Source organism: Eubalaena glacialis, chromosome 7 (assembly GCF_028564815.1).
Source record: "Eubalaena glacialis isolate mEubGla1 chromosome 7, mEubGla1.1.hap2.+ XY, whole genome shotgun sequence".
Taxonomy (NCBI): Eukaryota; Metazoa; Chordata; class Mammalia; order Artiodactyla; family Balaenidae; genus Eubalaena; species Eubalaena glacialis.
Window position 1 is genome coordinate 35,499,926 of NC_083722.1, and position 576,716 is coordinate 36,076,641.

The 576,716-nt window shown below is 43.3% G+C and overlaps 4 protein-coding genes and 2 long non-coding RNA genes across 8 annotated transcripts; 4 read left to right on the forward strand and 2 right to left on the reverse strand.

Annotated features, from left to right (window-relative positions):
- The first annotated feature begins 54,508 nt into the window (after positions 1-54,508).
- On the forward strand, positions 54,509-449,774 carry KIF6 (kinesin family member 6). Its single transcript, XM_061197444.1, has 22 exons — positions 54,509-54,574; positions 58,459-58,568; positions 63,973-64,047; positions 138,867-139,014; positions 143,632-143,741; positions 177,393-177,522; positions 200,084-200,290; positions 209,631-209,774; positions 210,695-210,781; positions 214,934-215,037; positions 257,414-257,519; positions 258,380-258,518; positions 262,833-263,048; positions 366,592-366,700; positions 375,561-375,616; positions 409,677-409,727; positions 430,098-430,182; positions 431,331-431,466; positions 437,464-437,561; positions 447,120-447,209; positions 448,817-448,978; positions 449,630-449,774. Exons 1-22 carry the CDS (start codon positions 54,509-54,511, stop codon positions 449,772-449,774), a joined length of 2,574 nt encoding a protein of 857 aa, XP_061053427.1.
- A 13,899-nt stretch (positions 449,775-463,673) lies between these two features.
- On the forward strand, positions 463,674-470,442 carry KCNK16 (potassium two pore domain channel subfamily K member 16). Its single transcript, XM_061195089.1, has 5 exons — positions 463,674-463,886; positions 467,615-467,729; positions 468,760-468,926; positions 469,747-469,912; positions 470,225-470,442. Exons 1-5 carry the CDS (start codon positions 463,674-463,676, stop codon positions 470,440-470,442), a joined length of 879 nt encoding a protein of 292 aa, XP_061051072.1.
- A 1,805-nt stretch (positions 470,443-472,247) lies between these two features.
- On the forward strand, positions 472,248-484,289 carry KCNK17 (potassium two pore domain channel subfamily K member 17). Its single transcript, XM_061195088.1, has 5 exons — positions 472,248-472,564; positions 475,665-475,779; positions 478,472-478,632; positions 479,101-479,275; positions 483,982-484,289. Exons 1-5 carry the CDS (start codon positions 472,292-472,294, stop codon positions 484,287-484,289), a joined length of 1,032 nt encoding a protein of 343 aa, XP_061051071.1. The 5' UTR covers positions 472,248-472,291.
- Positions 484,290-485,608: 1,319 nt separating this feature from the next.
- On the reverse strand, positions 485,609-488,529 carry LOC133094496 (uncharacterized). The gene is made up of 3 exons (XR_009701472.1): positions 488,436-488,529; positions 486,292-486,674; positions 485,609-485,927 (listed from the first exon to the last, which is right to left on the reverse strand). It is a non-coding gene; the product is annotated as an uncharacterized LOC133094496 (long non-coding RNA).
- A 45,942-nt stretch (positions 488,530-534,471) lies between these two features.
- On the forward strand, positions 534,472-571,058 carry KCNK5 (potassium two pore domain channel subfamily K member 5). Of its 2 annotated transcripts, none has more exons than XM_061196274.1 (5): positions 534,472-535,008; positions 564,376-564,487; positions 565,679-565,845; positions 566,153-566,321; positions 568,487-571,058. In XM_061196274.1, the coding sequence occupies exons 1-5, from the start codon at positions 534,823-534,825 to the stop codon at positions 569,350-569,352; spliced, it is 1,500 nt and encodes a 499-aa protein (XP_061052257.1). In that variant the 5' UTR covers positions 534,472-534,822; the 3' UTR covers positions 569,353-571,058. The 2 variants fall into 2 exon arrangements, with proteins under 2 accessions (XP_061052257.1, XP_061052258.1); XM_061196275.1 differs by lacking the exon at positions 534,472-535,008 and adding an exon at positions 563,956-564,122.
- A 28-nt stretch (positions 571,059-571,086) lies between these two features.
- On the reverse strand, positions 571,087-574,675 carry LOC133094497 (uncharacterized). Of its 2 annotated transcripts, none has more exons than XR_009701473.1 (4): positions 574,566-574,675; positions 573,077-573,124; positions 572,094-572,175; positions 571,087-571,827 (listed from the first exon to the last, which is right to left on the reverse strand). It is a non-coding gene; the product is annotated as an uncharacterized LOC133094497 (long non-coding RNA). The 2 variants fall into 2 exon arrangements; XR_009701474.1 differs by having other exon boundaries at positions 571,087-571,830.
- Positions 574,676-576,716: the final 2,041 nt, after the last annotated feature.

Below are 576,716 nucleotides of genomic sequence, written 5' to 3' on the forward strand. Positions count from 1 at the left end.
AAGATCCCACATGCCGCGGAACACCTAGGCCTATGAGCCACAATTACTGAGCCTGCGCGTCTGGAGCCTGTGCTCCGCAACAAGAAAGGCCACGATAATGAGAGGCCCGCGCACCGCGATGAAGAGTGGCCCCCACTTGCTGCAACTAGAGAAAGCCCTTGCACAGAAACGAAGATCCAACACAGCCATAAATAAATAAATAAATAAATAAATAAACCCAAAGTTAAAAAGAAAACAAAAATGTATATATCTTTAAAAAAAAAATTAACTTGAATCATAAATAGACTTAAATGAAAGAACTAAGACTACAAAACTTCTTAGAATAAAAAGAGGAGAAAATGTTTGCGACCTTGGGTTTAGCAAAGAGACTTTAAATAGGACACTAAAAGCGTAATCTATAACAGAAGAACATGATAAAATGGACCTCGTCAAATTTTTAAAGTTTTGCCTTTCAAAAGACACTGTGGAAATGAAAAGACAAGGAAAAGACAAGCCATATGTGGAGAAAATATATGCAAATCATATATCTGATAAAGGTCTTATATCCAAAAATACAAAGAACTCTTACAACTCAATAAATAGAACAACCCAATTTTAAATGGGCAAAATATTTGAACATTTTATAAGAGGAGATACACAGATAGCTAATAAGTACATGAAGAGATACTCAACATCATTGGCCATTAGGGAAATGAGAATTAAAATCACAATGAGATACCTCTATACATCTACTAGAGTGGCTACAATCAATAAGACAGACAACAGTAAGTGTTGGTCAGGATGTGGAAGAACTGAAATTTTCATACCTTGCTGATGGGAATGTAAAATGGTACAGCCCCTTTAGAAAACGGTTTGGATGTTTCTTAAAAACTTAAATATAACACAGGATAAAGGAACTTCTCTAGGCAGGAAACACAAGAGAAGGAAAAGACCTACAAAAACAAACCCCGAACAATTAAGAAAATGGTAATAGGAACATACATATAGATAATTACCTTAAATGTAAATGGATTAAATGCTCCAATGAAAAGACATAGACTGGCTGAATGGATACAAAAACAACACCCACATATATGCTGTCTAAAAGAGACCCACTTCAGACCTAGGGACATATACAGACTAAAAGTCACGGGATGGAAAAAGATATTCCATGCAAGTGGAAATCAAAAGAAAGCTGGAGTAGCAATTCTCATATCAGACAAAACAGACTTTAAAATAAAGACTATTAAAAGAGACAAAGAAGGACACTACATAATGATCAAGGGATCAATCCAAGAAGAAGATATAACAATTGTAAATAGTTATGCACCCAACAGAGGAGCACCTCAATACATAAGGAAAATGCTAACAGCCGTGAAAGGGGAAATCGACAGTAACACAATAATAGGAGGGGACTTTAACACCCCACTTTCACCAGTGGACAGATCATCCAAAATGAAAATAAATAAGGAAACACAAGCTTTAAATGACATATTAGACAAGGTGAACTTAATTGACATTTATAGGACATTCCATCCAAAAACAACAGAATACACTTTCTTCTCAAGTGCTCATGGAACATTCTCCAGGATAGATCATGTCTTGGGTCACAAATAAAGCCTCGGTAAATTTAAGAAAATTTAAATTGTGTCAAGTATCCTTTCCGACCACAATGCTATGAGACTAGATATCAATTACAGGAAAAAAACTGTAAAAAATACAAACACATGGAGGCTAAACAAGATGCTACTAAACAACCAAGAGAACACTGAAGAAATCAAAGAGGAAATAAAAAAGTACCTAGAGGCAAATGACAATGAAAACACGATGACCCAAAACCTATGGGATGCAGCAAAAGCAGTTCTAAGAGGGAAGTTTATAGCAAAATAATCCTACCTCAAGAAATAAGAAAAATCTCAAATAAACAACCTAACCTTACACCTAAAACAATTAGAAAAAGAAGAACAAAAACCCCCAAAGTTAGCAGAAGGAAAGAAATCATAAAGATCAAATCAGAAATAAATGAAAAAGAAATGATGGAAACAATAACAAAGATCAATAAAACTAAAACCTGGTTCTTTGAGAAGATAAACAAAATTGATAAACCGTTAGCCAGACTCATCAAGAAAAAAAGGGAGTAGACTCTAATCAACAGAATTAGAAATGAAAAAGGAGAAGTAACAACTGACACTGCAGAAATACAAAGGACTGTGAGAGATTACTACAAGCAATTATATGCCAATAAAATGGACAACCTGGAAGAAATGGACAAATTCTTACAAAGCACAACCTTTCAAGACTGAACCAGGAAGAAATAGAAAATATGAACAGACCAATTACAAGCAATGAAATTGAGACTGTGATTAAAAATCTTCCAACAAACAGAAGCCCAGGACCAGATGGTTTCACAGGTGAATTATATCAAACATTTAAAGAAGAGCTAACACCTATTCTCAAACTCTTCCAAAATATAGCAGAGGGAGGAACACTTCCAAACTCATTCTACGAGGCCACCATCACCCTGATACCAAAACCAGACAAAGATGTCACAAAAAAAAGAAAACTACAGACCAGTTATCACTGATGAATATAGATGCAAAAATCCTCAACAATATACTAGCAAACAGAATCCAACAGCACATTAAAAGGATCATACATCATGATCAAGTGGGGTTTACCCCAGGAATGCAAGGATTCTTCAATATACGCAAATCAATCAATGTGATACACCATATTAACAACTTGAAGGAGAAAAACCATATGATCATCTCAATAGATGCAGAAAAAGCTTTTGACAAAACTCAGCACCAATTTATGATAAAAACTCTCCAGAAAGTAGGCATAGAGGGAACCTACCTCAACATAATAAAGGCCATTTGTGACAAATCCACAGCCAACATCGTTCTCAATGGTGAAAAACTGAAACCATTTCCTCTAAGATAAGGAACAAGATAAGGTTGCCCACTCTCACCACTATTATTCAACACAGTTTTGGAAGTTTTAGCCACAGCAATCAGAGAAGAAAAAGAAATAAAAGGAATACAAATTGGAAAAGAAGAAGTAAAACTGTCACTGTTTGAAGATGACATGATACTATACGTAGAGAATCCTAAAGATGCTACCAGAAAACTACTAGAGCTAATCAATGAATTTGGTAAAGTAGCAGGATACAAAATTAATGCACAGAAATCTCTTGCATTCCTATGCACTAACGATGAAAAATCTGAAAGAGAAATTAAGGAAACACTCCCATTTACCACTGCAAAAAAAAAAATAAAATACGTAGGAATAAACCTACCTAAGGAGACAAAAGACCTGTATGCAGAAAACTATAAGACACTGATGAAAGAAATTAAAAATGATACAAACAGATGGAGAGATAGACCATGTTCTTGGATTGGAAGAATTAACATTGTGAAAATGACTATACTAGCCAAAGCAATCTAAAGGTTCAGTGCAGTCCCTATCAAACTACCAATGGCATTTTTCACAGAACTAGAACAAAAAATTTCACAATTTGTATGGAAACACAAAAGACCCTGAATAGCCAAAGCAATTTTGAGAAAGAAGAATGGAGCTGGAGGAATCAGGCTCCCTGACTTCAGACTATACTACAAAGCTACAGTAATCAAGACAGTATGGTACTGGCACAAAAACAGAAATATAGATCAATGGAACAGGATAGAAAGCCCAGAGATAAACCCATGCACATATGGTCACCTTATCTTTGATAAAGAAGGCAAGAATATACAGTGGAGAAAAGACAGCCTCTTCAATAAGTGATGCTGGGAAAACTGGACAGCTACATGTAAAAGACTGACATTAGAACACTTCCTAACACCATACACAAAAATAAACTCAAAATGGATTAAAGACCTAAATGTAAGGCCAGACACCAGCAAACTCTTAGAGGAAAACATAGGCAGAACACTCTATGACATAAATCACAGCAAGATCCTTATTGACTCACCTCCTAGAGAAATGGAAATAAAAACAAAAATAAACAAATGGGACCTAATGAAACTTAAAAGCTTTTGCACAGCAAAGGAAATCATAAACAAGATGAAAAGACAACCGTCAGAATGGGAGAAAATATTTGCAGATGAAGCAACTGACAAAGGATTAATCTCCAAAATATGCAAGCAGCTCATGCAGCTCAATATCAAAAAAACGAACAACCCAATCCAAAAATGGGCAGAAGACCCTGACAGACATTTTTCCAAAGAAGATATACAGATTGCCAACAAACACATGAAAGGATGCTCAACATCACTAATCACTAGAGAAATGCAAATCAAAACCACAATGAGCTATCATCTCACACTGGTCAGAATGGACATCATCAAAAAATCTACAAACAATAAATGCTGGAGAGGGTGTGGGGAAAAGGGAACCCTCTTGCACTGTTGGTGGGAATGTAAATTGATACAGTCACTATGGAGAACAGTATGGAGGTTCCTTTAAAAACTAAAAATAGAACTACCATATGACCCAGCAATCCCACTACTGGGCATATACCCTGAGAAAACCATAATTCAAAAAGAGACATGTACCACAGTGTTCATTGCAGCACTATTTAGAATAGCCAGGACATGGAAGCAACCTAAGTGTCCATCGACAGATGAATGAATAAAGAAGATGTGGCACAAATATACCATGGAATATTACTCAGCCATAAAAAGAAATGAAATTGAGTTATTTGTAGTGAGGTGGATGGACCTAGAGTCTGTCATACAGAGTGAAGTAAGTCAGAAAGAGAAAAACAAATACCGTATGCTAACACATATATATGGAATCTAAAAAAAATGGTTCTCATGAACCTAGGGGCAGGACAGGAATAAAGACACAGACATAGAGAATGGACTTGAGGACACGGGGAGGGGGAAGGGTAAGCTGGGATGAAGTGAGAGAGTGGCATGGCCATATATACACTACCAAATGTAAAATAGATAGCTAGTGGGAAGCCGCTGCATAGCACAGGGAGATCAGCTTGGTGCTTTGTGACCACCTAGAGGGGTGGGATAGGGAGGATGTGAGGGAGGCGCAAGAGGGAGGGGATAAGGGGATATATGTATACATATAGCTGATTCACTTTGTTGTACAGCAGAAACTAACACAACATTGTAAAGCAATTATACTCCAATAAAGATGTTAAAATAATTAATTAATTAATTGTAAAAAACTTAAATATAAATTTACCATTAGACTCAGAAATTCCTTTTCTAGGAACAAACCCAAGGGAAATAAAAAGATATATCTACACAAAGACATGTACGTGAATGTTCATAACAGCATTGTTTACATCTCCAAACTGGAAATAATCCAAATGTCCATCAGCTGGTGAATGGATAAATAAAACGTGATACCTCCATACAATAGAATACTATTCAACAGTAAAAAGAAACAGATTTTTGATTCATGCCACAATATGGATGACCATCAAAACTTCATACTGGTGAAAGAATCAAGACATAATATAGTACATAGTGTATGATTCCATTTATAGGAAATATCCAGAAAAGGCAAGTTATTTATAAAGACAAAAATCAGATCAGTGGTTGCCTTGGACTGTGGGAAGGAATGGAGGTTGACTGCAAAAGGGCTTGAGAGAACTCGTTGGGGTAATGGAAATGTTCTGACAGAGTTAAAATTATGATGGTTGCACAACTCTATAAATCTACTAAAAATCACTGACTTATATACTTACACTGAGTGAATTTTATGGTATATAAAATATGATATGCAAAACTGTTTTAAAAAAAAAATCACTTTCCTGCCTCTCCTCCTTCCTCCCAACTCCAATCCTGAGGGAGGAGGGGGGGCGAGAATTAGTCCAGAAAGAGAAGAGAATGCTAACCACATCCTTTCCCCAAAGGTAGGCAATTAGACTGCAGCCAATTTTAGCTGAGGAAGAGGTGGGTGTAGGGGGTTCAGAAAAGAAAGGAGTCTTACTCTAAACAAATTGAAGTGCTAATTAATATACAGGATTAAATATTTTAAACCAAGTCTATGTTTTACCCTCTAACATATTTGTAGAACTTTCTATTGCCTACTAATGAACTGAAAAGTCACTTGGCCTGAGATTTTACCTAGTAGCAGGGGAAAGACACCCACTACACTGAAGGAGTGAAAGGTCAGCGGGAGGCAAAAGTACAGTTGATTTTATAATCATCCCCCATGAAAACTAACTTTTTAGCCTCTGGTGACACAAGGATCAGAAACAGCAACAAGGACACAGATTCAGCAATATAACAAAGTGTAGATTCAAAGTTGTTTGGGGAACAGAAGAATTTTGAACTCAGAATCTGTTAGACCTGGCTTTGAGTCCTGGCTTGGCTATTTAATAGCTGTGTGATTTGGGGAATGTCACTTAACCTCTCTGATTTCAAATTACTTATCTCCATATTGATGATAGTAATATCTACCTCAAGGGGTTATTATAAGGATTAAATGGTATGATGAATATGAAAGGATTTTGAGAGATGACTTATCAGTCTAGGTGTATCAGTCAGGGTTCTCTCAGGGAAGATGACCCACTATGAATTATATAGAATAAGGGATTTATTATAGGGATGAGACCTAGCACAGGGGTGGTAACGGAGTCTATTTAAGGCTATCACTTCTGCATCTCACGTTGGGCCCAAAGTCAACAGAGCTGGGCAGTTATGAAGGGAAGGTGCATCTGAAGTGGGGAGACTAAGGTTTAGCTAGCACCTGGAAGGACAGACTGGAACTATGTCTGTGTCTTGCCACCTCTACCCTAGATGACCCAAGTGGCCTAGCTGGATAAGATTCACATGGACCTGGTCCAGGATTCAGAGACGGAAGGAGGATATCAGGTGGGAGCTGGTAGAACTGTGTGCCCAGCCTCTACCCCTCACCCACAAGGTGAGCCAGCAGATCAATCACAAGATGCATGAGTTACAATAGTGCCTGCCCTACAGCAACCTTCGGAGCATAATAAAAGGACCACAGCTTCCCGTCTGCCTTTCAAATCTTATGCAAATTTCTCTTGTGGCCAGGCTTAACCTGGAACCATGCAGAGAAGAGAATTCTGCGAAACAAAGTTTCAGCTTAGCTAAAGTGACATAATACAGTGCCACCACACTACACCCCATGACAGCTAGGCATCCATACATATTTATTTTCATCATCATATTTAATGTCCAAATAAGACAATAACAAGATCATGCTTTGCCTTACATGATGCAACTATCTGTAAAAGAGGATACAAAGTTCTTTTATCCATCTTTGCCAGATGTTCATTCCTCTTCCAGCTGAGTCATGCTCATCTAAGATATTTGGTAACTTACATACTAAGGCATAAAGTTAACTACTGTTAACACATCTTATGTGAGATGGTAAAGAAATGGGAGAGGTAAAGAAAAATAGGTTAATATATTCATAGTAAAATAAGGAAGAAATACTCATAACCATTATAGTCATCATTTCTGCAACTGGTTATATGGTCAGAGCTGGTGTTTACCTTCTTCTACTATCCATTCAATATTACCTTTGCCCTTAATAAGCATATTCAGGTGATAAAAGTTTCTTACCTGATGGGGTAACCCCATCTTTATCTCTCAAGGGTACGGAACACCAGCACTCCAGCATGTACTAGGTTGCTGTCATTTACCATTGATCTTTATCACAGGACATTGGAGAACCAAGAGATGCCCCAGGAGATCGCCTGCATCCAGACATACTAGCGTATTCTGCCTTTCCTCCCTGGTACAGTAGCCATCAATTTCCCCTTGATAAGATCAATCACCTATGCTTGCACAGTAGTTCCCCTTCTCTTCCTGTTGATTCCCTAGCATGAAGAGCCCAAAAAGGTCAGGAGGCAGTTCCAGCGTCCAGTTTAATGGAATCATCACTAGTGGTGGCCATATTTCTTCTTTGTCTAAGTCCTCTAGACAAGAAGAGTCCAAAGATGCAGAAACAAAAAGCAAAAGTTTCACTAGAGGTAATAGAGAATCCATTCCCATTTCCATCCTTTGATTCAAGAACCCATGAATCCTGGCTATGAGAGAAAGCGCGCTATACCTTGGTCACCCATTTAGGGCATATACCTTATCCTGTAGGACATTGCCTCAGCTGGTACCATAACTATATCTGCAAAAGGGCCAGTCTACTGTTCTATCAGTCAGTTGCTTCAGAGTGATGGGGAACATGGTAAGATCAGGAAAATCCATGAGCAAGAGCCCATCACTGTATTTCACTGGCTGTAAAATGAGTTCCTTGGGCAGTAGCAATACTGTACTGAATACCATGACAGTGGATAAAGTATTCTGTAAGTCCACATATAGTGGTTTTGACAAAAGCATTGTGAGCAGGAAAGGCAAGTCTATATATATACTAAAAAAAGTATTTGCTCAGTAAGAACGAAGTGCTGTCCCTTCCACGATGGAAGCAGTCACTGTAATCAACCTGCCACCAGCTGGTTGGCTGACTCCCCCCAAGAAATGGTGTACTATCAAGGGCTCATTGTTGGTCTCTGTTCTTGGCATACTGGGGTACTCAGCAGCGGCTGTAGCCAGATCAGCCTTCATGAGTGGAAATCCATGTTGCTGAGCCCAACCATAACCTCCATTCCTACCATCATGGCCACTTTGTACATAAGCCAATAGGTTAAGGAAAGGTGGCTGGGGAAAGACGCTGTCTGACCTGCAGCATGAGTCATCTTGTCCACCAAATTATTAAGCTCTTCCTCTGCTGAGGCCATTCTTTGGTGAGCAAAGATGCAAATGTCTTTATGTGCCCATTCAGAGGATCTAACCGTATACCTCTTCCCCAGGCCTCCTTGCCATCATTTTTCCAAGTCTTTGACCACCCGGTCAAACCATTATCCACTATGCATGAATCAGTGTAGATCCCAGCCTTTGCCATCTCTTCTTCCAGGCAAGATGAACAACTCTGTACTCTGGAAGGATATTTATTCACCATTGTCCTTCAGGGACACCCAGGAGTGGGGCTATGGTTTTGTACTCATCTACCTTCACATACTGTCAGTATCTTGCAGAGAATCATATGTAAACCAAGTCCAAATTGTTTTTCTTAAGTCAACTGATCATAGAAAAAACCCCATGCAGCCATGGAGACAGGTTGAGAGGGAGGAAGCAAGGTGGCAGGAACAAAACCAGCTACATAATTTGTGGAGCCCAGAGCAAAATGAAAATGAAGGGCCTGTTCCTCCAAAATTACGGATTTCAACACAGTGACAGTAGAGCATTAAACCAAATGTGGGGCTCTTTTGTGCATGGGCCCTGTGAGAATGCCCAGGACCCTCGGCAGAAGTATGGGCCTCGGCATCTGGACCACTTGCTTATGCAACTTACTTGTACTTTAGGACCTGTTTGAGCCCAATTTCATGTATGCCACTTCCATTTGATGATGGAGTGGTCCCTGCATGCCCAACATTGTGTTTTAATGTGTCAGACACCTGACACCTAATTCATGATGTGCCGCTCAAGTCATATGGTAACTTGGTGACCCATGGTCAGGGGTTTTCAGCCTCTACTAGGACCCAGGAGCAAGACAGAGCTATTTCTCAAAGGAGAATGGTTATCCACATAGGATGGCATATCTGCTCAAAATTCTGACACTCTGTGCTGTGATTCACCTATCAAGGCTGGCCAAAGGCTTCATAGAAGCATCCCAATCTGCCTAGACACTTCAAGAATCATTGGATGTGCTGGATCACACAGTCCAAGAGTTTGTACTGCAGCCTGGTTCTGTTGAAGTGCCCTCTGTTGTCCTGGCTCTCATTCAAAACTATGCAAGCAGGAGTTGAGAATTTATACAAGCTCTATCCATTAAACATGGGCCACAAGCATGGCCACAAAGCACAGCAGACCAGAAACTATGAACAGATCTATGTGACTCCATCATCACCAAAGAACAATCACTCCGGGTATGTGGTCTGTTGATGTTTGGTGAGTAGTACTAGATTCCTTGAATAGAAAAGTTAAAACCTTTTAAGTCTGGAAAGCCGTATGGTACAGTGGTTAAGGCTGGGGACTCTGGGGTCAGACTGTAAGAATCCCTGAGCTCAAATCTAAGCCCCATCACATTCAAGTTGTGTGAGTTTGGGCAAGTCATTGATAACTTCTCTGAGCCTCAGAGGGGATAATAATAGTTATCGATTATTTGCAACTATTACGAGTTATGATAGTTACCTAATAGTTATATCAACATTGGAAGGTTGTTATAAGGATCCAATGAGCGATGTGTGAAGTACAGGGCTGAGGCACAGAGTGAGGGCTCAATGAATGATTAGATTTTCTTAGAGATGAACAGAATATAGAAGTCACTGGATTTGGGTAGGAAGAAATCACAGGTGTGGCTCATGGGAGGACTGCCCCTTAAATATGGAAGTTGGACTCTCTATGCCTCTGACTTGAGGTGTCAAAGGAGAGAGGGGAACCAAGAACGTGTTCAGGTCATCGTTCTGCTTTCCAAACTGTGAGACCGTGGCAATTCCTCCCCCATCTCTGCATCTCAGGTTATCTCAGGTGTAAAACGATAGGGCTGATCTTTATGATTTCCTGGTCTCTCTCATCTCTGACAGTCTATGACTATGATGACTCCTACCTTCCATGAGATGTGGGCTCTTCCCCACCCACCCCCTCCCCCCACAGCCATGAGATCCCACTCACGATCCCAGGAGAGAGTGCTTCGGACAGGTCCCTGCAGCTTTTTGCCCTAAAAACGGGTCTGGCAAAGACCAATAAGAGGTTTTCGGTATTTATTAAAGCTCTGGCAATAGCTCCCACATATACAACTGAACTATTTTCAGCCCCAGCTATTTTCTTTTCCTTTTGAAGAGTGGGTGGATTTTAAGAAAAACAGACTAATTAGGTATATGTTAGCATTGCCACAAAAGCAAAACAGTCAGATTTCCCAATACAACACCAACTCAGGGCTTGGGATTTGGAGGATTAGAAGGGAAGCCTGGTGGTCTTTCCATTTCTCACACCCAGGGGTCTTGTCGTTCTGACCAACTGGCCTCTCCCTGGGCCGAGTAAGGGGAGTTTCTGTGAGGGTCTCCATCCTGGGGGTAGAGAGTCAGGGGCAGCACGATTCCCTCCTTCCACTCTCCAGGCCCCCAAGTTAAGAGCAAAGACACCACAAACACTTAAGCAATTAGAGAATAATTTAAAACAAATGTGCACTGGAGTCCACACAGAGCAAAGTAGGCTCGGCTTAATGTGCCATGTGGAAGAGTCTTCCTAGGGCTTTATCTTTCACTGGGGAAAAGAGGTTCCTTCCTGCACCAAACACACCCAGAATTCCGGTGAAACGCCCACCCCTGCTGCCCCCAACGCCTCCCCACACTCAAACACACACAGGACCTTCATTACTTTGCTGTTCCAAAGCAGCCTCTAGCCCAGTGGAGCTGCCCTTGAACATAAATTCCCTGGCATATAAACCAAATAAGTTTTGGCCGCATATGGCAGAAAATCCAAAATAACAGTAGCGTAAATGAAATAGAAGGTTATTACTTGTTCATGTAAAAGAAGCCCAGAGGTAGAGAGTCCAAGGCTGTGTATGGTATGGAGGATGGGAAGAGGTACCCAGGGGTAATCAGGAATGAGGCTGCCGTGTCAGACCTTCCAAGGACATGATTCTGACCTTGAGATTGTATCAGGCCAGCAAGGAGGAGGGCATCGGCCCCAACCTGCCTATTGTCTGCCTATTGGGCATGCATGTATTATTTTTCATTCATTCATCCCACAATGTATTTACTGAGCAGTCACTATGTGCCAGGTACTATGTTAGGTGCCAGGTCATAATGTGACTAAGGCAACTATGTCCACGCTCTTGTGAAGGTCACAGTCAAGTGGGGAAGACAGATAAGAAGATGTAAACAAAAAAAATGAAATCTCTGGCTAAGTGGTACATAGGAAACAGCCAGGATACTGTCACAGAGAATAGCAAGGGAGACCAACTTAATACAGGGTAGTACAGGGCACAGCTAGAATGCTGCAGAAGTGGCGGGGGAGGGACATCCATGGAGAAGGTCGTCAGGGCAGCCAGCGTTCTCAAGAAGCAGATAGAAACGATGGCAGATCTTTTGAACATGGCTGCTGCCAATCAAGTAGTCACCAGCCACACTGCAAAGGGATCCAGATAGACCTAGGAGAACACACGGTACACTCTAACCACATGCCAGGCCCAGCCAGCCCTGCACAGTTCGGTTCAACCTATGTGGTAGAGGTGATGAGGCCAATTTAATGCCACCGAGATGCACTCAGGGCAGCTGCAGTGACCGGCCCGACTTCATTAAACAGCAAGAAAGAAACAAAGCTGCAGTTTGAACTCAGGTCCTCAGGATCCAGGCCCTTTGTACACACAGCTACTCAACTCTTAAGAGGAAACTGATGTATTTCAGCGCATGCATTTGGGTTAGGGAGAGCAGGATACTGGCCCGAAAAGCCTGGTGCTGGTGCCCATGGAGAACTAACAGGCCAGACCCACAAGGGCAAAGAGGCCAGCCAGCCTACAGCATCACGTTACACTCCCCAGACCTAATTGCTTTACAGACTAAACAGCACAATTTACAGTCAGCTCTGGGATAATGACGTCTCCCCGTCCACTTCTGCTCCCTTCCGGGGGATTCCAGCATTTTCCTCAGAGACATTAGACAGAGGCCCACAAGACTGAGGCTCTCCGGACTCAAAGGCAACCATTGTGAGAGAGGCGGAGGAGGGGCCCGTGGGAGGTAGAGGGACTAAGTGCTATCGCAGGCCCAAGTGCGGCGGAGGGGCCACCCAGATAAATCTCACCCGCGCTCATCTGGAGAGGACACGGTGACACAAAGGTCGACCAGAAAGCCAGCAAATTAACTGCCTCGTGCTCATTCAAGTTTTTAAGTAATCAAATAACTTAAACTCAGGTAGACAGTCTTAATCCCCAGAAATAGCTTGCTTTATAAATCACCCACAGAAAACTGTTTCTCCTTATTCCTCCCAAGTCTCCCTTTTTAGTAGAAAGTCGTTATTTTTAGATTAAAAATAAGCCTTTCGAACAAGTCAGATTATCTTTCCGTGTCATTGCTTTAAAATATAAAACCTGAACTTCAAAAAGGGTTCTGCCCTTTTTCCAGAGTGTCATCTTCATCCATTTCTGGGCCATGCCTTTTACTTATAACCAGAAGGCCAAATTTTATGAACGCCACGACCTTATGTACAGAGATGGCAGTGTGAGAATTCTTACCGTTCTTACGTAAGTGTGCACTCAGAGTGTGTTTGTGAGTGCAGAGCCACGGTCAGCAGGCTTCCCTGTTCTCTTTATTCCTCTCATTTGTTTTTCAAGTTCCCTTTGAAGCTAAGAAAAAAATGCTTACATATTGGACAAAATTAAGGGAGAGTAAATGAGAATAGGGGTCGAAGCTAAGCTAGTACCATATTTATCTGCTCACGGAGTTTCATCAGTTGTTCAGTAGTCTATGCTTCTGGGAAGATTGGGCATATGCAACCATCATCAGCCTTATGATGAGGCCAGATCAGAGTCACTCAGAGGGCCAAGACTCTGTTCACTTTATTCTTATTAAGTGTCCCTTGGGCGCCTTCTCACTTTCTTCCTGAACTAGCAAGTCCAGAATTCTGCTGGTTTTGTTTTATCAAACTTCTCAGCATTTCTACATCTGCAACAGCAGAGCTGTGTGGTTATGATCAAGCTACCTAATCTCTCCATGCTTTGATTGTCTCTTCTGCAAAAGGGGAATGACAGGAATAATGCCAACATAATGTATGTGAGGCACAGTGCAGGGCACACAAAACACTAGCTACTGTTGCCACAGTATTAATAATTATGATCATTATTATCATCCACATGATCAGCCCTAGAATGGATAGTACTGATGTATGTTCTTTGAACAAAATGGATTTCTTCTCTCAACAAAATCACACACACGTAAATTATTGATATATTATTTTCTACCTTTTCTCCTGATACATCTCAACAATAAAAAAATCCATGAACATAGATGAAAAACCCTTTAAACAGGATACTGGAAAGGAGCAGTGGTGTGGGCAATCCTAACTGCCAGCTAATCTGTACATGCGAGACCTGTGGTGTAGACAGAATCAGGCCATTCCTTGCTGGTCCCTACAATAGGGTGTGGATCCAAACAGCAGGGCAATCATGAATACGGGCTGCTTTCTGCCTCGGCGAGAGGGCTCCGTCTAGGACAGGCCATCAGCATCCGGGCCCCCGACTGAAGAATAGGATCTTCAGGTCAAAGGCTGAGTGGCTGGTTCCAAACCAGAGACAGGGTCTGACCAGGCCAGAGAAGCCAGGACAGAGAGAAGAATCCAGGCAGGGCGAGACAGTGGTTACCAACCTCACCAACAAGTCCCCTTTCAGCACTCTTTCTGTGATGGGTAGTTCAACCTTGGCCGTCCTTCTGCATCCATATGTAGTCTGATCTGATAATGAATGAGATAATAAACGGATTCCTTTGGCACTGGGGTTCCTGATCGGCCCCACAACTTGGCTCCTCACTCGGAACTCCTCCCAAGGAGGCTTGGCCTATATCCAGGGCCCACACCGAGGCCCCTGGAAGACAAAGTCCTCCTGAGTTCCTACCAACCCCCTTGCTGATGAGATGTTTAGAGAAGACAAGTGAGGAGACCAGGAAAGTTCTTATCCTGTGCTCTCTCTATTCTTCACTCATGTGAAGACTTTCACAGCTTGGGAAAGAACAGAATTCAGGAGCTCCGAATTCAGCAGTGAAGCAGGTGTTGTACATCTCAGAAACCTAAGCAAAAAGTGATGACTTGGGTAGGAGGCACATTGGGAGAGAAGGGGGAAAATAGCCTGTGGCTCTAACAACCAGATCTGACACCCTAAAAATGTCCCAGTGAGTCCTAAGGTGCCATCAATAGCCAATCAACACTCATGAGCAGGATGTAATAGCATCGTGACATCCTGAGTTAATGTAATGCTAGCAGTAAGTGAAAAACCGACTCTTTAACCAATACATGCAGTGCTATTGCCAAAGAGGTAAACTTTTTAAAAAGCTTCTTGAAATACTGAAAACAGTTCTAGGTATTTTCGCCATAAGCTTCTTTACTGTAAACATTTTGCTGCATTTTTGCCACAAACGTTTTTGCCACATAACTAATTGGCCATAAGGCAATTTTACCATGAAAAATAAAAGAGGAACATTAGAAAGGACACAATGGAACATGATAAATAAATTTAAAAAATTAAAAGACTTTATTGTGAAATACAAGATATCTGAATACATTTTAAATGGGTGTAGATTCATGCCAGTCTGTGCAAAGAACTGATTTTATTTTTATTTTGTGGGTTGTACCTAAGCTCTTGTCTTCCACGTCTTTCATAGTATCTTCACTTTTTTTTTTTTTTGCTTGTTGATTTGTCTCCTCATTTGGCATCACACTATTTCATTTTTTGCTAACATTTCTTCCTTCATTAAGGGAGGTATCAGCCTCCCAACACTAGGATGCATGTTTGCAACTGAGCTTTACCGGGTTGTGACAGCTTTACACCGCTGTGTATTCTTGACATATTGTCACATGTCCATGGATAGACGTTCCAAAATTCTATGGGAAATGTGGGTTCAACTCTGTGCCCTCGAGGCCTCTTTCTCCTCCAATGTAGTGTGTTTCAAAATTAAGAAATCAACTCTTGGGCTACAGTGAGGGTGATGGGAATGCCTACAGGTAGTCTTTGGGGATCAGGGCCAGACAACCTGATTGAGGTGGCTAAAACCTCTCATGGTTTCCAGTGGCTCAGAGGGGCGGAAGGGTGGACTGCGCCAGAATCCAAAATAACTCAGTCTTCCCTGTGCCTCTGGCCTCACCCAGTGGGACCAAGCCATTCCCCCACTGGCCAACTGCATGTCCGCTTTGGCATTTTTCTCTGCAAAAAATGGAGACAGATAAACATGGGCTAAACCTACCTTGTGGGCAGGTTAAGGAGCACACTTCAAAAAAAAAAAAAAAAAATCACAGGGAGGCAACAGGTAGGGGTCTTTTCCTGGTGTGTCCCAGCATCCATCAATGGCACTTCCATGGACATCAAATTTGCTGCATTCAGGCATCTGGAATCCCCAGACAGCAGACTCCGGCTGGGTAATTTGGGTCAGGGATATTCTGCTGCAGTGCAAATGGCTTCACTCCATCGTGCACTACTTGTTTCTTTTTATCCTGCCCCTAACTTTTTATGGGATCCTGCATGTCAGGCCAAAGTTACAGTGCCAGCAAGCACACAATGTATCCATGGGGAAATCATTATTCTTGTGTGTTTGAAGCGCTTGTTTGAACCGTCTTTAAATTATTTCTCTGGAAATCGGTCTGGCTTAAATGTGTTTATCCCTCTGCCTTTGTTAGTCCTTGTTTGCCTTCGCCGGGCATTGGTAACAGATGAGCAGAGTCATCGTAAGGTATTTAGCCCTTTGAGGCACTGTAGTTGCTTCCACATTTCTAGCCTAGATAAAATCAACAAGAACTGGGAAACGATGAGATGGCTAGATGCCCAGGGAGGGGAAAAGGAGAGTTTGGGGATCAAGAACTCACTACGGAGAAGCTAGAAGAGAGATCTTCAGCTATAGAATTGAGTGTGTGTGTGTGTGTGTGTCTGTGAGTGTGGGGGTGTGTGTATACACATACACACATTTCCCCCCCTTTCTTTCTGAAATGCAGTAGATATTACAGGAATCCCAAATCAGAAGCGAGATAACTAGGAGCTAATGAGCGATAAATTAAGTCCAGAGACATAACACAAAAGCAGCGTGGAAGTTCTATGTTGGGCCTTGCCCTTCTCTTGTGTGATTCTGAATAACTCACTTTCCCTCTCTGAACAGTGGAAAACCTGGACCAGAGCCGAGAGGCCTCCCAATTTTGATTTTCCATGGTTCTAAAAATACAAGGGAATTAATGGAGAAAAAGATCCCTGGGGTGCCCAGGCAGGGGGACTCTCCCTAACTCAGAAGGTGTATTGCGAGGGGGTAATGCAGCACAGGAGGTATGGCATTGTACTTAATAGTGTGGGTTCTGGAGTCCCACAGCAGAGGTTCAAGTCTAGGCTTTGCTACTTCCTACCTATGCAACGTTGAGCCGGTTCTTAACTTCTCTGTGCCTTTGTTTCCTCATCTATAAATTGGGGCTAATAATAATGGCTACCTCAGAGGGCTTGAGGGAGGAATAAATAATGCATATAAGGTATTTAGAACTGTGCCTACCCACATAGAAAGTGCTCAGTGGGTACTTTTTAATATAAGTATATATCTATATACGCACTGATGTGTGGATGTATACATCTATATATGTATCACTCCAGTGGGGTTGGAAGGTCTATCAGTGAGTGTGGCAGAGACTGCCAGATGCCTCCCAATAGCTTTTCACCCTTAGGAAAAAATAAAAACAAAATAAAACTCTTGTCTAAGATGCTAGGATTCAAATCCCAGCAAGCTGGTTCCAGAGCCTTGAGGCTCTGCAGGGTGCAGGGTGTGAGGAGGGTTGAGGTCAGGAAGTTTACTTGCAGGTCAAAGTGTGAGGGACCAGTGAGCCTTGTCTGTGTCCTGCAGACAGCGTGGAAGCAACTAGAGCTACAGAGCAGGCGTGTGGCTGGATCTAGAGGGTTTAGGACAGGGTGGAGTGTGGAGTCAATGATGGGCAAAGGCTGTGGTGGGGAAGCCAGTGGCAGGTTGGTACAGTCCTCCATTGAGATGGGCAAGACCTGAACTAAGACAGTGGCTGAGGGCGGGGTCTGGGCATCAGAAGGCTCAGAGGATTTGGAATTCTCCCACCTGGGAGAATCAGTACGAGTCACGCCAATGACCAATGCGGGGAACAAAGGAGAAGCATTTTTGAAGAGGAGAAAACGGTCATCTCGGTTTGGGATATTAAACTTGAGGAGCCTGTGGGGTCTCTGGGGAGATATGTTCAGGGGTTGTCAAAATAGAAGTGTGTTGCTTAGGAAAGTAGTCCAAGCTGAGCATGGAAATTCGGGTGGAGGGAGGGCAGTCTCAATCCAGGTGAAGACTGAAGCCCTGGGAAGGGATGTAACAGCTCAGGGACGTTTCACGGAGCAGGGGAAGACAGCATGGCAAGAACCCAACTTGCATGGGTCTGCTCTTCCCCCAGCACACCCAGGGTGTCAGATGCCAACAGTGGGAAGCCAACCAGCTCCCAGGTCTTCACAGCATCCTGGTACCCACTGTGGCTTCCTCTGAACCAAGCCCAGGGCCTGCCATCTAGTGCCTTGGCTCCCTTTCAAAGCCTTGTGAGTTCTGGACTGGAATTCTGTTACCAACCACTGACCAGGCCATCCAGCCCTCCCTCTGATCTCTGGCCATGGGAGGCAGCCTCCCTCTTCTGGGTTTCCATTCCCAGATGAGCCTGAGGCTCCTTCAGAAGAGACCAGACATGGTCTGGTTAGACTCTGCTTTGATCTTCGAACCACATGAGAGGCTCCATCAAGCTGCTCACATACTCAGCCAGGTGTGTCTAACGGCCTCGGAAGTGCTGGGCAGGAGAGGTGGCCTCCCTACTTCTCCTGGCCTTTTGTGCTTCTATCAGCTTGATCTCCATGAGGACACTTTTCAGCAAAGTTTAATACAGCAATTGATGTTTATATCCAACTCAATTCAGCCTGATGTCCAGTTTCTCTTTCCCTATATTTTAACTCAAGGATGGTGGGGAATAAGCTGAGTGTGGGGGCCACAGGGTCGGGGGGAGAGCAGAGGTGTGAAAAAGATCATTAAGAGTACTGAAGATTTATTCCAAGTTGGACTTTTAGTTGGGAGAGGCCAGGAAAGGTTAAAACCTATGCTGATAGAGGGAACTTTCCTCAACATAATAAAGGCCATATATGACAAACCCACAGCCAACATCATCCTCAGTGGTGAAAAACTGAAACCCTTTCCACTAAGATCAGGAACAAGACAAGGTTGCCCACTCTCACCACTATGACTCAACATAGTTTTGGAAGTTTTAGCCACAGCAATCAGAGAAGAAAAAGAAATAAAAGGAATCCAAATCAGAAAAGAAGAAGTAAAGCTGTCACTGTTTGCAGATGACATGATACTATATATAGAGAATCCTAAAGATGCTACCAGAAAACTACTAGAGCTAATCAATGAATCTGGTAAAGTAGCAGGATACAAAATTAATGCACAGAAATCTCTTGCATTCCTATACACTAATGATGAAAAATCTGAAAGTGAAATTAAGAAAACACTCCCATTTACCATTGCAACAAAAAGAATAAAATATCTAGGAATAAACCTACCTAAGGAGACAAAAGACCTGTATGCAGAAAATTATAAGACACTGATGAAAGAAATTAAAGATGATACAAACAGATGGAGAGATATACCATGTTCTTGGATTGGAAGAATCAACACTGTGAAAATGACTCTACTACCCAAAGCAATCTACAGATTCAATGCGATCCGTATCAAACTACCAATGGCATTTTTCACAGAACTAGAACAAAACATTTCACAATTTGCAGGGAAACACAAAAGACCCCAAATAGCCACAGCAATCTTGAGAAAGAAAAACAGAGCTGGAGGAACCAGACTCCCTGACTTCAGACTATACTACAAAGCTACAGTAATCAAGACAGTATGGTACTGGCACAAAAACAGAAATACAGATCAATGGAACAGGATAGAAAGCCCAGAGATAAACCCACACACATATGGTCACCTTATCTTTGATAAAGGAGGCAAGAGTACACAGCGGAGAAAAGACAGCCTCTTCAATAAGTGGTGCTGGGAAAACTGGACAGCTACATGTAAAAGAATGAAATTAGAACACTCCCTAACACCATACACAAAAATAAACTCAAAATGGATTAAAGACCTAAATGTAAGGCCAGACACCAGCAAACTCTTAGAGGAAAACATAGGCAGAACACTCTATGACATAAATCACAGCAAGATCCTTTTTGACCCACCTCCTGGAGAAATGGAAATAAAAACAAAAATAAAAAAATGGGACCTAATGAAACTTAAAAGCTTTTGCACAGCAAAGGAAATCATAAACAAGATGAAAAGACAACCCTCAGAATGGGAGAAAATACTTGCAGATGAAGCAACTGACAAAGGATTAATCTCCAAAATATATAAGCAACTCATGCAGCTCAATATCAAAAAAACAAACAACCCAATCCAAAAATGGGCAGAAGACCTAAATAGACATTTCTCCAAAGAAGATATACAGATTGCCAACAAACACATGAAAGAATGCTCAACATCCTTAATCATTAGAGAAATGCAAATCAAAACTACAATGAGATATCATCTCACACTGGTCAGAATGGCCATCATCAAAAAATCTAGAAACAATAAATGCTGGAGAGGGTGTGGAGAAAAGGGAACCCTCTTGCACGGTTGGTGGGAATGTAAATTGATACAGCCACTATGGAGAACAGTATGGAGGTTCCTTAAAAAACTAAAAATAGAACTACCATATGACCCAGCAATCCCACTACTGGGCATATACCCTGAGAAAACCATAATTCAAAAAGAGTCATGTACCAAAATGTTCATTGCAGCTCTATTTACAATAGCCACGACATGGAAGCAACCTAAGTGTCCATCGACAGATGAATAGATAAAGGTGTGGCACATATATACAATGGAATATTACTCAGCCATAAAAAGGAACGAAACTGAGTTATTTGTAGTGAGGTGAATGGACCCAGAGACTGTCATACAGAGTGAAGTAAGTCAGAAAGAGAAAAACAAATACCGTATGCTAACACATATGTATGGAATCTAAAAAAAAAAAAAAAAGAAAATGGTCAGAAGAGCCCAGGGCCAAAACGGGAATAAAGATGCAGACCTACTAGAGAATGGACTTGAGGATACGGGGAGGGGGAAGGGTAAGCTGGGACAAAGTGAGAGAGTGGCATGGACATATATACACTACCAAACGTAAAATAGCTAGCTAGTGGGAAGCAGCCACATAGCACAGGGAGATCAGCTTGGTGCTTTGTGACCACCTAGAGGGGTGGGATAGGGAGGGTTGGAGGGAGGGAGATGCAAGAGGGAAGAGATATGGGGACATATGTATATGTATAACTGATTCACTTTGTTATAAAGCAGAAACTGACATACCATTGTAAAGCAATTATACTCTAATAAAGATGTTAAAAACTAAAAGAAAAAAAACCCAAAAAAACCTATGCTGAGTTCCTACAGAGGAGACTGATTTTCTTTAGCTGCTCTGTGTCTGGTCTAAGAGGATGAGTTCTCCCCCTCCACAGAGGGGAGGGGCCAGTGAGCAGCTATTTCACAACCCACAGGTCTGCGAGGTGCTTTTATATTAAGCTGCTCTCCCTCTACAGTAAGAGCATAGCAAGAGAGAAGGCTTCAAAGTACAGCAAGAAATACTCGGGTCAGACATAAGAAGGAACTTGCGGGCAGTGAGAACCATTAGGAGAAAGTTCTAGAAATAGTATTTATCTGTAGTAATTTGGATGTAGTTCTTTTTTTTTTTTTGCTGTGTTGGGTCTTTGTTGTTATGCGTGGGCTTTTCTCTAGTTGCGGCAAGTGGGGACTACTCGTCGCTGCGGTGCACGGGCTTTGCATTGCGGTGGCTTCTCTTGTTGCAGAGCACAGGCTCTAGGCGTGCAAGCTTCAGTAGTTGTGGCACGTGGGCTCAGTAGTTGTGGCTCATGGGCCCTAAAGCACAGGCTCAGTAGTTGTGGCACACGGGCTTAGTTGCTCCACGGCATGTGTGATCTTCCCGGACCAGGGCTCGAACCTGTGTACCCTGCACTGGCAGGTGGATTCTTAACCACTGCGCCACCAGGGAAGCCCTGGATGTAGTTTTATTGGAAGGCAAAAGAGTGGATAAGGCAAGAGTTTCCTTCCAGCCCCAGTAATGCATCCCCGAGAAGAAGGTTAAATATCCCTAAATTTCTAGGAAAAATTAGTTGGTGTGGAAGTGTGATGAAATGGCTGATGCCTAGGGTTTGGAGCCAGATGGACATAATGTGTTTTTCCAACTTCAACACTTATTAACGGGGTGGCCCTGCCCAAGTGAAAATAACCACAGCAAGCCTTGGTTTTCTCATCTATAAACTATGGATAGCAGGGATCATAATAAACATGCAGGATTATTTTTACCTGCTAGAGAAAAATATATGTAAAGCAATCCACACATAGTGGGGTTCAATTTTTAAAAACTTGGATTTAGTTTTTCACTTACTTCTGTTTTTCTGTGCACATAATAAAGCCTCAAAGCACTTAGCTCTGGTTTCTATTACACTTGAAAATGCATTCAGATCTGACTGGGAAAGAGAGCGGATTTTCAGGGCAAAAAACAAACTCCATTGTCTGCTTGTTTATAATTAGTGACATATTTCCCATTATGTCTAGGACTGGCTGTGACTGGTGAGAGAAACAAGGCCCTGTGAAGTGTCTAGTTTGTGCTCTGGTTTAAGCTGCAGAGTTGTTATGACACCAACATCCATGGCTTATTGTCATGGAAGCATGATCCACATCCCCGTGAAAACACCCAACACCCAAACGACCCCTGGGGAATGTAAATCAGGGAAGATATCACTTCAAAGTAACGTGAAAGCCAATCCTTTGTCTTTTCATCATGACTCCAGTGTTTACCATATTGCTTCTCTAAAGCACAGCCTCAATTCCCTCTCTTGGACCAGAAGCTGATTTTTAAAAGTCTCTATATTGGGAGCCTCTCAAAAGCCAAGGCAATGATGCTGTGTTGTATTTGTGAACTCAGGGGAGCAAGGACAGCAGGACAGCATCTCGTGATGAAGTGTATTTGGCAAATGAAAAATACCCACCCTCTGCAAGCCTCTCACTGGCAGCATGGATCCACTTACACCATCTCATCTGGACCATGGGGGGAACTCTACGTGTGAGACAGCTGGCAGGACTGGGTGTCCTTCATGCTCTTGAGAGATGGGAATGAGCTGTCTACACTGGGATCAGATCCTTCAGTCTTACACTCCATGCAGTGACCTGCCCAGCCGACCTTGGTACATAGGTCTCCGAGTAGCTGAGCTCTTGAGAACATTTTGAGGCACCAAATGTCATGTCTTTCTGATTTTTGTTCTCATCCTATTCCAGAAGGACCTCAGAAATCCCAGGGATAAGAGCAGCAAAATTCTCTTAGATCACTGACCCCACACATAAAATCTCCATTTGGTGTTAAAATCCCCACTATCAGTTGATAGGTGCTGGGCTATATGAGACACATGGCTTATATACACAGATGAAACCTATTACGCATTGTATTTCAAGAGCATGTCATGACCAGGGTTAATATCCAAAATATATAAACAGCTCATACAACTCAATATCAAAAAAACAAACAACTTGATTAAAAATGGGCAGAAGACCTGAATAGACGTTTTTCCAAAGACATGCAGATGGCCAACAGGCACATGAAAAGATGCTCAACATCGTTAATCAGAAATGCAAATTAAAACCACAATGAGATATCACCTCACACCTGTCAGAATGGCTATCATCAAAAAGACCACAAATGTTGGCGAGGATTTGGAGAAAACAGAAACCTTGTATACTGCTGGTGGGAATGTAAATTGGTGCAGCCACTGTGGAAAACAGTATGGAGGTTTCTCAAAAACCTAAAAATAGAACTACCATATGACCCAGCAGTTCCACTCCTGGGTATATATCCGAAAATAATGAAAACACTAATTCAAAAAGATACATGCACCCCAATGTTCATAGCAGCATTATTTACAAGAGCCAAGATATGGAAGTGACCTAAGTGTTCATTAACAGATGAATGGACAAAGAAGATGTGGTACATATATACACAATGGAATACTACTCAGTCATTCAAAATGAATGAAATTTTGCCATTTGTAACAACATAGATGGACTTGGCGGGTCTTATGCCAAGTGAAATAAGTCAGGCAGAGAAAGACAAAATACTGTATGATATCACTTATATGTGGATCTAAAAAATAAAACAAACTAGTGAATATAACAAAAAAGAAACACTCACAGATATAGAGAACAAACTAGTGGTTACCAGCAGGGAGAAGGAAGGGGGGAGGGGCAAGAGAGGAGAGGGAATTAAGAGGTGCAAACTACTATATATAAAATAAATAAGCTACAAGGATATATTGTACAACCCAGGGAATATAGCCAATATTTTATAATAACTATAAATGGAATATAACCTTTAAAAATTCTGAATCACTATGTTGTACACCTGAAACTTATATGATATTGTACATCAACTATATACCTAAATAAAAAATGCAAACATCAAATAAAAGGAAAAAAAAAAAAAGAACATGTTATGACCACTTAGCAAATATGTAGATGAGTATCTTTAGGGCTTTTAAATAGAGCCCGGCATGTGAGTCAGGGTCCGGGCAGGAAAGAGGCAGCCATTCAAAGGCACAACTGAAAAGAGCCTTTGACATGGTGTGGGCAGAGTTAAGGGGGCAAGAGGGGACCGTGCAGCACCCAAAGACTAGCAACAACGGAAAGCCGTCATCACCTGTATTCATTTTCTACTGCTGCCATAACAAATTACTGAAAATTTAGTGGCCTAAAATGATACCTGCTTATTATCTTACAGTTATATAGCTCAGAAGTCTGGTTACATTGTTACTCAGCTGGGCCCTCTCCTTGGTCTCACAAGGCTGGAGGCAAGGTGTCCGCAGGCCCGTGTTCCTTTCTGGCAGCTCTGGGGATGAGCTTGCTTCTAAGCTCATGCAGGTTGTTGGCAGAGTCCAGTTTCTTGCAGGTGTAGGACTGAGAGCTGTTTCCTTACTGACTGACAGCTGGGGGTAGAGCCTCCTCCCCGGCCCCTCCATCTCAGAACCAACATTGAATCCTTCTCACACTTGGACTGTCTCTGGTTTATTCTACTGGGGCATCTATCCTATTCCAGCTGGAGAAAGTTCTGTTTTTCAGGGCTCGTGTGATTAGATTGGGCCCATCTGGATAATCCAGGCTACTCTCCATATCTTAAAAGGGCCATTACCTTAACCGCATCTGCAAAATCCCGTTTGCCATGTAATGTAACGTATTCACAGGTTCCAGGGATTAGGCTGTGGTCATCTTTTTTTTTTTTTTTTTGGCTGCATTGGGTCTTCATTGCAGTGCGCGGGCTTCTCATTGCAGTGGCTTCTCTTGTTGTGAAGCACGGGCTCTAGGCACACGGGCTTCAGTAGTTGCAGCACGCGGACTCAGTAGTTGCGGCATGCGGGCCCCTAGAGCGCACGGGCTTCAGTAGTTGTGGCTCGCAGGCTCAGTAGTTGTGGCGCACGGGCTTAGTTGCTCCGAGGCATGTGGGATCTTCCCTGAGCAGGGATCGAACCCGTGTCCCCTGCATTGGCAGGCAGATTCTTAACCACTGCACCACCAGGGAAGTCCCTGTGGTCATCTTTGGGGGGCAGCTATGCTCACCACACATCCCTAGGACTAAGGAGTGGGGACACTCTTGCCAGAATGCAGCAAAAGCTGTGGCCCTGGTGAGGGCAACCTGGTAGGTACTGTAACTATATGTAAACAACTACTACCAAACTGCACCCCAGCTGGGTGGGGAGGGGAGTAAACACTCTGAGATCTCTCTCTGCTCACCCTCTGATTTCCTGCCACTGCCTTCCATTGCCTGAGCCCAAATGGCACTGAGAGGGCAAGGGAGCCTGGGTAATGGAATCCATAGACTTTAGCCTTCCCGAGCACAGATTGATGCAGATAAGGGTAGAGGGTGGGTTTCTGGGGCAAAAGTAGAATAGCCAGTAGATGAAGGTATCGAGTGAATCTAAGCTGAATTCCCCTTAGGATCCAGACATTTCTAGGCAGGTCTGGGAGAATAAATAACAGGGCAGCCCAACAGGGCACTGTTTACATGAGAAACTTGACTCCTGAGAGAGAACACTTCCCAAGGGAAGGATAAATGGAGTTGGGGAAGTTGGTTTAAGGACAAGGGGCTAGTAAACCAAAGGGATGCCTGATTCTAAGATCAGTGCATTATCTCTCACTTGCGCTAAACTCTGACCCATTCCACTGGGCTTATGACCAAGTCTCTGGCCAAGGGAGTTCTGATAAAAAGCAAGCAAAGATAAAGAGTATCATTTCCATGGGACACTGAGAGTGGAGGAGCAGAGCATAGCAGTGGCAGCCAGGATTGGTGACGGCAGCTGCAGTTTGAAAGCCACAGTGTCAACTTTAGAGTCCACACCAGGGACCTTGGCCCAGACACTCTGCAGCAGCTGACCTAGGGGAGCCATCAGGGGCAAAGCTGGCACTGCTGCCTTTTCAGATGGCTGGAGTTGTCAGCATACTGAGCTGGGGCAGGAAGGGAGGAAGGCTGTGTATCCAAAAGGTCAAATCAAGGGGACTTCTTGTTAGGGCACCAAGGAATTGAAATTTCTGCAGGGAGCATGGGGGCAGGGGAACTAGAGAAATACTCTTTTGTGTCTGTTATTATTATCCCATTCCTACCTGCAACCTGGGACACATGGAGTTACATACAAAGAGGAGCGGGCTAAGTCTGTGTGTTCATCAGGGTTCCAGCAGGAGACAGGCCATCGTACTCACTGGGTTACTTAAGGCCAGCTTAACAGAGGGGCTACTTCCAAAGCTCTGGGTAGGAAAGAGGATCCACAAAAGGTATTACAGCAACCTGGGGCTAGCTGGAGCAGGAGTTATTACAATTCCTAAACCTGAAGGGAGAGAGTGGTTACCAGAACACAGAGGCAGAGTGGGCTGCCCCAAAGAAGCCACTGACTTCAGTAGAAGGAAGTAGCTACCAGCTAGGTTAGGAACCAGGAGTGGGAGGGGTAAATCTCCTGATCTCCCTTTCTTTGAGTCTGCCAATGCTGTGTCTCCCCTCTCTATTGGGCAAATCCAAGGTCAGCCTCCCTGGACACAGAGAAGGATGGAAGGGGGTAGGGAATGGATCTGGAGGGGCAAGTCAAAGACATCCAGAGCAGTCACTGGACAGAAATGCATGCTACCACCAGCGGCCTGGCACTGTGTAGCCTGTCTACCTAACGCATTAAACTCAGTAGGGTTTGGTCTGTTACACAGCTCACTTCACTGGTCTTGGGAAATGGTCAGAAAGAACCCCATCCACTGTGATATAATGAGCATTACCACGATGGAGTTTTCTTAGGTTTTGGTGAACTTCTTAGCAAGACCCAATTTATGTATCTGGTTACCAGAGTCTGAGGCAAGTGATGGTATTAAAAGGCAGTGTCAGGTTTATGCATTCAATGTAAAGGGTCATGGTAGCTCCTGAACTGCATTTGAATTTGCCACAGAAAGATCAGGTCTGATGTTCCATGTGCAGTAGGAGGTCCACAGGGCCAGAATCAGTGCAATGAAGTAAAAAGCCACTAAACGGTTCCCTAGTGACTGGAGTTAATCAGATTTCACCAAATGCTTAACCACATTGTGGAAAAGAGTTTACATATGGGAGACACTGCCTGTTGCATCTACATTTAATCCCTTTCTCCTTTGAAGCAATGTATTTCCCACAGGGTAAGTTTCTAAAACTCGAACCATTTAATTTGGGGGAAGAATTTTTTTTATAAAGGAAAACCTTAACTTTGTGTGTTTTCCTCCAGATCTCCTGACTTTCTGAGATTATGTATTGTGCTGTTGGGGAGCTTTTTCCTCCTTAGTTATACAATAAACTCTTTGTTGTTTAACATTCTATTAACCACAACCCTCTAGTAACCAGTACGTCTGTAAATCTCCAGTACAATAATTGTTGTTCATAACCATGACCCTGGGGCTCTGCATGGTCTCAAATGCCTTCCAAGTCATCAAAGAGAATGCACTAAAATGATTTTGCATTCCCAGAGCACACATCAACCAACCACCGAGGGAAGGAGTCCAGATAAGTGCTAGGTAGAAGAAGAAATAAAGTGGGGATTTCAAATTTGCCACAGGTAATTCACTGTATGGATGATAAAAATCTATACTACATGTGTTAGAGCTTGCCCCTCTCAATGACTTTCTTCCTGGTCAACGTGAACTCAATCAACATACTTGTGCACAATTTTCAAAAGTACACGGCTGTAAAAGCAGATGTCAGTGTACCCAGTTAAATCACTGCTGTCTGTGCCTAGTTTGTATTATCCATTGACAAATTAGAGGTCGTTAAAAAGCTTTTAAAATTTGAAACTTAGGAGTGGGTGAGACATATCCATCTGCTGACCACACAGCAGCAGACACCTAGGTCATTTCCAGGCCTTGGGATGGACAATACCAAGCTTCACATGGAAAGCTTTCCTCCCTCTGAGAAAAATCTCTGTATTAGTCACAGCTACACAAAAGAGTAAAAGCATAAAAAGAAACAAAGAAGGAGGAATAGAAGAAAAAGATTGATGTTGGGAGGGACAATTTTATGATCAGGACTCCCAAATTCAAGCTCACTTCTTCAATGTATCACTGCAAGAGAAACACTGCAGAGTATGTTTCTGCAACACGATGTGAGTTTCACTCTGGAGGAAAAGCAACATATGAGACCCCATGTAAGGTTCTACATAAGTCAGGTTCCACTGCCATCAAAGACTGGATTTGACAGACAATGTAAAACTGGTTGGCAGGTGGGAGAAAATCAGCTGGATTAGGGAAGAATAAAATAGGATTCTACATGTTAACAAAAACATCTCTTCACAGCAAAGCTGAACATATTTGATTCTGAACAAGAACAACAAAAACAAGATGCCATAATTTCCACAGATAGAGATAAGCCAATCCCTAGAAAGAAGTTTTCACAAGGTTATGGTACAGTCTTATTTCTATGAAAAAAATCATAACCTTTCTTGATTCTCCATCTAACATTTCAGAATGGTTGAGATAAGTGAGGAAATGCATGTTTCCAAAGGTGGCCATTTTTGGGTATGTGATCTAAAGAGTGTATTTTCTATAGGCACCATACTTCCTACAGTTTAGTATCACTTCTGACTCTGGTCTTACCATAAGACTACAGCCTATTGTGGGATCTTACAGTCCTTGCATCTTCCAAGTTCAATATTTTCCACCCAAATAGTCTATATCACCCCAATTGTCTACTTTGTATTTCTCAACTAGGGTGCTGCTGGCATTTGGGCTGGAACAATTCTCCTCAAGTGTGTGGGGTGTTTGGATGTTTAGCATCCCTGGCCCCTATCCACTAAACGCCAGTAGCACTCCCATCAGCAAAGGTCTTTAGGATGACCACATCTACAAGCACTCCCTAGGAGAGCACTTCCTCTCCTCAATGAGACTTCATGTCAAGGCTCCAAAGCAGTGATGGGGAAGCCAACTGCAACCAGGACAAGGTCAGGCAATTGACTGTGCTCTCCTGGCCCCATCTTTTCTGAGCCATTTATCTCCCTGCTCTTCACCTAAAGTCATAAGCTTAGAGCCATCAGTGATACAAAGATGATACAAAAAGACCTTGTTTTTGTATAGATATTTAACTTTAAAAAATCCATGGTATCACGGAAAGCCTGATTTGTGTTGGTATAATTTTCCCAGATTCCTTTTCTCCTTTCCCCTATGATTCTTTAGGATCAACTTCCCATTGCACTATCTCTGAACTTCTACCCGCAGTTTGGTGCCCAACTGCCTAAGCTTTAACAAGCTTCACACACCAGCTATGCCTCCAGATATGGCTGTCCCCTGCTTAGCCTGATTTCATGCTCTTCTCCAAAGCCATCAACCGCCAGCCCCACTTTTTCAGACTACGGTAGAGACTCCCCAAAGAGGGCTGCCATCAGTTCTTTTCCTCCTTGTACATGCATGCTACTCCATCAAGATGAGGGAGCCATGTCTCTTCCCTTTCAAACTATACTGGCCTTATGTCTTGCTTTGATCAACAGAATGTGACAAAAGCCCTGAGTGGTAACTTCCAAGACCTGGCAAAACCAGCTGCCACGTAGGCAGCCAGACAACCCTGAGAACGCCATGCTGTAAGGAAGCCCACGCTAACCACATGGAGAGGCAACATGATGGAGCACCAAGTAGACAGACCTGTGAGCATGCCTTCCCGGACCTGCCAGCCCAGCTACCAGCTGAGTGCTTCCAAGTTCCCCAGCTGACACCTCTTGGAGAAGAAAACTACTCAAATGAGTGCAGAATTATGAAAAATAATAAATTGTTGTTTCAAGCCACAAGTTTTGAGATCATTTGTTATGCAGGAATAAATGACTAAAACACATGCCAAGGACTAAGGTTAAAAAATATCCCTCTGCCAGGTTGCATTGGGATGTGCTTTATATCTCTTAATTTGGGCAGGACTCCTTTAAACATCGTAAACGGTCTCTCAGCTTACACCAGGAAAGGAGGTGAGAACTTGCCTGCTGCCACTCCAGCTGTGGCACTAGCCCTCATCTAGTGGCATTTCTAAAACTCTTCTGGTAGGATTCCACTTACTTGCTGCACTTTGTCAAAAAAAGGAGGTTCTTCCTGTCACCCCAGGGATAACCTCTCCTTTTTGTACAAAGTTACATAAGGATCTGCTGTGGCTCAGCTTCCTAGGAATTGGCGTTCCACCTCATGTGACTCCATCCCAGTTTTATCTAAGTAGATGCAATTATTCATCAAGGGATGTCCAGAATTTCATTCTGTTCCTCAGAAATCATTTTTCCCTGAAGTATAGACTCATGTTTGAATAAATCAATCATATAATTTGTATGATTTATTTCACTTTGAACATGAATTGCTTATCTAGCAAATTTTTAGAATATCCCAGCGTTTTCATTCTCAGTGCCAACAAGTTTTTGTTACGTCTCTATTTCTGTTTTATTAACTTGCAGGAGTTCACCATCACACTTGAAAAATAGCAAAAACGTTACGAACTGCCCATTACTATCTTTGTGTAATCCTACCCATCACTTCAGAAAGCTTTCAAGTACTTTCTAATCCATTTTTGGGGACTAACTTTCTCTTTAAGCTTGGAAATCTGTAAGAAGCAAATTTTGATTTGCAATCTCCGTTATGTAACCTTACCCCATAGCAAACCCCTTGCAAACCAGGGTGGAAAGAACAATTCTAAATTAGGCAACATTTTGGCAACTACTTCAGGAAATGTCCTAATTTTTTTAAAAAATAAAATTTATACCAACACATTTATACATTCCTCTGAAATTTGGACACATCAAAGTCCAAAGCATATTAGCCTGTTTAAAAAGATTATTTTCCCAATGACTGCTGCTTTGGTGATATTACTGTCCTGTTCCAAAGTTCACTTTGGAAACTTTGAAAACATTTTGAAGACATGTTTACAGAGGCCATATGTGCTCAGCATCGAGGCAGAGAACAAGAATTCGAAATCACGTTGATGAAACCAAAGTCAAAGTTTGGGGAAAGAATTGGGTTTGTTGACCTGACATGTATTTCTATCAGTATTTTTAAATGACCATGGAACTGCCACTCCCGAACTATAGGAGTAAAGGACAAGATAATACACGTGTAAGGAGTGACAATTCTCATGCACCACAGAGACATCCACAGTGAAAATGGATTATCTGAATTATAAGTCTGGCAGTCTGGGGAGCCTTTAGGGCCTTGAAACTCTCCTCTCACAGGGATACAGCTGGGCTCATCCAGGCTCTGTGGGTAGGTTACTCAGTGAACTAAAAACTAAAATCTATCTCAGTGAACAAAAACAGTCCTAATGAGACAACGTGGGACGTCCATTTCTTCAGCCCCCAGCATGTGCCAGGAAGTTTACATACATCATCTCAGTTAAGCCTCACAATAGCCCAGAGAGGTAGAAAACATTCTGAAATTAAGGAAACAAAAGCTCAGAGAGCTTAAGTAATTTGTTCAAGGTCATTCACTACTCTAATGAGATACCCTGGGATTTGAACTCTGAACTGATGACTCAGAGACTCTTTCCTGTACATCTCAGAGCCACTCTGAAGCCCAGATCAAAGACTGTTAAGCTTGTCTCTGCACCAACAACAGAGCCCACTCCTAATCCCGGCAGATAGCTACCTAATGAATGCCCTGGGTGATGGAGATTAGACGGGAGAGCGTGGATGGGTAAAGGAAAAACTCACCTAGCTCTGAGCAGATGGTATGTCGTGCTCACTTCTATATCTTAATCCTACCCCTCAAAAACACACTCTGTCCATACTAGACCCTAGCATAATACCTGGCAGGTGCTCATGATTTTGTTGCATTTGATCTGTCACTAATGAGACTTATAATGGTGGTGATAATAACAATACCAACAACAGTACAAAGAGTTCAGATTTCATGAGCAATTTACTACATCACAGACACTGTCCTACACATACTATAACCATTAACTCTTTGGGTGCTCACGGCAACCTATGTGGGAAGTACTATTCATTATTGCATTTCACAGATGAGAAAACTAAGGAACTTGTCCAAGATTACACAGCTAGCAAAGGTCAGAATTTAGAATTAAACTAAATCAGGCTGGCTTTAGTACTTGTATTCTTAACCACTCTACCAGTATTTCTCAAAACATCCTGAGAATTACTTGGGGCACTTGTCCAAAATAATCTTCCCAGTGCCTTTCTCTGGAAAGTCTAGTCTAGGAGGTTTGGGTTGGGACTCAGAGCCCTGCAACTTTTTAAGAGCCCCATGAGATTCCTATGATGATAAACACTGCACGTCCCCTTGCTGTCTCTTACTACTGACAAAACCCCTCCAACGGCACATTTGAGCAGGGTCAGGAGCATCGCTTTTTGCAAGGAAGAGTGAATTTATTTATGGGTACAAGGAGAATAACTCCCCATGGAAAAAGGGTTTTTTTTTTTCTTTCTTCCTCCAACACACATAGCTCAAAAGAAGGTGTTGGGGGTACATGTTCTTTGGAAGGGCTGAATTTTCTTTGGAGTCCATCCTCTTCTTATAAGGCTTCTTCATATAAGGTTTCCTCAGCACATTATCATAGCGTTTCTAGTATTGCAGATAGATTTTTCTTCTGCTGCCTCAGAAGTTTGAACAAAAGAGAGGAAGCTGGGATATGGCAGAAGAAGCTCTGGTTCCCTCCATAGTCATGATATTGAAAGGAGAAGGCACAAGCTCACTGACGACTGAGGAGTCCGTTGGGGGCTGGATCAAGAATGGCCTTGCCTGTTGTGTCAGATGGGTTCTCTGAGAAACAAATGCCTAGATAGGACTAGACAGGCAAGAGATTTATTGGGTAAAACACCTGTAAGGGTAAAGGGAGAGGAAATAGGAGAAGGCTAGGAGAGCCTTCAGATTGTGATGTAGGTTTGACACCTGTGAAAGAGGAAAGGCGGGATTGGATCAGAAAAGCTTCAGACTGCAGCAAAATCCTGAGAAAGCCTTGGCAAGGCTGATTAGGAGCTCCCGAGCAAGGGTCGTCTGTTAGGAGAGTCTTGCATGGTGCTCAGTCACTGGCTTGGTGCAGTTTGGAGCAAGAGTGGCCTTGGAGTGAGTGCTGTGGCGGATCCACAGCTGTGGTGGTTGGAGGCTGTCAGTCACTATGCTCTCTGCAACAGGTTCTTCAGGGAGAGATGTGAGAGGCATCCCTCCATAGTTGTCCCATATGTGTGGCTACAAAATTTATGTTTAGTCCTGAAAGCAAAAGACATTTTAGAAAATGCAATGGGGAGATAAAGAGACTAGTTATTAGGCTACTACAAAAATTCAGCCAAGAATGGGAAAGAGCTGAACTCAAGGAAGTGGCTGTGGGAAGAGAGGCATGAGCCAGATTCAAAAGAGCTTAAGAAGTTAAATGTTGGCTCTTCAAAAGACACTACAAAGAAAATGAAAAGGCAAGTCACAGACTCTGTGAAAATATTGGCGAAACATATACCCGGTAAAGGATTTGTATCCAGAAAATATAAAGAACTTTTACAACTCCATAATAAGAGACAAACAACTCAATAAAAAAGAGCAGAAAATATTAACACCAAAGAAGATAAACTGATGCAATTTCATGAAAAGATGCTCAATATCATTAGCCCGCAGGGAAATACAAAATAAATGGTAATGAAATGCCCTGCTACTCCTATTAGAGTGGCTACTATTAAAAGACAGACAATTCTAAGTGTTGATGAGGATGTGGGAAAATGAGGATCTGGAACCTAAATACACTGATGGTGGGAATGTACAATAGAGCTCCAGTTTGTAAAACTATGGCAGTTTCTTAAAAAGTTAAACATACACTCACCATATAAACTAGCAAGTCCAGTTCTAGTTATCTATGCAAGAGAAACAAAAACATATATCTACACTAAGACTTGTATGAGAATGTTCTTAGCAATATTAGGCACAATAGCCAAAAACTGGAAAAGCAATCAAATGTCCATAAATAAGCAAAATGTGGTATACTCAGACAAGGGAATACTATCAACTATAAAAAGGAACAAGCTATTGGTACATGCAACAACATGGATGGATCTCAAAAGCATCATGGAAAGTGAAAGAAGCCAGATACAAAAGCCATCATATTATGTGATTCCATTTATATGAAATTTCTAGAAAAGGCAAAACTGTAGAAACAGATAGGTGGTTGTTTGAGGCCAGGGTGGGCATGCGAAGAGGCATAGGGAACTTTTCGGTATAACGGGAGTGTTTTAAAACTGGATTGTGGTGATGGTTGCACAAGTATATACATTTATTGAGACACATTGAAGAACCTATTTAAATTGAGTGAATTTTATGAAATGTGATTTCATAAAATTTCAATTTCATGAAATGTAAATTAAAACTAAAAAAACTGTTAAAAATATAAAAGAGCTAAGAAGACATACAAGATGGGATATGGTAACTGATTGTATCTCCAGAGAGTGAGGTTGAAGAAAAGGTCAAGGATGATGCCCGGGTTTCTGGCTAGGGTCCAGTAGGGAGGATAATGTTATAAAATAATATGTGGAATAGGAGGAAGAGCAGCTTTAGAGTTTAGCTTTGCACATATTAATTTTGAGCTGGCTGTTGAACACTCAAGTGAAGATTTCCGAGAAAGAGTTGGAATGAGTGGTCTAGAGATCATGAAAGGGATAGGAGTTGGAAAGCATTTTGAGAATCATCCACTTTTAGGAGGTAGCTGAAGCCGTAAAAGTGGCTGAAATCCTCCAAGGAGAATGTACAAGTGAGGGATCCTAGTTCAGCTGAAATACATTTTCAACTAATTATGAACAACCTCTCAGCTTCCCTAGAGAGTATTTCACTATTTGTGTGATGATAGGAGGGAATTTCTCTATGTTTCGTACATTTTTTTGGTAGCTTGAGATCTTAGAAATTCTGCTTCTAAATGTCAGACCTATTATATAGAGGTAATTTAATCCAGCCTGTATTATCAAATATTTATCTTACGTCACATAACTGGAAGCTGAACTATGGCTAAATTAACAGTATCTGAGGACCCTACCCTACGCATGATGATGTGTTAAACACTCTTAGGATTTAAGTCTCAGAAGCTGATTTCAAGAAGTTTACAATCTGGTCCCGTAGATTCTATACCTTTAAGCGTATGAATTCTGGAGTGGGGCAGAAAATGGTGGAAAAAGACTAGAGAATCCATTTCCCTACTAGGAAAAGTCCGCAAGTACTATAATAAGACAGAACAAATCTGACTACATACTAGCTGTGCTTCTTTTACTTTAAACTTTGTATTCTATTGCTTTTGCTGCAAGTGAAGAATGTTGCCTATGGCCTGAAATATACAGGATAGCCCATTCTCAAGGCTCTGACCTTTAAGGGTGTAACACTTTTCTATTCATATAGAGATAAAAAGTTGCAGAGCAGAGAATAACATTTGTCTCCTTGGAGGTTTACAGGAACATGGTGACCTGACCCATGGGGACAGCTGCAAGAACAAAAGATTCCAACACCAAGAAGTTTGCAGCAACCACCCATGCCCTTCCCTCACCTTGCCTGTAAAAATGCTTGCTGAAACCCTTCAGGGAGTTTGGGGGTTTGGGGTACAAGCCACCTGTTCTCCTTGCATGCCCTGCAATAAACCTTTCTCTGCTGCAAAATCAGACCTTTCAGTTTGTTTGGTTTCACTGCTCATTGGGCACACAAACTTGCGTTTGGTAACAGTATCTGTTGGGTTATTTGTTTCTATGATAATCCTTGACTGGAAATAAATTTGAGGACATTGCTCAGGCCAAAAGGGCTTCTGTTTTGTTTCAGAAAGTGAGTTCTTGTCGGTTTCTTTTTTAAGCTCACCTTGGTCATTTTATTCGAAGTGAATTTTATCCTAATTTTCCAAGAGACACAGTAAGCATTATTTTCAGAAGCCATTAATATGTTGTATAATTCCGTGCAATGATGGGTATGTTCCAGACAATGGAGAAATGAAGCAAGTCCCTTGGCCTTTTATAAACAACCTCCCTATGTGGAAATACGGATGCAGGAGCTTGATCTGGGTCTGACAAGTGATTTGAGAGAGAAGGGCAGCTCTATAAAGTCTGTGGCCAGAAGGAAGGCGCTTATTGGCTGAGATTGGCAAATGGATAAGGAGGCCTTTGAAAGCCATTGAGGAGGGGGAAAAGCAGCAGCCATTAAGAAGTGGGAACACAGAGAGACAACATATTCTGATGATATCGGGCAGTGGGTGGCGTCCCCCTGCAGTGTGGTAAGGAGACTGCTGTGTGGACAACTATGACCCAATATGGCTAAGTGAGAGAGGACCAGAGCGGGCCATTGGTTCCACTGTCACACAAGGGAAGGAACTCACATAATGTGTTAGGTCCATGTCGACTATGAGTGAGATTGAAATAAAACGTCATTTTTCAAGTTTGCTCCCCAAAGAATGGCAAGCTTCTTCTGTCCTCCAGTAGAGGGTCAGCCAAGAGCTCCAGGATGACCCGGAGGAAGGAGGATGCACTGATCAGCATCTGCAGCTTGCACTGCAGCAGAATCCAGACTCCGTGCCCACTAAGCTGGATATGTCTCCAAACACACACTTTCAGAGCTGTCTGGCAATTGAATACCACTGCAAAGCAGCAAAATGCATAAGCAGCCTTTGGAAATTTCTTTTTCCTTTTGCAGGGAAAATGAGTTTTCCCAACAACCAAGTTTTTTAGCACAAGAGTATATTCTTAAATTATTTAAAAATCACTTAGTTCAAGAGGAAGAATTTTATATAGTCATCCTCTAGGTTTTTTTTAACCCACATGTAAATTTGGATTTACTTCTGATTTACACAAACTCTATTAAATTATATTCACAGTATTCCTTTACTGCTTACCAATCTTAAACAGACTCCTGCCACCATAAAAGAAAATTTTCATGACTTAAAAAAACAGGCAGGTGATCTCTGCATAAACTTGCCAATTGCCAGTGGTCAGGATAAATAATAGACACACAAAGAGATTCTTAAGTAGTTATTCTAATCATCACATCTTGCCTCAGAATTGTCTTTGTTGTTGTTCTTAAAGGAATTGCCACTAGGATGCCAGGGACCAAACAACCTGGCATGAGGTGAAGGAGCTCACACATTCCAGAGGGCTTGGGCGGGCATGAGGAGTGGTCCAGCAGAGGTTCCAGTTCTTCCTGGTCCTCCCTGCCACCGTCTTAGCTGCACATCTACTGAGCTTCCCATAAAGCGTTTGGTCCAACCCACACATCCATCTGCCCTGGATAGGATTGTGCATTCTTGTGCCTGTGTCTGGCTTTGATGCCTCTGAATTTTATAATTATGATCATTTTCTTTAAGAAATATCTTGCTAATAACTCACAGCTGTTTTTGCACAGGTTGAGAATTTGGATTTTACTTTAATACATATTGATTTGTTCCTGAATAGGATTTTATTGAGCCTGTTTGGTTTGAAATTTGCCCCACCTCATCTGATGCATACTGGGGCAGGGATGATCTAGAAGTGGGCTTCTGCGATATAGTGGAGATTCACAGCCAGCTTTTTCTAACCATTCCAGCTTTGCCTTTGACCTTAAAATCAGAGTCTTAGGTAAAACCAGTGAATGCAGAACAGTCTTTGATATTTCAGGCTTTCTGATATTCAAGAAGGCACAGTATGTCGTAATCTGATGGTTTGTTATAGGCGTCAGTTTCATTTCATAAATAGAATGTCCAGTCTGGTCTCATTGACCATGTTTGTTGAAAGATCATATTTGTTTTTCTTGAAATGACTCTTTTGTTGTCATTGTTGTTCAGTGACAATAAAGACACATTTTCTGTCCTATGAGGTGCCTGTTCGTGTCATAATTTACACTTAAGAAGGAAATTGCCACCCCATATAAGCCCTTGTTATCAAAGAGTCTGTCTGCTTGATGGGAAGCATTGTCCCACAGCTGTACTCTAAGTTTGGTCCTTGGATATAAAGATAGTCATTATATGTGAAATCAGACTTTTTCTTCCTTCAGAATGTGTCCTACTGTAAAATACTGGCGGCAGTTTATAAATCATTCAGGGAAGATTTATAAAGACCGTTAGTTTTAAATTCATTTGCATTTATGTAAATTAATATATCTGTTTATTCACCATTACTCTGGGTGAAGATGCATATTTTTCTGTTAGCTATATTTTTACTTAAAAAAGACTGCCTAAATCACTCTTCTTTCCGTTGCCTTCGGTGCAACACAGAAATGAACTTTTGTATATTCCTTTTCAGGCATATTATATTTGCCAATATATATCCCATCTCATATGGTTTTCTTACATGTGACTGTCCCTCTTTTGAGCCTGGCTGGGGTTCGTGACTACATCAACCAACAGAGTATGGCAGAAAAGATGCGGTGTAATTTCCCAGCTAAGTCATAAAATTTCAGGCTTATCCTCACTCTCCCTCCCTCTCCCTGTCTCCATCTCCATCTCTATCTCTACTTCTTTTTCTCTTTCTCTGAAAGTGCTAACTCTGGACGATGCCAACCCTGGGCTATGAGGAAGCTCAAACTAGTCTCTGAGGAAAGTCCCCCTGGAGAGTCACTGAGACTCCCAGCTAATGGTTATCATCAATAGCCAGACATGTGAGTGAAGGAGCCTTCAGATGATTGCATGATTCTATCCCCAGCTTCAAGTCTTCCATCTGAGGCTCCAGACATTGTGAAGCAGAGACAAGTCTTGCTCCCTTTACCCTTTCTGAATTTCTGACCCATGGAATCCATGGGCAAAACAAATGGTTGTTTTATGCCACTAAGTCTTAGGGTGACTTATTATACATCCATAGTCCCTAGAACACTTTCTTTTTTTTCTCTTCACATCTTTTCGTAGTCCTCTAAGGTTAGTACAGAATGGAGCTGGGGATGTCAAAGAAGATGTGATAACAAGAGGTATACTGGTGTAGGTATACTTCTTGATACTCTTTTTTCTTTTCTGTTTCCTCTTCTTTTTTTCATAAAGCTATAATTAAGACAGTGATTTCTGGAGCCAAACTGCTTGTGTTAGAATCCTGGCCATGCCCCTTACTAATTGTGTGACCATGGACAGTTATTTACCCCCTTTGTACCTCAACTTTCTCATCTGTAAAATAGGAATAATAATCATACCTCTCAAAGAGGGTTGCTGGGAGATGATTAAATGAACTAATACATGTGAAGAGCTTAGAATAGGGCCTGATACATAGTAAATGCTCATTAAAATATAAAATATTACCATTTTAGCTTTAAGGAACTTCATTTTACTTTTTATGATTTATGTTTACTGCACAAGTGTATTTCAATATAAATAATGGAAGATTTAAACACATGCAATCCAAATACCCTATCAACTTATTTCATTTTTCCATGTTTTCTTCAAGACTCCATCTACTCGTAAACATTATTTTCAAAGTCATAATCATTGCAAAGATACATAGGAGCAGAAATAATTACTTAGGGTCTACTCTGTGAGATAAATTATTGTGAGTCAGGCAGCTACCCCAAGAGGTGAGACTATCCCCATTTTATAGATGAGGAAACTATCATTCCTTTGATCAACATAATATTATTCAGATATCAAAATTATAAGAAAGGAGACCGATAACATTATGTAAACAATATAATATGAAGTGAAACGAGTAGGCTATAGGACTGCAGATATTAAAATTACTAGAGACAGACTACAAAAAAACCCTATGTTTAGTATATTCAATGAGCTAAAAAGACAAGCTGAAAACTATAGCATGGAACTGGAAACCATAAAAAGTGACATGGCTTTTTTGAAAAGAAACCGAATAAATAGTTGTAGAATTGAAAAATATAGTAACCAAAATAAGACCTCAATGGAGAGGTTTAATAGCACCTACAGAGAGACTTAGAAAGTTAGAAAATGGATCAAAAATGTTACAAATGAAGCATGGAGAAACAAACAAAATCCCTAGAAAATGCAGAGGTGAATATAAGGGGCATAGAGTATATAACAAGGAATTGTAAGATGTTTAATTGGATTCAAGAAGAAAAAGCAAAAGATAAAGGATAAGAAGCAATATTTGAAGAATGATGGGTGAGAATTTTCCAGAACTGATGAAAACCACCAATTCACGGTGCATAATGAATCAAAAGCAAGATAAATAAAGGAAATTCACACCTGGGTGCAGTAGATGGCACCTGCAGGAAACCAAAGACAAAAAGAAAATCATAAAAGCTGCCAGAGAGAAAAGAGAACGCCTTCAAAAGAGCTGCAGTTAGACTGACAACTGACTTCTCAACAACATCGATGGAGGCCGGAATCCAGGCTTTGGTGTGCTGAAAAAAAGTAAATAAATAATGACTGCTAACTTAGAATTTTGCACCAGGAAAAAGGTGCTCCAGGAATGACATTTTCTTTCAAACACTTAGTTTGTCACTAATCAATCACAGTGAAGGACTTTCTAAAGGTTATACGTAGGTAGAAGAAAATAATCCCAATCTCAAACTAAAGCATCTGGATGGTCAAGTTAAGTCTTAAATAGAGTTTTTTTAAATCTGACCTTTAGTTTTTTAAAGAAGGGAGAAGGAAGAATTTTTCACTATATACCATTTTTGTTCCTTTTGAATTGTATTCCTGATTTATTAAGTCTGCATAGAAAGTGTTTCTCTTGGTACACTCTGCATGTTAATATAACTAGATTAAAAGAAACGTAACCTCGAAGTTGTTGTGGTCAGAAAATAGAAAATGGAGTAACAAGCTTCTTTCAGGACTACCATGGGAGGTAATAAATTAACATGATCTCAGCCATAAAGATATACACATATTTATGTTTCTAGACAGTGGAGATCAGGCTGTGGGTATAACAGAAAACCAACCAGCAGACATAGAATGCTTTCTATCTTACTATGTAAGATATTTTAATTTGGACTCCGCAGAAGCCAGGACTATTCAGAAGGACATACTAGATTCAAGACTACAAATTCTGCTTGGCTTTTCCATTTAATCTCAGAATCATGAAAATGTTATGGCCCATGTTATCCTGCACTGCACAAACACTCATATTGATACACTATAGAGAATCAAATAGATCACATCATAATATTTTAGAGCTGGAAGGTACTCAGAGACGTAGGAATTACGTATCTATTACGCCTGAGAAGCTTGAACACATTCACTGACGAGGGCTCACTGCTTTTTATTCTGTGACTGGACATCACCAATTGTTTGAAAGATTTTTCATGGAGCCCGATTTCTTTTCTATGACTTGTTCTTACTGGTTTGTCTAGCTCTGTTCTTTCCATGGCAACACAGGACAAGCCTACTCCTTCTTTCTTTTTTCTTTTTTTTTTTTTTTTCATTTCTAACATATTACCTTTTTTACATGACAGACCATCAAATGTTAAAAGGTGACTATAATGTCGCCCCTTAATGTTTGCTCTTGTAGGCTAAAGATCTTTCATACGGTTAAGCCTTGCTCCATCTGCCTGTGTTTGGCTAGTCAGAAGAGAAACAATCTGATTCAAGGAAGAAAGGAATGGCCAGATGAGAAGTAGACAAAGTCAAGGCAGAGAAGGGGAGGTGAGCTTTGAGAAAATGAACTGAGCCAACGCATGTTTTATAAGGTTAAGTATGACTTTTATGGGCTTGGTGATTATTTTTAAATATTCAGGGCATTAAAACTAGGAAGACTCTTTGATCATGCTGTAAAGATACAAATCTGAGGCTCAAGGTGGCCTAGGAACTTTCTGCTGGTAAGATGATGGCATCTTATTCTGAGATATGCTTGGTAAAGGAAATTCCCAGCTCTGTCCTTAGATTTTGAAACAGCACACTGTAATGAAAGATTCCAATTAAAATTATCTAGCTAAAAATCTAAGTGTAAGGAAATATACTCGTGAGGTCTGGCCAACCCCAGTAATGTAACTGCAAAATGCACATATATTCATGGAGCTAGGAATGTAAGAAAGTGTGTTCATCTGGGGATATTGGGAAGACAAAGGACAGCCTGTCATTTCCTGCTGATACACACTGAGCATTGCAGTGGACGTTAACTGCTAACGATCAGAGTTTGTTAATATTCTTGGGTAAAGGCTGAATTTTAATGGTTCTTTCTATTGCCAAGAAATCTGGCTCCTACAGCTTGGAAGCTGTACCATTGCTTATGTATGAATCGTAACATAACAACTTGATAGAGGCTTCAGTTGTGGGGATCCAGCACTTATGAGGACAACTAGGAAATGACAGCCTTCGCATTCTGCAATTCTACACAGACTGATCCGACTAAAAGGATGCTCAGAAAATCTGCTTAGAGCAGATTCTTGAAGAATGGGCTATGCTGGAGAAAAATCCATGAGAAGATGGTAACCTATCTGATTCATGGCTACAATATTCACTTGTTTGTTTCTCCTAGCAAGTAACAATTTGTGCTGGGTTTCATATGGACTTGACTGTTTATGGAAAACATGACTGAGAGATAGGTAAGTGTATTAGTCATCTATTGCTGGAATAATGCTAAGTAACAAAACTCAGTGGCTTATAAACAGCAAGCATTTTACTTTTCTTACTCGCCGGTCTGTGGGTTGGCCAGGGCAGCTCTGCTTCAGGCTGCAGCTTGGCTAGTTTAGATCCAGGATGCAGATCAGGTTTGGATCAGCTTTTTGTGTTTCATTCTGGGCCCAAACTGAAGGGATAGAAGCCAGCAGGGCCATGCTCTTCTTATGGGAATCACAGGGGTGCAAGAAGGCAAGCCAAACCATGTAAGCATACACAAAGCTTCTGTTCATGCCATTTCCACATTCCATTGGCCAAGCCAATTGCCAACAAAGTGGAGTTTGGGGGGAAGTAAACTCCTCCCACTGTCCCATTGTCCTGTGGCGGTACAGTGCCAAGCTGCAAGGGGAAGGGTGTAGATGTACAACCCTACTGCAGGGGAGTGAAGGGTTGAAACAATCCAATCTTTTACAATAGTATTCTGTGTTTTTTGGTAAAGCCTGGCCTAGAAAACTGCTTTTTTTTTTTTTTTTTATTCAAAGATAATATTTTAGGCTAAAGCCTGACAGAGATATATTAAGTGAACCCATAAACACTGAAGAATTGATAACAGAGAAAGTCATTAATCCTCAATTCAAGAAATTTAAAAGGCTCACAGCTCTGTGTGAAGGCCTCAGGGTGTCAAGTGGTGATGGGGATGCCTCAGGCCTCAAGCTCAGTGGGCTTGGCAAAGAAGACACTCTGCCATCCTGGCTGATTCAGGGCAAGGCAAATGCACTCAAGCTTCTTGACGTTGCCAACAGTGCCCAAAGGGATGTGGTGGTTGCCAGCAAAAGGGCCATTAAAACATGAAAATGAAATAGAAAAAAAAGTAAAAGTTGGGATAAATTGTCTAAGTGTGTTTATGGAAAGGCCTATCCATTTCTAAATGATGTAATGGAAAATCCATCTTTGGTCTACCCAAGTCAAGGCCATTTTATAAACTGAAGAATGCGACAGTTTGTGACAAACTCTAAAGCCACTAACCAAAATCTCCTGCCTCTGGGAAAAGGGTAGCTGGAATTTCTGAACAAGTAAAATTATGGTTTAAAGCTCTAAGGAGAGGCAATAACCCAGAAATATTTAAGAGTCTATAGATGCGTCTGTGTGTGCGTGTGTGAGAGAGTGTATAAATGAACAGATGCATACATACAGATAAATACACACATACTGTATGTTGATTTTGCCAACCAATACTTGTCAAAGCAAGGACTAGATATTTTCATATCTGCACTATTTCTTCTTTATTAATATTCGTTGCTGTCAGCTTGTCTGATTAAAATTAAGCCTTTCTTCAGTTCAAATTTGCCCAGCCTCAAAGATTCTCACTAGAGTTATAACCATGACATAAGAAAATGGGGCATCTTAAGTCTCGCAGTGGTTGAATTGGAAGCAGGGTGTTCTAAGGTAAAGGCAAAATGTCTCCAAAGACATTCAATTCAATTCCATGTACCTCACACCTTATAAAAAACTAATTTAAAATGTATCAGAATGCATCATAAGCCTAAATGTAAGACTATTGATGTCAAGCTACAAAACTTTTACAAAAAAAATAGGAGGAAAATCTTTATGACCATGAATTAGGCAAAGAGTTCTTAGATCTAACACCAAAAAGCATGAGCCATAAAAAAAGATAAATTAGACTTCATTAACATTTTAAAAACTTTTGCTCTGTGAAAGACACTGTTCGGAGAATGAAGAGATAAACTACAGACTTGGAGAAAATATTCATAAATCATATATAATATATGTATATATGTACAGACTCAATAAAAAGCAAATAACTCAATTAAAAAGTGGCCAAAAGGTTTGCACTTCATCAAAGATACATACATGCCAAATAAGCCCGTAAAGAGAGGCTCACCATCATTTGTCACTAGGAGAATGAAAATTATAACCACGTGAGATACCAGGACTTATCAAATGTCTAGAAAGTGTTTTAAGAGTGTCCATACCAAGTGCTGATGAGTCTAGAAAGAAGTTAAAATTCTCAAATATTGCTGTTTAGAGGGCATAATGGTATAGTCACTTTGGAAAACAATTTTTAGGAGTTATTACAAATTTAATCATACACTAACCCCATGACCCAACAATGCTACTACTAGGCATGAACCCTTGAGAAATGAAGACTTATGTCCTACCCTGGATGAATGAATGAACAAACCGCGGCACATCTAACCCATGGACTGCTAGCAGCAAATCAAAAGAACAGACTATTTATGCACACACACAATGGCTGAATCTCAACCATGGTGAGTACGTAGTGTCTGTTATAAGTAATAATGACAGTGTGGTGTAAGGATACAGGATGCTAAGGGAACTCGGAGCTAGAGCGCTGTATGGAGTTTGAGAGGATCAGGAGAGGCTTCTCAGAGGAAGTGATGCTTCACCTGGCCCTGAACACTGGGCTGGGAAAAGAGGAGGGAGAAAAGGGCAAGAGGCTGTGTATTTTAGGAAACATTCCTCTAGTGTTTGGGGGAGTAAAACTCATGGGAGAGAAGAAAGAGCAGTTTACCGAAGTGCCAACGACTGCCTATGTCAAACTTCCAAACAAACCCTTTTTAATGTGAAACAAAAGAAGGTGAATAAACATTTAATTAGTCGTTCGTAAACAGTGCATTCTTTTTAAAATTAAAAACAAGTTTATTCTGAGATTCATTAAGTGCTTCCCAGACACCCTGGGTGAAACTCACTGACTTAACAATGGGACTACTTTGCTTTTATACTTTTCACTCTGTTTCTGTTCTCGTCCACTGACACGAATGTTAATGTGCTCTCTTTATCACCCTGGGAAATTGGTAACCATCTTTTTGTGCCTGAAGAAAGAGGGTTCAGAAATGGAAATGGTGATGCTGTATTTGCTTCTAACTCTTTCTCCTGTTCAGTGTCTACTCAGTCTGCAGGTTACCTTTGTTCTCTGGGGTGAGAGAGGAGGAGGAGGATTTTCACCATGGAAATATGAGCCTCAGATAAAAATTTTAAATTGGAGGGGTTTTATTTTATTGATTCCTTGCAATGAGTTATGCATGCACTCATTCATTCATGAGGCATGTAGAAATCTCTGGTATGTGCGTAAAGCCTTATTAGTCACTGGGAATACAGAGACAGAAACAGGAAACAGTTGAAGTTTTAAATAATCCCTGGCACAAAGGGGGGGCAGATACATACAGGCAATGTTGATAGAACAATAAGTGCTATTACAAAGGGACGTATAAGATGTAGCTGCACAGAAAAGGGTCACTAACTTTGCCAAGGGGAGATGGGGGCGATGGTCTTTAGAGAGCAGGTGGCATTTGAGCTGGGTCTTGAAAGGTGAGTTGAGTATTCCTAAGGAACAAGGTGGAAAGGGCACTGGAAACAGTAGGAAAAGCACAGACAAAGGCACAGAGACATGCAAAAGCATGGCAAGTTTGGGAACTGCGGGAAATCAGTGGCTGGCGTCGAGGGCCAGGGAAGTAGGGGTGGAGGACATGATAAGGGCTGTGAAGTTGATGTAAAGACAGTTTGGGACCAGGTTATGAAGGCTCTTTGGACTCGATTCTATTTGTAACAGGGAAGGATTGGTGGTTTTCAAACAAGGAGTGATGTGAACTTATTTGCATTGTATAAAGCTAATCCTGTAGCAGGTGTAAGTGATGAAATAAAGGGGGAACGAGATTAGAGGCAAGCAAAGCAGTTGGGAGATCTTTGCTAATGCTGGCAGAGGACGAAGAGCCACATTAAGGCAATAAGTAGCAAGCATGGAGTTGACTGGAAAGAGACAAAAGTTATTGATATTTAGGAGGTAGGATCACCAGGACTTGGAAACTGTCTGGATATAGCTATCTCAGAGGGAGGAAGCAGCGAGGAGAAACTCTGAGGTCAAGCCTGGGCAACTGGGTCGGTCTATCGTGATGTTATTCCAGGATGTATACACAAAAAGGTATCACTCTGGAGGTGCAAAGTTTAAACAGGTTCTGTGGAGTGTGGGAGATGAAAGTCAGACTGCAGGGATTGAGAAGCGCATAGGAGAGGAGGAGGTGGAGATGTAGGCAGATGAGATTGCTAAAGAGCTACATCCAGGATGGGTAAGGTGTTGTTAGACTTTGTGGCAATAATAATGCATTCGATAAAGGAACTCTGCTATGTGAGCCATTTTCTTTTATGTCTTAAGTTATGCTATTTGTCAGTAAGCATTTCTTGAGTTCTGAAATATGCAGGGAAACACGTTAAAGTAAACACCCGGAGGAGATAGGACAGTGTGGGTAATTTACTTAGAAGAGAGGCATCCTGGAGCTATTTTAACTCGGCCCATCCCTTGCTTCATGGGAATGTTGGTGAAACATTCAGGTTGTTTATGAGGAGCCTGTGCATAAATACACAAACAGTCATATTTTCCATTCAAAACTGGAGGCTTTACCAGCCTTTCCTCCGTGCCATGGCACTGTCATTTGGTTCATATGCTACACTCTGTAATCCGGCGAGAGCCTGGGCTGTAATTCCATATGGCTGGCCACCAGCTTCCAGCCATAAATGACTTTGATGTCGCTGTTCAGTGAGAGCCACAGGAGAGCTGCAGGAAGAGGATCAGACAAAGCAGGAGGAAAGGAGCCTCTGCCTCTCAGCCAGAGAGAGGTGAACCCGAGAGAGGTCCCAGTATAACGTCAAAAACCTGCATCCACCATCTGATAGGGAAAGGGAGGTGGTGCCAGTTTACCAAACCCAGTGATTGCCACTAGGATCCTATAAACCCAAGTGCTGGTAAAGTTTTATGAATTCCACTCTGCTCTGTGTGTGAAGATGGTTATGGTAATGCAATTATGCTTTAAATTAGCTGAACATATTCTCAAAAGAAAATTCTTTGCTGACATTATATATTACAGCTTTTGTGGTACCCTTGCTCTGCAATTTAACAGCGTGTTGTTATTATTCTGCATTTAATGAGTACCAGAAAATGCTCTATGTATTCTCCACTTGATTGAGAAACAATGGAATAAGTGGCTTTTTTATTCTGCCAGGTATGAGGGGATCCCTCTGATAATGACCATTCATATGACTGATGAGCTGGAGCTCGGCTGACAAGGGGATTTTCAAGGAAAGCATCCACCACAGAAAATATGCTTTCTTCCTCAGCTTTCAACTCCGTTCCATGGGATCCTCAGTCAGGGACCCTCAGCAAGCATGAAGGAATCATGCCTGACGTCCTATCCATCATCCCCAAACATATTCTTGAGTTCTTATTATGGATAAGAGCAGCTTTCAAGAGAGTAGAGGGGCAGTTTACATCGGTTGACTTTTATTCTATTAATAATGCTATTTACTAATAAACAGCAAAATTCTGGTTCCTTGTCTTGCCCCTTGGAGTAAAGTAATAGGAGAAGACCCCAATCAAATGTTTTCTGTCCTGTTCGTGGAGGCCCTACCACTCCTGTCTGAACATGCTTGCTCATCTGATAATAAAGGGGGATGCTATGGCAGTGAAAGATTTTTGAACAAACAATCATAAATCCCCCAAAGCCACGGAATAAAATAGAGGAAGGAGAAGTTTACTGCAATTAGGTAATTTTAGGTACATATTCTATAATATCAAAATTACCAGCGCATAAAATTTTAACTCGTCCCTCTTCAGACCTACAAAGAAGATTAACGCATTTTATAGGTGTAGTATCAACAGCTAAAGAGCTAGTTGAAAACTAGTACTGGATCACTGTTTCAATTTTTCTTAACAAACATACAAACAAACAAAACCCAACTAACTTGCTTATAGACTAATGCATTTCAGGCACAGCTTAATTTCTTTCAGATTTGAGGCTTATAAACCCTGGCTATTTTTCCTGGTGCAATTATATGTTATTTTGGCAACTGCAGAGCTCAAGAATCTTTTAAACAATTTGAAGGCATCTTAATTCCCATATTTAAGCAAGTGGATAAGGTGCAAATAATAATAGTGAATGTCAGCCTATTAATAGTTGTGGGAAAGACACTGTAACTTGGAGATTTAATCTCAAAACTTATTTAATACCCATTAGAGCCATCTGTTTGAGATTTTGGTAAACCAGTCAGAGGCACTGGGCCTGGGAGTTACTGAAGTCGGCTATACCAGCAACAGGAACAGAGGTTGTAAGCTGGGGGCTCACAGTCGTGCTTTATTTAGGAAGCCTTGTACTTTAGCTATTTTGAATGTGAATATTTTTAGTTGGGGGCACAGAGTCTCCAGTTGACAGGACCACTGCCTATTGTCATATACCTGTCTGCTTGACATACTTACTCCATCTCTCTGGCCCCAGGAGATGTGAGTTTGTAATCCCTGGTATGTCTCCTATCCATATATATGTTGCAGTTTCCACCCCTTAGGAGGTGTTTACAATCAAAGGAATCCAGTCCAGAGGTCAGAACCCTTTGGGTACTGAGCATTCTCTATTCACCTGACAGTAATCGTTTTATATGCGTATCCACACGTAATCTTCCCAACTAAGCAACATAGCTGTTGTTATTATCCATCCCCATTTATTGGATGAGACAACTGAGACTTAAAAACATAAATAATTTGCCCAATGTCACACCCTTAGGCATGACAGAAGCGGGATTTGAACCCACACTTCCTCCCCATCAATGCATTTGGTCATGTGGCCTGGCGCTCAGACAAGAAGTGTAAATTGCCCACATGCTGGACCCATCACTCTCCCTCCAAACCTCATAACACTCCTCCATGTCAAACATCACTAGCTGCTCTAAGCAACCCAGACTCCATGATTCAATACGTAAAATGATCTTTTATGAATACCCTTGGCTCCCTCGCCTCTTCCATTGCACCATCTTGGTATAATGCCAATTATTCACATTATCTTCTCTCTTCCTGTACCTTCAACCTCCCCTTCCTTATTGGTTTTACCCCCTTAGATACGAACAAAAGACCCTTCCTTACCCTGGGTTCCTCGAGCTTTCACCCTGTGTTTTACTTCTTCACAACCCTTCAGCAGCAAGCTTCTGGAACGGTAGCCTCTCCTTTACTCCTGGGCCTCCTGTAATCTTGACTTCTGACCCCATCGCTCCACTGAAGCCGCTGTCTAGGTTACCAATGACCTCCTAGTTGCTAAATTGCACGAACATTTTTCAGTGCATCCTCTTTAGTATCCGACACTGTTGGACACTTTCTTCTTCTTAAGCGTCCTCTCCCCTTGGCTTTCATGCTACAACATTCTCCTTTCTGCCTCAGACCATCACTCCAGCTGCTCCTCCAGCCTCCTTTGTAGCCCTGCTTACACCTCCAACCGTCAGTGTTAGGATTGCAGCATCCGTCCTTGTAAATGACTTGATCACCTTCTGGAAAAAAAACCCTGTGATGACTCCCCATTCCGTATTTTCAGCCGTAGCTTTCTCCTAAACTTTATCCAACTATGGATTGAAGTCCCACAGGCACTTGAAATTGAGCACGTCCCCAACTCCTTACGCTCCTCTTTCCTTCTCTGATTTATTTTACCTGCCCATGTGAGTACCTGCACCACACACCCAATTGCCCAGTCTTTTCCCTCCAGCTTTATTGAGGTATAATTGAAAAATAAAATTGTATATATTTAAAGTGTACAGTGGGATGATTTAATATAGGTATACATTGTGGAATATTTACCACAATCAAGTTAATTAACACATCCATCACCTCACATAGTTACTTAAAAAATTTTTTTTGGTGCTGAGATCAGTTAAGATCTATTCTCTTAGCAAATTCCAAGTATGCAACACAGTATTATTAACTATAGTCACCATGCTATACATTAGGTCCTCAGAACTTACAGCTGAAACTTTCACCAGCATCTCTCCATTTCCCCCACCTTCCAATCCCTGGTAACAACCATTCTACTCCATGTTTCTATAAGTTTGACTTTAAAAAAAAAATTCCACTCATAAGTGATACTATACGGTGTTTGTCCTTCTCTGTCTGACTTATTTCACTTACCTTCATCTATGTTATCGCAAATTGCAATTTCCTTCTTTTTATGGCTGAATAATACTCCATTGTATATGTATATACAACACATCTTCTTTATCCATTCGTTCGTAGATGGACACAGGTTGTCGTACTTCTGGGAATATATGTGAAGGAAATGAGACCAGCATCTTGAAGAGATACATGCATTCCCATGTTCCCTGAAGCATGATTCACAAAAGCCAACGTATGAAAACAACCCAATTGCCCAATCTTGAGTCATTTCTTCCTTTCCACACAGCACCAGGTGAAAAAGTCCTTAAAATCTATTTCATAAATACCTGGTTCTCTCCTCTTCTCCATCCCCATTACTGCCACACCTGTTCATTCCCCATCCTCTATTTTTTTTTTTTTGCTTTTCTTATAATAGTACAATTTATATACAGTATAATTTACCCCTTTAAGTGTATAGATAGTTCTATGACTTTTGACAAATGTACATAGTCATGTAACCACAACTAAAATCAAGATATGAAACCATTCCATCACCCCCCAAAAAACTCTCCCATGCTCATTTGTAATCAACCTCTTTCCCTACCCCCAGCCCTTGGCAACCACTGATCTGGTCAGTGGTTCTATCCCTATAGTTTTGCTTTTTCAGAGTGTCATAAAAGTGGAATTTTAAAGTGTGTAACTTTGCATCTGGCATCTTTCACTCAACATAATAATTCTGAAATTCACCTATGTTGTTACAGGCATCAGCAGTCCATTTCTTTTTATTGTGTGGAGGTACCAGTTTGTTTATCCATTCAGCAGTTGAAGAACATTTGCTTTGTTTCAGCTTTTGGCAATTGTGAACAAAACCACAGTAATCATTCCTGTTTGCCTTTCTGTGTGAACATCAGTTTTCAATTCATTTAGGTAAACACCTAGAAGTAGGATTGCTGGGTCACATGGTAAGTATATATACAATTTTATATATAAGAAAGTAGAAAACTGTTTTGCAAAGTGGCTGGTCCATCTTGCATTCTCTCCTGCCATGTTTGAGAGTTCCAGATACTCTGCATCCATGCCAGCTCTTGCTAATGCCAGCTTATCTTCTTCTTTTCAGCCATTCTAAAAGGTGTGTAATAGTATCTGATTGTGCTTTTAATTTTTCATTTCATTAATGATTAATTATGTTGAACATCTTTCATGTACTCACCATCCTTATAGTGGAAAATGTCTGTTTAATGCTTTGACACCCCTCTTAAAAAGACAAATCGGGTAGTTTGTTTTCCTATTTATTATTAAGTTTTAAGAGTTTTTAAGTATTCCAGATGCCAGTCCTTTATCAGGTATGTGTTTTGCAGCAATGTTCTCCCAGTTTGCGGTTTGTCTTTTCATTCTCCAAGAGTTTCTTTTTAAAACCTTTTTATTTTGAGATAATTGTAGATTCACGTGCAATTATAAGAAATTACGCAGAGAGATCTTGCATCCTCTTCCCCCAGTTTCTCCCACTGGTAACATCTTTCATAACTATAGTGCAATATCACAACCAAGGAATGAACGTTGATACAATCCATCCATCTTATTCCATCTTACTAAACTTTGAGCAATTTTATATGCATGCGTGTGTGTGTGTGCGGTTCTATCACATATGTAGATTTCTGTGACCACCACCACAGTCAAGATACAGAGCAGTGCATCACAAAGATCCTTTTAGAGCCGTAGCCACCTCATCCGCGCCCCCCCCCCCCGCCTCCCTAACCCCTGGCAACCACTAATCTGCTCTCCATCTCTAGAATTTTGTCATTTCAAGAATGTTATATAAATGGAATCATACAGTATTTAACTTTTGAGTCTGTTTTCTTTCACTCAGCATAATTCCCTGGAAATTCATCCAGATTGTTATATGTATCAGTAGTTTCTTCATTTTTATTGCCGAATAGTATTCCAGTTTGTTTGACCTTTCAGTGGTTGAAGGACATCTGAGTTGTTTCCAGTTTGGAGCTATTATGAATAAAGCTGCCATGAACACTCACGTATAGATTTTTGTGTGAACACAAGTTTGCATTTCTCTGGGATAAATACCCATGAGCGTAATTGCTGGATCTTATAGTAGCTGCATCTCTAGTTTTGTAAAAAACTACCCAACTGTTTTCTAGAGTAGCTGTACAATTATCTATGATATGTTTCACATTATATATTCCCACCAGTAATGTATGAGTGATTCAGTTTCTCTGTATCTTTGTCAGCATCTGGTTTTGCGGCTATTTTTAATTTTAGCCATTCTGATAGGTGTGTAGTGGTATCTCATTGTGGTTTTTAACGTGTATTGCCCTGGTGGATAATGATGTGGAACAACTTTCCATGTGTTAACAGTGTCTTTTGAGGAGCCCCTCTTTTCTTTTTGTTATTTACTTATTTACTTACTTATTTTCCAGCTTTACTGAGATATAATTGACATATAAGTTTAATGTATACAATGTGATAATTTGATGCATGCATATATTATGAAATGATTATCACAATAAGGCTAGTTAACAACTCTATCACCTCAGTATTACTTTCTTTCCTGATAAGAACATTTAAGATTTACTCTCTTAGCAAATATATAACATGATATTGTTAACTATAGTTACCATGCTGTATGTTAAGTCCCTTGAACTTACAACTGGAAGTTCCTACCCTTTGCCCAATATCTCCCCATTTCCCCCACACCCCCAGCCCCTGGAAACTACCATTCTACTCTCTGTTTCTATGAGTTCAACTTTTTTTGATTCCACATATAAGTGAGAGCATACAGTATTTGTCTTTTCCAACATATTTCACTAAGCATAATGCCCATCCACGTTGCTGCAAATGGCAGGATTTCCTTCTTTTTTGGCAGAATAATCTTCATATATATCCCCATTATAAACATAAAACATAATATATATATAAAATAATATCCCATTATATATATCACATTTTCTTTATCCATTCATCCATTAGTGGGCAATTAGGTTGGTACCATATCTTGGCTAATATTGCTGTGTACATGGGAGTGCAACTATCCCTCTGATTTCAATTCTTTTGGATATATACCCAGGAGTGGAATTGCTGGATCACATGGCAGTACTATTTTGAATTTTTTAAGGAACGTGCACACTGTTTTCCATAGTGACTGTACCAACTCACATTCCCACCAACAGTGCACACCGGAGCCCATCCTTTCATGACAGGACCCCTGCATGGGAAACAGTCCCCCTTCCTCCAACTTTGGCCTCTTCCAAAACAGAACTAGATGAGGTGCCCTTCCACAGAACCCCGCGCTTACCCCAACATGCCTTGTAATTTCCTATTAAAACTCTGTCTCCTTCATCAGACCCTAATCTCCAAGTGGGCACAGGAAGTTTTGCTCAGCTCAGGATCCAGGGCCAGTATATTGCTGTCACAGATCAAGTGCCATTTCTTCAATGAATGAGTAATAAAAACCAGAATGACTTCAGTGCTAAAAAGAGGTGTTGGCAGAGAGAAAGAATGGATTGAAGAACTAGCAAGGCACGACGGTTATCACCCCATTAAACCACTCTCCAGGCCAGTTCTGGCGATAAGCCAGATGCCAGATGGGACCATGCGCATGCGCAGCTCTCCCCGCTAGGCTCTGCCCCGCCCCACCCTCAATCCTTCCCTTCGGGCCTCCCCAACCCGTCAGCAACCAATTAGGGAGAGGAGGCGGTCCTGGTTGGCGCGGTGCTCCTTGGGTAGTGTCCCTAGTTACTGTTGCTAAGGCTTCGTCTCGCCTGAGGTGGCGGGAGTCAGAAGTTTTGGGAGCCACGGCCTGAGAGAGAGGTCAAGGGTCAGTGCAAGAGCCGGGGAGGAGATGGTGAAGCAGACTATCCAAATTTTCGCCAGGGTGAAGCCCACTGTCCGGAAGCAGCAACAAGGGGTACGGGTCGGAGCAGCACGGGCGCCGGCGCAGCAGGGGCGCCGGCGCGGCGCGGCCTCCCAGACCGGGGGAGGGGCGGCACGCGAGGGGCCTGGGCCGGGGTGAGTGGTTCGGCGCCAGGCGCTGGATGCGGCCCGGAGTTCAGCACACTTGGACCCGGAGCCCGGGCAGCCTCGCAGACTCCAGCGCATTGCTGTCAGGGGCGCGGACAGACAGACACCCAGTACACTCCCACCCAACCCAGCCCTGCGGGTCCAGACTAACCTTCACAGAGCCACATGCATACCCCCGGACACACTTGTTCACGCAGCGGCAGACACGTGCACGTGCAGGTACGTCTGCGTGTACGCTCACATAGACTGCGCCTCAGCTGTTCACCGTTATTGCACCTTTCTGGAAGACAGTCACGCAGCTCTGCCCACCCAGGTACACTCAAGCTTCTCTTTCGTCCTCAGGCAAAACGTGCAAGCAAGAGAAACGTGTCTATCCACGTCTGAGATGATAACATAATAGTTACAGATAAAGATACACAAAGCATACACGGTGCTCTGCACGCAATGGGCCCTCAGAATTTGTTGACTGACTATATTGTTATCAGGAACAGAAGCATGAACGTTGACATACACTCATTGCAGATATGGATACATATTTATGCATCCTGACACAGAGAATACACATATACTTTTTATTCAGAAAACATTAACTGAGCATTACTAGGTGTTTCCTCTAGGGTGCTAAACTCAAAAGGGTACAAGGAAGGTTAAGACATGACCCTTACTCTGAGCAGAGATATTGTACTTTGAATGCTTCTCAAACGTTGTTTTCTTTCCCTGGGAAGGACCATAGTCATTCTTACCACTTAGATGCTTTGTCTACATTATCCCTGAGTCTCAGGAGAACTCCGCAAGATTGATGTCATTTTCTTCATTTTATAGATGAGGAAGCTGAGCCTCAGAAAGGTTAAATAATTTGGCCAAGCCACCCACCTAGTGAGTGGCAGACCCTGATTTTAATTAAAGATTTTTTTATTCCAAAGCTCTTGGCTCTTGGGACAAAACCTTTTTGCCTCACAAAATAAGGATATAGGCAAGGGCAATCTGAGTCCTGTTCACGAGTCTCTGGAATGGGCATATTATTAATAATATTTTATCTCTACCCCATATCTACACAGTGTGTATGTATATATGTAACATCATAGCAGCTCATAATTTAGCATTTGCCTCATGTAATTTATGTATTTAAATCAAGGAGAATATAGTGTCTTGTCATCGTCATCATCTTCAGTCTTTTCATTCGTGGAATACATTTAGGAAAAGATGCATGAGAAGACTCCAAAGAAAATATTGGCTTTTTTTTTTTTTTTTTGAATTTTAAGGAATAAAGAGTATAGAAAGGAGCCATGGGTATCATCCCATTTTTCTCTCCTCCTACATTCATTTTCAAGAAGGGTTGTAAAAGTGCATCACTTATAAAAATTATATGTAACATTTCCCTGCCCCCTCAGCCCTCCTCAGATTCTTAGCTAAAAATATTGAACCTGTCTACATTGACTCAGCCGTCAGAAACAGGTGCTTGGATATGGTAACATGAGAAGATGGATAGGAGTGGGACTGGGGGTGGTGGTGGGTTGATGGAGAACGCTGGATTTAATTTGAACTTCCTCTTTCCTTAAAATGCAACGTTTGAATATTTCAGTGTGCCTCCTTTTGCATTTCTTTGGTGAGATTCTGTGGAGTGGCTTGTTTGCTACTCCAGGAAGTATTTTTAGGTATCATAGTGTATTTTAATAATGTCAGATTCTTACAACATGCAACATTACAGATGCAACATTATGCTGCATAACACAAACATAAGAGAACACAGATGAATGAATTTTGAGTTCATCTGTGCCCGGAGCAGAGAGTATCCCTGCTCTTCCTTAGAAATCCCACTTTTAGCACCCTATCCTTTTGCCCCCCAAAGATTGTGTGGTTGTTTCTCTGACTAGAAATGCCCCTTGTAACATTAAACCAAGAGTGATTCAAAGGTGTTTTTTTTTTTCCTCTTCATTTTGTGGCTCCATTACTTCATTAATCGTATTCCCTAAGGCACTATATATTAAATTATGATAATTTATAGATTAATACATTAAAAGATACATAAGAAGATGCTCTGTGATCATTTTAGCAATGGCAATGCTTTTCATTTGTATAGTGCTTTGTATATTTTGAAATATTTTCATATTCATCCTTGCATTTGATCTAACTGTCTCCTATTAAAAACAAACTACTCTATCTCACATATTTTTATGACTAACGGTAGAAAGCCAATCTATTAGAGTAAACAAGTTTTTTCGTTAGGGACTTTTCTTAATGCCTCAAAGAATGGCTTAATGAGAGGAGTTGAGGGTCACAGTACCTACTCTATTGGTCCTTTTTCTCTTCTGAGTACTGAGTGTCACAGATTTTAAAAAATGTGTGGCACCCCTCACTCCTGTATGTTTTATGTCTTATACACACCCCTTTAACTCACCTGTCTAGCCATTAACCTTTAAAAAAAAAATAATGTAGTGCCCTATAGTATATAATTTTTAAATGTCTCTTGAGAAAACCTAGCCAGAAAGCCTTGGACCTGATGCCATTACTTTCTACAAATAATTTTATTTTACAGCATGACTTTTCTTACATGAGCTTCTCACATTTTAAATGAGAGAGCTCAATAAAAATCTGCTTAGGAAAATTATTCAGACTTTCTGGAGATTTAGATAGGCTTTTACTTATCTAAAAATATGACTTTTCCCCCATAATCAAGCATCTAAATGGGTCTTAAACAGGAAGTATTGCCTGTTAGAAGGAATTTTATTTCTTGATGAAAGACAAGAAGTCTTTTTTAAAAACCTCTAAATCTAATGACTAACATTTTTTATGGTGCATTACAAAATGCTTCCATTTCCATGACATCCTTTGATCCCCACAGCAATCTTGTAATGGAGGCGATTCTGTTTTCTTCATTTTATGTATAAGGTACTGAGATTCTGAAAGCGGTGGCTGGTCACACAGCTGGTAAATTGAGATCAGTGTTAGACCCAGGTCTTTGGACATTGAATCGTAGACTTTTCTTTATTCCCCATGATCTCTTTATAGGCTTGACTCTTGCTTTTCCTGGCCAATAAATAAAGGAGTAGGTAACCAAGAAAAGAATCAGGGAATACTACAATTGCAAAGGCGGTTGGTTAAGACCCTTCATTTCCATATCAGCTTCAGGAGGTTAAGTGATTTCTCCCAGGTCATTTTCTAATTAGTGGCTGAGCTGGGAGGAGAATCTTGAAAATGACATCAAAGACATGAATTACATGTCTCCTTTGAAACCACATGTCTTTTATCAGATGCTTGAATATGTCTCGTGGAAACATTTACTTCTTTGAACATAACTTGAATTAGGGCATTCTTGTGAGCTCTCTGAGAAGGCTCAGACCCAGTCCTTTCATCTCTGTGTCTAGCATTTTGGAAATGCTCAGAGATGCTTATTGGTTGTAGTAAAATGTTAATTTCTGGTACATAATTCCAAAGCAATACTTAGATAATATGTTGTTGTTTTCAGGGCTATTAGCTTCTCAACAATGGAGACAGACACTCAAATACTCAAATTTGAATATTACATCATTCAAAGAGGATTTGAGCTTTGATTGGGCATTGATTTAGGTTTTACCTCTTGTTCAGTTCCATATATTTGTTTGAGTGTGCACAGAGTTTAAAGAGGAAAATTATCCAAATTGTGCTATGTTATGACTTTTTATCTGAAAAGTGCAGTTTTTTAAACACAATTACAATGCATGTCATAATAACATGGTCATTGTTCAAGCCATAATTTTACCATTTTATATTCACTTGTCTTCACATTTTCAGATTTATTCCGTAGATGAAGATGAAAAATTAACACCTAGCTTGGAGATCATCTTACCTCGTGATTTGGCAGATGGATTTGTGAATAATAAGCGAGAAAGCTACAGATTTAAGTAAGCCTTTTTTTTTTCATCTTCATTTCTGTTTTACTATTGAACTAACTCTTGTACTGCATTAATAGCCACTGTGAAATCATTGGCACCATTTCTTGGGGAGAATGTAGTACAGTTCTCTATTTTTAAAAAAATTTATTTAATTTATTTTATTTTTGGCTGCGTTGGGTCTTTGTTGCTGTACGTGGGCTTTTCTCTGGTTGCAGTTGGCCGGGGCTACTCTTCGTTGTGGTGCGCGGGCTTCTCATTGCAGTGGCATCTCTTGTTGTGGAGCACGGGCTCCAGGCGCGCGGGCTTCAGTAGTTGTGATATGCGGGCTCAGTAGTTGTGGCTCGCAGGCTCTAGAGTTCAGACTCAGTAGTTGTGGTGCACGGGCTTAGTTGCTCCACAGCATGTGGGATCGTGCCAGACCAGGGCCCGAACCCGTGTCCCCTGCATTGGCAGGCAGTTTCTTAACCACTGTGCCACCAGGGAAGCCCGCAGTTCTCTATTTCATCTAGTAGATAGAATTCAAGTTGTCTTTTCATTGCTGTGCCCAGAGTTAAAAAGGGGGTATATTTCTGTATCCAACAGGAGAGCCCAAGATCCCAGCCTTTCTTTACTATATCTGTTTATCAAGTGTTATCTTTTTCCTTTTTGGCCCACTATAGTTTAGCTCTTATAGGAAGTTCAGTGCATGACTAAACTTTATTAAAGATGTGTGCTGTATAGGTGAGCCTTCTTAATAACATAAATGGTATACTGACCTCATGTGTACATATGTATCTGTACTGTATCTGTACTGTCCAGTGTACCAGCCACTAGGCACATGTAACTCTTAAGCACTTGAAGTATAGCTGGTCTGAATTGAGATGCACTGTAAGTATGAGATATATCAAGGGTTTTTGAAGGCTTAGTATGAAATAAAAAGAATATAAAATAGCTCAAGATTTTTTTCATATTGATTACATGTTAAAATGATAAAATGTTGGATATATTGTGTTAAAATATATTATTAAAATTAATTTTACCTGTTTCATTTCACTTAAGAAATGTGGCTCCTAGAAAATTTTAAATTACACGTATACTCATATTTATGTGTTACGTTTTATTTCTCTAGCACAGTTCAGAACTCTATGGTTCAGGTGGAAAGTAGCAAATAGCCACCCCTGGATTGTCATCAGTGCCCTTGGTCCGAATACTATTCTAGTTGCCAGGCCTTGAATTTGGGGATTATGACTGTTTCATACTGCCTTTATTCTCCAGTTTCAGATGACATCATTTCCTTTAATCCCCACTTTTGATTTCTGGAGAAGTTTGAGCCCAAGTTAAACCCATATTTAGTCTCTGGCCTAAATTTAGGTAGTAGATTCCTGGGTCCTGGTGAAGGAATCCTAATTGCTCTCTTGCATTCCTCTCTATGCTGTTTTTCATAGGCCTTATTTTGAGACTATTCCTGCCCTTGCCCTTTGGATAAAACAATCTCAGATATTTTTGTGTGTTTCTCTCTCTCTTTCTCTCTCTCTCTACTTCTTATTTCTCCTCCCCCCTCATTATTATTGTAATTATTATTATTATTACTTTGTCTTATAAAGATTCTCTTTGGTCTTCACAGCTCCCCCCTTGTCTATCATGTATATGTCTCTCCCAGCGCCTCCACCCCTTCTTCTTCTTGTGTCTCCTTTTATAGTAAGTACAAGCAGGATGGCTAGCACAAGGTTGCATAGTGAGATGGTCCTAACCTTGTCTTTTTGGCTCCTCATTGCCTTTCATTCTATCCTTTAAGGAGTAGCCTTATAATATATGACTTACTTTTCTGAAGGGGGCATTCTCCCACTGGTGTAAGCATGTACATACCTTAGTAGCTATGACTTAATGACAGATACCCTAGGCCTGTCTCCACAAAGCCGCAGTTTGCTAAAACATTTTATTCAGCATGATTCTGTTTGAATGCTAAGAAACAATTGGCCATGTTTCTATCCATCGGCCCTGTCCAAAGTACTCTGTATGTTATGTAGATACAAACAGAGTGCAATTTAAACATATGCTTATTGAAAAAGTGCTATCTGCTTATTTTTAAATCTCTTAATCATTCTTTCTAAATCTCTGAATTAAAAACATTGGTTTTAGTATTTTAAATAAAGAAATTAGTAAAATACATATGTTCAGAGATAAATATTTAAGCATTTTAAAGGCTGTTTTCTCCCAAGAAAATTCATGCAATCAATAAATCTTTATTAACCATCCACTGCGTGCTGTTTTAATGGCTAGGAATACAGCAGGGAATGCCACCAAGCTTCTGCTCTTAGGTGCTTACATTTTAGTGGGAGGAGATGGACGGGCAAGGTGTATATATCAGAAAGTGTTGAGTGCTGTGGAGAAAAATACGGCAAGGAAAGGGAACAAGGAGTGCTGGGATGAGGGGCAGCAAAGTGGAGGGGTGGCTGCAATATTTCACAGGGTCTTCAGGAAAGGTGTACATTTTAACAAAAACTTGAAGGTGGTAAGGAAATGAGACATTCAGATACCTGAGGGATGGGAATTCCAGGCTGAAGATATAGCAGGAGTGAAGTTCCTGGGATGGGAGAGTGCCTGGCACGTTTGGAGAAGAGTGAGGGATCTGTGTGGCTGGAGGAGAGTAAGCAAGGGGGCTGGAGGGGAAGAAGAAAGTTAAAGGGGCAGCAGAGTGGACAGATCATATGGAACTTTTCCCAAAGTGCTGAGAGAAGGTAATGGAGGGTTGTGAGCAGAAGAATGGAATAATCTCACTTATGTTTGAGCAGGATCATTCTTGCCAGCATGTGGAAATAGACTGTGAGGGAGCAAGGGAGACCAGGCAAGAAATTGTGGCAGCTTGGGCCAGAGTAGTAGCAAGTGGAAACGTTGAGAAATAGTTGGGTTCTGGATGTATTTTGAAGGTCAGAGCTGACAGAGTTTGCTGATGGGTCGTATAAAGAGTGTAATGGAAAGAGAGGAGTCAAGGATATACTCTAAGGGTTTTGGACTGAACTTTTAAAAGGATGGAGGTGTCATTTACCAGGATGAGGAAGACCGGGAGGAACAGGTTTGGGGTGGGAAGAGATAAGCAATTACCACATTTGAAATGGTCTTTAGAAAAAGCCTACACAACCTCCTAATAAATGAAAGGACCTGCTAGGAATCAGGAAACCTACATTATGTCTCAAGGCACATTATAGATTAGCTCCACGGCCATGAGTAAGTTGCTTTATCTCTCTGGGCCTCAGTTTCTCCCTCTGAAAAGGATTAGATTGAACTTATTAAACTCTTTGATTCTATTTTGCCCTTCAGTGGTTTTCAGAAGATAGCTGATCATAATGACTTTCCAGATTACTATACAACTGTATTATATAAAGTAAAATGTTTGGGGGTGATGATATTTTATGTTTAATGCACAATGTGTGATTTATTGAAGCTCCTGCCATCTCTTTGGTTTACATGGTGGTAGATGTCATTCCTCTTAAGGAAGTGGGGTTGGGAATGGCTAAGTCATTCGCTCAGTCATCACCAACCTGGTAAAAGAAACAAAACAGCCTTAGTATCATCACTTAAAAGCACCGCTGGGTCTGTGCTCAGACATCACAGTGGCTAGTGCTCTGAGGAGCACCTGAGCAGCCGTGTTATCTCAACATTCCTATCTGAAGCCCTCATACACCTATAGGGTTTTGAGGAGTGTTCTGGGCACACTCAGTAAGTATTGCTGAAATATAATCTGGCCTGCTAAATGAGTACCCAGAGTGCCTTACAATCTCTCTTTGTATATAGTTTCATTATCTGCTTCTTCTAAAGGGTGGTTGATACGCTATAGGAATCTTTTGAAATTAATGTTGATTAAAGACAATGAATTTCATTCCATTTTATATCCAGCCCAGCTCCAGACATCCTTCTGAACTCCTGAGTAGTGAAAACAAACCTACATTTCATGTAGTCTCTACTTTACTTGAACATGTGCCCAACTCACTTGTGTGGGCAGACACACACACCAAAGGTTCCTAAGCACTTTTTTTTTTAAAGGAATTCCTTTATTTTTATTATTTATTTATTTATTTATTTATTTATTTTTGGCTGTGTTGGGTCTTCGTTTCTGTGCAAGGGCTTTCTCTAGTTGCAGCAAGCGAGGGCCACTCTTCATCGCGGTGCGCGGGCCTCTCACTATCGCGGCCTCTCTTGTTGTGGAGCAGAGGCTCCAGACGCACAGGTTCAGTAGTTGTGGCTCACGGGCCTAGTTGCTCCGTGGCATGTGGGATCTTCCCAGACCAGGGCTCGAACCTGTGTCCCCTGCATTGGCAGGCAGATTCTCAACCACTATGCCACCAGGGAAGCCCCCTAAGCACTTTGAAAGCTGCTTAGGACTTGGGTGTATCAAAGGTTTTGCTTTAATGTACCCCCTCTCCCAATTTTTATTCTGAAAACTTTTAAATATGCAGAAGAGGTGGAGGAATGATGCAATCAAATCTCCTTTACCCTTTGTGGGAAATTCATCAATTGTTAATGTTTTGCCCTCTGTGCTTATGCATGCGCTCTCTCTCTCTCTCTCTCTCTTTCTCCCCCTTCTCCTTGCCCTCTCTCCCTTTTTCCCTTTCCTTCCTGTTTGTATTGCTCCCTGTCTGTTTCTTCATGATGTTTGAATGGGGGCTATACTTGCTGGTTGTGAGTTAACACATTGTATAAGGATAGGTTGTGAGTCTCCCCCCAGGTTTTCGGCTGTGCTTGTGATCCTGTACTAAGCTAAGTCAGGGTGCCATTGCAAGAAGGGTGCAATGGACACCATCCCCCCTCCCCATGGCTCGAGCCTTGCCAGTTGGATCAAGATTTCCTTTATAGGACAGGTCTGTCTTAATTTACTGTTTGACTTTTGACTCATGATCAACAAAATGAAACAAACCATCCTAAGAATTAAGTAGCTGATACTAGGGTGCAGTACCTAATTAATGGAAAATAAACTTCAGTTTAAAACTTTAAAACTAAGTTCAAAAATCATACATTTCACAGCTGCATTCTCTTCTTACAGGTCAGACATCAGAAGTTCTTTGGCTGTTTACATCCTGTTCTTGGGTTTCCATTTCATGCACTTATCTAGATTTGAATTTGATGCCAATTGCAGACACTGTCCCTCTTGAGAGCTAAAAAACACACAGTTTATTATTTGGTTCAAAGCTGCTGAGGTTTTTCAGAGGGATTTATTGTGCAGATCTTGTCAAAGCAATACTGTTTACCCACCATTTGTATACAGGGGTACAAGAGTACAGTGTGTTTGGGGCTACAGGGCAAACATTGTGTTAGGTTAGGTAAGCCCAGTGATGTAAATATGAGGTAATTTCCAAACTTTCAGGAGAAAAAAAAATGTATTAATCCAATAGTGTTTGAAGGCTCAGCTTTTAAATAATTACTGTTTTCACATTTGCAGATTTCAAAGGATTTTTGATCAGGATGCAAAGCAAGAGACCATTTTTGAAAACATTGCCAAACCAGTTGCTGAGAGGTAGGATTTCCTATATTTTGTTCTGTGGGTTAGTGGTTTTTCATCTTGCCTTCAATTCTCAGATAACTGTGGTAATGTGCTTCAGTATATCAATTATATACTCAGGCTGTAGGGCATGTGATGATGGCAGTACTAATACCTTCTATTCTTACACCTTGTTTGTTTTAGATTTAGATTCTGAGCCTCAAAACAAACCAGTGAGATAGACAGAATAGCTATTATTACTCCCATTTTGAAAGATATGTAAATCTCTGAGGATTAGAGAGATTAAGTAGCACTGCTCAGCGTTAGTGGCTAGTGGTAGCAGAGTCCTAGACAGTTGTCTAACTGTTAAGTCCAGTGCTGTTTTCTGAGTACAATGTTTCAAACATATGGTTAGACAGATGAAGGACTGTGACACCTGGGAGGCCTAATTCTGGGTGACCCAACTCTACCTCTGTGTAATAACTCTATTTCAAAGCTTGACTCTTAGCTTAGGTCCCTTTTGTTTCTGTATACCCAGGTAGTGCCAGGCTGCTGACTACTGGAACCAAACTCACATGAGAATAAGTGATTCCGAATAAACTGGAGTGCCATTTTATTCATATATGTTGGCAAAGTCTCCTTGGGACTAGACTCTCAAGCCCTTAGATAAGCACACTCTCCTTCTGTAGGGAGTCTCTATGGGAAACTACTAGTAATAAGGTTGCTTTCTGATCCTGAAATCATTTGGGTGATTTTATGACCTAATTAACCCCGGATATATCTATCTTTACTATTCAAATGAAAAATATGTCTGCTAAGTAAACCCATTTTTCAAGTCCACTGATCAGTACACCCTCAACCACGACATTTGCTGAAAATATATTGACACACATTGTCTCCCAGACTCCTAGCTCATGAATCCTACTCAAAGCACGCCCTTCTCTCTTTTTTCCCAGCTTTATTGAGATATAATCGACACATGACATTGTGTAAGTTTAAGGTATATGTGTTGATTTGACACATTTATAAGTTGCAAAATGATTCTCACCATAGTATTAGCTACCACCTCCATCTCATCACGTAGTTCCCATTTCTTTTTTGTGATGAGAACATTTAAAATTTGCTCTCTTAACAGCTTTTAACATTTATAAATACTATTAGCTACAGTCACCATGCTGTCCATTAGATCCCTAAACTTGTTAAGCCCTTCTCTTTTTATACTGTCTTCCGTCACAGTGGGTAAAGTATAATTGAGTAGGCTTAAGCTATTTTAGTTGTAGTCACAGTCCAACAGCATCTCTTTAGACTAAATTCAGGTCTCCTTGACTGGATGTCACACATTTCTAAAATTCTCTTCTTTTTAGTAATGTTTTGGGTTATGTCATTTTTCAGGTAGCCCATCCCATGTGTTTTATTTTGAGCCTTTCTAAAATCATTCGGGGAGGGGACCTTAGTTTGTGTTTCATGGATGTCTGTTTTTTCCCCCCATTACTGACTGCCTCTCCCATCTTGAGCCCACTTCCCCCGTGAGCCCCTGCTGTGCCCTCTGCCAGGAATTCTCTTCCTTCAGAAATCTGCTTAGTTGCTTCCTCAGCTCTTTTTTTTTTTTTTTTTTAAATGGTGATGAAAGAAAGGTTGTGACCAAATTAAAGGTTGTTGACCAAATTCATTTTTTTTTTTTTTTTAATTTTTATTTATTTATTTATTTATTTATGGCTGTGTTGGGTCTTCGTTTCTGTGCGAGGGCTTTCTCTAGTTGCAGCAAGTGGGGGCCACTCTTTTTTTTTTTTTTTTTTAACATCTTTATTGAAGTATAATTGCTTTACAATGGTGTGTTAGTTTCTGCTTTATAACAAAGTGAATCAGTTATACATATACATATGTTCCCATATCTCTTCCCTCTTGCATCTCCCTCCCTCCCACCCTCCCTATCCCACCCCTCTAGGTGGTCACAAAGCACCGAGCGGATCTCCCTGTGCTATGCGGCTGCTTCCCACTAGCTATCTATTTTACATTTGGTAGTGTATATATGTCCATGACACTCTCTCACCCTGTCACATCTCACCCCTCCCCCTCCCCATATCCTCAAGTCCATTCTGTAGTAGGTCTGTGTCTTTATTCCCATCTTGCCACTAGGTTCTTCATGACCTTTTTTTTTTTTTTTTTCCTTAGATTCCATATATATGTGTTAGCATACTGTATTTCTTTTTCTCTTTCTGACTTACTTCACTCTGTATGACAGACTCTAACTCCATCCACCTCATTAAAAATACCTCCATTTCATTTCTTTTTATGGCTGAGTAATATTCCATTGTATATATGTGCCACATCTTCTTTATCCATTCATCCGATGATGGACACCTAGGTTGCTTCCATGTCCTGGCTATTGTAAACAGAGCTGCAATGAATATTTTGGTACATGACTCTTTCTGAATTATGGTTTTCTCAGGGTATATGCCCAGTAGTGGGATTGCTGGGTCGTATGGTAGTTCTATTTGTAGTTTTTTAAGGAACCTCCATACTGTTCTCCATAGTGGCTGTATCAATTTACATTCCCACCAACAGTGCAAGAGTGTTCCCTTTTCTCCACACCCTCTCCAGCATTTATTGTTTCTAGATTTTTTGATGATGGCCATTCTGACCGGTGTGAGATGATACCTCATTGTAGTTTTGATTTGCATTTCTCTAATGATTAATGATGTTGAGCATTCTTTCATGTGTCTGTTGGCAATCTGTATATCTTCTGTGGAGAAATGTCTATTTAGGTCTTCTGCCCATTTTTGGATTGGGTTGTTTGTTTTTTTGTTATTGAGCTGCATGAGCTGCTTGTAAATCTTGGAGATTAATCCTTTGTCGGTTGCTTCATTTGCAAATATTTTCTCCCATTCTGAGGGTTGTCTTTTGGTCTTGTTTATGGTTTCCTTTGCTGTGCAAAAGCTTTTAAGTTTCATTAGGTCCCATTTGTTTATTTGTGTTTTTCTTTCCGTTTCTCTAGAAGCTGGGTCAAAAAGGATCTTGCTGTGATTTATGTCATAGAGTGTTCTGCCTATGTTTTCCTCTAAGAGTTTGATAGTGTCTGGCCTTACACTTAGGTCTTTAATCCATTTTGAGTTTATTTTTGTGTATGGTGTCAGGCAGTGTTCTAATTTCATACTTTTACATGTACCTGTCCAATTTTCCCAGCACCACTTATTGAAGAGGCTGTCTTTTCTCCACTGTATATGCTTGCCTCCTTTATCAAAGATAAGGTGACCATATGTGCGTGGGCTTATCTCTGGGCTTTCTATCCTGTTCCATTGATCTATATTTCTGGTTTTGTGCCAGTACCAAACTGTCTTGATTACTGTAGCTTTGTAATATAGTCTGAAGTCAGGGAGCCTGATTCTTCCAGCTCCATTTTTCGTTCTCAAGATTGCTTTGGCTATTCGGGGTCTTTTGTGTTTCCATACAAATTGTGAAATTTTTTGTTCTAGTTCTGTGAAAAATGCCATTGGTAGTTTGATACGGATTGCATTGAATCTGTAGATTGCTTTGGGTAGCAGAGTCATTTTCACAATGTTGATTCTTCCAATCCAAGAACATGGTATATCTCTCCATCTATTTGTATCATCTTTAATTTCTTTCATCAGTGTCCTATAATTTTCTGCATACAGGTCTTTTGTCTCCTTAGGTAGGTTTATTCCTAGATATTTTATTCTTTTTGTTGCAGTGGTAAACGGGAGTGTTTTCTTAATTTCACTTTCAGATTTTTCATCATTAGTATATAGGAATGCAAGAGATTTCTGTGCATTAATTTTGTATCCTGCTACTTTACCAAATTCATTAATTAGCTCTAGTAGTTTTCTGGTAGCATCTTTTGGATTCTCTATGTATAGTATCATGTCATCTGCAAACAGTGACAGCTTTACTTCTTCTTTTCCGATTTGGATTCCTTTTATTTCTTTTTCTTCTCTGATTGCTGTGGCTAACACTTCCAAAACTATGTTGAATAATAGTGGTGAGAGTGGGCAACCTTGTCTTGTTCCTGATCTTAGTGGAAATGGTTTCAGTTTTTCACCATTGAGGACAATGTTGGCTGTGGTTTGTCATATATGGCCTTTATTATGTTGAGGAAAGTTCCTTCTATGCCTACTTTCTGCAGGGCTTTTATCATAAATGGGTGTTGAATTTTGTCGAAAGCTTTCTCTGCATCTATTGAGATGATCATATGGTTTTTCTCCTTCAATTTGTTAATATGATGTATCACGTTGATTGATTTGCGTATATTGAAGAATCCTTGCATTCCTGGAATAAACCCCACTTGATCATGGTGTATGATCCTTTTAATGTGCTGCTGGATTCTGTTTGCTAGTATTTTGTTGAGGATTTTTGCATCTATGTTCATCAGTGATATTGGCCTGTAGTTTTCTTTCTTTGTGACATCTTTGTCTGGTTTTGGTATCAGGGTGATGGTGGCCTCGTAGAATGAGTTGGGGAGTGTTCCTCCCTCTGCAATATTTTGGAAGAGTTTGAGAAGGATAGGTGTTAGCTCTTCTCTAAATGTTTGATAGAATTTGCCTGTGAAGCCATCTGGTCCTGGGCTTTTGTGTGTTGGAAGATTTTTAATCACAGTTTCAATTTCAGTGCTTGTGATTGGTCTGTTCATATTTTCTATTTCTTCCTGGTTCAGTCTTGGCAGGTTGTGCATTTCTAAGAATCTGTCCATTTCTTCCAGGTTGTCCATTTTATTGGCATAGAGTTGCTTGTAGTAATCTCTCATGATCGTTTGTATTTCTGCAGTGTCAGTGGTTACTTCTCCTTTTTCATTTCTAATTCTATTAATTTGAGTCTTCTCCCTTTTTCTCTTGATGAGTCTGGCTAATGGTTTATCAATTTTGTTTATCTTCTCAAAGAACCAGCTTTTAGTTTCATTGATTTTTGCTATTGTTTCCTTCATTTCTTTTTCATTTATTTCTGATCTGATCTTTATGATTTCTTTCCTTCTGCTAGCTTTGGGGTTTTTTTGTTCTTCTTTCTCTAATTGCTTTAGGTGCAAGGTTAGGTTGTTTATTCGAGATGTTTCCTGTTTCTTGATGTAGGCTTGTATTGCTATAAACTTCCCTCTTAGAACTGCTTTTGCTGCATCCCATAGGTTTTGGATCGTCGTGTCTCCATTGTCATTTGTTTCTAGGTATTTTTTGATTTCCCCTTTGATTTCTTCAGTGATCACTTCGTTACTAAGTAGTGTATTGTGTAGCCTCCATGTGTTTGTATTTTTTACAGATCTTTTCCTGTAATTGACATCTAGTCTCATAGTGTTGTGGTCGGAAAAGATACTTGATACGATTTCAATTTTTTTAAATTTACCAAGGCTTGATTTGTGACCCAAGATATGATCTATCCTGGAGAATGTTCCATGAGCACTTGAGAAAAATGTGTATTCTGTTGTTTTTGGGTGGAATGTCCTATAAATATCAATTAAGTCCATCTTGTTTAATGTATCATTTAAAGCTTGTGTTTCCTTATTTATTTTCATTTTGGATGATCTGTCCATTGGTGAAAGTGGGGTGTTAAAGTCCCCTACTATGATTGTGTTACTGTCGATTTCCCCTTTTATGGCTGTTAGTATTTGCCTTATGTATTGAGGTGCTCCTATGTTGGGTGCATAAATATTTACAATTGTTATACCTTCCTCTTGGATCGATCCCTTGATCATTATATAGTGTCCTTCTTTGTCTCTTGTAATAGTCTTTATTTTAAAGTCTGTTTTGTCTGATATGAGAATTGCTACTCCAGCTTTCTTTTGATTTCCATTTGCATGGAATATCTTTTTCCATCCCCTCACTTTCAGTCTGTATGTGTCTCTAGGTCTGAAGTGGGTCTCTTGTAGACAGCATATATACGGGTCTTGCTTTTGTATCCATTCAGCCAGTCTGTGTCTTTTGGTGGGAGCATTTAATCCATTTACATTTAAGGTAATTATCGATATGTATGTTCCTATTCCCATTTTCTTAAATGTTTTGGGTTTGTTATTGTAGGTGTTTTCCTTCTCTTGTGTTTCTTGCCTAGAGAAGTTCCTTTAGCATTTGTTGTAAAGCTGGTTTGGTGGTGCTGAACTCTCTCAGCTTTTGCTTGTCTGTAAAGGTTTTAATTTCTCCATCAAATCTGAATGAGATCCTTGCTGGGTAGAGTAATCTTGGTTGTAGGTTTTTCTCCTTCATCACTTTAAGTATATCCTGCCACTCCCTTCTGGCTTGCAGAGTTTCTGCTGAAAGATCAGCTGTTAACCTTATGGGGATGCCCTTGTGTGTTATTTGTTGTTTTTCCCTTGCTGCTTTTAATATGTTTTCTTTATATTTAATTTTTGATAGTTTGATTAATATGTGTCTTGGTGTGTTTCTCCTTGGATTTATCCTGTATGGGACTCTCTGTGCTTCCAGGACTTGATTAACTATTTCCTTTCCCATATTAGGGAAGTTTTCAACTATAATCTCTTCAAATATTTTCTCAGTCCCTTTCTTTTTCTCTTCTTCTTCTGGGACCCCTATAATTCGAATGTTGGTGCGTTTAATGATGTCCCAGAGGTCTCTGAGACTGTCCTCAGTTCTTTTCATTCTTTTTTCTTTATTCTGCTCTGCAGTAGTTATTTCCACCATTTTATCTTCCAGGTCACTTATCCGTTCTTCTGCCTCAGTTATTCTGCTATTGATCCCATCTAGAGTATTTTTAATTTCATTTATTGTGCTTTTCATCATTGCTGGGTTCCTCTTTAGTTCTTCTACGTCCTTGTTAATTGTTTCTTGCATTTTGTCTATTCTATTTCCAAGATTTTGGATCATCCTTACTATCATTATTCTGAATTCTTTTTCAGGTAGACTACCTATTTCCTCTTCATTTGTTAGGTCTGGTGTGTTTTGACCCTGCTCCTTCATCTGCTGTGTGTTTTTCTGTCTTCTCATTTTGCTTATCTTACTGTGTTTGGGGTCTCCTTTTCACAGGCTGCAGGTTCGTAGTTCCCGTTGTTTTTGGTATCTGTCCCCAGTGGCTAAGGTTGGTTCAGTGGGTTGTGTAGGTTTCCTGGTGGAGGGAACTAGTGCCTGTGTTCTGGTGGATGAGGCTAGATTTTGTCTTTCTGGTGGGCACGTCCACGTCTGGTGGTGTGTTTTGGGGTGTCTGTGGCCTTATTATGATTTTAGGCAGCCTCTCCGTTAATGGATGGGGCTGTGTTCCTGTCTTGCTAGTTGTTTGGCATAGGGTGTCCAGCACTGTAGCTTGCTGGTCGTTGAGTGATGCTGGGTCTTGATGTTGAGATGCAGATCTCTGAGAGATTTTCGCCGTTTGGTATTACGTGGAGCTGGGAGGTCTCTTGTGGACCAGTGTCCTGAAGTTGGCTCTCCCACCTCAGAGGCACAGCCCTGATGCCTGGCTGGAGCACCAAGAGCCTTTCATCCACACGGCTCAGAATAAAAGGGAGAAAAAATAGAAAGAAAGAAAGAGGATAAAATAAAATAAAATAAAGCTATTATAATAAAAAATAAGAAAAAAAATTATTAAGAATAAATTTATTAAGAAAAAAATTTTTTTTAATTTTTAAAAATAGATTTATTAATTTTTTATAATAAAAAATAAGGATAAAATTAAGAAAAAAATTAATTAAAAAAATTTTTTTTAATTTTTTAAAATAAAAAATATGAAAAAACTTATTAAAAAATTTTTTTTAATTTTTTAAAAATAGAAAATAAGGAAAAAATTATTAAGAAAACATTAGGGAAAAAAATTTTTTTTAAGTAAAAAAAAAAAAAAAAAAAAACGGACAGACCTAACCCTAGGACTAACGGTGAGAGCAAAGCTATACAGACAAAATCTCACCCAGAAGCATACACATATACACTCACAAAAAAAGGAAAAGGGGAAAAGTTAATATATCCTGCTCCCAAAGTCCACCTCCTAAATTTGGGATGATTCATTGTCTATTCAGGTATTCAACAGATGCAGGCACATCAAGTTGTTTGTGGAGCTTTAATCCGCTGCTTGTGAGGCTGCTGGGAGAGATTTCCCTTTCTCTTCTTTGTTCGTATAGCTCCCGGGGTTCAGCTTTGGATTTGGACCCGCCTCTGCATGTTGGTCGCCTGAGGGCGTCTGTTCCCCGCCCAGACAGAACGGGGTTAAAGGAGCAGCTGATTCGGGGGCTCTGGCTCAGTCAGGCCGCGGGGAGGGAGCGGTACGGAGGAGGCGGGGCGAGCCTGCGGCGGCAGAAGCCGGCGTGAAGTTGCAGCAGCCTGAGGCACGCCGTGCACTTTCCCGGGGAAGTTGTCCCCGGATTACGGGAGCCTGGCCGTGGCGGGCTGCACTGGCTCCCGGGAGGGGCGGTGTGGAGAGTGACCTGTGCTCGCCCACAGGCTTTTTGGTGGCGGCAGCAGCAGCCTTAGCGTCTCATGCCCGTCTCTGGGGTCCGCGCTGATAGCCGCGGCTCGCGCCCGTCTCTGGAGTTCGTTTAAGTGGCGCTCTGAATCCCCTCTCCTTGCGCGCCGCGAAACAAAGAGGCAAGAAAAAGTCTCTTGCCTCTTCGGCAGCTGCAGACTTTTTCTCGGGCTCCCTCCCGGCTAGCTGTGGTGCGCTAGCCCCTTCAGGCTGTGTTCACGCAGCCAACCCCAGTCCTCTCCCTGGGATCCGACCGAAGCCCGAGCCTCAGCTCCCAGCCCCCGCCCGCCCCGGCGGGTGAGCAGACAAGCCTCTCGGGCTGGTGAGTGCTGCTCGGCGCCGAGCCTCTGTGCGGGAATCTCTCCGTTTTTCCCTCTGCGCCCCTGTTGCTGTGGGATCCGCGCTGATAGCCGCGGCTCGCGCCCGTCTCTGGAGCTCGTTTAGGCGGCGCTCTGAATCCCCTCTCCTTTTGGGAGGTCTGACGTCTTCTGCCAGCGTTCAGTGGGTGTTCTGTAGGAGCAGTTCCACGTGTAGATGTATTTCTCATGTATCTGTGGGAAGGAAGGTGATCTCCGCGTCTTACTCTTCCGCCATCTTGCCCCTCCCTCCGCCTCTCCTCAGGGCCACTCTTCATCGTGGTGCGCGGGCCTCTCACCATCGTGGCCTCTCTTGTTGCGGAGCACGGGCTCCAGATGCGCAGGCTCAGCAGCTGTGGCTCACGGGCCCAGTTACTCCGCGGCATGTGGGATCTTCCCAGACCAGGGCTCGAACCCGTGTCCCCTGCACCAGCAGGCAGACTCTCAACCACTGCGCCACCAGGGAAGCCCATCCTCAGCTCTTTTGAAGTCTTTGTTCATGTATCCCCTTCTCAGGAAGGCCTTCCTTTATTAGTACCCGATTGAAACTGCATTCCCTGTCACGCTTCCCTATTTTATTTTATTTGTTTTAGCACTTATCACCATCTGATGTACTGTATAGTTTACTTACTAGTTGCTTTGTTTGTCTTCTACTAGAACAAAAGCTCCATTGAAGGCTGGAGATTTATTTGTTTTGTTCACTGACTTGACAAAGATGCCCAGCCCGATGATGACAGGATTTCAAAAATGACAGGCAAGAGCGTTTTTATCCAGGCTGCTCAAGTTGGTCCTAGTGAATCATATCTTTCATCAGTAGGAAGCATTCCTCATTGTCCTTTTTAATACTTTTATTCTTGTATCCTATTTATCCTGAAACTATTTTTGCTATTTTTTTCATGTTAGCCTTTATCTGGTTTATCTTTCTCGATCTCTTAACTGCCCTGTGTCATTTTGTCTTTAAATATAGGTCTGGTAAATAAAATATATTTGGCTTTTGCCTTTGTAGCTAAACTCAGAGTCCCTGATATTTAATGGGTAACTTTAACCTGTTAATATTTATTATGATTACTGTAATAGTGTTTGGAGCTATCCTCTCAGGTTTTTTTTTTTCTATTTATCATACTCGCTATTTTTTTTCCTTTCATGCTGTTTGTTGGTTTGACTGTGCTCTTTGTTGTTTTTGCCACTTTCCATTTTCTCTCTCAAGGTGTACACACCTCTGTGTGGTTTAAATTCAGATATTAAAACTTATTTGTATTTTTTCTCAACATCTAAACTTCCTCCATCTGCCTGCCTGTCTGTCTCTCTCCTCCCCAGGCAGGGACCTTAGCACACTTTTACTTTGCCTTTCCTACTCTCCCAGCACTTTAGGTATTGAGATCTACTGATAATTTTATTCAGGATTGTCGAAAATCATTTTCATTATCAGCATTTGCTTAAACTTATCTCTAAGTTATATTTGTTTCTTTGCTTATCACTGTTTTTTATACTTATGTCTATTCCTTGGATTCTCTTTTAGTTTTGCTGGTAATCATCTTCTAATAAGTTTTTAGAGAGAGTTCAAGACTGGGGAGCTTTCTCAAGCTTTTCATTCCCCTTCACAGTTAAATGACAGTTTGACTGGGTATAGAATTCTAGGTTAAAAATTCCTTTCTCTCATAGCTATGAAGATATTGCTTCATTATCTCTTTGTATGCAGTGTTGCTGAATAGATGTCAGTGTCAATCTGGCTCTTATTTCTTCTTAGGAAATACCCTTTTTTCCTGGATGTTTTTAGGATTTTTTTCTTTTTCTTTTTATGAAATTTTATATCAATGAGTCTATTGATTGTCTAGGTATGGCTATTTTTTCATATATTCATGTATTCTTGTCTCTCATTCAGTCACTTCAATCTGAAAACCCTTATATTCAAGCTCAGGGGTCATCACATTGCTAATTTCTTTGATGATTCAAAAATTAATTTTCTTCCCTCCAACTTATTTATTCTTTCTTTCTGGAACTTCTGGATCCAGAACTACCAGTTCTATCCTTCAAATATTACAACTGTCCATTCATAGTTCCCACCTCTTTGTCTTTTGGTTCCGAGTTCTGAAAGAAACTGTTACTTAGTCTTCCAGGGTGGTGGCTTGCTTTTCAGCCATGTGTGATCTCTATCACCTACCTCTTAAATTTTTAGTTTTTACAATTTTATTTTTCATTTGTAGGAAATGAAAAAAGTCTATTCTTGTTTATTCATGTGATCTCCTCCCTTTTGCTTCTGAAGAAAATTATCTTTCTTGGAAACACTGGCTTTTCTTTCTATGTACTTTCTCTTTATGTGAATGTTCTTCTACTGTTGAGTTTGGTGCATTGCTTTCCTGGTACAGACTTTCCTCAGATGTTTGGTGATTCTCAGTGGTGAGCTCACCTCTGTCATTTGAGAGTGCCGTTGTCTGTTTGGGAATGCTGTTTTTGTTCACTGTAGCTCCCCTAGTGTCTGTGGTGAAGGAATGGTGTGCCCTGAGCTTGTCTGCTGGGTGTGAGAACACTCTTTCCTCCTGAGTGTTGCTCACCACCAAGGGCTCTGGTCAGCGTCACTAATCCAGGCTCCTACTCTGCAGGAAAGTGTTCTTCAACAGTGGATGGACAGATGGAGGCAGACTCATGTCTCTCTCTGATTCATCTGCAGAGGAGAGGGTTATCAAGGAAATTAACACTAAACTAAGAGCCTGGGGGAATCTCTGTTTTCATTGCCTTTAAATATGTCATATATAGTATGTTCACACTTTAGGAAAACTTGAATTGTGGGACTTTGAATGGTAAAATACAAGGTATCAATAAAGTCTCATTTATACACAATATTTGAAGTAATATTTATCCCATAAATTGAAAAATATTTTTTTTAAGAATTATATAATTTGGCAGGCCTGGTGAATGGAAGCTGTGCCACTTTCTATGTTAAATGGAAGTGCCTGCTGTTCTGGTGAAGATTAGTCTCCAGGAACACATGCTCAGTGTAAATCCAGTTCATCTTACGCCGTCCCTTTAAGGCTGCTCTACTGGGTTAACCTACTGTAGCTTAATTCTGGTTACTGTGTACGATTAAAGCTAAATAAAATTAATCACATTTCTTTCCAAAATTCTGTAGTTCAGGAATCTTACTAATTTAGACGCATCTTTTCCTACTTAACTCAAATCAGTTATATGACTCCATGACTGCAGAATTGCAGGACTGGTGGTGAGAATTTATAAAGCTCTAAATTTGTATCATGGGAAATTAAGTAAAAGAATCTTTGTGGTTATTTGTTATTTAGCACATCTCCACTAGGAAGTACATTCCGCCTCTTCTGAACTTTGATTTTTCTGAAATATATCTGATGTTGTTTAGTAACAGGTAAAAAGTGCCTTCTAGCATATTAATTTTGCTCACTGGTTTTGGAATAATTTTTTGGAAAGATGAAAGTTAGTAGGTCCACAGATGTGTTTAGTGTATGGTACTGCACCATATAAAAGAGGTTGTAGCTTTACTTGATATTTTACCTGGTGTTATGCTTTTCAAGCTGGAGTGCATTGATCTTGGGAGTATGTGGTGCTCTATCAGCGGATACCTGAAGCCACAAGCTGAACGCAGCACATCATTCTGGAGTATGAATTTTACTTAAAGATTTAGGCAGAAAACTTTGAAATCTAGACTTTTCGGGGGTTTTATCACATGCACTTGTAAATCTGCAGAACCCCAGTTTTCCAGCCAATCTTATGCTTTACCTAAAAGCTTGGGGTGTAGGAAATTCATTTTAGGTACAATTTTGGAAAAATTTGGAAATTTGGTGTTAGAGAAGAACATGGTTTGACCAAAATGAATAGGGCGCACACTGCCAAGAGGACTGGTTGCGCCCAAGATACAGGTTCCCATAACTGGCGCCACTGGGCAGCTAAAGGCTCTGCACTGCAACAAGGCCAGCCAGGATGGTTTCTGAAAACCTATTGTGAACCATTGCTTTTTAACCTTTGATTTCACGAATGATGAACAATATCAAGGGCAGCCTTTCAATTTATGAGAAGAAGAGGGTGAAGGGGAAGAGAAAGCTCCCAGGGCTACCACCTCAGACTTGGAGAAGAATGTTGGGGAATACCTGTCCACCTGTGCTCTGGCTGGGTGGGAGGCCAGGGCTTGGTAGAGTGATTTCCTCATGGGAGGGGCAGTCCCACACTCCAGTGGGGCCAGGGCCAAGCCCAGCAGGGCTCTCACCTGTGCCCTGGGGACGAGGCTTTGCTAATGATGCTGTGGGTCACATAGCTTGCCCAGTCCTGCTGCACAGGCAGAGAATAGATCCTGCACCTTCAAGACAAGAGGACCAGAAAGGGAGAGAAGGAGGGCCACAGAAGAGTACTTAAAATAAATCTTATTAGCAGTTATTCACCTCTGTGTACTCATGCTTCTACCTCATCTGGCTCAAAAAATTTGGCAACAAGTAGAATAATCTAATTCTGGTCTCAGCCCTGTGACTAACTCACTATGTGACTCTGGGTCAGGCCTCTCACTTCAGAACCAGTTCTACCATCTGAGAAAGGTTGATGCTAATAATATTACATTTACCAGGTTGTTTTGAGGATGAAAAGAAACAATGAATATGAATGTACTTTGTGAACGTCAATGCCCTGTTCAGTCTAAGGGTTGAAGAGTTAGAAATCTTTATTCTTTTTGCCACTTTAAAACTATGGCCAGTCACTTCTGTCTCCAGACAAAGATGAAGTCGACATACTTCTCTCTAATCCTCTCACTAAGTACAGCTAAAAGCTCTGGGCGTTATATATAAAAGACTATAAGAAGACCCTGAAAGGTGGAGATAAGAAGGTAGACTGGCCAGGGGACTTCAGGACCTAAAGGAATGACACAGCAGTGAGTTCCCTGTGTTTTTTGTTTTGTTTTGTTTTGTTGCTTCGTGTATCCCAGACTGGATGCTGGAGAAACTGGTAACCCAGAAACACCAGTAGACTTAGACAAAAGTGCCAAAAAAATTCTGCTGTCTATAACCAAGGCACCAGGAAAGGGGGCAACCCAGTGAGACAGAAACTTTTAGATACTGGTTGCCCTGCTCCATCCAAATACCATGGAAAAACTCATGGCCCCACCCTCACCCAGACAGCAAAGGCCTGGCTGTAACAAGGCACCCCATTCTGCTGCTGCCAGGGTGGTATCTGAGGAGTGGGAGGACTTTCCTCCCCACTTGGAGGTAACAGCTTCCCTTCTCCCCTCCCTCAGGTTGTCAGTGGAAGTCTCTTGGGGATCCTGGAGTTCACCACCATCCAGCAGTATCAAGGCCTCCCCACCCTGCTGTGCGGTCACTGAGCATCACAAGGTGCCCCTCCCTTTCTTGTCCAGGGAGGTGTCGGTTGAGGCCTAGAAGGGAGCCTGAAGTCTCACCTCTGTCCACAGGAATGAGGCCCCTCCACAGGTGTCAAGAGAGGCAGAGTGGTGAACCGGGACCCTTACCCCCACCTGGCAGTAGCATGATGTTAGAAGAGACCTGCTAAAATGGAAGTTTTAAGTATGACCTAGAATCTCAGTAACTAATGCCTAAACTATCCAGGATACAATGAAAAATTATGCATTAAATAAGAAATATCAAGAACTAGGAAAATACCAACTTCCATAAGGAGAAACCATCAACAGATGCTAAAACATAGATAACACAGATCTTAGAATGATCTGACAAGGATTTTAAAGCAACCATCATAAAAATGCTTCAGCGAGCAATCATGAACATGTTTGAAACAAATGAAAAGATAAAAAGTCTTGGCAAAAAAAATAGAAGATATAAAGAAGAATCAAATTGGAATTTCAGATTGAAAGTACAATAACTGAAATTAAAAATGGCAGAATGGAGAGGTCAGATGAAAGAATTAATAAATTTTAAAATATAACAATAGAAATTACCCAGTATGGATAACAGAAAGAAAATAGACTGGAAAAAAAAAAAAAAAAACAATGAACAGACCCTCAGGGACCTGTGAGAACTACAGCAAAAAATCTAACATTCATGTTGTCAAAGTCCCGAAAGACAGGAGAAAAAGAGTATAGTTGAAAAATATTTAAGGAAATAATGACTGAAAATTCCCCAAATTTGGCAAAAGGCATAAACCTAGAACTTTATGAAGCTGAGAAAGTTCCAAACAGGATAAACTCAAAGAAATCCACTTTAAAACAAATATTAATTAAACTTCAGAAAACTAAAGACAAAGAAAAAAAATCTGATAACAATGAGAAAGAAATGATACCTTACCTACAGGGAAAAAATAATTTGAATTATAGTGTATTTTTCATCAGAAAGTGTGGAGTCTAGCAGGAAGTAGCAGAATATTCTCAAGTGCTGAAGGAAAAGAACTGTCAGCCCAGAATCCTGTCCCCAGTGTAATTATCCTTCAGGAATAAAGGGGAAATAAAGACATTTTCAGACAAAGGAAAACTAAGAGAATTAGTTGCCAGCATATCTATCCTAAAAGAAGGGATAAAGGAAGTTCTTAAAAAGAAGGAGAATGAAAAAAGAATGAATCTTGGAACATTAGAACAAAAGAAGGAACAAGAGAAAGAACAAAAATATACACTAATAAAATAAACTTTTCTTCTCTTGAGTTTGAAAAATCGTGTTTGATGAAGCAAAAAACAAAGCATTGTCTGATAACAGTTACAAACGGGGAGGGTAAAGGGATTTAAAGGGAAGTAAGGTTTCTATACTTCATTCAAACTGGTACAGTGTCAACATCAGTAGATCTCTGTGGTGATGGAATAGTTCTGTATCTTGATTGCAGTGATGGTTACTTGAATCTACACATGTGATAAAATGGCATAGAACTCTACACATGTATTGTACCAATGTCAATTTCCTGGTCTTGACAATATGCTATAGTTATGCAAGATATAACCATTGGGGGAAACTGGGTGAAGGTACACAGAACCACACTGTAATCTTTTTGCAACTCCCTGTAAATTTATAATTATTTCAAAATAAAACATTAATATTCCCAGGTATGAAAATTTTAGTGTCATTTGTTTTATGCTGTCCTTCTATTCAGTAAATTTGGTAATCTGAATGATTAGACTAGAACTTCTCCCCCATGGGTCTCAATAAAGCTAATTTCATTAGACATTCACCCAAACATGCCTGCCAGTAAACATTTTATTTTTCTCAAAGTTGGCTTTCAAGCAGAAAACACTGGTCAACCACCAAATTGTACAAAAACCCCTTGGCTCCCACAGATCTGTTCAACTTCAGGCCACAATTTCACTTACCAGATGCGTTGTTTATAAACATGTACCTGTACTTGGCTCCACTTCCTGCTACACTGAATTTCCTTATAAATCACATTTATGGCTTTTGTGATTTTACTAATATTCTTAATGTTTTAACACTTTTTAAATTATACTTACAACTGAAAATGTGGCTTTGTGTTTAAAAACAGGAACACATATCAGCTTAAAACCATGGAATTATATAAGAGCATGACCTTGAGGTACTCCAAGATCTTAATGAGGAAGGGGATAATAATGCCACTCCACCCACAGCTAATGAACTTGGAGAGAGCAGCGGCAGTCCATCAAACAAGCAGAGATTGCACTAAGGATGCACTTTTAAAATATGGATTTTATTATTGTACGTAAACAAATGAGTCTCAATCTGGATGTCTCTTCTTAAGAATGACCAATCAAGAAATTGCATGATACCATCATTTTTGCAATGATAACTACATGTTAAAGCTATTTGTAATTCATCTGATAAAATACCTCTGAAAAAATGGCCTGAGAGTTTTATGAAGCCATTTGATTGTGGGGACTATGAGTTCTCTGACAGAGCGTATACATGTGATGAAAATTGCTGGGCCAGTGGTAAAATAAAAGGCATTGCTTGAATTAGACAGTAAAAAAAAAAAAACTGACAAGTGGATCAGAGATGCCCTCACACAGCAATGTGACTCCTTAGCTAGAAGGTGCTTGTCTTAGGCTGCCAACCTACTCCTTCAAGCAGATCCTGAGGCCAGGATTTGAGTGGAAGTAGCTTACTTGCAAGGTGAGCCCAGGAAGCACCAGTCAGGTCGTGGGGAAGTGAGGTGGGGATGGAAAGGAAGCCACTGCAGGTACATTAAGGAGCAGGTTACCACTGTAGGCAACTGGGACTCAATCCCACTGGTGTTCTCTGGGGGACTGCGAGGAACAGCCCTCAGCGTTGTCCCCCCCGAGGGGTGAGGAAGCGCCTTTGTATTTCACCTCCCTGTCCGTCGTTGGTTGGAGGGCTGCCTCTGGGGTATTAACACCTTGGCACTTCCAGCCTCACCTGTACACAAGTTACACGAGTTACACGAACACCTTAGGCAGGATGAGTGTGTGGGCAGAGAGCCGCAGGCCCTTGCAGCAGGAAGCCATCAGCGTGAATGGGAACAGGGAGTCTTGAGTAGACAGGGCCGGGAGCACCGCTAATTCTGCTGCAGTACACCCACATTTCTGCTCATTGCAGCCTGAAAACTTCTGGACTTCTCAGCAGTTACCCAACAGAAAAGCAGCTTAAAACAAAATCCAAAAGAAAATCTGGAAACCGATGTTATTTGTATGTACATTTTATGTGAAATTGTGTTCTTAAGACACTGTGATACCAGAATGGAGAAGTTATCTGCATATTGAGTGTGGCGAGAGCTCCCCTTGTTTCTTCCCAATATTCTGACATTCACACACTCAGTATCATTTTTCCCATTAATCCTTGAGGACAGTAGAAAATTTCCCTCATTCATAATAATTTAAAATATTATATTGCTATTTGTCAAACACATGAAGTGTGTTCCCAGCTCAAGACCTTTGCACTTGCTATTATTCCCTCAGCTGAGAACCGTCTTCTCCCAGGTTTGCTCCTGGCTTGTCCCTTCCTGTCCTCCAGGTCTCTGCTCAGATGTCTTCTCTGTGAGACCTTCCCTGACCACTCGACGTGAAACAACAGCTCTCACCCCACACTCGCTCCTTAAATGTGCTCTATTTTTCTTTATAGCATGTATCACCAACTAACATACTATACGCAGTATTTACTCGTTAAATTTGTTTATCGCCTGCCTCCGCACACTCAAGTATAAACTTCCTGAAGGCACGGGGTCTATCTTTGTTCACTGCTGTATACGCCGCTCCTAAAACAGTGTCAAATACATACTGCCTACTCTATGAATATTTGTTGAGTGATAGAACTAGCACGTAGAGGGTTATCTATTGGGAGCTGTAGCCTTCCCTTTCTTGCTGAATGCATAGTGATGGACTTTATTTCTTGTAAAAGGAGTTTTACTTTTGGTTCCTTCCTGAGATATTATTTGGACAGAGACCTTTTCAGTGAATTGAAAATGAAACTACAGATAGCTGCCTTTTTGTCTGGTCTGATGGTTCTCAAAGTGTGATCCCTGGACCAACAGCATCAATGTCACCTAGGAACTTATTAGAAATGCAGATTCTTGGGCCTCACCCAGACCTGCTAAATCAGAGCAATCTGTGTTTTAACAAGCCCTCTAAGTGATTCTGATGCACTAAACTAGAACTAAAGTTTGGGATTCTCTGATCTTACTACAAAGCTTAATACAGGTTGAGAGGGGTCGGGGGGTAGGAACAGAGGGGGTACTCATGGTATTTGTCTTTAATGATATCTTTCCCAGAGATCTGAGGTGTACTTTACACAACTTTCCAATTCCAAAGTTGGTATTTGTTAGTTTATAATTTACATCCCACTTATTTATAAAATAAATCAAAGCACTTTACGCTAATGCTAGGGCAGGCTTCATGGGTGTAGTATGTAGTAACACAGGGCCCCATGTTCAGAAGGGGACCCACCTTGGTTTAATACTCTGTTGTTAACATTTTTAGGAAGATTAAAAAGTAGCAGAGACATCAGAAACTATTTAGACTGTTACGTAATTAAGTAATTTTAGGAACTTTATAATTCTCTCTGAAGAAGTAATTATGGGAGACTGTAGAACACATTGATTAAGACTGTGGGCTTTGGAGCCATACAAGCTTGGTTCAGCTCCCAATTTTAATACTTAATAGCTGCATGGCTTGGGCAAGTTACTTAATCTCTCTGTGTCTCAGTTTTTAATCTGTAAATGGGGAAAGTGATACCGTAATAGCTACTTCATTTGCCATGATGATCAAATGGACTATACATGAAAAACATATGCCTCAGTACATAGTATGTGCTCAATAACTATTAGCTATCATCCATTTTTGGCTCCTCACCAACATTTCCATAGAAAAAGATTTTTCATTCCAATTCAGGATTTTACTGAGTTATGAATGTTTTTCTTCATGGATTTTTTTCCCTTGACTGTTTTTAGCTTTGGTTTATCCTCAGGCACAAGTTTGCAATTTTACCATAGATCTTTATTTCAGGATTTGAGGATACATTTACAGATGATCCAAAGATACTTCTAGTTATTACTATTCACCTTCATATCCTCCCAAAGAATGATATACAAAGAAAGCAAACAGAATGCAAAGCCGTCTGGAAAATCCTTCCTACACAAATGTGTAGTGATTGATTACAACTGGCAAGATTTTTACTATAGTTATTTGCATTTATAATCGACTGTGGCAAAAAGCACAACCATAGTTAAAACATGTTGTTTAAATTGTTGGAGAAACTATAGCAGTAAATTTAGCTAGTGCTTTATCACTTGCAGATCTAAATATCTTCCTCATTTGAAAGTTGCTTTCCTTGGAGCAGAGCTCTTTTAGCAGAATTTCCATCATTCTCAGTGAATTTGGCCTTTCCTATTCTTGGCCATGTGGTTTTGGTCAGATTTTTAGTGTACTTCTTGCTAAATAACATGAACAAATTTACTTATTGTTATTTGATAACAGTGAATACATTTCATTTTATATAGAGCTTTGCCAATCTTATAGCACTTTCACATGTATTATCTCACTTAATTTTTACCATAGCCCTATGGGTAGCTAGGTATTATTCCCATTTTAGATGAGAAAACCAGGGCTCTGAACATTTAATTGACTTCTGCAGGGTCACACAGTAATTAGTCTGTGGAGCTGAGACTGGAATAGATCTTCCTTTCATAGTCCTTTGATCCTGAAATTGCTGTATCACACAGTTGCGTTTATGTATTTCCTGCCATTTCACAAAAGTTGCCCTGACTAAATTCACCAGTGATGTTCCTGTTGCTGAATCAGTGGACATCTTTCAGTCTCCATCCTGTTTAACCTTTCAGCTCGGGCACAGCAGGCAGCACCCACGCAATAGCGTTTGGCCAGCTGCACACCTGGGAACAGTCCAGGGCACTGCAGGACCCTGAGGGGGCAGGCATGTTGGGGCTTGGACCTAGATAAGTGAGAGTGACCACCATAGCATCAGCAGAAGTGACCACTCAAGATGGTAGGGGCTTCCCAAGGGAGCAGCACCAGGACAGGCATGCAAGGCTGGCTGTCCCTTGTGTACCCAGAGCTGGTCCTAGCAGCATCTGATATTTAAGTCTCCAGCCTGAGCACTGGGACAGGAACTGCTGGTGCTCAGGCTGCAAACTTTATCAGTAAGTTATTACAAAATAAAAGCGGATATATGGACGTGGCAATAAAGCATATCAGAGAGTTGATACAATTCTTCAGAGAGGTTAGAATTTTCAGTTTTGAAAACTGCTGCAACATTGTAAAGAAAATATCTGCAGGCTTAGAAATTAAATTTAAACATCATCACATTCAACAGAAAAGGACACTATTTTCATATAAAGCTTGAGATGAACCAATTAATGAAGAAGACAATTTTTAAATTAAATTTTTCCTTGTAATCATATAGATATGGTGATAGAATGTATAAACATGTGTTTTGAATTATGTACAAATTATAAAGCCACTCGGTTTCTTGTTCAACTTCCACAAGTTACAGGAGATGTCAGAGGAAACATTAAAATGCATTCTATGTATTTGCATTTAAAATTAAATTCAGGGCTTCCCTGGTGGTGAAGTGGTTGAGAATCTGCCTGCTAACGCAGGGCACACGGGTTCGAGCCCTGGTCTGGGAAGATCCCACATGCCGCGGAGCAGCTAGGCCCGTGAGCCACAGCTACTGAGCCTGTGTGTCGGGAGCCTGTGCTCTGCAACAAGAGAGGCCGCGATAGTGAGAGGCCCGCGCACCGCGATGAAGAGTGGCCCCCGCTTGCCACAACTAGAGAAAGCCCTCGCACAGAAATGAAGACCCAACACAGCCAAAAATAAATAAATAAATTTTTTTTAAAAAGTGAAAAAAAATAAATTAATTAAATTAAGTTAAATTCAGGGCTTCCCTGGTGGTGCAGTGGTTAAGAATCTGCCTGCCAATGCAGGGCATATGAGTTTGAGCCCTGGTCTGGGAAGATCCCACATGCCACGGAGCAACTAAGCCCATGCACCACAACTAGTGAGCCTGCACTCTAGAGCCTGCGAGCCACAACTACTGAGCCCGTGTGCCACAACTACTGAAGCCTGTGCGCCTAGAGCCTGTGCTCCGCAACAAGAGAAACCACCGCAATGAGAAGCCCGTGCAACACAGCAAAGAGTAGCCCCCACTCGCCGCAACTAGAAAAAGTCTGCGCACAGCAACGAAGACCCAACACAGCCAAAAACAAACAAACAAACAAATAAATAAAATAAATCTATAAAAAAAATTCAAGTCAAACTAACATGAAACTGATTTGTATGAAGAGTTAAATCTTTTTAGAGAAATTGTTTTATAAGATTCATCAGCTTAGATATACTAAATTTTATATTTTGAAATAATTTATAGGAAATTTATCTCAGTGTTGTCACAGCTTGTGAAATACTCTTAACAACTCCAGTAACAGTTACGTCAGCAGAAAGATCTTTCTCAAAATTAAAAATTATTTGTACATAATGGTCTATATGGGAAAAGAATCTAAAAAGGAGTAGATATATGTATATGTATAACTGATTCACTTTGCTGTACACCTGAAACTAACACAACATTGTCAATCAACTATACTCCAATAAAAATTTTTAAAAAATTATTTGTATATTACCTCCCCATGACTTACTTATTTTATAACTGGAAGTTTGTACCTTTTGACCACCTCTGCCTACCATGGTAACTATAGTTAATAATACTGTATTGTATATTTCAAAGTTGCTTAGAGAGTACATCCTAAAAGTTATCATCACAAGAAAGAAAACTTTTGAAAGAAAAATTATTTGTGATCTTGCATTTGCTAAGAGCTTTCAGTTATATCAACTGAAAATGAAATTGCTCAAAATATAAATTTTGATGACCTAGTAAATGCATACATAGGAAAACAAGTCAGGAAAATTGTATGATCAATCAAGATATATTAATAAAGTATTATTATTTTTGTGTTATATAAAATTATAATACCAACATATTATTTTTTTACAATTTGGAAGTTTATCATTACTCATGTAATACTATTCATCTAATTATAAGTAATCACTGTAATTACCAAAATATTTTTAAGGGAGAAGGCTTTATATTTTAATATCTTTGACAGCACTTTTTCCTTTTTGAACAAGTGGCCCTGCATTTTCATTATGTCTTTGGCCTCACAAATATTGTAACTAGCCCTACCAGAAAGGCCCTCCTGCTTCCCCCTTGTAAACAAAGGGGCCCTTACCTATAGCTTTTTATTTTCTTCTCATATTCTCCCCTTTGCTCTCTAGGCTTCAGGTTTCAACAGTCCACAAACCTTCAGCCCTAGGGCATTTGCCCTGGCTGTTTTCTCTGCCTGGAATGCTCTTCCCTCAGATACCCACATAGCTCACACTGTCACCTCTTTAAAGTCTTTGCTCAAATGTCACCTTCTTAATGAGGCATGCCCGGACCACCCTAGCTAGTGAAAACTGCAGCCCACCCGTCTCCTCGGCTACCGCTGACCACCTTACATTAGTCTACATTTTCCTTTTTTTTTTCCATAGCACTTGTCACCATTTGACATATATAATTTACCTATGTACTGTGTCTGTTGTACATTATCTGTCTCCTCTGCTAGAATGTCAACTTCATAAGGACAGGAATCTTTTTCTGTTCTGTTCACTGATGATTCCCAAGACCTATAACAATGTCGACGTATAGTAGATACCCAGTGAATATTTCTAAAATGAATGAAGTCTGAAATTATTAGATAAACATGCAATTGCTGTGCAAGCCAAATTTATTTACATAACTGCAATGTGTTTTTCTTTGTTGTGCAATAGACAAATTAGATTCTTGATTCCTCAAATTGTTTACAGCTAATGCTTTTGTATTTCCATCTATTTTAATTAATGAAAATTCCTATTATAGAGCTGTACACTGGATGCATGCTAATTAAATTGTGTTGTTCATGTAATTATAGCTGTAAAAGGCTTTCAGAACACTAAAAACTTTGTTATAAAAGCTTAAACAATTGAAATAAAAATAAAACCCCAGTGGCTGAGTTCTTTATTTGCTTGTTAAGAATATTTATCTCTTATGAGACCCTGTTTTGCCTCAATCTAAATGATAAAAGAAGTATAGTCCGTTTTCACTTAGGAGTGTCTGTATTTTCACTCTTAATTTAGGTGCATAGTCAACTGTGTTAGGAATTAGGAACTATTCTTTTTTTTTTTTTTTTAAAAGGATAAGTTTTTAATTTTATTTATTTATTTATTTATTTTGGCTGTGTTGGGTCTTCGTTTCTGTGCGAGGGCTTTCTCTAGTTGCAGCGAGCGGGGGCCACTCTTCATCGCGGTGCGCGGGCCTCTCACTGTCGCGGCCTCTCTTATTGCGGAGCACAGGCTCCAGACGCGCAGGCTCAGTAGTTGTGGCTCACGGGCCTAGTTGCTCTGCGGCATGTGGGATCTTCCCAGACCAGGGCTCGAACCCGTGTTCCCTGCATTGGCAGGCAGATTCTCAACCACTGCGCCACCAGGGAAGCCCAGGAACTATTCTTATTCATATATAAAATATTCTTCATCCATAGCTCTGTAGAAATTCAAATGTATATTTACTAACTTGTGTAAATGTATATTTACTAACTTCACTCTCAAGCACTAGGATCTTTGAAAATCAGTATTTCTTTTATTTGTGATTTAATTTTGGTTAGTTTATCATGAGAACACCAACATTTCTTCTCACTGAGACAAAATCAGGATTATTGTTACAAGTAGGAAGTATCCATTTTTTAAATAACAAACTTGTGCTGCCTGCTACTTTTAAAAAATGGAATTGCTTCTTTAATGGGAGAAATTGTTACTGAAAGTTGCTGTGCTATCTGTTTCTGGTAGAGGGAGTTTTTATATCAGGACAATAAAATTTGGATTTCCAAGGAAGCCACCAAAATAATGAAACACTTAAGTAGCACACCAAAACTATTTTCTAAATGTTGGTATGATGTAAAAGCATGATTAGCGTCTTTAAATATAATTAGAAGGATGAAAATCACGGCAATAGTTTCATATCTATATTAGATGAAAGCATAGCTCCAAAGATTTCCCAGTTTCCATGTGATATTAGTAATATTATATGACTACTATTATATGAGTAATATGAATCAGAATTTTGCAGTACTAAGAAGATACCAATGCAGATACTAAAAAGTTGTGGATTCTATAGTTTCCCAATCTATTTTATTCTTAATATGTCATTGAACCCTGGAAAAATGCCCTGTCTAATGTTAGTCTAGTGAACTGTCTCAGTGACAAGAAATAAAAACCTACCTCAAATCAAAGAAAAAGAAATTTATTGGCTTACATTACTAAGAAGTCTAGAAATTTTTTTTAAATAAATTTATTCATTTTATTTATTTATTTTTGGCTGCTTTGGGTCTTCGTTGCTGCACGCGGGCTTTCTCTAGTTGCGGTGAGAGGGGGCTACTCTTCGTTGCGGTGCGCGGGCTTCTCATTGCAGTGGCTTCTCTTGTTGCAGAGCACGGGCTCTAGGCACGCGGACTTCAGTAGTTGTGGCACGTGGGCTCTAGAGCTCAGGCTCAGTAGTTGTGGCGCACGGGCTTAGTTACTCCGCGGCATGTGGGATCTTCCCGGACCAGGGCTCAAACCCGTGTCCCCTGCATTGGCTGGCGGATTCTTAACCACTGCGCCGCCAGGGAAGCCCCTAGAAATGTTTTGACTTCAGTCTCAGTATCCTCCATGTGGCTGGCAGCTCCAAGTTTACAGGTTTGCAGAACCACAACCTTCAAAAAGGACATTTATCTTTCCTATTAACGTTAATAGAATGTCCGTGTGAGGATTCTGGCATCATGCCCATGCCCAAACAAATCACTATCACTAGAGGATGGGGTACCCTCTTTACCTAGATTCCCCTAGCCTCACTGTTGGCCCTACCTGTATCACTTGGAGATGGGGAGAAGTTCTGCTGAAGGACAGGATGTTGGTGTTCCCAAGGAAGCGAGATAAAACAAGCTGGACAGATAAACTTCTGCCTTGAATAAGTAGGCAACTTAAAGAAAGCCAAATCAATTTGAAGATACCTATGAAATACTGAAGGCCTGAGGACTTTCAAGGGTGACTACAGAAAATGAGGAACAAGAACAGAGCTTGTTTGTATTTTGGCTGTGTCCCTTTGTTGTTTTATCAGTTTAATGCAGTCACCCATCTGCCACTCCTCCTGATCTCTCTCCTATTAATGACACACGGCAATGTTTATGCTTGAAACTTTGAGGTTATTTTGAGTCCTCCTTTACCCTTGTCCTCTGCATTTAGTCAATAACAAGTCCTGTCCATTCTTCTTCACTGTCCATTTCTCCCCCCTCCCCTCCTCCTCCTTTTCCCCTCCCCTCACTGTCTCTCTCTTTTTTGTCTGCGCCTGTCTGTCCATTCCCCACAGTACCCTCAATTCAGGCCCCTGCTCACAAGTGACCCCTGCCCATCTGCTTTTCCAGCTGGCCTCCTGTTCAAGGCTCTCGCTACCCAGGTCATTTTGCATACCTGGTTCATCATTCTAAACTATTGCACCAATCTTATTCCTTCTCAGCTGAAAAACTTCAGGAACTTACTGTTGTCTACAAAATGAAGTTTAAGCCCCTTATTTGAGGCCTTACGTGCAAGACTTAACAAGAATTGGCCTCTGCCTTTTTATCTAATTACATCATTACCTTATACTAGTGTTATCGAGTCTAAGCTCGTACTGCTTGCTGCACAACAGGCCAATAATCGAGAGACAAGTTGCTGGGGCAAGGAATAACGACTTTATTCGGAAAGCCAGCAGACTGGAAAGATGGTGGGCTCATACCCCAAAGAACCATCTTGCCTGAGTTTGAATTCAGGCTCTTTTTATACTAAAAGGAGAGGGAGTAAAGTCAAACACTTCCTGGTTCCCATCAGCTTCCGGAGGGAATGTGTTAATTTCTTTCTCCCTGCAGTCATTCACAGGTGGGCCTGGTCAGGATGTTTTAGCATAATGCTCATTACCTGGGAAGCAGGGTTCCCAGACATGGGCCATTATGTATAATCTAAGCTTATAGACAACATCCCTTTAGTTATTAACTTGTAATATTATATCAATAGAATACAAAAGGTTCTTCCCTATTACACTAGTGTTTATCACCCTTTTAGATTCACTTGCTCTTTCATCATAATATAATACTGAAAATCCCTTTAGGGATGTTTTAAATTATGTAATCATTTGGCATATAGATTAAAAGGAAGAATTATCCTAGCTTATGTCACTATATTAGTAAATGTTACATTATAAAGTTTATTTCTAATAAAAATTTAATAATATTCTAATTACATAAATACAAAGAAATGTTTTTACTTTTCCCCACTTACCAAATGATGCCCAGTTTCTTATACTTTGAATTAGTTAGATAATAAAAATGTGATTATTAACAAAATTTAAAATGACACCTTGTGTTATATTTGGCTTTGTGACCAAATATATATGGACATGTGCATTATTATTAAGCATTTTATAACCTGATGTTTAATTCTTACATTTTGCATTTAAAAATTAACCTTTTCATAATCTCAAAATTTTCATACCTTTTACAGTACACTTCTAAGTGATGAGATAAGAAAGCAGGTTTCAGGTTGCTATTTCCAAGCATTTCTACAATGAGTATATCTCATAATTAGATAGTCTTTATTCACAATAAATAAAAATCCAGCTTGTAAACAGTCCTCCTCCTCCCCGTCATGACTCTCCATTTGTTCTGTTGTAGAAGCCCAAGGCTCAGGAGAATACGTCCCAGGCTGCCCCTTACCACGCTTCTCTTAATGGGTTTGGCTTGGTTGCAAAATACTGTAGCAGCTTCTTGCTGGGCAATCTGAGAAAGGCTACAGCTAGTTCCTGGGATACTTCTTTTTTCCTGGGTCATAATAAGTTGAATAAATAAGGAGTTCCTGATCCCTGGTCTATACCAATCAAAGTGAAAATATGGGTATATTAATCTTGAACTGTAGCCTAACTGAGCTAATCTTCACAGTTGGTCCTGACTGGTATGATGTAATTAATTACAGTTAATGTATATTTGTGGAAGCTAAGATGCTTATAATCACTGGATGGTTTCGGTACCTGGAAGTGCTTGAGCTGGATCTCTTCGTTTGCCCCTCCAGACCTCCCATCTTCCCTTTTCCACCTGGTCTCTGTCCTCGTTGTTGGGCCTGGTGGGTTCATCCATCTGCTTCCTGCCCCCCGGCTGCTGGGTGGTTTCGGCCAATGGAAAACCCCAGTGGGAGATCATAGGGGGAGGGACAATGAGGTCACTTTCCCCCAAGGTTTCTGCCTGTAAAGTCACCTTGGATTGGCTGTTTTCTTCAGACTGAAGATCACTTACTTCTCAAGGCAGCCTGCTGTCTATAATTCTCTCTCCTCTGGATTCGTTACCCTTCTTTCCCCTTGTACTCTTTAGCCCTAGGGGTGATATCAAATCCACTACTACTAGCACCGGGTCTCAGCACTGTTCCTTATGGCCCCCCGGAATGTCCCACATCTTTGTAAAAAGGCCTTCAATGAATAGAGTATGCCATCTATTTCCTGTTGGGATCCTCACTGATATAATGTTTTATATGGAGTAACTACTTTAATCCCTTCAACTATACTATGAAGTAAGTATAAATAGTATCCTTGTTCTAGGGGAAAGGAAAGTGAAGCACAGAAACACTAAGTCACCTGCAAAGGTTGCAGAACTATGATGTGATAGAGCCAGGATTCAACCTGGCTCCAGGCTACATAGTCTTACATGCTGTATCCAGGTATGATAATACGAGTGATACAGGATTTCCTTGTTTTTCCAGGAATATTCACAGTAATAAAATATATTAACATTAATCATGTTGATGACAGATAAGGTTGAGCAACCAAATTATCACCAGTGCTCTTTCCCCACCTAGCACTTTCATCTGAATACTTCAAAAGAGAGTGACTTTTTTTTTTTTCTGTTACCCAGGAAAGATTGAAAGAATGATATTCTTTGATGTTAAGGAATAAGAAGTTCAAATTTTACTTATTACCCTCAACCCTGCTTGAAAAAAATTCTTTGCCAACAACTAAGTAGTCTCTTTAAAATATGAACTCATCAAAGGTTCAAATTTAGCTTGTTTCTTTTCTTAAGAGCCTGACATTAGAAGTTAGTATTCATTTCTCACAATGACCTCGTTTTTACATAATTTCGGTCCCGTCCGTTCGTTCCCAGTTTGCTGTCCTCTTTGTGTTAGGGGGTGTGTCTTCTTCTGCCCTGCCCCCCACATTCGCCGCTCATTCTTCATTGTTCATTGTCCTCCGTACCCTTCTGTGGTATATAACCTGTCACATTTTCCGTCCTCTTGGCCTTGTGCTATGGTGCTGCTATTGACTGCAGCTGCAGTGTGTTCCTTCTGGACTCCAGGTACCCCTGGTTGCTACAGTATGCTGCTCCTGGATGACTTATTTGGCAGTTAAATTTTTTTCCAACACAGCAGCTTCCTAAAGTGTAGCTTCGTGTCTTCATGCTAAAATGCTGAAAATAAAGAAACGGCCCTGTAACAGTCCCTTAGGGATCCTTGGATCGTTAAAACTTCATAGAATGATAGCCTATAATTTTTTTTTTTTTTTTTGGTCTCAGGTATACACAAACTTTAAAAATGCCGTTGATTTTTAGGAACTCAAAGAAGAAAAACATACATTTATGATTCAGGTGTTCTTGTTGTTAAAAATAGTACATTTGAATGAGCAGCTGTTTATAGTTTGGGTTTTGGGTGGTTGTTCTGTAGGGAAGGTTCTGTTCTTGACAAATGTGCTTCCCAGTCATTTTTCCTAACGTGGGCGGTTGGATCATGGGAGAAGGCCAGAGTTTCTTGGCAGTTTTCTCTTCTTGTTGCCTGGAACCCCATACGATACTACTCTGGGCTTAAACTGCCCAACTTGGGAATTTGACCAGAAATGCGAATCTGTGAGCACAAGCAATCATTTATATTTTCTCAGACTACTTACCTTGGTGTTGTATTTATTAAGAATTATTCTGTAATAAACTGTAGCTTTAAGACTATAATAGAAAGCTGCTGATTAAAAGGTTTCAGTTTTACCACATGATTGGTGTAAATACTAACATCTTTTTGGTCAAATGTTTTTGCATGAAGAGAGTATATAAGTGTAAAGATTTGCTCAAATAAATGGGGAGTTTCTAGTTGCACCTACCTTTGGCAAATGCCAAAAAAGATCAATGTGGTGGCATCTTTTCTTTAAAAAAATTCCCATTTTATGTGCATTTGAGATCTAGATAGAACTATTAAGCTAAACACCTTACCAAATATGACTTACTGTATTGTCCTGGCAAAGACTTAAGAAGATGTCATGTTGAGCTATTTCGTTTATTTTCATCAAAAGGCCCTTTCATCTGCCATCCAAATAAGGGATATTTAAATTCAGTGATGTTTTAAAATCTATTCCTCATTATAAAAGAACAAAATTTTTTAAAATAGTCATTAAATTCAGTTAAAACAAAAATAAACCTATGCAGCAGATTTTTGCATTATATTCATTATAAACTTTGATATCTGTGAGTTTCAATAGCAACAAAGGAAGGGTAAGTACAGAGGTTGCCCAAACAGAGGAGAAGAGTAGAAGTTTTTCTAGGAGTTTGGAAAGTTGAAGGAGCTATAGCCATTCAACCACTGTAACTACCATCATGTGGGGTTGGATCCATGGCCAAGAAACACCATAAATTCTTCTACCTCTTTCCCTGCCACATACTCAGCAAAACCCCTTCTCTTGTTAAACCTAATCAGCCGCCTACTCCGTGCCTACGCTTAGGGCACTGAATATTGCTACAGAAAAGCATTAATTGTTTTGATGGGTCTTAACTATAAACTCATGTCCACATGCTTCATAGAGAGACACAGGATAGCCTTACAGACCTAATACACTTTCCTGGTAGGTTTGCTTTCTCACTCTCAGAGATGACTATTTCCCAGTTTAATTCTTCTCAAACTTCCCATATTCCTTTCCAACCACCTTCCTCTCAGTTGCTTCGTACTTCACTGACTAAATAGACCCAGTCAGACTACCTCATTCTCCCATCACTGAATCTTCCAGCCTGCACTGGTACCTAACTCACCTTATTATCCCACCACCGAATCTGCCAGCCTGCATCGGTACCTAACTCACCTTATTATCCCACCACCGAATCTGCCAGCCTGCATCGGTACCTAACTCTCTGGCTTCCTTCTTCTTTCAGTAGAGTGCCCCTGTCCCCGCCAAAGGCCAGCCCTCCGTTTGTTTCCTGAGGCCTTCTTCTCTCATCTCAAGTATATTGCACTTGCAATTTTCTTCTTTCTGCAACCTCACTGATTTTTCAAATCTAAGGGATTACTCTCATCAGCACATTCTCGTATCTCCTATCTGGAAATGAAACAATGCACTTCATTTGACCATATCCCTTTCAGCTATTTCCCATTTCTCTACTCCCTTTTCCCAGCAAAACTACCTGAAAAGAGTTGTCTGTCTCCTTGTCTACACTTCTTCACTTTCTCTTCATTCCTTGACCCTCTCCAGCTGGACTTCTGTCTTCTCTGCCCTCCTGACACTGCTCTTGTGGAGGTCATTAGTGAACTCCATGATGTCAAAAACAATGGCCATATGCCTGTTCTTGTGTTACTTGATCTTTAAGCAGCACTTGACAAGGCTAACTTCTTCTTCCTCTTTGGAACACTCTTTTACTATAGGTTTTCATAACATCACACTGTGGTGGCTATGGAGGTGTCCCTCTCAGGTCTTCCTTCATGAGAATATGCTGCAGGGTGACAGCCTCCAGCTCTCATACCCTTAGATCTAAGACAGTGGAAACAGAGCCCAGGCTTCCTTGGAGTGTTCCCAGCAAATAACTAAGCATGAAGGGGGTACTAGAACTGGGACAGTCTCACCACATGAGAGTCTTCTAATAATTACCTTGGATCAGGAAGTCCCCATTGGCCAGACCAGGTCTTTCTCAGAACTGAACTGTGGTCTGAAGCTCTTCCCATTCAATCCTTCCATCCTCCTCCCCGTTCATAGATGTCAGACCCGCAAAAGGTCTGAAACTCTCTTTATCTGCTCCTGATCCCTCCTCCTTTATATCTGTTTCGTATGACTAATCCCATCTTGGTGTCACTTTCTTAGAGGGTCCAGATGGACTCACACACTGTCCTGTTCCCTTACCCACCTGGCAGTTCCTTATCTTTTTGCCTCCTCTTCTCCAGGAGCCCTTAACACTGGTGGCTTCATCCTTGGACGAACTCTTCTCTTCTTGGTGTCTTTGTGATCTCATTCATTCCCATGGCTTTAAATATAATCTTTTGTCATTGACTATCAAATCTTTATCTCTAGCTCTGATCTCTCCCTGAACTCCAGACTTCTATATCTAATCATATTCTTGACATCTCCACTTGGATATTTAATTTTCATCTGAAAGGTAATATATTTTAAGGAACTCAGTCCTCGTCCGTAACTGCGCTTCTTCAGTTGCCCTCATCTCCGTAAATGACTCCAGTCATTCTTGATTGCTCGTTTTTTTCATCCCCCATCAGCAAGTCCTATGGACTGAACTCTAAAGCGTCTCCCAAATTGATCCATTTTTCTCCAGCTTGGCTATGGCCACCCCAATCAGTGTTGCAGCAACTCTCCGCTTCTTGCCCTCTCATAGTCAGTTCACCACTCAGTAGCCAAAATGAGCCTTTAAAAGTGTACATCAGATCTAATCACCCCCCTGGCTACAGTACTACAAAGGCTCTTCGTTGAACTTTGACTAAAGCCCAGATTCCCTTACATTGTTTACAAAACCCTACACAATTGGCCTCTCCTGGCCCCTCAGACTTAACCTCTTCCTTCCCCTTGCCCCAGTCACAGTGGCCTTCTTTCTGTTCCTAGAATAAGGAGAGGTTATTCCTGCCTTTGGGGCTATTATCTCATCCCTAGATGTTCTTCCTTCTTGTCACTCAGATCTCAGCTTAAATGTTACCTCCTCACAGAAGTCTTCTCTGACCTCCCAATCTGAAGTAATGTATCTCGTTACTTTCTAACACACATCACCCTGTTTTCATTCTCTTCATAGCATTTACATTTTCTTATCTTTTTCTTTTTTATTAATTGTCTGTCTCCCCTCAACTAGAATGTAAGCTCCATGAGAACAGGGTCCTTTTCTGTCTCGTTCATTGCTGCATTCCCAGCACCTCCGTGTGCACCTGGTATGTAGTAAGAGTCCCTGTATACCTGTGGAACAAGTGAATTGACAGAACTGCATTATTGCCCTTCCATGAGCATATTTTCTTTCCTCTGAAAGAAAAAAGCAGTGAATTTTCCTAACTCTACATTTGTGAACTTGTAGCTCTTATTATGTTCACCATTGCCTAGGATGTACTTTTCCTTGAATTTGTACGTAATGCCAATAGAGTTAAAAATCCCATTATAGTGAATCCATGGGACATGCTGTTGGCTTTGTTCCAGTGGAATTTGTCACAAAGCCAGCAATTGCATTTCCAGTCTACGGAAACTGGGGGGTGAAATAGCTGATTCTCCATTTCTCTCCAGGACTGGGAAGAGAAAACTCTGACTCCGAGATGGGAAGTGAGTGAGGTCTAGCGAATCTCCTGCCTCTCTCATCCAGGCTCCCTGATGTTCTTCGTCGATGTTGGCTTGGGCTTTTTGTTTGCTTGTGCTTTGCTGAATGATATGAGTATTGGAAGAAGAAGGGGTAGCTGAGGAAGAGAGAAAAATGAAAAGGCAATTACTATTTGGTGACTAGAAAAGATTCTAGAGTTAAATCTTTTTACAAGTTGGGAGTTGTTTTCTCCTACTTTTTGTAGCATGAAAAGGTACATCATCAGGTGCTGTTTTTACACATGAAAATATACATGAACAAGGGTCAGAAAATGAAACAAGATAAAACAGAACACAGTTCCTATTATCAAGTATTTGGTACTGACAGTTTGTTTTAAACAGAGCAATGAAGGGTTCTGCTTTTGTTTTTAATCGTATATTATTCTGAAATGTAGAAGCAGCTTTGATATAGAGATCTCTCTTTCATTGTAATGGTAATTGTGTTCAAATCAGATTGTCAAATTTTTATTTTAATGGCTCAAATGTTATGAGCCATATAAATGTTATTTTATATAAAAATGTCCTGAGTTACTTAAAAGTCATTTATTAAGAACTTTTCTGGTTCTCTCAGAAGTGTTTATACCCTCCCTCCTTTTACCCATGATACTTGATACATGGCCCTTATCATGCTGTCCTACCTGTCTGTATCCCGTACAGTGAACATACTAAGGACAAGGGCTGTGTTTTATTTATCTTTGCATTCCCCACCTATACTGCCCCTTGCACTCCCCATCTTTCCTGATAAAATGGTGCCTGGGGAAAATGGGTTTTAAATGCATGTTTATCGAATGTCTATTTTTATAGTTACCTGAACCTATTACTTGAATCCCCTACATCTTATCCTGCCCTTGTTAACAAAGCTGCTTGCTTAATGGCCAGTTATTTCTAGTCTTGGTCAAGCTGTCAAAGTAGGGTGGGGGATTTTAGCTCGTCCCCAGTCTGTTATATTGCATTCTCCTGTTTCTAGTTCTTAGATTAAGATCTTATCTTCATTGATAAGCCCATCTTGTCTTCCTCTACCAATAAGCACAATCTTTCCACTAAAACACACCTGACCCATTTCCTTTCTACAGTTTTATATATGCTTCAGTGGATTTTGTGTTGATGTTGTGTTATTTATCTTTTTTCCCCAGTTATTTATCTTATTAGGCTCTAAGTTGATTGAAGGCCAATCTAAGCCAGTCAGTGCATACTCACCAAAAGTGCTGGGATAGGTACAGTGGTACCTGGTACAGACAGATACTGAGGTGCCATGCCTGCTCTCAAAGAACTGATAGTTTGCTTGGGAAGTTAAAACTAACTGTATTTGCTTTATTTGAAATGCCTGACTTGTCTAATATACCATTGTTATTAATAGTTTTCATGTAAGGAAAGAAACCTTGCCATGTGATATGTATGCACTGATGCTGACTGATCTCAAATTCTGGATGGCGCTCCAGGGAGATGGAATGTCATGTACAAAAGTCGAAAGGAATTTAAGAAAAAGCCAAAGGGTCTAGAAGCTCATAGGACAGATGATTCTTCTGTTAATTTTTCTTGCATCCTTCTTGCCCTCTTCCCACGGTTGCCCTTTCCAGGCCCCCCACCCCCGGGTAAAGTAAGCATCAGTGCAGATAATACCTTCCTAATTCTTCCCTTAAAAATGATATAAGGTAAACAGATTAATTGGACTCTCTAAAAAGGGACACTCAGATATCATAAATTTGCAAATGTAAATTCATAAGTCAGTACACACAGCACTGTTTTCCACACAAGTAGTTACTCTATGGACCAATTAAATGATGGCTCCCTTTTGTCCTTATCTGTTTTTATAACAGTAGAACTGTAATTGTATATACAGACTGATGTTTGGACCCAAGTCTGTCTATAATTATGTTAGTTATAAATTTAACCCATTATATTATTTCAACATGTGCTTTGTTATTTATTTTTTCCTTCTAGAATTCTGTTGTCATTTGTTTGTTGAACATCAGTACACAAATTCTTTTTCTTTTCCCCGTGGTGAATGTCTGGGAAGAAATATTGCTGCCTGGTAGAGGGTACTGGGGCCATGTATGATTTATTTCTTCTAATTTTATTCCATTGTAAAGACTCCAAAATGTTATAGAAACTTGAATAGTTTTAAGTTAATTCTTTTGAAATCTAGGCTTTTGCTCATCTTTCAAACTGAACAGTGCCCTGACATGTCTGAGGTTTAGGAAAATTTGGCTCGAGTTGATGAGGGGCGTCTAATCTAGATCTTTGTTGCTGAGTAAAATTCAGTGGTTTTGGCTCATGGGAATTTGTGCAAAATTGTTGGTTCGTTTGATTTGGTTCCCTTTAGACTACACCCATGAAGTTTTCTTTGGGTTTAGCTTGGTGATCCCCACCCCACCCCAAACTCAAAGTGGAACACTGTGGGAATGTTGAAGTTTATACCTCAAGCTATAACTCATCCTAGAGCCTTACCCAGTTTTGAAAAAAAAAAGAAAAGAAGAAAAAAGCCTGGATTTTAAACCTTTGAGCGAAATATTTATTGAAACTAGACTAAACAACCCCATAGTTAGTTAGGATCCTAGAGGTCATTTGACCAGACTCTCCACCTGATGCATGATTCCAAGGAACAATTTCAGATTGTTTAAAGTCTTATAATAACTAATTCTATGCAGGATTCCTTATTTGTCCTTTGGTTCAAGCTTGTTGCCTTTGTGGTCGAAGTTTGCTATACCTGTAGAATTTTTTTTCTTTTCAATCTATCAAGAACCAACGAAGATGTATAAGAACTTCCATATATATGTATCTACTTGTAATTCTGTCAATTTATTTCTTGTATACTTGGAAGTTATGTTATTCATTTAGAATTGCTTCATCTTCCTGAGAATCTTTCCTTTAATCCTATGCAGTGACTGATCTTATGTCTAACAATTCTTTATATCTTAAAGTCTATCAAAAAAAAACTTATGTAGGCCCATAACCAAAGCCCACAGTACATGTACAGAATATTACATAGTAGCACCAAAGGGTCTGAGCCAGCATGCAGTAATCAAATACATTGATATACTCACAATAAATGTGTGAATATCCACACTAAGTAGGATATATAAAAATGTAATTTCCATCTTTTAATCTTTATTTTTTAATTGAAATATAGTTGATTATTTACAAATTTTCCATCTTTTTACACTTCAAAATTTTCATGTTCTTACATCTTAGTTTGTGTCTCTTTATAAATGATGTATGGATGACTTTTACTTTTTTATCCAAGTTTTAGTCAGTTTAGTGATTACTAATATTTGCAGTTGCTTCTATCATATTTACATTCTATTTATCTTTTTTCTGTGCTTTTTTTGTTTTCCTCCTCTTTTCCTACCTTCTTTTTTGCTGACCAACTTTGTCTTATTTATTTTCTTCACGTCTTGTCTGGAAATTTTATATTATCTTTCTTTTCTTTTAGTGGTTATCATTAAAAATTTATAAGCATACTTGACTTCATAAAGTCTAAAATTAATATTTCTAATCTGATCTATGTGATTAACTTTGGTCATATCTCCTATTTTATCTTATTTGTTAAATATTTTAATTTCATCTTGTTTTAATAAGACTCAAATCAATCATCATTATTCTTTTATTTTTTTAAATTTTATTTTATTTATTTATTTTTTTAATACAGCAGGTTCTTATTAGTTATCTATTTTATACATATTAGTGTATATATGTCAATCCCAATGTCCTAATTCATCCCATCACCACCACCCCCCTGGCTTTCCCCGCTTTGTGTCCATACGTTTGTTCTCTACATCTGTGTCTCTATTTCTGCCTTGCAAACTGATTCATCTGTACCATTTTTCTAGATTCCACATATATGTGTTAATATACGATATTTATTTTTCTCTTTCTGACTTACTTCACTCTGTATGACAGTCTCTAGGTTCATCCACGTCTCTACAAATGACCCAATTTCGTTCCTTTTTATGGCTGAGAAACTAGTGAATGTTAAGATTTTCCTCATATTTTCCCAGTTTCTTTGCTTAGTTTTGTCTTTTTTCTCTTCTTCTTTCTGGTTTCAATTTCCTTGTTCCTGAAGTACATCCTTTGGTAGCTCCTTCAGAGTGGGTCTATTAATGATTAATTCTGTCAGCATTTATTTCATTTGATTTATATATTAGCTGAGTTTGTAATTCTTGGTTGACAGTTATGTTTTCTCGGTACTTTGAAGATATCATTCCATCACCTTTTAACTTTTGCTTTTGAGAAGTCTGCTTTAGTCTAATCGGTTTATTTCAGGCAATGTCTTTTCTTGCATTGTTTTTAAGAGTTTTACTTTGTTTATGTGTTCTGTGGCTTCATAATGATGTGTCTCCATGTGAATTTATTTTTATATATCCTACTTAGGACTCGTGCTTCCTAAATCTGAGGATTCACGTCTGTCATCAATTCTGGAAAATTCTCAACTATTCTTTCTTTGAATACTTTCTCTCTTCTATTCTCTTTAGTGTCTACTTCTGCAACTCATATTCATTTTCCTTTGCATTCACTGCTGTTTATTAGATTTAAAAAAATATTTATTGTCTATCTTTGTATTGCTCTTTGTTTCATTTTGGGTAATTTCCTCAGATAATCTCTCCTAGTTCACCAAGTCTTTCCTCACCTATGTCTAATTGGTTTAACCCTTACATTGAATTTTTAAAATTTCAATAATCACAGTCTCATTTTTAGAAGTTCTGTCTGGTCATTTTTCTTCTGTCTGTCCTGCTTTTCATAGTATCTTGCTATTTTATTATTTTTTATTACTTATTTTAAGTATTTTGACACATTCGTTGCATAGTCTTTGTATTTTAAAACATTTAATTTTAATTTAATTTTAAACACATTTATTGCATAGTCTTTATATCTAAAGCTCTTGTAGATCTGAACCTGCTGTTTGTTACACCTACTGACTATTTTCTGTAGATTGTGTCCTTGTGGGTTTTGTTATTTTGGATTGTGAGCTCATCTTCAGTGGAGCTTGGTCAGTTGGAATCCTATTCTGTAGCATTAAGGGCAAGTTGCTATGACTAGATTTATTTTTGCTGCTTCCTGCTGCCCCAGGGCTATCATCAGCTTGAAACCACTTTTTATATTAATTTCAGTGATTGAGATTTGCAGACCAGTTGGGTAGTGTAAATTTATACCTCAGTTATGCACATGAGTAAGTCAGTGGTTATGTAGGCTGAAAGAAGACTTTTTCTTTTCCTACCCATAGTTCAGGCAGAGACAGACAAGTTTCCTTGCCATTTCCTGTGCTGATAGGTGGATATGAATTTTTTTTGTTTATTACTTTAGTAGGCTATTACTTATAGGCCCCAGGCTTATAAGGAATCTTGTTTCTAAATACCCAGTTCATATTGGGCTAAATCCTGGTTACTGATATCAGCATTCTTTTCCTACCCCCATACTCCTAGGGTTGTCCTAGCATTAGCTCATACATTTTTACTTTTTCATTTACTTCTTTGTTTTTGGTCCTTAGATATTTTCCTTACATTTCTGGGGCAAATTCAGCTATGCACTTAAAATTATATACATTATATTTTATCCAGAATTTCTAAGTAGATTTTAGAAGGAGTGATTTCAAGACTTCTGGTCAGCCATAGGGGGAGAATTGGACATCTTAGTCATTTCACATTTCCTGGTCCTGTACTAATGCAATTTGTTTGTTTGTTGTTATTATTGAGCTGCAGGACTTTCTTTTGATCTCTGTTACGTTTTTATTGTTGTTGTCATTAAATTTAGTCCCTCATTCTGGCTTTTTAAAAAAAGAATCATGGCTGTTACCTAGTACGTTAGTTTTACCTCCCAGACCTGAATCATTTGTATATTTGATGTACAAACCAGCTTGGTTTTCCAAAAGCATTTGGTAAAAGTATGAAACCAGAGCAGTTCATGTGCACAGCCCAGAGGTATGCCACCAAAGATATCTCTGTCAGTGGTCATTGGTCAGAACTCTTTGAAATTACTTACAAATGTGTCCAACTCTGTTATTCATTTCAGTTTACATTTCAATATTTGGCTCGCAAGGCTTATTCTTAATGAACTTGCTCGGCTTGGTCCAATTCATTTCCACCAATATTTCTAAGTACATACCATGTACCATTTTGTGTACTGTGTGTACCAGAGATATAAAGAAGAATAAGCCATGGCTCTTTCCTTCATGACACTCAGGCTAGTAGAAGAGACACTTAGGAAGGCACACAGGCTAGCCTTGTGATAATCTTTTCCTGTATTTTGCTCAGGATCAACTTCTATCTGACTGATCTATAGTTTATGGCATCCACCCCCTTTCCTTCTTTTGCCATGTCTCAGATGTATCAGTTGAGTTTATACAATTGATTTGTGGGAAAATTTTCACACGGCTAACTTCTGTGTCTCTTCTCTCTATAATCTTTTGTGAATAAATTCGTTTTGGTATTTTATACTCCTATATTTAAGAGTATTTTTACAACAATAAAGAATACTAAAAATATTGGACATATGTTAAGCTACTTTAAGATTTTTTTTCCTTTTTATTCCTATTCTAATTATTTTCCCCCTTGGTTAAAAATGTTCTCAAAATTCTCCCTTCTCCAAACTTCCTCTTTCCCAGAAAGGCAGTTCAATATAAATGTCTGATAGCAATTTGATCTTTTTTGGTCTGACCCCTTGTGCTGACTTTTTCACACAGGGTTTCCTACTTGGTCCAAGACTCCAGCTCATTTTTTGTTGTTGGTATTTGAAAATTTGTTAGGCAAACTAATGATGTAACCACATTCTCAGTGAAAGAAGTTAATTTATTTAAGAAATAAGTTCTTATCTGGACTAGAAATTGTGGATTTCATCTTTAGTCTTTTCTCTCTGTAACCCCAACCAACATTCATTAATCAAGAAGTCCTGTCAATGTTTCCCCTTCGAAGCATTTCATATCTGCTCTCAGTATTTTGTTCCCACATTTAGTGCCCTAGCCCACACCCTAATCCTTTCCTGCCTGATAATTGGATAACTTCCTAAATGTTTTTCATATCTTCTGACTTTAATCTTAGTCCTGTGTTTTTCATATTGCAATTCAGGATCTAGTAGGTTATAAAATCAATTGTTTGTGATCAGAAGTTTTTAATGACATAAAATGGAAGAGATAGACAATATTAGAGTCCATGGCTATGATAAGGGTGTTTTTTCATGAAACTTTTGTTTTAGTTATGTATATATTGCTGCCTATTAACTTACCATTTGTAATAGAAGACGATAATTGTATGGGTATCTGTCATTTGGAGCAGTGTCTACCTAGCATTTGAACCTTGTTCCTATGTTTAGAGAACTATGTAGGATATGAGTCTTGGTGGGAGGTAGGGCCTGCCTTTCATTATAGAACTTTAAAAAAGCCCCAGTCTTGCTTTTCCAGCATCCCTTGCAGCTAGGTTGCTGCCTTTTGACCTAGGCTTCTTAATCAGATGCCTGGGATGTTGAGTTAGGACTGACAGAAGCAGGGAAAGTGAGTACCTAGGTTGATGGTGGTGGCAGTGGCCATGACACTGGCATTTGGCTTTCTAAGCAGCAGGGGCTGACAGCCTCAGCTGTGGCATCCAATGGTAGCAATGGGGTCCTCATCAGAATGGTTATGGGCATAGTTTGGGAATGTTTTTGGCTGTCTAGCCTCCTTTTGCTTCTGCCTATTTTCTGAGTCTGGTACTCTAAATTTCCTGGAGATTTTATGGGCTACTCCGTTTCCATTCTAACAATTTCTTTTCTACTTGCTATGGATTGAATTGTGCCCCCACGCCTCGCCCCCAATTCATATGTTGAAGCTCTAAACTCCAATGTGACTGTGTCTGGAGATGGGGTCTTTAGGAGGTAATTAAGGTTAAACAAGGCATAAAAGTGGGACCCTACTCGAATAGGACTATGGCTATATAAGAAGAAGAGGGAGATGTCTTTTGCTCTCAGCCGCGTGAGGACACAGGGGAAGGCAGAGAGAGCTGCAAGCCAGGAAGAGAGCTCTTACCTGAAACCAAACCCTACTGGACCTGGATCTTGGACTTTCCAGCCTCCAGAACTGTGAGAAATAAATTTTTGTTGTTTAAGCCACCCAGTCTGTGGTATTTTGTTATGGCAGTTGAGCTGACAAATACAGATTGTGGTACAGAGAAGCAGGCAGTAGCAGCACACCTTCACGGAAAGAGGGAGGCAGAGTCCCATGGATTTCTCAGAGCGTCACGGTGCAGTGCTGACTTTCTCATCTATCTGAGCAGAGGTCTGGGGTAGCTTTTCCATTAAAGGACCCTTTCTCAGTGATTTCTAGGAGAGTGGACTTTTCACTCCATCCTCCTGCCTGGGCTACTCAGAAAGTCAGTTTTAAAGGAAGAGAAGCAAACAGCATGTAGTTTGCCATCACGGGCAATGCTTCCACAAGTCTAAGTGTGCTGGAGTCCAGGCCAGGATACCCAGGAGCCCGCCCTGCAGCACCTGCCACCTCTGTCCTGTGACTGCGGGCTCCATGCCGCATCACAAAAGGGACCAGCACACGTCTAAACATGGCTCCTCTAGTCCTGGGGACTGTACCTCTTAGCCTCTTTCTTGTTTGAGGTACAAAGCCTAAGTACCTCGCATGACAGCGATCAGTCAAGATACAGAAAAAACCCGAGAGTTTATTATTACAATTAAAGTTTTGAAAGCAGCTGGCTATGAATGAACAGTAACATTTTCAAAAGAAAATAAACTGAGAATAGACCTGTGTGAGATGTGGAAAATATTTTAAAGCAAAGGAAATGATTCAGCACCTCAAAGACGTGGCACTTAGATGAATTACTCAGGTCAGTTTTTCACTTCTGTGGAGAGCCTCTATGTCTTGGATAAATTCATATGTGTGTGCTTTGCATAATGCTCATGGAAGATTATTTAATATTAGTATTCTGAAACAAAGGAACCCCTTTGAATGATTCTAGCCATTTCCTCTACAGGTCAGAGTGGTGGTAGGGGGATAGTATGCCTGTGGAGTAGAGCTTTGTTTACATAATGGATGCTTTGTCAAGTAATTAAAAAGTGACCTTTGAAACATTTAGCTTGGTTTGTTTTGTTAGATTTTCTCATTTATTTTTTTTTCCCTTGGGTACATTTTTGCAACTTCTCATAACATCTAGGTGAATGCTTTAAGAGAATATATTTTATCTTTTATTTCATGAATCAAATGTACCGGTATGAAGTAAAAATAAATAAATAAGTTTGAAAAGTAAATATTCAAGCTACATTCTAGCCATTACCTGAAATAAGAATTTTATAGTATAGTCAAAGTGCTCAATATTTAATCTTAGGAGTAAATGTTTCAATGGTTTTTATAATTTTAGGTAACTTTCCAGATAAATTGCATTCGTAGTAGATGCCACTTTTCATTACCGAAAAGAGGCCAAAATAATGTTTTCACAGAATTGTTTTACGACATTGAAGTTAACGTTAAATATTACTTAAAATTATAATGGAGGAGGGTTTGAATTACATTTGTGTTTCTCATCTGAGAGATTTAAAGAATAATTAATTTAACTTGGAGGACCTGATGAGCAGAACAGAAACAATCAGGGAAAGTTACCATCATGAGGTGCTCTGGATACAGAAGGCCTGAGCAGCAATTAAACTTGACCAAAAGTAAAATGGCTGCTATGTGAGATAATGAGCTTCTCATCATAGGAAGTATTCAAGCAAAGGCTGAATGACCTTAACAGGGATCCTGGCATGTACTGTGTCTCTGCATTTCATGGGGAGGTGTTCAGCAGGGAGAGACTTCTCAGGGCTCTTTGGATTCTAGGACAAAAGTTCTAAGCAACTTTTAGTTTGTCGTAATTGTGTACTTTGTGTTGGATGAGTCAATGTTTGAACTCGTCCTATGATCACTCTTCTTTTGCAGACAGAACTAGTAAAAGAAGTCGTTCTTAGTTACTTAATATGCAGTCGAATACTTAGCTTTTCTAATTTTCTAAGCCTAAAATAAATCACACAGAGGACAAAGGATTTATCCAAGTTTTGAAAGGCATGCAAAAAAGTCTGTCTAACTTGTTACGCTCACAACTCTAACTCAGGCTAGAGAAGAGAAAAATAAACATGTTTTAGCTGTTTTTTTCCTCTAGATCTCCTGTGCTGGTAACTGAATGTTGCTCATGGCCAGCGCATGTTCCGTCTTTCCATATCTAATTCCATGTTTCACATACTTTTATGTAAAGTCCACTGTCATGAAAAACACTGTGTATTTTGGGGCCAGAGCACCCTGATTTATTTAGAAATACCACGAGAGGACCTGTAATGACAGCTCCTTCCCCATGCTACCATCTGTCAGTGAGATGTTAAGGCGTTAAAAAGCTTAATAGTTTTCAGTCTCAGAATCAAGGCTGCCATCATGTGGGGAAATTAGAGGTAATTGTCATGCCATTGTCTCAGGCCAGTGATACACTTCAGGAGATGGAGATTCTCAGGATACCCAAACTTCTCTCTCTCCTTTCTCAGTTTTCTATCTTCCACCCTCAAAATGCCAAGCTTGAACTCTCTTATCTGCTCCTCCTTGTCACAACAATCCTATAAAATCCTTTCATTCTCCTTCTCCTTCCCCTGCTTTATTATTTTTCTTCATGGCAGTTACCACCACATGAATTTATACTATATACAGCATTTATTTTACTTTTTAAATTGGTGTGAGTTCTGATCCTCATCATTTCACCTCGAGTGTTAAGTCCCACGTGGACAGGGAACCCATATGTCTCGGTCACCGCTGTATCCCCAGCTCGTAGAGTAGTCCCTACCTAGCACACGTTAGGTACTAAGAACAAGTCTTTCAAGATTTTTATTGGCTCATTTGTCTGCTCGGGTGACTAGTAGTGTTCATTGAATTGATTTAGATTTCTCCCTTGAAACTATACTTTCTCACCTGATGTGATTTCTTGCCTCCCCCTCATCCTCTCTTTTGCTGTCATTATAAGGTGTTCTCCTCAGTCTATACCTTTAAGAGAAGCTTAAAGAATAAATAAATAAAAGGCGATTGCTTCCTCAGACTTGGCTCTATCTTTTTACGTACTACTCCTTGTAATTACTTCCCTTCCCAGCTCAGGTCTTGGAAGTGACCATCTACTCTGGCTGCCTTGGCCTCATTCCCTCCAAAATCCTCTGCAACTTGATTTGTGCGATATTCATATTACGTAAGCTCCTCTCTTCAACATACGTTTTTCCTGGAGCTTCTCATTGTCCAATCTAAAAGTGCCCACACTGTGCTCTTTCTGACCTCTTCCACATGTCCAGCACCGCGCAGCCGGCCACGCTTCTGCTGTGGTTTCAGTAGCACATGGAACATCTTCCAGAGGGACCCCTGAGTCTGGTTAGTTTTATTTCTGACTCTGCAATGTACCACCAACTCCCTACTTCTTTCTACCTGTAATCTACCTACAATCACCAGCCAAGAAATAAATCCTTATACTCCCATATTTACAGTTTTTGTTATCTGCAGTGTCCCCTGGCAATCTTTTTCCAAAATTTGAATTTCCTTAAATCTACAAATATTCTAGAACACAGGTTTTTCCATTAGTGTTGTTGTGACTGGTCACACGAATTAGATCTTCAGAATGATATGAAGTTGAAGCTGAAGAAACTGCTCCAAATGGATTCCCAGCTCAAAGTCCTTCTGCATGTATTCATTTGACAAGTATTTTCGACTGTCTGCTATGTACAGACATTGTTTTAGGCTCTGGGGACACCGGGGTAAACATGGCAGAGAAAGTTCCTGCTTTCTTGGAGCTTACTTTCAGTTTATTTTATTGTCCAAGGGGAATTTTTAAAAGGACTTCTTACATTTAATTGGGTTTTAAATTAATATTTAACCTATTAAACCTATGCATTCAGAAATGTACTTCAACCTACAAATCTTATGATTCTATTTTTAAATCTAGTCATTTTAATATAAAAATAAGAACAGTGTCATTTATTATTTCATTGACATTTAATTTATTCAAGTTTAAGAGTTGAAAGTTCTCTATACAGTTAGTTCTGATTTCAATTTAGGTAATTCAATTCCCTTAAACATCTTAAACTTCATGTACTCATTTAATATATCTGATTTCTCAAGTACCTAAACTGCCTGGTAAGGCAGACTTACAAACCTAACAAGCAAATCATTCTAAGAACATAAGCAACTTAAAAGATAACGATAATCAAACATATATATGTAGTAAGTCAACCTTTCTTAAACATTTCCACAATATTTCCAAAATTAAATAAAATGTTCTTACACCTTCTGATTTAATATCACAAGTCTGAAATCAATTACATATTTCAAATTGAAATCATAATCTCTTTAAGTATTTCAAACTCTTTAAATAAACATACCTAGAATAGCCCAGTGATGTGAAAATTACTCTTAAACATATTCCATAAAATTATTAAGAGTTGGGTTTGATTTACTTTGTTATCTCTATTCTTATTTATTTAAACTTCCCTAGGGTGGCAAAGTCACCAGCACAATTAAGGTAAGTAGTTGTACCATCTTTGCTTGGCTGAGGTTACTGGGTTGAAAATCAAAATATCCCTATGCTGAATTATTGCTCAGAGATTGGCCCGATTTGTGTTTTTCAAAGACGGCTCCTGGTTGCTGGGTGGTAAAGGATCGAGGGATGTTGGAAGATATCAATCTGGTAGTGACTCCTTGGTCTTTTTTAACTCTTCATCAGCTTCTTCATGGGAAGGGACTTTATTTTGTTCTCTCAGGTTACTCTTTATTAGCTCCAAGACTGTTGTCTCTTGCACCATTCTCTTCTATTTTTGCCTGTACCATATGCCTTTCAAACTCCTTTTCTGGTCCTTGATTTTCATTTCCTCCCAGTTCTACTACTAGTGGTAGGGTGGGATGCTTCAGATTCTAAGAGTGGAAGAAAACCGGACCCCAGGAAGAAAATGGGATGAGGGTTGGACTTAGCAGAGAAAAAAGGAAAAGAAAGAAAGATGTTCTTGACACGTAGGCAATTGACAAAAATCTAGAGGTATAATAGCATATGTTCACCTGGGTTATTTTTGTGGGACAAGGTTATGGAGGACTTTGACTTTCTACTCTAATCTATGCTGTGTTTTTGATAAGAAGCATATACTATTTCTATAATCAGAGAAATTTAAAAAAGAAATAAAAAGAAATGCAAATCAAGGGCATTAGTGTGGCAGCAGAATCAAAAAGGCTTTATGAAGATGGTAGAAATGAATCTTGATAAAGAATTGAAGCCACCCATTAAAAAAAGATATTATTATTATTAAATCTTCTATCAATACATAACTGTGGAGTAAGAATAGCTTTTGAAGTAGCAGACTTTGATGTGTCTTTTTTCAGACTGTGAACGATAGTCGCTGTGTGCCTGTTCCTACATATATCAGCCTTTTGGGGGTGATTGATTTCATAGAGCAATAGTTGCAGTGAAAGTAAGATCAATTTGGATTTTGCAGCTCTCACTGAGAGCAGCAGTACAGTAAACAAATATGTAGGCACGAGCTTTTTGTGCGAAGCACTACAAGGTGCTATCATGGGATTTACAGGGAGTGAAAAGGAAGCTATCACTTGCCTTAAAAAGCTTGATGTAATTATGGAATCATTCATAATGGCTTTGTTGACCGGAATAATTATATTTTAACTTTCTACTTGTTTGGAAAGAAAATGGAATCTTCTGGATCATATTATTCTACTTAGACCATGTTATTATCCCATGCTAACAGTTATTATTTTGAAGTTGCTCTAAAGTTCTTTTACGAGGGTCCCAGTGCTGAGCATGTTTAGACTGATGACACTCGTATCACTGAATAGAATAAAGAGAGTATTGGGGCTCCTCGGTTCAACAAAACTTGGCTCTTTAAAGTCCATTTTAAATGGCCTAGAAAAAAAGAGTGCCAGATTTCGGCTGTTGAAGCAAAGCTTCATTGACAAAATTGTGTGAGCATTTTATATATCTGGTCTTAGCCACCTGCACCTCAGAGCCTCCAAAGAGACATTGGCAACACAACTAGGCCTCTTACACACTCACAGGTGGCTACTCACACAATATCCTGGTCCAATTTGATGATAGCCCCCAAGTGATTGAGCAAGACCCTGTGGTTAGAACTTCCCCTCCAGGTGTAGACTAGGTTGTCACACCGTATGTGCTGCTACAGCACGTGGATTTTCCTGATTTGTATTATATTTTACCTAGAATAGTGCTGTGGAAGAAGGGGAATCATAACCATTTGTTGGAATGAATGCATTTTGATTGACAATTTTGATGAAACATTTATTCTACATATATGAATTTGTGGGTAAATATGATATGGCTAGGTTGGCCAGTTTTCAGCATGGTCAAATTGAAGCCATTTCTTTGAGGCTAAGTAAATCATACAAAATACAACTTTACTGACTCATATCACTGCATAATTGAGCTAATTAACCATGACATGATCAACTATGAATATCGTGAAAAAGCCAGTTTGACTGCTGACTGACCAGGGCAGGGTAATATATAGAAATGGTCTTTTCCTGTAATCTGCTGCTTTGCCAGCCTTAGATTTGTGACCACTTTTAAGGAAAGAAACCCAGATTAATGAGATGATATTCCAAATACTGAAACAAAATAGGACATATATTTTCTGTATGTAACACCTTCTTGGCCCAGATATTCTTAAGGAACTGTTGGGAAGTTGCTATAAAATACATGGAGAATCGGTCCTATTGTATGAGCCTTAATGGTACAAGTATAACCTCCACGTTAGGGAACACATGTGAGAATCTCATTGGGGCCAGTTTTCCGGTTTAACTTTCAGCACGAAGGATTTACTGGAGGTATTCGGAAGATTTCATGACAGAGCTATTTAACACTAGAATGAGTTATTGGGAGCAACTGTGGCAGGCTCTAAATATAGTTCAGTTTCTCCTCTGTCTAGGATAGTGTGGGTGGCCCTACCTGAAAGCAGAAGGACAAAACAGACTGGTCCTTCTAACCCAAAGTTTTTGCGATTCATTATAACCCAAAAGGAAGCCCTGGTACCTAAATGACTCAGTAGTTCTTTTCCGTATATTCAAATAAGAGACACACACCATGTTGGACTTTTATGCTCTAGCTTGGCTGACCGCCCTCTGTGTGAAGACCTTCATTATTGAGTTTTGTTTTCATTCACTCTGAACTTTTGCCCTTGGTTGGAAATATGTGTGCTTAGCCTCAGCTCACAGGGAAGTTATTTAATGTATAACTCCAAATTTAATATGCTGAGTTAAGTAGTAGTAGAACAAAATAAGCTTTTTTTTTTTTTCTCATTTGTGAAACAAATTATGCACTTCAAGAGAGGTGGGTGCTTATTTCCAAGCTGACAGAATTCTTTCTAAAATTTCTACATCAAAGGAGTTTAGGGAGAAAATAAAATGGAGACTAGAACTGAAAAGACGTTGTAAGATGGTTAGGTATAATTATTTTGTTTTTTAACCATTACAAAATTTTCAAGATACCTAATAAGACTGTGTACTTCTCTTATTTTGGAAATAGATACTTTCTATATTTTTGTTTTAATTTTTTGAACTAAGAATATATTGAAAATGCATAGCAATTTTTAATGCAATATAGATGTTTTTAATGCAGTGTGAATATTCAACTTTAAACCACCTGAATATTTAAATGAAATAGGGTCTGTTCCAATTTCCCTCTGTGTGTATCCATTATGTATATGGAAAATAGATCATATTATTCTGTAGTTCTTTGAAAATAAAAATAGACATGCTAACCAGGATGAGCATTTGGACTCTTTATGTATGTGTTCTTTTTGTGTTCCAGCTCAACTTAACCTTTCGGTATCTAAACTTAGTACATATATAGAATATGTAAAGGGGGTTAGCTAAAGTTGTTATGAGAGCCATAACTTCTCAGTTTCCTCTGTGTTTAAACTTGAAACCTTAATGTTGTATTAATGGAATTTTGTGTTTTATGTATACATGCACAAGTCTGCTAGACAGATGCTTAAAAAATGCCAAAATGGGAGTAATACAACTAAGAATACAACTAAAAATGTTCTATAAATGTGATTATGGCGCTTAGGCATTTTATGGAGATTGCTTTTTTGGTCTTTGACAAAGCTGGAATACCTGATTGGTCTTTAATATGTGAGAAGAATGTTCAAAAGAGTATCCTTCAGTCTTATTTTAGTACAGGTTGCCCTAACTTTACAGACTGCTAAGTACCAGTGTGGAAAGCAAGTATTCGTATACTTAATCACTTATTACCATCAAATTTCTTTATTATTTGAAATGTTTAAAATATATTGGTTTTAAGACAAGCTTAAAAACTTTGAGAGAATTTATTTGTGTTATTGCACAACTCTTATAAGTTTGTCAGAGAAATAATTATTAATTGTGTCCACTCTACTTGTTAAAAATACACGACAAAGTTAATGCCACTCTCTCCTTGGAGATTTAGTTGTTTGGTCATGCTGACTATGCTACTATTTTAAATAATGAACAGAATTCTACATGGCTCTAAGCTCCCCAAGAATAGAGGCAATGATTGAGTTATCAAACCCTCCTCCCTTCCTTCCTTCCTCTCTCCAAACTTCTCTCCCATAGGTTTTGTTGAATGCCTGTAGACTTCTAGTTACCCTGCCCTAGGAGACACTGGATTGATTAAGATAGCATTTCTGTCCACAAGGAGAACACAGTCTTATGGGTCAAATAGACAAGAAAATCAGTCACTTATTGATTTGGTGGAAGTGTAATGAGTGGAAGAAGGACACAGAAGAAGAGCCTCAGCCCTTCCTTGCGATGGTGGGAAGGTGAGGGTGACGGTGGAGAAGGGGTCAGAAAGAATGGTGAAAAGCGGAGAGTAGTGGAATTGAATCTGAGACCTGGAGACATAGGTGTCATACAGGCAAATACATGTGAGGAAAGAAGAAATTTGAATGGGGCAGAGGGTCGGAGGGTGAGGTTTATGGGTGGCGGGGTGACTTGGCTTTCCACACAAACAACTTAAATTCTAGTATGGATGGATACATGGGAAACCTATGGAGAACTGTAGACAGGTCAAATGGCTAGAGAAGGGATAATGTGGAGGTAATGGGAAGTGACACATGAAAAATATTCCAGGTTAAGAAAAGCCTCATATGGCCTACAGAGAAAACCAGAACTTATCCTAGAAGCAATCAGAAGTTGCCAAATACTTTAAATTAGAGTGGTGGATCAGTTATAGATGTTATAGAAAAATCATTCTGATGGCAGTGTACAGAGAAGATGAATTGAAGACTAGTTAGGATGGTATTACTATAATGCAGGTTCTCAGAGGCAAAGGCAGTCTAGGGTCCAGGCAAATAGCACAAATAAGCGAAATGGGCCAAGTTCAGAAACTGGAAAACTTGGACTTAGTGACTAAGTAAATACAAGGAGCAGTCACCACTCAGCTCCAGCCAGTTGTTGCCCTTTGGGAAAGCAAAGACACCCCACCACACACATACACACACTCTGCTGCACATTCATTATTTGCTTTTGGCTCTCAGATGGATGTCAAACGTTTTTAAAAACATAAGCGGGTCAACACTCTACTGACCAAACCAAATAAATCTTTGGGCCAGATAAAATCTAAGCCAGTATATCACTGAAGTATGTTCTTTTGAACAATGATCTTTGAAAAAAGAGTTCTGTGGTCAAATAAATTAGAAGCAATTGGAACTTGACAAAACTGATTTTAAAATTCACAAGGAAAAGAAAATGTGCAAGAATTAGCCAAGACACTTTTGTAGAAGAACAAAGATGAGGAAACTTGCCCTACTAGATATCAAACCGTATTATAAATCTATGGTAATTAAAATAGTGTGGTGCTAGCACAGGAATGAACAAATAATAGCATAGAATGGATATTTCAGAAACAGTATCATGTATAAATGAAAATGTATGATAAAGGTAGCATTTTAAATGTGTTGAGGAATGATGGATCATTTAATAAATGGTGCTGGAGGAATTAGCTATCAACTGAGCAAAAACAATATTAGATTCTAACTCATGCCATTAGCAAAAAAAAAAAAAAAAGATGAATTAAATAACTAATTGTAAAAAATAAAGTGATAAATAGAAGGAAATGGAGAAAACATGTTTATGATGTTGGAGAACAGAAGGCCCTCTTAATGACTTAAAATGCAAGAAACAAATTTGACTTGATCAAAATTTTTTAAAAATTTGGACAGCAAAAGCCATCATAAACAGTATTAAAAGATAAGCTACTATCTAGGAGAAAACATGCAACATATAACAGGACAAATATCTATAACATGGAAATAATTCCTCCCAATGAATGAGAAAGAGACAAACAATCCATTATAAATTAGTCAAAAGATATGAACAGGCAGTGCCCTGAAGAAGAATTATAATTAGTCAATAAACATATGAAAGTATGCTTAATATGAATATGAAATATGAAAATATGCTTAATCACATTACAATCAGATAAATGAAAATTAGAAATATGAGAAAGTTCTTCCCCTCACTAAATTGGCAAAATTACGATTTGGTAATGTAAGAATAAGTGACAGAAGGAGCAAACAGTAACTCTTCAATTACAGGTGTGAACATACATTGCTATGGCTGCTTTTGAGGACATCACTATCAGTATCTACCAAAACTGAGAGTATACCTGCTCCAAGTTCCAGAAATTTCACTTCAGAGCGTCCACTTGTAGAGAAATAGTAAAGGCTGTTGTCCCTTCTAGCATTATTTGCAATGGCAAGAAACTGGAAAGAATGCAACTGTTCATCAGAAGAGGACTGGTTAAATAAGGTGTACATTTCTACTGTGAAATGCTATACAGACTTAGAGCATAAAAGAATGTGATGGGTCTACTGATGTGATAAGACATATTACTGAGTAAACAAAATAGGTCACCCAACAATACAGAGAGTATTAAACCAGTTATTTAAAAAGGGAAAAGGACATAAAACAGTTCTATATGTAATAAAGCCTGGAAGTTCTGCAAAAGTAATAACGGGGATTCACTCTGGTGAAAGTTTGAGGTTGGTTGAGGGCAATTATGTCCAAGGGAGACTTAATTTTATATGTAATTTAAATTTTTAATAAGCTTGTATTCATGCATTTATGAATTACTTGTATAATCAAAAATAAATAAAATATTCTCAATGATGGGAGAAACTTGAGCTTCTTATTTTCTAAGAAGGAAGCAATCAGTAGAAAGGAAGGAGTCAAAAATACGGGAGAGGAGTTATTTGATGGAGAGAGGTCCCCAGGGAGGTAAGAGAGAATACAGTCTAGAATTTAGCTGGAAGCGATTAGCTTTGGATGGGAGGAGGAGGAACACGACTAATAGAGATAAATTTATATATGTCGGGGTGGAGATTGGGAGGGGAGAGAGGAGCTGAAAAATTTCCTGTATGACGACCTCTATGTTCATTTCTAAGTAGCAGCATGTCCCCCACTACCCTCGGGTCCTGTCATCCTCACTGTGGCTATCAGTGAATTTCTCCACCTGTTCACCTCAAGCACATTTAATGTTATTAATATCTCATTACTATTAGGCTCTTTCCTCTCGTCACCTTTGTAAAGAATAGCTTGTTACAGCCATTGCGTATGCTCCCACAAGTCCTGCAATCCTATGCTGAGAGCAACAAGGTCATAATAATGGGCCACATCAACGAACCAATTCCTCTTGTTTGAAAGAACCTGGAGAATTGCTTTCAAATGGCTTGTTTAATTCTAGTGTATCCCATTTTGTACTCAAGAGTATTTCTTTTTGTGGTGCATCCAGAGGTCCCGGTACCAGCTTTCTCCCTGGGGAGGTCTATAAAACCAACCCCCTCCCACCAGCATTCTCTGGAATTTCTTTTGCAGTCTCACAAAGCCCTCTGTTGTTCCTCTTTAACAGTCAGCTAACTGTGAAGTTGGGGAGAAGTGGTTCTGCCCTTCCCTCTCCTTTAGATTTTAAGAGCCTTCTAGCCACCCGGGCTTACCTTTTATGTAAAATATATTTAGCTACTCATTACAAGTTACAATCCCTTTGTGATCCTTGGGTTCCAGATAGGGAATTGAAAAGAGTTTTTAGATATCAGGCATCAAAGGAAATTGAGGAAAACATCTGAGTCCTTTCTTCTGCTCTTAAACTTCTGCCTTTCCTAGAGGCTGTCCCCGAAGTCCCTGGTACTTTCTCCCTTTGATAGCTGCCCTCAGGAGGAAAACCCTAACAAGATTAGACATTCTCTTCTATTTCCTGTGCTATTAATGCCATTACTAACATGCTGATGTTAAAGGCACATCTTTTGCTTCTCTCTCAATGGGTGACACAGATATTAATGTTGTTATTATTTTTCTGTCCTAACTTTAGCCATCCTAGTTAGTGGTAAGTGTTCTAAAACAGTGCTTTTCAGGATTTTACTATATAATTAATGAAAATCAAGATACTCAAGATGAAAAGATTATAGATCTGCACTACATTCATACCTATAAGATGCTTACTACATGTGGTGTGAGCCACAAAGGTGTGGTTTTAAGATGAGCAATGAAAATGAAAAGTATTAGAATATACTATTAAAATACTATAATTATTATACTATTACCTATTAGAATAGGTAGTTTAATTGTATACAACTTAATGTCACCTTAATCTTCATCTTTTTGTTATGATTAGCCCTCACTTTAAAAAAAAATGAAGCCAGTAAACGTAATCTCTAAGACTTTCATGTTATTTTTTTCCTATGAACTTCTGAGTGAAGTAACTTTGAGATGAATATTTAACTGGATAAGATTCTAATGAACACACTGGATTATTAAGTTTTAAAAAAAGATGGTCAGATTCATTTTATAACTTAATTAGGTAGTAGAAAGAATATTATATTTGGAATTAGGTAGACCTTAATTTTGGTCTTAAAACTTACTAAGTGTGACCTTGATCTAGTTAACTTCTTAAAGCTCAGTTTTTTTCATCTTAAAGTGGGGATAATAGAGAAGTCTCAGGAGAAATTCTGTAGAGAATGAAAGAGGAGAAATATGTTTGAGAGGAAAAATAATGAGTTAAGTTTTTATCAAACTAAATTTGAAGTGCTGCAGAAAAATTTAGATATGTAAATTTTTATCGATTGCTTTAAGACTAGAGATTTTTTAGTTTATTAAGACCATGTTGTTAATAGCACTTGGTAAGATAGTATCTCAACTATACTATCCATAAACTAATAGCAGGATATGTTTCTCACAAAGTGTTGCGAACACTGTTTCCTCCTGTTCTCTTCATGTCTCTTCCCACAGTGGCTCCTAAAAGGCCCCTCATAGGATGACCTCTCAGCCAGCACTGGCCTGCCCACCTCTGCTCTCATGCCCCTCTAATGACCACTACTCACCCGTTGGCCACTACCCACCTGTATCAACCCTTCAGTGACTCTCCATGGCCTGCAGGACGAGCTTGACATTACTCAGCTGAACTGTCAGCTCAGTACTGGTCTGGCCCATACCTTCTGCCTTGTTTTCTGTTCCTTTCCCCAAATTCCTTTATGAGTGATCCCAATCAGTTCATATCTTTCTGCTTCAGACTCTCAGCTTGTCTATCTCATTAGATTCTTGTGTATGCATGATATAACCAAAACTATGGTGAACAGTGATTAGCAACTTCATGAGATGCATTTTTATTTACCTTTCTGTTCCCAAGGGCAAATTACCCCCCTTGATTATTATTTTTTTCTACAATTTGTTTATCCTTTCTCCATTTTTTGGTATTTATTTATTTTTATTTTTAACATCCTTTTTTTTTTTTAACAGCTTTATTGGCGTATAATTGTTTTACAATGGTGTGTTGGTTTCTGCTTTGTAACAAAGTGAGTCAGCTATACATATACATATATCCCCATATCTCCTCCCTCTTGCGTCTCCCTCCCATCCTCCCTATCCCACCCCTCTAGGTGGTCACAAAGCACCAAGCTGATCTCCCTGTGCTATGTGGCTGCTTCCCACTAGCTATCTGTTTTACATTTGGTAGTGTATATATGTCAATGCCACTCTCTCACTTCGTCCCAGCTTACCCTTCTCCCTCCCCATGTCCTCAAGTCCATTCTCTATGTCTGCGCCTTTATTCCTGTCGTGCCACTAGGTTCTTCAGAACCATTTTTTTTTTTTTAGATTCCATATATATGTGTTAGCATACGGTATTTGTTTTTCTCTTTCTGACTTACTTTACTCTGTATAACAGACTCTAGGTCCATCCACCTCTCTACAAATAACTCAATTTCATTTCTTTTATGGCTGAGTAATATTCCATTGTATATATGTGCCACATCTTCTTTATCCATTCATCTGTTGATGGACACTTAAGTTGCTTCCATGTCCTGGCTATTGTAAATAGAGCTGCAATGAACATTGTGGTACATGACTCTTTTTGAATTATGGTTTTCTTAGGGTATATGCCCAGTAGTGGGATTGTTGGGTCATATGGTAGTCCTATTTTTAGTTTTTTAAGGAACTTCCATACTGTTCTCCATAGTGGCTGTATCAGTTTACATTCCCATCAACAGTGTTAAGAGGGTTCCCTTTTCTCCATACCTTCTCCAGCATTTATTGTTTGAAGATTTTTTGATGATGGCCATTATGACCGATGTGAGGTGATAGCTCATTGTAGTTTTGATTTGCATTTCTCTAATGATTAGTGATGTTGAGCATCCTTTCATGTGTTTGTTGGCCATCTCTGTATATCTTCTTTGGAAAAATGTCTATTTAGGCCTTCTGCCCATTTTTGGATTGGGTTGTTTGTTTTTTTCATATTGAGCTGCATGAGCTGCTTGTATATTTTGGAGGTTAATCCTTTGTCAGTTGCTATGTTTGCAAGTATTTTCTCCCATTCTGAGGGTTGTCTTTTCGTCTTGTTTATGGTTTCCTTTGCTGTGCAAAAGCTTTTAAGTTTCATTAGGTCCCATTTGTTTATTTTCGTTTTTATTTCCATTTCTCTAGGAGGTGGGTCAAAAAAGGATCTTGCTGTGATTTATGTTATAGAGTGTTCTGCCTGTGTTTTCCTCTAAGAGTTTTATAGTGTCTGCCCTTACGTTTAGGTCTTTAATCCATTTTGAGTTTATTTTTGTGTATGGTGTTAGGGAGTGTTCTAATGTCATTCTTCTACATGTAGCTGTCCAGTTTTCCCAGCACCACTTATTGAAGAGGCTGTCTTTACTCTATTGCATATTCTTGCCTCCTTTATCAAAGAGAAGGTGACCATATGTGTGTGCGTTTATCTCTGGGCTTTCTGTCCTGTTCCATTGATCTGTATTTCTGTTTTTGTGCCAGTACCCTACTGTCTTGATTACTGTAGCTTTGTAGTATAGCCTGAAATCAGGGAGCCGGATTCCTCCAGCTCCGTTTTTCTTTCTCAAGATTGCTTTGGCTATTCGGGGTCTTTTGTGTTTCCATACAAATTGTGAAATGTTTTGTTCTAGTTCTGTGAAATACGCCATTGGTAGTTTGATAGGGATTGCATTGAATCTGTAGATTGCTTTGGGTAGTATAGTCATTTTCACAATGTTGATTCTTCCAATCCAAGAACATGGTATATCTCTCCATCTGTTTGTTCCTTCATTAATTTCATTCATCAGTGTCTTATAGTTTTCTGCATACATGTCTTTTGTCTCCTTAGGTAGGTTTATTCCTAGGTATTTTATTCTTTTTGTTGCAATGGTAAATGGGAGTGTTTCCTTAATTTCTCTTTCAGATTTTTCATCATTAGTGTATAGGAATGCAAGAGATTTCTGTGTATTAATTTTGTATCCCACAACTTTACCACATTCATTGATTAGCTCTAGTAGTTTTCTGGTGGCATCTTTAGGATTCTCTGTGTATAGTATCATGTCATCTGCAAACAGTGACAGTTTTACTTGTTTTCTGATTTGGATTCCTTTTATTTCTTTTTCTTCTCTGATTGCTGTGGCTAAAACTTCCAAAACTATGTTGAATAATAGTGGTGAGAGTGGGCACCCTTGTCTTGTTCCTGATCTTAGTGGAAATGCTTTCAGTGTTTCACCATTGAGAATGATCTTGGCTGTGGGTTTGTCATATATGGCCTTTATTATGTTGAGGTAAGTTCTGTCTACGCCTACTTTCTGGAGAGTTTTTATCATAAATGGGTGTTGAATTTTGTTGAAAGCTTTTTCTACATCTATTGAGATTATCATATCGTTTTTATTCTTCAATTTGAAAATATGGTGTATCACATTTATTGTTTTGCATATATTGAAGGATCCTTGCATTCCTGGGGTAAACCCTGCTTGATCATGGTGTATGATCCTTTTAATGTGTTGTTGGATTCTGTTTGCTAGTATTTTGTTGAGGATTTTTGCATCTATGTTCATCAGTGATATTGGTCTGTAGTTTTCTTTTTTTGTGACATCTTTGTCTGGTTTTGGTATCAAGGTGATGGTGGCCTCGTAGAATGAGTTTGGGAGTGTCCCTCCCTCTGCTATATTTTGAAAGAGTTAGAGAAGAGTCGGTGTTAGCACTTCTCTAAATGTTTGATAGAATTCGCCTGTGAAGCCATCTGGTCCTGGGCTTTTGTTTGTTGGAAGATTTTTAATCACAGTCTCAATTTCAGTGCTTGTGATTGGTCTGTTTATATTTTCTATTTCTTCCTGGTTCAGTCTTAGAAGGTTGTACTTTTCTAAGAATTTGTCTGTTTCTTCCAGGTTGTCCATTTTATTGGCATATAGTTGCTTGTGGTAATCTCTCATGATCCTTTGTATTTCTGCAGTGTCAGTTGTTACTTCTCCTTTTTCATTTCTAATTCTATTGATTTGAGTCTTCTCCCTTTTTTGCTTGATGAGTCTGGCGAATGGTTTATCTATTTTGTTTATCTTCTCAAAGAACCAGCTTTTAGTTTTATTGATCTTTGCTATCGTTCCCTTCATTTCTTTTTCATTTATTTCTTATCTGGTCTTTGTCATTTCTTTCCTTCTGCCAGCTTTGGGTTTTTTTTGTTCTTTCTCTAATTGCTTTAGTTGTAATGTTAGGTTGTTTATTTGAGATGTTTCTTGTTTCTTGAGGATGGATTGTATTGGTATAAACTTCCCTCTTAGAACTGCTTTTGCTGCATCCCATAGGTTTTGGGCCATCGTGTTTTCATTGTCATTTGTTTCTAGGTATTTTTTTTATTTTCTCTTTGATTTCTTTAGTGATCTCTTGGTTATATAGTAGCATATTAATTAGCCTCCATGGGTTTGTATTTTTTACAGTTTTTTCCCTGTAATTGATATCTAGTCTCATAGCGTTGAGGTTGGAAAAGATACTTGATACGATTTCAATTTTCTTAAATTTACCAATGCTTTATATGTGACCCAAGATATGATCTATCCTGGAGAATGTTCCATGAGCACTTGAGAAGAAAGTGTATTCTGTTGTTTTTGGATGGACTGTCCTATAAATATCAATTAAGTCCATCTTGTTTACTGTGTCATTTAAAGCTTGTGTTTCCTTATTTATTTTCATTTTGGTTGATCTGTCCATTGGTGAAAGTGGGGTGTTTAAGTCCCCTACTATTATCGTGTTACTGTCGATTTCCCCTTTTATGGCTGTTAGCATTATGTTTTGATAGTTTGATTAATATGTGTCTTGGCATGTTTCTCCTTGGATTTATCCTGTCTGGGAGTCTGTGTGCTTCCTGGACTTGATTGACTATTTCCTTTTCCATGTTAGAGAAGTTTTCAACCATAATCTCTTCAAATATTTTCTCGATCCCTTTCCTTTTCTCTTCTTCTTCTGGGACCCCTATAATTCAAATGTTGCTGCATTTAATGTTGTCCCAGAGGTCTCTGAGACTGTCCTCAATTCCTTTGATTCTTTTTTCTTTATTCTGCTCTTCAGTAGTTATTTCCACTATTTTGTATTCCAGGTCACTCATCCGTTCTTCTGCCTCAGTTATTCTGCTGTTGATTCCTTCTAGCGAATTTTTAATTTCATTTATTGTGTTGTTCATCATTGTTTGTTTGCTCTTTAGTTCTTCTACGTCCTTGTTAAACATTTCTTGTATTTTCTCCATTCTATTTCCCAGATTTTGGATCATCTTTACTATCATTACTCTGAATCCTTTTTCGGGTAGACTGCCTATTTCCTCTTCATTTGTTTGGTCTGGTGGGTTTTTACCTTGCTCCTTCATCTGCTGTGTGTTTCTCTGTTTTCTCATTTTGCTTAACTTACTGTGTTTGGGGTCTCCTTTTCGCAGGCTGCAGGTCTGCAATTCCCATTGTTTTTGGTGTCTGCCCCCAGTGGGTAAGGTTGGTTCAGTGGGTTGTGTAGGCTTCCTGGTGGAGGGGACTGGTGCCTGTGTTCTGGTGGATGAGGCTGGATCTTGTCTTTCTGGTGGGCAGGACCGCATTCGGTGGTGTGTTTTGGGGTCTCTGTGAACTTATTATGATTTTAGGCAGCCTCTCTGCTAATGGGTGGGGTTGTGTTCCTGTCTTGCTAGTTGTTTGGCATGGGGTGTCCAGCACTGGAGCTTGCTAGTTGTTCAGTGGAGGTGGGTCTTAGCATTGAGACAGAGATCCCTGGGAGAGCTCTCACCAATTGATATTACATGGGGCCAGGAGATCTCTGGTTGTCCAATGTCCTGAACTTGGCTTTCCCACCTCAGAGGCTCAGACCTGACACCCGACCAGAGCACCAAGACCCTGTCAGCCACGGCCAGGTACATGGGGAGTTTCTTGCCTTTTGGGTAGTCTGAGGTCTTCTGCCAGCATTCAGTAGGTGTTCTGTAGGAGTTGTTCCACATGTAGATGTATTTTTGATGTATTTGTGGGGAGGAAGGTGATATCCACGTCTTACTCCTCTGCCATCTTGAAGGTTCTCCCCACCCTTGATTATTGTCCATTGAAATAAAGTGTGTTTAAATTTTCCCAAGAATATTAAAAATGTCTTCCATTTCACACAAAATTGACATCAAGTTAGAAGATCTTATTTAGTTCTTATTTAATCTTGAGATTGAAAGTTTAGAGAAGAAGGCTTGTAACTCAAATGTAAACTAGAGCTCCATGTGGTGCAGTCTGTGTAGAGCATCATTTTGAAGATACACAAAAGTCAGATTGTTTTCAGGCTCTCAAGCAAATGCCAGGGGTAGGAGAGTACATTTTTAATGTGCTGCAAACATCTTTCACATCCTTTCTCCATTGATGCTTCTCTCAGCATCCTCCACACTGATAGCAACCACCTGCTGTCCTCTGCCGCCACCCTCGGTTCTCATCTTCCCACTCTCCACTCTCTTTCAGAACTCTTCAGATAACTCATCCCCACAATGTGGGCCCCTTTTTCCCTTCTTTTCTGTGCCTATATTCCCCACCTCTTAACCTACATTCATGGATTTCTGTTTCTCCCTACTCAGACGGCTGGAGAGCCCAAACGCTTCATTCAGTCTTGAGAGGAAAAGAATGGAGTCTCCAGGAAAATACAGTTTTCTCCCTTTGCCTTTCCAATGACAAACCCTTATAGAGGACTTTTTGTAAATCCTTCATCTCTCTACAAACATATTTATAAATAAGTCACTTGGGGTTTTTTAAATTATAGATTAATGTGTAAATTAGAAGATTATGTAGGCATAATATATGCACATCCTCATATATTTAAAGATACTTATCTTGCTAATTATTTTGCACTGTAAGGTTTTTCTTTCCCCTATAAATTCACATAGCACATAGTGCCAGGCTTTAATATTACATAATGGGTACTTTAAAAATGTGGTTGATCAATCTACTGACAGAAAATTCAGTGTTACAATTTTAGGGAAAATTGTTTTCTATTCTATTTTGTATCCCTTCAAAGTATACACAAAGAAACGAGTTCAGACTTTATGCAAGATTCTGCTCAAATAAATTTCTATAGACAATGGATTTTTCCACATTACTGTATAAAACTTTTGTGGTTTCATTTTAGTTGCCTCTTTAGATGGTCATCTGAAAATGATTATGCATTTAATGACTCTAAGTGTTTATTCTCAAGGGTCACAGAAAAAATATCTGTCAGAAATGCTACAGTAAATGCATTTTTCATAATGTAAATAAGATAAAAATTTAGCCTTCACTTTTTAATACAGTATACTGGACTTGAAACTAAAACATAGTTCAGAACTGGATTGTGTTCAGAAGGGGTCATTTTCTTCTATTGAAGTTTCATGCATTTCTGTTATGTTTCCAGATTTAAGCTGCTTATTATTAATACTGAGACAAAATGGTTTCTTCAGAAACTTGGGAAATAATAAACAGCCTCAATTAGAGAGCACTTTGGCCTGGATTTGGTCCATGAACTTATGGACATGAAGCCGTTTAGTGTGCTTAGATCTTGAGAATCCTTTCAAGGGAGTGTGTTTGGATTATGTACCCCGTGATGTGTTTGCCTCTTGCAAAGTTTGGTTTGAAGTAGTTGGGACAAGACTGTGAACAAATCCCTGAGAATCATAGAGCTGGAAAGAACCTAAAAAGGTCCTTTTTCTTAGCCCCTGTATCCAAGGAGAAGAATTTGCAAATCATTCAAGGCAGACGGTTGCTGATCCTGTTTTTGTGACACATCCAAGAGTGGGAGTTCTGATTGTGCCAAAGGGACTGTTTGAGAAGAAAGCACCCAACATCCCTGTTCTCCCATCTCATTTTAAAACTTATTCAATGTGAGCAATGATGGGAGAGATATCCAGTCTGTTTCTTGGGTGGTTGATGGTGTGAGGGGGTTTGCCTATGACGTTTCAAAATCTGGAAGATTTGTTCATGCTCATACCATTCTTATATTTAGTTCAATTTAGTTTACTTTAAAAAAAATCATAGTGTTAATCTCTTAACATTTATCTGAGTTATTTTATACTAGGGATTGCAAAACTCAAAATTCCATAGAGGGAAGGCAGCTAATCTGAAATAAGCCAGTGAGGGGAATAGGGAGTGGTACTATCTGTGCCCAAATCGGGGAGCACCGGTCCTGGGGGATAAGAGCATTCGGATTAAATTTTTTTAAAAAAAGATAGTGCTGGACAAACAAAATGCTCTTTTGACTAAATCTGGCCTATGAGTTTCTTTTTTGTGACCCTAGTCCAATAACCAGTGTGCTGACAGACACTTACAAAAAGCTTTAAATAATTATCCCAAGTGTATCAATTACCACTTAATCTACATTTGCAGTTTTATTTTTCTGACAAAAACGCATTTTGGATGTGTAGGTTGTTTTTAATCTAGATATCCTTGCCTTGGATATTCCTTTCCAAAAAATAACTAGTGGTTGATTTAGGTCAACTAAGGTTAGCCATGTAACCCACTTTATTTTTCTTACCAGGATTTACAGCTAGATCTATACATCATAAAAGTGGATCTCTCAAGACCTTAGAATGATCTTGCCAGAGCGTGCTTTTAGAAGGACGATGTCTAAACCAAGGGAAACTAAATTTATATGCCTTTAACCAGTACTTCCATGTTACATACCTCAAAGGGGCATGATTCACTGTAGTCTTCATGAATGACAGCACTGTGCCCCTCTGGGGGAGTGATGGCATTCACGGGGACCACACTGTGGCTGGCACTCCGTTATTGTACAGAGATGCAGCCCTGCCTTCAGGTCTAGGCTGGTATCATACATTTGGGAAGCAACGGAGTCTAAGACAACAGGGAGTTTAGGGGACTGTGGCAAACTGGAGAACGCATGTCCCACATAAGCATTCTTGTAGGCAAGATTCATTGCCAGCTTGAGACCTCTGGTCTAAACCAAGGTACAAAAGATGTTTTGCAGGTCGCTCCAGAAACTTCGTATTAGTTAGGACTCTTTTGTTTACATAAAATAGAATCCCATCTCAAAGAAAAGAGAGGATTTCTTGGCTCACATAACTGGGTTAGCCCAGAGAATTGAAGGTGGTGCTGCAAAAATCAGGGTCATTGCTACTTGAACTAGGTACTTGACAAGGCTAAGATTCCTTCCCCACCCATCTGACCCATGCTTGGTCCTGCTTCCCTGTGCAGAAAGGCAGGGGAGATGGCCCCTGGCAGCCATGGTTCAAGGACCCCAGCAAAAAGGAAGCTTTTTTCCTCTCAAAATTCATATGGGAGGGACTCTTATTTGCTCTGCTTGAGGCATGTCGTCAGCCTCTTAGAAGAGTAACTGTTACAGACAGGGCAGGAGTTGGGGGGACCATGGTGGAATGAGGTGGTGTGATTGGCCGGGCCTGAGTTATAAGCCCTGCACACTTGCCTGTTCCTCATGAGCTTGAAGAATGGAATGGAGTGGGAGAAGAAGAAGAAGAAGAAGAAGAGGGGGAGGGGGAGGGGGAGGGGGAGGGGGAGGGGGAGGGGAGGGGAGGGGGAGGGGAGGGGGAGGGGAGGGGGAGGGGAGGGGGAGGGGGAGGGGGAGGGGGAGGAGAAGAAGGACAAGAAAGCTTGCTGGGCAGAACACTTTAGCTCTCCAGTCTACTGCCTTCTCAAGTTTCCCTGAAGCGTAGGTTGCATTCACTATTTTTTTCTACCTCCTTCCCCTTTATAGCAAAGGGAATGCCCATGACCAAAATTTGCTGGAAATTTTACAAATTACGTGTTCGTTTGGCTTAACAGATGGGAAGATTATTTTTATTTATAGCAAAATTGAGTCATGTTAATTGTGTTAATTATGAGTTGCTACCGTTTTGGGTTCAAATTCCTCTTAAAAATTCAAGCTGCTGAATTATGCACTCAGAAATATTCTGAAAGTGAAACAAGTAAGAGTCACTTATCATATTCTCTGTAAAAGACAATCGGCTGCACCAAAGAGCTGCTTGAGGCTACTTCTGAGGGACTTTATTCTAGAAGAAGAGCTGCAGTGGACAGAAATGAATTGTTCTGAAAATTAAAACCAAATAAAAATTAGTGAATTTCAGCTACTCGGGCTCTTAGAACTGGGTGAAAGGCAAGATGAAGTAATAAGGTAGCTATGTATTTACAATAGGGGTCTTAATTTTGATAATTCTGGTCCAGATTAGTCTTATTGATGTAAAGATTTTTAGTCAAATTAAACATACTGTATAGTATAGTATCTATTTGCTTAAAAAATTCTGCTCTTAGTACTAACTAGTTTATTTGTGTTTTCTGGTGAACTAATTTGATTCGTTCTGATAAAAAGTTTTTAAAATTATAAATAATGTATTTCTCTGTATTTTATTAATTTTTCTAAGTCTCAACTGCATGATCTTTTAAGGTACCACCTCACTTGCCTCTCTTCCCTCAAAAATAAAGGCAGCCCCACCCAGATATGATTCCATCCTGCTCCTGCATCAAACAGCTGTTTAAGTATAGTTCAGATATCTGTTTTTCAGAAATACCTTAGAAGGGATTCTTCTATTGAACAGAAAGTAGTTAGAAAACTGCTAATGACACCAATTATAAAATCCATGATCCTATTACTTTGTTGTTGTTTTCAACTCTGCTTAGCTCTTCAAATTTGAGGGACTATAATATCATTTGTTTGGTTCAGTGAACTAAATTAGCATCACAGTAATAATTTGTTGTTGATTGCTTTGATTTAGATGTTGTATAAGGAGCTTTCTAAAGCCTTCTCATCTAGTTAAACAAAATAAAGTCTCACTTTATGCAGATACTTCTAGACAGCTTTCTTCTACTTGCGGTTAAACAAATAAAGAGTAATAAAAGTGAAAAACTAAAATGGTTTGTATTTTTTCTAGTATGTAAATGTGATGTGTGTGGAATAATACTCCAGTTTATAATCTGCAATAGGGCTGAAGCTTTATTTTTGTTTTATTCATGCAAATATTGAAAGATAAGAAATGACAAAATATCTTCGCTTTGTAATTTAAATTTCTAGGGAAAAATGCGTTTTTCAAAAGGAAAGAGAGGGTTTCTACAATGGAGCTTTCATCTGATATCAAACTTTAGTTTATAAAGCATTGATTTATTTACATAAATCAGAACTGCCTCTAGCTAGGATGATTTAGGCAGTAACTACATTGTTGGTTTTAGGAAGTTCTGAAATATTTCTTAACAAAAATGTGTATCCCATTGTTCATTGCTGAAATTCATCATTTGCTTTTCATTACTTTTATTAGTTACTATTTTCTCTTTCTGTCTTTTAAAAATACTACTACTGGTGGGAATGTAAATTGGTGCCGTCACTGTGGAAAACATGGAGGTTCCTTAAAAAACTAAAAATAGAGTTACCATATGATCCAGCAATCCCACACCTGGGCATATATCTGGAGAAAACTCTAATTTGAAAAGATACATGCACCCCAGTGTTCATTGCAGCACTATTTACAATAGCCTAGACATGGAAGCAACCTAAATGTCCTTCGACAGATGAATGAATAAAGAAGATGTGGTATATATATATACAATGGAATACTACTCAGCCATAAAAAAGAATGAAATAATGCTATTTGCAGCAACCTGAATGGACCTGTGGATTATCATACTAACTGAAATAAGTCAGACAGAGAAAGACAAATATCATATGATATCACTTATTTGTGGAATCTAAAATAGAACAGTAATGGACTTATTTACAAAACAGAAACAAACTCACAGACATAGAAAACAAACTTATGGTTATCAAAGGGGAAAGGGGGTGAGGAATAAATTAGGAGTTTAGGATTAGCAGATACAAACTACTACATATAAGACAGATAAACAACAAGGTCCTACTGTATAGCACAGGGAACTATATTCACAATCTTGTAATAACCTATAATGGAAAAGAATAACTGAATCACTTTGCTGTACACCTGAAACTAACATGGAATTGTAAATTAACTATACTTCAATTAAAAAAGAAGAGTAAGAGACACCAAGAAAAATAAAATAAAATAAGACAAAAAATCACATATGCAAATAGAGAATTCTCTAGCTTCAAACTCATTCTTCAAAAATTAAGAAGAAATTAAGGCATTCCCAGATAAACATAAACCAAGAGAATTTGTCACTCTCAAACTAGCCAGTGCATTTAAGCAAGAAATGAAATAAAAGATATCTAGATTGGAAACGAAGAAGTAAAAGTATCTCTATTTGCAGATGACATAATTGTGTATATAGAAAATCCGGAGGAATCCACTATAAAATGATTATAAGTAATAAACAGATTCACCAAGTTTGCAGATTATAACATCTATGTACAAAAATCACTTGTATTTCTACACAGTAGCAATGACCAATCTGAAAACAAAATTAAAATATAAATATTAGGAGAAGCTTGTTAATTTCTGCAAAGAAAGATGTCCAAACTAGTCTTTTGGCATTTTGAATATGTTGTTCCATTGCCTTCTGGCCTCCATCGTTCCTGTTGAAAAATCCATTGTTAATCTTACTGAAGATTCCTTGTAGGTAATCAGTCACTTCTCTTTTGCTACTTTTAAGGTTTGCTTTGTCTTTAGACAGTTTGATTATGACATGTCTAGATTTGGATAACTTTGAGTTTGTCCTACTTGGAGTATACTGAGATTCTTTGAAATATATTATAGATTAATGTTTCCCATCAAATTTGGGAAGTTTAGGGCCATTATTTCTTTAAATATTTCTCTCCTCTCCATCTGGGACTCCCATTATGTGTATGTTGATCTCTTAAGTTTCTATTTGTTTTTCTTCGTTCTTTTTAATTTCTGTTCCTCAGACTGGATAATCTCAATTGACCTACCCTGAAGTTTACTGATTCTTTCTTCTATTAAGTCAAATGTACTGTTCTAGTGAATTAAAAAAAAAATTTTTGGTTATCTTAATTTTCAACTCCAGAATTTCTACTGGTTCTTTTTTAAAAATTTATTTTTATCAATATTCTTTTTTATGTGAGATATTATTCTCATACTTTCTTTAATTCTCTAAACATGCTTTACTTTTGTTCTCTGAACATATTTATAATAAATAAATTATTTAACTAGATAGTGAGCCGTAGTCTGGGCTTCCCCCAGGACTGTTTCTATTAAACATTTTATTTCTTGTGTATGGGAAATACTTTCCTATTTATTTGTGTGTCTCAAAATTTTTTTGTTGGAAAACTGGGCATTTTAAGTAATATAATATGACAGTTCTGAAAATCACATGCCTACCCTCCCCAGGGTTTGTTATTATTGTTTGTTATTGTTGTTGCTGCTGCTGGTTTGTTTGTTTAGTGAATTTTCTAGACTAATTCTGTAAAGTCTGTATTCTTTGTTGTATGCAGCCTCTGAAATCCCTGCTCAGTTGCTTAGTCATCAGCTAATGATTGGACAGAGATTTCCATAAATGCCTTGAACCAGTCAGTCTCCAAGCTTTTGATGAAGGACTCTGTGTATGTGTTGGAGCACCCCTTCAATGCTCTAGAAATTTATAACTCTGCCTTAGCCTTCACTTTATGCTTGTGCAGAGCCTCAAGGTCAGCCAGAAGTGAGATATAATGACCTTCTCAGGTCTTCCCTGGGCATGCACATAGCCCTGCATGTGTATGTGTCTCTCTAGTGCCCCAGGAATATATCATAACTTTTCAAACCCCCTTATAGACATATCATTCCACAGATGTTTATTGTAAGCTTTTGTTCACCCTCTTGTTTGCCTCCTAGCATTGCAGGTTAGGGCAACTGTAATATTAGACACTTAACACTGATTTTTTTTTGTTTTTCAATAAACACCATGCAGAGAGGGCTCTTTGCACTGAGTAAACTCTGAATCACCTCAGACAATGACAGGTGCTGAGAGTGGGGCTTTTCCAGGGAGCTTCCAGACAGATCAGAGAAGTACATTTCTTTGGGCTTTTTGGGGAGCTCCAAACCTGCACTGCCCCCCAGTTGTTGCTAGTCTCCTGGTTGCTAGTTTGCACAGTCACACTTACTGTGGTTGCAAGGCTATTGTCTTTCAAGGCTACCGTGGAGTTGGGGATGATTAGGTTAAAATACCATAAAGCTCACTGTTTTTACTGATACTCAGCCATTTTTCTTGAGTAAGCACTCCTTGGACGGTTGTGAGCCTTTGGATAACTTCTAGGGTTCTAAAAAATTTGATTTTTACTATATTTGCCACTGTTCCCGTTGTTCTTGTGGAGAAATAAATTTTAAAGGTCCTTATCCCACCATCTTTATTTTTAATTAGTATTTTCCCTTAGGACAGATGAGACTGGAAGCATATGAAATTTCCCAGTGCCCAATGGAGAGGGAGCAGATTGAGTTTGGATGAGGAGGCTGTACAGAAAGGAACTGGAGACAAATTTTGCCCATTTACATTTCTTTGTTTAGTTTTTTATTGTAGCAACGTAATACAGAAATAGCCATAGAATATATATAGGTGGAACTTACATTTAAAAAATCTTTATATAGCATTCTATGAAGCTTTGCCATTTGGTTTTCTATTTCACTGAAGATGGGAGGAGAGTGAGCACATATTAGAGGACAGTATATTAGGACAACTGGTAGAAAGAGAGAATATTTAAGTTAAAAAAGTAGACATAACAATCATCAGGTGCCAGTGTAGCACACTACAGTACTCACTTTTCATAGGTTGTAGCTAAATCAAAATGAAAATGCTAATTTGTTCTCTGTATCCTTTGCTTTTCAAGACAGGGATGCCTAATATATTTTAGAAGGTTTTCTATAAAAAAATCAATAAAATGTTTAATGTTTGATACTTAAAGTCATAGACTTCATTTACCTAGAGCATTTATGGCTAAGAAATATATATTCAAATGACATTGCTAATGGGATAGTGCTATATAACTGGTGACAAATTCTGTTGAGCAGAAATATTCTATAATAATCCAGCTCCCGTAGCCCAAGGCTCCAGACTGGCCATAGCACCAGGCTGGCTCCTGTGAACCAGCCTCCAAGCCAGCTCCTGTGAACTCAGGCTCCCAGTCCACCCCTGCTCTTGACTGGACCCAGATGCCAGACCAACTGCAGTGATTCCCAGTGCCTGGTCAGCCCCTGTGGACACAGGATCCAAGTTCACCCATGCAGGCATGACATCAGCAAAGGAAATTAATAAAGCTCCAATGACCGGCCCTAAAGAAATAGAGATCTATGTACTTTCTGACAAAGCATTCAGAGTAATCCGCTTAAAGAAATTTGGTGAACTACAAGAAAACAAAGATAGATAACTAAATGAAATTAGGAAAACAATGCATGAACAAAATAAGAAGTTCAACAAAGAAATAGAAACCATTAAAAAAACAAACAAACAAAAATCCTAGGGTCGATGAGTACAATAACTGAATTGAAGGTTCATTAGAAAGCTTCCATAGCATGCTCAACCAAGCAGAAGCAAGAATTGATTAACTAGAAAAAAAGTCATTTGAAATCATCCAATTAGAGGAGCAAAAAGAAAAAAGAATAAAAAAGAGTGAAGAAAACCTACATGAAGTACGGGATGCCATTAAAAGAATCTACTCATTATTAAAGTCCCAGAAGGAGAAGAGAGGGATAAAGGTGCAGAAAGCTTATTTAAAGAAATAATAGCTAAGCATTCTCAAATCTGGGGAAAGATTTGGACATCCATGTTCCTGGAGCTAATAGGTCACCCCAAAATTTCAGACCAAAATGGTCTTATCCAAGACACATTAAAATAAAACTGTCTAAAATCAAAGGCAAAGGGAAAAATTTAAAAACACCAAGAAAAAAAATCCTCACAATAAGGGAAACCCCATAAGGCTATCAGCAGATTTCTCAGCATAAACTTTGCAGCCCAGGAGAGAGTGGAATGATATATAAAAGTGCTGAAAGAAGAAAAAAAAAACCCTGCCAACCAAGAATACTTCACTGGCAAAGTTGTCTTTCAGAAATGAGGGACAGATACTTTCCCAAACAAACAAAAGCTGATGGAGTTTATCACCACTAGACCTGCCTTACAAGAAATGCTGAAAGGAGTTCTTCAGGCTGAAATGAAAAGACACTAATTAACAACATGAAAACATATGAAAAGATAAGACGTACTGGTAAAGGTAAGTATATAGTCAAATTCAGAACACTTTAATAGTGTAATATGGTGATGTGTTAATTGTTTAACTCTAGTATAGAGTTTAAAATACAAAAGTACTAAAAATAACTATAGCTACAATATTTTGTTAATGAATACACAATATAAGAAGAGGTATTGTGATATCAAAAACATAAAATATGGGGCAAGGAGTAAATGGGTAGAATTTTTGTATGTGATCAAAGTTAAGTTGTTACTAACTTAAAATAAACTGTTATATGGTTAAGATATTTTATGTAAGCCTCATAGTAACCACAAAGCAAAAACTCACAGGATATACACAAAAGATAGAAAGGAGGGAATCAGAGCATACCACATGGAAAATCATCAATTCACAAGGAAAGACAGGAAAAGTGGAAGAAAGGGACAAAGGAACTACAAAGCAGCCAGAAAGCAATGAATAAGATGACATTATTAAATCCTTACCTATCAATAATTACTTTAAATGTTAATGGATTAAATTCTCCAGTCAAAAGGCACAGAGTAGTTGAATGGATTAAAAAACAAGACCCAACTATATACTGCTGATAAGAGTTTTCACTCTTCAGTTTTAAGGACACATGTAGACCTCAGGTGAAGGGACGGAAAAATATATTTCACACACATGGAAACCAAAAGAAAGCAAGAGTGTTCTTATATCAGACAAAGTAGACTTTAAACCAATAAATGTAACAAGAAACAAAGTTAATCATAATGATAAAGGAGTCAATTCATCATGAGGATATAATAATTATAAATATATATGCATCCAACATCAGAGCACCTAAGCAAATGCTAACAGATCTGAAGGTGTAAGTAGACAATACAATAATAGTAGTGGAATTCAATACCTCTCTCTCAACAATGGATAGATAATCCAGATGGAAGATCAATAAGAAAACATTAGATGTGAACTATACATTAGACCAAATGGACCTACCAGACCTATACAGAACATTCCTACCAACAGCAGCAGAATGCATTCTTCTCAAGCACACACGGAACATTCTCCATGTGTGATAGATCATATATTAGGTCACCAAAAAACCTTAGAATATCTAAGAACATTAATTATACCAAATATCTTTTCCAACCACAATGGTATGAAACTAGAAATCAATAACAGGAGGAAAACTGGAAAATTCCCAAATGTGTGGAAATTAAACAACACACTCCTGAATAAACAAAGGGTTAAAGGCGAAATCAAAAGAAGAATCTAAAAATATCTTGAAAGAAACACAAATGGAAACACAACACACTAAAACTTATGGGATACAACAAAAGCAGTTCTAAGAGGGAAGTTTATAACTATAAATGCTTACATTAAGAAAAAGAAAGATTACAAATAACCTAACTTTAAAGCTCAAGGAACTAGAAGAAGAAGAACAAACTAAGCCCAAAGTTAGAAGATGGAAGGAAATAGAGATCAGAGCAGAAATGAGCAAAATAGAAACCAGAAAGACAATAGAAAAAAATCAATGAAATGAAAAGCTGTTTTTTAAAAAAAGATAAACAAATTGACAAACCTTTAGCTAGCCTAAGAGTAAAAGGTAGAATTCTCAAATAAAGTCAGAGATGAAAACAGAGACATAACAACTGACATCACAGAAATACAAAGGATCATAAGAGACTACTGTGAACCTTAATATGCCAACAAATTGGATAACCTAGAAAAACTTTTTTAGAAATATGCAGTGTAGCAAGACGGAATCATGAAGAAATAGAAACTTTGAACAGACCAATAACAGTAAAGAAATTGAATCAGTAATCAGAAACCTTTCAACAAAGAAAATCCTGGGACCAGATGGTTTCACTGGTGAATTCTACCAGATATTTAAAAATTAACACCAATCCTTCTCAAACTCTTCTAAAAAAATTAGAGAGGAGGAAACATTCCCAAATTCATTTTACAAGGCCAGCATTACACTGATAACAAGCCAGACTAAGGACACCACAAAACTATAGACTAATATCCCTGCTGAATATAAATGCAAAACTTCTCAACAGAATACTAGCAAACTGAATTCAACAGCATATTAAAAGGATCGTACACGATGTTCAAATAGGATTATCCCTGGAATGCAAGGATGATTCAACATATGCAAATCAATAAATGTGATACACCACAGTAATGGAATAGAAGATAAAAATCATATGATCATCTCAATAGGTGCAGAAAAAGCATTTGACAAAATTCAACATTCTTTCAAGATAAAAACTCTCAACTAAATTGAGTATAAAAAGAATGTACCTCAACATAATAAATGCCATATATAATAAAACCACAGCTAGCATCATACTCAATGGTGAAAGCTTTAAAGCTTTCCCACTAAAATCAGGAATAAGACAAGAGTGCCCACTTTTACCACTTCCATTCAACATAATACTGGAAGTCCAAGCCAGAGCAATTAGGCAAGGAAAAGAAATAAAAGCCATCCAAATTTGAAAGGAAGAAGTAAAATTGTCTCTGTTTGTAGATGATATGATCTTACATATAGAAAATCCTAAAGAATCCACCAAAAAAACTGTTGGAACTAATCAAGAAATTCCCTAAAGTTGCAGGATACGAAATGAAAATACAGAGATCAGTTGTGTTTCTATACACTAGCAACAGAATATCTGAAAAAGAAATAAAAAATACAATTTAATTTACAATAACATGGAAACCAATAAAATACTTAGAAATAAATTCCAAGGAGGTGAAAGATCTGTACACTGGAAATTACAAGACATTGAAGAGGAAATTGAAGAAGACACAAATAAGTGGAAAGATATACCATGTTCATGGATCAGAAGAATTAATATTGTTAAAATGAACATACTACCTAAAGCCATCTATAGATCCAATGCAATCCCTACTAAAATTTCAATGGCATTTTTCACAAAAATAGAAAAAAAAATCCTAAAATTTGCAAGGAACTACAAAAGAACTTGAGCAGCTGAAGCAATCCTGAGAAAGAAGAACAAAGCTGGAGGCATCATACTACCTGATTTCAAGAGAAGAAAAGGGAACCCTTGTACACTGTCAGTGGAAATGTAAGTTGGTGCAGCCACCATGGAAAACAGTATAAAGTTTCCTTAAAAAATTAAAAACAGAACTACCATATGATTTGGCAGTCCCACTTCTGGGTATACCTTCAGTATCTGTGGGGGATTGATTCCAGGACCCCTTGCATTTACCAAAATCCATGAATACTCAAGTCCCATATTTGGTTCTCTGTATCCTATGGGTTTCAAATCTGTGGATTCAACTAACCCTGGACGGAAATTTCAATACATAGTTGGTTGAATTTGCAGGTGTGAAACCCTTGAATACAGAGGGCTGGTTGTATTTATTGAAAAAGAAAATCTGTGTCAAGGTGGATCCACACATTTCTAACCCAAGTTGTTCAAAGGTCAACTATATATCCAAAGGAAATGCAATCACTGTCTCAAAGAGATATCTGCACTTCCAAGGCAATTGCCAAGGCATGGAAAAACTTGTGGCCATCTATGGATGAATGGATAAAGATGTGGTATATGTTCACGATGGAATATTATTCAGCTTTAAAGAAGAAGGAAATCCTGCCTTTTGTGACAACATAGATAGACCTTGAGAGCACTGTGCTAAGTGAAATAAGTCAGAGAAAGACAAATACTATATGTTCTCACTTATATATGGAATCTATAAAAACAAGCTCATAGAAATAGAGAGTACATGGGACTTCCCTGGTGGCGCAGTGGTTAAGAATCCACCTGCCAATGCAGGGGACACGGGTTCAATCCCTGGTTTGGGAAGACCCCACATTCCGCAGAGCAACTAAGCCCATGTGCCACAACTACTGAGCCCATGCACCACAACTACTGAAGCCCACGCACCGCAACTACTGAACCCACGTGCTGCAACTACTGAAGCCCTCATGCTCTAGGGCCCATGTGCCGCAACTACTGAGCCCGCATGCTGCAACTACTGAAGCCTGTGCACCTAGAGCCCATGCTCTGCAACAAGAGAAGCCACTGCAATGAGAAGCCTGTGCACTGCAACGAAGAGTAGCCCCCGCTTGCCACAACTAGAGAAAGCCTGCTCGCAGCAACGAAGACCTAATGCAGCCAAAAATAAATGAAAAACAAATAAATAAATAAATAAAATTTTAAAAAAGAGAAAGAAGTAGAGAGTAGAATGGTGGTTACCTGGGACTGTGGGGTAGAGAAAATGGGGAGATGTTGGCCAAAGGGTATAAACTTCCAGTTATAAGATGGGTAAGTTCTGAGCATCTAATATACAGCACAGTGACTATAGGTAACGATACTGTATTATGTATTTACAAGTTGCTAAGAGAGTAAATCTTAAATGTTATCACCACAAAAAAGATAATTATTTGAGGTGATGGATAAGTTGATGGATGTGTTAACTAAACTTATTGTGGTAATCATTTCACAGTATATACATGTGTCAAATCATCACATTGCACACCTTAATCTTATATATGTTATATGTCAATTATATCTCAGTAAAGCTGGGAAAAAAGAGACATTAGATCAAAAAGTAAGGAGATTTGTATAGAGTTTGTAATAATATTTCAATTGGTTCATTAATTGTGACAAATGTACAATACTAGTGTAAGATATTAATAATAGAGGAAACTAGCTGTGGGATATATGTGAACTCCCTGTACTATCTTTGCAACTTTTTTGTAACTATAAAAGGGTAGACTACCTTTGACCCTTGAACAATGCAGGGGTTGGGGCACCAACCCTCCCCGCAGTTGAAAATCCAAGTATAGCTTTACAGCCATCCCCCTGTATCCATGGTTTTGCATCTGTGGATTCAACCAACTGAGGATCATGTAGTACTGTAGTATGTTTTTAGTGAAGAAAATCTGCTTATGAGTGGACCCACACAGTTCAAACCCTTGTTGTTCAAGGGTCAATTGTATTCTAAAATAAATATTTTATTGAAATAAAGAAAGAAAATATTTAAGATGACTGGATCCCATTTGAGTTATGGGTCGTCTCTCAGAAAAAAGGATTGATGTGCTGAGACTCCTAGATAAAAAATAATTTCTAGCTAGATAGTCACATACATAAATATTTCTACAGATATTTCTATAAATGTCTTTTCAGTAGTGTTGAATCAAGTTGCTCTTAGAATACTAGCCATTTAATACAAATGCAATTAGCCATTTTGATATTAAAAGTTTGCTATTTCTTTATGTAGTGTCCTGGCAGGTTACAATGGTACCATCTTTGCATATGGACAAACAGGCAGCGGTAAGACATTCACCATCACAGGTGGGGCAGAGCGCTACAGTGACAGAGGCATTATCCCAAGGACACTGTCATACATTTTTGAGCAATTACAAAAGGTATGAAGCTTTAAGTTCACTTTATATTTGATATATTCAGCAGAAATTTACTGTGGGTGGAAAATTTATCGTGACATTTTGTTATATTATACCTAAATGAGGAAACATTGTGTAGTAACTCTGGCCTTTACATTTAAGGAAAGTTTGGGATTTTGCTGAAGAGGTGAAAATCCAGAAGGTGCTTCTCATTAAAGGGGATGCTGCTTCAGCAAAGGCTCAAAGGGAGTTTGTTCTGATACACCCATGGAGGTTAAAACACATTTTACCAACTTATATCTTATATTTGTCATTAAGAAGTTGAAGAATATCCTTTTGCCAAAATGGACCTTTGTTTTAGCTACTAAAGCACTGAATAGGATAATGTGGTTGTACTTTTTCACATTTTTAATGGAAGCCCAGAGGAATTTACCACAGTAAAAGTCGTATTGCAGTTAATATTATTATAAAGAGGAGTTTCCTATCTATATTATATGCATCATTTATTGTGTGGTTCCAAATGCCTGTTGCTTTATCAAGATTTAATAGAACTAACAATGTAGGTATCTCTATCCCCATTTTATAGTTGGGAAGACTGAGTCTTGGGTTATATTTATTTTTCTCTGCATCCTCATAAGTAGCTGATCTGGAGCTTCCATCCCAGGTCTGTGTGATGCCAAACTCTGTGCTTTTTAACCACTACATACCCTGCCTCTGGGTATCAGACTGGCTTTATTTTGCTGGTTGTATTTAAACAAATTCTACGTAGTGAGTCACTTAACTTCTCTGGGTTTCAGTTCTGCCCTCTGTGAAGGTAGGGACTAAATTGTACTAGAGGATCTCCAGCGTCCCTACTAGTTCCAACAATTCTTTGGTTGTAGCAATTCTGTATAACAAATGTCCTAACTAGGTCAGTGTAACAGTCTTTCCAAAATTTCTCAACTGTATGCTGCTTGCATTCTGAGTTGCAAAGATGAGAAGAAGTTGCTGAGATCTGCATAATTCTAATTTCCACCCATAAAGTAGCAATTACCCATTAGTTCAGCTCATCACTCACTAGCGCAAACATGCCAGCTCTGCATGCCAGAAAATTTGGAAAAGCAAGGATAGCGCATAGTGTATATGTTGGATCCAAATCATTTCTTTTCATTTACTCATTTATTTCTGACATTAGCTGTTCTGTTTTGTTCCCAGATTTCGCCAACTGGTAATATAATTTCTAATAGTTTTTGTTGCTGTGGCCTAATGTGGGAGCATCCTGTCTTGGGAAAATCATTGAAGTTGGTGCAGGCCAACCTGGTTCTAAGTGCACTACTTACAGGATGTGGCCTTGGGCAGTTCCTTAATGTCTCAGGCTTGTGGAGTAGCTGTAAGAGTTGAATATACTGTATTTAAAGATGTTGTCCAGTTCCTGGCACATAGGAGATGCTCAAAAAATGATAGTTATTACTATAGCCATTAATATCCATATATATATATATGCGTGTGGCCAAATGATTGCTGAACAATTTCAAAGAACCCTTTGAAACTCAGAACAAATGAAGCTAATTCCCCTGATTAACTTAAACAGAATAAACAAATTCTTTCCTAATAGAAAATCTATTTGTCTCTTTTTAAATGTTGTCTGTGGTTACCAAAATACAGTTTTAAGAGTCTAAATATCTGCCAAGTACCTACCATCTGTTGGGTTCATTATTTTATATCTGTTTGTCATTGACACTACTCTAAACCCCATTTCATTCCGAATGATTCTAAATAACTTCTTGGTTTGGAGAGAGCCCATCAGATCAGCTTATAGCCAGGACAACTCCTTGTAGACGAACAGATTAACACAATGGGGCACAACACATTAGTTATAACCCGACTGAGCTATGGCGAAACCAGTCAGAGGCAACTTTGAAGTTCTTCATAAAGTATGTCCTCATTGTTTAGCTGAAAAATGCTGACAGGTACTCAGATGCCCCCAGTTGATTGCTTTAGAGGACACATGGTGCTCTCCAGAATCCTTAAACGAAACATTTGACTTATGCAACGTATTTATTTCAAGATAAACTAAGAACTAGTGTGTACTGGGTTCTAAAATGCCCGTGAGTATGATAGGAGCACATTTGCAAATATTTTAAAAGAGGAAAATTGATTCCATTTATTTTAGAAATCACTGCTCATTATTTTTGAGTATTGTGAGGTTCATACTTGTTTGGGGGTAGGAGAAAAGGCTGTCTGCAGGAAACATGTGTGTTACATTAAAGTCTGGCAGTCCTAAAGAGTAAAAAAGTAGTAATAAGGAAAGGTAGCTGCCACATAGCTCAGTGAATTTTAAGTGTGTATTCCAATAAAAGCCCAGAAAATGCAGAAGCCAGAGGAGCCAAAGGCATTATCCCTATCATCTCTGGGCAATGGACTTGCCATTTTCCTGACTTTTTATTATTTCTTCTAGTTTCTGAAAGAAGAGAGTTTCTCCACTGCTGATGAACGTAGAAGTTGGCTGTTCTTTTTGCCTTTCTTTTCCTTTCCTTTTGTATTCACCTACTGAATTCTCTATTTGGAGGCTTTCAGAAATAATAATAAAAATAATAACAACAGCAATAATAATAACATCAGCAACAGCAGTGATTTATTGGTGCCTATTAACAGTCCACACATTTTTGGTAGGATTTAAAATACAGAACCTTATTCCTCTGTCACAACAGTTCTGCCATATTCTAAAGGTTATTATCCCCAATTTCATGATTAAACAACTGAGATTAAGGGTGCAGGATCACTCAGTTATAAAGGCAGATCCAGTGTTCTAACCCAGTTTTGTCTGATGCTAAGATGAACTCATAAACGTATGCTAAAATCTCAAAGCATAATCTATGGGATATTTCACATATGTTCAGATAAGTTTTAGAAATACGTTGTTTTAAACAGGATCTCAGGATGTTGCTGAGTGATTCCCCATGGGCTTTAACTTGCTCCGAGAATCTTTCAGAGATGGACAGTATGTATGCTGATCATGGAACACTTTTTTCCACAAGTATTTTAAGTAATATTTTAGGAAACACTGGATTAGGCTAAAGGCCACTCAGAGTCTGTCTAGTATTTGTAGTCTCTGATTCCTGCACTAATTCAAGCTATAATCCCCCAAATTATGTTGATATGATGCCATTACTAAATGAGGATACTAATATAATTGATAGACCGTTTGTCAGCATAAGCAGCCAGAGTCACCCACATCAACAGGCTTTCTGGCATTTGGTTGGGAAAAACTTGATTAGTAAAGATTCAGTCCATGCTGTCACCTTCACAGAACACCAAACATGGAATTTCAGCTGTAGCTTGAGTGTTTTACTACAGTCATGTGCTGGCTGAGAGCTGCCTTAGTTTTTCATGTATTATTTCATTTTTATGAAATGGTAGTATCTTTATTTGGACAGTTTGAGACATTCTAGGACCAGAGAATCATATTCGTTTTAATCTGAAGAATGCCGAGGGAGTCGTTATCCAGTTTCTTCACCTTAATGAGTGTGGAAACAGAGGTCTGACTTGGTAGGAGCTCAGAGCTAGTATGACTAGCATTCCAGCTTTGGATTTGCAGGCCACTGTTCTCTCCTCCATCTCTGTGACTTGGTCTTCTCCTTCTTTGAATAACACCTGTCAAATGGATTGTCTTGGATATAGATGAGAATCCTTTCTGTGAATATCCACTCTGACAATCTGCCGACCTTCTTGCCAGAAGACACAAATATATTCTCCTCTTATGAGTAGCAAGACTCTAATATTTGCAGAAATGGAAGCATTTGTGTTTTGGGGGAAACAAGAAGTGCTATTATTGATATTTGGTATTGAAAAAGTGAGCTTGGAATTTTCTCGAGACCTGAAAAAATTCCCTGTTTTATTCCATCTCAGAGGGAGTGGGTCCTTTTTGTCCGTTGGCAGAACTGAGAGTAGGACCAGTCACCTTGACTTTTATCCTATTTACATTGATGCCTATATTATTGCATTTCAGCAATGACCCACAGAAAATACCTCTCCCTAACCAATAGTTGAATATCCCTAATTTGCCACTTGGGCAAGGAAAATTAACCCAACAGGTAAGGTATAGGTAGTGAACTGTTAATGTCCACTCTTACTGTTACCTGATTGATCTAAACTATTTATGTTCCCTGGAATTCACTTTCCATATCTATTTATTGTCTGTTATCTATTTGTCATTGGAAATTTGAATATTAGAAAAGTTAAAAAGGAATTGTGATTGAAGATGGTAACTCTTTGGCTACTGAAATTTTAAACTGAAGTAAGAATTCTGTATTCTGTTCTTTTTTCTGTCTGGAAAGTAAAAAATGGTGTGTTATACAGTTCTGCAACCAAGTTGGCTCATTTTAAGTGTATATTGACTTTTTATGTATAATGTGGAACTAATAAAAAATAACAGACTGAAGTTGCTTGTAATCACGGGTGTTGGCCATTGGGGGGAAAAAAAGCCTCATGCATATGGTAACTGGCAACTTGAAAGTGTCACGAACTGAAAATGTAAACCATACAAAGTGAGAGAGTGAAGGAGGGAAACTGTGAGGAAACTAGTGATAAATGTGTTCATCTTTCTCTAAGCCGAATCATGATTTATAGCCATTTAATAATGTCTTTCTCTTTCCCAATCAGGACAGCAGCAAAATGTATACAACGCACATTTCCTATTTGGAAATCTACAATGAATGTGGTTATGATCTACTGGATCCAAGACATGAAGCCTCCAGTTTGGAAGATTTGCCGTGAGTAGCAGAACAAAGAATGGGGGAAAATTACTTTCAGATGTTCCCTTCATTTGTTTTCTTTGAAACTTTGTATGTTTCTGGTCTCAATCATAATTAACAAATACTGGATAACAGAATCTTTTTGCAATATAGTGGATATTTTTTTCAGTTACGACAAATAGACAGTAGTGATGGGACCCAAAACTGCTTGAAATTCATTTCTTGAGACAATCTTTTTTGGAGTAGGCACGAACAAACGCAGTGAACGTTCTCGGAGAGTGGGCGCTGAGAGGATTGATGGGATGTGACAGTACTACTTTGCTCTTGCCACGTGAAACCCTTTTACTCCTCTAGTTGTGGGCTTTCTCTGAAGAAGGTATTCAAATTAGCAATAAAAGAATCTGAAAGAGAGAAAATAAAACTTTAAGTTTTCCCCAAACGCTTCTCTGCTGTTATTGACTAACATTGACACGCATTTGGTCCGATTGGCACTGATTGTTTCCTAACTGAAATGTAAATAGAGTCTTCAGAGCTTATTTCTTAATGGAATAAGTTACTCTGCAAGCATTTATATAACATTACTCACTGCTTGTTTGAATATTTGCCTAAATTATACATATATTAATTAGTAACAATTCATATACTTTTGTCCAGACATCTTCAGAGTGTTGGTAGAGCCAAGAAAATGCATTGTAATATTTTTCTTATTAAATATTCTAAAGCAGTTTAAAGTATATATTAATCCTCTACCAAAAAGGTCAACCATTTGCTTATTTTAATTTGCAAAGGAAACAAGAAAAGATAATAAAGAAAATAGGTTATATAACCTTTATATACATTCTTCTGTTAGTGTTTAGAGTTTTTACATCTCATCTTTTTTTATGCTAACAATATTTACTAGAGGGAGTTAGAAAAGTGGATTATTGTTGGCACTCTTAATATGTGTATAAAAGTTAAGAGAAAGGAAAGATTACTGACTCCATGGAAGAAATTGATTTTAAAGAAGCTATTGGAAATAACTTTACGAAAAGGAAGCACTTTCCTCATAGGAAGGATAGAAACAGCAGCATTAAAGACATAAAGGCCATGTGTTGAGGAGTCATGTGAAGTAAAAGCAGAAAGGCCAACTGAAGCCAGCTTTTGAGAGATTTGAATGACAGGCTTTTGGTGTGAGATTGGTCTTTATTCTAATAGGCTTCTTAATTAGTTTTCTAGCCTCCAGTCTAACCTGTATACCTCTAGGCTAACTCTTGTTTAAAATCGTTTTTAACAAGTCATATCTACAGGGAAGAGCTTGATAGCTTGTTTAGTAATAATCCAGAAATGAAGGGCTTGGCTATGATGAACACAGAGGACAGATAAATCTGAGAGATATGCAATAAATAAGTAGAAAGAAAGAAGGGAAGGAAGGAAGGAAGAGAGAGAGGGAGAAAGATAGGAAAGGAAAAAAAGAAAGACTGAAAGAAAGATTATGCCTAGCACCTTGGACTTGATTGGTTTTGCAAGGAAGGTGAATCACAGCAAGTTGGTGCTCTAGTCATTTTACTGACTGAGGAGACCGAAGCTCAGAGAGGTAGGACTTGCCCAGGGTTTCAAAACTAATCGGTTAATGGTAGAACAAGGATTAAAAACCAGATACTCTCACTCTCATGCCAGAATAGCAAAAATAGCTTCAAGATTTTACCACGGGACCTAGAGAATTAAGGAGTCATTGACCTAAAAGGGAGATTTCCATTAGAAAACTTGAGTGGGTGGTGGTGATGTGTTTCACATATATAACTTGGGTGTCTGAGAATACTGCACCAGATGTTTACATTTACATACATTGCTCAGAGGAAAGAAGTATGCCTTAATTGCATTGGTAGTCTCTCTTCCACCTACGCCAAAGTAAGTCCTTAAAATTTTTAGAAATTATCTGTTAAACTATGAAGGAGACTTTTTGAAGATGAGAGTGTAAAGGGAGAGCAGCATGAGCCCTGTGAGTCTGAGTCTAATTGATATAATTAGGTGCAGCCTAACTATGGGAAGAGAAAAGTCCTTTGACCTCTAAGAGAGGTAGTGTGATATAGAGAAAACAGCGCTTGATTAGAAGTCAGGAAATTTGGGTTCTAGCCCCAAACCTGCAATCTTAGATAATTTTTTATCACTTTTCTGGGTTTCTTTTTGTGTGTAAAATGTGGACATTGAATTATATAATATTTAACAACCATCCAACCTCCAAAGTCTAGAGTTCAAAGATTAGTGACCTCATAGGATAGGATTTATTTGGTGGCTCTTCTCCTCTTCACAAAAGAATAAGAAGTGACCTAGATATTTTCTATTGTCCTACTAGAAATAGCCTTAAGCCACTTTTTTTTTTTAACATCTTTATTGGAGTATAATTGCTTTACAGTTGTGTGTTAGTATCTGCTGTATAACAAAGTGAATCAGCTATACATATATCCCTATATCTCCTCCCTCTTGCATCTCCCTCCCACCCTCTCTATCCCACCCCTCTAGCTGATCACAAAGCACCAAGCTGATCTCCCTGTGCTATGCAGTTGCTTCCCACTAGCTATCTATTTTACATTTGGTAGTGTGTATAAGTCCATGCCACTCTCTCACTTCATCCCAGCTTACCCTTCCCCCTCCCTGTTTCCTCAAGTCCATTCTCTACATCTGCATCTTTATTCCTGTCCTGCCCCTAGATTCATCATAACTTTTTTTTTTTTTAGATTCCATATATATGTGTTAGCATATGGTATTTGTTTTTCTCTTTCTGACTTACTTCACTCTGTATGACAGACTCTAGGTCCATCCTCCTCACTACAAATAACTCAATTTCGTTTCTTTTTATGGCTGAGTAATATTCCATTGTATATATGTGCCACCTCTTCTTTATCCATTCATCTGTCGATGGACACTTAGGTTGCTTCCATGTCCTGGCTGTTGTAAATAGAGCTGCAATGAACATTGTGGTACATGACTCTTCTTGAATTATGGTTTTCTCAGGGTATATGCCCAGTAATGGGATTGCTGGGTCATATGGTAGTTCTATTTTTAGTTTTTTAAGGAAATTCCATACTGTTTTCCATAGTAGCTGTATCAATTTACATTCTCACCAACAGTGCAAGAGGATTCCCTTTTCTCCACACCCTCTCCAGCATTTATTGTTTGTAGACTTTTTGATGATGGCCATTCTGACTGGCGTGAGGTGATACCTCATTGTAGTTTTGATTTGCATTACTCTAATGATTAGTGATGTTGAGCATCCTTTCATGGGTTTGTTGGCAATCTCTGTATATCTTCTTTGGAGAAATATCTATTTAGGTCTTCTGCCCATTTTTGGGTAGGGTTGTTTTAATATTGAACTGCATGAGCTGCTTGTAAATTTTGGAAATTAATCCTTTGTCAGTGGCTTCATTTGCAAATATTTTCTCCCATTCTGAGAGCTGTCTTTTCGTCTTGTTTATGGTCGCATTTGTTTATTTTTGTTTTTATTTCCATTTCTCTAGGAGGTGGGTCAAAAAGGATCTTGTTGTGATTTATGTCATAGAGTGTTCTGCCTATGTTTTCCTCTAAGGGTTTTATAGTGTCTGCCCTTACATTTAGGTCTTTAATTCATTTTGAGTTTATTTTTGTGTATGGTGTTAGGAAGTGTTCTAATTTCATTCTTTTACATGTAGCTGTCCAGTTTTCCCAACACTACTTATTGAAGAGGCTGTCTTTTCTCCATTGTATATTCTTGCCTCCTTTATCAAAGATAAGGTGACCATATGTGTGTGGGTTTATCTCTGGGCTTTCTATCCTGTTCCATTGATCTATATTTCTGTTTTTGTACCAGTACCCTACTGTCTTGATTACTGTAGCTTTGTAGTATAGTCTGAGGTCTGGGAGCCAGATTCCTCAAGCTCTGTTTTTCTTTCTCAAGATTGCTTTGAGTATTCAGTGTCTTTTGTGTTTCCATACAAACTGTGAAATGTTTTGTTCTAGTTCTGTGAAAAATGCCATTGGTAGTTTGATAGGGATTGCATTGAATCTGTAGATTGCTTTGGGTAGTAGAGTCATTTTCACAGTGTTGATTCTTCCAGTCCAAGAACATGGTATATCTCTCCATCTATTTGTATCATCTTTAATTTCTTTCATCAGTGTCTTATAGTTTTCTGCATACAGCTCTTTTGTCTCCTTAGGTAGGTTTATTCCTAGGTATTTTATTCTTTTTGTTGCCATGGTAAATGGGAGTGTTTCCTTAATTTCTCTTTCAGATTTTTCATCATCAGTGTATAGGAATGCAAGAGATTTCTGTGCATTAATTTTGTATCCTGCTACTTTACCAAATTCATTAATTAGCTCTAGTAGTTTTCTGGTAACATCTTTAGGATTCTCTACGTATAGTATCATGTCATCTGCAAACAGTGACAGCTTTACATCTTCTTTTCCAATTTGGATTCCTTTTATTTCTTTTTCTTCTCTGATCGCTGTGGCTAAAACTTCCAAAACTATGTTGAATAATAGTGGTGAGAGTGGGCACCCTTGTCCTGTTCCTGATCTTAGTGGAAATGGTTTCCCTTTTCACCATTGAGAACGGTGTTGGCTGTGGGTTTGTCACACATGGCCTTTATTAAGTTGAGGTAAGTTCTCTCTATGCCTACTTTCTGGAGGGTTTTTATCATAAATGGGTGTTGAATTTTGTCGAAAGCTTTTTCTGCATCTATTGAGATGATCATATGGTTTTTATCCTTCAAGTTGTTAATATGGTGTATCACATTGATTGATTTGCGTATATTGAAGAATCCTTGCATCCCTGGGATAAATCCCACTTGATCAGGGTGTATGATCCTTTTAATGTGCTGTTGGATTCTATTTGCTAGTATTTTGTTGAGGATTTTTGCATCTGTGTTCATCAGTGATATTGGCCTGTAGTCTTTGTGACATCTTTGTCTGGTTTTGGTATCAGGGTGATGGTGGCCTCGTAGAATGAGTTTGGGAGTGTTCTTCCCTCTGCTATATTTTGGAAGAGTTTGAGAAGGCTAGGTGTTAGCTCTTTTTTAGATGTTTGATAGAATTTGCCTGCAAAGCCATCTGGTCCTGAGCTTTTGTTTGTTGGAAGATTTTTAATCACACTCTGAATTTCAGTGCTTGTGATTGGTCTGTGTATATTTTCTATTTCTTCCTGATTTAGTCTTGGAAGGTTGTACTTTTCTAAGAATTTGTCCATTTCTTACAGGTTGTCCATTTTATTGGCATATAGTTGCTTGTAGTAATCTCTCATGATCCTTTGTATTTCTGCAGTGTCAGTTGTTACGTCTCCTTTTTCATTTTTAATTCTGTTGATTTGAGTCTTCTCCCTTTTTTACTTGATGAGTCTGGCGAATGGTTTATCAATTTTGTTTATATTCTCAAAGAAGCATCTTTTAGTTTTATTGATCTTTGCTGTTGTTCCCTTCATTTCTTTTTCATTTATTTCTGATCTGATCTTTATGATTTCTTTGCTTCTGCTAACTCTGGGTTTTTTTTTGTTCTTCTTTCTCTAATTGCTTTAGGTGTAAGGTTAGGTTGTTTATTTGAGATGTTTCTTGTTTCTTGAGGTAGGATTGTATTGCTATAAACTTCCCTCTTAGAACTGCTTTTGCTGCATCCCATAGGTTTTGGGTCATCGTGTTTTCATTGTCATTTGTTTCTAGGTATTTTTTTATTTCCTCTTTGATCTCTTCAGTGATCTCTTGGTTATTAAGTAGTGTATCGTTCAGCCTCCATGTGTTTGTATTTTTTACAGATTTTTTCCTGTAACTGATACCTAGTCTCATAGCGTTGTGGTTAGAAAAGATTCTTGATACGATTTCAATTTTCTTAAATTTACCAAGGCTTGATTTGTGACCCAAGATATGATCTATCCTGGAGAATGTTCCATGAGCACTTGAGAAGCAAGTGTATTCTGTTGTTTTTGGATGTAATGTCCTGTGAATATCAATTAAGTCCATCTTGTTTAATGTATCATTTAAAGCTTGTGTTTCCTTATTTATTTTCTGTTTGGATGATCTGTCCATTGGTGCAATTAGGGTATTAAAGTCCCCTACTATGATTGTGTTACTGTAGATTTTTCCTTTTATGACTGTTAGCATATGTATTGAGGTGCTGTTTGCCTTATGTATTGAGGTGCTCCTATGTTGGGTGCATAAATATTTACAATTGTTATATCTTCTTCTTGGATTGATCCTTTGATCATTATGTAGTGTCCTTCTTTGTCTCTTGTAATAGTCTTTATTTTAAAGTCTATTTTGTCTGATATGAGAATTGCTACTCCAGCTTTCTTTTGATTTCCATTTGCATGGAATATCATTTTCCATCCCCTCACTTCCAGTCTGTATGTGTCCCTAGGTCTGAATGGGTCTCTTGTAGACAGCGTATATGCAGGTCTTGTTTTTGTATCCATTCAGCCAGTCTATGTCTTTTGCTTGGAGCATTTAATCCATTTACATTTAAGGTAATTATCGATATGTATGTTCCTATTACCATTTTCTTAATTGTTTTGGGTTTGTTATTGTAGTTCTTTTCCTTCTCTTTTCCTTCTCTTGTGTTTCCTGCCTAGAGAAGTTCCTTTAGCGTACCTTGTAAAGCTGGTTTGGTGGTGCTGAATTCTCTTAGCTTTTGCTTATCTGTTTTAATTTCTCTGTCAAATCTGAATAAGATCCTTGCTGGGTAGAGTAATCTTGGTTGTAGGTTTTTCCCTTTCATCACTTTAAATATGTCCTGCCACTCCCTTCTGGCTTGCAGAGTTTCTGCTGAAAGATCAGCTGTTAACCTTATGGGGATTCCCTTGTATGTTATTTGTTGTTTTTCCCCGTTGCTTTTAATATTTTTTCTTTGTATTTAATTTTTGATAGTTTGATTAATATGTGTCTTGGCGTGTTTCTCCTTGGATTTATCTTGTATGGGACTCTCTGTGCTTCTTCGACTTGATTAACTATTTCCTTTCCTATATTAGGGAAGTTGTCAACTATAATCTCTTCAAATATTTTCTCAGTCCCTTTCTATTTCTCTTCTTCTTCTGGGACCCCTATAATTCAAATGTTGGTGCGTTTAATGTTTGTCCCAGAGGTCTCTGAGACTGTCCTCAATTCTTTTCATTCTTTTTTCTTTATTCTGCTCTGCAGTAGTTATTTCCACTATTTCATCTTCCAGGTCACTCATCTGTTCTCGGCCTCAGTTACTCTGCTATTGATTCCTTCTAGAGAATTTTTTATTTCATTTATTGTGTTGTTCATCATTGTTTGTTTGCTCTTTAGTTCTTCTATGTCCTTGTTAAACGTTTCTTGTATTTTCTCCATTCTATTTCCCAGATTTTGGATCATGTTTACTATCATTACTCTGAATTCTTTTTCAGGTAGACTGCCTATTTCCTCTTCATTTGTTTGGTCTGGTCGGTTCTTACCTTGCTTCTTCATCTGCTCTGTGTTTCTCTGTCTTCTCATTTTGCTTAGCTTACTGTGTTTGGGGTCTCCTTTTCACAGACTGCAGGTCCGTAATTCCCATTGTTTTTGGCGTCTGCCCCTAGTGGGTAAGGTTGGTTCAGTGGGTTGTGTAGGCTTCCTTGTGGAGGGGACTAGTGCCTGTGTTCTGGAGGATGAGGCTGGATCTTGTCTTTCTGGTGGGCAGGACCACGTCCGGTGCTGTGTTTTGGGGTGTCTGTGACCTTATTATGACTTTAGGCAACCTCTCTGCTAATGGGTGGTGTTGTGTTCCTGTCTTGCTAGTTGTTTGGCATGGGTTGTCCTGCACTGTAGCTTGCTGGTCATTGAGTGGAGCTGGGTCTTAGCGTTTAGATGGAGCTCTCTGGGAGAGCTTTCACCGTTTGATATTATGTGGAGCCAGGAGGTCTCTGGTGGACCAATGTCCTGAACTTGGCTCTCCCACCTCAGAGGCACAGGCCTGACACCCGGCCGGAGCACCAAGACCCTGTCAGCCACACGGCTCAAAAGAAAAGGGAGAAAAAAAGAAAGAAAGTAAAATAACATAAAGTTATTAAAATAAAAAATAATTATTAAAAATAAAAAGTAATAAAGAGAGAAAGAGAGCAACCAAACCAAAAAACAAATCCACCAATGATAACAAGTGCTAAAAACTATACTAAAAAAATAAATAAATAAAACAGACAGACAGAACCCTAGGACAAATGGTAAAAGCAAAGCTATACAGACAAAATCACACAAAGAAGCATACACATACACACTCACAAAAAGAGAAAAAGGAAAAAAATATATATATATTGTTGCTCCCAAAGTCCACCGCCTCAATTTTGGGATAATTCATTGTCTATTCAGGTATTCCACAGATGCAGGGCACATCAAGTTGATTGTGGAGATTTAATCCGCTGCTCCTGAGGCTGTTGGGAGAAATTTCCCTTTCTCTTCTTTGTTCGCATAGCTCCTGGGGTTCAGCTTTGGATTTGGCCCCACCTCTGCATGTAGGTTGCCTGAGGGCATTTGTTCTTTGCTCAGACAGGACGGGGTTAAAGGAGCAGCTGATTAGGGGGCTCTGGCTTACTCAGGCTGGGGGGAGGGAGGGGTACGGAATGGGGGAGGAGCCTGCGGTGGCAGAGGCCAGCATGACATTGCACCAGCCTGAGGCACACCGTGTGTTCTCCCAGGGAAGTTGTCCCTGGATCACGGGAGCCTGGCAGTGGCAGGCTGCACAGGCTCCCGGGAGGGGAGGTGTGGATAGTGATCTGTGCTTGCACACAGGCTTCTTGGTGGCTGCAGCAGCAGCCTTAGCATTTCATGCCCGTCTCTGGGGTCCACGCTGATAGCCATGGCTCATGCCTGTCTCTGGAGCTCGTTTAGGCGGTGCTCTGAATCCCCTCTCCTCACACATCCCGGAACAATGGTCTCTTGCCTCTTAGGCAGTTCCAGACTTTTTCCCGGACTCCCTCCCGGCTAGCTGTGATGCACTAGCCCCCTTCAGGCTGTGTTCATGCAGCCAACCCCAGTCCTCTCCCTGGGGTCTGACCTCCGGAGCCAGAACCTCAGCTCCCAGCCCCCGCCCGCCCCGGCGGGTGAGCAGGAAAGCCTCTCGGGCTGGTGAGTGCTGGTCGGCACTGATCCTCTGTGCGGGAATCTCTCCACTTTGCCCTCTTCACCCCTGTTGCTGCGCTCTCCTCCGTGGCTCCGAAGCTTCCCTCCCCCCCAACCCCTGTCTCCGCCAGTGAAGGGGCTTCCTAGTGTGTGGAAACTTTTCCTCCTTCACAGCTCCCTCCCAGTGGTGCAGGTCCCGTCCCTATTCTTTTGTCTCTGTTTTTTCTTTTTTCTTTTGCCCTACCCAGGTACGTGGGGAGTTTCTTGCCTTTTGGGAAGTCTGAGGTCTTCTGCCAGCATTCAGTAGGTGTTCTGTAGGAGTTGTTCCACATGTAGATGTATTTCTGATGTATTTGTGGGGAGGAAGGTGATCTCCATGTCTCACTCCTCCACCATCTTGAATCGGGCACCTTAAGCCTCTTGAGAGCAAGGACAAAGCCTTAATTCACTCTGTGTCTCTGCATTTCCCAGCGTGCCTGGCATTTAGTAGTGGTTCTCAATGTTGGTCAGATTGTCTCTATAGCTGGTGCCAGCTTTCTGTCTTAAACTACTACTCCTTCTTTAGTAGCTTTGTCCTCTTATTGGAGAATGAGTTCACCGGCTCAAGTCAGAAGTGCCCTCAGTTACAAAACAGATGTTTTCAATGAACTACCACACACACACAAACACACACATACCAAAGTGGTTTGAAAGATTTTTTTATCTTACATTTCAGACTATAATTACACGACAACAAATCTCATTAAAATAAAAATGAGAAGATTCTCATTAAGAAAGAAGATTCCCATATGCCAGGACTATGGCCTGTTTACTTCATATATATTCAATAGTATAAAATTCCAAAACAACTCACGAGCTGCATAGTCTTTTGGAGTGGGGATAATGGGATTTGACTGGTATTGAGTCTGCTAGTTTTCTGGGGATTTTAGAGGATTTGCCTTTCATTAAGGTATAAAGCAATTCTTTATAATGGGATGTGACTTTTGCTATACCTGGATTGGATTAAGAGTATGCACTGTTAATCTGGTTTCACACACTTTTGAACTGGGACAAGCTCCAACTCTGAAATCCTATCAGTTAGGTTGACTGGCTTTATTTGTTGTGAGCTGGAATGTCCCAAGCACTCTGAATACCATCCAAAAGCAGTAGGCAAAATGTCTGTTGACCTTGGTTCTCTCCTGCAGTCATCGATTTGAGGGACAATGACAATATACACATTTGATTCCTTCCACATTCTTAAACTTGGCTTAACCATGTAAAATGGAATTCAAGGTCATTTTGATATTGTACAATAATAGCCTCAGTAACAGGTTCCTTACCACTGAGCACCACAGCTTCCCCCAAATCACATGATGGATGCTCTTGTTCTTCTCACATGTACTCTGCCTTTTCTGTTTCTTCTTCTCTTATATTCTAATGAGTTCTACCTCTCTGCCCTTGCAGAAGCGTATGCCTATTGACTACCTGTAGACTTTGTATACATGCTGTCAGGGCACCAAGCTAAAGTCAGTCACTTCTTGCAATTATTGCTCTAGTCATTTGGCAGTGAGTTTTTAGATACAAGACCAAAGCATGATCTGTGAAAGAAAAAATACATAAGTTGAATTCATTAAAATTCAAAACATCTGCTCTCTGAAAGACACTGTCAATAGAATAAAAAGACAAACCAGAGACTTAGAGAAAATATTTCCAAACACGTATCTGATAAAGGACTTGTATCCAAAACATTCAAAGAACTCTTAAAACTCAACAATAAGAAAACAACTCAATTAAGAAATGAGAAAAAGATCTGAAGAGACACCTTACTGAAGAAAATATGTAGATGGTAAATAATTATATGAAAAGATGCTCAACATCTTCTGTCATTAAAGAATTGTAGTTAAAACAGAAGATACCACTACACACCTTTAAAAATTTTTAAACTGACAATACCAAATGCTAACAAGAATGCAGAACAACTGGAACTCTTATTCATTGCTGGTGGGAATGCAAAATGGTACAGCCACTTTGGAAGACAGTTTCCAATTTCTTACAAAACTAAGTATAGTCTTACCATATGATCCAGCAGTCATACTCCTAGGTATTTAACTGAGCTGAAAATTTATAACAGCACAAAAACCTACCCACAAATGGATATACCAGCCTTATTCATAATTGTCAAAAAACCAAAAGCAACCAATATATCCCTCAATAGGCAAATAGAAAACAAACCGTGGTACATCCATGCAGTGGAATATTATTTGACAATAAAAAGAAATGAGCTATTAAACCACAGAAAGACATGGAGGAACCTTAAATGCATATTGCTAAGTGCAAAAGCCAGTGTGAAAAATCTATACACTATACGATTCCAACTGTATGACATTCTGGAAAAGGCAGAACTATTGATACAGTAAAAGATAAGTGGTCGCCAGTGGTTGAGGAGGGTTGCCAGGGATAGAGGGATGAATAGGTGAAGCACAGAGGATTTGGGGGCAGTGAAACTATTATATATGATACTGTAATGGTGGGTACATAACTTCATGCATTTGTCAAAACCCATAGAATTTACAACACAGAGTGAACCCCGATGTAAACTATGGATCTTTAAGTTTAATAAAACAGCAATAACAAAAAGGAATGAACTATTGATACACTTGACAACTTGGATGAATCTCCAGGGAACTATGCTGAGGGAAAAAAGCCAATCCCAAAAGGTAATATGCTTTGTGATTTCAATTTTTTAATATTCATTAAATGGCAGAATTAGAGAAGTAGATAACAGATTAGTGGTTGACAGGAGTTAGGGAGGGAAGTAGGAATGGTTATATGAGTCCAGTGATGGATCCTTGTAGTGAAGGACTCTTCTGTATCTCGACTGTGGCTGCAGATACACGCAACTATCAAAATGCATAGAACTAAAGCACATACATACACGTGAGCATAAGCAAAACTGGGACATCTGAACTAAATCAGTGGATTGTATCAATGCCAATGTCCTTGTTGTGATATTTTAATATCGTTTTACAAGATGTTACCATTGGGAAAAACCGGGTAATGGGTACATGGGATCTCTCTGCATTATTTCTTACAGCTGCATGTGAATCTACAATTATCACAAAAAATAATTTTAATTTAAAACAGTAAGTGGCTATATTTTTATCTATAGACATATATATATCCATATACACACATGTGTGTGTTAAAGCTATTCTGCATTTAGTAATTTAAATGAAAATAGAACTTCTACTTTTGAAAGCTCATTATGTCATATGCTATAAAGGGAATATAGTTAGAATCTAAGTATATCTCATGAAGTAAAAGAGTATAACTATTGGTCTTAACCATAGGGAAAATAGTCACCTTACTTTAGTATAATTTTAGTATTCCTAAATAGGGATGCATATTCCATTTAAGGTTACAAAGACGGTCATGGCTATTACTGTTAAAAAAAAAGTCAGTAAAGTCTAGTGTTCAGTATTGAAATCTTGTCTGTGTTGTGATTTTTAAATAATTTGTCATCAAAGGAGAAAAAGTTGACAGATATTAAATTTAATTCACCATATTTCTAATACCTACTGGATATAAAACACTGCTAAGTGCCACAGGAGTTACAGAAGTGTCTGCCTTCCTGGCTTACAGCCTAGTCATGTGGACTCACTCATGTATTTAGCAAACATTTATTGAGGTCCAACTTGGTTCCACACACTATGCTAGGCACTGAGCTTACTGACATAGTCTTTGCCTTCCTGGAACTCATAGCACAGTGGATAAAAATAGTACAGAATAGCATAAAGTGGAATATGAAAATCATAAGAGAGGTGCAAAGAATGACAAGGGCTTAAAGGAGGAAGAAATCACATCAGGTCAAGCAAACAGAAAAGGACTCATAGAGAAGATGGCGTGTGAAATAGCCCTTGAGGGAAGGGCTAGGACTTGGAGCAGTGAAGTGTGGCATTCACGTGGAAACAAAGGTAGGGAAGTTGCAAAGCATAGAGCTTGTTCTGTGACAGTTAATAAACCTGTTCAGCAGGAACCCAGTAAGGGAGTAGGTGAGAACATTAAGATTGGAAAGATATGAAAGCAAGGATTTGGCAGACAAGATCTAGCCCTTGGAGATTTTTATTCCAGGGCACAGCATGACTGGAACTACCTTTCAGGAAGAAAAATCAGTCAGTAGTGTACAGGACAGGAATGAGATGGATGGAGGTCAGAGTGAGCCCAGAGCATTGTGGGAAGTTATTAGGACCATTCACGTGGCAGTGGGAGTAAGGAGGGGCAAAATTGGAAGATGTTATAATCCGGTGGCTCTGAATTTAACTACGTGTAAGAAGCACCTGGAATGACTGTTAAAAATGCAGATTCCTGGCCTCCACCTCCAGAAGGTTCAATTATGTTTGAATAAGCATCCCAGGTGCTTCTAACGCAGGTGGTCTGCCTTAATCCCTTCACTCATCCGCCTGGGGAAAGTTTTTTTAGAGATACCAGGGAAAACCTCTCATTTAAGGAAGTGAGTATCATTGTTACAGAGTCTAAGCTTGTACTGCTCGCCAATAATTGCGAGACGAGTTATCGGGGCAAGGAATAATGACTTTATTCGGAAAGCCGGCAAACCGAGAAGATAGTGGGCTCATGCCCCAAAGAACCATACTGTCTGAGTTAGAGTTCAGGCTCCTTTTATACTAAAAAGGGAGGGAGTAAAGTCTAACACTTCCTGGTTCCCATCAGCCTCCGGAGGAGATGTGTTAATTTCTTCCTCCCTGCAGTCATTCATGGGTGGGCCTGGTCAGGATGTTTCCTGTGAGCTAAACAAAGGTATTTTAGCATAATGCTCATTACCTGGGAAGCAGGGTTCCCGGAGATGGGCCATTATGTATACTTTAAGCTTATAGGCAACATCCCTTTAGTGATTAACTTGTAGTAGAATACAAAAGCTTCTTCCCTATTACTTCATAATCCATGTTTTATGGATGACTAAACTAAGGTTCACATAGATTGTGTGATATTTCCCCAAAATTCCATGTCTGCCAAGAGATAGGATATCAACCTTGGTCAGTCAAACATTAGAGCTGGGGGTGATGGTGCTCTTGCCTGGAAGATCCATTTTTATCCTGGTTTTCCATCTGAGCTCTGAGCCGACTGTGGTTTCTGGGCTTCTTCAGGCCCTGGGAGCCTCTTGTGTGAGCCAAAGCTTTGAGTCCAGTGCAGCTCTGTCTGTTATGTGTCAAACACTCTGCAAGGCTGAGAGTATCTGTTCCGGACCTCAAAGGGCTCTCATCTAGTAGAACAGACTCATAAACTGATCATTTTCATCTTACATAGTAAGTGACAAGATGCCCTGGGTTCTCTGAGGACACTGATTTCAACCTGGGGTTCAGAGAAGACTAGAGGAAAACTCTGCCACATTACAGTCTCCAACCTCAGCTGCGCCCTCAGCCTGCTAAGCAATATCTTCATGTTCCCAGAACTTTTCCTCTCACGCCTCATAATAATTATGTCAAACGTATGTCTCCGTAGTCGAGAACTACCTGTCCCAGTTCTCTCCGACGCCAATTGTATCCTTACCTCAGAGAATATGGAAGTTGTCAGACATGAATTCCCTCAACTTCCTGCCTTCCTCCCTTTTTCCCTATCACCTATGTTCCTCTCTTCTCAGGAAACTCTGTCCTTTTGAAAGCCAGTCCTTCCACTTATGCTCTGGACACTCCTGGCATCAGTACCAAATATGTTTTGTTTGGTCTACACATTTTATGTTTAAAATTTTTGAAGTTACTGCCTCTAGATGAAACATGCATCCTTCAATTCTTATACCTACCTACTGCATTACACTTTTCATTTGTGTCATTTTTCTGGCCCCAGTTAGCATTTGAGATTTCTGGGCCTGTAAGCATAGATCTCAAAGTTAAAACTAACTCCAGCCTTTTCTTCAACTGAGTCAATTACTGACACAGCTGGGAGGCAACCTCTCGAGAAGCTGGGGGTGCTGTCCTGCAGGATTATCTGAACAAGTGACCAGTGACCAGTGATGGTCAGTCATACCCTGTGTGATGAATTGGCCAGGGACTATGTTCCTGGAAAAAATGGAACATTGCAAATGACCATGGTAGAGGAAAAGAGAACCTTTCCAGCCTGAAAGTGACATACTTCTACCCAAAGCCTGTCCCACTAGAGTAATAACAAGGGGAAAGCTGTTTCCTCTACTCTGAATGGCCAATTGAAAAGAGATCATTCTCAATATCAGAAATGTCTTAGATAGAAGGTTGTCTTAGTCAGTGTGGCTACCATAACAAAATACCATAGCCTGGGTGGCTTAAACAGCAGATGCTTATTTACCACAGTTTTGGAGTCTGGGAAGCCCAAGATTAAGGTGCTGGCAGATTTGATTCCTGATGAAAGCTTTCTTCCTAGCTTGCAGGATGGCTGCCTTCTCTCTGTGTTCTCTCATGGTAGAAAGAGAGAGAGAGAGAGAACCTTTGCTTCTCAAAGATTCATCTCCGAATACCATCACATTGGGGATTAGGCTTCGACATACGAATTTTCCGTGGGGCGGGTGGTGGTGTAGGAGGCACAAACATTCAGTTCATACAGAGGTGTTAGCTTTCACCATCCATTGCCTAATATGTGATGAGTAAAAGGATGGGAGAAACAGCTGCAGTATTTTCCTTCATATATCTGGAATGTAAAAATATATCTGTGATTTCAGGGGTTTTAGCCACATGAGATTAATGACATGAAAAACATTGTCACCTCAGTCTATTCCATTTTCCTCGTGCTTTGTATATAAACAACTGCATACAATTTCTTTTCCTGAGATTAAGAGGCGAAATGCACTTTTAAAATTATATATTGATATGGATTTGGGGATTTTTTTAAACTTATTGTCCAGTCCTTGTAATTGCTGTATGAATTGTTTGATTTATGCTGATACTACACCATGTTTTCTTGAAATCTGTTCCGAATTTTGAGCATCTAAAGTAAAACCATAAGATTACCTAAAAGAGTTTTGCATAACTTAGGCTTGCCAGGTCACTTTATTCTGTCCTTTACAAGAATACTCAGGGTTTGGAAACACCTGTAACTCTTACAGCTCAAGCAATAGAGAAAAAAAGCATTACAACCTTATGAGAGTGTCAACATCATATGTATGAAGTATTCACTATGCTGCAAGAATTTCGGTGCGCTCTTTTGGGGCATTATAAAGAATTTAAACTGTATTCTTCATTTTACTAACCATTTAGTTGGAAAATGTAACGTGCATGTGAAACACCTCAGGAGACTTCCATAAAACACAACTTCTAAAGTATCCAGCTAATAATGTCTGAAAATGCAAAAAAGGCAGGCAAATCATTTAGAGCTGCAGTAGTCTCATGAATGGAGCCCATATCAGCCAATAATTTTCTGTCACAGCTCACTTCCGTCCCTTCACACCAGTGTCTTTGCTCCCATGACCCTCAGTGATTTTCTGATTTTACTGGCATATGCCAAGACCAGAGTTCTGACTGAGCCACAAGCTGGCACTGCTGCCAAGGCAGGAGGAGTGCTGAGTCATGGTAGAGAGGGTGTATGTGGGGAAGAGCCTTGAGAATGAAATCTCAGTGAGTGAGGGGAAGAGGTTCTGTCAGGTGGCTAGAGTGATCATCTGGACCAGGTGATAAGGGTCACAGGTAGCATATTAATCTCCCTGCTCTGAAACTTCCATAGCAGTTAGCCCACGTATCCATAGCAGTTTAGCCAATTACACTGGACCTTGTGTTTTCAGATTGAGCTCTAAGATAGTTGGAGACATTTTACAAAATGAAAGCTAGTGATTATGAACCAGATGTCAGACTGATGCCCTTCAGGCTGGCTGACCACCTATTATCTTCCAGTACATATCTAACTCAATTGAAGAAACAAGCCCTAGGAATAACCCAGGTGGAAGAAATAATTGCAAAATAGATCTCTTTTTTGATAGCGAAAAGAGGTGAAGTACTCAGGAAATGTTCAGAGACTTTGTGAAGACAATAGTACAGTTTGGGGTGACAAATAAAAGAAGGCTTGAAGGTAAATGGAGAGCTATTATGAATGAGAAATGTGAACACTTTCAAGAGGTCAGTTCTTCCCATATTGATGTAGAAGTTCAATGAAATTCCAAGCAAAACCTGAAAGACTTTAGAAAATAGATAGAATTCCAGAGTTTATCTGAAAGGATAAACAACCAAGAAGAGCAAAGAAGTGTTTGAAAAATAGAGAAATGAGGGAGTACTGGTGACATCATATACTGAAATTAGGTAAAAACTCTAATAATGAAATCACGTTATACTGCTTCAAAATTAAACAGATGAAGAACAGATAAACCAGAATCAGATCCTATAAACATGTTATTATTTAATGTAGATAGAGGGAAGAGTTATTCAGTCAATGATACTGAACATTTTTGTTAGTGAATTAACTGCCAACTGCGGGTAACAGCAGTTCAGTTTACAGCGGCTTAACCAAATGGTCCGTTCCTTCCTCCCCAACCACCGGACATGGTAAGAATTCTGGAGATTGCAGCCAGGGCTGCTATGGTAGTTCCAGGAGGCCATCTGGACTTCCTTTTGTCATTCTACTGAGCCATTCTCAGCACGTGGCTTCAGTCCTCTGCAAAATGCCTGCATTACGTTCCACATCACATCCACATTCCTGGAAGGAAAAAGGCAAAAGTCATGTGCTGCCTGAGGCTGCCCCTTTAATAGTCTCCCCTGAAGCTCTACGCATTGATTTTCACTAACTTATGACTGATCAGAATTATGTCACATGGCCACTGTAGTTGCAAGGGAGTCAGGGAAAGTCTAGTATTTTAAAATAACTCCCTGAACAAAATCAGAGCCTAATAGGGAGAAAGGGACATCAGATCCCATATAGGCAACCTGCACTGTGAGCCACAATTAGTTATTTGGGGGAAAAATCCATGTATATCCCCCATTTCCTTCCCTGCACCTGTATCCGAAAATAGTAAAAGGAAGATAGCATCATTAATATTAAAGGATATAATAACATGTATACATTTATAATTCTACCACAAATCTGCAAAATATACATAAGAAAATTAAGGAATTATATCATTATCATTGTCTTTGTGATGGGACTCTGTTTTTAAAAACTTTTTTACTTTTAAAATTTTTGAACTTTGTCACAAGAAGATGTATTACTTTTATACTTGGAAAAATAATAAAATTTATGTTAAAATGAAAATAAACAAAAGTAAATAAACTTGTAAAATGCAATAGTGGAAACTTAGAGGTGTATAAAGCTATTTACTTGGCAGAGGAAATGCTGTGTCTTTCCAAAATTACAAATCCATTGCCTCGAGATCTATTTATTCCTATAATTTCCCCAAATGTGGAAAACTTGAGCACATAATTTGTCATACTGAAACTATAAAATCTGAACTAGAAAGCAAGTATTAGTGAAAATGGGAGGAAAATGATTTTCTTTGAAAAAAAAAGTTGGTAGCACTGAAGAAGATAAATTTTAGTGTATGGGCTCTGTAATTCCGTATGAAATCAAGCCAAACAAGACATTTCATTAAACGATGAGCCTGGAGCCTGGAGCACCAAAAGGAATGTGATGGCTGAAGCAAAGGGTATTAGTGTTAGAGGGAGAATAACAAGCATAGTTTTTTATGTTAAATGTTTACTTCTGGAAAATCATGCTAATGGTGGTTGCCTGTAGGCAATAGATAAGTCTATGATAAGCCATGGTTACATACATTAGATTTGGAAGCCATCTGTCTGTTGGCGGTTGCAAAGTGATATTGTTTTGGGGTGGGAAAAGTTTGGTTAATTTAATATAATACAGAAAGATGATCCTATCAATTTATTAGCAAACTAAAATTCTATCATATATGGAAATAATTTTGAGAAAAAAGAAGATATAAATGAAAGTATGTTTCATATAGATGCTAAATCTTAGTGAAATAATTAAATGACAATAACCAATAAATTAATAAATATAACCACCTGTGAGAAAAGTGTTGGTTCTCCTACACATTAATTGTGCCTAGTCTGGTTCTGTCTTTACCTGTCATGGATAATTCTCATTTTGGTTTCGCATTTCTGTAGCAGCTTCCACTTCTCTTTCTTGAGTTCTTTTGGTGATACCTGTTTTCATAGCATATGAAAGCCTAAGCACAGTAAGAAGCAGAAACCTCTTGAAAGTGGGACGATGTTGCCACAGTGACATCGGGCATCCTTGAATCATGTAGGATACATTACATTAAATGACTCATTTCAATTTTGCTCCTTATCAGACAGGCAATAAATCATATACAGGTTGCCAGCACCTCTGAAATGGCAGACTTGTGGTGGTAGAATTACCTTAGGGTGTTGATTAAGTTCTTTGGGAAATCAAAAGACCAGAGTTCAAGTCTAATAATATTATTATTAGAAATAATAATGGGGAGATTGGTTCAAGATCGTGGAGTAGAAGGACATGCTCTGACTCCCTCTTTCGAGAACACCGGAATCACAACTAACTGCTGAACAATCATCGACAGGAAGACACTGGAACTCACCAAAAAAGATACCCCACATCCAAAGACAAAGGAGAAGCCAAAATGAGATGGTAGGAGGGGCGCTATCACAATAAAATCAAATCCCATAACTGCTGGGTGGGTGACTCACAAACTGGAGAACACTTATACCACAGAAGTCCACCCACTGGAGTGAAGGTTCTGGGCTACACGTCAGCCTTCCCAACCTGGGGGTCTGGCAACGGAAGGAGGAATTCCTAGAGAATCAGACTTTGAAGGCTAGTGGGATTTGATTGCAGGACTTTGACAGGACTGGGGACAACAGAGACTCCACTCTTGGATGGCACACACAAAGTAGTGTGCACATCGGGACCCAAGGGAAGGAGCAGTGACCCCATAGGAGACTGAACCAGACCTACCTGCTAGTGTTGGAGGGTCTCCTGCAGAGGCGGGGGGAAGCTGTGGCTCACCAAGGGACAAGGACACTGGCAGCAGAAGTTCTGGGAAGTACTCCTTGGTGTGAGCCCGCCCAGAGTCCGCCATTAGCCCCACCAAAGAGCCCGGGTAGGCTCCAATGTTGGGTTGCCTCAGGCCAAACAACCAACAGGGAAGGAACCCAGCCCCACCCATCAGCAGACAAGCAGATTAAAGTTTTACTGAGCTCTGCCCACCAGAGCAATAGCCAGCTCTACCCACCACCAGTCCCTGCCTTTAGGAAACTTGCACAAGCCTCTTAGATAGCCTCATCCACCAGGGGACAGACAGCAGAAGCAAGAAGAACTACAATCCTGCAGCCTGTGGAACAAATACCACATTCACAGAAAGATAGACAAGATGTAAAGGCAGAGGGCTATGTACCAGATGAAGGAACAAGATAAAACCCCAGAAAAACAACTAAATGAAATGGAGATAGGCAATCTTCCAGAAAAACAATTCACAATAATGATAGTGAAGTTGATCCAGGACCTCGGAAAAAGAATGGAGGCAAAGATCGAGAAGATGCAAGAAATGTTTAACAAAGACCTAGGAGAATTAAAGAACAAACAAACAGAGATGAACAATACAATAACTGAAATGAAAACTACACTAGAAGGAATCATTAGCAGAATAACTGAGGCAGAAGAACGGATAAGTGACCTGGAAGACAGAATGGTGGAATTCACTGCTTCAGAACAAAATAAAGAAAAAAGAATGAAAACAAATGAAGCCAGCCTAAGAGACCTCTGGGACAACATTAAACGCACCAACATTCGCATTATAGGGGTCCCAGAAGGAGAAGAGAGAGAGAAAGGACCAGAGAAAATATTTGAAGAGATTATAGTCGAAAACTTCCCTAACATGGGAAGGGAAATAGCCACCCAAGTCCAGGAAGTGCAGAAAGTCCCATATAGGATAAACTCAAGGAGAAACACGCCGAGACACATAGTAATCAAGTTGGCAAAAATTAAAGACAAAGAAAAATTATTGAAAGCAGCAAGGGAAAAATGACAAATAACATACAAGGGAACTCCCATAAGGTTAACAGCTGATTTCCCAACAGAAACTCAACAAGCCAGAAGGGAGTGGCATGACATACTTAGAGTGATGAAAGGGAAGAACCTACAACCAAGATTACTCTACCCAGCAAGGATTTCATTCAGATTCAATGGAGAAATCAAAAGCTTTACAGACAAGCAAAAGCTAAGAGAATTCAGCACCACCAAACCAGCTCTACAACAAATGCTAAAGGAACTTCTCTAAGTGGGAAACACAAGAGAAGAAAAGGACCTACAAAAACAAACCCAAAACAATTAAGAAAATGGTCATAGGAACATACATATCGATAATTACCATAAACGTGAATGGATTAAATGCTCCAACCAAAAGACACAGGCTTGCTGAATGGATACAAAAACAAGACCCATATATATGCTGTCTACAAGAGACCCACTTCAGACCTAGGAACATATACAGGCTGAAAGTGAGGGGATGGAAAAAGATATTCCATGCCAATGGAAATCAAAAGAAACCTGGAGTAGCAATACTCATATCAGATAAAATAAACTTTAAAATAAAGAATGTTACAAGAGACAAAGAAGGACACTATGTAATGATCAAGGGATCAATCCAAGAAGAAGATATAACAATTATAAATATATATGCACCCAACATAGGAACACCTCAATACATAAGGCAACTGCTAACAGCTATAAAAGAGGAGATCGACAGGAACACAATAATAGTGGGGGACTTTAACACCTCACTTACACCAATGGACAGATCATCCAAACACAAACTTAATAAGGAAACACAAGCTTTAAATGACACAATAGACCAGCTAGATTTAATTGATATTGATAGGACATTCCATCCAAAAACAGCAGATTACACTTTCTTCTCAAGTGCGCACAGAACATTTTCCAGCATAGATCATATCTTGGGTCACAAATAAAGCCTTAGTAAGTTTAAGAAAATTGAAATCATATCAAGCATCTTTTCTGACCACAACGCTATGAGATTAGAAATCAATTACAGGGGAAAAAACGTAAAAAACACAAGCACATGGAGGCTAAACAATACGTTACTAAATAACCAAGAGATCACTGAAGAAATCAGAGGAAATCAAAAAATACCTAGAGACAAATGACAATGAAAACACGACGATCCAAAACCTATGGGATGCAGCAAAAGCAGTTCTAAGAGGGAAGTTTATGGCTATACAAACCTACCTCAAGAAACAAGAAAAATCTCAAAGAAACAATCTAACGTTACACCTAAAGGAACTAGGGAAAGAAGAACAAACAAAACCCAAAGTTAGCAGAAGGAAGGAAATCATAAAGATCAGAGCAGAAATAAATGAAATGGAAACAAAGAAAAGAACAGCAAAGATCAATAAAACTAAAAGCTGGTTTCTTGAGAAGATAAACAAAATTGATAAACCATTAGCCAGACTCATCAAGAAAAAGAGGGAGAGGACTCAAATCAATAAAATTACAAATGAAAAAGGAGAACTTACAACAGACACGGCAGAAATACAAAACATCCTAAGAGACTTCTACAAGCAACTCTATGCCAATAAAATGGACAACCTGGAAGATATGGACAAATTCTTAGAAAAGTATAACCTTCCAAGACTGAACCAGGAAGAAATAGAAAATATGAACAGACCAATCACAAGCACTGAAATTGAAACTGTGATTAAAAATCCTCCAACAAACAATATTCCAGGACCAGATGGCTTCACAGGTGAATTCTGTCAAACATTTAGAGAAGAGCTAACACCCATCCTTCTCAAACTCTTCCAAAATATTGCAGAGGAAGGAACATTCCCAAACTCATTCTATGAGGCCACCATCACCCTGATACCAAAACCAGACAAAGATACTACAAAAAAAGAAAATTACAGACCAATATCACTGATGAATATAGATGCAAAAACCCTCAACAAAATACTAGCAAACAGAATCCAACAACACATTACAAGGATCATACACCATGATCAAGTGGGATTTATCCCAGAGATGCAAGGATTCTTCAATATATGCAAATCAATCAATGTGATACACCATATTAACAAATTGAAGAATAAAAATCATATGATCATCTCAATAGATGCAGAAAAAGCTTTTGACAAAATTCAACACCCATTTATGATAAAAACTCTCCAGAAAGTGGGCATAGAGGGAACCTACTTCAACATAATAAAGGCCATATACAACAAACCCAGAGCAAACATCATTCTCAATGGTGAAAAACTGAAAGCATTTCCTCTAAGATCAGGTACAAGACAAGGATGTCCGCTCTCACCACTATTATTCAACATAGTTTTGGAAGTCCTAGCCATGGCAATCAGAGAAGAAAAAGAAATAAAAGGAATCCAAATTGGAAAAGAAGAAGTAAAACTGTCAGTGTTTGCAGATGACATGATACTATACATAGAGAATCCTAAAGATGCCACCAGAAAACTAGAGCTAATCAATGAATTTGGTAAAGTTGGAGGATACAAAATTAATGCACAGAAATCTCTTGCATTCCTATACACTAATGATGAAAAATCTGAAAGAGAAATTAAAGAAACACTTCCGGGCTTCCCTGGTGGCGCAGTGGTTGAGAGTCTGCCTGCCAATGCAGGGGACGCGGGTTCGAGCCCTGGTCTGGGAGGATTCCACGTGCCGCGGAGCAGCTGGGCCCGTGGGCCACGACTGCTGAGCCTGCGTGACTGGAGCCTGTGCTCCGCAACAGGGGAGGCCGCAGAGGTGGGAGGCCCGCGCACCGCGATGAAGAGTGGCCCCCGCTCGCCGCAACTGGGGAGGGCCCTTGCACGGAAACGAAGACCCAACACAGCCAAAAATAAATAAATAAATAAAATGCAGGAATATTAAAAAAAAAAAAAGTCAGGCTTATTGAGGTTTAATTTACATCCAGTAAAATACAAAAAAAAAAAAAAAAAGAAACACTTCCATTTACCATTGCAACAAAAAGAATAAAATACCTAGGAATAAACCTACCTAAGGAGACAAAAGACCTGTATGCAGAATAGTATAAGACACTGATGAATGAAATTAAAGACGATACAAACAGATGGAGAGATATACCACGTTCTTGGATTGGAAGAATCAATATTGTAAAAAGGACTATACTACCCAAAGCAATCTACAGATTCAATGCAATCCCTATCAAACTACCAATGGCATTGTTTATAGAACTAGAACAAAAAATCTTAAAATTTGTATGGAGACACAGAAGACACCGAATAGCCAAAGCAGTCTTGAGTGAAAAAAACAGAGCGGGAGGAATCAGACTCCCTCACTTCAGACTATACTACAAAGCTACAGTAATCAAGACAATATGGTACTGGCACAAAAACAGAAATATAGATCAATGGAACAGGATAGAAAGCCCAGAGATAAACCCACGCACCTATGGTCAACTAATCTATGACAAAGGAGGCAGTGGTATACAATGGAGAAAAGACAGTCTCTTCAATAAGTGGTGCTGGGAAAACTGGACAGCTACATGTAAAAGACTGAAATTAGAACACTTCCTAACACCATACACAAAAATAAACTCAAAATGGATTAAAGACCTAAATGTAAGGCCAGACACCAGCAAACTCTTAGAGGAAAACATAGGCAGAACACTCTATGACATAAATCACAGCAAGATCCTTTTTGACCCACCTCCTAGAGTAATGGAAATAAAAACAAAAATAAACAAATGGGACCTAATGAAACTTAAAAGCTTTTGCACAGCAAAGGAAACCATAAACAAGACGAAAAGAGAACCCTCAGAATGGGAGAAAATATTTGCAAATGAATCATCGGACAAAGCATTAATCTCCAAAATATGCAAGCAGCTCATGCAGCTCAATATCAAAAAAACAAACAACCCAATCCAAAAATGGGCAGAAGACCTAAATAGACATTTCTCCAAAGAAGACATACAGATTGCCAACAAACACATGAAAGGATGCTCAACATCACTAATCATTACAGAAATGCAAATCAAAACTACAGTGAGGTATCACCTCACACCAGTCAGAATTGCCATCATCAGAAAATCTACAAACAATAAATGCTGGAGAAGGTGTGGAGAAAGGGGAACCCTCTTACACTGTTGGTGGGAATGTAAATTGATACAGCCACTATGGAGAACAGTATGGAGGTTCCTTAAAGAACTAAAAATAGTATTACCATATGATGCAGCAATCCCACTACTGGGCATATACCCAGAGAAAATCATAATTCAAAAAGACACATGTACCCCAATGTTCATTGCAGCACTATTTACAATAGCCAGGTCATGGAAGCAACCTAAATTCCCATTGACAGACGGATAAAGAAGATGTGGTACATATATACAATGGAATATTACTCAGCCATAAAAAGGAACGAAATTGGGTCATTTGTAGAGATGTGGATGCATCTAGAGACTGTCATACAGAGTGAAGTAAGTCAGAAAGAGAAAAAGAAATATCGTATATTAACGCATATATGTAGATCCTAGAAAATGGTACAGATGAACCGGTTTGCACAGCAGAAATTGAGACACAGATGTAGAGAACAAACGTGTGCACACCAAGGGGGGAAAGCGGCGGGAGGTGAGGGTTGTGGTGTGATGAATTGGGAGACTGGGATTGACATATATACACTGATGTGTATAAAATTGATGACTAATAAGAAAAAAAAAATTAAAAACATAAAAAAAAGAAATTATAATGGTAATATTTAGTAGAGGATATTTACCAATTGAAAAGAAAGAAGTTAATGTGGAAAAGAAGACAAGAATTCATCACAACAAGCACTCAGAATATTTTGCACCTTTGAGGATTAAGAGGTACAAACTACTACATACAAAATAAATAAGGTACAAGCATATATTGTACAGCACGGGGAATATAGCCAATATTTTATAATAACTTTAAATGGAGTATAACTATAAAGATAATGAATTACTATTTTGTACACCTGAAACTATATACTCTTGTAAATCAACTATACTTCAATTTAAAAAGAAGAATATTTTACAGCTTTCAGTTTGGACCTGTTTTTTTTTTTTTCATGAAGTATTTAGTTTTAGGTTCACAACAAAATTGAGAGGAAGGTACAGAGATTTCCCATATACTCCCTACCCCCACACATGCATAACCTTTCCCATTATCAACATCACTCACCAAAATGACACGTTTGTTACGAAGAATGAATGTACATTGACACATCAAAATCACCCAAAGTCCATAGTTTACCATAGGTTTCACTCTTGGTGTTGTACATTCCATAGGTTTGGACAAATGTATAACGACTTATATTCATCATGATAGTATACAGAGTATTTTCACTGACTTAAAAATCCTCTGTATTCTGCCTAGTCATCACTACCCCTACCTCCACCCCTGGTGACCACTGATCTTTTTATTATCTCCATAGTTTTGCCTTTTCCAGAATGTCATATAGTTGGAATCATACAGTATGTAGCTCCTTCAGACTGGCTTCTTTCACTTAGTAATATGCATTTAAGCCTCCTTCATGTTTTTTCATGGCTTGATAGTTTATTTCTTTTTAGCACTAAATAATATTCCACTGTCTGTATGTACCAAAGTTTATCTATCCATTCACGTACTGAAGGGCATCTTGGTTGCTTCCAAGTTTTTGGCAGTTATGAATAAAGCCTCTATAAATATCTGTGTGTAGGTTTTTGTGTGAACATAAGTTTTCAGCCTCTTTGGGTAAATACCAAGGACCATGAATGCTAGATGATATGGGAGGAATATATTTAGTTTTGTGAGAAACTACCAAACTGTAGTGACTGTACCATTTTTGCATTCCCACCAGCAATGAATGAGAGTTCTTGTTCCTCCACATCCCAGCATTTGATGTTGTCAATGTTCCAAATTTTGGCCATTCTAATAAGTGTGTAGGGGTATCTCATTATTGTTTTAATTTCCATTTTCCTGATGACATATGACATGGATCATCTTTTTGTATGCTTATTTACCATCTGTATATCTTCTTTGAGATCCTGTTAAGGTTTTTGGCCCAGTTTTTAATTGGGTTGTTTGTTTTCTTATTGTTGAGCTTTAAGAGTTCTTTGTATATTTTAGATAACAGTCCTTTACCAGATGTGTCTTTTGCAAATGTTTTCTCCCAGTCTGTGGCTTAACTTCTAATTCTTTAGACATTGTCTATTAATTTTAATGAAGTCCAGCTTATCAATTATTTCCTTCATGGATCATGTCTTTGATGTCATATCCAAAAAGGCATCACCACACCCAGGGCCATCTAGGTTTTCTCCTATGTTATATTCTAGGAGTTTTATAGTTTTGCATTTTACATTTAGGTCTGTGATCCGTTTTGAGTTAATTTTTATGAGTGGTGCAAGGTCTGTGTCTAGATTCTTTTTTTTTTTTTGCATGTGGATGTCCAGTTGTTCTAGAACCATTTGTTGAAGAGACTGTCTTTGCTCCATTGTATTGCTTTGGTTTCTTTGTGAAAGATCAGCTGACTATAGTTATGTGAGTCTATTTCTGGACTCTGTGTTCCATTCCACTGATCAATTTATCTATGCTTTCATCAGTACCACACTGTCTTGATTGCTGTGGGTTTATAGTAAGTCTTGAAGTTGGGTAGTGTTGGTCCTCCTACTTTGTTCTTTTCCTTCAATTTTGTTTTTGCTCTTCTGGGTCTTTTGCCTCTCCATATAAACATTAGAATCATTTTGTCAATATCCACAAAATAATGTTCTGGGATTTTGATTGGGATTACGTTGTATTTATAGATCAAGTTGGGAAGAACTGACATCTGGACAATATTGAGTCTTCCTCTCCATGAACATGGAATATCTCACCATTTATTTAGTTCTTTGATTTGTTTCGTCAAAGTTTTGTAGTTTCTCATATAGATATTGTGCATATTTTGTTAGACTTATATCTAAATATTTCATTTTTAGGTGCTAAGGTAAATGGTTTTGTGTTTTTAATTTCAAATTCCACTTGTTCATTGCTAGTATACAAAAAAGCAGTTGACTTCTGTATATTAACTTTGTATCCTGCAGTGTTACTCTAATCACCTATTAGTTCCAGGAGTTTTTTGTCAGTTCTTTCAGGTTTTCTGCATAGATCGTCATGTCATCTGTGAACAAAGACATCTTTATGTCTTTTTTCCCAATCTGTATACCTTTTATTTCTTTTCTTGCATTACTGCATTAACAAGGACTTCCAGTATAATGTTGAAAAGGAGCGGTGAGAGGGGATGTCCTTACCTTGTATCTGATCTTACTAAGAAAGCTTTGAGTTTCTCACCATTAGCTATCATGTTAGCTGTAGGGTTTTTGTAGATAGTCTTTATCAAGTTGAGAAAGATCCCCTGTATTCCTAGTTTACTGAGAGTTTTTATCATGAATTGGTATTGGTTTTTGTCAAATGCTTGTTCAGCATCTATTAATATGATCATGTGATTTTTCTTTTTCAGTCTGTTGATGTGATGGATTATATTGACTGATGTTTGAATGTTGAACCAGCCTTGTATACCTGAGATAATCCCACTTGGTCATGGTATATAATTCTTTTTCTACATTGTTGGATTTGATCTGCTAATACTTTACTGAGGATTTTTGCATCTATGTTCATGAGAGATATAGTCTAGAGTTTTCTTTTCTCGTTATGTCTTTGGTTTTGGTATAAGGGTAATGCTGACCTCACAGAATGAGTTAGGAAGTATTTCCTCTGCTTCTCTCTCCTGAATGAGATTGTAGATAAGTGGTATAATCTCTTCTTTAAATATTTAGTAGAGAACCTGGTGTTTTTAGTAGGTTAAATGAAATAACTCAATCTAAAGTGTCATGTGATTGGCTATATTTTTCATTATCAGTAAGAAGATATAATATTAGATAAAACAAGAAAGAAAAGATATCTTTTTCAAGTTACTAGAAAGAGTTTTCAAAATATCTCAGTAGTGATCTTGAGAAAAAGTATCCATTACTTTTAGCCCATTCTGTCTAGGTTAAGACCAACACAAAAATTTATTGCAGGTTCATAAAACTTTCTTAAGTGATATGTTTCAACTATTTATATTTTATAACAGAAGAAATCTTTTAGATTTTTAATCAATCTAAAGAAGGAGGGCTCCCCTTACATACTTCTAAAAATTTACATCTTCCCCGAAATCTTCCCTGTAGAGAGTTTCTGAAAATGTGTTGGGGTGGGGGAAAAAAGGAAGTTGGAAAACGATGAACTAGGTAATATTCTCTTTATTGAAATGAATGGTGCAGCTGTGTTTACAATATGTGAGATTATTCAGTTATTTAGAAGAGCCTGATGGACACCCTCCCATTTTCGTGAGGGCTGCCTGCTACTGATATTGTTCTAAGTCAAGGTAACTAGACTGAGCTACCTCTCATCTGTATGGTACCTTCATGTGATTATTAAAAGGCAACCCTGCCACCTGTTGAAATATTGTTGTAATATGCTGGTTTTGTTGGAAGACACTTTACTGCCCCCTGACAGACATAAGTCATAATAAATCTACTCATGTGAATTGCACCATCTTGTACATGGTGCCGTTGTTCAGTGCCTGGCCTGCACCATCACATGGGGCACTTGCAAGTAGAAGAAGATAATAGAAATCACCATAGCAATATTTGTCTATAACATGAAAATGAGAAACCAAATTCACTGTAGTAACTCCTGGAAAGTCCCTGTTCAGCAAGTTGGTGGTATTGGAATGTTGTGGAGATGGGATGTAGGGTGGGGAGGGTTCTTTCATTGATGGCTTCCATTATTGGGAACAAGAGCTTGGCCATTGCTCTTTATATGTCTTCCAGGCAATTAGAAAGCCTAAAAATTCCAACTACTTAGCCAAATGGAAAAGAGTCTCTGTTTACAGAGAAAACACAAAGCTTGCTTCTTCTCCATCATTGAGCAGGCTGAGTATACTTAGCAGAACTTTTCCACTTAGGGGTCCAAGTTAAGGCTATCAGTGGCTTTTTGCTTGAAATCTAAACATTTTAGAAACATTTTGTAGAGAAAACTATTCACAGGCCCTTTCAAAAAGGAATCAAATAAATAGTTTGGGGGGTTTCCATCTTGGAATTAAGATGTTTATTTAAGAAACTCCAATAAAGCCCTCTTTCAAACTATGAAAATTATAGTCAGAATCGAGTGGTGGACTGAGGATTCAGGAAATAGCTATTGATTTGTTAGAGAGCTGAGGGCGTGGGGAGTGGCGGGGGGAGGGGAAGGGCCAAGAAAGGAAGCAACTCGAAGAGAAACTTTTGCTAATGATTCTTATTTCCTCCAACTTTGAAAAGCTTTCCACCAACAGCAGAGTTTAAAGCATTCTCACTCCCAGATTAGTCGACCTAGTCAAGAGGTAGTACCCAGCTCAGGCTGTACTTCTCTGAGCAAAGGCATGAGAGTGGGTGGGAGTGACAAATTGGTTGGGAGGCTTAAGTGCAAAAGGGATTTTCAATGAGGGCAGGCAGGGCAATAAGGGAAGGTCCAAAGCCTCATGCCCAAGGGATTGGGCAGAAACCAGGAAAGAATCTGAGGAGAAGAACTGGCAAGAGAGACCCTGATTGGAGAAAGTTGCACTGAAGAAGATTCCAGAAAGATGCCAGAGGTGGAGTCTTTTTATTAAAGCGTGCCCAACAGATGAGCCCAAAGCAGGGAGAGAACCGTGAAAGAAGTCAAACTAAACTGGACACCAACCTGTCTTTTTATTTACTTTTCAAAACCTCCATGGGCAAGAAATCAGAAAGTAGTGAGGAAAACAGTATCAGAAAAGTGCCAGAGAAATGCCTGGTGATGAGTTACAGGGTTACAAAAGATGGCTGAGAGTTCTATACAGAAAAACTGAAAGCATGTGCAAATTGCATTATGATCAAAGTGACAAAGCTGGACGAGCACCTGGAAGTAAATATAGAGGTGTAATAGTTCTGAGGTAGGTTCATTGCAGATCAAAGGCTCTGAATGATTTAGAAGGAAAAAAGTAGCTTAGCCAAATGCTGCCGATGACATTTCACGCTTTCTACCTTATGCTTCTAACTATTCTTTGTAAATATAATCCTAAATCAGTGACCCATTTAGGTTGTCTAATAAATGAACACTTTCAGAGTTCCATACTTGCTTGTTTTCTGCATTCATTTCAGTGAAGTAATGGTGAGATTATGTATGATATATCATTTAGATTTTGTTTTGATTTAGCAATGATATAAACCCTATGGATGTTTAGGAATATCCATAATCCCCAGTTGAGCTTTAGTTATTGTTGTGGTTAATGGGTGGCTTAGTTTACCCATCAGCTGCATGGTCAGGGAAGTAGAAAAGAAACTTCCCATGGAAGGACAAGCTTTTTAAAATTCACAGGGACCTTGCCTATTAGTAGATATGGCCCAAAGTGACTTCAGCTCCAACCAGTAAAATGAGTAACTCTCCCCTTTGGGCTTGGGGTGGAGCTGGGTGGAGAGTAAAGATAAAGAAACCAGAAACCTCCTCCCCCTATGTCCGCCTTGTGTGGTTGTTAAAGATAAAGTCAATGGCTCTCAACCTTGGCTGCACACTAGAATCAGCTGGAACCTTTACAGATTCTGATACCCAGTCCACGCCCCAGAACAGTCAAATCCGAACCTCTTAGGAGGACACCTGGCACCGGTGTGTTGTTTTAAGTTCCGCAGGCTATTCCTGTGTGCCGCCAGGATTACAACTGGATTACAGAAGACAGTGCAGGTCCCTGGCATACTTTTGGTGCCCAGTGAGTGTGAGCATCCTCGTCTTTGAATTGTTTCCTGCTCCCCCACCTCTCCCTTTTCTGAACTTGCACAGGTTGGTTTTGTATCAGACTTGGTCTTACAACATGTACCACAGGTGACTTTGCCTCAGAGTTGGAGAATTTGTTTTCTTCCTCCTGTTGAAAAAGACAGAACTCTCTTCTTTTCTCACTTCTAATATACTGTCTCATCACTTATTCCATGCTTTCATCTTCCTTCCAATATTACTTAACTTCTTTTTACCTTTAAGACCTAGAATCTGTGGATTTAGGAAGAATTCTAACTTCTGTGTCCCTAGGGATTGAATTTAGGCAAACCTTCTCGAGCATATCAGAAGGATCAGGGTGGAAGTAAAGCTTCAGGAATAAAGGGGGTTCCTAAAACTAGAGCACAATTCATCTATTTCAGTTAAAAATGCCTTCATGTTTTCTAAGCATTTTTTAACTCAAGCATTTTTAATAAGCTCACTTATGAGTCTTGTTGAAAAATAAATAAAATATACTTGTTTTCATTAAGGGAAGAGATCTTTTTCCATCTTAGGTGGTATTGTTGAAGGAGACAAAAAGGAGTCCAAAACTTGGCAACAGGCTAGATTATTAGTGACATAATGGTCACAGAGGTGCTGGTAGAGCTACATTTTCTTCCTGCAATTAGTATTTTAAGTGCCCACAAATTACATATGAAAGTCCAGATAACCTCCTTACAAAAGGGAAGACTGAAAAATTATGGTCTTTGCAAAATCTTCATTTTTAAGGATTTATAAATGTGTTTTTGTCAATAGGCAAGTGACACGTCCACTTGCTAGTTGTACTTTGAAGGGAGAAATAGTGCTAAACGATGCCAACTTTTATCTATTATCATCAGTTCCAAATGCTGTAAGCAAGTGCAGATATCTGGAGATACACTTGCAACACTTGTGAATTACAGATTTCCTTTCTTCAACAATTTTTAAGAAAATCAAGAAGGCAAAACTCAAGAGGCAGAAGGAAACTCTCTTTAGTAACTTTATTGCTTGAATCTGTAGGCATTTGAAGCAAGACTGTGAGGAGTTTAGCCAAATTGTGTTCATTTGCAGAAAATCCTAAGAGGACTCTAAGGAGAGTACTGACAAGCCAACTCTCAAAACAGGGTTAGAATTCACCTGGGAGGAAGTGGTGTTGGCACCAGGATGCCCACTGAGGCAGTTGTAATAGATGAATGTAATTCCAAACCTAAAGCTCTTACTGTAAGAATTCAGTGGAAGGAAAAGTGATGTTGTAAAAGAAAAAAAGTCAAGAAACACATCTGATGGACATAAAAATAATAATTACAAACTAAAATTTTATTACAAGACTTCTTGAGAATTTTTAACTCACCTTGATAAGAAAACTAGACAAGGGAACAACTCCTAGAGGGATAACAGACGCCTCAATTTTCATCATGTTTAAATTGATGAGCTAACCAGTTTGAAATGTCATGTAAATTGAAAATGATATGAAATTGAACAAAAGGGAAAAATTAGAAGGAGAAAAATTTGTGCATTACCTATGTAAGAAACTGAATTATGACCAAGAAACTGAATTATAGCCAAGTTTCCTGATATAGGTAGAAGGTTAACTATTTGCATTTTTAATTCAATAAGAATATGTATTTTAAGATGCTTTGGGGTTCTGATGATTACCAAGACAGATGGCTTTAAATCAGGAGCTTGTAATATACTTTTCAGCCCCAAAGCTATTTGGTAGTACTGTCAAGGGAATGTCAGTGTTTGATGCTAATCCAGTACTGTCTGGTGTCTTGTGTACTATTGGATTTTATAAATTCAGGACATCGTACATACAGCTTTTAAAAAAGAAACCTGTAAGAAAGACTTGAAGTTCTTTTCATTCTCAAAGTGCCTTGTGTTGTTGCGTCCCATTTCCCTAGGAAAGTGACAGTATTGGAGGACCCTGATCAGAATATCCACCTGAAGAACTTGTCTCTTCATCAGGCAACCACAGAGGAAGAAGCTCTGAATCTGCTTTTCTTAGGAGACACCAACAGAATGATTGCAGAGGTAATAAGCATTTCTCTGCAAGCTGTTTTTTGCACATTATAAGATATAATAGAATTTTAGGGGCAGCAATGACTTTAAAAATAATCTCATCCCAATTTCATGTTAGGAGAAGGAAACCTAGATCCAGAGAATTGAGGAGATTTTCCCAAGGTCTTCCAGCTAGTTAATGAGCAGGGACAAAAATCTAGTCTTTTTTAGTTTTATATTTTTAAATTTTCTACAAATTGATTTGCAGCTAGTCAGTGACAACTCATCAAAAGTCTTAATTATAGGAATTTTTGCATAATTTTTGAAACTTAAAATACATAGTTCATTCTTCCTAACCTCCAGTCATCCATGTATTAGCATATGTTTACCTATCCGTGTATTTTCATGTATTTAGTGAATTAATATTTGTAAAGAATTTAGAATAATACATGGAACATAGAAAGTGCTCTATGGGGCTTCCCTGGTGGCGCAGTGGTTGAGAGTCTGCCTGCTAATGCAGGGGATACGGGTTCGTGCCCTGGTCTGGGAAGATCCCACATGCCACGGAGCAACTGGGCCCGTGAGCCACAGCTACTGAGCCTGCGCGTCTGGAGCCTGTGCTCCGCAACAAGAGAGCGATAGTGAGAGGCCCGCGCACCGCGATGAAGAGTGGCCCCGGCTTGCCACAACTAGAGAAAGCCCTCGCACAGAAACGAAGACCCAACACAGCCAAAAATAAATAAATAAATTAATTAATTAAATCCATGAAAAAAAAAACTTTAAAAAAAAAAAAAAAAAGAAAGTGCTCTATGCATTTGCAGCTATTGTTGGCAGATCCAGGAACACTGCCATGGTATGTAGTATAAGTATGTCTCAGCACGATATTGGGGATATACTTATACTAAAAACTATTTGTTGTTAATCTGACATTCAGACCTAACTGAGCACCTATATTTTACCTGGGAACCATAGTCTGGAGCCAGGATTGACTCAGTCTTGGGCCCAACTCAGTCTTGGGCCCTAACCTCAACCAGTTACTGATTGGAGATGGAGGGTCACAAAGGTCTCATCCAGCGACACTGCAGTGAAAGGAATTAAGTGGTCGCGGTAGTGGTGGTGGTGATGTGGGAACAGTTCCCCAAGTGAACAGCTTACTGTGATCACGGGCACTTTCCTTTTTAAACCACACTCCCCGGGTTCTGTGTTCTACCTTGTCTCTGATGACAAACAATAGGTGAGGACAGTAAGCTGGGAGGAGAAGTAGTCTGAGAAAGTCTCCCTCAAGTGACTTCTTTTCTGCCCCATTTTCACCCTCTGGAATGCACCACCTTAAATACAAGATAGATAAATGGAAAGAAAAATTAGGTAGTGAAAGCATGGTGTTGACATCTGTTATTGTGTTGGGACCTTAGTTTTGTTGTTGTTGTTTTACTAGTTCTGCATCAGTACTTTTCAATAGACTAACTTAAATAAGTTGAGCTTAGGTGCCACATATAATATAGATTTAAGGACCCTTAAATTATTATTTTTATTTAAAGAGAGCGGTACATAGTTTTTAATTTCAGAATATCTTCTTTTGTTTACAATGTTTTGCATTTGTGTATTGCTTCAACATTTTGCCCATGCGATCATCCGTGATGCTCTTCTCACAATAATTGAAGAGAAAGGAATAAAGGCAGATTAAGAATTAGGGAGTGTAATAATGAAAGATTTAACATGCTCCACTAAAAAATCCTCCTCCTCCATACACAGTTTAATAAACAGCAAATGGAGCAGTACAGACTAGAGCTGGGTCCTGCCCACCAATGGAATATGAAAAAGGAAAAAGGTAGATCCATAAATGCTGTTGGAAAACACGGGGAAACTTGTCCCTGCCTCACTGCTAACCTTCTTCCTGAGGTGACGCATCCCTAGAGGACTCCAGGCCTCATCCTCACAATTACGTCCCCTCATCTTTAATGGGTCAGGGAGGGCTCCTGGCCCTGGTTCACTATGACCTCTATTAGCTAAAAACCTTGGTCATTTGCTATTTTAAAGTTATGCCTTAACTTTAGCCAACTGCATCTTTTCAGACTATTGTAAAGTCTTGAGGACCTTAAGCTTCCTTTGTACAAGCTTATCTGTCATGTCCTATCACCTTACAAAGTTCCAAAAGTCTTTTCCTATTATTTACTGTTGAGTGTTTAACAATAGTATAAATAGCTGAAACATGAAGAAGTCCAATTCTAACAATGTTGGTTATGCATTACTTTAAAAATTTATTCACTTTTTTCATGTGTGAAGCCTGATTTCTTTTAAACCAAATCTAATAGGTTTTGGATGTTTCTGTGCTTGGCTTTTATTTTTTTCTTTGGTAATAGCTACCATGTTATATCAAGAACCTACTCAATAGACTTGGCATTGTTGTAGATGCTTTATATATGTATATATTATTTCTGATTCTTATTTTATAGATGGAAACTAAGGCTCAAAGAGTTAGGCTACTTGCCCAAGGTCACACAACTAGTAGGTGGCAGAGCCAGGGTTCAGCTCCAAGTCCGACCATTTCAGAAGCTTATGTTCTTTCCTTACACCACAGTTCACAAGTTCAATAATCAAATTGACATATGTCAGATTTTTCAAGTGAGGATACATTTCTGAATTATTTAAAAAATATAGCAAGTATGTAGCACTTCAGTTTATCTCTTGAATTCATTGAAAGCAAATACATAAAAATATAAATGAAGAGTAACTGTCAATCCCTGGAAATACTCTATTATTCAGTCTCCAGAGAGGCATGTTTTAGATTACAACCGAGCTGTCAGAATGTAATTTGTTAGCACAGAACGAGCTTACCAGGATAAAAAGAACACACTAATCATTTTTTTTAAAAGGCGAGGTTCCCAATTTCCCATTTACATAGAGAAATCCAGAAGTTGCCATGGTAACCAGAAAACATTTGCAAAACAAAGTCTAAATATGGGGACCCAAAATGGAGAGCTCTTCCCTTTTAGGTTCTCTGCTTATAGCCAGCATTTTAAGGAAAAGTTATTAAAAGTAGCTTTATCCTCTTCTTATTTTTAGAACTCACTCTTAAATAATTTCTGTAATCCTACCAATGTTTTGAATAAAACCTGATTATGTCCTTAGGGTAAATTTTTTCAAAAGTTGATTTGCTGTACCAAAGAGAATAAATATTGTGAAAGCTGAACTGTGTGTGACCCAGTGTCAAAGCCCACCAGTAGCAAGTATAACTTGGTACCTTTTTGTCTTATCATTGAAATGTTGCTCTCAATTAGTCACATCTAATTGAATAAGACATTCTGCATTTGATTGTTAGGCCCTGCACAGTCCCATTGCTGGAACTGTTTTTCAGCCCTGCCCACGGTCTAGAGCACTCTGTCCCCAAGTATGGCCCAAGGATAACTTGTATTAGGATACCCCATGGTAGTCAAAAGACACAGTTTCCTGGATCCCATAGCTGATGGATAGATTCAGAATCTCTGCAGTGGAGCCCAGGAATATGCATTTTAGCATTTTAAATGTGCTCAGTCTAAATTTGGGGGCAGTTTGGGTTTTACCATTAAGAAGCTGGTTGAAACCCACTCCCAGAGAAGTATGTGATCAGGTCCATATTCTGTACCCTCACCAACATCACAGGATTTGAAAGTTCTGCCAATTTGGTAGGCAAAAAAAAATTTGTTTTAACTTGCATTTTTGATTACCAAATTATTTTATATCTTTATTTGCCATTTGCATTTCTGTTTTTGTTTATGTGCTCTACTTGTTCTTTTCTTGGAGTGTCAGGGTAGGTCTGGTTGATTTGTTGACTCCATGAGGGCTGGCACTTGGTCTTGTTCACATCTGCCGCACCTAGAAACAAAGCCTGATATATAGTAGGAGCTCAGTAAATAATTGTTGAGTGAACGTTAAAGATAACTTTTGCCTTTGTCATATATTTAGCAAACATTTTCCACCATTTTATAAATTTTCTTTTAGTTTTCATTTCTTTTTTTTTAACATAGTCAATCTTTTTATTTTACGGTTTCTCCTTTGGATGCCATGCTTAGAAATGCAATAGCTCACCGATGAATAATTCTACTTATTAGGAAGTGTTTTGTTTTGAATTGAAATCTGATGCCCAGTTGCATCTACCCCATTGTTCCCATTTTGGCCTGGGACATGGAAGGGGATGGTCATCATCAGGTTGGAGTGGATTTTATCAGACATTTCTGGAGCATGGGGATTTCACCTGGATCTTGACAGAAGCTGTACTGAATTAACAAAATCAGATGCTCCCTCTAGGAGCAATCTCCACTGATAAAAGTGCCATTTAACTATTCATTTTAGGGAGTCATAATGTTGCTCAAAGTGAATAATTAGACTAATATGGCCTTCTTTTACAAGCCAATTTGGAGAAGAGAATAGTGCTCAGGGTCCTTTCTACCAAAACTTCACAGTAGTGTCTGTTGTAGGTTAAATTGTCTCACCCTGTCAAATTCCTGTGTTGAAGCCCTAACCTCTAGTACCTCAGAGTGATCTTATTGAGAGATGGGGTCTTTACAGAGGTGATCAAGTTAAAATGTGGTCATTAGGTTGGGCCCTAATCCAATATGACTGGTAACCTTATAAAACGGGGAAATTTGGAGACAGACTCATATAGAGAGAGTGTGCCATGTGAACATGAAAACAGTCATCTACAAGCCAAGGAGAGAGGCCTGGAACAGATCCTTCCCTTATAACCCTCAGAAGGAATAACCAACCCTGCCAACACCTCCATGTGAGACTTCTAGCCTTCAGAACTGTAAGATAATAAATTTATATTGTTTAAGCCACCTAGTTTGGTTGTACTAGAAAACTAATATGGTGTCCAAATAACCTTGGATGTAATTTCTTATATGACTGGTATCTGGTGTTGCTCTTGACCTTGATGAATTTAGGAGCGATAATATGCTATATATAGTATAACATCTGGAAAAACCCTACAATTCTCAGCTAGCAACTATTGAAAGACAAGACTGTAGTCCTGTTCAACTCTATTCTCTCAGCATCTGGCAACTACATAGTTGGTCAGTCATTAATTTAAAAAAATTTTTTGTCGAATTAATGTGGAGCAGAAGACCTGGTGATTTCAGGAGAAAAGACCTGCAATCTCAGGCCCAGAATCAGGGGTGATTTTATGATACACTGTGCCTCTTGGTGAGTACAGAGTACATCACAGATGACTTTGACATTTTAAAATTTAATTTGTGGTACTTCAGACCTTTTGGAAGACATTACTTTCTAAATAACCAGCCTCCCAACAACATTTACAGGATTTGTAAATTATTTTCCCAGGAGCTATTAGAGGTCTTTCTGCCTAATTCTTTGCTTGAAATAAAAAACATACTAAATGTATCTGAGTTGTGCTGATGTGTTTTGTAAGCTCTCAGACTTTGCACTCTGTCAAACTTTTGGAGTGAGTTGTGTGACCTCGTAGAAGTGCAAAGACAATTGGGAGACAGGCTGTGAGTGGAGTGAGTAGGTTTGTACAGTTACTGAAACAGCTGTCGCTGGACACGTTGTCTAATAACACGAGGACAGCACAGGAAGGAAAGAGCAGCTTTACTGTGTGATTGTGTTTGTTAACAGCTCTCTAAGCCTCGATCTCCTTGTGTAGTGTGTGTGGGAAACAAGAGGATTTGGGTTGCAATTAGTGTTCCAGAATCATATTCCAGCAGACCATTAGAGAGACACTAAATAACACATCCTCACAGATTTTCATTGGAAAGATATATTAGTTGTATATAATTAGCAAGTATAGACCAAGATTTGTGAGCCTGAGAAGAGCAAAATATTTAACAGGGAAAATCCATTTCACACTGCTCTTATTATAGCGAGAATAGCATCTTTTATCATTAGGTCCCAATAGGCAGCTAGAAGCCTTAGCAAAAGATGTGTTGACAATTCTAACTTCTCTTATCTACTGTATATATGTTAGTAGGTATAGAAAGAAGGGAACTTAAATTTTGAGCACTTAATATATCCCAAGCATTTTTCTCCCTCTTTTTTATATTTTATATATGAGAAATACACAGTCTTTCTTAACTAGTGATTCTGTCTTATAACATAGTTTGCATTCTGCTCTCATCTAACCTGATTAGTGGCATTGCATGAACCATAAGTTTCAAGTCTAAAACGTTTATTAAAATAAATGAAGTGGTACGGTGCAGCCATTAATAGAATATTAAAACATACTCACTCCATAGACATAATTAGAGAAACACAATCTTCCTGGCTGTAAAAATTTAGCTCCTGAGTTTCTTCTGATCTTTAAAATTCTGATTTCTGATTAAATAGCAGAAGAAAGTAATTTTTACTCTACTCCCTGTTACGGAAGTTCACCAAAAACAGCAACAAAAAATGAAAAATAGAAGAGGAAAAGCCATCTTCAGTGAAATAAGGAAATAGCCATAACCTCAAACCTTGAGGAAATCTGCCAAATACTATGAAATTTGAATTACAGTGAGGGAGGTTGCTGAGAGCCAACACATATATCCTCCAACCTCAGGCAGGATACGGTTTCTCCTTAAAAAAGCGTCACAATTCTTAAATGCAAATCCAATGATCTTCTGGTTAGGGTGGTGAGATCTAAGAACATAGACAAGTACGATAGGGCAATATTATTTAGATATTCATTCTACACTATAGAAGGTAAGTGCAAAGAAGAAACCTTAAAGACAGGCCATTTTTATGGTCAGTGGTCTAGGCTTATGGCCAAGAAAGATGGCCTTTGGTGAGTGGGATTCAGGGAGTTTGTGACTTAAGGGGTTTTGCCATCCCAGACCTTTTAGTGCAAAAATTTGAGGAAAGTATGTGCTCTTAAGGCTAAGAATGAAATATGTGCAGAGTAGAGGTACTCAGGACATAAACTGAATTTGAATATTCCCTTACCCATCTCCCAGACTACTCTCTCAGAAAAAGATGCACATGCTCAAAGATAAAATTATCAAAAGGAAAATAGCTAAAGATCTTTCCATGTATATGGAGTGTGGAGGGAAAAGCAACATACATTTGAAGACTCCTTACATTAGGAAGCAAGGCAGTATACTTCATAATCTTAAATATGTTACCTAAAAGCAATCTTTGTTTTTAAAAATAGCTAAAAAATATAGAAAGTTTCAAAGAAAAGATTACAAGACAAGAAAATAAAAGCAAGCTTGAAGAACTCAGAAATGAAAGAGAAGAAGAAAGCCGTTATAGTGATGAAAGTGCCGTTAAGAAACAAAAGAGAAGGAAGGAGAAGAGGAGGAGAAGGAAGACAAGGAAGAAGAAGAGGAGGAAATGTGGCTGAAAAATAACTAAGGATATTAAAAATAATGAGAGAAAATGATACCTAGAAAGAGAGCCAAAGGAGAAACCAATTGTGAGTAATTAGAAATCCTGAAGAAGAGTGAGGGCAACAGAAAAAACATGGATAGAGAGTGAGAGAGAGAGAGAAAGAGAGAGAGAAGTTTCCTGAAATCTGGAATTACTTGAATCTGCAGATGAAAAGGCCATGCTGTGTCTAAGAAAAAATTGAAAGAGCTCAACTCCAAGATAAAATCTATTGAAGTTACTAATTTCCAAAGCTAAATAAAGAAGCTTATGGACATCCAGTCTGAAAAATGCAAGCCAACTATGAGTGAAGATTAAAAAAAGTTTGCTCTTGGACTTTTCCTTAGCAATATTCAGTGCCAGAATATAGTGGAACAAGTTCTGAAGCAAGGATATTGTGTCCCAATAATTTTATACCCAGCCAGGTTTTCAAGTTTTCCTTTAAAAACAAAAACATCAGACAAGTATTTTTAAGCATGTGTGAACCCTGGAAGAAAATGAACCGAGGGATCGTTTTTAAAAATTGTTTGACAATCAAGTCTAACCAACTAAGAGATAAATCAAATTAACGAATGTGAGAACCCAGAAGCATTACAAAAGGACTGGTGAGAAACATTGAATTTATTTAAATGTAGACATAAAACTAAACAACTGTGTAAAGTAAATATTATAAACCTTGAAAATATAAATAATAATAGATATAACACAAATTTGGAGTTAGAAAGTAGAGGAGGGGTGGTGTTATAAGTGAGCTAATTTCCTTATATTTCAAAGCAAGAAAGGAGTAGATACTGTCTAAATGTCAACCATGTAGTTAAAATCATGATGACCCAAGTCCTTTAATTCCATGAGTTTTCCTTAATTCTAAAGAGATACTTTTAGAGAAAAGATATACATCTCTTACCATGAAAAAACATTTACCTGAAGCTCACCAATTCCTTCAGTTTTATTTATTTTTCTATTAAATTCAAATGAAACTTAATTTAGTAATTTTCAATTAAGAATAGTATGTGTAGTATGCTTTTGTTTTGGTAAAGTACTTCTATATGTTCTTCTATTTGTATATATGTATTAAAAATATCTAAATACAATTTTTATCAAACATTAACATTGTTATTTTGGGGAGATTTTCACTTTCATCTTTGCTCCTTTTTGTGTTGTTTGGATTTTTAAAATAATGAGTATGGTAGGGATTACCAGCACTTACCAAAACTTCTGTTTATTCCTTCTGGCACATGCTTCCTTGAAGTTAAGGGAGTTCACTTGCTGTAGCCAGTGCAATCTGAGTGAAAGTAGCATGTTACTTTTGTTTTGAAACCTTTGAGAACTAGAATAAAGTTCTCCTTAATCTCCTTCTCTTTTGTGGCAAACCCTGAAGCTTTATGTTGCGGAGGTGGTCTTAGAAGATGGCAGCACCCCCATCAGCTTTGCTGGTGTCAAGTATGTGGAGCAGAGCCACCATTTAACAACACTGGAGAAATAATGTGAGCAAGAAAGAAACCTTTGTGATTTTTAAGCCTCTGAGATTATGGTGCTATTTGTTCATTTGCTACCATAATATAACTTGATCTATCTTGATAAATGTGCGTCATTTTTACAAAATAATAGCTCATTATTCTTCATAAAATTCAAATGTAGCATGGCTTTTTTAGTAAGAAAACAATGTTTATGTTAGTACTATATATCTCATCTATTTTCCAAATGAGTTTGAAGCAACTTACAATATTAAAACACATATAAACCTGGACCAAAAAAATGTCAAACAGGAAAAAAAAATTTTGAAGGTAAACTTGATTTAAAAGAAGATAGATGGATATGATAGACAACTGGAATGAGTTAATTATTGCCATTGAGGACAAAATTTAGCTATGATTCTTCAGGCAGACAAGTAAAAACAAGGGCATCGTTTTGGCATTTTTGGTTATATAGTTTTCATTGTTCAGAGAGCAAATTTACGGGTATTGAATTGCAGGCAGATTGTATCTATACTTGTTTAAAGGGTCTTGTGTGGCAAAATGGGCAGTGTCTTGCCTGTAACTTTGAAAGAAATACAAAGACTTTATACTTCTATCAGTCTTGTATAACATCTGAGAGCTTTATGTTAAATTGCTGTGTATTTAATTGAGTGTATCAGTCAGGATCTAACAAGGAAAACAAACTACTCTGTATTTAAAACAGGGGAAATCAATGCAGATAGTTTTGTTTCATGGATGATGGAAGAATTTGAGAAGCCAAACAGGGGATGGTGATACAACTCGTAGAGATGACAAACAACAGAAAGCTATGACAATCTATAGGCAGGTCTCAGCTGGTAGGAGGCATTGGCAGGAGAGTGGGAGGCATGAGGAAGGGAAAAGCCAGAGTATCTCTCCCCTTCCCTGTCTTTCCAGCTGGATGCCAGCTAAAAGGGGTCTTGGGAAAATGCTGCCTTTAGGACTCTGCATCTCTGTGATGTAGAGCAAAGTAGAGGAAAGGGAAGGAATTGATCAGAGGTCAAAGAGGCATAGATTAGCCCCTGAGTAAAACCATTTCTATAAGAAATAGGGATAATAATTCAGATAGATTGCTTTTGGCTTATCTTCAATCAGGAATACACATGAGGGAAACTGGCAGGAAGTCAGTTTGGGCTATAAGAAGTCAATGTTAAGAAGAAGCTATTCTTCTAGCATTTCTTGTTGATAGATACTTTCAGTTTTTTGGCAGGGTGACTTTTGCATTAGTCCTTGTATTGGTTTCAAACTAGGAGGGAGGAGACAGGGGTCTTATCAACTGCCCAAACCCTTCAACAAGTAATTTGATCATGTTTTGGGCTTGCCATTTGGAGTCTTGCCAATTCTAACAGCAAGAGATCTTCACAGCCATAGAGAGAACTGTGGAATCTTCAAAATGTGGAGAAAATGTCATTGGACTATAAAATGGAGTGAAATAATGTATGTAATCACTAGACATCTATGCTTCTAGAGTTCTTCCTTCAGCATCTGTACTGTGAGTGACATTGTCCTCAAATCTGTGTCCGATACAGATCTCGATGTCTGAACTCGAACATTGCATTGAGAGCTACCACAATCAATTTGACAGGATAAACTTCTTTCATAAGAATAAAATTACTCAAATGTATATCTGAGTTCTGCTTGGTGTGTTATCGCTACCTGTTTCTAGTTGTCTATACACAGGATAGTAACAGGTATTTTCAGTTTACTTATAATCTCGAGGTATACAATATGTATAGAAAAGGTTTTCCCTAAAGACAGTTTAAATGAACTGCTATAAATTCTTGAGACGATCATTAGACTTTTTAGCCCCATAATATCATTTTTTCCAATTATGTGTATGGTCAGACTTGGAAATTGTTAAGCCCGACTGAATTTTAAGAGGAAGAGAAGAGAGAAAAAATGTTAACCTTAATTTGAAAGATGAAAAATGGATATGCTAGACAACAAGGATGCCATTGAGGACCAAATTTAGCTATGATTCCTCTTGCAGTCAAGTAGATAAAAGGTGGGGGAACATTTGGGATGATATATTTTCCATTGTTCAGAGAACAAACCTTTGTCCTGGTGTTGATATGATGATACCCAGTTCAAGGATATTAAACAAGGATGATAATTGAACATAGTTCCAATTAAACATGTAGGTAAAATTCTTCCTCAATTTGCCATGTGCGCTGACTTTAGCATACTTATATTTTTATATAAATGTATTTGATTTGCCAAATTTTGGAGAAATGACCCATAGGGAAGCAATCTTCTAAATATTGACATCCAACAGAAGAAGAACCATCACTAATTCTGACATTCAATTTTCCTAAAATTTTGAAGTCAGCTAATAGATCTTTGAAGACATGAAAACCAAAAATCCATCAAATTGATTCCAGACTTGTTAGAAGGGATATATAATAAAACAAAATAGGCTATTCTTATCACAAAGGTGAATCACAATTACTAAAACATTCTTATCATATGTTTCAGATTGCTCCAAAGCTTACTTTTAAATTAAAAAAAATTGGTGTGCCTGGTCTGTTTTTCTCTTTTACACAGCTGCTTTGATAATACACTGGACCTAGAAATCTTGCAACTAGGGAAAATTAGTTTGATTACTTTTCTAAAAGCCAGGTATCTTATAAAAAGAAAAATCAGAAAGGAAAATGAGCAGTTTAGGGTCATTAATTCCAATAGAGGGCTATCAAATTGGGGATATTTTGCTGCTAAGCAGTATGTTCTGAAACAACTTCAGAAAAGATCAAGACAGGTGTTTATAGGGTCACATGCTAAACCACTAGGTTTGGTCAGGCCTCACTTTTCCAGGCTGAGTTAGAGTACAACAAGTGTGTGGTGGGCCTCCTAACCAACCCATTTGCCATGGGAGGAATTAGATAAGAAATCATTTAACCAGTTGGGGGAGGGTTAGATAATCCTCAGTTAAGGGTGAATTTTAACCTAAAAGGCTCAGATATCAGTCTGGGAAACACATGGAGGCTAGTATTTTCAGTCTTCAATTCAGTTAGAGCAAATGAGCAAAGGAACAGATCAATTAGGATATCTGGTTAGAAAGTGTTATCAAACAAGGAGAATTGGAGTGAAAGCTGAATTCTGGATTCTGTGTCTGCTGCTGTTGTTTTTAGATGGTTTGCTTTAAAAAGTCTCAAGCATGTACATTATATACTCTTGTTCAACCTAAGAGAGAATTTTCTTCACCTGACCTATTCTAAATTAGGGGAAATTCTTGTTGAGCTATTTCACTCCAAAATAGAGACGTGATTGAAGAAAGAAAGATTTTGGTGCATAAGAGTGGAATATAAGCTATAAGATATGACAAGAAAAAGCAAGTATTCAAAGAATCCTAGGAAATCTTAATATGTAATATAAAGAAATTACTCGACTCATTGAAGACTGTATTTATTAACTATTTGTAATCATTTTTGAAGATTGAAAACATGAGATTAACTAAAAGTAGAAAAATTGTTGCAAAAAACATAATAGTATATTATATAAACACAAAGATCATAATTCACATATCAATTTTTGCCCTTAAATTAAAATTTTCAATCTTGAAAATGGCCAGACACCCACAAATCATGATGAAATAATGAAAAAAGTGAAAATTTTTGTTGATCTACCAGTAGGAATATGCATAACAAAATCATAGAGCATCAGGATTAGTAGTTGTACATCTGCAGATTACAACAGGAAAGATGAATAAACAGGCTTTTGAAAATGCTTATAACTGTTACCCAATTCTTGTTGCTATACCATTTCTTTTCAAATTTCTCTTTCAGCCTAGGAGTATCTCCTTCTCTGTAGAAAATGATTCTTGTTCAATGAAAGAGCTTCTTAGGGCGGTAGCCCAGCCAGTGCCACTAAGTGGCTTGAAGGGCTGGTGGAGAAGGAGCTTTAGTCTTCAATAGGGACATGTGGTGTTTCCTCGATTTAATGCTATGTTATGTAAAGCTGCAAAAGCAGCTTCAAGTACCACTCCACAAGTACATTGCTACTCCAAGCCCCTTTTAGATAGACAGTTTGAAGCCACCATTGACTGACAAGGTCATTTTTGAATCACCTTTTATAATCTGCACCACTCTTTACACTGCAAGAAATGAGCTGACCACCAAACACTCAGTTGTAGCCTGGTGGATTCCACCGTCATCCCTCATTACCCTCTGCTGCAAACTGTCCATTACAATGTCACAATTTTTTAAATGATAAGACATTTAAAAATCCATTTGGAACAATGGATTTTTCCAGAGTTTGGATATTAATTATCTTCTACTTTATGCACAAATGTTTAAATGGCCTTTCTGAACACAGTAGTTAATGCCAATTGGGAATAGTCCAAGGGAATTCATGAAGATAAATGAATTTTGAGTAGGCTTATTTTGGGAGGAGGAGAAGGGCATACTTTTCCAATAAGACATACTGGCCAATACTTGACCATCAAGAGGACATTCCAGGCAAGAGAAAAGGCAGTTGAAGATGTACAGTGTGGTGGATAATAAGAGCCCTGGAGTCAGGCACAAAGGGTAATTGAAGCCCAAGATAAGTGTAGAGATTGGAGTCAATCTTGCTGTACAAATAATTCTAATTTTTAGACTCAAATTATATTGCATGGATTTAAAGAGTTTGCAGTTATAGTCTCTGAATTATTTGGCAATTTTTAGAAATTATGAAGCATGCCATAGAGATTCCAGAAAACTAGAAATGAGCAAGAGCCAACGATTTAACAAACATTTTTGAACACTATTGTGTAATGTTATGCTAGGGTTACAATGATGTATAAGACACCATCCCTGCCCCCAAGGATCTCAGAGTCTAGATGGGAGCAGGTGGGAAGTGGAGAGCCTTTGTAGAGGAGGTAACCTTTCAGATAGGCCTTCAGTGAGAAGTAAGCTTTTGCTGGGCTGGAGATGAGAAAGAGGAAAACTAACTTTCCTTGACCACAGACTACCAATATGATGAATCTGTAAGGGACCCAGTGAGCCTGGGTTTTAGACTTTTACTCTATAAAAAAAAGTCATTTATTCTCAACTCTGCAAAAAAAGAAAACATTTGGAAAATGACAGGTTAATATTTTTGATACCAAATCCTAAAAAAGAATCTGAAAAATGATTGTTAAATGATTCACTTTAAACTAATTTCATTCACTTTTCTGACAGGGTTATAAAAATTCATAGGTCAAGTGAATTCAAGTTATTTAATAAAGTCTCTCAAAATATCCTTGGGGGATATAAAGAGAAATTGAAAGTATATGAAAGTACTTGGATTGAAGCCAATTAGAAAATACCCATAATTATTACCTAGTGGAGTAGAAAGTATGGGTGTCTTCATGGAATGCTATTGTTCTGCCCTACTCCATGTCTTACAAAATTGTTTGGGTGAGGAGATACAGGATAGTTTCATTCGTTGATAGCACAAAATTGCAAAACAGTCAAAATTCAGAATTATCTCAACAGATAGTAATGTTGGGATGAAAACTAATCAAATGCAGTCATCAAATAAACAAGTGTGTGTGTTTCCCAAAGAAATTCCATAGCATGGGTAAAAGGCTGGAGCAAATATGGTTTATCACTTTGTGTGCTATTTATTGGCAACGCTAGATTTAGATTGCTCAGATTCCAGTTTCCTCTGCTGTGGTTAGGCTACATTTGAAAGAATAAATTCAGTTCAGAGTGTCAGATTGCCATACTTTAAAAATAGTTTGATAAACAGTTGTATAAGATACAGTTGTAGGAACTGGAGATATTAGTCTTAGGGAGCATGCTGGTTTAATTCAGGGATTTAGGTGGGATTGATGTAATCAAATATGTGTTTTTGAGGTATTACTCTGTCTGCAAGGTGGAGAACAGTTGGAGGAGACAAGAATAAATATGGGAAGACTAGTAAGGAAAGAATGTAGTAACCCAGGTGAGAGGTAAAAGATATTTGGAGATGGAGCAAAGCTGACAGAGGTAAATGCAACAGGACGGATTGGATATCCATATGTGGGACACAGAATGAGGGAAAGTGATGAGGTTGTTTGGGGTAACATTAAGTTCAGATGCTGGCAGGGCATTTTAGTGACAATTATCAGTCCAGCTCTTGGACATTCTAATCTGGGGTACAGAGAAATTGTGGTTGGAAATAAGGACATGGGAGGCATCTGAACAGAGTGAACATCAACAGTGAGACATTTTTATGACCTTTTACAGTTCATGGACCACTTCAACACTTCAATCGGTAATTAGTACAACTCTTTGCAGCAAAGCAAGTCTTATTATGGCATTTCAAAGGCATGAAAAACCAAAATTACTTTACGTAAATTTGCTTAAGATTTCAACACTAGTAACTGATGGAACCAGGGCTTGAAGACACCAGGTCATCCGACACCCAATTCTAAGATTTTGGGTGTGTGATTTTTAACTACACTGCAGTACCAGTCCAATGAGAATCAGAGCTATGGAAGAGTTCCCCAAGAGGAAGAAATATGATGACCATAGCTTGGGACATGCTTATTTTAGGGACTGGAGAGAAAAGGGTCCAATAAAGGAAAAGGAGACAGAGCAAGCAGTTAGAGTGTTTGACTCTAGAAACCTAGGAATAGAAGGAGCGTGGAGAGCTTCCATAATGAGGGAATGGATAACATTCATAGGTTTTACCTGAAAGATCAGGATGCTCAGTGCTGAAAACAGATCACTTTCTTTCCTGCACATTTACCTTTTTCTCATTGTTCACTCTCATTTCACACATTTTGTCATTAGCTCCTGAACTAGATTATAAATGCCTTGAGGGCAAGGTCCAGGCCTTCTTTTCCTTCTTGTCTCTGTACTGCCTAATATGGGGCTATATACACAGAATGATATGAAATGTGAAAGCTCTCTGCATGCAGATGATTAATCATCACTAGAATTTTTCCAAAGGCACTGTCTCTAGTGCCAAGAGCACATTTGTTTAAAATGTGCGCTTAAATTTGAATGAAATCTGCCTAAATGGTGCCATCTGTTCTTAGGCAGTTTCAAAAATGTTTAAATACAATTTTACCATTAAAAGGACAAGCGTAGGGGCATGCCTATGAGACATAAAGATGTCCTTAAATAAACACAGAGCAGACACTGGCATATTCAATCACACTTAAACAGCTACACATAAAGAATGTTTTCTGAGGTTTAAGAAAATTTTCGCTAAGAGTACACCAACTACTACTTCATGCAGAAAATATTTATGAGAAGTTACAAAATTGTAGGCATGGACTCCTACACATATTACTGCATTTTAATTACAGACTACAGAAATACAATTTAATTTCATGTACCCTTTGAAATGGGTTCACTCTTCCACTATCTGTAATGGTCCACATTTTACTGTGATTTCAGTGCATCAATTTGGAAGCTGAAGACAGCTGAAGACAGCTGTTGGGGATAGTCTCTATGTTAGTCATTTATATCGATTGTCATTTGACTTTTGTTACAGTGCTGTAGGATTCATTGTTGTGCGAATATAACAGTGAAATGAAACCCACGTTTAAGTTCTGCAAATAACTTACAGTCACTTCCAAAACACCTCAACTTAGTTTCTAAATTTGAGTTTGCGGTTTTAGATGCACGGTTATTTGCTGATCCACTTTAGCATGCAAAATCACACACTGGCTAGGTTTGGGTATAGTTATTGTGACAACGAGTAATGGGTCAAATTTGCAGCCTATGTAACTCACTAGCTACATCATCATCACCAAAACTATGCCAGTATTTTGACATCTCTGTATTTTGCTAGTTGGTGTAAATCAGTGATCGTGTATATCAAGAATTTATATTTACAGAAAGAATTTCTGGTTGAAATAGCATCTAAATATATTACCCTATCTGAATACATGTATATCTGTATGGAAAGTCTTTCGTTAAATCCTGTTTTGCAAAGGTGGAGATCTGAACGTGTTTACTCACATGAGCATTCTTTTGGAATATTTTTAGATAATTTTTATTTTAGATATTTTTAGATATCTGATATCTATTTACTTCTGAGAATTTTTAAATAAAAGAAATAGGATATTTCAGGTAAAGATGAAGTCTCCTTGTTGGCCTTTCACTTCCATCCCTCACAAAGGCAACAACTATCATTAATTTACTATATCCTCCAGTCCGTTTTTTACACTTTTAATGACCTAAGTTATAGCACCATGAACTAATATTTTTAGATAATATTGTCTTCTTAATTATCTAAGTTCTATCATAGTATTTGTATTATTCTTTAACTTGCCATTTTTCCTCAGCATTCTATTTTAGAAATCTATGTCAATCTATACAGAAGTTTAATTTTCTGTAATTTGAATTATCCCAGTTTATTCATCTTTCCCACCACAGATGTCCATTTAGGCTGTACATCTTGCACCAACTTCTTGCTACCCCAAGCAGTATTGCAGTGAATGTCCATCCATCTCTCTGCCTCTGTCTCTCTCTCTCCCCTGTAATGTACCTGGCCCAGGTTTCTCTCTAGGAAATATACCTAGTAGTCAGGCTATTGCTGGCTTGTGGGCCATAGGGAATTCTCTCAAAAAAGATTCTTGATTTACATTCCTACCAGCAGTGTATAAAAGTTCCTGCTTCCTTATATCCTTACAAACACTTGTTTTGTTAGAGTTTATTTTTGTAAATTTGCCCGTCTAATAGAGGTGAATGAAGTAGTTTATTGTTGGGTTTTAATTACTTGTCTTGACTATTTGTAAGCTTGAGCAATTTTTTCAAAGACTTGTTGACCATTTTCAGGTTTCCTCTTTATGGGATGCCTGTTCATATCCTTTGCTCATTTTTTTCTGTGTTGTTTTTCTTATTGATTTGTGGGGGTTCTTTATTTCAAATATTAATCTTTTGTCAGCCATATATATTACCAATATCATCGCCCAGTCTTTTAACTTTACGGTAGATCTCATCACACAGAAGTTCTTTAATTTTGGATTATTTGGTCAAATATTTCAAATCCATTCAGTTTGTGTTTTGTGTTTTATCATAGCTTATCTATTACTACCTTGGGTTGATTACAATATGCTTCTATATTTTATTAATGTTAAGGTTGTGTTATTTTACACATAAGTCTGTAATACATTCTGGAATTTATTTGTGTGTATAGTGTGAGAGAGCAATCTAAATTTACTTTTTCAAGGTGGTTAGACCATTACTCCAACATCATTTGTTAATAAGTCCATCCTTTCTCTACTGTGGTGTGATGTCACCCATACCTTATACAGAGTTCCTTAAATGAGCACAGCATGTTTCACTGATCTAATTATCTATCTGTTCCTGCACAAGTCCCACACTGTTTTAATTACTATGGTGTTATGATTATTCCTTGATATATAGCAAGACAAGACCCCTTTCCTTATTATTCTTTCACCGAATTGTTTTTGATTATTTTGCAATATTTGCTCTTTCATCTGGTTTTTAGAATTAATTTGTTTTGTTCTGCAAACAAAACCAGTGGCATTTGTATTTCAATTGCATTGAATATATAGGTTAATATAGAGAGATTAATATAGAGATTAATTTTGAATTTTCCCACCTATGAAATGGTATATTAATATCTGGTACACCATTTATTCAGGTTTTCATTTTCCCTGCAAATTACACATCTTTTATAAGATTAATCTCTTAGTATCTCATCATCTTTGTTGCTATTACAAATAAAATATTTCCTGATTAATTGTTGCTGGATTATTAGAACTTTATTGATTTTTCATATTGGTTTTGCATCCAGCAACCCTGCTAATCTTGTTAGCCCTTAACAGTTTATTTGTAGACATTCTTGCATTTTCTTTGTAAACCACAATATTTTCGGTATATAATGACACTTTAATTTCTTCTTTTCCTATCACTATGCCTCATATATTTTTCTTGTTTATTACCTTGACTGGAAGCCCCAGTTCAGTGTTGGGTAGTAGCAGTGATGTTGGGTATCCTTGTCTGTGGATTGTGTTTACAATTGTGTAATGAATTCTCTTTATGAACCCATTCTCAGCTATTTTACCATGAAATTCACATTGAAAATTTTCAATATGGCTAGCCAAAGTTAAGGTATGGATTGTGGTCATGTGATGAAATAACATTATAGTACTGGTTAAGAGGTCCCAAACTTTACCTCATTCACACTCTTTTCTCACTTTCTGAATGAACCCGGCCACATCTGTTATCAGTCATTCCGGAGGTAATACATTGAAAATAATTCACGTTAAGGATCTCAGCTACAAGTGTTTTTGCTCCATTTGAAAGTGTTCACTTCATGGGAAATGAAGTCTTTTCACTGGAAATATAAATTTAACTCTGTTGATATTCTACAGAAATTCTCATTGTTCGCATTACTTTTTTTCTTTTTAACGTTTTTATTGGAGTATAATTGCTTTACAATGGTGTGTTAGCTTCTGCTTTATAACAAAGTGAATCAGTTATACATATACATATATCCCCATATCTCTTCCCTCTTGTGTCTCCCTCCCTCCCACCCTCCCTATCCCACCCTTCTAGCTGATCACAAAGCACCGAGCTGATCTCCCTGTGCTATGCGACTGCTGCGCACTAGCTATCTATTTTACATTTGGTAGTGTATATATGTCCATATATACACTACCACTCTCTCACTTTGTCCCAGCTTACCCTTCCTTCCCCTTCCCCGTATCCTCAAGTCCATTCTCTAGTAGGTCTGCATCTTTATTCCCGTCTTGCCCCTAGGTTCTTCATGACCGTTTTTTTTTTTTTTAGACTCCATATGCATGTGTTAGCATACGGTATTTGTTTTTCTCTTTCTGACTTACTTCACTCTGTATGACAGACTCTAGGTCCATCCACCTCACTACAAATAACTCAAATTCGTTGCTTTTTATGGCTGAATAATATTCCATTGTATATATGTGCCACCTCTTCTTTATCCATTCATCTGTCGATGGACACTTAGGTTGCTTCCATGTCCTGGCTATTGTAAATAGAGCTGCAATGAACATTGTGGTACATGACTCTTTTTGAATTATGGTTTTCTCTGGGTATATGCGCAGTAGTGGGACTGCTGTGTCATATGGTAGTTCTATTTTTAGTTTTTAAGGAACCTCCATACTGTTCTCTATAGTGGCTGTATCAATTTACATTCCCACCAACAGTGCAAGAGGGTTCCCTTTTCTCCACACCCTCTCCAGCATTTATTGTTTGTAGATTTTTTGATGATGGCCATTCTGACTGGTGTGAGGTAATACCTCATTGTAGTTTTGATTTGCATTTCTCTAATGATTAATGATGTTGAGCATTCTTTCATGTGTTTGTTGGCAATCTGTATATCTTCTTTGGAGAAATGTCTATTTAGGTCTTCTGCCCATTTTTGGATTGGGTTGTTTGGTTTTTTTATATTGAGCTGCATGAGTTGCTTATAAATTTTGGAGATTAATCCTTTGTCAGTTGCTTCATTTGCAAATATTTTCTCCCATTCTGAGGGTTGTCTTTTGGTCTTGTTTATGGTTTCCTTTGCTGTGCAAAAGCTTTTAAGTTTCATTAGGTCCCATTTGTTTATTTGTGTTTTTATTTCCATTTCTCTAGGAGGTGGGTCAAAAAGGATCTTGCTGTGATTTCTGTCATAGAGTGTTCTGCCTATGTTTTCCTCTAAGAATTGTATAGTGTCTGGCCTTACATTTAGGTCTTTAATCTATTTTGAGTTTATTTTTGTGTATGGTGTTAGAGAGTGCTCTAATTTCATTCTTTTACATGTAGCTGTCCAGTTTTCCCAGCACCACTTATTGAAGAAGATGTCTTTTCTCCATTGTATATTCTTGCCTCCTTTATCAAAGATAAGGTGACCATATGTGCGTGGGTTTATCTCTGGGCTTTCTATCCTGTTTCATTGATCTGTATTTCTATTTTTGTGCCAGTACCCTACTGTCTTGATTACTGTAGCTTTGTGGTATAGTCTGAAGTCCGGGAGCCTGATTCCTCCAGCTCTGCTTTTCTTTCTCAAGATTGCTTTGGCTATTCGGGGTCTTTTGTGTTTCCATACAAATTGTGAAATTTTTTGTTCTAGTTCTGTGAAAAATGCCAGTAGTAGTTTGATAGGGATTGCATTGAATCTGTAGATTGCTTTGAGTAGTAGAGTCATTTTCACAATGTTGATTCTTCCACTCCAAGAACATGGTATATCTCTCCATCTATTTGTATCATCTTTAATTTCTTTCATCAGTGTCTTATAATTTTCTGCATACAGGTCTTTTGTCTCCCTAGGTAGGTTTATTCCTAGGTATTTTATTCTTTTTGTTGCAATGGTAAATGGGAGTGTTTTCTTAATTTCACTTTCAGATTTTTCATCATTAGTGTATACGAATGCAAGAGATTTCTGTGCATTAATTTTGTATCCTGCTGCTTTACCAAATTCATTGATTAACTCTAGTAGTTTTCTGATAGCATCTTTAGGATTCTCTATGTATAGTATCATGTCATCTGCAAACAGTGACAGCTTTACTTCTTCTTTTCCGATTTGGATTCCTTTTATTTCTTTTTCTTCTCTGATTGCTGTGGCTAACACTTCCAAAACTATGTTGAATAATAGTGGTGAGAGTGGGCAACCTTGTCTTGTTCCTGATCTTAGTGGAAATGCTTTCAGTTTTTCACCATTGAGGACGATGTTGGCTGTGGGTTTGTCATATATGGCCTTTTATATGTTGAGGTAACTTCCCTCTATGCCTACTTTCTGGAGGGTTTCTATAATAAATGGGTGTTGAATTTTGTTGAAAGCTTTCTCTGCATCTATTGAGATGATCATATGGTTTTTCTCCTTAAATTTGTTAATATGGTGTATCACATTGATTGCTTTGCGTATATTGAAGGATCCTTGCATTCCTGAGATAAACCCCACTTGATCATGGTGTATGATCCTTTTAATGTGCTGTTGGATTCTGTTTGCTAGTATTTTGTTGAGGATTTTTGCATCTATGTTCATCAGTGATATTGGTCTGTAGTTTTCTTTTTTTGTGACATCTTTGGTTTTGGTATCAGGGTGATGGTGGCCTCGTAGAATGAGTTTGGGAGTGTTCCTCCCTCTGCTCTATTTTGGAAGAGTTTGAAAAGGATAGGTGTTAGCTCTTCTCTAAATGTTTGATAGAATTCACCTGTGAAGCCATCTGTTCCTGGGTTTTGTTTGTTGGAAGATTTTTTTTTTTTTTTTTTAATTTTAAATTTATTTATTTATTTATTTATTTTTGGCTGTGTTGGGTCTTCGTTTCTGTGCGAGGGCTTTCTCTAGTTGTGGCAAGTGGGGGGCCACTCTTCATCACGGTGCGCAGGCCTCTCACTATCGCGGCCTCTCTTGTTGCGGAACACAGGCTCCAGACGCGCAGGCTCAGCAGTTGTGGCTCACGGGCCCAGTTGCTCCGCGGCATGTGGGATCCTCCCAGACCAGGGCTCGAACCCGCGTCCCCTGCATTGGCAGGCGGATTCTCAACCACTGCACCACCAGGGAAGCCCTGTTGGAAGATTTTTAATCACAGTCTCAATTTCAGTGCTTGTGATTGGTCTGTTCATATTTTCTATTTCTTCCTGGTTCAGTCTTGGAAGGTTGTGCATTTCTAAGAATTTGTCCATTTCTTCCAGGTTGTCCATTTTATTGGCATATAGTTGCTTGTAGTAATCTCTCATGATCCTTTGTATTTCTACAGTGTCAGTTGTTACTTCTCCTTTTCCATTTCTAATTTTATTGATTTGAGTCTTCTCCCTTTTTTTTCTTGATGAGTCTGGCTAATGGTTTATCAATTTTGTTTTACAACATTTTTATTATAGACTCCTATGAACCAAGCTTCAACCCGTTCCCACTGCATTTTCACCATTCACTTATCAAGCAAGGAACCAGGATCTGCAACCGTGCGACATGCCAAGCTGCATTTGGTTGACCTGGCTGGTTCAGAGCGAGTTGCGAAGACTGGAGTCGGGGGCCAGCTTCTGACAGAGGCCAAGTATATCAACTTGTCACTACATTACTTAGAACAGGTAAACGGGTAGGGTGGGATGTACCTATACCTACCATTTTTTGACCATGTACTTCACATCATGCATTCTACTAGCATTTTTGTCTTGTTTTGTTTTGTTTCTCTTCTTTTACTGTGGCAAAATATATATAATGTAAAATTACCATTTAACTAATTTTTACAATTCAGTGACATTAAGTACATTCAAAATGTTGTGCAAGCATCACCATCTTCCATTTCCAGAACTTCTCATGATCCCAAACAGAAACTCTGTACCCATTAAACAGTATCTCCCAATCTCTTTATACTCCCAGGCCCCCATCACCTCTAGTCTACTTTCTGCCACTATGAATTTGCCTGTTCTAGATTTTCGTATAAGTGGAATTATACAATATTTGTCCTTTTGTGTCTGATTTCTTCCACTTAGCATAATTTCAAGGTCCATCGTGTGTTAACATGTATCACAATTTTCTTCCTTTTTAAGGCTGAATAATATCTCATTGTGTGTGTGTAGATATAAATATAGATATATAGTATTTTGTATATGCATTCATCTGTTGATGAACATGACTTGTTTCCACCTTTTGGCTATTGTGAATAATGCTGCTATAAACATTGGTATAGCTACTAGAATTCTGTATAAACCATTTCATTTAAACCTCACAACAGCTCTGCACTGTAGGTATTAGTTATTACCCACATCTTACAGTTTTTATAACTCAGGTCTTCCCCAGGCCTTCCTGAGATTACACAGCTAGTGGTGAGATAAGGATTTGAACCTCGAATTGCTTGGCTCCAAAGCCTATGCTTTTTTTCACTATACCTTGTGTTTATTTGTAAAATTAGTAGTGGGTGTGAATATAAGTTAGAAACGGGCTCCATGGACTATTTGTTTCGGGCTGGTAGATTAGCTATGAGACCGTAATGTGGAGATGACCAGTATCTTTTCCATTTGTAGTGACTTCATCTAGTTGGTGATTCTGACCCTGCAATGGTTCTCTTTGCCTTAGCTTCCCTCCCTGTCCCCACTCCAAGTTTACTACTGTCCATCCCAGTGCATGCTTAATTTTTAATTTCTGAATTTTATTCCAAAGGCAGAGAAAGCTCATCTGAATTTTGCTAAATAAATCTTCCAGACAAAATTTCTGCCATCTAAAAGGAGTGCATTGAATTAAATTATTTCTCAAGTTCCTTTCAGCTCTGTGAGTATAAATATTGTGAGTTGAATGTTAAAGATGGCAACTAATTCTAAAAAAAAAAAAGAAAGAGAAACATGATCAAAAACTGGAGTGGAGAAGTACAGAGGATATTGACGAGGCAAAAGGGTCTGTTAATGAATGTTGGAGACTGAAAGATTTGAGGAAAAAACTACTTTTTTAAAGCTGCATAATGAACTCTTTTGAGAATGATGTTGTCCTGACGTTAAATGCTTTCTAATGGTCAAGCTGGCTGAAAAAGCAGATTGAGAGAAACCTAAGGGAACTCTCTGTGAACAAGGCACACACAATTAGGCTCTGACCAAATGAATCCCAGTAATGCAACACCCAGAGATTAAGGCCTGCATGGTGTTCAGATCACTTTAGTGTTTCTGACGATAGTCAGCATTCCTGAACTCTTTCTTGTTCACATATTACATACTACTTTTACTTAACAGATCTTTTACTTTATAGGACATTTATGTAACATTGATATGAAAGTATAATGGACTATATTCAGAGTGCTTTATTTCAAATATACCTACTTGTTTCAGAGTCTTCACTATCTTTTAATTCACATTATATCCATCCATCATACAAAATTATATTTGTTAGTTGAATCAAAATTTCCACCAATTGTAATCACTCAAGAAAAACATTCTGCTCCTTATGTTTTCTTTTTCTTCATTCTACACAACCTTTGCAAGCTGTTACTTGTCATTAAAACTATTCCTCTCCGTACATTTCTTCTCTTCAAAATTCTGGTTACGTCAGCCTCATGTGAGCAGTCTTGGTGGCTATGTGGCATTTGATTTTCTATATAGCCAGTTTATTTATTTAACAGATACTTATAAGGAGCAGTAATGTGCGGAGGACTGTGCTGGGCCCTGGAGCACATCGCTGAATGAAATAGAAACAGCCCTTGCCCCGAAGGTCTCATGGTCCAGTGGAGGGAGACATGCACTGAATAAGTATTCGTTAAGTACGTGGCTGTAATCCCCATGGGAGCCTGCAGAGCAAGTCCAAGGGGCGAGGAGAGTGTGGGGGATTGGACTCAGACTGAGGAAGGGAGAGTTAATGAAAGTTCTCTCAGGACTGATGTTAAGCAGAGATCTGAGGAATGAGTAGGAGTGAGCCCGGCCAGGATGGGGTCAGGGCATGTCAGGCAGTGAGAACTGGGAGTCTGTCAGCCCTTAGCTCCATCTGTGGGATGGAATCACCCAGGGTCTCAGTGACATTCACGTGTCATTGACCTTTGGCTCTCCGAATGTAACTTATCTGTTTCATAGACACCCGCTGCATCACTGCAGCCGTTAGCTCTTTACACTGCTGTACAAGGGTCTTCATGGAGGTTATGGCATAAAATAATGGAGAGAGGAGGAGAAGGAGAAGATCAGTATGAGAGGAAAGAAGAACATAAATATGGAAAACTGCAGTGTGTGGACATGAGTACGTGAGATTGAGTAAAGCTAGGAGCAGCTGCTAGAGAGAAAGTTGTGGATAGTAGAGAAATATTGGAATTTTACACAGAAAGACATAAGTGAGAGGGGACCAAAGAGTACCTAGGAAGGAGAATAATAAAAAGAGTGAGCAGATACTGTTGATAAAATAACAGAATTCAAGGACTTTTATAAACAAATTTTCTTTATGAAGTACTTTATTATGGGCCTTTGAGACTGGAAGTATAACACAGTTTAGTTTAATTAGCTTCATTCATTCATTCATTCACTCATTCAATCAACAAATTGTGATTGAGTGTCCACTGGGTGCTACAAGTTACGTTAGGCAATGGGGATCGATGTATAATTGAGAAATAGTCTGTGCTACCGTGTCATCCAGTGAAAGAGCAAAGCATACAAACAAATACTTAGAATGCAGTAAGATAAATGCTGTAATAGAAATTCATGTAGATGTCCAAAATATAATCAAACTGAGACATCTTCTCTGTCTCAGTTTGAATATATAAGATGGAGATGGACTAGGAAAAGACAGTTTGGTAGCCTTTCTTACATGAATTAGCCCACATTAGGGTTATAGAAATTCCATGCGAATTGTAACTGCCCTCTGGCCATAATTGTGAGACCTTACACATGCTCACAGGGCACAGACGTTCTGAGTTGAATGCACCTTATTGTGCTCAGAAGTAAATAAATTTCTATTTGCCAGAGTACTGTTGGTTTTGGAGTTTTCCTTGTGTATGTAGTACTTTTTCCAAAAAGTCTCCTCAAAAACATTTCAAGCCACAATAACAGGGTGCATCTTGACCCTAGAATTCGAGTCCGTGGAGGAAAAGGAAGGGACTATGCATACTTGTTCCAGCCGTAAGCCTCACGGAGTGCTCCTTGGGTGACCCTGGGTCTCTGTCAGCCCAAATGTCAAGTGAGAAACCACTGAGAACAGAGAGTGTTTGCTCTCTCCTTCTCCAGAAATCAGAATCAGGGTCACCCCGGCCAGTTATCCAACATGAGTGGGACTTTTTCAGAGTGTTACTTTCCACTTGGCTTCCACTGAATGTGTTGCGTTCAGGAGAAAAAATTGGTGGTGCGGTGCTAGTTGTAACTCTGCAAATTTTTGTCAGTTCTCAGGGGATAATCTTCCATGGACATCTGAGTTCTTTAAAAGAAATTCTCTTTAATGAATGAAGCAGTAAACTGAATTATTGATTTCAGGCATAATATCTCCGTACGTGGAGATACTATTAAGTGTCATGTGGGGTTCCACTCTTTGTTGCTTAAAGAATGTCTTCAGGAACATGTTATTGTATTTGTACATGAAATCCAAAATGGAAGTAAACACTAAAGAAATCCAGGTTGTATGAACACCTCCTCACCCTGTGCCATTCAGATCATTTGGTTCCTGCCCAGTTTAGAGAACCCAAAGCAGCCCCACAAAGAATAATTTACTTCTGCCTCTCTCTCAAATACTGGCCATTTCTAAGTCACTCTGAAGATCCGTTTCTGTCCAAGGGGTCTAGGCTTATTATGGTATTCCTAAAGTCCTCTAGAGCTGGGAGGGTACCTGCTTAGGACCCGCTTATAAAGAAATGGCCTAGGACTTCCCTGGTGGCGCAGTGGTTGGGAATCGCCTGCCAATGCAGGGGACATGGGTTCGAGCCCTGGTCCGGGAAGATCCCACATGCCACGGAGCAACTAAGCCTGTGCACCACAGCTACTGAGCCTGCGCTCTAGAGCCTGCAAGCCACAACTACTGAAGCCTGCGTGCCTAGAGCCCATGCTCCGCAACAAGAGAAGCCACCGCAATGAGAAGCACGCGCACCACAACAAAGAGTAGCCCCCGCTCACCGCAACTAGAGAAAAACCCATGCACAGCAACGAAGACCCAACACAGCCAAAAAAAAAAAAAAAAAAGGAAAAAGAAATGGCCTAGAACTGCGTTTATTGTGCTACAACAAGTCTTCAAAGTGATCATAAAGAACATGGCCTAAAGCCCCCTCCAAACACGGAGTGCTTTTTTTTTACTAAGAACTATCCCAGAAACTCTATTGATCTTTAAATCACTTCTGTGAGATAGGCAGGCATTCTAATTCCAGTTTTACAGGTGGGGAGACTGAGGCTAATCAATATAAGAGATTGGCCTAAGATCGTATAAGTGGGGCAGCTGGATTCTGACTCTAAGTCCTGGGTTCTTTGTTTTATCATGCACTTCCTTCATTTCCCCCATTCTTAAAGACCATATTTTCTAATCCATAATCTCATTTTGAATTTTAATTCTTCTCTTTAACAATTTTAGAACCCTTTCTGGAAAGGACACTGGGATTGCCTCTACAGCATTCATTCCAGGGGTAGCAGGCAGAAGCTCATTCCCAGCTCCAGGGGTAGGCCTGACTGGCCTAAGCCGATTCGAGCCAGTCTTTCTCCCGGCTATAGTGATTGGTTCAGAGATGGCCCATGACCCAAATTGGTCCCTAGTGAATCTCAGGACTCATGTTTAATTATTAGAGAACTTTCTCATGTCAGTCATGAGTAAGGAAGTATATAACATCAGGGCATTTGGTAGCTATCCTATGGCCACGAGGAGGGGCAGACTTCTACCACATGGGAGACAGAGCAGAGATATGGGCAGAAACTAAGTCCTTTCTAAAAGGCCCCTGACCTTTTAGGTCATTCTAACCTAAAGCATTTCCTATTACAGTTACAGGAGCCAATAAATTTCCCTATGATTAAAGCCAGTTTGGGTTACATTCTTTTGTTACTACAGCCAAAAGCAAGTTGACTAACAGACCATTTAATTTAATATCAGAAGGAAGTTTAATAAGCATATTCTCCTTTATGTCATCTAAGTTGTCAATAAAACTGTTGAATAGAAAAGACATCAGTTTTGTTTCCTACACCAGGAAGAAAATAGTGACATTTGTTTTATGAAAGAACTTAAAAGTACTTAGAAAATTGTTAGATATTTAATTGATGATTAATAAACAATAATGCCACCCTCTCTGCATATCTGTCAGACCTACCCCTGTTTGGTTTGGTATTTGGGCCTTCCTTGCCTGTTGCAGATATTTGTCCTCTTGGCTCTTAGGGTCTGGAGCTCTGCTCAGCACCCCATGCTCCCACCTTGCCACTCAGACTCGGGTCCACCATATTTCTCACTTTCTTCCCAGTTACATTGAAGCTTAGTTCTCCCAAATCTTGTTCACTACTAATGACCCTCCCACTGCCTTCCTAGGTAAAACTAATTAATCCAATCATCCATTTATTCATATTCGTTTAACAAAAAAGTGTTGAGCATATGTTGTATTAATCAGATTTTTTAGCTGCAAACTGGGAAATTCACTCTAGCTAATTTAAGCAGCATAGAGTTTATTAAACATAAAGAATCTCAAGAAAAATTAGAAAACTGGGCTTGAGTACTACCCAGCTAGGAGCAGAGCAACCAAGATACACTTCTTTTTTTTTCTCAAGATCTTTTTGATGTGGACCATCTTTTAAAGTCTTTATCGAATTTGTTCCAGTATTGCTTCTGTTTTATGTTTTTGGTTTTTTTGGCCGCGAGGCATGTGGGATCTTAGCTCCCCAACCAGGGATCGAACCCACACTCCCTGCATTGGAAGGCGAAGTCTTAACCACCAGACCACTGGTAAAGTCCCAGCCAAGAGACACTTCTAATCACACCACTGAACTGCTCTGTAAAACACCACTGTTATCCCCACTGGGCACTTAGGACATTAAGTCCTAGATTCCAGAAACTTCCCTGTAGCTGCCTCAAAAAAACCAGTTGCCTTTGCCACCCACCTACAAATGCGGTCTTCCTCCTTATGACCACCACCTCTCATCACTCACCTCCAATCCCACACAGGGTGTTTGCTTGATGGAGCTAGGTCTCATGCAAACCGTGAGCTGTAAGAGAGACTAGGAAATGTAATTTTGTAGGAAGCAGAACTAGGATGGGGGCTATCATGAGAGCTGAGGGAGACAACTCAGTTTCTGCCACATGTACCGGGTGCTGGGTGCTGTTCTTGGCAGTGGCGATGGAGCCGCGAGCAAGAGAAACAAAGTCCTTTGTTTCTGCCTTGTGGAGCAGAAACTCTCGTGGGGAAGCAGGTAACAAGTAAATAAATAAAATTTCCAATAGTGGTAAGTACCAGAAGAAAAATAAAATAGAGTTAAAGCCTGGATATCGGGGTGTTACTTTTGATAGGGGGTTCAGGGAAAGCCCTTGTGAGGAAATAAAACTTGAGCAAAGATTTGATTGATGAGAAGCAGGATGCTGTAAGAAAATCTGGGGCAAGAGCATCCTAGGTAAAAGAAACAAGGTCAAAGGCTGCGATGTGGGGCTAAGCTTGGCATGGGGAAGCAACAGCAAGGCCAGTGTGGGCCACAAAAGCACCGTAGGAGATGAGGTTGGATAGGTAGACAGGAACCAGATCACACAGGGGTTGGGTCATTATACCAAGTGCATCAGGAGGTTGTAAGCAGGGCAGTGACTTGATGTAACTCACATTTTTGTAAAGGTTTCTCTGCCTGCCATGCATAGAGGAGACCATGGGAGGGCAAAAGGAGAAACAAGGAGACTGATTCAGAGCCTTGAGAGCAGTTATCCGAGGAAGGGAAAATGGTGCCTCGAACTGGAGCGGTGGCAAACGAGGTGGGAAAAAGTGACCCAATTCTGGGTATGTTTTGTAGATAAACCTAATAGAAATTGGATGTTGGAGGTGAGAGGAATTCAAGAATGTTGCCTAGGGTTTTGGACTGAGCCACTTGGTGGATGGTGGCGCCATCAATAATGATGGGTTAAGCCTGAGAAAGAATCAGGCTTGGGGGCAGAGGGGAGAGACAGTCAGGAACAGACATCCAGGTGGAGATGCAGAGTTGCCGCAGGGATAGTAGCTCAGGGAAGAGGTTGAGGCTGATGCTGTAAATTGGGGAGACATTAGGATAGGATATGGATGTATTTAAAGCCAGGGGATTGGATGAGATTACACAGAGAGACAGTGTAGATAAGAAAGAGAAGAGGATCCGGGACTGAGCCTTGGAGCACTTCAATAGATATAATATGGAAAGAAGAAAAGCAAGTATTCATTATCTAGTTTTTAAGGAAAGATAAAAACCAGAAAAGTGTGATGTCCTGATTACCAAGTGAATAAAGCATTTCCTGAAGGAGGCAATGAATACCTATGTTGATGCCTTACTCAAATCAGAGGTCTAGTAAGAGAGCAGTCAGTGCTTTTGGTTCAGGGGGGTTGCTGATGACCTTGACAAGAGCCAACTTAGTTTAGTACTGTTGTGGGCTTGCAGAATGGGAGTGATTCCGGTGAGAGAGAGAAATTAATGCAAAGAGAGGGGTTAATTATAGGAGGAAAGTAGGTAAGAGGAGAAGAGGGAGGGGACAGAGGGCTGGACTTGGACAGGAGCAGGACAGTAACCGCAGGAAGAGTGGAATGTGTGGGGGATTGAGGGACGGGGCAGGTAGACCGCTTACACCTGGAAGAAGAGTGTGTGGCCATCGGCTCAGACTGAAGGCGGATTGAGGAGGCTGGGTAGATGTTTGAAACAAGAGGATAAGGTGCGAAGACCCATTTCTGAGAGTGGAAAAGTGGTTTTTGAGAGAATCTCACAGGATTTCTGGTTTATAGTAAAACCTGTGGTCATTAGCTTAAAGCAAGACCAGTGGTATCGTTACGTAATTTTGCTAAAAACGGCCTTCAAAAACAATGCTCCCATCTTATTTTGTAAACTAAAGGAGTAGAAAAAGTTCTGATGATGGGAATTACACACCTGGGAAGAGGGAAGACTAGAACAATGGCAGGTGTTGAAAGTATTTTCAGGAGCCAGGGCCTTGTGATGCCCCTGAAGTCACATGTCACATCTGTGGGTGACTTATCCCTGATGCTTTGCAGTGGGCGTCCTGGCACTGCGTTCATCTTCCCCAGAAAACCCTGAACCCCTGGTGGCTCACCTTGGGGACAGCCCACAGCAGCCCTTCATCCATCTCCCATCCATCCATCTACCACCTTCCGACTAAGTACGTAAGACACTCCTAAGGAGCAAGGTGAGCAGGCTCTAGTTGAACCAAGGTGTACTTCCCCCATCACTTACAGTGAAAGCAAACACATATACCACACTTATTATGGGCTAGTTCTACTCAAAGTAATTTGCACATTTTAACTCTTCTAATCATCCCAACTACTCATAGGTAGATACTGTCTTTTCCATGTTTTACAGATGAGGAGACTGAGGCAGAGATGGTGAGTGGCATGCCCTGGTATGGCTAGAATCTGGACCTGGACAATCTGGCACCAGAATCTGGGGTCTGTTGCCTCTTGTGGTTCTTATTTATTGTTCTGCCTCTTTTACCTTGAAGATGAGGCATACAGACCAATTTTGGTAGGATTTTTAAAAATCTGGCATGATTTACTCTTGAGTTTTTATATAAATTTCTCAGTGACTGAAAACAGAATAAAAATGTATCCAATTCTGCACAAGTTATATCATCTGTCCAAAAACGACAGGGTTCATCATGGTATGTTTTTACTATATTTGCTTCATTCCATCTTCACTGTTACTGTACTGAATACTTTAAGATATTTATTCTGAGCCCAAGTTTTGGGGGTCACTGCATTTTGTATCCTTATTGCCATCGCAGCTCAGTTTGTCAGATGTGCATTTTCTGCTAAGTTAACGCTATTCTTTTCCCCCTCCACCACAGGTCATCATTGCCCTCTCAGAAAAGCACCGCTCACACATTCCGTATCGGAACTCCATGATGACCAGTGTCCTGAGAGACAGCCTGGGAGGGAACTGCATGACGACCATGATTGCCACGCTCTCTTTAGAGAAAAGGAATATCGACGTATGTTGCTTCTTCTTTCTGGAGATCTCAGTCTGAGTTTTTATGCTAGTTTTTGAGACGGAGTTGAGGGTCCTGGGTGGGTTTCCGTCTTTTCACCTGGGTTAGGGTATGCCTTCAGAGGTGAAGACCCACCAGAGTTCATGGCTTTGGGTTATTTGCCAGAATTGTAATTCCCCCAATTTGAGAACTGACTTCACATAGCACGGGATGGTTTGCAGAAAACCTCATACACAAATTTTGGAAGACCTGCCAGAGACGTGAGGGAGGAGACCCATCAGCTTCTCCTGATCCGTTTTGCTCCTGATTGCTTAGGTGCCTTGGAGACATCTCCAAGGTGTGTCCCTAGACGTGTCCCTGGGCACAGCACCCAGGACACCTTGGCAGGGTCTGGCTGCCAAATGGCTCTCCTGGGTTGCTTTAGAGCCAGCTGATGTTTCACGCATTTCAGTTTAATGTTTGGGACTCAGACTTTCTCTAAGAGAGGAAAACAGGAAGCTGCAGGGTGCCTCCCCAAACAAGGCCAAGCCCCAAGTGCATTGTAAGATGCCTTGAAAAGCCTCTCTTTTGCACCTGTTACAAATATTTATTTTGTACCCTTTGATGCTTATGGATTGTGGTACCTGCTATGATTCTGGTTTGTATATGTGGTTCTGGTTTGACAAATCAGTAGTTGAAAAGCACATACCAGTTGTCACTTAGGACCTCAGGATCTTCCACACTTTGGGCATCAGTCATTATATTAAGCCCAAACAAAATTTTAATGAAAAATAATGTTCCAGGGCAAGGCTTCCTAATTTGGAAGCATGTTTCCTCGTTGTGTTTTATGCACATCACTCTAGGTGTACACGTTTTTCCTGTGAACAGAAATTGTTTTATCGCTCTATGCCATAACACTTTAAGGACTTATCTTGCTTTCTTAGGAATCTATATCTACCTGCAGATTTGCGCAACGAGTGGCACTCATAAAGAATGAAGCTATTCTTAATGAAGAAATCGATCCCAGATTGGTAAGCAACTTTTAACTGACTATGTTAAAAAAAATCAAAGTGTATCAAAGATTAGTTAAATTTGGGGGGACACTCACTCTCCGTAACCAGGCAACGTTCTAAATACTGGAAACGTGTTAAATCATTTAATTCTCACAACAACCTCATGAGTAGATGCCGTCTCTTCCTCTACTTTACAGATGACAAAGCTGAAACGCAGAAATATTTAGTGATTTGATCTGAGTCACAGTGCTAATAGGTAGCAGAGCAGGATTCAGACACAGTCTGACTCCAGGGCCTGTGCTTTTACCTACAGCCCCACTTTACTCCATCAGTTAGGGGCACAGTGAGTCCTGGGGACATACATAGAATCATACACAGTTATATTTGTAGGCAGGTCATAGCCTTTCAAAAAAAAAAAGTCAGCTTAACTTTCTAAAGACAATAATAATAGACCATCTTTTATAAAAGCTTATCGAGAAAAAGAAGTCCTAATGGTTATTAAATAGAATAGTATTTTGCATGACTGTTCTGTTACTTATTCTAGAGATTTAAAAAAGTTAGTAGTTGGTTTGATCCATGGAAAAATGGCCAAGCCTCTAGTTTTATAAAAATGAATTCTTCTTTATCAAAGTTCTTTTTTTAAAGGAAAGATATTTGCAAGTTACATGATTCAGCTACTCATTATAAATGCAGATATTTTTTCTTTTCTCTATTTTGTTAGTTTTCAAATAAAATACAACAAGGAATTAACTCGTGTCAACATTGAAAATGCTGAAATAAAATATTTCAATTTTGTAAAACTCCAAAATTAAGATTATATTACTTTGCAAATCACTCACCTTTAAAAAAATTTTTTTTTTCTCTAGATAATAAGCTGGTGTAAGCTTAGTGGTACGCGTTATAAAAAAGATGTGAAATCGTACCAACAGTGCTTCATTTACAAATTTCTCAAATTCCAAACAAGAAAATCTCAAGCTCACTGTTACCCATATTAATTACTTCCTCTTGAGTGTTTGCCCTTCCTTCCCTGAAATCGTTCCATTGAAGGGTAGAGGAAAAGAAGGACAAAAGAATAATGGGGCTGACTGTTTTGTCCTACTTGCCTCAGGGAGCCTGAGCTCCCCTGACAGCATTCTCTTCTGGAGAAACCAGTGGGTGAGGCAGGATCCCTTTCCAGTCCAGTCCCTGGTCAGCATAACAGGGTACCTCCACTGGAAAAAGGAGACACAATTCAAAGGCCTAAGTCAAATGGAACTGAACTCCTAGGATGAATTCTTCTGCTGTTCCTACCCTGCCAGCAGCCCTGTAATATTACTGTGCAGAATGAGAAAGATAGGAATGTACTATTAGCCTGAAGACAAAAATTACTTCATAATTGAAGGAAAATAAGCATATTAGACATTGAGGTATTTTTTCCCCTTCAAATCTGGCTAGAGAAACTTTTCTTTGAAGGAACTTGAGGAATTTGAACAAAGATGAACATTATCGTGTGTTAGATGTAGGTCTGTGAGAGACTTAAAGAAACGAGAAATCAGGAGTCAAAAGCTAATAGCTGATAATTGAACAAATGTTGAGGTCTTTCTGGTGCAGAATTATCTGGTAATTGACAAGTGTTGTTTCCTAATCTCCTTTATAATTGCTTCTAAAAACTGATATTACTGTTCATTATTTTATGTACAGAGCTTTTCTGAAGCACAAGTGACAGTTGAAAAGTTGTCCTTAAAACCACCCAAAACACAACTGAATGGGAAAAATAAACAACAAATTTAGGGAAGACTCTATGGGGTGGGGGCTTCACAAGAGTCTGTAATGTTTTATTTCTTAAGCTAAGTAGTAGGTACATGGTATTATTTATACCTTTTTGTATATCTGAAGTAGTTCATACTAAAAAGTAAAATCACATGAATTAAGGTGATTCGTCACATTCACAATTAAAAGAAAAAATTAAATGATCACATCACTAGATGCAGAAAAAGTGTTTGATAACATTAAACATTCATCCATAGTTTGAAAAGACTCATCAAACTATGAATATAAGTGAACATCCTTCTAGTGATTAAGGGGTATCAACCAAAAACTACAGCAAACATTTTAAAGTTGAAACGTTAGAAGGAATAAGACAAGAATGTCTTAAGCACTATACTTGGAGGTTCTTAGGAAAGATACTTTTTTTTTTAATTTATGAGGATTTGATAAGAAGAATATCTGTCATTACTTGTGGACAATTTGATTGCTCATATAGAATATCCAAGAGTGTTTAATAACAGGTAAACAGATAACCAAAATAATATTCAGAAAATTAATCCATTCATAAAAATGAATTGCCTTCCTATACATCAAAAGCCAATAATTAGAAAATGCAATTTTATAAAAATTCTATTTATAATAGCAACAAAAACTTTAAAATTCTAGGAATAAAATCTAATTAAAGACATATACAGATTTGTATTGAAAGGAATCAGAAAGCTATACCATGTTCATGGATGTAATGATTCATAGCATTACTTTAATGTCTTATCAAATTAACCTTTTACTCAAATTTATTTCCAGTTAAAATTTGAGGAGGGCCTTTGGTAGAATTTTACAAGCCAAATCTAAAATTTATATGAAAGAGCAAATGATCAAGAATAGTGAAGTCTATTTTGGAAGAGAGCAAGATGGAAGGCGCTTATTCTATCTAGATGCCAAAAATTTTTTAAGATATAGTAATTAAAACAGTGTAGTATTACCATACATATAGTCAAGTAGACAAATGTTTTTAACCAATAGCCCAGAAAAAGACACATGTTACATGTGGAAATATATAACAGAATTATAATAGCAAATCTTGCATGGTTAGCCATAAAAAAATTAAAATTAGATCCATATCTCACACTTCCTACAAAATAAAATCAATCAACCTACATGTAAAAAGCAAAACTTTAAAACTTTTATAAGAACATATAGGAAAATATTGCTATGGCTTTAGGTAAAATAGATTTTCTTAAAGAAGACACAAATATAAAGCTCAAAACAAAAGAAGTTGATAATGATATTATATTGAAATTTAAAACTTTCATTTAACAAAAAGAACACCACAGAGTGAAAAATATTACGTAGATTGGGAGAAAACATGTGCATTGCATAAAACTGACAAAGGGTTCACATCCCGAATATATAAAGAAATCTGCAAATTAATAAGGAAAAGAAAAACAACTCAACTGAAACATGGGCAAGATGGTGAATAAATAATTCACAGAAGAGGAAACCCAAACAGCCAGTATGCATACACAAAGATGATCGACCTCACTAATAATCATGAAAATACTAGTTCTAGATTAGAACTAGATAAGAGACCATTTTACACCTACCAGATAGGCAAGATTAAAGTGTCTGGCAATACTACATACAAAATGACAAAAATGTGGGGAAACAGGAACTTACATATATAGCTGCTGAGAATATGAATTTATGCATCCATTCTGAAGAGCAGTTTGGCAATATATAATAAGGGGGTGCACTAACTCTACCTCCACACATTTGTAGGTGCACACTATAGGGAAACTCTCCCACACATGCCCAGAGACTTATAATGTTCACAGCAACACTCTTTGTAATCACAAAAGTAAAAATCCTGAATGTCCGTCAACAGGAGACATAGATGAGTAAATTGTGATACATTCCTTTACTGAAATACTATATGTCCATGAAAATTCATGAACTAGAACCACATGAAGCAATATAAATAATCTCAAAAACATAGTGTGAGGGGAAAAAAAAAGCAAGCTGCAGTTACATGCAGTATGGCAACATTTACATAAAGTGTAAGGCATGCAAGATGATATCATACATCATTTACAGTCCCCTCTGTACATATGGAGTAAATGTATAAAACATGCAGGGAAATGCTACCCACTAAATGCAGGACAGCAATCGCTCCAGGAAGGACAGAAGGGGAACAGGAATAAGGGACACCAGTTCCATCTGTAATGTTTTATTTGTTAAGAAAAATCCTAGAACTGTTTTGACAAAATGTTAAGATTTAACAAAGCTGGGTGGTAAGTACAAGAGTGCCTTTTATATCATTCTCTGTACATTTTTGTTCATAATTATAAAAGATGTATGGTTCTCTGTCACATAGTTCCCCTAAGTGAGGAGTTGACATTTACGCTCCTGCCTTGCCGTTTGCAGATGATTATACGCCTACAAAAGGAAATCCAGGAACTGAAGGATGAACTGGCCATTGTCACTGGGGAGCAGAGGACAGAGGCACTCACAGAAGCAGAGCTCCTTCAGTAAGACTGCAGACTTTTCCTTTTTCTTTAACCGTGCAAGTTTGTGTTAACTTCTTTGTTGGCCCTAATATTATGAATTCACCTCAAAGAACGAAGTTCTCCTGGGACGGTCTGAAATTGCATTTAGGCGCCAGTTAAGAGTGGCGGCTTTCCATGAAAAGCTGGATAAGGCTGGCAGGGTTTTTGCCTCCTCAGCTTTGAGGAAGTAAAGAACAGAGCATAGAGAGGATGGGAATATCCTTCTCATGCCAGCTGAAGAAAAGAGGTTGCATAATAGTCATGCAGTTTTTAAATGTATACACCAAACACTCTTAAGCTGTGGATCTCAGATCTGAAAGGAATTCAAGGAACGTCCCTTGTATTAAACAGCATCTTGCTGCAAGCACCAATTTATCCCATGCCAAAGTAAGCGCTCTCCTTTAGTAAATAGATGGTCCATATATTACAGTTCAAACACTCAAGATGGAAATGAAAGCAGGTATTCAGGACTTCATACAAGTGCGGCATCTTTCAGAGCCTTTAGATTTGCAGCCATATGGCATACCAGGGGCACAGCATGGCTCTCGTTCTCTCTCTGATCACGGGCCACAGTGGCGGGCTCTCTAGTTGTTTCTGTGCTGCTTATTAAGCACTGTGGAGTGATCATAACGGACTAGGCTTAGAAGGCAGTGGTATTCTCTATTTCAGAATAACAAAGCTACACAAGATTTTTTTAAAGGTTTTCTGTCATTTCACATAACCCTCTCTCAACAGAGAAAATGGTAACAGATGATGAAAGTATTTTCTTTAAATAAGTTCATGGCTGCCCCTGAAGGTAGGTGTAAAGCTTGAGAAGCCTTAGGCAAGGTTTCTGTTATACTCAAAGCCTTCCTCCTCTACGATAGCATTTCCTGATTCTAGAACACTGTGTTTAATAATATGATAGGCCCCTAAGGCTTTCCTTACAAAACCGCTTTGTGGCATATATGCAATTAAGGTGAAATATACTGCCAAAATTCACATTTTAAAGAATTTCATGTCACTCCTTGAAATAACTTGGGATATCTGAGATATTGAGAAACCCACGTTTAAAATTCCTTTACTGTGGTGCTCCCTTCCCCTCAAAGAAAGGACTTACCCGATATTATTTTTGAAGAAGTCTCTTCAGAACTTTGATCTTCAAATCAGGATCCAGCCAGGAAAACAAAACCATTCTAGGCCTCTCAACAGCAGGAATTTAATATAGGAAATTTGTTGCACAGGAGATGGTACTATGCAGTGCTGCAGCATCCCAGAGATCAGAGCAGCAGAAGGAGGTCCTACACCCCTAGGACTGGAGGGACATCGGTAGAAGGTTGTGTTACCAAGGCCAGAGACTAGTGCCAGCCAGCAGGAGCTGGACAAGATGAATGCTGCCCGACAGAATGGAAGCTGGGGCCTCTGAAGAGCCATGGGTGCTGTAGAGGCATCATCCCAGCAGGGAGCCCTGGCTTCTCCCTCACCTCCCCTTCCAGTCTCCACCAGTGCCTCCCATTGGCTGAACAACTTACCCAGAAGCCAGTTGTTAAAAGAGTCAGGGAGTGTAGTTTGCTGTGATTCAGAGTCAAACAAGGGAAAAGTGGAAATTGGATCTAAAAGCAAACAGGGAAATGACCAACATATCAAATAAGTACCAGTGTTTTCTCCAATTCCTGTGTACTCTATGTTGCTCAGAAGGCTCAGTTTAAGGGTAAGATTCTGAATGTTGTGGTTCAAAATGTCAGAATGTGCAAGAATATGCTGCAGGTTCCCTCCAAATTGGGGGGCTTATAGAACTGATATAAAGAAACATCTGAATCTCTAGCCACACCCAAGAATAAGAAGTAAACTTCATAAGGGATTAGAAGCTTTCAAGGAATTCCTGGGAGACTGAACAGTGGGATTGAGATGGGCAAGAGAAAAGGATAGACCAAGTCATGGTGCAGCACCACCAAGGTCCCATGTTTAGAAGTGGTGGCACCCTGGAGCAGGAGAGGGCTGGGAACAGCCACTGAGGGTTGGTAGAGCTCTTGTAGTGGGAGGAGTTTGTTCCTATCAACCCCTGTGCACTCCCTTCTTCCCTTCTCCCCACAGTGTTTAGGTCAGTGTTTAGGATGGGGAAATAGGGAAGGACCCCAGGTAGCTGATGATGCCCAGGACAAAGAGGGACTGCATAAGCTCTAGAGACCAGCTGCTGTCTCCAGCTCTGCCCATCTCCTGTTCTCACTGAAAACAATAAGGAGCACAGGCACCCACAGCTGCTTCAGTCCCTCACTTAAGACTGGCTGCCCACGCTGAGAGAGCTTAGAGTCTAGGAAATGTGAGCTCACAGTCGGGAGTGACTAGAAATATGAGGACAGCCAACATGGAAGAAGACAAGAACAAGCATTTACAGCTTGGAGGGCTTCAGAACTAAGCAAGAAAAATGGTTACTATCTTTAGAGATATAAAACATGGCATTCCATCCATGAAACAATAACAGGATCAAGAGGAGATCTTGAAAATGAAAAAAATGTACTTGTTGCCATTAAGAACTTAATGATGGCCAAATAGCAGAATGAACACACAGAGGGACAAATTAGTGAACCAGGAAGGTGGGGGCTAAGGGATTCTTCCAGAATATAAGATAAAAGGGTAAAAAAAGAAAGTTTAAAGAAAAGAATCGTAGAGAATAGCTCTAGATTTGTCAACATCTAAGAAAACAGAATTTATGGAGAAGAAATAAGAGATAATGCAGGGGAGCCAATAGTTAAAGAAAGAAAACCTATTTCTTGGAACTAAAAAAAAAAAAAAAAAAAAGACATAGGACTTCAGAACAAAAGGGTTACCATATGCTGAGTAGTATAATAATGTTGTAGAAAATTTTTAGAACCTCACCAGATAGAAAATAATCCTAAAAGTTATCCGAGAAGAAAATTATTAACAACCAAGAGTCTGATTTAGAGAAGACTTCTCATCAACAACTCTGGAAACAAGAACTTCTGGTGCTGAAACACAAAACAAAACAAAAGAGGACTATGAATGGAGATTTTTGTATCTAGCCAAATTAATATTCAAAGGTGAAGGTGAAATAAAGCCACTTTTCAGACATACAAGCTTTCAGACAGAAAATTTACCATGCTACATCCTCTCTTAAAAAGGCTGCCACAGACTATACTTTCACAAAAAGAAAAATTCTATAAAGCATAAGAAACAATAATAAGCACATTTTGTTATAACTTCTTTATGATATTTAATATTGTATTATATTTACATTACCTCTTTTACTAACTTGCCATTTATTACGTAAGCAGATGTTTCTATCTAAAAGTAACTGACAACAAGCAAATTTGCCAGTCACAGGAGTTTCAGGGTAGAATCATGAGAAATAAAATTGTGACAACAGATTTAAAATACTGACGGATTGTTAGATTTTGGATTGGTTTCCTTTGATCCACAGATAACAAATATACAAATGTCAATTGGAACAGATTCTATACAGACAGTATGTAGGGTTGCCATTAGTTTTTCTGGACAATTGGTTCACTCATTCACTCATTAAATGTTTATTATTCATCTACTATACAGACAACTCTATCCTGGGCCCTGAAAGGAACACAAAGATGAACAAAACCTAGATCCAGCTCTCAATGGGTTCACAAGTTAGTGGCAGTGACAGACATGAGCACAAGTAATTATGATGCAACATATAAGTATTATGAGGAGAGATGAATAAAACATGAGACTGCAGAGATGGTGATGATTAATTTTGAGCTCAGGAATCATGTAAAATTAGTTCATGTGCTAATAAGTGAACTTCAGCAATTTGCAATGAAATCGCTTCTCTGCTGTCAATATAAGAGCACTATATTGCATTACATCTCATTAATGGTTTCTGACCAGCAGCTGGGGAGAACTCACGCTGCAAACTGCATTCACCCTGCCAAAGCCAAGCGTAGAGTTTCACAACAATCCAGTAACCTTGGTGCTTGTTCATGCTGATGGTGAGGATTATTCAGATAATGTGGCTTTTTGTTATTGTTTTTGTTATATTACAGTTGCATTTATGTTTTGGCATAATTAGCTAGATCAATATTGGTACAACTTAAAATTCATCAGATTTAAGAGTCCTTTATCATGTTAAAGTAAAAGAGATAAGTTAAAATTTGCCCCTAATGTGGCTCTGCCATTTAATATCGTCTGTGCTTCTTTGTCTTCTGGGGCCCCTGGACATTTACTCAAGAATGTGAATCAGCTTCAGCCCTCCCATTGCGCCCAGACTCCCGGGTGGCAAGGGTGGGAGGGAGATAGTAGTGTAGCAGAGAGGAAGAGTCCCACAGCTTGGCAGGACAGAGTGGCAGGAATGTTCTAGCCTTGTCTACTTCTCTGTGCTGCTGATTGCTGGGCTTATGCTGACTGGCATGGCATGAAGACATTCCTCTCAGGGATTCTGTGAAGGACATCAGAAAGCAGATATTTAATAGATAATATATTCTATGTAGTATGCATTGGACAGTTTGGAGATGTCTGTTAATACCTAGCCCTATCAAATTTTTTGAACTATTTCCCAGAATTTCAGTTCTTAATGTAAATATTTGTTGCGTTGACTTGGATGCTTCAACTGAAGAGGATTTCAGATGTCAGCCTCCAGTTATTGGGATATTTTTAGTTTACATCTTTTTTTTTTTTTTTTTTTTGGCTGTGTAAAATTTGAAAAGAGACAGCTGGGTGGAGGCTGTATAGCCAAGTTAATGTTTATACAAAACTTCTTGGGTGAAGATTTAATTCTGATTGATTCTCTAAACACATACCTCGTTCTTCCTTAAAAAAAAGCCCTTAGGCCTCTGTCTAGGATGGAAGCTTTATTTCCTGGCCCAAATGTAAATGAGTAGAATATTTTCTGCACAGCAACATTTTCTTTCTGAGATGGAACTGAATTGGATCTCATGGTCTCAAGTTTGCCCAAAGTAAATTTACAAACATCTTGATCCTTTGCTTTTCTTTTCTCTTTTATCTCCCGGCTTTATTGAGATATAATTGACATATAACATTGTGTAAGAGTACAGTGTGATGATTTAATATAGGTATATATTGTGAAACAATTACCACGATAAGGTTAGTTAACGCCTCCATCACCTCACATAGTTACCTATGTAACTGTGTATTTCTGTGTGTGATGAGAACATTTAACATCTACCCTGTATGCAGTTTTCAAGAATACAATACAGTATTGTTAACTATAGTCACCATGCTGTACATTAGGTCCTCAGAATGTATTCATCTTAAAACTGGAAGTTTGTAGCCTTTGACTTCCATCTCCCGATTTCCCCTGCCCTCCAGCCCCTAGCAACCACTGATATACTCTCTGAGTTCAACATTTAATTTTGTACACATAAGTGAGTTCATACAGTATTGGTCTGTCTCTAACTTATTTCCTTTAGTTAATTTTTACAAATCAGTTAATCCTTCAAACTGAATTTATTGAGTACCTACTGGATGCTAATCATTTTAATAGGTGTTTTGGGGGGTTTAGTAATATACGATACAGCAAATAATTCCAAGGATTTACAGTTTTATTGGGAAAATAAGATATATGCACACACGCACATTTATACACACATATATGTATATATAAAACAGAGAATAAAAGAGTGTATTAGTGGAAAGAACAAATGGACACTGAGAATTGTAAAACATTAATTATACTTTTAATTCTAATCATATTAGTTTTTAACGGCTCTTTTATGTGTAAATGCTGTCTTATGACTAAATGCTATCTATGCTCACTTTCAGCTGCATGTTTTTAAATCTAATATCAGTTTATTACACATGGTTTAATACAGTATTTGCTCATAATCTATGATAATGAAAAGCTAAATCGTTATGTAGGAATGGGGGAAGTCATGCAGATATCACTCACTGAGCAAGCCAAGTAAGCCTGAAAGGATGTCACGAAGAAAAAGGTACCATTCTAAGATGAAGGAGACCACATAAACAAAGCTACCTAGAGGGATTGAGCACAGTGTGTGTGTGTGGCAGGGGGAGGGGGGTTGGTATTTGCCGAGGTTTCCGGTAGGGGAAGAAACTGTGAAAAAGAAACAAGAGGGAGGTATTAAGAGTGATTGAAATATTCTATATCATGATTTTAGTGGTGGTTACATAAGTATACACATTTGTCAAAAGTCATAGTACTACACACCTAGAAAGGGTAAATTTAAAATTTTACCATCTGTAAATTTAACCTCAACTAACCTGACTTTTAAAAAACTGGAGAAATCTGTATGTTGAAACATAGAATTAAAAGACCAGTCATTGAACAAGCCAAAGCAAAATAAAACAAAACTGTACAGTGAGGGATTTTCCTTTAAGTAAAATTTTGCTATAACTAGTTTAACAATAGCAACTTATCTTTGATGACAAGCCCCTCAGCACACAAATATATATTTTTACAATTAATGACTACATATACAAGTTGAGGAGAACTTCCTCAGTTTCCTGCTCTGCTACCAAACCTGCACACCATCCTGCACCTGTACCCACCCTCTACTCCTTCTTCTTACAGTAGAGAAGGTGTCTCTTCCAGAGCCGACCTCACCAATTGTACTCTCAACCCCAGTGCCTTCTGCCATGTCAGGGACCTCAACTCCCCTTCTATTTTTTTCTTTGTCTACAACTTCTCTCTTTTTACTGGGCTCTTCTTATTAGTATTTGGGCTCAAGTTTCCGTATTTGAAACAAAATGCTCCCCCTTGAGCCAACATCCCCCTCTACCTACTGTCACTTTCCTCTCCTTTAAGCTAAACGACTCCAAGAAGTTGCCTTCACTCACGGTCTCCCTTCCCTTCCGCCCCACTCACCACACTACACGCTCCAATCTGGCTTTTGCCCCATTGATGGACCCCAGTGTAGATCAATTTGACGGGCCTATGTCAGTCTTCATCTTCGATGACCTCTCAGCAGCATTCAACGTTATTCACCACGCTCTCGTTTAAACTTTCTCTTCTCTGTCTTCTTCCCATCTCCTGACTGCTCTTTGGCTTCTTGGGCCGGATTATCCTCCTTTCATGTGGGTACTCCTCAAGGCATTGTCGTAAGACCTCCTCTTCTCTTTTTCTTTATACTTTTTCCTAGATGATCTCAGCAACACCCACACGTCAGTTGCCATCCAGATGCTGATGACTCTTATTTATTTTACTCGTCCAGATTTATTCTTCTCTGAATGCCCTGCTCATTGATCACATTGCCTACCTGACAGCTGGCCCTGAACTCAACATGCCCCGAACTGAATTCTTTTCCATCTTTCTCCAGACCTGATCTCAGCCACTGGATCCCCATCAGTCAATGTCTCTACAAGCCCTACAGTTGCCCAGGCCAGAAACTTAGAATTTACCTGTGACTGTAATCATTTTCTCATCCCCCAAATCCAACCCATCTGGAAGTCCTGTTGACTCTGTCCTCAAAGCATGTCTTGACTTGGACCACTTCACACCACCTCTGTTGTTGCTATCTTCGCCCAAACCTCTGTCACCTTTTTTCTACTACTAAATAGGTATCATAATAGGTTTTTCGCTCCCCTCTAAATCTTTTTCTGTGCAGCCAGAATATTCCTTTTTAAAAGTACAGTCCTTACCATTTCACTCTTCTTGAAACTCCACAGTGACTTCTGACTTCCTCTTGTTCCTGGGAAAACACCAAAATCCTGCATGTGGCCTACAACTGTCTGCCTGGTCTGACCCCTTACTGTGTTTTCAGCCACATTTCATATTCCTCTCCCCTTTGCTCCCTTTACTTCGACAGCACCGACCTTTCAGTGTTTAATTTCATCCTGTCTTCTACCCTGGGGCCATTGCATATGCAGTTGCTTCTGACTTCTGCCTGCGATGACATGCATGGGGACATGTACACACACACACACACACACATACACACACACATTGTTTTGTTTGTTCTACTCATCCTTCAAACCTCAGTTTAAATTGTTCTTCCTCAAAGACATCTTCTCTGACCTGCAGCCCCAACTAACTCATGACTGTGCTGCACATTTTTGTATTTTCTGTGCTTTTCCTTCGGAGTACTTATCTCTGTTTACAGTCATGTACTTGTGGCATTGTTTGGTTGTTATCTGTGTCCCCACCATATGGAAAGGCCTTTGAAGGCAGGAGCCATGTCTGCTTTAAATGAATGTACACAGCACCTTTCTTTGTATCATTTTGTGACACATAATCAAAGAATATGCAGTGAATATTAATACAGCAAAGATTAGGCATACGCTACATTAAATCCACAACGGGAAAAACTTGAGAGGTATTTGACTGGCTCATGAGCACATAATCACACAATTTAAGGTATTGAACGATGGAAATCCACCTGTGCAGGCAAGTGTTACCTGAAGGAAATGATGCCCTAGTTTGATGTACATTTTACCAAACAGGAAATGACCTGGGGCACTGGCCAGGGCAGCCTTCATTCCTGCTCTTTAGGAGTCCCCAAACTCCTCTTTGCTCCACTTACTCTTCTATTGGGGAATAAGCCCATCCTTCCAGACTGAAATACAGTCAGTAAAGCTGGGAGCTGTGCTGGAGTTGACCCTCAGGCTCTTAAACCATGTGCAACTGTTGGTGGGGATGTAAATTGATACAGCCACTATGGAGAACAGTATGGAGGTTCCTTAAAAAACTAAATAGAACCACCATACGACCCAGCAATCCCACTACTGGGCATATACCCTGAGAAAACCATAATTCAAAAAGAGTGATGTACCAAAATGTTCATTGCAGCTCTATTTAAAATAGCCAGGACATGGAAGCAACCTAAGTGTCCATCATCGGATGAATGGATAAAGAAGATGTGACACATATATACAATGGAATATTATTCAGCCATAAAAAGAAATGAAATGGAGGTATTTGTAGTGAGGTGGATGGAGTTAGAGTCTGTCATACAGAGTGAAGTAAGTCAGAAAGAGAAAAACAAATACAGTATGCTAACACATATATATGGAATCTAAGGAAAAAAAAAAAAAAGGCCATGAAGAACCTAGTGGCAAGACGGGAATAAAGACACAGACCTACTAGAGAATGGACTTGAGGATATGGGGAGGGGGAAGGGTAAGATGTGACAAAGAGAGAGAGTGGCATGGGCATATATACACTACCAAATGTAAAATAGATAGCTAGTGGGAAGCAGCCGCATAGCACAGGGAGATCAGCTCTGTGCTTTGTGACCACCTAGAGGGGTGGGATAGGGAGGGCGGGAGGGAGGGAGATGCAAGAGGGAAGAGATATGGGAACATATGTATATGTATAACTGATTGACTTTGTTATAAAGCAGAAACTAACACACCATTGTAAAGCAATTATACTCCAATAAAGATGTTAAAAAAAAAAAAACCATGTGCAAAACAGAGGGTAGGCCTTCACCTTTCATCCTTGGGGCTTGGCATGATAGTTGGAAATAGTTATCTGATGGGATTTCTTTTAATACAATTAAATAATTTAAGACCAATTACAGTTTAAATATAGTTTAAAACCAAACACATTGTGCACATTGTGTTATCAAACCCACAAACACCAAATTTGTTTCAAAAGGGCATATCTGTACTAATAAAATCTTCATTGATATCCAAACTTTTATTTCAATGCAAATAAATATACCTAAAGGAAGAGTCTTAAATCCCCATTTTTGCACCAAATAAATCTCACTTTGAAATGAAACTAATTTATACCTTTATTCATTCTTTCTAGTGAATAAACACTGATTGAGTATTGTTGATACCATGTCAGGCACTGTGTTAGGAATGGGAAACTCAGAGACAAACCAAAGGGTCCTGCAGGAGGCTGGCCATTGGAGAGAGAGGGGCAGATGACCAGACATACATGCTTAGTGATGGTGCTGAGATGCTGTCATAGACACCCGGATCCAAGATGGGGAGGGCAAGTGTTTTGCAAAGGGCAGAGGACCAGGGAGGAAAGACTTTATAGAGGAAGTGACATACAGAATACCCATCAGCACTTTCATCCTTTTAAAGTAAGCATTTAAAGGTGACTTCAGGAAAAGTCATTTCCACCATGTTTAACTTGCAGTTCAATTTTTTTTTATTAGACTAGTCTAATAAAAGTTTAATTGGGTTCAGTTTCTCAATATGTTTGAACTGGATTAGAACCAAAAAACAGATTTCAACTACAGGTATAGTGGCTCTCTTGAACCTAAAATTTGATAACTTGTTCCCAAAGATACGGGACAAAATAACTAAAATCAAGACCATCCCATATAATTTGAGATATACCATCATCATGATGATAAGTCTTGTCCTGTGACCCTCAGATTATTTTTGAAATGAGAAGAAGCAAGCAAAAAATAAATGATACCCTTCAATATTTGAGTTAATAGAGTCCTAATGAGAATTACTGATAGATACCAAACCAGTCTTTTAGGGAGAATCTCTTGTCAGTACTTAACTCTGGATCAATAATACTTTATCCTTTTTATATTTGGCTTATTGTCACTGGCCTCCAAAGTGATTTTATTTGTCAAACCACTGTTAAGAATTTTTTTTTCTTTTTTTAAAAAATAAGTTTCAGGTGTAGAGCATTATAATCAATATCTGTATACACTACAAAGTGATCACCACAACTAGTCTAGTGACCATCCATCACCATGCAGTTGACCCCCTTCACCTCTGGTAACCATTAATCTGATCTCTGTATCTATGAGGTTTTCTTTGTTTTATTTTGTGTGTTTGTTTTGTTTTTTTAGATTCCATATGTGAGTGAAAGCATATGGTATTTGTCTTTCTCTGTCTGACTTATTTTACTTAGCATAACACCTTCAAGGTCCATTCATGTCGTTGAAAATGTCAGGATTCCATTCCTTTCCATGGCTGAGTAGTATTCCACTGTGTATATATGTCACATCTTCTTTATCCATTCATCCACCAATGGACATTTAGGTTGTTTTCATGTCTTGGCTCTTGTAAATAATGCTGCAATGAACATAGGGATACATATATCTTTTCCAATGAGTGTTTTCATGTTCTTCAGATAAATACCCAGAAGTGGTATGGCTGGGGCATATGATAGTTCTATTCTTAATTTTTTGAGGAATCTCCATACTGTTTGTCATTAGTGGCTGCACCAATTTACAGTCCCACCAACAGCGTACAAGGGTTCCCTTTTCTCCACATCCTTTCCAACATTTGTAATTCTTTGTCTTTTTGATAATAGCCATTCTAACAGGTGTGAGATGGTGTGTCATTGTGGTTTTGATTGTATTTCCCTAATAATTAGTGATGTGGGACATCTTTTCATGTGCCTGTTGGCCATCTGTATGTCTTTGTTGGAAAAATATCTATTCAGATCCTCTACCCATTTTTTAATCAGGTTGGTTTTTGTTGTTGGTGAGTCGTATGGGTTCTTTATATATTTTTAATATTAATCCCTTATTGGATATATGATTTGCAAATATCTTCTCCCATTCAGTAGGTTGCCTTTTCATTTTGATGATGGTTTCCTTCATCGTGCAGAAGCTTTTTATTTTGATGTAGTCCTATTTGTTTATTTTTGCTTTTGTTTCCCTTGCCTTTGGAGTCAGATCCACAAAAACGTGGTGAAGACTGTCATCATTGAGGTTACCACCTGTATTTTCTTGTAGGAATTTTATGGTTTCAGGTCTTACACTCAAGTCTTTAATCCATTTTCAGTTAAATTTTGTGTACGGTGTAAGACAGTGGTCTAGATTCATTCTTTTGCATATGGCTGTCCAATTTTCGCAGCATCATTTATTGAAAAGACTTTCTCCATTGTATGTTCTTTGCTCCTTTGTCATAAATTAATTGTCCATATATGTGTGACTTTTGATGCTGTTTCATTGATCTGTGTGTCTATTTTTGTGCCAGTACCATACTGTTTTGATTACTATAACTTTGTAGTATAGTTTGAAATCCAAGTGGTTTTATTTGTCAAACCACTATTAAAAATACATTTCAAAATAATGACTTATGCTGTACAAGTTATGCTGTATGCTGTACAACTTATGCTGTACAAGTTATGCTGTATGACATGATGAGCTCTCCTGATTGTTCTTCCACTGTGGAGACAGAGAGGAGTAGATTTCAGGAAACCATGTTCCCTAAGGATAAGAGATCAAGATGGAGATAGGGATTGAGATGGGGAGAGGGAGAGGGACAGAAGTAGAGATAGAGAGGCGGTTGGAGAGACAGAGAGAGAAAGAGAGAGAGAAGCTTATACAGGAGTCTAAACAATCTCTTGAAAATTATTAGAAATATGACTGAACGCTGTCCTATACCAGATTGTTCATTAAAAAATGAAAAATCTCAAGAAAGTTTGTGCCTAATTTCTCGTTATTATGAATGAAATTGTCCCAATGACAGTGATATTGACTACTGTGACTATCCAGAACCTCTTTCCAGGACCCAGTGGCCCCACGTGGCCTGGCCCCTGGCAACCTCTGCAGCCTCATTCCCTCCCAAGCCTCTCCTCCTCACCATCCCTCCCCTGAAACACTCCTCCCTCATCTCATTACTCAAATGTCACATTATCAGAAAGACCTTCCCAGGCCACGTTATCTAAAATACACCTTCCCCTGTCACTCTTTATCTCCTTTATGCTGAGTTATTTTTCTTCATAGCAGCAACATCATGTTTAATGTTTCATTATCCGTTGTTTGTCTCTCCCTGCTTCATGAGGACTGGGACTTCATCTGTGTTGTTTTCCATGTACCTGGCCCATGGTAGACCCTCCATAAATATTTGTTGAATGAATTGGTGAGCACTCCATCAGGGCTTCAGTTCCCTCTCTGGCTCCTTTCATGAGCCATTCATTTTCCATCTCTAGGACCTCTACTCAGAGCTGCCCAGGTGTTTGGTATGCACAAGGGTCCTTAGAACCAGTCTCTGTGGACAGTAAGCACTTCCTGACATTTAGATTCAACATGCACTGGTTTGGTATCCACGGTGTGGACTTCATCTTATCAGTGTGAATGATGGAGGAAGTATCTGAAATATTCAGAATTTTGCCCACAGCTATTTTCTGAGCTTTGTCTGACCGAGATAAGGCAGAGAAAATTTATTTGAATGGACTGAGAGTCAAGAGACTTGAATTCTAATCTTGACTCTCCTTCTAATCAAAGGAGATCTTAACTGATCCCTCTACCTCAGTCTTCTAATCTTTGCAGTGTGACCTTGGGAAAATTATATCATCTACGTGTGTCTCAGTTTACTCATCCATTGTGTGGGAATAATAACAGTACCCACTCACTGTGCTATTATGAAGGTTGATGAAATAATTCATGCTATGCATTAAATACAATTGTTATGATTATTATTAATATTATTATTATTACTTATCTATGCTTCTTTGATACAACTTTTATTGCTGCTGAGGAATCTATTCACTTCAATTAGATATTTTGTCAGGCTCTTCTATTAGAAACAAAGGAGCAGGGACTTCCCTGGTGGTCCAATGGGTAAGACTCCGCACTTCCAATGCAGGGGGCCCAGGTTTGATCCCTGGTCGGGGAACTAGATCCCACATGCATGCCACAACAAAGCCCGCACGCCGCAACTAAAGATTCCGCACGCCGCAATGAAGATCCCACAAGCCGCAACTAAGACCTGGCACAGCCAAAATAAATAAAATAAATAAATATTTTTTTAAAAAACTATTAGAAAAAAAAAGAAAGAAAGGAGCAAACCATGTTTTAATGTCTCTCTTTAGCATATACACACACTCACACATTCACGTACAAAGAAAGAGGTAGTACCAGAAGGAAAAACCAGGAAAATGTTTTTAGAATTACTAGTGGTGGGTTTTGTTTTGTTTTGGTTTGTTTTTAGTTCTTTTTACCTGGCTCTATTTCCTAAAATTTCTACAGAAAATTAAAGGTTATTTTTAAAAGAATTCATGTCACTTACTGATTTTACACCTCCAAGTGGCAAAATAAAATTGTTTTTAGGTAATTAACGAACAGCAGAAAAAAATGCCCTTCTTAGTTAACTCCATTCTTACACTAAATTTCACAGTGGGATTAAAAACAAATGTTCTCTCTTGGCATATAGCAAATTATTGCATAACACACATAGTTGTTTCTGAGATCTAAATTACATCTGCTTCTGGAATTTTAACTTTAAATTATTTTATAATATTTGTATTCATTTTTTGTATATTTGGGCTATAATATTGTGTATTATTAATCAGTCACTTCAGAGTGGTGCTTTTCTAATACAGTTGATATAAGACTGTATCCCTAAAGGGCTAAAGAAAACAAAAACCATAAATTGCCAGAATGGAGTGTTCACAAAATGCTTTCAAATTGGAGTTGTTTGCTTTACATCTTACTGTCCACTTCCTTAACCATAACAGAGCTTCACATACCCCCCAAGTGTGAAAAATGTGCTAAGACCTTTAAGATATTTAGAAATTTAAAGATAAAGTAGCAGCCTGAATCATAGTCAGAACTGAGACATAAAGTTTATATTTGTATTTAAAACAAAATTTAAACAAAATCTTTGTGAATATGTATATGTATATTTACATGATAAAATATATGTAAGTATATAAGTAATATGTACTCATAGAAATTCTGAAAAATACAGGCAGACATAAAAAGGAAAACAACATGTATATATAATGCCCGTATCTAAGCACATGGGAGACATGCCAGAAGTAAAAGGCAGATACTTTTTGCTTGAGTGATGTTGGTGTAGACTTTTTCCCCTAGATGACTTTGCAAGGGACTTATAAATGTTATATCCAACATCAAGATATGGACTCCAAGCCCCTGTTCTCTCTTCCACCCTGTTCTTCAGGATTCCTGCCAGTTGGAATTCTCTACATCTCTTTAAGTTTGACATAAATACTTTATTTTTATACCTTAATACTTCTTTTAGGTACTTCCCAGGGTTTTTATTTTGAACTCTCCATTCTTTCTTTCAAATGCTGGACATGTCAGCAAAACCTTCTGTTTTCCATTTTCTGAATTTAGCATTTCAACATCTGTATAATAGTTGTACTAAAAATACACAAAGATAAAACTGTTAGGGAACATCTTAAAATCTTATAAATTGGCAAAATGAATTGAGTTGAAGTGTTTTTTTTTTTTTTTTTGCAGTTACTGAGAAGGATTTTGTTTTGATTACTTGTTTTGGGGGAGAAGTGGGGCTCACTTTTTATATGATTTTAGGAACCAAACCTTTGGGTATATCTTCTAATTTATCTCATTTGCTTACAAATCTGTGGGCTAAACAGAGTTCAGAGAGAACAGTTTGTCTTAGCTTCATCCCCTGAGGCTTGGGAGAGGAGGTGTTAAGATTTCTCCTTCTATTTCATTCCTTGGCCTTGCTGCTGCTGAAATCTGGAGATTCAGATCCATCCTGAGGCCTTACTTACCAGACCCTGAGGATTGTTAGGCGCATCGGAGCCCTGTGCTAGAAGCTGTCAAAGCAGCCTAAGCAGAAGCATAAAGCATGGTGCCCGGTCAGCAGGAACCATGTGAGGATGCGTGACATCTGCTTTTCAAAAAAAATATGTAAAGACAAGTAAATGATCATATTCAAAGTGGGCAGTAAAGACCAGGAGTGTAAAGGACTTAATGAAAGAAAGATTAATCACCCAAATAACTGTCTGTATAGATCAAGCTTTTAAAATAAAATGCCAGAAAGTGACCTGCTTCAAGAACTATCCATATGCAATATCAAAGCAAACTTGAGGACTCTCAGAACTGCTACCAAGTTGCTAGGATCTAGATATAGACACTTTGCTTTTATTTTTCAGCTGTCTTCTCTGTGAAATATGGCTACCCATCCCCCTGATATTCAAGTAAAGATCTGAGAACTTGTGAGAAAATTCAAATTTTTTTTTTTTATATATTAAAGAACTCCAACGCAGGACATCATAGTGCCAATAGAGTTAACAATACCCCAAAGCAGAGCAAGGATAATCTGTGTCATTCACTGGGCTATGAGATGACAATTATTTTGTGTTCAGCGGAACATTGGGATAAATCCTACTTCTTGTTACCTTTACATCTATCAAAAAATGCTAGTTTGACAGACCGTTCTAGTTTGGCATAACACAATGGAGAATTATCTCCAAAATAATATGTAAATCTGAGTTCACAGTAGACATCCAACTCCCTACGAAGGCATCCAAATAAAACGTAAGGTGCCTCTTGCAGATAGCCCCTGTTTCCTCCTCCAGCTGACCTTCTCCCGAGCATCCAGAACCCATCTTGTCTGGCGTTCACAGGCTCTCTTATCGAGGCTCGGCTTTACTGTGAACCTTTACATCCTTAGAGGCAAAAGATGAACATCCCTCCAGACAACACAAGGACAGGCTCTCCTAGCCTGCCCTGATTGGCCTGGCAAACAACCTGTCCTAGTTCTAGCAACCTGACTCTACGGGGCTAAACTCAGTGATGACTCAAGACTGGTTTTGTTTGTTTGTTTGTTGCTCTATTCCTCAGAGTATTCTTCATTCTCATTCCCATCCTCCCAGCCCAGTTCCCCTAGTGGTCCCCCTGTGTTTATCATTAACCGAGCATACTCATGACTTTTGCCACAGCCTCAAAAATATGTCACCGTTAATGTCAAGGTAACTAGTGCCTGGTGTGTGATTTCTTCAGTTTACTGGAGAAATCAGATTCTCCCTTCTTGTTCATAAGCCCACCTCCTACTATTATGCTTTTCAATTGCTTCCCTCATCAATTTGCTTTCCGATCAGTCAAATAGCATGTGCCGGGCAGAGTACAGTACTGTATGTTTACTTTTCTATTTAATCTGCAACCCCTGGTTGAAATTTGCAGCCACATGTTTCCTCTTCTTTCTGCACCTCACTTTTTCTTATGTTCCCTGATAGCCGTAAATTATCCTCTAAGTTTGGAGGAAGAGAGTAACCATCAAGAAACAAAGAAGTTGCTAATCATCAAAGAAATGCAAATTAAAATGAGATGCAATTTTTTGCCAGTCGTATTGGTAAGAATGAAAAGATGGTGATACCGTCAGCGAGGGCATGGATGAGCTCTTCTTACCCTGCAGGCAGAGTAGACAGGGCCAGTGGAGGTGGCAGACAGGGAGGCCTGGTCCTGAGGCCTGGGGCAAATTTTTAGCTTGTTCCCCTTGTTGGACAGCCCTGTAGAGCATTCGTATAAGCTTTTAAACAGGTATGCTTTTCGGCTCAGCTCAGCAATTTAACTTCTAGAAATCTGTCCTTAAGGACAAATGTACAAAGATGTATAGATAAAAATATTTATCACAACACCATTTATAATAGGGAATTGGGTTATGATACATTTATTTAATGAAACATAATGCAGCAATCTCTTTTTAAGTTGGGATATGGTTGCTTTACCATGGTGTGTTAGTTTCTGCTGTACAATGAAGTGAATCAGCTATATGTATACATATATCCCCTCCCTCTTGTACCTCCCTCCCACCCCGCCCCCCATCCTACCCATCTAGGTCACCACAGAGCACCGAACTGAGCTCCCTGTGCTATACAGCAGGTTCCCACTAGCTCTCTGTTTTACACATGGTAGTTCCTATATGTCAATCTCAATCTCCCCATTCATTCCCCCCTCCCCCACCTTTTCCACATGTCTGTTCTCTACGTCTGCGTCTCTGTTCCTGCCTAATGCAGCGATTTTTGATATCAATGAAGACCTATACATATATTGACCTGGGAACACTTCCAAACTCTATATGTTGTTACTTTTGTAACCAAAACATGCATGTGCATGTATACATTTGTATGCATATATGTATATTTGCTTACAAACAAGTCTGGAAGGATAAACACCAAAATTTCACAGTGTTATCTCTGGGTTCCAGGATTAGAGTAATCTTTTTTATTTTATATTTTCTAAACTTTTTGCATTAGACATGCATCACTCTATGATCAGACAAAATAAAAGTATTTAAAAATATGTTAAAGATACAAAAGTGAAATGTTCTTTAACTCATAACATTTTCCATAAGTTATCATCAAATCACTCAGCAAACGTAGTAATAATTATGATAAAAATAAATGCTGTTTATAGAGCATTTGCCAATAGGCATTGCATTACACTTTTTATGTACATTAGTCTAATAAAATTCCACAATAACTTCATGAGACAAATAACAGTCAGTCAATAAGATGAGAAGCAGAGTTAGAATTTGAACCCTGTTTTGTCTGTCTCCAGAGCTGCTCTTTTGTGACCCTTGAGCCACAAAGGTGTAAGATTTACAGTGATGACTTAAACCTGAATCCTGCTTCTAGGAGTTAACAGGGAAAAAAATGCAAGCAGTATTCTAGAATTAGCTAGATTTTTCTGTATTGTTCATCGTCAGAAACTAAGGTCTATCTGGAATTCTGGGTTTTCTTCACTGTTGTTCATTCACTCTAGCTCTGCTGTCTAGAAATGGTCTTATCTGGAAGGTCTGCTAAGAGACAAGGAAAGGACTTATATGTTTCCCCTGGTAGGAGATGTGTCCCCCTTTCCATCCTAAGGAATTGGCTTCTGAAGTAAGACAGAGAACAGGGCCGTAATGTAAATATCCACCCACTGCTGTTGGCTCATTTTTGGTGTGTTAGAAGTATATTAACCAGTGCTTGTTTTAATATGAGACGGTTTATGTAGAAGTGACCACAGCTGATAAAACTCAAGAGTTCATGCCAATAATTAAATTCCTCACAGTTCAAGCAATCATGGGGCCACTAACCTATGAGGTAATTACTAAGAAACACAGGGACAGACCCTAATTATCCTTATTAGCCACCATTTGGATCAAATGACTAACTTTTCCAAAGGTCATTTCTTATTCTTTGTTGTTATCAGCCAAAGAGGAAGAGTGGAAATGTATGGGATTTTGTGTTTGATTCAGTCAGTATCACTGATTTCACAGAAACATGTTCTCACATGGCTTCTGTTGAATGTATCACAAAACTAGAAGCTCAGATGGCTGGGGAGAAAGCCTGGGATTGCCTCGTGCCAGACCTCGTTAACACAGGATGTGCCTTACTCTAGGGTCTCCCTGGGTGACCCCGTCGTGCCCATGGCTTCCCCAGGCACCTGCCATTTGCTGAGCAGATCCTTCCGTGGCTGAGCTGGGCTTTGAACCTCCAGAGAATCGTGTTTCCTCACTGAGTTAGGAAAGCAAAGGTTGCACAATATTTGTTTCTAAAAGGTTTGACTTCGATATTTACGTTTTCACTTTCTTATTCTTTTCCTGAAAAGCGCTTTATGACTTAAACTCACTTTCATACATATCCTGTGCAGGTAATATATAGGTTAGTAATAACTTATTATGTAGGTCTGGTTTTAGCTGTCCATCCTCTTCTAGGGTAGGGTTCCTTCCAATTCTGGCTTAGGTACTCTTCTTTCACGGTTCTGGTTCTGCGTTGTCTTCTGACTCAGGTGAGCTGCCCCTCCACACCCACACTGGCCATGCTTTCTGGTTCGAATGCTGATGCTGGTCCATATTTTTGTTGTAAAGGCAACTTATCTGCTCAGTCCATAAGTGTCCCCAGTCAGCCTTTTAAAATGCAGAGACTTCTGACCGCAATTACACAACCTCAGGAGTGCATGCAATAGGATTTTCATTGCTTTAGCTATTTCTATTCCTGTTTGCTATTTCTCAGATCTGTACAAAGGCATTTTTGAGGGTCTGACTTGAATCAGAAAATGCTCAGGCAATGACATCTGCAAAATGACCCTAAAAAGTCTGCCTTCCTTAGGGGTACATAGAAAAGGCTGAATCCACAGCCCACAACAGGGGCATTAAACAAAATGAGGCACTTGGTGCCGGGATGGCAGGGTGGGGATTACAAAGATGAATGAGTGACAGGTTCTGGCTTTAGAGGGCTTCAGTCATGGAAGGGAGATGAGTACATGAATGTCTATAAGGTAAAAAGTGATACCTGACACAGGAGAAGTGCTGGGGTAATTGGAGGAGCAGAAATTACTTTTGAGGGGGAAGCTCTGGGACAACTTTTAGCAGACCCGTGAATTAAGACAAGATTTAGAAAAGTGAAGTTGGACAGGGAGAATATTTCAAATGCAGGAGGGATCGATATGAGCAAAGCCACAGTCTGGTTTTCTTCTTTTATAGATTTGTAAACAGACCCAGAGAAGTGATGTGACTTACAAAAGATTTCTACCAAGTTGGATTTTTTTTTCGTGGAGAGAACCAGCCTTCACAAATTCTGGCTCCCTAAGGGCTCTAAACAGTTTTATAGCTCTCTGAATTTGTAGCTTTAAAATCAATTGAAAATGTAGTATATTATTAGTAGTACTGGGGAAACATTTAGATGCTGTGGGCAATGCTTACAGTACTTTTTACCCTCTCAGAAAAGAACAGTGGCATTGGGCCTCTCCTGTCTTTGTTACCAGGGAGCAGATTATTAACCAACAGCAGTTGTCAGCACCCTCCAGCATGCCTAGGACCACACGTCCCAGCAGCTGCACCCACAGGCCAGCTCCAAGCTGGAGTGCCTGCTGGCTCTCTGGCTTTCAGCTCAGGGTGCCCAGGTTTAGCAAATAAAAAAATGCAGGATATCCAGTTAAATTGAATTTCATATAAACAACAAATAAGCTTTTAGTATGTGTCTGATGCAATATTCGTAACCCTATTTCAGTTTTGTTTTGTATGATCAGGGTTCTTATTTTCACTTGCATAATTTCCATGAATAGTTTTGCCTTAAAAACAACTAATTGATGGTAGTGTTTATATCTGTTTTTAAATTGCCATTGAACACCACCTCAAAGATTTTTAAAGCTTGAGATCCAGGAGGACTTAAAGTGAATAGACTTGGGTGTGTCTTACTGATCTTTAATTATCCAACACCTGAGTCACGGTAGGTCAATAGTAAATGCTCTGCTCTCTGAATCAATGTAAGAATGAAGGAGTTAGCACATTCTTGATTTTTATTCCTTGTCTTCTTAGAATCTGTCTTTATGCAGTGACAAATTTAAGTCTCAAATATAGTTCCTTTCTAATATGTCTCAGTGGGTAAAGAATTGAGAAACATCTTCTATATGGTAAGTATTTTCCAAACGGTTAATTCACACCACCTGAAGAGAAGAGGCCCAAGTAATCATGCAATGTTTAAAAAAAAAAAAAAAAAAATTATCATGATCCTGAATTCACATCTCTTGAATCCTAGGCATCCTTACCCCAGCTTCTCATAATGGCTGGCCGAGAAGCAATAACCTAAGCTTTGTGGATTAAATATCCCAGAGGGTCATTAATGGCTAATGCTCTCTCACTTATTTTATAAGAAATCAGATCTCTGAAATCATTCATGAGATATAATTCACTACAGATGAGGTTTCTCCACTTTGGTACAAAGTGTTTTTGGTCCTGACACCACATTTTGAAGATATTAAAACCAAAACTAAAAGCATGGTCTACAGCTTGTGTTAATTATCCTTGGGTAGTTTATGGAAGCATTTCAGTTCTTCAGACATAGTTATCTAATATGATTAAAAAGGCCTGTCTCCATCTCAGGCCTGTTTCTGTACTTTAATGATTATTTTATTCTTCTAAATTTTAAGTGCTTTGGGTTCTAATAGGCCAAATGAATGAATACCAAAACCAGATAACAGAAAAAGGACGAGGCATGAATGGCAATGCCATTTATTGGACTACAGTTGACACATTGGATTCTTCTGGCCTAGACAGCTGTTTCATCAGAAGTCCAAGTACTTGATTCTAAATTAGAAAGTCTTGAGTGTGAAAGTATGAACATACTGTTTCATTCTTCCCGTTATTTAATGCTTTCTCAATGTTAATGCTTTTTACGCATTAGGTTTTGTGAGCTCCAGGGAATTCTTTTAAAAGAAGGAATGAGACCCTTCATCACATCACACAGGAATATTTGTATTTCTCTCTTGCCTTCCCCCATAACCTTTTCACAGGAAAGGTTTGCATATACATGGAGCTGGGTATTTTTAAAGACTTCCTGAAACAAATGTTTGTTCTAATTACAGTTTTATATGGTTTATGCCACTTAAAGAAAACCCACAGTGTGAAAATGTGCACTTATGGAAATAATAAATTACAGCAATGTCTAACACCTGGTTCCTGATAGCTTGCTCAAAGGATGGATAAACAAATGCAGGAATAGCCACCAACCACTATAATCAGCACCATAAAATAAGTAATTAGATCATATCAACAAACCAAACCCATCTGGAAGGAACAGAGGAAAAGCTTTGGAATATAACTGTGGATTTCATTTCAAGGACCTAATAGCAAATAATGTGTGTCTCTTTCCCATAACATTATCCTCAAGGAAAGTACCTTGAAATGTTATAAATTAAGTTTTAGAATTTTATCTATTTTTTTAAATTCTACTTTGAGAATTGTAGGGGTTTTATAATTTTTCATTTTCAGACAATTCATGTTAATTGTGGAAAAGTGATAATGGACAGATAAAGAAAAAGAAAAAAAGGTAGAAATCAATTGTAATTCCACTACTCAGAGATAGCAAATGTTTATTATTTGGTCATAATCCTCCAAATTTTTCAATGAATACATATAAATATGTATTTTAATAAAAATGAGCTCATGCTCTTTGAACTGTTTTTTTAAAAAATTATTTATTTATTTATTTATTTATTTTTATTTATGGCTGTGTTGGGTCTTCGTTTCTGTGCGAGGGCTTTCTCTAGTTGCGGCAAGTGGGGGCCACTCTTCATTGCGGTGCGCGGGCCTCTCACTATTGCATCCTCTCTTGTTGCGGAGCACAGGCTCCAGACGCGCAGGCTCAGTAATTGTGGCTCACGGGCCTAGTTGCTCCGCGGCATGTGGGATCTTCCAATACCAGGGCTCGAACCCGTGTCCCCTGCATTAGCAGGCAGATTCTCAACCACTGCGCCACCAGGGAAGCCCCCTGAACTGTTTTTTAACCTATATTTTTCACTTGATTGTAATATCCTCTCACATCAATATATATGTACATCTCCAAAAGAGATGCTATTGGGCCCAAGCATAAATTTGGGGGGATTTATAGAACCTTCACCCCCAAAAATGTGTATAAAAATTTGTGGGTTTTGTGTATATGTTTTTTTCTGGAAAAAATGCATTGGGACTTTTATTGGATTTACTTTAACTTTTATTGATAATTTAGAGACATTACAGTTCTGCATCTTCTCACTCAGGATCATAAGACTCCCAGTGTGCTCTTTTCCTCTTTGATCCCTCCCTAAATTTGTATTTTTCTTTATATAGGTCTGGCATCATTGTTTTAACAATTTAATGGTCATCTCCTTTTAAATATTTAGTTTATTAAGGTTTCAATATTCCTTATTGTGACTTTTTTGCATCTTAGGGTCTCCGTCTTTCCCTTGTAAACCCATCTTCAATTTAATATAAAAATTGATAATAATGTATGATTCAATTTACATAAATTTGCTTTAGATTTAATACTACATGAACACATTTCAAACAGTTATAAACTATTTTCCATATGAGAGAATAAATCAAATTATTGGTTATCAATGAATTTGGTAAAGTTGCAGGATACAAAATTAATGCACAGAAATCTCTTTCATTCCTATACAATATTGATGAAAAATCTGAAAGAGAAATTAAGGAAACACTCCCATTTACCATCGCAACAAAAAGAATAAAATACCTAGGAATAAACCTACCTAAGGAGACAAAAGACCTGTATGCAGAAAACTATAAGACACTGATGAAACAAATTAAAGATGATACCAACAGATGGAGAGATATACCATGTTCTTGGATTGGAAGAATCAACATTGTTGATTCTTCACTGTTTCAACAATGTTGAAATCAACATTGTGAAAATGACTATACTACCCAAAGCAGTTGACAGATTCAATGCAATCCCTATCAAACTACCAATGGCATTCTCATACAAATCTTAAAATTTGTGTGGAGACACAGAAGACTCCGAATAGCCAAAGCAGTCTTGAGGCAAAAAAATGGGGCTGGAGGAATCAGACTCCCTGACTTCAGACTATACTACAAAGCTACAGTAATCAAGACAATATGGTACTGGCACAAAAACAGAAATATAGATCAATGGAACAGGATAGAAAGCCCAGAGATAAACCCACGCACCTATGGTCAACTAATCTATGACAAAGGAGTCAGGGGTATACAATGGAGAAAAGACAGTCTCTTCAATAAGTGGTGCTGGGAAAACTGGACAGCTACATGTAAAAGAATGAAATTAGAACACTCCCTAACATCATACACAAAAATAAACTCAAAATGGATTCAAGACCTAAATGTAAGACCGGACACTATAAAACTCTTAGAGGAAAACATAGGTAGAACACTCTATGACATACATCACAGCAAGATCCTTTTTGACCCACCTCCTAGAATAATGGAAATAAAAACAAAAATAAACAAATGGGACCCAATTAAACTTAAAAGCTTTTGCACAGCAAAGGAAACCATAAACCAGATGAAAAGACAACCCTCAGAATGGGAGAAAATATTTGCAAATGAAGCAACTGACAAAGGATTAATCTCCAAAATATACAAGCAGCTCATGCAGCTCAATATAATAAAAACAAACAACCCAATCCAAAAATGGGCAGAAGACCTAAATAGACATTTCTCCACAGAAGATATACAGATTGCCAACAAACCCATGAAAGGATGCTCAACATCACTAATCATTAGAGAAATGCAAATCAAAACTACAATGAGGTATCACCTCACACCAGTCAGAATGGCCATCATCAAAAAGTCTACAAACAATAAATGCTGGAGAGGGTGTGGAGAAAAGGGAACCCTCTTGCACTGTTGGTGGGAATATAAATTGATACAGCCACTATAGAGAACAATATGGAGGTTCCTTAAAAACTAAAAATAGAACTACCATATGACTCAGCAGTCCCACTACTGCGCATATACCCAGAGAAAACCATAATTCAAAAAGAGTCATGTACCACAATGTTCACTGCAGCACTATTTACAATAGCCAGGACATGGAAGCAACCTATGTGTCCATCAACAGATGAATGGATAAAGAAGATGTGGCACATATATACAATGGAATATTACTCAGCCATAAAAAGAAACGAAATTGAGTTAGTTATTTGTAGTGAGGTGGATGGACCTAGAGTCTGTCATACAGAGTGAAGTAAGTCAGAAAGAGAAAAACAAATACCGTATGCTAACACATATGTATGGAATCTAAAAAAAAAATGGTTCTGAAGAACCTAGGGGCAGGACAGGAATAAAGATGCAGATGTACAGGATGGACTTGAGGACACAAGGAGGGGGAAGGGTAAGCTGGGACAAAGTGAGAGAGTGGCATGGACTTATATGTACTACCAAATATAAAATAGATAGCTAGAGGGAAGCAGCCGCATAGCACAGGGAGATCAGATCAGTGCTTTGTGACCACCTAGAGGGGTGGGATAGGGAGGGTGGGAGGGAGACGCAAGAGGGAGGAGATATGGGGATATATGTATACGTATAGCTGATTCACTTTGTTAATAAAGCAGAAACTAACACACCATTGTAAAGCAATTATACTCCAATAAAGACGTTAAAAAAATAATTATTTGTTATCAAATGGGAACATACCCACAAGGATTGACTTTGTATTTTTACATAACAAAATCTTTTTAAATCTGTCTTTTAAAACTTTCACAAGTTTTCTGATTAAAAAAATATTTATGTTCTGCATATTTGTATGTAAACCGAGGCTCTTATTTAAATTTTTGCTGAAAGAACCAGCTGAGAAATGTTTATCTCTAAACTTTAATGTTTTCTACAAATATAACTTCATATAAGACAGAATTACAGAAAAAGAGTTCAGAGAATTGGAGCACAGGATGGATAAAGCTTTCACTACTCCTTCAAGTTAATGAACTGTCAGGGAAGACTATAGCTGGGAAACTTTAACCATGGAGATGAGATATATAGCTATGGTAGAGCCCAGTCCACTTCCACGTGGCTCTCTTCCTCCAAATTTCCTCATTAACCTTGTTCCATAGGTTCACTCTGGTTTTATCCATCTGAAGTCTGCCTTTCTCTCCTCTCCCTTTCTCTCCACCCCATCCTCTCCCCTCTCCCCTCCTTCCTGTCCTTGTTCCCCCACCTCCCCCGGTCCCCTCCCATCCCCGTCTTTCCCCTCTTCTCTCCCTCCCTCTTGCTCCTCACTGCCCCCAGTGATCTCCTCCAAGGGCGTCTCCTGGTACCTCCTCCACATTCTAATCCAATTCATCCTTTTCCCCAGTCCTTGCCCTAAATGTCTGTCTCTCCACTACACTCTTCTCTAAGCTTTAGCCCAGTTTAACTTCTCTCTCCTAGCTCTTTCCATCTCTGCATAATGAAACCTTTTCTACCTCATTTCTCCTGTCATTACCCCCTTCCTGAATGTGACCTTCTTTTACATTTTCCTGCCGCCAGCTATCCTGCTCCCTAACTAGCTTCTCTGCCCCATCCTACCACCCCACCCTTCTCTTTCCTATAAGTCAGTTTCTTATTTATGATGAATTTATGGAGATAGGTATTCATGTTTACATTAAAAACAAATAATAGAGTGTTTGCCTACAGCAAAAAAGGGATTCAAAAGATACATGTAGAGAGAGGGCAGACAACAGAAGCAAGAAGAACTACAATCCTGCAGCCTGTGGAACAAAAACCACATTCACAGAAAGACAGACAAGATGAAAAGGCAGAGGGCTAGGTACCAGATGAAAGAACAAGATAAAACCCCAGAAAAACAACTAAATGAAGTGGAGATAGGCAACCTTCCAGAAAAAGAATTCAGAAAAATGATAGTGAAGATGATCCAGGACCTCGGAAAAAGAATGGAGGCAAAGATCGAGAAGATGCAAAAAATGTTTAACAAAGACCTAGAAGAATTAAAGAACAAACAAACAGAGATAAACAATACAATAACTGAAATGAAAACTACACTAGAACGAATCAATAGCAGAATAACTGAGGCAGAAGAACGGATAAGTGACCTGGAAGACAGAATGGTGGAATTCACTGCTGCGGAACAGAATAAAGAAAAAAGAATGAAAAGAAATGAAGACAGCCTAAGAGACCTCTGGGACAACATTAAACTCAACAACATTCGCATTATAGGGGTCCCAGAGGGAGAAGAGAGAGAGAAAGGACCAGAGAAAATATTTGAGGAGATTATAATCGAAAACTTCCCTAACATGGGAAAGGAAATAGCCACCCAAGTCCAGGAAGCACAGCGAGGCCCATACAGGATAAACCCAAGGAGAAACACGCCGAGACACATAGTAATCAAGTTGGCAAAAATTAAAGACAAAGAAAAATTATTGAAAGCAGCAAGGGAAAAATGACAAATAACATACAAGGGAACTCTCATAAGGTTAACAGCTGATTTCTCAGCAGAAACTCTACAAGCCAGAAGGGAGTGGCATGATATACTTAAAGTGATGAAAGGGAAGAACCTACAACCAAGATTACTCTACCCAGCAAGGATCTCATTCAGATTCAATGGAGAAATCAAAAGCTTTACAGACAAGCAAAAGCTAAGAGAATTCAGCACCACCAAACCAGCTCTACAACAAATGCTAAAGGAACTTCTCTAAGTGGGAAACACAAGAGAAGAAAAGGACCTACAAAAACAAACCCAAAACAATTTAAAAAAGGGTCATAGGAACATATATATCGATAATTACCTTAAACATGAATGGATTAAATGCTCCAACCAAAAGACACAGGCTCAATGAATGGATACAAAAACAAGACCCCTATATATGCTGTCTACAAGAGACCCACTTCAGACCTAGGGGCACATACAGACTGAAAGTGAGTGGATGGAAAAAGATATTCCATGCCAATGGAAATCAAAAGAAACCTGGAGTAGCAATACTCATATCAGATAAAATAGACTTTAAAATAAAGAACGTTACAAGAGACAAGGAAGGACACTACATAATGATCAAGGGATCAATCCAAGAAGAAGATATAACAATTATAAATATATATGCACCTAACATAGGAACACCTCAATACATAAGGCAACTGCTAACAGCTATAAAAGAGGAAGTCGACAGTAACACAAAAATAGTGGGGAACTTTTAACACCTCACTTACACCAATGGACAGATCATCCAAAATGAAAATAAATAAGGAAACAGAAGCTTTAAATGGCACAATAGACCAGATAGATTTAATTGATATTTATAGGACATTCCATCCAAAAACAACAGATTACACGTTCTTCTCAAGTGCACACGGAACATTCTCCAGGGTAGATCACATCTTGGGTCACGAATCAAGCCTCCGTAAATTTAAGGAAATTGAAATCATATCAAGCATCTTTTCTGACCACAATGCTATGAGATTAGAAATCAATTACAGGGAAAAAACGTAAAAAACACAAAGACATGGAGGCTAAACAATACGTTACTAAATAACCAAGAGATCACTGAAGAAATCAAAGAGGAAATCAAAAAATACCTAGAGACAAATGACAATAAAAACACGATGATCCAAAACCTATGGGATGCAGCAAAAGCAGTTCTAAGAGGGAAGTTTATAGCTATACAAGCCTACCTCAAGAAACAAGAAAAATCTCAAATAAACGATCTAACCTTACACCTAAAGGAACTAGAGAAAGAAGAACAAACAAAACCCAAAGTTAGCAGAAGGAAAGAAATCAGAAAGATCAGAGCAGAAATAAATTAAATAGAAACAAAGAAAACAATAGCAAAGATCAATAAAAGTAAAAGCTGGTTCTTTGAGAAGATAAACAAAATTGATAAACCATTAGCCAGACTCATCAAGAAAAAGAGGGAGAGGACTCAAATCAATAAAATTAGAAATGAAAGAGGAGAAGTTACAAGAGACACCGCAGAAACACAAAGCATCCTAAGAGACTACTACAAGCAACTCTATGCCAATAAAATGGACAACCTGGAAGAAATGGACAAATTTGTAGAAAGGTATAACCTTCTAAGACTGAACCAAGAAGAAACAGAAAATATGAACAGACTAATCACAAGTAATGAAATTGAAACTGTGATTAAAAATCTTCCAACAAACAGAAGTCCAGGACCCGATGGCTTCACAGGTGAATTCTATCAAACATTTAGAGAAGAGCTAACATCCATCCTTCTCAAACTCTTCCAAAAAATTGCAGAGGAACGAACATTCCCAAACTCATTCTATGAGGCCACCATCACCCTGATACCAAAACCAAACAAAGATACTACAAAAAAAGAAAATTACAGACCAATATCACTGATGAATATAGATGCAAAAGTCCTCAACAAAATACTAGCAAACAGAATCCAACAGCACATTAAAAGGATCATACACCATGATCAAGTGGGATTTATCCCAGGGATGCAAGGATTCTTCAATATAGGCAAATCAATCAATGTGATAAACCATATTAACAAATTGAAGAATAAAAACCATATGATCATCTCAATAGATGCAGAAAAAGCTTCTGACAAAATTCAACACCCATTTATGATAAAAACTCTCCATAAAGTGGGTGTAGAGGGAACCTACTTCAACATAATAAAGGCCATATACAGCAAACCCACAGCAAACATCATTCTCAATGGTGAAAAACTGGAAGTATTTCCTCTAAGATAAAGAACAAGACAAGGATGTCCACTCTCACCACTATTATTCAACATAGTTTTGGAAGTCCTAGCCATAGCAGTCAGAGAAGAAAAAGAAATAAATTAATACAAATGGGAAAAGAGGAAGTAAATCTGTCACTGTTTGCAGATGACATGGTACTATACATAGAGAATCCTAAAAATGCCACCAGAAAACTACTAGAGCTAATCAATGAATTTGGTAAAGTTTCAGGATACAAAATTAATGCACAGAAATCTCTTGCATTCCTATACACTAATGATGAAAAATCTGAAAGAGAAATTAAGGAAACACTCCCATTTACCATCACAACAAAAAGAATAAAATACCTAGGATAAACCTACCTAGGGAGACAAAAGAGCTGTATGCAGAAAACTATAAGACACTGATGAAAGAAATTAAAGATGATACCAACAGATGGAGAGATATACCATGTTCTTGGATTGGAAGAATCAATATTGTGAAAATGACTATACTACCCAAAGCAATCTACAGATTCAATGCAATCCCTATCAAATTACCAATGGCATTTTTTACAGAACTAGAACAAAACATCTTAAAATTTGTATGGAGACACAAAAGACCCCGAATAGCCAAAGCAGTCTTGAGGGAAACAAACAGAGCTGGAGGAATCAGACTCCCTGACTTCAGACTATACTACAAAGCTACAGTAATCAAGACAATATGGTACTGGCACATAAACAGAAACATCGATCAATGGAACAAGATAGAAAGCCCAGAGGTAAACCCACGCACCTATGGTCAACTAATCTATGACAAAGGAGGCAAGGATATACAATGGAGAAAAGACAGTCTCTTCAATTAGTGGTGCTGGGAAAACTGGACAGCTACATGTAAAAGAATGAAATTAGAACACTCCCTAACACCATACACAAAAATAAACTCAAAATGGATTCCAGACCTAAATGTAAGACCGGACACTGTAAAACTCTTAGAGGAAAACATGGGAAGAGCTCTCTTTGACATAAATCACAGCAAGATCTTTTTCGATCCACCTCCTAGAGTAATGGAAATAAAAACAAAAATAAACAAATGGGACCTAATGAAACTTAAAAGCTTTTGCACAGCAAAGGAAACCATAAACAAGATGAAAAGACAACCCTCAGAATGGGAGAAAATATTTGCAAATGAAGCAACTGACAAAGGATTAATCTCCAAAATATATAGACAGCTCATGCTGCTCAATATTAAAGAAACAAACAACCCAATCCAAAAATGTGCAGAAGACCTAAATAGACATTTCTCCAAAGAAGACATACAGATGGCCAAGAAGCACATGAAAAGCTGCTCAACATCCTTAATTATTAGAGAAATGCAAATCGAAACTACAATGAGGTATCACCTCACACAAGTCAGAATGGCCATCATCAGAAAATCTACAACAACAAATGCTGGAGAGGGTGTGGAGAAAAGGGAACCCTCTTGCACTGTTTGTGGGAATGTAAATTGATACAGCCACTATGGAGAACAGTATGGAGTTTCCTTAAAAAACTAAACATAGCATTACCATATGATCCAGCAGTCCCACTACTGGGCATATACCCAGGAAAACCATAATTCAAAAAGACACATGCACCCCAATGTTTATTGCAGCACTATTTACAATAACCAGGTCATGGAAGCAACCTAAATGCCCATCGACAGACGAATGGATAAAGAAGATGTGGTACATATATACAATGGAATATTACTCAGCCATAAAAAGGAATGAAATTGGGTCATTTGTTGAGACGTGGATGGATCTTAAGACTGCCATACAGAGTGAAGTCAGAAAGAGAAAAATATCGTATATTAATGCATGTATGTGGAACCTAGAAAAATGGTACAGATGAACCAGTTTGCAGGGCAGAATTTGAGACACAGATGTAGAGAACAAACGTATGGACACCAAGGGGGGAAAGCCACGGGGTGGTGGGGATGGTGGTGTGATGAATCGGGCGATTGGGATTGACATGTATACACTGATGTGTATAAAATTGGTGACTAATAAGAACCTGCTGTATAAAAAAATAAATAAAATTAAATTAAAAATTAAAAAAAAAGATACATGTAGAATTTAAAGAGGCAGTTATTAATAGCTAGGGATTGATTACTTTATATTATTTTAATCTCTTATTTACCTTTGTTCTAAACCACTGAACCTTTCTATGTCTACTGAAGTTAAAACATTTGGTCATATCAAGATATATATATATATGCCTTTAATAAATTGAATACGTGAAAATATGAATTGACAAAATCAATTTTTATAACTTTTCGAGAGCCTTCATCATTGCATTTTATAAAGTTTTTTTTAGTGTCTTTAAAGTTTTTTTATTTTAATTAAAAATTATTTTAAAATAGTGTTTTTAAATTCCATAAACTGAAGTACATGTCCAGGAATGTATTTTCCTATAAATAGGCTATATCTTCACTGTTAAAGAGGCAAACCAATCTGGATTTTGATTTGGTTGTTTCGTGTTTGCTTTTTCAAAACACTGAAAGTATCAAGCAGTTGTGCAGCTCTGCCTTTGAGGTGCCATATAACTGCTTGGTGGAGGTAAAGGGAATATGTGTTACTAAGAGAAATCTTGACAGTAAACTCTGCATAGGAATTTCCTCTGTATCACCCAAACCAGGAACTTTCTGGCCCCTACTGCTATTAAAAAGAGCTCATTCCAACAAAGTGGCTGACAGTGAACTCAGTTCCTTGCACATGAGGGTCCATGTCTTTCACTTACTGGTTAGGGCTTGGGGATCATATAAATGTATATAATACTTGTCATAGACCAGAGAATTCTAAAAGAAAAAAAAAATCTTGAAGTAACCACCTTTAAGCCAATTGGGAATAGTTCTTTCAGCAGAATCTAACAAAAAACAAACGTGAAACTAATGACCCTGAAAAATATTTGTATAGTTTCCTTTGGTTGTAGTCCTGTTGGCATAATCTCAGCCTTCAGTTTTTCATGTCCTGTGGATTGTAGTTAACCATAAATTGTGAATTTATTGCTCTTATCTGAACTTTCCTTTTATAAATTATGTGCTTTTCCAACACTGTATGTTTTAAAGGGCCATACCCCATAAAAGAAGCTTGTCATGTTAGCAAAGTCAAAATAAGGCTTTCCTTCACCCCCCACCATTGGGTCTCAAGAGCCCCCATTGTTGCATCTTGTTAAACATTATTTTCTTTGAAATGCAAGACACAACGTTTATTTGATGATCTCATTGCCCTTGTTGTTTGCATCTTTACTTATTTTTTAAAAGTCTGTAGGAAAGTTCTGAATTGAAAACACAAATTTAGTGTATTAGGGATTATGGCAAATGGAGGACATTTTTCTGACTTGATTGAGAGGCTTTGTGATATGTGTGGAAAGAGTGAGGGTTCCTGATTCAAAAGACCAGTTTTTAAATCCCAGTGTTTCAGTTTCCTAACTTGTAACAGTATGCAAGTTACTTAATTTCTATGAGTGTTCCTGTCCTCATCTGTGAAAGAGGGAAAATAATTTTTAGGTTTATGGTACAGATAAATAACAGAATACATGTGAGAGTGCCTGACATGTAATGGATGTTCAATAAAAGTAATAATAAAATAACTAGGGGAAGGCAGTTATAAAGAGAACCAGACTATAATATTCTGTTTAATTCTTTTCCCACTTAAATAAGAAAACACGTAAGGTCGCTAGCACAGTAGCCAGGACATAGTCGACCATCAAGGGATGTTGTTACTCGTTCATTTAACGTTTCAAGTTACTTCTTTGTTTGGTTTCCAGGGCCAAAAAATGTGTATATATTCGTGACTCAAAGTTCAACAACAAGTTGCCTTGTTGTAACGCTTCTTAAGCATTAGTGCACACATGAATCACTCGGGAATGTTGTTTAAGTGCAGATTCAGCAGGTCTAGGATGGGGTCTGCGATTCTACATTTCTGCAAGGCTCCCAGGTGATGCATCTGAGGTTGGCCTATTATTTTTCACACTAAGAATAGCAAGGCATTAATGGGCCAGACAATAAATACCCTCTCTTTGTTCCTTGTATTACCTTATTTCATAGCGCTTAAAGAGTTTAGAGATGATATTATTTGGCACATTTTACAGATGAGAAATTTGTGACCCACAGAGGCTGATGAATTAGTTGACAGTTGAGATCATTCAACCTAATTGTTCAGCCACCTTCTTTACTTACAGTGATCAATATTTTTAATTGTGTAACTATTCTCTCATTCTTCCTATTTAGTTATATTCCTAGAAGTTAAGAGTTATCAGGTTTCCTTCTATCTTTATCATTGTTTTCCAGCTTTTTAAAAAAGATCTTGGCTTATGTTGATATGTAAGTCTAGTTTGTCAGCAACCCCATTGCTTAACCCTGTCGGAGACAGCCTATCCTTGCTGGTGCCATGCTTAGTGGCAAAATGACTGGTAGAGGTCGGGCAGATTTTGATACTTGTTGGTATAATTAGTACCAGTTAAGTTTTTCAATCAGCACTCCTTTCTAGCCCTTTAGAATGAACTGCCTATTCCTCTCTCAGAACCAGTGAGAAGCCAGATGAACCATCAGTGCAGGGATACCAGGCATTTCTATGATTCTACCACCAAACAGCCCTGACCCACCAAGTGGGGTATCTTTTATCCACCTCACTCTTTCCAGCTCAATATCAGAGGACAAGGTCCTGGTGTTTTGCACTCCCTAACACTGTTTTTCGTAAATTCCCTGGAATACTGTGTTGTAGGACACTTCTGCTACCCTTGTCCCCCAGTTACTCCCTGGGGCTCACCTCTTATAGCTGTCCCGGGGGTTTAGAACCAGCCAGGGTTTCCATACCCCAGTTTAGGTATGCTCCTCTTACTAATGCCCGTTCCTCTTTTCTCCCAGCTTTGCCACAACCAGTGACATAGAGAGATGGTTTCTAGCCCATTTTGAGATGCTAATGCTGACAGGAACATGTTAATAATTTTTTTTTTTTACAAACAAAGATTATTTTAGAATAGTGAGAACGTCATAATCATGCTCAGTGTATAAACAATGAAATTCATTCAATAAACAGTTGAACGTAACATAGTCATAAAAATATTGCAGAAGAGCAAGTTTAGCTTGGATCACTAGTCTCTGTTCTCACAAGGAGATAATAAATGTTCTTGAGCCGAAGGCAACTGGGCAAAAATCTCAGGATTTTGCTTCCTTCCTTCTTTCCTTCCTTCCTTCCTTCCTTTCTTGTCTCTTGTCTTCTGTCTTTTTGGGTGTGTTGCAGGGTACTTGGAGAATACTTGTAAAGGGATTCATTATTAACCTATCATAATATATCATGAATATTTTAATGGCAGTAAGTATACCTCTTCACCACCATTTTAAACAGTTGCTTAACTATGTACATAACTAGGCCATAATTTATTTAATTTCCTAATGTGGGACATTCTGATTCTTTTCCTACTTCTTTTGCTGTTATAAATCATGCTGGTCAGTGACCTTATTAAGATCCAAGCAACTGCTACTCAGTTATTTCCCTCTTGTCTATTCAACTATTTACCTCCTCAAAGAATTCTAGAAGGTATGGCATTCCCTTTTAGAAATGCATTGCCCAGCATGATGTTCAAATAAATTTAGTAACGTTGCTACAGTATGGTAAGCATAGTGCTTAAACCTTGGACTCTGAAGTCAGCCTCCCCAAGTTTGAATCCCAGCTCTGCTGTTTGCTAGCTGTATGACCTTGGGCAAGACATATAACCTCTCTGTACTTCAGTTCCTTCGCCTATGATATAAGGACAATAATAGTACTTAGCTCATCTAGTTGTTGTGCAAATTAAGGAAATGATGTATTCAAGGGGTACAGACTAGTAGCTAGCATTTAGTGCTTGCCCAAGTTATATTAGCTATTGTTAACAACAATTAACTTGCTTTCCCTTTTTATTCACACTACTAAACCGAAATTTCCACAAAAATATGGCTACAGACAAAATTTCATTTCTTTGGCAAGAAATATCGGGAGCAAAAAGGGAGGAGTACGGTGGTCTTGAAGGGGGGAGGCACATGTTAGGAATTATGGTCAATTCTTATGGTGTGGTCAGGTATCAAAATTTATAGTTCAGTGGAATTGCTGAACTAGGCTACAGGCTGTCAGAGCTAGCTCATCAGCAGTCAATTTGGTGGAAATAGGTATAGTCACCAAACACCTACCAGCCAAGTTATATGTTCAGACACATGTAGATTATCTACCATCTTTCTTGTCCATATGAACTAGAACTGAATGGCATACATTTATTTTTATTTCTTCAGTAGGATTCTTTTGCTTCTTTTCTCCTGGCGAAACTAGAGAATAAGTAAAGTTTCTTGTTTACTTGGGCTTCTCATAAAGAACAGACTTTATCGTACTCACTTGACCTCCTTGGAGACCCTTTTCTGCAAACAGTTCTTCACTGGCCAGCAGGGTTCTGGCAGCTTGGAGACCCCTCAGTGGGAGCAGTGACTAGATATGAACTTGGGAACTATCTTGGGAGATAGGAAAATGCAGGGAATTTGGGGTCAATTGTTCGCTCTTAACTATGAGAGGAGTACATCAGAAACATCTGAATTAGGCATTTTTCCGTACTTTAATTGTTAGACCAACTCCTTGGTTGATAAGAAAATTAATTCAACAATAAATCATTTAATGTATGAAAGAAAGACCAGGCATTTTCCTCTTATCTAAAGAGGCTCTGTTGTCTCAAGCACTGAGAAAAAAATTGCACATCAAAAGACCTGATTTTCATTCTTAGTTTTATATCAGACTAGTCAAGTCTCAGAATCGGTAAAGCGATCCAGTTCTTTCATTTAGGCAGAACTTCTTCACCATTTCTTTGGATTACGTCCCTGGTCCTCCTTGTATCCAATACTATTATTGTGCAGTACAAGAGTCCTGATGGAACAGCCAAAGTCCAGGGAGATTGAGTGATCTGTGAGTGGTCACTCAGCTAATCAGCAGGCCTGTGTCTTACAATGCTTTCTTGTGAACTAGGAGTCCACTTCAGCCCTGCTTCATGGGACCTTTCCTAAAATATTTACTTTATGATCAAACTATACAGGAGAAATTATTTTCTAAAGAAAAAGCAAGACGGAAGGATTAATTAACCATTGCTTCTAACCTAGTATTGGCTGTTTGAAATGTTAGGGACACTGGAAACCAAAAAATGCTTTTACTCCAGAGAATGGGTATATCCTAGAACTAATGGTAATTTTCAAAGTTCCAGAATTTTTGCTAAGTATTCAGGGAAAATACAAATAGATACACATTACTATTTTTTGAAGCTTCATTAATTGGCAACTGTACATCCAGGCTTCCTCATGGTTGACAGAGGAAAGTAGCAACTATGAATATGTTGCCTCAATGTCCATCATGAGAGGCTCAGGACACCCATACTGTGGAATATTATATAGCCATTAAAAATAAAATAGTTCTGGGACTTCCCTGGTGGTCCAGTGGTAGAGAACCCACCTCCTTCCAATGCAGGGGATGCCGGTTCGATCCCTGATTGGGGAACTAAGATCCCACATGCCGCAGGGCAACTAAGTCCGTGTGCCACAGCTATTGAGCTCGTGCGCCTCAACGAGAGAGCCCGCATGCCACAAACTGCAGAGCCCATGCACTCTGGAGCCCTAGCTCCACAACCAGAGAGAGAACACCTGCACACCACAACTAGAGAGAAGCCCAAGCGCCGCAACAAAGAGACCGCGCACTGTAACAAAAAGATCCCGCTTGATGCAACGAAGATCCCATGTGCCACAACTAAGACCCGATGCAGCCAAGAAATAAGGAAAATAAATAAATTAAATAAATAAATATATATATATATTTAAAATTGAAATAGTTCTATTATATATGTACTGACCTGGAATATTATTTGTGGTAAATTGTTTAGAAAAATAATGATACAGAACTCTATTCAAAGTGTGATCTCATTTTTGTATAAACAAACAAAATCTACAAATGTACATAAGAATAAAAGTATCTGCTTCGTTAAGAGTTAGAGGAACATATTTCAAATGTTAACAGTGGATTATCCAAGGTATTGAGAATAAAGAAGATGAGAATGGAGGCGGGGAGGGGAGTGTTTACTTTTTAATTTATTCACATCTTTGTTGTTTGGAATTCTTTTCATAAACATCTATTTTTATAATACTTCACATTTTTAAAAAAATGTTTTAAAAAAACATTAAAAATTTTTGTATCAGAAACTAATCTCTCTGTGTGTCTGATGGTTTGAAGCCCTATTTTAGAAGGAAACATTGCAAATAATGCAAATAAGTATCCCTCCACCTGAAGAAGCTCCTTAAAAATTACAATACAAATTGTCTCATACTTGGAAGCATCAGTTGTCACGTGTCACAGATTGTAGGAAGAGATAAGAATTAAATCTAAAGCTGCTATCTGAAGGAAATCATTACATCTTATTTGAGTGGGCTGATAGTAATAGTGAAAAGAAAATGTGTACCATTTAAACTGATGCTGAAGGTGTGCAGATATTTTCAAAACAATGTGAGGAAGATAGATTTCTGCTGTATGATGATAGTTAGCATAATAGATACTGATTGCCATTCTTACACCTTCCTTATCAAGAGTCTTATCCCAACATAGAGGGAATCGTTTCCATTGATTCTATATTGATGCTCTAGATACAGGGTAGGGGAGAGGGAACACATGGAAGAATAAGAGTTAAGAATTGCCCCATGATATTGACCTGCGTGAGATGCTTGTATATTTTGGAGATTAATTCTTTGTCAGTTGCTTCATTTGCAAATACTTTCTCCCATTCTGAGGGTTGTCTTTTCATCTTGCTTATGGTTTCCTTTGCTGTGCAAAAGCTTTGAAGTTTCATTAGGTCCCATTTGTTTATTTTTGTTTTTATTTCCATTACTCTAGGAGGTGGATCAAAAAGGATCTTGCTGTGATGTATGTCATAGAGTGTTCTGCCTATGTTTTCCTCTAAGAGTTTTATGGTGTCTGGCCTTACATTTAGGTCTTTAATCCATTTTGAGTTTATTTTTGTGTATGGTATTAGGGAGTGTTCTAATTTCATTCTTTTACATGTAGCTGTCCAGTTTTCCCAGCACCACTTATTGAAGAGGCTGTCTTTTCTCCATTGTATATTCTTGCCTCCTTTGTCAAAGATAAGGTGACCTTATGTGCATGGGTTTATCTCTGGGCTTTCTATCCTGTTCCATTGAGCTATATTTCTATTTTTGTGCCAATACCATACTGTCTTGGTTACTGTAGCTTTGTAGTATAGTCTGAAGTCCAGAAGCCTGATTCCTCCAGCTCCGTTTTTCTTTCTCAAGATTGCTTTGGCTATTCAGGGTCTTTTGTGTTTCCATACCAATCCAAAAATGGGCGGAAGACCTAAATAGACATTTCTCCAAAGAAGATATACAGATTGCCAACAAACACATGAAAGGAAGCTCAACATCACTAATCATTAGTGAAATGCAAATCAAAACCACAATGAGGTATCACCTCACACCAGTCAGAATGGCCATCATCAAAAATCTACAAACAATAAATGCTGGGGAGGGTGTGGAGAAAAGGGAACCCTCTTGCACTGTTGGTGGGAATGTAAATTGATACAGCCACTATAGAGAACAGTATGGAGGTTCCTTAAAAACTAAAAATAGAACTACTGTACGATTCAGCAATACCACTACTGGGCATATACCCTGAGAAAAGCATAATTCAAAAAGAGTCATGTACCACAATGTTCATTGCAGCACTATTTACAATAGCCAGGTCATGGAAGCAACCTAAATGCCCATCGACAAATGAATGGATAAAGAAGATGTGGGACATATATATATAATGGAATATTACTCAGCCATAAAAAGGAATGAAATTGGGTCATTTGTAGAGACATGAATGGACCTAGAGACTGTCATACAGAGTGAAGTAAGTTAGAAAGAGAAAAACAAATATTGTATATTAACGCATATATGTGGAATCTAGAAAAATGGTATAGATGAACTGGTTTGCAAGGCAGAAATAGAGACACAGATGTAGAGAACAAACGTATGGACACCAAGTGGGGGAAGCGGGGGTGGGGGTGGGTTGAATTGGGAGATTGGGATTGACATATATGCACTAATATGTACAAAATAGATAACTAATAAGAACCTGCTGTATGTAAAAAAAAAAAAAGGGTGAGAGAGACATGTACCACAATGTTCATTGCCACACTATTTACAATAGCCAGGACATGGAAGCAACCTAAGTGTCCATCGACAGATGAATGGATAAAGAAGATGTGGCACATATATACAATGGAATATTAGCCATAAAAAGAAACGAAATTGAGTTATTTGTAGTGAGGTGGATGGACCTAGAGTCTGTCATACAGAGTGAAGTAAGTCAGAAAGAGAAAAATACCGTATGCTAACACATATATATGGAATCTAAAAAGAAGTGGTTCTGATGAACCTAGGGGCAGGACAGGAATAAAGACGTAGATGTAGAGAATGGACTTGAGGACACCGGGAGGGGGAAGGGTAAGCTGGGATGAAGTGAGAGAGTAGCATTGACATATATACACTACCAAATGTAAAATAGATAACTAGTGGAAAGCAGCTGCATAGCACAGGGAGATTAGCTCTGTGCTTTGTGACCACCTAGAGGGGTGGGATAAGGAGGGTGGGAAGGAGACACAAGAGGGAGGGATATGGGGATATATGTATGCATATAGCTGATTCACTTTGTTATACAGCAGAAACTAACACAACATTGTAAAGCAATTATACTCCAATAAAGATGTTAAAAAATTAAAAAAAAACAACAACAACTGAATATCCCAGCCATCAAAATGCCTCACCTCCTTCGAAACAAGCACACAAGTGATAACAAAGTTTTGGGGAATCAGATTTTTTTACCTTTTCTCCATTCTTTAGGGTTATTGGAAAATAAATATATATTATTTAATCTAAATTAGTTTAAAAATCTATCCTCCTAGATAACTTGATAAAAATAGCCTGAATAAACATACTAGCACATATATATGTACTCACAAAAAGACAAATACTGTATGATACCACTTATATGTGAAATCTAAAAAATACAACCAACCAGTGAATATAACAAAAAGGAAGCAGATTCACAGATACAGAGAACAAACTAGTGGTTACCAGTGGGGAAAGGGAAGAGGGGATGGGAAACATAGGGCTAGGGGATTAAGAGGTACAAACTATTCTGTATAAAATAAGCTACAAGGATATGTTGTACAACACAGGGAATATAGCCAATATTTTATAATAACTATAAATGGAGCATAACCTTTAAAAATTGTGAATTGCTGTATTGTACACCTGTAACATACAATATTGTACATCAACTATACTTTAATAAAAAATCAAAAAAAAAAAAAAAAAAAGAATTACCCCATTGTGCTCATAAACTAATAGAGGAGCCAAGGTGCTGTGCAGACCCTGGAATGCCATGTAGACAGTATAAGCACACGTGATGCCACAAACTAAACCAGGACTTCCTGAAGGGGTGGATGTTCCCTCCAAAGGCAGGTGTTTGTTTTCTATTTTTCTTTGTTTTAGAATAGGCAAAACGTGAAAATCATTGTAAGTAGAGGGGAAAGAGTCAGCATGGAGAGGTGATAAGGAGGGAATTAATCAGGTAACCCTGATAGGAGCCTGAAGAGAGCCTAGGGGAGAGGTTGGCCATGAGAAGGAGGAAGGATAGTATCCAAAATATTTAAAAGAAAGAAGAGGACCTGAGTAGTAAGACAGAGACTCTGGGAGGTGAAGGAAAAGGAAGCCGGAAGAGCCCCCTTGAACAGCTTTGACTTTCTCGGTCTAGTGAGAAGCTGCATTATTGATGGAGAGTGAAAGAGTAGTGGCGGGCCTGAGGCTGTGGAAGGATTTGGAAGAGCCACTGTGAATACTGTATGTCAACCAGGAATGATTAAAAGGGTTTGGAGCATCACTGAGGTCCCAGCTCAGGCTGAGTAGCATGAATTTTTTTTTTGAATTTTATTTTATTTATTTTTTATACAGCAAGTTCTTATTAGTTATCTATTTTATACATATTAGTGTATATATGTCAATCCCAATCTCCCAATTCATCACACCACCACCCCCCCGCCTCTTTCCCCCCTTGGTGTCCATACGTTTGTTCTCTACATCTGTGTCTCTATTTCTGCCCTGCAGACCAGTTCATCTGTACCATTTTTCTAGGTTTCACATATATGCATTAATATACGATATTTGTTTTACTCTTTCTGACTTACTTCACTCTGTATGACAGTCTCTAGGTCCATCCACGTCTCTACAAATGACCCAATTTCGTTCCTTTTTATGGCTGAGTAATATTCCATTGTATGTATGTACCACATCTTCTTTATCCATTCGTCTGTCAATGGGCATTTAGGTTGCTTCCATGACCTGGCTATTGTAAATAGTGTGAGTAGCATGAATTTTTAATGAAACTAATTTTTTAAAAAAAACAAAAACTTTTTCATTACTCTCTGTAGCAATGTTGCAGCTAGGCACAGGGGCATAGAAAGTCAGCTTGGCTAGAATGCATATTTTGTAGAAATCAAATGATTATTGTATTGAAAGCTGCATGTGAAAAGTCATTGGAAATTAGTCAAATAATTTCATCATTTCCAGATTTCACTTTGTCAATTTGTTTCTTCCCCCTTAATGTTTATAGTCAAATCAGATAACCATATTTTCATAAGGAAGTGAGAACAATATCCCGTACTTCAAATGTTAACCAACAAAGTAATGCCATTAGAATTTCTAAAGTTTCTAGGTCATAGTTGATTCTCATACATTATGTATTTTTTAGGCTGGAAAAACGAATAACATCCTTTTTGGAAGACCAGGATCCAGAGAGTAAACTAGAGGTTGGCGCTGATATGCGTAAAATTCATCACTGTTTCCATTATTTAAAGGTAAATTTAAACATTTCCACTAGTAGAAGCCATTGTCTGCTCGTGTTCAAACTGTAATAAAGCTTTCCTTGTTGACCAACTCTTGAAATGTTTAGGACCTAGCTTCCCATGTCTAGAACAGTATGATCTTCGAATCAATGCTGAGAGGATCATTGAATTTCTTCAGAGGTTGTATCTTACTTCCCAATGAGTAAGCTCAGACCATGGGCTTCTAAAGCTTTTGCCAGGAATCTCTACCTTCTACACAGAATAGTTCCGTGTTCAAAACCTACTTATTTTGAAGCTATATCAAAAGAATTGTGTCCTTCATTTTTCTGCAGCAGCTTCAGCCTTAGGTTTTCCTTTCATGATGACACAATGGCAATATCGTTAACCTCTACTTCTGCCTGACTTGTAATTTGGCATACTTCATTAAGATATTAGGCATTTGTTGTGAGTCTGCTCTGGACCAGGCGTAGGGAAGGCAAAGTTGAATAAGTAAGTCATGGAGAAAGACAAATATGTAAAGAATAATTAGAATACATGATAAGTGGTTTTTTAAAAAGTGTGAATTAGTGGTATGGGGTTATGGAGAAAGGGAAAGAGTTCAAGAGGAGATAATGTTTGAGCAGGAATTCCCTGGGTTAGGGAAGCAGAGATAAGATAAGGGGGAGGGGACTGAGGAAGGAGGACAGAAAGAAGACAGGCAGGAGGAGGAGAAAGACACATTCAAGCAAAGGCAACTGCATTGCAAGTCAAGGAGTCAGAGGAGGACACACACGCCTGATTTGTGCAAGGCATTGGTAAAGGCAAAAAGAATCAAAGAAACAAAGACATTTGGAGTTGAGGTATGGACGCTAAGCTCTTGTTTCATCTTTCAGAAACTATTGAATGACAAGAAGATCCATGGAACAAGCATAGCCTCCTCTGAAATCAAAGATCAAAACAGTCAAGAACCATTAAAAGAGGAAGAATATAAAAAGCTACGAGATATTCTACAGCAGAGGGACAATGAAATCAGTATCCTTTCTGAAGTGATTAGAAAGTCTTCTTCTACTGGCTCGAAGCGGGGAACACTTAGCTGTCTTCCCCTAACCACACCACCCAGCTCCCCACCCAGATTCCAGCTCACATTGCTTCTTTCCATTTAGAAGTAAAATATCCCTTCGGCAAACACGTGGTAGCAACTAGTAAAAACCAGAGTTGCTATAAAAGAAAAAACATTACTTTGTTTTTAGCCAGATATAGTTACTATTATGGGAGATATTTCAGTTTATTGAAAAACATGGGCTTTCTTACACCATGTCTCAACATTAAATTTCTTTTAGTATATTTTTTGACTACTCTGCAGTGCTCTTTCTGTTTTAGTCCTGAGCCAGTAAAGTTAGCTGGTTATCTTTAGCTAGCTGACCAGACACTGGGCTGACCACAGCCTCACCATGGCCCAGAATTTGTGGCTGGTGTGTGGGTGAAACTCAAATGATGGCTGAGAAATGACAAATGGTATTTAGCTTATGAAGAGCAGAGATTGATTTAAATGTAACTTTTTATTTAAAAGCCAGATCTATTGCTTTGAGTTCCACTTACAAATGTGTAGATGAGTGTTGGGGATAGAAGTCTTACGGCTCTAGGAGACAGCACATATTGGGTGCTGAAAATGGTTAGCAGCCCACGGGAGCTGCCTCTCTTACAGACCAGGTGATTACTGCTAAAAAGCCCCTATTGGGTGGTTAGACCTCAGGTCTTCCCAGCATTTTTTCACTATTGTTTCTTATTTTATCTTTCAAGCTTCTTGCAAAAGATTTGACATTTTCATTACATTTGCAGGCTTTACACATGCACAAGCAATGATTTCAGTCAGTTCTTTATGAGCAAATATTTTTGTTCCTTTCTTAAAAATTACTAAAAGACATTTTAGCTTTAGCTATTGTGCAAAATTCCTAAAAATAGCCTACATGAAGGAAATCCAGTAATAAAGAGGTAAAACCAAACCAAATATGAGGTAGGCACTCTGCCTGATTAACTTCAGTCTCTAATTTTAGTTGAGTATTAGCAGACCCTGTATGTCTGATTCAAGTGAGCTTGAGCTGCTTTATTATCTGGCCAGTAACAGTAGATTCGACTGTGCATTACACTCCCACACAAGCCCTTGTCTCTGAGCACTGCCCACAATGTTGTCACCCTTGCATTCCTTTTCCTCTCTCCTAACCTATCCATCTCCAGAGATGGTCCCAGCCTAGACCTCAGTCCTGGCCCCAGCCCCAGTCTGGGCTCTGCTTCTTTTCCTGGCCTTGATCCTAGTTTAGGATCATCTCCCCTAAATACTCCTACCAACTCCTTAATCCCCTTCTGGGCTTATGAATGTCTGTGTGTATGGGAGGAATGAAATGAGATATGACAGAGAGGGAACAGTCTAGGCTGGTTCATATATGTTTATTTTGAAAAGGGAGTGAGAGAGAGACATACATCATTCTTCACTGGTAAACCCAGGTACCGCTGTCCATGTGGGGCTGCACTGGATTCTTTACTGACTGTGAACAACTCCAGCAGGGTCCCCGCCTTCTGAGACTCATATTTGCAGTGAGGGTGTGTGGGAGGCATGGTGAAAAGAGCACTGAACTTAAAGTTCACACCCAGGTTGACGTCCTAGCTCCTCATCCCTTATCTCTGTAGCTACCCGGTGAAACTGGTTCTCGCCAGCATCACAGTGCCGAGTAAAGTCGGTAAGCTGCCTTATGGCAAGTGCTCTGAGCGCTGTAGAGTGTTAGGTCGTGGAAGATAGGACCCCATAGACAATGGGCAGACTCAGAAGAAGGAAAAAGAGCATCTAAGATGTACTCGTCACAAAGCTTACATTTATCCAGGGCTAATGACCAAGAAAGGCTCCTGAAATTTCATAGTATCTCACAGTCAGGTTGGAGAATATTTTCATATCTTTTTTGGTAGAACCAAGAAAGCCAGGACACTGATAGGAGGAGTGAGAAAGATACGGCTTAGAATAGGAGAAAAAGTGATAATACTTGAACTCAAGAAAAGATGGTACTGCAAACAAAATGACAGTGAGCCGCATGGAATGTTCTTGGAAAGGGAGGGAAAATGGTGTCATTTCAGTGACATTATCAGTCTGAATAAAGTTCAGACATCCCTTCACAAAACACATAACAGGGTGACACTTAGTCCCCAGCACTGCACTTGGCATTAGCGAAGGCCCAAGTGAAACGGGAGTGGGAAGGGGGGCAAGACAAAGGAAAGGTGAGAGGAAGGGAGGCAGCAGAGAAGCTGCATCTCTACTGTGGCCTTTATGAATGTAAATCAGATGAAGACCGTAGAGGGACTGCCCATTACACTTAGAGCAACATTCACTCTCCCTCCTCCGGATTAGGCGGCCACACGTGGTCTTGCCCCTGCCCAGCCCCTGGCTTCGTGTCTTCCTCCCCCACCCTGTACGTGTTAGGCTGCGGTCAACAGCGGCCCTTCTGTCATCCTTCTAACACCCGGTTTCTCGGCCTCAACACTGCTGCCACTGGGGCTGTCCTGGGCAGTGGAGTATGTTGAGCGGCATCTCTGGCTTCTACCCACTGGACACGAGTAGCAGCACCGACCCCCCACTCCAGAAGGACAACCCAAAATATCTCTAGACGTGGCCAAGTGTCCCGTGGGTGGTGAAATAGCCCCTGCTTGGGAACCACCGCCCAGCTCATTTCTCCTTAGGGTTTCGGCACTCGCCACTTCCTCTGCTTAGATGCCCTCCCTCTGTCTGGTTCTTGTTGTCATTCAGATCTCAGCTTAAATGCCACTTTTAAAAAAGCCTTTCTTGAGGCTTGAACCTTTCTTGAGCACCCAGTGGAGAGCGGCCACTCAGTCACTCTTGACTTTTTAAAAATAAGCATTCTGGCACTTTTACCGTGTGTGTGTGGTGTGTGTGTGTGTGAGAGAGAGAGAGAGAGAGAGAAAGAGAGAGAGAGAGAGAGAGATCTGTCTTTCTCCAGTAGGACATCTGCTTCATGAGAGCAAGAAACCAGTCTGCCTTTTCATCTTTCTATCTCTGTGCCTAGAATACTGTACTGCCTGGCACACGGTATAAGCTCCAATGAGTATTGTTGACTGAGTGAAGGAAAGGACGTTGCCATGGCCGTGCACGAAACAGTGAAAATGTTTGATGGTCTTGCTAATCATCCCCACACAGCGGAGTAGGGGAGCTGGGCAGAGCCAATGCCTAGACACCACAGAAGTTGTGAACACCTTTGGTAAATACAAGCTTTTTTGAGGCTAAGAATGGAGGCCATGTCAGGGCATGTGAGAGAAAAACTGATTGTGCTTCCAGACATCACCAAAAAGTTGAGGTCAAAGCTGGGGCGGAGGATGGAAGTCAAGTGCATTCCATGTTACCTGTGCAAGAACGAGTGTACCTGTATGCCCCCCCTCCACTCCTTTCTACTTAGCAGTCTTCCCTCCCACGCCACCTTCGTGTTTCCTCCGACTCCTGTTTTAATGAAGCCATCTCTAGGGCTGGTGAAAGCCTTGAATTCATCTCACTGCACATGCAGGTAGAGTTCTGAGATTCTCAAGAGGGAGTATCGTCTTTTCTCTTCGTGATGGCAGAACCCCTTACAGTTCTCGACATCTTGAACCTGAAAGAACAGTGAAGTAGGGTAGAAAGGAGTGATTTTATCACTCAGCATCAGTGCTCCTAATAGATCTAAATGGCCCACAAAATTGGCATTTTAAAATGATATATCTTTACCAATAATTCACCTCTTTTCGGTGAAATTAGAGGGACCAAACATTAGAGACTTTTTAAGAAAGTGACTTGAAGCCCCATTCGAATGTAAACTAAAGAAGCATGTGCTGGACATGGGGGCGCTCTGGCCACCAGAACTGACTCGGCTGACCTGCCAGCTGGGGGGGGCTCTGGCGTCCTCCCTCCCTCCCCATCCTGCTGCCTCCAGAGCAGCTTCCTGCATTAAAGTCCTATTTACTCACAGGTGGAGACGTAGCTCCACTGTCTACTACTACCTGGTGTTCATTTTCCTTTTTATAAACCCTTTCATAAAAGTTTTAAGTCCGAATTAGTTTAAACTCAGAAGATTTTAAAGACCTTTGGGTTTGCTAATTTTTCATATAATGGTAATGGTGCGGTATTGAAAGCCCGGCACCCTCCTAAAATGATCCATCACTGTCTCAAGGACCTCAGGAAGGTGAAGTCTTTCTTTAGTCCATCTTTACTGCATGACAAATAGCAAATATTATTGGGAATATTAATCTCATTTGAAAATGAGTGTTTTGATCATTATAATCTAGCATGAGTCACTAAATCCTTAAGTCAAGTTGTAGATATTTTGGTAAATATGTTAAAGAAGGAAAAGAAGAAAGCTCAGGATGCCCTCCACTTCTCCAGCATGGACAGAAGTGAACTGAGACGCTCCCAGAGCTTCCCCTTCCCACCTGGGAACCCAGAAGGTCCGAGGATGTTGCCACCCTCAGCTCCCACTCAGGCCCCAGACTCCAGCACTTCTCAGTACAGATCCAGTTTGCTCCACGGAAAAACAGGTCAGTTATATTTATTTATATACATAAACTATATAACTGTAAATAGAAAACATAGGCTGTCAAATTATATATCCATATAAAAAGTAAACAAACATGTAAATGATTATAATTTTATTATTATATTCATCATCGTAAATCTCATCATTTTAATATTACTAACATTTCTTGAAGTTTTGAAGTTGTAGTAGAAGCAGCTGCAGCAACAATAACACAAAACCCCAAGTAAAGTATATCCATCCTAAAAAAAATATTCATTCTCCATAATGGAATGCAATGTAGCATCCTTTAGTTTTAAATGTGCAAGGACAAAGGCTTTCACAATTTATTTGTTAGAATTAATTTTTTATAACTATCAAATCTCTTAAATGCCAGTTTCTAAAGTTGATGACTGAACTGAAAACACAAAATGTGGATTGTCACAGAGGCTGAAATAGAGGGTCCAGGACAACAGCAGAAAAGTTAACTCTAGAGAAAGGAACAGAAACGTTCCTCCAATAGAGGAGGGAAAGAATGATCATCCCTAACGTGATGAAACACTGTTTATTTCTAAATCTAAATGAGCTATCTGCAGCAAAATAATTTTAAAATAAGATCACAGTCTGCCTTAAAGGACAATAAATACACACAATTTTGTCAGATAATAGGATTGACAGGGTCGGACTAACACTGAGCCACCTTCCCCACGTGTAGCCTTTGATAAGTGTGTCGGTACTGCCACAAGAGCAACCACAGAACCATGCTAGAAGCCCAGGTTGGTTTTTGTATGTTACTCTTTCTATTAGACCAGCAGAGCATGATGTATAGTTATGTGACAAATGCCTTTCTCCTGAAGACACTGAGGAATCTGAAGTATGGAATGTACTAGAACAAAGGGGTGAAGAGCGTCCCTTTTGGCAACATAGGTTGAAATTTTCCGTGTAAACATTTGTTGGGATGGACAACCTGACATGTGTGGTTTTCTAAAGGCTCTAGCTTGGGAATAATTAAAGAGTATGGTGTGCATTAAGAAGGACACTGTTTAGTTAATAAAGACAAGGCTGAGAAGCCTGGAAGTGTATTTTGTGATGTTATATCCCTTTATCTCTTAATTCCAAATCTCCTTGCTGTGAATATTTCTTTAGCAACACAGTAGGATAAATTCAAAATCCCAGGAAACAAAAATGCTATTTTTACCATTGATCGTGTTGGCTGTAGACAGGGAAAAGCAATCATTCTTCTCTGTGATCGTTTTACATACCGTATTTCTATACTCTCTTATGGGTAACAGCTGGTTGGAAGAAAAGAGGTCCTCTGGTTTGGTGAATTCATTAGTTCAATCATCATATTTTTCATTCCTTTATTCATTCAATATATATTTACTGAGTGCACACTTTGTTCTAGGTACTGTGCCGATTATTATCATATGGCTAGAGCTTTACATAGTCGTTATATGTACCAGGTACTATTCAAAGTTTGCTACCTGAATGAACTCATCTAATCCTTATTCTATAAGTTCTTGTCTTACCCCCATATTATAGATGAGGACGTGCACGGACCAGCACAGTCCCTGACCTCTGAGCACTTACAGACTAACAGGGAAGAGAGCCTTGAACAATTAATTGCAAAAGTACACCTCTGTATGACTGGGGAGCACACACCAGGGAGGCTCTACCTCAGGTTAAGACCAGGGAGATCCAAAAGGGCCATGAGAGTAGGGGTGTGGCTGGAAGGAACATTGCAAGCAGAGGAATCACTTCAATAGCTTCCAAGGCCTTTGTGGTGGAAAGGAGCATTTTATGAAGTGGAAAAGGCAGGTGTGGTGGGATTGGGGAGTGGGAGGCCGGGAAGACAGGTTGAGTGACATGCGTAGAACAGATGGCAGAGGACGCAGGACAGGACGACCCTTTAGGAGGCTGTTGCAGTCCAGTAGTCCCAGCCAGAGGATGGAGATGATGAGAGAGAGGTGGGAGATCAGAAACACCCCAGGAGGTAGTGTGAGCAAGGCTTGGTGACTAATTGGCTATGGCGGGTAAGGGTGAGGATTGGTCCCCAGGTCTCTGGGTGGCTGGTGAGGCTCTTCACAGAGGTGAGAAACGGTGCCTCCCCTGGCCCAGCGACAATTGGCATCATTGGCTGTAGAGAATACAGCACTGGCGTCTCTGCCGAAATGAAACGTCACAGTCAGTTCCTGTGTTAGAACCGCATGCTCATGATGGAAGGAACTCTCTTTACTGGCCTTTTCCAAAGACACACACCATTGTGCCTGTGCAGAAATGGCCTCTGATATCACTGCCCAGCCCCTTGCTGTATGCCAGACCTTTTCTATTTCTATTTTTTCGTGCCCACACCATCTCCCTTCTCATAATTATCCTTCCCCATAGTATCTCATAAGCTCTCTCCTAACTCATGATTATAGTTAACTTTTTCAGTAACTCTTTTTGTCCCTTGATATTGCTATTGAGACAGACTGTAGTTTTGTTTGGAGGATGAACTAAGTTCACTTGAATAAAAAATCACTGAAAAAATAATGGAAATTGTTTGCAAAGTCCAAGTACAAATGAGGTAAAAGAGTTTTGGAGAAAAGCCTTATAGCTGAAAGGGTTTTTGAGTTGTTTTCACTGTCATTGGATATAGTTCTAGCAATGACTTTAAGTAGGAATAGGCTCACAAATGGACTGATAATAATCTAACCATTTGGAGGAGGGATTGATGGGGGATTGATTTTATTTTGGCAAAACTACAGTTAGAATGAAAATTGCTGCGGGTGAATCAGTGCTGCAAAGCAACACGTAATGGGATAGTTTATTGCAGTGTTTAACATCTTAGTAGGTGATTAGGCTTATATTCATGCACTGTTTTATATACAAGAGGCTTGTGTAAACTATACCAAATGCAAAAAGTTAATAAGCATGTTGTTTGGATGGAAAGTACTACTGCCTTATGTAGGTGTTGTCAGATTCTATTAACCATCCCTGTCTTAATGCAGAAAGCAAGTAAATTTGACCATCTTCCACTCTGAGACTGTTGTGGAAAACTGTTTCCTCTTCAGTAACCCTCCCCCTTTTTCTATTCACCCCCACTTTAGGCTGAAAATGACTTCTTTCAAATTTCTTGTGTGAAAAGAAAATGAAACCCAACTCGTGGTACCCCAGAGAACCCCACCCCCAGTCGTTGCATGAGGTGCCCGCCAAGACAGAGGGAGGTTAGGGGCTTCAGGGCCTTTTGTTGTTTTGGAGGTTAAATGTCTGTTTCAGTTTTACTGGAATAATGACAGGGATTGTTCAATCCCACAGTTTGCAAAGGGTCATTCATATTGTTCTCTTTAAAATAGAAGGAGTATTATAGTTTGGGGTTTTTGTTGTTGCTGTCTTGTTGTGGGGTTCTTTTTGTTTTTTGTTTTTTTTTCTGTTTTAGTTCTCTGGCTGCACGTTCCAAATAGTTACCGGAACCAGTCAATATTCCAGAAGTCCCTCACGACTCACCACTTCCTTTAATGGTTTGAGATGCTAATGGAACCCACTCCTCACAGGTGATGTCATTGGCATTTAAAAAGTGACCTGAAAGCCAAAGCCTCGGCCTGGAGGCTCCAGACTCTTTTCTGTTACTCACTGAGGGAGAATTTGTTGAATCCTCCATATACGCATGGAGGGGCCCAGGGTACGTGTTGACGGAGAACTGAGGTGAACTGAGAAATGCTCTCTGGCTCTGGGAGCTTAATTTAAATATTGGGGCCTGGTTTAGTACCCAAAGAGCAGAGAATAAAATAACAAGCGCTATAAGCAGGAACTACAAGACATGCTACTACAGGAATTCAAAAGAGAAGGGAAGAGTTTTAATTAGTACATCAGGAAAGACATTACAGAGCAAGCAACATGGAAGTTAGGCCTCAAAGGATTGATAGAGTTTGGACATTCAAAGATGGAGGGAAGAACATTGTATAACATTCCAGGTTTAAAGATTAATATGAGCAAAGACTTGAAAACAGGAAAGCAAGGAAAAAATATGTAGAGTTGGCAGGAATATTTGTTTAGCTGGGGTTTTGGAGATTGTTTAAAAAAAAAAAATTCAACTGAGTACACTTTAAAGATCTTACTGTCTTTATTCAACCATTCGTGAATCAAGCAGCATCCAATCTAGCAGAGAGCAAGGAGCTCTGAGGGGCATTTCAAAAATGAAAGACTTTTGCAGGCAGAAGGGAGTGGGAACAAGGAAGTTATACTGACAAAAGGCAGCTTGGTTATGGCAAGGTCGCTTTCCTTTGGGGCACGTCAAGGGTCTGTCAGGCAGATTGTCTGTCTAGTGCCCACCAGGCGATTCTTGATTGACTGGTTTAAGACTCCATTTCTGGAGGAGCCAAAACTGTAATTAAGTTTCCATTTGGTGATGTGGGGTTTAGCATAAGTGACTCCATTTGGAGCCTGTTGTCTTGTTTTTAACAAGATGTACAGGGAGTCAGAATAAATAGGGTAGAAAAATGATTGAAAAGCTGAAAAATAAAGGAATTATATAATCTAATCACTATTTTTAGCACTGTTTTTATGAAAAAATGTATCCTGCTTGGGACGCCAAGAACACAGCCCTATCACTCTGCCAGCAGGGGAATAGAGGTCTTCTCTCTCTCTTTGTCTGTCTTTCTACCTCTCCCTCTCTCACACACACAAGCACACGTGCACACACATGCAGGTCTTGCCCAGACTTTGGCAATAAAACATTATTCTTTAATCAATTATATATTTATTTACTCTCTAGAACGTGTGTAGTGCTGTGCTATTTGAGATGATGTGTAGAGTATGAGACATTCTATTACAGAGCTTGTGGAAAGCATGAAGGACTATCCTTAGCTGCAGGAGCAGTGGCTCCTAATTAGTTCATTAAATACATGTTCTTTGAATTTAAGGAATGAACCAGGCAGTGCTAGGTGCTGGAGATTAGAAGGTGAATGAGACGCAGTGCCTGTTAGAGGGTTTACAGTCTAGAAGAGGGCTTACGGTGAATATGCGTATATGGTGCCATGGGACATGGAAGAGGAAGGTCAACTCTTCCTGGGCAGGTTTAGGAAACAGGTACGGAAGAGGTGGGCCTTGAACAAAATCTTCACAGAGTAATCACATTTACGTCTGGCAGAATGAATAGAGGAGGGAAGAAAGGTCAGAGCACTGAGGACTAGGAAACTTCTCAAGCAAATGCATAGAGATGTGGAACACATGGTGTGTTTGTGACATTGCAAGCATTTAATCTGGGTGGATTTTAGGATTTGTGTGGATGGAATGGTATTTAGCAAGAAATAAAGCTGAAGAGGGACCAGCTCATGAGAAGCTTAAAAGACTTGCTTCCGAATTTAGAATTTTATTTTGTTGGCAGTGGGGAGCCATTACAGCTTTTTAATATGAGAGTAATGTGGCCAGATTTCTGTTAAAGAAAGATCATTGATAGCGATATGCTGAGTAAACTGGAAACTGGAGGGAAAGTGGATAGGATGTTCTAGCAGCCATCGAGGTAGGAAATTAAAAGGGCCAGAATCAAACCAGACACAGTAGGGACTGAAAGGATGAGAAAAGTGTTTGCAGTACGTAAGGAGAACTGACTTGTGACTGATCAGAATGAGGTTGAGATGAAAAGTCTAGGATTTCTCCCAGGTTTCTGAGCAGATATGGTGCCATTTACCAAGGCAGTGAATACATGAAGAGAAGCAGGTTTGGAGGGTGAGTTTTATTTGTCAAATTATGGATATGTTGAGAATGAGTATGAGGTGGAAGTGTCTAAGCCAGCACATACACAGCTTTAGTGCTCAAGGGGAGGGGTTAATTAGAGATACGGATCTGTCATGGACTGGTAGCCATGAAAGTGGACAGGGTCGTCCAATGAGACAGGTAGCAAAGGACCAAAAGCAGGACACTTAGGAGCCCCAGTATGGATGGTGTAGGCTGAGGCAGAAGAACCAGCAAGGGAGAACTTGAAAGGCAAGACAGTCAAGAGAGAGGGAGACCTCAGAAGCCAGGCTAGAGACTGAGTTCCGAGGAGGTGGATGTGGTTGACTGTATTGGATGTTACAGAGTGGTCCAGTAAGATGAGAACTACAGAGAGTCCACTGGGTTGGATGGGAAGTGATCAGTGACCTTTGCCAAAGCAATTTCAAAGATTGCGAGAGCAGAAAGCTCACTGTACCAGATTGAAGAGTAGGAGGTGAGGAAGTGAGATGGAAGTGGTCACACAGGTCACTGGAGGTTAAGGAATTTTGAGGCTGGGATTGTTAAGTGGAGTTTCTTTGTGGGCTTTGAAGTCATTCCGGGTATTGGCAGGAAATGGGGCGGAAAGGAATACTGTGAGCCAGGAGCCCAAGTCAGCTTGGGTTAGCTGCCTGGTTTGTTCACTGTTGGATCTATCTATCTATCTATCTGTCTGTCTATCTATCTATACGTACATATATACATACCAAGTAACCTTAAGTTACAGCATCACAGAGAGTGGGTAACAGAACCAAATGGCACAGATCTCAAAGGAGGAAAAGGTTTGGCTTTGGTGTTTAAAATTTAAAAAAAACACAGTGATTTTGAAATGGTATCGAGGAGCCAGAAGAAGGCCAGCACTCAGCACTGTCTCTGGCCCTTCTGGTACTTACATTGCAGGAGAATGAACGTCCTCCACTTGAGAGGGCTCCAGAGCAGGCAGTCTCCTTGAGCGAAGAGTCAGATTTCAGTGATTAGAAAGAGCTGAAGGGGGTGTTTCATGAAGATGTCGAGCATGTGAGAGAGTTTAATCAACAGTGGAGTGTGGGGTCCGGAGAGCAGCCTAGGACAGGTTCTCTGGGAGGCCAGTAGTGGCAGGAGGGATGGGTGGGATGAGCAGAGGTAGAGCAAGGAAGTCAGGAGTCACATGTGAGGTAACAGCTGCTCAGAGGGGCTTGCCTCTTATGGGTGGCCGAAGATGACAGGGATAAGAGTCATGGTAAGATTGATTATCCTTGAGGCTACAGGCCCGATAAGTGTAGCAGATTCAGTCTCTTATTGGTTTTTAAATGATATGCTTCTGAGAATTCCCTTTGAAATGAACTCTCCCTGGATGATGTGTTGGAATGGGGGTGGGGAGAAAGATCAGCTGGCTTCTAGAATGTTCCACTCCCAGTGAAACCCCAGCCCCTGTGGAGGTTAGGACAAGGATACAGCATGGAAAAGCTTGGGAAGGAGCTGAAAATTGTCTCTCAGGTACAGTTTTCCCCACCTTGTGGCGAAGCAGTAGGTATGGCCACATACGCTCATCTCTTGATGGAGTCCTGCTTGGTTCCAACAGCACCTGCTCTCCTAGGGCTGGGGACACTGGCCTGGGGGTTGTTCTTGCATCAGTGGTAGTGGTTGTATGGTTTTGTAGATATGGGTCATTCCTAAGTCAGATATTTATAAATTTGGTGTTGTATTTCCTAAATTGTAAGCTCCTAAATATGTCTTCACTGTTGAGAGGCCTTCTCAGAGCCCCCTCTGGAGGTAACACAGAGACACTAAAGCAAGAGAAATAGAATTGAATCAAGGAGCTTCTTTTTCTCCTATGTTTGACTTGGGTCAGTCAGAGCTGAGAATCCTTATGTGACAGTTTTAACTCTGTTACTTCCCTGTGGCCATAGTATAATCAGACTTCATCTTGCGATGAGAGACAATAATTGCACTGAGCTATAGTATTTGCCTTCACCCTGGAGCTCGAGAATTCCATCAGCACTTCCTTTCTCAAAACTGATTTTCTGGGATTTATACCAACAAAGATAAAAATGGTTTCTGTCAGTGTGTTTGGTGGGGAATGTATTTTGGAAACATGATAGGTGAACCCTGACTTTATTTGGAGAATAAGACATGATCTTTATAAAACATCTATCAGTTGCTCCTACGGCCCAAGCCAGAATTTACCACTCTGCTCCTACTACAGTTAGGTTTAGCTGGTTTTCATGTTTATGATTATGTTATTAATATTTACCACAATCAGTATATACATTCAGTGGGGAGTAGGTGTGACTGAAAAGGCCACCATGGAAACAATAAGACTTTCTGCACTGTACACATGTGAAGTTTGTCTTTTGACTAGAACCCCAGTCATGGTTTGAGAAGCCCTTTGTCACCTGTTTCTCTGCCTCTTAACCTCCCTCAGCCAGAAAGCTTTGCTCAGAAATACTGCTTCACCCTGTCTTGCTGCAATTCAGGCTGATCTGTCTCTTCATCCTCTAATTATGCTACATTGGTTAATGCTGTGCTTCCATGAATCTGTTAAGTTCTTTGCATTTGGTTTTCTACTTCATTTTGGTGAACAGAGATTTCCTGGGAATCCTATAACCATCTCTTTCCTGAACTTCTTGAGCGGCATAAAGTTGTGTTGTGTTGAGCCCCTTCTATAAACAATAGAAGAGGGATGTATACCCTCTGGCAGGGACAATAAAAGTAAAATAGAGGACAATCAGTTAAATTTGAATTTTAGATAAACAACAGATTTTGCTTTCTGTATGAGTAGGTCCCATTCAGTATTTGGGACATACTTATACTAAAAGTTATTCATTATTGATCTGAATTCAGATTTAACTGGGAAATCCTATATTTTATCTGACAGCACTTCCCCTGGCCCTTTTCTTTGTTGTGATGTTTCCGTGGTATAGGGAATCATAGGTAGCCTTTAAGGAACTGCTCCAGGAGAGGAATAGGGAGGTCTCTGTGGGCTCGTTAGCACACAGGACAGCTGCAGGGCTGTTTTTATTTTAGGGGGTGGGGGGAGGACGTGGAGCCGATCCTCACGTCATACTAGCACCGTACACTGCAGCTTTCTGTACTTTGTCCCTCATCTCTTTCCTCCAAGGCTGGTGGAATTCCAGGTTTCTGGACCTAGGAGGAGGACAGAGGTGCTATAGTACATAGTATTCCTCAAACTTTTGCCTCGAATTCCTGTCAACATCTCACCGGATACTTGTGCTCGTAGAACACTGTTTGCAGTATTACCCATGAACATCTTTTGCTACTTGTCGAGTTCACCTGGTACTAGTATATCCAGCTACTTATTCTTCAGATCTGTTGGCAGTGCCCAGGACTGGCTTACACCATGCCAAGATATCATGGCACCGTGGCCATATCTTGTTGTGAGTGTGTTCCTAGAGCCCAGCCATTTCTATGTGGTTATTTTCAGAAATATGTTTTATAACCAACACTTTCATTAATAATGTGGCCTATTCCATTGGAAGTTTTTCAGATGCCCAGAAATACCCTGAGCCTGGCTTCCTCAAGCTGACAAACCAAAACAGAGCTATTCTATATGCAACTTTCTTCCACTGAAATACCCTCCACTCTAACTTCACCAACCTTACAATCAGGAGAGCCTAGGGATGTTTATGAACTTCTCAAGGCCTCCAGACTTAGAAGCTTCCAGAACTCAGTTCTGTGCATAATGTCATATGCCTTTGCCAAGTTGACAGATATAACAAAGAGATAATAACATTTGACACTGTAGTTTTCCCATCTTCACTGCATGATGAAAATCAACTCAAGGATACCCTGAGTTTTTAGGTGATAGGGTTTCCCTCTCCAGCTGTGCCACTGAGATGTGTTTACAGATCTCTGTTTAGTAGTTTAATTTCTCTAGAAGCTCAACACTTACCATTTGGATGGTTTGAGTGACATTTTGCAGCATGTGAGTGACTTCACCCACAAGGGTTTAATAGGTTCAGACAGTGGTTCTTCCAAGAAGTGCCATGTAGTCACTGGCTGACCCTTCAGGCCTCATTACCAAACAATGGTCTAATTGAGGTGTGAGCACCACCTGGGCTTTGAATGTATTCATGCTATCTTTTTCTTTCAGTAGAAATTTATATTAGTGATCACAAGGTAATGCCTGGCATATTCTTTTTACAGGACTATAGTATAGAACTTCATAGTTCAAGCCCTATGTTGCTTAATCATCCTCCTATATTACAGTAAAACTCTCAGTGAGATATGTAACCTCAGTATTTTACAATCCACTGATAATGACATGAGAAAGAGAAAATGAGTTTTTTTTAACCATTAGTCTGCAATGCTCATCACTTAACTCAGATAATGTGCAGTGACTCTAAATCACTTCCATCAATCCCAGCTGTACAAATATACATGTGTACACATACTTTCATACACTCACACAACAGACATTCACACATAACACACAGCACATGTACACACTACACACATGCACGCACACTGACTCTCATCTTTTGGGCTTTTCTAGTATATCCTGTTCTAGTCCTCTTAGTCTGTACTAAATTAAAGAAATGTCCTGCCATACTTGCTGGTCCAGAACTATCTAAATGGTTGATTTACTGACTCATAGGTTAAATTTCCATTTTTTTCCATTCCATTAAGTCTAGCAACTACTGGGTTTCTATCCTCTAGCATTTCTCTTGCCTTTTATGATCTCAATGAATTCCTTTGACCCACTTTATTCTGTAAACACAAGCAGGATCAGAACGGCATTTTGTATGTATGAGATAATGGAAAAGTGATGTTCTGCCTAATGTGGGGTTTTTTTTGTTGATTTTTCTCACCAAGGCCCAAGATGGCTTTTTGATAGTATCCTCCAGGGAGATAGACTATTGTGCTGTCCGAACTCATCAAGGTCTGTTAAATGGATTATGTTAGCTCGGATATACAATAGATAGGCTCTTTTTTTAAAAAATTTAAGCAGAAGTAAAAACTTAGTTGGTTATCATATTCATTTCATAACGTCATTGCTCATTACCCCTTCCATTTTAATTCCATATGTTGTGTGAAAGAATCGATCTTGCCATTAGCAAACAGAACCCATAGAACTTCATCAACCGCGGACTCATTGCTTTGGTATTCAAAGTACCATTTTTGTGAAATAGTTTTGTTTGACAGAAGATTGACCCTGGGGTTTAAAACCCCATTTTTCACCAAGTGCAGGCAAATGATGGTGCAATAGATGGTGTCTAATGCATCCAGGGGGAGGAACTCTCTTCAGTCCACGTCCTTCACTGTCCCTCACCGATCTGCCAAAGGTTAAGATGGAAGATGCCCTGCCGCATCTGGATTCTCAACATGACTCTCTCCTTTGCGTCCTTTCCTGATCCCTAACAGCAAAGGCCTCTGGTGGGGGTTAGGGATGCTCTGCCCAACATAGCCTTCTCCCCTAAGCTTGAAATTGCCTCAGTTTCAGTTTCATTTGGCCAAATGAAGTAACAACCTTAAAAAGGTTAAGCTAGAGACACCCATTATTCTACTTCAGTGCATTTCATTTGGTCAACTCTGTACTTAGCTAAGATAAACACAGGTACTCTGAGGAAATGACACATGTGAGTGGGGTACCACAGTGATGGAGGCCTGTTTTCTAGAAGCCTGGAAAGCAGGCCAAAGGGAGAAGGACAGGGTACAGGGAGGGAGCATGGAGAATGAAGTGTGCTGCTTGGAAATGTTGCTGCTCTGACCCTCCTGTCCTCTCAGGGCGCACTCCACATGAGGTACAGCTGTCATTTCACTGAAGTTAATTCCTGGGGTTACAGAGGTCAGGGAAGAGCAGGAAAGGGGTCGGCAAACCAGCCACAGTCAGCTGGTCTCCTGGTAACTGATGCTAAAATCTGGAGAGTTTATTATCAAGACAGACCCGACATTTGTTGCGTGCAGACTGTAGAAGGATTTTGTAAGATTATTCTATGTCGTGTGTGGCCACACATCCACATGGCTTAGCAAGAAAGATGCCATAAAACTTTTAATTTTACAAGTAATACTCATACATATTTTCCTTTTAAAAAATTAAAACCTTACAAATAACACTGTTTCCTTTGACAACTCACACCAATCTCCCAATCCCCACCTCCCCAGTTAAAACTATATGTATGTTTACTTTACTTTTTCTTTAAATACATACATATATACTCACACATATGTATATGTATGTATATTTATATATAAATAACAGAATTCAAAATATATAAATAATATATATAATATAGATGATATTATTTGTATATTTATTTAATATATAAATCCATATTTTTATATAATAAATCCATAGAAAATGTATAGCATTATTTAATTTGAATATATTTGTATATTTCTCCTTAAATTCATTCATTCAATATTCAACAGATGTTAAGTGCGTACTCTGTACTGGAACTGTTCTAGGTGCCGGCAATTGAACTCTGAATAAAACGAAGATCTTTGCCCTCATGAAAGTTACATTGTAGTAAATGCTATCATTCTGAAACACCTTTTTTCACTCAATAATATGTCTTGGAGGTTTATCCACTTTCATATATAGATCCACTTCTGTATTTTACATGATGCATAAATGTGGTTATGTCACAGGTGATTTAGACATTCCCATACTGATGGAATTTAGTGTCATGAAATTTTGACCTAGCAATCTGGTGTGCTGGATATTTCTTTACAGTTGGCTGACAGTGGAGAGGGCCCTCTTGCAGCTTTTGCTTCCATTGCTGTGGTGGGAGAGATGAAGTATCTGCATCTCCTACATCACTTTGTGATGATTTTGTCAGGTGTGTTCTGGTCTGTCAGACCAGAGTACAATACAAGAGAAGTATTTGAGAGAGTTGGTAAGGAAAAATTTCTTTTCTTACTTAGGATAATGCATCAAAGGTTTAATGGTAAGAATCAAAATCAGAATGGTGACCAGGAGAGTAGAAATGGAAGAGAATCATGGGCAGGGAACTTATGAAGGGATGGCAAGTGGGAGAGAGCTGGGAGGAATACAGCCCGCACCACAACAGCAAGTGACACAATTGCACCAAAGGAGAGGAGAGGGGGCCAGTTTTATCTGCGTCCAGATCAAACATTGGAAGAAGGTCTATTTTGGTGTTAATCTCCTATTTTTCATCTTCCAGTATGGTTCCTATTCATGACATCACCTAGTTTTCTTTTTAAATCCTCCTGAACTATGAAAGCATGCATTCCTGTTTCTAGACATTTGGGTTTGATAAAGATGTGGGAAAGCCCTTTTGTCTGAACAAACAGAATGAGGCTTACAAGAAGAGCCTCAAATATAGAAAGAAATCCCATCCTCGTAATTGAAATATTTCCTTTACCTCATTCCAATCCACGTGAATTTAATGTGCATTACATGTAGAAGTTTTTTTCATATAGTTTAATCAGGTTTTGATGTTCAAGTTAGTATTATGTTATTTTCCATTTGTCCGTCCATCCATTTAACCTGAAAATGATTAAACCAAGTAGTAGAGGACATCATCTCCAGAAAAAAAAATCTTGAGTTTGAATGATTATTTTTGGAAACTTCATCCAAGTAGTTTCATTAAATGAGGTAATTTCATGTGTTTCATTACATCTTTTTTTTCTATGTGACTATTTCTATGTGAATATATATGGCCTCTCTGTGTGTTGATTAGCAAGGAAAATATTGGGGGACTTCATTGAAATTTGAATAATTTCATTTCTTTGTATTTCAGGGTTAGTCTAAGGGATGCAAAAATTAAATCTTATATGTTTTATGTTTATGTATATATGTAATTAATAGATATTTAGAGAACACACTTGCCTTCTTTTTCAACTGTGTGCCCTATGTGAAAGAGGTTTTTCTGTCTCTTTCAATCTCTTGCGTCGTTCTCTCTACTTAAATGCTAATGCCTAAATGAAGATGCCAGTGTACAGGTGGAACCAGGAAGGTGAAGGACAGGGATTTGCTCCTCATTTGAGCATTTTAACTTCCCAAAGGAAAGTGAAAAACAACAACAACAAAACTTTTTTTAATATTTATTTATTTATTTGGCTGTGCCGGGTCTTTCGTTGCGGCACCCGGGATCCTCGTTGCCGCGTGCGGGATCTTTTAGTGGCGGCACACAGGCTCTTAGTTGTGGCATGTGAGATCTAGTTCCCTGACCAGGAATCCAACCCAGGCCCCCTGCATTGGGAGAGTGGCGTCTTAACCACTGGACCACCAGGGAAGTCCCAAAAAAATTTTTTAAAAAGAAAAAAAACCTACCAACATTTTACAAGTTTCACCACTAGATCTAGACAGCACTTTCATAAATGTCACTGTTAGGGGAAAATCCGGGTTTTGTGAGGCCTGAATCTTATGCAATTTGAGGGGGTCCTCTTTAAGGAAAAGAATAAAAAACTATTAATTCAGAAGTAAATATGAAATTGAATATTTATGAAATAATGAGAAAAGAACTTAATCACAGCACATTACAAATTTTAAAAAGCTAACAAATAACAAAATCCAGAAAAATCCAGTATTTCAATTAGTTAACTGCTTGACACACCTCTATGATACTTTTTCTCTACGTTTTCACTGCATAATCTTTCATCACTACTTCATATGACCATTTGGTAATATTATTTTCCATAGAGAGAATAGAAAGATTACTCAATTTTTCTTCTAAGCATGGTTAGCTGAAACTTGTTTATCTTATTGGTAGTTTAGAAAAGATTCTTTCAGCTTTTCAACTGGTCACTGTTAATGTCGTGTAAATTATTAGAACTGTTGTCAAATTTGTGAAAACTCCATCATGTTTCCTTTTATGTAAGCTATCAGAATTGGAGGAATTTTTCCACCTCCACAGACTCATCTCTGTGTTCATACATTCAAACCTTGTTTCTATTCCAATACCAAAATCTGGCCCTGGGTGCCACAGGGCATGTTTATATCATGGCATAACCTCAGACCTGTACCTTCCTGCCACAATGCCGGGTGAGATGTTAGTGAGTGGAAAATGCATCGCAGGAGGTTATTCTGACACCAGGACCACTAGCAATAATTTAAGCATAAACAGCAGCAACTAAAAGCCATGCAACTAAGTTATGCTAAAACCAGATTAAATGTTCTCCTTAGTCAGATCCTAAAGCACCAGTGGTCACTCCAGCACTCCACACTTCCAGACTAGATGAGAGGTGGAATGGAGGGGAAATCCAAGTGGAAGATCCAGGGGTCTTGACCGATTGTGATTAAAATATCTTACTTTTGAAAATTTTACAATACCTCATGACCACGTCCCTGTACTACTAAGACCCACTCAGGGGCTCATGCAAGAGGGGCTCTAAAAATGGAGCCTCATTAGTTTCATGGTAATGATGCCTCAACGTACTGTGGATGATGGTGAGTAGATATCGGGAGTGAAGAAGTCAGCAGCCTGCCAGTGCCTGCTACTTGCGTGACGTGAGCAGGTGTAGGCACATGGGAGTCTGCAAGGAGGAAGAGGAGGAAGCCTGATGCATATGCCACTGACACTGGGGGAAACAAACCTCTCATCAGGTTGACTGACCCCAAAAAAGGCAGCCAGATCACTTGCTGTAGGATTTCAAATGTCATGTTAAACTCCGATGGGAACACCATCAGGAAGCCAGCCATTACATCATGGAAGAAAGAACATGAGTTCTGGAATCATGAAGATCTGAACTAGAATCTTCATCCATATGCCTTCAGTAGCTGTGTGACTTTGGGCAAGTTGCTTAACCTCTCTGAGCCTCATTTCTTTTATCTATATAAAACGGAGGATGATACCTACTTCTTTGGGCTGTTGAAGAACTAATTGGGAAACAAAACCAAAAACATATAGGTGTGCCTGGCTCACAGGACCGAATTTTAGTGGACGTCCTTCCAGGAGGCAAAGCTACAGGAATGTTTCAGGACAGAAACATTCCTGTAGCTCTTCATAATCAGTCGATTTGTGTTAAGAACCTAGCCTGTGGTTAGAGGTACAAGAAATAGAAGCTAGTTGCTGGCTGCAAGGATCTGCAGGGGCCCAGATGGATGTCAGTGTCCCAGCCAATGTGAATGAAGCCCAGGATGGGCCTGCAGTTCAGCAGGGAACTGAAGTAGTCGACAGAGAAGCTGGGGCAAAACGCTTTCTCACAACCTGTGCCTGCATGGAGGGGAGGAAGGGAAAGACGGTGACAGGCAGACACACCGGAGCCTAGGCTCTCTGCCAGGCACACTAGAACACTGGCAAGTGGTGGCGACACTCGCCCTAGAGCTCAGTGGCTGAGGCTGCTCGTGTGCAACCTGCCACGGCCAAGACTGGGCACAGGCTGCAGGTGGGAGGCCGCAGACACCCCGGGTCCTGCAGGGCTGAGAAAGAGCGAGGCAGCACCTTCCAGAAAACCTGGAAATGCTCCCTTCTTTATGGTCCACCAGCATCACAAGCAAATGAACAAAGGATGGCAATTGGAACATACACAAAATCCTACATTAGACAACAACACAGAATCATAGGACAAAAGAAAAGAATAGAGTTTAAAAATAATGTTGTTTCTAACCATCACCACCCCTTTCGTCTCTCTGTAGAGAGAGATTCTTTATGCTGGCTTCTTCGTTATTGGTCGTAGCCTCTGGAACCCATCCCTCTAGTTCAGGGATTATCAAACTTTAATGGATATAGGAATCCCTTGTTAGGATCCTCGTGGGTGGACCCTGGGAACCTGCATTGCTAGCACAGAGCCCACACGTTGCAAAACTCTGCTTGCAATTATACTAGAACTCTCCCAACCCCAATCCTCACCTTTCTTCCAGGGTTTTGTTTCTCATCATCTGCAAGTCCAGGCTGCTAGGCACGAAGGTATTAGACAAATGGTGTGTCACACCTGGAGAAGGGGACTAAAATATTTTTATCAAAAACATGAGGCTTTTCATGGCACCTGGCTGCACAGAAAGAAAGAAAATATTCTATAAAGAAATGGAATAGTCAAGTGGTAGCATGTGGCCTCATGGGGAAAAATATATATTAGTAGTATAAATATATTTTTTTTTCACACACACACACTGTATTTTATTTTTACAAGAGATAAATAGACTGACACCAAGCACTGTACATGGATGACCACAACAAAAGCAACAATGATTGCAATTACCAAACATGAAACACACTCATACTATGTCATAATATTGACATTCAGTCCAGTAATCCTCCACTGTAACAGCTCCTTTACTTTGCAGTGAAAATTGATTTGTATATTCTTTGCCTCTGAGTCCTTGTGGGATTTTTTTTTTTTTAATTCAAACAGAAAGTCACAAAACAGAAAGTAGTATAAATATATTTTTATTATTAAAAATATATCTCACCGGCCCCCTGGTTGCCCACCAAAGGCTCCCGGAAAAATAACCAGATGAGGGTCAGGACCCTCAGGATCTGCTTATAACAAATCCACAAATCCTTGGCTCCCAGATCTTTGGTCTGCATCTCCTTCTACCCCATTTCCCTAAAGGATTTCAGCCCTTCTCAAAGCTCAGCTACCTCCCCTATGCGGACATCTCCACACCTCTGTCTCTAGCTCTGGCTCTGCCTGTCTCTTCAACCCCCGACTCCCATCTCTACCGAGATGACACTTTGACAACAATGAGAGCATTTGTCAAGCACTTTTATGTGCCAGGCTCTGTGCTAACTCTTCGCTTGCACTATCATTTAATCCTCAAAGAACCCCCTGAGGCAAAAGTAACGTTGTTGTCCCCATTTCATAGATGAGAGAACTGAGGAGGTGAAAGTTTCAGTAAGTTGCCTCAAACCATAAAGCTAGTAAGTACCAGAGCCCAAGCTCCTGGTGTGCCTCAGTTAGCACCCTTAGGGAAGTGTGCTCCCAATTTCACTTCCTTTCAATTCCCTAGCTCCTCCTCCTGTATTTTCCTACCTCAGTTGATGATCTCAGCAGCTGTCCTGGTAGGAAAACTTCCTGTGATTTCAGATGCCTTCACCCCCTAGTTCCCCACAACCAAACTGGTTATTCATTCTGGCCAGTTCTCCCCCTGAACTCGGGAAGCTGCCCTTTCTTTTCCATTTAATCGTCTCTCACCTGTATTACTAAAGCTGGTTTCTTTTTCTCCATTCTTACTCTCCAAGCACTTCCATGCCGCCGCCAGGTGAGTCGCCCGCAAGACTGCCTGGATCTCTCTCACCTGCTCAGCTACCTTCACGGTCTTCCCACCCCGACACATTAGAGTCCATACGTGGAGCGCAGCCCAGCCCCGAGCCCGCTTTCTAACCTCATCTTCCCTGTGCATTCCCCTCTGCCTTTCCCTAACTGAAGCCACCACAGATGGCATGCCCCATCCCAAACACGCACCCACACATCACCCCATCTCTCCCTAGGTTTTTAAAGTGAGGTCTATGGCCCAGCTGCATTAGAATCATCTGAGAAGCTTTTGAAAATGTAGACCGTACAGGGCCCAGGAATTGGGAAGAAGGGAATTGGTCTGTGTCTAGAACAGCGTTTCTCAAAATGCCAAATCCTGAGCTCCTGCGGGCAGTTGGTGAATATGGGCCCTGCTACAGGCAAACTACATTTTTCCAAGTTCCTTATATGATTCTGATGTACCCTAAAGTTTGAGAATCGCAGAATTCTCCTCTCTGTAAGACATCCTGGATTCCTAGTTAATAGGATAGAATTTTCCTTTAAAGATGAGCAGCCAAGAATAAGTTTCCAAAACAACTAAGCTGACTCTCTAGTTCCCGATCATTTATAATCTGTTTGTTAGATGTTCACGTACAGAAATGTGGAGAGGAACAGCACAGGGGGATGGGCTGTGTGGTAAAGAGGACAGGGAGAGATAATGTGCAAGAACATTAGGAAAAGTTAGGAACATGAGTTTGGGGCAGGGGGATGTGGGGGTGACCAGAGAGTAAAGGGTTGTCAAAAGTGACTTCAGTATGGCTTTATCTGGAGGTCTAGCCCCATAGGACCACATGGCAGCTGTCACTGTGGTTGAAATTTCTCACTGTTTAATATATAGAACAGGTTTGGTTCTGAGCCTGCCTTAGACTGGTGGTCAGGAACCCTGAACACTGTGCTTTGTGCTAGAATTGACTGCTTAAACAGATCAAATAATCCCTTTCTCTCCACACAGATCTATCTGCCTAGGATATTGGGAGGTTACAGATAAGGTCTGGTGAGCCCAAGTAAGGGGTCTGTCAGAAGCCTGCAATTCTTAAGGTCTTCCTCAGACTTGGCTAATGACAATGGACTTGAACAGCATTGACTTCTCCACTTGACAACTATACCAATTTTCATGCTGACTGATCTGTTTTTCTTGGATCCAGCAAGTCATCTTTGAGTTAGGAGTGGCGGGTAGCAGCATAACTCCAATTCAGCACATTAGCCACACAATGCTGGTGTTTACATTGGACCAGATCCTGATGCTGACATTTTGGCAGGCTGGCTCCTGTCACTGAGGAACTTAGCGAGATTGCAAAAGGGAGTCGATGTAGAATGAGCAGTTTTCCATTTTTAGTATAACCCAGCTGCTGCCCTGTGGAGGAGCAGGACACGGCCACGTAGCCTCTGCAGTCAAGCCTGCCTCTATTAAGCAGGCAAGGGACTGGAAACTCCAGTTTGCAATCTTTATTTTGTGACCCTAGCAGTTATTTTAGCATGGTCATGGTTTTGTAAATTTGGTACAAAAGTTACACTTTTTAAATAATTTGATTAAGCACTCTAAATCAAAATAGAATTCCTCAATTTGCTAATTTTCAGAAAGATCTCGAAAAAGTAGAGCTCCTAAAGCATAAAGCAGTATTAACCAAGGCTTCGACTCATTTTAGTCATGTAATAATTTAACTAAATTTATACTCATCATTCTGGGCTCCGTGTGAAAATGTTAATAATTTACCATTGTTAAGTGGCTTCTGTTGACTCTAGACGTTGGACGTAATGGGTCGTTTCTCCATAAACAAGATTTCCGTATAAAAATAGATTAACTTACCCTATAACCATCTCAGGCTTGATAAAGGGGGCTCACTTTTTTCTAAACTTCATTCCCTCAAGTGACTGTGAGCAGGAAGAAGAATGGTGTAGGGCCTGGATTCCGCCATTTACAAGGAAAGGGGAAGTTTCCGAACTCTCAGAGGGTTACTGTGAGTCTTAAATATGTTTATATATACATATATATATATATTCACATGCATAAAATCGTGGCTGAGCAGACTAAGTACTCAAGAAATGTTAGCACTGTATCAGGATCACTATTATTGCAGGAGGCACTTAAGCCATTTGAGCACAGCGTCTAGATGCAGAAGGCTCTGCCTCGCCTTTGACTCCCATCCAGCCTGCGGTCATGTGGCAAATGAAGTGTGATGTGACAGCGCAATCTGAGGGACTTTCGGTAGATCTCCTTCAATAGGTGGTGGATATCGAAGCCACAATGTAATGGGTTGCGGGTTGTGTGGGATTTGAAGAAGTAGAGCAGGCAGCTTAGGGGTTTAAAATTAAGGGAAAGAAGAAAAACGGACTGGCATCTTGAGGGGAAGATAGAATTGAAGAAATACTTTGCAACGGAGAGTCTTTTGCTCGTCTGGCTCAAGTTTTTCCAGCCCACTGCAGCCTGAGGTGAAACGGCTCTCACATTTGGCTCTCACTCCTACCTCTTCTTCTGGCGTCCCCAGTTCCCTGAGGGTACACCCCCTCCATTAACTGTAAGAGCCCACAGAGAGAATTTCACAATTGCACATGACCCAGGTCTCCCCCCCCACCCCTTATTATGGCGGCTGTTCTCCTCCTTTCTTGCTCGGCCTCTTCAGTGCCATCTGCTGCCCAAAGTGAGGATGCCTCACCTTCCTTCTCTGTTGTCAGTGTTCACAAGACCAGTGCCAGTGTCTGTGCCAGTGGTGTCTCCATTGCTTTTGTTTTTTCATTTTATTTTTATTTTTTCCCAAGCTTTATTGAGGTATAATTGACAAATAAAAATTGTATATATGTAAGGTATACAACGTGATGTTTGACATATGTATACCTTGTGAAATGATTACCACAACCTAACTAATTAACACATCCATCACCTTACATAGTTACTTTGTGTGTGTGTGCGCGTGTGTGTGTGGTGGGAACATTTAAGATCTACTGTCTTAGCAAATTTCAAGAATACAATACAGTACTATTACCTATAGTCGCCATGCTGTACATTAGGTCTCCAGAACTTGTTCATTCTGCATAAAAGAAATTTTGGCCCCTTTGACAAACATCTCCCTCACTCCCTAGCCCCTGGCAACCACTATTCTACTCTCTGCTTCTGTGAGTTTGACTTTTTTAGATTCCTTGTATGAGTGATCATGATGTATTTGTCTTTCTGTACCTGCATTATTTCATTTAGCATAATGTCCACCAGGGTCATCAATGTTGTGGCAAATGACAAGATTTCCCTCTTTTTAAAGGCTGAATAATATTCCATTGTTATATATACCACATTTACTTTATCCATTCATCCATTGATGGACACTTGGATTGTAGCTATATCTTAGCTATTGTGAATAATGTTGTAATGAACATGAGGGTGTAGCTATCTCTTCAAACTACTGACTTCATTTCCTTTGACTATATCCCCAAGAGTGGGATTGCTGGATTACATAAGGTTCTATTTTTAATTTTTTGAAGAACCTCCATATTCTTTTTCATAATGATTGTACATCCGTTGCTTCTTGAGGCTGCCATTTCTTGCCTCTGGTGTGGCCTCTTGCTACTGTGAAAGGGCAGATTCTAGACACGACTACCACCACTGTTGAAATCTTGGGACTCTAGAAATTTTATTGGCACCCATGTTGTTTAACTATAGTGTTAATTAAATACACAGAACATAACTAGCTTACAAAGGTTGCAGATTCATACCACAGTCTTAATTTTGCAAACATTTATTGAATGCAAAACACCAGACACTGTGCCAAATGCTGGAGATAAAAAGATGAATTACAAACAAAATACACTGGAAGACTATACAAACAAAAGCAACTTAACTGTGGGTTAAAACAAACAAAATTAAGTGGGATAGAAATAAATGTAAAGTTCTGCTCTTAGTATTAAAAAATCAACATCATAAAAAGTATCCAGATTGAAAAGGAAGAATTAAAACTGTCTCTCTTCTTAGATAACATGATCTTGTATATAGATAATTCTAAGTAATCTACTGAGGGAAAAAAAAACTATTAGGACAAATCAAAGAGTTCAGCAAGGTTACAAGGTACAATATTAATATGTAAAAATCTATTGTATTTCTGTACATTTTGCAATGAACAGTTTGAAAATAAAATTAAGAAAACAATTCCATTTACAACAGTATCAAAAAGAATAAAATATTTAGGAATAAATTTAATAAATGAAAGTCTAAGTTATCCTTTGAAGACTACAAAACATTGTTGAAAGAAATTAAAGATTTAAATAAATGGAAAGGAAGCCCATGTTCATGCATCAGAAAACTTAATATTGTTAAGATGGTAATGCTCCCAAATTGATCTACAGAGGCAATGCAATCTCTATCAGAATCCCAGCTTGCTTCTTTGTGGAAATGATAAGCTCATCCTAAAATTCATATGGAAATGCAAGGGACCCAGAATAACAAAAATGTTCTTGAAAAAGAAAAACAAAGTTAAAGGACTCACCACTTCCCAATTTCAAAACTTCCTACAAAACAACAGTAATCAAGACAGTATCCTATTGGAATGAAGACAGAAATATAGACCAATGGAATAGAATTGAGAGACCAGAAATAAACCCGTATATCTATGGTCAACTTATTCTCAACAAGGATGCCAAGACCATTCAATGGGGAAAGAATGATCTTTTCAACAAAAGACACTGGGACAACTGGATACCCACATTCAAAAAAATGAAGATGAACCCCTATCTCACACCATATGCAAAAATTGCTCAAAATGGATCAAAGAGCTAAAATTATAAAATGCTTAGAAGAAAACATAAATTTCCCTGACCTTGGTTTTGGCAATGGTTTTCTGGATTCACACTAGAAACGTAAGCAGCAAAAGAGAAAATAGATAAATAGGACTTCACCAGAATTCAAAACCTTTGTGCTTTAAGAGATACCATCAAGAAAATGAAAAGAGAACCTATGAGATGAGAGAGAATATTTGCAATTGATATATCTGATAAGGGTCTGGTATCCAGAATATATAAAGAGTACTAATAACTCAACAGTAAGAAGTCAAATAACCCAATTAAAAAATGGGCAATAGATTTGAATAGACATTTCTCCAAAGAAGATATACAAATGACCAATAGGCAGGTAAAAAGATATGCAACAACATCAGTCATTGGGGGAAAAGTAAATCAAAACCACAGTAAGATTACCACTTCACCAACTGTAGTAGCTAGATCAAAAAGTTAAGTGTTGGAGAGGAGGCAGAAGAATTGGAACTCTCATACATTGCTGGTGGAAATGTAAAATGGGACAGTCACTTGGAAAACAGTCTGGCAATTCCTCAAAAAGTTAAACATAGAGTTACCCTATGACCCATCAATTCCATTCCCAGGTACATACCCAAAGAAATTGAAAACATGTTCACACAGAAACATCTACAGGAATATTCACAGTAGTATTCTTCACAACAGCTAAATGGTGGAAACAACCCAAATGTCCAGCAATTGATGAATGTGTAAATAAGATGTGGTATATTCATGCAATTCAGCCTCAAAAAGGAAGTACTGATGATACGTGCTACAACATGGATGAACCTTGAAAACATGCTCAGTGAAAGATGCCTGTCACAAAAAACCACATATGGGGGGACCTTCAAGATGGCGGAGGAGTACAACGTGGAGATCACCTTCCTCCCCACAAATACATCAAAAATACATCTACATGTGGAACAACTCCTACAGAGCACCTACTGAACACTGGCAGAAGACCTCAGACTTCCCAAAAGGCAAGAAAATCCCCACATACCTGGGTAGGGCAAAAGAAAAAAGAAAAAACAGAGACAAAAGAATAGGGACAGGACCAGCACCTCTGGGAGGGAGCTGTGAAGGAGGAAAAGTTTCTACACACTAGGAAGCCCCTTCACTGGCAGAGACAAGGGGTTGGTGGGGGGTGGGGTGGGGGGGAAGCTTCAGAGCCACAGAGGAGAGCGCAGCAACAAGGGTGCAGAGGGCAAAGCGGAGAGATTCCTGCACAGAAGATTGTTGTCGACCAGCACTAACCAGCCTGAGACACTTGTCTGCTCACCCACCGGGGCAAGTCGGGGCTGGGAGCTGAGGCTCAGGCTTTGGAGTTCAGACCCCAGGGAGAGGACTAGGGTTGGTTGTGTGAACACAGCCTGAAGGGGGCTAGTGCGCCACAGCTAGCCAGGAGGGAGTCCGGGAAAATATCTGGAACTGCCTAAGAGGCAAGAGACCATTGTTTCGGGGTGCATGAGGAGAGGGGATTCATTCCCTGTGTGCCCACAGAAGGCAGAGCACCACCTAAGTGAGCTCCAGAGACAGGCACAAGCTGTGACTATCAGCTCAGACCACAGAGATGGGCATGAAATGCTAAGGCTGCTGCTGCTGCCACCAAGAATCCTGTGTGCAAGCACAGGTCACTACCCACACTCCGCTCCGGGACCCTGTGCAGCACACCACTGCCAGGGTCCCGAGATCCAGGTACAACTTCCCTGGAGAACACACAGTGCACCTCAGGCTGTTGCAATGTCACACCGGCCTCTGCCACCACAGGCTCGCCCCGCGTTCCAATTATGACTACAGTACCCCTCCCTCTCCCCGGCCTGAGAGAGCAAGAGAGCCCTAATCAGCCGCTGCTTTACCCCCCTCCTGTCTGGGTGGGGAACAGATGCCTGAGGGCGACCTACACGCAGAGGTGGAGCCAAAACCAAAGCTGAACCCTGGAGCTGTGCAAACAAAGTAGAGAAAGGGAAATTTCTCCGTGCAGCCTCAGGAGCAGCGGATTAAATCCCCACAATCAACTTGATGTACCCTGCATCGCTGAAACAGCTGAATAGACAATGAATCATCCCCAAATTGAGGTGGTGGACTTTGGGAGCAACTGTAGACTTGGGGTTTGCTGTCTGCGACTGATTTGTTTCTGATTTTTATATTTCTCTTAGTTTAGTTTTTAGTGCTTGTTATCATTGGTGGATTTGTCTATTGGTATGGTTACTCTCTTTTTACTTTATTATTTTTCTCTTCTTTTGTTTAATTTTTTCTTCCTTTTCTTCTGAGCCATGTGGCTGACCAGGGTCTTGGTGATCTGGCTGGGTGTCAGGCCTGAGCCTCCAAGGTGGGCAAGCTGAGTCCAGGACACTGGACTACCAGAGACCTCCCAGCCCCACGTAATATCAATTGGCGAGAGCTCTCCCAGAGATCTCCATCTCAACACTAATACCCAGCTAGACCCAACGGCCAACAAGCTCCAGTGCTGGACACCCCATGCCAAACAACTAGCAAGACAGGAACACAACCCCACCCATTAGCAGAGAGGCTGCCTAAAATCATACTACGTGCCCAGAAACCCCAAAACACACAACCAGATGTGGCCCTGCCCACCAGAAAGACAAGATCCAGTCCCACCCACCAGAACACAGGCACCAGTCCCCTCCACCAGGAAGCCTACACAAGCCACTGAACCAACCTCACCCACTGGGGGCAGACACCAAAAACAACGGGAACTGTGAACCTGCAGCCTGTGAAAAAGACACCCCAAACACAGTAAGTTAAACAAAATGAGAAGACAGAGAAATATGCAGCAGATGAAGGAGCAAGGTAAAAACCCACCAGACCAAACAAATGAAGAGGAAATAGGCAGTCTACCCGAAAAAGAATTCAGAGTAATGATAGTAAAGATGATCCAAAATCTTGGAAATAGAATGGAGAAAATACAAGAAACTTTTAACAAGGAACTAAAACTAAAGAGCAAACAAACAATGATGAACAACACAATAAATGAAATTAAAAATTCTCTAGAAGGAATCAATAGCAGAATAACTGAGGCAGAAGAACGGATAAGTGACCTGGAAGATAAAATAGTGGAAATAACTGCCACAGAGCAGAATAAAGAAAAAAGAATGAAAAGAATTGAGGACAGTCTCAGAGACCTCTGGGACAACATTAAACTCACCAACATTCGAATTATAGGGGTCCCAGAAGAAGAAGAGAAAAAGAAAGGGTCTGAGAAAATATTTGAAGAGATTATAGTTGAAAACTTCCCTAACGTGGGAAAGGAAATAGTCAATCAAGTCCAGGAAGTACAGAGAATCACATACAGGATGAATCCAAGGAGAAGCATGCCAAGACACATATGAATCAAACTATCAAAAATTAAATACAAGGAAAAAATATTAAAAGCAGCAAGGGAAAAACAACAAATAACATACAAGGGAATCCCCATAAGGTTAACAGCTGATCTTTCAGCAGAAACTCTGCAAGCCAAAAGGGAGTTGCAGGACGTATTTAAAGTGATGAAAGGGAAAAACCTACAACCAAGATTACTCTACCCAGCAAGGATCTCATTCAGATTTGATGGAGAAATTAAAACCTTTACAGACAAGCAAAATTTAAGAGAATTCAGCACCACGAAACCAGCTTTACAACAAATGCTGAAGAAACTTCTCTAGGCAGGAAACACAAGAGAAGGAAAAGACTTACAAAAAACAAACCCAAAACAATTAACAAAATGGTAATAGGAACATATATGTAGATAATTACCTTAAACATGAATGGATTAAATGCTCCAACCAAAAGACATAGACTGGCTGAATGGATACAAAAACAAGACCCATATATATGCTGTCTACAAGAGACCCACTTCAGAACTAGGGACACATACAGACTGAAAGTGAGGGGATGGAAAAAGATATTCCATGCAAATGGAAATCAAAAGAAAGCTGGAGTAGCAGTACTCATATCAGATAAAATAGACTTTAAAATGAAGAATGTTACAAGAGACAAGGAAGGACACTACATAATGATCAAGGGATCAATCCAAGAAGAAGATATAACAATTATAAATATATATGCACCCAACATAGGAGCACCTCAATATATAAGGCAACTGCTAACAGCTATAAAAGAGGAAATCAACAGTAACACAATAATAGTGGGGGACTTTAACACCTCACTTACACCAATGGACAGATCAGCCAAAATGAAAATAAATAAGGAAACAGAAGCTTTAAATGACACAATAGACCAGGTAGATTTAATTGATATTTATAGGACATTCCATCCAAAAACCACAGATTACACTTTCTTCTCAAGTGTGCACGGAATGTTCTACAGCATAGATCACGTCTTGGGTCACAAATCAAGCCTCAGTAAATTTAAGAAAATTGAAATCATATCAAACATCTTTTCTGACCACAACGCTATGAGATTAGAAATGAATTACAGGGGAAAACCCGTAAAAAACACAAATGCATGGAGGCTAAACAATACATTACTAAATAACCAAGAGATCACTGGAGAAATCAAAGAGGAAATAAAAAACTACCTAGAGACAAATGACAATGAAAACACGATGATCCAAAACCTATGGGATGCAGCAAAAGCAGTTCTAAGAGGGAAGTTTATAGCTATACAAGCCTACCTCAAGAAACAAGAAAAATCTCAAATAAACAATCTAACCTTACACCTAAAGGAACTAGAGAAAGAAGAACAAACAGAACCCAAAGTTAGCAGAAGGAAAGAATTCATAAAGATCAGAGCAGAAAAAATTAAATAGAAACAAAGAAAACAATAGCAAAGATCAATAAAACTAAAGGCTGGTTCTTTGAGAAGATAAACAAAATTGATAAACCATTAGCCAGACTCATCAAGAAATACAGGGAGAGGACTCAAATCAATAAAATTAGAAATGAAAAAGAAGTTACAACAGACACTGCAGAAATACAAAGCATCCTACGAGACTACTACAAGCAATTCTATGCCAATAAAATGGACAACTTGGAAGAAATGGACAAACTCTTAGAAAGGTATAACCTTCCAGGACTGAACCAGGAAGAAATAGAAAATATGAACAGACCAATCACAAGTAATGAAATTGAAACTGTGATTAAAAATCTTCCAACAAACAAAAAACCAGGACCAACAAACAAAAAACCAGGCTTCACAGGTGAATTCTATCAAACATTTAGAGAAGAGCTAACACCCATCCTTCTCAAACTCTTCCAAAAAATTGTGGAGGAAGGAAGATTCCAGAACTCATTCTATGAGGCCACCATCACCCTGATACCAAAACCAGACAAAGATGCTACAAAAAAAGAAAATTACAGACCAATATCACTGATGAATATAGATGAAAAATCCTCAACAAAATAATAACAAACAGAATCCAACAACACATTAAAAGGATCATACACCATGATCAAGTGGGATTTATCCCAGGGATGCAAGTATTCTTCAATATATGCAAATCAATCAATGTGATACACCGTATTAACAAATTGAAGAATATAAAACATACGATCATCTCAATAGATGCAGAAAAAGCTTCTGACAAAATTCAACACCCATTTATGATAAAAACTCTCCAGAAAGTGGGCACAGAGGGAACCTACCTCAACATAATAAAGCCCATATACGACAAACCCACAGCAAACTTAATTCTCAATGGTGAAAAACTGAAAGCATTTCCTCTAAGATCAGGAAGAAGACAAGGATGTCCACTCTCACCACTATTATTCAACATCGTTTTGGAAGTCCTAGCCATGGTAATCAGAGAAGAAAAAGAAATAAAAGGAATACAAATTGGAAAAGAAGAAGTAAAACGGTCACTGTTTACAGATGACATGATACTATACATAGATAATCCTAAAGATGCTACCAGAAAACTACTAGAGCTAATCAATGAATTTGGTAAAGTTGCAGGATACAAAATTAATGCACAGGAATCTCTTGCATTCCTATACAATACTGATGAAAAATCTGAAAGAGAAATTAAGGAAACACTCCCATTTACCACTGCAACAAAAAGAATAAAGTACCCAGGAATAAACCTACCTAGGGAGACAAAAGACCTGTATGCAGAAAACTATAAGACACTGATGAAAGAAATTAAAGATGATACCAACAGATGGAGAGATATACCATGTTCTTGGATTGGAAGAATCAATATTGTGAAAATGACTATACTACCCAAAGCAATCTACAGATTCAATGCAATCCCTATCAAATTACCAATGGCATTTTTTACAGAACTAGGACAAAAAATTTTAAAATTTGTATGGAGACACAAAAGACCCCAAATAGCCAAAGCAGTCTTGAGGGGAAAAAACGGAGCTGGAGGAATCAGACTCCCTGACTTCAGACTATACTACAAAGCTACAGTAATCAAGACAATATGGTACTGGCACAAAAACAGAAATATAGATCAATGGAACAAGACAGAAAGCCCAGAGATAAACCCATGCACCTATGGTCAACTAATCTATGACAAAAGAGGCAAGGATATACAATGGAGAAAAGACAGTCATATGTGGTGCTGGGAAAACTGGACAGCTACATGTAAAAGAATGAAATTAGAACACTCCCTAACACCATACACAAAAATAAACTCAAAATGGATTTGAGACCTAAATGTAAGACCGGACACTATAAAACTCTTAGAGGAAAACACAGGAAGAATGCTCTTTGACATAAATCACAGCAAGATCTTTTTGGATCCCCCTCCTAGAGTAATGGAAATAAAAACAAAAATAAACAAATGGGACCTAATGAAACTTCAAAGCTTTTGCACAGCAAAGGAAACCATAAACAAGACGAAAAGACAACCCTCAGAATGGGAGAAAATATTTGCAAACTAATCAATGGACAAAGGACTAATCTCCAAAATAAATAAACAGCTCAAGCAGCTCAATATTAAAAAAACAAACAACCCAATCCAAAAATGGGCAGAAGTCCTAAATAGACATTTGTGCAAAGAAGACATACAGATGGCCAAGAAGCACATGAAAAGCTGCTCAACATCACTAATTATTAGAGAAATGCAAAACAAAACTACAATGAGGTATCACCTCACAGCAGTTAGAATGGGCATCATCAGAAAATCTACAAACAACAAACACTGGAGAGGGTGTGGAGAAAAGGGAACCCTCTTGCACTGTTGGTGAGAATGTAAATTGATACAGCCACTATGGAGAACAGTATGGAGGTTCCTTAAAAAACTAAAAATAGAGTTACCACATGATCCAGCAATCCCACTACTGGGCATATACCCAGAGAAAACCATAATTTTAAAAGACACATGCACCCCAATGTTCATTGCAGCACTATTTACAATAGCCAGGTCATGGAAGCAACCTAAATGCCCACTGACAGACGAATGGATAAAGAAGATGTGGTACATATACACAATGGAATATTACTCAGCCATAAAAAGGAACGAAATTGGGTCATTTGTTGAGACGTGGATGGATCTAGAGACTGTCATACAGAGTGAAGTAAGTCAGAAAGAGAAAAACAAATATCGTATATTAATGCATATATATGGAACCTAAAAAATGGTACAGGTGAACTGGTTTGCTGGGCAGAAACTGAGACACAGTTGTAGAGAACAAACGTATGGACACCAAGGGGGGAAAACCACGGGGGGGTGGGGATGGTGGTGTACTGAATTGGGCGATTGGGATTGACATGTATACACTAATATGTATAAAATTGATGCCTAATAAGAACCTGCTGTATAAAATTTTAAAAAAAGAACATTATTGGAAAAGTAAGATATAATAACCAAGGACAATGTTTATTAAAATAAGGCTGTAATTAGTATTTTAAAAAACAGTAGCACAATAATAGTAGGGGACTTTAACACCCCACTTTCACCAATGGACAGATCATCCAAAATAAAATTAAATAAGGAAACACAAGCTTTAAATGACAAATCAGACAAGATGGACTTAATTGTTATTTCTAGGACATTCCATTCAAAAACAACAGAATATACTTGCTTCTCAAGTGCTAGGAAACATTCTCCAGGATAGATCATATCTTGGGTCACAAATCAAGCCTTGATAAATTTAAGAAAATTGAAATTGTGTCAAGTATCTTTTCCAAACACAATGCTATGAGAGTAGACATCAATTACTGGGAAAAAACTGTAAAAATTACAAACACATCGAGGCTAAACAGTACGCTACTAAATAACCAAGAGAGCGCTGAAGAAATCAAAGAGGAAATCAAAAAATACCTAGAGGCAAATGACAATGAAAACACAATGACCCAAAACCTATAGGATGCAGCAAAAGCAGTTCTAAGAGGGAAGTTTATAGCTATACAAGCCTATCTCAAGAAACAAGAAACATCTCAAATAAACAACCTAACATTACACCTAAAACAATTAGAGAAAGAAGAACAGAAAACCCCCAAAGTTAGCAGAAAGAAAGAAATCATAAAGATCAGAGCAGAAATAAATGAAAAAGAAATGAAGGGAACAATAACAACAATCAGTAAAACTAAAAGTGGTTCTTTGAGAAGATAAACAAAATGGATAAACCATTAGCCAGACTCATCAAGAAAACAAGGGAGAAGACTCAAATCAACAGAATTAGAAATGAAAAAGAAGTAACAACGGACACTGCAGAAATACAAAGGATCATGGGAGTTTACTACAAGCAACTATATACCAATAAAATGGACAACCTGGAAGAAATGGAAAAATTCATAGAAAAGCACACCTTCCAAGACTGAACCAGGAAGAAATAGAAAATATAAACAGACCAATCACAAGCACTGAAATTGAAACTGTGATTAAATATTTTCCAACAAACAAAAGCCCAGGACCAGATGGCTTCACAGGTGGATTCTATCAAACATTTAGAGAAGAGCTAACACCTATTCTTCTCAAACTCTTCCAAAATATAGCAGAGGGAGGAACACTCCCAAACTCATTCTACGAGACCCCCATCACCCTGATACCAAAACCAGACAAAGATGTCACAAAAAAAGAAAACTATAGGTGAATATCACTGATGAACATAGATGCAAAAATCCTCAACAAAATACTAGCAAACAGAATCCAACAGTACATTAAAAGGATCATACACCATGATCAAGTGGGGTTTATCCCAGGAATGCAAGGTTCTTCAATATATGCAAATCAATCAATGTGAGACACCATATTAACAAACTGAAGGATAAAAATCATATGATAATCTCAATAGATGCAGAAAAAGCTTTTGACAGAATTCAACACCAATTTATGATAAAAACTCTCCAGAAAGTAGGCATAGAGGGAAACTACCTCAACATAATAAAGGTCACATATGACAAACCCACAGCCAGCGTCATTCTCAGTGGTGAAAAACTGAAACCATTTCCACTAAGATCAGGAAGAAGACAAGGTTGCCCATTCTCACCACTATTATTCAACATAGTCTTGGAAGTTTTAACCACGGCAATCAGAGAAGAAAAAGAAATAAAAGGAATCCAAATTGGAAAAGAAGAAGTAAAACTGTCACTGTTTGCAGATGACATGATACTATACGTAGAGAATCCTAAAGATGCTACCAGAAAACTACTAGAGCTAATCAATGAATTTGGTAACGTAGCAGCATACAAAATTAATGCACAGAAATCTCTTGCATTCCTATACACTAATGATGAAAAATCTGAAAGAGAAATTAAGGACACACTCCCATTTACCATTGCAACAAAATGAATAAATACCTAGGAATAAACCTACCTAAGGAGACAAAAGACCTGTATGCAGAAAACTATGACACTGATGAAAGATATTAAAGATGATACCAACAGATGGAGAGATATACCATGTTCTTGGATTGGAAGAATCAACATTGTGAAAATGACTATACTACCCAAAGCAATCTACAGATTCAATGCAATCCGTATCAAACTACCAATGGCATTTTTCACAGAACTAGAACAAAACATTTCACAATTTGTATGGAAACACAAAAGACCCCGAATAGCCAAAACAATCTTTAGAAAGAAGAATGGAGCTGGAGAAATCAGGCTCCCTAACTTCAGACTAAACTACAAAGCTACAGTAATCAAGACAGTATGGTACTGGCCCAAAAATAGAAATATAGATCAATGGAACAGGATAGAAAGCCCAGAGATAAGCCCACGCACATATGGTCACCTTATCTTTGATAAAGGAGGCAAGAGTATACAGTGGAGAAAAGACAGCCTCTTCAATAAGTGGTGCTGGGAAAACTGGACAGCTACATGTAAAAGACTGACATTAGAACACTTCCTAACACCATTCACAAAAATAAACTCAAAATGGATTAAAAACCTAAATGTAAGACCAGACACTGTACAACTCTTAGAGGAAAACATAAGCAGAACACTCTATGACATAAATCACAGCAAGATCCTTTTTGACCCACCTCCTAGAGAAATGGAAATAAAAACAAAAATAAATGGGAACTATTGAAACTTAAAAGCTTTTGCACAGCAAAGGAAACCATAAACGAGATGAAAAGACAACCCTCAGAAAGGGAGAAAATATTTGCAAATGAAGCAACTGACAAAGGATTAATCTCCAAAATATCCAAGCAGCTTATGCAGCCCAGTACTAAAAAAATAAACAACCCAATGCAAAAATGGGCAGAAGACCTAAATAGACATTTCTCCAAAGAAGATATACAAATTGCCAACAAACACATGAAAGGATGCTCAGCATCACTAATCATTAGAGAAATGCAAATCAAAACCACAATGAGGTATCACTTCATACCGGTCAGAATGGCCATCATCAAAAAATATACAAACAGTAAATGCTGGAGAGGGTGTGGAGAAAAGGGAACCCTCTTGCACTGTTGGTGGGAATGTAAATTGATACAGCCACTATGGAGAACAGTATGGAGGTTCCTTAAAAAACTAAAAATAGAACTACCATATGACCCAGCAATCCCACTACTGGGCATATACCCAGAGAAAACCACAATTCAAAAAGAGACATGTACCACAATGTTCATTGCAGCACTATTTACAATAGGCAGGACATGAAAGCAACCTAAGTGTCCACTGACAGATGAATGGATAAAGCTGATGTGGCACATATATACAATGGAATATTACTCAGCCATAAAAAGAAATGAAATTGAGTTATTTGTAGTGAGGTGGATGGACCCAGAGTCTGTCATACAGAGTGAAGTCAGAAAGAGAAAAACAAATACCGTATGCTAACACATATATGTGGAATGTAAGAAAAAAATGCTTCTGATGAACCTAGGGGCTAGACAGGAATAAAGATGCAGACGTAGAGAATGGACTTGAGGACACAGGGAGGGGGGAGCGTAAGCTGGGATGAAGTGAGAGAGTGGCATGGACATACATACACTACCAAATGTAAAACAGATAGCTAGTGGGCAGCAGCCGCATAGCACAGGGAGATCAGCTCGGTGCTTTGTGTCCACCTAGAGGGGTGGGATAGGGAGGGTGGGAGGGAGATGCAAGAGGGAGGGGATGTGGGGATATATGTATATGTATAGCTGATTCACTTTGTTATACAGCAGCAACTAACGCAACATTGTAAAGCAATTATACTCCAATAAAGATGTTAAAAAAAATAGAAAATAAATTTTTTAAAAACCCACATATGATTCTGTTTAAATGACATGTCCAAAATAGGCAAGCCTGTAGCGACAGAAAGTAGGTTAGTGGTTGCCTAGGGCCAGAGGACATGGGGGCACTGGTAGGTAATAATAAAGGGTACAGCGTTTCTTTTTAGCATAATGGAAATGTTCCAAAATTGACTGTGGCAATAGTGTTGCACAACTCTGTGAATGTATGAAAAAATATTGGATTGTACACTTCCAGTGGTTGAATTTTATGCTCTGTGAATTATATCTCAATAAAGCCATTTCAAACCAACCACCACACAAACAAAAAGAAAATGGCAAAAGGAGGGTCTCAGGAGAAGCAGCTCCCTGTATAGAAGAAGCAGGGATCTCAATTGGCTGCTAACTTTGTGTGATGCCTGCTAACAAAGCCGATGTGATCCTGGGCAGCTAGAGAGAGGCAGTGCCCAAAACACAGCAGTAGTAACAGTCTTATCAGTAGATTACCTTAGTTGATGGGATCACCTGTGAAATGGTGGATTCCTTCTGGACACCCTATTCTTGAAGGCTGTTAATGATCATACCCAGAAGAGGGAGCCTGTGGGCATGTGTGGTGAACCTGCCTTCCCAGCTTTTATGGTGTGCAAGGCAGACAGACTTTCAAAAGTTATGAATAATAAGAAAGTATGGTGATCATTCCAGGGGAAGAAAGTCTAAAAGAGTGTTTAACACTGTAAAGAAAAACCAAGGAGAAATATGCTCTTCTCAAGGATGTGGAGGGGTAACCAGTGAAAGGGTAGGACTTATTATTTGGTGTCAATTCAGCTCAAAAGATGTGGAGCATCTACCACCTGGAAGGCAGTCTTCCCCAGATCATAGTCCTGGGGAAAGTCCATGAATGAGGGGTTCTCATTCATGCTAAACAGCCCGCCCTCCCCTTTAGAAAATGACACTCTGCATTAATTTACTAAAGATCTAGTACCCGCCCCCCATACAACTGTTTGTTTTGTTTAACCCATCATTTTTCAGGCGTGTTTGATCACTGCCCTCCCCACCCCTTTGTATGCATAAAACCTTTAATAGAGGGGACACTCAGTGCTCCTCATAGCAGGCAGTGCCCGTGGAAGGAACCACAGTGGCCCCTGAGGAAGAGATACAAGTCCAAAGGCGGTGGTTACTCTGTCTGCCCTCAGGAAGCCTACATCTCCGTCTAGGGCAGAACTGGCAGAACAGGGTGCCGCTGGGGAAGGACTTAGCAGCCAGGGGGCCCAGGCCTGCTTCCCTGTTTGTACCCGTTGCTCTCTTGCTGCTGCAAACGGCTAAATTGCGTGTACCGTCCCATCCCAGCTTCCCTTTAGTACAGAGACACACAGAGCAGAGGCCAGACCAAGTCCTCTCAGTTCTCCCTTCACTAGTGCCTCAAAAGAACCAGGACTCTGCGGAAACTGTTGTAATTACAGTAATTTGTCCGTGTTGAGGCTGTTTGGGAATGCAGTTATCTCATCGGCCGAAAATGTTGTTGGTGACTCATTCGTTTTGGAGTGACCACCGATGTCGGGTATGGGAGCTGCAGATGCAGATTTTTTTCCACCTTTATTTCCTTTCTCTGAATAAATTTGGCAGCTCTGAGGCCTCTGATGTCCACATATCCACATCCTCTGAGAAACTCTCCTGATGCAAAAAGGATGTTTGGAAGCTGGTGAAAGATGATCCGTGCAATTACCCCACCTATTTAGAAAGTTTCTGTGGATTCACCATGCTCATATAGACATCCATATGTTTTTTTGTCTATAAAGTCATAAGAGGAATTTCTTGTAGATTTTAACTATTTGCCAATAGGTATGTACCTCACCATTCATTCATCTGATTTTCTTTTCTACAAAAAGGACCAGTGCAAAAAAAAAAAAAAAAAAAAAAGGACCAGAGATAGAGAATAAGCAAATATCACAATATTTTTTCTCACCATTAATAAAATACCCCATTATTTTACATCTGAATATTAGTCTTTCCTTCCAAACTTCAGAATTCTAAAAGCATTGATTTGTTTGTTATATCAGATGTAACATATGCTTTAGTTTGAATGATGTAGTTTTTCATATTTCTTTTACAAAAATACTATTTCAAGTCTGCCCTTCTCTAAGTGCTACAAAAATGCCTATGATTATTTAACCTTCAAAAAAACCCAATATTTTCTTGTTTGGTATTGAGTACTAATTTCTGTTAATTTATCACTTATTTCACTGTAAACCTTTTATTTTAGAAACTTCTTAAGGAAGAGGCTGTATCTACTTCTTAATATATAAACATTCAAGTGACTAAAACCGAGCAATATTCCTAGGACTTAGTCAGTTGAGTGAGTGTGCAATCTCAAACACAAAAGGTAATATTAAATTTTCTTGAGTGCATTCAGATTACCAGGGACTACCCAGAGTCACTTACCAGATATCACCCTTACCCTCTAAGCTATGTATCAAGTCAGTAATAAACACTAGACAAGAAAGAAACACTGGAAAGGATGGGAGAATCCACATTCCACACTTACAGTCCCTAAAGGATGAAAGAGGAAGTGGGTTCTTTAGTGAGATTTTCCCAAGAATATCATGAAAGTTCTTAATGTTCTTGGGAACAGACAATATTCTTTATGTAGGGAGTTATGCAACAGGAGGTTTGGTGCCAGGAGTGGGGAAGATTTTGATGAAAGATGCCAGGACCTCACCAACCTGTATGTAGAAAGAGACCAAAAGAAGGTTCTTCAGGCCAGGAGGAGCTCCACGTTGAGCTCTGTCTTACTGAGAGGCAGTGATGGGTTTTGGAAAAGGCCAGAGAATAGGCCAGAGCAACTAGTAAGAAGGATTGCTGTAAATTTTTGAATTAGATTTTGTATAATTTGAAGGTGGACACATGAGCAAGAAATATATTCTACTTGGAAAATAGCCAGTGTATTCAGTTCCTGATTATCTGTAGTAAAGTGGTACACAAAATATCTGGCATAAATAATCCAAAATCACAGACAATACCATGCCAAAGGCAATAGTTTTGACATCTCCACCCATCAAACCTTTTCTAGAACTACTACAAAGGGAGTCAACAGACTGGCTTGAATGCCTCTCTACTTCCTGATTCTGGTTAACATCGTCTAATGAGTATCAAAGGGAAACAGAAAAGAAAAGAATCTAACCCATGTCTTACAAATAGCAAGCTCTCAGAAGATTTTGTTGAATGCAGGAATGGAATGACAGGAGAAATTTCTAGTCTTGGCTCTATCATTAATCACATGACCTTGGGCAGGTCATTTAACCACTGTGTGGTGAATCATCCCGCTGACCAATAAAACCTCAATGTCCTTATCTATAAAATGAAGGGGTTGAACTTTTGGACTTTTAAGATCCCTTCCAGCTCTAAAACTCCAGAATTTACAAGATTTATCCTGCAGAAATAGTTTCTGAGTCATTCAGGATTGACAGTGTTAGAACTAAGAATTCTGCAGCAAGAAGTACATCCCCTAGGTTCTGTGGAAGGAGAAGGAAGAGCACAAGGTTTTCATGACCATTTTCATTATCATCAAGCATTTAATGTAGGCCTAATAAGTGCAAGACCCTGAGCTGCATACTAGGCAAATTTAAGCCCCATTCCTGCTCTAAGGGAGCTTATTTTCAGTCATGAAGCTGTGAGCTTCATAGAGGAAGTAAGACCTAAGTTAATGGTTTAGATGTCAAGGAGAAAAGGATATCAAGACATTAAATATGACAGTTCCTGTGCATTGAGCTATAATTTTTCCTATAAAAATCAAGAGCTTGAATAAAGCATTAAGTTCAAGGTCTAGGCTCTAAATCAGATCCTGGTGTTCTTCCTAGGACACTGCTTTGTAAGTACCAGCTGAAGATCTGTAGAAACAGGTTACCTGCCCCCAACATATAACATACATGCTGAACTTGGCTCTGAGGTTAGATAACTGCAGTAGATGCTCCTGTTCCAAAAAAGGGAGACTGGGTGGCACACAGCAGGCACTGTGTCAGAGCAGTTATAAAATTATCCAGGCACATAGTTCCAGGTCCATCATTAGAACCCAGTCCAACTTCCTGGGGAGTCTAATGTTTTTCTAATGTTTTCCATGGCTTTTGGCTCTGCTCTTGGTTCCAGTCTCTGGGTCATCCTTTTTTTTCCATAAGAAGTGGCTTGAGTTTGCAAATGAGCAACTTCTGTGCTTACTTTCTATCCTCAAAAGGTTGGGGGTCCAAAGCCTTCTTTATATTTTGCACCATCTCTTCGCTTTCAACCCAAGCTGATACAATTTCCTTTAAAACTTTATGGGCTGCCTGCATGTCAATTCATAATCCACTCTGTTAGACTAAACCCACACCCATGAATCTCTTTAAAATAGGTTCTCTTCTACCTTGGGCTCCCTGTGAGGCTGCTGTGGGACAATGAAGCCCTATTATTTGACTATAAGGATCTGTGAGATGTGCCCTTAATATCCTTAGGAGAACATTTATCTGCCAGAAAGGGACAAGATCTCGAGATCTTTATGAGGTCTTAACAAAGGATCTTACTGTCCCACCCTGGATGTCATCTTTTCTAGGAAGCTATTCCTTAATTCAAGAACCCTTTGCTAACTGAAAAGACTCTTCTGGACCCTTTAAAGTTCTTCCAACTTCTTCTCAAAAACTGACTAGCTTGTTCCTTAATTCATTTCTCTCCTCTCTCATTGTAATATAGGCAGCTAGCAGAAACCTTAATACTCTTCCTGAAAATCTCTCTAGCTAAATCCTTGAGTTCATTAGGTACTCAGGAAGAAACCACACTGAATAATAAGGGTAATAATAATGACATGAGTAATAATTACAATGATTTATTTCACAGCTACTACACAAATATCAGGCAATATACATTCACTACCCCTAACCCTCAGCAGAGTCTGCACACTAGGTGCAGTAGATGGTATTTTCCAAAGATGGCTGCATGATATCTCCCATCCCACACGCTCTTGTAGAATTTTGTCCCTTCACCATCAAGGGGTGGACTCTAATTATAACAATCTCTATTTTCCATATTATTGCTGGTGACAATTTTGCTAAACTTCCCACCACTACACCACCCTAACAAGAGTGTCTTTTCTGGGAATTCCCTGACGGTCCAGTGGTTAGGACTTGGTGCTTTCACTGCCAGGGCCCAGGTTCAGTCCCTGGTGGGGAACTAAGATCTCACAAGCCACATGGAGCAGCCAAAAAAATAAATAAAAATTAGAATTAAAATTTTAAAATGATGGAAAAGTATAAATTAAAAAAAAAAAAAAAAAAAGAGTGTCCTTTTCTCCAGCTCAAATAATATTTCCATCACTTTCCGTGAAGCCTCCTTAAGGTTTCTGCTACATTCTTTAGGTTTTCACTAACAGATTCTTCGAGTCTCTTCCTACCACTGCCTGGTCCCAATGCCAATGTCACATGTTATAGGTTTTGTTTACAGCAATACCCCAATTCTAGGTACCAAAGGTACCCAAACCTGCTTGTTAGCTATTGCTAGGTAACAAGTCACTCCAAATTTAGTGACTTAAAACAACAACAGTCATTTCACTATCTCTCACAGTTTCTCTACATCAGGGATTTGGGAAGGCTGGGTAGTTCTGATTTAGGGCTTCTCATGTAGTTGCAGTCAGATGGTAGCTGGAGCTTGAACGGTAGGGGGAGGGGATGCTGGAAAAGTTGGGAGCTATCCAGGCATCTCTTTTCACATTGTCTCGGGACCTCTCCATGTGATCTCTGTGAGGGCTTTCTCACAAGATGGCAGCTCCCAACATATAAGCAGCCAGGTTGCTTTTTTAACAGTGAAAGTCTTCAAGAGCTAGTGTTCCAGCTCACAAGCCAGTAGCTGCACTGCCTTTTATGATGTAGTCCTAGGACCAATCAGAATGACTTCTGCCACATTCAGTTGGTTTCAAATAAGTCACAAGTTCACCCAGATTCAAGGAGAAGGAAATTAGACTCCACTTCTTGATGGTGAAGGGACAAAATTCTACAAGAGTGTGTGGGATGGGAGATATCATTGCCATCTTTGGAAAATACCATCTGCCGCACCTAGTGTGCAGACTCTGCTGAGGGTTAGGGGTGGTGAATGTACAGTGCCTGGCCCACAGCCTGACATTTGCATAGTAGCTGCTAAATAAATCATTGTTATTATTACTCATGTCACATTATTACCCTTATTATTTAGTGTGGTTTTTCCTAAGCATTGCCATAATCTTCTCAAAGGAAGAGTTGTTTTAACTTCCTTTCTTGCCCCTTTATAACTTTCATCATTGCCTTTAATTGCTAGTAGAGTACTTTTATAGATAATTTTATATCTCATAAAATCACAGAGTATTAGAGCTAAGGACACGTTATTTATCCTGTCAACCAGACGTTTTGTTTATAGATGACAAACCCAAAGCTCAGCACGGCGAAGTCATTTGTTGCACTCACAGTCAGGCAGCCTATTGGTAACAGATATCAAACTCAAAAACCGCTTGTCTGGATTCCCAAACCAGTACTTCCTTCTTCCCCCATAGCATTCCCAAATCTCTTATCAAGAAAGGTGTGATGACTGACTGTTTCTCCTTTGGAATAAAAGTTTATATTTTCCCTTATTTGATGTCTTCACAATCCCTTCTGCTTTCACATTGTCTAGGCGCCTTCTGCTGCAGGGGTTGAGATGTTTCCTTGGAATAGACCATGCTTTTTTGGACACAGTTAAGCGTTAGTGAGAATGCCCTGATGTCAGGGAGTCCAAAGATGGAGCCTCTCCAAAGGAGAAGTAATGCAATGCTTCCCGTCTGTCCTGGCATTTCTCATCTGAAACAAGAACTCTGATGGCCTAACAATCTTTTTCACTTCTGTTGCTTTATTAATATCTTTGGAAAGATACTACAGGCCAAATCTGTCCTTTGAGCATGCACATTTAACTTCCACTTAATTTAGTAAGAACCTTTACGTATATCCAAGGGTGAAATTTGGCCAGAGGATAAGAAGAACAAAAATGTCACAGGTCAAAGGCACCACCAGTAGTTCATTTCTGAATGTATTTTCTGCTTTCTGCTCTTTGGATCATTCCCTAGACTCTGTGCCCTGCTCTAAAACAGAGCTTAATTTTTCTTTTTGAAATGACTGTTAACAATATAAAGTCATAGTGCCTCTAGGTTTGTATTAAGTAGTTTTGTAAGGTTCAGTTTGCTCATTTATAAGACCTTTATCCTCCCACCCTCTTCCCACGTGGGTCTCCCTCACAGCTATTTTCTTGGTTCTATTAAGCCAGCCACTGGGGGAAATACTCCCTCCCAGATCAGTGTTGCTATTTGAAGGCACTGAAATACTGCTGCTTTTGTTACAGTTACCATCCCTTTCTGGTCTTCCGATGTCCTGTTTGAGATTTTTGCTCAAGTACTAATATTCTTCATTTTCTACCCTGACAACAAGTAAGAAATAAATAATCCAAGGTTATTTTAATAACAACAGTAATTGCTTAGGTCCCTGCAGACCTCAGTTCCAGCTGAGATATCTCTCAAGTCCATTACCATGACCATCCCTGACTTTTTAAACTAAGAGATACACGCAACGAGTACAAACTTACGTGATTTGGGACAAAAGCAGTTTGGAAAATTGTTAATAGCTTTCCTTAAAAAAAAAAAACTGAGCCTCAAAAAGGAAAGATAAAAAAATCCCACAAAAGAAATTCAAAGACAATTTAGAAAACAAAGATTTTATATGCAATTTTAAAAAGTGGAAAAATACCTTAAACCTATTTCTAAGACTGTCATCACTTCAATTCAGATGAAGATATAGAAAATAGCTGTATTTTTAAAAGCCTCAGATTTCAGATATTGGCCCTGCACTTATAATTGATGTCAGGGAGCAAGGTAGGGCTATCAGAGTCAGACACATGACGGCTGCCATCAAGACTTTAGAAGGTCACATTAATTCAGTAAAATCATAAAGGTCTGGTAGTCAGCACTGCCATTCTAGAAACAATCTTGTGATTCCTCCCAGAGTTAATGAAATTAGTGGGGACTGACTCATGCAAACTAAACCCACAGAAGAGAGGGCTATAAATCACGAAATGTCAATTGACAAGAATTTACAATATTGTTTATGTTTGCCAAGCAAGTTGGAATTCTAATGTTTGGTTGGGGAATGGCTGGTCAGGACAGTCTTTCTCTAGTAGGTATATGTACATGGTTAGACAGATATTTGCTTCTTCAACAGATATTTACCAAGTGCCTACTCAGTGCCAGGTACTGTGTCAGGTTCTAGGGAGTCATAGCTAAATAAGATACAGTTCCTAAGCTCTCAGAGCGGACCACCTAGTAAACAGGCAAGGGTAATACAGTCAGCTTAGAATACATAGAGGGGAGACCTAACCCAGCCGCGGAGAGTCAAGGAAGGCTTCTGGGGGAAGAGGGCATCTCTGATGGTCCTGATGGGTGAATAGTAGGAGTTGTTCATCGGGCAATGGTGGGGTTGGCAGAGGGAACAGCATGTGCAGAAACTACAGGCCAAACTATATAAGCTGATTATTGAGTCTGGAATCAGAACAAGGCAGTCAGATGGGAGATCTTAACATCGGCATCGTGAAGCCAGGACGGAGGGAGGGGGTGGGGGCAGTGTCTCCATCCTCACTCTGTCTGCCGAGTAAACTGAACATCGGGATTGGCTGACTTTGAGCATTGCCTCTCCTGGATGATGCCCATTCTCTGACAAGCTTCTCCTCAGTGCCCATCCTTCCTCACACTGCTGGCGTTGACTCATTGGTGGGTCAGGAAGGTAACTTAGTGGGTCACAGTGAGTATTTTAAAAATTAAATAGAACAGAGACTGTCAGAGTGTATCACACGTAATAAGGGCAAGTGTTGTTTTGTGAGATTTTATTTCGGATGGATGGATGGATGGATGTTAAGAGTCTATGCGAACGAACATGCCTTGTTTTATTACTGACATTGCTGGGTTCGTGCAGCCTGTGCGACCATGTTGTCACTGATCACTCATAAGTTCAGAGATTCCAGAAATGATGTCTTAGGCTCTAGGCCACCGGCACTTTCAAAGTCTGGAGTCAAAGCTAAACTTCAGGGTTTCTCTAGTATGTATGTGTGTTTTCTCAAAAATGTACTTCTTTCTGTGTGTCTCAGAAAGTGTGAATACACTGTTCTAGTTAATGTAACATAATTGCACAACAAACTATCCCAAAACTCAGTGGTGTAAAGCAACGACCATTTTATTACAGCTCATGGTTTTGTGACTCGGGAATTTAGATGGGGGTCAGCTGGGTGACGATTAGCTCCACGTGACATCGAATGGAGTTACCCAATGGAGTCAGCCGGCTGGGGTTGGGGCTCCAAGATGGCTCCTCCGCAGGCCCGGAGCCCCAGAAGGGAGGGCTGGGCCCTGCCAAGCTCCACTCTCTCCATGAAGCCTCCGGGCCTCTCCACTTGGCCTTTCCCGCAGGGTAGTCAGACCACTTATGTGGAAGTTCAAGGCTCCAGAGGAAAGAAATGGAAATTCTTAAAAGCTAGGTCCAGAACTGGTGTAGTGTTACTTCTGTCATTCCTTATTGGTCAAGTCAGCTGCAGGCCGACCTGGGTTCGAGAGGAGGGTACACAGAGTCCCTCGAGGGGAGGAATGTTAGAGTGCTTGTGGCCATCTTTAATCTGCCACAAGCGTTGCTCTGGATTGCCTGGTGTGCACTCTGGAGCTTGACCATCTGGATTTGAATCCTACTGCCTAGCTGTGCAACGTCGGGCAAGTGACTTAATTTTTCTGTGCCTCAGTTTTCTTATCTACAAAATGGGGTTAATATATACCATCTCCCTCATAGGGTTGTTGTGAAGATTCAATGCTTGCAAAATATAAAGCACCTAGCCCTTTGCTGGGCCTGGAGTAAGTGCTATGTACGAATCAGCTCTTTCTTTTACCATTCCTTCTTGTGTCGGCACATTCTTTCTAAAAATGTGTTAATACCCTTGTTCAGGCTTGCTCCTTTGTTCTGCTTCAAATACGTGAAGGGCCAGCAACTCCTTTTGTGACAGTGGTTCTCTGCACACTGCTTATCAATGAGAGAGGTGAGGGATAAGAATCTCTGGAGGGTGGGAAACATGGGTAGTTCTTTTTCAAGCTCTTCACTTGAAAATCACTCAGCTACAGGCTGCATTAATCCATTGTTTACTATGTGCCAAGCCCTATTCTAAGTGCTGGGATCAGAGTTTGGTGAAGACACAAAACCCCAGCCTTCATGGGCCTCATATTCAAGTGAAAGGGACAGTTACCAATCAGGTATCCAAAGACGTCGTAAGCAGCGCTCCGGAGAGAATCAAACATAGTAAGAGTTGCGGTTTTGGGGTGGGGGGGAGGTTTTTAGATAAAATATCGGGGGTGAACTCTTTGAGCTTTCTAAATTTCTAGAGCTTTCCTTTCTTCCTTCACTTTGTGAGACATCCTGTGTGTGAAATGGCTCTGCAGGTGGTTAATCTCATCCACTCTGTGTAGACTGTGTTAACATCACTGCCAGAAAGTAACCCAGTGTCCCAGCGCTGGGGGCACCACTGCTGATCCCTTTCTGCTAAGTGCACTTTCTAGAGAGTGACAGGGGCAAGTCTGTTAACCTCACTAAGGTTTTATTTCCTCATCTATAAGATGGAGAAATCCTCGGGCCAAGGGTAGAGCCCGGGGTTGGGGCTGGGGACGTGGCAGTGAAATGCTGGGGAGACGGAACCTGATAGAGGAATAGCCAGAGTGGAGAGAGGAGAGCAGAGAAAGGGGCCCAGAGGGCTCGCTGTGTAGACTGGGTAAGAGAGGCTTCCCAGGGGCAGCAAACACCAGGTTGAGGAGGGGCAGGGATGATGCATCACAAGTGCAGGCTGACCGCCGGAGTGTCTCAAGACAGCGCCCTGTGGCCTGGCCTGTGTGAGAGGGAAGAACGATACCTTCACATATAAAGGCCCAGTACTTAGCACGGGGAAGGTAGGTTAATGCAGAGGAAAATGGCACCAGGGTTCACAGTCCAGGTGGCTCTCAGTAATTGCTGAACTCCAGTAATATTGCCGGGTTCCCACACACCTGGGGCTCCTGAAACTAACCACTTCCGTCAGCCAATCAGCAATAGGCATTTTGTTGCCTAGAAAATAAAGTTCAGGGTTCCCAGCATGGCCCTGGCCTGTCTTTATTTCCTGCCTCTTCTGCCGTTCCCACCCGCACTCTTGCCTGTGGTTGCCACCCACCCTGCTCCATGCTGTGTCCGCTGCTTCACGCCTCCCTGTTGACCCACACAGAACCGATCACTCCTGGCCCTGCATTCCAGCACTACTGTCTGTGTTGCTTTTATGACCCTTTATCATATTATGCCTTTCATTTTCACTGAACTATAATCTTGAATGGGGGAATGAATGTATTCATCACAGTAAGCCTCCTCTGCTTTCTGTGTTACACCAGGTACCAGCTGCTCGATCAATATCTGTGGATCTAATTATTTAATAAACATCTGCTATAGGAAAGACCCTGTAAACAAAAAAAAATATGTTGAAATGTGGTCCCTACAACATAATAGCAGAGATGAGGAAAAAATGCACAGGTGCACGTGTAGGGCAGAGTATAAAAGCACAAAATAAATGTTAGCAGCAGTAAGTCCCCTTAAGTCACTTTTGAAAGTGTCCCCATAGCTCGGTTCCCTCATCTTCATTATCGTTTGTCACACTGCACCAAAATCAGCTGTTCACATGCATGTAGCCCTCCCCACACGGTGAATTGAAGAGCATGGGATATGACTGGTTCATTTTTTTATCCCTGGTTCCTAGCCCTCGGTCAGAATTCAGTAAATGCTTTTGGAATGAATATAGCAGCTAGTCACCGAGAAATGTCACCCTTAGATACCTTGTCTTCCGTCAGAGGCTGTCTCATTTCATTTATTGCTCCTGAAAGGCTTTTTTCCATTTCCCTTTTCTCCTAGGGTTAATATCCTGAGTATTACAGTAACAGTCCTTGAGTTTTCCCTTTGAATCCTGGATAAAGGCCTGGAAGAACAGCAAAACATTTAAGTGCCCACACCCTTCATGTTAGGGTCAAACCTTAGATCTCTTTCAGATGCTTGAAATGCACTAGTTTAAAACCTGCTCTATATCAATGGATTTCAAATAGTTATCGTGAGTGAAAGACTGCCTTTTAAGACGCTAGCAGAGAAAGTTGGCACATCAGACAAAGGTACACCCCAGTGTGATGACTCATAATGTGATGTGGCAGGTGGGAAATCTTAAAAGATCAATATTTCCTCATAAACCCAGCTGCAGAAATCAGATGTGGAGCTGGGTAGGGGTTGTATGTGGCAGGGATGGAGGAAGGAGCTTCAGGAAAACAGCAGTTGTGAAGGGAAAAGATCTGAATGCCTACAAGAAAGGTTTGCAGGTACCATCGATTCTGGATTATTCGCTGTTTGTGCATGAACTAAATATTTTCCTGCTTGCTTCTCCTTCAGACTGCCTATATTCTGTCTGTTTGGTTCCCTATAATTCCCCACCCCACCTCCCAAAGGGTAGGCAGAGAGCCAGAGAGAAAGGAGAAAATCTCAAATCTGTTGACTATTTTATGAGGAACTCATAGTTTTTTGTGGAGGGACAGAGGGAAGGGACGGAAGAATAAAACTATTAACTGAAGTCAAAGTTTTGGATCATTTGTTATTTTGATTGTCTTTACTTTTTCCTTTATCTAAAACAAAACAAAACAAAACAAAAACAGACCTTACAGGGTAATGGAGAAACTATAGGTTCTAGTTCTACCTTGGTAAGGAGACCTTGGACAAGCCACTTTCCTTCTCTAGGGCTTAGTTTCCCTGTGTGTAATATGGGATCAAGGATAACAAATCCACAGAAAGTGTACCTCCCATTCTGAGCCCAGGGCAGGCATGTGTAGTGGATTATGGTGCTCTCTCCCAGTGAGCCGGACTGGCCTTCAAAATCCTTCCCAATGGAACTCCAAGGAGCCACTCCCAGTTGATGAGAAGGAGTCAGCACTCAGGATGCAACCTACTGGCCATTCCTAACTCTTACTCTAAAATTCTGTCACTCAAACCATGTGTTCACTACCAGTGAGATTATGGGCCCCACACTGTGGGAGGAGCTCGCTGATGAACGTCAAGTGTAAGCTGAATTTCTTGAGGCATCATCTACTTGTGGGTGTGGATGAGGTCACGCCAGCAGAAATCAGCTAAATGTCTTGATTCTTGCCACCATCCACTCCCATCCTCAGCGTCCTGCAGAATCCCCTCACCACCCTGGGATTTCTGACAGCCCCCACGGGGATCTTACATTGCTTAAGAACTGGTATTTCTTGTAATTCCATAGCAGTCCCCTCCCTGACATCCCTGCCTTGAGTAGTCACTTGCCCCGCGCTCACCAGGCCACCTGCCTCAGACTCTGGCTTCTGGTTCTCCTCCCAGCAGCAAAACTCAAAAAATGTGGAAGCTGCCTTACATTCTCTCCATTTCTCACTGTCCTAGAGCCACGCTGGCAGAGCAGATGGCTCCCTCACAAACTCGGAGTCTTACTGTGTGGTTCCTGGCGTCCTCGTGGAAACGGGCCCTTTAGTTTGACCTGCTGTGTCTTGCTCCGTAGCGCTCAGATGCGGGCTAAAGGGATTGAGAACGGGTGCTGAACCCTCTTCTCTCTTCCCTCAAATGTCCTCTCACCTCTTCCCTCATCTGGTGGTGATGGTGGGGCGGGGGGAGGGGGTGCTCCACGTGGGACCACCCTCCAGTTCCCTAGATACAGCCAGGAATGTTTGGATTTCAGTTTGGTCTAAAGGTAGGGTGCCTATTATGCAAGTAACAGTTAACAGGAATCTGGAGAATTTCTTCAGGGTCCCTAAAACCCCACTTAAAGCAGAAAGTGGGGGATGGGTTGGGGTCTAGCCAGTCCTTACAGTTGTGACTGGACAACCTCTTCTTAGTAGGACCCAGAAAGCTGTAGATGTGTATGGTTGATGTTGCTGCCTCCCAAGGGTCCCAGTGGTGTGTGTGTGTGTGTGTGTGTGTGTGTGTGTGTGTGTGTGTGTTTAGGTCCCATAGGCTTTATCTCTAAGGATCTAACAATCTTACACGGAGTCAAAGTTAAGCCTGGACTACTGATGATAAGTATCGCGGAGGTCACATAAGGGATAGATCAGTATGGGCTCAAGGCACAGTCTTTAGGGAAGGGAGGGGCCTTGGAAGACAGTGAGGCTCAGGATAAACAGAGGGCAAAGTGGAAGGCATCCCCAGAGACAGGGGAAATAGCCCAAGTGAAAGCACAGGGATGGAAACGTTCAAGAACAATGTTGAACCCAGCCTGATGGGAGCACAAGATGCTTGTTGGGGATCTCAGTAGTAGACATTAGATTGCGTCGGCTGGGTGAGGTGAGTTTGGGGAGAGACCTAAAAGTCAAACAGAGATGTTTGAATTTGATGCAGAGACCCTAAGGAAACATTTCTGGCAATCTGTCTAAAGGGGTATTTGGGAAGATTAATCTGGCAAGGGTTTATAAGAGAAATTGGAGAGGGAGAAACCATGTGAGAGATTAGTTTAAAAGGCTCTTATGTGATTCATCTCTCAGGAGTTTTAAATTTAATAAGAAAATAAGGCAGCAACGTGTATTGTACACATTATTGGAACATGTGATGTCTTCCCTAAAAAAAATTTTAAAACATACCTATTTTATTTTTTGAAGAGGTAATACAGCCATGTGACTCTTAAATCCAAACAATATAGAGGCATACAGTAAACGGTTTTGCTCCCACCTCTCTCCCCATCTGCTCCATCCCCACCAGGCACGATGTCTCCCTGCCACCACAACACCACCACTCTAAGCCACTTTCATGACTTCCTTGTGTATTCCAGAGTTTCTTTGCGCAAACTCAAGCAAATATTAATGTATATTCTTATCTTCCTCCTTTTTACAAATAAATAAATAAATAAATAGCATGCTATACATGCTTCTCTGGGTTTTGCTTTTCTCACTTAATAATAGATCTTGAAGATTTTTCCACATCATTCTTCTTGTCAGCTGCACGGTATTCCATTATATGTAGAACCAGACCCTTATTGATGGATGTGTGTTTTTTTAATAATCTCTTGCTGTTATAGATGACGCTGCAAAAAATAATTTGCCCTTATATCATTTCGTATGTGTGCATGTATAACCGTAGAATAAATTTCTGCAAATGGGCTCACTGCATCAAAGTCTACATATATTTATAATTTTAATGGAGATTTGAGAATTGCCCTCTTTGGGGAGTTGTACTACTTTGCATTCTTGCCAGCAATATCTGGGATTGCCTGCTTCCCTACGGCCTTGCCAACACAGTGGGTTATCACTTTGGAGGATTTTCTAGTCTACTGGGTGAAATCTTCGTACAGCCCTAATTTGCTGTTCTCTTATTATGAGTGAGGTGGAGCATCTTTTCATAAGTTCATGGGCCCGATGGATTTTAAGCTCCTTCTTAAGGGACTGACTTCATCATTCCTCTATGCGTCCCAGAGCTTTCCCAAGTGCCTTGCTACAGAGTAGGTTTTCAGTCAAAATTTGTAAATCCAATAAATGTTTGTATGAATGAGTAGATAAATGGTTGCATAAATGCTTGTGCTGTTGGAGTTAGAAATCTTCAATTAAATATGATTCTTCAAGATGTGATAAGCTCACGGAGCAGATTTAAAGCAACATGTGTATGTTCAGAGATTACGTGCAGCATTCTAAGAGTGAATAATTATTTGCCTTGGGCTGAAAAATGGAGAATGGTACATGAAATACGTTGTTCATCCCTAGAAAGGTGAGGGACGGTTCGGGGCGTTGTAGGGGGGTGGGGTGGGAAGGAATCCTACAGCTCTTTTCCATGGGTTCTGGTTCATTTAAAGAGTGGTTTGGAGCTGGTATGATTAACTGGTTTCCATAGAACTAACTAGTAAATCAGGAGAGATAAAATAAGCCTCCTTCCAGCTTCATTTTTCCTCAGAATCCACCCAGAACTCAGCTCCTGTGGACATGAAGACTGTCATTAGCTGGAGTTTCAAGCTTGCTTTCTTTGTTTCTCTGTTGTTTCTATGCGTTCCCACATCAAAATACCATGAGCCACAAGCAAAGCATGTTTGACTGTTTGTCTGTTAGTTTTATGACTTTTATGGAATTCCATTCTCCAGCAGCACATTTGCCAACTGTTTATTTTATGCTATCTTCAGTCAAAGAAAAGCCACTGCTAGACGGGCAGAGGGTGAGAGCAATTGTCAGCAAGACAAGACCACGGCAGAACTTTCCATGGTGCACTGTTACCTGAAGTGACTTATCTAACAGCTGTGCGAAAAGGAAATCCCACCCCCAAAAGAAGCATGAATCCCTCCACCTGCTTATGAAGCTCCCCTTCTTCCTCAGAGAACGAGAGTTTCCTCCACAGTTACAGGGAGGTCTCTTAAAGCTGAGCCCAGCCCAGAATATAAGATCACATCAAGCCAGGGACTGGGTCAGAGGTGACAGCCACACTAAGGAGCAGCGAGGCAGAAAGGGGACAGGAAAAGAATGAGAAGGCAGACCTGAAATTCAGGTTAGAGCCCCAATTCCAGACCCTCTGTGACTGAAAATAATCCTAAAAAATATTGCCAGGGACCTAGGAAAATAATGTGAATGGGGACTCTACTTGATGTTTTAAGTACTTCTGTTGATAGAGATTAACTGTTTAAAATTAGGACTCTTGGAAAATAAGGATACCTGCAAACTTACCACCACTGGTTCTTTTCCTTTCTGTTGTCACTTTTGGGGGGTGTGTGTATGTGTTTAAATGACTGGTCAAGAAGAAACAATTTTAACAGATATTAGCATTTAAGAGTCTATTCCGTGCATCTGTATTCATTGTGTAACTTCCTCCCCTGAACACCTTTATATGTTATTTCCATCTCCACCACCCACCCATTTTGTAGACAAGGAGGAGCCAGGAGAGGTTAAGTGACTTGCCCAAGGTCACACACCTCATAAAGAGGAGTCAGGACTTTGACTTGAGTCTTCTGAACCCAAAACTGGGGCCCTTTCCAGGATTCAGTTCTTAGCTCATTGCAAAATTAGTTTAAGGGAAGGAATTGTGGCACTGAGAAGTGCAGGAGAAGAAGCATTATCTTCACTTTCAGCAATAGAACCATTATAAAATTGTTCTGTGATCATCTGAGGTCATAGCAATTGTCCTGTATCCAAACACAGAGATAAATGAGTAATAAATACCTCTGAATGGTTACCCTGGTAACCATCAGGGCAATGGGTCTACTGCAAGGCAGTACAACTGCAAGTTAGAGTTGGAATCACTCTTTAGGTTGACCTCTTATCCAGAGATAAGCTTGTTCTGTCACAATTTACAAACCACAACATGACAACACACAGTTCTCACCAAGTATTTAGCCCTACTATGGGCCCACAGTTCCTCTGTGGAAAAAGAAATAGAAAAGAAGCTTCAGACCACAGCCCCTTCACAGGAGGAACTGACAGTCCAGCTCACTTATTATTGTGGGTTTTTGATCAGTTATTAACCCTATGGAATTAATCAAGAGTCTGGGTATCTGACATGAAATATAAGGTTTGTTAGGATATATTGAATACTTCATTCATGCAAGCAAAGTAAAGAAGGAAATTTATCGAACACTTACTGTATGCCAGTTGCCTTAGATACTGGATACCTGCAATTAAAGGGAACTCAAGTAAAAAAGATATTTTCTTTAAGGATGAATGTGTTAGGAGAGGATTCAAGATGGTGGTATACGAAGATCCTGAACACACCTCCTCCCACAGACACAATAAATTTATAACTACATATGGAATAATTCCCTCTGAAAGGGACCTAAAAACTGGCTGAACAGAGTCTCCACAACAAAGGGTAAAAGAGCAACATCAAGACAGGTAGAGAAACAGACATACAGCCACACCAAGCAAAAAACCACACCCCAGTTGTGGCAATCCACAATCAGGAAGGATCACAAAGTTATGGTTACTTTCCCTGAGGAACAAGAGATTTGAGTCCACATCAGGCACCCCCAACCCTTAGATCCTGTACAGGAGAAGTGAGCCCCCAAAACACCTGGCTTTGGAAACCAACAGGAATACGTCCAAGAAAACTACAGAACTTCAGGGAACAGAAAACCTGCTCTTAAAGGGCACAGACTCACTTGACCTGAAAACCAGGGCAAAAATACCAGATCAAAAAGTGTATGGACCATAGGTGAGGGAGACCCACTTACTAATCTTGAAGCTTGTGCCAGAGAGGCAGGAACAATTTGGGATGCTCCCTGGGGACTGAGACACTGGTGGGAGCCATTTTTTGTGATCTCAGGCTACCTTGCTAATACTGGCGTTGGTGGGCACCATTTTGGAAATCTCCATCTAACCTGTTGGCACCAGTGGGCATGACTTACAGAGAGCCCCATCCACTCCTGTGCCTCAGTCAGGCCTCAAAGTTGGCCAGGTGACAACCCTGCCCACCAGTGCCTGGCAGCCACCACAACTGAGCCCTACAGCTATTCTGGGGGCCAGCCCTGGTCACCAGTACCAAGCAGCCACTGTGGATGAATACCATAGTTGTTCTGGGGGCCAGCTCCATCCATCAACACCTGGTAGTTGCCATGGCCGGGTCCTGCAGCCATTCCAGAGGCAACCCTCACCCACTAGTGTGCCACAGCAGCAGCCAGGGCTCCACCACAGCAGGAGGGCTCATGTAGCCTTCTAACACCCCTTAGGGGTGTTACCTTGGAAACACACCTTGAGCACCTGACTCTGGTGGCCAGGTGGGATTGCTCTTCTGAGCACCACAAGAGATTTCCTACCTAAAGCCACTCCTTCAAGACTGGGAAAGGGAGCTGATATACTTAATACATGGAAACAAACACAGAGAATTAGGCAAAATGAGGAGACAGAGGAATGTGTTCCAATCTAAAGAACAAGACAAAACCTCAGAAAAAGAACTAAACAAGACAGAGATAAGCAATCCACCTGATAAAGAGTTAAAAGTAATGGTCATAAAGACACTCACCAAATTCAGGAGAAGGATGGACAAACACAGTGAGACCTTCAACAAAGAGAGAAAATATAAGAAAGCATCATACATAAGTTAAAGCCGAACTGAAAAATACACTAGAGGGATTCAACAGCAGATTGAATGAGGTAGAAGAACAAATTGGCAAGCTGGAAGACAAAGCAATGGAGTTCACCCAGGCAGAGCAGCAAAGTAGAAAAAGAATTTTAAAAAGTGAATATACCTTAAGGAACCTTTGAGACAACATCAAGCAGAATAACATTTGCATTATAGGGGTCCCAGAAAGAGGAGACAGAGAAAGGGCCAGAAAAATTAATTAAAGAAATAGTGGCTGAAAACTTCCCTAATCTGTGGAAAGAAACAGACATACAAGTCCAGAAAGCCCAGAGAGTTCCAAATAAGATGAATACAAAGAGACACACACCAAGGCATGTTATAATTAAAATGATAAAATTTAAGGATAAAAAGAGAATCCTAAAAATGGCAAGAGAAAAAAAAAAAAAGCGTTACATACAAGGGAAACCCTGTAAGGCTATCAGCAGATTTTTCAATAGAAACCTTACAGTACAGAAGGGAATGGCATGTTATATTCAAAGTGCTGAAAGGAATAAACTTCCAGCCAAGAATTCTCTACCCAGAAAGATTATCCCTCAGAATTGAAGGAGAAATTAAGAGTTTCCCAGATAAGCAAAGTTAAAGGAGTTCACCACCACTAAGCCAGCCCTACAAGAAATGTTAAAGGGATTCCTTTAAGCAGGAAAGAAATGGCACTAATTAATAATAAGAAATATCTGAAAGTAAATATCTCACTGGAAAAGGTAAATACTTAATAAAGGTAGTGTAAAGCAAGAATGAATGTTAAAAGGCAAAAGTAGTAAAATTAACTAAAATTACAATAATTAGTTATGGGATACATAAAATAAAAAGACAATGAGAAAGGAGTCTAAACATAACACTAAAGAAAACCACCAAAACACAAGGGAAGAGAGAAAGAGAAGAAGACAGGAACAGAGAAGAACCACAAAAACAGCCAAAAAACAATTAATAAAATGGCAGTAAGTACATACCTACCAATAATTACTTTAAATGTAAACAGAGTAAATTCACCAATCAAAAGACATAGAATGGTTGAATGGATAAATAAAAACAAGACCCATCTGTGTGCCACCTACAAGAGACTCACTTCAGAAGTAAGGATATACATATACTGAAGGTAAAGGGATGGAAAAACATATTCCATGCAAATGGATCTGCTCTTCTTAGCAAGATCTTCCCTCAGGAGAAACTCTTTAACCTTCTGGGTTTTATCAGAGCCTAACCAACCTAGGGGAAGGAAAATAAACAACTCTAGCTGACTCTAGCCTTCCGTGTGGGAAAAGGGAAATATTCAACTCCAGCCGATTAGAGCTATTCTGTCCTATCTAAGGGGGTGTAGGGGAGAGATGGGGACTGAGAAATGTGTAAAGTTCACAGTCCAGAGGCATAAGCTTACTACACTAATCACAGGACTACAGAATGCTTCCCTCTCCCCCGCACACCATACCACCACATTACTAAAGGCCTATTTATAGCAGTTCCTTTTACCCAGTACATCATGTCTGGCTATCAAGAAAAAAAATCACAAGATGTACTAAAAGGCAAAACAAACAAACAACAACAAAGAAAAAACAGGTTGAAGAGGCAGAGCAAGCATTAAAACTAGACTCAGATATAGGCAGGAATGTTGGAATTATCAAACCAGGTATTTTAAAAGCCTTGATTAATATTCTAAGGGATCCTAAGCCCTCTAATGGATAAAATAGAAAATATGAAAGAACAGAGGGGAGATGTAAGCAGATAGAGGGAAATTCTAAGAAAGAACTAAAAGGAGATGCTGGAGATTTAAAAAGACTGCAGCAGAAATGAAGAATGTCTGTTGGACTCACTAGTAAACTGGTTATGGCTGAAGAATCTCTGAGCTTGTGGATATCTCAGTAGAAACCTCTAAAACTGAAAAGGAAAAAAGATGGAAAAAAATAGAACAGAATATCCAAGAACTCTGGGACAACTACAGAAAGTGTAACATATGTGTAATGAGAACACCAGAAGGAGAAGAGAGAAAGGAATGGAAGAAGCATTTGAAACAGTAATGACTTAGAATCCCCCAAATTAATGTCAAACACCAAACCACAGATCTAGGAAGCTCAGAAAACACCAAGTAGGATAAATTCCAGGAAAACTACACCTAGGTATATTATTTTCAAATGACAGAAAGTCAGAGATTAAAAAAAAAATCCGGGAAGGATCCAGAGAAAAAAAACACTTTACCTATAGAAGAACAAAGATAAGAATTACATCCAATTTCTCTTCAGAAACCTTGCAAACAGGAAGAGAGTAGAGTTAACTTTTTAAAGTGTTGTGAGAACGAAACACCAACCTAGACTTATATGCCCTGTGAAATTATCCTTCAAAAGTGAAGGAGAAATAAAGACTTTCTCAGACAAAGAAAAATTGAGGGAATTTATTGTCAGTAGATGTGCCTTGCAAGAAATGTTAAAAGAAGTTCTTTAGAGAGAAGGAAAATTACATAGGTCAGAAACTCAGATGTACATAAAGAAAGGAAGAGCATTGGAGAAGGAATTGGTGACAGTAAATAAAAACTTATTGGTGATCTATGATCAGTGATATTTGATGTTACTATTGTAATTATTTGGGGGCACCATGAACCATGCCCACATAAGATAATGAACTTAATTGATAAATGTTGTGTGTTTTGATTACTTTACCAGTCATTCTCCTATCTCTTTAACTCTCCTTTCCCTATTCCATGAGACACAACAATGAAATTAGGCCAATTAATAAACCTACAATGGCCTCTATGTGTTCAAATGAAGAGTCCCATTTCTCTCACTTTAAATAAAAAACTAGAAATGATTAAGCTCATTGAGGGAGGCATGTCGAAAGCCGAAATAGGCCTAAAGGTAGGCCTCTTGCACCAAACAATTAGCCAAGTTGTAAATGCAAAGGAAAAGTTCATGAAGGAAATGAAAAGTGCTACTCCAGTGAACACAAGAATGATAAGAAAGCAAAACTGACTTATTGTGGATATGGAGAAAGTTCTACTGATCTGAATAGAAGATCAAACCAGCCACAATATTCCCTCAAGCCAAAGCCTAATCCAAAGCAAGGCCATAATTCTCTTCAATTCTAGAAGGCTGAGAGAAGTGAGGAAGCTACTGAAGCAAAGTTTGAAGATAGCAGGTGTTCATTCATGATGTGTAAGGGATGAAGCCGTCTCCATAGCAAAGCGAAGCTGCAAGTGTTGATATAGAAGCAACAGCAAGTTATCCAGAAGATCTAGCTAAGATAGTTAATGAAGGTGGCTACACTAAACAACAGATTTTCAATGTAGATGAAACAGCCTTATAATGGGAAAAGATACCATCTAGGACTTTCATCACTAGAGAGAAGTCAATGCTTGGCTTCAAAGCTTCAGAAGACAGGCTGATTCTCTTCTTAGGGGTTAATGTGGCTGGTGACTTGCAGTTGAAGCCAATACTCATTTCCCATTCTGAAAATCTTAGGACCTTAAGAATCATGTTAAATCTACTCTGCCTCTGCTCTATAAATGGAACAACAAAGCCTGGATGACAGCACATCTGTTTATAACATGGTTTACTGAATATTTTAAGCCCACGGTTGAGACCTACTGCTCAAAAACAATTTTTTTTAAAGATTCCTTTCAGGGACTTACCTAGTGGTGCAGTGGTTAAGAATCCACCTGCCAGTGCAGGGGACACGGGTTCCAGCCCTGGTCCAGGAAGATCCCACATGCCGCAGAGCAACTAAGCCCGTGCGCCACAACTACTGAGCCTGTGTGCCACAACTATTGAAGCCCACACACCTAGGGCCCGTGCTCAGCAACAAAGAGAAGCCACCACAATGAGAAGCCCACACACCGCAACAAAGAGTAGCCCCAGCTCGCCACAGCTAGAGAAAGCCCTCACACAGCAACAAAGGCCCAACACAGCTCTAAATAAATAAATAAATAAATAAATAAATAAATAAAATTTATTATAAAAATAAAGATTCCTTTCAAAATATTACTGCATTAACAATGCACCTGGTAACCAAAGAGCTCTGACGGAGATATCTAATGAGATTCATGTTATTTTCATGCCCACTAACACAACATCCATGCTGCAGCCCATGGATCAAGGAGTAATTTTAACTTTCAAGTCTTATTCTTTAAGAAATACATTTCGTAAGTCTATAGCTGCCATAGATAGTTATTCCTCTGATAGATCTGGGCAAAGTACATTGAAAGCCTTCTGGAAAGGATTCACCATTCTAGATGTCATTAAGAACATTAGTGATTCATAGGAAGAGGTCAAAATATCAACATTAACAGAAGTTTGGAAGAAGTTGATTCCAACCCTCATCCTCATGGATGACTTTAAGGGCTTCAAGACTTCAGTGGGGGAAGTAACTGCAGATGCGGTGGATGTAGTGAGAGAAATAGAATTAGAAGTGGAGCCTGAAGATGTGACTGAATTACTGCAATCTCATGATAAAACTTTGTCGAATGAGGAGTTACTACTTATGGATGGGCAAAGTAAGTGGTTTCTTGTGATGGAATCTACTCCTGGTGAAGATGCTGTGACAATTGTTTAAATGACAACAAAGGATTTCGAATATTACATAAACTTAGTTGATAAAGCAGTGGCAGGGTTTAAGAGGATTGACTCTAATTTTGAAAGAAGCTCTACTGTGGGTAAAATGCTATCAAACAGCGTTGCCTGCTACAGAGAAGTCATCTGTGAGAGGAAGAGTCAATCTATGCAGCAAACTTCATTGTTGTCTATTTTAATAAATTGCTACAGTCACCCCAGCCTTCAGCAACTACCACCATAATCAGTCAGCAGACATCAAATTGTAGGCAAGACCCTCCACCAGCAAAAAGATAACTATTTGCTGAAGGCTTATCATGATTAGCATTTTTTAGTAATAAAGTATTTTTAATTAAGGTATGTAATATATATATATATATTACAGTATATATGTGTGTTTGTGTGCACGTGTATGTGTCTGTATACAGTTGTTCCTCAGTATCCATAGGGGAATGGTTCCAGAACCCCCCATGGACACCAAAATACACAGATGCTCAAGTCTTTTAAAATGGTGTAGTACAATCAGCCATCTGTATCTGCAGATGCAGAACCCATAGATATAGAGGGCCAACTGTATATATGCTTATGCATAAGGGAAAAGAATGACAGCAATGATACAAGGGATGGGAAGGAGGAATTAGGATTATTTTGTTATAAATTATTCACACTACCAATGAAATAAGATAGTGTTATTTGAAAGTGGGTTTGGATTAGTTTTATATTACAAACTCTAGGGCAACCACTAAAAAGAGTGGAAAGAGAAGTACCATTGATATATTAAGAAAGGTGAGAAATGGACTCTTATAAAGTGATCAATTAAAACTACAAAAGGCTGAAAAGAGTGGAAGACAAACATAGGAAAAAACAACAAGGGCAAGAAATAGAAAAAAGTAACAAACATGGTAGATATTAATCTAACTGTATCAGTAACCACTTTAAATGTCAATAGTCTAAATGTACAAATTAAAAGACAGAGATTGTCAGAGGGCATCAAAAAAAAGACCCAACTATACGTTGTGTACAAAACCCACTCTAAGTATAAAGACACATAAATTAAAAGTAAAATGATGACAAAAGATACACCATGCTAACACTAATCAAAGAAAAGTAGGAATGGCTGTATTAATTTCAGACAGAGCAAATTTTGCAGTAAGGAAAGTTCTCATGAATAAAGAAGGGCATCAAATGATAAAGGGGTCATTTCTCCAAGGAGACATAACAGTCTTTAATGTGTATGCACATAACAATAGAACATCAAACTACATGAGGCAAAAATTGATAGAACTACAAGAAGAAATAGATGAATCCACTATTATAGCTGGAGACTTCGATACCCCTCTGTCAGAAATGGACAGATCCAGCAGGCAGAAAATGAGTAAGGACATAGTTGAATTTAATAACACCATCATTCAACTGGATATACTAGACATCTATAAACTACTTCATCCAAAAACATCAGAATACACATTCTTCTGTAGCTCACATGGAACTTTCACCAAGATAGATACATTCTAGGCCATAAAGCACACCTTAACAAATTTAAAAGAATAGAAATCACAGAATATCTGTTCTCAGACCACAGTGGAATTAAACTAGAAATCAATAACAGAAAGACAGCTGGAAAATCCCAAGATACTTGGAGATTAAACAGCATACTTCTAAGTAACACATGGGCCAAAGAAGAAATCTCAAGAGAAATTGGAATGTTGATAGGCATTGGAATGAATTTGTAGATAACTTTGGGTAACATGGCACTTTAACAATATTAAGTCTTCTACTCCATGAACACGAGGTTTCTTTCATTTATTTGTCTTCTTCGTTTTCTTTCATAAATGTATTGTAGTTTTCAGTGTAAAAATATTTCATCTCCTTGTTTGTTAACTTTATTCCAAAGTATTTTATTCTTTTCGATGCTATTGAAAATGATATTTTTTTAATTTCCTTTTTTGATCATTTGTTGTTAGCATGTAAGGATGCAATTGATTTTTGTAGGTTGATTTTGTATCCTGCAACTTTACAGAATTCATGTATTATTTCTAACAGATTTTTTGTGGCGTCTTTAGGATTTTCTACATCATGTCATCTGCAAGCAAAGAAAATTTTACTTCTTCCTTTCTGACTTGGATTTCTTTTATTTCTCTTTATTGGCTAATTGCTCTGGCTAGGACTTCCAGTACTAAGTTGAATAGAAGTGGCAAGAATGGGCATCTTTGTTTTCTTCTTGATCTTCGAGGAAAAGATTCAGTTTTTTACCACTGAGTTTAATATTAGCTGTGGGCTTGTCATATATGGCATTTATTATGCTGAGGTACATTCCTTCTATACGTAACTTGTTGATCGTTTTTATCATAAAATTGTGTTGAATTTTCTTAAATACTTTTTCTTTATCTATAGAAATGATCATATGATTTCTATCCTTCATTCTGTTAATGTGGTGTATCACGTTTATTTATTTGCATAGGTTGAACCATCCTTGCATCCCAGAAATATATCCTATTTAATCATGAAGTGTGATCCTTTTAATGTGCTGTTGAATTTGGTTTGCTAGAATTTTGTTGAGGATTTTTGCATCTGTGTTCACCAGGTATATTGACCTACAATTTTCTTTCCTTGTCTGTCTTTGGTATCAGGGTAATACTGGCCTCATAAAATGAGTTCAGAAGTGTTTCCTTTTGTCAAACTTTTATCAAACTTCTGCCCAGAAAACAAAACAATCAACAGAGTGAAAAAGCAACTTACAGAATGGGAGGGAATATTTGCAAGCCATGTATACGACAGAGAATTAATTTCCAAAATATACAAAGAACTCCTACAACTCAATAGCAGGAACATTTTTTAATTAAAAAATAACCTGAGTAAAAAATGGCAGAGAACTTGTATAGATGTTTCTCCAAAGAAGATGTACAGACGGCCAACAGGTATGGGAAAAGGTACTCAACATCACTAATCATAATAGAAATGCAAATCAGAACCACAATGTAATATCATCTCACATCTGTTAGGATGGCTATTATCAAAAAAACAAAAAATGGCAAGTGTTGGCAAGGGTGTGAGAAATTGGAACTCTTGTACACTGTTGGTGGGAATGCAAAATGGCACAGCCACTATGGAAAACAGTATGGAGATGTCTCAAAAAATTAAAAATAGAACTACCACATAATCCAGTAATCTCACTCCTGGATATATATCCAAAATAACTGAATCAGAATTTTGAAGAGATATATGCACTCACATGTTTATTGCAGCATTGATCACTATAGATAATATGGAAACAACCCAAATATCTATTGACAGACAAATGGATAAAGAAACTGTTGCATATATGTATACAATGGAATATTATTCAGCCTTTAAAAAGGAGGAATTCCTACTGTTTTCAACAGTATGGATAGACTTGAAAGACATTATCCTAAGTGAAATAAGTCAGTCACAGAAGGACAAACACCAGACAATTCCATTTGTATGAGGTATCTAAAATAGTCAAACTTGTAGAAGCAGAGACTGGAATAATGGTTTCCAGGGAATGGGTGGAGGGAGAAATTGAGAAGTGCTCACTGGGTATAAAGTTACACTGACATAAGATGAGTAAGTTCTAGAGACCTACTGTTACAACATAATGTCTGTGGTTAACAACAGTTTTGTGCACTTAAAAACTTCTTAGGAGGGTAGATTTTATTCCAACTGTTCTTACCACAGAAAAAAACAAGGGGATACAATAAATCTTTTGAAAGTGATGTATATGTCTATTACCTTGATTGTTGTGATGATATAACAGGTGTGCGCATATGTCCAAACTCATCAAAATATGTACATTAAAATGTGCAATATTTTCTGTAATAAGTATACCTCAATAAAGCTGAAAAGTTTTTCCAAAAAATGTTCTCAGCAAAATATTAGCAAATTGAGTCCAACAATGTAAAAGAAGAGCAATATACCACAACCAAGTTGTATTTATCCCAGGTATGCAAGGCTGGTTCAGCATTCAAAAATCAACTAATAGGAGATTGGTTCAAGATAGTGGAGTAGAAGGACATGCGCTCACTCCCTCTGGCGAGAGTACCAGAATCACAACTAACTGCTGAACAATCATTGACAGGAAGACACTGGAACTCACCAAAAGAGATATCCCACATCCAAAGACAAAGGAGAAGCCAAAATGAGATGGTAGGAGGGGTGCAATCACAATAAAATCAAATCCCATAACCTCTGGGTGGGTGACTCACAAACTGGAGAACAATTATACCACAGAAGTCCACCCACTGGAGTGAAGGTTCTGAACCCCACATCAGGCTTTCCAACCTGGGGGTCTGGCAACAGGAGGAGGAATTCTCAGAGAATAAGACTTTGAAGGCTAATGGGATTTGACTGCAGGACTTCAACAGGACTGGGGGAAACAGAGACTCCACTTTTGGAGGGCACACAGAAAGTAGTATGCATATCAGGACCCAGGGGGAAGGAGCAGTGACCCCATAGGAGACTGAACCAGACCTACCTGCTAGTGTTAGAGGGTCTCCTGCAGAGGTGAAGGGTGGCCGTGGCTCACCACAGGGACAAGGACACTGGCAGCAGAAGTTATGGGAAGTAATCCTTGGTGTGAGCCCTCCCAGAGTCTGTCATTAGCCCCACCAAAGAGCCCATAGGCTCCAGTGCTGGGTTGCCTCAGGCCAAACAACCAACAGGGAGGGAACTCAGCCCCACCCATCAGCAGACAAGTGGATTAAAGTTTTACTAAACTCTGCCCACCAGAACAACACCCAGCTCTACCCACCACCAGTCTCCCCATCAGGAAGCTTGCACAAGCCTCTTACATAGTCTCAGCCACCAGAGGGCACACAGCAGAAGCAAGAACAACTACAGTCTTGCAGCCTATGGAATGAAAACCACTTTCACAGAAAGATAGACAAAATGAAAAGGCAGAGGACTATGTACCAGATGAAGGAACAAGATAAAAACCCAGAGAAACAACTAAATGAAGTGGAGATAGGCAACCTTCCAGAAAAAATACAGAATAATGATAGTGAAGATGATCCAGGACCTCAGAAAAAGAATGGAGACAAAGATCGAGAAGATGCAAGAAATGTTTAACAAAGACCTAGAAGAATTAAAGAACAAACAGAGATGAACGATACAATAACCGAAATGAAAAATACACTAGAAGGAATCAATAGCAGAATAACTGAGGCAGAAGAACGGATAAGTGACCTGGAAGACAGAATGGTGGAATTCACTGCCATGGAACAGAATAAAGACTAAAGAATGAAAAGAAATGAAGACAGCCTAAGAGACCTCTGGGACAACAATAAACACACTAACATTCACATTATACAGGTCCCAGAAGGAGAAGAGAGAGAGAAAGGATCCAAGAAAATATTTGAAGAGGTTATAGTGGAAAACTTCCCTAACATGGGAAAGGAAATAGCCACCCACGTCCAGGAAGTGCAGAAAGTCCCAGGCAGGATAAACCCAAGGAGAAAAATGCCAAGACACATAGTAATCAAATTGACAAAAATTAAAGACAAAGAAAAATTATTAAAAGCAGCAAGGGAAAAATGACAACATTCAAGGTAACTCCCATAAGGTTAACATCTGATTTCTCAGCAGAAACTCTACAAGCCAGAAGGGATATAGTTCAAGTGAGGAAAGGGAAGAACCTACAACCAAGATTACTCTACCCGGCAAAGATCTCATTCAGATTAGATGGAGAAATCAAAAACTTTACAGACAAGCAAAAGCTTAGAGAATTCAGGACCACCAAACCAGCTCTGCAACAAATGCTAAAGGAACTTCTCTGAGTGGGAAACACAAGAGAAGAAAAGGACCTACAAAAACAAACCCAAAACAATTAAGAAAATGGTAAGAGGAACATACATATCAATGATTACCTTAAATGTGAATGGATTAAATGCTCCAACCAAAAGACACAGGCTTGCTGAATGGATACAAAAGCAAGACCCAAATATATGCTGTCTACAAGAGACCCACTTCAGACCTAGAAACACATACAGACTGAAAGTGAAGGGATGGAAAAAGATATTCCATGCAAATGGAAATCAAAAGAAAGCTGGAGTAGCAATACTCATCAGATAAAATAGACTTTGAAATAAAGAATGTTACAAGAGACAAGGAAGGACGCTACATAATGATCAAGGGATCAATCCAAGAAGAAGATATAACAATTATAAATATATATGCACCCAACATAGGAACACCTCAATACATAAGGCAACTGCTAACAGCTATAAAAGAGGAGATCGACAGGAACACAATAATAGTGGGGGACTTTAACACCTCACTTACACCAGTGGACAGAACATCCAGACAGAAAGTTTATAAGGACACACAAGCTTTAAATGACACAATAGACCAGATACATTTAATTGATGTTTATAGGACATTCCATCTGAAAACAGCAGATTACACTATCTTCTCAAGTGCACACAGAACATTCTCCAGGATAGATCACATCTTGGGTCACAAATCAAGCCTCGGTAAATTTAAGAAAATTGAAATCTTATCAAGCATCATTCTCGACCACAGCGCTATGAGATTAGAAATAAATTACAGGGGAAAAAGAATGTAAAAAACACAAACATATGGAGGTTAAGCAATACATTACTAAATAACCAAGAGACCACTGAAGAAATCAAAGAGGAAATCAAAAAATACCTAGAGACAAATGACAATGAAAACACGATGATCCAAAACCTATGGGATGCAGCAAAAGCAGTTCTAAGAGGGAAGTTCATAGCTATACAAGCCTACCTCAAGAAACAAGAAAAATCTCAAATAAACAATCTAACCTTACACCTAAAGGAACTACAGAAAAAAGAACAAACAAAACCCAAAGTTAGTAGAAGGAAAGAATTCATAAAGATCAGAGCAGAAATAAATGAAATAGAAACAAAGAAAACAATAGCAAAGATCAATAAAACTAAAAGGTGGTTCTTTGAGAAGATAAGCAAAATTGATACACCTTTAGCCATATTCATCAAGAAAAAGAGGGAGAAGACCCAAATCAATAAAGTTAGAAATGAAAAAGGAGAAGTTGCAATGGACACCGCAGAAATACAAAGCATCATAAGAGACTATTACAAACAACTCTATGCCAATAAAATGGACAACTTGGAAGAAATGGGCAAATTCTTAGTGGGTATAACCTTCCAAGACTGAACCAGGAAGAAATAGAAAATATGAACAGACCAGTCACAAACACTGAAATTGAAACTGTGATTAAAAATCTTCCAACAAACAAAAGTCCAGGACCCAATGGCTTCACAGGTGAATTCTATCAAACATCTAGAGCTAACACCCATCCTTCTCAAACTGTTCCAAAAAATTACAGAGAAAAGAACACTCCCAAACGCATTGTACAAGGCCACCATCACCCTGATACCAAAACCAGACAAAGATACTACCCAAAGAGAAAATTACAGACCAATATCACTGATGAATATAGATGCAAAACTCAACAAAATACTAGCAAACAGAATCCAACAGCACATTAAAAGGATCATACACCATGATCAAGTGAGATTTATCTAAGGAATGAAAGGATTCTTCAGTATATGCAAATCAATCAATGTGATACACCATATTAACAAATTCAAGAATAAAAACCATATGATCATCTCAATAGATGCAGAAAAAGCTTTTGACACAATTCAACACCCATTTATGATAAAAACTTTTCAGAAAGTGGGCAGAGAGGGAACCTACCTCAACATAATAAAGGCCATATACAACAAACCCACAGCAAACATCATTCTCAATGGTGAAAAACTGAAAGCATTTCCTCTAAGATCAGGAAGAAGACAAGGATGTCCACTCTCACCACTATTATTCAACATCGTTTTGGAAGTCCTAGCCATGGTAATCAGAGAAGAAAAAGAAATAACAGGAATACAAATTGGAAAAGAAGTAAAATTGTCACTGTTTGCAGATGACATGATACCATACATAGATATTCCTAAAGATGCTACCAGAAAACTACTAGAGCTAATCAATGAATTTGGTAAAGTTGCAGGATACAAAATTAATGCACAGAAATCTCTTGCATTCCTATACACTAACAACAAAAGACCAGAAAGAGAAATTAAGGAAACAATCCCATTCACCACTGCAACAACAACAAAAAAATAAAATACCTAGGGATAAACCTACCTAAGGAGGTAAAACACCTGTACTCAGAAAACTATAAGACACTGATTAAAGTAATCAAAAATGACACAAACAGATGTAGAGCTATACCATGAATGTGGATTGGAAGAATCAATATTGTGAAAATGACTATACTACCCAAAGCAATCTACAGATTCAAGGCAATCTGTATCAAATTACCAACGGCATTTTTTACAGAACTAGAACAAAAACTCTTAAAATTTGTATGGAGACACAAAAGACCCCGAATAGCCAAAGCAGTCTTGAGGGGAAAAAACGGAGCTGGAGGAATCAGACTCCCTGACTTCAGACTATACTACAAAGCTACAGTAATCAAGACAATATGGTACTGGCACAAAAACAGAAATATAGATCAATGGAACAGGAGAGAAAGCCCAGAGATAAACCCACGCACCTATGGTCAACTAATCTATGACAAAGGAGGCAAGGATATACAATGGAGAAAAGACAGTCTCTTCAATAAGTGGTGCTGGGAAAACTGGACAGCTACATGTAAAAGAATGAAATTAGAACACTTCCTAACACCATACACAAAAATAAACTCAAAATGGATTAAAGACCTAAATGTAAGACTGGACACTACAAAATTCTTAGAGGAAAACGTAGCAGGAACACTCTTTGACATAAATCACAGCAAGATCTTTTTTGGCTCACCTCCTAGAATAATGGAAATAAAAACAAAAATAAACAAATGGGACCTAATGAAACTTAAAAGCTTCAGCAAAGCAAAGGAAACTATAAACAAGATGAAAAGACAACCCTCAGAATGGGAGAAAATATTTGAAAATGAATCAATGGACAAAGGATTAATCTCCAAAATATATAAACAGCTCATGCAGCTCAATATTACAAAAACAAACAACCCAATCAATAAATGGGCGGAAGACCTAAATAGACATTTCTCCAAAGAAGACATACAGATGGCCAAGAGGCACATGTAAAGCTGCTCAACATCAGTAATTATTAGAGAAATGCAAATCAAAACTTCAATGAGGTATCACCTCACACCAGTTAGAATGGGCATCATCAGAAAATCTACAAACAACAAATGCTGGAGAGGGTGTGGAGAAAAGGGAAGCTCTTGCACTGTTGGTGGGAATGTAAATTGATACAGCCACTATGGAGAAAAGTATGGAGGTTCCTTAAAAAAGTAAAAGTAGAACTACCATATGACCCAGCAATCCCATTACTGGGCATATACCCAGAGAAAACCACAATTCAGAAAGACACAGACACCCCAATGTTCATTGCAGGACTATTTACAATAGCCAGGTTATGGAAGCAACCTAAATGCCTATCGACAGATGAATGGATAAAGAAGATGTGGTACATATATACAATGGAATATTACTCAGCCGTAAAAGGAACAAAATTGGGTCATTTGTAGAGTCGTGATGGACCTAGAGACTGTCATACGGAGTGAAGTAAGTCAGAAAGAGAAAAACAAATATCGTATATTAATGCATATATGTGGAACCTAGCAAAATGGTACAGATGAACTGGTTTGCAAGGCAGAAATAGAGACACAGATGTAGAGATTGAACATATGGACACAAAGGTGGGAAAGCAGGGGTGGGGGGGTGGTGTGATGAATTGCGGGATTGGGATTGACATATATGCCCTAACATATATAAGATAGATAAGTAATAAGACCCTGCAGTATAAAAAATAAATAAATAAATAAATAAATAAATAAATAAACTAATATAATCCATCACATCAACAGGTTAAGAAAGTAAAATTGTATGATCATATCAGTAGATGCAGAAAAAACATTTGACAAAATCCAGTACTCATTCATGATAAAAACTCTCAGTAAACTGGGAACAGAGGGGAAATTCCTCAACTTGATAAAGAGTATCTTCAAAAAACCTCCAGCTAACATCATGTTTAATGGTGAGAAACTTAAAAGTTTCCCACTAAGATCAGGTACAAGGCAAAGATATCCTGTTCTCACCACTGCTTTTCACATTGTGCTGAAAGTCCTAGCTAATGCAATAAGACAAAAATGGAAATAAAAGATATACAGATTGGGGACTTCCCTGGTGTTCCAGTGGTTAAGACTCCACTTCCACTGCAGGGGGCATGGGTTCTATCCCAGGTCAGGGAAGATCCCGCATGCCACGAGGCATGGCCAAAAAAATAAATAAATAAAATGGTTAGTTCTTAAAAAAAAAAAAAAAAATATATATATATATATATATATATATATATATATATATATATATATATATATATATATACACAGATTGGGAAAGAAGAAATAATACTGTCTTTGTTCACAGATGACTTGATTGTCTATGTAGAAAATAAAAAATAATAAATGTTTTAAAAACTCTTGGAACTAATAAGTGATTATAATAATGTTGCAGGATACAAAGTTTACATACAAAAATCAATCACTTTCCTATATACCAGCAATAAATAAGTGAAATTTGAAATTAAAAACACAATACCATTTCCATTAGTATCCAGAAAAGTGAAATACTTAGTTATTAATCTAACAAAATTCATACATGGTCTATATGAGGAAAATTATAAAACTCAGCTGCAAGAAACCAAAGAACTAAATAAACAAAAAGACATTGTATGTTTATGGACAGGAAGACTCAATAATGTTCAGAGGTCAGTTCTTCCCAATGTAATCTATAGATTTAATGCAATCCCAATCAAAATCCCCAAAATTTATTTGTGCATATGGATAAACTAATTCTAAAGTTTGCGTGGAGAACAAAAGATCCAGGATAACCAGCATGATATTAAAGAAGAACAAAGTTGGAGGACTGACACTCCCAACTTCAAGACTTACTATAATGCTACAATAAACAAGACAATGTGGTATCGGTGAAAGAATAGAGAAATAGATCAGTGGAAAATAATAGAGAACTCAGAAATAAACCCACATAAATATAGTCAGCTGATGTTTGACAAAGGAGCAAAAGCAATACAATAGAAAAAAAGATAGTCTTTTCTACAAATGCTGTTGTAACAACTGGACATGCACACACATCTTATATTCTCCACAAAAATATAACTCAAAATCGATCACAGACCTAAAGGTAAAGCCCAAAACTATAACTCCTAGAAGTTAACATAGGGTAAAATCTATATTACCTAGGGTTTAGCAATGACTTTTTATATATAACACCAAAGGCATAATCTCTGAAAGAAAGAGTTGATAAACTGGACTTCTAAAATTAAAGACTTCTGCTCTCTGGAAGACACTGTCAAGAAAATAAAAAGAGAAGCCACAGACTAGGAGAAACTATTTGTAAAAGACATATTTGATAAAGGACTGTTATCCAAAATATACAAAAAAACTCTTAAAACCCAACAATAAGAAACAACCCAATTAAAAAAATAGACCAAAGACCTTAATAGACACCTCACCAAAGAAGATACAGGCAGCAAATACACATATGAAAAGATGTTCCACATCATAAGCCATCAGGGAAATGCAAATTAAAACAACAATGATATACCACTGCACACCTATCAGAATGGCCAAAATCCAAAACACTGACAACACCAAATGCTGGGGAGGATGTAGAGCAACAGGAACTCTCATTCATTGCTGATAGGAATGCAAAATGATATAGCCCCTTTAGAAGACAATTGACAGTTTCTTACAAAACTAAACATATTCTTACCATAAGATCCAGCAATCGTACTCCTTGGCATTTACCCAAAGGAGTTGAAAATGTATGTCACACAAAAACCTGCACATGGATGTTTATAGCAACTTTATTCATAATTGCCAAAACTTGGAAGCAGCCAAGATATCCTTCAGTAGTGAATGTTTAAATAAACTGTGGTACATTCAGACAATGGAATATTATTCGGCGCTAAAAAGAAATGAACTATCAAGCCATGAAAGAACTATCAAGCCATGAGGGAGAACCTCAAAGGCATATTACTAAGTGAAAGGAGCCAATATGAAAAGGTTACATACTGTATGATTATAACTATATGGCATTCTAGAAAAGGTAAAACTGTGGAGATGGTAGAAAGCTCATTTGTTAATAGGTGTTAAGGGGAGGGGAGGATAAATAGACCACAGAGGATTTTTAGGGCAGTGAAACTATTCTGTATGATACTGTAATGGTGGAACATGTCATTATACATTTGTCCAAACTTATAGAATGTACAACACCAAGAGTGAACCCTACTGTAAACTATGGACTTTGGGTGATAATAATGGGTCAATGTAGTTTCATCAGTTGTAACTCTGGCGGGGGATGTTGATCATGGGGAGGCTATGCATGTGTGGGAACATGGGATAAATGGGAAATCTCTTTACCTTCCCCTCAATTTTGCTGCGAACCTAAAACTGCTCTAAAAAGTAAGATCTATTAAAAAAAAAAAAGATTATTGGATGTGGCAATAAGGAGGTGGAAGCTGACCTCAGAAGAGCAGTTTCAGTAGAGTGCTGAGTATAGGAACCACAGTGAAATGAGGTGTGAAGAGTAGTTGAGGAAATGGAGCCAGGGAATACCGACAGCGTTTCTAGGCATTTGCTTGTGAAGGGGAAGAAGATGCAGATTAGTAGAGGATTGGAAGGTAGAGTACAGGGAGGGGTTTCCTGCTACTTATATTAGGATCCAGTGCTCTAAGACATAGATTTTAAGGGCCACTTGTGCTAGGACTCCTGGACTTTGGGCTATTTTGGGTGTCAACAGTATCAATGGCTTCATTTAAAAATGGAAGAAGTAGAAGGCCATGTATTTACTGTTTACTCCACTCTCTATGATGTCTTTAATGTTTATTCGGAAAGACCATACATGTATCTCAACAACTGAGATGCTCAGCGAGTATGTAGGGAGAACCTCTCTTTCCTAGAGCTAAAGTAGTTCCACGGGGAGGAATACAAAGACTTGAATTACTTAGACCTTTTCTACTTTGAGCTGTTCCCCCAGATGTGCTGGGAAAGGGTATTTACTAGTCTCTCACCCTCTCCTGGTGGCATTCAGGGTCAGGACACCTGAGGGTCTCTGAATAGCCTGCAGCCATCAGGGGTACACAATTGCTGAACACATGTGGCTTTATGAATGGAGGACCTATAAAATGACCACAGAAAAGTAAAGCTCAAGATATGGAGTGCCCAGACCTGGCTATGTGACTAGTGTCCTTGCCCAGAGAGAGTATGATAGATCCATGTGCACAGCTGGCAGAGAGCAAAGGGAGTGCTCAGTCTCATGGCCAGAGAAGAAGGCAGTAAAAATTCTGGGTGTGGTCCACAGAGGCATAATGGAAAGAAAGGTCAGGGAGTCAGAGAGGAGGAAGCAAAACTAGCAGCAAATGCAGCCACTCTGCACACAGCAGAGCCTTCCCTGGGAAGAGGTGGGTCCACGTGCTGGAGAGGCCGCCTCAAGGGGGAAAAGTGGAGACTATAAAAGATACCAGGGGAAAAGAAGACCAGGATAAAAGGAAATGAAAACAGAAGAGAGGGGTATCACATTTCTTTTGGCATTTAAAACACTTCCAGACTGCATCCTGAAAACCTGCTGGACCAAGATTTGCAAACTTCTGACCAACTCAAGGCCTTAGCTTTGGCATCTCTGGCATTGTAATGTCAAATCACAGCTCAATGTTAAGTTTTATTATTCAACATGAATTAAAAGGTCAAGGGGAAAAAGAGCTTAGTGGTGTTCCATTAAAGGAAAAATCTAATCATCTTAAAGCAATATGATCTTAAAGGAGCCCACATTAAAAAGGGCAGCATATAAAGGAGTGTGGGCAGTTAGTGCCTGCGACTCCCTTGGAAGCTCATGTGCCTGCTGGGAGGGGTATTCACGGATGGAGTTAACGCTTTTCTCCAAATGGTTCACTCACAGAGAGTAGTAGGAACATCTGTCAGTAGACAGTTACTCATGTAGGTGAAAAAGTGACATATTATTCATCCCAAAATATGTTATCTAAGCTTGACCCTGTGAATGTGTGACATCTTCCACATCACCTGGGAGCATGAAAAGAAACCCCTCCTAATCATACTCCTGGGTGTCCCAGGCATCATCCTTAGATAATCTCCAGGACAGTCATCTGGTAGATTCCAGTCTGAAGTGATTAGAGACAAGTTCACTAGGGTACACTGTTGCATGTTCTGCTGTGACCAATCCAGATGCTCCTACAGAGAAATCTGTGACCCCCTGTGTAATGGGCAAGAGCTACCAGGTGGGTGTTTGAGCTGTACTTAGCCACATTGTTCAACTCAGCCACCTGCCACACCATGAGCTGCTGTTACTGCATTGATCTTTAATCCATATAAAACTCCTCTGAGACCTGAACTTTGAACCTCAAACCATGAAGTCCCCTCCTCTGCCTTAACTGTTCTTCCTTGTCCCTGATATCTCAGCTCCTGGCCCTTCCTCTGCAATATGATCCCCTTTGGCCTTCCCTGCCACCAGTCTGTGGTCAGAGAACATACTTTGTATGATTTCAATCCTTTTAAATTTATTGAGGCTTGTTTTATGGTCTGGAATATAGTCTATCCTGGAGAATGTTGCACCTGAAAAGAATGTATATTTTGCTGTTGTTGGAAAGAGTGTTCTATAGATGTTTGTTAGGTCTAGTTGGTTTATAGCATAGTTCAAGTCTTTTATTTCCTTGTTGATCTTCTCCTTAATGTTCTATTCATTAATGAACGTGGGGTGTTGAAATCTTCAAATACTATTTTTGAATTGCCTATTTGTCTCTTCAATTCTGTCAGAGTTTGCTTTATCTTTCTTGCAGCTCTGTCATTAGTTGTATACATGTAACTGTCATATCTTCCTGATGGATTAACCCTTTTACCATTATAAAATATCCCTCTTTATTGCTAGTAACAATGTTTGTTTTAAAGTCTATTTTGTCTTATATTAGGTGAGTCCCTTTAGCTTTGCTGTTTAGTTGACTGTTTGCATGATACACCTTTTTTGTCCTCTTACTTTCAACCTATTTGTACCTTTGAATGTAAAACATGTCTCCTACAGCACATAGTTGGATCTTGTTTTTTTAATCTCATCTGAAAATCTCTGCTTTTTTGATTGGATTGTTTAATCCACTCACATTTAATGTTATTATTGCTGTAGTGGGATTTATAGCTGCCATTTTACTTTTTCTTTTGTGTTTCTCATTAACTGCTTTATTTTGCATTAAGCAAATATTTTGTAGTGTAGCATTTTAATTTCTTTAATAATTTTTTTACTATATTTTTGAGTTTTTTTCTTAGTGGTTGCTTGGGCTTAAATATACATCTTAATTTTATTAGAATCTACTTCATATTTATACTAATTAATTCCAGTGAGATAAAAAATATTAATTGTATATAGCACTGTTCCATTTTCCCTTTTTTGTGCTATTATTGATATACATTTTACATCTTTATATATTACAAACCCAGCATTACTATACATTTTATTATATTGTATGATTATATTGTCATACATTATAATTATTCCTTTATATAATTTTATATCTTTTAAAGAAGCTGAGAGAAGAAAGGAGAGCAATTATATACTTATAGAATTTGTTATATTTCTGACTTACCATTTCTGATTGTCTTCATTTATTCCTGTGGATTCAAGTTACCATCTGGTGTAACTTGGTAATTTCCTTACTCCTATGCAGCTTTGCTCCCACCCACCTCTTTTGTGTTGTTTGTTTTATTAAATTTCTATATGGTATAAGCCACACAATACGATTACATGCATATTGTTTTATATAATTGCTGTTAAAGTCAGTTAAAAGAAGAAATATGCAATATACTGTCTTTTATAATTACTTACATAATTACCTTTACTGGTGCTCTTTGTTTTCTCATGTGGCTTTTTTTTTCTTCCAGTCTTTTGAGATATAATTGACATATAGCTCTGTATAAGTTTAAGGCATATGGCGTAACTGTTTGACTCACGTACATCATGTAATGATGACCACAATAAGTTTAGTGAACACCCATCATCTCCTATAGATAAAAAATAAAAGAAATAGAAAAAATTTTCCCTTGTTATGAGAACTCTTAGGATTTACTCTCTTAACTTCCGTATATAATAGACAGCAGTGCTCATTATACTTATCATGTGGTACATTGCATCCCTAGTACTTATTTATCTTATAACTGGGAGTTTGTACATTTTGACTGCCTGCATCCAATTCCCCCACCCACTACCCCCCAACTCTGGTAACCACAAATTTGATCTCCTTTTCTATGAGCTTATTTGTTTGTTTGTTTTTGAAGTATAATTGACCTACAACACTATGTTAGTTCCTGGTGCACAGTACAGTGATTTGATATTTCTATACATTTCAAAATGATCACCATGATAAGTTTAGTCATCATCTGTCACCATAGAAAGATATTATATAGTTACATAGTTATTGGCTACATAACTACATAGTTACATAGTTGTTGACTATTCCTACACTGTACATTTCATACCCATGAGTCATTTATTTTGTAAATGGAAGATTATACTTCTTAATCTCCCTCACCTTTTTCTCTCATCCCCCCCTGCCCTTCCCCTCCCATCTGGCTACCTCCTGTTTGTTCTCTGTATCTATGACTCTGTTTCTGTTTGGTTATGTTTGTTCATTTGTTTTGTTTCTTAGATTCCACATATAAGTGAAATCATACAGTATTTGTTGTTCTCTGCCTGACTTGTTTCACTTAGTATAATACCCTCCAGGTCCATTCTATTATTGCAAATGGCAAAATTTCATTCTTTTTTATGGCTGAATAATACTCCATTGTGTATATATACCACATCTGCTACATCCAAATGGACAAAAGTTGCTTCCATATCTTGGCTATCGTAAATAATGCTGCAGTGAATTTAGGGGTACATTTATCTTTTCAAATTAGTGTTTTCATTTTCTCTGTGTACATACCAAAGAGTGGAATTGCTGGATCGTATGGTAGTTCTATTTTTAAATTTTTGAGTAACCTCCATGCTGTTTTCCATTGTGGCTGCACCAATTTACATTCCCACTAACAGTGCACGAGGGTTTCCTTTTCTCCACATCCTTGCCAACACTTGTTATTTGTTGTCATTTTGATAATAGCCATTCTGACAGGTGTGAGGTGATAACTCATGTGGTTTTGATTTGCATTTCCCTGGTGATTAGTGATATTGAGCATCTTTTCATGTGTCTGTATGTTTTCTTTGGAAAAATGTCTCTTCAGAACCTCTACCCATTTTAAATAGAGTTCTTTTTTTTTTTTTGATGTTGAGTTGTATGAGTTCTTTGTATATTTTGGATGTTAACCCCTTATTGGATATGTCATTTGCAAATGTCTTCTCCCATTCAGTAGGTGGCCTTTTTGTTTTGTTGATAATTTCCGTCACTGTGCAAAAGCTCAGTGGCTTGATGTAGTCCCATTTGTTTGTTTTTGCTTTGTTTCCCTTGCCTGAAGAGACATATTACAAAAAAATATTACTAAGACTGATGTCAAAGAGCTTACTGACTTTGTTTTGGTCTAGAAGTTTCATGGTTCAAGGTCTTATATTTAAATTCTAATCCAGTTTGAGTTTATTTTTGTATATAGTGTGAGAAAGTAGTCCAGTTTGATTCTTTTACATTAATCACCATTTATTGAAGAGGTTGTCCTTTCCCCATTGTATACTCTTGCCTCCTTTGTCATAGATTAATTGCCCATGTAAGTGTGGGTCTGTTTCTGGGCTCTCTATTCTATTCCATTGATCTGTGTGCTTATTTTTTGTGCCAGTACCATACTGTTTTGATTACTGTAGCTTTATAGTATAGTTTGAAATCAGGGAATGTTATACCTTATACCTCCAGCTTTGTTCTTTTTTCTCAAGATTGTTTAGGCTATTCAGGGTCTTTTTTGTTTCCATACAAATTTTAGAATTATTTGTTCTAGTTCTGTATATTCTTTATTCCAGTTATTGTATTGTTCAGCTCTGTTTGGTTCTTCTTTGTGTTTTCTAACTTTTTGTTGAAATTCTCTCTGTGTTCATCCATTCTTCTCCTGAGTTCTTTGAGCATTTTTATGATTATTACCTGAGCTCTTTATTGGGTGGATTGCCTACCTTTACTTCACTCAATTCTTCTCCTGGAATTTTATCTCCCAAAAATGGCTGCCATCAACATCTGTTGGGTTGCCCAAAAAGTTCGTTCAGGTTTTCCCATAGCATCATATGGAAAAACCCAAACGAACTTTTTGGCCAACCCAATATGTCCCCAGAGTGAGTTCCAGTTGCCTCTTGGCTCTCTAGGAGGCTCTCCAAGATCAGAAATTATGTCTGACAAGGCTCTTTTCAAATTACTCCTTCTAGTCTGGACCTTAGAGTGCATGAGATTTTGTGTGCACCCTTTAATAATGGAGTCTCTGTTTCCTCTAGCCCTCTGGCTCTCCCAAGAGCAAGCCTTGCTGGCCTTCAAAGCCAGACGTTCTGGGGGCTCATCTTCCCAGTGCAGGATCCACAGGCTGGGGAGCCTGATGTGGAGTATGAACCCCTTATTCCTCGGGGAGAACCTCTGCAATTGTTATTATCCTCTTGTTTGTGGGTTACCTAGCTGGGGGTGCAGGTCTTGACTATTCCTCCTACCCATTTTGTTGTGGTTCCTTCTTTATATCCTTAGTTGTAGAAGATGTTTTGTGCTAGTTTTCAGGTCATTCTCATAAATAGTTGCTCTGTGAATAGTTGTAATTTTGGTATACCCATGGGAGGAGGTGAGCTCAGGGTCTTCCTACTCCACCATCTTGGCCTCTTCCCTCTTATGGATCTGAATTAATGTCTGAAGTCACTTGCATTTGGCCTGAAGAAATTCCTTTAGTATATTTTGTCAGGCAGATCTGCTAGCAATGAATTCTCTCTATTTTTGTTTATCTAAGAATGTCTTTATTTCATCTTAATTTTTGAAAAATAGTTTTGCTGGATATAATTTCTTGGTTGACAATTTTTTTTTCAGGACTTTGAATATATTATCCCATTGCCTCCTAGCCCCATCATTTCTGAAGAGAAGTCAGCTTTTAATCTTCCTGGGGTTCCCTTATACATGACAAGTCTGCTTCTCTTGAAGTGACACTCCTGCTTTACAACTAGAGTGCTGGCCAGTTGCAGTAACCTTTTGTTACTCACCTTATCTCTTTTGTCTTCTCACCTTATCTCTTCCAGCATGGAACCATCACTTTATGAGCAAACTGGGGCAAGGCAGTAAAGACCCAGTATTCTTGATCTTCTACTCCTGGGGTGGAGATTCTGCTTTTAAAGTGGGGGATGGATGAAAGAAGGAAGCCCCAGGCTTGTCATCTCCTCCTGCCTAGAATAAAACTTCTGCAACACAGAGCTGGGGATCATGAGAACTGTTGGCGCCCACCCCTCCTAGAGAGATACCATAATTCTAGTCTGGGATCTAAGGGGAGAGGGAGCCTTGTGTTCTAATCTGCATTCACCCAGAGTAAAGCTTCCATCACACAGAAGTAGGAAACGGGAAGGGAGTGGGTCCTGCCTCAAATGCCACAAACTCCACTGTTCTTACCAAGATTTAGTAGATTTTCTTGAATACATATTTCTCCATTTGCTATGTCCCATTAGGATAATTTCCAGAATTTAAAAAAAAATTTTCACTAGCTATGGTTGTTTTCTGGTGAGAAGGCCCTCTGAGCTCCTCATACCACCATTTTGGAAATGCTAACTCCCTTATCTTTGATTTTTTAACTGTGGAACCATTGCTCTATGTTCTTCCAAAAAGTATGAAAGAGTTCTGGTACCCCGTGTTTGTTGGAAAGAAGGAAGGAAGGGAGGGAGGGAAAGAGGAAGGGAAGCTGGTCTTGTTGTCACACAAAACTCTTTATCAAAATAACTTCCTCTATCACCATGTTTATGTATTCAGCAAACATGAATGAGCAGGATTCATATGTGAGGCTTTGTGCTAGTTCCTGGAGTACAAAGTGCTCAGGTCAGGGAACTCACAGAGAAGTCAAAGAGATGGATAAAAGTAAAGGAGCCCTTGGGGCAGGGGGTGAGGGGTCGGCATGTGTAGAGTGATGTGCCATGGGGAGGAGGGAATGATGTTCTATTCTGGAGGAATTAGGGTGGGCTTCAGGAGCAGCAACATTTCAGCTGCCTCTTGAAATAAATTCAGAGGTGCTGGAGAAGAACATTTGAGAAATAGGGAACAGCATAGTCAAAAAGAACAGAGATGTGCCAAAGCCTGGTCAGTATGAAATGTCTGGAGGACTTCAAGTGGTTGAGTGTAGTCAGAACACAAGACGCCCTCTCTGGTGGGGGGCAGCAGAAGTAAAGGCTTAAGTTGAGGCCCACTTGTTGAATCCATAAGGTTTGGAAATGGTACAGTAAACGTAAACACTAGGGAACCTCTGCAAATATGTAAGCTTCAGAGAGAAACTATCAGATTGACGTTAGAAGGATACTCCTGACAAGCATAAGGAGAGGGTTAGAATGGAGTCAGAGAGACAATTAGGAAGATAAGAGATGAAATTGTTTAGGCATGAGATGATGAGGTTTTGAACCAAAACCTCAGCATTGAAGATGAAGGAGAGATGAGTAGGAGAGATTTATATGAGAGGAAATCAAAAGGTCTTTGTGACCAATTAAATGGGGAAGGAGGAGAAGGAGGAGTCAAGGATGACTCAGAGGGTTCACATTTGGCAGCTGTTTCTCAGTTGCCTACAACTGTCTCTTGATGACAATGTCATTGCTTTGATTTTTGAAGAGACAAGAGTTACTCGTCCAAAATTCTTCATTTGCCAAAGATGTGTCTATCACACTATATGGTAACATCTGACCTTCCTCCCTGCCCTCCCTTGATAACTTCATGGCCAGTGATGCTAGTAACCAAATAATAGGGCTGCTTACTTCACAGCTTATGCATATTGAGGGTATGGCATCCCTGTTCACCTAGGGAAGCAGCGGAGTTAGTCCATGGCCTATTCTGGAAATAAGAAATATACTGCTATCTGGTGATACCAGAAATATTTGGGAAAGTGGACTACAGAATGAAGTCCTGACCAATTAAAATTTACAGGTACATCTTAAAGCTGCTAGCTCCCATCCAACTTTTTGCTCAGGTGGCTAACAAGCACAAAACCTGGTTTGCACGTAACTTTCTTTTGCCATAAACTGGGACAGTCATGCTTTCAGTAACCCAAAGTTTGTTGTAAGTTAACAAGGGTAAAAATGATCAATTAAAAAAGGCAGTTCTTGAAAGATCTTTAATCCATCGTAAATAGATCACTACACTGAATTCAACAAGCTGTAACCATCTCCCACAGTCAGGGGATCAGTGGGTCCTTCGGGGTCTTGTTAGCACAAGTCCTACTCCGCTGAGTGGTGCTTGCAAACATTCCACCTGGCCTGGCCACCTCGGCCTGCTGGCATCTAGGCTGTGTCAAGACAAGTGATAGCCTGATTAGGCTGAGAAGGAGGAGGCTAGTGGCTGTTTTGTATTCCAGATTCAACTTTTAACCAGATGTTCACAATTTTCAATTATAAAAGAATAGCTGTGTGGGATAAAGAAACGTTAGATGCAAAAGTAGGGACACTTCACCAGGACCCTTAAGTTAGTGCACAAGTTTATACTTAACACACTGGCTAATCTAAAGCAGATATTGGATTTAATTGAGATCATTTTTTCCAAAAGAAGGCTAAGACTCTCATATGCACAGAGGTTCCCTCATCCTCCAGGTACTCAGCAGCCAAAATAAACATGTTTTCATTTAGCCTGGAAATGCAGATGGTCTCCAAATGCCTGATAGTCTATCTTGTTAATCAAAGCCGGGCCAACATGAACCACTCCCCGCCGCTCAGTCCTGAGCACGAGAATATGAGGCCTGGTCTCCCTTCCAAAGCCAACCAGACCTCACAAAGTGCAACGGGGGGTCAAGAAGAAGTGGCCCCCAACCTGCTAGCTCTGTTCCTCCTGCTCTTGGCCCATCTTGCTGGCCCCTGCCACCCTATCAGACCATAACTCACATGGTAGAAACATATATACAACCAGCTACAAACTGTTCAAGTCATAAAACCATATGTTAGAGAAACTGGGATATGGGAAATATAAAGAAAGGGATAGTGGGAGATTACTGGAATGACACCTGGGGTAAATTTTAAGGAGAACAATGATTTGACAGAGATGTAAGAGGAAGAAAATGAAGGATGGCTCAGAGGGAGAGAGGCAAGTTGTGTGGGAAGGAGTGAGCCAATTTATTTGGCTGGAACATGAAACACCAGCTGGAGGGTAGAAGCAGATGTAGAATGACAGCACCTGACAGGGTCCAAGAGTTGGAATTTTTATTTAATACAAAAGACAATTGGCAGTCACTGTGGGGAATCAGAAAAGAGAAGTGATGATATAAAGATATAGTTAAGTTAAAGAATGGCTATCTGATGGGGTATCGTGCAGTTATTTTTTTAATGCTTTTGAAGAATTTCTAATTACAGAGGAAACGTTTCATGATGTGATGAGAAATGAAAAGGATGAATGCAAGTGTTGTTTGTAATACAATTTTAATTATGTTACATAGATCTCAACATGTATAGAGAAATGTCTGACGGAAAATACCCTGAAATATAGTTATTATCTCTTGGTAGTCAGATTAGAGATTTCTTTTTTAAGTTTATTCCAAATATTCTACAAGGAATGTATTATTTTAAAATCTGAAAAAGAAAATTACATGTTCTTCAAAATATAGTATCAGAGGAATTTGACTGGCTTGTAGCTTGGGGTTGATGGGGCTGGAGGCAGATTGGCCAGTAGAGGTTTGCACAGGTTTCAAGCTGGGAGTTGGAGGCCTGCTCTCACACTGGGGGTGGGATGTGGAAATGAGATAAAGGAGGACTGAAGACAGAAAGGGCACCATGAGGTTAGGTATGACATGTTCAAAGAGGTGAAAATAGAAGCCAAGTGTCAGAGGAAGGATAAAGGTGCTACTTAGTAATTAAATTGAAAGTGGAGAGGGTTAGGCAAAATTCAATTCAATGTTGTCCTTTTTGTTTTAGGTGTTTATGGGACAGAAAAGTTAGGCCAAGGACTTTCTATTTGACATATTAATACAGGAACCCTTAATAGGGTTTCTCACTGAGGGCTTTAGTTTGCTGCATTTTTTTTAATATTAAACATCTGATCTTTGCTGAAGAGACAGTCTTCATCCCTCCAGCTCTATAGCTAATCATTCAGCTAATGAGTATTTACTGAATACTTTCTCTGTAAAAGTTCCCAGCCTTTAGAATCTAGTAACCAAAAAATAACATATATATAAACTACTATACAAAAGACAGAACATGACAAGCTCGTAAGACAGGGACAGTTACACTACTCTGGGCTTCTCAGTTGAGCTATCTAGTGGACGCTCCATTTTCTGGCTCTACCCCATCTCTTTAAAGTATTACTATTCCTTAACATGTACCTCTACCCTATTCAGGCTGCCTATTGTCCCTTTTCCCAGCATGCCATGCTCATTGTATCAATTAGGAATGCTTTCAGCTGCAAGTATTATCTGTCTATTAATGATTTAAGTTATAGGGATGGACACTATTTTCTTATCAAGAAGTTCAAAGGTAGGCGATCTCAGAGCTGGTCCAGCAGCTCAGTGATTTTCCTCAGGGTTTCAAGTTGTTTATTTTTTCATCGTTCTAGTGTTTTTATTTTTCATCCTCATATGAGTTGCCTCATGGCAACAAGATGTCTACTATAGCTCCAGGCATCACATAATGTTCACATGCAAAGCAAGAAGAAGGAGAAGGGAATGGTGCTAGCAAATTCTCTTCTTAAGTTTGTCCCTTTATCAGGAAAGCAAAAGACTTCCTAGAAGACCACTCCAAACTTTGTCATACATTTTCTTTGATCAAAAATGTATTATACAGCCACCCTAAGGGTGCCAGGAAGGCTGGGAACATGGATATATGGCTTTTCCAGCCTCTAGAGCTGCACTGTTCAATGTGGTAGCCACTAGCTACCTGTGACTATTGAATACTTAAAATGAGGTTAGTGCAACTGAGGCTCTGAATTTCTAATTTTATTTAATTTTAATCTCTATCGTATTAATTTATAATTATTTTATTTTATATTTAATTTAAATATAAAAATGGAAGCAGTAAAAAACATATCTCCATTAGCTACAAATTTATTGTTTCAGTCGGACTACATTTCACTATAATCATGCATTTTAATCATTGCGTGGCACAAGATTTTAATATTGTAGTACATGTGTCAACAGGCACATGCATTGTTTCTAGTATTACACGTAAACATTTCATTGACCAGCTTTGTCAATATGGATGCAACTATTAAAAGACAGTACTTTTTTAGCACTCATTTTTGTTATTGGAAAACCTTTAAGGATGTTTGGGAAAATTGTAAATTCTATGAAACATAAATATAGATCATGTTTCTATGTCAATTCAGTGTCTGAAATGAGATGTACTGTTAAGTATAAAATATGCAAAGGAGTTCAAATATTTATTATAAAAAGCATATGCAAATATCTTGTTTATAAATATTGATTACATATTGAAATTATAACATTTGGATATATTGGGTTAAATAAAATATATTATTGAAATTAACTTTACCTGTTTATTTTTACATTATTAATGTGTCTACTAGAAAACTTAAAATTATATATATGACTTGCATTATATTTTTATTGAACAGTGCTTGTCTAGAGTGAGAAGAAGGCAAAGGTGAAGAGGATTAGGGATGATTTTTAGGTTAGCCAACCAATACGGTTGGCCTCACTTATATTGCCTGTGTCATCTGCCCATGAAGAATACTTCTTCTCTCCTCAACTATTAACTGCTACAGAGCAGCGTTCAATAAATCTTAACTATGATTTATTGCTGAGGTTACTCCTGTTGCTATTAAGTTTGGCCTTAAACAAGATCTAGCTGAGCTTTAAGCAAATTCTAGCTTAAGGCTGATGTCTTCCTAAAACTCATTTTTGACTACCTACTTTAGCACTTTTATTCATGCATGCATGCTCACTTCCATATTAAAAATCATTTTATATTGAAATAAATATGAAAGAATGCAATAAGGAAGTTAATAATTCTGTCAGGAGGGGTCATGAAAGGTTTCCCAGAAGAGGTAGCACTTGAACTGAAATTAGAGGAATGAATTGGAGCCTGCCATGTGGGAAAGGCCAAGGAGGCAGTACTGCAAAAGCATAAAAATACATAGTGTATTTAGATACTGGTGAAAATTTAGCCAGAGTAAAGGTTGCTTGGAATTCAAGGTAGAATTTGGGGTTTCTATAAGGGCAGAATGAGGAGTAAGCAGAATATTTCTCTAAGCAGGGGAATGATATGAACAGGTGTGTTCCTCTTATATCCTTCTTCTTTGTAAGGGATTTATCCTGATGTTTCTCTACCTGCTCAAGGTGTATGCTTATTTCATTAACTTACAGTCTTCCGTATATTCTAATAGAACCCTGAAGCTATAAATTTGCCATTAATTACTGTTTTAGCTGCATTCCACAAGATTTGATATAAAAACATTAACATTGTTATAAATAGTGTCTACTTTCCTTTTTGTGTTTTTTTTGACCCATAAGTAATTTTAAGATGTTCTATAAATGATCAAACATATGGACTTTTTAAAGGTGTATTTTTGTTTTTAATTTCTAATTTTATTGCACTATCATCAATGAACATGGTTTCTATGATTAAATCTTTGTACTTGTTGAGACCTGACTTGGGAACTAGTATATGTTTGGTTTTTGTCAATGTTCTATGTATGCTTAAAAAGAAAGTATGTTTTCCCATTTTGGGCTATAGGATTTTTGTGTGTTCTTTGGATTGAGCTCATTAACCATATTATTCCAAATCCTCAACAGTTTTACTCATTTTGTCTATTTGATCTTTCCATTATTGAGAAGGTATATTTAAATGTTCCATTATAGTAATGGATTTGGCCACTTTTTTGTAATTTGTTTACTTTGGTTCTATCCATTTTGATGCTACACTATCAGAGCTTTCAATTTACGAATCATTGTATCTGCTTTGTGATTTCTTTTTATCAATACATAGTGAGCCTATTAGCCCCTAACAATGCACTTTGCTTAAAATTTATTTTACCTGATATTAACTTTGCTGCACTAGCTTTCTTTTGGTTAGCATTTGCTTTTAATATTTTTTTTCAATCCTATAACTTTCAACCTTTCTAGGTCCTTATATTTTTAGATGTGTCTCTCATAGAAAAATATAGTTGGATTTTTAAAATCCAGTCTGACAATCTTTATTGTTATAATAGTGAATTTGATCAATTTCCATTTATTGTGATTACTAATATCTTGGATTTCATGGTTTTATTTAATTTATCCTTTCCATTCACTATCATTTGTCTTTGCTTCTTTTGTTTCTTTCCTACTTTCAGTAGATTTATTGAGGGCTTTTTCCTCTATTTTATCTATACTGGCTTGGACATTTTACATGCTATTTCTATTATTCTCAAATTTAACAAGCAATTTTTACTTTGTGAAATCAAAAGTTAGTTAATAGTTCTGCCCCTTCCTAAACAAAAGAACTTTAGAACATTTTAATTCAAAGCACTCTCTATCTTAAACATTTTTGTTGTCCAATATATTACTAGATTTATTTTTATTCTTCTTTTATTCCAAATTAATAAATAGTATTAATATTGTCATATACAGGCACTACTTATTTAGATTTATCCTCCTAATTTACTTATTTATTTAACTTTACTTGCCTTTACTATTTCTTCTTACATCTTCCTTCTTTCTTATGCATTCAACATTTTTCTTCATGAAGTAAAATAGAAGAATAAGTTGGAGGCTGCCATGTGGAAAAGGGCATTCCAAGCCAAAGAGGAAGTATTGCAAAAGCCCAAAGTCCTGAGAAGATACAGTGTGTTTGGATACTGGTGAAAAATTTTGTGTAGCTGGGGTAAAGATTGCTTGGAATTGATACTAAAGTTTGGGCTTTGCATAAGGGTGGAGAGGAGAGTAAGCATTCTGTCCCCCACATTTGAATGGCAATTTAGCTGAATATAGAATTCTAGGTTGGTACATATTTTCTCTGAAAACTTTAAAGCTACTATCTTATTGTCTTTTTGTTTCCATTGTTATCATTGGGAAGTTTGCTGTAAATCTAATTGCCATTCTTTAGTAAGTAATACGCCTTTTAAAACCCCTGGCTACTTTTAAGATTCTTGTCTTTGGTGCTCTTGGTATCAATATTATGTTTAGGGAATGAGTTTTGTTTTTATTTTTCCTGCCCAGGATTTATTGTGCTTCCTGAATACCAGGATCCACATATTTATTATTTCCGGAAAATGCAAAGCCATTATCTCTTTTAATATTGACTGTCCCCAGTTCTGTTTTCATCTTTGGAAACTCCTATTAGACATGGGTTAGGTCTTATTACCCTGTCTTTCACATCGGTGTCTCTCTTTCATATTTTCCATCTCTTTAGATGTCTGTGTTACGTTTTGAGTGACTTCCTCAGATCAACCTTTCCTTTCTTTTGCTTTTTGAGTCTTTGTGTCAAAGAGTGCCCGAAACCAGCATTGCCTTTGCATTTTTCAGTTACCTGAACTAATACTATCCATTTTTTAAAGCCATCTTCAATCTTAAGTTTCCATTATTTGCAACTCAAGCATTCTAACATAGACTCACGTATTATATGTCATCGTGTTCCATCAGAAATGTCCACAGAATTCAACATTTCCTTTCCATCCCCACTGACTTCCTCCTTAGCTGAGCAGGCAGTGTAGCAGCCAGTAAAGGAGGCTCACGACGAACAGGCAGAGACATGGCAGGAGAATAAGGAGGGAACTACGCCAAAATGGCAGAGAAGAAAATTTTAATAATTAAGGGATATTTAAATACTGCAGAGAGGTCAAGAGGTATGAGAATTGAAAATAGGTACTGGAATTGCCAATTAGGAGATGACTGCTGACTGTTATCTTCCACCTTTACTTTTTATGGCTCTTGCTGATTCTTTATCAATTGCTATGATTAGCAGAATGCATAGAAGGTGATATTCCAAAAACATTGAGTGACTGATTAATGGATTTTCTTTTGGGGGTTTGAGAACATACAAAAATAGTCTTTATTGGTATATGGTTTCTATGCAAGGGGTGAGAAATAAAGTTTTAAAAAAACAAGAGAGGCAGTTTTTTTTAAGATTTTTTTTTAAAGATTTATTTGTTATTTATTTATTTTATTTATTTTTGGCTGTGTCGGGTCTTAGTTGCGGCAGGTGGGATCTTAGTTGTGGCACACGGGATCTTTTGTCATGGCGCGTGGGCTCTTCATTGCAGCATGCGGGCTTCTCTCTAGTTGTGGCGTGCGAATTTTCTCACTCTAGTTGTGGCGCACGGGCTCCAGAGCACGTGGGCTCTGTAGTTTGCAGCGCACAGGCTCTCTAGTTGAGGCGGGCGAGCTCAGTAGTTGTGGCATGCGGGCTTAGTTGCCCCGCAGCATGTGAGATCTTAGTTCCCCGACCAGAGATCGAACCCGTGTCCCCTGCATTGTAAGGCAGATTCTTTACCACTGGACCACCAGGGAAGTCCCAAGAGAGGCTGTTTTAAATTGAAAATAATTTGGAAAGGTTGTAATATTTGTAAGTCAGACAATTTAGCTCAGAGCCAAGTTCCCCATGTAGCTTATGGAATCTTCCTACAGTGGTGTAGGTGAATGAGAAACTATGTAAAGGTGTTCATTAGAAATTTCAAACCATTTTTTCAAAAAAAACGCACACACCAATTCACTCTGGGCCCATTTCCTCTTACTGCGGTCCTGGGAAGTGTTCATCATACCCAAGGTATCAGAGAAGAAAAATTGTCTTTTCAGATCAGTTACTACTCTTGCAACTGACTAAGGGGCAATGATCATTTCAAATGTTTCCTGAGCCAAAGACCGTTAACATAGCAGGTGTCCTCAGGAGAGGGCTCTAGAACAGAAGGCCCTGGAATTCTCCTTCCACCACAGACTCATCACTAGATCACATTTATTTACTATGATTGCTGTGTCTGTAAGTCCATCTGTTTAAGTAACTAGCTTTGGGCAACTCAGAGGCATCTATCATCAATGACTCTTTAACAACATTGTGGTTAAATTGACCCAAAGATAGGTATTTCTTCCTTGACTTCGATTCCAGTAGGTCCAAGTGAGTTGGAAAGAGGGCAGGGGAGAATGTCCAGGAATCATAGCATTATAGGAATCGTATGCCGCTGGCTTAAAGAGTTGGTTTTGCATCTGTTCTGAAATGAGTTTCCCTGTTCATTTGCTTTCTGTGCCATTTTTACTATTTATTTTGCTGCTTGGCTCACACTGGGCCTGAGCTTGACTTGGGTCCATACGTCTGGAAAGCATAGTGCAGCTCGTTCTCCTTCCACACATCCTGCTCTTTTAATAAAATGGTTCCTTTTTTTATATATACAGAATGGCTGATCACAGCATTTGGTAATAGGGAAAACACTGATAATTTGCTTAAAATGAGTCACTTTTGCACCAGACTGGGAGCCCCATGAGTCATAATTACAAGTTCAAAGACTCGCTGTTTGTAACATGAGGAAGCCCAGCCAGAGGGGCTTTCAGCCTGCTCACCCTTAGCACTCTTTGTCTCCAGAGAGCAAATTACTGACCAAGGCAACCCAAAGCTCATTAGCGGACCCAGTGGAGTGGAAGGCAGCTTCTTGGGCCCCGGCAGCAGGGACAGTCTGTCTACCCAGCCACGTGAACTACAAACAGTTAACCAGGTCCCAGAGCATCTGCCAGTGAACATTTTCCACCACAGATGAATGCCAATGCGAGAAGCTTTGAAGCAAATCAAATTGAGATTCTTCTTCATCCTGCTACTTAACTTTTAGCACCCTTTCCTTCCCCCGCCTCTTCCTGCCATAGCAGATGGCAGAAATCAGGGCCCCAAGCCCTTGGCATTGTTTTCCACAATCCAGTTCTGCTTCTGGCTTAAAGAAAAGGCAGGATTAAAAAAAGAAAACTAAACAGTGAGGGAAGAAGTCAGACAAAGGGTATTACTGCAAGTACTGAGAAAAGCTGCTTACATGCTGCTACCACGTGAAGAGATTGCAGCAAAGACAGGGGAAGAGAAAAGCAAGTAGGAGCCACGAGGCCAGCAGCAGGTGGAGCCAATCTGTGACCTCCCCTGGATGCCTCAAGAGTGAGGAACCCCCTGGACATCCCTGGAGTTTGGGAAAGGGGAGGATGATAGTAGCGGGCATGTCACATGTGTGTCCCACCCCGTACAAATATGCACGACCCAAGCAGGGTCCGCCAGGTCCCCAGGCTGGCAACACCTTACAAAGAGCCTCGCCTGGATGAGAAGGGTGTGATGGAGGAGGGCGAGACACAGCAGAGAGTTTACAGCAGGACCTGTGGAGGTGGAGGGACTGGAGCCCAAGGGAAAACTGCTGGAAAGACCCAAAGGAAATATGTGATTTGAGCTGTTTTCCAAATTAGGGTAATCATTTTAGATGAGGAAAGCATTTATGTCTGAGTCTACAATGCATGCCTTTGATAACTTTGTTTACCATCAGCCATCAACCAAGGCCTTGAAACTCCTTCCTGGGAGTTTTTGTCAACATTAGCACATATTAATTGTCTTATGCAACAAAATGATTTTATTACTGCAGATCTGAGAACTCAAAAGGATACAACCCAAACGCTGGTGCATAAGCAAATAAACTGTCCAGTTCTCGGGGCTGGGGTTTACTTAGAGCCCTCTGGGTGCTTTACACCACTGTCCCACCTCTCACTATCCCAGATCCTTTCCCACCTAATTATACAAAGTTGAAGGAGAGAAACAAGCATGCATAACTACTGTGAACGAGTCACAGCGTTGTGTTCTTTCCATATTTCAAGCCCACTTAATCCCCCAAACAAGCCTATGAAGTAGACATTACTAGCTCCATTTTATGATTGAGAAAACTGAGGATACCACCTATTTGCAGACTCATGAATGAAAAGAGGCTGTCTTTGTAGTGTCTTCTTGACAAATCATGAGCCAGAGGGCACTGCTACATGACCAGTCATTTAAGAGCTTTCCTTCTGTCAGTCAGCTCTTCTTGAGAGGTTGGGTTCCTTTCCTTCAAAATACATTACTGACCACCTGATACGTGCTAGACACAGTGAGCATTCATGCCACACCTTCCAGAACCCTCTTTCGGTTACGATTTCATCAACTGGAATGCCCTGCATACATTCAACAACCTGATCTCTCCCCTTTCACAGACACGCATTTGCTCCCTGCCCTCGTTCTCCTGGGACGCAAGAACCTTAACATCCCTTCCCTGCAGCCACCCGCAGCCCTGCCGCCCCCGTGACACACACATACACACACACACACACACACACACAGTGTACATAAACAGATGTGATTATTTCCATTTCACACAGGAAAACTAAGGAATAGAGGAATTAAGTAACTTGCTCATCAAGATCATGCCCTAGTAGGGTGCATTTCTACAACTGTGATTTCTTCCAGGCACTGCTGAGAACTGTCAGGGAGTAAACCGGCTTCCTAGAAAGCAAGAACTTTAATTCAGAAACTCCCTCTAGGAATCTAGCCTACAGAAATAATCCAAAATGTCTTTGTGCAAATACCACTTCCTCAGAGAGACATTCCTCTAACCCTCCTGAGGAAAATCACCTCCCCCGTCATTCATCTCCCTCTGTCCCCTTACTTTGCATCACCTCTCCTCATAGAGCTAATCAGTATATGGATTTATTTGCTCCTCTTGTCTGTACACCCTCAGGAGTATGTACGCTCTCCAAGGAAGTAGGCCTTTGTTCATCTGCTCTAAGTACAGTAACTGGGATATAGTGGGCACTCAGTAAATACTAGTTGTATTAATTAACTAAGAAAATAAGTAATTAAATGTGGAGTAAAATTTATACACCAAGATCTTCACTGCAGCATTATTTACAGAGCATATATATAAAATAATGTATAAGTCCAATATTAGGGAATGGACTATAATGATGAAATGATATAACCGTAAAAGGTAATATTCATGAAGAATTTAATGACTTAGAAAAAAGGGTAATGAGATAATTTTAAGTGAAATAAATAAACAGGTTACATAATTGTATATACATTATCATCTTAACTATGTAGTAAAGCAAAGCATAGAAAAAACAGAGGTGGAGGGATTGTGAGTGATTTTTTTTTTCCTGCTTCTTTATACCATTCTTTATTTCCCAAATTTTTGGCAATGGGCAAGCTATATCGTGATAATTAGGAGTAGTAAAGTAATACCTTTTACATATTCTTACCTCATTAGGCAAAGACATGGGGATTTAAATCTTCAGGACTTGCCTTCTGCATCAACTATATTCCTTTCTGAATCCTTATAGGATAATGCACTTGTGAAAGAAAAATTCTTCAGAAACTTTCCTGAATGGCTTAATACAAATGGTTCACAATGGCAAATTACTTCTCCCTGTTGAGGATGTACGAATGCCAGACACAGATATTAACTTGGATGACTCTATCACATTCTGAAATGATGCTAAATTGCCCCATAGATTCTCATTTCTCTGTCTTAGAAATGGAAGGTCTTGCCAGGGAAGGGAATGAGAGCTGTTCTCACAGGCCCCTCGCCACTTACATGTGAAGTACAGTTTGGCTCCCTTTAGAAATAATTAGTTCTAGGTTTAATATTCAGAAAATAAAAACAAAAACAAAACAAACAACCACAAAAAGTGAAAACTCAGTGAGAGAGAGATAGCAGGAGAGTGAGGTGATGCGGTTACTCAGGGGATGGGTTAGCAAGGGCCTGTGGAAGTTCACCCAGGCAGGTCCCTGGGAAAGAAGTGTCATTTTAAATATTCTGATTGTGGATACAAAGAGGAGGGAGCTCAAACCTGGGAGTCTTCATAGGAGTCAGTTTGGCCTTGAAGTGGAAGGCAGGATAAGGGTGCAAATCTCGTGCCTGTTAAGGGGACCTATTTCCGATAAGACTGTGACCCCTCTCTTCCTCCCTCCCTCCCTCCTCTCTCCCTCACTTCCTTCTTACCTTCCTTCCCTCCTTCTTCCCTTCTTTTCTTCTTCCTTCCTTCCTTTTTTCCTTTCTTCCCAGCACCAGAGAAGGAGCAGTGAACAAGATAGATATGCCTACATGGAGTTTTCAGCCCACACAATACATACATATCTGTAGTTTCAGATGGCGACAAATGTTAGAAAGGATAGAAAACCGAATAACAGGGTAGGAAACAATTGGGCTGGGTTGGGGACCCAAAGGAGCTGACATATGAGCTAAGAACTGAATAGGGAGTTGATAGTCATACAGAATGTTCAGGAAAGAATATTCCAGACAAAAGGAACAAACAGCAAGTGTAAAGGCCCAGAGATAAGAATAGTATTGACATATATGAGGATCTGAAAGAAGACCAGTGAGCCAAGAAGGCACGAGCAAAGGAGGTGTGAGTGGGGCGTGGGGAGGGAGACATGTAGGCAGAGACCAGATGATGTGAGGCCTGCCAGGCTGAGGAGTTTGGGGCGTGTTCAGGGGCCACAGGAAGCCACTAGAAAATTTAAAGCAGAGGAGTGACATGATTGTGTTCTTAGAAAATCATTCAGGCTGTTATGTGGGGAAAATGTCATAGGAGAGTAAGATGGAAGCTTAGCAAAGCAGTTAGGAGACAGTCCAGGTGAGCAAAGGTGGTGCCTTAGGTTGGGATTATAAAGAGACCAGGAGAAACAAAGAGATGTAAAGCATATTTGTAAAGGATTGCTGGCAATCTCTATCAAACTACCAATGGCATTTTTCACAGAACTAGAACAAAAAATTTCACAATTTGTATGGGAACACAAAAGGCCCCGAATAGCCAAAGCAATCCTAGGAAAGAAAAACAGAGCTGGAGGAATCAGGCTCCCTGACTTCAGACTATACTACAAAGCTACAGTAATCAAGACAGTATGGTACTGGCACAAAAACAGAAATATAGATCATGGAACAGGATAGAAAGCCCAGAGATAAACCCATCTTATCTTTGATAAAGGAGGCAAGAGTATACAGTGGAGAAAAGACAGCCTCTTCAATAAATGGTGCTGGGAAAACTGGACAGCTACATGTAAAAGAATGACATTAGAACACTCCCTAACACCATACACAAAAATAAACTCAAAATGGATTAAAGACCTAAATGTAAGGCCAGACACTATAAAACTCTTAGAGGAAAACATAGGCAGAACACTGTATGACAGAAATCACAGCAAGATCCTTTTTGACTCACCTCCTAGAGAAATGGAAATAAAAACAAAAATTAACAAATGGGACCTAATGAAACTTAAAAGCTTTTGCACAGCAAAGGAAACTATAAACAAGACGAAAAGACAACCCTCAGAATGGGAGAAAATATTTGCAAACATAGCAACTGACAAAGGATTAATCTCCAAATATACAAGCAGCTCATGCAGCTCAATATCAAAAAACAAACAACCCAATCCAAAAATGGGCAGAAGACCTAAATAGACATTTCTCCACAGAAGATATACAGATTGCCAACAAACACATGAAAGGATGCTCAACATCACTAATCATTAGAGAAATGCAAATCAAAACTACAATGAGGTATCACCTCACACCAGTCAGAATGGCCATCATCAAAAAATCTACAAACAATAAATGCTGGAGAGGGTGTGGAGAAAAGGGAACCCTCTTGCACTGTTGGTGGGAATGTAAATTGATACAGCCACTATGGAGAATAGTATGGAGGTTCCTTTAAAAACTAAAAATAGGACTACCATACGACCCAGCAATCCCACTACTGGGCATATACCCTGAGAAAACCATAATTCAAAAAGAGACATGTACCACAATGTTCATTGCAGCTCTATTTACAATAGCCGGGACATGGAAGCAACCTAAGTGTCCATCGACAAATGAATGGATAAAGAAGATGTGGTACATATATACAATGGAATATTTCTCAGCCATAAAAAGAAACGAAATTGAGTTATTTGTAGTGAGGTGGATGGACCTAGAGTCTTTCATACAGAGTGAAGTAAGTCAGAAAGAGAAAAATAAATACCGTATGCTAACATATATATGGAATCTAAAAAAAAAAAAAAATTGGTTCTGAAGAACCTAGGGGCAGGACAGGAATAAAGACGCAGACGTAGAGAATGGACTTGAGGACACGGGGAGGGGGAAGGGTAAGCTGCGACGAAGTGAGAGAGTGGCATGGACATACATACACTACCAAATGAAAAATAGATAGCTAGTGGGAAGCAGCTGCACAGCACAGGGAGATCAGCTCCGTGCTTTGTGACCACCTAGAGGGGTGGGATAGGGAGGGTGGGAGGGAGATGCAAGAGGGAGGGGATATGGGGATATATGTACATGTATAGCTGATTCACTTTGTTACACAGCAGAAACTAACACACCATTGTAAAGCAATTATACTCCAATAAAGATGTTAGAAAAAAAAGAAAAAAAGGTATTCAGTAGCTTTAAAAGGGAGCTATGCACTACATGGCATCTCCTCTCATTACCCCTTCACAGTTACATTAAGAAACAGGAGTTCTGTTAGCTTCACTTTATAGATGAGGAGGCTGAGACTTGGAGCAATTTAAATGGCAGACCCCACCCAGGTCATACAGCTAGAGTGAGGCCAGCACTCAATCCCACGGCTTCTCACTCCAAATCCTGTTTCCTTTTTGCAGCCACTGGACAGGAGGAACACTGAGGTTACACGCTAAAGCCAGTATTCTTCCTCAGTCATGTGAGGGAAGGAGAGTTGCCTGAGGAGGTGTGGAAAACTCCAGCGGCCTCTGCCTGGGGATTCCTGGGCAAGCAGGGCAGTAGTGCGGAGTGTGGTGTCTGCACCCAGTGGTCCCTCGAGCCCCAATTCCCCCACAGCCCAAGGAAACCCCCAGGTCCTCCCAGTCAGGCTCTGCACCAGGCCGAGCTCCTTTCCTCCAACTCCTGCTCCTCGGTTCCTCTAAAACCTGCCCCAGAAGGAACGCTCCTCCAAGAGCCCCTCTGCAGTCTGACCGGCCCCTCTGCGCCTGCGCAACCACCTGCACCATCTGTACCGCGTTACCATCAGTGCTCTGTCTCGGGGTGCTCTCCTGCTTTGTAACGTAAGCTTTGACCTTCCCACGTCCCCACTGCTTTCTATCCTAAGGCCAAGGGCAGTGGCTCTTCTATTTATCTGTAACGAGCCATGGGAGAGGGCTGTCGATAGGGTAGATGCTCGGTACTTGTTAACAGATGGTCTGCTTCACCAACTGACTCACTGCCTGAGGGAACAAACAGATGTTTCATTTAAACAATGAGATGTTTTCCAGAAAAGAAGCAGTTAGGATACAGAGAGGTCAAAGGGAAAATGATGGCCTCCTAGATCCTTTTCACCTCTTTTTCACGACTGTTGCTCTTTTGGGGTGGGAGATGATTCTCTGCAGAGTCCACATTCTGAGAACCTGGACCCTGCCCCTTCTCTTCTCTTCCCTGTAGTATCCCCCCTGCTCAGTCCAACAAAACCATCTTAAGTGCGTAAATTCTTTTTATCGTGGAGACCCTTCTGAGCACAAGCTCCGTATAGATGAGGGAAAGACAACTATTTAACTGGTCCAGCCATAGTTGGCTAACTAACAAAGTCCTCATAGAGAGTCAAGGCTTCACCACAAGTCAGCCAACTCCCCCTTTACCTCTGATCCTTACCCCATCCCACAGGTCCCCAGGTGAAGTAGCTCCTCCCAGCCACCTGGTGCCTTCCCTGTTTCCCCTTCACAGAGATCTCCCCAACTCTTCTGAACTGCCATATGCATTCATGGTTTTCAGTCCACATGCCAGCTCACAACCCTCCAAAAACTGCCTTTTTTCTCTTTACCACCTCTGAGTCCTGACTCCATCAGTCTGACCTCAGTGGTTTGCTGGCACTTATGAGATCATTTCTACTTGGCAAATGATTTCCATCTAGCAACACTATATGCAAAGAGAAGGTTTTGGAGTCAGACAAACCTGGGATCAAGTTATGGCTTTGCCATTTTACTAACTGTTGTGTTGGGGTCACTTTTAACCTCCTTCAACCTCAGTTACCTTACCTGTAAAGTGGGCCCAATACTGCCTAGTTGACAGAGTCACTGTGAGAATTAAATGAGACAACATGTATAATCCCTGTAGCACAGAGTTCTCAGCATTAGCTCCCCACCACCACCAGTAGAGTTATTGTAAAGATTAACTGAGTTAATATTTATGAACTATGGAACAGTGCCTGTCACATAGAAGACACACACAAAAAATAATTTTCCCCTTCCTTTGTTTTCCCCAAGGAATGAACACTAGCATATCTAAACTCCATTTTGACTTATACTTATTTCCAAGCCAGGGAAACAGAATTTTATGTAAATCCACGTGCATTTCAGGGAAGGAGAATTTTGCTACTCGGCTAGAATGTAATGCTTTAATTCTCTTTTTTAAATGTATCAAAATAAATTTGAAACGAGTGGAATTCATTCCTAATTTAGGCATACATAGAAAACTTGCCTCATTTCAGACAATAGGACATGTGAACTCTGCTTTAGGCGCTGTCCCCAAAGCACAGGCTGACGCAAGAACCGAACTCATCAGGGTGGGGACCAGGCCACAGAACCCTATTAACCGTGGCCTTTGGAAGTGGTCAAGACATGTCAAACTCAGGGAATCTGGTATTTTTCAGATTCCGCAGAACTTGGAGACTCTTTCTAAGCTGAAGAGGAATGCTACCTTTCTGTTCAGTGGGCCTCTCAGTCAACTGCCCTTTAACCCACAAAGGGCTAGAACACACATGTCCTTCCACCCAGATTCCCAAGGTTGGTCCAAATATTGGGCATGGAATGAGACCCCAAGGCCCTTTTGGGCTGCCACATCCGTGGGTTGAAATCGATGAAAAAGACCCCATAGGTCCAGGTTAGCCTGGCAGCAGGAGCCACAGGATGCTGTCTTATTTTGTGGAAACATTGCTGGCCTCCAGATTCCTGACTGAACTCCAAAATGCAGAAAGGCCAACATGACCCAGGCTGCTCTCCAAGCTCCGTGCCTGTGTCTATCCACAGGTCTCTCTAAGCAACCCACATGGGCACTATGTCCTGAATGAGAACACTCACAAAATAAAAACCCCAGAGATGCTGGGTTAGGAAAATGACAGTTTTCGGCAGATGATCTTGGGACCATTGTCTGAAGGTTTTATGTTACTGCTGGAAATGGGCAACTATGTTCGAGCAGCTGCCCTTCTTTCAGGGGCTCCAAGCCCGTCCACTGGGCTGGCACATGGGGCCTTTCTTCACCTGCTCAGGCCCACATCCAGGACACAGCTGCATCAGGAGGGTGAATCAACCCCGGTACCAAGACAAAAAGGAAACGCAGCCTGCCTCGTGCGCTGCCCCTTCATTCCATCCAGCCCACATGGTCTGTGCTGCTGGGCCTGGTAGGTTGCCAGTGGGATGTGTGATTTCTGGCACCAGGAGTCAGGAACCCATCTGATTTATTTAGATGTGGTGCCACCATTGGGTGGGTCTCCTAAGGTTTCAGTGGCTTTCCAATTTGGATCTTCCCTTCACTCCACTCCCTAGAGCCCCTGCCAAGCCTGCCATGCTTCAGCCTGCTCCAAGCCAGCCCTAAGAATCTACTAATTAAAGGTTCTCCTTTGACATCTTTCATGCGGCAATTTAGGAAACTCCAAGGCAAGTCCTAATCTGAGGACTTCAGCCCAGGTGGTATCACCTGGTTTGAACATAGGCTTTTGACCCCAAAGCCTTTGGGGCACCAACCCATTCCAGAAGTTGTCAATCAAAAGGGAGAAGCAGGTTGGGCAAGTGTCCTTGGTCACCCCCAAAAGATCTACTCTTTGGTCTTCACATCTGCAGTCACTTTGGCCGTGGCTAAGTGGTTTTGTCTTCCCTTCATCCTCTGATTCCATACCCTGCTGTACCCACCCGGCAACCCCACAAATTGTAGACGAGCTGCTCCTGGCCCTTAAAGTAAACAGAGCCATGGCACATGGCACTTCTTCCCGTGGTGACCTCCACCACCCTGGCAGTGGAGAGACATGAATAGAGCGCGCCTCAGCATCTCCTCCCCGACGGCCACTCTCAGTGATTCGGGGCATTGATGCCGCTCCCTGGGGAAAATTACCTTCATGTCAGCCCCTAAGGTGATGGAAGAAGGTAGCTATTTTTCCCTTAAAGCACAGGAATGATGAAAGTAACAGCAGTTGTCATTTAATTGGGTAGTAATGTGGGAGCCATCTATTACAGGAAGAGCGTCTATGCCAGGGATGATTGACTGGAAGAGGCTGCCTGAAGAGCTATGCTGACAACTCTAGTGCTGTAATTAGTTTCCCCAGCAAAGGATGCTGTGATTGGTTATCAATGTCTTCCATGGGTGTGAGGAAGGAAAGTGGGAACATGGGAGCTACATATGTGCCATCTCTGTCTTTCATGTAACTTCCAAAAACCTCCTCCTTCCTAGATGACAGCACCTACCCCACAGTGGGGGGGTGGGGAGGACAATGAAGACAGTATCTCAGATGTCCTTTCTAATCTTTCTGGGAGATGGTCCATCCTTTAGCACCTCCCAATCTCATGAGTTCATTCAGTCCAGCATCAAAGGACCCTTTGCTCTCCATGCTAGAAGCTGCTGACTTGTCCTTCACCCAAGTTTCAGCCTGAAGCCATCACTTCCTCTCTATGGCCCCACAGACCTCCTCGTTCCAAGCACCATTCCCAGGAATGCTGGACCACTGACCCTTGCCTTGGTCCTCCTATCCCTCCTGACCTTTATGTTTCATGCCACCTTGATAAGTTATCCCTTCCTGTCATCCAAAGTCTTCATTCCTTTCCCTCCCATTGGTCCATTCATTCTAACTTCTCCACACACTAGAGGATGGAATTCTCTTCTGGCTATTTGTGTGAGCATATTTTTGTATATTTCACCCAAGTCAACACTTACTGAGAAATTTCAGTGCATATAGAACTTATATCAGATACCAAAAAAACACACTCTATCCCTTCCTGTTGCTTCTCATTCCTGTATGCACTTCCATGGTCTACATATTGTAGGTATTCATCGTATTACTATATCAAAGCCATTCCCTTATCTTTGGTTTTGAAAGCTTCTGCTACCAAGCCACAGAGAGTGTAATCATCCCCTTCCTCCAGCCTTCTCCCTGCCTGAGCCCTGAATGTGCCTTCCCAGCTCTGAGTCTTCTCATGTTTTTAGTCCCAAACGGTGGGTTCACACCCCCTATCCCCTTGGAATCCACCCCATCTCTCACTTTTCCTCATTCCCTGTTGGTCTTCTTTTCTCCCTTTCTTTCTTCAGTCAGAAGGAAGTGAGGCACCACATGAATAAATGTCTTTCCCAAGGAAAATATATTTTTGGCTCTGATTAGCAAATCATTTTTCAGCTTGAATAACACCACTCTCCATCATTTTATTCCTGTCAATTTTTAAGCAATAGCTTAAGCAGTAGTAGGTTGTTTGGGGGCAGCCAGGAAAATGAGCTCTGGCCCAGGAGCCCCAGACTAAAGGAAATCAGACAGCAGGCCCAACGGCAGCAGCATAAACTCTCCATTTCCGTTGTTTTTTCTTTCCATCTGGTTTCCATGGGGCCCTGTGTTGGGGGCAGGGAGGACTTCCAAAAGTACTGATTTGTATTCTTTAGAAAAATAAGGAACCAAATTTCAGGATGGCAAAAAAAAAAAAAAAAAGAGCATTAAGAAATGTTTAAGGGACCAGTATCTAAGAACTTTGGGTGCCTATCATTTCCAGAAACCCAACTCCAAGGCTAATTTTGAGGGTACCTCATTGACTGCTGTTTCTATCTAAGTGCTCTTTAATAGGTATCAAAATCCAGAAGAGGTTGTACCTTCAGGACTTGGAAATATTTTCCATCCAACTCACAACCCAGAATTGTAATGTCCTATTTTGGTGCTGAGATTGAGAAACTCCTCTCCTTTAGGGTTTTTTGGGGTTTTGTTTTTTGCTTTGTTTTGTTTGAAATTTTATACTACCCTGTGATATTTTATTTACTCTCCTTTAGGTTTTAAACAGTCCTGTGATTCAGCAAGCCAGCAGGCTTCTGTGAGTCATCCATATTTTCTGGGATTTAACACTGGGACCTATGACTGAAATTCACTAAAAGGAAACAACTGAGAAGTAGAAATGGGCATGGCAAATCAGAACTCCTGAGGGCCAAAGCTGATGAGCCTCTGAGTTTGACAGACTAAACAGAGTTGGGAAGAAGGCACAGTATATCCATCTTCCCTTGCAAGCTCAGATCCCCCTGATTCTGGCACCAGCCTGAGACACCATCTTATGTCTCATCTTTGCAGGACCTCTTAGCTAATTGTCAAGAAATCATGGAGTTTTTCTTTGCTAGCCCGAAAATAGACACCTTCAAGAGTATTTGCCTTTTTATAAAAGCTTCTTGGAGTTGAAATTCACCTCTAATGGTAACATGTAGTGGGGAGAATATGGTGTTGGGTTTCTAAAATCACACCATACAGGGATGGACCCACCCCATAGCGTGATGGCTGAGAGAGGGAGAGCAGTGGGTGCGTGCCTCCCCTCCGCCATCGCGTCACAGTGCACTGTCCTAAAAGGAACAACGCTAAGTATCTAAAACATTCAATCATTCATTCATTCATTCATTCATTCAAAAGATATTTGATTGAGTTCCCCCTATGTGCCAGGTACTATCCAGGTGCTAGCAAGACTGCAGCAAACCAAACTGACAAAAATCCCTGCCCTCATGGAGCTTACAAATTCTAGAAACACTAACAGAACATATTAACATATGAAGTGAACTATGCAAACAGTGAACAAAACTCATGGTTCTGATTTTTCTGTAATACTGTAAAAAAGACTTCAAAGTTTTAGACAAGATAGGCACTAATAAGAGTACAATCTCGTGGGTAAATCTATTTCTACCAGGTCATTTGGAGGCCCACCACCTGCTTCCTCTATCAGGCATACTTTTCCCTGGAAAAACTGGTCTAAGAGCTGGTCTACCTGCCTCTGAAAGCTGGGCAGTTTTTTACCCCTTTATAACCATTTCTTTAAGTGAGCCCCAGTTTCCTCCTCTGTAAAATGAAATTATGACCAGGGATCACGGACAAGTTTAACTGGAATAATATGTAAGAAAGCACTTGGCACCATGCTTAGTGTCAGGTATGCAAAAAATTCATTTCTGAGTCACCCAAAGGTCATTCCTATCAGGTGGCAGAACCGCGCATACTAATCCAGTTGCCCTGTTAATCCACACTCCTCTGGCCCCTCCGCCTGGGATCTCTGCCACTTCTCCACCTCGCAAGTGCCGCTTCATCTTCAGGACCCTTCACACTCTCCCTGACAGAGCTGGCCCTCCCTCCCTCCCCGCCGCCCAGCGCTGGACAACACGCCTCCCTTACAGCGAGCAGCAGCTTCTTTGTAATTATTTGTTCACTTTTCTTTCTCCCTTACTAGATTTTGAACCCTTTAAGGGCAAGGATCATGCTGTAATCTTCTCGTTCAAGTTTATATCTCTGTCACATGCCTAGCACGTGAATAAATAAGATGAATAAATACTTATCGAGAGAATAAATAAATCGATGATAATCTCATAGCGAAGTGAGCCCTCAGTCACTGCGTGCTCCACGGCTCCTGTTCTTTTTAGTGCACGATGTGTGCTTAGGGGCAAGAGCTCTCCAGACGAGAAAGAGCTGTTTTGCAAACCCTGAGAGGGAAAGGGAGGTGGAGGTATCTCTTCAGTAAATAAAAAGCTTTTCATTAGCTTGGTGGCTGGCCCCAAACTGGAGTGAGAACTGGTCTATTAGCACAGTCCAAAAGGGGCTGGATATGGGCTCTGAGCCAGCAGAACGGGGATGGACAAGAGTGGGACGGAGGTGGAGCCGGGGTCACGCACCGCAGCTGCCTGTGGGGTCCCTTCCACGTGCCCCTCCCTGTGGACCCAGCCTCACCCTCCACGTGGCAGCTGTGAAGCCCCAGTAGGCTTCCAGGCCTGGCTTTGCCTCTTGGCCTTCAGTCTATGGGCATCCTCACCACCTCACCTTGACCTCCCTGAGCAGACACTTAGGATGCGAGCTGCTGGGATTACAGCCATCACACTCATGTCCATTCACCTGAGGTCGTCACCATCAAAGAACACCAATGCCAGAATCTTCCTCCACTGTAGCAGGAGGAAAGCCAGTCCTGTGTTCCTGACGATAAGCCCATGGCACTGCAGGACCCCAAGTGCCTTTTAAATCACCAAAAATATCAAATACTTCCAGTGTAACTATCCCATAATGTGTACTTTACTAAATTTTAAGTCTTTGAAAGTTGGTGATTTGTGTATAATATGTCATGGCGCTGGCCCCAAATTTCTTAGCACGACCTTCAAAATTCTCTGCAAAATGCTCCCGAACTACCCTCCTGGGCTTATCTCCTCTGTGCGCCCCCTGTCCCTTCTGCTCCCACCGCCCGGACCCCTCCACACCTTAGGGGAGGCCCCCTGGGGTTTTCAGCTGATTGTAAGTTCTTCCGGGACCTACTGCCGTATCGGCATCATGGGTGCTGGGAAACCTCGCCCTGGCCTCTCCACCCAGCTGTCACCTTGGGCTGTCAGCTCTAAAAGAAAGCAGGGCCTGGGAGAGTAAAGGCCATGAATGCTTCTTCTTCGCTGCAGCTTTCTGGACAACCCTCCACCCCACCTCCACCCTTGCCGCCTCTGGTTGGTGGAAGCCCTCTCATCACCTCCTGTGTGGGAAGCAATCTGGGGGTCCCACAGGCAGGCGGATTCCAGTGTAGTCTTGGTGGAGCTTTCCCTCTCCCCCAGCCCTAGTCCAGAGAGACTCATTCCTCTACCCTCTGTGGTTAAAACAAATCATAAACATGATAAATCATAAAAATGACGCAATAAAAGGCAAACGTTGTCAGAGCTGGGCGTGGACTAGGGTGGGGACAAGGTGTGGAATGAGCCCTTTGGCTCCTGGTGGGCTCTGCTGGGCCAAAGCACTTTCTGGCTAATGTCTCTCGCGTATCAGGGCTCATCTTTCTGAGCATCGCCCAAACCCCTTCTCAGGCCCACCCGACTCTGGAGTGTGCGGGGCAGATGTGGAGACAGAACTGAGATGTGCCCATTTGCTTCTGATTGGAAAAGGGTGGGGTGTCTTTGTGTGCCTCACCATTCAGACATTCTTCATGGTGCTATTTTTATCAACAGTAATCATTAAATTGGTGTCAGATGGGCTGGTCCACTTCCTTACACCGGGGCTGGGTGATGGGACTCCGCAGGTTTTTACAGGCAAAAGATGTGGTATGTGGCCCACATGAACGCACCTCTGGAACCCTAGGTCTCAGAGCGAGTCCCTCTGGCCCTCGACTGTGTTCCTATGGCAACGAGAGCAAGGCTCCTCATCACTCCTGGTTCATTCCTGACCCGATTCATTTAACAGACATATGTTGAGCACCTTCTAAATGCCAGACATTGAGCAAGACACTGGGGACTGACAAAAAATATTATCTCTACCTCCTAAGAGACATGCATTTCGTGAGAAAGGGTTGTCGCATGAAGTGGCAGTGTCTACTGGGCTGTGCATGTCCCAGAAACACAGTGGAGGGAGGATTTGTTTAGTCTGGGCCTCACAGAAAACTCCATGGAGGTGGTAGCACTCAGCCAGGGCTTCAAAGATAGAGTTAAGTGGATGAAAATACAGGAAAGGGAACCAAGGGCAGAGGCATAAAAAAATGACTCCATAGATTTATCCAAAATCCAGCTGTGAATGCAGCTGTCACCATGGGAGTCCCAGACCCACACCTGCCTGGAGCCTCACCCTGGGAGGCTGCGAGGAAGAAGGCTTCGGGGCAGGAATGCCATCTCCTCACTCCCAGGGCCCTGGCCGTTCTGACTCTGGTTTCAGAGTTTGGCCCCTGAGCAGGGCCCAGCAGCCAGGCTTGGCCTGTAGTGGCTAAAGGGACTCAGGAGGTTGAAGTTAGACGTGAACCAGGAACCTCCACCTCAGTCTGCTTGCGGATCTTGTGATTGAGAACTTAACTCTCAAGTTAGAACTGGGGCCTCTCACTAGACACAGGTAACAAGGATGAGTCATTCTATGGAGACTAAGGGCAGAATTTTCTAGACTCTAAATCTTTGAGTTGGGATTATACTTCTTTTAACTACATGCCTGGAAATTCAGGGTGAAATTTCACAGAAAACCAAAATGGGGCATAACAGGAAAATGGGCAGAAATGTGGCCCTGAGTGATGGCAGAAAGTGCTTTTGCAGATGTCCCCGGACATCCAGGGCTTGGCGCTCTGGTTTTCATTTCCTCTGACCAGACATTCCAAACTCCACCCCCCACGAGTCACGTGGATGCCCAGGCTCAGGCCCACAGGGCGCGGCGGGTGTCACTGAAAGGGCCTCCTCGGCGGCTGGCGTTGGCCAGCTGGAAGAGCCTGGGGTCACCTGTCTGGTCAGGAGCCTCTCTGCTGTGGGCCTCTTTGGCTTTGCAGTCTGACTAAAGTGACAGTGAAATTAATGGGATCCTGATGCTCTGACTGAGGCCATTTCCCTGTGTCTCCAAACAGGGATGAGAGAGGAAATGTCATTAGGACGCCAGGAGGCTTTTGAAATTTTCAAGAGGGACCATGCTGACAGCGTCACCATCGAAGACAACAAACAGATTCTGAAGCAGAGGTAAGGCTGGCGCGGAGAGCAGCTGGTCCTCCAAAGCGTAGCTGGGCCAGCCTAGAGAAAACTTGATTTCTGAAAGAAAGGCACAAGGTGTGTGCAGTTTCACGTTGAATGACATCCAGCCTGGTACATTTCCCTCCCATACGTTAAGCCTCATCATCCCAGTACCGCTGGGTAAGCAACGTTAGAGCAGGGCTGTGACTGACAGCCACAATTGTATACAATTCTCACATCCCACATTAATTCTCATCAGCCTGGGACTCTATTGCTATTTCACTGCTCCAAAGGCAAATGAAAAAAGTGTCTACAGACCAAATGATACATCTTAGAACTCCAGGCCCTCCGGCTGCTCAGGAAAGCCGTCCTGTACTTCTTGGTCAAAGGAAGTATTCACATGCCCATCCTGTGACCCGGACACCTCTGGTGTGTTCCCCAGGCCGGAAGCAGAGCAGGCGACACCATCTGCTGACAGGTTGTCCAGCAAGCCTGTGTTCTGGACCCTTTAGAAAAAACTTAGAGGTACATCATTTGTTTCAACTAATCCATGAATTCGACACATGTCCTCAAACTGGATGTGTGGCTCTAGAGTTCAAAAACTAGAGTTCTAGACTGCGAACTCTCAAATGTCACATATGACTCTGCATCTCAGCACACAGTACATTTTCAAAAACTATTTGTTGAATTAAAATGAGATCCAGGTTTGAGAGTCATATGTTTATAAATGTTTCAAGGAAGCATGAGAAGGGGATGAGCTCTCTCAGGAAAACATGTGGAAGTACAAGGGCCTGGAGGGTAGAACCACAGGGAAAGCTTTCAAGGAAAGGGGTGGGGGGTAGGGAGGAGGCCATGAGGGAGACTGAGAAGAGGGGAAGAGCCAGCAGGAAAGACCTGCCTGAGAGCCAAGAGGGGAGACGGCTCCCAGAAGCGTGTTGTCGGGGGTGTCAGATGCTCCAAAGAAACAAGCAGGAGGCAGCAGGCAAGTGCATGGGGAGTTGGCAGCTGGAAGAGCACGGGTTGGGCGCTGGGAGGGAAGGGGCAAGTGAGAAGGAATTGAGCAAAGGAGAGAGGGTGAGCAATGTGTTCAGAAAGCCCGTGAGGGGTGGGAGACATTTGTAAAAGAAAAAGGGAAGTGGCCTGAGGAGAAGGGAAGTTGGTTTCAGAAGGGGAGAGAGTTGGGCAAGATTGTAGGCCTCAGGCAGAAGCAAGCCAGTCGGGGGGAGAGAGAGAGCAAGAGAGAGAAAAACAAGGGAAACACTGACCCAGCAAGGCTCCAGGGAGCCGGGCGGTAGGGAATGTCAGAGGGAGGGGAACCTGGAAGGAAGCCTGAATAGAAAAACACAGCAAGATGGGCTGACGCTGATACATTCAGAAGTGGAAGGAGAAGTGGGGAAAAAGAAAAAGGAAAGGCAAGCTGCACTGAGGGCCCAGCCCGGCCCGTTGACCAGTGACGTTTGCACTTGGTGGGGCGTGGATCCCAGATCACTTTAGGAATTCAGTGAAGGCTGGAGCAGCCCTCTGGGGCGCAGTGCACCCCTCCTAACCAAACAGGTGTCTGCACCCCCTGTGACCCAGCAGTTCCCCTCCTGGGTTTACAGCCATCATGCCTCAGTATCTATGGGGATTGGTTTCAGGACCCCCATAGATACCAAAATTGGCTCGGGCTCAAGTCCCTTATATAAAATGGGTAGTACAGTCGGGCCTCCAAATCCACAGGTTCTGCCCACGGATCCAGAGGGCCGACTGTATCTCCCAAGAGGTTCTCACGGATTCAGGAGGGGACATACACAAGGATGTTTACAGCAGCTCTGTTTGTGTCCGAGGAGCATTGGAGACCTTGTGGGCGTCATCCCTGGGGAAGTCAAGAGGTAGAATGCTGGGGAGCTCTCTGTGCAGGCTGCATGTTAAGGAGTCGGATGTGGCAGGTGGGAGATGGATTAATGCACACATACAAACAAGGACAGCACTAAGTAAGAACACACAATTTATGTAAATTATAAACAGATGCACACAAAGCAAACACAAACAGCTGAACAAAAAAGTATACTTTAACCTACTTTGACCATAAGAATGGCTGCCTCTGAGGGGAGCAGAATGGGAGCCCAACATGGGATATGAGTGATAGATGAATAAAACAAGGGGCAGGGAGAAGATAAAGTGAATCTAGGGAAAGCTGAAGACTCTGTCCCCAGAGAAATGGAATATGCACATCCACACAAACTTTAGCCTGTGAATCCAGGGGTTTCACAAACTTTCCAATGCTTCTCCCTGGTGCAGGCCATGTATTTTCAGCAGAGTCAGTTGGACGTGTTGAAGCAGGACACCTGTTCGTCTGGAGACAAGCATATGAAGCTGGATGACAGCTGCCTCGTCCAGTGACTTCTGAGGAGCTCTCAGCTGTGTCCACACCTCAGGCTTCATAGCTTATACGGGCGCCTCGTAACCCTTGCTTCACAGTAAAATGACCCGTGGAGCTTGTAAAAGCTACCAGAGCCTGGGCCTGACTCCCCAGATATTCTCACTGAATTAGGTAGAGCCTTAGCATCCATTCGTTTCAGGATTCCAACATGCCACCAGGTTTGAAAACCACTGGCCAGACAGAGACCTTGTCCAGAGACCTCGAGACCCAGAACCTCTGCAGGAAAGCCTCAAAACTCCACAGGTTAAACCAGTTACCAGGCGACTCCTCTGCACGTTCAGGTTGAAGAACCACTGGCTTAGGAAGAACATAATACTTTGTGTTCCTTGTTCTAGATTGGCATGGCTCCAGGATCGGGCTTGTACCCTTGAGTTTAGGTCTTTCTCCAGCGGGGGATGGGTTGAGGGGATGGCAGGGATGAGGGTGTTGTGGGTTTCCAACACAGAGCTCACTTAACTCTAGTAGAATAGTAGAGTTCTGACAGCCCACGGGACAGATGTGCTTTGGGGTTCAAATACATCTAAATCACACAGGATGGGCTGGTAATAATGGTGGTCCCATCTTCCTTGTGGCCATAAAGCAAAGGAATTAATGAAATTCACACAAAGCTCTCCTCTGAGAAGAGGTTTTCCCAGCAGTAAATCAGTCTTTTAAAATCAAATGAAAAGTCAGGAGGCCAGCCCACATTTTTAAAATGTCTACATCTGTTCAATGTTACCAATTATTAAAGGAATATTTGGTACTGGGGAGAGTAAGCCATGACCTACTCTTTTCTCAGGATTGGAACCTCTTTTCCATTCATGGAGAGTATTCAATTATCAGATATTACATGCTCATAACTGCGATGGCAGAGGACAAAGAGAAATGTTTTTATATGAAAACAAATAACTACAACCAGTGCTCCAATAGCAGACATCAAAATAAAGCCTGACTTCCATGCCTCCCTTTGGGAAACGGTCTGCAGTAACCCTGATCCCTTCCACAGATTTGCTCCCATTCCCTCTAGTGACCAGGAGCACCACGTGGACCATCTATGGGAGGACTGGCCGGTCCTGGGAATACAGACATGTGCCAGAGGGGTGTTCCTCAGGGCGGCATTAAATTGCTGTTCCCTAACCCTACTTCTAGCAGACTTCCTCTTAGAAAGTCTTACCTTTCTGATAATCCTCATCCACCAAGACCCACGGGCCTGGCCTTCCGCTTTATTCCCTGCTTCTTGCATCAAATAACTCTGCCATCCGATGGCTCAGGCGTTGAGCCGTCCTGTTGGAAAAGTCCATGAAAGAGGGGCTTAGGACCCCACACATGAACCTTGGTGCAGCTCAGCCTTGTTAGCCAATGGCAAGTAGCTTCTAAGCTCAAATATAGGGACTATTGGTGGCCCAGATCCCTTTGAATTCCCTCAGCTCCCTCAGAGCGCAAGGCTGATGCAGAGATGCAGGAGGGGACCATCAATGGCTCAGACATCAGTGTTACTTAGTAGGAGCGATTTCTTCCCCTTCTTGCCGGCACCCTTTGCTACCCCACAGGGAACTTCTAGCGCATCTCAGCTCTGCCCACAGTCTGGGGAACGTTGTGCTGCCTGCCTGTGACGACAGAAACAAGATGTTGGCACATTAATGGGATATTTACCCTTCGGTGAACTAGAGCACGTGAGCCAATTCTTAAGCCGGATTTTTCAATAGAAGACAATTCAAGTAGAAGTGCAGTTGAAAATCACTACATTTTTCAGGCATGACTCATCCTCATAGTATATAATAATATGAAGAGAGGCTGGAAACCCCATGCTTGGCAAATTCCAGTGCCCAGGCACCACACAGCTAACTTTCTTTTGTGGCAGATCTTTCATGCAAACTGAATCCCCTGTCACTGAGTCCCATTAAGTAACAAAAGAATAAATAAGTGGGGAGATTAGCTGCAATTGGAAACAAAGGCGTTGATAATGTGAACTAAACCAAGAAAAGCACCCCTTCACTCAGTTGGATCCTTCAGATAGAGAATAGAACAGCAATCTAATGCCAATGGGAAAACTGGACCAAGAGTGGCGAGAAATCTCGTGGAACCATCTGGAAATAACGGCCATGACAAATAGGAGTTCCCTGGTTCCTATTAGACTCCAGTTTTAACCTTTATTATTTTGCCATTTGTTTTTTGTATTTACACTTTGTCTCGAACAAGAATTGTGAACTCTGAGAGCAGAGGTTAGATTAGAATCTTCTAAGCCTCCCACAGTTTTTTAAAGCAGTGCTGGCCACAGAAATGGTACTCAAAAACACTGCTTTTTGGCTTGAGAATGACAATTTGAAATTGACTTTGAGAAATCTTAGCAGCCAAGAAAAGTGTGTGAGAACTGCTTCCTAGAAGTAGGTGAATGCAGCAGCGGCTTCCGGAGAGTCAGGGAAGGAACCGCTCAGTGGGAGGCAAGAGGGCAGCCATCTTGATGGGGAAATGGGATGAAATTTTCTATTTCGGTATTTTTAAAAAGTGTAAAGGAAATGAAAGGTGGATCTTCATCACAATATAACAGAGGCAGCCAAAGTACCATGTCAGGGACAAGTCAACAGAGGAAAGAAAGGGCATAGATACAGACTATACAGACATACGGTCTTTCTCTCTGATGGGGAAGAAAATTGGATGTTTTTTCACTCTATGAATAATCAACATATTAAGTTAATCACCCTAGACCAGAAGACAGGAAAGACTGAAAGGTAGGAAATAGCCCAAAGGCAGGCAGCATGAATGCAGGGAGCTGAGCAAGCAGTCGTTGAAGTGGTCTGGGGGAGAGCGACAGCTCCTTCCCAAGGCAGGTGGAGTAGGGTGAAGCTCAGTGGGACGTCAGGATAGGTACTGAGGACATAGAATGGGCGAGACTCCAGGGCTGAGTGAAGGATCTAATGGAGAGCAGGGCAGAGGATGGTGTGCAGGTTACTGGCATGAGCACCTGGGTGAGTGGGTGCTGTGCAGCGAGAGGAGAAAGGATGGGAGGAAGGCAGGGGGGTCTTCAGGGAAGGGCAACAGTTCTGCTCTAGATCCCATGGGTTTTAATTATCTGCAGGGCATCAAATGGGCAATTGGATAGTGGGCCAGGAAATGAAGCAGGGCCGAGAGGGAGATCTGGGAGGTGTCCGTAGAGGTGACCGATGAAGGCACTGCCTAGAGTGGAACGAACAGAATGCCCAGAGAGAAGAGGTAGCTTGAGGAGAGGGTCTAAGACTAAACCCTGACCATTACCAACATCTAAGGAACAGGCTGCAGAAGAAAAGCCTGAACAGGAGACTGAGAAGCAGCAGCCAGGGAGAGAGGGCAAAAAACGGAGGTGGGTGATGTAACATGGAAGCCAACGGGAGAGAATTGTTTCTACTCTGTGGACAGAGCCTGGCGCACAGTGGGTGCTGTTGGGTGGGTGAGGGCTGGATGTCACGGGGAGCCAGGCTTGGGAAGGAACAGCGAGAGCACTGCGTTCCTTCTCCCTTCCAAACCCAGGCCTCGACCCCAGGTAGGGCTTTCTCTGCGTGGGCAGGGGGGAGCAGAGCAGTCTGCCGGGCCCCACTCCTGCCCCCAGCACCATACGCTCCTCAGGTGGGGCCACGCAGAGATTCCCCGATAGGAATGTTTTGGCACTGGGAGTAGGAGACCCTCAGGGGCTCACAGGTGGTACTGGTTGGCACTGGGAGTAGGAGACCCTCAGGGGCTCACAGGTGGTACTGGTTGGCACTGGGAGTAGGAGACCCTCAGGGGCTCACAGGTGGTACTGGTTGGCACTGGGAGTAGGAGACCCTCAGGGGCTCACAGGTGGTACTGGTTGGCACTGGGAGTAGGAGACCCTCAGGGGCTCACAGGTGGTACTGGTTGAGTCTCAGCGGCTCCCCAGCACCAGCCTCCTCCCAGCAGCCTCAGATATTGTCCAGGAGGGCGGCACCCCTGGGGAAAGTCAGCACAGGTTCAACCACCTGGACCACATCCCTAATGGCAATGTGCCCCTTTTAGAGGCTCAGGAGTCAGGAGGCTCCCCCTTGGGAAGATCAGAACGCGGGCTGGGGCGGGAGGAAGGGGAGGGGGCGGGGCTGAGGGAGACTTGGGCTGGGAGGTGTGGAGGTGCAGGGGGCCTGGGAGGAACAGGGCAGAGGTGCGGGAGCCACCTTCTTTCTCATCTCTCCCGCCATCCCTTACTCCCCTCCTTCCCCCTCAGGGCTGGGCTTCCTTAGGCAAGAGTTTGTCTTGACAACCGGAGATCAGGAAAACATGTGGGTGGGGTGGTCTGGAGCAGTGACAACTGCAGCCTGAAGGGAAAATGGTCTGGCGGAGACAGGACGGCCCTCAGCCCGCACCTCTTCAGTGGGAAAGCCCTTTTTAGCTCGCGCTGGGCTGCAGAGGAGAGCATGGAACAGCTCGTGGTTCCCGGTGGTGTCCACCAGCCCTGGTGTGGGGCGGCTCTTTGGAGACGGTCGACCGCAGCACTAAGTAGCTCCTCGCCGTGCCCCCACAAGGCACACGTGGGCACCGCCCAGGCTGGGGAGCTCCCTTCCAGGCCTGTGGGAGCTTCTCTGAGCCGGGCTGCTGCGGTGATGGCCCATTCTGCCGGCAGGATCTTCCCTCCTCCAGCTCTACTCTGGTTTCCTCCAGCATTGACATGAATTTCAGCAGCTTTGCAGCCCTGCTCTTGTGTTTTCCTCATTCCCAAGAATCTAAAGCTTCCAGAACTCTCTGGAACAGGCAATAAGAGGGGCCATTCATTGAGCAATGGAGGACTATCAAACCCCATGAAATCCTAGGTATTGGGGATGGACGCAGCAACCACCAAACAATTAGAGCCCCGCACTTGGCAGAACTTCAAGTATGAAGATAGTCCTCATCTGAGTGGCCCGGACCAGACCTCAGAGTCTGTCTGCCCAGGAGACAGAGGCCAGAATGAGCCCACAGAGCCCAGCACAGTGATCTACACATGATATGAATGTTTGCTGAGCTGAATTCAGTCTTCATGGCATCAAATGGGATTGCACTTCTCTCTGAAAGGTGACAGGCACCAGCTGAGGAAAGGACATATGTCATCTGTGATGAGCCTGAACACCCTTAATAAGGAGGCAGAGGTGGAGTCCCAAGAAACCGAACACTAAGAGAAAATTTAGTCCCCTTCCCTGGAAACATCTGTCTGCAATCTCAGGCCTAGCAGACACATTCGGAAAATAGCAGTGACATCATTCACGCCTCTTTTCCACCGAGCCTGGAGGCTTCGGGGCACTCTGACCTTTGCTTATGTTGTTCCCCTGCCTGGAATGCCCTCTTCTCCCCACTTCCTCTAACAAACTCCTGCTCAACAAAAGCGTTTATGGATGAAACAATGTGACATCTGAGAGTTACTGGGATCCAGAAAGATTTGGGGATGGGGCATTGACATTTCATAAGGGCCCGCTGTGTGTAGGGGCCTGGATGGCATGGTTTTTACAGAGGCCATTTCCTACACTTCTCCAGCACGAGGTTGGGCTCTCAGGGGGCATCTCAGGAATACCTGTTAGAAAATAGGAGTCATTAAGTAAACTCAACACAGCATCTGGTGCACTAGTGGGCAGCAATCTAAGATAGTGGAGAAGTTTCTGATAACATAGGGAAGGACTAATAATGCTAAGTAAAACCAAACAACCCAAAGCGCAAAAATCATATATATGGTATGATCTTAGCTCTGTAAGAACTGGCCAGAAAGAAGACTGGATGGATCTCAAAATGAGCTTATTTCTGGGTAGGGGATAATTAGGGATTTTTTTCTTCTTGTTTTTATATTTCCAAAATGTGATTGAACATCGTATATAACAGGAGTAAGCAAACTCTTTCTGGAAAAAGCCAGATAGTAAATATTTTCAGCTCTGCAGGCCCTATAGTCTCTGTCCCAGCCACTCGACCCTGCCTTTGCAGTGTGAGAGCAGCCTTAGACAATAAACAAATGAATCGGTATGGTTGTGTCCCATACTACTTGATTTACAGAAACTGGTGATGGGATGGGTCCGCATCATGACCAGCCATAGTTTGCTGGTTAGAAAAAAAAAAGGGATAAGAAAAAAAAAATGTTCTTTAAGTATTCTTTGACTCTAAGATCTTGGCCCTGTGATTAATAGAGCACAGTACAGAAGGCTTACAGCCGTGCTTTACTCTGGTTCCCTTGTATCATAAAATACTAGAAATCAAAAGTAGAGTTGATAAATCTACATAAATTAGAGACTATGAGAATGAAGTTCTATGCTGGAGAGAGGAGTAAAAATTCACGATACCAGTAATTAATACAAATTTTATCTCTACTTTTAAGCCTAATATATTTCATTCATTTAAATTTTCTTTTATGTCTTTCGATAAAGTTTTATAATATTTTAGAGACCTCTCGGAAAGCTCTTATTTTTAAAACATAATTTAGGATGAACAGAAAAGGTTAAGCTCTCATTTCTTTTTTCTTTCCTCCAGATTTTCCGAAGCAAAGGCCCTGGGAGAAAGTATAAATGAAGCAAGAAGTAAAATTGGTAAGCAGATGATATTCTGTGAGCCTCTTTCACGGGCCATTTTCCTGGTGAAAATCAGGTCATGATGTGCTTCCAAATAGCTGTGAGGATGAGTTTCAGGAGGTCCCTGCCAAGGAAGCCACTTTGAGAGCACCTCTCCTTGGAAGTTCGTCATCTCTCCTACCATCCATCAGGAAAAGCACTTTCTTTTGTCTAGAACTTGAACTTTTCGTCCTCATACAGCCTTGAGCTCTAGCATCCTAATGAGAAAGTTTTGCTTTTCCTGTTGTTTTCCAGCAATAGCCCAACTGGTCATAACTGTACAATTATAGTGACATTTCTCATTTTCAAGTGCCATGGAACACTTTTACACCTCCCAGAGCTTATACTTATTGTTTTTGGCCCAGGTGCGCAATTTTCAGCACCATTTCAGTAAGTCGCCTGGAGGATGAGAGGAAAGAATGAGTCACTGTGCCTTCCCAGGGCACAGGCTGCCCAGCAGGGCTCCCCCACTTAAGTGAGCATCCCTGGACCCGTGAGGTTAAGGCAACAGGCAAACTCGAAAATAGTATGCCTCAGATCTTTGTCAAAGTGAGAGGAAAATGCTTCTTTCACACCAGGCTAGAAGATACACGGTGACCCATCTCCCAGGCCGAGACAGCTTCATGAAGCTGCAACTTCCCTGTGGCTTCGTCTCTGTGCTAGGGAAAGCAGGAGTTACCTGGTCACAGCTGACTCCCTGTGTCCCCCTTGTCCTCACCTTTCTCCTCTCATAAGTGAGGACAGGACGGAAGCCACTATGAATGTCCCTTTTGGCTTTTCCTACAGAATATGGAAGCTCACAATAGCCTCAGGTCACTTCAGTTAGGAAAACAGGGAGCCCCACGTTCTCTTCTGTGGCCTGAGTGGAAAGAGTTGAGGCCGCCAAGCCCTGAGCCATGCCCAGGACCAGGCCAAGAATCTCCAGAGTCTCAGAGATTCTTGACTTAAGGTCCAGGATCTTGGATGGAGGAAAAATGCATCTTTATTTTCACTAACCTCTAACTGCAGTTTAGCACTCCCTCCAATGATGAACGTCGGCAGCAGGCCACAGTAGAAGTAGCAGCACCTGTCACAGCGGAAATCACAGACATTTTCATTTCACAGCACAGTTAGCAGACATCATAAAATATCTTTTCTACTCATCAGTACTTCAAAATTACAGGAGTTATTAGACTCACAAGTAGATCTTGTTATTTAATGCATTTATATAAAAGCACATAGATATTTCTATATCACAAAATTTTTTTTAATTTTGATAACTACTTCAGTGTAATTGGTCTCTCTTAAAATCCTATGTAAACCTCCTTTCTTGGTGTGAATTCTCAAAACTCCTAATACTGCATGAAAAAAAAATTGGGGGTCAGGAGCACTTTTCTAGAGATAATATCCATAGTTTATCTGATTCTCAAAGGGGTCAGTGACCCAAACCAATAGTGAGGGAAGGGGAAGCAGGCTTAAGTGGATCCAGAGCCGGCTTGTCAGAATTGTCTGACTGGAAGTTCCTAACGGTCTGTTTGCATCCCTGGGGAGACAAGAGGGAAGGACCTTTTATAAACCGTTTCTGCCCAGAAAGTGATAATAAAGTTTTGCTCTTGAAAAATATCTAACTCTCTAAACCAAAATGAAACTGTTCCAACACTAATGAACTATGCTGATTATGGAAGGCACCAGTGGCCTATACTAATACACTTAGTGTTTCTCTCTGAATACAATGAGTTGTTGTCACAAATAATTCTAAGCTCACCATAATTTTGGTGCGAAAACATACATTGATGAATCCAGTTTACCACATTCTTGAGATTAGGCAAAGTGGAGGCTGCCCTACAAGCTGCCCAAGAGGCAGGGGCCCCGGGGTCTGAGGGATGTAATTGATCTTCCAGAGAGGTTATCTGTAATTTACACACAAAGAGTCCAGATATACTAGAAGAAGCCCTGGGCAAGTAGACCTTTCTGTTTTCTAGATAATAATAAGTAGGGCTCATACCAGTGTTAAGATTCAAACATTTATTGCTAACAAGAAAGTGGCTGCTAGTTCAGTGGTGCTAATAAAACCAGTGTTACTCTTACTTCATTCTATGCAAATAGTAGACTAAGACCCATCTCCTGGCCAAGCATCTTTCAAATGTGCTCTTGATCCAAGGAGGGCCCAGGTCAGTGGATCGCTGAGACTCAGCCCCATTACTCAACAAGCCCCTCACAGTGCTTGACCACAGGGAGTAGCCCCTCCACCACTGCATCTCAGATACAAGGTTAAGATTATGGAAGTACAAGGCGGAACTTGTACACATATTTAAAATTTCCAAGGCAACCTTGAAGGAAACTGGTTTCAAGAGATTTATGACATTACTGAGTGCATTTTTCCTAGGGGGAAATTAAATCAAGTGGAATTTTCATTCCCCTACAAGTCCTTTAATTAATCTAAGAGTCAGGAGGTGGGAGCGTGGCACAGATGTACCATGACTTGCGTGGGATGGTGACTCAGCTCCCCTCCCAAACTGAGCCACATCCTGCCTCTGGACCCCGGGGCAGGAGTGAGATGCTGGGGGGTGCACATGTAATTGGCCTGCCGAGCGGAAATGGAAGCTGTGCTTGTGATCTACACTTCAGCCAGCCCACATGCTTAGAGTTCAGGTTGCCACTGTCTCTTCTCAGGCAATTTGCTTTTTCTCTGACATCGTGATCTAGAGCTGCCACTTGAATTTCATTCTTAAAAATCCCTAAAGGCTATTAATTCAGGAGTGACCACATAATATCTAATTTTTACATGGCATAATCAGTCAACCGAAACTTCCATATTTTTTCCTTTTCTTATAACAAGCCAACCCAAACTAGGTAGATTAAACTCTTGCCACAAACTCCTTTTTTGTCCTTCTCTGTACACCATTTACATCAGTCCTGATGTTGAAACAAGTTGAAATCAGAAATGGAAGAAATAACCAACTTAGGATCTCCCCAAAAAATAACGGTGTCTTTGTTTCAGAAAGGAGAGCCATTTTCATTGCATTTGCCTGTCCCATACACAATAGCATTTAGGCTGCTTTCCATCACATGGGGCTGTGTTTTGAACACATTCATGTATACCCACCTCCATTCATCATATCTCTAAAAATGCCATTAAAGCCCAAACTGTAGGGAAAGAAATAGACGGCTTCCAAAGCAGCGGCATAAACCAGGCCATTTTTCACTTATTAAAATCCTGGCGTTGGTTTTTCTATATCAGTGAGCTACCACTGGCAGAATTGTCTTTGGCAACAAAGGACAATGAATGGCTGTTCTTTGGCTTGAGGCCCACCCTCGACCAGTCCAGGAACCAGCTGCTGTGGAGGCAGGTGAAAGAGTCTGACTGACACGTCTTGGCACCTCTTCGCCCTCCACAGACCCCTCCAGGCCTAAAGGAAAATGCCCATCACAGGTCGCTGCACAGAAGGGTTTTCACTAGGGAGCCAATCAGTGATCACTTCAGAAATCTCAGGCAATGTAATAGAAGTAGCTGTCAGAGAGCAGGAAATGCTAGAAAAGCTAACAGAACATTCTGGAAGTTTTCTTTCTCCTACTCCACATTCAAAGAAGGACCCCCAACCCACCATTTGAACAGTACCCTTTTTAAAAATGTTTCTCCTGAACATTTGGGATTTGGGAAAATCATTACTCAGATCTGGGTCTCCATCAGCAGAATACATAGGACTATTTTCCGTTGTGCACTTTCTGTACTTTCATCTTCCACTGAGGTTTACATCTAGACCTACCTCGTGCATATTGGCTTCTAGTATCTCACCCTGGCCTAAAGGAAAGACTATATCCAGATTGTCTTGCTAGGCTGTGAAGACCTCTATCAAGTCTATCCTTTTGTTACCATTTGTCACCAACTCCGAATAACCATCACACCCCCAGCAGCTTCATTGAGCACTGACTCTGGGCCGTGTCAAGAAATTGACAAACGCATTATCTAATTTAATCCTCACAGAGAAGAGTCATTACCTATAAAGTGGATATTACCATATGTCATAGAGTCTAAAATACACAATTTTTACAGTCTTAACACCTCTGAAGTCAGGAAACACTTGACCATCCACTTGGCCATTTTTTAATTTTAAAAACCTCTGTAATGAGACAGGGTCTTACAATTGATGTAGTCTAGATTCTATGAAATATAATATTATCATTATTTTGCAGATTTTTTAAAAACAGAGTTTCAGGGAGGTGGCCTACTAAATGGCCAAGCTGGAGTCAAAGTCCATTTCTGTCCAACTCCAAAACTTTTAAATACAGTATACTATCCCCATAAATTCAGATTTATCTGACTCTGAAGTTTTTTTCTGAATTTAACATTTCACTAAGCTGTTACTCGGTTTTCCTGAATCTCTGCCCTTTATCTGATGTGCCCAACAAAAGGCTCACACTAGACCCTAGCTCATGCACACATAGCCCAAGAAGATGAAAAGGGTCTTTGTAACATGATTAATGATAGGTCACCTTTTGCCCAATGGGGCTCAGTTGCAGGCATGAGTGGGGTCTGACACCCAGCCTACCCTTGCTCTCCATCCCATGTGCACTGGCCCACAGTTGTATCTGCCCTAGGAAGAGGCGCCTTTTTCCAATTTGCAGAAAGGTGCGCTGCGGGCTTGCAGCATCCCTGGTAGGATTCAGTGTCCCACATTTCAACTATCATTTTCAGTGGTTTGGAGAATAGAATAGAGGGGTTGTATTTTCAGGCTCTATACAATTCCAGCTCAGTGGGTTTACTGATGCTTCAGAAAACATGAGAGAATTCAAAGCATAAACTTAGATGAGGTTTAGTAGGAATGGGTGTAATGAAGTACTTATGCTTAAGTACCAAAACCAGCACCAATAAATTGGACTAGAGAAAGCCTGATTAAGGGCAGGCATAGAAATCATCAGGGACCACAAAATAAAAATATGTCACCATAAAGTGAAAAAATACTATGTTCTCAAAAGTAAGAAATACAAAAGTCGAGACGTCCCCCTTTCGCTCTGCCCAGCATTTCCAGGTGCGCTGTGTTTCCTCGGGGGCTCTGCCTCTCTACAGGAAGAGAGATGGTTCAGAGAAAAGCAGCTAAAGTCATGATGAAAAAGTTATGAGGTAGATTTTTTGGCTTTATTAAGTAATCCACCAAGTTTATTTTAAATAATAAGCTCTGCTTGCCTGTTAGAGTATTTAGTTCGATTTTTCTAATTACTCTTATCAAACAAATTTAATTAATCTGTGTTCAGCTTGTATTGGCCAGGATGTTTGGCTGTAAGCATGAAAGGAAATTTATTGTCTCATGTAACCAGGAAATCCAAGGAATACAGTTGGCTTCACATGCAACCTCTCCCCTCCTCATCCTCCCCCTCCCTCTCCTCTCTCTCTCCCCTCCTCCCATCTCTCAGTGCTACTCGACTAGGTTCTCCGATAGCCTCTCCCCATTTAGTGGGAAGGTGCCTCTGAAAGCTCTAGGCTTACGTGGTCTATAGAATTCATAATCCCAGTAAACAGGGTCTTTTCCAACAGTGTTGGCAAAAGTCCCTGGAGGGAGGAATGACTGGCCTGGCTGAGGTCGTACACCCATCTCTGAAGCAGTCCCTGCATCCAGGGGAACGAAACACTCTGACTGACTGGTCCTAGATCCTGTGCCCACTCCTCGGGGCTTAGCCCATCTGCTCCACACAAGCTGAACACGATTTTTAGGGAATTAAAGAGGTATCTTTCTCCAAAGGAAGAAATGTTGGGCCGACAACAATCATATTCACTACAAACCTTTCAGATATTGATCTGTGGCTTGAAACAAGATGCATCTGTAAAGGAATGAATAGTAGTTCCTGTGAGAGACTACAACGTTTAGAGTAATTTATCCTGGAAAAAAGAAAGCTGTGAGTGAGGAATTTAAGAACTGGCTTAAGTACTGGTGCCTCTGCTATAACGGAATAAATGCAAAATTGCATGATAAAAAACTAGCAGGGATTGTAGAAAAATTAAGACTGGGAAGACCTCTCAAAACCCATGCAATTTTATAACTAGTACCCTAACAAAACCAATTGCAATGCTAATAAAAAATAATGATATAAATTAAAAAGACATGTTAAATTCCTAATGCATAAGGAAACACTCTGTAAAACATCCATTTTTTTCCCAAAATGAGGCTATCGTGGTAGAAGAGCATATAGGAAGGGCTGAGGGCTGAGTTATGGAGGCGTGAACAACACATACAAAGATGGGAAGGGCCCCTCAACAAGGAAGAAGCGCTTCCTTCTAAGAAGGATCACTGACCACAATGGACTAGGAGGAGGAGTGTGGGGAGAGGGCTGTGTTCCGTCCTGAGCTTCCCCCCTTCCTGCTGGGCTCAGCTCTGCTAGTTTTGTGTTTAATGACCTTTTCTTGGTGATGCAAAACTTGAATTTACTAGGAAAAAAATCCTATGTCAACACATGAGTCTGCTGTATGACACTGACCTCAGCTCCCTCTAACCAACTGCATAAGAGTGATTCCTGTTAAAGAAACCTAGTTGCATGAGGACAGACCGTGTATTACTTGAAGTTATACAGAGGGACCAGTAAATTGTAGTTCATCTTTAAGGAGACTCAGAAAGGAAGAAATAATTTTCAGTTTTATTGAAACTATAGCTGATCATGTGAAAAAGACATTTTGTCAGAAAAGGTAATTAAATGGATATAGATTCTAGGAATCATTAAAAGCAGGACAGATTGGCACCTTTCTGAGATGAGTCAGTGTATATAGAGATGAAAAGAGCAAAGCAGATTTCTGAAAGTCCTTTCTGTAACAATTCAGAATGTTGAAATTCCAAGACGTGCAGTTATTGGAGTGACAGCCCATAACCAGTACGACTGATGTCTTCATAGAATTGATTGAATGTTTGCTGTCATACTTTGGAGATCAAACAACAACAACAAAAAAATGATTTGAGCAAGCTGGAGGGCTGTGGAGTATATTAACTGGCAAGAGGTAACACTAATAATTGTCATATATAAAGAAGGAAGCAGTGATTTGGTCAGAATGCCAGGAAAAAAAAAAAAAAAGATGGATGGCTGCCTCCCAAGAGTCCTGACAGGGTGGTCTTACCTTAGTGAATGAAACAACGTCCACGATCTGGCCTTGCTGGGTGGACTCAGGAAGGCTGTCCAATGCCAATCAAACTCACTATAAACCAGAGAGGCAATCTATTAATTTTCCATGGAGGATGTTCTTTTATAGACAGGAACTCTTAAACTGCCTCCATCCAGGGCCCCTTCTCCCAGGGAAAAAAGTAGATTCATTATTGGAAGGTTAGTAAATAAGCATCCCCAAGCACAAAGGGAGTCAAAACAAGGAGAAGAGTTTTGACAGATAGATTCCCACAGTCAAGGTTCCCACAGTCACGGTGAAGCCACGCCAGGCATCCACCGCCCACGGGAGCGAATATCCCCACAGCAATTCAGGCAGCCTCCAGCCCGACCACCCCTCTTCTGTGCACAATACCCTTTTCTCCAGAAAAGATAGAAACCATTTGTTAGGTTTCTACTTACTAAACTATAATTACATCCCCCCCTCCTGCCTCTCGAGGGTGAACCCCAAGTCACTTTGCTTCAGGTCATAGGAATAATCAGTTTTACTTTGGCCCCCTTGATTTTCAGACATAGAAACCCAGTTGAGCTAGCTCAGGCCTAGGATGCATGCATGGTGATGAATCTCCCTGAGATACAGCCATGAGGTCTGAGAGCCCTCCAAGCTGGAACGGGAGCCAGAGCCAGAACCAGGACCCGGGGTGGGGGTAGGGGGGTCATCGGGAGCCAGCGTGGCTCCAGAGCCCAGCACACTCCCCGTGCCTCCCTCGGGGCCTCTTGCTACCTCTGTGCACGTCTGCTCTTGCAACCTGCTGGCCCTGCTGACCCTGGGTCCTGCTCGCTCATGGCTTTGGTCTGCTCTTGCCCCAGCTGTACCTGACAGTATCCTTTAACTCTGTTCCCAAGGTAACAAGCTAATTATTTGCTTGTTTCTTAGCTTAAAGTTATGAGAAAGAGAACTTGACTGGCCCGATTTATCTTTTCTAGGCCTTCAGGACAGCTGCTGATGGCGAGCTTAAGAATGTGCTGTCTTTGAGTCAGAAATGCACCTCTGGTCCAGGCAGATGTGGCCAGGGAGGAAGAGAGGTCTTGTGTTTCAGAAAGTGTCCACCTAGGCAAAAGAGGGTGTGACAGGGGAGGTTTCTGTTTTATAAACAGGATGGGTAGAGCAGGCACAATGATTGACATCTTGTATTCTCTCGGTTCTATCTCACGGGTGTGAAGATTTTTGCCAGTTCAACTCTTATAAGGCGACATCAATTCCTTTATTTCTAGGTTCTCCAGGAAGCATCTTGCCCTTGTCCCTTTGTTTTACCAACAATAATAGTGACTAGTCTTTGTAAAGTGCATTATAATATATAGGGATTTTATTTATTTTTATCTTGTCAAATTCGTTGATCTTTTCTTTTACAACTTCCTCCAGTGCTTTTGTACTTAGAAAGGGTCATTGTAACAGCAATAATGATGGATTGTTCATTGCCTGGTATTTGTTTAATGCTTTCCTAAATTTTCTTATAGTTTTTTTTATTGTTCTATTTTTCACACTCAACTCATTTGGGATTTATTGTGGAATGCGGTATAAGCTGAGGCTCTAAGTTGAATATTTTTCAAACAACCAATTTTCCCAACACCTATTTCATTTAATGAAATGCCTTAAAATAAAATTTCTTCTCATAGGAGAGTCATTTCAGATTTTCAGAAGGCAGCTGATGCATCCTAATCTCATCACAGCAGTAATATACATCCTTGACATGATAATTTTCATACAAGTATTTCAAAAATAAGTTTCCCAGCAGATACTATTATCTAGAGATCAGAATAACCCTGCAGAAAAGTGCCAACTTTTATGTAAACCAGGAATCTCACAGATGGGGAACAGTAGGCGCGTATCTGTACATGGGTGGTCCCTGCAGGCTCTGTCGGCACCCTCTGAAAGGAAGGAGATGGTCTTTAAATAACAGCAGCACAAGCTGGGCTCACCTTACTCATTTGCCAGGGGAAGATAGTTGGTACCGTATTTTCTCACTTCCAAGGAGAAAAAGTGTATTTCGTTTTCTTACATTGATTAAAAAGGGGGAATAATGGTAGCTAAGGCAGAAATGAGAGTAGGGGCTTTGTCAGTGATGCTGTACAGGGAAGAGCTGAAAACAGCAGGTTTGCTGTGTCCACTGTCTACCACCCTGAAATCACTGATGAGCCCGCCTGCTGAAAAGTACCGTGTTTCAAAAACACAGCACACACAAGAGTGGGACTATCCCCTCCCCGCAGTGGCCGTTCTGCTCCGGGTGGAGATGGCCACGGTTTGGTGTTGGCCTCATGTAGTCACAGGACTCCGTGGACCAGCCCCGCTCTCTAATGGATGGTCTGCACCACAACTTACTTAAGCCTAAAACATACACGTGCAGCTCCACAGCAAGGCGTGCTAGTTACAGCACAGGCCTTCAGAGGAGGCAATGAAACACCACGCAGAGACATTCGTGCAGCCGCCGGCACTCTGTGCTCCCCTTCTGGCAGGTATACGGCTGCCATTCAGGCAGCATTTATAAAGCAGGGAAGCTCCCTCCCGAGCACATCTAGGCTACATCACTAATCAGGCATATCATGAACAAAAGCCCAACCCCGGGCAGCTGCCTGAGCAAATCTGAAAGGGGGCCCAGTGGCAGGGCAACCAGAGTGAGTGCCACAGGGACTCCCCAAAGTCTGGTATCAATATTTGGTCAGGGCTGGGGTTGCCCAAAAGGACTGGGAGTAAACAGAGACGTATGCAGCCAACCATCGTGTGTCTAAGCACAGATTTTGGGCCACTAAGAGTCAAAGAGATCGAGTCCACTCCAAATATGAGTGCTCCTTTGAGGTAGATGCCTAGAAGTAGAACTGGGGAGAACAACAGCAGATATGCATTTTTAATTTTCATGAGTACTCCCCAGTTGCCTTTGCAAAAGTGTTTCATAAGTTTATATTCGCATCAGTGTGTGACAGTACCCATTCCTCTGCATCCTTGCTTTTACATCATAATATCAGTCATTTTAGGCTTTGCCAGTTGGAGAGCAAAAAATGGTATTTCTTTATTGTCTTAATTTGCATTTCACTGACAGCCGGTGGAAGTGAGTGCTTTTTCATGTGTCTCATATCCTTTGCCCATTGGTTGGTTGAATTTCTCTTTTTGATTTGTAGGAGCACTTAGTATCCTCTGGATATTGGGCCTTTCTCCATGGAATATTTGGCAGATGTTTTCTTCCAGTCTGTCACTTGTTTTAATTTTCTCTTAAGATTTTTGGAAGAACCCTAGAACAGTTGCTTCTCTCTAATTTTTAAAAATTTCCTTGGATAAGACTAATCTGTCTGCTCTTCTTTTTTTGAAGTTGTCCACAAGTCCCACAAGTTGGGAATTATCAACCCTGACTCACCATAACTCTGCCCCAAAGATGTCCAAGATAACTTTGGTCATACTGCACAGATCTCACTGAAACATATATGGGTTAAAATTGAACATGATGATGATTGCAGATCATTGTCTTTTGGCCACTAGCCACTACATGAATGCATGACTCCTGCATACAGATGTTTAAACCTTTTAGCAGACCACAAATCTGGCAATCTTACTGCTGAAAACATAAGCTTTGTAATGAGGTAAAAACTGATTTTATTAACTTAATCTTTATTGAAGACATCTTTAATGATGCCTGAATATTTTAAAAACTTAATCGTGTTTTCCAGAACAACCTATTAACACATGTTTAGGCAATACTGAAATCTAGAAAACCTGCTAATAAATAATTGGAATGTCACACTACCTGGTAACTCATTAGCAAATACTAGGGTCCTCGGGTACTCCCTTTGTTGGAAGACAAAAGCAAATAATTAAGGAATGAGTACAGAAATGGGTAAAGTGCCAAGTAAACTTAATAGACAAGGGACTTCAAAGACTTAAAGTTTATTAATTGCCTGCACCTGTAATCCAAAGCGAGGCCAGGTCTATGTTTGAAGGTAGTGAAACAACGTATTCAGTGTATTCCTGCAGAGGTGTCTTGTAAAATGGAAAAGCTATGTCATGGAGAGGAGTCATGAAGGGTCTAGCTTCACCTCACCCCTGGTGAGATAACTGGGACACAACCTTCATTAACTCCCATTACAGAGGTGACGTCACATGCAAAATGGGGTCCAACACCTGGAAGGCCGGATGGTGTGATGGTGACTCCGTAGTCAGCAATCAATGGGACAATAATGGCAGTACCTCTCTTCTGCTGCTACTGGGGGCAGAGGATGAACTGCAGAGGAAGGAGGTCAGAGTCAGGGTTGACTCAAACTGCTGCCAAAGGCAAAAAGCTGTTCAGCTGCTAAAGTAGAATCCAAGGACACTGATTCCAAAAGAGAGAACTCCATCGAACAGAAGGGTCTGGTGGAGAGGGAGGAAGTTGGCCACCTTTAAATTAGAATTCTGGGTGATTAGTAGTAAAGATTGCATTCTAAAGGTGAATATCCCCAAGCCACAGCTCCAGTCAATTCCTCCTCACTCAGAAACCTCTGAGGCCTACCCATTGCCAACCACAAATGTTCATGCCCCTTTAGCCTTTCTAAATTCTTATCCATGTCGATATAATTATATTAAATTCATATACTTATATGAAGGATTGGGTTGCTTGTCTTACCAAAAAAAAAAAAAAAAGAGAGAGAGAGAGATAAAAAGCATATTATGGGGTCTTCCCTGGTGGCACAGTGGTTGGCAATCTGCCTGCCAATGCAGGGGACACGGGTTCGAGCCCTGGTCTGGGAAGATCTCACATGCTGCAGAGCATCTAAGCCCATGTGCTACAGCTACCTAGAGCCTGTGCTCTACAGCCCACGAGCCACAATACTGAGCCCGCACGCCACAACTACTGAAGCCCACGCGCCTAGAGCCTGTGCTCCGCAGCAAGAGAAGCCACCACAATGAGAAGCCCGCACACTCCAACGAAGAGTAGCCCCCGCTCACCACAACTAGAGAATGCCCACGCACAGCAACGAAGGCCCAACACAGCCAAAAATAAAATAAATAAATAAATTAATTAATTTTTTTAAAAAGCATATTATGTACATTTCTCTGCATCCTGCTTTTCACTGTATCCTGAATTTCATATACTTATGAATATACACATAAAATCCCTCCACATCAGCTGGGGTAGTTATATTTCATTCCATTTAATAGCTGCATAATATTCTATAGAATGATTGTGTCACAACATTTTTCTATCATTTTCCAGTTAATGGGTATTTGCCTTATTCCATTTTTCTGCCATACAATGTGCTGCAATAAACACCCATGCACATATATCCTTTTATACTGGTCTGTTTACTTCAATGGAAACTTTTCCTGTAAAGGACCAGATAGTAAATATTTTAGGCTTTGTGGGCTTCCTATGGTCTCTGTTGCATATTCTTCTTCTTTTTTTTTTTTTTTACAACTCTATAAAAATGTAAAAACCATTCTTAGGTCACAGTCCAAAGCCATACAAAAACAGACCACAGGACAGATTGGCTTGCCAGTCCTAGTTTGCCAATCCTTGGAATAGAGTCCTAGGAGTAGGATTTCTTCCTGAGAGTATTATAATTTTTGCTGCTTTCTTGAATGGAATATTGTTCCATTTCCTGGGATAGAAAAAAATCTGTTTAAAAAAATAGATTTTTCTTGTACCCAGTCATCCTACCAAATTCTCTTTTCAATTTTAGTGGCCTTTTTCTTGCATTTTCTAGAAATGAAATCATATTCATCACAAAAGAAAAATCTTTTTCCAGTATTTGCACTTAGTATTTTATTTTCTTGTCTTATTGCATTCATTAGAGCTTCTGAATCACTATTAGCTAATAACAGTAACAGCCTTTCCTTTCTTGTTCCCAAGTTTAATGAAAATGGCTTAAGATTACATAATTTAGAATGACAAAAGACATCATATGAATGTGATAAATATTGCCATACATCACCCAAGTCCAGACTGTTAGAATTTCTGTAGTATGAATTTGATATGAGGCAGAGCCACAGTGCTCTAGACACAGGACCAGAAAGGCAGGTAATGGAGAGATTCAGTGTTTGAGAATTGGCCTGGTTGGTAGGTCAGAGGATCAGGAAGGCACAAATGTCTGAGGTTTGATAAGGAATTAAATACAGCATAAATAGATCAGCTAATGAGCTGGGTGAAGGAGAGAGATGTCTGCTCTTATGATGAAAAAAGAAAATGAAGCAAATATTATGGATGAGATTTTTCAGCCCTAACTGTACAACTGGCTAGTGAGAAGAATGTATTCTTAAAATTAAAAAAACAAAACAGAAAGAAGCAAACAAACAAAAAAACAGTGTGAGTTTCCAGTTCTGGACAAGGTAACCACACTCCATCCTGTCTGTCCTACTGAAGGCAACTATAAACCATGGACAGAACACATGGAGCAGCTATCCGAGAATTCCAAAAAGTAAGTGGTAGCAGGCAACTCAGGGAAGGAGACCAGAATTCAAAGTGCCATCAAATTGGCACTCCCAGAGAATCTTCTGGTAGCGGAGAAGCAGCAGCAGCAGCCAAACAGAAGCCTAAAACTCTGATGGAGGAGACGCCTCCATTCTGAACAGAGGAACTGTGGTACCAAAAACGTGGGAAGACTTCCCACTGCTCTTTCCTCTCTGTCCTCCCACTACTTGGTCTGAGATGCAGACACAGTCATGGGAGTTGCATGGCAGCATTGAGGGGTCCAGGAGCCAGGCCTCAGAAAGTCATAATGTGTCAGGTAGATCACAGAGAGAAGGAGATCAAGACAGTAATTCCATAAAGTTGTTTATATTAACTACAGGGCTCACCTTCAAGCTGAGCATGCACGGATCTAAAGAGCATGCCAAAGGCTTTGACAATCCTGCTATAAGATAGACCAGCGCCCAAGTCCCATACTGGCCACTGGGTAGCACACACATGGAACAAATCTGAAAAGCACTGCAGAGCCTTTGAAAACGGAGCCAACATTGGAACCACAGTCCAAAGAAGGCTTACTGGAATTTGTGACCTGAACCTAACCAGATTGATTGTCTGCTGAAACAGGCAAACAAACAAAAATCAGTAGTCTCCTTAGGATTTAAACAAGACCTTGAAAATGTTCAGGATGTGATCCAAAATTACTTAGCATAAGAAGAACTAAGAAAATCTCAACTCACAAGGGAAAAGACAATAAATAAATACCAGCCCTAACATAACACAGTGTTAAAACTATCAGACAGGGACTTCCCTGGTGGTCCAGTGGGTAAGACTCCGAGCTCCCAATGCGAGGGGCCTGGGTTCGATCTCTGGTCGTGGAACTAGATCCCGCATGCATGTTGCAACTAAAGATCCCGCGTGCCGCAACTAAGACCCAGTGCAGCCAAAATAAATAAATAAATAAATATTATTTTTTTAAAAAAACTATCAGACAAAGACTTAAAGCAGCTCCTAAAACCATGCTTCGAGAATTAAGGAAAAAACTCTTGAAACAAACCAAAGATATATGATGGCAAATGAACACATGCAAAGATATTCAACATCATTAGTAGTTAGAGAAAGGTAAATTAAAACAATGATGAGATATCACTATACCTTTACTGAAATAGATTTAAAAAAATTTTTTAAACTGACAATACCAAGTGCTGGCAAGGATGTGGAACAACTGGAACTCATACCTTGAGAATGCAAAATGGTAAAGACACTTTGGAAAAAACTTTGGCAGTTTCTTATAAAGTTACACATAGATATATGATACAACTCAGCTATTTACCCTAGAGAAATTAAAACTTATGTTCACACAGAAACTTGTAGACAGATGTGTATAGCAGTCGTCTTCATAATTGGCAAAAACTGGAAATAACCCAAATGTCTTCTGTTGAGTGAATGGCTCAACTACATAAAATAGAATACTACGCAGCAATAAAAAGAACAAACTACTGATACATATGACAACATACAAAACCTCAGACACATTGTGCTCATAAACTTGTACACAACCTAATTCCACTTATATGACATTCTGAAAAAGACAACTATAGTGATAACAAGCAGGAGTGGAGGAGAGTGTGAATCCAACAGGGCAGGATGAGGGAGTTTTGTGAAGTAATAGAACTTTTGGGAATCCTGATTGCGATGGTGGTTACACAAGTCTATGTATGTGTTAAATCTCATAGAATTGTCCATGCCTGCATACACGCACTCACAGCCAAGTCAATTTTACTGTATGCTAATTTAATAAATAAAATTTAAAATAAAACAGGATGAGTCCACAAGAAAAGAAGATGGAAGGGAATATCAAACAACATATCTCAGCTATAATTTTGAAATGAATCTTATGCAGAGGACAGAAATTTTTTAAAATTTCTCTGGGAAGGCAATTGTGTGTAAGTTAAGGGTACAAGATTTGGTAAATTATTTCAGGCTGAACACAGTAGGAACCTTTACTACAGTTTTTCCACAGTTCGGGCAGGGCTGTCAAGAGTGAAAGAGTAGGAAATCGAAGGCTTCTATGATCAGGAATATTGGCAGAAACTCTAGGTCTTGTGATTTATTCATTTGGCGATTATTATGCATCTATTAACTCCAGGGTTCTGTGGGGGACACACAAATCCCTAGGAGAGAGTCCCAGCCTCGGGATACTTATACGCTGGTTGAGAAGATAGGACAAAGATGATTCGTGGGGTTTGGGCCCTGCGGTTACTCTGTAGAGCCCCTGATAAAACAGTCAGGGCTTCTCAGCCAGGCCTTGGTGGTGGAGTAACAGGTCACCACAAATAAGTGTCCAGTAAAAGATCTGGGGACATCTGACCAGAGATAATCATCTGTAATGCAATTTCCCCCTTCTGTGGTCATCCCAGCAAAATCTATGGGTTTCTTAAATGCGCCTCTGGAGACTTTCTGTTCTCTGTCCCACTTAAAGACAGTTTGCTTAACTTTTCATCTCTCTCCACATAACAGTATCTCACCAAGCTGCCCCCAGCCAGGGATGTCTTTCCCTGACTTCCTAGTTTGCTGCAAGGTTCTGCCAGGCACGGCACAGAGTGAGTAAAGGAGAATGCATTGTTCCCCTTGTTCTAGCTTGAGTCCTTGAAGCGGCTTGAATCCCTCGTGCTTCCACATGGTGTCCACCTCTGCCGGGGTTGGTCAAAGTGGCATTTACCATCATAGCAACACATTGCCACCTCTCCAGTGCTCCAAGTGAAAGCTGATCTCCATGAAAAAGTGTTAAGGAACTTCTGATATCAGAGCTTCATTTCCAAGGTGTCACCTCAAAGAGGGAAACTGAGGCCACAAGAGAGAGTAGCTCGCCCCAACATGCAGAATGTGAGCCAAGGTCTGGGAAATCTGCTGTCTATTAAAATGTGGTCAGTAGAAAACTAGGGGCTAGTAGGCCGTAAAATAAACCTGGCCCCCCAGTACCAGCCAGGCCTATAAGAAATCAGGCAGCGGACTGGCTAGAATATTTAATTTCCTCTGCCTCTCTCTTTGCTGGCTTGGTAGCCAGAGAATTAGCTGTTTGTAAGAGACTACATTAACCGCAGGCAGTACTAATCTTTTTCAGACAAGGAGGATGAAGAACAAGAAATAAAGGATAGAGCAGATGCTGTCAGAGCCCCACCCGTATCCCCGATGCATATCGTGTGTGCACCTAGCACAGTCTCATCTGCCAGCACCTTCCAGTCTCTCCGAGAGCCTTCTCTGACCATCCAAGAGATGCGCGTGGGGCAGGCTAGTGCCAGGGAATTAACATCCCCCAGGAGGCCTCACCCAGTGACTGTTAAAACCTGGTATATACACACCCCACCTCCCTCACCCCCATCAGGGACAACTTGGAGGCATGTGTCCTTCACTCGCCCTCAGAGGTCCCCAGTGGGCCTCAGCTGCACTTGCCCACGGTGGAACTGGCTGGCTAGTGCCCGCTTTACTGGCTACTTTCTCTCTCTGTCTCACTTCCCCACTTTCTTATCAGTTTGTCCAGGGATCACTTCCCAAATAAGCTACTTGTACTAGGGTCTGCTTTTGGAAGACACCTCACTAACATAGGGGTCACCATAACTCAAATGGTGAAGGGAAGACAGAGAAAACTGGGAGCAGGATTATGCAGGCTGGATCTGAGAGAATTAAAGTGAGTGGAGAAGCCACAGGCAGGTCTCGGAGCCCTTCCACAGCTTCCTAGATGTCACGATGTCAATACTGGTAATGTCACACTCTTAGGAATCAGGGGTGCTCTGTTTGCCATCCAGATACTTAGTTGTTCTTTTCCTGCTGTGCACGCAATATCTTATGTCATTTGTGACATCATGCGAGAAGGTGTCATCCATCCATTGGATGAGCACAGTTGGTGATTTCCTAAGATTCAGGTAAAAACCACCAATTCCACTGAATGCCCCCTCATGGCTAAAATAACAACCCACAAAGGATCACTGACTTTAGTCTGCTGCCACGTAATCCACAAAAAACAGATATCTGCGATTCTGTGGTACGGAAGGTCATTACCTCCAGCCTGTTGTCTCCAGCAGACAACATCCTAAGGCTCAGAGCAAAGTCCCCACAGAATCCATGTGTCACACATCGTCACTCTTCACTGATACCCTTGACTGTGAAGAGAAAAGATTACAAATATTCATCACCGTGAAGAAGGAGTCAGATCTGTTTCCAGTGACAGGTCAGCATCAAAATCCTTTTACCTGAACCCGGATGGATTCATACGCTTCTCCCCACATCCCCACTTCCCCTCCTCTCCACACGCTCACTCAGCTCCTCCAAAGCAAGAGCTATTTCAAGTGGAGGCCTTTCGGGATGAGAAACAGTCCTCAGATTCCTCTCCTAATTGCTTGGCCGCTTCTTGGGCCTCCTGATGCCGGCCAAATCTAGATCAGGTGTGTTTGTTTTGGACCCCATGAGGCCGGGCCAACATGGCCAGCCTAGAGCTGTCTGCAAAATATTAGCTTTTGATATTTTTAAGAAGGGTGAAAAAGAACAGATTTAAGCAGATTCTGTTTCTTCAGCAGTTTGTGAGTTCGGATCAGCATCCAGGCCGCGTTTGAGAGAAGGCCATCCTTTTCCAGTTTGCATGGCTCCTTGCCTCTCGCCCGCCCTTAGAAGCCACCATTCCTGTCCCTGGACAGGCACAGCATTAGAGGAAGCTGCTCCCCGGGAGTCTCCCACATCCCTGGCCTCACCAGCCTCCTTTTTATTTCCAAATGATTATGGCCAGAGTCCCTGCTGGCTTTACTGCTGTATATTCATCCACTTGTCTCGAAAAGAGTCCCCAGACTGTTCCCGGGAGGGTCTCCAGGGGCTGCCTCCTGACGGCTCTGGAGCGCGTGCCTGGGGTTCCTCCCCTGGCTTCGTCTTCCTCTGCACTGCAGCAGCTGCCATTTGCTGGGCCCCCCGCCCTCTGACGGTGGCACTGCTGGTGGCCACTGCTCCAGCCTCAGGGACCCTGCTCCCCTGGCTACCGCCCCACACTGGGCTGGGCAGAATTTTACAAGACTTTGCCAAAGGCTTGAGGCTAATGGAAAGCCCCATTTTTTTTTTTTTTTTAAAGAAATACCACAGTTTTTTGAAGACTACAAATATTTTGTTACAAGTTGAAGCTACATGCCTTCCAGAAATCAAAAGCAACAGCAGGTGTGTGCATTGATGCTTCAGAGAGTAGCTTATCTAAAAGCTACATCTGGCAGTAGGGCTCTTGGAGGGCCCTGACCCAGCGGCTCCAGAGACTTCTTCGTGGAGGCCTCCACATCCCCTTATCCAGGCGCTCCAAGGAGCAATCTGCTTTCAACTCCAGGCCCAACTGCCTCTTTAAATATTCACTCTCTCCAGGCCATTGTCTGCATCATAGCATGACAAATAGTTCATAGCAGTTTGTTTTCCCAAACTGACCTATTGTCTTTATTTTTTGATTTTATTGAAGTGTAGTTGATTTACAACGTTGTGTTAATTTCTGCTGTACAGCAAAGTGATTCAGTTATACATATATATATATATTCTTTTCCATATTCTTTTCTATTATGGTTTATCATAGGATATTGAATATAGTTCCCTGTGCTATACAGTAGGACCTTGTTGTTTATCCATCCTATGTATAATAGTTTACATCTGCTAATCCCAAACTCCCAATACTTCCCTCCCCACCCCCTCCCCCTTGGCAATCACAAGTCTGTTCTCTGTGTCTTTGAGTCTGTTTCTGTTTCATAGTTATGTTCACTTGTGTCGTATTTTAGATTCCACATATAAGTGATATCATATGGTATTTGTCTTTCTGACTTATTTCACTTAGTATGATAATCTCTAGGTCCATCCACGTTGCTGCAAATGGTATTATTTCATTCTTTTTAATGGTTGAGTAATATTCCATTGTATTTATATACCACATCTTCTTTATCCAGTCATCTGTCGATGGACATTTAGGTTGTTTCCATGTCTTGGCTATTGTAAGTAGTGGTGCTATGAACATAGGGGTGCATGTATCTTTTCAAATTATAGTTTTGTCTGCATATATGCCCAGGAGTGGAATTGCTGGATCATATGGCAACTCTATTTTTAGTTTTTTGAGGAATCTCCATATTGTTTTCCATAGTGGGTGCACCAATTTATACTCCCACCAACAGTGTAAGAGGGTTCCCTTTTCTCCACACCCTCTCCAGCATTTATTATTTGTAGGCTTTTTAATGACAGCCATTCCAACAGGTGTGAGGTGGTACCTCATTGTAATTTTGATCTGCATTTCTCTAATAATTGTGATGATGAGCATCTTTCAATGTGCCTAATGGCCATCTGTATTTCTTCTTTGGAGAAATGTCTATTTTGGTATTCTGCCCATTTTTTGATTGGGTTGTTTGTTTTTTTGTTATTGAATTGTACGAGCTGTTTGTATATTTTGGAAATTAAGCCCTTATCAGTCACATCATTTGCAAATATTTTCTCCCAGTCTGTAGGTTGTCTTTTCATTTTGTTTATGGTTTCCTTTGCTGTACAAAATGAACTATTGTCTTAAATGACACAAGTATGTCACTAGTACAGGTGGGCTGCACCCAGCAACCAGCTCCTTGTCATATCTTTCCTCAAAAGCAGTGTTTCTCAATGGGGATGCCACCGGCCTGTTGAGACGGGCAGTTCTTTATTGTGCAGGACCAGGCCCAGCTCACTAAATACCAATAGTGTCTTTCTCGTTATTATAATCACTAGTCAGTACCTGGAGGAGAGCCTCCATTCTCATACAAGATGAGGACAAGATTAAAGCCTGCATGTCCATCCCACCGCTGTCTTTCCTCTGCTCCCAAAGTACCAGAGCAAGTGCTTGGACAAGTACACATACCCACACCATCTGTATTAGTCAAGGTTCTCCAGAGAAACAGAACCAGTAGAATATTTGTGGGTAGATAGATAGATAGATGGGGAAAGATTGGTTTATTTTAAGGAATTTACTCATGTGACTGTGGAGGCTGGCAAATTTCGAATTCCGCAGGACAGTCTACAGGCTGGAGACCCAGGGAAGAGTTGAGGTTGCAGCTCAAGCCCCCGGGCAGTCTGGAACTCCTTCTTCCTCAGGAAACCTCAGTCTTTTTTCTCTTAAAGCCTTCAACTGATTGGGTGAGGCCCATCTACATCCTGGAGAATAGTCTGCTTTATTCAAAGTCTGCTGATGTAAATCTTAATCACATCTAAAAGCAACATCTAGTTGTTTGGCCGAACATCTGAGCACCAGACCCTAGCCAAGTCAACCCATAAAAGTAACCATCACATTGTCCAAACACAAACACTACTTTTTAGGCGTAAGACAATCTCCATGGAGATTTAGAAAAAAAAAAAAATTCGCTAGCTGTACAGGCACATAGTTCTGCTAAAGAAACACCCAATCTGTGTTTCTGAACACAGAACACCAAATGGAACACCCGACTCTTATCGTGAAGCACCTATATTTGGGTTATTTCATGTGTAGAGCCTCCCCGAGAATGGTGGAGCTGAACCTTACATGTAGAGACTCAAATGGTCCATTAAAGTTGTTAGATTATCTCAAACAGAGCTGTGTTTGCCTCAAAGATAATATTCAGACTCTCCCATAGAAGGCAGAAGCTGCTCCTAATTCTGAGAATTTTAATCTTCCCCAGTTCAAAGAATGTGAAGGTCTGCTCTCCTCCTGGCACCCATTGGGCTGTTGAAGCAGCTGACCACCAATATACTCCATGAGCTGAGAGGAAAGTAGCTTCTGCTGAAATGAGGCTTCTCATCAGTTGCTGTGCCCTAAGATGTGTGCTGTCGTGTCTTCTAATTTATAGAGTACAGTTATTCATCTATCCCCAGCCACGAGGGATTTGAATATCCTGTGATAGGAAAAGTCATAATTAAGGATTAAGGCTTTTTGTGAAAAATAAGACTGAGTTTGTGAGTAAACCCATGAAAGGCCCTGCAAACATTTTTATATTCACCAAAACAAAACACTAAAGCGAGTACACTAAAGAACGCACAACACCTATACATCTTCAGTCTGTCGCGATGGGTTCTGTATATTTGACTTCCACTCACTATTCCTTATACACTGAAAAAACTTCAGGATCTCTCTCCCCTAAAGTTTCAGCATGAAGCTGGTAAATTACTTCTGCTTTTGTGTATGATGGCAGTTCCTTCTCTGTGCTTGTTTCCTTCCCTCTGAGTGTTCACCCTCTTTCCGATGTTCTCACCCGGAGTTACTGATTCTGCTGAGACGCAGCACCAAACCCGGGGCCGTCAGCCCTACTTACACGTGTTCTGACCCCCGTCCCCTTCCTCGCCCTCCTGATGAATGAAGAAGTGTAGTTCTCAGGCTGGGGGGACTCCCCCTTCCGCTTCCTTCATCTCTCCCAAAGCTTTGCCGCAAAAGCCTCCCTCCTGGTTTTGTGATCTGCTTTGCCTCCTTTTTCTAGTCCTAACGCCCTGGGTTCCGCTTATCCCCCAAATGACCAGCTTTTAACTACTGGGACTGAAATCTGTACAGAAATAGAGACGTGTACGCTAGAACTTCATGAAGGCCGAGTTCAAGTTCAGGGAGGGGACCCACGTTCTTGCTAAAGAGCATCCTCTGCAAAATGGCCGGCAAGTCCCTCTCCGCCGCTCGCCCCCGCCCCCTCCTTGCTGGGAATATTTAGCCACCACAGAAACCTCAGGGGAAAGAGCTCTAGTGCTATTTTCTGGAAAATAAAACAAAATAAAAGGATGAGGGTAGGAATGATTTCAGGCTCTGAAAATAGAGCCATTACCACCACCATTTCAAGCAAGCTTATTAAAAAGTCATTTAGTTACACTTGCAGAAATCAATCATATTTACCAGCATAAAGGAATATGAAAGACCCCGTTACTAATGAAAGTGATGGTGAACTTGAGGCTGAGTAACCGATCCAAAGGCAGGGGTGTAGTCCGTGCGGTCCTACATTTGTAAAAAGTTGGAGTTGGACTCAGTGGCTGCCGAAGCCCTGAGTTGGGACTGTTGCAGGGACATTGCGCCCACTGGAGGATAGAGCACCTCCATTCAGTCCACTGGGCCCAAGGAAACGAGTTAATTTAGACCTTAGATGGCTTTCAGGAAAGGGAACGGGGGAAAATGCAGATGTCATATCATACGTGAACATAACCAAGGCCTTAGAAACAATTGCGGTGGGTTTGTTTTCTCCTGTCCTCCATGCAGTATTATTTGTAATTCAACCCCCCCATAATAATTACTCTTACTATTACCACCACCAATGCTACCCCACTTTGCGCCCCTACAATATGCCAGGCACTGTGCTGGGTGGTTGATGTATATCTTGTCTAATTCTTGTAGCAACCTTACCAGAGTGGTGTTATCACCCAATTTTAGTGAAGAAATTGAAACTCAAAGGGATGAAGTGGCCCAAGGTCACTCACAGGTAGTCACTGGCAATCCCAACTCGCCTCCTCCCAAAGCCCGAGTTCTTTCCACTCTTCCAGGCCCAGGGTTCCCGCTGCCATTTCTCCTGCCAGTTTCCACGGCCCTCCTACTAAGTGAGTCTTCACCGCTGTTCGGTGCTCTCGGAAGGCCAACCACCCTTCTCTGGCTTCCCACTTCCACCACCATTTCCTAGTCTTCCCACTGGCTCCTTCCCTTAAGCTTAGCCCCCATTGGCTCCCCTGGGTGATTCTCCCGAGCTGCACTAATAGATCCCAGCCCCCTGCCCCCAGCCCCGTGACTGCAGAGACAGAGCACAGGAGCCCTCGTGGATTAGACGAGGGCTTGGCCCATTGCACGAGAAAGAAGCAACAGGTGTAGCAGCACATAAACAATGACTTTTGAACCTGGAAGCTGAAACCATTTCCGTATGATTTTGTCTTTTATTTACAAACTCACTGACACGTTTCCCCTAATCTCCAGCCTCTTCAGATGGAGAACAATTCCCACATCAAGAAGCACTCCGTGTAAGGCAGCTATTTCACACGCCAGCTGGCAGTCTGACCAGCAGAGAACCTTGACTGGGGCATGTTTCTTTCCATTGACTTTTTTTTAAGCACTAGCTAATTTTTAAAACTAAGTGAATAGAACCAAGCTTTATCTTGGAGTGAGAGAGTTTATTATTTATATCAAAGAGCAGTGTAAAACTCACTAGTTTCATGTTAATCCATCTAAAAACTACGTACATTGCCAAATCAAACATCTTAGTGCTTGGGGGGTAGTTTATATTCCTTAGGTGAACCCTGCCCTCTACCTCCACAGTCAATGAGGGGCCCATACAAACTAGCCTCCAGTGTGAGCAGGGGACATTGAGAATAGGTGGAATATACCTGCGCCCCCATCCTGGAGCAGGGGAGCCTTGAATGTGCCCAGGCACCTCTGAGAGTGTCCTGTGCTACCCCTGGGGCTGCAGGGATGGAGGTCAGAGGCCATGCTGCATGGGCCCTCCCCTCACCCCAAATAGCATCCCTGGCAACCAGAGCCATGTCTTCAGATGGAAAGAAGGATTGTAATGTACACCTACTCCTCCAGGGCAGGTCTTGGAAGCTAGTTATTCCTCCCTTGCTGAGATAAGAACTTCCAAACATCTAAAGTAACATCTTTTGAATGGATGCCAACACAATCATGAATCCTCAGCTCCCTGAGATATTTAGTATTTAACAATTCATGCTGGTTGCTGAGCTGAAAATTTTCCTTATGCTTACCTACTTGCACATTTGTTTGAGCTTTTAACAAATGCACTTATTTGCTTAATTCTCTGAGTATGTTTATGGAATATTATCACATACTGGAATAGTGATATCAATAAGCTCCTTAGCTTAATTAAGTGTATGCAATAGCCAAATGCCTAAGCTTCAGACAGAATGTGCTAATCTTGTATGATTATTATGATTACTTGGGTAACCAGAATGAATATCCCATGGGAAAAGAATTGGGTCTCCCAGACATGGTATAATTTGGTCATATTTTATAAATGAGAGCGTCCTCCAAAATACGATCATCATATACCATCCTAGTGATAAGAAAGTAACCCAGACTGCTGTCTGGTGTTTTCATCCCGAGCTGAAATGCTCATCAGTTACAGGGCACATCCTCTTCTACAAGGGAGGACCAAGGTGATGGGGTGTCCTGGTGAAAAGCCCCATGAGGGGGAATCAAAGCAAGTTACAATACGTTTTTCTTAGAATTATTGATATTTTCAGAATGAGCTGCGTTTTCCTCTCTGTGTGACTTAATAATGTTACCAAATATGATATTAAATGGAAGAAGAAGCTTGAATTCTGGAGAACTGAAATAACATTTTCGAATGAGAAGGCTTAAAAACATTTGCCCAGCATTTAGACCATTTCTGGTCTCCCACTCTGTGCTCTGTCACTGGACTTTTGTCTCTAGGGAATCCAGGAAAGACGTCTTCTTCTGCGCCTAGGGAGGGCTGGAGACGTCCCACATGCCTCCCCCAGCCCAGGCCAGTGGAAAGCTCTTGGGTTGCTGCTGCTGTTCTGGGCTCCCTGTGACTCTCCATCCTCCATCCTCCCCCCTTCTCAGTCGTGTTCCTGAGCAAAAACAGAGGTCTGACAAATAAACTGAAACACTCCCCATCGCCCCCAGCCTATCATTGAGGCTCAGGTTGTGAGCATTTTCAGTCGTCGCATATGTGGCAGGTGCCCGAGCACAATTTTCTGCATGCTACAGTAGCATCACATTTCCCTCTCCGGGAAGCATATGGCAGTGGGTCTTTACATTTTCATTTCTTTTTATAAATATACACAAATATACTTTTACATAAACCATAAATCATACACACTTATTGATGTGTGATTTTGTTTTCATCTTGCTTGGCTCTCACCTCCTTACCCATTTCATCCACCACACCACTTCCATCCGCAGCTAACCCATTGTAACAGCTTTGTAGATTCCCATTCACATCACCTCCACACTCATATAAGCGTGTATATGGGTGCGCGTGTGCTTACACACACACACACATACACACACACACAATTATACACATACACATATATGGAAGGCTCTTGCCATTGTTTGACCAAACAGGATTATTTATGCCCTTTTCTTTTCCCACTGTCTTCTTTGCTTCCTTTTTTCTCCTTTCCTGCTGTGTTGAATTGTTAAAATGTTGGCATTCCCTCTCTGCAATCCTCTCCCCTGCATTTTTTTTTTTTGATTCTCTATTGATTTGGCTGCTATAGTACATATTTCTATTCTTCTAGAGTTAAAAAGTAAGTAAGTGTAACAATGTCTGTAGTTATTCCAAATCCATCCTCCTCCATGCACATCCAGGGCTGTAGCTTGTTTTAACTCCCCCTTGGACAGTCTCTCACCTTAGCTCCAGTGTTATTACTGCTTAAAGTTTTAGTTTTCACACATACATGCACACACACACACAGGGGTTTATGGTAGCTACTTAAATATTTTTACTTAAGCACTCTACTTTTTTATGTTCATCATTGTTTCTTTATCCTCCATATTTCTCTGTTTTTCTTCTTGCTGATCATCATAATAATGATTTACACTTGTATAGTTCTTATTATACGCCATGCACTCTTCCAAGCACTTTATGTGACCTAATTCGGTCCTCTCAACAGATACTGTCATTATCCCCGTTTTGCAGATGAGGAAACTGAGGCACACTGACATTCATAACTTACCCAAATTTGCCCAGCAAGTGGCCCGGCTGGTCTGCTGACCAGGGAGCCTGGCTCCAGAGTCCATGCTCTCTTGCTTGGCTGCCTCTCAGTGAGTCCTTTCGGAGATGGGGGCGGGGGAGTGGTGGTGAAAGTTTAGTCCTCTTATGATGGGAAATGACGTTTTTTAAAAATACATTTATTTATTTTATTTATTTATTTTTGGCTGTGTTGGGCCTTCATTGCTGTGTGTGGGCTTTCTCTAGTTGCGGCGAGCAGGGGCTACTCTTCATTGTGGTGCGCGGGCTTCTCATTGCGGTGGCTTCTCTTGTTGCGGAGCAGGGGCTCTAGGTGCGCGGGCTTCAGTAGTTGTGGCACGCAGGCTCAGTAGTTGTGGCTCGCGGGCTCTAGAGCACAGGCTCAATAGTTGTGGCACACGGGCTTAGTTGCTCTGCGGCATGTGGGATCTTCCCAGACCAGGGCACAAACCTGTGTCCCCTGCATTGGCAGGCGGATTCTTAACCACTGCGCCACCAGGGAAGCCTGGGAAATGACTTTATTGTGTCCTCACCTATGAATGATAGTTGGACTGTGTATAAAATTCAGGTTGACAGTTATTTCCCTCCATTGTCTCCAGGACCTATTGCTGTCGCTGGGGCCGGGGCTGTTGTCTAAGTTGGTCTTTGCAGGTCCCCTGGAAGCTGATAATAGTGGCTCTTTTTCCCTGAAGTTATACAGTTTCACTATGATATGTCCAGGGGTAGATTTATTTTTATTTATCCTGCTCAATGCTCAGAGTGCACTGTCAATCCAAGGGCTTATGTTTTTTTCAATTCTGGAAAATCTCAACTGCTATCTCTTCAAATATTGCTTCTTCACCGTTGCCTCATTCCCTTCTTCTAGGACTCTTATCAGGCAAATGATGAAACCTCTCAGTCTCTTCTCCGTGACTCTTAACTGCTCTTTCCACTTTTACCTCTTGCTTTCTGTGCTGTGTTTGGGATGAGTTTTTCTATATTAGCTTCCAGTTCACTAATTCACCCTTAAAATATGTCCAGTCTGGGGTTTAGTCCCTTATTCCTTCTATCTTTTTTGTTTGTTTGTTTCAGTGATTCTATTTTTCATTTCAAAATTTCTTTCCTATCCACCTATTCTTATTTCATTTGTACCTATTTGCTGCATGGCTTCGTATTCCTTTCAAAGAAAACTTATGCCTGCATTCATCTCTTTGAGTATTCTCAACATGCTTATTTTGAAGTCTGTCTTGGGAGTGTAGACTGGCACAGTCTTGATGGAGAACAGCACCTCAAATTCAATATATCGATCTGCTGAGACCCAACAAAGGAGTTTTCTCACAGACTTAACCAGACTACGTGTTCAAGGATGGTCATCACAGCGCTATTTCTGTTAGTGGGAATGGGGGGGCAATCTAGTTGTTCCAGCCTCAGGAAAGGGAAGTAAAATTTGGGGGTACACAGTATGGAATGTATGTAGCAGTTATAAACTGAGAACTAGACGCACATATAGCAAAACTGGTAGATGTCAGAAACACAGTGCTGATAAATAAGTAGGAAACAGAATGAGCTCTGTAGCACAATATTACTTCCATAGCTTACAGATTGCACAGAAAACTTATAACGCAGATGTAAGAGTACATACAATAAAAGGGTATGCATCAAACCAGTTAGAATGTGTGCCTGTTAGAAGAAGCGGGGCACAGGAATAGGGGTGGGGCATGAGGAACGGGGATAAAAATGCACACACACTGGCACTCACACACACGCGCGTGTGCGCACGGCTTTGCCCAGACTGACAAGGATGGTGTGCAGTAAACTGAAGAGTATGGCTAATTCAGCCGTCTGTGCTTCTGCATCAATAAATGTCTTTTTCTGCCTGTCCAGAAAACTACTTTTTCATCTATAACAAATTCAGGTCCCAACTACTGGTTTTGCTATCTTTTTTTAGCATTAGATTTTTTTTTAAAATTAATTAATTAATTTATTTATTTTTGGCTGTGTTGGGTCTTCGTTTCTGTGCGAGGGCTTTCTCTAGTTGCGGCGAGCGGGGGCCACTCTTCATCGCAGTGCGTGGGCCTCTCACTGTCGCGGCCTCTCTTGTTGCAGAGCACAGGCTCCAGATGCGCAGGCTCAGTAGTTGTGGCTCACGGGCCCAGTTGCTCTGCGGCATGTGGGATCTTCCCAGACCAGGGCTCGAACCCGTGTCCCCTGCATTGGCAGGCAGATTCTCAACCACTGCGCCACCAGGGAAGCCCTAGCATTAGATTTATTCATATATTTTGGCATTTTGGTGGGCAGGTTCGTTTTTAATGAAAACCATTTTATTTCTTTCTCTTTCTCCCTGTGCCTTTGTGCTCATCCCTCTCTGTCTGACAGACCCTCCAGGCCCCCAGTACAGAAGCAGCTCTAAGAAGGACAATTTGGAGCGACTGCTCCCGGCAGTATTGGGACAGGGCTGTGGCCGACCTGGTCAGAGTCAGTGGGCAGCTCGGCTTAGCAAGCGGAGAGGCTGAGTTTGCCCTTTCTTCCACCTTGGGCTTGCAGTGGGCGTGACCCAAGCCCCAGGCGACATCAGGCAGCACTTGTTTTCCTCCGTCCCCTTTCACTCACAGGCTGGGTGGTGGGGAGGCTCTCCTCACCCTGCAGCTTTCAACCATGTCTTGCACTTTCAACCTCCTTCCTGCCTCTGGACCGGAGCCTCGAGGCTGAAGTCTTAAGCTCCACTTTCCATTTTGCATCTCTGTCCTGCTCCTGGTCTTCAGAAATACGTCTTGTAATCTAACCCAGCAAAGTCTTCTCGATATTCTCTTTTTTAATTTTACCCACCATTGCTATGGTGGGAAGAGGTGGTTCTTGCCTCAATAGATTCTCAAATTACACAAACAAGTTTAGATAAAGCCTGATGAAATATTTATTAGCAAGGAGGAGATGAATGTGCCTGATTTTAAGGCTTCAAATGATTTATGTACTCGTTTCTTGGAAATTCATCTAAGGATTGCACGCTTAATTTATGCTAGGCCCATTCTTTTTACAGATAGCCTTACAAACAGCTTAGGGAATCCAGCCTTTGGGAATCACAATCCTCTATTTAGAGCACAGGGAAACTGGCTTCTATGTCATAGCCACAATTGATGCTCCAAATTCAGAACCACTAACTAGACCTTCCCTTTCAAAGAGGCCCCTCAGGCAGGAAACATTCTGTGTGTTCTCTCCACACCCCAATCCTGCTACTGAAGTTTATTTTCATTTGATTTTCCCTGGATACAATAGTAGTATAGTCAAATAGAAGAAGAGATTTTTACCTGGGTCCAAAGCCCTTGGTAATTATTACCTAGGATCCTGGACTCTAGTATGATTAGAACTCGGTCTCCCCCCAGCCTTACTCCCCGATTCAAGCCCTCCTTCCAACCCCTGCCCCAAACCAATGTATACCTGGCCTCCTCCACCATCTTGCTCCAACAGCTCTCTGTGACTGGAAATATTTATTAGCAAGGAGGAGATGAATGTGTCTGATTTTAAGGGCCCAGCTCTCTGGGCCTTTCCCAACGGCCCCCTTAACCCCCTGCTCTCTTTGAAACCCACTCAAGTCTCACCTTTAGTAATGTTGCCTTTCCTAATGCCACTAACCCACGTTTTCCTCCTCTGAACTTCCCTCTACCACTGATCGACATTTAGCCCTTTGCCCTTCAGGGCCTGTCATCTTATGAACATAATATCCTTCCAATATGTCCGAAAGTACCTTGATGCCTAAAGCTAGTGTCATGCGTCACAGATGCTGGTACGTTATCTCTTGATCCACCCACGAGTCTTGAGATACAGTAAAGCAGGTATTATCACAGTTATATTATTATTCCTATTTTTCAAATGCTAAAATTGAGGCTTAGAGATGTTCAGTAACCTGCCCTACTAGGAAGTAGCAGAGCTGGGATTTGAACTTAACTCTCTCTACCTACACACCTGTAATTACTTTCTGGTATAATCAAAACGGCAAAGAGGTCTGCTTCATCTCAACCCCAACTCCAAGTGACTGGTTATCGCTGCCCAAAGTACTGGGTTGAAGAGCCAAACTCAGGCTCAGCAGGAAAGCAAACCATCCACGATGGAAGGGCAAGGTCAACCGTGGGTTCAGCTTTTTAAAGGAAGAGCATGCAGGCCACCTGTTTGCCATCCCCCATATCATGCTAACTTTCTTGAACTAGGATGGCGTCTTCTATTAGTTTGTAGGTTCCGTAGCACTTAGAACATAGTGCTTAACATAGGGTGGAGGAGCAATAAATAGGTATTGCTTGACAGTAACATCAACATCCTCAATAAGGCATCGCATCGTGGAAGCTGCACAGACAGCTTGCAACAGCTGTACCAAGGGAGAATAAGTGAAGGGCTCTGCTCTGGACCAGCTAAACAGCTTTCACTTGGTGAACGATTTCAAACTCACATGCGTGCAAAATAAAGTGTGAAGCTTGAGGAAAACTGTTTTATCCAGAAAACTGAGTATCACTGTAAAGAAATGAGTTTTGCTTCCGCATGATGATAATGCCTCTCATATGCACTACCACTTGATGCATACCCTGCACGCAGGTGTTTTTAAACAGAAGGTCATGCCTCTCTTCTGGAGCTCAGCGTACCCCTGCACCCCTTGCTGCCGCCTCCACTCTTGTCAAGTAATGAATCCAAAAGCGAGAGAAGGTGTTTCCAGCATGTACTGTTGTAAGTTACGGGAGGCAAAATTACTAATTACCACCATTCTCCTACAAGCAGAGCGCTCCTCCCCTCCCCGGCTTCCCTCCCAGACCATCTCCTGCCTCGGGCTGGGAGTTCTCTGTTTCCGTTTCATCTCTTTTCCATACCTCGGGACAGGGATGTGTCCAGGAACCCAGGCCAAAAGTAGCAAATTTATCACCGTGCTAATGACAGCAAGCCGCATGCTGAGTGAATTCTGCAATCCCCCTCAACTCCTTCTTTCGCCAAGACCTATGGAGCTGCAAGATCCAGCCGATTACAGAGACTGTTACCTTCACATGAAGAATGGCTCTGTTGGAAAATGCAATTAGGTATCGGCCATAAGGCTATTTTTAGAAGCTTGTTTGGGAAGATCTCAAAAACAAAAAATGCCATGTGGTGGGAGATGTTAGCCAATTGGCCAAAATTGAGCATCACTGAACAGATTTTCCACCTACCTTCATCAATATGCGGCTTTCTAACGTCCCACCTCACGATCCCTAGGGATGGCTCACTGTTCTGGGAATAGGTATCTATGTTTGTGGAGTTTATAGAACTCTCAGTCCTGGTGGCAAAACCCCCCTCTTTATTTTCATGAGCAGTATTTCCCAGGCTGGATCTGTGGAGAATGCTTCACCCTGTTCTTCCAAAATAGCCTCCCCAGGGCTTGGGAAGGGGAGCCTGGTCACTCCGGTAGGGACAGGGGAAACCACAACACACTAGGCTGAGCACCTATGGGAGGCACAGAGCTGGGGAGGCGCATGGTCAGGGAGGCCAGCCATCGAGGACACTCTTTGGCGGGGAGGCTTGTTGTCAGGAAGGTAGTTTCCAGGGGGGGCAGGCAGCCCGTGTGGGCTCTAAAGGAGCAGGTGACTGTCCAGTCTCATTAGGAGGGTGGTACCCAGGCACGTTAGAGGCTCGTGGCACCTGCGCCAGATACCCAGGAAACCACCCAGGCGCCACAGCAGCATCGGTGCTCCATACTGTGGGCGTGAGAAAGCCCTCGATGACCTCCCCAAAACCGAGAGAGGTGTCTAAATGGGCCGCTGCATTCGCCACAGCACTATCTCCTTTTATTTGAAGACTGTGTGTGCCGTGCTACTTTAAAAATCAAGTCAGCAATGTTTGAGGCAGACTGGAGGCTCAGCCCAGCACCACCCCTGTGCCCCCAACTTGTTGACTCTGCTGGTGCAGACAGTAGGGTCACGTGGGGAAGAGTGGGGAAGAGAGCCCACCTCTGGCCGTGGCTGGGCTGGGTTTCAGATCCTGGTGGCTCCAGGCTCATCCAATACTCATCCTTGAGCTAGGTTTCCGCCTCCTCACCCGCTTCCAACACATTCCCTAAGTTCTCACTTGCCCCCGCTTGGAATTAGGGTGCAATGATTGCTTCCGCCCAGTCCTTGGCTCCCTCTCTGTGCTTAATCCTCTCCAGGGGGGACACGTGGAAGGCAGGGCAGACTTGCACAGTGACACACCAGGAGACAGTGGCCTCCGAGGTGGAGCTGAAAGAACTGGGGATGTTTAACCCAGAGAGGACACATCTAAGTGGAGAAACCATAGCACCCCCAGATGTGTAAAAGGGTCTCACTGCCCATGAGAGAGGATCCTTTTTCTATGCTATTCCAGAGAACACACCAGGTCCAAATAGGAAAATTCCAAGGAATCAGGTGTCAATAGCACATCAGTAATTCCTTATATACAATTTAACCAGTGGAACAGCCTGGGTACATATAAGTCAGAGGTGAAATGACCATTTCATTCTGTAGAAGGGACTCCTAAATTGTGTGGGAAATTAAACTGAATGACCTCTGCCATCCCTCCCAATCATAATATTCTAGGAGTGCCCTAGAACCTTTGGGGAGTGACAAGGTCTCCTGTGACTGCTTCATTGGAAACTCAGTTCAGGTGTAGCCTTTGAGGCATAGAATGTACTGTATATGAGGAAAGGAAGCAATGAAGTTCCCAGGCTTTCTCAGAATCCCCCAGTGTCCTGATCACATCTCCCAAATGGGACGTGCAATACAGACAGCGCTGATGTTTTAACAAGTGTGCTGAACGCTTGGACATAAACAAACCCCAGGGCTGCTGTTGCAGCCATGCCTCAAGCACGGCATCACGGAGTTTCAGAGATGGAGGAAGCCTGGAGGTCATTTGGTCCCAGCTCCTACCCAGGGCAGGAATTCTCCATCTAACAACCCAACAGATGGCTGCCCAGCTTCTGCTTGAGCATTTTCAGGAAGGGGCTCACTGCTCTGCCAGGAGATTTAGTCCATTTTGAGACAACTTAATCCACATGGAGACAATCCTCATTGTGAGCTGTTTCTTCCTCGTATTGAGCCCCAAGTCTGCCTTCATTCGACTTGACTTTTACCCTCAGCAGTAGGACAAAAATAAATCTGTTCTCTCATCCATATAACAATGTTTAGATTTTTAAAGACAGCCATTGTCCCCATAACTCCAAATATTTTTTTTCCTGTCTAAACATCTCCAGTCACCTTAACCATTTCTCACATGGCGTGGTTTCCAAGCCCTCACTATCCGAGTTATCATCTTCTAAGTATTTTCTATTTTACTAATGTTCCTTACAAAAAGTAGCTCCTAGAACAGATAACCAACTGTGGTCTGACCACTGCAGAGTACAGCAGTGCTCTCACCTCCCTTGATCTACACACTAGACCTTTATTGATGCAACGTGGAATTAGATGTGTTTCCTACCAAATGATCAACTGTTGTGTTCAAATTAAGGTTATCGTCAACTAAAACCACCATATTTTTTGACACAGTTTCTTATAGCTTAAAAGAAAGAAGTGGATTTAAAAGGGATCCTATAAATTATTAAAAGATCAAATCCTTCCTCCCCCTTCATTAATAATACACACATAGAACTGTTTAAGAGACCGTAGCCCTAGCAAAGATTATGAGGGACATACTAAGATAACTGAACCCACAGATAGTGAGTCCAAAGGTGAAATGTGTGCTTATATTGACATGCCAGGGCCCCAGCCTTTGCAGCCTCTTGTTCCACACATCCAGGGCCCGCAGGGCTATGCTTGCTTGGTCTTTCATACTCTACCTAATTTTTTTAGCTCGCCACCTGCTTCCGAGGCCACGTCTTCCTCCAGCCCACTGGAGACTCACCAGTGGTTTGCTTTGTGTCTTTGACAGGTCGCCTGAAGGAAGAAATCACCCAGCGGCACGTGCAGCAAGTAGCTCTAGGTGGGTACAAAGTGGAGCCTGCAAGCAGACGGGGAAGGTAATACAGGCTGACCTGGTCTGGGAAGCCCACGCCCAGCTGAACAACAACCCAACCAGGACCCTTGGGAAGGTTAAAGGAGGGGAAGTTTGCGGTCAGTGCAGCTTTCTTGGGACGCCCCTCCTCTCTGGGACCAGTCTCCCCCTCCTGTGTGCTTGCTTCCGGCTGTCAGCACCTGGCACCCCACCCTCCCGGCTGCTGCCTCATCCTCTGACCTTTTCCACCCCAACCCCAACCTAAATTCACCCCCTATGTCCCAGCTCCTCAGGGTCCTACTCGGAGCTTTCTAGAACCACGCCTAACTCATCCCAGCAGTAATGGTTGGTGATGAAAACAGCTACCAGTGGCTGAACTATCTCTGTGCACTGCTTTATGTGCACGTCTCCTCATCCTCACAAGTCCTGAGTGCAGTGCCTTTTCCAGATGAAGGTGATTCAGTGACTTGCCCAAGGTCACAGGCTAGTAAGTGTTGAAACTAGAACTTGAACCAGGTCTCTGAGTCCACACTGGGCGCTCTTGGTCCCCATGCAATTTACTGCCCACAACAATGATGGGCCCACTTCATACATTAATAATGCAAACACTAAACCAACAGAGTGATATTGTGAGAGGGCCTGGGCACCTTTTAGGCAGCGGGCATCTGCAGAAAATGCCCCCTTGTGACATGTGACCCAAGGAAGTCACCCAGGAGGAGAGTGCAGCTCCCTGGAAGGCTGGTGGAACAGGGCTTCTGGGCAGGGCCCCCCGTGTCCTCTCCCACTAGCCTGGGATCAAGCCTTCTAGAGCTTTGATTAAATAAGCAATTCATGTGTTCCGAACAACGGGGTTCCCCTTGGGAGGGGCTGGCCCCTGGAATGACCTGCAGTTGGAGAAATCCTGTGTGCAGGATCTCTGGGGGTAAATGGAGTAGAGCCCCAGCGTCATGAGGGTAATCCATCTGAGCCTAGTAACTTGGATTATTGGGAAGGTTGGTTGTTTAGTTTTGGTCAGAACAATGATCATATCAAATAACTACTGATTACATCAGAAACACAGAACAAGGAAGCCTAAGACACACTGACGGAGCCTGAGCTTTTCCCTGTCGGCCCCGGGACTGAGGGGTCAGGCAGATGTGCTGGGACCTCGCATTGCCAGAGGCCTGGGCAGGGTCTTGGAGCCAGGATTCTGCGGAGAGCCTTCCCCAGCACACAGCCAGGGCTGCCTGGGGCCCTAACTCATAGCGCTGTGCTTGGGAAGGGCACAGGGACCTCTGTGGGGACCTATGCCGAGGTGCAGGTCACCGGAGAGGGAGTCATCCTTAGCGCTGGCTGCCACCTCGTCTCTTCTTCAGTCTTCATGATGCTTGTTGAACAGAAACAATGATGTGGAAAATACCACTCAAGTAATTCCAAGGGCAGTTTTGCTCTAGGGCTTGGGGAGTCATTTCCATGGCTTTCGGGGCAAGAGGTGCTCCATCCTCTCTGCCCCCCCCCCCCCATCCCAACCCTGCTGCATCTCTTCAACCTCAGGCTCCTTCTTAATTCCTGTGTTCACCTCTCTGGGAGCCTTCTTCTGAAGTATAGCAGGTGTCAGGTGCAGCAGGGCCCAACTTTGCCTGAAGTAATCAGCAAACTTCAAACAGAAAGCACTTTGGCTGAAAGTCTAATTAAGAGCATTTGAAATACCTATTTATTTTAAAAGCATACTATCCCAATTAGAGAAGAAGTGTTACCATCTCCCAGCTGCCATTTTGAGATCAAATGCCACATTGCTATCCAGACGCCTTAGGAGCTTGTCTGATGGGGCTGTGGACCCGCGGGTGCACAATGCGTCCCAAGGGACACATTTCAGAAGGGACTGCTTCTCATTGAGAGAAAGCTCTCAATGCAGCAGATTATTTACAGCGCCGTTTCCTGCCTTAACCCTTGCCCTTCAGACTAACCTTGGGGCTGAAGGCCAGGACCCACGGCTCCTGTAAGACCAAAAACAGCTCGCTCGATGTATTTGGCTTCCTGACGTTCTGTAGTTTGGGCTTCAGTACAGGGATGAGGCAGTGACTACACCTGGTCTCACCCTTCCATTTCTGTGGGTTTGTTTGTGTTGCGGTTCCTTCCCCCTTTCTGTTCTGTTTCTTTGTCTGCTTCTTCTCCTCCCTACTTTCCCTCACCCTCCATTTCAAGTATTCCCTTTGATATTATTTCTTTCTTTTACCTACATGTTCCTAAGTTTCCATGAAAGTGCAGGTGGGGTCGCTTGGTTGAGTCTGGGGTTTTGGGGGGTTAGGGAGGTCAGGAGTAATGAGTAAGTCTGAGCAGGAGAGGTTTTCTCGTGTATTTTGCATAAGAATATGTCTCTGTTTGTATGAGTAGACGTCTGGCCAAGAAAATTTGCAGAAGTGTAATCTCGTAAAGCAAAGACTTAATGGTGAGGTGAGAGGCCCCGTGTGGAAGAGACAATAGATTGATGAAAGAAGGCCAGATCCAGTGACGTGCTGGAGCCACTCACCCACATCAGGAGAGCATGTCACCATGTCAGGAATTTGGGGAATACTCAAAATGTATCACTTCCTGATTAATTTACTACATTTTACTGCTATCTCTGCTCATGAGGTTATTTACAGTGACTGCATCTGTGTCCTGGAAACACTGTCTCACGGTGTGCTTCTGTGCCTCTCTTCCCAATTCCACCCTCAGTGACATCACACTGGCAGCTTGAAATCAGCCACAATGGGAGTATTTACACCAAGGGCAAATACTATTATAAACTGGGGCTTTCTTTCCCAGAGAGCTAGTTGTTAAACGTTTCCCACCACACCACTGGCACACAGATAAGCACCCATGGAAAGGCCCGTTCTGTGCATGAGCATCTTTGCTCTTAAGAAGACTTCTACCCCTTCCCGGCTGAAAATCCACATCATGGTTCTGCCTGCATTCACTGCCCACCCAAGGGACCCTGGTCCTTTTGAAAGGCAGTGACCAGGGAAACCAACGGAGACAGAGTGGGGCAAGAGAAGCATTGGGCCCAGTGGGCCCCCTTGATGTGACAGCCAGAGCTGGAGGGGGTGGGTTCCTTAAGAAAATCATCAATGACCAGTTCTAAGAATATCATCAACAAACAAGTTACTGGTGGACTTAGAGCAGGGCTGACTCCCGCACACTATTTCAGGAAACAATAAAACTATTATTTTTTCAATTGAGCATCATTTGGAAGTGATACTAACTGAACTAGATCGAGCTGGCTGAGTTGAGAGTGCTTTGCTGAATTCAGCTGTGTGTGTTTTTCCCTCTCTGTTGTGCTAGCTCCCCGGCGTGGTAAAGTGTTGTCAGTGATGCAGCTGGGACTAATCAGCAAACGTTTCTTGAGTACTTCCCCATGTGCCGTGGCTCTAAGCTCTTTACTTGTATTTCCCTCTTTAAAGCTCCTAAAATCCCCGTGCGGGAGGTACTACTATTATCCTCACTTTACTTAAGGCCCAAAGGGGTTAAGGTGAACCTACCCAGCTTTGCTCAGCTAAGGATGCAAATGCAGACGCGGCTCGAGAGCTTGTGCTGTAACCACCACACTGCACGGCCCTCAGCCCCAGGCTGAGCATTATGGAGTCCACAGAGGGACAGCAATTCAGTGCCTGCCCTCGAAGGGTGCATAGCCAGCACAAGGGGATATATACATTAAAAAGATAACTCTTTATCTAATTCCAGATTTAGACACATGTATTATTCTATCCACTGTCCTCTTCCCACTGTAGCCCCAAACCAAGTCGGCCTTGACCTCCTCCATGCAGCCTTGCCCACCAGCTTCTCCCCAGTCTGCTTTGTCCTTTAGCCTCATGCACCTCTGCTGAAGCACCAACCTTGTTTTGTAATTATTTATTTCCATAGCTATTCTCCACGCTAAAATGTGAGCTCCTGGAAAGCTGGGTGCAGTCAAATTAATCTCTGTACCCCCGGCAGCCAGCACAGGCAATAAACAGGCCAAGTCAATGCTTCCCCAGATGACTCCCAGACTCACACATCTTGCAAAAGTGTAATGAGACATTTGAACATAAAATAAGTCCATTTAAAAGAAGTAGAAGGAGTAAGTGCTTTCGGAGCCCACAGCTGAGCGGATTACAACACACAGGCAATAAATCCGACTCTGTCTTATCTAGCCACCAAGCAGAAAGAGGAGTACCCAGAGTTACACAGTTTTCATTTTCTGACCACAGGAAGCATACTAACTAATTTATCTGCAGAAATAGAATTTCTCCTGGAACTAAACACAAACCAGAATTTATCGTGGGGACCTTTGTGTAAAGGACACTGAGTGACATAGTGAATGATGTCGTCAACTGCAGTTTTACAAAAGATACCGAAATGTTGTTCAACAAGATGATTCTCGCATTGACCCTCTGTGAAAGCGAGAGGCCTGACATTAGCGCATAACTCACTGAGAGGTGACGTACTCCAGGAACCCTGCTTTCTGACGGCCTCACAGCACAGGAAGAGAACCCGGGAAGCCATCCCAGGAACAGGGGCTGTGCCCTCCCTCTCAGGTGTCTCTTCCGAGCAATATTTGATCAGGGCCTGGATCTCCTGCAGCTCACAATCAAAATTCTACCAAGTGCCTGTGATTAAAATTTAAAAGGCCCATCGCACTACCAAGCAGCATGTGAAATGTGGCAGGTGAGAGGGACAGACCATCAGAGCTTCAGGATCTTAACAGAGAGTGGCCCCTGGGGGGTGTCACCAAGGCCATGGGCCTGAGCTGAGCCTTGAAGAATAAGTAGGAGTCAGAACCACAGAGAGGAGGGTGGGAGCAGGGGATAGTTGTCGTGTGTGTGCTGGGGTGGGGAGGGGGGGAAGGCTGATTCGGTGTGTGTGTGTGTGTGATACGTATGTATGAGGGGGACGTATGTGTATATAGTGTGTGTGTGATGTGTATGTATGAGGGGATGTATGTGTATATAGTGTGTGTGTGATGTGTATGTATGAGGGGGATGTATGTGTACATAGCGGGTGCATGATGCGTATGTATGAGGGGGATGTATGTGTACATAGCGTGTGCGTGATGTGTATGGATGTATGTGTACATAGCGGGTGCATGATGTGTATGTATGAGGGGGATGTATGTGTACATAGCGTGTGCGTGATGTGTATGTATGAGGGGGATGTATGTGGATATAGCGTGTGCGTGATGTGTATGTATGAGGGGGATGTATGTGTACATAGCGGGTGCGTGATGTGTATGTATGAGGGGGATGTATGTGTACATAGCGGGTGCGTGATGTGTATGTATGAGGGGGATGTATGTGTACATAGCGGGTGCGTGATGCGTATGTATGAGGGGGATGTATGTGGATATAGCGTGTGCGTGATGCGTATGTATGAGGGGGGGATGTATGTGGATATAGCGTGTGCGTGATGCGTATGTATGAGGGGGATGTATGTGTACATAGCGGGTGCGTGATGCGTATGTATGAGGGGGATGTATGTGGATATAGCGTGTGCGTGATGTGTATGTATGAGGGGGATGTATGTGTACATAGCGGGTGCGTGATGTGTATGTATGAGGGGGATGTATGTGTACATAGCGGGTGCGTGATGTGTATGTATGAGGGGGATGTATGTGGATATAGCGTGTGCGTGATGCGTATGTATGAGGGGGGGATGTATGTGGATATAGCGTGTGCGTGATGCGTATGTATGAGGGGGATGTATGTGTATATAGCGTGTGTGTGATGCGTATGTATGAGGGGGATGTATGTGTACATAGCCGGTGCGTGATGTGTATGTATGAGGGGGATGTATGTGTACATAGCGGGTGCGTGATGTGTATGTATGAGGGGGATGTATGTGTACATAGCGTGTGCGTGATGTGTATGTATGAGGGGGATGTATGTGTACATAGCGTGTGTGTGATGTGTATGTATGAGGGGGATGTATGTGGATATAGCGTGTGCGTGATGCGTATGTATGAGGGGGGATGTATGTGGATATAACGTGTGCGTGATGCATATGTATGAGGGGGATGTATGTGTATATAGTGTGTGTGTGATGTGTATGTATATGTATGTGGGGGGTGTATGCAGTGTGTGTGTGTGTGTGTGTGTGTGTATGTGTGTGTGGTATGTGTTTGTTTTGTGCTTTGTGGGGAGGATGACTTTGTGGGGAGGTGATTTGAGGTAATCCAGGAAAAGGCTAACACGGTGAGGTGGGCCAGTTCACTGAGAGCCTTGAATCCGAACGTTTCTCTCACAGGCAGTTGAGCCACTGAACATTTTTGAGCAAGGAAGTCTTGGTCAAAGAGCCCTTTTAGGAAAAGAAAGCCCCAGGCGGTAGCTCGAGTTCCTCAGCATTTGCTAACTGACTGATGAGTAAATAATCTGTACCACCCTGGAGACCCCCCCCTCACCCAAGCCTTCACCCGGCCCCTGCACTGGGCGATTCCTCCGGGTACACACGCCTGCAGCCCAGGCCCAGGGAGGGGTTGAGGACTCCTGGCCGTCTCTGGGTAAACCTGCTGCAGACGCTGCCCAGCGAGATCTGGGGCTGCCCGGGGAGTCCCACGCTGACCACATGCCATGCAGAAGCAACCCCTGAGAACAGGCCATTGTAGCTGCAATGCCTCGTGGGGCCCTTGGATTACCACTGGCTAGTGCACGCTACCTGACCTGAAGAGCCGGCAGTGACAGCGCTGAATCCCAGCAGGGCCTTAAGGAGGGTCGACAGAGGCACTGACCCTGAAGGCTCCCTGTTTTACCTCGTTGTTCCAGCTTAGAGCGCTCTGAGGAGTTCTCTTCTCCTGAACAGTGTTCCTGCAGTGACCTCTTGTGGCGTCCCTGCCATTCTCCAAAGACAGGCCACCACCATTGCCACCTTCTCCCGTTTGGTGGAAAATTAAGACTGAGTCTTGAAATGCTTTTTGGAATTCTGAGCCCGGGAGCCACACATTTGAGAGAAAGCAAAAGGCCAGACTGTCATCAATTTAGTCAGCAGACTAGACTGAGCACCCAGTGTGAGACCAGGAATTCCAGGATGAGGGGAGGAACCACTGATGGAGACAACTGGAGCAACCCTCCCGGCATCAGCCAGCCCAGTGGTTTTCAAAATGGGCTCTAGGGGACCCATTTGGGCCACACTGTGGCCCCTTTGGGACCACAGGGTGAGGGTGAGGGGACCCAGCGTGCAAATGGCAGGACCCTGGGATTTTCACCTGGTTCAACCAAAGCAACTTCTGTTTCTCTTTTTGTCATTAAGCCTTTGCTTAAAGAGAAGGTTCTGAGCTTTGAACACATCTTCCTCCCTTTGGAACTTGCAGCTCTTTTTAAGACATTTCCAAAGGCAGACAGTCCAAGCTTCCCTTCCCCAGAGCTATCTCAGTTTCCCCTGGGCTCACACAGAACTCTGCAGATGCTTCTATAAGGGAACTTATCACCTTGTTTAGTAATTACGCAGTCTTTTATCCTTCTCCCCCAGCCCCGAGCACAGTGATTGGCACACAGAAGGTCCTCGCTAAGTGTTAGCTGAATAAATCAGTGATATCTAAGGGATCAGATTTTTGCCTTAAAGATTCACCAGCTAAGGGACTCTGTGCCTAGGTTCCAACATCTGTAAAATGGGGGTGGTTGGATTAAATGATATCCTGTGCCCAGCAGCCCATCACAGTCCCTGGGACTTAGCGGGCATCTACAGATCCCTGGTTGAATGAACAAATGAATCTAACACTCCTCAGCCGTCAAGTACCACAATTGTATCTCTTTGTGAATGCAGAGTTCCTTAAGACATGCAGAAAACACTCACAACCTTGGTGAGGAGACATGCGAGGGCTTGAATGGGTTAGAGATGTTTTCATCCTACCTGAAATGAATGATCCAAATGCTGACCCTTTGGAGTAAGGGAGAAAGTAAAGGAAGCAGCTGCTCCAGAGGCTGAGATGGCATCTCAGCTGGTTCCAAAAGGACTCAGGTGGCTCTGTAAGACCAGTGATAAAGTCTCACCACCTGAGCCGATTCTAATCCACAGGTGCTTGTGAATATAGGGTCAACTTCGGTGACACAAGGTCCTTGGCCAAATTTCCAGGCTCAAGATGGAGGCTGGGAGTAATAAGGAGTCCCCACCCCATTTCCCTGCCCAGTTCCCAGTTGCCAAGGCTCCAGACCCTTTGAGTAGTTCCAGACTCCCTCAGCAGCCATTCTGGAGAATGGAAGGCTGTGGGCATCAGCCCCGGGGCGAGTCTTGAACTGCGACCATGGTTTAGTAAAAAAGACACTCGCTCTAGAGTCAGGAGAACCCTGCTTGATGGTGCCTCTGCCATTCACTAGTCATGTGACCTTGGCCCATTAACCTTCCTGCATTTCCATTTCCTTGTCCATAAGAGAAGAACATCTACTCCCCAGGACTGATCTCAGTGCTGAGCGAGGTGTATATGTGATGGAGCTGAGGACAAAGTAGATGCTCAGTGAATTGTCATGAACTCTGACTCTGGGTGCCAGGAACCAAATGCCCAGGCAGTGGGCAGAGCCCCTGGACACAGAGCTACCACAGTCCTGGGCTACCAACATGAGTTGGCATAACTGGTGGAGGTCACCATGGTCCCAGTCACCACGTCTCTCTACCCACATTTGCTCACAGGCTCTATAAATCACTCTTCTTTGCAAAAATACATCAAGCCCCAGGAAGGGGCTGTCTATTCCTTTGAGCACTTGAACACTGATGATCCTGTTACCAGTTGCCAGAGCCATTTTTTTCATTGTGCAGATGTGCAGAAACCGTGTGTGCTGCTTTGAGTGAATTAGGCATTTGACCAATGTCTCCATCAGTTGGGACTGCTGTAACAAATTACCACAGACTAGGTGGCTGATAAACAATGGAAATTTATTTCTCACAGTTCTGGAGGCTGGAAGCCTGAGATCAGAGTCAGGTTCTGGTGAGGTCCCTCTCCTGGGCGCAGACTGCCGGCTTCTCGATGTGTCCACTTGTGCTGGAAAGATTGAGCCAGCTCTCTGGTCTCTTCTTAGAAAGGCACTAATCTCATTCATGGGGGCTCCACCCTCATGACCCAATTACCTCCCAAAGGCCCCACCTGCAGATACCATCACATTCGGGATTCGATTTCAGCATGTGAATTTTGGAGGGGACACAGTCCATAACAATCAAACACAATAGACAAGATTCTAACCTCTCGACTTCATCTGCAAAAATGTATCTGATAAAATATACTACGGCCGGCTCCTCCATCTGTCCTCTCTTGTGCTTGGCCAGTCTCAGCCCAGAAAAGGTCTTACTGTTTCGCAGGACCTATTCTGTTGCAAGTGTAGTGGAGCTGGGTAATACCTTCCTAAAACCCCAAGGAAACTGATGATGAGTTTGGGCAAGACCTACCAACAGGAAACCAGGGTCGTCTGTGCTCAGATACAAATGATGGGTGCTTTGTGTTCCAAATAACCAACAAAAAGCTCTAAGTGGTGCTTTGAAAATACTGATGTCTATTCAGAAAACCATGAGGGCACTGTTGTACGGAGAGCTGTGGGCAGGGGACACCCAGAGAGCAGAGCAGAGCAATTTCCATATAAAAAAAGAAAAGGAAAAGAGAAGCAGGGAGAAGTGAATTGTATAGATAAAGTCTATGACCAACCATTGGGGATGAATCTGGCAATATCTGATATCTGCAATATCTAGAAGATATGCGACCTCCACCACCTGGCAATTCCACGCCTAGGAACATACACCTGAGATGGTGTCACATGTGTGCCCGAGGGGGCACTCCTGGCAGCATTGTTCTTATCATAGCAAACAGTCAAACAAACAAGAACCAAGACAGGAGACCACCCAAAGGTCCCCTGTAGGGGGTGGATAAGGGAGCGAGAGCTGTGATACAATCATACAGTGGAACACCTTAGAGAATTCAACATGGATAAACTAGATTTACGTGTAGCAGTGTGAATACATCTCAAAAACACAATGGTGATTGAAAGAAAGAAAATTGCTGAAGGATATATATGGACCCATACCATTCGTGTAAATTCCAAAATTTTCAATACTTTTTATCGGGGGGGAGGGAATGGGAGCTTTGGACATGAAAGATTCATAAAACACACACGTACAGGTGCACAGTCTGACAAACAGTTATAAAGAGAACACTCTGCCACCCCTTAAGTCAAGAAATGGCTAAGTAATGTTTACAGGGCACTAAAGACACAGAGCGCGAATATAAAAGCACGAAGGGAAGGCTATGGAGCTCCAGCAGGATAGTGATGTTACCTTCAGGGAGGGAGGGTGGGGCTAGGGGAGGGCACGAAGGAGGCCTCCACCAATTCTGAACCGTTCTAGCTTCAAACAAAGCCCAAGTCTAAGGCAGCTGCGGCAAACTGCTGATTTTTAGATTTTCCAAAATACTAGTGTTATTTATATCATTCTTTGAACATTTTTTTGTGTTTGTAATGGTTTATAATAATTTCCATACCTCTACAAAGGACTAGATTCCAACGGTTCAGAAATCAAACACAAATTACTGTTCTCGTGGAATCATTGTGTTGGTAGAAGTGGTAGTAAAAAGTGAATCCCAATTCAATTCCAATTCATCTTCATTTTCCTCACTACCGTTCATGTCAGGATCATTTTACTTAAAGATGAAAACGGAAAGTTTACCACCATTCATTTTCTCCTCCAGGTGCCTTGTATTCTCTGGGAGGGACTAACAGCTACAGATGGTCTGCCTGCATGTTGTACAATACAGGGGAAGCGCCTATGTAGGCTGCTTTTTATTGTTCTCCCCCTGTTTCTATAAATCCTCACAATAGAGAGAGTTCTTCTCCTGCCCCTGGAAGAAACTGGGCAGCCCAGTAACTCAATTGTTCATTGTTAATTACCAGCAAAACAAACAACAACAAAAACAACAGAAACCCACATTGGTCCTTCTATATTGTAACTAGAGTCTCAATAGTTCAAATTTCACTCAAAGATAAGACTTCTCTCCCTTTCCCCAGCTAAGGCCAACCGCCAGGAAGAGAGGGACATGGTCAGCTCCTTCTCTCTCTAACTCACTTCTTCCCTCAGCCTGCTAAGCTGTTTCCCCAGAAGGAGTTGGAGAGAAAAAGGAAGGGAGGAAAGGCAGTTGGTAAAGATCAGACTTAACTGGTACCATTGTAACACAGCTTTGTGCTCTCTGGGCCCAGCAAATGTTCAAAGCTGACTCTTGCTCATTCGGGGTACTTTCATGGGTCCCTGGAGGCCCCTCACCTGCACGTTCCTTATCTCGAGGGAATGCACCTCATTCGGACAGTTGTTTACCTGTACAGGTCAGGGTCCAAACGGGAAGCAAGTGGCAGTACTCAAATTAGCTATTGTGAAGAGGGTTGAATAAAGGCCTGTTGACAAAGGCGTGAGCAGAGGGTAGGGAAACCACAAAGGAGATCACAGTACCCCAGAGGTAATAACAGCAGCAAGGCAGAAAGCATCAGGCCTAAGAGGGCAAGGGAGTGAGCAGTTATGAAACTTGAAGACAGAAATGGTTGTGCAGCTATGGAGAACAGTATGGAGGTTCCTTAAAAAACTAAAAATAGAACTACCATACAAACCAGCAATCCCACTACTGGGCATATACCCTGAGAAAACCATAATTCAAAAAGAGTCATGTACCACAATGTACATTGCAACACTGTTTACAATAGCCAGGACACGGAAGCAACCTAAGTGTCCGGAAGCAACCTAAGTGTCCATCGACAGATGAATGGATAAAGAAGATGTGGCACATATATACAATGCAATATTACTCAACCATGAAAAGAAACAAAATTGAGTTATTTGTAGTGAGGTGGATGGACCTAGAATCTGTCATACAGAGTGAAGTAAGTCAGAAAGAGAAAAACAAATACCGTATGCTAACACATATATATGGAATCTAAAAAAAAAGAATGGTTCTGAAGAACCTAGGGGCAGGACAGGAATAAAGACTCAGACGTAGAGAATGGACTTGAGGACACGGGGAGGGGGAAGGGTAAGCTGGGACAAAGTGAGAGAGTGGCATGGACATATATACACTACCAAACGTAAAATAGATAGCTAGTGGGAAGAAGCCGCATAGCACAGGGAGATCAGCTCGGTGCTTTGTGACCACCTAGAGGGGTGGGATAGGGAAGGTGGGAGGGAGACACAAGAGGGAGGAGATATGGGGATGTATGTGTATGTATAGCTGATTCACTTTGTTATACAGCAGAAACTAACACACCATTGTAAAGCAATTATACTCCAATAAAGATGTTAAAAAAAAAAAAAAGAAATGGCTGTGCAGAAAGGTTCTGGCCATCTGATAGGAGCTGTGACCTTCAGTAAAGCAGTGCATCCAGCTCGTGGCCTCTACAGAGATGTCTGGGGAAAGAAATACCTCAGCCTGTCTCCTCTCATGCTCTAGTCCCTGCCCATATTCCCCATTGGCTGAGTCCAGCCAGAGGGCGGAGGGTAAGGAAGCCCACTGTTCTACCAGCCAGGCTCCTGGGGTGAGGAGCAGAAGAGGAGAGGGCGGAGAGTGGATTTGGAGAAGCAAAAGGAATAGGCCCAGCTCTCCCAGGCTTCCTGTGGTCCACCGCCAGGTTTGTTTCTCCTAAGGTCCCTCTAGGTGGCTTTATGAAAAGGCATCTAAGTTTTAAGTGGTGTGCCAGAGGGTCTGAGTGCTGTGCTGGAACCCGCTCATGCTGGCTCACGAGCACTGACCATGGGCATCTCCTCCCAGCCCCAGATTCAGGAGCATCATGCTGGTGGCTTGAAATCAGTCACACCACAAACATTGGCAAACACTACAAATCAGGGCTTTTTCTCTTCAGAGAGCTGGTTGTTCCACATCTGCCAGCATGCCTCTGATCTCAGGTGACCCTAACTGACTCTCCTCCATGCTGGAGCCCATGCTTTTTCCACAGAAATGGCAGCCACTCTGCCGCGGCTCCTCACACAGCATCAGCCCATGCCCCACCCTCTAGAGTTCTTGAGGGGAGTCACACTTCTGTCCACACCACACACACACAACACACACCATGCACACACACAGCACACACCATGCACGCACACACAACACACACCATGCACACACACAGCACACACCATGTGCACACACACAACACACACCATGCACACACAAAAAACACACTATGCAAACACACACAACACACACCACGCACACACAACACACACCATGCACACAACACACACCATGCACACAACACACACACAACACACCATGCACACACACAGCACACACCATGTGCACACACAACACACACCATGCACACACAAAAAACACACTATGCAAACACACACAACGCACACCACGCGCACACAACACACACCACGCACACACACACAACACACCATGCACACACACAACACACCATGCACACACAAAAAACACACTATGCAAACACACACAACGCACACCACGCACACACAACACACACCATGCACACACACAACACACCATGCACACACACAACACACACCATGCACACACACAGCACACACCATGCACACACAACACACACCATGCACACACAACACACACCACACACACAGCACACACCATGCACACACAACACACGCCATGCACACACACACCATGCACACACACAACACACCATGCACACACAACGCACACCATGCACACACAGCACCCACCATGCACACACACAGTACACACCATGCGCACACACACAACACACACCATGCACACACAAAAAACACTCTATGCAAACACACAACACACACCACGCACACAACACACACCACGCACACACACAACACACACCACGCACACACACACACCATGCACACACACAAACACACATCATGCACACACACACACCACACCACGAACACACAGATTCCCAAGGGTTCTCATCAAGCTTTCTGAGCTGTCTCCTTCAAGCCCCCTCCCTACCTTGGGAAGGAGCTCTACACACATTACCCCCAGTGACGCGGATAAGGTGGGCTGAAGGCAAACTACTAGGGTCTTTAAAAAAATTCTCCAGAAATTTCTTTTGGCCCTTTTCTAACATCAATGTGCGCATTTTGGTTGTCTGCCCACTCTTGCCACCTCACTTTGAAAATATGCCAGTTCTACTGTGTAGTCTGTTTCTGAACTCACTTATGACTCTGAAATACAACAAAATTTTGCCAAATGAACAGATTGGCTTACAAATTGGCTAGTAGCAGATAAGTTTTCCAAAAGTGGAGGGAGATGGTTTTATTAAGGATTCTCAGTTCAATTCCTAGAAGTCCTAAAATTTCTTTTACAAGCTAATCAAGAGAATTGACCAAACCCCACTAATCATTATCATTAGCGGTTTTCACAGGAGGAAGGCCTGTGCTCACCCTCACAGGTGTGGGGAAAACTGCCCTCCCCAACAGGTCATAGGTATCCTGAGAACACTCCAGACTTGCTGGGTCCAGTGTGACAAGGATATAGCTGGGTTTTAGGGATGCCAAGCTTCCTGCTAATGTCTCTCTGAAAAGCCACTGAGATTAACACATGTGGTCACCACTGGTCAGTGAGGCGAAAGTGACAGAGGGTAGAATTGCCGAGGGACTCGGGCTCATAGAGAAACCCTGAGTTCAGTAATGTCGGCACACTTCTGAGGAGTGAGGAGGCCTCAGTGGGCTGGACTCAGGCAGGAGCAGCGTTTGCAAAGGCCTGCCTCTGAAGCGGGTGGGGAGAGGGTACCAGGAGCCTCAGAACGAGGTGCCAGGGTCTGAGTGGCTGCAACCAGAGAATGCTGACCAGAAAGCAGAGATGGAACTGGGGTCCCAGCAGAAAGGACTGTGGAGAGTTGGGAGAAGGAGAGAGTTCCCGTTTGAGCAGAGGTGATCTTGGTCGGGAAGTGAGTAAGGAGACTAGAAGCATCTTTCCTGTGAATGCGGGATGCTCCTGGGGTCTCCCTTGTATCACTTGCAAGTCCACACTGACCCTCTGTGTGGGCCGCGTCCTCCTCCGGGAATGCAGTGGAGGGGAGCAATGCCGAAGGGGAGAGGCCACCATCCCAGGGGCCTGGTCGTGGGCAGAGAGGCCCAGAGTGGACGCAGAGGAGGTTACTCAGGAGGGAAGGGACGCAGCTGGCCTTCCATGAGCAGAGTCCAGGCTCCAAACGGGCATGGGGAAGGATTTTGATTGTGCTAAAGCTGGGCCATCTGTGCTCTCGGAGAGTGCCCCATTCTCCCTGCGGGGAGGACAGCGGTGGTGAGTGGGGACCCGAGCAATGATCAGCCACAGCCCTGGGTCCACAGGATATTCACCACGCCCTTCAGTCCTGCCGTGATCAGTGATGGTGTTACACAAAATCAACACCAAGACGCATGGTGGCACTGAGCGCCTGTCAGCATGTGATCACTCCAGCTGGCAATAAATTTGAGCCATTAAACAGGAAATGGTCTGATTGGGAAGCCAGAATCTTTGCCTCTGAGCTGCTGACCATTGTGGTAATTGAGCTACTAACATCATCCATCTTGGGTAGAATAGACACTTTGACTTCGGAAACAAGGTGAGGCTGAGTGATCTGGGCTCTGTGAGACAGTGTAGCCCAAGGAGGCCCAGAGTGGGTGTTCAGGGAGCGAATCCTTAGTTGGATAGCTAAGGCCACCTGCTGGAATGCCTCCGTGGCTCTGCTGTCTTGTCTGCCACGGTAGAGCCACATAATTCACGGCCTTCTCCCGCGCAGGGCACCGGCCTTTGCTCCATGGAAGCCCACAGGGCCCCTTTCGGCTGGTGCCTGGTTGGAAATGTCAATACCGCCTTCCTTAGGATTCCTAACACACAGTTAAGGAGACAAGCAGGCTGGCTCTGGGTGTTCTGGGAGCTGCCTTGGGGGGCCAGGCTCCCGTGGGTAACGTGGGTAGCGAAAGCTCCTCACACCCATCAGGCGAGCTGCAGATGCCCCGTGGGAGCAGTGTGCAGGCCGTGGTTTCGGTTAGGAAAGGGCAGTCCGCACAGGCCGGCGCTCGGGGGAGAAACTGAGGCTTTTTCTCAGCCCCCAGCCCCGCACCTGAAAGGCATTCGTGGAAAAGAGCATCGCCTTCAGATACCAAGGACAAGTCAATACCGACCTCAGTGATCTGCCCCATGGCTGCCTTCATTATGCCAGTCGCTTGCAAAGGAAAAAGCACCAGCTTTGAAGTCAGACAGAGCTGGGTCCTGACTCCAGCTCTTTTTACCAGTGGTGTGATCCCGGGGAAGATTACTTCCCCTGTCAGAACTCAGTTTCCCCATCTGTGATGGGCTTGTTATATAAGAGCCACAGAGCAGCCATGTGGTGGATATCATTATTATTCAGATATCCACCATCTGCAAGGGCCAAGTGCAGGCAGCCCAACCCTACAGAGAGTGTGACTTCCTTGCTGCAAACCCCTGAGCTCCTTTGCCCCACAGTGGCTTCCAAAGGTCTGGAAGGTGGGCGGGGGGCAAAGGGCCATGCTGGCCCCCGTATAGCATCCTATATGAACCCCTGCAGGTCCTGCATCCTCAGTGACTCCTGCATGGAGTACTTGCATTGAAACTGGACACAGAGCCTTGAACGGTGTTTCTTAACAAGGGGTGAGCATCGGAATCACAGAGGAACCTACCATCAAATCCTAACTCAGAACGTCTGGGGTAGGGCCCAGCAGTCTCTGTGCTTTTACAAGCTCCTTAGGTGATTCTCAGGTGCACCCCCAGTAGAAAGCCAGTGAACGAAACAAACGAAATTCTGCACATTTCAGACATTTACTGACTGTAGGAGAGTTTTGGGGTATGTGTGTGTGTGTGTGTGAGTGTGTGTGTGTGTGTAGGGTATGAGGAGGTGGGAAGAGAAGTTATAGTGATCTTTCCAGTGCCCCTGAAATCATGCCAGGTATAAGGGGACCCACAGGAGGCTGGCCTTCCCAGCAAGCACCCCTTTGCTCTTGTGCTGCTGGTTCCAAACACCTGACACATCAGAGGTAGGGTCAGCCTGGGACTGCGTGCCCTGCTGGAAGTTTCAGTTACTATTTGACTGCTCAGGGCTTCCTCCATGTGTGACATTCAGATCTACAGCCGCTGGAGTGAAGCCCTTCTTTTTCGCTTCTGTATTGTGTGGGAGCCGGCTGCCCACACAGACTCACAGTGTGACCTCATGGGCCACTCAGGGCTATGACCTTCTGTGCTCCCGTCCCAGCCAGAGTCCTGTGCTTGAAAGGAGGACTCCTTGTGCCTCCTGTCAGGTGACTGGAGGTTCTGTCCCTGGCCACAGTCCCAGTGGGCATGGAGACCTGCAAAGCGCAACTGCCCTTTACTTACTCCCTTTTCCTCTGTTCCTGCTCAGCCGCTTTGTCTGGTTCCCTTTGAGTTCCCAGCCCCTCTTTCTCTTGAGAGATGGCTGATAAGCCAAGCCTCAGGAAGCAGCAGAAGCAGCCAGGGCCGTCTCCTGGTGAGGTTACAATGCATTTCACTCAGCAAACATCACTTTGGCAAGAGGCCCCTTTGGTTGTCATGGCAACGTGGGTAGCTTGTGTCTTGGGGGTATGCTGTGCCCTCATTCTGGCTGCCCAAGTTCCCTTGCCCCAGCTTTCTTTCCCAGATCTTTTCACCACCCTGGCGCCACCTCACATTAACTATCCTTCAGTTTGGAGCAGCTTTGTCTTGACCAACAAAACAACTACTTGGCTTTGCTATCAAAGGAATAGATCACACCATTCCTCTCCTCAACGCCCTCCAGCCTCTCAGCTCTCTCAAAGCCAACGTCCTTTCCAGGCCCTCAAGGTCCTACCTGATCTGGCCTCAGTTTCCTCACTGGCCCAGCCTTCACCCCAGAGCAGGGTCTTCACCGCATCTCTCAGGGGGTTCCTTGGTATGGGGTCAAAAAGTGTTAAAAGGACAAAGGAGAGCCACAGCTTTTCTTTTTTAACAGACTCGGAGATACATGTGTCCATTTCTGAAACCATTAGGAAAGGAAATATTCTATTTCAAGTCCTACCGTTATCAGTTTGGTGTTGAGATACTTCCTTCAGTTTATCAGGTCTGACATTTCCCAGAGAGGACAAGGGCCAGTGGGCACGGGCAGCATTGAGGGCACCAAGACGTGGAATCTGAACAAACAAAGCACTGGGGAGATACAAAGAACAGAGGGACCAGCCCCTGCCCTCGAGGGGCTTCCGGTGCCTAGGCCTGGGGGACCGTGGGTGACGAGGACAGGCAGTTTGGCTCATTAGGGCCACTAAGATGCACCAGCATGGGGGACAGCATAGTCTTCGGCTGGGAAGTCTACGGTATCTATGAGTGAGACACTTGCTCAGCCAGTTTACAAGTGACAGGTGATACTTGACACAAGGGACAGAGAGTAACAGGTGCCTGGCAGATAAAGAACAGAATCCTGATCCGATTAGCATATTTATCAATGAGTTAGATAATGACATAAAAGCAGCCAAAAGGGAAAGAATAAGGCATGCCAGCATAAGGACCTCTCAGCAGGCTAAACCCCCAATAAATGGGAAATATTGCATTTGTGATTAAAAGGATAATCACACTGAAATAGAATGCGTTTTGACAACCACTCATAAATATAGGAACGTGTGTAAACTGACCGCAAGCTTAATAGAAGACAGTGACAAACTGACATGGCCATGACAATGACGAAGCTGCTGAAAAACAAAAACAGTGCTAGGGGGCTGCCTGGTATAAATATCTAGCTCTTTGGAACCAGAAAATTTGGGTTCAAATCCCAGCCCTACCACTTATTAGCTCTGTGACCTTGAGTTATTCACCAACCTCTCCGAGCCTCAGAATCTAACTGAAATGAGATGGTAATGCCTTCCCTGCTGAGTTATTTTGAGAATTAGCAATAAGATGAGTAGACCACCTAGCCCAGCGTCTAGTAGAAGTTGGCAGAACCTGGAATATAGAAGGCGCTCAGTAAATGGTCATTGTTAGTAATTCACCTCCTATAGAAATATAGATCGTAAATTTTTCAAGGCTAGGAGATCTCTTCTCTACCCTGCCCCTCTCGGGCCTATCTGGAGTATGATGTCCAGATTCAGGCTCTGTACTTCAGATGGATTAGAAAGTCACCTTGCTACTGAGCCCTTAGGTGAGAGAATTAGGCAGAGTCAGCCCGGGAATAAAGCTCCAGGCACATGTGGTATTTTCTTGTTGTTGCTGTTGCTGTTAAAGTATTTAAAGAAACCATCAGATTAAGAAGGAGAACATACTGTGCTGCTCCAGAGCTCCAAAGGAGAGGTGAAAAGAAGTTAGTGGGGCAGGTCTCAGCTCCAATTAAGAGGAAACAGAGCTGCCCGCAACGAGGTAGCTGAGCAGTGTAAAGCACTGAGCCCCACCCCCGGCAGTATGCGGGGAGAAAGCATATGACCATCCTCAGAAATGTTATCGAAGGAATTTCTGAATCGAGAGCCTTGCAACCAAACAAACCTGGATTTGGATCCAGGCTCCTCAAGTTAGCCACGTGGCCTTGGGCAGGTTAACCTCTTTGAACCTCCATGCCCTTATCTGTAAAAGGGGAGCAATAATACCTCCAATGAGTACCTGAAGGATTAAGTCTGATCATGTCCAGAAAGCACCTAGCGTGTGATAGAGTCTCCCCTCCAAAGAGTAAAAAGTGGGGCTGCATAACTCCTAAGATGCCTTCTGAGGCTGAGAAATGTAGTACAACCACCGAGAGCCTCCTGGGAAGATAGACAGACCCCACCCACCAGGCTAGGAAAGGATGGGCTCCAGACAAGCACACAAGCAACCAGAGCAGGCAACCCGGCAACCAGCAGTGGCAGCTGGCGTGTCTGGGGACACAGTCCTCACCTAGGACTTCCCAGGGCCCTGTGGGCAGGGCGTCTGAGCATGGTTCTCAGCCCTGGGTGCACATTGGGTTAATCGGGCTTCGAACCACTGCTTCAGAGGGAAGTCAAAAACGGGAGACATGATTTGAGGCTGGAGAATTCGGCACCTCAGCTGATGCAACGTAAGATGTGAGCCGTTTTAGTGATGCCTTCTTGGTTTATGAAGGGCTCAGTATCAGAGGAGGGGGAAATGCTGTTTTGCATCTTCCCTGGGGACTCGAGAGGAAACGAGTGAACTCCATGGTAAAAGGATTGGTAGGATATAAGGAAGAATTCCCTTCCAGTGACAGATGTTGGACAGTGGGAGGGACAGGGGATGGAGCTTAATCATGGAACCCTCCTCTGGGGCTCTCAGCCGAGCGGAGGTTGCCACTCAGAGGAGGCGGGTAAAGCAAGCGCCCATCCAAAGGCCCCAGAAGGACTCACAGGGTCCCCCTTCACCTGGGACGCACGATGACTGTGTCGTCCGCTCTAAACGTCACACTCTCCCTTGACCTTTCTTCCTCGCTGGAGGGAACCATCAGCCTCTCCCTTCTCCAGGTATCTCAGAAAACACAGCCGTGCCCTCGACGCCAGACCTGCTGGAAGAGAAGCTGCGATCCCAACTGGAGGAAGAAAAGAGAAGGTGCCCTTTCTTTTCGCCACACACACCCTGACCCCAGCCCCTCGGGGCCACCTGGAGCTGTGGGGCAGGGCAGGGTGGCCACGCCCGTCCCAGGCTGCAGCTACTCTGGAAGCGGGTCCTAAAATAGCTGGAGGAGATGCCATCTTAAAGCAGGCAGTCGTGAGATGCAGGAAGCCGAGGCAGGGTGAGGCTAGAGTGGGGAGCAGAAGACCCAGCCAGGCTCCAGTGCTGGGATCCCCGAATCGGGCAGGGAGAGCAGCCTCCGCAGCCCCAGCCCAGGCTGCAGCCCAGGAAGCGGCGAGTCTTGTCTGCTGCTGCCCTCTAGGGGAGCCCAGAAGTATGACCATGGAGGACCTCCTTCCCCCCACTTCTCTCCTGAGGCTCCTTATCTGCAAGGTGTCCAGAGAATAATCAGACCCTCCTGCGGCCATTTAGGGCCCCAGAATGATTTAACCTGCAAAGCGAGGAACCTCAAGCATAAACAGACATCTGATCATTACTGATACAAGCTTCTCAGTTCATTCATTCATTTAGGCATTCAACAGCTATCTCCTCTGCCATGCAGACGTTTGGGGGAAACCAAACAAGAAACCTTCCTTGCTCTCGAGGGGGCGATGGTGCCACTGTAACACACACCACCCACCCCTGGGCTGGCTAGGCATGTACCCTGAGCACACCTTGTCACACTGCCCCCACCCCCAGATGGCCTGGGTTCAAACCCTGGCTCCTCTGTTCATTAGCTCGGTGCTATAGAGCAAGTTCCTTAACCTCTCCATGCCTCAGGTTCCAAATCTGTAAAGGGGAGATGATGAAAATAGAGCCTTCCTCATAGGGTTGTGAAGAGGATTAAGTGAGTTTATAGACGGCAAGGGCCTAGAGCAATGCCTGCCCTTCAGTGCCCAGTAATGGTACTTATCCTTCTTGGAGGGGGGTTAGTCATCTCACACACACAGCCCCACGGCCCGCTGGACAGAAATACCTGGCTCTGGGCTCACATGCTGGCGCCATACTCTGGCCTGGGTGGGCAACTGTAAGGTCTCAGCCCCAGGCACCAAGGCTGCATGGCTCAGGCCCTGCCGCCGCCGTACTCTTTAGAGCCCTCCCTCCCTGCCAGTGACTTTCAAGACTCCTCTCTGATTCCACTGCAGGTATAAAGCAATGTTCACTCACCTGAAGGCGCTGAAGGTGGAGATTGAGCACTTGCAGCTACTCATGGACAAAGCCAAGGTGAAGCTGCAGAAAGAGTTTGAAGCCTGGTGGGCAGAGGAGGCCACCAGCCTGCAGGTACTGGCAGCCATGCCCCTCACTGCCCCAGAGCCAGCCCTCCTGCTGGGGCCTGAGGAACGTCAGGGCAGCCAGGGAGGGGCCAGACCCCCAGCCCCATGGTGGGGGGGAGCAGAGGAAAAAGAATGGGGGCTTAGACCCACAGTGCACGTGCTCTCAGCCCCCTACCTCCTGAAGCGAGGGCTCGTTTTAGTAACAAGGAACGTGAGTGGTCAGGGGCTCACTATTTCCTTGCCTGACGCATAGAAATGTAGGGGGTGGGAGGTGTAGCTCCCCAAGCCTATGGATTGCCACCATTGCTTCCTGAGATGTAGTGATAACACTGATTGTTCTTTATTGCAGTCATATATATGTATGTATGTGTGTGTATATATATATACGGTATAAATTTTAGAAAATACAGAAAAACACAAGGTAAAATCACCATAATCCCACCACTTAAGGATAACCGATATTAATATGTTGGATTATATTATTTTATATTTTTATGCATATACATCCATATGCTTCTATAAAAATAGAATCATATTAGTCTTCAAGTATCACAAACGGCTTTTGTTTTTACTTAGTTGTCCAGCATGCCACCTCTTCCATGGCGTGATTCCATGACGTCATTCCAGTGCTGTCACTGTTCAAGCATATGGATTTATTCTAATATATATATATTTTTTTAACATCTTTATTGAAGTATAATTGCTTTACAATGGTGTGCTAGCTTCTGCTTTACAACAAAGTGAATCAGTTACACATATACATATGTTGCCATATCTCTTCCCTCTTGCATCTCCCTCCCTCCCACCCTCCCTATCCCACCCCTCTAGGTGGCCACAAAGCACCGAGCTGATCTCCCTGTGCTATGCGGCTGCTTCCCACTAGTTATCTATTTTACATTTGGTAGTGTATATATGTCCATGACACTCTCTCACCCTGTCACATCTCACCCCTCCCCCTCCCCATATCCTCAAGTCCATTCTCTAGTAGGTCTGTGTCTTTATTCCCATCTTGCCACTAGGTTCTTCATGACCTCTTTTTTTTTTTTTTTCCCCTTAGATTCCATATATATGTGTTAGCATACTGTACTTGTTTTTCTCTTTCTGACTTACTTCACTCTGTATGACAGATTCTAACTCCATCCACCTCATTACAAACACCTCCATTTCATTTCTTTTTATGGCTGAGTAATATTCCATTGTATATATGTGCCACATCTTCTTTATCCATTCATCCGATGATGGACACCTAGGTTGCTTCCATGTCCTGGCTATTGTAAACAGAGCTGCAATGAATATTTTGGTACATGACTCTTTCTGAATTATGGTTTTCTCAGGGTATATGCCCAGTAGTGGGATTGCTGGGTCATATGGTAGTTCTATTTTTAGTTTTTTAAGGAACCTCCATACTGTTCTCCATAGTGGCTGTATCAATTTACATTCCCACCAACAGTGCAAGAGTGTTCCCTTTTCTCCACATCCTCTCCAGCATTTATTGTTTCTAGATTTTTTGATGATGGCCATTCTGACCGGTGTGAGATGATACCTCATTGTAGTTTTGATTTGCATTTCTCTAATGATTAATGATGTTGAGCATTCTTTCATGTGTCTGTTGGCAATCTGTATCTCTTCTTTGGAGAAATGTCTATTTAGGTCTTCTGCCCATTTTTGGATTGGGTTGTTTGTTTTTTTGTTATTGAGCTGCATGAGCTGCTTGTAAATCTTGGAGATTAATCCTTTGTCTGTTGCTTCATTTGCAAATATTTTCTCCCATTCTGAGGGTTGTCTTTTGGTCTTGTTTATGGTTTCCTTTGCTGTGCAAAAGCTTTTAAGTTTCATTAGGTCCCATTTGTTTATTTGTGTTTTTATTTCCATTTCTCTAGGACCTGGGTCAAAAAGGATCTTGCTGTGACTTATGTCATACAGTGTTCTGCCTATGTTTTCCTCTAAGAGTTTGATAGTGTCTGGCCTTACACTTAGGTCTTTAATCCATTTTGAGTTTATTTTTGTGTATGGTGTTAGGGAGTGTTCTAATTTCATACTTTTACATGTACCTGTCCAATTTTCCCAGCACCACTTATTGAAGAGGCTGTCTTTTCTCCACTGTATATGCTTGCCTCCTTTATCAAAGATAAGGTGACCATATGTGCGTGGGCTTATCTCTGGGCTTTCTATCCTGTTCCATTGATCTATATTTCTGTTTTTGTGCCAGTACCAAACTGTCTTGATTACTGTAGCTTTGTAATATAGTCTGAAGTCAGGGAGCCTGATTCCTCCAGCTCCATTTTTCGTTCTCAAGATTGCTTTGGCTATTCGGGGTCTTTTGTGTTTCCATACAAATTGTGAAATTTTTTGTTCTAGTTCTGTGAAAAATGCCAGTGGTAGTTTGATAGGGATTGCATTGAATCTGTAGATTGCTTTGGGTAGCAGAGTCATTTTCACGATGTTGATTCTTCCAATCCAAGAACATGGTATATCTCTCCATCTATTTGTATCATCTTTAATTTCTTTCATCAGTGTCCTATAATTTTCTGCATACAGGTCTTTTGTCTCCTTAGGTAGGTTTATTCCTAGGTATTTTATTCTTTTTGTTGCAATGGTAAACGGGAGTGTTTTCTTAATTTCACTTTCAGATTTTTCATCATTAGTATACAGGAATGCAAGAGATTTCTGTGCATTAATTTTGTATCCTGCTACTTTACCAAATTCATTGATTAGCTCTAGTAGTTTTCTGGTAGCATCTTTTGGATTCTCTATGTATAGTATCATGTCATCTGCAAACAGTGACAGCTTTACTTCTTCTTTTCCGATTTGGATTCCTTTTATTTCTTTTTCTTCTCTGATTGCTGTGGCTAACACTTCCAAAACTATGTTGAATAATAGTGGTGAGAGTGGGCAACCTTGTCTTGTTCCTGATCTTAGTGGAAATGGTTTCAGTTTTTCACCATTGAGGACAATGTTGGCTGTGGGTTTGTCATATACGGCCTTTATTATGTTGAGGAAAGTTCCCTCTATGCCTACTTTCTGCAGGACTTTTATCATAAATGGGTGTTGAATTTTGTCGAAAGCTTTCTCTGCATCTATTGAGATGATCATATGGTTTTTCTCCTTCAATTTGTTAATATGATGTATCACGTTGATTGATTTGCGTATATTGAAGAATCCTTGCATTCCTGGAATAAACCCCACTTGATCATGGTGTATGATCCTTTTAATGTGCTGTTGGATTCTGTTTGCTAGTATTTTGTTGAGGATTTTTGCATCTATGTTCATCAGTGATATTGGCCTGTAGTTTTCTTTCTTTGTGACATCTTTGCCTGGTTTTGGTATCAGGGTGATGGTGGCCTCGTAGAATGAGTTGGGGAGTGTTCCTCCCTCTGCAATATTTTGGAAGAGTTTGAGAAGGATAGGTGTTAGCTCTTCTCTAAATGTTTGATAGAATTCGCCTGTGAAGCCATCTGGTCCTGGGCTTTTGTGTGTTGGAAGATTTTTAATCACAGTTTCAATTTCAGTGCTTGTGATTGGTCTGTTCATATTTTCTATTTCTTCCTGGTTCAGTCTCGGCAGGTTGTGCATTTCTAAGAATCTGTCCATTTCTTCCAGGTTGTCCATTTTATTAGCATAGAGTTGCTTGTAGTAATCTCTTATGATCGTTTGTATTTCTGCAGTGTCAGTGGTTACTTCTCCTTTTTCATTTCTAATTCTATTAATTTAAGTCTTCTCCTTTTTTCTCTTGATGAGTCTGGCTAATGGTTTATCAATTTTGTTTATCTTCTCAAAGAACCAGCTTTTAGTTTCATTGATTTTTGCTATTGTTTCCTTCATTTCTTTTTCATTTATTTCTGATCTGATCTTTATGATTTCTTTCCTTCTGCTAGCTTTGGGGTTTTTTTGTTTATTCTAATATATTTAATCTCCTATTTTTTAATGTTTAGGTTGTTTGGGGGTCGTTTCACTAGAAAAGTATTTGAAGATACATTTTTGCATATTTCCTAGACAAATTCCTAGAAGTTCTCTATAATATTATGAAGGCTAAAATAACCTGTTAAGAAATGTTAGTACACACCCCCAGTTCCAACTGTCCTCATGTGACCCCTCAGCTATGTATAATAAAAGAGATGACATACACATAATCCTACCACTTGTGTGGCTGGCAGAACCCTTAGAGATTCTCTAACAGGCTGATGTGTCATTTTAAGGACAAGAAACTGAGAGCCAGAGAAGGTAGTGTCCCAAGGACACAACCAAGCAGTAACCCATACGTTACCGCGTGGCCTCATGACCAGACAATGGAGAAACATATTTGGATAAAATTAAATACACAAGATGACAAATAAAACCAATAAGATGGAAATACAGTGATCACAATATTTTAGCAGCAAAGTTATGGTATAGTAATATGTATACCATTTTACAGATGCATTAATTAATAAGATCTGGGGGGCTCAATATTTACCACAATTTCAAAGTAGTGATGAACACAATATTTCAAGATTTCTGCAACAACTGTAATGTGATCTGAAAATATCTGTAATTTCTGCTGGTGACAGAGTCACTGGTACCACCCATTCTACTGTGGTTTGTTGTCTACATTTAATCATCGAAAGAAATGTTAAATTTCAGGTAGAAGTTAGGAAGAATAAAGATGTCATTGGTTCCCAGTCACGTTCACAGTGCCCCTGCTCTCCAGTTAAGAAGCCTCCCTCGTGAGGTCATCAGTGGGTGAGACCGTCAGCCACTGCCGGTGCCCATGGGCATCCAGCCACTGGACAGTCATGAGGGTTATCCCATCATCCCGTGTGACCCAGGAAGAGTCCAGTCAAGGCTGATGGATTCAGACCGCTTATTACTCGCGTAGACAGTGAAAGCCAGGGTAGCCAAGGTGTCAGTTCCCTGTGCCCTCCACCCCACAGGATGTCATTGAAACAGAAGGGACCAGGTGACCACAGCAGGGATGATGGGGCACCCTGCAGCTGAGGAGCCAATTCCATGCAGCCACTAAGCCATTTTATAGCCGGCGGATGTACCCTGAGTGGGGCAGGCAAAAAGCCTTAACCCTCGTTAGAACATAGGAGGTGATGAGAAACTGCCCCATGACGGCTTCTGAGGGAGATGGGGAGGCAAGTGGGAAATGGCCTGGCAGCAGCTGCTCACAAGCCTCCCGTGCTCTCATGTTCTGGGAGAAGCGCGGGGCATTCTGCTAAGACTCAGATCAGCTGGGGTTTAATCGCTGCTCAGGAGACCTGTGTGGAGACACACAAGGTTTCCAGGACCCTGCTGGAGCTGCCCCCACATGCATGATGCATGATGAATGCATCGCTCCTGACTCTGCCCGCATCTCTTTGGGACGAGGGAAAGCAAAGCCAGAAAGGACTTCTGGAGAACTGTCAGATCACATTTTAAACACTTTTTCTTAACTTTAAAAAGTAATACAGGGCTTCCCTGGTGGCGCAGTGGTTGAGAATCTGCCTGCTAATGCAGGGGACACGGGTTCGCGCCCTGGTCTGGGAAGATCCCACATGCCGCGGAGCAACTAGGCCCGTGAGCCACAACTACTGAGCCTGCGCGTCTGGAGCCTGTGCTCCGCAACAAGAGAGGCCACGATAGTGAGAGGCCCGCGCATCGCGATGAAGAGTGGCCCCCGCTTGCCACAACTAGAGAAAGCTCTGGCACAGAAACGAAGACCCAACATAGCAATCAATCAATCAATCAATAAATCTTTAAAAAAAAAAAAAAAAAAGTAATACAGGCTCAATTTGGAGAGCTTTAGAAAACACAGAAAAGGACAAAGAATAAATCAAACATTACCCATTATCCTGCCATCCAAAGAGAATGTTTTGATGCCCATCATTAAGGTCATGACTACATCTAGATTTATTTTTTTCCCACACATGTACATACCAACTTTTCTAGCTGGCTTTTTCCCTTTAAGAAATAACATCAAAGACATTTTCCCCATGTCATTAGATTCATGCTTACACTGTGAAACTTTCTCTTGGACCAACAGGTAAACTCCCCAGCAGTGAATTCATTGAATCACATGAAACCCTTTCCCCAGACGCCAGAATCCCAGCACGAAAGGTCCCAGCTTCTCTCTAACAAAAGGTAAGGGGAGAACCCTGCGACAGGGTTGGGATGCCCAGAAAAGATGCCCTACCTCTCCTCAACCCAGTCTTGATGCTCTAAGTGTAGGCTGCATGATCCGGGAAGATGAGTGACTTTCACTGTTAAATTAGTTGAAAATACTCAGGCCAGTGGCTCTCAGGCTTTATTGGAGTACTGCGACCCCTCCCCCCCGCCCCGGCCCTTTCCCTCCGGCTCTGACAGCCAGTGGACCTACTGCCCCAGTGACAAGAGAAGCAGTTTAACCACACTGTGCAAGCCCTGGTCCTGCCGCTGGGTAGGAAGAAGCGGTTGGCAGTAGTGGGAGAGGAGAGGGAGGGGGGAACTGTGGAGGGGATGTTGGGTAAGGCAGAGGGGAGTCAGCCTGCCAGGACCCAGGGACCTCTGGTTAGTGACTCTGTCCTAGCACAGACTCAGGAGAGACGTGGGCAGCCTCCCGTGAGGACGCCCAGAGCCAGTGTCCCTGAGTGATGGCATGAGCCAGCACAGACTCTACTTCCCACACACACACCTTCTGAAGGCAGGTTCCTTCTCATGCCACCCACGTTATTGTCTCTTTCCAGCCGCACAGCGCGGGCGGTAGAGCCAATGACACCTGCCTCATCCATCCTCCATCCCTGAGACAGGCCCGCTGTCCGCACGGCAGAGAACAGGCCAGCAGGAGTGGGGCCTCGGCCTCGACTGCCAAGGAACGCTCCTTGCCTGGGTCTCAGCAGGAGCTGAGTTCTCATGTTGGAAATGTGAAATAGAGCTTTTTAAAAGGGGTTGGGGAGGGGGTTGCCAGATGGTGTCCCTGATCCGATGATGTGATGAGAATGGCAATGACCTCTGTGGTCTTCTTTTCAAAAACCCATAACCCTGGTTGAGTCATGAGGAAAATGTCAGACAAGTCCCAGTCAAGGGGCATTCTACAAAATACCTGACCAGTACTCCTCAAAACTGTCAAGGGCAAGAAAATTCTGAGAAACTGTCACAGACAAGAGGAGCCTAAGGAGATATGATGGCCAAATGTAATGTGCTATCCTGGATGGGAACTAGATCAGAAAAACTAAGAAAATCCAAATAATGAACAGACGGTAGTTAATAATAATGTATCAGTATTGGTTCCTTAGTTGTGACAAATGTACCACACTCATATAAGATTATATAATGAGGGAAACTGGGTATGGGGTATACGGGAACTCTCTGTACTATCTTTGCAACTTTTCTCTAAATCTGAAACTATTCTTAAAACAAAACAAAACAGCCAGCCAGAGAGCTGTCCACCACCTGGCTGACATTTTCCCTGGACCTCTTCACATCCCCCGACCTGGCCCTCAGGGCCAGCACTTCGGCTTGTATTCTGGCTTTAGGAGACATCTCCTATGTGAGCCCCTAAGCCCCAGGTTAACAGCCGGCAAGGTGTGTTCTGTTTGGCTATGCTGGTGTTTTAAAAGGCAGTGTAGATCCACAAAAGAAAAAATTGATAAGTTTGACTATATTAATATGGAAAATGCTGCTCTGTGAAAGACACTGTTAAGAGAATGAAAAGATAAACCACAGACTGGGAGAAAATATTTGAAAAACAGATATAAATGGGCAAAAGATCTGAACAGCCACCTGACCAAAGAAGATATACAGGTGGCAAATAAGTGTATGACAGGATGCTCCATATCATATGTCATTGCGGAAATACAAATTAAAGCAATAATGAGACACCATTCCACACCTATGAGAATGGCTAAAATAAAATAAAACTGATACCACCAAATGCTGGTGAGGATGTGGAGCAATAGGAACTCTCATTCACTGCTGGTGGGAATGCAAAATGGCACAGCCTCTTGGGAAAACAGTTTGGTGGTTTCTTACTCAACTAAACATACCCTTACCATACGATTCATCAATCATGCTCCTTTGTGTTTACCGAAATGAGTTGAAAACTTACATCCACAATTACATATGGTTGTTTATAGCTTTATTCATAATTGCTCAAAACTGGAAGCAACCAAGATGTCCTTCAAAAGGTGAATGGAAAAACGAAACAAACGGTACATCCATATTTAATGATAAAAAGAAATGAGCTATTGAGCCATGAAAATACGTGGAGGAAACTTAAATGCATATCACTAAGTGATGAAGCCAGTCTGAAAAGGCTACATACTGTATGATTCCAGCTACGACATTCTGGAAAGGGCAAAACTATGCACACAGGTAGAAAGATCAGTGGTTGCCGGGAGAGAGGGCAGGGGTGGAAAGGATGAATAGGGAGAACACAGGGGATTTTTAAGGCAGTGAAACTATGCTGTAGGATACTGTAATGATGCATATACAATAGTAAGCATTTGTCAAAATCCATAGAATCGTACAACAGAAAGAGTGAACCCCGATGTAAGCTGGGGACATCAGTTAATAATAATGGTTCATCAGTTATAACAAACGTACAACACTAATGCAAGATGTTAGTAATAGGGGAAAATACAAGCCGGGAGAGAGAGGATACATGCGAATTCTCTGTACTATTTGCTTAATATTCTGTAAACCTAAAACTTTTGTAAAAAAATAGTCCATTCATTTTTTTAAAAAAATTAAGGGCAGTGTAAGTAGGCAGCTGCACTTCTCCATGGCAATACAGAGCTTGGCATTAGTGTCCCACACGGGCCCTCTCTGTGCCTTCCCTTGGGTATCTGCTAATCTCTGGGATACTTGAGTTTCCAACCCCTAATACCTTCCTGCTGCCCCACACTGGGCCCCCTCCCTGAAACCCCAGGACTTCACAGAGCATGTTTGAAAAACACTAGTCCAGCCAGCCCAGAGCTTCCCACAGTCATTGCTCTGGCTCCAATCCGAGCCTCTCGAGTGTCCGCCACACGAGAATAAGCCCTCCTCCCCAGTGTGAGGCTTCTCAGAACCCCTGACTATTTCTCCAGCTTCTTTTCTGACCTCTTCCAAGCTCCTACTGGTAGGAGTATCCTGCCCAGCAAATAGGAAGTTCCAGCTCTAATTTTTCTTTTGCTTCAAGACAATGAAGTGTGTGTGTGTGTTGGGAAAGGCCCGGTGAAACTACTCCAGTGCTATAAGGTAGACATAGACCATGCCTGCCAAGTGAAGCTCAGAACCTTGAATTTCAAAGGCGTGAAATACGTTACCTATAGGAGCTTCTCCCAAAATCATGCTCCCTGAGCTCTACCCCCAGCGTTTTGATGATGCTGGAAGGAGGGTCTTTGGGGAGTGGACTCTCAGGCAGGCTCGGGGTGCTGTTCAGGCTCTGTCATCTGTGGTGGCAGCCGGTGCTCTGGTGGGAGCTCTAACCTTTGGCAGAGATAACCAAGGGTCCTGAAAAGTGTCTGTTAAGACATCTTGGCTATGAGCGGTCAGCACCCCTAAATTCCTTCCCACAGAGTAGTTCAGATACCATTCATTGTGGGCGGAAAGGTTACAGTGGACAGGTGAGAGGAAAAGGGTCCTGCTAGAGACTGGCAAGGGCAAGGTCTTGGGCTCCTCCTCTGATGAAGAAGTCACCTGCCACTGCTTTAAAAAGCTGGCAGAGAAGAGCTCACACAGCTCTACCAGGGGTGAGGCAGGGAGGAGACCCTGTCCCCGGTCATCGTGGCTTCGCAGACATTCTCTGTGAACAGCCAACTGTGGAGGATTAGTTGTTGGCATCCTTAAATTCTCCAAGGAGACTTCTCCAAGGCTCTCCTCTCTTACGGTAATCACATCTCCTGTCATTTACTGAGGGCTCTAAGGGCCAGGCACTGAACACGTGTGTGATGTATGTTCTATCATTGCGCCCATTTTACAGATGCAAACACTCTGGCTCCGAGAGATCAATTAACTTGCTAGGGTCATCCAGCTAATAAGAGGTGAGACCAGGGTTGGAACCCAGGCCTTTCAGCATCTGGCCACCCCTCTCCCCTCACTCCTCACATCAGTTTCCTTTAACCTTAATGACCATGACTGTCCTTTAGGGACACGTGCGTATCCTGTTGTTTAGTAGAAGGTGACATTTTCCCACTCATATTCTTCACTATTTCGTACAAATGTGTTTTTCTCATATTCCTCCAAGTGCCAGGTCCTCCTGCTTGGGGTCCCCACTCTTTCCATGGGTCCACGATCTGATTTTCCCAAGAGACCAAGATTTTCAAAGAGCAAAATTATGGCTCCTTAGAAGGCCAACCTCTGACTGGAAAACCAGAACTCCCTTGGATTGGGAACTCCAATCCAAGGATGGGATGATTGGCCCCATCATTTCAGTTGAGAAACCCTGAAATCAATCCCATTTCACTAATGAGAAAACTGAGGCCCAGGAAGGGAACGTGATGCTCTGAACTCTGTGGTTAACAATGGGACGAGCTGCAGCTTCAGCCTGAACTCCAGGCTCCATGTTGAGCCACGGTTTTTCCTTCCTTCCTCCCCCCCCAGCCCCCCATGCTCCGCTGCCTCCCCCTCTCTCCCCCTCTCTCCTCCTCACTCCTTCACTCCCATCTTCCCCTCCCTTTCCCCCACTTTCTTGCTCTGCCTAACCCTTCCCACCCTACATTCTTTTTCCCCCTTTTCTCATCCTCCTCCCGATGCTTCTCCCCCCTCCTCCCATGCTCCCTCTCAGCCAAGGCCACTCTCTATTATTTGTCCATTTGTCCATCCCTCTGCCAGCTTCTCTGAGAGAGTGTCCACCCTGGCATGGGTATAAGAACTGGCCACCGGGCAGGCCTCCTAGGATCTCCTCAGGAAACACCTTTAGAATCCTCCCCCAGCATCTACCTTGTCTGAGAGGCAGGGCCTATCCTGGCCTGGCCTTCCTGGATATTCCTTAGGTATCCCAAGTTAAGGTGATCCCTGGATATGCTTGCCAAGAGATCCTTAACCTTGAAGTTCAGAACCTTGGATCTCAAAGGTGCCCATCAGCTCACCATGGGTTACCTGCAAGGAGTCCCCTCAGTTTAGACTTTCACAAAGGCTGCTCTTCTGGGTGCTGGCCCTCGGGCCAGCCAGCTCCCCCTTTGGGATCCCCTCGTCTCATCTGTAAGATGCATCGAGGTCCCTCTGACACTATTCTTCCACGAGCAGGCGAGTGTCCCGGGGCCACTGAAGAGCTGCTGGAACAGGAGGGTAAGAGTCCAGCTGCCTGTCTCCCCTGAGCTCCAGAGAGGCTGCTCCCGATGGACCCACTGCAGCCCGGGGGCTGGTCCTTTGCTCCTCGGGTTCTGACGGAAACCTGATTGCATCACTTCCCCAGGGATGCTCTGGGCCTGTGGGCTGATCACACTAAATTCACAACACTCTGATGGGCAACCATCATTAGGAGGCCTAATTACTATTAATATTACTTACTAATCCTTGCGAAGGAAGAGATGATTAATTCTGATGGCGGGTGTGCGCTCTCTCCAGAAGGAATGTCAGCGTGAGAAGTGAATTCACCATCAAAGGCTCGTGGGTCAGGAGAGAGGACAAAAGTCATTTGTGGTATGACCCTGAGGGTTCAGAGGCCGAGCTATGGCATCCAGGGATGCTCCTGCAGCCTCGCGGCTAGAGGAGCCCCAAGCCTTCACACTGCGCCATCCTCCTGCGGGAGCTGCTCAAGGCAACGGGATGGGCAGCTGGGCCTCTGCAGAGGGTGCTGGATGCCCCCATCTGTCCTGTCACCTCCATCTCTGCCCTCTTCCACCCACTCCCAACCCTCAACAGTTAGCACCTGTGAGCACTCCCTGGAATCTTAGTAAAGGCTCGGCCGGGAAACCATTGAGTTCATGAGCCATTGGTGTGCCAGTGGCTTGATCTTGCAAGACTTGCTGCAGCTTCCAAACTGACCGTGACCTGGTGTCATTGCAGCACCTGCGGGATGGAAAGCCCTTTCTCCTTCCCTACTTGAAGCCTGCACCAGGAACCATTCGGAACGAGCCCTAGGAACTTGCCTCTGTTCTCCAAAGAAAGGCATGCAGAGCCTGCCACCTTGTGGCTGCCTCTGGTCCTACAGTGGCCCTCATCTGACAGCACAGATGCTCAGCTCACCCGAAGACTCAGTGCAGAGTCTCTGGGATGCTGGAAAATAGACATCTGAGGGCGGAAAAAAAAAAAATCCCAGGCTCTGATTTCCTTTCCCATTTGTAGGACCCACAGTCCTGAGCCGGTGGAGGCAGGCCCAGGGTAAGAGGCCCTGCCCTGGCTGAGACAGGAGAGGGCAGAAGACAGGAGCTGGAGAGGAAGCAGTGCCCACGGCTGGGACAGTAGGTTATTGGGCCTGTGGAGAGCCTGGGGCTGCTGACGCGTGCTGAGCAAAGCCAGAGCACCTGTCTCTAACCCTGCCTGCCAGTCACCCCCAGAGTCCCCATCTGTGAAATGAGGGTTCTGGCCAGGTGACTTCGGAGGCCTCTTTCTGCTCCGATATTGTGTCTAGGCAGGACATTGCAAAGCAAGGGAGGGGATCCCGTCATGTCACTGACATCCCAGAATAGCTTGCCTCTCCACCTCCCAAGCGGTGCTGTTGGGTTCCATTGTTTCCCAACTGAGAATCCAAGGCAAGGAGCGCGCATCAGTTAAATGGGCAAAACTACATCTGCATGAGCTGTTGGGTCTAACTCCTCACTCAGGGAGCACAGAGCCGGTCAGCCAGGGCCACCCAGGGTCAGTCCATGTGGCCAGGGATAAGCCATGTGTCTCCAGCATGTGTTTCCTCAGAATGCCAGAGCTGAGTCCGGTTAATAAAGCACAAGTTCTGAAGCCTCACAGAGCTGTGATTAGATCCAGATACTGCCACTTACCACTGGGCAACTTTTAGAATTTCTTTAACCTCTCTAAGCCTCAGCTTTCTCATCTATATAACGGGGATGGTATGGTAAGGCTATTGAGAGGATTAAATGGTGTGATGTTTGCAGAGCACCCTCCCAGGACCTGGTGTGCAGATAGTGTCTATAAATGACAGTTGTGATCATTGTTGTTTTTGTTCCACGACCACAGCTGGTACATGCAATGCTCTAGCAATGAAAATTATTGTATAAACCATCTGTTATAGACTGAATGTGTCCCCCAAATTCATATGTTGAACTCTAATCCCCAATGTGAGGGTATTAAGAGATGGGGCCTTTGGGACATAATTTGGTCATGAGGGTAGGGCCCTCGAGAATGGAAATAGTGACCTTATAAAAAGAGGCCAGAGTCCTAGCTCACTCTACCATGTGAGAACACAGCAAGAAGTCGGCAGTCTGCAACCCAGAAGAAGGCTCTCACTAGAGCACAACCATGCTAGCGCCCTGATCTCAGACTTGCAGCCTCCAGAACTGTAAGAAATGAATTTCCATTGTTTATAAGCCATTCAGCCTACAGTATTTTGTTATAGCAGCCCAAAGAGACTCAGTCAGAAATTAGTACCAGAAGTGGGGTGTTACTATAACAGATACTTAAAAATGTAGAAGCAGTTTTGGAACCAGGTAATGGGTAGAGGCTGTCAGAGTTTTGAAGCATGTGCTAGAAGATGCTGAGGTTGTCATGAATGGACTTTTAAAGGCAGTTCTGGTGAGGGCTCAGAAAGGAAAGAGGAGAGCTGTAGAGAAAGCTGCTATCTTCTTAGAGAATATGGAAATAATCACGTAGAGAATGTTGGTAGAAATATGGATGGTAAAGGCCATTCTGGTGAGGTCTCAGACAGAAATGAGGAACATGTTATTGGACAGTGAAGAAAAGGTGATCTTGTTATAAAGTGGCAAAGAACTTGGCTGAATTGTGTTCATGTTCTAGCATTTTGTGGAAAGAAGGACTTGCAAGAGATAAAATTGGACATTTAGCTGAGGAGATTTCTAAGCGAAGTGTTGAGGGAGAGGCTTGGCTCCTCCTGACTGCTTATAGCAGAATACAAGAAGAGAGGAAAGATTTGAAAATGGAATTATTAAGCAAAAAGGAACTAGAACTTAAAGATTTGGAAAATTGTCAGCCTATCCATACAGCAAAAAATGAGAAAACATCTTCAGAAGAGAACGCTAGGAGATTAGTGTGGGTATGAATCCCAGACTTCATCAGCCTCCCCAGCAGGAAAACTGCCAGACTGAACTGAAGCAGAAGGAGATGGGAGGAAGAAAGGAACGCTGGTGGACTTCTTGGACCTCACAGGACAGGACCATAGAGCTATTCTGTTGTGAATGGGCACTATCCTTCAAGACAAGGGAAGAATGACCCCAAAGGCAATTCAGAGATCATCACAGCTGCCTCCTCCATTTCAAAAGGGGGGACCATAGCCTTGCTTTCAACAATCCAGACAGCCTCTGCCCAAAGCTGTGGGGGTGGGGCTGATCAGCAGAACTATGAGGGCACGACCCCTGCCCAGCAGAGCCCAGCAGCAACTCCACCCATGGCTCCAGAAGACAGGACCTTCACCCCAGTGGGTCCAGAGGGTAGAGCGTCAAGCCAAAGAGGATTGTTCTCAAGCCCTAGGATCTCATGGAGTTTGCATTGCTAGGTTTTGGACTTGCTTGGGACCTGTCACTCCCTCCTTCTTTCCTGTTTCTCCCTTTTGGAATGGAAATGTCTATCCTATGCTTGTCCCATCATTGCATTTTGGAAGCACATAACTTGTCTGGTTTTACAGGTCCACAGCTGGCAAGGCATTTTTGCCTTAGTATGAAGCATACCTTGAGTGTCACCCATATCTGATTTAGATGATATTTCAATGGATGAGATTTTGGACTTTAGAGTTGATGCTGGCATAAGTCGGGGGCTGGTGGAATGGAATGAATGTATTTTACATGAGAAGGACTTGAATGGGGGGAGGGGCAGGGGCAGAATGTTATAAACTGAATGTGTCCTCCAAAAATTCATATGTTGAAGTCTAACCTCCAAAGTGATAGTCTTTGGAGGTGGGCCTTTAGGTCATGAGGGTGGGGCCCTCATGAATGGGATTAGTGCCCTGATGAGAAGAGGCCAGAGACCTAGCTCACTCTCTTTCTACCATGTGAGAACACAACGAGAAGTCAGCAGTCTTGACCATGCTGACACCCTGATCTCAGACTTCCAGCCTCCAGAGAGAAATAAATTCCTGTTGTTTAAGCCAGCCAGTCTATGGTATTCTGGTATAGCAGCTTGAACTGACTAATCATCATCCACAACAGAGGATTCTTGGCTTCTGCCATAGTCAGCTTGGGCTGCCATAGCAGAATGCCATAGACTAAGCAGCTTAAACAACAGGTACTTATTTATTTATCACAGTTCTGGAGGCTGGGAAGTCCCAGATCAAGGTCCACAGGATCCGCTTCTGGTAAGAACCCTCTCCCTGGTTTGCAGACTGCTGCCTCCTCTCTGTGCCCTCACCTAGTAGAGAGACGGCTCTGATCTCTCCTCCTCTTCTTATAAGGGCATCGATCCTATAATGGGGGCTCCACCCTCATGACCTCATCCAAACTAATTACCTTCCCAAGGCCCCACCTCCAGATACCATCACACTGGGGATTCGATTTCAACATATGAATTTTGGGGAGACAAACTTTCAGTCCATACAGCTCCTAGATATAAACTCTAAATTTCTCTTCTGTAAACCTCCTCCCATACCTTTTTCTTTCGTCGACTTGTCTCTTGCAGTGATGTGTATGCCAGGAAAATCCTGCCCTCGCCTGGCCCCCTCCTGCACAGCCAGGAGCAGAGCAGCCCCAGCACCCCACTGGAGGACAGGTCTGTGGTCTTCCCTCTCTGACACCTGTGACAGCCGCTGCCGTGGGTGCAGCAGGCTGAAATCGCCAATCTGCTTCCCTCACAACCCAAGCAGCCCCTTGTGGGGTGGCCTTACAGACAGAGCCCAGGGCAGGCCTCCGCCCTGGTACCCCAGGAATTCCCTGGGATCTCTCACAGATGCCAACTCCCAGAGCCAAGGAATTTTCCCCAGGGTCGCTGGGGCCCCATGCCGGCAGAGTTGCTTCATGTATCCTTGTAAATGACGTACCTGGGGGCATTCAAGGAACAGGAGCCAGCCCAGGGGCAGTTCCACGTGGCCCACCAGCCCTGTGCAGAGTCCCCAGGCAGGGAAGGGCATGGAGTTGAGAAGCCTGGCCTCAGGCCTGTGAGCCATTCACTCCAGGATGAACAAAGCCGACGAGGCCTCTCCCCAGCACGTGTCTCCATGCCCTCTGACTAGAATACCTGCATGCCCTTCTTCCCGTGGCAGGCAGGCCGTCCAAGGGTGAATTCCACCCACCGTCCCTCCCAACCCTGGACAGAACACACAGTTCCAGAGCTGTCCCAGGCTCCCTGCCACAACTCTACTTTAGCACTTCTCGCTGGCTTGCAGTTGGAACGCCAAAAATTACATGTGATAACGAACAACCCTTTGTTATTTATAATCCTCGCTGCCTTCTAAGAGAGTGGATACTGTCACCTGCTGTGTGGAGTGACAGGTGTGAGGATGGACGCCTGGCAGAGCCAGGAGAGTACCTTGCTTTGAATTTTCTCAAGGGGGATTTTATGTATAGTAGGTGGATGGAAAAAGAGGAGGGAGAAGGTGACATGCATCCCTCTCTTTTTAAGGGGATTTCACTTCTTACAAATCTCATTGGCCAGAACCTGGTCACCTGACCACACATAGCTGCAAAGAAGGCTGGGAAATGCAGTTTTTTAATGTGGCAACTTCCTGGGCTAAATATTATGGTTCTGTTTTTAAGGAGAGAAGGGAGAAGACTTATCTCTGTCTCAGGAACAACTAGCTAAGCCATGGTAGGGGACGGGGATGCAGTGGGGACACGTCCTAGAGGATACGACATCTAAGTTGGGTGCTGAAGGAATCTGGCCCCAGGTAGAATGGGCTTGGTTTGGGTAAGTTAGGGGTGGGGGGGTGTGGGTGCAGGGAGAGGAAGGTGGGGTGAGGGGATGGAGAAGGTGCTGAGAGAAAGCGTGTGCAGCTGTGTAAGGGTCTGAGGGGAGAGCAGCCCAGGAAGAGGAGACAGCAAGACAAAGGGCCTGAGGCCAGAAGGAACTTGGTGTAACAGAGTAGCAGGATGGCCAGAGCACAGTGAACGGGCCCACATCACACAGAGACGGAGTTTGAATTTCATTCCAAGAGTGATGAGAAGCCACTAAGGGTTTGAGCCAAAGGACTGGGGGACACGTGCCTCGTCTGGGTGCAGAAGGATTGCTGTGGGGGCTGCAGAGAAGGAGGGGGGTGAGGAGGCAGGAGCCCACAGCCCCTGGGTGAGATCCAGTCAGTGAACGCGGGCAAGCACTATGGAAAGGTGAGCGCTGGGGCCAAACATAAGGCGTAGTAAAGTGTGACCTGTGCTTGTCCCCAGGACCCCGGAGAGGCCAGTGTCGTCGGTCCCGCTCACGGGGGACAGCCGGACAGACTCTGACATCCTGGCATTCATCAAGGCCAGACAGAGCATCCTGCAGAGGACAGGTCAGTGCACCTTCCCCGGCGGCTCCTCCAGGGCCATGGTCAAGGGGCAGCGAAGGTGGGGAGGCTAGAGCAACAATGAGCCGAGGAAGCTGGAAGCTTCCCGAATGTTCCCAAAGCCTCGGGCCTGGCCTTGCAGTCATTTCACGTGTGCTGCCTTGGCCTCCTCCTGGAGAAAGCCCCAGAAGGCAGCATCGGACACACCGAGACAGGCCAAGGGGGTGGCTGGCCCAGGTGCCCCTGCCCTGCTTGGCAAAGCTGCTCTCCCTCCTCCAGAACTTCAGCTCCTCTTGTTGCCTGTGCCCAGAGCCCACTCCCCTCTGCCCAGCCCTCTCCAAACAGGAAGGGCTGAGTGATGGTTTGGTAACTTGTTTAACCCCTGGCTCAAAATTTCACTCTCCTTTTGGAGCGTGGTCCTTGCCAGCGAGTTGGAGATGTAAACACCACTTGAAAGCCCAGGCCTGAGGACATGGTAACAGTTACAGAAGAAATATGTGGTGTGTCAGAAACAGGAAGAGAAAGAGAAGGCCCTTCCTGGCCTCCATCACTGACCTCTCCCCTTCGTCTTGGTACCTACCCAGCCACCGTGGACAGGCCTTCTCTTCTCCTTCCTTCTCCCTGGAGACCCACAGGGACTAGACTCCATCCGGGGCCCCCTGCCCCAGCCCTGCTTTTAGTCTTAGCCTCAGCCCAGCACTGTAATCCAAAGGCTACTAGTCAGGCTTGGCATTGCTTTCACCTGGCAGCAAGGCACCCTGATGGGTGAAACAGCCGACCTGGATCCTATGATGTCCGCCACCTGCCCCGAGAGGCCTACACGCAGCTTCACCGCCAACTCCCTGCAGTTTAGATAGTAGGAGGTTTGCACATGGACAGAGCACCCCAAGGAAAGGGTGGCCTTTGTCATATCGTCCTCACCCTCACTGGGATGCCAGCCTGCTGACTGTTCTTTCTTCACCACTAGCATCAGCAGCATCAGCACCATTGTCAAGTCTTTTCTGAGACCTGGGACCCGCCAGCTCTGACACCAACCTGCCGTGACGCCTTGACCGCATACCTTGCCTTCTCTCATCCTCACGTTCCTTGTCTAAAAAAGAAAAAAAAATGAATTCAGATTCAGTGCTCTCCAAGGCCCCATCTCTCCCCCAAATACTCTAATGATATGTATCAGACACAGAACAATACTGAACAGCCAATCAGTGAATGAACACTGCATTTATTAGGCACCGTCTGTATGTCAGGCCCTGTACCAGTGCTGGGGCCATATCAGTGAACAAGACAGACTCAAGCCCTTGACATTCTGGAAGGAAGGAGACAGACAATGACCACATCAACAAAGACATAAGGTCATCCGAGGTGCCAATAAGTGCTTTAAAGTAGCTGAAATATGTAATGTGTAGAGATCCCTGGGGAGACTGGGTTGGGGGTGAACTTGAAACTGATGGCTGAATAGTGAGGATGGCGTAGCCATGCGGTTCTGGAAGTGAACCTTCCATTCAGTCTGGGAAGAGCAGAACGTGACCAGCCCTGGAGGGGAAGGAGCTTGGCTTGGTTACAGGCTGGGGGAGCCGAGCCAGGGAGCAAGGCCAGATCATATGGACCTTGTAGGTGAGGGTAAGGGCCTTGGCTTGCATTCCAGGAGTGGTGGGAGCTCTGTGAAGAATGTAAACCATAGCGTGATGTGATCTGATCAGGGCTTTCGAAAGCTCGCTCTGGCTGCCGTGTGTAGTGTAGACTGTAGAGGACCAGGAGCCCGCACTTCTCAGGGAAGTACCTTCCCAGGAAGGTCCAGGGGGAGGGTGGCCTGGACTCACCCGCCGCCTGAACGGGACATGTGAGGGTCATGAAGACTCGTTTATATACTGAAAGGAATGTCCCAGTGCTGGGTGTGGGGGGAAGGGAATTTATGATTTGGGAAAGAGGACCAAAACTGCAGGAGAGAAAGTTCTTTGAGGAACTGGAGGGGATGATGTCCAGGACATAAGTGGAGGGAGTGTTGGCTTTTGGGGCTGGGAGACACACCCCACAGTGAACAAATTCATAAAAATCAACCATTATTTGTCCCATCAAGAAGTCTACAAATAAGCAATACTTTAACGTTATGTTTACTTAGCTTTTGTACACGTAATAGAGATGTGATCATCCAACCTTCTCAGAAGAGAAGAGGCAGACACCCAAGGTCTATGTCAGGATGGCGTCTTCCTGCTGACACCAGGCCCATTGGGTACAGAAAGCTGGGCCGAAGACTGGGGCGCTTCTATTACGATGTGTATGGCAGGTTACCAGTTATACGTTTTTTTCGCATATATTATTCCCTCAACACTCCTGTAAGGTACCCAGAGCCAAGAGTGTGATCCCCCTTTTGACAGGAGAGGAAACTGCTCACAAATGGCAGAGCCAGGAGGACCCTGGCCTCCCGTGCTCTCTCCACTGGGCCGTGCTGTCTGGAAAGCCACCCTGCTGGCCGGTGTTTTCTCTTGGCCTCCACCCTCCCTGCAGCTGGGGAGCTTTGTTCTCCAAACAAACAGCAGCCTGGAAGTAATTCATCAAAACAAACAGAAGTTCGAGGGTTCAGTTTTTATTCTCAAGGGAAGGAAAAAAATCCCAGGTTCTTAGTGACCATGGGGCCACAGGGAAGCTGAAAACAGGGTGACAAAGGGTCCCTCTCCGGCCAGGTCGGGGCTGAGAGGCAGCAGGTGCAGCCTCTCCCGATGCACAGATGGCCCAGGTCCCACCGCGCAGCGCTTTCTACGCAGCCCACTTATCAGGCCTCCCTGGCAGGCAAACACACAGGCCGGGGCCCAGGCACTTCCCCAGCCAAAGCAAACACTCCCTCTCCCCTGGCCTGGGCCCCTCTGCTCTTAATTTAGCGGCGCTGTCTGCCTGGGCTCCTTCAGAAGTGCTCATTATGGGGAATTTGTGACCGTCAGCCTGGGAGCAGGAGCCCAGAAAGAGTGATTTAACACAAGCCTCATCCAGCTTGTCCAGCTCTTAGACTTCACCAAGGGCCAGGATGAATCTACTTGATTTAGGATTCGTGGAAAAGCTGTGGAGCGTTTAAATCCCTGCCAGGGGCGCACGTGGACAGGTGTATCTCCCCCGTAAGGGACGTTAGTCATCCATGGTGTCAAATTTGCTGTTTCTAACTGCCAAGGATGGCTTTAAGAGATTAACCCCTTTCTAGAGTGCCTTTTGTTTTTTTTTTAATCTTCCTTAATCCCTGAGTTTGGAAGTATTTCTGTCTGGACGGGAACCTTGGTGTGACCAACGTGACCACGACGCCCTCTTCTCCAGCTGGTGCCAGGAAGAGGCTCCAAAGCCCCCCTGAGCTCCCAACCCCACCACCTCTGTTCTGAAAAGCCCCTGGCTCTCTCCTTCAGTCAGGAGCCCTCCCAGCGAAGTGGAAAGAACACAGATCTGGGAGGGAAGAGACCCAAACACAAGGGCTGTCTCCGCCATGGGAGACCTTGGGCAGGTCACCTCCTCCAGCATCCCTGTCACATCTGTCAAGTTCAGATTCCACCTTTTGCCTGGGTGGTCAGCCTCTCCTGAGGCAACGTCCATAAAAGTCCCCTGTAAACTGCTGAGCGCCAGGGAGCCATCATCGGGGAAGTTGGCCTCTGTGGTGAGAACTGGTCCAACACAGACCAGTGATTGTTTGGTAAATGGTGCAGCAGTACCCTCCATTCTGGGAATCTACAGTCACAAAATCCCAATATAGACTGAGAGCTCCATCACTTAAATAAGGTTCATAAAGTAAAGAGTGAACTGGAAATGGCACATCTGTCATGGGTTGAGGTCTGTCTATGTGAGGAGCTATGTCTTGGCATCTTGCGCTCTCTGAGCCCAGCCCTGCGCCGTTTCTTCTTGGCCCCAGCCCTACCCCCAGTCATCACCACAGGCAAGTGTCTGGGGGGCAAGTGACAGCCCTGGGGTGGGAGCTGGCTCAGACTCCTTCCCACTCCTTCCCACTAATCCTGGCCCTGGGTGCTTGTCAGTGGGGCAGAGGAAGCATCAGACCCGTGACTTGCTCAGCAGCCACATGCCTGGTGGTCCCCGGTACCTGCCCTCGCCAGTCCTTGGAATAGAGAGATGAAAGCAATGGGTTTCGGCCTGGCTGTCCCTCAGAATCGCCCGGACTCACCCCAGAGATTCTGATTTAACCCGTCCTGGGAGTGGCCTGGGTAGGAGGATTCCAAAGGGCTCCCCAGGGGTTTCCAATCTGTAGCAGAGCTGGGAACCATGCATCCAGGGTGACTAGAGCACATTACCTTCCCATGCTCTGGTGTGTCTGACATTCTCCCTTCCTGTCCTGGGATTCAATCAGGACAGCTAGGAACGTCTTAAAAATAAGGACCATCTCCATTTAATTAAACAGTGAGGCCTGCCTGGGGTCTTGCACACAGAACTAGGTCTGAAGGACCAAGGGCTCACAGCCTTGAATTGTTTTCAATCTCTTCCTCCCCGTTATCTCCCACATTCGATGTGTCGCAGAGAATTACCGATTCTCCCCCAGCAACAGCAAGCGGACCACGCCCACACTCTCCCACTGCCAGGTCCCCGCAGCCACACCCAGCTGCCCGTGCTGCCTCACCCCTCAATCTCTCTGCCTGCTGCAATTTTTTTTAAACACTCTGTTCTTTACCTGAGAATCTTCAGAAATTCCCTTTTGCTCTTATTATGATAGCCAAACTTTAAGCAAATTAACTGCATGTCACTCACACTAGTTCTCACACTTTTCTGGTCCGGTGAGTCTGGGGGGGCCCAAGATTCTGCATTTCTTAACAAGCTCCTGGAGATGCCAATGCTGCTGGTCCGTGGACCACTCTTTGCAAAGCAAGGAGCTATGCTAGCTACCTTGCTTTTTCCAGGTATCTTGTCTGCTCCAGCGATTTTGGAAATGAGGAAGTGAGGCCCAGAGAACAAACATGTTTTGCCCAAAGTCACACCACGGGTTGGGGACCATCCTGGCTAGAACTCAGGGGTCCTGCTTCTTAGTCCAGAGAACCCTTCTCCATATCCAGCTATGGGAGGCTACAGGATGGAGCCACGTGGTCAGGAGGAACCATCATGGAATATAATGAACATCTGGGGCAAAAAGCAAGGAGAGAATCTCTGCAAGAATTAAGTAGGAGGGTCAGTGAAAATCATGAGATAGGAGAACGAGGGTGGGTCCTGACTCAGAGAGATGAAACCTTTGCAAAGGGGGGTAAGTGCACTCCCCGGGAAGTTAGGCCCTGAGAGGTGCCTTGCCCGACACCCAGAGTGGTGACCTGCAGCCTCCTCCCCTTGCCCTTCCATCCAGGAGGGGTCCGTGCTCCACGCATAGCCTAACCAAGAACACTTGTCTCCTTTCAGGTTTCCAATAAGCGTCCACCGTGCATTGTGGCAGCAAGAACGGAGTACAGATGAAGGCCCTGTCTTCAGCAGTGATCTGTGGGCTGCTGGGGGCAACTGGTGACTTTGATTCTGGTGGAGGGGCTGCTTCTTTAAGGATGATATCTTGGAGGCTGCCAGTGAGGCTGGGACCAGGCTTACGGTGCCATCCTTGGCTGTGGGTGCCGGAGCTGCTGGCAGCCAGGCAATGCCAGGGTGCTGGGGCGGGATGAGGGCTTTAGCTTACTCTTGTGGTGGTGTTTCACGCAGATGATCAGAAACTTTGAGATTGTGAAATAGTACCATCCTAGTGTAGTGGCAGGGGAAGCTCACACTGGTAGAATGAGGGGGAAATAATAATGGGTTATTTTTAGCTACTTACCCACCCGCTTCCCTGCCCCAGCCCCTGGTTGAGGAGCCCAGGAATGGCTGGGGCAGGCCACACAGCAGGTCAGAGCCAAAGCCAAAGCAGTGGAATCCAGGGCATCTTGATGGCCAGTCCTGATCTCCCAGGCCGGACCCTCCGCCATGGCCTGGACAACCCGTAGGCGGTGCCTGAATCAGCTGTATCTCCAGGGAGCCACCCCTGCTGCCCCACTGCCAGGTCTAAAGACATGGCAGCACCCAGAGAGCAGCGGACGGCTCCGGGAGCTCTGCAGAGAGCTGAGAGGGGCAGTGTGGGTGCCCTGGGCCTTGCCCTCACCCCGCCTCTTAGGGCTCTGCAGGATTTGGGCCGATTCTCCCCGCTCCCACGGGGGGAACGTCTGGGGGTCTCGTCTCAGGAGCCCTCTCAGCATTCCAGACACAGAGCCAGCGGCCCGGTGGGTGGGCCACCCCATGCCCACCCCGGAGCCCCTAGGGGAACTGCCGCCTACCTCAGGGTCCTGGCAGCAAGGGTCCAAGCCAGCTGCAGCGGGGGAGGGGAGTGGAGGGGGGAGGGGGATGGCACCTGGAGATGAAGCCAACTGAATAAAAGCGCTTGTCCACTGCTCCCATTATCTCTGTCCCCTAAGTGCAGGCCCTCGCCACCCCGGAGAGAGAGCAGAGAGAGAACACGGCATAATCGGCTTCCCCCACCCCTTTTCAGGTCTGGGTAAAAGGATCATGCAGGAGAAGCTAGGTCATGACATTTCAAAGCTAGGCAGGCCCAAAGAGCTCCTCCCGCACCCTCATTTATATCATTAGAAAACTAAAGCAAACGGGAGGACCTGTTTGTTGATATATAGCCAGTTAGTGGCAAATGGCCCCTCCTCGGGGGGCTTTCCCTGATCACCCCAACTAGAGTGACCATCACTCTGTTATATTTTCATCATCACTACCTGACATCTTTCTTTATTTGCTTTTTTTTTTTTTTCCTTTTGTGGCCATGCCGCGTGGCTTGTGGGATCTTTGTTCCCCAACCAGGGATTGAACCTGGGCCCATGGCAGCAAAAATGAGGAGTCCTAACCACTGGACCGCCAGGGAATTCCCTACTTGCTTATTTTTTAATGGCCCGCAAACCCCACCACCACCGCCAAGACTAAAATCTCCATGACAACAGGGACCTGTCTGTCCTGCTCATCACTGTGTCCCCTGCACGAGCTGGTACTCAATTCATGAGTATCAGAGTCAGAACCAGCTCTCCTGCTTCTCAGGCCCCCACGACCTCCCTCGGGCTCTGTGACTGAGGCCCACTGGGCACTGTGGCCCTCGCAGTTCTATGGCACGTGGTAAGTCCTCAGGAAAGTCCATAGAACCGGGGGAGGCCAAACAGCCCTTACAGGCTGATTCTAAAAACCTCCCCAGGAGTCCACAGGGCACACACATAAATACGCGCACACTCTCTGTCTCTCAAGAGCCCTGAGGATGGCGTGAAGTGGGCCAGAGTCCATCAGAAACAGCCACAGTGTACCTGGCACACCTTAGTGCCCCGGCCCTCTGGAGCTACTTATAGTGTGTAGACTGTAGCTCCCCTGCCAAGAAGTTATCTCCTGGATCCAAAGGCCTTATTGACAGGGACATGTGGTGTGGCCCCATGCAGGGTGCAGATCCACCTCCCAGAACAATCGCTAAGGCAGGAGAGGAAATGAAGAAGAGAGGAACACAGCTCCCAAAGTCCCTCCCAAGGGAAGCTGGCCTCTGACGTGGACACCTGCTCCACCACGGTGCATCTTCCCCAAAGCTCTTTGGCCCCTGCAAATGGGAGAAATGGATGAAATGTTCTGAAAAGACTCTCCAGCAATGCACCCAGGCTCAGTGGAGCCATGAAGAGGTCCAGAGTATCTGAGTTCACTCCAGGCCGAAATGTGGAGCTTTCCAAAATGTCTTCCAGAAAGCGGCCTGGCCAGTGACCCAGCCCAGTTCCTACTAGAACTGAACTGGCTCCGCCATTCCCTTGGCAGGAAGCGTTAGGAAGAGGGAGGTGTGGAATGTGACTTTCTCGGACCTTGAAAAGGGGGAGTTTTAGAAAGCAGATAGAGAAACTGTGGTAGGCTGAATAACTAGCCTTAATTCTTCACCCCCTGTAATAGAATTATACATCCAAAGCTTTGCCATGGCCTCATGGGAGCAGAGTACACTTCCCTACCCCTTAAATTTGGGCTTGGCCCTGTGACTTGCTTTGGTCAGTGGGATATTGGCAGATATGATACAAGCAGAGGCGTGAAATGTGCTTGCATGGTTGGGCCTGCCTCTTGCACGCCAGTGATCTGCTTGGGAAGATCATGCCCTGGGCAGGTGCTGCCCCCTGAGCCTACATCTCAGAACATGCAGTGAGCAGACCTGAGCCCAGCCTGCAGCCTGGAGCCAAGCCCCGCAGCGCTGGAGCCTGGAGCAGAGTTTCCCCGTCAAGCCCAGCCCAGGTCAGCTGCGCCCTGGCTGACCCAAAGACCCATCCTCCTGAAAATAAATGGCTGGTTGTCATTAGCCACTGAGACTTGGGGTGGTTAGTTATGAAGCATTAATTGTAGTGACAGCTACAGAAATTGAAACCCAGAGACAGTCCCTGACTAGACCCGGAATTTCTCAGAGTTCATTCCGTCCCTCCGTGCTGCCTATCGAAAGGCACTTGAGAGCACGCTGTACGTGAAAAAGTGGGACTGCCACTTATGGCCATGATAGAGCAACAGGGACCTGAGTTAGCCTCCTTCTTTAAGCAACTGAAGACTAGACAAAACTGTAAAACAATGGTTTTCAGACATGGGAGCAAAGGCAGTACAGGACATTGATCCCCAAGAGAAGAGAAACTGGTGAGGTGAGCCTTCTGATGGCCTGTGTGCAGGGCAAGCCGGCAGTGCAGGAGGTAACCTGCCCTGGAGCAATCCTCAACTGACAGGGAAAGGAGCTGGTGGATAAACACCCCAGCCTCCTTCCGCCCTGGGGACAACTCTGAAGTGAGCCCTGCACGGTGTCCCCAAGAGCCCAGCAAGGTGGAGCCCCCGGTGCCCACAGGAGTCACCTGCTCCGTCACACACACTGTGTTGGCCGCCTTCCTCCCTGTCTCTCTTGCCCTCTTTCTTGGGATCATTTCCTGGGATCACTTCCCAGATGAACTAGTCACACCCACATTCGGCCTCAGAGTCTGCTCCGAGGACAGTCCAGCTTAGGCAAGGACATCTATTTCAGAATCACGGGTGGGGGGCTCTTGCATCCAGCTCTCTGGGCTGGTGAAAACGGGAGCCGCCCCCAACTTCAACCAGAGCCCCGCTCTCCACTGCGCTACACACTGGGGCTCAGGGAAAGATTTCCCGTGAGAAAGGAATCCTGGTGTTCCAATAAACAATGGAAATTTCTGAACAAGATCAATAACTGGTATGTTTGTTTGATTGTTTGTTTGTCTTGAGCCTTTCCCTCGAATCTCCCCTCCGCTTTCCCCTCTCTCTGTTGGTCACCCCGTCGGGCTGGACCTCCCCTGACATCTTACTCTCTGCCCAGGAGGGCCAACAAAGCCCCACACACATCTGCACCCCCTGCCTCCATGCAGGAGGCTCTCCCACACCCTTCACTGGGGGGACACCGCCAGGAGCCCAGACAACCACACACAGAGCTTGTCACTCTGGCCCCGTGTGCCACCAGCAGGGTCTGAAACCAGAGCTCCTTCTCTCCGCCTACCCTTTCCCCTGCAGGGGATGTCCCTGGGCCAGGTGGGCCTTAGCCCCTCCCCTTAGTTCCGGTCCAGAACGTGCCTTTTTCACTTGTGCGGATACGTGCCTATTAAGTGGCTCCTCGAGAGAATACCGATGTTGGACGGCGGGTGGGCAGGCTGGCCTTCCCCTCATCTCCAGGCTCATTCAGATGGAAAGAGGCCCGTGTCGAGCTGCTCTGTTTGCTCTGCATCCTCTGCCCACTGTACGTGAAATTGATCTTGGTGGGGGGGTGTTTTTCCTTTTTCCTCCAATCTCCCTTATCACTGCCGGATGTCAGGCCACACTCTGCCGTCAGGCCTGGCCATGTTAGACTCTCCATTAATTGATTTTGCCCTCCCCGCTTGGGAAGCACAAATTGGCTCAGCCCATTAGCAGCAATAATTCCCCGAAAGGGATTATAAATCATGCCCTGCGGCCGTCCATTGCTCACGGACGGAGTGGTGCCCACGTGGGGAGGTGTCAATGTCTGACGGGCAGCAGAGGTCCCTGCAGGCCTGCGGGTTCCCTCCTAAACCTGCCCAAGCCAGGCCACAGCCAGGCAGGGGAGTAGCCAAAGCAGGTGCCAGCACACAGAGGGCAGCGACTAGTGTGTATTGAACGAGTAAAGGGAGGGAGGGGCGGGGGCTCCCTCTGGGGCGCGGAGGGCTCTGAGGACCTCTCGAGCTGACCTCCCACCAAGTCCACCATTAACGGCTCCGTTCTTTAGCTCTGTGGCCCCCTTAAGCCAGAAGAGCTCCTGGGAAAGACTGCCTTAAACTCCAGTCAGGTAATGCCCTGCCGGAAGGGAAGCAGCAGCAGCAGGGGACAGGTGGGAGGACGCCCTTGACAGGGGGTCCACAAAGGAGTGGAGGGCTTGGCCCACAGTGACCCTGGCACCCCTTCCTGCCCAGGCCCTGAGGGAGGGAGGGCTCCAGGCCGGCTGTGCCAGCCCCCCTCCCCTACCTGTCGCAGACGGCCCCTCTCCCGCTGTGCTCGCCCCTCTCTCCCTTCCTTTCCTTCCACCTGAGAACAACCACCACTACCTGCGGACCATGTCCAGACCCAGTGAGGATACTCGGGCTAAAAAGGTTGCTAAGACGTAGAGAATGGACGTGAGGACACGGGGAGGGGGAAGGGTAAGCTGGGATGAAGTGAGAGAGTGGCATGGACATACATACACTACCAAATGTAAAATAGATAGCTAGTGGGAAGCAGCCGCGTAGCACAGGGAGATCAGCTCGGTGCTTTGTGACCACCTGGAGGGGTGGGATAGGGAGGGTGGGAGGGAGATGCAAGAGGGAGGGGATATGGGGACATATGTATACGTATAGCCGATTCACTTTGTTATACAGCAGAAACTAACACAACATTGTAAAGCAATTATACTCCAATAAAGATGTTTAAAAATAAATAAATAAAAAATAAATAAATAAATGAAGAGGTTGCTAAGACCTGCCCAAGTCCCCCAGACAGCAGCCGATAGCTTTCCAAACGGTAAAGAGAGAACTCTTCACATGTGGAGCTTCTCCAGGGCAATAAAATGGGACCTGATTGTCACACGGCCTGGCAGGTGTAAGTACAGCCCTAGCTTAGAGCCAGGACGTAGCGAGTCTGCAGTGACAAGATGACGGCCAGCGCTCTCTTCCAGTCTCTCCAAAACACGAGGAAGAAACAGCCAAGGGGGAGATTTGTGACTCCAGACGCTTTCCTCTGCCCCAAGACAAGCCCGCTTCCCAGTGTGGTGCTGTCTGGGAAAGCTCTGGGTGCAACGAGGGCCTTCCAGAAGAAGGTTCTAGACCCCCCAGGTGGCCTCAGGGACCCAGAACCAGCAGGACTGCAGAGAAGGTGCCCGCAACCCCCAGACAGGGCCCCACCTAAACCGCAGGAGGATGAGGTGCTGCAGGGACACCTGGGCCTGCCTTCCACACACTTATGGCGTCAGGATGTTCCTAACATGCAGCCTCCACGTTGCCGCTTGCACCTCCACCCACTGTGTGTGTGTTGTGCTTTGGCCTTAGAGCAGATGAGGACCCCCGTGTCCTCACTACCACTCCCTTGATCATTCATACACTTGAAAATAGTAACATCCTCCACCTTGCTTTCGTTTCCTATGAGACTTCTCTCCCTCCCCGCCCGCCCCCCATCTCTCATTACACAAACCATGGTTGCTTGCCCTGGACATAACGCCTGTGGTGTCTGCCTCTGCACCGTCCCTTCCAAGTGACACCTGTACATGTGATGCCGCCACCCCTGGCTGGGGCCCATCAGCTGAGGGTCGTGCATGACCCAAGGACGGCCAGACACCTGTGAAGTGGCTCACATGAAAAGGTGCTATTGGACCCCCAGCCTCTGAGAGGATTTGAGCCAAGCAATACCAAAAGAAAGAAGCAGGGGGCAACGGGAGCTGGTGCTGACCGGATGCCGGGGTCAGCCTGGAGCGGAACTCAGCAGAGGGAGTCATCACCGCTGGGACAGGATGAGGGGAGGGGGCACCCCGAGGGGGTGGGCAGGGCACGTTAATGGGGGAGAGTTAGGAGTGAGGTCATGGCCCGGTTCTTCCAGAACCCTGGCTGCTCCCGGCTTCCTACCACGAATTATTTCAATTACTTGAGATAACCAGAGTGTGTTCCTATTCCTTCCAACTCAAATAAGCCTGGAACAATTAAAAGGAAAGAAAACTTATGTAACCATTGGGAAGTAACACTGGCTTAAACAAATAGGACTTATGTGTCAAACTTTCTTAAATCTCAAGGGACTTCCCTGGTGGTGCAGTGGTTAAGACGCTGCACTCCCAACGCAGGGGGGCCTGGGTTTGATCCCTGGTCAGGACACTAGAACCCACACACTGCAGCTAAGAGTTTGCATGCCGCAACTAAGGAGCCTGCCTGCCACAACTAAGATCCAGCACAAATAAGTAAATAAAACATTTTTTTAAAAAAAGACTTTTTTACATCTTGAGGTAGGCGTGTGCAGGAAATCAGCTGAGCGTCTTTGCAATGCTCTTGACCTTCCCTCAAGGACACGAGGTGGCTGAGCAGGTGCCGTCATCTGTGCATTCAGGGCAGATGGGCGGAAGGCGGGGCCGGCTGCAGCCAAACCCTTGGTCTGGATGGAACACCTTTGCCCCGCACCTCCGCAGCTGCCTCTGCCCACATCTAATTGGCCAGAACTGGGTCACAGGTGGCCCCAGCTGCAAGGGAGCTTGGAAAGTGGCTGCGAGGGGCGGTCAATCCCCTGGCCCCCTCCCCATTTCTGGGCCCCTCTCCTCTGCTTTAACGTGAGTTCGCTTCCAATGGCCTGGCAGCACCTGGGGCTCCTCAGTGGACGATCCACCGGCTCCTGGAGCTGTTTTGCCTGTAGGTGCAGAGCCAGGGACGCCTGAATGACTGCCTGGGCTGGGAATATGAAAGCGCAGCCTCCCTGCCTCCAGGGAACCAACTGGGTGTGCTTCACCAGCCAGGGCTCCCCAGGAACGAGGAGGAGGCCAGGACTATGGTGCCTTGTTTGGCTTCACTTGCCCCACACCCCTATGCATCTTCACTTACTCCACTGCCCGTACACAAAGCCCCCTCTCAGGGCTGTTCCTGAGACAGCGAGGAGTAGAATTATCATGATGGGTGACATCAGTCATGCTCCATTGCCTGGGGCTGACATGTACAAACGTGGGATTCTGTTAGCCGGGAAGGAGGGAAAGGCTATCCGGCTGGCAACTCACGGTGTCTGCTGGCGCAGCAGTTTCCTGTAATGACAGGAAACACCGGAAAACACAAGCAGAGAATTGACAACCCTCACACACTGCTGGTGGGGATATGAAATGGTATAGCCAGTTTGGAAAACAGTCTGGTGGTTCCTCAAAAAGTTAAACGTAGAGTGACCATGTCACCCAGCAATTCCACTCCTAAATACATACAGGGGAAAAATGAAAACATACAGTCCCACAAAAGAAAAAAAAGAAAAAAAAAAAACTTGTACACGAATATTCATAGCAGTATTATTCATAGGAGCCAAATATCTATCAACTTATAAATGGATATGTGAAATGTTGGTACATCCGTGCAATGAAATATTATTCAGCCATAAAGAATGAAGTACTGATACTTGCTACACTATGGATGAACTTTAAAAACATTATGCTAATTGAAGAAGCCAGACACAAAAGGCCACATATTGTATGATTGAATTTATATGAAATGTCCAGACTAGGGAAATCCAGAGACAGCAAATTAAAGGTTGCCTGAGGTCAACGGGGCAGGATGGGCAAATAGAGGTGACAGGTAAAGGGTACAAGGTTTCTCTTTGAGGTGATAAAAATGTTCCAAAATTGATTGTGGAGATGGTTGCAGGACTCTGAATATACTTGAACAAAAAAACTATTCAATTGTATACTTTAACTGTGTGAATGGTAGTATGTGAATTACATCTCAGAAAAGCTGTTGCAAATACACACACACAAGCGAAGAACAGAAAGAGGAAAACACCCTCGATTCCACCCCCCCGCCCCCAGATCAAACCACCATTAACACCCCAGGGCCAGGAGGTACTTTTAGCTTCTTTTTATTCCCATGTATATCTCACCAACATAGCCTCCCAAGCTAACCTGCTAAAGATTTCAAGCAAGGAAAATTTTCAGCAAAAGCTCTAAAGCAAGTGCATCCAATTGATTAGGAGCATCAACCCTCAGACAGTTCCTGATCCAGACTGTCACTTGTATGTTTGCTTTGCCCCAATTTGTTACCCAGTTCCCTCATCCCCAGGTTCCCCCAGTAGGCGGGTCCATCCTTCTAGCTCCATTTCGTAGCCAAGGCAACTGAGTACAAGGTTTATTCACACTCATTCTGATTTCTTCCCAGCACCTAAGCTTGGGGGCTTGAAGCGATCATGGGTAAGAAGCTGGGGGCTGCCAAGGGGCCCTGGGCAGAGTGAAGGGGAGCATCTGATTTGGCCCCAAAAGGCCCATCCAACTTGGAGGCAGAAGGTGAGACACGATGGCCTCAGGAGGACCATTAGGTCTCTGAGGGGGTCCCTGCCCCTGACTTGCTGCTCTCCATGGAAAAAAAAAAAAAAAAGGCTGGGCGGGGGGTGGCAGGACTGTTTGCACTCCCGGTACTTAGTGCAGCCAAGCTGAGCTGCACTGTTCAAACAGACTCCCCAGCCTCTGGACACCTGTGCCGAGGAGGGCGAGGCAGGCAGGAGGCTGGGCACAGGTCCCCGGGCGCATCCCGCCTCTGAACCCACAGCCAGCCCCACGGTCCTGGCAGCGTTCTGGGCACGCCATGCCCCGCACCAGGCTCTGCAGCTGCTGGGGCGGCCAGGTGCTGCCCCTGCTGCTGGCCTATGTCTGCTACCTGCTGCTCGGCGCCACCATCTTCCAGCTGCTGGAGAAACAGGCGGAGGCTCAGTCCAGGGACCAGTTTCAGTTTGAGAAGCTGCGCTTCTTGGAGAACTACACCTGCCTGGACCAGCAGGCCGTGGAGCAGTTTGTGCAGGTGAAGGGAAGATGCTGGTGTGGGCCGGTGGGCAGAAGAGGGGTCTCGTTGCAGGTCCAGAGCCATCACTTATGGCTGAGGCCCTGTTTGGAAGTAGGGTGTGGTGGGAACAGAGAGCCAGATGAGACCTAGTGCCGGATTCTGGCCCTAGGTTTACAACCGGATTGCTGTGTGACATTGGGCAAGTCACTTAACCTCTCTGGTCCTCTTCTAGGAGAGAAGAATAATCTTATATGCTGCAGACATTTGACAGCTGATTAAAAGCGCTTTCTAAGCTGCCACTTGCTGCATAAATGTGAACTGTGTGTCAGTGCTATCAACACTGCACACATTTCTGCCCCGCACGCTCCTACAGCTTCCCTTTCCCCGACTCCGGGGCTGCTGCACCCTCTGCCCTCTCCCCAGCTCACACCCCTGTGCTGACCACACTTGAGTTGGAGACACAGATAAAGGTCAGGAGCAGCCACCACGCCTGCCGTGGAGCCGGGCTTGATGAGCAGCAACTGGGGTGACTGAGCTACGGTGTCCCCCGGGCCTCTCTCTGGTGGCAGAGCAGGTCACCCCTGCTCGGGCCCCTCTGTACAAACTCTGGGGCCCCAGCACCCTCTCTCCCAGAAACCAGGCAAAACCAGGGTGTTGTGAGGGCAAGGTGAATGCACTGGAGACCAGGGGGTTGACTGCTCCCACCCACCGCAAAGGAACTAGCCAGCTGCGGAATCATCACAATAGCTGGCATTTATTGAGTATTTACGACATGCCCAAAACAGCAGGGAGCAGGGTCATCACGATGGGATCAGACGAGTCCTGATCCATCGCCTGGGGCCCAGTGTTTTACATGTGTTTCCTCATAATTATAGTACCTATCTCTACCACTGTCTCCAGTTTGTAGGTGGGAACTGGGGCACAGAGAGGTCGGGTACATTGGCCAAAGCTACATAGTTAGTGGTAGAGGCAGAATTCGCACCCAAGCTTGGCTGCTCTTCAACACAAAAATTAGCATAAGTGCAGGGGGCAGGATACCGCCTAGAGCAGCAGTTCTCAAAGTGTGGCCCCCGGACCAGCACCATCAGGACCACCTGGGAACTGGTTACAAATGCCACCGATCACTCCCCACCGCAGACCTACTGAATCAGGAACTCAGGGGCGGGGGCAACAGGCTGTGTGTTAACAAGCCCTTCAGGCCACACTGATGCCCCCTCAAGATGGAGAACAGCTGGCCTAGGAGACGAGAGGTGGGCTGGCCTAGATGAGAGAACGCTCCGGAGCTGTGAGAGGCCTGTGTCCAGGCCCTATTCTCCCAGGAAATGAGGCTTCCGGCCTCTGGCTTCACTTCCTTGCTCCCCAGCAGCACAGGGCTGGGACCACAGCACCCCTATCGGGGCTGGGAAGGATTCAGGAGCCTCCCAAGACCCAGGGGGTAAGGCAGAGGCCCTGGAGGCCCTGGAACCACCTCCACACTCAGCCCCAGGTTAGAGGCGAAACCCAGGAGCCAGAGAGCGGGGGAAGGATTCATAGCTGGGGCCTAATTAGAGACACAGGCTGGACTGCAGCCCCGAGGGAGGTGCCACTGATTAACAACCCCCAGGCCTCCCCAGAGGTCCTCAGCCCCCTTGGGAGGGACCCTCACTTGCCAGGGTATGTCTAGCTGAGAGGTAGAAGAATGCTAGGATAAGATTCCCAGAGGGGAATTCCCTGTTGGTCCAGTGGTTAGGACATGCGCTTCCACTTCAGGGAGCATGGGTTCCATCCTGGACCAGGGAACCGGGGAACTAAGATCTCGCAAGCCACGCGGTGCGGCCTAAAAAAGGAAAAAAAAGAAAGATTCCCAAAGAACACAGATTACAGTTGCCCCTCGGTATCTGTGCGGGGTTGCTTCCCGGAGCCCCGTGGATACTCAAGTACCTGACAGCCAGCCCGCTGTATCCACGGATGTGAACCTCGCAGGTGTGGACCCCATGGATATGGAGGGCCAGCTGTACTGTTCAGATGACAAGAAGGAAGAAAGCTATAAACAGTAGTAAAAACAGTATTGAAGGGCTTCCCTGGTGGCGCAGTGGTTGAGAATCTGCCTGCTAATGCAGGAGACACGGGTTCGAGCCCTGGTCTGGGAAGATCCCACATGCCGCGGAGCAACTAGGCCCGTGAGCCACAACTACTGAGCCTGCGCGTCTGGAGCCTGTGCTCCGCAACAAGAGAGGCCATGACAGTGACAGGCCCGTGCACCGCGATGAAGAGTGGCCCCCACTTGCCACAACTAGAGAAAGCCCTCGCACAGAAAGGAAGACCCAACACAGCCATAAATAAATAAATTTAAAAGTAAAAAATAAAAAAATAAAGGCAGAAAAAAAAAAATTAAAAAAAAAAAACAGTATTGAAGACCGACACCATGAGGAAACAAGGCCTTGCCCAAGGTCCCGGGACTCGCGTCTGCCTTTCTCACCACGCGCGGATTCTTAGAGAAGAATGGACGGTCTGCATTGGGCGCCCCACGCCCAGTGCCCTCGCCGACATCACAGCCCCTCCTGGGCAGAATGGAGACCCTCAGGCTGGAGTACGGGACAGCTGGGTCTAGGGCAAGTGCTGCTCCCACGTGCGAGGGTCTCTGGGGAGCGGGTGTGTTCTGGAATGTTCAGTCCTGGCCTCTCTGGGTGTGTGGGAAAGAGAGGGAGGCCAAAGTTCACATGGGAAGAGGCCAGTTCTGCCAAAGTGAAGAGAAGCAGACAGCCTGTGTCAGGACACCCAGACTGGCCTGGCCCTCAGGGGTCATCCCACCCCGGCAGAGCTCACTCACCCAGCCAGTGGGGAAACGGTTCCCACAGGAACTGGAGGCTGGAGCTTTCCCTCCCCCACTGCCTCCTTCCTGCCTTTAGGGCTCTACCAGGTGGCGAGGCTGCACTGCTGCCCTGGGACAATTCACAGCTACAGGGGAGGGGGATGGGGAGCAGATGGGCAAGGGAGTCCTGCCCACCTCCAAGAGGGCTGGGCCCGGGGACAGAGGGGCTTAGGCTTAAGCCTGTGGGGTTCTGGTTCTGTAAACAGCAGCATGCACACACGTGCAACATACAGCACCCATGCACACGCCACATGTATACAACACACCATACATATACACCACCAACACACACACACACACACACACACACCCCCAGAGGACCTTTGCCCTGGCCTCTGATGGAATTTCTCCGGCAGGCCTGGGCTGGGGCTCACTAGGGGGCAGCAAAGAGCAAGGCTGCCAGCTCACCTGGAAGCTCAGAGAGCGCCAGGTTCTCTGTCCGGAATCATCAGCCCCATGGGAGGGCAGCCCCATGGCTTTCCCGTGGTCCCGAACCTCAAGTTCCCAAGTAAGCCCTTCCAGGAACATCCAACCTGAAATTTTCCCATTGTTCTGACCACCCATGGGGTCTCACCCTCTTGGCTGTAGGTGGCATCTCCCACCTGCACCCCACTCCGTCAGCACCCTGTGCCTCCTTGGGCCCCTTCCCCTCCACCAGCCACACTGACAGCCCATCTCACTCAGCCCTGGCCAGTGGAGCAGGCAGTGAATTTGGACTTCAATGACCTTGGGCAAGTCAGCCACCCTGAGCCTTAGTTTCCTTTTCCACGAAATGGGAATGTGACTAAGAACATCACCAGGTGAGACAACACGGGGGCACCCTGCAGAGAGCTTGGCCACCAGCCGGTGCCGTCAGCTCCCCTCATCCTCCCACCCCATGCCACCCCCCCAACAGGTCATCATGGAAGCCTGGGTGAAGGGCGTGAACCCCAAAGGCAACTCCACCAACCCCAGCAACTGGGACTTCGGCAGCAGTTTCTTCTTTGCAGGCACGGTCGTCACCACCATAGGTAAAGGGTCAGGGTGGAGAAGGGCACCCCCAATGCCCTTGCTGAAGTTTGGGTTCCCCAAAAGCAGGTGCTGAGACTAGGATGTGGTTTATCTAGGAGACGATTCCGGGAAGCAGGACAAGTGGGAAAGTGAGACAGGAAAAGGCAACGAAGTTTGCAATAATGAGCAGGGGACTGGTTAGGGCGACTGGGTTCACCAGTGCTGGAGACCCTCTGAGAAGCTAAGGAGAGCCCTGCCAGGGGTGAGGAAGCAGGCATATTTATCTACCAACTCCTGCCCCTGCTGGTTGAGGGCTGAACCCGGATGTATTAATTTTCCTGTATTTTGGACCTGCCCAAAGGTCTCTCAGGTAGAGAGAAGCAGGGACTTGGGGTAGGGAGTCCTCTGTGTGTACAGCAGCTGTCCACCCAGCTGCAGGTGCTATCCTGGTGTTCCAAGGGGACAGGGCATGGTCAAGCATCTGCTCTACCCCCTCAGCCAGAAAACCCACACCACCTCCCACAAGGAAACCCCAGACCCCACTAACCCCAGTCTCCATATCCATTCAATTAAGTCCAGTTCCACACACCTTCCTTGAACTCAGGTGACGTTCAAAGCAGATAGAGTGGAGGTAGGAGGTAGTGAACTTGGATCAGACCCAAGCTTGGCTCTCAAGGAGCTTCTGATCCAATAAAGAAGGATAAGATAAGCACACCAAAAACAAGAGCACAGGGCAAAGTAGAATATTAGATAGGAATGACACAAAGCACTGTGGGAGATCACACCTAGTAGGGAGGAAGAGAGTGGCAGTCAGGAGGGCTTCCTAGAGGCAGTGTTTTTGGAGATGGGCCTTCAAAGACAAGCAGGATTCTTACAAATAGAGATCATTCTAGAAGAGGTTGAGAAGGGTGTTCACAGGAACAGAGGGGTTTCCCCTCACCACGCCCCGACCCCCAGTGGTGGTGGGAAACCAACCTCTGCCAGAGTCTGTCAGGGAGGCAGTTCTGAACTCTTCCTTCCCCATATTTGCACACCCTCCTCCCCCTGCAGGATACGGGAACCTGGCGCCCAGCACGGAGGCAGGCCAGGTCTTCTGTGTCTTCTATGCTTTGGTGGGCATCCCGCTTAACGTGGTCTTCCTCAACCACCTGGGCACAGGGCTGCATGCCCACCTGACCACACTGGAGAGGTGGGAGGACCAGCCCAGGCGCTCCCAGGTAGGGCCCCTCCCTCCCCACAGCCCCGCTGGGACAGAGTCTGTTGCAGGTGGAGTCCTCCAGAAGCTGACACTGAGACAAGAGTTTGGCTAGCATGGTATTAGGGGTCAACACCTATGGAAGAAAAGGACTGGGCAGAAGGAGAAGTTAAATTGTGTTGCAGGCTGGACAAAGCCCTGGTCCACCCCTCGAGGAGCTCGGCATGTGCCGGCTGCCCCAGCTGTCCCGCAGTGGGCGCTGACATGGCCAGGACTCTGCCTTGGCCTCAGTCAGGCACTGGGAAAGTGTGCCCTTGGGCCAGGCTGAAATACACCCTGAGGGAGCTGCTGGCTGGAGGCCACCTGCCAGTGGCTTGGCAAGGTCTTCTTTGAAGGGGGATCTATCTGGGTGGCACAGAACTCCAAAAGCAAACTCCACGCCACCCTGAGCACCACCAGTGCCCACCTGACATCTGGCCCCTTGCAAAGCTAGGCACGCTAAGAAAGCAGGGGTGCAGAGGAATCTGGGACAGTTCAATGACCGTCCTCTGTCCCAGATCTGAGTTCCCTGGGGGCCTGTACATGTGGACCCCACACCTGAAGGAGTCTCCAACTTGACCCACCAACACAATCCCTCTGACCGAATCTTTCCCTGGCCTGGGCAAGATAACACACACAGAGATACAACCCCCATCCCAGAGGTCTGCAGGGCAGGACAGGGCTGGGAGCTGGCTATGGCCCAGCCCACTTCCTGATTTGCCCCAGAACCCCGCCCCCTCCCCCCCCACTTTACAATCCTGGGCCTTCCAAGTGGACTCAGAGACAGACTCCTGCCCTTCCAGCTACTGCAGACCCTGGGCCTGGCCTTGTTCCTGGCCCTGGGGACGCTGCTCATTCTCATCTTCCCGCCCATGGTCTTCAGCCACGTGGAGGGCTGGAGCTTCTGCGAGGGCTTCTACTTCGCCTTCATCACCCTCAGCACCATCGGCTTCGGGGACTATGTCGTCGGTGAGAAAGAGGCAGTCACAGATCTCAGGGTGGGGGCCACTGGGATTCGGGGGATGGGGAGATGTCCGCAGGGGGTTATTACTGAGGACCAGAGAGCCCCTGGTTATTCAGGGGAGACAAATACTTTGTGAGGCTGCTGTGAATTCTCACAACATCCTCAGAAATCGCTGGTCTAGGACCCAGCACCCTTTCCCCCAGGGACCTCCACTGCTGATCCTTGTTATGGGGAGGCTGGTGGGAGCCCCTATGGAACCTGGGGGGTGGCTGTGCCCTCAGACCTCTGGCATTTATCATGTCCCTCTTCCCTGCCAGGCACGGACCCCAGCAAGCATTACATCTCTGTGTACCGGAGCCTGGCAGCCATCTGGATCCTCCTGGGCCTGGCATGGCTGGCACTGGTCCTCCCACTGGGCCCCCTGCTTCTGCACAGGTGCTCCCAGCTCTGGCTGCTCAGCAGAGGCCTCAAGGAAAGGGGAGACCCTGAGACTAACGGGCTCCCTAGACCTCAGAAGATTCCCATCTCTGCATGAGGCCCCCCAGTGGCCACAGAAGCCCCTCCCAGCATCCCCAGTCACCCCATATGCCCCCTGGATTTCCTGCCACACCTCTTCCTCTGCCAACCCACTCACCTCCCAGCCAGACCTGGTCTCGGGGGCTCTCCGGACAGAGAAAGGAGACAGGAGCATCCAAGAAAGTAACAGAAAGGAGAGGTAGAGACAGGATGGGAGACAGATGTGTGTGGTGCAAGATGTGCGCAGTTGTCCCAGAGCCCCTCCCTCAAAAGTGACCCGAAAAAGTTGAATCTAGACGTGGATCACTGTGGCCAAATCTCCATTGCCTTCCCTGCATCCTCCTCCCAGGAGACCTCATTCACAACAGCAAACACAGGGCGACTTTATTTGTGCCTCATTTGATACATGCGCAGTGTGCTGTCAGGCCCCCACTGTGTGTCAGGCACTGGGCCAGGCTCTGGGGCAACAACAGTGAATGTTCCTGCCCTCCAAATGGAAGGACTAGACAAGCAGAGAGGCAACCCTGACCCAGTGGCCAAAACCCCATGATGAGGGACAGACCTGGGTATGACGAGTGCCCATGGGACCAGCTGGCAGGGAGGGTCAAGGATGGGAGAGGGCCAGGCAGGGACTTTGGAGCCATCTTCATGCAAATAGGACGTCTGCCCTCAGGAAGCTGCCAGCCGGAGGGGTAGGCAAGCTGCTCTAAGCCTGCCAGTTCCCCTTGCTTACAGGTCTAGAGTTGTCCGTGAACAAGGCTTGGGCACGCTTGGGTGTCCCGCCCACTTTTCTGGGCATGGCCTCCCTTGAACCCCTCAGGGCACCCCTTGACCTCATCACCCCTTCTGGGCTCTTAAGAGCCTTTCCAAACACTCCCTGGGAAAACACCAGCCAGCTGATCCCAGGAGATTTCCAGGAAATGACCTGCGTGGAGGCCCAGCATCCCCTGGGAATACCCTGTGCATCCCGGCCTCTCTCCTGCCAGATTGTGACATCTCTGGCCAGAAGGAAAGGAGAGATTTACACCAGTCCATCTCAAGGCCCAACTTCACCAAGGACTGCAAACCTCTCTCAGCAAGACAGGCCCATAAGTGGCTGGGGACCTCTGGACAGGACTGAGACAAGGCTGTGAAGCAGAGGAGGCTCCGGTGGGACACCCAGGGAAGGATCTACAGCAGCAAGAGACCCAGGTTACATCCAGGACTTCCTAAGACAGAGGAGAGGCCTGAGAAACTGAGGACCAGGACTCTTTACATACCCTGGACCCTTCCTCCATCCTGGGTGGAGGAGGGAGTGAGGGGGCCTCTTCAGAAGCAGGGAATGGACAAGCCCACTGGTCAAGGCCCCTCTTGCCTCCCAAGTTCATGGGCAAGTGGTGATCGGCTGGAGCCCCTCATCTTCGGGTACATAAAGGAAAGGATGGTGATGGGAGAGACCCAGAGAGGACCTGACAGGCAGCAAGTCCGTGGCAATAGTCCCAGGGCCCCAGGACAATAAACTTCGCTTCCACTTTCTCTTCACCCTGCTTGCGGTCTGCAGCAGTCCCTCCCACTGTTTGCTACAGGACGCTGGGAGGCTCTGGGCCCCTTCTCTCCCAGCGCCTGCGGTCACCCAGCAGCCCTCCCCTTCTCCCTGAGCTAGGCCTGCCTGGGGGTGGGCACTCTACACACATTCGAGGCGGGGCCAGATGCCCACAGCTGGGCCTCTTTTTGTCCCTGGGATTGGATCCCGGTGGGGGTGGGGCAGGGCTGTCCCATTCCCCAGCACACCTCCTCTGCTGAGAAAACTGGGCACAGGCAGGCGTTGGCTAGAGAAGGGACCAGCCCAGCTCCTTCCTAGCCCTTCCTTTCCGCCTCAGTCCTGGTCCATGGCTCCCGGCTTCGGCCTCCCTGCCTCTCTCGCTGAGTGCAGGCGGAGAGCCCGGGAGGCGCCCGAGGGCAGGGTCTGGGGCTGCGCGATGCCGGGCACATTGCTCCTGCTGCTTGCCTACCTGACTTACCTGGCACTGGGCGCCGGCGTGTTCTGGCTGCTGGAGAGCCCCGCGGCGCACGATTCCAGCGAGAGATTCCAGCACGACAAGTGGGCGCTGCTGCGGAACTTCACCTGTCTGGATGGCCCGGCGCTGGACTCGCTGATCCGGGTCAGGGGCGAGCGGGGCGGCCCGGGCGCGCGGTGGGGAGTAGGGGGGTGGCTGGCGCAGCGGAGCGCGGGGTGCACAGGCATGCGGCGAGAGGGCACGCACCGGCTCCGGTCAGGGCAAAGCCGGGAGCACTTCTCCAAAAGAAAGTGGAGGGCACAGACGCGGGGACGACCGGAGTAGGGACCCCAGAATTGGGCTGGACCCGATGGAAAGAGCCCAGCTCCGGCGAGAGCAATGCGCAGCGCGGCGCTGTGAGTCCCCGGTTCGGGGCAAGAGGGCGTGACCCTCCCTGTCCAGAGAGTTGCGTGGCGCACACACCCGAATCTGGGGACGAGGACGACAAGGGGCGCACTAACGGGGTCCAGAGCTGGCGGGGCCGACCGGGTACGGGCGGCGTAAGGTCAGAGCGCGGACCGCGCGGCGCTGTGTCGAGGTCGGACAGCGGGCGAAGGGCGAAAGGGCACCCTTGGCCCCTTCCACCGGAGACCCAGGTGCAAATTTGAGAATTGGAGGCGAGGACGGCGGAGAGCGCTGAGCGTTGTCTAAGGATGAGCAAGCCCGACAGCACCACCGTTGAAGTCTGGGAGGAAAGGGGCGCAGGGCACCCTTCTTTCCCCCCCGCACCGTGGCTAAGTGGAATGGGGCCAAGGTGCACGTGCCAGGGTCCGGGGACTCGAAATGCGCAGACCCGGGTCCGAGAGAAAGAGCGCAGCAGACACAGGGGCGTTCCGCGGCTGAACCCGGTTTTCTCCGAGTCTTAGGGCTGGGGGGTGGGGGGCGGTGGACGCGCCGCCCCAACCGCGGAGGCCCGGAGGGGCTGAAGGGGGCGGCGGGTGGGAGGATGCAGAGGTCACGGAGGACAGAGACTGCTGAGGGGGTGGGGGAGACCCAGCGGGGCCTGGGGAGGAGGACAGGCAGGCGAGGGTTCTTCCGGGCAGGGCCTCACAGATGGACGGAGGTCTCCTTCAACTCTGGGCAGGCGACGAGGGACGGGGCGCTGCTCAGATTTGGCGGAAGCATCAACGTCCCGGACCGTGGCTTGGTCAGCGGGTGTAGACAGCTGCGCCCCGAGCCCGACATCCCCACCCTGCAGTCCCGGTGCCTCCTCTGGCGAGGAGGGCAAGGCCTGTGTTCCAGAGTCGCCCACCCAAAGCTAGTCCCCAGAAGGTAGCAGGGAAGTGTGTCGGGTGGGAAGGGACGGGGGCACTGGATAAGAGGTAGAGTCCTGAGCCCTGGGACTGGGCCGCTGTGGCCGGGCCTGGAGCTGGACAGGGAAAGGACTATCTCTGTTAAGAATCTGATGTGACACCTCCACCCCCTACATCTCAACTTCTACAAATACAGCCCGACTGCCTAGTCCTGGGGGCTGTGTGACACGCCCCTTGAAAAGGTGGTGAACTTCAATTACCAGCAGCCTGGGCCCAAGGAACGTGACAATGATGGCAACGGGAATGATAGTAAATGCTTCTGTGTGGCACTTACTGTGTGTCAGGCACTGTTCCTACTGTATTAACTCGGTTCATCCCCACCTACCTCACAGGTAGGTGCCATTATTATCATCCCCATTTTAGAGATGGAGAAACTGAGCTCAGAGAGGTTAAATACAAATGCACAGGTTCATAGCCAGGGCACTGGGGCTGTCAGCCATGAGTACTGCCTCAGTGCAGATCTGTGTATGTGGGTGTTTCCCAAGGATCCCTGGGGGGCTCTCATCTCTTCCTCTCCACGCCCTCCTGCTCCACCCCCACTTCACCTCCTTCCTCAACCCCCTGTGGATTCAACTATCCCCAGGAGTAGGGATGTGGTGTCTCCAACCCAGATCTACCCCCTGAGTGCAGACATGTGCGTGCAACTTCCTAGCAGCCCTCAAATTCCCGCAGGGTCAAGAGCAAGCAGTTCTCCTCCTCCCAGCCTTGTTCCTCCACCTGTTCTAAATCTCTGTCCTTGGCCTCACCTCCACACACCTTCACAGAGTTCTTAGATGCTTCTCTCACTACCCACACCAAATAAGGCCAGAGCCCTGGGCTTCTGAATATCTTCTCTCTGTGCCTTCTGGACCACTCTGTGCCAGGATACAGCCCAGGCCCTCTCCATCACTCACCCCTGCAGGACGCTCTCCCCTTCCCAGCTGCCAGCATCTTCTATGCTGCCAGTTGCCACTGAGCACACATACCTGAGCTTGCCTCCCCTTTGCTCAGTGACCTTGGGGGAGGCCTGCCACTCCATCCCTGGCATGGCAGAGCCAAGCATGGCCTGGCTGCCAACTACCTTTCAGTCTCCCTATTCTACATCCCAGACCCAGTCCTCCCTCCCAGCCTTTGCTCCTGCGGCCCCATTTACCTAAACGTCCTTCCACCAGGAACAGTCCTATCCGACCCTCAAAGAAGGCCCAACTAAAGCATCACCCCCTCCATGAAGCCTTCTGCCCCTACCGCCATCAGAATGCACACTTTCCCTATCTGTATTCCAACAGCATTATATTTGTGGTAATGACGATGATAGCAACTGCTAACCTTTCCCATGTTCCATGTTCCAGACTGTTCTAAGTCTTTACACCTAATACCTCATTTAACCCTCAACGACTCGATGAAGTGGGTGCGATTAGTACTCCCATTTTACAGAGAAGGGGACTGAGGAACAGAGAAGTTGGATATCTTACCCGGGATCATGCAGCTGCACTGCCTGTGTGCCTAAAGCTGCGTGGACTGCACTGTATCAAAGTTAGTTAAGTTTTTGGCTCTGTCCTGCTGAAGACTGAGGTCATGTCTCCTTCATCTGCAGGTCCCCTAATACACCACATGCTGGGACCGACCAGGGCTTGTTGCAAGAACAGGAGTGAGCCGGGGAGAGAACAAATGGGGTTCTTCCGGCCAGTGAGATATCCTGGGCTGACCTGGGTTCTGGGGTGAAGAGAGGGGAAGGAGCTGTCCCCATGGTCCCTGCCCCTGGGGAGCCCCTGGTTGGAGGGAAAGAGGCTCCTAGCCCCGGACAGGCTGGGATCATTGTCTGAGTATGTGTGTGTGTGTGTGTGTGTGTGTGTTTGGGTGCAGGGACCCCATCGCCCCACAGAGCCTGGTGGTCACTACAGCCTCTCCCCCAGGGCGTCATCCAAGCCTACCAAAATGGGGACATCGTCCTCGACAACACCACCAGCATGGGGCGCTGGGAGTTTGTGGGCTCCTTCTTTTTCTCCGTGTCCACCATCACCACCATCGGTAAGAGCAGGATGGGGCCAGGGAGGGGGTGCTGGGGAGGGTGGCCTCCCCTGAGGGACAGGGCACCAGTTACTTTCGGAGAGGTTACTAGGGCCTCCTGACTCTGAGCGTAAACAGACGCAGCAGCGTGGTCACCGCCTGGGAGCAGAACCCTGGGCTCACTGAAGATGTGCTGAATCGGCTTCTGCATTGCACCCAGGTCCCCAGGGGGTTTGTGAAATGCTGCTCTGGGGACTTCTGCCTCACACAGCCTTTCAGGCAGCTGAGGGTCCCCCGGGTAGCAGTAAAGACGCTGCTGGGCACTGTAAGTGTCCTGATCTGCTCAGCCAAGCCCACCCAGCACTCAGCCTGGGATAGGGAGTGGTGAAGGCGGAGGGGAGGTAAGGGAAAGTTGGGGAGGAAGGAGGGGCAGAAAGAGCCTTTTGACCCGCTGTTCGCAGCCTTGGGGAAGGTGGCCCACTGCTCACTAAGGCACCCCCTCACCCCCATCACCATCCTCTCCAATGCCTTTCCTCCCTCACACACCTGGACCCCTGGGCTAGATCTCCCTCCCCCATCTCTAGGCCTGTCCTCAGGAGAGCAGAGGTGGAACTTGTCCTGGGTGGGTGCCTAGGGGCTGTTGTCTGGGGAAGAAGAGTGGCCTAGATCCTTCAGCTCTGACACCCAGGAAATAACTCCAGAGGGACTGCCCCATCACCCCGCCTGGGTGCCCGGCCCGAGCGCCTGCATGACACCAGACTCACCACCAGGTGGCGGGCAGACACCACTGGTGGCTACCACCTCCGGCCGGCATCCACGTCCCAGGAAACTCCCAGTCGCTTCCTCCCCAGAGTGGACCCAGGCAGATGCACCCAGAGGACTCTCCCTGTGGCTTTAAATAATACTTCTTGGAAGCAGATCTCAGGCTGCCGGGGGCTTGGGCAGTCCTCCACCTTGAAGCAAGCATGCTTGGGAGGCCCCTCGACTCCATGGGCCCTGCGCCCCGGAAGGTTGGGGCAGGATGGTGTTCATACACCCTTACACCCCCGGGTCTAGTACAAGGCCCGGCATACAGTGGGTGCTCAACAAATGCTGACATAACGAATTCCAAAAATACCCATTCTACCACCATTCATTGAGCTCCAGAGCAGGAGGGGATGTTGCTGCACAGTCACTGTGGGCCATGTCTCCCAGATGTGCGGGGGTCTCTCATCTCTGAACCCCACACCTCCTACACCCTCTGCCCTGGCCCCGTGACTTCGGCCCACCTAATTCCGAGTTTCGCAGCCTCTCTTCCCAGCTCTACCATTCCTAATGTGGACTTTGTCCCTGTCTCTTCTCTCCACTCAGTGCTGCCCTAAAGCTGTCTGGGCCGGCTCTGAGGGGGAGGAGGGCTGGGGAAGGGGTCTCCACCCTACCCCACACGCCTGGTCTACGTACCAGGCACCGTAAGGAGCACTTTTATACTTGAGATCTCATTTTGTCCATATGGTCCAACCTCCAAGGATAAGGCTTCTTCTTCTCCTCACGGATGAGGAAGCTGAGACAAAGAAGTTGCACAACTTCCTCAAGATCATGTAGCTAGTAAGCCACAGGGTTGGAGTTCAAAACCCACCTGGGGGCCATCCTTGCCCTTTCCAACAGCACCTACCCTTAGGGTGGGAATTCTAAATGGCAGGAGAAAAGAGACAGCCATTCAGAGATGGACAATAGGGAAGTTCATGATTCTGATTCCGACCACACACACACTCACATGGACACACACACACACACACGGAGAAAATGCAGACAAAGGAGGGGGAGAGGGGAGATGGGAGAGCGGGTACATGTGGGACAGTCCACGAGGGAAGGAAGGGGTCCTGAGAGGCGCAGCAGCGGGCTGCCTCCTTGGCACCCCTGTTACCCTAAGACCAGCACCCTGGGAGGGCTGTACTTTCCAAGCCCTAGAATGAAACAGGGTCTGACAGGCACACAGATACTTCTGGGCCAGCAGGATGGGCCTGAGCCCTGAAATCATTTATCATCTATAAAACCCATCACCAACTTGCTCATTTATTCACTCAGCTACCCATCCATTCATTCAACAAAAAGACTGAGTCCCTAGCATGGTCCAGATAGTTCTAGGTGCTGGAGATACAGTGATGAGCAAAGCCGGCAAGTCCCTGCTGCCAATGGGGGGCTGATATCCCATTGTGAGGGAACGCATGAGACTCTAACAGATCTATCCTGAAGGAAGTGGCTGGAGGCTCTGCAGGCTCCCGCACCCCTCTCCCGCACCCCTCTCCCGCATCCCTCTCCCGCACCCCTCTCCCGCATCCCTCTCCCGCACCCCTCTCCCGCATCCCTCTCCCGCACCCCTCTCCCGCACCCCTCTCCCGCATCCCTCTCCCGCACCCCTCTCCCGCACCCCTCTCCCGCATGCCTCTGCCCACCCAGGGAGGGAGGAAACGAAGCGAGGACAGACGGGATTCTCACACTTTGTGGTGTGAGCTCATGCACACAGCCCCTCCTAGAGCTTTGGTTTTCCAATCTGTCAATCTGGGCATAATCTGCATTGGGAAGGGTGGCTGAGGCTGGACCGAGGGAGCAAGTATAGTGCCCTGCATGGGAAGGGAAGGCCATGATACATACCAGCTGCCATGTCCGTAGCGGGTTAGGAACGGGGGCCCCTGAAGGCGGAAAGGCCTCCTGAAGTGTCCCCCTCTGGCCTCAGGCTATGGCAACCTGAGCCCCCGCACGATGGGCGCCCGCCTCTTCTGCGTCCTCTTTGCTCTCGTGGGGATCCCGCTCAACCTCGTGGTGCTCAGCCGACTGGGGCATCTCATGCAGCACGGGGTGCACAGCTGCGCCCGCATGCTGGGGGGCACCTGGAAGGTGAGGGGGCTGCAGGAACAGGGGCGAAGGACGGGTCACTTCTAGAATGGGGGGCTGTGGAGGGAATCGGGGCCATGGATGGCCAGGTTGTCACTACCCGGAGGGAGAGTCTCTGGTAGAAAATGATGACCGTGGTGGGTGAAAGGGTTCATTGGTGGGAGCAAGGGGTCCTTCCGGGAATCGGGGTTACTGGTGGGAGTGTGGTGGGGTTGGGGTCACTGCCCAGAACAGGGGTCTTCAGTAATAAAGGGGCATCAGTGGGGAGACACAGTGGGACCTGGACCTAGCCAAGGCCTTGTCCAGGAGCCTGGAGAACTCACGCCAGGTGGAGAGGCCCCAGAGGCAGCCCCCTTCTTACGAGGGTGGCGCTCACCCTGCCGTCGGCTCGGTACCCCCCAGGCTGTCTGCCCCCGGCCCCATGCGCTGAGCAGAGGCCTCATGGGGGCTGGGCGCTGCGTGCACCCTCAGGACCCGGCCAAGGCCCGGTGGCTGGTGGGCTCCAGCGCTCTCCTGTCCGGCCTCCTGCTTTTCCTGCTGCTGCCCCCGCTGCTCTTCTCCCACGTGGAGGGCTGGAGCTACGTGGAGGGCTTCTACTTCTCCTTCATCACCCTCAGCACCGTGGGCTTCGGCGACTACGTGATTGGTGAGAACCCCCAGCGGGAGGCGGGAGGAGCGCCCTCCACCCGTCTGCCCGTAGTCCGCGTCCCTGGGCACCTGCTGCATGCCAGGCCCTGTAGGGGTTTGCGGGCCCAAAGTCCAGAGGACACGGGCTTTGGCAGGTTCAACTTGCCTTTGTGGTGTGATAGGGCTAAGGTCACCCAGCTAAAACTGGAGTTTGAACCCTGTGCCTCAGGCTGTAAGCCACACTTATGGCCATCCTGAAAAGCCTGAGAATTCCACAGGCTCACCTATTAGTCTTAAAGCTCATCAGATAAAGGGGGGCCCTGAGTTCTCTCCCCCGTCCATCATTGTCCCAGGGTCTCTCCCCCCCCACTTCACCCCGCCCCACGAAATGCCCCTGGGTTCAGGGCCACGAAGCCCACATCACAGCCCAGGGGGTCTGGCAGGAGAGTCTGGGAGAATCAGAAAATCCCAGCCTCCCCTAACCCCCAAACAATTGGACTCCAAACTCTGTCAGTAAGAAAGGGCTGTGTGGTCCAGAGGGTCCAAGGTGGGGTTTAATCAGTGGTCATCACCCATCGTCGGCAAGTCAAGGGCCCCCGGAAGCGACTGTCCTTGCATAAAAAAGCTAAGGCAGTTGCCCAGCAGGTGGCAGCAGAGGGACATTCTGCGGGGCGCAGGGGTGGCTGGACCCCCAGCTCAGCCCCATCCCCCTTCACTCCCCGCCCCTAAAAGGGTCACCAAATGAGCAGTGGCCACTGGCACCACCACACTGGCCTCAAGGGGCTCTGTGCCCTCCTTCAGATCTCTGGCCCTAAAGTGAGGAGGAGGTCCTGCCCTTCTGCTCTCCTTCAGAAACAATCAGAACCCAGCCTGGAATATTGAAATGAGGTCCTACCAAAGTAACAAACAGCTAGCCCATTAAGCAACCGAGAGTGATGATTGTTACCGCATTTTACTGAGGAGGAAGATGAAGCTCAGAGAGGCCAAGATGTTTGCCTGAGATTGCACAGCTAGTAGGATATGACTTCTGATCTGACTCCAGAACTCTTAACCCTTTCCAGACAGCCTCACATATCCCCTCTCTGGGCCTCAGTGTTCCTGTCTATAAAATGAGGGGCTGGGCTAGGTGATGTCTAAGACTCCTCAGTGTTTTCTGGCCTGTGTGCAAAGTCCCCTTCCCTAAACCTCTCCTTCCCCAGGAAGCAAGGTCCGGTGTCAGGGGCATCATGCTGCCCCTTCCTGATATCCTCTATCTTGGAAGGGAGGCTGTTGCTCTGGAAGAGAATCTTTGAGACAGTTTCCTCCAAGTGGGTCAAGTGGGTCATGCTATCACTCCTACCCTCAGAGAGGAGAGATGTATCTGAGGAGAGCTGAGCCCACCGTCCCCAAGGGCCGCATCTGCCCCCCTCAGAGCTCAGAGAATGAGTTTTGGATATGTCCTCTCCTCTCTGTTCCCACTGCCATTTCCCTAGTCTAGGCAGGGCTGTTGCATATGGCTGGTTGTGCAGGTTGGGCACTGCACAACCCTAACGGGTTGCTATTCACACAGAACACGATGAGGATGGCACCCATGGACTGGTACAGCCTCTGTCCTTGTCCTCCCTTGGCTCTTATTACCTTTAAAAATGACAAGTGCTATCATGTCACCTGCCCAGATCCTCTGAAAACCTTCAGTGCTTTCCTGCAACAGCTGCCCCCCTCCACTGACTGCCCTCCACCTTACCCCAGGGCTCAAAGGATGAAACTCAGGATGTGCCCCCAGTGATTGTCCTAAACCCACAAGTCCTTGTTCGCTGAGGGTGCCCAGTGCAAGGAGGCGGGAGGAGAAGAGGGAATGGGACCCCCAACTGCAGTCTCTTTGTGCCCACGGATCACTAGGGCTCCCAAAGTTTGGTCCTAGATGGGAATAGCTGACAGCAGGCTCCCCTAGAAGCTTGCCTGGAGGAACCTTTATGGGGTTACTGAGGACACTCTGTGAGGATGTCCAGAGGCCCCACAGCCCCCTGAGGGAAGGCAGGGCAGGGGGAGGAGGGGGCAGGCCTCTCTAGACATGGGCAACCTGGAAATGTGAGGCAAGGCCTCTGCCACCACCGGGGGGGCGGGGGGCAGGGGCGGCAGAGACATCCACACAGCTGCAGGAGTGAGGAGGGCTGATCAGGGTCCCTCTACCCTGTGAGCCACCCTGTGGGGATTGGCAGGGCAGGGAGGCTGGTGTATGAGGCGCAGGGCCCCCAGAGTCCCCTTCCACCAAAACTCTGACTGAGAAGGCCTGGTATGAACCCACGAGGGCCCTTTAAGTCCAGAGGGACTGCTGGGCAGCCCACTCCCACCGAGTAGCAACAGGCAGAACTGTCCCCTTCACCACATCTCCAGAGATGTGCTACTCACACTTTTCCCTCTGCAGCCATCTCAGTGTCTCATGACAAGTGACCACACGTACCCTCACTTGCCCTCTGTAAATCACACAGCCCTGGGTTGAGGCTGTTATGGCTGGGCTGGTCGGAAGAGTATTTCATGGTCGCCCATGTCCAGTGTAGAAGGGGAGAGCTCAGAGTGGAGAGGGAGGCAGGGCCCGGTCACATAGAGGGCCTCACAGGCCGAGTCACGGATTTTGGACTCTGTCCTAAGACTAAAGGAAAGCACTTATGGTTTTCAGAGGAGCTGGGCAGGTGACATGATAATACTTGTCATTTTTAAAGATCATAAGAGTTAAGGGGGGACAAGGACAGAGGTTGGAACAGTCCCTGGGTGCCATCCTCATGATGCTCTGTGTGAATGGCAACCATTTAGGGTTGTGCAGTGCCCAACCTGTACAACCAGGCCCCGACTGCTTCATCTACAGACCCAGAGAGGGGAAAGAAGTTGATTAAGGTCATAGAGCAGGCAAGCCAAGGACAGATCTAGGATAGACTCCCAAGCCAGGGATCCTCATACACATATGTTCTAGAATCTTCCGTAGCTCAGAGGGGACAACCCACCCTCACTTCTTCCCCATGTCTCTCAGCCTTCCTTGTCCTCCAGGGATAGGGCAAAACCCCTTTCTTGGATGGGAATGCCGAGGTCCACCACCTGGACTCTGGGCGTCCACTGTCCTGTGTCAGCAGCCACAGGGCGTGTTGTCTTCACAGTCGCTCCTCTTGGCCCCAACGCCGTGACCAGGACAGCTCCCAGGTCCCAGCCGCATGCTCCTCCCTAGCCCCACAGCCTCCGCTTCCCCCAATTGCATTTGCAATTCCGTTGAGCGCCTTGCCAGCTGCCAGGTCTCCTGCCACTTATGATTTCGGCTAAAAAAAATGAAATAAGAGGGGAGAAGAACACCTCCTCCCCTCCGTTGCCAGGAGCAAGTCGAGCTGACAGGCAGCCAGGGCAGAGAGCTGGCTCACGGCTGATCTCATTTGGGACCGCCAGCGGAATGGTGGCCGTGTAACCCAATCAGCCTAATCCAATCCCAGCTCCTGCCAGGCGGTGATGTCGGGCCCAGGGCTGTGGGCTCATCCCCGAGCTGGGGCCCAGGAGAGGGGCTCAGGCCGGGGAAGACAGGGAAAAGAGGTTGTGTTGGGGCCAGCAGGGCAGGATAGGGGGTGGACAGAGGTGTGGGTGGTACAGGGAGTTGAGACAGAAGACGATGTCAAGGAAATAAGAGGCCAGATCTCTGCCCTTTGAACAATCCTGATCTGATAAGATAGACCCTCCAGCACAGAGGGAAGAACTAAGTGATGCAGTAGGCTCTTGACACAGCTTCTCTAAGCCTCCATCCGTCCCCTCCCTCACTCATTCCTTATCCAGTCCTGCCTGTGTTGGGGCACAGTGTGGGGATCCAAAGGCGAGGAAAGCAATCACCTGACTATAAGTCTTACATGCCAGGCACCATCCTGCGTACTTTATGATATGAACCCATATGATAGTCGCAACAGTCCTAGAAGGTGGACGCTCTTCTTGTCTCCATTTTATAGATGAGGAAGCTGAGGCCCAGAGAGGGTAAGTAACATACAGACTGTGGGAGACAGGGGCCCAGTCTAGTCTCTGAGGAGTAAAGTCTGAGCTGAGATCTGAAGGGTGAGGAAATGAAGAGCGTTCTGAGCTGAGAGGACAGCAAGTACAAAGGCTCAGGGGCAGGAAAGATGATAGATGGAGAAATGAGGGAAAGACCAGGGTGACTAGAGCACAGCACTCAAGGGGGAGAGGCATGCAAAGCGAGGCTGGAGAAGCAGATGGAGGGCATTGGGATGAGAATGTAGGATGAGAATCTTCTTCCTAAAGCTCCTGGAAAGCTCCCTTCCTTCAGACATGAGAAAACCAAACACAAAAACAGGCCAACCACAGAGCAGGCATTAGATCTCTTGGAGGGTTTGTCAAAACACAGATTGCTGGGCCCACCCCCAGAGTTTCTGATTCAGTAGGTCTGGAGTGGAATCCAGTCATTCACATTTTTCACAAACTCTCAGGGGATGCTGATACTGCTGGACCCCACTTTGAGGACCACTGGGATAGAGCACAGAGTCCTTCAGAAAGACAAAGAGGAATTTTAGCTTCTAAACCCTAGGAGTTAATCCAGGGAGGCTTCCTAGAATCCAAGGGAGGTGACCACAAGACCAGCAATCTCAACCCGGTCTGGACTTCCCACATTCTGCTCAGACACATCAAGTCATGTATGTCTGTTTCTGTTTTGGGAACATGGCCCTGACTTTCCCAGGTCTCTGTCCTCTGACCTTGCTTCTCCCCCAGGGATGAACCCCTCCCGGAATTACCCTCTGTGGTACAAGAACACAGTGTCTCTGTGGATCCTCTTTGGGATGGCATGGCTGGCCTTGATCATCAAACTGATCCTCTCCCTGCTGGAGGCTCCACGAGGATCGTATCCCTGCTACTGCCACAGCTCTAAGGGGAACTTCAAGCCCCGAAGCTGGAGGCAGGGCCTGGATGGGGAGGCAGAGCCCCACTCCTCACAGCCAGGCTGCTATCTGAAGGGACCTGTAATCATGAATCTCCCAGAACCCTCTGTTCAAGTCTCATGCTCTGGAAAGGACAGCTAGCTATATTCTATTTGTTCCACCTTCTTCTTCAGCAGCAAGATCCCTGATTTTAAGCTTGGCATAAGACCACCCAGACTAAAATCTACATTTTTTGGTCTTCCTTTAAAGCTAGGTGCAGCTATATGATTAAATTTTGCCCAACAGGATACACAGAGAAGTATTCTGTGTGACTTATTACGGATGTGACTTTCAGTGTGTGTGGGATGCTCCTCTTTACCACGTCCTTCTTCTAGCTGGCTGCAATGCTGATACGGTGGCTGGAGCTCTGGCAGCCATGTTGCACCATAAGGTAGAGGCCATGTTTGAGATTGGTGACACAATAAGGTAGAAAGAGCCTGGATTCCTGATGTTTGCAGAGCCACCATAACAAACCTGGACTGAATACCACCAGACTTCATTTATGTAAGAGAGAAATAAATGTTGATCTTATTTAAAACACTATTAATTGGGTTTTTCTGTCACTCATAACCAAATCTAATTCCAATTCCGGATGACACACGCACCAGAGACAAAGGCAGCTTCTGAGACTGGAGTATACATAAAGAGATATCACTCCCTCCCCAGGTGAGTTTGCCCAGGACTGGTGGAGGGAACGGATTGAGGGTCGCACTGCAGGCCCCCACAACCCCAGAGACCTTCCAGGTAAACTCACTAAAGATTTGCTGATAACTCTCAAGGTTGATACAGCCAGCAGGCAGCTGGTCCCAGTTTGGCTGCTAAATTCTTGCTCTATCACTCACTCACACCACAGAAAAGCCCAGGACAGGCCAGTGGGCTCCTCCTGCCTCAACATGCTCCACTGCATTTGAATGCTCCAACCACAGTTTGCAAAGCCAGGTAGGGTTTGCAGGGGTCACTTCTGTTTGCAGAGCATCTCACCCTAAGCATTTCTGTCTCTCACTCAGGGTTGCCACTAAAGCAGCACATAGCTGTGTGGTCCCCACCTCACCCAGGAACCCAAGCCCAGCCAGGAGGCCCTGGCAGTACCAGACAGCACCTACAGATCACCTGGGGCAGCTGGGTTCTTGGCCTCAGTGGGCATCTGCAACTCTGCTCCCCTCTACCATCCTATAGGTAGCATCACAGGGACCTGGGAGGGGCTCCATGTGGCCCCTCCCTGTGACGAACCCCTCAGCCTCAGGGCCCTCCTGGAACTGCGTCTGGGGCAGCCTCTTGGCCAGGGAAGAAGGAAGGGCTGTTACACCATCCAGCTTGTGCCAACTGGCCTGGGCCAAAGTGGACCAAGGCCAGACCCAGGAGCAAACACCAGCGAGTAAACAGCAGGGTCCATGCCCACTTCTTTTTTTTTTTTTTTTTTTTTTAATATTTTACATTTTTAGGACCTATCAAGTAGCCACCATTTACTCAATTATTATTATTATCTTTTCAATTAATTAATTAATTATTTATTTTTTTTTTTTGGCTGTGTTGGGTCTTCGTTTTTCTGTGCGAGGGCTTTCTCTAGTTGCGGCGAGCGGGGGCCACTCTTCATCGCGGTGCGCGGGCCTCTCACTATCGCGGCCTCTCCCGTTGCGGAGCACAGGCTCCAGACGCGCAGGCTCAGTAGCTGTGGCTCACGGGCCCAGTTGCTCCGCGGCATGTGGGATCCTCCCAGACCAGGGCTCGAACCCGTGTCCCCTGCATTGGCAGGCAGATTCTCAACCAGTGCGCCACCAGGGAAGCCCCCCATGCCCACTTCTTAAGGCCCACAGGCTGGGCAGAGGAAAGTGGAGGTGAGGAAGAGATTGCTGGAGGTCTGGAAGTGGCATCCCTTGTATTGATACTTAGCACACTCCAGAAGGAGGACCTAGCAATTCAAAACTGGGAGAGAGGGAGAGACTGGAGTGCTGGGTTGGCCTCTGTGGTCCCAACTCTGTCTTGCCTTGAACCCCTTTCTCCTCACGCCTAGCCTCTCTAGACAGAGTCCCCCTCTCCCCACCAAGCCCTTCACCGGTGCACACTCCTGCCCCTGCTCGGAATGCCTGCCCCAGAGGGAACTTACAACCTGTGGTGCTGGGGGCGGAGCAGAAGAAGGCTTCTTGATTGGCCAGTTCCTTACAGACGTCTGCTCCACAGCCAATGAGAAGAGTCGCTGGAACTCTAAGTACAGATCCGGAAGTGGGGAGGGGTAGTGGGGAGGGGACACAGGTGAACAGTGAGGGGTTGTAGAGTGGCGGGAGAAATAGAGTAACGAAGTCGGGATCTGGGAAAGGCACGAGAACAGAAAAGGCGACCTTAGGACAGAAATCATAGAGCAGAACGGGCAGCGAGGTCTTTCCCACGTGGAGCGATGATGCCACAATAGGGTCAGCCAGAGAGCTGTGCTCAGTGTGCCGGTAAGGAACCAAGTCATTCATTTCCTCACACAGCCTGGGCCTCCAAGTCCTGGAGGAGGAAGGAAAGGGGCCCCTCAGAGCAGTATACTGTGGTTGTAAAGGGCGCGAGTTTAGAGCCAGCCTGCCTGGCTCACCCACCAGCCCTGTGATCCTGGACAAACCACTTAAAGTTTCTTTGCATCAGTTTTCTCCTCTGAAAAATGGAGATAAGAGCAGAGCTGATCTCCCGGGATTAAACGAGTGACTGTGCAAAGTACCAGAAGAATGTGCGTCAGCCCAGAGGAAGCATGATGTGCATGTCAGCTGCTGGCGGTCCATGGCAGGCCCAGTGGCCGGGGCAGGAGGCGGACACTGTGCAGGCCGCCAGCCAGGTGACAGGCAGCGCCTCTGATGACCCCTCTCGGGGCTGGGGGCTGGCCAGGCGGGCTGGGCTGAGCAAGTGGTGATGCAGGATGGAGCCCTGCCCTTGGGGGCTCCCAGGCTGATGCTATAGTGCTGCTGGCCGGGATGAGGGGCCTGGACCCGCATGAGTCACAGGGGAACCTCCTAGCAGAGGCCAGGAAGTGTGTGCTGAGCGTGCAAGTGCAGGGCCAGGGGACCACAATGCGGAGGGGCAGGCAGACCCCTCACACCAGCCAGCTGCTGCCTCTGCCTTCCCTCCTGGATGGGCTCTGTGGCTCCAGCACAGCCGGGACAAGATCAGACCCAATGTCAAACAGTGGTTCCCTTTAAAACAGTGGCATCTTTTATGATCATTATCATTTCCTAACATTTATTCTGTGCTTAGTAAGCATCAGATGCTATTCTAAGCTCTTGGTCATTTTCTTCTCCCATCAACTCTGTGAGAAAGGAGCTATTTATTTAATGCTGTTTTAAAATGGGGAAAATGAGATCTTCGATGGATGTTAAGACCAGAGGTAGCCACAGGTCCCCGTGCGTGGGTAATCTTAACTTTTGCTGCCAGTCTTCTGGGAGGTAATGAGGGCCTGGCCTGGGGGTCATCTGTAGAAGAAGAGGTTGGCTTCAGGGAGTCTGAGCCTTACTACTTCTACACCCTCAGCTTTCGTCTGGATTGTTCTAATTAACCACATTTCAGGGAGGGCAGTTCCTCCTGGCCCGACCCGTCTCCTGGGGCTGTCTTAAGAGTTTGGATCCAAGAGATCTCTCTCCTCTCTCTCTTTCAGACACACACACACACACACACACACACACAAGTTCACCAGGCCCCTGCCCCTACCCTCACGGCCCATCTGATGCTGAAGGCCCGGCTGGGGGAAGGATGTCCATTCATTTTAGGAGCCAGGACAGAGAAGGGCTCGACTCAGTGGGAGCTGGAGGATGCCTCAGTCTGGGCCAAGAGCTATGCTGAGACTCCCTCATTCCCAATTCCCCTCGGACCTTACCACACCAGGTTCCACCCCGGGCTCCAGGCCTGGAGAGCACTGAGCTGAAGTCGGCCCCACTGACCGCCCCTCCCACCCTCCCCAAAGCCCCCACACTGCTGGCCCCAAGACCTCCCAGCCCACAGATCCACCCACCCACCCACAGGGCTGGTCCTGGGCCTCCCGCCCCAGGCCATCCCACCCACCATGTATATACGGTGCTGGTCCCTGGGCCTCTGACCTCACCGACCCTCCTTCTCCCTCCCGCAATACACATTGCAGAACTCCCTTATCTCCTGTCTCTCCTTTGCCTTTTGCTGGGAGAAACTCATCTCACTTAAAATTGTTCTTTGGAGCCAAGAAGACAGCCACCCTTCCTTCCCCCGAGGCCTTCTCAGCTCATCCCTAGGGTCTTTGCCCAAGATTACCAGCACCGACTTCCACTCCAATCAAAAAATCTCTCCCAAGCCTTCTGGGACCCATTGGAGCTCACAGCCTGCAGGCAGGAACAGCAGCTGGAGCTGGCTGTGGCTCTTGTAGGGCACCAGGGATGCTCCCCTCACCCCGCCCACCCCCCAGCACATTCTCCAGAAGTACGAAAACAACACTGTGCGAACTGGCTCCCCTCCAGCCACTGACCCAGCCTCCTGCCCTCTGTCTGGCCCTGGGGGTAGGATCCTGTTCAGCCTTTGCCCACATTCCAACCTTTTCACATCTTTTCAGACCAACTTTTATTATACCTCATGTAATCCTTCCCTGGACTCGGGCAGATGTGAGTCTCTACCCTGACTCTATCGCTTGCTGTACGATGTTTGAGAAGTCACATAACCTCGAGCCTGAGCCTCAGTCTTCCCATCCTTAAAATGGAAATCCTGATACCAACCTCAGGAATGTTTTGAAGAATGTGAGGAAATGAGTAATGGATGAGAAAGCGCCCATGTTGTATCTAGCACAGTATAGGGCTCAGAAATATTTGTTTCCCCTGCTTTCTCTTCTTCTTGGACTGAAGCCTCTGCCCCTCCACCCTCTTTCATCTGGCAGTTGATGAAGCCCTTCCGCGCCCCTTCTTCCCAGAGGACCTCCTGGACCTGCCTGCCCTTTGGCCCCTCCAGTGGACTTGGGAGGGGCAGGAAATAAGGAGGGGATGGAGGGAATAAATTTGCCAAAGTTCTGGGAAGCAAGGACACAGATTGTAAAATGAGAGTGTTAGTGTGAGTCTTGGAGGGGCAACTCCCCGATCCGCCCACCAGCCAGGGCCTCTTGGGTTGGGTAACTGCCCCAGGGGTGAGGTGGGGTGGGCAGCAGAGATGGGTGGGCGGGAGCCGCCAGCAGCACTCTGGCTGTTAATCTCTCTGGGCTTCTCTCCCCATCTACCCTCTGACTGTCTCTGAGCCCCTGAACCTTCCAGGGTGCGGGACAGGGGCTGACCCCCAAGGACTGTGTCACCCAGGCCCATTTGATCTTTGGCTTCAGACTTGATTAAGCCTGAGAAGGAAAGTGATGGGGGGAGGTGGCGGGGAAAAGTCAGGGTATTTGCTCCCCTCTCCCTCTGGGTCCTGGGTTCGGCAGTGGCTGTGTTCCTCACCTAAGGGCACAGTGTCCGGTGGCCCCTTTCCCAGCGTAGCAGCATTGGCTGGGTTCTCGTAAGATCGCCCTTCCTTGCCCCGTCAGGCCTAGAGGGGGTAACAACTACCCCCTATTGCTAGTCCCTGGGAGCCGCACCATCGCTTAGACCTGCCCGCACTGTACACACTTCCTTCGTGACATTCTTTGCCATGAACGCTTGGAAAGTGCCGTCTGCTCCCTGCAAGGGCTGGATTGATCCGAGCACCCAGTTCATCAATTTCTCACCTTCTCCTTGAGCCAAACTGGAGCCAGGTGGTGGGGACAGAGGCTCAAAGCACTGAATTAATGCTCGGAGGAATCAGTCCAGCTGCCCTGGTCCAGGATCCAGCTCATGCTCTGGGTAGTGAGAGTGGAGGTGCCAGGCCAACCCCGTCACACTTGCCTGCCTCAGCCTGGGTGGGGACAGCAGCACGAGGGAAGGGGAAAAAGCCTCCCGGAAACCCTGTTCTGGGCCCTGCAGAGAAGTCAGGGTGGAAGGGACAGACCCTGCCCCCAATTGGAAACCCCTTCATCAGACTGGGGGCTCCATGACGTGAGAAACCTATCTGACTAGATGCTCCCTTAGTGCAGGGGCTGCATCTCACTCATTTGTTTTTGTTTTTGTTTTTAAATTATCTCCAACATCTAGCTCAATCACCAACAAACATCTCCTCGGTGCGAAGCTTAGAGACAGAAATGTACAAAACGCGACCCCACCATCTGGCGGGGAAGCAGGCCCGTCTAAAAGGCAGTGCAGCTCGTGCTGTGTGGGAGGTCCAGAGCGAGACTCAATCCCATCTTCCCACTCACTCTTGTGTGACCTTGGGCAAGTGACTTCACCTTGGAGTGACCAAATAGTCCCGATTTTCCCGAGACTGTCCTGGGATAGTCTCACATCTAAGGACACCCCTTAGTCCCCAGAAAAGTGGGACCGTCTCCACTCTACTCTCCCTCCCTGGGCCTCAGTGTCCTCATATGTGAAATGGAAATGATAATAGCAAGATCTGCCTCACGAGGAAGGCTGTTGTATAGATGAAGTGAGTTCATGCGAATCCAGCACTTTGAAAATTTCTTATGATTTGAACAGAGTAAGTTCTATATGATTTGCCTTCTTTGAGTTTCCTAGAAGCAGATCATGGGACAAGATTTGGCTGCAAGTAGTTCATTTGGTAAGTGGCTCCAAGAAGCAGCAGTAAGGAAGTAAAGCAAGGGAAGAAAAGGAAACCAAGGCAGAGAGTATTCACGAGCAGGTGACTGCTGTGGGCAACTGGGGCTCCACCCAAAGCAGAACCCTGGAAGCCTGGGTGGAGCGGGCCTCAGAGTTGCCCCCCTGAGGGGCAAGGAAGCTGGGGTATGTAATCCCCAAATCCCATTCTCACTGCTTGAGGGCTGCTCCCTGAGTCCGGGGGTGCTAGCTCCCCAGCACATGTGGTGCGGAAGCCTGCAGAGAACACAGGGGTATGAGTGCAGGGCGGATAGGGCACTGCCAGCATCTGTGCCGTGTACCTTACCCACACTTATGATGTGCAGGAGAGAGGACCCTTCCCAGCTGTGGGAAAGGGGGTCCAGACAGAAGGAGACAATGTCTGGGAGAGCTTTGAAGTGTGAGTAGGAGTTTTCCAGGCAAAGGACGAGGCAGGCTTTGTACATGGTGGGTGCACAATAAATGTTTAAATGATGCCGAATAAGTCGAGAGTGATTCAAATGCTTGAACTCGTAGGACTGACTAGATGTTGGAGAGCTGTGGGCAGACAGAGGAGGAGGTGATGCAGTCAGGCCTGTGGGCATCAGGAAAGGCTGGATCAAGGCATGAGGCTCTGAGCTAGCCCCTGGTTGACAGGTGAAGAGGAGGGAGAGTAGTCCAGGTAGAAGAACTTTGAGATAGCTAAAGCAGAAAAGCAGGAACGGTCAAGTGTAGAAAAGAGTGTTTTAAAAAGGGAGGGCAGTAGAGAGGAGGGGAGGGAAAGAAAAGAGAAGGGAAGGAGAGGGAAGGCAAGGAAAGGAAAATAGCAGAAAGAGAAGGGACGAGTCAAACTTGGGAGGGGAGGAAAACAGACGTAGAAAGTCCGAACACAGGAGTAGAGGGAGAACCACAGAGGCTTGCATCACAGAGGTCAATGGAAGAGAGAGATAACATGGGAGCATCCAGTTCTGAACAGCTGAGTCCAACCCAGAGTGAAAGCATGAGTCATCCCGGAAGACTTCCCGGAGGAGGTGAGTCCTGAACCAACCAGAAGCTGCTGTCAGCCCAAGAACAGGAGCTTTGTGGAAAGAAAGCTGCAGGGGCCCTGAGAGTGAGAGTGAGCTGAGAGCAAGGCATTGCCAGCAAGCCAGGAGGGAGGGTGGTTCCAGCGGTTATTACCAGAGCTGCACAAATATTGTTGTTTTGACTGGTAGTGGGGATTGGTTTATTTTTCCTCAGGAACCACAGTGTGATGTGCAGGTTCATTTTAGAACATGACACCATGGGAAGAGCAACAATCTCTGGCCTCGCCTTTCCCACTTTTCCTGGTGAGACACACGCATGCACACACACATACACACACACACACACACACACACAAAGTCTTGAAAAATAACCCAAACCACAAATGTCTAATCCACCAACACCAAGGGTCTGCTGGAAATATCTCACTTGACGCAATGGTAAGAACATCGCACTTTTAAAATATGTAAATCACTTACAACAGTGCCTGGACTATAAAAAAATCCATAAATGTCTTTACTATTATTTGGAGGCTGAATAGCTCAGCAGCTAAGAGCATGGGCACTGCAGCCGCATCATCTGTGTTCAGAGGTCAGCTACACTGCTTACTGGCTGTGTGACAGTGGGCAACGTGCTTAACCTCTCTGTGCTTCAGTTTCTCCTTCTAACAGAGGTACTAATAATAGTACCTCCCTCACAGGGTTGTGAGGATTAAATGAGTTCATGCATATGAAGAGCTTAGAAAACAGCCTGGCTCAAAGTAAATGCTACAGATGTGATAGTCATCATCATCATCATCACCTCCTGCCCTGGAAAGAACCAGAAATGACCAAATCCCTGAAGCTTGTGCCATAGACTCCCATCCCCCTCCTTCCCACTGAAAACCAAGCATACCTTGGACAATAGTGCCCTGGGACTCTGAGGGAGAAAGAGAGAGAAAGAGAACGTGTGATCTTGAGCATTTAACAGGAGACATCAGATGCCCAGAGGCTTGATTCCAAGATGGGTGTGAAACTCCCCTTTTCACCTCAAAACTACATCCAGAGGCCTAGCCACAGCTACCTCCCTCTCTACCACCCCTTTTAGGAGTCTCCTGAGGAGAAGACAAAGCCATCTCCCCACCCCGAGCTGACTCTGCCTGCACCAATTAAGCCAAGTTCCAGGGCCGGGGCTGGTAGGCGAACTGAAGCTTAGATCTGGTCAGGGTTAAATCTCTCTTAGTGGTTGGGTCTGTCTGGGGAGAGAGGAGGTGAGAGCCCCTGTGCGCCATTTTCAGGTTTGCCTTGGAGCAATCCGAAACCTGACACCTGGAAACCTCTCAATCTTGAGTGTACATCCTTATCCCCTAGAGGGCTTGTTCAAACACAGGTTGTTGTCCCCACCCCCCAAGTGTGTGACCTCTAAGACAATTTGCTTTTCCAACCAGTTCTTATGCTGAGGCTGCTGGTCCAGGAAGCACCCTTTAAGGACCAAGTATAGGTTTAGGAGCTTGAGCCTAGACAGACCTTTGTCTGAATCCCAGTTCCACTCGGAGGAGCTGTGTGACCTTGGCCAGGTCACAACCTCTTGGGCCACAGCCTCCCCACTTCTAAAACTGGGACTCTAATACCTGCTCTCAGGATGGCCCTGAGGGTTCCATGAGGACGTGGAGGCAAAGCCACCAGCACAACGTCTGTCTGGCCCCACGAAGTATACCCTGTGCTTATTGCTATTGATATTACTCCCACAGTGGCTGGGATGGGTGAGTTGCCTCCAGGATCTTCTCTTCCTCAGTGATGCACCCCCAATCATTAGATGGGCACAAGGCTGCCCAGAATAAAGACCACATTTCCCAGGCTCCTTTGAGACAGTGTAGCCTTATGATAAGTACTGACTAATGGGTTGTGCATTAAAAAGGATATTGGTTTGCGACTGAAACAAGAGATGCAAAATAGTAGTAACCCAAGTAATGGAGAAATGTATTTATTTCTCGTGTAAACGCCTGATAGGTGGTCTATGGCCCTTCTATCTTGTTGCTCTCTCATTCTCAATAGAAGACCTTTATCTCATCATATAGGATGGCTGCTCCAGCTCCTGCCATCACATCCACATCCCAGACAGTGGGAAGGGGAGAAAAGGGAAAGGAAGCTCAAACTTCTTCCCTTTAAGGTCACAATTAGTGGCTGTAAGTATCATTTCTACTCACAGTCTATTAGCCAGATGTTAGTCACATGACCACATCTACCTGCATGGGAGGCTGAGAAATGTAGTCTTTAGAGGAGCAGCTACAGGACCAGTCAAACATGCTATTACTATGTAAGAAGGGGAGAATGGCTACAATGCTTTCAACAGGATAGAGTCAGAAGTTGTGTGTACAACCTCTGGGAATTGTCCTTGAAGAAAGGGAGTATTCCCTTTTTCAGCCTTCCTTCTTCCTGTTTTGGAAGGTAGGTGTGATGGTTGAAGCTTAAACAGCCCCCTTGGACTGTGAGATAAAAGCTGTGTTAAGGTAGGAAATCGATTACGTAGGAGGGCCTGTGTCCCCATCAATTGTGGCGCTGCCGTACCAGCCCTGAGCTGCTTCCGCTGGATTTTGTTTACATGAGAGAGAAGTATTTACCTCATTTAGCACACTGTTACTTGGGATTTTCTGTCAATGGCAGCTAAACCTAATCTGAACCGATAGCCTTCTTCCCAGCTAACTGAATTACTCCTCCCTAGCTCAGAGTCCTCAAATTATCAGTTGTCACATGTTCTGGGAAATGGGAGGGAAGGCGGGAACTCATGGGAAGTTCTAATATTTTACTGAGCTTTTAACTGTGTACCCCGGCCCTGTGTTGCTTGTTGTGTAGCCTGAAGAAAATAGTCCCAATTCTTCATGCCTCCCTGGATCCCTGCTCTTTGTCATATGACTTTGCAATGACTTCTATGGACCATGAACAACAAAATGGAGTCACTTATGTCACAGGGTCTTTTTTTTTTTTTTTTGGTATTTTCTTTTTCTTTTCTTTTCTTTCTTTTTTTTTTCTTCTTTTTTTTGCCACACTGCTCGGCTTACGGGATCTTAGTTCTCCGACCAGGGATTGAACCCAGGGCCACGGCAGTGAAAGCCCCGAGTCCTAACCACTGGACCACCAGGGAATTCCCTCACAGGGTCTAAAATGGAGCTGGGAGGCCATTAAGGAGGTGGACCTTACACACACCCTTCCACACATGCATATTAATGTGCATTAATAACAATGCACATTATTTTACATTTTGAATGCAAAATAAACTTTTGACCCAGTTACCCTAAAACCACCTGGAACTTGTCTTCTTTACTCCCTAGAGACAGCGGCTTAGCAATGAATCTGCTGCCCACAGGTGACTGAATGCCTGCGGGCACCACCCATAGTTCTGTAAAGATAACGTATATAACTTCTCCGGAATGTCTTTGTCTACTGCCTTTATAAACCCCTGCCATTTTCTATTTCCCTCGGGGCACATTTGAGTTGCTACTTGAATCAATGCCTCCCAAACTGCAATTCTTAAGACCCCAAATCAACTATTTTTCTTATTTGCTGTCTTCAGCATTTCTTGGTCCACACTTGTCACGCTGACTATACAGGCTTTGTCATGTGGCTTGCTTTGGCCAATGGGATGTTAGCAAATGAGATGCCAACCAAGGCTCAAAAGGTGCTTATCAGTCTGCTTGCTTTCTATTTCTCTACCATAGCCATGACAACATTTCTGGCCTAACCTGCTGGAGGAAGAGAGGCACACATGGAGCCAGGCATTTCATTTCAGAAACAATAACCAAGGCTCAGAGACCATGAACTGCCCATGGGCACCCTTAGTAGAAAATGGGAAAAGAAATGAAACTACAACTTCCTCAACACTTCCTACGTGCCTGACGTATTCATTCGTTTTAATGAGGTGGTAATGCTGGGGCCAGGGTTCAAACCAGCCTCCAGCCTGACTTCAAAGCCCTGGTGTTCACACCACCCCACAGTGCCTCCAAAGACAAACCCTGACCCAGCTTCCTCACCTGGCCACACCCCTCCCCCAACTCCAGGAAGGAATCACACCAAAGTGTCTCTCTGTGAGGACAGACCTCCATGTTGCTAAGTCCAGTTGTCTTAGCTCTGGCAGCTACAAAAAATGCCATAGACTGGGTGACATATAAACAACAGAAATTCATTTCTCACACTTCTGGAGGCTGGGAAGTCTGAGATCAAGGGGCCTGTGTCTGGTGGGTGCCCACTTCCTGGTTCTTACAGAGCCATCTTCTCACTGTGTCCTCACATGGTGGAAGGGGAGAGGGAGCTTTCCCCTTGATAAGGGCACTAATCCCATTCATGTGGGCTCCACCCTCATGACTAAGTACCTCCCAAAGCCCTCACCACCAAATCCCATCACCTTGGGGGTTAGGATTTCAACAAATGAATTTTGAGGGGACACAGACATTCAGACCACAGCACCAGCTACACTTTCCAGCCTCATCTTACTTGCTCCTCTCAGCGGTTCAGCATCTGTTTGCCTGCACTCTCCTGGATTTCCTCCTGCCCACCTAGCCGCACCTGTCAGGTGTAGCAGGATAGTCTGTATTTTTTTCCTTCTTTTATTCTTTCCTTCCTTCTTTCCTTTCTTCCTTCTTTTCTGAAATGGAGGACAACTGACCTTCTTTGTGAGACAAAGGGTCACTTCTGGAGAACATTTAGTTACCCAAAAGTATGGGCTTCCCTGGGGGCGCAGTGGTTAAGAATCCTCCTGCCAATGCAGGGGACACGGGTTTGAGCCCTGGTCCGTGAAGATCCCACATGCCACGGAGCAACTAAGCCCGTGTGCCACAAATACTGAGCCTGTGCTCTAGAGCCCGCACACCACAACTACTGACCCTGTGCTCTAGAGCCCGTGAGCCACAACTACTGAGCCCGTGTGCAGCAACTACCATGCACCAAGAGCCCGTGCTCCCCAACAAGAGGAGCCACTGCAATGAGAAGGCCGTGCACCGCAAAGAAGAGTAGCCTCCGCTCGCCGCAACTAGAGAAAGCCGGCGTGCAGCAGCAAAAGACCCAATGCAGCCAAAAATAAATAAATAAAATTTAAGAGAAAAAAAAAGTAGAGCAACTGGGCATCCACTGTGCTGAGTTTAGGAGAGAAGGTGGATAAATTTGTGTAAATTCTTAGAGATATTCAGGGAGAGGAATGTATTGCACCAGTTTACAATAGTGATCTGTGGCCATGAGATTTGTAGGCAGATTGGACAAAAAGGCAACAGTTCTCTCCCCTGCAATGCTTTAACTTCAGGACTTAGCCCTTTGGGACCCCTGAGAGTATTGTCGGCTGTAGATAAGCGTGTTCCAGATGGAGATAATGGAGCTCCTGTAGTAGGGCCAGTGGAGACTGAAGGCTTTAATTGGAGTCTGATCTGCCACCCCACGACTATCTGTAAATCTGAAACTTTATATCCATTAAACAATAACTCTCTATTTTCTCCCCCCCCCGAAGCCCCTGGAAACCACCATTCTCCTTTCTGTCTCTATGATTTGACTACTCTAACTGCTTCATGTAAGTGGAGTTATACAGTATTTGTCTTTTTATGACTGGCTTATTTCACTTAGCGTAATGTCCTCAAGTTCCGCCCATGTTGTAGCATATTGCAGAATTCCCTTCCTTTTGAAAGCTGAATGATATTCCATGGCATGTATATACTACATTTTGCTTATCCATTCATCCGTCAATGGATGCTTGGGTTGCTTCCACATTTTGGATATTGTGAATAATGCTGTTATGAACACGGATGTACACATATATCTTTGAGACCCTGCTTTCAATTATCTTGGGTATGTATCCAGAATTGGAATTGCTAGATCCCATGGTAATTCGATGTTTAGTTTTTAAAGAGACCATTATACTGTTTTTCACAGTGACTGTATCATTTTATATTCCCACCAACAGGGCACAAGTGTTCCAATTTCTCCACATCCTCATCAACACGGTTGTTTTCTGGGTTTTCAATAGTAGCCATCCTAATGGGCATGAGGTAGTATCTCATTGTTGTTTTGATTTGCATTTCCCTAATGACTAGTGATGTTGAACATCTTTCACGTACCTGTCGGCCTACCTGGAAAATTGTCTATTCGGGTCCTTTGCCCATTTTTATTCGGTTATTTGTTTCTTTGTTATTGAGTTGTATGAGTAGATCCTAAGAGTTCTCATCACAAGGAAAAAAACTCCTTTTCTTTTTTTTTGTGGGGGGAGTATCTATATAAGATGCTGGATGTTAACTAAACATATCGTGATAATCATTTCACAGTATACGTAAGTCAAGTCATTATGCTGTAAACCTCAAACTTACCCCGTGCTGTATGTCCATTATACCTCAAAACTGGGGGAAAAACAAAGTGAAATGGGTTTTGAGAAGCATCTGGGAGACAGGAATAGTGGGTCCTGGGGCTGCTTGGGCATAGGGGAGCGGGAAGCAGCGGCTCCCTGGCTCTCACAGCACCTCCTCCTTGGGGTTTCGCCAGATTCTGGCAGGCAGCACCCCACAGCCTCTCCCAGGAGCTGCCGTGTCCCATGTGCATGCCTGTCAAGTGGCTGGGCCCATGGGCAGGAAACGGCCTCCTGGAACCAGATGTGGCGGACATCCCCGACAGACCATGGATGCATCAACGGCCTTAATCCACATGTGCAATCCCTCTTCGGTCTCTCCAGGAGGGAGAGCCAAATAGCTCTCCGGGAGGGAGAACTGCAGTGCCCTGCACACAGGGCAGGAGATCCCCAACACTTCACCCACCTGCCTGCACCCTCGGTGGCCGAGAGACCACTGACCTCCAACTGGAACACCTGGGTAAGAGAGGACGGGAGGGACGGAGAGTCTTCTTGCACATTTGGGGCTGGGTGGTGAGTCTGCAGTAGGACTAAGTCTGAGGCCACCTGTGCCGCTTGCTCTGGGCTCCCACCGCTGGCACCATTGGGTGCAGGACTGCAAAGCCAAAGGATAAATATGCCCCATCTTCTTGCAACATCCATTAGACTTCAAAGAATGTGAAGAAGATAAGAACATTGTTGTATTAAACACAGATATGATGGAATAGAATGAAACATTTATATGTGGGTTTTAGATAGAAGACTTGAGATCCTACTAGGGCATCGAGTAGGCTATTTTGAGCCAAGGCCCTGGGGGGAAGGTGATCTGGCCCCTTTGGGTGCCATTTTGGTGGGAAATTTTGAGAAAGATCAACGTTATCTAACACCCACGGTCCTGAAGACAGTCTCCGCCAACAGTAGCTGCCAGGTGTCACCTGGATGAGCCACCTTCAGGGCCGACAATGTCAGGGACGGTGGAAATGTTGGCTGACGTTCGCCTCCCCAGCGCCAGTCGGTGACCAGCAAACCATCCCCGTTATGTCTCCCTCTGGAGGAAGCGCCGGCCAGTTCTCTCTGGCCCCAGCCTCCCACTGAGGACGGAGCCAGAGGCGCCCGGGGGGGCCTTCTCTCAGCTGTCAGCAGGAGGGGCGGGAGGCGGTCGGCCAGACCTCGCCCCATCGGTTTGGACTCTGGTTTCACCGAGGTGCCCGATTCTGCCACCTTTGCTCCCTGGTCAATGAGTAGCAGAGTGGCTCTCGGATGGAACCGGGGACCAAAGGGCAGGGCAGGAATGGAAATGTTGTGGGATGACTGGAGGAGACAGACGAGGAAAGGGTTGCAGGCGTTGGTGGTCTGACTGGGAGAGGGGAAAGGAGAGAGGAAGAAAGAATACAGGAGAGAGATGAGAGACTTCATGTCTGAGCATCTTCCTCCGATGTGAGAGGAACCCCAAGAGGGGACACCAGGCACCTAGTCTGTTCCTGACATTGGGTCCAACTGTACCTCTGAAGAAGCACCTGGTGACCTGCGGCTACAGGGGACAGAAAATGAGAGCTGGTCACTCCTCCCAGGAGGCCCCTGATAGGAGGGGGAGACACAGCCCTGCCCTCAGAGAGCCCACAGTCTGAGAGGGGTACCTCATTCAGGCCCTGCAGAGGCCCTTGCCCATCTCACCACAGGTATTTCTGTGGCATTCCTCTGAACTCCTGTAAACAGAATTGGGAAATCCCAGAAACTGCAACACGTTTAATCACCCTCGTTTACTGCCCTTCCCTGGGTGACTCAGCGGTAGGAAAATCACTGCTGAGTGAACCCGGAATGAAATCCGAAAGGGAGAGTGATGAGAGAGGCTGCTATTGGCACAGCTCCTGCAGCTGCCTGCCGCCTCCATGCCAGGGACTGCTCTCAGCCCGTCACCGGCAGCCACTGAAGCCGCTAACGGGGCCAACTGGGGGAGGGGGGGCAGGAGGACGTCCAGCCCCTGGGGACTAGGGCTAGGCCCCAAATCCAGGCAGGGGCCAGTGCACAGCAGTGGAAGTCTGGGGGGTTCTGAGGGGGATCACTCACTGCCTAGGGCTTCTGACTTCTGCCCTTTCAGACAGACACCAAGTCCCCTCAGCTGGAATAGCCTCCCTTTCCCTCCAGGGGGCCACATCCTGCTCTCCTTCAGCCTCATCTGGCCCCTCAGAGCTGCCACCACGCCCTCTGTCTGGGCCCCCTTGCTATCACCTGACTGATTTGGGGTAGGTGGGAGTTTGTGTCTTTTCTTCTTATCTTAGACCCTCAAGCCTCGAGAATAGGTGTTTTAACTGCAGCAGGATGGGCTCAGTCCTTAGGAAAACATGAATGAACGAAGGAATGAATGAATGAATGAATGAACGAATGAAACTAGAACCCAGACTGTTTTCTTGGCAGAAGCAAGAGGTCAGGGAGCGCCCAGCCCCACTGCTTTTCCCTGGGAAGGGAGAAGGAGACCTCCCTGAGCTGAAGGGGCCTTAGAAATTTCCTGAAACTAAGGTCCTGCAAGGGGAAGGGCCCTGCACCAGGGTCCACTGTCTCCGTCCCTCTGCCTGACTCTCCAGCCCTGTCCCTGGACCCTGGGCTCTGGACCAGGCTGACACCCAGAGAGAGACACGCTGTTCTGTTCTCACTCCAGCGGGTAGGGAGGTGTGGTCACGGCAGTGGCTGACCGGCTCCACCCAGTGTAGGCACATTTCATCACCTAGAAAGCCTGGCCAAAGCTTGCAGCTTCTGAGGCCCAGTGAAAGCTGTACTTTGCACATACCAAGCCACCCGGTCCCCATTCCAAATTTTCTGCAAGCCCCCAGGACATTCCAGCCCGAACCGGCAGCGAGGGCAGGGCTGCCTGGGTACACTTCACCTGCCAAGGCAGCTCCTGGAGTCACTGCAGCCTGGGGGTTCTGGCAGAGACTGCTCTGGAGGAGTCCTGCCCAGTTTTCTTCTGCCCTCCAATGGTAACAGTGTTTGGAGATGATCATAAAAATTACTGTTCTAATACCGAATCACTGTGTTGTGTAACAGGAATTAACATAGTGTTGTAGGTTTAATTACCCTTCAAAAACAAACTCATAGAGGGACTTCCCTGGCGGTCCAGTGGTTAGGACCCTGTGCTTCCACTGCAAGGGGCACAGGTTTTTTTAAAAATAAATTTATTTATTTATTTTTGGCTGCATTGCGTCTTCGTTGCTGCGCGCAGGTTTTTCTCTAGTTGCGTCGAGCGGGGGATACTCTTCGTTGCTGCACATGGGCTTCTCATTGCAGTGGCTTCTCTTGTTGCGGAGCACGGGCTCTAGACACGCGGGCTTCAGTAGCTGTGGCACGCGGGCTCAGTAGTTGTGGCGCACGGGCTTAGTTGCTCCGCGGCATGCGGGATCTTCCCGGACCAGGGCTCGAACCCGTGTCCCCGGCATTGGCAGGCGGATTCTTAACCACTGCGCCACCAGAGAAGTCCGGGGCCACGGGTTTGATCCGTGGTTGGAGAACGAAGATCCCACAAGCCTCACAGTGTGGCCAAAAAAAAAAAAAAAAAAACTTGTAGAAAAAGAGATCAAATTTGTGGTTACCAGAGGTGGGGGGTTGGGGGAGGGGGAATTGGATGAGTCAAAAGGTACAAACTTCCAGTTATAAGATAAGTACTAGGGATGTGATGTACACCATGAGGAATATAATGGACACTGCTGTCTGTTATATATGGAAGTTAAGAGAGTAAATCCTAAGAGTTCTCATCACAAGGAAAAAAAATTTTTTTTCTATTTCTTTTATTTTGTATCTATGTGACATGATGGATGTTCACTAAACTTACTGTGATAAGTATGTACGTCAAGTCAGTATGCTGCACACAAACTTACACAACGCTGTATGTCAGTTATAACTCAATAAAACTGGAGGAAGAAAAAAATTGCTTTTCTAATTTACTCTGCCCGTCACTACACATATATTTCCTCACCTAAGTCTCTTAACAGTTCAGTGAGGTAGTAGTGTTACTATGTTATTACCCCCATTTTACAGGATGAGGACACTGGGGCGCTGAGAGGCACAGTGACTTATCCAGGTGGCATAGCTGGTAAGTGGTGGAGCTGGGACTGCCCCGCTCCCAATCCTAGCTTTATATCACCGCACTGCCAGTGACCCAGCTTCTGCAGCACCCCTCCCAACCTCTCAAGCTCCTTCCTAGGAGAAGGGCACCCAGAACCCTGAGAGCAGGAAACAGTGGCTGCAGGTGCAGGGGGAGTGGGTGGTGGTGGGGCCCCTCTGCTTCACAGAAGTGTATACTGGAAACCCATTTGGACCGTCCCCTTTGCCCACCTTCACCTTCTGGGAAGGGGAGGGGGCAGGAACTAGCATTTGACATCAGGGAAGCACCTACTGCCAGCCCTGGGTTGGGCACTTGTAAGATAATATTTGGCCCGGGGCAGGGCAGGTAATTTCAAAGTTCTTTGGTGTTTGAAGCAGCTGTATTTGTAGGACTGGTGCCCTGAGCGTGACAGCCTCTATAGAGGAGGTCCAGGGCTCTGCCCTTAAATCTTTCCTGCTTGGTACTGTCATTAGAGCCCACCCACTGCCCACCTACTGAGTTTCTAGAGAGGATCATGAAGGAGGTGGCTAATGAACACTGTGGAAGATGGAATCCAGAGGGCAGTCTCCCCCATGAATGATGAGTCAGTGTCATTCAATGTTCCTAGAACAGCCACTGAGGCCCTACTGTGTGCCAGGCCCTAGGGAACAAAAGGGACAATGAGGGGTCACTGCCCTTGACGCAGGTGGGGGGTCGAGTGGAGCTGCAGGAACCATTGCCAGATTCAGAGGCTGCCCAGCCCCCAGGATGGAATGATTAGCCTGGGGGTGGGGTTGGGGAAAAGGGTTTCCTGGAGAAAGGCTTATCTGAACTGAGCTTTGAAAGGCAAATCAGAATAATAGGCCTTCCTGCCCAGATAACCACAGGATTAGTGTGAAAATCAAATGAGACAATGGAGAGAGAAAGTATCTTGTGACCTGATTTTTAAAAAGACAAGACAGTTTCAAGGTCCCTGTTATGCTTCCAAAAGTGAGGAAACTGAGGCTTCTGATTCTAGCACTAGGTTTTGGATCCTCTACACTGACTTCTCCAGAGAGTGAATTCCATTGTAAAACTGTTTTTCTCAGTATCCTGTTTTATGAATGGTAATACAGAGTGGGAGTCTTTTACACTATAGTATAAATTAGCGGCCAGCCTGCTTTGCAAAGAGACAGCAAAGAACAGGGCAGTGAGGGAAATGTAAAAGTGGAGAGGGAGGTTGGGTATGAAAAGGGACAATTTGGGAATATGTAAGGCTTGGGTCCAGGAGGGCTATTAAAAAACCCGGATGATGAGGGGCAAGAAGTGAAGAGATAGCTCAGGAAAGAGAGTGAGAGTGCCAAACACAAACTTTACCAGATTATCAAAGGGCTCGGTGTCCAGACTCTTCTTCTTCAGGATGAGAAGCTGAGCCTGGTATTAAATTGTATACCCTCTCTGAGCCTCCAACTCATCTGAGCACTGCCCTGGGAGCAAACCGGTCCTCTATCTCCGTTTTCCTTCCTTGTGTAGAAGGGAAGAATAAGTGAGAATCTGAGATGATCATTCAGGCTTCCTGGGCCACCCTTACTCCCATCCTGAATGGGGTTTAAAGAGCCTTGCTGGATTTCTTTCACCTGTTGTCTAGAAACCATATGCTCCAGTGGATTCTCATTCATTATGTGAAAATGCTGAGTCTAGAACCTCACCTTCAAGTTAAATGGATAATACATTTTTAAAAATATATGATGACTTCCTTCACTCCACCCTCCATCCACCTACATCATCAAGCCATGGAGAACAAACTCAGAGAAAACAAAAAAAGTATAAAGAAGAAAATTAAAATTACCCATTATCCCACTCCCTAAGTGAAAAAAAGCTGGTTAACACTTTGATGTATTTCCTTCCAGTCTTTATTCCATATGTACACGTGTGTATTCCACAGAGCACCAGACCATGTAAAGGCTTTCTTTACGTGCAACCCCCTGCCTCCTAGGAGGAGAAGGGAACAGTCTCCTTTCTAAAAAACCCCAGGTCGCCCACAGAAAGGCAGGTCTGTGGATCTTTCTGGTGGATCCAGGTACCAAATCATTTGCAAATATTGATCCTTCAGGCTGATTTACATGAACATCCCTGGGACTTGACCAAATCCTAATCCTGTAAATACAGAGGCCGTTCCACCTCCCACACTCCCCACCAAGCTCTGCCTGGGGCTGGAAACTTGAGGATTCTTGTTGTACTTCACTCTTCCAGCTTGTCCCTGGCTCCCAGGGAGCTTGTCCCTGGCTCCCAGGGAGCTTGGCCCAGCTCATGCCTGTGTTTTCTGTGGCCTTGGAGTTAGGGTCCTCTCTTATTCTCAAAATGAATGGTCTCTGTCCCGACTTGGTCCATGCAAAGCAGTTAGGCCAGTCACCTCCAAGCATGCCTTATGGCACTCGTGCCCATCAATTCCATCTTTTAAAAGGTTGTGATGGGCAAACTATGGGCGTTAGTTGATGATACTAGTAGCTGCCACTCTACTCAGGACTAAACACTATAGTGAGCTCTTTACATTGTGGTCTCATCTAAACCTCACAGCCCCTATAACAGGACATTCCTAGATCCCACTTTACAGATGGGGGAACTGAGGCTCAGTGATTTGCCTGAGGATACCTGGTACAACAGTCCAAAGCCATTGAGCTCCCCACTGCTCTCCTCTGCCCCAATTACACCCAGTGAAAAACATGTTTATGCACAGGTACAGATGGGAATTATTGCTTATCCAAGATAAGACTGGGTTGCCACACCGCTCTGATATCATTCCCACCAAAAGCAAAAGATCGGGCCTTTTCATTAACCCGAGTGACCTTATCTCATCTAAAAGCATAAATTCCATGAGACCATTTAAACCATGGAAACAGCTCTGTTGCCTCCATTACTGCCTACAAGAGTGCCTTGGGAACCTCAGTTTGGAGACATCTAGCAAGGTCAGCATATCTAGTCACTGGATTCCCACCAGGTGTTCAGACCCTTGGGGACCTCTTCGCCATTCTGTCAGTCCTTGGCGATTTATTGAGCATTTATGTATGCCAGGCATTAGGTCCAGGACTGGGCATGAGGTACTCCCAGGGGCATGTGTGCTTTACTTTGTAATCTGGATGCTACTGTTCACCAGGCAGGTTCACCAGGAAGCAGCTGCCGAGATGAAGATAGGCATGGGAAAGGATCCCTGGGGAGTCACTTCAGTGAAAGGAAACAGGATTGGGCAGATCTGACAGTTCTCTACCAGAGCAAAGTTTCTCTTGAGCAAAGATTGCCCATGGGAGGAGCCCGGCCTGAGCTGGGCAGAAATGACCAGGCCCTAGAACCACTGCTGTGCTCAGACCCGGCCGGCCCTCAAAGGCCAAGACTAGAGAGAGGTGAGTGAGGTGTCTCAGGCAAAAAATAAAAGGTGTTTGCATGATCCTGAGAGCCAGTACCTCCTTACATTTTGTGTCCTAGGTGCCTTGCTCTCCTCACCCTAGTCCCAGCACTGGGGACCAGGAAGAAGCTAAGAACTGGACTTGTCAGCTCACTACACTCCTTGCAACAGGCAGCAAGTCCTTTCTTGAAGGGAGGTCTGCAGGCACGTCTCTGTGTCTGCCGCTTTCTTCCTCTCAACAAATATTTACTGAGCACCTCCTGGGTCCCAGGCTTTGGGGATGTGCAATGAGCAAATCAGACCAGGATCTGCCCTGGGGACCTTCCAGTCTAGCACGTCTCCCTGCACGAACCTGGTTATGTGCCCAGATACCTTATTCTGGGGTCAGGGTGGCCACCTGCCAGGATCAGAGCCGACCTATAGCTCAGCACACGAGAGGTACGTGCACACACGCAGAATCAAGGGGCTCTAGAAGGGTTGAGAAGATTTTAAAAGAAGCTGCAGCTTCAGGAGAAAGATGAGAGAAGCAAAGAGGAAGGAAAGGGCTGCAGGGCAAGTGGCCCAACAGGTAAGCAGAAAACCCTGGGTGGGAGAAAGGGAAATTGAGTTGAAGGCCGAGCCTGTGTCTGGTGGGGGATGTCCCTGCAGGAATGAGTAAGGAGCAGGTGACAGGGAGGGGACTCATGCAATCCTTGGCTGACAGCTGGGGTCAGGGCCAGGAAGGAAAAATTTTTGCTTCCTTAAGAGCTAGGGGTTGGAGGGAGGAGAAAGGAGCCTGAAGGAAATCCACAGACCAAGAACCCTGGCTGGGAGAGCCCTTCAGAAGGAAGGAGCAGGCTAGCAAGGGGAGGGCAGGGGCCTGAGAGCCAGCTGAACACGGGGACAGGGCAACTGTCACTTCTATCAGTCATCACTGACTGGGAGCCACATGCACATTCAAATGCAAACAGTGCATTTGAATAATAAGAAGAAGTAGCAGTAACATTTGTGTAGCTTCATAATATCCCCAGGGCCCCCCACCCATACTGAGTCTGTTTTCCAGGCCAGAAACCTGGGAGGCATGCTAGGCTCTTCTCTCTCCTTCACCCACTCAGTCCTCGGCCCCCAAGACCAGTCTACCTTTAGAAGACTCTGTGATTCCTGTCCTTTCCTATCCCCTTGGTCTCTGCCCTTGCCCGGACCACCCTCCCCTCCATCCCCTGGTGTTAACAGTCTCACCTGCCTGGCGCCCATCTCCCTGCCCCCTCACATCTGTTCTGTTTGCTATGAAATTTATCACAGCACTCTCTTGCCTAAACCCCATTGTCCTCAAGGCAAAGCCCCATATTCTTCCTTTGGCCTTCAAGTACGACCCCTACTCTGCTTTGCAGCCACCTCTGCACCCCTTCTGCAACTCTACCCTGCAGCTCTGTCATCCTCAAACTCACCCCCATGCCCCAGCCACACACATATACCCCCCAGTGCTCTCTTGCCTCTGGGTCTCCCCAGTGTTATTCCCTCTGCCTGGAACACACTTGCTCCGACTAGTTCCTACCATGACCTTCAGGTCTCAGCTTCTGCACTGTTCACTCCAGGAAGCCTTCCCTAGATTCCCACCCCCCCAGGTTAGGTGTTTGGGCCCCAATTCCCTGCCGTGGCCTTTACCAAGATTACTGATTAATTATAAGGACTCCAAGACAGCCAATCTCCTCTCTTGGCCATGCTGTGTTGCAGGTGCAGCACAGTACCCATGTCATCAACACATATTTTTTGAGCATATTTTTTGAGTACCTAATGTCAGGTACCACCATGAGCCCTTGGAAAATGATGGAGAATTAGCAAAGTTCTTGTCTTCACTGAGCTCACACTCGGTTTTTGTATATTCCAAAGTTATTGTAGGGAGGGTGTATTGGTTTGTTTTTTTTTTTTAATTTTATTTATTTATTTTTATTTTTGGCTGCCTTGGGTCTTTGTTGCTGTGTGCAGGCTTTTCTCTAGTTGTGGCGAGCAGGGGCTACTCTTCGTTGCGGTTCCCGGGCTTCTCATTGGGTGGCTTCTCTTGTTGCAGAGCACGAGCTCTAGGCGCGCGGGCTTCAGTAGTTGTGGCACTCAGGCTCAGTAGTTGTGGCTCACGGGCTCTAGAGCGTAGGCTCAGTAGTTGTGGAGCATGGGCTTAGTTCCTCCACGGCATGTGGGATCTGCCCGGACCAGGGCCCGAACCCCTGTCCCCTGCACTGGCAGGCAGATTCTTAACCACTGCGCCACCAGGGAAGTCCCAGGTGTATTGGTTTTATAAAGGGAAAAGAAAAAGTAAAAAAACAAAAGAAGGAAGGGACAGAGGGAGAGACAGAGACAGGGAGAAGGAAAGAAAGAAAGAAAGAGAAAGAGAGAAAGAGAGAGAGAGAGAAAGAAAGAAAGAAAGAGAGAGAAAGAAAGAAAGGAAGGAAGGAAGAAAGAAAGAAATGAGGGAGGGAGGGAGGGAGGGAAGGAAAGGTTGACTCCTGTCCAAACTGTAAATCAAGCTCTTCACAATTTGAGGCCCTGCCCTGCCCAAGTTTCTTGCCTCACTTCTCTTCACTTCCCTGCACAAACTTTCTGCTCCAGAGAAAATGCAGTTCCCCAAAGGGCATGCTCTTTCCCACCCTTGAGCCTCTGACCCTGCTGGCCCTGCCTGGACCACCTCTGCTGGCCCTGGGGGTCCTGTTCCCTTCAGGACTCAGCTCCCCTGTGTCGGCTCCCCAGCCCTGAGAGATGCTTCCTCCTCAGGGCTCCCGTGACACGGGCACACACCTCTCTGGTGGCATTCACCATGTTGCATGCTAGCTGTTCACACAGATGCCACATCTTCCTCCCACCAGACTGCGAGCCCCGTGAGAGCTGAGACCAGGTCTTACTCCTCTTGGATCCTAGAGAACCGAGGCTGTGCCTGGCACGGAGCAAGTACTTGGGTGTCTGTTGAACTGAACAGAAAGGCTTTTGACTCAAATTCTGGGCTTTATTCACCAGCACACTACTCTTCCCAGCCCTGCTGCAGCCAATGTGCTGCTCAGGTGAAGTTGGGGGCTGATCGTCCAGCCCACATGGCCCCCGTGGGGCTCCCCACGCTTCTCAGACATAATGACTTCCCTCTGCCATGATGTCCCCCATCCCATTTTCTTGTGGGTCCTCAACCCTAGTGCACTGTACACCCTGGACAGGCACAGGAGATTCAGGGTCCGAGCCGAGAAGGGCACAGACAACACTTCAGAAACCCCTCTCCTGGCTGCCCCCATTTCCACCCTCTCTCCCCGCAGATGTCACCACAACCTGACACCTAAGACAGTAGATTCATCGTTGCTGCGCTAAATCTTTGCGTAAAGAGTTACATACGCCCCTTGTGAATCTGGCTTTGTCAGCACGTTTGTGGGACACACCCAGTTGTGCGATCATTTTTATCATTGTTTGCTATCCCATTAGAAGGATATTTTGTAACTTATTTATCCTTTCTGCCTTCCATGGATTGTTGGTTGGTTGTTTCCAATGACTGACTCTTAGGAATGATGCTGTCATGAACATTTTGGAACAGTCTTGTGGTGAGCAGACATGTGCATCTCTGTTGGAAAGAAACCTAGAAAAGAAATTGTGTGGTCATAAGATATGCAGGTGGTCAGCTTTAAAGATATCGCCAAAGAGGTCTCTGAAGTGGTTGCACACCATTGGCTTTTTTAAATACAAGGGAAAGTCTAAGCTTATATAACCCTCTGCATTCTCCCCCGCCCATTTCATATACACTGTGTGTGGTTGAACAGGGGCAATAGTGTTTGAGGGGAAGGAGGGGAACTGGGTGTTTAGAGGACAGGGCTGGAGGGGACAGATGTCCCTCAGCACTCTTCATGCCTTTGGAATTTTGAAGCATGTTAAAGTGTAACCTAGTAACAACCTCTTTAATTAACAAAGAAGAAAGGGGGAAGCCCATGTGCAATTCAGACACCTTCTTGGGGTCTCTGTAACAGCCCCTTGTTTCCACTCAACCCCAGATCCCCGTCTGAGAGTGACACTCCCCACACGACACTCCGCCCTTAACTTTTACCTAAATGCCAACGGTTATCAGGGAACAGAGAGCCCCTAGTCTGAGGGGGGAGGCACCGCCCCCATCAGGAAGGAGCCCCCAGCACGACATGGGGAGCAGGGATTACAGAGCCTTGGAGGGAACAGAGGAGACAGAACAACGGGTGTGAAGAAACACACAGATTTAATCACATTCCAGATTTGTTGGAGATAATCGGGAAAGACTTGTTAGTTAGGAAGGGTTGGAAGGGAGGATGACGGAAGGTAAGGGAAGAAGGGAAATACCACCCAAAAGCCGGTGGAGGGAGGCGGTGGTGAGTACACGTGGACAGTGGGGTGCTGCACCCCATCTCCTTCCCTCTCAGAAACTTCCACCACGCCACACGACCCCCCTGGACACTTCTCATTCAAGGACATCTCCCACGACCTACTCACTCAGGCCTGGGGGAATAAAAAGAGGGTCCCACCCCACCCACTCCAGCCCCCGGGCTGCGCCTCTACCTGCAGCCAAGAGGAAGTGGCTGCTGAGCTGGGCCTGGAGGAAGGAACCAGCACCTTCTGGCTGCATCTCCTCCTCTCCACCCTGCATCCTCTGAGAGGGGCTGAGAGAGGAGGAGCAGCGAGCGGAGTGTTGCTGTGACACCTGGCGGAGTTGGGGGCTGTCACTCACTCACTCACTCACTCACTCATCCATTCGCCCCGTCAGTAAAGTCCTGCTGTGGGCCAGGCTCGGTGTAAGGAGCTGGTGGCAACAGGCTGACAATGCTCTGCTGAGCTTGTGACTAAGACGGTTCCCTGGCTTGACGTGATGTTAGAGATGGCAGGAAGATCCCCTCCCACCCGGGGCTTTCCCTCTAGCTGGCCTGAAATCCCACCATTATCTCTGCTTAGCTATAGATCGGCAGTGGACTGAGGGGCCGGAAGCCCCAATTGGGGAGGGAGCACTCTCAGAAAGATAATTCAAAGCGGCACTTTTTACAAAAATATATGACCCTGGGAGCACATTGCTGGGGTCCATCGCAGCCTGGGAAGGACCCCCATAAGCAAGGCAGATGCTGAAGCTGGAGCTTCTTGAGCTTTGCGGTAAACGCAGTTCACTGCTTCTTAGAAATGCAGAGATGAATGAAAGGAACCCATCCTCAGGATAAGGCTCTTGGAAAGGTGCTGAGCAATAAGGAATGGCATTCGGACAGGTCAGGAGGGCCTCCAGGAGGGGCGAGACCCAGAGAAGACGGTGGAAGGGGAGGTGCCGAGGCTCCTCCCACACCTGGCTGACCTCCTCCCACCTCCACAGGCTTTGAGTACAGTCTCAGCTCCCCACGGAGAATCTGCCTCCCTGCTTGCAGACAGTGGGAGCCTCTCTTCCCCTTCCCAGAAGAGTCGGGGAGAGTGTGCTGTATGCAGAAATGCGGCCCAGTTTGAGTTCCCCTCACCTGGGGGTGCCTTGAGAAGAGAAAGCAATGCCCCCTGCGGGAAGATGGGTGGGCTGGCTCTACACCAACCCTGGGTGGACTTTCCGTCTCTGGGTATCAGTCTTCACTCTGGTTCAGTGCAGAGGTTGGGATAAATCAGCTTATATCAACCAAAGGCTTGTGAAAGTGCAAGGTCTCCCAAAATCTTCCTAGCCGGGGACTTTTAAAGGAAATGATGGTGTCTATTCCATCTCCATTTCTTACTATTTTAATACATTAAATAATCATTTTTCTCACCCTGAAGGCCTTTCTAATTATGACACAAAACCTAGAAGTCATAAAATAGAAGCCTGATAAATTCCACTCCAAAAAATTATATATATATATATATATATTTTAAAGTTCTGCATGATAGAAACTATCCTAAACAAACCCAGAGGACAAACAACAAACTTGGAATAGTATTTGTGGTTAATGTCATAAACATACAGCTAATTTCCTTCATATACAAGAAGCTCCTACAAATCAATTTAAAAAAAAAACAAAACTTACAATTCTCAATAGAAAAAAGTGAGCAAAGGACATCAACAATCTACAGGGGAAAAAAATTTCAAATGACTCTTAAACATTTGAAAAGATGCCAACCTCATCTGCAATAAGAGAATTGCATATTTAAACTAGCACTAACATACCACTTCCACCTATCAGATTGGCCAAGATCAAACATTCATCAGTAACCTGAATTGGCAAAGATGTGTAGAAACAGCACTGAGATCTTTCTGCTGAGCAAGTAAATTGGAACAAACCCTTTGGAGAACAGTCTGGCAACAGCTATTGAAATTATAAACGCATGTTGAATTCAACCCAGCAATTCCACTTTGCTGTGGTAGTTTTTGCATTTAAAACCACCTAACCGTATTAGCTACTTAAAAATAAATTAAAACAAATTAAAAACTTCCCCCTAGAGCGAAGGGAGTGCTTACTGAGTGAGCAAGCAGTTCTTGTGACTTGTCTCTCTGGGGCATATCTTCTTACTCAAAGGCACATGATAGTCAACGTGTACTTTTTGACCATTAAACAACTTTAAATAGTTTTTCAATACTGTCATTTATCGTTTTATTTCTATCCACAATGGCTGGTTGGTTAGTAAGGGGAAAGAGAAAAAAATACTAATGCTGAAGCATAGCAACTTCACAAGGAGTCTTGCAATTTGCCTCAACTTATTATTGCCAGGCTTACAATTTGCATTCATCTGATTGAAATTATTTTAAAATACAACAAGACATCTTGGGTTCTTCCAAAATAATATTAAAACAAAACCAAAAAAAAAATGCTGATTCCTTCCAATTCGGCTTTGCTTTGATTGGAAATAGAGACTATGTATAGTGTTAAGTGTGGAGACGTGCTTAGAAAACCTAGCCTGAAACCTTCTCTCCCACCTAGTAGAAACCAGGCTTGAAAGGTATGGCAGGGAACCAGTTGCTTGTTCATGATGGAAAATGCAAGAATTCCACACACCACATCCTGAAATTGTTGATGTTCTAACATATAAAATAGTATCAACCCACTTTTAAATACATTCAATCCCTAATCTAAACATGATATAACTTGTCATTTTGAAGTTGTCCAACAAATCATGCTTTTCCTTAGATAGTAAGTGGCAGTTCCATTGGAAAAACTCAAAGTTAGTCTTTATACATTACGTTTAATTAAAATGAACTCTATAATATAATCTTTAATAATACATTTCTAAGATATATATATATTTTTACTGAAAAACACTTAAATTAAAAAAGTGCTGAAATGCCCTTTTAAAAAAATTTTGGCAGTTCTCAATACTACATATCAGTGTTGAAAGTGTCAGAAACTTTTGAATAATTGAGAAATGCTATCAAAGCTATGGTATTCTTGGCTTCTAAGACTTCACAGCCGGACATGTGTTCCCTCAGCATCTGGCACCACAGCTACACAAATGCTGATAAAAGAAGCCAGGTGAGAGTTAAACATTTTCTTGTAGATAGTCCCTATTTTCAGCAATTTAAAAGTACTCATGATCTTACTTGAGGCTTGCAAAACTTCTAGTATCTATCTATCTATCTATCCATCCATCTACCTATCTGGTTATTCCCATTTTATAGATGAGGACGTGGAGGCCCACAGAGGTTTACATCACTTGTCTAAGGTCACATGGATGTGAAAGCCAGGTCTCCAGCTCCCTGACCTGTCACTCAGAATGGCTGTGGCTATAACAACCACCAGTCTCCCCCATCTACCCCTCCCCATTCCCCTGTATTCTGGGGACAAACCTGGTGCTTTTGTGATAAAGTAACTCAGAACAATGGTTCCTGGGGGTCTGGGAGGTAGGCCAAGGCTGAAGGGTTGTCTAGTGGTGGGGGCCTTTGTAGGGGGCCGAGGGCAGAGGGCATGGAAGTCAGCGTCAGCAATTCTGCTCCGTGGACCGCTGAGTGACGCTCAGCGCTCATCAGTGCCTGACGGGGCCAAAGCTCCTGGAAAACCGCCTGACTAGGCTCTGGTAAATGTTTAAGCACTGGGGGTGGCGGTAAGGGGTAAGTCTTGGGGTTGGGGGGCTGGGAGGGTTCAAGGGCAAGAAGCACGGAAACAGAGACTTGTGGGTAGTTGCTCCCACCTCCTCTGTGCTCCTTGGAGGCCAAGAAGGGGCTGCCGGTCAGGCTGGCAAGGCCCCATCTCAGGAGTCCTGCTCTAAGCCATTCCAAGCAAGGAACCCCTTTCCCCACCGGCAGTCCTAATCAGTCAGTTAAATTGGGACTGGCCACTGAATTGGGGTTTGGCTGCTTCCCTTTTGGGGTCAGACTCTCCGGGGTACGCAGCTGTCTGGGCTCTCTACCCCCATCCCTTTGCCATCTCCTGACAGGGCCAGTCCACGGGCCTCTGCTTTCCCGCTCCACCTCAGATTCCTCCCGGGGATGAAGCCACTGATCCCTGAAAGCCTGAAAGTCCCCTGGCCCAGGCAAGTGGAAAATAGTAAGAGTTCGTGTGGCTGAGTCATGGAAGAGAGAATGCAAGCCGGACCCATGAACGAGGCCTGCTCTCACCTTGGCAGAGGCCATTCATTGGGCTTCCGCAGTGGCCTTGCCGCCGGCTTGGAGCCCTCACCTTAAACAGCCAGCACCCCTTCCTCACCATCAGTTTCATCACCACCACCATCTGATGGCTGGGCAGGGTATTGTTGCACGGCTGGAGCTTCATTCCACATATTCTGTCTGCCCTGGATTTGAACCAGTTACTTTGGGGCCAGGAGATCTCTTAGCCCTATGTTAAGGCTATTGGTTGCCACTTTCCCTAAGTGGCCCAATGTTCGCTAATCGGGTGTTTGCAGCAACTTTATAAAACATAACCACTGCAAATAATGAAAAGTGTATACAAACATGTCCTAGCTCTGTCTTTTCAGGGGGCCGAGAAGTAACGATACCCCAGTAACAACAGCCCAGTAAGCACCCAGATCTCAGTATCTAAATGCTATCCTTCACTAAAAGAAACCAGGGCTCCTTGAGGCAATGGCTGATTCCAGGGCTGGAGCAGGGAAAGTACAAATGAGCCTGGAATATTTTCTTGTGCCAGAAAGTAAGGAAATGCTCAAAGAATGATGAGGACATGTCAAAGGACACAGGAGCCAGCTTGAAAAGGGTCTGTCTGGCCCAATCTGGGACAATTTGATAACCAGAATAAACATAATATTAATGCATGTCCACCAAATAAGTAAAATAAGAATAAATGAGTCCATGCAGATATAAACAAACAAATGGAGAAAGGAAGGTTTTCCTCGTAGTAGAATGCTAACTAAAAATTGGTAGAAGGAATGCTGGAAATAGAAAAATTCCCATTTGGTAACCACCAAAGTGGTGTCTAATTCAGACAGGAGTTGTCAACAGATGCTAAAGCTGCTGGGGAGAGAGTCAGTAAGGATCAGGATATTGGCATAATTCCATAATATCTCCCTACAAAGTATGAATTAATTACAAAGGGGAGATGTTGACTTTGTGATGTAGGAGCCTGGCGGCCAGCAACTTGACCAAATGATGAAGACACAGAACCATTTCTGTGGTAGTCCTGTCAAGAATGTTTGCATGGTCTGGGCTGGTCGGAAGAAAACATCAGATGATCCCAAGTTGAAGGTCATCCTGCAGAATACAAAGTCTGATTTCTTTTTTTTTTCTTTTTAATTTTTTTTAATTTTATTTTTGGGCTGTGTTGGGTTTTTGTTACTACGCGCGGGCTTTCTCTGGTTGCAGCAAACAGGGGCTACTACTGTTCATTGCGGTGCACAGGCTTCTCATCGCGGTGGCTTCTCTTGCTGCGGAGCATGGGCTCTAGGCGCCTGGGCTTCAGTGGTTGTGGTTCACGGGCTCTAGAGCACAGGCTCAGTAGTTGTGGTGCACGGGCTTAGTTGCTCTGCGTCATGTGGGACCTACCCGGACCAGGAATCGAACCCATGTCCCCTGCATTGGCAGGCGGATTCTTAACCACTGCGCCACCAGGGAAGTCCTGAATTCTTTTTTTTTTAATTGATATAATGTATCTTATTTTATTTTCAAGTTTTATTGAGATATAGTTGAAATATAATATTATATTAGTTTAAGGTGTACAGCATAATGACTTGATATATGTATATATTATGAAATGATCACCACAGTAAGTTTAGTTAACATCTATCCCCTCACATAGTTACAATTTTTTTCTTGTAATGAAAGCTTAAGATCTACTTTCTTAGCAACTTTCAAAAATACAAAGCAGTATTGGTAACTATAGTCACCATGCTGTACATTATGTCCCTAGAACTTATTTCTCTTATAACTGGAAGTTTGTACCTGAACTCTTTAGGACTGCTAAGGATGCAAAAGTCAGAGAAAGATGAAGAAACTTAGATTAAAAAAGATGGATGAGGGGAACTCCTTGGCGGTCCAGTGGTTAGGACTCTGTACTTTCACTGCTGAGGGCCAGGGTTTGAACCCTGGTCAGTGAACTAAGATCCCGCAAGCTGCAGCACGGCCAAAAAAAAAAAAAAAAAGATGGATGAGCCATGACAACATTTAGCATTGCATGGTCCTGGATTCCATCCTGAACCAGAAGAGGAAAAAGACATCATTGGGACAGTGGACATCTGAACAGGGTCTATGGGTTGAATGGTAGGGTCTTACCAATGTCAATTCCCTACACTGGAGAGCCCTAGAGTGATTCATACAGGAGATTATTCTTGTATTTTCGGGCAATCGTGTCTGCAACTCGTTCTGAAATTCAGAAAAAGATTAATGGGTGTATATTAAAAGAGAGAAGGTGACAAAGCAAACGTGGAGAAATGTTAAAGAGTCTGGGTGAAAGAGACAGGGGGGTTCTTAGTACTGTTCTTGCAACGTTTCTGTGAAGTTGAAATGATCTCAAAATGAATTATTTAAAATTTTTAAAAAAGAAGTGTTCCCGAGTGCTTTGCAAACGGCACAGAAGGTAAGGGGGGGACTGCTGTTATATGACGTGTTAGAATGTGGGATTATTCCCGGAGGGTATGCAGTGTGTGTGTTTGGGGGGGACGGGGTGGCAGTGTTGCCATGGAGTGTGTGCTTATTTATTTTCCATCCCCCCAGATTAACCCCTTCTTCCCCGGGGCAACAGGTGATGCAATCCGTGCTGTGGCCAGGGAAGGGTCACATCTGAGCAAACACCAAGCCCGGGCTCAGCTGGGATGAAGACTGTGCCAAAGTGTTTGTGACTCTTCATGCCTTATCATCCCTTCCTGTCACAACTGAGTGTTTCCCTGCCATCTGTTTATACAGACACTTATAAAACAACACAGCCTCATGCCTTGCTTGCTCAAACCTTGGGAATATCAATATAGTGATGCTGGCTGAAACAACTTGCATCCTGTTTCCCTGGCTGAGTTTTCCCACCCCGTGTGGTCCTCTGTCTTGGATTGGAGAGGGGACTCAGAACAGAGAGTAGGGAACATCCAACTTAAAGTCACCCAGCAAGGTCATGGCAGGGTGGGGTTGACTGCAATTCAATGCTGTAGGTATTTACTGTGGGCCTAAAACGGGCAAGGTCTGACACCAGGCAATGAACAGGAATTTCTTTATACTGTTCAATCAGGCATAGAGAGGCAAGAGAAAGGAAGGACACCATCACCATCATCATCACCGTCATCATCATTATCACTGTTATGGGTTGTGTCCTCTCCAAAAATGTTGAAGTCCTAACTCCTAGTACTCAGAATGTGACCTTATTTGGAAATAGGGTCTTTACAGATGATCAAAGAAGATGAGGTCATTAAGATGGGCCCTAATCCAATATGACTGGTGTCCTTATAAAAAGGGGGAATTTGGACACAGACACACAGACTGGGAGAATGCCATGTGAAAGTAGAGATCGGGATAATGGATCTACAAGCCAAAGAATGCCAAAGCTTGCCATCCAACCTAAGAGAGAGGCAGATTCTCCCTCACACGCTCAGAAGGAGCCAACCTTGCCAACACCTTGACCTCAGACTTACATGTACTATGAGACAATAAAGAACAGTGAGACAGGGAATTCCCTGGTGGTTCAGTGGTTAGGACTCCATGCTTCCACTGCAGGGGGCACAGGTTCAATCCCTGGTCGGGGAACTAAGATCCCACAAGCCATGCAGCACAGCCAAGAAAAAAAAAAAGAACAGTGAGACAATAAGTTTCTGTTGTTTAAGTCACCCAGTTGTGGTACTTTGTTAAAGCAGCTCTTGGAAACTATTACGATCTCCATCACCATCAGCAGTGGCATCACCACCACCACTACCATCATCTGCACCATCACCATCATTATCTTTGTCACCTAACTGTCCTAGATGGAGCTCAGCATACGCCATCGCTGTTCTGAGCACTTTATTTATCTGAGCTCATCTAATCCTTATCATAACACTATGAGGTAGGTCCTATTACTATCCCCACTTTCCATAGAATATGAAACTGAAGCTCAGAAAGGTTAAATCATCTTCCCAAGGCCATACAGCCAGAAAGTGTCTGTGCATTCGCCCCCAGGACTGCTCCTTTCCTCTTACCTCAACTGCCATCTTTCTCCCAAGCCATCAGCTGGTGTGTCTATGTCCCAGGCCCATCATCTCTTGCCAGAAGCCTGCTTTAATCAAGCAAATGCTTCGGCCTCATTCCCATGCTTCTCTGACCCTTAGGGTCACATAGGAGCACGTGGGGATCATGTATTGGGGTGGTGCCATGCATGGAGTCCTGCCCCCAGTCCTGGTCTACTCTTTGCCCTTAGAGTACCTTGCCCCACAGACAAGACTGTCCCAGCCCTGATGCCATCAACCATCAGCAGGGGTGTCAACCTCCTTTGGATGCAGTATTCAAGTGGATTGTAATATGCTTTTATTGCTCCAGGTGATAACCAGGGGCATTAGCCAGGTACACAGTAATCATGACTCAGAAGGAAATCAATCTGTGCTGTGCGCAGGTATTCCCAAGGGCTCTCAGAAAGGGCCCAGGGGGAGTTTGAATTTCCATGATCAGCGAGAACACATAGTTCCCCACACTTCTCATTGCCCCTCGCACCATTCTCAGCGCATCAGAACGCTCCCATCAATGTTTGTTGAATTATTTTTGACACATTTTCAACCCACCCAGAGCCCCTAACCTTTATTTATCAAATTTACTTGCCCTTCTCCCATCCCTTCCCATCTTTATCTTAATATGTATTTCTTGTGGAAAGGGTAAGTGGCGACCAGTTTCAAAAGCTCTAATAGCGTTCTCAGGCTTGGGTCTGTAGTTGATACTTTTAGCCTATTGTCCAACTGTTTGCAGAACCTGTAGCTGTTTGCAGAGCCTGCAGGCACTTGCAGACTGCAGGTGTTCACAGAGCTTGCCTCCTTTTGCAAAGCCTATAGCTGTTCACACATCCCATAGCTGTTTGCAGAGCCTCTGGTCTGTAAATGTATTTAAATTTTTAAATCACAATTTAAAATTTTAATTGTTTTAAAATATACAGCTGTTTGCAGAGCCTAGATCTGTTTGTAGAGACTGTAGCTGTTTGTGGAGCTCTCTGTTATTTGCAGATGCTGTTGTGTGCAAAACTTGTTTAAGTTATCACTATGCTTGCTGGATGCTTGGTTTCTGGCTGGTCTTTTCTCCTCGAGCTGACAATGGGCATGTCTTATAAAGCAGAGACTGTGTGTCCAGTGTGATGCCAAGAGATTCAAAGTTTACTGAAGTAGGGACTCCCCTGGTGGTGCAGTGGTTAAGAATCTGCCTGCCAATGCAGGGGACACTGGTTTGATTCCTGGTCCGGGAAGATCCCACATGCTGTGGAGCAACTAAGCCCGTGCGCCACAACTACTGAGCCTGCACTCTAGAGCCCACGACCCACAACTACTGAGCCCATGAGCCACAACTACTGAAGCCTGTGCACCTAGAGCCCGTGCTCCGCAACAAGAGAAGCCACCGCAATGAGAAGCCCGAGCACCGCAACGAAGACTAGCCCACGCTCGCCGCAACTAGAGAAAGTCCGCACGCGGCAATGAAAACCCAACCCAGCCAGAAATAAATACAATAAAATAAATAAATGTATTTAAAAAAAAAAAAAGGTCACTGAAATATAAGGAAAGGCCCCTGGAAGAAGAGGTTTTCTATACAGTTGGGAAAAAATCATGTAACATACGTGGACCACTCAGAACAATTCACAAAGCACATGGAGGATGTGAACTATTTGTAGGATCAGCTCAACTGGTCCCCACATACATCTGGAACAGCTACACTTCATGCAGACCCCTCCCATGCTGTACCCCACTCCCACCTCATGCCCAAAACTTTCAAGCTGCACCTCCCAGCCCCCTCCCTCCCCCTGCATCAGACCAAATTACACAACTACCTCTGTCCTTTCCTTCCATCGTTAAAACTCCTTTCCACTCTCAGGGTGCTGATCCTAGCAAACCCTCAAGGAGAAAAGAGAACTGAAAAGAGAATTTGCAACAGGTTCTTAGCTACTGGGACGTGCTACCCTGATGGGACATTTACATTTTGAAATAAGATCCTTGGAGGCTGCCATGCCTTCCCCCAATGGCACACCCCCTGATGGTGAGATCTGGGGCACAGCGACAGGCAGCTGGCATGAACAGGGTGCATGGCAACCTGGCTGCCCAAGGGGAAGGCTTGCTCTGCAGGCACACCCCACTTTTTTGGCCACAGCTGTAGTCAGATTGAATCTTTGTTAATCGAATCCTCTTTTCCCAGTGACTCATATGCCCATTTCAGAGCAAGGACACACTAGGCATGAGAAGTGGTTCCAGTCTAGGCATGAGCTGAAGGATGATTCAGTTGGTCCAAGGCAGTGATTGTTACTGAATAGAAATATCTGCCTCTCTATGTTCCTATGTGCTTGTTTTCTTAAACTTCAACTTGGACTCTGACTCAGTACATGTAATTGATGGCTGTTTTGGTTCTAATCCTCAGTTCAGAGGCTAGACCAGTTCTCCCCAGTTTCTGCCTCACCCCATGGGATCGGTTTGCATCCTTGTCTCAGCAAAGCTTCCTCTTCCTCTCCAAGAGCTCTGAAGCAAGCCACAGCTGGCAACATTTTGGTTTCCCAGCCTGGGAACAGGAGCAGGGCAACTTGATCCGCTTGGGAGAAGACAGCTGCCAACAAACGCCATCTGGGTGCTATGGCCCCCGAATCTGGCTCTTCAGTTTCCTGAACTCCTCACTGCCCTCCGGGCTTTTTCATCCAGGTGTGCCAAGAGCATCTTACAAGTAAAAAGCCCAAGGTGAGCTCATTATCTCTCTCCCTCCACTGTACTCTCTCTGCCTTAGTCCCTACTTTGCAATCCACCCAGTTGTCTACGCAAAATGAATTCTTTCTCTCTGTATCCTGCTAATCGTCCCTCTGAAAGGTCCCATACTCTCCACCTTTTGCTGATCGTGCAGCATCCCCATCTCATCCTTATCGGAGCAAAACAGCAGCCTCCTGCCTGCTGTCACCAGCTCCCGTCTCTAATCCAGACCCCAAGGATCAGCATTTGGTCAGTCAACAGTAATGACTGAGCACGTACAATGTGCCCATCACGAGGGACACCACAGAGAACAAGATAGACACGGCCATGCTTCAAGGAGTTTGTAGGCAGTAGAGTTTTTCTTTCAGTACTTGTCTGGAAAGAATGCTTCTCTGTCGTTTGGTTTTAATATTTTTAAGACACAAGCAACAGGTGGTCATTGAGAAAGAACTTGAAAATGCACTTAAGTATAACCAAGAAGATAAAAATCACTCTCTTTTTTTATTGAGACATAATTGTCATATAACACTGAGCAAGTATAAGGTATACAACCTGTTGATTTGATACATTTATATATTGCAATATGATTACCGCCATAGCATTAGCTAACACCTCCATCACATCACATAATTATCATTACTTTTTTGTGGTGAGAACATTTAAGATCTAGTCTCTTAGCAACTTTGTAAAACTCACTCTTAAACCCACCACTCTTTCTAACTCCTACTACCTCCCCCCAACCCTCTCCCCCACCAAAAAAAACATTGTTAACCTTTTGGTGTATTTCTTTCCGGACATTTTTCTTTTTCCTATTTGAATGTTTTAGAATACCACTGATGTCCCTTCCCACCTCATATGTATTTATTTCTTCAGCAACTACTTATTATTAAGCACCAGGCGCTGGGCTGGGTGCTGGGATCACAGAGATGGACAACCTAGCGGGGGAGACAGCAAAGAATCACACACATTAATACATGATTCTCAACTGTGATGCTTCTCATGAAGCCAGGGTGTAGGGAAGCATGAGTGCACATGAGGGGGCCACGAGCTCATCGTGGGGACTTGGGAAAGTCAGAGAAGGCTTCTCCAAGGAAGAGCAGGGTTCACCAGGATGCAGGTGGAGGAGAGAGTGTTTGGGGAGGTGGAGACTGAATTCGTGACCAGGCTGACTTCTCCGTTAGCTGTCGCCAGTACAGTGTCAGGGGCCCACAACACTAAAAGGAGCCCATGCAAATATTTTAATTTCTTTTAAAACCAGAAGAAAAAAATGGACTTTGTGTTGACGAAAATATTTTAAATATAATATTCATGCATTGGTCTTTATATTAATACATTTGTAAAATATAATTTATGAAAGAAGGAACCTCACAAAGGCAAAAGTGCCCTTGAAAGTCACCATGTGGTCCTGGCATGAAGACCATGTGGCTGAAGCAGAGAGAGTGGCCTGAGAAGGTGGTGGGAGATGTGACCAGAGGGGCAGGTAGGGGCTGGATCCAGAGGCCACATTAGGAATGTAGGACATTATCCTCGAGTGATAGGAAAACAGAGAGGTGACAAGATTCTTTGAACATTTTATTTAATCTCTAAAAAGGAAATGTCCTTTAGACATAATGCCATATTATACCTTAAAATTATGCCACAATGCCATATTATACCTTAAAAATATGAATATCTGGGAATGAATACAGTGATAGTGGCATGACATTGTGTATGTAATACCACTGAATTGTATGCTTAAAAATGGTTAAAGTGGTAAACTTTATGTTATGTATATTTTACCATAATAAAAAAAATAGAGGCAGCAGATAGCCAATGGTCAGGCAAAAAATTAACAAAAACTCCTTGATGTCATCAAATGTCCATTTGGTGTTCACATTTTCAATTGTCTCTTTTTTTTTTTTTTTTCAGTTTTAGAATTCATGTTGTAAAAGCACATTAGTAAAACTTGAAATAAAGTATAGTTAAGCCAATACTAAGTAGAAATGAAATTACATTTATCTAGAAATAAAGCCATGACTGGCTAACAAAAAAGAATATTGCCCCACAAACTATTGGAACCTTGGTTGAAACATCAAAAACTCCATAATTTACCTTTTTTTTTTTAACACAACTATTTTCTTTTCTTTAATCCGTCATCAATTTTATACACATCAGTGTATACATGTCAATCCCAATCGCCCAATTCAGCACACCATCATCCCCACCCCACCGCGGTTTTCCCCCCTTGGTGTCCATACGTTTGTTCTCTATATCTGTGTCTCAACTTGTGCCCTGCAAACCGGTTCATTTGGTGTTCACATTTTCAATTGTCTCTTTTTAAAAAAAATTTTTTTAATTGTAGTCAATTTACAATATTATATAAGTTACAGGTGTACAGTATAGTGATTCACAATTTTGAAGGTTATACTCCATTTACAGTTATTACAAAATTTTGGCTATATTCCCTGTGTTGCACAAAATACCCTTGCAGCTTATTTTATACAGAATAGTTTGTACTACAATTGTCTCTTAAATGTTACAAATAGTTAAGCTGTTTTGTTTTTGTTTATTACTGTTTCAGTCAAGAACCAAATGAAGTCTATACACGTAATTGATTGCTCTCTTCAAAGTCCCTTGCAATCCATAGGTCTCTGCTCAATCTTCCTCCCTCCCATCTTTTTTTCTTTCTTTCTTTCTTTTTTTTTTTTTTCTTGTGACTTATTTGTTAAAGAAACCAAGTCATTTGACCTGGATTATGTCAATTATACCCCTGTGGTGTAGTTTAACATGTTCCTCTGTCCCCTGTATTTCCTAGGAATGGTAGTCATATCTAGAGATTTGATCAGATTCAAGCTCAGTTTGGCACAAGTCTATTTCATGGTGTTGGCTACTTCCCACGGGGGCACTGCTTTGTCTCTCTTCCAGGGAGGTTGACGGCCACTGACAGTCATTGCCTAGGACATGAGTCCATCAGGGGGTCACGGCCCTGTGGCACCAGGTGAAGAGGGAAGAACAGGATGGAGGCTGGGGTGGTCCCAGTGTCTCCCTGTCCATCAGGGAAGGACTTCCTGGTGAAGGAAGGGGCAGCTATGGTCCCTGGGCTTTTTTCTCTCCACTACCTCTGAGCATCAATAGTTCTAACTCTTGGTAGGGAAGCTTTCCTGTATAGGAATCTGCTCCTGACAAATGAAGACAACTTCAGATGGGCTTTCCTTGTGCCTAAGGTTTTCAGGTTTTTTTTTTTCCCCCAGGGTGCTTGAATTTTTTATTATGGAAATATTCAAAATATTCAAAAATAGAGAAAATAGTGTAATGAACCACCAGGTACCCCTCATCCAACTTCAACAATTATCAACATTTTGTTAATCTTTTTCGCTTATCTGCTCCTCTCCTTTTCCTGCACTAGAGCTGGGATTGGCCAAAACCATGGGCCCAATCCAACTTGCCTCCTCTTTTCGTAAAAAAAGTTTTATTGGAACACAGCCATGCCCATTCGTTTCCGTACTGTGTATACCTGCTTTTGCATCACACCAGCAAGGGTGAGTAGTTGTGACAGAAATCATGTGGGCCACATGCTTAAAATATTTGCTATCTGGCCTTTCACAGAAAACATTTGCTGACCCTACGGTAAAGTATTTTAAAGCAAATACTAGTCAGCATATCATTTCATCTGTAAATGCTTCAGTATGAACCTCTAACAGATAAGAGCTTTATTAAAGCCATATCTGTAGGTTTTCAGTTTTAAAATAGGCAGCAGAGCCAGCACTGCTGTGGCCCAGCAGGTAAAAAGCCTGGCTTTGGAGGAACATGGGGCTGGATGCTGGAGGAGCTAAGCTCACTTGGGTCCCACCCTGTTTAAGTACTCAGAGGCCTTTGCCATCAGACCCCCCTGGGTCTCAATCCTGGCTTCCCCACTTACTGGACTGGGCAAGTTACTTCCCCTCCCTGAGCAGCAGTTTCCTCGCAGGTAAAATGGGAATAATTGCCAGGCTTACCTTAGAGGGTCCTTGTAAGGTTAAATGCAGTGATGTGTTTAAGTGCTGAGTTCAGAGCCTGGCACATGAAAGCACACAGTGCCCGTGACTCATATCATGGCATCACTTAGACTAGTCCCCTCCTTGCCCTGACAGTAAGGTGGTAAGAAGAAAGGGGCTAGATTGTTCACCCCAATATGTTCACCTTCAGTAAGGTCCCAATCAATGGCTTTTCCAGACGAAGCCAGCTTGGGTCGCTGACACAAGAATAGGAACATTTCGGTGGCTGCTGTGAGGACCGAGGTGTTTTACGACCAGGACAGGGATTCCGGTCTCTGAACGATATTAAATGAATAGTTGCTTACGTGTTACAAGTCCCATAATAAGGTTTGAGTTCCAGTGCCTGGTGAGCCATCGCCCGGAAACACATCTCAGGACTCCAAGGCTGAAGTCCGGTGTGCGCCCGAGTTCTGTTTATTGCCCGGCTCGCTCTTGGCACTGGCTCAGAAGGCAGAAATTCCAGGAATCCTGGTTCCTCCTTCCCCTTGGCATCCTCCTCATCCTCCTCCGTGCCCCGCCCCCTTCTCCACCAATCCTCAGGCCCCTCTCCCATCTGGTGGACAAGTGGCCAGTTGTCTCTGGGATCTTTATGTCTCTCTCGGGGGCAGCCACGTTGGGGCCGGATGGGGCTGTCGTGGGCATGAAACAGTGAGTTTGAGCGAAGCCTTCTGGGGTTGCTTAGAGTGGCCAGGGGGTGAGGGACGTTGGGGAGGCAGCCTAGGGGAGAGGCTCCCATGCAAGCCAAGGACTCAGGCAGTGGGGGATGAGAGGCATAGTATCCTGGGTGCCAAACTCCGGGGTGCTGCAGGTCTCGCCTACAGCAGCGTAAAGTAGGGGAGCTCCGAAAACAGTGATGAGACCCCAGAGCTTCTTAGCATCTCTTGAAGCATCCCTGCCTCCCACTGCCCCTGTTCCTACCTTCCTTCTGGGCCCCATGGTCTCACGCCTGCACTGTTGCCGTCGCCTCCTAAAGGACACAGCTGCCTGGGTGAGCTCTTGAAAATGCTGCAGTGATCAGGACACTTGCCTGCTTGAAGCCCTTCCAGGCAGAGTGCTTCGACTGATTTTTGTTTCACACACTCCTCTAGCTGTCTGGTGAGGCCTGTGGACTTCATCCTAGTAAAATGTTTTTAAATGCCTAAAATAAAATGTGCTGTGTCCCAAAGGCAACCAATTATATCAAAACACAATTGTCAAAATAGTTCTTAAAAATGACATCTTAAAAATGACATATATGTATAGTAATATATGTGGTTTTTAATTAACGTGTTGTATTACAAGTTATAGCAGTGGGTCTAATAACTGACATACTTTTGTTTTTGTAGCAATATTTTGAGATATCTGCCACCATTTTCTTGTGATAGCCAAAGAACCATGATATCTGTGGGTGACCAAGTCTCAGAGGCGTTAATGCTACTGCGATTTGTTATTAAAGAGGATGCTAAGTTTCAGATAGAGGTGAGTGCAAGTGAAGATGGAAAATATTTCTGCGTTCAAGCTCATGGAGTCCAGCTCACGTCCTTGCCTTCTGCCTTCATGATTTATTTCACACTGCTGCCCTCACCCAGTGCATCTGGTGAACGCTTACCTAGCTTCCAAAATGAATGTCAAGGTCAGCCTCTCTTTGAAGTCACTTGACTCTACCAGATAGAGTCCACCACCTTTGTGCTCCCTGCCCCCAACCCTGGATAGACTTTTACTGCTGCTTTGTCTCCTGGTCATTCAAAGGACCTTTGGGACAAGGACAGTGCCATACTATGTTATATCCCCAGTGCTGGGCACAGAGTCTGGCATATAGCAGTTGCTTAAAAAAAAAAAAAAAAATTGAAGGAATGAATGAGTCAATACACAAATGTATGAATATGAGGCATTGTAAACAGCCACCCAAAGACACCGGCAGGGTCAGTATGGTACCGTCATCCTACATACAAAGAGCAATTCTTCCACTGACCATCCATACTTCTTATCTCTAAAACCACTATCTGTGTTAAGGGTGACCAGCAAAAGGAGCAGGCTGGAAGAGAACAGCAGGGACAGGCCACCATCTCCAAAAGAGGCACAACAGGCTACAGAGGAAGTTGCTCACTGATGGATAGAGGGACAACAGAGATATCCCCACAGGGCTGCCAGGCACACCCAGTCGCCCCAACAATGCGTAGGGGAAGACCTGAGCCAGCAGGGCAAGGATTCTCAGCACAGAAGGAAACCAGGAGGCTGCAGGGGAGTTGCAGGAGGCCATGGGAAAGGGGGTGGTGACGACACATGCCCAGGTCAACGAGGAGAGCCACACGCTCTGGGCTCAGGTCACCCTGAGCAAGTTACCTTGAGCAAGTTACTTCACCTCCCTGAACCTCAGCTTCTGCATGTGTAAAATGGGCTAATAATCCCTCATGGTGTCATTGCAACCATGAAATGAGAAAAGAATAATGACTAAATGCTTTATTTATCTGCATTATCTCATTTAGTGTTTATTAAATTTCTAGCACGTAGTGAACACTTAAAAGCTACCTAATTGTTATTGCTACAGGCAAATTTGAAAATACAAATTAGTTCCCTGGGCCCCCCACCCTCTCCACTCACCTTTTCCTCTTCTATCCTCCGTCTCAGCTAGCTCCACTCAATCACCCGGAACCTCCCTGCCCAAGGTGCTTACAGAGTCACCCAGCCAGGAACAACTTTGGTGGGCAGTGAGGTTCTCCTTCTCAACTAGCTCCACTCAATCACCCCAAACCTCCCTGCCCAAGGTGCTTACAGAGTCACCCAGCCAGGAACAACTTTGGTGGGCGCTGAGGGTGCTGTGTTCCTGTGAACCATCAGAACTTGTAAAAATTTTTTTCGGTTTGTGCATGAGTGCATTTTTCTGAGAAAATGTCGCATAAATACTCAAAGTTGTGACTAAAACAAACAAAAAAAAGGTTAAGATCCACAGAAGTAAAGTGATAGGGTCTTAATACCCTACTCCTTCCCTGAGTTTGAAAAGAGATCTTAGCGGGGAGGACAATGTTTAACACAAAGGAATGACTCTCAAATGGTAGAATTTCAAGGGTCAATGATAGTTGGAGAGAAAATTTTGGGGGTAGGTCCCATAACTGACGCCCTGCTGTGTTCCTCTAAAAATGACCCCGTCTAAGGAATAGCTTCGGGTGACCTCTGAACTGGTCAGAGTGGGAGCCTCTCTTGTTACTGAGTTGTTTCGGGGACAGTAGAAATGACATCAACAATGACATCAACATTTTAGATGTTGCCACATTGCAATGAAATTCTAATATTATCATGTTCCACTTTTAAAGGAAAAGACATTGAAATGGCAATAGAGACCTATCTGAAATCTTCAAAAACAAATAATTCAGAATCAGTGCTCAAGCTTTACCCTTAACTCATAAGGACACATTTCTCCACAGCTTAATTGGCTCTCAGAGCGAAGGACATGTAGCTTCGGTGTTAAGAGTAACAGAAATCCTGCCAAGGAAACCCTTAGCTGACTTCATTATTGTCACTTAGCCATGTCTCTCTCCTCAATACCTGGCTAATTCTTGTCCCTTCAAATATCTAACATTGGATTTACAAGTTCAACTTTCACTATTTGTTTTTATTGTGTTTTCCCCTTAAACCTTATACATAACATTTACCATCTTAACCACGTTGAGGTGGACAGCGCAGTAGAGTTAACTATGTGTATCTTGTTGGGCACCAGATTCCTAGGGCTTTTTTTTTCTTTTTTGGCTGCGGTGGGACTTCGTTGCTGCGCACGGGCTTTCTCTAGTTGTGGCGAGCGGGGGCTACTCTTCGTTGCAGTGCGCAGTCTTCTCATTGCGGTGGGTTCTCTTGTTGTGGAGCACCACGGGCTCTAGGCACATGGGCTTAAGTAGTTATAGCTTGCGGGTTCAGTAGTTGTGGCTCTTGGGCTCTAGAGCGCAGGCTCAGTAGTTGTGGTGCATGGGCTTAGTTGCTCCATGGCATGTGGGATCTTCCCGGACCAAGGATTGAACTCATGTTCCCTGCATTGGCAGGTGGATTCTCAACCACTGCGCCACCAGGGAAGTCCCCTAGAACTTTTTTATCTCACAAAATTGAAGCCCTATACCCAGTGAATAATTCTTTTTTCCCCTCACCCCAGCCCCGGCAATTACTATTCCACTTTCTTTTTCCAAGAGTTTGACCACTTTAGATACCTCATATAAGTGGAAGCATGCGGTATTTGTCTTTTTTGTAACTAGATTATTTCATTTAGTGTTATGTCCTCAAGGTTCATCTATGTTGTAGCATATGACAGGCTTTCCTTCTCTTTTAAGGCTGAATAATATTCCATTATATGTGTGTAACATTTTCATTACTTTTTTTTTTTTTTACTGCAACTATATGGCTCTGAGATTTCATTTTGCACAGTGATTTTATTTTATTTTATTTTTCCTGGTATAAAACATGAAGGTAGCCTTATCACGTACCTTGAATTTACCACTCAGAAACCTTTCTAATTGAATAAGCAGAGGATTTGTAGACATGAAAATTTAACAAATACTTTCCCCAGGTTTCCAAATGATCCATTAGAAACAAAGCAAGTTTATAAATTAACTGATAATCTTTCGTAATGCAAGCTATTTTATAAGGCATTTAAAACTATCTTCCAAGCAATATGAAAAGAACAGAAATGAAAATATAATCTTTTGACCTTTTGAGTTGAGAGCTATAAAGGTTTTTTTTTTCTTTTTTTTTTTTAAGGAAACAAGGTTTTCAGGTGATGTTGAACCACTTTATTCTTTTAATGGCTTTTTATATGCCTCCTTAGATCAGCCATGAATTTCAGAGGGGGATTATTCCCTTTGAAATTCCTAAACAGAATACAACAGAAATAATCCTAAGCAGAAATAAAACAGTAAATGTCTTAACATTATGAAAGGATCATCAAGCCATTCATTCACCAAGAGGATAAACCCTTCACCTAATTGAACTGAGGAAGAAATGACGAAAGTGGGTAAGGATCCTTTTGTGGCCAGAGCTTGGGAGGAGCATGGCCTTGGAGAAAATAACTCATCTGCTCTGCCAGTTTCTCACCTGGGACCCAGCTGAGTCTAGTGATGTGTTGCTACCAAGGTGAAACTCAATCATTCTTAAAGCTGATTGCCTTTCAAAAGATGGCACTCCGAAGTGATTACCATCCATAAGCATAATAATAAAGCCATTGAAATGTATTTATTAGCCGTTTAAGAGAATACACCCCCTCCCCCAATACACCTTTTTCCTTTTCTGTCCCTGAGGCTCAAATTGTCCAGACGTTCATTTGTTTCGGTATTGTTTATATTTCCCAAAGCCCCCACTGGCTGCTGTGCAGAGGATGGGCACATCTCCTGATCTCCATCGGAAATTGTTGATCCAAAAGTGTGGATAGGGCCAGGGAGTGAGGGAAAGGGAGGACGAGGGGAGGAGAACATTCAGCTCAGAAGAAGCCAAAGGAAAGCAGGAGAGGCAGGAGCAGGGAGAACGGAGAGCTGGGTTAAGGGGGTTGGGAAAATGTGGGAAGGGAAGGGAATGAATGGGGCCACAGAAGGAGAGGGTGGGGAGAATGAGCGTGACATTGAGGGAGCAAAAAGAGGAAGGGGTCAGGGAATGGAGAAGTAGGCAATGTGGAAAGATAAAGTTGAAATTATAAAAACTTCAAATAAAAACCAATTCATCCCAAAGTCTCCTGCAGTGTTTCTGTGAGACAGTGAGACTGAAATAGGAAGAGGCCCTTTATTTTCTTAGGAAGAGAACACAGACTGGAGGTAGGAGAGGAATGGGAGAGAACTTTGCAAACAAAGAGAGCCTGTGGCCTCTCAAACTGCCCCCACCCCATGCTGGATGAACTGTTCACACCACAGCCCCTGACTTTATCCAGAGAGGGGGGTCTGGGAGAGAAGCCTGGTCTCCCTACAGGCTGAGGGCTGGAGAGTCACAGTGCAGAGTTGTAGGAGGTGGGCAGGGGTTAAGGAAGAGGGCCCTGAAGTCTTCAGGGATGCAGAATTAGGAAACCTGTGGCTTCCCAGCTTCCTGCCCCAGGCTCCAGGGGACACACGTGGTGCCATAAAGGAGAGACAGAAACATCTACAAACCCAGATCATTCCTTCAAACCTGCATCCCTAGTCCCTGGGCTCCAGCCTGATTTGGAGATACCAAGGATACCATCCCCCAGCCCCCAAGGAAGACTCCCCCTCCCCGCAATGGGAAAAAAAAAGAAAAGGCCTTGGCCAGGGGTCAGTGCACAGCCCGCTGCTCTACCTGCCCACACAGAGGCACCAGGGTCAGGGCCAGCCTTTGATACGAGTGCTGGAGGGAGTGTGCCCCCTCCCCAACTTCTGGCTGTTGCTGGTTGAGAGACTTTGAACAAACTAACCCACCCAAGCTTCAGTTTCCTCACTGCAAAGTGGATGTAATGACAGGCCCTGCTTAAGATGCATGGAAAGGATGTATTGTGGCCTCAGGTTTATGAACCCTTGGTAGCAAGGTGAGTGAGAAATATCCCAGGTGAGTGTTTTTTGTTTTGTTTTATTGTTTGTGTTTTTAAAAGATAAATTTGGTTAATTTTTTAAATTCAGGTATAATTGACATATAACATATTCATTTCAGGTATACAACATAATGATTTGATATTTGTATGTGTTGCAAAATGATCACCACAAGAAGTCCAGTTGACATGTGTCATACACAGTTACAAAAAATTTCTTCTTGTGATGAAGACTTTTAAGATTTCCTCTCTTAGCAACTTTCAAATATGCAGTACAGTATTATTTAATTATAGTCACCACGCTGTCTGTACATTACATCCCCAGAACTTATTTATAGTTGAAAGTTTGTACTTTCTAACCCCCTACACCCAACCCTCAACCCCCATCCCTGGCAACCACCAATCTGTTCTCTGTATTTATGAGTTTATTAGGTTTTTTTTTTAATTCTACATATAAGTGAGATCATATGGTATTTGTCTTCTCTGTCTGACTTATTTCACTTAGCATAATGCCCTTAAAGTCCACCCATATTGTCGCAAATGGCAAGATTTCTTTTTTTGGTATTTCTTCCTCTTTTATGTATTCAATTTTAGTATTCCATTGTATATATATACCACAATTTTTTTATCCATTCATTCATCAGTGGACACTTCGGTTGTTTCCATGTCTTGGCTACTGTAAATAATGCTGCAATGAACATGGGGATGCAAGTATGTTTTCGAGTTATTGTTTTCATTTTCTTTGCATAAATACTCAGAAATTGAATTGCTAGATCATATGGTAGTTCTATTTTTAACTTTTTGAGGAACAGCCATACTGTCTTCCACAGTGGCTGCATCAATTTACATTCCTATCAACAGTGCACAGGGTTCCCTTTTATCCACATACTGGCCAACACTTGTTATTTGTTGTCTTTTTGATGATAGCCACTCTGACAGGTGTGAGGTGATATCTCACTGTGGTTTTGATTTGCATTTCTCTAATGATTAGTGATGTTAAGCATCTTTTCACGTACCTGTTGGCCATCTGTATGTCTTCTTTGGAACAATGTCTATTCAGATCCTCTGTCCACTTTTTAACTGAATTGTTTGTTTTTGTTGATATTGAATTGTATGAGTTCTTTATATATTTTGGATATTAACTCCAAATCAGATACATGATTTGCAAACATTTTCTTGATTCAAAAAGTTGCCTTTTCATTGTTGATGATCTCCTTTGCTGTGCAGAAACATTTTAGTTTGATGTAGTCCCACTTGTTTATTCTTGCTTTTGCTGCCTCGGCTTTTGGAGTCAGATCCAAAAAATTATGACCTGATGTCAAGGAGCTTACCACTTATGTCTTCTTCTAGGAGTTTTATGGTTTCAGGTCTTATATTCAAATCTTTAATCCATTTTGAGTTAATCTTTGTGTATGGTATAAGATAGTAGTCTAGTTTCATTCTTTTGCATGTGGCTGTCCAGTTTCCCCAACACTATTTATTGAAGAGACTATCCTTTCCCCATTGTATATTCTTGACTCCTTTGTTGTAAATTAATTGACCATGTTAATTTTGTGGGTTTATTTCTGGGCTCTCTTTTCTGTTCCATTGATTCATAAGTTGTTTTTAATGCCAATAATTTACTGTTTTGATTACTATAGCTTTGTAATATAGTTTGAAATCAGGAAGTGTGTTGCCTCCAGCTTTGTTCTTCTTTCTTAAGATTGCTTTGCCTATTCTGGGTCTTTTGTGGTTACATACAAATTTTAGGATTGTTCTATTTCTGTGGAAAATGCCATTGGAATTTCAGTAGGGATTGCATTGAATCTGGAGATTGCTTTCAGTACTACGGAAATTTTAACAATATTAATTGTTCCAATCCATGAGCACAGGATATCTTTCCATTTAACTGTGTCTTCTTCAGTTTCTTTCATCAATGTCTTACAGTTTTCAGTGTACATGTCTTTCACCCTATTGGTTAAGTTTACTCCTAGGTATTTTATTCTTTTTGATGCAATAAATAGAATTGTTTTCTTTATTTCCCTTTCTGATAGTTCATTATTAGTGTATGGAAACACAACATATTTTGTATATTGATTTTGTATCCTGCAACCTTACTAAATTTGTTAATTAGTTCTAGCAGTTTTTTGGTGGGATCTTTAGGGTTTTCTATATATAATATCATGTCATCTGCAAATAGGGACAATTTTACTTCTTTTTTTTCCAGTTTGGATGTCTTTTATTTCTTTTTCTTGCCTAAGTGCTCTGGTTAGGACTTCCATTGGGTGTGTGCTTTTGACAAATATGTTTTTGACAAATTCATAAATTTATTCACTCCATTGCACAAATGTTTGAGTGTTTGCTATATAACAAGCACTGGGGATATGTCATCAAACAATCCAGACTCCATCCCCCAGCTGTCATCATTTTAGTGTTTTATATTAGAGGAATTTATTGCCAGGAGGAAAATAAGACCAACAAGGGGGATAAGGAGTGTGTGTGTATGTGAGTGTGTGTGTTTATGTGTCTGGGGCAGGGTGTTTGCAATTTTAAATATGCTTGGGAGTATGAAAGACATCAAGTGTTTCCTGTAGAATTGCAGTGTGTTTGTGGGGAGGGATATGAACAGTGCTGTCTCTGACTGCTCTTTCTCAGATGTTCACCAGGGCAGGTGAGACTGGGGTGAGAGGAAGGAGTCACACTTTTGTGACTGGTTTAGTTCCTGATATCCTCTGACTTTTTCCAGTCCCTTTCTAATGTCCTTTCCCCAGTCTTACAGGAAGGTGTGTGAGACAGAAAGACTGAGAATCAAGCTTTCTTGGCAGAAACATCAATAAATGAAAATTGGCTTACAATGAAAATAACAATACCAATAACTTCCGGACCCCAGTCATTAGGTACACACTCATTTTAGTTAATACACCAGCACTAGTAAGAAACGTGAGTCCAAGAGACCACAACCCCTCCGGGCATGCGGGGCGCGTAGCCTACCCTGGCGGCGGCCCTGGGGAGCGAACATGGTCCGCAACTGGTTCCAGCGCGCACCTAGCGGTAACTCTGGGACCAGCCGCGGGGCCTGAACGGGGCGGGGCCTGCACGGGGGCGGGCCCTCAGCGGGCCCCTCCTCCACGGGCAGAGCGCAACAGGCCCGGGTTAAAGAGGCGCGCGGAGGCGGGCGCGGCGCACACTGTGTGGCGCGCAGAGAAGCGGCACACGTGTCTCCGGGAGTTCGGCCTTGGGTTCACCCAGCTGCTTCAGCCCCCGCGGTCCAGGGTGCGCCCTCGGCCCCCTTGGTGTCCGCCCACCTCTGGCCCGCGTGAGGAGGTCCCGCACGGTTCCCTGCGCTCGGTGGGCCAACTTGCAGGAGCAACTGTGTCGGTGGAGCGGCGCCGGGTTGAACGGGGCACTGCGCATGCGGAGCTCCAAATTCAAACAGCTGTTTCCAGAGGCTGAAGGGCGGGTGGGACCGGGAGCCGCTGGGGTTAGCGGAGGCATTCTCATTCTCCAGGAGGTGGCTTCTCGGGAGCCATGGTGGACCGGGGCCCTCTGCTCACCTCGGCCATCATCTTCTACCTGGCCATCGGGGCGGCGATCTTCGAGGTGCTGGAGGAGCCGCATTGGAAAGAGGCCAAGAAAAACTACTATACGCAGAAACTGCATCTGCTCAAGGAGTTCCCGTGCCTGGGCCAGGAGGGCCTGGACAAGATTCTGCAGGTGAGCTGGCGGTTTAGGAGTGCTGAAGGGGAGCGCCTCGCAGCTTTGGATGACCCTCACTCCCTGTGGGTGGTCCCGGGGTGACCGGAGAGGATGTCTCCCCATGAGTCTGACTGCTGGAATCTGCCGTTCACCCGTGGGCGCAGGAGTCTCCCACGCGCGCGGAGACTTTGGAACCCAGTTTGTCCGGAGGGAAGAACTTAGGCTTGACCCCCGGGTGAACCAGGGCCCGCAGTGGCTCGGTGTGGGTGTGCGGGTACCTCCCTGGTTGGAGGAGGCTATGGGGCGGATAAAGGCGTTTGTCTTCCCTTGGAGACGCTCCCAGAGTTCGGGAGACACGCCGGGTGCCACCTCCTCGCGTCTCTACCTCCCAGCTCCGGGGCCAAGTGCGGCACCCGGCCGGCTTTTTTCGGCTTTTCTTCACCAGCCCGGCGGAGTGGCGCGAGGCTCCCCTGCCCCCGCAGGGCTCGGGAGGGGGAGTCCGGGGCTCTGTCGGGCCTGAGCCCCCGGGATGCGGGCTGGTGGCTGGAATGCTGGGGACGCGCGCAGGCTTCCGGTAAAGCTTATCTCGCGGAGACATCCCCGAAGGGCTTGGAGTTCAACTTTGTGAAAGTAACAGGTTGAACAAAAGAACAACACCCGGAGAGTCCCTTTTCGGGGAACGGGGCGGGATGGGGGTGGGGCGGCGGGCAGAGAGGTTGTATAGAATGGGAGGTGGTGGGAGAGTTTCTCCTCCATGTTGGCATTGGTTCATATGCCCTATAGATGGCATTGATCTCACGTGGATAAACTGTGGGGCTTGTTTGGGGATCGAAGACCTCTACCCCAGTTTCTCGAAGGTTTTGGCCTCACCCATTCACGCTTCTTGGCCTGCAGTGATGGCCTCCCTCCAGTGGAACGACCAGACCTGGGTAAGAGCCCGTGAGGGCTCTAGGTTGTGAGGTGGAGTAGAGATACTGTCCAAGGTGTTACATTTCTCTTGGGGTAAAAGATGCCAGAAAGGAAGTTTGATGAGAAACAATATTTAAACTACTGCGGCTCTCCAATCCGTTATGGCTGTGTAGTTGTCTCTCATTTTTCTGGCCTCAACAGCCCGTATGTAAAATGGGAACAAATGTGAAGATATCTTGTCTGTGGTACCCCCTTTTTGTCCCCAAATCGACAGACATTCCCACAGGTGAGCATATAGGTGCCTGCTAGCAGCCGGGCAAATAAAGACTTGTCCTCTTAGGAGCCAGGGGAAGGGGAGGTTTAGGCCAGAAGGTTGGGTGTTGGATTTTAGTGGGGTCTCTCCTGTCCGGGAGCAGTTCCCAGGGCGGGGGGCCGTTGGTAGGTGAGGTTGGTGGGAGTATGAGCTTCAGAAGGGAGTGGGGTGGTTTCACTCCTGAGAGCATGAGTTCTGGGCAGCTCCGCCTTCCTTGGGATGGGTGTCTGCCCTGTGTGTGTGTGTGTTGGGGAGGGAGGGTCACTTTATAATTTCCCTTGAGGAAACAATTCCTCTGGAGAACGCGTTGTTGTTTACTTGGCTCCAGGGCTTTGTTTAGAGGGGGAAGAAGGCAGGCGGGGATGATAAAGAATCGAGCTGCCCTCGAAGTGTTTGCCTCTTTGCTGCTTCTCCGCTACTGCAGGGGAAGGAAGGAAAGAATTCAAGGCTGAATGTGGGAAAATAAACTTCAAAACATGAGGAGAAGGGAAAAGGAGGGGGGGTCGGGGTGAGGCAGCCGGGTGCAGCTGGTGGTTATAGCTTTGGAGGTTAGGCAGTTTTCTTAAGGTGTCTTAAGCTTTCTTAAGGAGAAAGCAAGATGCCTGCTATTTTGAGGTCCTTTTAAACCCGCCAGCGATTACCCCCCTAAAGCCGGCAGGTAGCTTTAGGAAAAGGATTTGGGCATCAGGCCAGTCTGATTTGGAGGTGATTATGGACAGGCCTGTCCCCATCCCCAGCCAACCTCTCAAGCCATCTGCAACTTGGCGAATCCCCTCCCTTCATAGGAAAAACCCCAGAAATGAGAATGGACCAGTGGAAGCATTTCGCTAGCATCACTTCCAGTCTGCAGAAACCTGCCTGGCTTTGCTTGCTGATCTGGGACTTGGGGCACTGCTTCAGGCCACAGGAAATTGGTTTAAGGAAAAATGAAAACTCAAAAATCTTCTTTCCCATCTGGCTGCTCCTGCATTTTCCACCGAGTTCTGTGTTTTATCAGGTTCTGAATAATCACCTTTGTAATCCTAAAAAAAGTTCCTCAGTTGGGAATTCCTGGGGTAGGGGCCCACCCCCGGGAAAAGCTGTTGGAAGGGGGTGGGGTGCAGCCTGGGTTGGGGTTTTTCTTAGAGTGGAAGTTGTGTGTGTACTTTCAAAGGCGTGAGAAAGAAGGTTAAGGCACCTTTCTTTAGATCTTTGGAAATAGTCCCTGAGTTGTCAGGTGCTTCCTCCCTGTTCATGCTGTGGTTGAACTGGGGCGGAGGCTGACTTTCAAAGGCTCAGCACCCCATTGGCCTCGGACCACGTGGTCGCCCCTCCTTCCTGCCTTCAGAACCATCCTGAACCCTTGCTCTCAAGACTGCTCATCCAGGTGTTGGTGACCCGCTCCCCCAGCCTCTTCCTAAATTGCAGAGGCTCCCACAAGGGGATTTGGCATTGACCAAGCGCCTAGCGTGTTGGGCGCTGTAGGCGGTAATCGGCATTTTATGAGAGAGGGCACAGGCTGGTTTTGCCATCCGACTTGGCCATTTACCCATCAGACCATTTACCTTTGCCTCTCTTTCCCCATCTGCAAAATGGGGGTGTGGTGAGGGTCAAGTAAAGTGGAAGCATTAGGCATTGGGTGTGTATAGGTGAAACTGAGGAGTGTGAGCCTCCCGCTGCTGCACACACTGAGGACACGTTGACTAGGGCAACTTGCTAGGTGCTTTACCTGCATTAGTCGGGTACTCTTTACAGCACCCTTACGTGTTCAGGTAAGGAAACCGAAGCTCAGGGGAGTTACCAGGAGGGCACAGGCTGGGGTAGGACCCAGGCAGTCTGCCTCCAGAGCCTGCTTCTCGTACACCCTTGCCCTCCCCCTTAGGCATATGAAGCTGTTGAACGGTTGGTCTGTCAGTGAGCTTAGTAAATTGGTTCAGCTGGACTCTGGTCTGCTGGGAAATTCTCTTTTCTCTTTCCCCTAGAACAGGCCTGGGCACGCAGGCGTCTCCTGTGTTGTGCCTGGCTGAGCCAGCACCTCCTCCCTTACTGAAATAAGCAGCAGGCCACCCCACCCCACTTCTCCTTTCGGGGTGTGGTAGGGGTCGCCCCAAGCCCTGCCTTTCGCTGGCACACCCCATCCCTAATTGGGTTTTCTTAGACTGCTCATGTAGCTGACCCGTTCCCGGAAGCCTTTTGGATCCTGCTGGCCTCTAACCTGCATTGTCCTATTCTGAGGTTTTCCATGTGTGCCAGACCTCTCTCCTTTTATTTTCTGGGCCCTTCGTACTCCCCTACACATGTTCCAGTGCATAGTAATAAGGCTAATTCCAATTTTGAGGTTCTGACATCCTGTTATTAACACCAATCCTCCTCCTAAAATTAAAAAAAATATAACTATGGATCATGTAGTAAAATTACATCTGACCAATATGCTCATACTGGGCACATGACTTGAATTTTGGGGGGAACCGAGGGTTAACATGAAAACCTCTTTTGTTTCAAACCTTGCTGGAAATTGGAAAGCGCACTGGTCCACTTAACTGCCTTTGTGTGTAAAGGGAACACAATAGATCTTTTGATTATCCAGAATCACGGAGGCCTCTGGGTCATTCATTTGAAATTGAACTCTCACTGTCTAGGACTGCAGAAATGGAAAGTGGAGAAGTTGGATTTTTGAAAGGAAATAGAAGAAAGACGTTCCTTCCTAAAGGCTCATTTTCTTATTTATGTTCCGCTCAAAGTTGAGGGCAGCCAAAACAAAAAAATTCTCAAATCGATAAATCTGCTTTAGTTAACTACGCTGGTTAGTTTTAACAGTTAAGGTGAATTTTTATTGAATCGTTTTGAGTTTTACTAGAGTCCTTAGGATGATTACAGATGGCACGGTAATAGAGGCTTATTGAGGGTAGAGATTAGCAAGTGTTGAAATGTTCTAGTGGGGGTCGGGGGAGTCCTATAGGAGGGGGTGTAAGGGAGGTGATGACTGCTGCTTCTAAGTATTTTCCTCAGGTTTTGCTCTATTTATAGTCTGGCGTTTAAAAGAAACACAATCCTCTGGTTTTGGATGCTGTGCTTGGCTGGCTCTGACCTCAGGCCAAGAGCTTTCATCTTGAACTTGGTTGTTTGCTGTTAGATTGGCCTCAGCCTCTGAACTCTTTATGTCTGTGGGGTGGGGGGAGTGGGGGGCAGGGAAGTACCAGGCTTTGGGGAACAGGGAAGCCGGGCTCCTGAGACAGAACCCCCAAGAGAGTCTTTGTACAAATTGAGATGCTAGATCTGAGTGGTACCTCAGGAACCACTTGATTGCCCTGAACTGGGGTGATATAGAGAGGTCAGGTGAGGTAGGCATGTGAAACAGGTTCACCTCCTGATGTTCCTTTTGGGGAGTGGAGAAGGTAGAGGTGAATCCCCTTGGAGATTTTGCTGAGAGTCCCTCTGGACCCCTGGAATAAGTGGAGGAGCCCCGACCTGTCGGTCCTCCCCACAAGGGTGGGCTGACATGGATAAAAGGACGTGCTGCCCTCCGCAGGGGTCTTTGTCCACGTGCCACTTGCCTCGCTACTGCAGGCCCCTTCCTGTTGCTGAAAGAGTCACCATCCAAGCACTGGGTCATGCCGCCATATCACCCTCACAGGTTGCTTAGATCAGTGCTTGGCACGTGGCAAGGCTCACCACGCGTTAGCTGCTGCTACCACTCACCTCCTAGATGCCCCTACTATGTGATGGGGCCATCCACACACAAGTGTAGTGAGCATACAGTCAGGCAGACCTTCTTAGAGCAAGAGAAAGGTCAACTGACTTTTTTTTTTTTATTATAGTAAAAAATACGTAACAAAGTTTACCCTCTTCACCTTTTTTGAGTGCTGTTCAGTAGTGTTACGTATATTCACATTATTGTGAAACAGATCTCCAAAATTTTTTCAACTTGCAAAACTGAAACTCTAGACCTGTTAAACAACTCCCCTTTCCCCCTCTCCCCAGGCCCTGATAACTACCATTCTACTTTCTGTTTCCGTGAAGTTGACTACTTTAGGTATCTTATAAGTGGAATCATACAGTATTTGTCTTTTTGTGTAAAATGGTGCAACCACTACGGAAGACCGTAGAGAGGTTCCTTAAAAAATTAAAAATAGAACTACCATATGATCCAGCAATTCCACTTCTAGGTATATATCAGCCACCTTTTTAAAAAGCTAGAGAGAGAAGGGAAGATAAGATGGTGGATCTTTCTTCACCGCAGCCCTCAGGGAGGTGTAAAACTGCATGATGGTCCTGTACTGCAGCCAGGGGGCAGAGGGGTGAGGGCCAGATGACGAAGCTCTCTGGGTTTAGCCAAAGAATTTGAACTCACCAAATTTTTGCAATTTTCAAGTCGGGGAGTGAACAGCATTTCAGAAAGTTTCCTCTTCCTTCACAGCTGTTTGCAACTTAAAAGAAGTAGAGTAGTCTACTCTAAATTAACGGCTGTTTCTGTGGGCTGATCCTTTTACCCTATGGGTGTTCTGATAAGGATGCCTCCTTCCTTTCTCCTTCCAATGTGTTGGAGTGTGGGTCTTTCCCCCAAAGCCCACAGAGCTCACAGCACCTCCCCCAAAAGAGCCCACCCACACTCCCTCACACCCAGCTTGCAGTTAGGGTACCTCCATCTTCCTTCCATGAGCCCCTTGGGAGGTCCAGGTCTGGGTCCCCTCCATTTGATGACCTTCCCAGATTATACCTTTGTTGCTCCTTTAGGTAACAGTGGGGGTAGTGTGCTCCAGCTCTGTATAGCTGCCTGAGGCATCTCGGCTTTTTGTGAGCAGTTAATCTGGCCCCCAAACCTCAGAGACCTGGGCAAAGTTAGGGGATCACAGAGGGGTCCCTCCCTGCCAGCTGTCACTTCTGTGTGCACTGAAGCCTCAGAAATCAGGTGGGGCTTTAGCCCTCGGGAGCTCAGTCTAGCTGGGGAGAGAAACAGGGCCACAGTGGTGAAATGAGGAAAAATGTAGTCCTGGTGCCCAGTGATGGGTTGCATATGGTGAGGCTGGAGAGATGGACGAGGGTCAGAGGGCCTCAGAGGATTCGGTTCCTGTTTCCTGAGGCCTGTAGAACCCTGTGGCCTGTGGGGCATCTGGCTCTGAACAAAACATAGCCCCTGCCCTCAGAGAGCCCCTACTCTAGAGAAAGACAGGTGAGGAGCTTCTACCTGACGTTGGTAGGTACACCTGGAGGTTCCAAGCATGTACTGTTGAGAGATTAATTTCTGCTCTCGAACTTAAAGAAGGGGGAATTTGAGGCAGCCAGGAGGGATGAGTGGTGTGAGCTGCAGCCCCTGGGAGCTCTCTGCTGAGTACCTCCCACGCGCCAGGCTGGTTCTTTACCTGTTGAACCTGTCCTGTGGGTTAGGTGTTACTTCTCTGCCCATTGTCTAGGAAACCGAGGCCAGGGGGTTTGCCCAGGGCTACATGGCTAGCCAGAGGCTAAAATTCACCCTTCCTTGCAGAGCCTTGGGGCCTGACCAGGAGTGGAGGTAGAGCCAGGAGGTAGAAGTGATGGGAGTGGGCAGGGATTGGGGGCCGGAGGTGGGGGTGATTCCAGCTAACGGTTACTGAGCACTTGCTTCACCACAGGCAGTGGGAACTGTTTATGTGCATCGTTTCATAATCCTCACAGCAACCCTTTGCTGGAGGTACTCTTACCAGCACCACCTCAGGGCAGGAGCAACAGAATGGATGGTTCAAGTTCACTCATTTGCCCGAGGCTGTACAGCTAGGAAGTGGAAGAATGTGGATTTGAACCCAGAGCCCACACTCTGAACCATTCTGCTCGATGTGAGCCCGGAAAGGTGGCAAAAACAAGGAGCAAAGACCTAGAGGTGGGAAAGTGGTGTCTTCAGAGCCTTAGGTTGCATTGGGTGGTTCTCTGTGTGATTGGCTGATTACTTAGCCTTGGGGCCTTGAGCAAGTCAGTCTCCTAGTCTGTGAAATGGGACAATAGTTCAGTATTGCCCTCATGCCTGCAGAATCCACATAAACACATTTGACTGAGTGCCTGACACATGCAACTGGTGATTTGCTATGTGTTAGCTGTTCTCTGACACCCCATCTCTCTGGGGTCGGGGGTGGGGTGGTGCTGTTCCTGATGCCCAGTTCAAGCCCCACAGTATATTGAGCTCCCAATCTGGAGATGGAGACACAGATGATAAAACCCACCAAAACTCCTGGTGGAGTCCCCACCATTTTCCATTTCCTGCACATTCACCCACCCCCTCCCTCAGTGGAAGGTGTATTTCCTCTTCCCTTCCAGCAGAGCCCTGCTCCCTCCTCTGCAGAAAGGGGACAAGGCTTTCTCTGCTCAGTCCCGGCTTATCCCAGGCGTTTGTTAAACCTCTTCCCTTCCGGAGGATTCCTGGGTCCAGATGGCCTCATGGGTGTCGTCCCTGGAGGGTGGTCACACAGGATGTGGGGTCAGAGTTGTGCCCTCCCTGGGTCTAGACACCACCCATCTTCCCTCTCAATAGGCCCTTGCTGGCCAGGTCCCTTGGATTGGCTTTGAAGTGTCCATTCTGTTTTTCCCCTCCTAGCTAAATATTTGGGTTTCCTGCCGAACTATTTAGGCAGTATTGTGTACTTCTGGCTGTTGTCACCTCCCATGGCCACTGTAATCTGGCTAAGGTTCCCTAGCTGACACCTCCCATTAGGGAGAGGCTTGCCCCCAGGCTAGGCTAGAAGCTGTGCGGGGAGGGGCTTACCTGGGGGACAGGGCCAGCTTGGCTGTTCCTGTAGCCTGGTGGCTGGCCCTGTGGGTTGCCAGGGGTCTTGTAGGCCACAGCAGCTGGGGAGGACACAGCGGAGCCCCTCCCTTTGTCTGTGTGACCAGTGCTTGGGGCTGGAGCTGGGGCTGGGAAACCCTTATCTGAACCACTGTGCAGGGAAAAGCTGATTCTAACATGGATTCTGATTCTCCCCACAGTACTGGTTTGTGCTGTGTGACCCTGGTCAGATTTCACCTCTCTGGACTCTGCTTCTTGGGCGTAAGTTCAGCCTTTCATTCAAGAAGGCTTGGAGAGCCTGTTAAATTAGGCCCAGCTAGACTGCAGGAGCCCTGTGTGGGCAGGGCCATGTCTCCCTACCCAGTTCCTAGCTCAGTAAGTGACTTGCTCAGAACGTGTCTGTTGGGCCCCCGGGTGCCCAGCGGTGTGCCTGGCTCGGACGGGGAGGCCAAGAATCATGTGGACCTTTGGGTTGGAGTCTAGTCATGAGGGGCCCAGCCTCCTGCAAGGTCAAGGTGGTTACCTGGCTGAATTGAGCCAGGCCGGGCTCTGGCCCCAGAGAACAGAAGGGGAGTGGCTTTATCAAAATTTACGCCCATTTCCTCCTTCCAGCCGCATGAGGCGGGGCCAAGTTGCCTGGTGGTCAGCCACAGGCTTTAAAGTCACACCGCCTTTGCAAGCTGCACCCTGAGCCCCTGGCTTCATCAGAAAGTAGGAGTGATGGTATCTGTCTCTCTGGGCGCGAAGACCACAGCAGAACACAAGAGGAAGGCGCTCTCCGAGTTCACCTTTAAGACCAGCTCAAGGTTATCTTCTCCCTTTTGAGGGACTTTACAGAACAAACAGCTCTGCCTCTCTGGGTCTGTTCATCTCCAGGCGTCCCCTTACGCCTTTCCCCTGGGATGAACAAGGCCCGTCTGCGTGAGCACGCCTAGCAGGCCTGTCCTCCCCAGGGTAGGTGGTTTCTGCTTTCAAGGAACTTGAGAAAGAGCAGAGACCCAGTCCTTTGTGCAGATATTTACCAAGCACATGCCATGTGCCCAGGCCTGTTTTGAGACCTGCTGTAAGGAGGACGAGCCGCCCCTGCCTGTCAGGGAATGTCCTCAGACCACGTACCGCAGAAACCACGAGGGCACGCGGGGGTGGGGGAGGGGGAGGAGCAGGAGGAAGGCCAGGTTGTTTGTAGGGGAGAAGGGCATGTTCCTGGCCCTTGGGCATGACTGCAGCCTGCATGCATTAGGCCTTTTCTACCCCATGGCCCACCCCTTGGGGCAGAGCTGACTAGGGACGTTGGCACCAGGGGATGGAGCAGGAATGTTGCCTGCAGCACCTGGGTGACCTCTAACGGGCATGCAGATACCCAGGCTTTGCACCCTCCCCAGATCCCCACCCTTGGCCTTACCATGGGTCTCTGCAGACCCACTCACCTAAAGTGCCTTCTTGTGCCCTCTGTGAGGTCTGGCAGTGAAATGTCATCCCTTTTGCTCTATGGGAAAACAGGCCTGGTGAGAAGCTGGGACAGACTGTCTCTAGAACCAAGCTTAGGTTAAACTAGCTCTGCTTGCCCAGGTCCAGAGCCTTTCTTCGCCAAGCCGTTTGTTACCCTACCTCTAATCCCCTTTTGAACAGCCTTTAAATCAGAATCTTGATGTGTGTTAGGGTGCAGAGCACTTATTTCACTTACGCTAAACTGGCCTGATTTCCTAAATTGCCCCAGCACATCCTTTCCTTGAGTGCCAGCTTTCCCACCCACTAGTGAGTTTTTCTGAAATAAGAGGCAAAGGTTGAAATTGTGGTCAACCATAGGCTCAGAAAAAAGGATTTTTTCTGGGCCCTTCAGAGCCTGGGGCAGAAATAGTCTGATGCCTCCCCAGGGAGTTTCCCCATCACAGGACGCTGCTCCCCAAGTGTCTGAGCCCAAGGAGCTGTTGTTGGCTGGTTTCTTGGAGGCTGGCAGGGATGGGGGAGGAGAGTCAGGCTCTGGGTGCCGCTCCTGGCAGCAAATCATAAAATGTGAGGCTGAAGGGAGCTTAGTGGTTATCTAACTAGCCTCCCTTTACAGCCCTGGAGCCAAGGCCTAGACCTCGGGAGGTTATGTAACTTTTCCAAGGTTACTGTGCTCACCAGGGCCGGGGAAAGTACAGTAAAGGAGTAGGTAGAGCTAAGTGGGGCAGTTAGGGAAGGCTTCCTGGAAGCAGAGGCCACAGGAGGTGAAAGGTAGTCAGTTACTGCCACGGCAGTCAGGGATCCTGATAGAGTGAGATTGGGACCCTCGACTCAGAAAACCCTCCATGGCTTCTCCCCCAGACTCAGAGCCAAAGTCCTTGCAGCAGCCCAAGTGATTTGGACTCTGTTCCCTGTGTGGACTTGCCTCTGTCTGGAGCCCTACCCTTGATCCCAGCTACAGACAGGAGGCCATGCCCTGAGGGTGGGGAGGCGTTCTAAAACCCTGCACACTCACAGCAGGTTTCAACTTTTACCAAGAACTCAGGTCTATGTCCACTGATAACATAAGTCACCCTGCAGGTGGAGCAGAGGGAGGTGTCCCAGCAGTCAGACCACAGCAGTGACTGCAGCTGGCACCTGGTGAAGGAAAGGCAGGTGGGGTCCATCCCACACCCCGGGGACTCCCAGCAGTGGGACCATAGACAACATGGAAACTCATTTTGCAGATAAGGCAACTGAGGCGAATAAGTTAATTCAAGGTCACACAGCTAGTTAGTGGTCTGGACCCAGGCCTTCTGGGTCCAGAGCCAGAGCCCTGCCCCACTTAGACCCCGTGGCGTCCTAAATCAGCACTTGCTTTCCCCTGTGCTGGGCCACCAGCCCCTCCCAGAGACTGGGTTTTCTCCTTGGGCCCTGTTGGCTCCAGCTCCCCGGAAGTGGGCTGTGCATGCTTACTGACCCTTTGCTGAGAACTGCTCTCTTCAGCTTTTGTGGCTTCTGACACTGCTGTTTCCTGACCACAGTGGCCATATATAGGTTTGTTTGCTATTCTCAGTGTGAAAAGTTTTAAAGCAGGACAAACCTGCATTAGGTAAGTAGGTGCCGCAGCTCAGGGTGGAGGCCATCAGCTCCATCCCTGCCCTCCAGCCTGTTCCCCTGGCATCCTTACGGACCTGTCAGGCTCTGACCCTTCACTGCAGGATTTGTGGGTCAGGGGACCCAGAGACCGAGCTCTCGAGAAAGAATCAAAGACCTGGAGTAGTAAGGTGCAGTTTAATTTGCCTCTCGGCTATAGGGTTCCTGTCTGAGTCTGCACATTACCTGCTACCGCCCCAGCAGCTAAACCCACACTTGTGACACGTCCCTGACTTGGCTTCCCCAGGGCTAACCCCTAGCAGCGCTGTGGTCTGCACCTTGGGAGGGAACAGCTTTCGTCTTGCCTTTCTCCTGGGGTGTAAGCGCTGCTCAGATCTGCCTGCATGACTGGGGACAGACTGGCTATTTTGTAGCATGCTGAGGACCCCGGGGCAGGCCCTTCACGGACTTGAATGTTGATTTTTGGCTTGGGTGCTCCTTGAGTCTAATGCAAGGTTCTCGTTCCTCCCATGCCCCCGGGTACAGGATGGCACCTGTTCAGACCCACTGGAGGAGAAAGAGCGGCAGCCCCCTCCCCTCCCCATAGCTCCTGTTCAAATAAAACTCTTGTCTCCCGGGTCGAGGAATGCATCCTGGCCGTGTTGGCTTTGGAAGGGTGCCCTCCCCTCCTCAGCATCCCGCCCGCTTTGGAGCCGCGGGTGGAAGGGCTGCCTGTGGAAGGGCTGCCTCTGGCTGAGGGATAGTGCTGAGTGGGCTGAGCAGAGCACGCTGATGCAGTAATGTCTTGTCAGCACCCCCCGGGGAGCAGGAAAAGGGAGGGTGTCCTGATTATCAGCTTTTCAACACCCCATCCCCCAAACTCCAGCCGCAGCCCTGAGAGCTACTGATGAGTGGCCCAGGGACTGGGGATTGGAAGACAGAGCCAGGTCCTGGGCCTGGCTCAGCTGACTTGCTGTGTGACTAGGCCAGGTCACTGCCCCTCTCTGAGCCAGGGACTTGTTCACTAAGGCCAATTAGACTCTTAGCGCTAGCTGTATGCCCAGTGCTGGTTCAAGGTTGTGGGAATTATGAGACGTATCAGACATTATCCTTATCTTTGAGGTTGGGGCCGGGCCCTGCGGTGTATATGAGGGATTATTAAACAGGGGTGCAGCATGTTGTAGGGGACTCGTGTGCTCCAAGGTAGAAACGTTGCCATAGGCTGGGGCCGCCAGGGAAGGCTCCCCTGACCCTGGAGGTGGCCTTCTTTTGAGCCCCATCATTCTCTGGGCACCTCCTTCTCCCCCACGTCAGAGCACATTGCACTGGGGTTTGTGCCTTGTCTGCAGTCCTTCCCCCTCCCATGAGGCCCTCGACTGTGCCCCATTGGATCCCAAACCTCACACTGTGTAGGAGGGTAATGATTAATGAACATCCGAACCGTGAAGCTGTGTCTCTCTCTCCTTTGGCCTCTGTCCCACCAGCCCCCAAAATCCAAAGATAGGACTACCAGCGCCCACCTCCAATCTGGAAAACTCCTGCCCCGGGCCCTTCCATGGGGGCCATGCCTGGCCAGATTCTACCCCAACCCAGCAAGCACTCCGGGACGGCCCCCCACCCTGCTGTCCGTCACGTGCACGGGGCACATGAGTGGGGACACTCCGTCCTCTGTTGGGACAGGTCGATAGGTTGCCTGGGGAGGTGCGTCAGCGTCCCCCCTACCCTCCCACACCCCTGCCCCGGGCGTGCACCTGTCTGGACCCAGGGCTGGCTCCCCAGGGCTGGGGCAAGGCAACTTCCGAGTCATGAGGGGGCACTTTTGGGTCCTGCTCTAGGAAGTTTCTGTCTCCACGATGCCAGGGCTTCAGAGTTCATAGGTCTCAGTCTTGGCACGCCCTCTCTTTTTGGAATGCCCCAGGGCTGAGTGCTGCCTGTGGCCAGAGCCCCCATCTCTTCCACCAGCTCTGTGTTGGGGTCACTGTGTACGTGTCTTAAAATTTTCGCTTGCCAAAGCTGGTTTCCATCTGTGTACACACTCTCCGCTCCCGGCCACCGCTGCACTGCACACGCGTTGATCCCTGCTTATTGGGTGACCTGGTAGGCTCTGGCCTGTGGAGTGGGAGACCCTCAGACAGACCAGCAGGGGCACCTGCTGGGGCCCTGGGGCAGGGGTGGGTTCCCAGGGCTTCGATTTGGTGTTCTCAGTGGGGCTGAGCTATGAGCCAGACTTCAAGTGAGACAAAGACAAGACGGGGGTGAGGGCAGCGGGAGACTCTAGTTTCATGCGTGGTGCTGTGTTAGCGTTGAATAATTGAAACTCGACGTGAAAACAGAAGGCGGGCAGCGCTGAGCTGGAGGCAAGGTTATCGATGCCTTTTCTTTCTCTGCTTCCCTAGTTTTCCGAAATGCTGTTGTATTGCTTTTAAAGCAAAGAAATCGAATTTTCTGAAAGGGTAAGATGCATGCATATAGCGTCAGCCACTTCTACACTGGCTATTTTTAATGTGCGAGGTACACAAAGCACAAATAACATGGTTCTAACGGCGCATACTCCAAAAACTAGTGTCGCTTCTGAAATTGCTGAACAACGTGTTATTTTTCAGTTTAGCTGCCAGAGGGGTGGCTTCCTGGGCAGCAGTGCTGTTGAACACTTTTGAGGGGAAGGGTCTCAAAGACTGGGGAAACCAGGTGGGCTTTCGGTCTGCAGACCAAGAAGTTTGAGATTGGACACGATCTGATGGTCACCAAGAAGAGAGTGTGGTTCCCCGGGAGAGGCCTGGCAGAGCTGGGGGAGTCCCAGGGGCTGTCCCCAGTGTTGGGGTCAGTGTCCCCTACAAGGGAGGGGATCCTCCAGAGGCCCACGGACAAGTATTGTCTTAGCCTCTGTGTATATCCAGCTCTTCCGATTGCTGCGGGGGCCCAAGAAGACTTTGCCCTCCTTGCCTTTTGGACTGACAAAAGACACAAGCACAGGAAAGATTTGGGACAGCCCAGGACCATGCGTGTAATTCAGAGCCCAGAGCATGCTGCAGACCACAGCCAAGGCTTGGGTGAATCCAGGGGTCCAGGGTAAGGCAGACCCTGCCTAGGTAGGATGTGTTGTGTTTGACTGCATCAGTATGGTAATTACCACCCACAGGTCCCTAATTAATTTTATTTTAACATGATATTACTAACTATTGTGGCTGTTTAATTTTTAATTGAAATTAATAAAGTTTGAATTTAGTTCCTCCGTCACACTGGCCACAGTCCAAGGGCTCAGTAGCCACATGGGACTGCTCAGATAGTGTCCCATCAGCACAGAGAGTTCTCTTGGGCAGTGCTAGAATGCTGATGGAATCTGTTGAGGTTCCTAAGGGCACACTGGCTTCTCTTGGTGCCTAGTTAAATTCCATCCTGCTCTGGGGTGGGCGAGGTCAGAGCTGGCCGGCAGCCTTGGAGTGGGGAGGGTGATGTGCCGAGAACCCGAAGGGGGGGTTGCCCCGTCCCACCCCCCGGGAAACTTGCAAGCTCCTCTGAGGTGAACATCCCCACCGGTCTGGTTCACAGAAAGCGCGGGTTGGCCAGGGTCTGCTGACCGCCCTGCCCGCTCTGTCCCATCAGACTCAGATGAGTGTGTATTTAGCAAGGACTGTCCTGGCCTTGCCTTGGCTTGTCTGCCGCTTTCTTGTGCTGTCTTCCTCTGTCATTGTAACTCCTCCCATCTGCCTGTCTGTCTCTTGTTAGACCCAAGGCCCTCCTGGGCAGGGCCTGTGTCTTGCTCTTCCCTTATTTCGCCCACATCAGGGCACAGGGCCGGTGCTTGGCAAATTCGTAAGGAATCAGTCGACCTGACTTCGAGCTGCGTAACGCGAGGAAAGCTTGCCCAGGACCCTGGTCCCATCTTTCCTTGGGTTAACTTAGGTGGGTAGATCTGTACAGGGGTGTTGGGGGCTGGTGTCTGGCCAGATGTGGCATGTGTATCAGGCAGGAATGGCTCCAAAGAGGGGAATGCCCAGAGCCTCGAGGTGGGAGGGAAGGTGAAGGGAACCCTCTTCCCATCTTGTCCTCTTGTCGCCCTGCTCTTCCTGGGAGGTGACCCATGGGGCAGAGGGCAGGCCATATCCTGGAAGCCCACTGCTAGATCTTTGGTTTAGCCCACAGTAGCCCAGGCCAGGTGGCCATCTTCAGCAGATGCGAGGGCAAATGGACCTCCCTGGACAAGCCTGAGAAGTGGCCACCCCAGCTGCCACTCAAAGTGTTTCGTGGGAAACTGGGTTCTGCCGGGGGACAGGATGCAGCCACTTGAGGAGCGGGTCTCGCTCCCCTGCTGACCCTTGCATGACTTAGAAATCTGGTGGCATTTGCTTTCCTGTCTCTGAGCCTCCGCTGGCCACACACAATGCACCGGGAGGCTGGGGGAAAGCCTACCCCCAACAGCAGTGGGTGTTTAGAAACTAGAAGTTCAAAGTCAGGGGCATCTCTAGCTTTGCTGGTGCACCTACTTCACGCTCTTCACGTTCACATCTGCTGAGCCTTTGGACCCATGGCCCTGTGACTTGGTGGGGAGACAGCATTACTCACGTTTGATCAGTTAAGAAACTGAGGTCATGACTTGTAGGGCTGGGGAATAGCTGACGCTGTGCAGGCCTGGGTGTCAAATGTTCCTGCACGCTCCCAAGAAGGTTGAGGGCTGCCAGAGCCTGGGTGGGTATTAGGGGGCTGAGCAGCCTTGGAAAATGCTCTTGCGTAACATCACATCCCGGCTGAAGGGGAGTGAGAGAATGTGTGTGTTGAAGGCCTGGTCCTGGTCCTTTCTGCCTCCCGTGTTTCACAATGGGGCTGCCTCAGAGTCAGGACTCTCCCGATGCGCCATCGGGAGAGTTTCCATTTCCTGAGGCCCAGCCTGTCCCTGGTCCTGGGCCCCAGGTTGGAGGATGGGAGGTTTTCCTAACCACCCCCCCAGCACCCTTCACCTCAGCCCAGCCTCTCTGTGCGAGGAGGGCTCGCTGTACTTTTCCATACCTTCAGCACAAAACAGCTCTGTGTTGCTTCACCCTGGTTATGCCCCAGTCAGCCAGGGATGGGAGGTGGGTGGGGGACTGTCCCCGCAGGGTGGAAAAGCTGAGGCGGCTGTGCCTTTGTGCTTTTGTGACAGCGAAGGCAGGGGAGGTGGGTGGGGGCCACCGGTTGCACGTATCAGGCTCTGTTCCTTTCCCACTGTATTTGGGGATCCCCTTTGTATCTCATCCCTGTGATCTCCAGATAGGGGCCTTGGGTCCTCCAGATAGGTGGCCAGAGCCCCTGGTGCAACTGGTGTGGTGAGAGATCTGTGTCCGGCCATCTGGGGCTTGGGGATTCTGCACTTTAGGGCACAACCCGCCTTGCATCTGGCCCAGTGATGTTCACAGTTGTCAGCATCGTGGTCTGTCTTGGCTCTTGTCTCTAGTTGTGACTCAGTCTTCCAGTGGTGAGATTTGATCTGGGATTGAGGGCCATTGAGGCAGAAGGCTCCCCACCCTGCAAAGAGTACCATCCACCCCAAAATGCCTGTGCCAGTTCGCTGGTCGTTTCTTGTACAATTTATTCCAGAGACGATGGAGACCAGCTGTTGTCCGTCTCCAGCCGGAGACTGAACCAAAGGAAATGGGCTTGGACTGCAGCCGGGGGGATTTAGGTTAGAGTCAGACAATAAGGAAGGGTTTTGTGACAGGTGGTTGGCCCTCAGGAGGATCCTGCAGGGGGCTTCGTGGAGAGGGATGGGGGTCGGGTCATGCTTGGAGGCAGCAGGGCCAGGTTCGGGGGTGAAGGGGTGGTTTGTAATAAACAGGCAGGGAGGGTTAACGGCATAGGCAGGGAGGGTTACTGCATAGGCACGGCGAGACTCTGCTGCCACCTGTCATGCAGGATTAATACCACCACCTAGTATCCCTCTGGCCTGTTTTCTTTTCTTTTCTTTTTTTTTTTCCCATTAGTGAAGAGGTTTACAGTTTAACCATCTGGTCGTCTTAAACAAATTATAATAAATGGGTAGACTTAATAATCCCTTATCATCAGAACCCTAGCCTTCAAGGATGGGTAGTTACTTATTCCCCAGAGCCGCCAGCCACAGGTGGAGGGAGAGGGGAAGGAGCAGGTGGAGGGGTCCCTTTCTTGGGCCCCTGGGTGGAGACAGTTTGACGGTGGTCTGGGGTGCGGTCCTCTGCTGGGTGAGGGTGTTGGCCACGTCCTTCTCCCAAGGGCGTGGGTGTACCCGGTTGGGATGAGTGTGGTGAGGCTGTGGGCAGCTTTCATCCCGTGGAGGGGAAATCTGGGGGTGTCAGTTGCTGGAGAGCCTTGTCCTCAGGAACCCAGCAAGGGGGCCCAGGGGAGGTGTCTGTTTCCAGAGGAACAGGGCTGGCAGCCCCCAGGGCTCAGGAGAGCTTTATGGAACAGAGCGTCGTTTTTCCCCTCTGCTGGAGGAGCCACGAAGCAGCGGCATGCATGGGGCCCGGGGCGGGGGGCGGACTTGTGGCCCTCAACACTGACACCCATGCTGGTCCCCCTCCCCCACCTGCCGGCCTCCTTCCTCAGGAACCCTGATGGTTCCAAAGTCTGCCGTGCAGCTGACTCACCAGGGCTAGGACCTCTGGGGGCTCTGGCCTGGCAGACAGGTAGGGTGGGGTGAGGTGAGGAAAAGGCACTGGGCAGAGAAACACAAAGCCATCACCCCGGGTGGCCACACCTGCCAGGACTGCCCACCTCATCCAGCCAGAACCCATGTTAAATACAGCACCAGCACCCATCTTCCCCCATCTTCGTGCCCTGGAAGGCGTGGTTGTGGAAGGCATACATCTCAGAGACTGAGTTGTCATTTGGCAAATATCGAGTACCTACTGGTGCCAGGTTCTGTTCTGGGAAGGAGGGATGAGTGAAATCTCTGCCTTCAGAGCCCGTAGTCTTATTCGGGGGCGATAAATAGTAGGCCAGATAGCAGATACCTAATAGAATGTCATGGGGCGATAAGTACCGTCCCAAGCCCTGATCTTCCAGGTGGTGGTCGCCAGGAAGGAGGGCATTGCAGGTGACAACTGGCCAGCTCTGTGTTCACAGCTCTGGAGGCCCTGTGCCCGGGCACGAACCCTCGGAATGGAGGTGGCCTCCCCACCGCCCTGTTCTTCCCAGTTTCCTTTTCTACCCAGTGCGCATCCTGTATGCCCAGCACCAAGCTGTGCATTGTTTCACGTAATCTGCACCCCAACCCAAGGAAGTCTCGGTACCCCCGCTTTCCAGAGACGGAAGGAGAAGCTCAGGTGGTGAGAGGACATGCCCCAGGTGACCCGGTGGTGGGCGATGCAGCCAGGAGTTGAACCCATGTGTGTCTGCTCCAAAGCCCAGGCCTTTCCCCCCTCTGCCCCCGTGCTGCCTGCAGAGGGTCCCAAACTTGACGTGCATGATTTTGCAGTGGACCAGCAGCTTGTGTTGTCCAGGCTAATGTGTGGACGGGGGCTCTGGAGAAGGGGAAGCAGGCTGGCACACACAGGGTGGGGCTGCCGAGCTGCTGCTGAACCCCCTTCAGGTCATTAGCCCAGGATGGGGAGATGACAGGTCAGCAGTTCCTGCGACCTCCTTTGCGGCCTGCTTGAGGGCTGTCTTTAGAAACCTTGCGGGGCTGGTGCCTTCCCATGTTTGCTCCTTCCACCCCACTATAAGGTTGGGGTAAACCTAAGGCATCTCTGGGTGAGGGGGGAGCACAAGCATACGTTCATCCAAAATCATCTCAGGATTAGATCCACGGGTGTGACTGCACACCCTTTTACAGCTCTCCAGCACCCGTCACCCGTGTCTGCCTCTCTCCCGGCACTCACCTTCCCTGCTCCACTTTGGTTGGCATTTCTGAGCCCTGTCCCAGGATGGGGGATGGGTGGCTTACTTGTTTGGTGCAAAGGGCCCTTGACTGAGAGTCAGGGGGCTTCTGGCTGGTTCTTCTCTGTGCTTTGTCATCAGCTTGCTGTGTGAGCTCTTCTGTGTCACTAGCCCTCTCTGATCAGTTTCCTCAGTTACAAAATGGGAATAACAATATCCATGTTGCTTGCCTTGCCCATAGGGTCTTGAGTCTCAAATGAAATTAGGGCCAGAGGAGTGGTAGGTATGAAAGGTGCCTGATGGATGGGGTTTGGGCCAGGAGGAGGGAGATGCTGGCTTTGCCCTCCTCAGCCTTGTTACAGAGGAGTTGAACGGGACCCAGAGAGGTTTGCCGGCTTGCCTAGAAAGGACAAGCCAGGAGCCGAATCCCCTGCATGGACCTCTCACTCCCTAGTGACCCATACCCCTACGGGGAAGGAGGGGGTAATCTGCACACCTGGCATGTTTGAGGTGTCCTGGCTGAGTAATTTCCTGCCCTTGAGTTGTTGACCCACTAGTAGGAAGATGTCTGTTGGCATCAGTCAAAGTAGAAAGATGTCAGACACCCCCAGGATCTGGATTCTGGGGGCAGAGAAGGGGCCAGGTCATGAATCCAGGCCAGGCGTCCCAGATAGGGAAGAGATACTAGCACAAGGCCATGAGTCGGGCCACAGCCACCCAGAGCAGGGCAGTGGTTGTGAATTGGGGGTAGGGAAGCTGCAGGTGGATGAAAGGTGCCCCTCTTGTCATTTAAGCCTCACTGCACATTCCCCCTGCCCCAAGTGCTTCAGAAGATGAGGCAGTGGATTTTCAGAACATGGCTCCAGGGGGTTATCTGGTGTGTGTGTTTGGGTGGGAGGGGGCTCTTTCCTACTCCCCAGGGCCGGCTCTCAGGCAGCAGGACTGTGGAACCGGGACTGGGTCCTTGAGGTCCCCTGGGTCGGCACACACAGGGATTTCCAGTCTCACTCATCAGCTCAGCCCTCCAGGTGCCTGAGAACACTTGCTGACATCCCATCCTGAGCTCAGGCCCCACCAGCCCTTGTCTGTTTGTTTTAGCCAAACCCCCGCAGCCCACCCGCCCGGGGCAGCCAGTCCCTGCACTGCACTGCTCTGCCCTGGCCTCAGCTCTCATGGGAGGGGCGCCCAGCTGCCCCGGGGGAGGGGGGGTGTTACCGTCCCAGCCTGAGAACAATGAGGGCAGGGTCACCTGCCTTGTTTTCATTGTCCCTCCTGAGTGCAGGCAGGGCTCCCGGGCCTGAGAAAGTCGGAAACCCAGAGGTTTCTGCTGAAAACGCGCTCACCTCTGGCACGGGCTTTCCCCGTGAGCGTGAGACCTTGCAGCAGCTCTGAGCTCTGCAAAGGCTGCTGAGAGATGGCCCAGGAGGGGAAGCCCAAGGGTGGACGGGAGGACAGTCATCCATCCATGGCTGCTGTGCTGACCCCTGGGGCGGGGCTGGACTAGGCCTTCCCCCTAAAAAGGAGTGAGGGTAGTTCGGGTCTGGGGCAGTGGTTTTGAAATCAGCTGTACATAATATTAGAGTCACCTGGGGCAGCTTTTAAGCATCCTAGTTCCCAGTCCACACCCCAGGCCATTTCTGTCTGAATCGCTGCGGGTAGGACCCAGGCATCAGTATTTCCCCAGGCTCCCCCTGGGTGATCTCCACGTGCAACCAATTAAGAAGCAGTACTGTAGCGACCCCTCAAGCGTGCGTTGAGGGTGAGGGTGGGATACCACTTTCCACCTTGCCTGATGAGGGTGTGTGGGTTTCTGGGGTTGGGAGGATTGTATTTTGTACACCAGGTGCGTCCTCTGGCTGGCTGCTTCCTCCCTGGGCTGAGGGAGGGCAGCCTGGCCAGCACCAGGCAAGTTACTTTAGGGACCAAGGCGAAGTGAGGTGCCTTCCTCATCCTGCAGTGGGATCTGGGAGGGAATGAGGAATAGGGCTCGCTTCTGACTCGGGCAGCCCGGCTTGCTGGGGGCTCAGGAAGAGCTGGAGCTGGTGGCCAGTGAGCTGAGTCCTGAGAATGAGAATGTATTTTCTCGAATGTGCTGTGGATTTTCCTGGAGCTTGGGAGGTGCTGAAATGGGCCCTGAAGTCGTGGTTCTAGGCAGAGGAAAATGTGAATTGTCCCCAGACAGGGGAACCCCTGTAGTCATAGACCAACCTCCTCATTTTACAGAGAAGTCATGTTGGCAGAAGTCAAGGGTTCCTGGAGAGTCTCGGTAAGCAACCTGAGCCGAACCGGGGTCTTCCTAGTTGTACATTGACTTCCTAGTGTACCAACCAAGCCTCCAACAATTTGTCTTTCCTTCGTTCAGCTAAAAACATTATAAATATCCGGGTAGGCATTGGAACAAAACTGAAAATGCAGATAAGCAAAACAGAAGTCTGCAAAGTCCACATTTCAAGAGCCCAGGTCTGGTCATAACTGAGATGAGGTGCAGCCCTGCCCCCAGGTCCCTGCACCTGACCCGCAGACACCTGCTCCCTGCCTGGGAGAGATAGGGCCCGGGTGAGCCGGGCCTGCAGCTGGTGTAGGTGTCAGGGTGGCACCATTGGGCCCTCGCCAGTGCCCTGCTCATAAACTGGGCCTGCCCTCCGAGCCACACCTGGTCACCTGGGCTGCAGGGAGAGGGCGGGGGGAATACCGAGGATGCCTTCTCCCTGCCCGTGCATCCTCCCTCCTGGATGGGGAGCTGGAAGGCTGAGCCCGGCACCCACACCCATCACCCCCACTTAGGCAGCGGTGAGGGGATGAATCACCTGTGGAGCTTGTTAGCCACTCGGCGCCCAGGTCCACTGCACAGAGTAGCTGCGAGTGAGGCCCAGGCATTGTATGTATTTAAACTCCCAGGTGGTTCCATTGGGCAGCTGGGAATGAGAGCCGCTGCCTCAGGACTGGGTGGTACCCAAGGTCTCTGAGCCTCAGTTTAGCATCTGGAAACAATTCCCATGCCCCTCCCCCGCCCCCACTTTAGGAAGGTTTGAGAAGCTGAGGCAGTGTGAGAGAAGTGAAGATAATTGAGGGCTTAGATGATAGTCTTCAGTCCTCTAATTCGTCTTGGGAATAAGAGAGGTAACAGGTGCTCACCATCTTGCCAAGGTACTTTGGGTCTGCCAAGAGTCCCCGAAAGACGGTCAGGGGGAGGGCTGGCCAAACAGCTGGACAAGTGAGCTCTGCCCACTCCCCCTCCTTACACTGCGGCAGGGAGCCCCAGTACCTGGTATCTGGGGTCCTCCCCTGCCCCCTTTATCTGTTCATCAGCTCGTGGTGTTAAAGAATGTCAAAAACATTGTTCTGAACAAGCCCAAACTCTAAATATATTTGCCTGAAAGGTGCCTGCGTTAGGTTTACTAATCTCCACTTCTGTCTGTTCTGTTCAGAAGCGCCCCCAACTCCCTTGGCCCCCTACCCTGAGGAGGTTCTTTGTTAGATAACAGATGGACGTACAGACAGACGTGGACACACAGGAAGGAAGAGCCCAGCCCGGAGAGCAGGGGGCGGATGGGCATTTGGCTGCCTTGTGAAGCTGGGGGCAGCTTGGTGGGGGCTTCAGGACTGGGGTTCAGAGAAGCCACCATGCCTGGCCTCGGCCTCACCTGGAGAGCACAGCGTGAGGACCCACGTGTGGCCCTGCTCCCTCCGCAGCCGGCCTGCCTTGCTTGGCTGTGCGGGAAACCGGCCAGGGTGGCTGGGAGCCTCTGGCGGGCAGAGGTCCGGAGAGATGGGCCTTCTGATGGATGGGGTGGCACATCCTGGATGTGCCTCTGCCACCTCAGGGGGAGCCTTAACACACACCCCGACCCTCGGGTCCCCCGACTAGCTGTCCGGGGGCCCAGGAGCACCTACATGCTGAGCCTCGGTGTCCCTGTTCTCACCCAGGCCTGTCCTGCAGGTGCAGAGAAGTAAACCCCTCGACCTTTGATTTACCTTTGGGGACAAGCAGTCTTCCCCCCGGGGTGTCAAGTCACCACTGGGTCTGGTTTCCTCATGACACTGACTGCAGGTGCGTTCATTCGGTGCTTCCAGTGTCCTAAGTGCTTTTCATATGTTTGGGGTAGGTGCTCTTTTTGGCAGATGGAGAAATTAAGGCTGATAGGCTGTTATTTACCCAGAGACTTGGTGCCAGCAATTGAGAGAGGACCGCCCCCCCGCCCAAGTCACACCCAGGTCAGCCCCACACTTCCATGAGCTTCTCCCAGGAGAGGGCCAGGTCTGGTTCGAGAGAGAGGCCTGTCGCTCCCCTTTATATTCCTTTCCCTGCTCTCCACACGTCCACAGCCCCCTAGGAGAGTTTCCGGAGGGGGCAGACCTCCCCTTCCTGCAGGAAGGACGGTCCCTCCAGTCACCCCAGGGACTCTCCCAGCCCCACTGCCACCCGCTCTGCCCTCTTGGACGAGGGGGCTTTTGTTTGCCTCCCTCACCTCGCCCCTTCCCAGCCCCCGACCCCCAGGACCTTCAGCCCCCTGCCCTCTGTTCCTGCAGCCTGCTGACCACACCCTTCCCTCCACCCCTGACACCAGTTGGATGCTGTTGGTTCCAGCAGCCCTGCATTCACCCCCTGACCCCGCCAGCCACACTCTTACTGGGGTCTGACCGTGCTTCCCGCCCTCTTGCTGGATAAAGCCCTGCCCCTTGTTGCTGATGAATTTATTAAATCCACCTGCAGAATAACGCTAGGAAGGTGTTGAAGGAAGGACGTGAGAGGGTGAGTCAGTCGAGGTCAGAGAAGATATCCTCATTCATTCAAGTTCGTTTACTCACTTCTTTAACAAATGTTTGTTGAGCACCTACTATGTGCCAGGCAATGTCCTCGGCTCTGGCGATACCGCAGATAAAAGTCCTGCCCTCATGGAGCTTACCTTCCGGGGGGTGGTCTCTGCATTCCCATGGATGTTTCCCTTGCGCTTGCCTGGTTGTGTTCTAGAGACCCAGCTTCACTTCTGTAGCTGAGAAGCCCACCCTGCACACCCTGTCCCCTCTCCCCAGCTGTGGACAGCACAGGGGTTAAGAGCCAGACTGCCTGGGTTCACACTCCGGCTCCACCACTGCCTAGCAAGTTACTTAGTTAGCCTCTGTGCCTCATTTTCCTCAGCTGTAAATGGAGGTGAGCGTACCTACATTACAAGGTTGTAAAGACTCAACAAGCTGAGTGATTTAAAGTGCTGTGATTGGTGCCTGTCATAAAATAGGTGCTCAAATATCAGCTACTATTCAAATAGGAACTATCATCTATGAAATGAGGAGTAATCAACCGTGCCCTGCCCACATCCCAAGGTGGCTGGGAGGGCCAGGTGAGAGGGACATTAAAGGTTCTTCCTACTCCGCCAAGCACCGTGCACACACGACAGTGGTCTCATTCCCCTTCCAGGCCGGAGGGACCAAGTGAGCCGAGGCGGAATGAATTAGGGATGGATGCAGCCAAGGATGCTGAGGGACGTCCGCTTGTGTACCTTGACGCGGTGCGGATCCAGTGGAGGCTGGCATCCAGGGCATCCTTGAGGCCGATCCTACATGGCAGGAAGGGGCCCTGTGACCTGAGCGTGAGGTCTGCCGCAGGAGCTGGAGGCAGGGAGGGCGGTGGCCCTGTGGGTGCCCCTAGCTGCTGTCCAAAGGCAGGCTGCCACCTAGACTTGTTTCCCCCACTGGCCTGATGAAGGCAAAGGCCCGACCTCAGCCCCGCTGCCCGTGTCTGCAGGTGGGCACCAGGTACGGGATGTGCCCTCCCTGCAACTCTGCAGAATGAATCTCCAGGATGGGGAGGCCTGGCACTGCCTCTGCACAGGAAACCCCGGATCCCTGGGGGATGAGGCGCTGTGGGGAACCCAGACTGCATGGACAGCGAGATTCTGGGAGGGTGGTGTCTGGGGCAGCATGTTGCCTGAAGCCACAGGCAGGGGCGGGAATGTCTCCTCCCGGAGGGCTCAGGTCCGAGTGGATGGGCTGGTTTTAGGGCACTGTTTTTCCAGGTGGTGCGAAGGGGTGGAGGTATGCACTGGCCTCCTTCCTGTGGCCTGTGTGGGACAAGGGTGGGGTACCAGCGGCCAGGACCCAGATGGGGCAGGCTCTACTCCTGGCTTCCTTGCTTTTAGCATCCCGACCTTAGGCTACTTTCTTAACTTCTCGGCCTTAAATCCTCGTTTGCGAAATGGAAAAGATTATGGTGTCTTCCCAGCAGGATTCTTTCCTCCTTAAAGATGAGCTGAAGGCACATAAAGTGCTCAGCACGTTTGGTGCATAGTAACCTCTCAGTAAATCACAGCCGCTTTATTATGAGGGTGACAGGCGGGGAGGAGAGCTCTATTCCAGCCTCAAGCCAGAGCCGGGCCTGGGCTGTGTGCGGGATCCCCCTCTCCCATCACCCTCTAGGGGTATGTGGAAAATGAAGATATTGTCTTGTGTGAATTTGGAAGCCAAGTTAAAGAATCCTGTGAGTGAACAGGGGCTGTCTCCTCCTGAGAAAGCTGTTTCCCTAACCCCGGGGGACGGGATGCTTTGTCCAATGGCTCCCCCTCACCCGGGGACGGCCTCAGTCCTGGGTCAAGCCCCTCTGTTCTGGGGGACCTCTCCATCGGCCGGCGGGACCCTGACCCTGACCGTAACCAGTGAGGTGTTCCGACTGAAGCCACAGCAACACGGGGTGGGAGCAGGCAGCCCAAGTTCACATCCGGACCTCTGCTCCCCGAGCCTAGCTTTCCTCATCTGTCAAGTGATGCCTGGCAGAATCACAGGAAGAGCCCGTTAGGGAATATATAGAAAAGCCCCAGCAAGAGGCGTCTGACGCACAGCAGCATTAAAATCCTGCCTGTCTCCCCAGCATTGGGATGGAGCCAAGCTGATTCCCAGGCCAGCTGCTTGGGACCCGTGGGCAGAGAGAAGGCAGCAACAGAGGTGCTGGGGGTGTCCAGGGACAGGGAGAGCAGCGAAGGGAGAGGGGTGGGGAGCCGGGCTGACTTGCAAGAGACAGTCTAGAACCTGGCCCAGTTCTGCCAGTTAACCTCTCAGCCACAGTCTCCTGACCTGACCAGTGGACATAACTACCGCCACTGGCCTGTTGTAAGGGTGAATGGTGCTTCTGGCCCTGGGGGGCTTAGGGCCCTTCAGAATGTCCCCTTTGCCTGCCCCCACTCTGGGTGACCATGGAGAGATGATGGAGGTCAGGGGGACAGCGCATGGGGCTGTGGCTCCCTGATAACCCAGGGCTAGAGGCTGGGTCTGAGGGCTGTGCCCTAAAGGACACACCATTGGTGGGGTGAAGAGCAGGAAGCCAGCTTTTCTACTGCAAAGCTCCCAACCGTAATGCCCTCTTCGGTTACCCTGTTTTGCCAGCTCTTACGTTTGATGTTTCCTTAGCACTTACTAAGCGATTCCCAAGTCGCAGATCACCTTTGGCAATCCATCCCGTGTTATCTCAGTGGGGGCAGCGAGGACGTGGCATGTGGGGCTGTCCTGTGGGTGGCAGGACATCTCACCTCTCTGGTCCCTGCTCACCTCATGTCAGGAGCACCCCCAGCATCCACTAGAGTAGATGTGTGGGAGGACAGGGATTTTGTCCCTTCACTGCTCTCTCCCCGGTGCCCGGAACAGTGCCTGGCACATACAAGGCACATACTCAGGCAGCATTTCCAAACACTTCCAGAGGGTGCTACCACCCCAGTTGAGAACCCCTGTTCCAGTCACACCTTCACCATCGCTGATGTGTGCTGGTCTCCCTGGGTCTAAACATCTTCCATTATCGGAAATGGATGACTGCCAAGGGCAGTCCATTCTGAGGTAGCTCGTTATCCAAAAAAGCCACCCCCGTTCCCTCTGGGACCTTGGCCCACTGATTAATATATCATGAAGTCCGACACCCAAGAATGGAACAGAGTGCCCCCCCGTGTGGCCTGACCTGCAGAGGACAATGGCCTCGTTGCCTCCCAGCCCTGAAGAGATAAGGTATTGACACTGCCTGAGATGGTATTTACTTTTCTTTTGGCAGCCACGCCAGTGTTTGTTGGTTTGTGGTCAGCTGAAACCCAAGGACTTTCCCCTTCAACCCTGTATGGGTCAGTGCCTTCTAACCCAAAGTGTAGGACATGAAAAATTTAAAAGACAGCCATATCTTTTTAGTTTGGGCCCATTTTCCCAGTCCAGATGATTTTGAGTCCCAAACTACCGTTGCAGTGTGTTAGCTATCTTCCCATCCCAGCCTTGTCACAGTTTTGCATCCTTTGCAGACTAAACTGGGCAGCCATCTTTGTCCTTACTGTGTTGTAAATTAAAAGATTGAAGAGGCCTGGCCTTTGGCATGATAATGGAGACCTCAGGCCAGGCGGATAAAGATCAGTACTTCTTGGGGTTGTTTATCTGCCTTTACGTGGACCCGGATTAACCCCGGTTCCTCCCTACATTTCTCTGTCTTGTCCACGTGAATATCTTTAAGCCCATCTGTTCAGTTGCCTTGCTGCTATCCAGATTGACTGCATTCCACTGAACTTCAAGGCTTTGCAGCCTCTTTGGAGTGGGAGATGCACTTAGCTGAGCATGACTTGCTCTGGTGAACCTGTGCTAGTAGCTTCCAGTGCCCACCGCTTCCTCTTTGAATATGCCAAATGTTCTGCTGTCTCCAAAGAAGAGTCAGCAAGAGTTCAGGTTTGAGTTTCTAGAATCCACCCTTTTCGTTCGTAGGAGAAGGCGGGGGTAGGGTGGCAGGGGGCAACTTGTCTTCTGACATCTTTCCTGTTCCTCCGGGATTCCATGGGGATGACCAGGGGTGGTGCCCCAGTCCCATGATTTCCTGGTCAGTTGTCATCCGTCTTGGGCTGCGCTTCCTGACAATGCTGCACTAACCCCCCCATCCCCCCCACCCCCGAAGATGGATATCTGAGATAACAAAGGTTGCGGCCAAAGGGAGCTGAGCAGTTCTGCTTTCCCTGCCATCTGTTTAACATTAACATCCAGGGCCCTGGGACTTTTCATTCTCCTGTTTCGAACGTGGATTTCATGGTTTAGAAAACCTTTTGGGTGGACCTCCAACAGGATAGACCTGTTGGCCTCTTCGTATCTGAATGTCCTGGTGCTTTTGCGTGGAAGTGGCCTGGCAGCTTGGCGGCCGCTCTCTGAGGGCAGGTGAAGGCAGCCGTCCCCACTTCCCACTTTGCAGAGAGATGCTTAGGAAATAGCAGGGGGAGGCAGGGCGGTGAGCCCTGTGGTTTGACGGCCTGTCAGATGAGCACGTCATCATGGAAAATTCCTTACAAAGTCTGCAGATCCATTTACACAGGCCTGCCGCTGCAAACTGCACATTCCTTCAGGACAACCCACCCTTCCCTCTTTTCTCACCAAACTTCAGTCGTGCCGCAGGGAGAACTCCGGTTTTTCCATCTCCCTCCTGCTTCCATCCTTCACTTCTCTGTCTTTTCTCAGTCTTAGGCTTGATTTTTAGAGGGAATTTGGCTGAGTTTCTGGTTTCTGAGGTGGTCCATCCTGGGGCTCTCTTAGGGGGCAGGGGCAGGACCCCAAATTGAGAGTGGATCCTGGCCCCTCCTCGGGAGCCGCCTTCAGAGGTCCCGGTCCTGCCAGTGGTGGGTGTGGGTGAAGGGAGGTAGCACTGAAGGATGGGGTACAGGCAGGGCCTGGGCGGTGAGCAGGTTTGGCAGCTGTCCGTGTTCCTGGAACAGATAAGGAAGGCCTCTCTGGGGGCCTCCCACTGCACTTGCCCAGGTGACCTCCCACCTGCTGCCACCCACAGTTGCCGGGAGCTCCGTGGGGACTGATAGCATGAATTCGAGTCACCCTGAAAAGTACACAGCACCTTCTGATGACCTGTCCTGGCCCAAACCTTGAAGTTGCTCAGCCCAGGGCAGAGAGAAAGGAATCCAGAGAAGGGAGGGAAGGGGGAGCTTGTAGGGGGGAGAAGACAGAGTCCCAGGCATGGGAGAAAGGAGGCCAGGTGATGTGTCCGCCCTCGGAGGACACACCCAAGAGCTTACCGAGCTGACCTTAGCAGGTGTCCTGACAGTGGGGGTGAAAGGCATGTCGGGTGTGGGGGGCGGTCCCTCCCAGGCCAACCCTGCAGTAGAATGCTTTTCCGGAGGTCCTCCTGTTTGTCTGCATCACATCTGCCTTCTTTCAGAGGCAGAAGAGTCTGCTGCAGTTCTCAAACTGTGGTCCCGGGACCACAACATCAGCATCACCTGGAACCTTGTTAGAAATGCACGTTCTCTGACTCCCTCCCAGACCTACTGAATCAACCTCTGGAGGTGGGGCCCAGCAGGCTGTACTTAAGAAGTCCTCCAGGTGATTCTAGTAAGTTTGAGAAGCACTGGCTCAGTGAGAGAAGGCACTTTGGAGCCGGATTGCCGGGGTTCATACTCTTACCAGCTGTGTGACCTCGGGCAAATCACTTAACCTCTCTGATCCTCTATAAAATGTTTCACCACCTACAAATTGGTGACAGTAACTGTCACTTTGTTATTGTGATGATTAAATAAGAATGCTTATAAGGGGGTTCATAAAGTGCTGACCTCTTCTCTGACCTTCATTGTGTCTCTCTTTTTAGATAGTATCTGATGCTGCAGGACAGGGCGTGGCCATCACAGGGAACCAGACCTTCAACAACTGGAACTGGCCCAACGCAATGATTTTTGCAGCCACGGTCATTACCACCATCGGTAAGTCTTCTGGGACCTTCAGGATACCTACTTCCACGTCCGAGCTCCCCAGAATCTTGTAAGAGTCCAGCTCTGGTCACATGGCCTTGTCAAGGTTAAAATCAGGCCAGTTGCACTCTGTCCTTTTGACACCTCCCTGGAGATTTAGTAAGTCCTTGGTGACTGGCCATGCTTAGGAGACTGTTTTCTAGAAGTCCTGACCTGGGCTCTTGGAGTAGAAATGACACAGCTTGACAGCCAGAGGTCGAGCAGGTTGCTCACTGCACAAATGCACCCCATGCTTATTCACCAGTCTGGGTGTCTGTTCTGGTCATCTATGACTGCATAACCAACCACCTCAGAAGTTAGTGGCTTAAAACACAACTTATTATTATTGTTGGCCATTCTGTGAGTTGACGGGGTTTGGCTGGTTGGTTCTTGCTTGAGGTCTCTGATGCAGTGGTAGTTGGAGTGGCTGGGGCCGTGGTCATCTAAAAGCCTAGTTGGCTGGAAGTCCGAGATGGCTTCTTCTATCCCATGTTTGGTAGTTGATGCTGGCTGTTGCTGGGGAGCTTAGCTGGGGATGATTGGGCATCTCACAGTACGGCAGCTGGGTTTCAAGAGGTAGACTCCCCAAAGTGAGCATTTCAGGAGATCAAGGGGAGAAGCAACAAGGCTTCTGATAAGGACTTAACTGACTCAGGGTCATTTCTGCCACATTCCATGAACAGGTCACTAGAGCCCAGATTCAGAGGGAGGGGAATTAGAGGCCAGCTTGATGCGAGCATAAGAAGGGACGGAATTAAGAATCGCCGTCTTTGGAGACCGTCTACCACGGTGCTTCTGGGGTGTCTACCCAGAGGAACTACTAACTTGTGCCTTGTAACTTGCGCAAGGGTGCCATACGGACTCGTGGAGGACTTGCTAATGGTGGAGGCTTAGTCCACCTTCAGGGAGCTCCCAGTCTGATGGAGGAGACATAGCCCATACCATCATAACTGCTATAAATGATCATGATCATAGCATGGTCAAGGGAAATTTCATTTCTGAAACATTGATATTAATCAGTGTCAAGTGATCTTAGGGAATGGGCTTTCCTCAGGCTGGGTGTGTGGCGGGGTGGGGAGGGGCGTGGAGGCAGGTGCCACTCCGAGTCTGGGTCCATCACCCCCGCTGTGGCTCTGTTGGCCTCGCTCTCTTCTTCTTCCGCAGGCTATGGCAACGTGGCCCCCAAGACCCCCGCCGGGCGCCTCTTCTGTGTCTTCTATGGTCTCTTTGGGGTGCCACTCTGTCTGACATGGATCAGTGCCCTGGGCAAGTTCTTCGGGGGACGTGCCAAGAGGCTGGGCCAGTTCCTCACCAAGAGAGGCGTGAGCCTGGTATGTCCCCAACCCTAGGTCCTGGGCAGAGATGGGGGGGAATCCTGGCAGGTGATGGGGGGTGGTGGGAAGGATCCAAGAATTGGACAGAAGTGTCAGCACAGATGGCAAGGGAGCGGTTTCAGAGCCCGCTGCCCTCCTGGGTGGGGCTGGGAGCATCACCCCCCTCCCCTGGGCAGTGAGCCTCCCAGGCCTGGCGCCCAGCCGGCCTCACCTCTGGCTGCCTCCTCGGCCCTCTGGGTGCTCTGCTGGGTTCCCCCCGGTCTCCACCGCCGTCTGACTTGGTGTCCCTACCCTTCCCCCTCAGCGCAAGGCGCAGATCACGTGCACGGCCATCTTCATCCTGTGGGGCGTGCTGGTTCACCTGGTGATCCCACCCTTCGTGTTCATGGTGACGGAGGAGTGGAACTACATCGAGGGCCTCTACTACTCCTTCATCACCATCTCCACCATCGGCTTCGGCGACTTCGTGGCCGGTGAGTCCTGCCCCTTGCCTCTGCCTCCCCACCCTGTCTTTCTCTGCTTCTCCTCCAATTTCAATTCAGCTGACCTTTACTGGGGGCCCTGGTAGGCGTCCAGTGTCCTGGGCCTCCACCCAGTGGGATCCTGCCAGTTGCAAGAGGAAACCAAGGCACAGAATAATTGCAGACGTTTTCTATTTCTCTTTCTTGGAACGTGGCTTTTCCCTCCTTCTTCTCTGTTCGTGTTTGGCGTCTGGTCTCTTCCTCTCTTCTCCCCCGTCTCCTGAGCTTAGGTGCTTAGCTGCACCGGGGGCTGGGGGTAGAGCCTTCTGCCTGCAGGGTCCACGTCACAGCTGCCTCCTCCCATCACTCCCAGGTGCTGAGGGGGCTGTGCTGGATGCTTGGCTCAGAGGCCAGAAACTTTGCTCTTGCCACTGGCAGCTTAAAGACCAGAGAGGCTTTCCCCCAAGCTGCCCTGCTCCCTCGGGCCCGGACCCCCTCCTTAATCCAGGCGGGCGATAAGATTCTTTGGCCCCTTTGTCTGTCGGCTCCAGCCACTCATGTCCTTGTGCCTGTGGCCTGCACAGCATCTTGGTTCTTAATCTTCCTGACACCCCGTTTGGCTGCACTGACCCAGTGGCTGCTGCCTCAGTGCCTGCTGCCCTGCCCAGCTGACCTCCACCTCTGCTCCAGGACCTCCGATCTCTCCCCTCCCCCTTCCTAGGGCCAGGGACAGGTCACTACCCTCCTGCCCCCATTGTAAGGGGAGACTCGGAATGCTGGGAGGGGGCGGCTGAGTGGCTGGGAGAAGCAGGAAAGAGGCCTGAACACTCCACTGACCCTGGCAGATCTGAGCCTGCTGTCTTGGGAGATAAATTTAGACGGAGGCACAACCCTGCCATTGTCTAGCTGTTGGGGCCCAGAGCAGGCTAAGGAGGAGCCTTCGTATCAGGGAAGCACAGAAGGGTGTTTAATCATACTTTCTCAGCTCCAGCAAGACACCAAACCACTGCCTCAGTTTTCCCATCTGTAAAATTGGTTTAAAAAAAAAAGTAATGGTGCGTACCTCACAGGGTTTTGGACAGTCGAATGAGTTGCTATTCATGAGTGCAGTGGGTAGGGCCCAGCTATATGAGTGTGCCCTGGTTGTCATCATAACCTGCTTACGACCGGAGTCCTGAGCAAGATTGACAGCACCTCCTGGCTGCAAGGGAGACAGCCCCTGCCTTCAGACCCCCTCCAGTCTGACGAGGGGTTTATAGTCCTTGCTCTAAGGGAGCCCCACTCTGGAAGTGGCCCCCTTCCTCCAGTTCCTTTTCCAAGTTTCTCCCAGTCTCAGGGCAGGAAGGGGGACACAGGATACGTAATAATATGGATCAACATGCCTGGAAGTGTAAAGTGAAATCTCCATGATCCTGGAGGGTAGGGGAGTGACCAGAGCTGTGCAGGGTGACCTGGGAGGGCTCCCTGGAGCAGGTGTCTGGAGCCTGGCCACAGAAGTGGGGGTGTGGAGAGGGCAGAGCCCTCCAGGCCATAGGAGGAACCAGTAGGAGGAGGGTAGATACAGGAAGTCAGGAGGCAGGCCAGACGTCACCAGAAGGAGAATCAAGGCTGTCCAGGATATTTCCTGCCAGGACCAGTGCTCTTGGACATCCCAGGCCCAACTATCAGCCTCACTTGTATTAAATTAGTGAGTCCATCCCCAGCAGGAGGATGCCAGCTGCCCTGTCACTTAATTTCTATCCAGGTTTTAACTGAACTGTAACACGTACACCCAAAAAGTACACAAAGCAACCAAGTGTCAGTGTCGTTGAATCATTGAAAGGCCAATATTCATGGCTTAGTTCCTGACCTGAGTGCTGGCTCCATCACCAGCCTCCCCAGAGCCCCTCCCCCTTGAAGCTCCCACACCCCAGGGAGCCACTCTCCTAACTTTTGATAGTTGAGGAAGCTCAGGCTGGGGTCTGGGACAGGCACATGAGTGACCAGGCCAGGGTTCTCAGGACAATGGGGTGTCCGGCTTCTAGCACAGGCCTCCTTTCTTTCTTGGTGCATCTGCATCGGTGTTCCGTGTTCTCGCACTGTGTCCACTTTCAGGTGATACGGCTTTTGGCCTTTGTGTGTTTCTGGGTCCCTGCTGGCCCTTTCCTGACCCTCTGGGCTTCCTGACCCGTCCTCAGGTGTGAACCCCAGCGCCAACTACCACGCCCTGTACCGCTACTTCGTGGAGCTCTGGATCTACCTGGGGCTGGCCTGGCTCTCCCTGTTTGTCAACTGGAAGGTGAGCATGTTTGTGGAGGTGCACAAGGCCATTAAGAAGCGGCGGCGGCGCCGGAAGGAGTCCTTCGAGAGCTCCCCACACTCCAGGAAGGCCCTGCAGGTGGCAGGGAGTGCGGCGTCCAAGGACGTCAACATCTTCAGTTTTCTGTCGAAAAAGGAGGAGACTTACAACGATCTCATCAAGCAGATCGGGAAGAAGGCAATGAAGACGGGCGGGGGTGGGGAGCGGGTCCCAGGGCCGGGCCTGGGGCCCCAGGGGGGTGGGCTGACAGCCCTGCCCACCTCCCTGACCCCCTTGGTGGTCTACTCCAAGAACCGGGTGCCCAGCTTGGAAGAGGTGTCCCAGACGCTGAGGAGCAAAGGCCACATGTCTCGGCCCCCCGGCGAGGAGGCCGGGGCAGGGCCCCCCGAGGAGGGCACCCCCACCTCTGAAGTGTTCATTAACCAGCTGGACCGCATTAGCGAGGAGGGCGAGCTGTGGGACGCCCAGGACTACCACCCACTCATCTTCCAGAACGTCAACATCACCTTTGTGAGTGAGGAGGCCGGCCTCTCGGACGAGGACACCTCCAAGTCCTCGCTGGAGGACAACCTGGCTGGGGAGGAGAGGCCCCAGGAGGGGGCCACGGCCGAGGTGCCCCTGAACCTGGGCGAGTTCCCCTCGTCGGATGAGTCCACCTTCACCAGCACCGAGTCAGAGCTCTCCGTGCCTTACGAACAACTTATGAACGAGTACAACAAGGCAAACTGCCCCAAAGGCACGTGAGGCGGGGCCGGCTCCCCGCCCCACCTTCCATGGCTTCTCTTCTCCTCAACCTGGGGTGTCCTACTGTGGCTGGGCCCCTGGCCCCTGGTGGGGGGTGGCCCTGGAACTGGGAGTAGGGGGCCAGGGGCCTTCCTCACCTTCATCCCCTGCAGCTAGATGCTACCGGTCAGACATGGCGCACCCAGGACAGGGCCTCTGTCATCAGCGGAACGGGCACCCTGGCAGTGGGAGGCATCTGTCCTGAGCATGGTTGGGGGATCTGGTGGTTCACGGACACGTGGGCTGGCGGGACCGATCCCGGGGAGGCCTGCGCCTGCGTGGGTCGTTGCCCAGTCATTCAGTTAAGACTGTCTCACGGTTCTCTTAGGTCGGGGGCCTCGGCCGTTTGAGTTCACCAGTATTAACAGGTTCCTGTGCGCCCAGCACTGAGCCAGGCATTTCAGAGAGAGGGTGAGGGTGGTGTAAGACCCTGGTGGGGTTGGGGGCTGGGCACTTCAGCACCTCAGCAGTAGTGGGGCCCCACCTGGGGCACGTGTTTAACCGTCTCCCAGTCCCGCCTCGTCTGCCTGGCTGTCGCCCCTACTGCAGACCTCAGTAGGGAGGAGGCCATCTGGGGACGGGGAGCTAACAGGCAGGTGCTGAAACACTCCTGTTACGGGGGACCCAGAGTAAGTCCCAAGTGTGGCCCAGCATCCCAGCCCTTCTGTGGACTTACTGGGATGGAGCCCAGCCCAGAGTCCGGTTCCCTGTCCCAGACACCCTTTGGCCAAGCAATGGCAGGCGTGGGCTTCTGCCTCCCAGGAAGTGGTGGCAGAAAGAGAGGCTGGGGCTCCTGGAGCTGGCAGCCGGGGAGCTGCAGGAGTGGGCTCAGCTCCGGCTCATCCTGCCTCCACCCTTCCGTCCCGTGACCTCACCGCTCCCCAGATCACTCTTGGCTCACAAGTGGGGAATGTCCAAATATGTGAATCAACCTCCTCCCTCCAGCTGCTGTTTGGTGTGTGTGTGTCTGTGTCTGTCTGTCTGTCTGTTTGAGAAAGAAAGGATTTGCAATGGGAGGAGCAAGAGATAATGTGAAACTGCAGACGGACTGTTTCTGGTGAGGGGCTGGCAGAGTTCTTGGGTTCTTCGTGAGGTGCACCCTTGGGCCAGCCCACTCTGCCCTGCATGTTTTGTTTTGTTATTTTTTAAATGAATTGCTGGTTTTTTTTTTTATCTCATTGGCTTCAGAGCCAGAGGGGAGAAAAGGTGCAAGGGTGGGGTCCCAAGGATCGGGATGTCCAATGTTCACTCTCCTATCCCCCAACCCAGTTGGGCCTTTCTCGGTGACCTCAGCCAAGGTCATGGTGTCAGAGTTGGGGAGGGGCATTGGTCGCAGGCGACCGGATGCTGGGCAGGAGGTGCCACCCAGACACCCTCTCTGCCTCTCAACCCCCTCCCCAATACTGCAGGGCCAAAGAGGGCCAGAACCCCACCCATCCCCACTTAGCCTATAACCCAGGGGTATGATGGCCCAGCGTCAGGGTGGGAAGGAGCGGCCTTCTGTTTTTCTGTGAAATGTTTTAACGAGCTCGTCTTAGTTTTCCTGACCCCGCTTGGCTGGGGTGTTGCTGGCTGTCCTGGAATCACACACACTGTATGTACATACTGGCAATGATGTCAAATGTAATTTATTTTAACATTTTTACAATAAAACATGAGATGGACAAGCCAGTCTGATGTGTGCTATTGGGGGGGTGGGGAGAGGGGCTGTGGGCAAGATGGGGGGGCAGTCTGGGAGGACTGAGGACAGCCTGAGGGTCAAGGGGAGAACTGGGGTGGTCTGGAAGGGACAAAAAAATGAAAGAGGTGGGGAGGTGGAGAAGGAGCAGGCTACTTAAGATGTGGTCAGGGTGGGCTTCTTGGAGGAGGTGACAGTTAACAGGTTGGAATGAGGACAGGAGAGAGGAGTGGGGGGACCGTGGCTAGCAGCTCATGTCGCCAGTCTGCCAGACCCCGTTCTACACGCTTTATGCTCAATAATGTGTGAATGGACTCATTTGATCTTGCAATAGCCCTGTGAGGTGGGTATTACATCCCCATTTTATAGGCGAGGAAACGGGCACAGAGAGGTGACTTAGGCAAGATCTCCATAGATGGTGATGGGCTGGGTTCAAACCCACGCAGCCCCCATGACCAGCTAACAATCACCTGCTCTGTTGTGGCACGTCTGGCGTCCCCTGAAATGGCCTCTGTGTTCAGGAAGGTGGGCCAGGGAAGGACCCCGGAGATCAGGCCTTCTGAGCTTGAGGGGTGGGCACTGTGGGCTGGAAAGGACGTGAAAGAAGAGTGGACAGACTCAGCTGGGCCCATATGCATCCATTTAAGAGGAAGATTTGTCAGACTTCGTGGTCTCAACGGTTTAGAGATTGGCCTCTTCCACAGCAGTGTCAGGGTCCCCTTCCCACACCACACAGGACATTGGTTAAAATCTTCAGTCTGCTGGGAAAAATTTACAGTTCTGTGATTTCAGGAATGAAGCACATTTTTCATGAGGGTGTGGCTGCGTTTATAAAGGATCATATGTGTTTAAAATATCAACGGGTTCTGTAATGACTTGATACCATCCATCCCTTTGCCAAAACATCTCTCCACTTTCTCTCTCTCTCTCTCTCTCTCTCACACACACACACACACACAGGTTCAAACTTCTCTGGTTTTGCTTTAGCCCCTTCCAGCCTCAAGGTAACAATTCTATTTACTACCTTGGCGCTTGGCCTTCTCACAAAGCCCTCTGACAGGCGGCTCGGAGCACCTCCCGTGGCACAGGGCTTTTGGCCCCCTTTGCTGTGAAGGAGATGAAAGCTCAGAGAGTACAACTTGACCAGGCACAGCTTCGCAGAGTTGCTCATAGATGATACAAGCAGGGAAGGCTGGGGTTAAGGTGTGGTTTTGGTCCACTGCAGCTAAGGTAAGTGGTGAGCTTTCTGAGTGAAAGGTCTGGAAACAGGGTGGGGTAGCAGCTGGAGCAGAGGGTGGAGCCCAGGAGGGATTCCTGAGGGATCAAGAGCAGAGGAGGGGTACCGTGTGTGGAGGGACATGAACCCTCCTGTCACTGTCACTGTGCCCATGAGCTGTTGGGGGATGGCAAGTGGAGGAAGTGATTTAGAAGTCGAGGGAGAGGACCCTGGTAGGGAAATCCCACTGTTGACACCAGATTCATAGCCCGGTCAGAACTACGGGGGTGTATCGTTGAACCCCCAGAGTTTCATGAGTTCTGAGACAGACACGCCTACTCCCAGCAGCCCTCTAGGCCTGGGCCCTCCCCTGCCCCCTTCTGGAAGCCCTCCCGCCCTGGTGGTGAGTTGGCACCCTGCTCTCCACCATCGCCACCTGTACTCTCCATTCATTCCTTCAACTAATGTTCACCGAGCACCTACCATGGACCAGGCTCTGTCCCAGGCACCTGGAAAACTACAGCGTGTAACATGAACAGAAATCCTATTCATGGAGCCTACAGTTTGGTTCTGTTTGCTCTCATTTCCGGCTGTTTTTCATGGTCTGTGCTTGGTATTTCTGTCCTGTCCATACCCCCAAGGCTCTTTTAATGTCTCTTCTATCTTATGTCTTTTAATCCTCACAACAGGTAGTGTTATCATTAACCCCATTTTACAAATGAGGAGACTGAGGCAAATACAGGATTTTTCACAAATTCAAACAACTATTAAATGGCAGCAAAACAGCTTACCTGACTTGCATTTCCGTTCTTCCTTCTGCCCTCCGGAATGCTCCTGATCTGTTGGGGGAGACACCCTCAGAAAACCCACAGTCAGAGGGAGGAGACAGTTCCTACGCCCAAAGAGCCTGCAATCTGAGAGGGAGAGGAGCACAGAAATGGAAACAAGCACAAACTCTGGGTCCCAGCTGGGCCTCTGGCTCCTGTGTGATCCTGCAGGAGTCACTTAGGAAAAGAAACCGGGATGTTTCACCCCCTTGCTGGAAAGGTTATCCTCAGCCACCATTGCGGGAAGCTTTCTGGAGCCTGGGGCAAAGGCAGGGGGAGAAAGGAGGCAGGCTGGGCTGCGCTGCTCTGGGTGGGTCTCCAGGAATGGCTGCCTCTCTGGGGGCCCCTGAGGCTTGGGCTCAGCCCTGCCAATCAGCCGTCCACCCCTGAAATAACAGGTCCCCAGTTTCCACATTCATACACAGCTGGTCCAGGAACCAGATGCCAGTTTGGGAATTGCCAGGATGTGTTTGTGTAACACAGTGAGAGCGCCTTCCCAGAATCTCTGCCCCTTCTCTCCATCCTGGCCACCATCCAGGCCACTACAGCCCCTCACCTGGACCCCCGCAGCAGCACAGGGCCTGATGCCTGGTTGAGCCCTTGTTGAATGAATGAATGAGCCCCTGAGCTGGTCTCCATCTGGCCATCACTGCCACCAGCAGGCTGGAGCTCAGACTCAAATCTGACCCCCTTTATCTCCTGCTTTAAACTCCTCCGGGGCTCCCACTTCTCTCCTGGTGCCGTCTCCCTCTTCAACCTCATCTGCCCCCTACCCCTACTCCCCCACCTCTCTGGGCTCCAGACACAGTGAAGTTTCCCAAATGAGCCAGGCCGCCCATGCTGTTTCCTCCATCTGGGATGCCCTTCCTCTCTCCTAGCTGAGTTCTAAGACCTGTTGGGATTAAAGGTGGACATCAGCTTCTCCGGGTAAGAGTTCCACAGTTACTGGCCCCCCCTCCCGGATTCTGGGTCAGATGTCCCTCACCAGGCCCAGAGCCCGTCGCTCAGCAAGCCGGCTGCTTCGATGCTGTTCAAGTCTGTTGTCTCTGGGTCTGGAGCCTCTGAGAGAGCAGGGAGTGGCTTGTTCACCTTGGATCCAGACCACAAGCTGGCCAGCGTGGAAAAGGGCTCAGCTTTTCAATGTTTACTGAATGGAGGGCAAGTGAACCAGAATCCTGGACCCTTCCATTGTAATTCAGTCCCTCTTCTCCCGGGAAGAGGCCAAATCAGGAGGTGAGGTTTATTCCACGAGGGCGAGTCCCTGCAAAACCGGGTGGATGATCTTGAGGGACCTTGTCACAGGCTGCGTTGGCCCGGTGAGTCACCTGATTGTGCCGAGTCACCTGAATCTGGTAGGCAGGGCAGGGACGCAGCACTCCTTACTTCTGCACACTCCAGGAAGCCCCTCTGTCTGCACCCCCTTTCCCGTTTCCCCACACCTCTCTGTCCTCACCTCTCATCGCCTCCACGGCGGCAGCGTTCCTTCTGGTCACCACTCCCTGATGACAGGGGCCTGGGTGTCCCACCCCTTCAGCCCCCAAGTCCCCGTGCTTCCCTCGGGAATACCTCTGCTCACAGTGACCACTCACCTCGGTTTCGGGGCCGCCCAGTTTACAAAGCCCTTTCACCTCCATTCCTGTGGGATTACTCATCAGTCTGCGAGCCAGGTGCAATATTTTATAGCCCGATTTAAGGGTTTTTTTCCAAATGAGTAAACTGAGTGTTTTGGTTTGGTTGCCCAGGAGAGCAAGGCCTAAGACCAGAACTGGGAGATGGCTGGAGGAAGTAGCAGAGAGGTAGAGGGAGATAAAGATGGGGAAAGAGCACAAGGCAATTAAGGGGGCCTCGTTGAGCTGGTTCCACTGTGGGCAGTTGGGGCTCAATCCTGCTGGGACCCCTCTGAAGAGCCTGTCAAATACACCTCAGAATTGTCCCTTTGAAGGACAGGAGACCTGCGTTTATCCACCAGTTCCCACCCTCGTTGGTTAAGGATGGCCCCACGGACATTACTCCCCACCTCCCTCCTATACAGGCTGGATGTGGCAGACTGTACTGTCCAAAGACGCCACCATCCCACACTCTCCTTGGCAAAGTGACCTTGCCACTCCCCGTACAAGAGGTGGAGTCCATTCCCTTGCACGTGGGCTGGCCCTGGGCCTGTTTTGATCAATAGAATACCCTGGAAGTGACCTTCTGTGTTAAGAGGCCTGGCAGCTTCCCCTTTTGTGCTCTTGGGGAAGCCAGCTGCGAGGTAAGAAATCCAAGTACCTGGAGACCCATGCCCTGAAGGGGATCTGCCCAGCCGAGGAGCCATCTGGGACATTCCAGCCCCAGCTGAGGCCACATGAAGAGCCCAGCCATCCCCCAAATCTCAGAATCATGAGCAAATACATGATTGGTGTTATCCTAAGTCTCTAAGTTTTGGGGTGGTTTGTTATGCAATGATAGCTGATGGGAACACTGGCTGGGCTTGCCCTGGGGCTAAGAGACCTTCTGCCAGGTTTTGGAGAAAGTTCTGGGGTGCAAACGCAGAGAGGCACCCCTGGGGAGGGGCTTGGGCAGCATGTACAGGACTGTCCACTATAGCAGCACTGGCACCCGAAGCGGGCCGAGGGATTGGGACATGGACACAAACAGCACCTACTGCCCTGAGACTCAACCTCTTTGAAGGTGCAGAAACTCCTTACCGGGAGCTCCCTACCTTAAGCAAGATCAGAGTTTTTTACCTTAAGATATCAAAGTCTCTTCTACTTTGGGGTCTCTGGTCCTCTCTGCTATGTCTGAACAGTACTGATAGGCCTGGGGTCTGCCACCATCTAGCCCTGTGCCTTAAATAAGCCACCTCGGCCATTTACAGGATGCTTACTGCCCATGACCTCAGATCTCATTTAATCCCCACCACACTGTGAAGTCAGTATTATTATTGCCCTTTGGAAGCTGAGGCACAGAGTGGGTATGTTAACTTACCCAAAGCCACACAGCTAGAAGCAGAGCCTGGGTTCAAACCTGAGACCCCAGAGCCTGTGCTAGTAACTACCACACAAGCCTGCCAGAGCAGGGCTTTCCTGCTCCAGGGCCAGGGGGCCCAAAGAGGGTGCCCTGGCTGCAGCTCCCAGCTACCTGTCCTCTGCAGGACCAGTGAGGTGAACCAATCAGCGGATCCCAGCCCTGTGGTGACTACCCAGCAGTCACCAGGGGATTCCTGAGCTCTGTTCTCAAGAGATTCTGACTTAGCAGATCTGGGGTAAAATCCAGAAATACCCAGGGTCTGGAAATGCCTGGCTGGAGATCTCAGAGGGCAGTTCTGTTCTGTGTTTCTGGCATCTCCTGCCAATCCCTCCCTGCCTGTGTTTATAGTCTGCGTTGAAATCTGTTTACCTCCAGTTATGGAAAACTTCCTTCTCATTCTTAGATTCCTTCACCTGTGGCTCTGGCCAGCTGAGCTGCTCTGTCTGGGGTGGTGACATTATACTGTATTCAATTCAAACAACATGTACTTTTTTTTTTTAATGCCACACCACGGGGCTTGTAGGATCTTAGTTCCCCAACCAGGGATTGAAACCATACCCCCTGCAATGGAAGCACGGAGTCTTAACCACCAGAC

Bases quoted from the DNA above. Each gene is read 5' to 3' on its own strand.
- KCNK16 (XM_061195089.1), top strand. From the start codon at position 463,674: ATGCCCCGCACCAGGCTCTGCAGCTGCTGGGGCGGCCAGGTGCTGCCC. The intron at 463,887-467,614 runs GTGAAGGGAAGA...CCCCCCCAACAG, and splicing joins CCGTGGAGCAGTTTGTGCAG to GTCATCATGGAAGCCTGGGT. The intron at 467,730-468,759 runs GTAAAGGGTCAG...CTCCCCCTGCAG, and splicing joins CACGGTCGTCACCACCATAG to GATACGGGAACCTGGCGCCC.
- KCNK5 (XM_061196274.1), top strand. From the start codon at position 534,823: ATGGTGGACCGGGGCCCTCTGCTCACCTCGGCCATCATCTTCTACCTG. The intron at 535,009-564,375 runs GTGAGCTGGCGG...CTCTCTTTTTAG, and splicing joins GCCTGGACAAGATTCTGCAG to ATAGTATCTGATGCTGCAGG. The intron at 566,322-568,486 runs GTGAGTCCTGCC...ACCCGTCCTCAG, and splicing joins CTTCGGCGACTTCGTGGCCG to GTGTGAACCCCAGCGCCAAC.
- KIF6 (XM_061197444.1), top strand. From the start codon at position 54,509: ATGGTGAAGCAGACTATCCAAATTTTCGCCAGGGTGAAGCCCACTGTC. The intron at 58,569-63,972 runs GTAAGCCTTTTT...TCACATTTGCAG, and splicing joins CGAGAAAGCTACAGATTTAA to ATTTCAAAGGATTTTTGATC. The intron at 366,701-375,560 runs GTAAGGCTGGCG...TCTTTCCTCCAG, and splicing joins AAACAGATTCTGAAGCAGAG to ATTTTCCGAAGCAAAGGCCC.
- KCNK17 (XM_061195088.1), top strand. From the start codon at position 472,292: ATGGCTCCCGGCTTCGGCCTCCCTGCCTCTCTCGCTGAGTGCAGGCGG. The intron at 472,565-475,664 runs GTCAGGGGCGAG...CCTCTCCCCCAG, and splicing joins CGCTGGACTCGCTGATCCGG to GGCGTCATCCAAGCCTACCA. The intron at 478,633-479,100 runs GTGAGGGGGCTG...GTGCACCCTCAG, and splicing joins TGCTGGGGGGCACCTGGAAG to GACCCGGCCAAGGCCCGGTG.